Source organism: Chiloscyllium punctatum, chromosome 45 (assembly GCF_047496795.1).
Source record: "Chiloscyllium punctatum isolate Juve2018m chromosome 45, sChiPun1.3, whole genome shotgun sequence".
NCBI lineage: Eukaryota > Metazoa > Chordata > Chondrichthyes > Orectolobiformes > Hemiscylliidae > Chiloscyllium > Chiloscyllium punctatum.
The window spans coordinates 34,528,836-35,094,751 of record NC_092783.1 but is presented as its reverse complement, the minus strand read 5'-3'; the positions used below and the strand labels follow the sequence as shown (position 1 = coordinate 35,094,751).

The 565,916-nt window shown below is 40.7% G+C and overlaps 2 protein-coding genes and 1 long non-coding RNA gene across 5 annotated transcripts; 2 read left to right on the top strand and 1 right to left on the bottom strand.

Annotated features, from left to right (window-relative positions):
* Window positions 1-165,258: 165,258 nt before the first annotated feature.
* itpr3 (inositol 1,4,5-trisphosphate receptor, type 3) lies at window positions 165,259-435,060 on the top strand. Of its 3 annotated transcripts, none has more exons than XM_072563528.1 (58): window positions 165,259-165,928; window positions 182,103-182,173; window positions 228,049-228,170; window positions 242,643-242,729; window positions 267,331-267,489; window positions 269,968-270,066; window positions 271,006-271,089; window positions 275,574-275,720; window positions 279,560-279,655; window positions 285,690-285,734; window positions 286,764-286,915; window positions 291,891-291,990; window positions 292,796-292,956; window positions 297,292-297,433; window positions 298,131-298,289; window positions 299,198-299,370; window positions 300,710-300,829; window positions 304,821-305,003; window positions 307,636-307,887; window positions 309,619-309,763; window positions 315,727-315,871; window positions 318,003-318,199; window positions 319,360-319,492; window positions 328,888-328,945; window positions 330,545-330,710; window positions 334,289-334,438; window positions 339,467-339,541; window positions 340,279-340,404; window positions 343,017-343,139; window positions 352,136-352,336; window positions 352,451-352,702; window positions 354,277-354,402; window positions 356,512-356,637; window positions 360,143-360,263; window positions 365,764-365,945; window positions 368,415-368,563; window positions 374,599-374,707; window positions 377,003-377,093; window positions 379,718-379,893; window positions 387,166-387,352; window positions 391,162-391,334; window positions 392,613-392,813; window positions 395,941-396,051; window positions 397,147-397,242; window positions 398,419-398,520; window positions 399,120-399,203; window positions 401,921-402,022; window positions 405,080-405,272; window positions 407,416-407,541; window positions 408,244-408,416; window positions 414,883-415,047; window positions 417,098-417,293; window positions 417,994-418,095; window positions 420,997-421,118; window positions 423,042-423,207; window positions 429,333-429,493; window positions 433,308-433,469; window positions 434,093-435,060. In XM_072563528.1, the coding sequence occupies exons 1-58, from the start codon at window positions 165,840-165,842 to the stop codon at window positions 434,183-434,185; spliced, it is 8,007 nt and encodes a 2,668-aa protein (XP_072419629.1). In that variant the 5' UTR covers window positions 165,259-165,839; the 3' UTR covers window positions 434,186-435,060. The 3 variants fall into 3 exon arrangements, with proteins under 3 accessions (XP_072419629.1, XP_072419630.1, XP_072419628.1); XM_072563529.1 differs by having other exon boundaries at window positions 286,761-286,915; window positions 377,003-377,066; XM_072563527.1 differs by having other exon boundaries at window positions 286,761-286,915.
* A 12,781-nt stretch (window positions 435,061-447,841) lies between these two features.
* uqcc2 (ubiquinol-cytochrome c reductase complex assembly factor 2) lies at window positions 447,842-463,605 on the bottom strand. The gene is made up of 4 exons (XM_072563526.1): window positions 463,376-463,605; window positions 453,001-453,075; window positions 451,089-451,158; window positions 447,842-448,089 (listed from the first exon to the last, which is right to left on the bottom strand). The coding sequence occupies exons 1-4, from the start codon at window positions 463,511-463,513 to the stop codon at window positions 447,989-447,991; spliced, it is 384 nt and encodes a 127-aa protein (XP_072419627.1). The 5' UTR covers window positions 463,514-463,605; the 3' UTR covers window positions 447,842-447,988.
* Window positions 463,606-464,888: 1,283 nt separating this feature from the next.
* On the top strand, window positions 464,889-473,549 carry LOC140467273 (uncharacterized). The gene is made up of 2 exons (XR_011955381.1): window positions 464,889-471,039; window positions 473,165-473,549. It is a non-coding gene; the product is annotated as an uncharacterized lncRNA (long non-coding RNA).
* The last annotated feature ends 92,367 nt before the right edge of the window (window positions 473,550-565,916 follow it).

Sequence of the window (565,916 nt, the reverse complement as noted above, 5' to 3'; positions counted from 1 at the left end):
AGGGCTCATGTGTTTCGTTGATTGTAAATGTAGAAGTTTTTCTTTTCTTATTCTGTTCTTTATTGTGGAAAAGGTGTGGCTGTACATTAATTTTACAAAAAAAGACGCATTTCTTCTGTAGGTGAATTAAAATTAAATATAACACTGAGGTTTCGATATCAAGTACAGCTTCTTTTTCAGCTATGATGACTCTAAATAGGCTGAGATTGTTTTCCATACAGCGGAGAAGGCTGAGGAGATTTGATGATTTTATTTCACCCAGAGTGTGGTGGATACCTGAAACACATCTCCTAAAAGGAGATTTGAGGCAGGAACCATCAAGGCATTTGAAGCATTTCATTGCACACTTGAAATGCCAGAACATATAAACCAAGTTTTGGAATATGGGATTAGAATAAGATGATATTTGCAACCTGTATGGACATTATGAGTATATAATGCTATAAAAAATCTATGACTTCATGTTTCGTATTTTTTCATGTGTAAAACTTAATACATTTGAATTTATCGTGTCTTCTGGCTGGTCGCGCATCTTCCACTTGAGGTGGTCCAAAACACTGCTGTTGGTGTCCTAACTGTACTAAGGCCTATTTACCCACCCCACCGCCGTGATCCCTTTCTGTTGCTGCAACAACTTTAAATTCGTTATGCTTGAGAATACACATGTTGTATTTTAAAGGAGACAACTTGTGAGCAACATGCCTGATTGCTGTGTAGCACACAAATCCATACGCAATTTAGAATGACCATTGCACATTTTTTTGTGTTCGCTGACCGACATTGACTCCTATTTGGACACCATCTCAAGTTAATTTTTTTTCCAAAATCTGACCATGACTTTGTCCCTCCCCAATCTCAGTGACTACTTCCAGTCACACAACGCTCTGAGATATCTCTTCTGTTCAAAATCTGGCTTCTTGTGCATCCTGATTGTTATTGCTGTGCCATTGACTATGCGAATTTCAGTTCTCAAATCTATAACCCTGGAATTTCCTCTCTCTAATCTCTGCTTCACTACTTTCTCTCTCCTCCTTTGAGACACTCCTTAAAATCTACTTCTTTGAACAAGTTTGTGATAATTTGTATTTATGTCGCCTTACTTGATTAGATTAGATTCGATTAGATTCCCTCCAGCATGGAAACAGGCCCTTCGGCCCAACCAGTCCGCATCGACTTGATTGAGTATTTTTTGTTCGATTTCCACTCCTTTGTGATTGGTAGCTATTTGACTGAATGTACATTTTTAAAGTATCAAGGTGACAAAATCGAAAGACAGAGTTGTCGGATTTTACAAAATAATTTATTCTTTTCTTGACATTTTGTTCTAAAATGTGGCTCACCTGTTTTTTTTGTTCAGATTTTGTGGGATTTCTCTTGCATTGTCGTTCTCTGTTGCTGTGTTATCTAGTTCAAGCGGAACCAAACACCAAAAGTACATATATAAATGATAATTCAGCAACGATGCTGCACAACAAAGGGGTTAAGCGATTTTTCTATTTACTTTTAAAGCTGATCTCCAAGCAGCTTGTTAGGTGGCTTAGTTCTGGAATGAGAACTTGCTCCCCAACGGTTCACCGAATTCTGACAATTGCAGTCACCAACTGCCGCCGAATACTCGTTCAATTCAAAACGGTACCAGCGATTGATAAAATGTTTCAGATTTTCCCCATTGTCTTCCACAACCCCAACAAACGGAAATACCTGCTGCCAAACGAAGAGGGGAGGTATTCCGAGATGCAAGACCTAGCCTTGGAAAACTGGCAAGAGCTGTCCATGTCCAGATCTGTGCCAGATTCCTCACCATCAGGAGGCAGGGCGTTGAGCCAGGGGGAAGGCGCTCGGCTGGAAGACTTGAAAGATCTCCAGATGTTGCCCGAAGGGTCATCTGTGGTGAGTGGGTCCAGTTTGCGGCCAAAACAGTCAAATGCGCCACCATTTAAGTTCGAAAACAGGCCTGTCCCTCCGGAGGGGATGAGGAAGAGGATGCTAGAATCAGGGACAGAAGCGTCGCCCAAACCACCAAGTCCTTCCAAGGAGTTAAACGTGCATTCATCAACAGACACAGGCTCAAGGCGGCACACATGTAGTCCGGAGAGGAAAAACAGGTGAGTGACAGTTTTTTTTAAAAAATGACCCGCTTTGTATCTAGAAATGTTTTCAGTACGCTTGCCCCTTTCATCCTGGTTTCAAACCTAAGTCAGGATCGTGTGACACAAAAACCTCTACTATCATTCTCAACTCTGAGGGCCTCAAACAATCAGTTCTTAATAGGGCTGGTTGCTACAAGATAGAGTCATACAGCACAGAAACAAACCCTTTAGCCCAACCCGTACAGGCCGACCAGGTTTTCTAAACTGAACTAGTTCTGTTTGCCTGTATTTGGCCCATTCCCTCTGAACCTTTTCTATCCACGTATCTGTCCAAATGGCATGTAGATGTGGTAATTACACAAAACTACCAACGATTTTGGCTATCTTTCCCAACAAAGCATGGAGTCAGCTAAGTGAAAAAAAATGTAACTGTCACATTTGTGACAGCCCTAATACACTAGGGCTGTAAGCAGCAAATGTAGAATTGGCACATTTCCTTTTAATTACTGTCACTCTCACCACTCCTGCGTCCCAGAAAATACTCAAATCAAATTTGGTAGATGCTGCTTAACTTTAAATGTTTTTAACTTCACTGTTAGTGTGATCTAATACATTTGTGGGGTTGGATGAGCGTCAGTGGGAAAGGCTATGGTATTTTTGGTTTAATCCATTTTCAGCACATCAACTTAATCATTGCTTCTATATGATAAATAACTTTGCCCCATTACTGAAGGAAGGAAAGGTTTGCCATACCGGGACTGTAACAATGATTAGTCAAACTCATCCTGGGGATGGTGGTACTGTCTTGTGAGGAGAAGTTGAGGGAGCTAGGCCTATATTCTCAAGAGTTCAGAAGCCTTGAAGCAAACAAAATTCTTATAGGGCCTAAGAAGTTTTGTTTATTCACTGACATATTCCCTTTCCTTGGTTACCCATTTGAAGGTAGTTGTGAGTTGCCTTTTTGAATCCTATGGGGATGTGGGGATTAGGTACATGCTGTCAAAAAGAGGATTGCAGGGTAGATGAAGAAATACTATTTCTTCTGTCTGGGCTGTCTAGAACTTGGGGTCAGAATCTTAGAATAAGTGCTTGGTCATTTTGACCTGAATTGAGGAGAAATGTCTTCACCCAGATTGTGATGGGATTCTCTATCCTAAAGGGCCTTGGTGCCTTAATCATTGAATATGTTCAAGATGGAGGTCAATAGATTTCTAGTTGTTAATGATATCAAGCAGTAGTTCAAGAAAAGGGCAATGAGGTAGAAGATCAGGTATGATCTGGTTAAACAGGCTAAGAGGGGAGAATAGCTTACTATTGCTTCTGTTTCCTTTGTTTTACAAAATTTTCGAACACATGCTGCCCCTTGCACAGAGGCCCTCTACCCCTCCAGCATCCCTTCTAGTTTACAGAAGTCCTCTCCCCTTCTGGTCCCACTTCAGTTCTGGAAAGTAGTAGCCCCTGCAGATTCTGTATGGATTCACGTTTTCTTTGAAACAACTGTTGCTATTCAGAGCCAGTATTTTTCCTTTCTGTTCTAGACCCCACAATTCATAACTGCACTCACCGTAACCCCCTCCCTCAACCAACTACCCTGCTTTCTAATTTACATTGGCCCTCTCCTTTCATTGATCATGTTCAATGGTTTGCATTCAGTTTGTACTACTCCAGGAACAGACTAAAAATCCTGTGGGCATAACTTCCTAACCTATCATGGGATCATAAATTTCTCACTTCCAGTTTTCAGCATAGAATGCATTCCCAGAATGAAGGAAGCAAGAACTTCAGGTTCAAAGAAAGTAGAACTAGACAGAAGTGTTTAAAAATAACAGGTCTCCCAGTTAAGATGAATATCAGGGGTTTTTTTCTCTCTCAGAAGGTTCTAATCTACGCAACTGTCTTTCCTACAGAATTCCTTTTCCTAAGAGGTAGGGTCATTGAGTATTTTTTAGGCTCACTTAGATTAGATTAGATTAGATTACTTACAGTGTGGAAACAGGCCCTTCGGCCCAACAAGTCCACACCGCCCCGCCGAAGCGTCACCCACCCATACCCCTACATCTACATTTACCCCTTACCTAACACTAAGGGCAATTTAGCATGGCCAATTCACCTGGCCTGCACATCTTTAGACTGTGGGAGGAAACCGGAGCACCCGGAGGAAACCCACGCAGACACGGGGAGAACGTGCAAACTCCACACAGTCAGTCGCCTGAGGCGGGAATTGAACCCGGGTCTCAGGCGCTGTGAGGCAGCAGTGCTAACCACTGTGCCACCGTGCCGCCCACTTGACTGACAAAGAAGTTAAAGAGTATGGTGACAGACAGGAACATAGAGACCAAAATCAGAACAGCCATGTGAAATGATGAGCAGAGTCAAGAGATTGATTGATTGATTTGATTGATTTATTTTTGTCACATGTATCGAGATACAATGAAAAGTGTTGTTTTGTGTACTATACAGGCAGCTGGTACCATACAAAGTATGTCAGGAGAGCAGAACAAGTGCAGAATACAGCAGTACAGTTGCGGAGAAGGTCCAGAGTGAGAAATCAGAATTAACATTTTAGAAGTCCATTGAAAAGACCAATAAACAGCAGGAAGAAGCTGTTCTTGAATCATTTTGTACATGTGTTCAAACCTTTATATCTTCTGCCTGATGGAAGAAGGTGGAGAGTGGGATGAACATAATCAGGGTGGGATGGGTCTTTGATTATGTTCGTTACTTTCCAGAGGCAGCGTGAAGTATAGATGGAGTCAATGGATGGAAGGCTGGTTTGTGTGATGGACTGAGTTCTGTCCTACTCCTAAATTATATGTTGAAATGTCTGTATATATGTTTGAACAGTACCAGAGCCAGCACTGAGAAAACCGCAAGTAGCATTCACTAACATCAATTTACCAGTTAATAGCATTGCAGAAAATGAAGAATTGGATTATATCCTCATGGGCTACCACAGAAATTATAAAGACGTACAGATTTGAGTAATTTACACTTCCTTGACTAACCTTCTGTAGGCCACATTTTTTTAAGGAGTTTGGAACAGTGGAGATGTACAAGGATCATTTCCCTGAGCAAGCGATCAAAGAAACTCGAGAAAGGATGGCAACCTGACAGAAATTTAGACAAAGTTGCTCAACATTGGGCTTCCTCTCCAGTTTTGATTATTGCATCCATGAACATCCTGAACTCATCTGAAAGAGGGACAAAAGATTCAAATGAATCAGTTTAGTCAGTTTCATGACATCAGAATGACAAGTAAGTTAATTTCCTGCCCAACACCACTCCTGTCATGTTGCAGGCAATGCACTAACAAAACATATCAAAGTACAATTTGAAAAATAACTTGTTGACTGCTGTGAAAGGCAAGGATTCCGAAGTGGAGGAAGTTTTAGCTATTGGAAATATATTATTGCTCTCTTGCTATTTCAGTCTCAAAAGTAATTGCATTCTCTTAAAGCTTGGGTATAGTGACAGCATCTACAAACACTGTGTATAGGACCCCTTGCCATCCTTATGTATTTGTGCTACTTGAAGAAGTGTGACTTCACAGCATCTTTTTGGATGCCAGTGTGGTACCCAAGGACGAGGGATCCACTTGGATGCGGGTGGGTTCATAAGAGTGAGTGAGAAGAATATTTCTGGCCATTACAAATAAGCTAAGGCTTTTAAATTTTAATTAAAATGTCACCAGGGTTGTATCATCTCTGAGATTGAAACTGAAACTGAAGTTACCAACAACACCAAAGCTATCTGATCCAGTGTAAATCCCCAGAGCACAATATTGTTGGATGGTATTGTGGTTAACAGGAACATAGTTTTAATTAACCAGATGACAGATGAACTATGATCCATTTTGGCTATGTAAGAATAACCAGGTGCTTACAGGAGAAAGTGAGGACTGCAGATGCTGGAGGTCAGAGTCAAGAGTGTGGTGCTGGAAAAGCACAGCAGGTCCTGACAGCAGCACCCAAGGAGCAGGAGAATCAATTTTTTGGGGCATAAGCCCTTCATCAGGAAAGAGGCTTGTAGGTGGGGCTTAGAGATAAATGGGAGGGGTTTGGGGTTTGGGGTTTGGGGGAAGGTAGCTCAGAAAGCAATAGGTGGATGAAGGTGAGGGAGAAGGTGATAGGTCAGGGGGGGAGTGATGGAGCGAGTCTGCTTGAGTACGTGGCTGAAGAGCTTCACAGCAAAGGAGAGGACTTGGGCGGGGGCGGGGGGGGCGAGCGGCACAGTGAGAGAGGCACTCATTGAGATCTTTGTAGAGAGAGGAAGAGAACTTCATCAAGGTAGGCATCCTTGGGAGAGGCTTTGCAGTAAGGTTGAAATCAACTAGGAGAAAGTGAGGACCGCAGATGCTGGCGATCAGAGATGAGAGTGTGGTGGCTGGATATGTTTACTTCAGACTCTCTAGCTTGCCTAGGTATAATTATTAAGATCCATGCAGAACTGTTAGCTTTAGTGGGGTGAGGTTTTCCATCCCTAAAACTAATTTTATACATTAATGTCCAGCTAATGACTGATACAGAGGAACCTCAATTATCCAAACAACAGGGGCAGGGAGTACTTTGTTCTGATAGTCAAATGTTTGGATAATCAAATGCCGTATAACACAGTTTAGCCAAACATGAGGACCTTGCGATCTTGATCAGATAATCCCAAATTCAGATAATCGAGGCTCCATTGAAATTGGCACAAAACCATTTAGGTGAGTGCTAGAATTCCTTGGCAGCATGCACAATCACTTCATCATCCTGGTGCAAAAGGTACCAGGAAATAGATAGGGCATGTCAGAAAGGCAAAGTCATGGTGATCATGGGGGACTTCAGTATACAAAGGGACTGGGTGAATAATGTTGCTGGTGGATCCAAAAGAAAGGGAATTCATGGGATGCTTACAGGATGGCTTTTTGGAACAGCTTGTGGAGCCCTCAAAACAGCAGACTATTTTGGACTTAGTGCTATGTAATGAGCTAGACTTTATAAAAGATCTTAAAGTAAGGGAACACTTAGGAGGCAGCGATCATAATATGGTAGAGTTCAGTCTACAGTTTGACAGAGAGAAGGCAAAATTGGATGTAATGGTGCTACAGTTAAATAAAGGTAATTATAGGGCCATGAGAGAAGAACTGATGAAAATCTACTGGAAGCAGACCCTAGTGGGGAAGACAGTAGAGCAACAATGGCAGGAGTTTCTGGGTATAATTGAGGACACATTACAGAGGTTCATCCCGAAGAAAAGAAAGATTATCCGGTGTGGGGAGAAGGGGATTAGACAGCCATGGCTGACAAAGGAAGTCAAGAAATGTATCAAAGAAAAGAGAGAGCCTATAAAGTGGCCAAGAGCATGGGGAATTCAGAAGATTGGGAAGACTACAAAAACAAACAGAGGATAACAAAGAGAGAAATAAGGAAGGAGAGGATCAAATATGAAGGTAAGCTAGCCAGTAATATTAGAAATGATAGTAAAAGTTTCCTTCAATGCATAAGAAACAAACGAGAGGCAAAAGTAGAAATTGGGCCACTCCAAATTGATGCAAGAAGGCTGGTGCTGAGAGATAAGGAAATAGCTGAAGAACTTAATAAGTACTTTGTGTCAGTCTTCACAGTGGAAGACACGAGAAATATCCCAACAATTAAGGAGAGTCAGGGGACAGAGTTGAATATGGTAACCATTACAAAAGAAAAAGTGCTAGAAAAGCTAAAAGGTTTAAAAATTGATAAATCTCCTGGCCCTAATGAGGGAGGTGGCTGAGGAAATAGCAGAGGCATTGGTTGTGATCTTCCAAAAAATCACTTCAGTCAGGGAAAGTCTGAGATGATTGGAAAATCACTGTCGTAACCCCTTTGTTCAAAAATGGATCAAGACAAAAGATGGAAAATTATAGGCTGATTAGCCTAACCTCGTTTGTAGGTAAAATTCTAGAATCCATCGTTAAAGATGAGATTTCTAAATTCTTGGAAGTGCAGGCTTGGATTAGAACAAGTCAGCATGGATTTACTAAGGGGAGGTCGTGTCTGACAAACCTGTTAGAATTCTTTGAAGGGGTAACAAGCAGGTTAGACCAGGGAAGCCGATCTCAACTTCCAAAAGGCCTTTGATAAAGGTGCCTCACAGGAGGCTGCTGAGTAAGGTGAGGGCCCTTGGTGTTCAAGGTGAGCTACTGGCATGGATTGAGGATTAGCTGTTTGACAGAAGGCAGAGAGTTGATAAAAGGTTATTTTTAGGAATGGCAGCTGGTGACAAGTGGTGTCCTGCAGGGTTCAGTGTTAGGGCCGCAGTTGTTCACTTTATATATTACTGATCTGGATGAAGGGACTGGGGGCATTCTGGAGAAGTTCGCTGATGATACGAAGTTAAGCAGACAGGCAGATAGTACTGAGGAGGTGGGGAGGCTGCAGAAAGATTTAGACAGTTTAGGAGAATGGTCCGAAAATGGCTGATGAAATTTAACATGAGCAAATGCGAGGTCTTGCACTTTGGAAAAACAAATACAGGCATGGACTATTTCCTAAACAGTGAGAAAATTCATAAAGCCAAAGTGCAAAGGGATCGGGAGCGCTAGTCCAGATTCTGTAAAGGTTGACTTGTAGGTTGAGTCCGTGATTAAGAAAGCAAATGTAATATTGTCATTTATCTCAAGAGGATTGGAATTTAAAAGCGGCGATGTGCTTCTGAGACTTTTTAAAGCTCTAGTTAGGCCCCATTTAGAAAACTGTGTGCAATTTTGGGCCTCACACCTCAGGAAGGACATACTGGCACTGGGGCGTGTCAGGCAGAGATTCACACAAATGATCCCTGGAATAGTAGGCCTAACATATGATGAATGGCTGAGGATCTGGGATTATATTCATTAGAGTTTAGAAGGTTGAGGGGAGATCTAATAGAAATTTATAAGATCATGCATGGCTTAGAAAGGGTGGATGCTGGAAATTTGTTTCCAGTAGACGGGGAGACGAGGACCTGTGGGCACAGCCTTAGAATTAGAGGGGGTCGATTTGGAATGGAAATGAGGAGACATTTCTTAAGTCAGAGAGTGGCGGGCCTGCGGAATTCATTGCCACGGAGTGCAGTGGACGCTGGGATGTTAAATGTGTTCAAGGCAGAGATTGATAAATTCTTGATCTTGCAAGAAATTAAGGGCTACGGGAAGAGTGCAGGTAAGTGGAGTTGAAAGACCCATCACCCACGATTAAATGGTGTAGTGGACTCGATGGGCTGAATGCCCTTCCATTCCTATGTCTTATGGTCTTATGATCATCAAAATTGACATTCATTTCAACATAATAGGAATGTGTGTGCACTTTTGGTACAATGCACCAGTTCCTTACACATGAAAAAATATAGATAACTCCAGATTTGTTTTCAGCAGAAGATGCACATTCAATGACTTTGATAAACTATCAACTTGTGAAAGTAATCTTGGATGCAAGATAACGGTAACATGAAATCATTTCTTTTGTAAATGTTTCAGGAGGCTCTGCTATCTCTTCATCCCTGTTCTGGCTTTCCAATAACTACCTTTCAGTTTTCAATGATTTCCCATTGCAAGTACTCCCCTCATAATTTCAATCTATAGTTCTTTACCCACTCCTGCCTCCAGATTATCTACGTGCTCCTGTAAGCCGAACCCTAAAATAATGACTGCTTAAGGCGAGCAGTCAGTAACTATGACTTGCCTTATTGTTAAATGTTGTTTTCTCCTGCAGAGACAAGTATACTTCTAAGACTTACTGCAGTATCAGAACCACAATCAACATTCAGAATTTTTTACTCTTTTTATTCAGCAGTTGCAATTATAGGACAGTGGTACTGCTTTGCTGATCTTTAAATGCATTAACTGCTCATAGAAACTGGTGTGCAGTGGGAATTGTGAATGACTGAGCCAATTCTTTTTTGCTGGTATTTTGACTGTGCAGTTGGCACATTACAATATGTAGTAGAAAACAACAAGTGGCTGAAAGACATTTTAAGATCCGTATAGGATTATTTTATAATCAATTTATCATCTCACCCACAACAGAACATCAACCTGTACTTTGTGCTCAGACTCTGGAGTTAGATTCAAACCCAAAGCCTTTCAAAGGCCAGGATGCCATGCACTGAGCCACACTGGACACCCTTAAAGTCCATGTAAAGGTTGATACTTTATTCCCACCTTCTGGTGAAATCAATAATGTTAGCTATAGAGCAATTGAGTATTTAATTGCACTCAGATGGTGGCTGTTAATGGGGATTGTCTTGGACTCCCACATATAAAGTAGACTGAAACTGTGGCCGTTGGGTTAGAACATTCATATATGCAATATACGTTTCTATTGTTACAATATTAGTAAATTTGGACTATCGGTTTTGAGTTCCATTATCTGATTTGATGTCTAGGACTTTGATGGTTTCAATAAGAAAAGAAAATGATGAAAGTAATGACTGCAATAATCACTGGTTGAGCCAAGTTTCATGAAACCATTATTAAACAAAAATAAATCTGAAATGAAATTAATGGTTTTATCAAAAGTGACTGGAATATGTTTTGGAGACAAAAGTCTATGTGCAATTATCCAGCATGGAGGCAACGAACCTCAACACAGCAATACACAGAGAAGTTACACAGTGGGTGAACTTAAGGCGTGGATCGGTACCTGGGACTACGATGTTGTGGCCATCACGGAAACATGGATAGATGAGGGACAGGAATGGCTGTTGGAGGTTCCTGGTTACAGATGTTTCAGTAAGATTAGGGAGGGTGGTAAAAAAGGAGGGGGGGTGGCATTGCTAATTAGAAATGGTATAACGGCTGCAGAAAGGAAGTTTGAGGGGGATCTGCCTCTGGAGGTAGTATGGGCTGAAGTCAGAAATACGAAAGGTGCAGTCACCTTGTTGGGTGTTTATTATAGGCCCCCCAATAGCAGCAGAGATGTGGAGAAACAGATTGGGAAACAGATTTTGGAAAGGTGCAGAAGCCACAGGGTCATAGTCATGGGCGACTTCAACTTCCCAAATATTGATTGGAAGCTCTTTAGATCAAGTAGATTGGATGGGGCGGTGTTTGTGCAGTGTGTCCAGGAAGCTTTTCTAACGCAGTATGTAGATTGTCCAACCAGAGGGGAGGCCATATTGGATTTGGTACTCGGTAACGAACCGGGACAAGTGGTGGGCTTGTTAGTGGGTGAACATTTTGGTGATGGCGACCACAATTCTGTGACTTTCACCTTGGTTATGGAGAGAGATAGGTGCGCACAACAAGGAAGTTTTTACAATTGGGGGAAGGGAAATTACGATGCTGTAAGACAGGATTTGAGGAGCATACGTTGGGAGCATAGGCTGTCAGGGAAGGATGTGGTGGAAATGTGGGACTTTTTCAAGGAGCAGATACGACGTGTCCTTGATATGTATGTACCGATCAGGCAGGAAAGAAATGGTTGTGTGAGGGAGCCTTGGTTGACGAGGGAGGTTGAATGTCTAGTAAAGAGGAAGAAGGAGGCTTACATAAGGTTGAGGAAACAAGGTTCAGACAGAGCAGTGGAGGGATACAGGATAGCCAGAAGGGACCTGAAGAAAGGGATTAGGAGAGCTAAGAGAGGGCATGAAAAATCCCTGGCGGATAGGATCAAGGATAACCCCAAGGCATTCTATGCGTATGTGAGAAACCTGAGAATGACGAGAACGAGGGTAGGTCCGATCAAGGATAGTGGTGGGAGACTGTGTATTGAGTCGGAAGAGATAGGAGAGGTCTTGAACAAGTACTTCTCTTCAGTATTTACGAACGAGAGGGACCGTATTGTTGAAGAGGAGAGTGTGAAACGGACTGATAAGCTAGAAGAGATACCTGTTAGGAAGGAAGATGTGTTGGACATTTTGAACAACTTGAGGATAGACAAGTCCCCCGGGCCTGACGGGATATATCCTAGGATTATGTGGGAAGCAAGAGAGGAAATTGCAGTACCGTTGGCAATGATCTTCTCGTCTTCACTGGCAACTGGGGTGGTACCAGGGGACTGGAGAGTAGCGAATGTTGTGCCCCTGTTCAAAAAAGGGAATAGGGATAACCCCGGGAATTACAGGCCAGTTAGTCTTACTTCTGTGGTAGGCAAAGTAATGGAAAGGGTACTGAGGGATAGGATTTACGAGTATCTGGAAAGACACTGCTTGATTAGGGACAGCCAGCACGGATTTGTGAAGGGTAGGTCTTGCCTTACAAGTCTTATTGAATTCTTCGAGGAGGTGACCAAGCATGTGGATGAGGGTAGAGCAGTGGATGTAGTGTACATGGATTTTAGTAAGGCATTTGATAAGGTTCCCCATGGTAGGCTTATGCGGAAAGTCAGGAGGCATGGGATAGAGGGAAATTTGGCCAATTGGATAGAAAACTGGCTAACCGGTCGAAGTCAGAGAGTGGTGGTAGATGGTAAATATTCAGCATGGAGTCCAGTTACAAGTGGAGTTCCGCAGGGATCAGTTCTGGGTCCTCTGCTGTTTGTAATTTTTATTAATGACTTAGAGGAGGGAGTCGAAGGGTGGGTCAGTAAATTTGCAGATGATACAAAGATAGGTGGAGTTGTGGACAGTGAGGAGGGCTGTTGTCGGCTGCAGAGGGACTTAGATATGATGCAGAGCTGGGCTGAGGAGTGGCAGATGGAGTTCAACCCTGCCAAGTGTGAGGTTGTCCATTTTGGAAGAACAAATAAGAATGCGGAATACAGGGTTAATGGTAGGGTTCTTGGTCAGGTGGAGGAACAGAGGGATCTTGGGGTCTATCTACATAGATCTTTGAAGGTTGCCACTCAGGTGGATAGAGTTTGTAAGAAGGCCTATGGAGTATTATCGTTCATTAGCAGAGGGATTGAATTCAAGAGTCGTGAGGTGATGTTGCAGCTGTACAGGACTTTGGTTAGGCCACATTTGGAGTACTGTGTGCAGTTCTGGTCGCCTCACTTTAGGAAAGATGTGGAAGCTTTGGAGAGGGTGCAGAGAAGATTTACCAGGATGTTGCCTGGAATGGAGAGTAGGTCGTACGAGGATAGGTTGAGAGTTCTCGGCCTTTTCTCGTTGGAATGGCGAAGGATGAGGGGTGACTTGATAGAGGTTTATAAGATGATCAGAGGAATAGATAGAGTAGACAGTCAGAAACTTTTTCCCCGGGTACAACAGAGTGTTACAAGGGGACGTAAATTTAAGGTGAAGGGTGGAAGGTATAGGGGAGATGTCAGGGGTGGGTTCTTTACCCAGAGAGTGGTGGGGGCATGGAATGCGCTGCCCGAGGGAGTGGTAGAGTCAGATTCATTGGCGACCTTTAAGCGGCATTTGGATAGGTACATGGATGGGTGCTTAATCTAGGATAGAAGTTCGGCACAACATCGTGGGCCGAAGGGCCTGTTCTGTGCTGTATTGTTCTATGTTCTATGTTCTAAGTTGTATTTCAGAGAATTGCTTTTAGTTTAGCAGAGGAGATGGATTTGTAACTGACACTGGAGGAGGCTTGCTGTCTTTTTCTCTCTCTCTCTTTCACTCCCTTCTCTCTTACATTTTCAAAAGACAAAGCATACGGTGATAATACAAACTAAACAGAAATATCCAAACAGCGAGGACTCAAAGATATCTATAGCGTCACAGCTGCCATTGACTCATCAGCCAACCACCATCCCAAACCTAACACCTCAAGACCATCCTAAGGACTTTATCATTTAGTATTTTATCATCCTGTTCATATAGACACTATTCCCTTTTAAACTTTGCATTTGTGCTTATTTTTGTGTTTGATCTCACACCTTTATTACTTGTCTCAGTGTTCCATGTAATAGAATTGCTCCTCCTCTCACTGAAGCAAAACTTGTAATTGACTGATTTATTGATTCTGCTGAACTCATAAATAACATTTTAACTAGAATGAGATACAGCTTTGTGTTGAAAGAACATTGGGGGTGGAATTTTAAAGGCCCCTCTATGATTTAAGCTATGGCAAGAAATCCTGGAGAACTGTGTGAGAAGTCTAGTGAGGCCATTCTCAATGTCCGAAGCAACAGTCGTATTTTCCAACTAAGTTCCAAACGTTGATTCTCACGAAGTAGCAGCGAGAGGCAAATTGGTTGGGATCATTGCTCATTATTACCCTCATTAACATCAAGTCTTACCTCTTTAACTTACAAGTTCCTATTTTTTTCATATGTCAACAGAAGCTAGACAATGAAAATTCCTGACATGAAAATCAGATCAGGTACCTGGTTATTCCAGCTCTCTGTTTACCTTTCCAAACTATCATTTTGGACACCTGGCAACAACATCTCAGGGCATACTCTATGACAGTGGTGACACACACCCTACATCCATGAACACTGGCATCCAACATACACCAGTCCATCTAGTCTTGTGGTGCATATCTGACCCCCTTGCAAAAAACGTCTGCTCTGTAGTGCTGCCTTTTGGAGTACACCAGCATCTTTCATTGTAACGTCACTGTTAGAATAAATTATACACAGGGACAGTCACCAGGCTCACAGGTCGAATCACATGGCTACTTGCTCAGTCTGTTATCACTCACTCACTTGGCAACTTCTTAGATTCTCGCAGCATGTCTTGCCTTGTTTTGGCATTTTCCTTGCTCTGTCCTTTTGCACATTGCCCCCTTAGCAGGATTTTAAAGAGCCACAAAACTGCTGTATTGCCCTGGCTCTTAACATGGACATAAAACCAGGAAGCCTTCATGTTAATTAGCAATTATAAGTCAATGGTTGGATATCTTGATCTACAGCTTCTTGCTACATCAATCTCACATCTGCACGCATTAATCAAATGGCCATGTCTCAAAGTCTAAGGGGAGTAGTCCGCAGTGAGGTTCAGGGATACACTCGTTAACTAAGGAGTCTTAGGATACTAAGTCAAGGGCAGCCTCTGTGATTATTCCAGGGGCTTTGTCAAATGTCTAATAAGGCTGCTCACATTAGAGGTTCTGGACCTCTCCAGTCCAGGGAGTGGCATCATGGTTTGCCTTGTAGACCCTGTGCAGCCAGTTTGGGGGAGTCATGGGCACACAGCTGGGAGGCTGGACAGATATCAGTCAGGATTTGGGCACTCATCATTCTGAGCTGTCCCATCACTTAAAGATTAGGTCTTGGTCAGTCTTGGGATGAGAGGGGATTGTCTCCTAAAGGCAAGGTGAGTTTTAAGGGGGCTAGTGCTATGGGAGGGAGGCTGCAATCAAGGGGATTGCAGTAAGAATGCTGCATCGTAAGTGTAATTGGCAAAACTAAAGGGGGACACCTCAAAATATAATGGGACAATAAGGTAAAGCATTGGAAGGAAAGTGATAATGTGGAAAGCATGGCTTGGAGGAAAGGGATATTGATCCTTGGGAGTTCACCTACATGCTTTCCATAATATAGTTTTTGTTACAATAACATAGAATGCTACATTAAATGCCAAAACCCCTCAGTTCCCATCTTCTACCCAAGTTGTGAATAACTACCTACTGGTGCATTATTCCCTTCTTGATGTCTCATATTTGTTTGAGCCTCCCATTACAAAATTATCTAAAATCATTTTGCACCTCCTTTTTGATGTACATCTCTATAATGTACTTTCAAACACCTCTTTTGGCAAATTCGCATATATTAGATTTTGGCCAGTCCAACTGGTCTTACTTTCTTAATATACACTGACAATCTTCCCTCCTCTGCCATCCAGGAAACAACATAATTGTTTTTGTTTTCTCTCCAGCTGACCACTTCATCCTTCTCCAGAACCACATTTCACAATTTTCTAATCATCGAATGTCCACTTTTTATCTCCCCTTTAGAAACTTTAATCATCATCCTACTTACATTGGCTGTGAACAATTCAGTTTTTGCAAGGGTTGTTCAGTTAGAGAGGCTGTAGCAATGATGAGGGCATTAAGCAAAAGAAGCATTGAATACCCACAAGAAATGTATGTCTGCTTTTGGATGATAAGTATGCTTTTGACCAGGTGAATTGGCAAGAACTGTTGAAAGTGTTAGAAGTAATCAAAATTGATTGCAGAGCTTGAAGAATAATTGTAGCTCTGTGTATGGGTCAGAGTGTAACAATAAGGGCTGTGATGGATGAAACAGAACCTAGCATACCAGACATGGGGCAAAGTAAGGCTAAAAACAATGACTGCAGATGCTGAAAATCAAATACTGGATTAGTGGTGCTGGAAGAGCACAGCAGTTCAGGCAGCATCCAACGAGCAGCGAAATCAACGTTTCAGGCAAAAGCCCTTCATCAGGAATAAAGGCAGTGAGCCTGCAGCATGGAGAGATAAGCTAGAGGAGGGTGGGGGTGGGGAGAGAGTAGCATAGAGTACAATGGGTGAGTGGGGGAGGAGATGAAGGTGATAGGTTAAGGAGGAGAGGGTGGAGTGGATAGGTGGAAAAGAGGATGTCTACTCTCACCATTGCTCTTCAACATCTATTCAGAAACCAGGAGAAAAGAAACACTGGATGAATTATGGATCATTGTTAAAGTATGAGATCTTTTGGTGAAGGTAGTAGCACAGCAAAAGATTTACCAATACTGATGAATAGAATGATTGCAGTGGTAAAAGCTATGGACTGACAAATAATGTAAAAAAGATGAGCATGATGAAGATGGAAAAAATAATAGCGGGAATGTCGAGGTAAACAGATTGAACAGTTATCACAACTTAATTACCTAAGAAATGAATTGTCAGAAAATGGTAACTACCATAAACAAATGACAATAGGATACGGATGTAAAAAATGCATTCACTAAGCATGAACATTACTCAGCATAAAAATGAGTGGAGATTTTAAGAAGGGGATGATGATATTTCAACCTGTTGCTTAATATTCAGGCACAATAGTAAGTCTACTGAAAAAATACATAAATACACACACATTTATGACAAAACTAAAATAAAACTTTGTTACTAATAAATTATGAAAGATTATAAAGAAACACATCACCCTTGTCTTCAAACCTCCAATTCTTTCAAATCTGTCCCAGTTAGACGTTGTAGATTTTCCATAATTTAACTTTGTTTTTTCATACAGCACCAATTCTTATTGTGCCAAATGCTACTTCTAAAAGATAGTTTTTAAAAAAAATTAACTTATGGGATGAGGGCATCGCTGGCAAGGCCAGCATTTATTGACCAATCCTAATTGCCCAGATAGCAGTTGAAGGTCAACCACATTGCTGTGGATCTGGAGTTACATGGAGGCTTGACCAGGTAAGGATGGCAGATTTCCTTCCCTAAAGGACATTAGTGAACCGGGTGGGTTTTTCTTGACAATCAACAATGGTTTCATGGTCAACTTTAGACTCTTATTTCCAGATTTCTTTAAAACTTGAATTCAAATTTTACCATGGTGAGATTTGAACCCAGAACATTAGCTGAGTTTCTGGATTAATAGTCCAATGATAATACCACTAGGCCACTACTTCCCCTAGTTTTGTAATATCAATGATCAAAATACAACAGTTAAAATCATGAAAGAATTTCCACTATCTCCTATAGTATTGAAGGACTCAAACATTTTTCACCAAAGAAAACTCCAAAGAAAACAACTCATCCAAATGGGCATGACAAGTGAGAACAAAAAATGTTGGATCTGCTGAATGCAGGTTCTAAACGATAACACCTGCTTCCTTCTGTATTGCACTGAAGTTTAGTTCTTCAGCAGTATGCTGGAATAGTAGTTCTCATACTTGAAGAAAAACAGAGCTAAAATTTTGCGTCCAGTATTCCTTCGTCATGACACCACAGTATTACCTGGCCAATATCTCTGTCTCAGGCTTGCTATGGTGCTCCAGCAAAGCTTAGCGCAAGTTGGAAGAGCACCGCCTCATTTTCTGCATGGGAACTCTACACCCTTCTGGACTTAATATCAAGTTCAACACTTTTAGGGCTTGAGCACCTTTTCCCATGTCCTTACCCCAACCACCAAAACACCAGGCCTTATTATCACATGTTTTTTTGGACCAGGCTAGACCCCCTCAAAACGTTTTAAGAAGCCCGATGCTTTTATTTGTTTTAAGCAGATGTAAGGTGGATATTCCAGGAGTGATGCAGCTGGTCAAACCACTCAGTTTTAAACAAAACAGAATTTATTTGTAGACTACCAAATGAAACACAAATAAAAGTCAACAGAATACAGAATAACTTAGTCTATCTGAAAACCCACCAACTCTATCACAACTTTATGATGCTGTTCCAATTTCCTGCAACACCCCATAAACACACGTCTTGGCAAAAAGGTAAATTCAAATGCAGGTTCTTACAGGAGAGATGTCAGACAGAGGGAAAGGATCAGCCATGGATCATTTGCTGAAACATGGAATCTCTTTTCACTGCAGTTGTTTCTCTGGGTACTCAGCTAAAACTAAATCACCAAGAAAAATCCTTCAACTGGGAGAAATGGCCACATTCCTTTCGTTGTGCAACTATTTTAAAAAAACCTAAATGCCTTTTCCCTGTAATAATACTAATAAAATAATAATAATAATAATTATTAATAATAATAATAATACTGGGCAGTATTTGTTAGCCATTAGCAAAGAACCCAAAGCCCAGACAAATCAGAACCTCTGCCTTTTACAATCCCTCTTGAAAAATACCAAGGACAATATAACCTTGTTGAAGGAGCAGCGTGTCACACATGGGCTGCTACCACACATAACCCATTGTTAGCTACTGATAGTCCCCATTAGCAGCCATTTAATCTCTCAGGTGGACCATGATCCTCTGATTTGTCTGCCCAACTATTTTTCTCTCCCTTTGGGCTCTATCTCTATCTAATTGTTTACTCTTCCCCTCCCCACCCTATCTTATGCAGAAATGCCAACCTTTTCCTAGCTAACAATCAGTTCTGAAGAAGCATCACTGGGCTTAAAATGTTAACTCTGATTTATCTCCAGAGATGCTGCCAGACCTGCTGAGTTTTTCCAGTACTAACTGTTTTTGGGTCTATTTAGATTGGTTGTAGATTGGTTTAAAAAAATGTCACTGAAAAGCCATTGGAAGTGAAACCATTTTTTAAACAAGCCTTCTGGGAAATCATACATCTTGTAACACAGAGGCTTTTGCTGGAAAACTATGCTGAGGCTGCTTAAAAATGCATTGGGATCGGAGAGAATTTTTATTTGAATTAGTTGATTAATTATTATAATCAATTAATTAGTGGATTACTTATTTATTTATAGAGTCAAGAGATGTACAGCACAGAAGCAGACCCTTTGATCTAACACGTCCTTGCCAACTAGATATACTGGATAAACCTCGTCCTGTTTACCAGCATTTGACTCATATCCCTCTAATCCCTTCCTCTTCATATACTAATCCAGATGCCTTTTAAGTGTTGTAATTGTACCAGCCTCCACCACTTCCTCTGGCAGCTCATTCCATGCATGCAACACCCTCTGCATGAAAAAGTTGCCCCTTCGGTCCCTTCGAAATCTTTTCCCTCTCACCTTAAACCTATGCCCTCTAGTTTTTGACTCACCAACCCCGGGGTAAAGAGCTTGTCTATTTACTCTATCCATGCCCCTCATGATTTTCTAAACTTCTATAGTGTCACCCCTCAGCCTCTGACACTTCAGGGAAAATAGCCCCAATCTATTCAGCTTCTCCCTATAGCTCAAACCCTCCTTGTAAATCTAGCAACATCCTTTTGAATCTTTTCTGAACACTTTCAAGTTTCACAACATCTTTCTAATAGCAGGGAAACCAGTTGGACCAAAGGGCCTGTTTCTATGCTGTATATCTCTATGTCTCTATGAATCTAAATTGAACACTGTATTCCAAAAGTGGCCTAACCACTGTCCTATACAGCCTCAACATGACCTCCAAACTCCTATACTCAATGCTCTGCCCAATAAAGGCAAGCATACCAAATGCTTTCTTCACTATCCTGTCTATCTGCAACTCCGCTTTTAAGAACTATGAACGTGCACTTCAAGGTCCCTTTGTTCAGTGACACTCCCCAGGATCTTACCATAAGTGTATAAGTCCTCCCTGGTTTGCCTTCTCAAAATGCAGCACCTCACATTTATTTAAATTTAACTCCATCTTCCACTCTTCAGCTCATCAGCCCATTAAGATCAAGATCCCGTTGTACTCTGAGGTAACTTTCCACCTGAAAAAAAAGCAGCTTTCCGTTTAGCTCTTTTACTCTTAAGCATCTTTGTTGTGAGATCAATATGAAATTTGATTGTTCTTCTAGAAGAGCAACCAAACAAACTCCTCAGTATTGTATTCCTGAACAAGCTGTGTCTGCCAAGATCCCAGAGACAACCATGCATGATTAGTGATTTGACTACATGTGCAAAGACTCCAGAATGATAGATGTCAGGACATTCTACATCTTATGATCTTTGTTTTCAGCAATAACCACCATTGGCCGGAATTTTTTTTTTAAGGTGAATTTCTACAGGTATCCTTCACCTGCTAAGTTTGTATCTATATGTGTGCTTCTGTACTGTATATGTGTTTTGGGTTATTTCAAAGGGTAAACATTTATATTTTCAACTTATAAATTGCATGTGTTAACCATTTCTTCATCTTCATTGAATGGGTTTTGTTTTTAATATACCAATCATTCTGTGTTTAGAGAAAACAAGTTGATGAATATTTGAATTCTAAATCATATATGCAGAAAATGCAGATTGACCATATCAGGACTTGGTTAAATTATTTTTTGTCTAATGTTCTGACCCAAGGGGTAGTGGAATCAAAATGACAATGCCCTCCTCCCATCTTGGTTATAGTATTATACTAATCAATTTCTTATTGTTGCACATAGAGAGATAATACCAAGGGATGTAGTTGAGATAAGTAGTGTTGTACAAGAGATGTGGGATTATTTGACCAAGGTGGGGTTGAAGAGTGGAACAAAAAGAGAAATGCAAAGTTGGCAGAAAGAGTTGAAAGGAGATGATGGATGGAGGCTGGAGATGGGATCGAGAAAGGGAAATTGAAGGAAGAGACTGAATGGGAAGGAAATATAGTTGGAAAGGGAAGACTAAAATTTCATTTAAATGTGCAGAAAATTTAAATTCAATTAAGAAATAAGGGATTAAATATTCAGTATAAGAGATGACAGTAAGACAGAAAATAGAAATGGAAGACAGAACATGCTGGTGTTATGGATGGTATTTCTCAAGGAGTGATTATTTCCCATTTTAGGAAATTGAATTGGACATTTTGAAATACATCATGTGTAAGTTGCTAATATTATGATTGAGCAACCATCTTGCCAATGAAATTGCCTACTTTTATATACATATGGTTTTCCAGAAGACCATTTAAATGTTTTTGTGTCCTGACTACTTTCCATGATTCATCACATATCAACCCCCTATCTCATGGTTTTAATAGAGGTTAAACAGACATTTTAATTTTCTGGGAAATTGTGTTAGTATTTTACTGTTATTAATGACCAGGATAGGAAACAAAAATATTTTCAGACGACTCATTATTTCTGCTGACTGTTGGTAAGTTAAAAATGTGTATTGGGGCTGTCATATAATATTTGGTGTTAGGTGCTATTCCAGTCCACTTAATATGTAACATTATGTTTGTGGTGTTATTCATAACAGCAATATTTTTGAAATGTTGATTTATTTTTATCTGTATATAACAATATATTCAAGATGCAAGAGTGAGTAACTTTGCAATTTTCTAGTGAGGACAATAAAAATTGTGACAAGTTTAAGGCTGCAATAAGGATCGGACATCTGCTATCTAATGCTGAACCAAGCTTGTAGTTTTGTTAATTACATGTGTTAAAATTGCATAGAAGAAGCAACATCACTGGCGGATGATGAAGGATTGGCTGTGAACAGTGTTCCAAGATTCTCCATTGCATATATTTTATAGATAAATAAAACTAATGGAATTATCCATACATTACCATTAGAAAAATATTGATTGAATTACCTGCTTTTGTTTGGATATCCCATCTCTGTAAGCGAAAAGTCACAAATATAATTCTGACACTTTATAATTCTAAGGAGGTAAAATCCTTTGGAGATACACAAAGTGACCTGACTTATCTTTGCTGTTTATATACCTCTGCACAATACAATATTACAACCATTTTTTTATGCATTACGTTGGACAGGTCGAACATGAACACCACTCTAAAGGTTATGTCTGTAGAAGAACAGAATGCATCTGTGAATTCAAATGAGTCCAATTTAGATTATAGCAATGCAAAAGATGAGAGTGAATCTCTTTTGAAAGGTATGGAAGATTTTACAGTGACATGTGGGAAGACTGAAAATCTGTCATAAAACCACAGTTTTGAGCTAATTTTGATATTTACTCATAATTACTTCTCTAAAAATAATTTATTGTTTAACTTTTGTATATGATCTTGTGGTATATTTACATTGGCAAAAAAAAATGCAAAGGAAAACAATGTTTATTTGATATTACATGGTTAGGCAAATTCACAAACACAACATGCCATGATCCCCAGGAACCTCTGAGAAAGTACATGAATGACATTCTTAAATAAAGTTCATTCTTGGGATATTAGTGTCCCTAGAAAGGTTGGTATTTATAGTCCATTCCTAATTTTCCTTGAGAAAATAACGATAAATAAGTCCATGTGGGGAGGATCTTCCATTGGTGCCATGTTAGGATTTTATTTATGAGAGTAACTGGACAATCAGAACCTTTTTATGATCTGATTTGATAAACCGTAGTCTTATAAAGAGTAGTGTGCTTGGACGTATCATGGATAACAAAATAAGTGACAGGATTCCAGGACTGAACTAAAGCATTGAAAGAAAATCATCATGCAAACTTAAAGCAAACAAGCAATAATAAAACACTGTAGATATATTGAACAGGTAAGAAACATATGAACTATATAAACAACTTAGACTTGAATATTCAGGATTAATTTGAATTAAAATGAGCTAACAGCCAAACAATGATTGAACATCCCTGCGATTTCATTTTAAATGATTGATGTGAACAAGAAAGATCCCAAACAGACATTAGTAATACTGGTCACCAAATCTCACTGCAATATTGTTTCCTTTGGACAGAAATCCCATTCATCACTTTCAAAGATTTAGCCTTTGACAGGAAAGGATGGAGTGTACAGGCAAGAGTGTACCATCAAAGAGAATGGAAGTCATGCAGGGAAGAGTAGTCAAAAAAATGGAATAACCTTAAATGCATGTGCAGAGCTAGATGAGTTTATGACACAGGAATAAACTACTTAGATCAAATTGCCAGTGTAGAGACATGAAGCATGATGTTCTCATGCAGGAGGGGTAATAAATGGAAGTATTAACGTAAGTTTGCTCAAGAGTAAAACTCTATAATTTCTCTCAATTTTGCAATTAAGTTTTGGCTTTGAAAGTCCATAGGTGACTTTCTGGACTCACCAGAAATTATGACACTTAAGTGGTCAATAAGTCACCACCAACCTTCAGCAAGCAAGAAAGATGGTTAGTTTAGGAAATCATAACAACTTACCTGCCAAGTTGGCATTTCTTCCAGTTGCCCCAGTCTGGCATACCTACCTCTCTCCATGACCTGGTGTAAAGAATTAAAAGACATATCTTCTCATCCCTGGATCCTATAAGAGGTCGGCTTTGATCAGTGAGTTTTCGCAATCTAGCATGGATGTAATACTTACTTTTACTCACCTGCAAGCTTTTAATGAGCAATATGAGCATGTGAACAAAATGTAAGTGAACATTCAAACAAAAGAAATAGAAATGGGCTATTCTTCCCCAAGCCTGCCCTGCCATTTGACAAGATTGTAGTTGATCTGTCTCAGGCTTCAACTTTCCTCATAGCTTTCAACTCCCTGACATTTCAAAAATTTAACTAGTTTCTCTTTAAATGTTTTCTGTGACCTAACCTCTACAACTCACTGGTGTAGAGAATTTGAAACATGCAATACCCACTGAGGGAAGAAATTCCTTTGTTTCTCATTTTAAATGAATGCCCAATAATTCTGTAACAATGTTCCCTTGTTCAAGATTTCCTCTCTTGTGGAAACAGCTTATAAACATCTGTCTGTTAAACCGTCTCGAAATCTTACACATGTCTATAAGATCATCCTTCATACTTCTAAACTCCACTGAATAAAGGCCAAACCTGTTTAGTCGATCTTGATAAGTCAATCCCTTCAGGCTAAGAATCGACTCAATGAATTCCTTTGAATAGTCTTCAATGCCAGTACACCCTTCTTTAAAATATGGGTTTAAAACTATATACAATACTAGGACCAGCCTTACCAACATCCTGTACAGTTCAAGCAAGACTTCCCTATTTTTACACTCCACGCTGCCTCTCTCAATAAAGGCCAGAAAGTCACCACCTCACACACTCAGGACTACACCTAAAGTAAATATAGAAAATCACACCTGTGGTTGCAAAGTGATCCATTTCACCAAATAATTTTCCAGCATACATGACATTTTAGAAAAAAATGCAGATTAGAGAAAGAGCCCTGATTACAAAGGTTGAGATAAAGACATTAGTGAGACAGGAATAAAAACAGGAAGTGCTGGTGAATTTCAGCAGGTCTGGTGACATCTGTGGAGAGAGAAGCAAAAATAACATTTCAAGTCCAAAATGACTCTTATTTGGAATTCAAAGTTAGCGAGAAAGAATGTTGGCTCAGAAAGTCAGGAAATAGAATCTGTTTGGGTGATTGTTTGAAATAGCAATGTTAAAAAAAATTAGTTGGAGTAGTATATGGCCCCCTAAAAGTAATTATTCTTGCGGCTGGAGCATCGAACAATAAAGTTTTGGACAGTTTGCATAATCCTGTCAAGGATTTTAATTTGTTTTGTCCAATGCACAATGTCATATCTATCCTTATGGCATCCATAATTGACTGATGTGTGCAATCTCCAGGAAGTTTTCTGAAAATGTTCCCCCAATTTGACTGTGCCATCTTTTCTATTGCGTATTATAAAATCTCTCATTTAGTTATTTTCAATTCTTATCATTTCAAAGAACAATGCGTTATAATAGGTCACTATTTTGAAAGCAGATGCTTGAGCTTGCTGATAAGTTGTTTGGCATGAATCTTCAATATTTCCATAAAAGAAAATAAAAACTGCAAGCTTCTGGTGATCCTATTCCAAAACAGTGAAATAATAGAAAGGCAAATCAAGCAGTGTTTCAGGAGAGAATGGTTTACATTACAGGATCATAGTCTTGGAGGAAATTTTCCAATCAGAATCAGAAATCTTATTTCCAATCCCAATTGTGCAAAATCACAGCTACCTTTAGATCAATTCTCCGCTCAAATACCTGCCGAAGTATCATAGCAAGAGGGGTGGAGTGGATCACAAGAGAACTTATGGCTCTTTTTCCAGCAGTACAGGCAATATCCTGTGATTTAAAGGTGCTACAGCCTCTACAACCATTTTCAAAGCTGTTGAGAGAAAGTCAATGCATAAGGTAAGTGAGGGACTAGAATGCAGGTGGGAAGGGGGTAGAGATGATAGGGTGGCAGGTTGGTGAGAAGGGCAGGGATGTAATCTGCCAGATAGATGAGGGTTAGTGTGATAGGTGGTAGTAGGGGTGGTAGGGTGGCATGCTCATGACAGAGGGAAGTTGCCAGGTGGGTGAGGGGTTAGGGTGATCGTGTTAGAGTGCTGTGGGTGAGGAAACCTGGGTGTACAGCATGCAGTAGGAGAGGTGGGTATAGTAATAATCTGGTGAGTTGGTAAGGTGCAAGGTGGATAATGGGTTAGAGTGATAAGTGGATGAGGAAGTAAAATAGCATGTGGGTAGGGGTCTGGGGGGCAGGTGATTAAGAGGTTAAGTTGTTAACTAAGTTGATTAGTGCAAAGGATTTAAGTCAGTGACTGGTATCATATCTAGAAGGGCCATGCTGGCTGGGGGCATAGTGTCAGATCAGTGGTGGTATTGCACTGGGGAAGGTGAGTTTGGGTGGTTGGTTGTGGGGGTGGGTAGGTGTCAAGGTTTAAGGACTTTTTCGGAGGGTATCAGACACCAACTACTTACCTCAAAGACCTTTCAAATTCTTTGGCACAAAGTCAGCTGCATCGGGATTTCAACATGTTCTCAACACTCAACTACAATTGGGATTTCTGGGCTAGAATACTGTAATAAACAAGAATAGAGCATATTAATACACTAAAGGATGATCACTGATTGGGTAATTTGAATTGAGCCTCTCCTGGCTCGAAAATGATTTCACAAGATCATAGGTTCATACAGCTCAGAAAAAGCCCTTCAGCACAGTGAGTCTGCACTGATATAACTACCACTTTTTGACTTACAGATCAATCAAAGGAGAACAACCTAAAAATGTCATTCTCACCATGGAGCAAGTTGTTGAATATGTACAGCAAGATGAAAAAGTCTCCCATTCCAAAAGTAGGTGTACTTTTTTTCTCAATGATAGTTTTCAGAATCCTTGTTTTATCCAGCAATCTATATGAGAATGTGCAAAAATGATATTTTGTGACAACCAGGAAGCATCTTGAAATTAAAAGAGTATTTGACCAAGGAGTCCTATGAAAATTGATAGCAAAATGGGAAAGCTGGTACCAAACTGCGTAAAAGAAGATAGTTGTCATAGCTGGGGATCAATCATCTCAACCCCAGGGAATTGCTGTAAGGGTTCCTTAGGGTCAATATTTTCTAATCAACCTGCTAAGATGTGTTATTACACATCTCTGGAGCAGGTTGGGATTTAAACCTAGGTGGGACTTAAACCTATGTATGCTGATCCAGAAGTGAAGACATTACCACCATGATGCAAGAACCCCTTTGTTCCTTAGGGTAGTGTCCTAGGCTCAGTTATCTTCACCTGTTTCATCAATGATCATCTCTTCACACTATGGTCAGAAGTGGGGTTTTTCACTGATATTTGTATAATCTGCAGGACAATTTGTACTTCAGGAGGATATTCCTGGGAGTATGTCCAGGAAAGATATTTGGGTGGAACTGAGAAATAATAGAGATGATTGCCTTACTGGAATTGTAGTTTGACTCCCAACAATAAGTGAGAAGTTGAGAGGCAAATTTGTAAGGAAATGTCAGTTATCTGTAAGAAGAATAGAGTGGTAATGGTAGAAGATTTTAGCTTTCCAAGTATAGACTGGGACTGCCATAGTGTTAAGGGCTTGGGAGGAGTGGAATTTTTAAAGTGTGTACAAGAACATTTTCTGATTCAGTATGTGGATGTAGCTAGTAGAGAAGGAGCAAAACTTGACCTACTCTTGGGAAATAAGGCAGATTAGGTAACTGAGGTGTCAGTGAGGGACCCCTTTGGGACCAATGATCATAATTCTATTAGTATCAAAATACTGATGGAAAAGATAGATTGGATCTAAAGGTTAGAATTCTAAATTGGAGGAAGGTCAATTTTGATGGTATTAGGCACGAACTTTCAAAAGTTGATTGGGGGAGGATATTCGCAGCTGGAAAGTGAGAATCCTTCGAAATGAGATAATGAGATTCCAGAGACAGTATGTCCCCGTTAGGGTGAAAGGCAAGGCTGATAGGTGTAGGGAATGCTGAATGACTAGAGGAATTGAGGTTTTGGTCAAGAAAAAGAAAGAAGCATATGTCAGTTATAGACAGATGGTTCTCAGAAGAGAATAAAGGCAGTGTACTTAGGAGGGAAATCAGGAGGACAAAAATGGAACATGAGACTGCTTTGGTAAGTAGGGCGAAGGAGAATTCAAAGGGATTCTACAAATACATTAAGGACGAAAGAGTAATTGGGAGATAATAGTGCCCCTTAAAGATCAGCAAGGCCACCTATGTGTGCAACCACAGGAGGAGAAAGTGAGGACTGCAGATGCTGGAGACCAGAGTTGAAAAGTGTGGTGCTGGAAAAGCGCAGCAAGCCAGGCAGCACCCGAGGAGTTTCGGGCATAAGCCCTTCTTCAGGAGGGCTTATGCCCAAAACGTCGATTCTCCTGTTCCTCGGATGCTGCCTGGCCTGCTGCGCTTTTCCAGCTCCACACTTCTCAACTCTGCAACCGCAGGAGATCAGGGAGATACTAAACGAGTATTTTCATCAATGCTTACTGTGGAGAAGGATATGATAGCTGGAGAACGTGGAGAAATAAATAGCAATACCTTAAAAATGTCCATATTACAGAGGAGGAAGTGCTGAACATCTTAAAATGTGTAAAGATGGATACGTCCCCTGGACCTGATCAGGTGTACCTTAGAACTCTGTGGGAAGCTAGGGAAGTGATTGGTGGGCCCCTTGCTGAGATATTTGTATCATCGATAGCCACAGGTGAGGTGCCAGAAGACTTTCCAACTCACCACAGTCCTCTTCCAAACCTTCACTATGAGCTAGGGCTCAGGAGCTGAGAAGGAAAGGGGGAAAATAGGCTATAGGACAGACAAGTCGCATGAGTATAGGGTAGTGAATAGCGCTGGATAACTTAAGGCAGCAAAATCAATGCTGGCTCCAGAAGATCTGCAATAACCAGCTCAACTCTTGTCATAGAGCATACTGGTCACAACTATCGAAGTGGCCCATTACAACAGTTCTATTTGGAGCTGGATTCATCTCCACAATGATCTTTGCTACTTCAGAAGAGGGAAATCTCATGACCCTAAGTGCTCAACCCATGACCCCATTACGTGTCATGACCCAAAGTTTGGGAACCATTGCCCAAGAGCTTAACACCATCCAGGACCAAACAGTTGCAACACTGTGGACCACATATAAGATGCAGTGCAACAATTAGTCAAGTCTTCTTCGACAGCATCATCCAAACCTGACATCTCTACCACCAAGAAGGATAGGGCAGCAGATGGTTACTAGTTTTGCCACATGCAAGTTCCCTTGCAAGTTACATACCATCCTGACTTGTAACTATATTGTCATTCTTTCACTGTTGCTTGGTCAAAGGATTGAAAGAAAATAATCACAGGATATTTACAGGAACAAAGGAGGCCATTCGGGCCTATTTCACCTCTGCCAGAGTAACTCAACTAGTCTCATTCTTCTACCCTTTTCTGTAAATCTTGCAAATTTTGCTCTTTAACCTGTATTTATACAACTATATTAATGCAAGAAAACAACCAAGAGAACTTTACAAGTCAGAGAAAGCCTAAGATGTAAATTGGGAAGATGAAATGTGTGATGCATATGACAGAGTTTTAGGAAGATGTTTAAAATGGTATTTTTCTTCAAGATAATTATTACACACTTTTGCATATAAAAACTCATCACTCTGAACAAACCTTCCACAGTATGGGGAGGTATCTGCAATGCATTTTCATTGTATAGGCACAAAACTGGAAGAAGTTAACCAGACAGTTACTGTTTTTATTTGTCAGATCTCAATCTCAGAATTAAATTTAAGAATAGACACAGTGTCTATACAATAACATCCATTACATGTTTCCCCATATAGTAACTCCTAAATATGTATAACTTTCAGTTAAAGATTTTGCATTTGTTTTCACGGAATTCATTGCCTCTGTTATTTTGAGATTTCTAAACTCCAATTTAACTGACTTAGTTAACTCCTAGTTAACTTTGTTGACAGCTTTAAGACTGTTCTGTCTCATTTACAGTCTTTGTCTTCCTCTTTACAGCCTTCCACTAACAGTATCCCTTTGGAGTCAGCAGTCAGCCCACCATATGTAAATAAACAGTTGGAGTTAATTGAATTCAAAAAAATATTAACTAATAAACTAATAAAAGCTAAGACACTAATATTATATTGCCCGTGCCATTACAGTTCACATGGGCAATCAGATAAGAGTAAGCAGGCCATTTTAAAATCCTTACATGAAGAAAAGTGGGGGGAAAAGTTCTGCAATGTCAATCACTTCTTATCACTACTTAAAATTCTTCAAAGTTAAAAATCACACAACACCAGGTTATAGTCCAACTGGTTTAATTGGAAGCACACGGGCGGCACGGTGGCACAGTGGTTAGCACTGCTGCCTCACAGCGCCAGAGATCTGGGTTCAATTCCCGCCTCAGGTGACTCTCTGTGTGGAGTTTGCACGTTCTCCCCGTGTCTGTGTGGGTTTCCTCCGGGTGCTCCGGTTTCCTCCCACACTCCAAAGATGTGCAGGTGAATTGGCCATGCTAAATTGCCCGTAGTGTTAGGTAAGGGGTAGATGTAGGGGTATGGGTGGGTTGCGCTTCGGCGGGTGCGGTGTGGACTTGTTGGGCCGAAGGGCCTGTTTCCACACTGTAAGTAATCTAATCTAATCTAATCTAATCACACTAGTGTTTGGAGCGACGCTCCTTCATCAGGTGATAGACTGAAGGAGCGTCGCTCCGAAAGCTAGTGTGCTTCCAATTAAATCGGTTGGACTATAACCTAGTGTTGTGTGATTTTCAACTTTGTACACCCCAGTCCAACACCGGCGTCTCCAAATCATAAAATTCTTCAAGCTCATTCTTAGACCCATCAAGTCGTTTGCTTATTCTACAGTCTATCAGGTCTTCACTAAATAGATGTAGATAAGATTGGACATCTTTAAATCTTCCCTAATAAACCACCTTCTGGCCTGTGGGCTTGCCTTATTTTGTATGCAAGAAATGTTTGTAGGCCTTTGTGGTTCAGTTAGCATTAGCCCATCCTTTCCCTGACACTTAGTCTGTTTATTGACAATTCCATCTTGAACAGAATTTCAAAGCAAGTTGTAGGTTATTTCAACCACACCTTACAGAAAATTAATGAGGAAACAGCTGATGGAGGAATGAGTAAGATTGTCTCAAGGGAAAGAGCACTCTTGAAAGCAGGAAAGCTGGGAAATTATAAGTCAGTTAATATAATAAATACCTTTGGATATTCAAAAGAGAAATATCTGAAAGCCACATGAATTCAAAAGACATAATTGATTACATTTCTAATTTGCATTTCTATTTTCAAGATTAGACTGAAAGCAGCAAAACAAGATTTTCATCAGTTTTTTTCTATGTTGCTTCATCTTATCGCTATTAGTGGAATTCTACTAGAACAATCTCAGTACTTATTGCACCTCAAATTTCTTAATGGTAATGTTTCTAAATCAATTGGTAAACTCAAGTACAGTTCATAAATTTAATTTATTATACAGTGTTTGCTGAGGGAGTACTCACAGTTTGGCAAACGCTAAACTGAGGATGCATTCTCCGTGTTCAGATGGATCTGAAAAATACACAACTGAATATTCAATTGAATATGCTTTTAACTAATACCATCAAATGAATATGATCACTTTTCTCCCTGCTGTTTGCAAAGCTTTGTTTTGTATAAATTGACCAGCGGGTTTAGTTATACAATAAAGAGAAATGAATTTGCAGCATATCATAGAGGGATTAATAGAGTTGGTCGGTGCTTTGTAAATTCAAGTCTTTATTTATGTAAATGTCCTTTAATGCTCTTAAAATGCAAGCTGTATATTTACATGTGCTACACTTTGCTACTGATTCCTGTATGTTTTCTGTTTGTGATCATTACTTGCTACCATTGGTGGGTGATAGAAGATATACAATTTATTTCTTTTATACTAAACAAGTAATATTCCAATATAATTATCATTCCAGTTTCACAATAAAGAGAACTCACAGGAACTGCTAAAAGAAGATGGCCAACGAATTCAGCTGATTGTATACAGATGTAATGAATCAAATCCTCTAGTTTTCAGTCATTTTAGAACAACTGACTCTGTGGGTAAGATTAATGCATATTTAACTGTGAAAACAGTTTGATTATTGAAGTGTATTTCAAGGTCCATAGGCAAACAAGAAACGTTAGTGCTGTAGGCTGTTGCAAAATTTTTTCAGTCATGAACTGCAAAATACTAATTCTTATCCTTTTCAGATTTACAGTTGTTATGAAGTTTCATAATATCATTATCCAAAGAGGAAATAAAATGGATTTCAGTTTTTAGAGATGACCATTTTTTTCAGAAAGGTCAGAAAAATCTTTGAATTATGAGTTGAAAACAGCACTTATGAGAAGTCACGAATTTCAGCTAAATGACAATCAAGCCACCCAGAGAGATAATTGCTACAGTGTTACTGAGTTGAATTTAATGACTGCTAGACAGAAAGGGAGAAGGATTCAGAGCAAGTTATTGCAGGGGCAAGAAGCTCATAATAGCAGATGTCCTGTTTATTGTAGCCTCCACTAAGTCAGGGCTGGGAAAAAGTTCAGGAATGCTTACAAGTTAGAGAGTTGGCCAGAATCAGAGGCTATCAGAGCGTCAGAGAGGAAGGTCTCCAACAAGGCTATTAGTCATCTCCTATGTTAAGCAATATGGAATTGAGTTAGCAGTTTCTTTCAGCTATCTCAGGGAGTAAGATTAACTGCAGAAAATAGAATTTGGTGAAAATGCAGAAATTTGCCAATTATAGCCATGCTAGCTGACCAAGAATGTTTAGTGAGGAGATAGTGTATGAGGTGAGGGATGCCATGGACGTCCCTGCTGATTACACTTGCAGGAAGTGCACCCATCTCCAGCTCCTCCAAGACCGTGTTAGGGAACTGGAGCTGGAGTTGGATGAACTTCGGATCATTCGGGAGGCAGAGGGGGTCATAGATCGGAGCTATAGGGAAGTAGTAACTCCAAAGATGGCAGATAGATGGGTGACAGTGAGGGGGACTGGGAGGAAGCAGCCAGTGCAGGGACCCCCTGCGGCCGTTCCCCTCAAGAACAAGTATACCGTTTTGGATACTTGTGGTGGGGGGGGACTTACCAGGGGTAAGTGACGGGGCTCAGGCCTCTGGCACGGAGCCTGTCCCCGCTACTCAGAAGGGAAGGGTGGAGAAGAGCAGAGCAATAATAATTGGGGACTCGATAGTTTGGGGCACAGATAGGCGGTTTTGAGGGAACGAGAGAGACTCACGTTTGGTATGTTGCCTCCCAGGTGCAAGGGTACGTGATGTCTCTGATCGTGTTTTCCGGGTCCTTAAGGGGGAGGGGGAGCAGCCTGAAGTCGTGGTCCATATTGGCACCAATGACATAGATAGGAGGAGTGCTGAGGATGTTAGACAGGCTTTTAGGGAGCTAGGTTGGAAGCTCAGAGTTAGAACGAACAGAGTTGTTGACTCTGGTTTGTTACCCGTGCCACGTGACAGAGAGTCGAGGAATAGGGAGAGAGAACAGTTAAATGCGTGGCTACAGGGATGGTGCAGGAGGGAGGGATTTCGGTACTTGGATAACTGGGGTTCTTTCTGGGGAAGGTGGGACCTCTATAAACAGGATGGTCTGCACCTGAACCTGAGGGGCACCAGTATCCTTGGGGGGAGGTTTGCTAGTGCTCTTGGGGGGGGTTTAAACTAACTCTGCAGGGGCATGGGAACCCAGACTGTAGCTTTAGGGTGCAGGACCTGGAGTGTAGGGAGGTTAGGAATATGGCATCAATCTTAAAGGAGGGTGCCTGTAAACAGAAGAGTGGCTTGAAGTGTGTATACTTTAATGCCAGAAGTATACGAAATAAGGTAGGTGAACTTGCAGCGTGGGTTGGTACCTGGGACTTCGATGTTGTGGCTATTATGGAGACATGGCTAGATCAGGGACAGGATTGGCTGTTGCAGGTTCCAGGGTTTAAATGTTTTAGTAGGGTCAGAGGTGGGGGTAAAAGAGGGGGGGTGTGGCTTTGCTTGTCAAAGATAGTATTACAGCGGTGGAAAGGAAGATGGACGAAGATTTGCCATCTGAGGTAGTTTGGGTTGAGGTTAGGAATAGGAGAGGTGAGGTCACCCTGTTAGGAGTCTTTTACAGGCCTCCTAATAGTCCTAGAATCGTTGAAGAAAGGATTGCGAAGATGATTCAGGAGAAGAGTGACAGTAATAGGGTGGTTGTTATGGGGGACTTTAACTTTCCTGATATTGATTGGGAAAGCTATAGCTCAAGTTCGTTAGATGGGTCAGTGTTTGTCCAATGTGTGCAGGAGAGTTTCCTGACACAATATGTAGATAAGCCAACAAGAGGTGAGGCCATACTGGATTTGGTTCTGGGTAACGAACCAGGCCAGGCATTAGAACTAGAGGTAGGTGAGCACTTTGGGGACAGTGACCACAATTCGGTGATTTTTACTCTAGTGATGGAGAGGGATAAGTGTGTACTACAGGGCAAGAGTTATAGCTGGGGCAGGGAAATTATGATGCGGTGAGGCATGACTTAGGATGTGTGGATTGGAAAAGTAGATTCCAAGGCAAGAGCGTAATTGATATGTGGAACTTGTTCAAGGAGCAACTATTGAGTGTCCTTGATAAGTACGTACCTATCAGGCAGGGAGGAAAGGGTCGTGTGAGGGAGCCGTGGTTTAATAAGGAATTGGAATCCCTTGTTAAATGGAAGAGGGCGGCCTTTGTAAAGATGAGGCGTGAAGGTTCAATAGGGGCGATTGAGAGTTATAAGGTAGCCCGGAAGGACCTGAAGAGAGAGCTAAGAGCAGCAAGGAGGGGACATGAAAGGTCCTTAGTTGGTAGGATTAGGGAAAGCCCTAAGGCTTTCTATAGGTATGTTAGGAATAAAAGAATGACTAGGGTAGGAATAGGTCCAATCAAGGATAGTAATGGGAAGTTGCGTGTGGAGGCTGAAGAGATTGGGGAGGCACTGAATGAATACTTTTCGTCAGTATTCACTCAGGAACAGGACATTGTTGTCGATATGAATACTGAGGCACGAATAAGTAGAATGGATGGCTTTGAGATATGTAGAGAAGAGGTGTTGGAAATTCTGGCAAGGGTGAAAATAGATAAGTCCCCTGGGCCTGATGGCATTTATCCTAGGATTCTCTGGGAAGCAAGGGAGGAGATTGCAGAGCCATTGGCCTTGATTTTTGTGTCCTCTTTGTCTACAGGAGTAGTGCCAGAGGACTGGAGGCTAGCAAACGTGGTTCCCTTGTTCAAGAAGGGGAGTAGGGATAATCCTAGTAACTATAGGCCAGTGAGTCTCACTTCTGTTGTGGGCAAAGTCTTAGAGAGAATTGTAACGGATAGGATTTATGCACATCTGGATAAGAATAATGTGATCAAGGATAGTCAGCATGGTTTTGTGAAGGGCAGGTCGTGCCTCACAAACCTTATTGAATTCTTTGAGAAGGTGACTAAGGAGGTAGATGAGGGGAAAGTGGTAGATGTGGTATATATGGATTTTAGTAAGGCGTTTGATAAGGTCCCCCATGGTAGGCTACTGCAGAAAATACAGAGATATGGCATTGAGGGTGAGTTGGAGGTTTGGATTAGGAATTGGCTGGCTGGAAGAAGACAGAGGGTAGTAGTTGATGGCAAAGGTTCATCTTGGAGTGCCATCACTAGCGGTGTTCCGCAAGGATCTGTTTTGGGACCATTGCTGTTTGTCATTTTTATAAATGACCTGGAGGAAGGGTTAGAAGGTTGGGTGAGCAAGTTTGTGGATGATACGAAAGTCGGAGGAGTTGTAGACAGTGAGGAAGGATGTGGCAGGTTACAGCGGGATATAGAGAAGCTGCAGAGCTGGGCAGAAAGGTGGCAAATGGAGTTCAATATAGCTAAGTGTGAGGTGATTCACTTTGGTAAGAGTAACAAAAAGATGGGGTACTGGGCTAATGGTCGGATACTTGGTAGTGTGGAAGAGCAGAGGGATCTTGGTGTCCATGTACACAGATCTCTGAAAGTTGCCACCCAGGTAAATAGTGCAGTGAAGAAGGCATATGGCGTACTGGCTTTTATTGGTAGAGGAATTGAGTTCCGGAGTCCTGAGGTCATGCTGCAGTTGTATAAGACTCTGGTGCGGCCGCATCTGGAATATTGTGTGCAGTTTTGGTCGCCATACTATAGGAAGGATGTGGAGGCACTGGAACGGGTGCAGAGGAAGTTTACCAGGATGTTGCCTGGTATGGTAGGAAGATCCTATGAGGAAAGGCTGAGGCACTTGGGGTTGTTTTCATTGGAGAAAAGAAGGTTTAGGGGTGACTTGATAGAGGTGTACAAGATGATTAGGGGGTTAGATAGGGTTGACAGTGAGAACCTTTTTCCACGTATGGAGTCAGCTATTTCAAGGGGACATAGCTTTAAATTAAGGGGGGGTAGATACAGGACTGATGTTAGGGGTAGGTTCTTCACTCAGCGAGTCGTAAGTTCATGGAATGCCCTGCCAGTAGCAGTGGTGGACTCTCCCTCTTTATGGGTATTTAAGCGGGCATTGGATAGGTATATGGAGGATAGTGGGTTAGTGTAGGTTAGGTGGGCTTTGATCGGCGCAACATCGAGGGCCAAAGGGCCTGTACTGCGCTGTATTCTTCTATGTTCTATGTTCTATGTTCTATGTTCTATAAGGGTGACTCTTCACTGAGGTATTGAGTGCCTTTAAGGGTATTGCTGGGATAAAGGGAAGGAATCATTCCTTCTGAAATTTGTAAATAGATCATTCCTGTAGTTCTTGTCTAGTATATTATCATTCATAATTTTTTCTTGTGTAATAAACTTATATGATCTTTTGTTCGAAGTACATTGGTAATCTCTTGTGAACGTGTTCAGTGGCTGACCTCAACAGTAAAAAGAACAATAAACATGATTGTCTCAGATTTTACTCTGGGATTTGAATTGTTCAGTATTACAATCAGCTGAGATCAAAATGTAGTAGCTTTTCTCTAAAAGAAAATGCATTGTTGTGATGCAGCTATTACCATCTATTGAAATAATAAAAGCAATCTACAATATTAATAATTATAGCAGCATTCCTAATTATTTCTTCTGATCATGTCACACTTATTGTGATGGACCTCCAATGTTAAAAATATATTGTTTAAACTCTGCATTCTTAATTTGTTCCAACCATTACCTGTTACTGTCCACATTGTTTTTTCTTTGTAAAGAGACATTGCCAACAGCATAGTGGTAATGTTATGCTCTTGCCTGATTCCAGGATAAAGATCATCTAATCTACACTTATCATTAGATGGTTTGTTAGGAATGTTTGACTATAGCCAGTGGGCAGCTTGGAAGCCTGAATCACAGTGACTCACATGCAAAGATGTCATCACATATTCAATGCCAATTATTAAATTATTCAAGAGGAAAAACTTTGAGAGAAATATTTTACATGAACACACATCTTTGAAACTTTTGAAATTTTATATTTTCTAAATCAAATGCATTTGCCTAGATTTCAGGGTGGTTCAACTAAAATGTATAGAGAATGAAAATAACTTGTAGATTGGAAGTTTATTTGCTATGAAGATTTGCAAATACAACTGACAAATAGTCACTAACTGGAGAAAGCTGAAAAATCCATTCCAGCCACTATTGTGATGATGATGTTGCTTTAGCAAGGTTATTTTGGCCTTGGTTTTGTTTTTGAGAGGTGTCGTAAAGGCAAAGGTTCAGATACGTCTGGAAGCATCTACTTGAAAAGGTTTTAAAGCTTTTTTTTAAAAAGAAAGACTTGTACAATGAAAGAGGAGTGACTAGTTCTCCCAGTTCACAGTTTTTGGTAATTTTGGGTTAGTTTTATCTGGGGACCCAAAAAATGCTCCATGCTGATCCTCTCTTTCTCTCTCTCTCTCTCTGCTATCTCTCCTGTAATAACTTGTGTTTCAGTTTGCCTTTTTGCCAACGGGTGTTTATGGAATGTTGCAGAAAATCAGAACAGCTCTCTGTTAAGTTGCAGTTTTGTGTTAAGTTAAAAATCACACATAACAGGTTATAGTTCAACTAGTTTAATTGGAAACACTAGCTTTCAGAGTGCAGCTCCTTCATAAGATGGTTGTGGAGTACACAATTATGTGCTGTTGTCTATGTCACAGGGGGTGAACATCTTCAACACATTATCTGGCTGGCACTAAACTTTTTAAAGAAGTTTTGTAATTTACATATGAAAGAAGTGAAACTAGCATGGTCATTCTAACAGATGAGAGACTTAACAAACAATAAGGTATTTTTCAATGTATAATTTCAGTTACATCACACTGTAAACTTTTGCTATTAATTCTGTGTCATACAATTGTGTCCTCCACAACCACCTGATGAAGGAGCAGCGCTCCGAAAGCTAGTGCTTCCAATAAAACCTGTTCGACTATAACCTGATATTATGTGATCTTTAACTTTGTACACCCCAGTCCAACACCAGCATCTCCAAATCATTTTTGTGTTGATTGGGTTTTCAGATAAGTTATGTTATTGTATATTATGTTTGTGTGTTAATAAATTCTGTTTTTTTTAAAACTGAGTGGTTGGGCTAGCTGCATCACTCCTGGAATATCCACTGTCCATCTGCTGAAAACAACGAGAAAAGTTAGGGTCTGGGCTACCTTCGGGAAATGTTTTGAGGGTGTTTGACCTGGTCCATAACACTGTAAACAGAGGTTCAATTTTTTTTATTGTTCCTTTCGTTTGAATGATGAAATGGTGTTGAAGCAGCTAATTTTTATTTGATGATGGGATGTGGACGACGCTAGCAAGGGCAGATTTATTCTCATCTCAGTTGATATGAGACCTGGCCTTTTCTTGATCAACTACAAAGTTTCTAGCGGTTAATTACCGCTTTCTAACTGAACGGCTTTCAAGGCCATTTCAAAGGGAATAAGAATCTGCTTCATATCCAAAGGCTAGAGTCATGTCACAATAAATTGGGAAGCGGTGGCACATTTTTTTCAATTGAAGGGCATTAATGTGTCAATTGAGCTTCTATAATAAATCTGAACCTAACCCAGACATTATCAGATTTGAACTCATGTTTTCTAGCTGTTAGTCCATAACATAGCCACCATGCATGGGTATTCATTTTTAAATTCAAAGAGACCTGGAGGTCTTCGTATATTTGACCCCCAAATTCAGAATAGCAATCAATGCAATAATAAGTTATATAGCCAGAACTTTGGAACTCAGGTCAGAAATCAAAATGGAACTCTTCAGTATGCTGGTTGGTCCATGTCTTTAGTATGAGTTCAGTTCGGGCTATTGAGTCATAAAGAAGGCACTTAAATAACACTTAGACAGTGGTGTAAGTTGTCAGAAAGATTGCTTAAATCTGAACATTGCAGCTTTGAAATGAAGGATCTGAAGGGTGATCATATAAAGTTACAGTATATAAGGCATAAAATATAGCAGAAAAGGCACATGTCACAAATTAGTCTACTTTTAATTGTACGAGAGGAAAAATATGACACAGGTCCAAGGGAGAATTTGGCACTATTAGTAAGAAATGCTTCTTTATGCAAAAACTGATGTATATGTAGAATTGGTATTCAAAGAGAATATTTAATCTCTTAATATAATTTCTAAGGCAATTGCATGCTGCAGTGGTGTGGGTGGGCGTCAGGTAGATATTCAAGTATTTTTTTTAAGGGATCAACTGAGATGGTTGCATGTTCTTCATCATCCGCAATGCTATTGCAGCCTTGTGAAGTAGCTGAGCACATTTTCATCTTGACCACCTTTTGTTATTATCTGGCAGGAGAATTGCTTACCATTGACCTACTTTCTTTTGAAGTTTGCACTTGGTATCCTGGGAACCACCATATATCCTTGAGAACTCATGCTTTCCTACTGTCAGATGCCTCACAAGGCTGAATTCTGGGAGTCAAGGGCTACCCATTTTGATCATGGCTGATGACTCCATTGTGCTATCCACTGACTGAGGCTAAGCATGGATGCACTACAACCCATTTAATCAGTACCATGGAGGAACAGACGATAGGCCACCTAAAGACACAATTTGGCTGCTTAGGCTGGTCTCATAGGGACTTGTAGTGCTCTCCAAACAGACTGTGTGTATATTTCTGTCATGCTCACTCCATGAGCAACTACAGCAGCCAAAGAGGAGATGTGCTGGATGCTCATAAACTGGGCGAGCTAGAACAGTCTTCCTAGGTGAAATATGAGGACAATCGAGCAGGAGGAACATCACCCTACGATAGAACACAAATGCATTGGCGCTACGAGCCAGAAAGGACTTAATTGACACACATTTCCAGTAGATGAAAGATAGCAGAGTACATGGAAACATTGAAAATAGGAGCAGGAGAAGGCCATTTTAACTTCAAGCCTGCTGTGTAAACAATATGACCATGGCAGATCATCCAACTCACAATCCTGTCCCTGCCTTCTCCCCAAGCCCTTTAATCCCTTTAGCACTCAGAACTATAATTCCTTTTTGAAAACATTCCATGTTTGGGCCTCAACCGCTTTCTGTGGCAGAGAGGTCCATAGGCTCACTGCTCTTTGGGTGAAGAAATTTCTCTTCATCTCAGTCTTAAATGCCCTCCCTTGTATCCTTAGAGTGTGATCTTGGTTCTGGACTCCACCATCATCAGGAATATCCTTCCTTTGTTTATGCTGTCTACTTGTGTTAGAACTTTATAGGCTTTATGTGCTCCTCCCTCACTTTTTAAAATCCCAGTGAATATAGTCCTAACCAATCCAGTCTCTCTTCATACGTGAGTTCTGCCATCCCAGGAATCAGTCTGGTTAACTGTCATTGCACTCCAGCCATAACCAGAATATCCTTCCTTATAGCTGGGTGCAGTGATCATCCATTGGTTGTAAAATGGTTGGTTGGTGCTTGACATGTTCACATGTTCCGACAAGCAAATGTATCTCCTATTTGTTTGTTTTTTTGTTCACTTTGAATTTTTTGAGGCAACTGAAGGCTTCCTTGTTTGTGCTAGTCCCACTTTAACGATGATGAGATTGGGTAAAGAATAACAGTGACTTAGGGAGGGCTGAAAGTTTTGATCAGTTCTGGAGAAGGGTCACTGGAACCGAAACATTATCTCTGCTTTCTCCCCACAGATCTGCTGAGTTTCTCCAGCAACTTCTATTTTTGTAAATTTGGATGTGGCTAAGGACATGTAAGCTCTGCGGCCTGATGCTTAATCAGCAATACATGCAGGAATGTGTAGTGTCATGTGCAAAGAAATGTCAGCCATAACATCGTGTCAAGTGAGTGCCATGGATTCACAGATGCCAGCTTTAAAATCAAAGTTTTATTTCATATTTTCATGTTTCAATTTCCATAAAAACATTGTAGTAACTGTTTTGTTCAAGAATCTAAAAAGGCTTGAATCACCTTTTTTGAAAGGATATTTAAAAAATCGATTCTTGTGTTTTTATTTTACAGTAGCAATGATTTAAAAAGTACATACAAACAAGTGGAAGAGTTTAATAAGTAGTCAAAGGTTTGAAAAATATCTTCCTGCTTGTATTGAGAGTCATTTTTGTTCTGTGTTTTCTTTGTTGTTGCTTCCAGTTAAATTATGTCTTGTTAATATTGAGGATGGATGTTCCTAGGGGGATTCTGAATGGACTGCATGATTTAAATGAAGAGGATGAGTTGGTGATGGGCAGCAAATGCAAATGCAGCAACACCTGCGGAATTCTAGCTCCCCCATCATTACTGCAGGTGTCACTTTTATGTCACCTTCTGAACATATCCAGAATAGAGCTGTTCTTACTGTGGCCAGGAAAAGAAGTCTGTCCGAGAACTGCACTATCTTCAATAGATTTAGTGATCTACAAATATTTGTGTGGAGCTGTCCTTAGTATCCATATTATTTGAAACAGATGAAATGCTGGGGAAATGTCTGTCACTGTATAAGTTCTGAGGTGCAGTGGTAACGTCCCTGTCTCTAGCCAGAAGGTCTGGGTTCAAGTTACATCTGCCATGGAGATGTGTCCTAGCATGTCTAAACAGCTTGATTAAAATATAACTTAAAAGGGCTATTTTCTGCAATGTCTGCTGCTGACTCCATTGAGAATTCCTTTTTCAAAGAACAAAGAAGTGCTCTGGGCAGTAGTTTGCTGACCTTTGGTGACCTTCTCAATCTGCAAGATAATTGTGTTATGTTGCTTTGTTGCAAGAAAAATGTCAGTTTAATAGGATGGTGGTTGTTTGAAACCTTTTTAATTGCACATAACTTACCAGCTTATATTTCTGTTATGCTCGATGGGTTTCATAAGAGTTTTCCTCTTGAGACCAGCAAAATCCATCCTTCTTTATAATCAGCTTTAAGGTTAATGCACTAACCTGTTTGGAGATCTTTAGTGTTGCATTCTGAACATCAAGCATTTATTTTCACAACACATCACATCACACCACTTCCCCATCATGTACATTATGCAGCAAGTTTCAAATGTTCAACTTAAAAGGAAGCAGCTTTTCCCTACATTTCTTTGTATTGTTGTGAGCAATTGTTCAACTTCTCTCCACTAATATAATGTTATCATTGAAGGCGCAATGCAACAAATCTAAAAACTATTGCCTGAATGGAACTTGGAGCTCTCCGGTCAAGATTCCCATGGGCCAAGCTTCCTGCAATGACTTCCTTCATCATATTCTTCATTGTCTGGAAATGTGTTCAAATTAGAAGCAGGGACTTGCATTTCCAAATTTGACTTTGAGCACCATAGCCATTGACAATTTTAACTGAATTTGTCACTTCCTCAAAGGTGATTAGATTAGACTACTTACAGTGTGGAAACAGGCTCTTCAGCCCAACAAGTCTACACCGACCCACAGAAGCGCAACCCACCCAGACCCACATCCCCCACATTTACCCCGGCCCATAACACAATGGGCAATTTAGCATGGCCAATTCACCTAACCTGCACATTTTTGGACTGTGGGAGGAAACCGGAGCACCTGGGGGAAACCCACGCAGACACAGGGAGAATGTGCAAACTCCACACAGTCAGTTGCCTGAGGCGGGAATTGAACCCGGGTCTCTGGCGCTGTAAGGCAGCAGTGCTAACCACTGTGCCACCGTGCTGCCCACAAGAGACCCTTGTGAGGGTCTCTTGTCCATATGAAACTAGAAATCTGAAATACAATACATCTTTGACACATAGCAAGTGCACTGGTTAGTTGAGTTGTAACTTTCAACTGTCATGAAAGATTAAGTGTGAATAATCAATAAAGAATGAAAGCAACAAGCCACCCAGCTTCAACTATGGCTGCAAGAGTAAGTCATAGGTTAAAAATTCTATGGTGTGTACATGCATTTCTCTCTCTCCATCATCTACAAGGCACAATTTGTGAATGTGATGCCATAGTCTCCACTTACATCAGTGAAGGTCTTTCAACAACCAAAAAGCTGGACACCAACCAGGACATAGCAGCCTGCCTGACTGACACCCACCACTACCATCAACATTCACTCCATTTACCATTGGTGAACAGTGGAAGCAGTACCATCTACAAGTTGTGCTCCACTAACTTCCAAAACTCCTTCAGCAGCACTTCTCCAGCTCGTGACCTCAACCACTTAGAAGGACAATGGCATCCGTTCATGGGAACAATGCCTACAAATTCTCTTCCAAGCCACACATCATCTTAACTTGGAATTACATCGTCTTTCGTTCACTGCAGCTGGGTCAAAATTCTGGAGTTGCCTTCCTAACAATAACATGGGTAACCCTATAACCAAGGATCACAGAGATTCAAGAAGGCAGTTCACCACTTCCTTTTCAAGGGCAAGTAGGAGTAAACAATAAATGCCAATGACACCCAAACCACATGAAACCAAAACCATTGATTTATTAGCTTTATAAAATGTATTGTCTATTTCCTAAATTTAATTTTTTGAGAGATAAACATTGATATCATTTCATCATTAACCAACTCAGAAATAAGAATGATGATTACAGTGTCTAAACAGGTAATTTTTGTAAAATGGAACTCAATTCCCCCTGATTACATGTGACATTATATGTTTGAACAGGTTTTGTTGAAATGGAGATAAAGAAAATGCTTGATGTTCAGAATGAGGTTCGGCTGTGGAAGAAAGGTTTGAATGATGAGACCAGCCTGCTCCAAAGGTCAGATTCAACACTGAAAGATGCTGGTATCCTCCGTGAACAGGTATTGGAGAGAACTGTCACATTGTCGGTACTGTCAACTCAAAATATTTTCTAAAATACTTGTTTAAAGATATAATGACACCACTACATCACCAATCTTAAATCCATAATACTTCTCGAACAAACTATAATGACAAAATATAAATTTGAAATATTATTCACAAAATCTAAACTTGAACTGAGACTCCAGCACACTCTGGGTCGAGTCATGCCTTGGTAATGAATGCTTGATCAAGTTGAGATTTAATTTACAAGTTTATTATTTTGAAAAAAACAATGGAACTCATCTCACCAGGAGTTTTCTTAGTGTAGTGTGACCCATAGTAATGCAACGTTTGTAGGATTGATTATTTTTAGAGTTACCAATTATCCTTCCTATGTGTGAATAGAGCAGAGAATCTAGTCTGAGATTAGAATATCTATCCAATCTGAATAATCAATGCTGATGGTGCGTTACTTTTTTTTTGGCTGAAGCACATAAATGTCTTTGAGCAGTTATAAATCTGCAAGAAAAGAAATAATCTCTCAAACCCTTTGGAACCAAACCCCTTAAAAAGTGATGATATATACTGAAACAAAAATAATAATATCTACCCTGATACAAGCTCTTTAAATGGAAATTTATCTCTAAATTACGGGAAACTGGTGAAGCTGATGTTTAACCCCATAAAGAGGCACAAAGCAATGCCATTAGGAAGAATAATTGCCTGGCTTCCCCTTTGCCAACATTTCAAGCTTCGTCCATCCAGACCAGGTTGTTGCAGTTGGATTCCAGACCTTCTGGCTCCAGCACTGTTTGAGATGGCCCTACAAAACCAGCTACACTCTATTTTATCAGATATGCTTCAGCCACAAGGGATACACCTCAAAATAACACAAGTGGAGAGACATGGAAGAAAGGTAGCATTCATTATCTCATTGTTGAGCTTATAATATCAGATTAGGATGTGCACTTCTTGTTGTTTTTATGTTTTGTGTTGTCATGAAGAAGGCACTGAGATAGTCAATGTTAAAACATTAGGAGTGTGGGAATTTGAGTGAATAGAGAGGTGTGGTTGAAGTTGTTTGTGTTGCTGATGAATTATTTGATCCTCCAGAGATTGGGTGGTAAGCGGTTGTCTATGTTACGTTGTTCCTTCCTTTTTTGTGGTCTTCCATATTACACTTCCCTTCCTTCAGTTCCTTATTATTCTCCTCTGTCTAATACTTCTGCTCCTCAGCTTCTGTCCTAATAGATGATGACGAAAGTTGTTCCTTTGTAAAGGCCAGTTTGCATGACATGCAGCATGTTACTACAAATCTTGGTGCACATTTAGTTAAGTGCCGTAAGACTCCTCCAGTGACAAGACAGCAAAAAGATTTCTTGAGGACGCTGATGTTGTGCTACAATAATGCTCAAATTGGCAGAATGGTTCTTGTAGACCTACTGTGCATATACACCAAGGTTCAAGATTACAGACCAATGTCATGGAGGGTCAACCCTCTTTGCTTGGCAGTTAGGCTTTGAATTGTCAGAGTAGGAATAAAAGATGGCAAAGAGGACTACAGAGAATGAAGAAATCTCATCTACTGCCAGGATAATGGGCATTCAGCTGCATGGTCAGTTGCCTGGTTGTACATTAACTACACGTGCGGGAGGGAATACTTTTCATCCTCTGAAAATGGCCAAGTTCATGTGAAGTGAGGGCAAGGCAATGCACATGTCATTAATGCCCTTCTGCATCACAAGAAACCTGCAATCCCATAGACACTTGAAATGAAGACATTACAAGTGTGCGTCTTCACTGAAACTGAGATGAGAATTGTTCATAAAGACCCTGAGCAAATATAACCGCCATTGAAAGTCCTTCTTTCCCCTTGTCCTTTAAATTTTAGCAGTTTGTCCTCTGTGCTTTTTTATCATTATGTGACTACACTTAATTCCCAGAGGAAAGTGCAACAGGCCTCTCGGGTCTCAAAAAAAGCTTTTTGGAGCACAAGGTTTTCAGGGAACAGAGAAAGTACTTCAGCACCCTAGATCACACGCTGGAAACTATTGTCATGATTCCAAATGATACTGCCACGTTTATGTTACAGACTGGTTCGGGATCAGTAGAGGCATAGTCATAGAGTCATTGAGTCATACAGCACAGAAACAGACCCTTCGGTCCAATTTATTCATGCCAATCATAATCCCAGATTAAACTAGTCTCACCTGCATATATATCTATACATATATTCCTCCAAATATTTCTCATTCAAATACTTATCTAATGTCTTTCAAATGTTGTAACTACCTGCATCCACCACTTCCTCTGGAAATTCATTACACACATGAACCACACTCTGTGTAACAAAATTACCCCTCATGTTGTTTGAAATCTTTCTCCTCTCACATTAAACATATGCACCCTAGTTTTGAAATCCCCCACCCTAGGGAAAAGACACCTACTATTCACCTTACCTATCCCCTCATTATTTTATAAACCTCGATAAGGTTATCTCTCAATCTCCTACAGTCCAGTGAAAAAGGTCCCAGCCTTGGAGACTGAGGGGTCACCTTATAGAGGTTTATAAAATCATGAGGGGTACGGATAGGGTAAATACACAAGGTATTTTCCCAAGGGTGGGGGAGTCTAGAATTAGAGGGCATAGATTTAGGATGAGAGGGGAAAGATATAAAAGGGACCTAAGGGGTAAGCTTTTCATGCAGAGGGTGGTACATGTATGGAATGAGCTGCCAGAGGAAGTGGTGGAGGCTGGTATAATTACAACATTTAAAAGGCATCTAGATGGGTATATGAAAAGGAATAGTTTAGTGGAATATGGGGCAAGTGCTGACAAATGGGACTCAATTAATTTAGAAAATCTAGTCAGTATGGATGTGTTGGACCGAAGGGTGTGTTTCCACGCTGTGCATCTCTATGAATCTATTTTATAACTTTATAACTCAAACTCTCTATTGCTGGCAACATCCTGGTAAATTTCTGATGAACTCTCTCTTTGGATGTATAAATAGATGAAGTTCAAGATCTCAGCTACTTACCATGAGAATAAAATACCAAGATTTCACAACTTTTAAAGAAATGAGCTACAAGGTTAGAAAAGCCATTTGGATATAGAACTGGCTCAAAGGTAGAAGACAGAGGGTGGTGGTGGAGGGTTATTTTTCAGACTGGAGGCCTGTGACCAGTGGAGTGTGCCACAAGGATTGGTGCTGGGTCCTCTACTTTTTGTCATTTACATAAATGATTTGGATGCGAGCATAGTTAGTAAGTGTGTAGATGACACCAAAATTGGAGGTGTAGTGGACAGCAAAGTGAGTTACCTCAGATTACAACAGGATCTTGACCAGATGTGTCACTGGGCTGAGAAGTGGCAGATGGAGTTTAATTTAGATAAATGTGAGGTGCTGCATTTTGAGAAAGCAAATCTTAGCAGGACTTATACACTTAATGGTAAGGTCCTAGGGAGTGTTGCTGAACAAAGAGACCTTGGAATGCAGGTTCATAGCTCCTTGAAAGTGGAATCACAGGTAGATAGGATAGTGAAGAAGGCGTTTGGTATGCTTTCCTTTATTGGTCAGAGTATTGATTACAGGAGTTGGGAGGTCATGTTGCGGCTGTACAGGACTTTGGTTAGGCCACTGTTGGAATATTGCATGCAATTCTGGTCTCCTTCGTATCGGAAAGATGTTGTGAAACTTGAGAGGGCTCAGAAAAGATTTACAAGAATGTTGCCAGGGTTGGAGGATTTGTGCTATAGGAAGAGGCTGAACAGACTGGGACTGTTTTCCCTGGAGCGTCGGCGGCTGAGGGGTGACCTTATAGAAGTTTATAAAATTAGGGTAAATAGGCAAAGTCTTTTCCCTGGGGTCGGTGAGTCCAGAACCAGAGGGCATAGGTTTAGGGTGAGAAGGGAAAGATGTAAAAGAGACCTAAGGGGTAACTTTTTCATGCAGAGGGTGGTACGTGTATGGAATGAGCTGCCAGAGGACGTGGTGGAGGCTGGTACAATTGCAACATTTAAGAGGCATTTGGATGGGTATATGAATAGGAAGGATTTGGGGAGATATGTGCTGGGTGCTGGCAAGTGGGACTAGATTGGGTTGGGATATCTGGTCGACATGGACGGGTTGGACCGAAAGGCCTGTTTCCATGCTGTACATCTCTATGACTCTATGCCTTTAAGTAAAGTACAATATAAAACACAGTTTATACTCTAATATCCAGAATTAACATTAGCTAAATATGCATTAACAGAGGTACTGTGATCAAAACCCCGTATAGCCCAGCAAATAGCAGATGTGGTGAAGAATGATCCCACAGATTTCTCAGCATTCCACCTAGTTGTTGACACTGTAGGTCACCATATTTCATTAAAAGCACAAGTTTTAACCTTTCTCCTTCACAGAGCCAGTTTTATCCTCAGCTGACAACAGCTCTACTCCTTCTTATTTCCATGGGTGTGATCGTTGCCAAAAAGGCTCACTGTTCCAGATCTCTCTCAGACTTGCTCCAAAGCCCAGTTGCCTTTTACAGCTGATTTGATGTATCCCAGTATTTTGGCCAGGATTTCCTCCAGCAATTAAACACAGGCACAGTTCTAGCTTCTTCGCAATGCTGTGGCTAACTCCTAATCGCCTCCCGCCTACTCAATCACTTCTCGTAAGACAGCATTTCACTGGGCTTCACAAGGCTGCATTCCAGCATCTAATTAAACAATTTGACACAGATATTCCAACTGTGGTCAGAAATCCTATCTCAATCTCAGATTGCATTAAAACATACCCAATTAACTTTAGATGATGACTGCACTGGAGATTCCTGGACAGGGGCCTTCTGAACAAACCTGTTCAGAAATCCTTGAATGCACAACGAGAAACAAATCTTAGGAGGAACCATGTCCCCTTTGCCAGCAGTCAGCGCGACATATTCTGTAATATTCAGCAGCACAGCCAGCCACGTTAACAGCTCTTGCGAAAGTGTAAGTATGTAGGAAGCATGAGGTTAGACTGGCAGTTTGTTAAATTGTTAGAGTATCATCTAAGTAGGGTGCCAGGTGGGTATGGTACCAGGTGTGTAGGATGCCAGGTGAGTCATGGAGTGCTTAGGGGTAGATCAGGGTTGAGAGAGTGGTATTGGGTCCAGTGACAGAGGCAGAGTCAGGCCAATGGGTCAAATTGGCTGGGCATGTTAGGTCCAAGAGTCACAAGTGAGAGTTGGTTATTCATTTTTTAAGTTTTCTTGGGTAACTATTAAATTTAACCAAGCTGAAACCTTGCAAATTTTCTGACTTTACTAGATTCTTTCAGATGCAATGGAATCTTCAATTTCTTGGAAACTACCACAGAATGCGTGATGTCTAAGATTTTACATGTTCCTATTGTGCTGCTTCAGCAACTCTCTGGCCAACAGAATATCTTGGTCATTAAGTCTTACCATGTATCCAATTACCAGAAATTAAAACAGGATGTGGGAACATTGAATACTCCAATTCACGTGTTAATCGTCTTTGAATCTCTGAATAAAACTATGATCGATACAAACTTATTTTTTTTAATGCAAATTCTCAGTTGGTGGTATTTTAAATTGATTGTGGAGTATTTGAAACAGTGTCAGATGAGTGCTGGACAACTAAATTCTGAAATGCTAATTTTACTTTCTTTAGGTTCTGCTGCTGGAGGAGAAGGACGTACATGAAAGCAGATCTTGGCACTAGGACAGGAATTCCAAATAATAAAATGTAAATTAATTATAAAAATCATTCCAATGTTAATAGTCGAGAGTAGATTGAAAGAACTTTGTGTTAATGAAAATGGGCCACAGTCTTGATTTTAACCTAATTTGCCTGGTGGAGAGGGGCAAGTGTGGGTCTAATGCCAGTTTCATATCTTCTCGACTTTAGTCAGTGGAGAATGAAATCAGATGATGTTTCATATACCCATCCAACCTATACTCACCCTGTTCTCACTGGGTTAATATAGAGGTTAGAAGTGGGGCTCTATCACTGAATCTTCTTAACTTCAATCAAATGCATGGACTACAATTGTCTCTTTCGAGTCTCAAACATTCCAGGTTAAAGCTCTGTCTGAATCAAAAGTTTTACATTTTTCAAATTTGATATAAAAAGACAGAATTATCTGAAAGATTTATACCTTTGGGAAAGGACCCCTCCTTTGAAGAATACTGTGATTTCCTGAAAGATAGATTGCTATGAAAAATACCTAGCTTACAATTGACAATATGTATAGAATAGTTTACTGATTAATAGACATTAACAGGACTTGTTAGCAACTTCATTGTTTGAATAGGATACTGCCTTCCTTCTGTGAGGAACAGAAGTGTGTGGTTGAATGCTTAGATAGCCTTCCTATTGTTTTGCTGCTTGTAGGAAATTGTGAAATACTTCTATTTGCAGTTGTTAACTCTAAACTAACTAATTATACCGTGAATTTCTTGGCATACAAACGAGACATTCTCAACACCATTGTCTTTTAATATACTGTGCATGTCATGTGTTTCCCATTTGCCAGTGTCTACAAAACAATGAGAAGTTTTTGTTTGCTTTGAGTGACAATTGAAGCAAAGACAGAACCTGAGGCAATAGAAATCCCATGGCTGTAATTGTTGAGAGTTTTTATTTAGCCTTCTCCTGAAAATATGGTTGTGCCAGTTTGTTCATTTATGTAAATGAAAACCTCCTTGGTGTAATTTTAGCCAAAATTTTCAGAAATTAAATCAATGTAGTCATTTAAGCATGTTTATGACTTAGTGAATGTGGAATAACAGATACCTTAGAGACAGTAACATAACTGTAATTAACTCTGCAGATCTCTCAGTTCTTCAGCAGTTCTACCTCCATCAGAGAGATCCCCAATTAGGGCAGCAGCATTTAATTTAAGGGAGATATTAATGACAGCAGATAGCTATGCTTTGATGGCATTTATGAAAGGGTATATATAATGGAGGCTAATTGTAAAGGTCCATATCATAGTAAGGCTTGCTGGAGAGGATGTAATGTTTCTTTCATCCATTTTATGTACATGCTATCTGTACAAATATAGTATTTTGAGTGAAGTTTATAATTCCCTTGAACCAAGCTCTTAAGATTGATGGAACATTATCGTATTTTTTATTATTTTGTTTTCCTAATAAGGGTCCTGGAATTATACATCAGTCCTTTGCTAAAAGATTGGACAAATGACATGTTTCCAGGATTGTCCTGATGCTTTCTTGCATAGTGATTCACTTACTTTAATTTTGATTGGGAATGTGTTAGTGGGGGGAGAGAGAAACTGTATCCTGACAATCAAAATAATTATTTGCAACTTCCGATGGAAGTGTACTCTCTGCATCTTGTGGAGGGTTTTTTTGTGAGCAAACATATTAATGAAACATGTTGAAGTATTTAAGCAGTCATCTGTGCCAACATTTAAACATAACTTCAGGTCATAATAAAAAGACACATATTAAATGCTACAGTCATATTTAAATGTGGTGCAAAGATATATTCACTTTTGGATAATTAATGATGTATTAATGATGTGCCAATTGAAAATTATTATTATTTTGCACAGCCCTTTCATTCTGCATGGAACACTCAATTCTTCCTGTAAATCTCCTCAGTGAATAATTCTGTACAGCACTTATGAAAAGCATTAGTGCCTTCTGCTGGCAGAAAGAAGCATTGCATAGTGGACGAGTCCTCTTCTGTTAAACTCAAAAAGCAAATGACAGGAGATTCACTGAAACTGAATAAAAATTACAAACACAACCAAAGTAAGTTGTGCTAATTGACATTCTATGATTGCAATTAGATGCTTAATATTTTAAACTACATGAAAACTACTTTCTTCAATTTAGCTAATCTTTCTATAAGTTTGAGCTGGTGGGTATTCAGATGTAGGTATCCAGTAATGACAATTAACTAGCACATTTATATTTTACAGGATTGAAGGACACTAAACAAAAAAAAGTTAAGACATTTGAGCTTATAAGCATTACAAGAGAATGGTTTTCAAACAATATGTTTTTATCTTTGTGATGTCCATTATCTTTAAACTATGTATTAATATTATTGAATTCTCTCTCAACATTTTGCTGAGAGATGTTAGTGGGTTTGTTATCCAAAATGTTTGGAAATTTGCTATTTCTACAATAAATGTGACTTTCACAATATTGACCATATTTCCTTGTGTTTACTTTAATTGGTTTGAAAACATTCCTCCATAGATTTGATATCCCATAGAAATTCGTAAGATTTTATTTGAGGAAATAGAACTTTATTGAAGGAAATTTTGCGTGTACCTCTTGTATGATACCTTTCAACGTTTGTATGTGATCTGTGCCAGAATCCCTATAAGTCACCAGCCTGTTGAACTATTATTGACCTGAGTCATAACCCTGAACAGTTAATAACAATCAGAATAAAATTGCCTATCGTGCACATGATGTTTTACTGTGTGTTTGAAAAACTATTGTTTTCTACATAAGATGCATTTAGCTTCAAATGGATGAGTTTGTGCATTGTCAACATAAGTCGCTCTTGTGAATGTAATGTATAGTTTATGTTGTTTTGAATGACTGAAACCAGTACGGGAAGACAATTACTTCTTTACACATTTTTCTGCCCATCCCACCCTCCATAATGTTGATGTTCGTCGAGTAGTAAAGTCAATTACGGCACTGAAGATTATTTCACCCATTCAGTATATACTAGCTCCTAGCAGAGCAATCAAATTGTCCCTTTCCTTCACTTTATCCCTCTGGCTGTTCAGTTTATTTCCTTCAAGTATCCATCCAATTTTGTTTTGATATCAGTAATCATTTCTGCTTCTAATACATACGTGGGCAGCGAGTTTCAGGTTATTGTTATTGAAAAGCTTGTCCACTATTGTTTGTACTGGATTAGTGGTGCTGGAAGAGCACAGCAGTTCAGGCAGCATCCAACGAGCAGCGAAATCGACGTTTCGGGCTTCGAAAACGTCGATTTCGCTGCTCGTTGGACGCTGCCTGAACTGCTGTGCTCTTCCAGCACCACTAATCCTGTATTTGCTTTCCAGCATCTGCAGTTATTGTTTTTACCTTATTGTTTGTACTGCCAGCTCTAATAGAACAGCTTTTCATTGTCTACTGCATACAAGCCTAGCATAAAATCCACACTTTCAGCAGATTTCCCCTCAAACTTCTTTGCTCCAAGGAAAACAACCATTGTTACTCCGCTTATTCTCATAACTAATATCCTGCATCCCTGCAACTATTCTGATAAATCTCGCATGTACCTGCTCAAGAACTCTTCCTTCCTTCTGAAAAGGAACTGGATGGAGTATATTAGTTGCAGCCGGAACTATAGATAGTTCTCGGATAACACACGTTCCAGCAGCATGATTTACTTATGAGGTGTCTGAGGAATTAAGGAACAGGAGTTTTGAGAATGCTTACCTCTGTTTGCAGTAGCGTGATTCCAGTAGTGATTGTTTCGTGTGCTTCATTCTGTACATGCACCAATATCTGCGCATTCTGCTCATGTGCCAATGTCAGCTACCAGCAGAGCAGCTTTCTGAGAGAGATCCATTGAGCAGCTTCCTATGAAAGGTACAGTATTCTTGGATTATCCCCTTTTTTGAAAAAATGAAGGGGCAGCGTGATATGAGTGCAAGCAGGAAACATACTGGAGATAAAATTGCGGGTGGTGAATGCAAAAGAAAGGCTAAAGCACTGGAAGAGAAGCTAACTATTTTATGAAGTGTTTTGAGTGTATGGAGAGAATGTGTGATATAGCACACTTAACAGGAATGAGGGAGCCTACCTGCACCATGATGTTCCTGCATTAACAATATTTTTTAAATGTATTGTGTTAAATTTACTCTTGTTTTGTTGATAAATATGATTTATACCTTCATTTAGGCTGTGCTGTATATGGTGTTAAATGTTTGGGTGGTTTTTGAGCGATCTTGAGTGATATGTTTTGCTGGTGTGCTCTTTAACCCCACTTTTCACACAGGCCCCATTATTTATATTAAGCAATTTTCTACTAAATGCGATTTTGCTGGAATGCATCTACGGTGTTATAGGAGAACTGCCTGTAGTTTATCACAATTCAACATAACTGCTTTTTTACTCAATGCCCCTATTTGTGAAACCTAATATTCTATATACTTTGCGAACCACTCTTTCAAAACGTCCTGCCACATTCAAAGAACGCATGTACACTCCAAAAACTTTCTGTTTCTATACACTCTTTAAAACTGAACCTTTAAGATTTTATGGCCTCCTCATATCGATTATGACTATTTTCTTTTAGACAAGGATTGACCTCATTTCATACGGTTTCACATTGAATGCACACACTGGAAAATCTCTGGGTTACACCCTCTCTGATTTCATTGGCTCTATCCTCCCAGAGCTTAACTTACTCATTTTCACAGGCAGAGAGGGAAATTTGCCCTTTTCTGTTCAGACTAAATTGTTAATTAATTTTGAAGTTGCTATACATGCCCCAGCACATATACTCCACCCTCAGTTTAGTCAAGATCCAGTGAGGTTTCTCTTCACTCTTTAACATTTCACCAAGTAATTCAAACTGAAATGCCTGATCTGGATTGAAACAAATTACTAGATATTATGCATTGAATTCCCAGTTACATCAAAACCAGTTTCAATTGAAACAAACCAGAGCTTCCCACCCTATACCCTTAACAACCCTTATAAATGAGTATGTTTAAGTAATATAAGAAGCCCAAGCCACTTAAGAAGTATAAACAAATATGCTACCCATGCACATTTAAGAGAGTTTTAACAACTTTCCTCAAGGTTTTAAAGTATGTCTGTAAGGAGGAAAGTATGTAAAGGAACTGAGAGATTAATGGAGCATATTCTGCACCACAGGCTCCCATGTCGTGAGTTGCAGTTCCCAAAGGGGCCATATTAACAGCAATTAGAGTCACAGTCAGAATCAGCTGCAAGGCCCCATCTCTCTCTCACACACACACTTGTGTGTTACATTTACTTTGACTGGTTCACTGTGAGGGTGGAGAAGGGAAAATATACTCTGAAGTAGAATCAGATGCAAATTCACTAGGAGGGGTGGGGAGGGTGTTGAAATGATGTTACAGGACAGGGTGAGATCACTCAATGGGAACACCAAATGAAAAATGGGGTGATAGTTCAGATGCTTTCGGAAGGTTGAGTTGAGGAGGTTTGTTAGGAGAGAGTCTTTATGCAGAATCTTCCAGGAACAACCCAATAGGAAAGTGCTTTTCTAATCTGAAGCTGTAAGAGAGTAAAGATATAAACATTTTCACACAGATTTTTATGAGTAGATAATGTATTGTCTTTTTTATTTTTAATGTGCACACTTTCATAGTTAAATATTATTATTCTGTTTTGATTTTGTTAGCATCTGGGATCATGCCATCATGAAATGTGAAAATGGTGTCATGGTGAGAAAATGTTTGTAAAACATTTCTAGATCTTGGATTGTAGATAGCTGAAGGTGTTACCACCAATGATGCAGTGATTAAAAGCAGGAGTGCAGGTTGTCAGGATTAGAGGAGATATAATAAATATGTAACTGTTGGGGAAAATAAATCTTGTGCTGAATCGTTTAAAAGTAAAATATCAGGAGAAGAGACCTTGAGCAGTTAACTAGCTTTATTCCATAGCCATGGGGAATTATATCTTTATTCTGAACAAAGTCCGACGCAATTCCAGTGAAATACAGAATTTTACAAGTTATATAGTAAAATACAAGCCCACTGCTCATTAATTACGCAGCCTTAGGGCAGTCGTAAGTTTCCCATACATTGTCCAGACCTACCTTTCTTAATGTCTACAAAACTGAATGTTACCTTATACTCCAGGTTTAGTTAGGCTACAATTACTGATAAGGGACAGAGGGAAACAATGCATGTTTCTCTGGAGCAGCACTAATGGCACTGAGGAGCAGAGACATCTTGCAGCTGCAAGGTCAGGCTTATCAAAACAGAATTGCTCAGCCAAGTCTCAGACTGTCCTATGGCTAACAGGCTAAAATTCTTACTGCAAAAATTGCTTTGTGGCAAAATGGCTTCTACGCAATTTTGTGTCAAGTTTGGTCAATTCTTCCACAAGTCTTCCTTTTTGATTTAAAAAGAGAACAGGTTGGGAGTGTTAGCAAAAGGGGGAATATACCCAGAGCCTGGGGGATTGTCAGGGGGGTGGTAGTTGGGGTTTGGACAGATAGTCCACGGGTTCAGTACGAAAAGGGGCAGAAGGCTCCAGGGATTGAGAATCAGTGTTGGGGTTTTCATCAGGAAGGGGAAATCAAAGCATCTGGGAAATTGCTGGGGAGCAGGGCCACAAGGAACTGAATCAAACACAGGATTGTCTGCAGGTTGCTTTGCTTTCTAGTCGAGCAGTTCCAAAGGTAGGGAAAACGAAAGCTGCAATTCGCTCAAATTCCATAGAGCTCGCCTTGGTGCGAGCTCAGGACAGATGGGGATATGGGCACACACCCAGCAGCGGGAGTGGTTGACCTTCTGTGCATAAAGAAAAGTATTAAACTGTAATCCCAGTTACCAAAGGTTATCTGGTTAGGCATCATGCCCCAATCAAACATAATTAGTGAAAGATCACAGGAAATGACATCAAATCTTCTCAAAACTGGCTAAGTAAAAAAAAGAAAGTGTGTAATGAGCTACTCGCGGACAGTGGCTGAACAGGTGTCTCAGACAGGGTCTTCTGGTGTTCCTCCTGAGGGTGGCGCTCATTTGTGTTGCGACATGTGCTTCCATTCAGGCCTCCCCTTGACCTTCACTGCTGTGCAGGTGATCAGCAGGACCAGGAACAGGCCTTTAATTTGCCCCATTTTCTAATTCTGAGGCTTGGCATACCTGTAACGTGCATTGTGGTTCACTCTCATTCTGGCCATCTGGTAGAAAACCACCACTCACCTCATTAGCAACTGAGAATTCTTGGACTAGTCCATATTGTTTTTCAGGATGATGTCAATGACACCAGAAGGAATACATGGCAAAAGCACAGGGTTAAACAAAGGTGAGTCAGCTTCTTGATTATTTTTCCTCTTGTGGGCTGTACACCACTTCCGTCAGACAGCTGGTCACCTATTTCAATTCTATAAGCCATTCTTATTCAGGTCACTCCCAGAATTTTGCTGCCTTTACATCTGTAGTGTTCTGTGGACATACTGAGCAAATTGAGCTAATTTCTCCTTGCAGTCAGGGACTTGATTCATTAACATTTCTCTGATTCCTGGGATAATCCCTAGTTTAGGATTTCTCAGGCCACTCACCCCAATGATGTTGGCTATGAAGCTGGTTACTAATACTGGACCTTTCATCCTCAGAATAAGGGAAGGTTTATAAATGGGGGGTGTGCTGGGGACTATCAGACTTTAGAGGAAAATCCCTATTTCCTCCCTCAAATAGGGTCAGTATGCCAGACATAGGCTTGGGATTCCCAGTAGAATGTAAATTCTTATTTTATAGCGTTGTTGTTTTAAGTTTTTGTTTAAGTGTTTCTTCTGTTCCCTTTGTTTTATCATCTACTCATTCACACTCTGCTTTTAACAGCTCCCAGCTTTTGTGAGTTTCATCTGCTGTACATATCTCTCTCCCCTATCACATGAATAACTCCTCAACCTGGCCAGTAAGGTATCTTCCCATTTACTATTGGCTTTATCCTTCCATTCTTTAATTAATAATGAATTGATGCAGCCATGCTTCTAATTAACTATGAGGCAATGACACAGGTCACTGACAATGTGTAAAGGTATAAAACCAATCGATCCTGCCACTTAATTCTGATTTTGTGATTTAGGGCTAATACAATTGGTTATTAAAAAATAGTAACTAATATAATCATTACCTATAATTGAGAGGGAGAAACTAAACAAGTGACTATGGCATTTGAAAAGTTATCAATATAAACTGGAAATTCATTTATTCAAAATCCAATTTTATAATGTAAAATGTACACGGTTTCCAACTCTGAAATCCATTAGAATTACCTGGTACTAGTCCCTTAATTTAAATCTTAGTTAGGTTCCTCAAGTGGTTCTGACCAGTGATTGCTCATTTACAATGTTAAAGGCCATGAAATGACTGCAGCTGCATTAAAAGGTCTTGCCTATTCACATGGTAACAAAATACAGAGATGACCCCAGAATCTGAATGTCCTATTGTTCGAACAACTTGGAATCCGAACAATTATTTCCAGAAAATGTTTTCCTAAAATCCGAACACATTTTCAGAATCCGAACACCATGTACCGTTCAGGTCGCACATTGTTCATTCAGTTCGTCCCGGGAAGTAGTCATGAAAGTATCTCTCGTGTGTCCATCACTAGTTTACCTCGTGTTTTCACCTTGATTTGTGCTTTTTTTTTAAAATTATCATCCTTGTGCATTCACCATGGCACCCAAGAAGAGCAGTGAAGCAAATAAGTGCATTCACCATTAGCACTCCTCACTAATGTAAATGAAGTTATTTTCATGTTAGTACATTTATTTCTTGCTTTTATTATTATTACTTGATATTTAGGTCATTTACTCATCTTATGTTACCTTAACCATGTGTATTTGCAGTTAGAAGTGTCTTGAAAATGTTTTTTTTTGGGTCCAGAAACGGATTAATTCACTTTCCATTATTTCTTACGGGGAAAATAGTTTTGGAATCCGAACTTTTCGCAATCCAAACAGCCTCCTGGAATGAATTAAAGTCTGATTCCGAGGCACCACTGTACTTCTAATGCACAACTAATGGCTGAATCCAAAGGCACAGATATTAACAATAGAATATTAAGTTTTGTGATATGATGTTTCACAACATAATGTTGAACTGAATCTTCAGTTGTCAGTGAGGGAGGAAAATTGATATAGAATAAAACTATGATTGGCACTCCATAATCACCAATGAGAAGCAGCAGTCTTAAAAATAAGTGAAAACAAACTGGTCCAAAACAAAAAAAAATCAATTGAATTCTGCGAGTATAATTTTCTGAAAACAATATTGTTCGTTTGGGATATTTTGGATCTATATTTATACTTTATGCTTTACAATATTTATTGAAACTTGATAAAGTTCATGTAATTCCTCCACTCAATGAGCAAATGTTAAAATCTGAGGTGATTTTCCTCAATGTTGGGTTTAGATTATTTTATAAGAAGTGAGCAGATACCTGCTGAGGCCAGGATTTACGGTGCTACTACTTTTACTGCCTTTGGTCAAATCTTTGATTAGTCCAACATTAATATGGTTTTTTTTATGGAATTTGCGTTTCATAATCATTGATGGTTCCCTAACCCTTAAAGAAATCGTCTTAAATTCACAAAATATAAATCAAATTCACAACATTCCTGAATCTTGAGCTCCAGAGATAAAAACACAAACATTCAATCACCAACAAGCAAATGTGCATTCATACCAGACCACAGAGAGTTAACTTTTCTGCAAGCTTCAGTGAATCAGCGCTGAGTCGGTCTCGCTCTCTCTCCCTCTCTCTCCCTCTCACACACACGCATGCACACACACTTATGAACATTTTCCGACTTTCTTCCTCTCTCAGTTTTAGCTTTTAGTTTAAGGGTAATGAGGCATTCACATTCCAGGACCGTCAAAGTTAGGGAGTTTAGCCTCATAAATCTTAGCTGTGACACATAGCTGCTTAACCAAGTGCACAAAATCTAAATACCTCTCAGTCATTCCATTTGCACTTCTAACAATATTTTCAAGGCAAGTTGTTTGTGCCTCTGTATTAGTCCACGACCCAGGGGAAATACAACGGAGTCTTTAATAGTTGCCCAATGTTTCCTGTATGCCAAATTCATTAAAGTCTGGACATCTTGAAGCAAGCAACTATAACTACTACAGATTTATACTAGCCAATTAAAAGTAATGTTGGGCACTTGAATAGGTTGGAGGCATCTTGAACAATACTGCGGATCTCAGAGTGGGTCCATGGCTTATCAAATGGAGTCTTACCTGTTATAATCCTGGGATAAGGAAATACTTTATTCCTAACTTTGTAAATCCTAAAATGCTTTCAACAGGACTTTCCAATTGGATACTAGGACCCTGTTGAATACTCAAACTAGTATCTTGTGGCCGAGTAGCGAGAATTGTATCAGCATTTCTGTCCTGGCCAGTTTTCCTCTTTTTTTTTTCTGGATGGGTCGGTGAACCTGGCAGGACCAGGGAATCTCCTGTGTTACTCTTGATTCAAACATATTTACCATAGCGCTTCTGTGTTCTCCCCGAGACAGCAGGCGCTGGCTGCCCTGCTTAGCCAGACAAGATTTACTTGTTCCTGAGGGCAGCCTTTCTGCCGGGTGTTTGAAGCTTACCGATCCCATCAGAATGTCACTGGTCTGTGGCGCGAGTCTGTAACCTGTAAAAGAAAATGAACAAAACCACACCAAGCCTGAGAGTTCAGGTCGGCCTCTAACATTCCCTGCAACTCCCATTACTGCGATCTTTCTGGTTACCATCTTGCCACAACATCTTCTCCTTTTTCCTCTGAAAAACAAATCACCCTTTGTTAACTCAGGGCCAGATCACGCACCCTGCTGATATTTTAACTTTGTCGTTCCCCTCTTTCTTTAAAAAAAACTAAAACAAAGGAAAAGAAAACCAAAACGCCAATCAAACAAACTCACAGCCGGTTCAGGAGCATTCCTCGACAGTGGGCCCAAGGGGAACTTTAATTAAGCAGATTCGGAGAGGACCTTGTAAAATAGCAACAGGTTCAAGAAAACCTTGTAAAATAGATATCCTGCCGGTTACGCCAACTGTTGGTGAAAATAAATCTTGTGCCGAATTGTTTAAAATAGTCAGGAGAGGAGACCTTGAGCAATTAACTAACTTTATCCATGGTCATGGGGAATTACATCTTTGTTCAGAACAAAGTCTGATGCAATCCCAGTGAAATACAGAATGTTACAAGTTATATAGTAAAATACAAACCCACTGTCCATTAATTACACAACCTAGGAGTAGTCGTAAGGTTCCCATATATTGCCCAGACCTACTTAATGTGTACAAAACTGAATGTTATTTTTTACTCCAGGTTTAGCTAGGCTACGATTACTGATAAGGGATAGAGGGAAACAATGCATGTTTTTATGGAGCAGCACTAATGGCACTGAGTAGCAGACATCTTGCAGCTGCAAAGTCAGGCTTATCAAAACAGAATTCCTCAGCCAGGTATCAGACTGCACTGTGGCTAACAGGCTAGAAATCTTACTGCAAAAATTGCTTTGTGACAAAATGACTTCTACACAATTTTGTGTCAATTTTGGTCAATCCTTCCAGAGTAACAAACATAAACATGATCTCATTAGTATCTAAGAATTGTCATTATTCTTCTTCAATATATTAAGTAAGTGAACATCAGTAATTCTGGGTTGTGGAATTCCAAACTTTCCCAAAGCTTTGATGGGAAAATGTAATCCTCATTTTGAGGACATCAAACACAAAGTTAGATAATTCCCGGGACACGATCATGGTTATCTCAGGACATTCTGGGAAGCTCGGTAAGAAATTGTTGGGCCCCTGGAGATATTTATATCATCAACAGCCAAGGGAGAGGTGTCAGACTACTGGAGGGTGGCTAATGTTATGTCATTATTTAAGAAAGGCTGCAAGGAAAAGCCAGGGTACTACAGACATTGGTGAGTAAGTTGTTGGAGAGGATTCTGAAGGACAGGATGTATATGTATTTGGAAAGGCAAGACTGATTAGGGATGGTCAGTATGGTTTTGTGTGTGGGAAATTGTGTCTCACAAATTTGATAGAGTTTTTTTTGAAGAGGTGACCAAGATGATAGATGAGGGTAATGCTGTAAGAGGAGTAAGATTTTAAATGGGACCTAAGGGGCAACTTTTCACAAGAGGGTGATGCATATATGGAATGAGTTGCCAGTGGAAGTGGTAGACACGGGTACAATTACAACATTTAAAAGACATTTGAACAAATACAAGGATAGGAAAAGTTTAGAGGGATATAGGCCAAACATAGGCAAATGGGACTCCTGGTCGGCATGGACAAGTTGGGCCAAAGGGCCTGTTCCTATGCTGTACACTTCTTTTGATTCTGACTGACTCTATTTAAGTACTAATTGAATGACCTCTTATTGTGAAACTTGACCCATATTTATTTGGATCCAAGCCAGTTGGAGAAATAGAAACTCTTGTAGATAGCATTTATTAATTATTCTGTCTTATAACACTTTACACACGCCAATTACACCTTTCTTTTGAATGTTTTTAGTTCAGACATGTTAATACACCTTTGTGGCAAGTGGGACTTAAACCCAGGCTTCCTGGCTCAGAGGGAGGGACACTACCACTGCACCACACAATCCCCTGCCATTCCACTTTATATGTACCCAGTCAATGAATTAAGCAATTAATCCCAATCGTCTTCTGAACTACTTGCTATATTAATACTCCCATCCCCTCCCTACTCTGAGACTTCCTGGCCAAGGGAAGCACCTTTCTATTAGATACCTTACTGTTATGAGATGGAGTAAACCCTCCTGCTTAATTTAAACAAGCAACACAGAAAAAATTTATCCCATGCAGTAATCTGTGAAAATTCGAGAGGCCAAAAACTATTTACAGTAAAAATTAACCATTTTATTTCTTAAAGTATAAAGAATAATTAATGAACAACTTAAATGCAACTCCTTTCTCTAACCTGTCTTTTATCTTCCACCTCTACAATACTAGTCCAATAAAGCTCCTGAGTAAGATATATCAAAAAATTCAAATTTCAAAACCAGCCAGCTGTCGTATCTTCCTCTGTAGATTTGCTCTCCAGGTCAGTGTCAATGTTTTTTTTTCTCTAGACAGATACTTCTCAGGGTTCTGACCAGCAGCTTACATCTGCTGGTCTTTGGCAGTTCTACTCCCAACTGTTCAATTTGTCCTTGTCTTATCCCCCCCCCCCCCACCAAAAGCATCGGATTGTGTCATTGGCTTTTAATATTGTCAATATTCTCAATTCAAACTTGATTGGAGTTTGTTTTTTTTTGGGTATAATTTAAACTGATTGACCTAATTTGCATTTGTTTTTGTCTCCAGGCAACCAGCTGCCCTAACTGCTACCCTATCTTGTTCAGCACGCTTGGTGCTGCCAGGTAGTTCTGCTTGCATTTAACTTTATTAAAGGTACAGTACACCCATATCTTCATGACACCTCCCCCTTAAGAAAAAAAAATGAACCATCATAATGAAAAGATGGCTTCATTTTTTCCTATTCCTTAAACACATTACCCTAACATACCGATAACGTTATACTAAGTTCACCTGAACATCTTCCCATATAACTGATTTTATATATATAACATCAAATAAATACAAATGTTATCTAAACCTTATCAGTTAAATCAGCAATAAAGCATATGCGATTTCATTCTTACGATCTGCAACATGTACGATTTTTAACTGAAAGTCTGTAAAATAAGACTCCAATGAAATAGTCTCATATTCTTGTCTTTAAAGCATTCTAAGAATGTAAGAGGATTGTGATCTGTGTACACAACCATCTCTGACACATTGTCCATGACATACACATTAAAATGTTGTAAGGCCAATATCAAACTCAATAGTTCTTTTTCAGTTGTGGAGTATTTCCTTTGGTGGATGTTGATCTTCTTTGAAAAGTAACCAACTAGCAGTTCAATCCCATCCTCATCTTCCTGTAGGAGTACAGCTCCAACTCCTATGTCCCTAGCATCAATACCGGCTCTAAAAGGTTTTGAAAAGTTTGGTGTAGCTAAAACTGGTTTGGTGGTTAATATGGCTTTCAATATGTCTCAATCCACTTTAAATTAAGTATATTGACAATATCTCGTGACATTGTTTTGTCCATAGAAACTTGGTGTTCTTCTTCAGCAAATCAGTTAACGGTGCCACTACACTGCTGAAGTTTAGAACAAACGTCTGATAGAATCCCCTGAGTCCTAAGAACTGAAGAAACTCTTTCGAGGCTGGTCATGGAAATTCCTCAATGGCCTTCGTCTTTGCACTTCTTGGGGTAAACCTTCCATGACCAATGTTATGTCCCAAGAACATCACCTCTGCTTTCACAAATTCAGTTTTATTTAAGTTTATCACCAGTTTTGCTTCTCGTAGTCGTTCAAAGAGCTCTGCCAACTGTACCATGTGATCTTTCCAGGACTAAAGTGCGGTGGCCCTGTTGGTAAGGAATGATATTCAGTCCCTTGTGCGGGGGGCCTAGGATCAGGGGATGTAGAGTCAGTATGGATAGAGCTGACCTGACAGTTCACCTGACTCAACTTTTTTTTTTCAATTTGATAGGTGCCACTAAATCTAGCTTTGAAGCGATCTCCAACACTGGTAATAGTACTAACATGTCATCCCCTCGGGAAAACATCCGAGTCTCAGAGCTTTTATTTGCCACCTGCTTCATTCTACAGTATGCCCTCTTTAGGTACTGGTTAGTAAACTCACCTAATCAATTTAGTCACTCCCTCACCTCTGATACATAATCTAAATGTGAGATCTCTGACTTCGGTCCTGTCAATTTTTCTTTAATTAATTTCAAAGGGTCTCTCGCTTCATGCTTGAATATTAACTTGAAGGGAGTGAACTGAGTAGATTCATTTGGGGTATCTCTAATGGCAAACAATATGAATGGGATACCTTTATCACAATCATTAGGGTAGTCCTGACAGTATACTCTCAGCATGGTCTTCAAGGTCTGATGTCACCTTTCTAAAGCTCCCTGGGATTCAGGATGATACGCACTGGATTTAAAGTATTGTATCCCTAAGCTATCCATAACTTCTTTAAACAGCCTAGCAGTAAAATTTATCCTTGTTCTGACTGAATCTTCTGGGTAACCCATACCTTGTGAAGAAAGCTACTAACTTCTCTACTACCCTTTTGCCTTGATACTCCATAATGGAATCGCCTCCGGAAATCTAGTAGAAACATCCATTATGGTTAATAAGTACTGGTTCTCACTTTTAGTTCTCTGGAGAGGGCCTACACAATCAATTAGAACCCTTCTGAAAGGTTCTTCAAATGTGGGAATTGGCAACAAAGGGGCTGGTTTTATTATTGCGTGTGGCTTACCTACCATTTGGCATGTATGACATGTTCAGCAAAAGTTAACCACATCCTTGTGCATTCCAGGCCAATAAAAATGTTTTTGTACCTTAGCCTGAGTCTTTCGTACCCTTAGATGACCTCCTACAGGTAGTTCATGTGCTACCCATAACATCTCCTGTCCGTATGTTACCAGCAACACAATCTGGTGCACTTTGGCCCATTTCTCCTCTGCACTAACCTGCCATGGTCTCCATTTTTGTTTTAGGATTCTATCTTTCAGATAATTACCCTCTGGAATATTCTCTGCCTCCTTTTCTGAGTATGCATCCATATATATATCTTTTATCGTCTTTTCTTGCTGTTGTAAGTCCCTTAGCATTTCAGGAGTAAATACTTCTGTCTGATCCTCTGCCTCTTCAGGTTTTTCTTGCACTATTACATCAAACAGGGTATCCACTAACTGCACCTCAAATCCTTCATCTTTCTCTTTACTTTTCACTTCATGCTGTGACTTATGATAATGGGATCTGGTTTCTACACAGTCTGGGAAAATATCAGGATATTTCTGTTATAACTCCTCAGTTTCTTGGTCTTCCTTGGGCTTCTCCACAACAAGGATTGTCACTCTCACCTTGGATCCTGCCAAATCATTTCCAAGAACAATCTGAATTCCTGGAACTGACACTCTGTCAATCACTCCCACTGTAACCTCCCCAGACTTCAGTTGGCACTCCAACCTGATCTTATATAAGGGAATGCAACATTTCTGTCCATCTATCCCACAAATTACCACACTCTCACATCAGAAAGACTGCATATTCACTCATCCTTTACTATCAGCAACTTGTTAGATCCTGTATCTCTCAAAATTATAACTTCTTGTCCTCCTCCCCCTGTTCTTTCTGAGGAAACTTTACCGACAGAGGGCAAATGTTTTGTAGAGATCAGGTGCTAGCTCTATATCAAGCCCCTGCCTAGGCTGAGCACTCTCCTGCAGCTCCTCGCCTCTTCTTGGTGTCTCCTTTACCACCTTCACTAATACCACTGGCTTAGCTTCTTTTACCACATCTTTTCCCACAGTGCCTTTCTTTAATGACCAGCACTGTGACATTACGTGTCCCACATTCCGGCAGTGAAAACACCTTTTCCCAGTGCCCTTCTGAAACCATCAGCACTGTGTAATTTTCTGTATCCTACTCCATTGCAATGAAAACAGCTGAGGCCTTTCACCTCCTTTTCACCCTCTTGGGCTTCTTTTACATGTGGTATATTCTTAGCAGTGTTCTCTTGGTTTGGTAGTGTAGGGTTTCCCCTTCTCCCAATTTCTTTCCCTCACAATTCTGGCCGGAAGCTTGTCTTATGCACCAACGTGTACTCAGCTGCTAATTCTGCTGCCCTTCTCACTTCCTGAACTTTCTGTTCCTCCACAGGAATTCTTAACATCTCTGGAAATGAGTTTTAAACTCCTCCAGCAGAATCATCTCTCGAAGAGCCTCAAAGGTCCTATCTATTTTCAAAGCATCTATCAAAATGATTATATTTAATTCATTCAAACTCAACATAAGTCTGACCTGGTTCCTTCTTTGTGTTTCTGAACCACTATCTATATGCTTCTGGTACTAATTCAAAAGCACTTAAAATAGCCTGTTTAACTTCATCATAATCTCTTGACAACTCATCTGACAGCATGGCAAATACCTCACTCGCTCTGCCTACCTGTTTAGTCTGAACTAGCATTACTCATAAATCCTCAAATCACTCCATCTGTCTAGACAATGTTTTGAATGAAATAAAGAAGGCTTCAACATCTTTCTCATCAAAATGTGGCAGAGTTTTGCCATATTTATATATATCACTACCTTCTTTTTTATTCTCCATCCTGTTAACTTGACTTTGCTAACTATGTCGCAACTTGTCAAGTTCAAATTCTCTCTCTTTTGTCTCTCGTTTTCTTATCTCTCTCTTTCTCTCTCCCTTTCTTTTCTCTCTCTATGCTCAGCTGAGAACCTTATCTCTCTCTTTTTTCCTCTCCCTCTCTCTTTCCTATCTCTCTTTGTTTATCTTCTAACTCAATTGTAATTTAAGTTTATCTACCTCTACTGCACTTGTCTGTTTCTCTGACACACCTAAGTGTTTGAGTAATTCCCTTCCAGTTTCAGCTTTACTTTTGTCCCTGATTAAACCAAATCTAATTTCTTTGCTAATTCCAAAAGTCTGGTCTTTTTCTTTCCTTCTAAACTTTCTTGGAAAATTTGAGAATCATCTTCAAATCCCAGAACCTCTTCAGCAATTTTAAGAGCCATATCTCTCACTTCTAATTTAATCAACCACAAGTCACTGAAATTAAACAAATTGTCTCACCTACATTTTATTTAAAGATCTAGGACACTATCCTGCAAATGTTAGAATTTGCTGGGATTTATTATACCTCCAAATATATTCAAATCTGCCTAAACCTGTTCAAACCATAAATCCAAAAAAGATTTACCAAAAAATTCAAATTTCAAAATCAGCCAGCTGTCATAACTTCCTCTGTAGATTTCCAGGTCAGTGTCGGTGTTTTTTCTCTGTGCAAACTCCTTCTCAAGACAGGTACTTCTCAGAGAATTCTGACCAGCAGCCTACATCTGTTGCCCTTATGGCAGTTCCCCCTCAACTGTTCAATTTTTCCCGATCTTATACCCCCAAAGCATCAGATTGTGTCATTGGCTTTTAATATTGTCTATATACCAAATTCAAACTTGTTTGGAGTTTAGTATTTTTGGGTATAATTTAAACTGATTGGCTGAATTCAAATTTGTTTTTGTCTCCAGGCAACCAACTATACTAGTTGCTGTACCACATGGTACATTGTATCTTATTTAGAACACTTGGTGCTGTCAGGTAGTTCTGTGAACTTTAAACTTTCTTAAAGTACACTCACATCTTCATAATACTTACAAAAGGACTCTTGCCATACTATTCTGAAATGCACACTCTCATCTGATTTCATAAAGCTAAGTAGACCTTACCCTGATTGGTACCTGGATGGGAGACCACGTGGGAATATTTTAGGGCTCTTTTCGTGTAGTGGTAGTGTCCCTACCTCCAAATAAGGAGGCCAGAGTTCTAAATTCCATCTGTTCCATGGGTGTGTTATAACACTGATTAAAATATGTATACCTTTCCAGAGCTCATAAAATTCTATTTGTTTCATTCTTAATTATTTTAAATATGAGGAAATAAAGGCACAGTCCACTGAAACACTGATGAAGGGGAAATCCTATCAGCCTAAGGATCAGTGGAACACATTTTGTTTGCATTCCTTCAGAGTAAATCATCCTTAAGCAAGAAAACATACTCTCTTGTACACTTGAGGAAGTTAAAATGCCACAAAGAGGTCAGTTCCATGCTTTGCTTCTCTTTCAGGATATACTGGAGACTCAAGGGTCAACCATTCCAATGCCAAAGGACTTACTGCAGTATCAACTGAAAGCCTGTGCTCTTACAATACAGATAGAACATCTCAGTGGGGGGGAGGCTGACTGTATCTCAGATATAGAGCCTAGTGGGGCCACACATGTGGATTCCCCCTGTAGCCCCAGTCTTCCAGGCAAGACTGAGAGCCTTGGCCACAATCCTGTTAACCTGCCTCCTGCTCCCATTGTCTTACTTCCCCTCCATATTAGCATATGCATGTGAATCCCCCATTTACAGCAGGCAAAACTCTTCTGCTTAAATCTCTTCCCATCAACATGAAGAATATAATAATCAGTTCCTGTAATCTATTCACACGTTATCACAGGCCACCTACATTCATTGGGCTTTGTACATTCATATTTACCTACTTTAAACTATGTGATGACAATTGCCCATGTGACTGATAAACCTTTTGTTTAATTCCTATAAAATATACTGTCTCTGTGAGTAGGGCAGAGATTCATGAAGAAGTGTCATCACAAATAGACACCTGGCTACTTTGGATACGCTTTGGATCTCTTGCCGGCTATCCGATAATAAAGTTACTGTTGTTATGCAGAATACATGTGTCGTCCGGATTTTTGGAACAAAGTAGACATCTACACTCTAACCCTTTTGAAAGAATGACTCGTATTTATATAATGTCTTCTAAGCCCACCATTGGATCCAAAATACTTTACACCTAATAGAATACTTTTCAATGCAGTCATTGTTGTAATATTGACTTTGTGTATGTACCATTTCCTTTGTTTAATTGAAACTGAAAGTTCAAGGCAATGGAATAAATGGGTAACACGGACACAAAACTGGCACAGTGACAGGAAACAGACAATACTGATGAGTGGTTGTGTTTCCATCGTAACTCTTGCCATATTAAATAAAACTTTTAGATTCCCTATGAGGTTTATTCGACTTCTAAAAAGAATGGTATTATTTATGTAACATAAATATCTGTTCTATCAATTGCTGTCATGGTAACAAATTCGTTTGAACCATAAAGCAAAGTCTGCTGGTTTTGTGAGGAAAACTCAAGAAGCTGATGAAAATCTAAAGGGTTTTAAATAAGTTGATTTGTTTAATCTTAGTCCTATGTCAAGTCTGACATAGCTTGGACCAATTTTGTTCAAGGAATCTTCTACTCTTCATCTAATTAATTATGCATCCACGCTGTTTATGTGACACTTCAACAAGTATAATTGTGACATGTCCCACAAAGGAAAGCTAGCACCTCACTTTGTCAACAGAGACATAGAGGTGATGGTGGATGCAGAGGTCGAGGATTGGCCAGTGCTAACCAGAAAAGGAAGCCATGCCAGCAAACTCGGACAACCTGGACCAAGATAATAGCCTTGGTCAGTGCAGTATCCATGTTAAAATGGATGTCCAGCAGTGTAAGAAGAAGCTCACTAATCTTCTGTACTCTGCCAGGGTAAATGAACCATCCTCTCTCTGCTCTCTCACACTCATGGGGCCACCTATCACTTGGACTCTGCCATAGCACACACATCTCATCAAGGCTTATAGTCTACAAATCTCACAAATGTATATATCACACCCACTCACTGGCTTCCATGCACCTCATGTTCCCAAACTTCTAACACTTTCTGCTCTCTATGCTTCCTACAAAAAGACTGGGGTGACATTACCACTTCCCATATTCCTTCATCACCCCTAATAACTCTGTCATCCACTCAATGCCTCCCTTTGTCTCACTGCAGGAATAATTGGGCCACAACTAAGAACGATAATGGGTTTTGGGGGAGGAGGTGATAGACATCAGGTGAATCACTTCATACAAAGATAAAATTCTTAACTTAACTGGAGCATGACTGCTCGTCTGGGGATGGTAGACATCAATGCCCAAACGACCCAGTGAGTTTCATTGTGCTGTGCTGCTTTTCTATTAGCAGCAGAGCTAATTCAACCATAACCTGCACAAGGACATATCCCTGTCAGACAACTAATTTTCTCTCTTCTTTTGTGCTTCTCCCTCTGGAGGCTGGCAACATTACTGGAGTTTGCCATCCTTGCTGGACTTGCTGACAATATTGTTGCCCTCTCCTTCTACAATGACCTGGGAATTGGACAAAAGCCACGATATTTCAGCCTCAGTGTTCTGCACGTCAGATCTGTGAACACATAATCTGTGGGGTGTGTTAGAAACAAAACACAATTTCAGTAACAGCACTCCTGAACCCTTGCATTAATCACAATGAAGCATAATTTTATAAGCCTCTTAAGGCAGTGTGGCATGGAGGCTTCTGAAGCAGGCTAATATGTCAAAAGGAGGTCTGAGGTATGTAGCCTTTGCCAAAAATACGTTGCATAGCCAAAGCGTTCATGCTACTTGGGCGAGTGGATTTCTGCCAGTAAGTCACTGTGACAATCCAATCCCCAAAGAAAAGGAACCTTTGCACATCACAGTATCCTTGCATACTTATGATCAGTGAGTGAATATGGCAGCATTAGATTACTTACAGTGTGGAAACAGGCCCTTCGGCCCAACAAGTCCACACCGACCCGCCAAAGCACACCCACCCAGACCCATTCCCCTACATTTGCCACTCACTAATGCACCTAACACTACGGGCAATTTAGCACGGCCAATTCACCTGGCCTGCACATTTTTTTGGACTGTGGGAGGGAACCGGAGCACCCGGAGGAAACCCACGCAGACACAGGGAGAATGTGCAAACTCCACACAGTCAGTCGCCTGAGTCAGGAATTGAACCCAGGTCTCTAGCGCTGTGAGGCAGCAGTGCTAACCACTGTGCCACCGTGCCATTGTGTTCCAGTGATAGCTACCTGTTTTAGAAATGTCAGATGCACATATCATTTTTAAGTTAACATATCTGATTACATTTGCTTAGCTGAGATGTCAAGAAGGCAATGAGCTTGGAAGTGCCCAAGTGTGTAAAAATTGAACTGAGAACAGGCATGATGATGTGTTGAGGCTGGTGTTTATAGATACTGCCTTTTATGGACTAAGGGTAAAGACAGAGTTGTCTGATAGTTAGGACAAGCAATCGGTGAGCTGCAGCTGATTGGTACCTGATATACATGTTAGGAATTTATGCCACCTGGTTTCTCAAGGAAGGAGAGAAAAATTGGAAGATACATAGGGATGGCATGGTGGCTCAGTGGTTAGCATGGCTACCTCTCGGTGCCAGAGACATGGATTTAATTCCATCCTCAGGCAACTGTTTGTGTGGCGTTTACAAATTCTCCCCATGTGGGCTTCCTCCCACAGTCCAAAGATGTGCAGGTTAGGTGGTTTGACCATGCTAAATTGCCCATAGTGTCCAGGGATGTGCAAGCTAGGTGGGTTAGCCACCTAGGAAATGCAGCGTTATGGGGGAGGGTCTAGGTGGGCTGGTATTCAGAGGATTGGTGCAGACTTGATGGGCCAACTGTAGTGTTTCCCCAGTGTAAGGATTCAATGAAATGAGTCAAGCTAATAATGAGTAGCAAATACATGGAAATAATGTTGACACGCAATGGTGAGATTCTGACTTCAGGAAGTGTTGTTTTGAAGTCAAGTTTATGATGTTTCTTTTGGTCACCAGCTTTCCCCAATTTCTTCATCTTTGACCATATCGTTCCTGGGAAAGGAGAATTTTGCCCAAAGCCTTTTCCTTCAGATGGAGTCACAATCTCAGCCTGACCATGAGGGGGAGACACAGAATTATGGATGAGTTCATGCACAAGAAAGTAGGCAAATGTAGAGAATTTTCAGTTCAATCTTGTAAATGTATTAGTCAAGTCACTGGTTTTACCAAAAGCATTAGACTATGTGATAATTTATTGACAAATTAATCAGCTGCAGAAAATTATATACTTGACATTACTTCCAAAAAATGAAATAACTATATCAGTATTTTCTAAAATCAAACGCATTAGCAATTTTGGTGAATTATCAGTCCTGCAAAAAAACAGCAAACTCACGAAAGTACGTCAAATTAAGTGATTTTGATTGACCGTGCTTACACATATCAGGGGTTTTGGAAGAAGTAATCATTTTGCATGTGGCAGATTTGAGTTCTGAGATGATGACCTGTAACAATATAAGCCTCTAATCCATGCACAACTTGTCACCACTATCATTGTTAGGCAATCTTTGGGTAGTGATGATGCTCTAGTCCGGGAGTTATCACTTCCAGTACAAAGCATTGCTCATCATGAGATGAAATTAGAAAGTGGAGGGCAGAGTGGTCAACAAAGCAATCAACATACCTGATTTACTGCACACCTACATTTCATATCTGTACAGTCAGAATGGTCCCAAAACAAGCATGTCAATTTCTTTGACTGATTGTCCACTCCACTTTCCTATCAATCATGGGGTTGCTATTTTAACATAGCCTTCAGTAATGAGATACATTCACAAACACAGGACAATGCCAGTGTCATAATAGCTACTGTAAATGTCAGGGCAAGTGCTCCAAAGTATGAAGACAACTCCCAAACTAGCCCATCGCTCTCAATCTGCACAAAATTATCTATTCAGTTTATAAAGGTAATAGATGATATGCTCATAGGTTTTTAAATAAACTCTCTTTAACCTTGCAAAATCTACCAATAGGACATCAATTTGACAAGGTCAAAAGCAAAATCAAGGCAAAATAGAAAATAGAACACAATCTGACTGTGCAACTGTACATCATATTAAGTATATTACACATTTACTTGTACACTAATGACTGAAGTGATTGTTAATAAATTTCAATGTAAAACAGAAATTTGCTTAGCCCACGACAACAGAAATAAAACAGTCTAGAAAGCATAACATTCAGAATAATGTTAAGAATCTGTCCTTCTGTTTGGAGTTAGAATTGTATATTGGCCCGTAAACAATCAAATAACAGAAGAAAAGATATTAACTTCAGTTAGCTTTGTAATAATTAAATTAACTTATAGGTCGAGATGTAAATATTCTTAGACACAGGAAAATGACTATCCTTACACATTTATTAACAGCTAAAGGAAGGTCCACATTAAATCATTCCTGGTTATAAACAAATAGTGGCAGAGCTAGGTGCAACAAATAAAATGCCAAGAATAAAGGCTTCTATTCTCTGTTGTATAAATTGTGTATCAATGTTATGAAAATGTACATGAGCAGATATGAACTATGAAGCTACAGCAGACTTGAATTCAGTTTTTGTCTTGCTGGAAGAGTGCATTGATATCTGTAGGCTTCTTGGTCTGATATTGATGCACTGTGGTCAGGAGCTACTTGACTGGCCTTGATTTCTTGGGATTATGAGGGCTCAGGTGGGATTGGAAAGAGGCTCAACAAACCATTGGCTGTCTGGGCTGGGGGCCATTGCTCCAAAGACAGAAAGTGGACTCTAGCGCTGAGTGCTGAACTAACAGATCCCAACAGGACTTGTTGGCAGCCCTTCAGATTGCTGGGGATATAACAGCAGCCTTGTCGTCATCTGATGTCCATATAAATACAGCATCCCCCTTCACATCCTTAAAGCACTCAATTTGATTGCATATTCCTATCCCAAATTAAATTAATTTCCTTTGCACAGGCAGGGACAAATCTGTAGATGTATCACAGACATTGAAAAATGTTGTACACTTTTTATTATCTGGCACCTATGGTACCAGGAGTATGATCAAATATCCCGGATAATAAAGAGATCCACATAATCAATGTAAACAAAACACACAAAGTAATATAAATGTAATGCAGGGGGTATACACATCAATGTTATACTTTATTTACACCATAAATCACTTAAATAACAATGCACCTTTGCCTCAAATGAAACTTACTGGCAAAGACCCTTCTCACTTGTGCCATCAACTGACTACTCGGGCATCATGGTAGATCACAGTATTTGAGGAGAAATTGACTTGAAATTGAATCAGCTATTGATATTTCATGTGGGCAATCAATTGAACAACAAGTAAGTTTACATTTAGGTAAATAAATTTTAAAAACTATAATAATTGGGCAGAATAACACAGTAAACTGAGCAGTATTTGGGCTATTTTTGTTGCTTTATCAAGAGTGCACATTTGTAAGGTGCTGGTTCAGACAAAGTTTGCTGTATTGCTAAATATATGCAAAATGGGATTGCTTTCATTGTGAAGCATGTAAATATTTGCACTTATCAGGACAATATTTGCACACTCTGATGCCAAACTACTGTGATATCTATGCATTATTCTTAAAACTGCACAACTGCTGTTGTGTAAGTTATATCTTTAGTATTGTGAAATTCAATTATGTGGGCTTGTTGTTGCTCAGTGCCCGTCTATTTCAGTGTGAAAGCACAGTTGTTTTATCTGGTTCCATTTTGGATGTCACATCTAAATATGTATGGGGAGGAAACAGGAAATTGATCAGAGGCACTGATGTTCATTTGAAGAGCTAACGCAAACACAATAAGCCAAATGCTCTCCTTCTCCCTTGTAAAACTTCAGTGATTCTGTAAAAAAGTCAACTTTACTTACAATTCCAGGTCGCAAAAGTTTGTACTGTAGCACAGATGGTTTGGTGAGTAAGAGCTGGAAGAGGTAAACAACAGCAAAAGACTATTCTGAGCATATCCATCACAGCTCGTATATGTTATAATATGGTGGAAGATGATAAAGTGGACACCATATAGAATTATTTGTATATAGAGAAATGTAACATTCCACAAGTATAAAATACATTTTTCAGGGCCAGATATGCTGATCAGAGGTATTAATTACTTAGTACATCATTAAAAACTAAATTACATGTCCGCATTTAATTGTGCTATGCAGATACTGGAAGTTGCAGTCGGTTTCACAGCAGTAACGATAGAAACTCTGATAGTTTCATCACCATTAATAAACAGCTGCTTTGGGCCAATAAATCAAAAATCCCCATTAAAGCTTGCTTCAATATAGCTTTATATTATTGTTAGAAAATCCCTTCATATATTTCCATAAACATCGGCAGTTGGATATTCTGTGATTTCTTTCTTCAAAAATGCCCGAATGGCATGGTTTCAGGGAAATATAATTGTGCAGTAAGCTAACTGATTATTGAAACATCTTCAGAATTTCCCTGAAAAAAGGATTTCTAATGTAAGTTCTTTCAGCTTTGAAATATTAATTCAGCAATTCTCAGTGGTCATGATGCAAGGATTGAATGCTCACATAAATAGCTTTAACAAGTAATTAAAGGAAACAAAAGTAAATTATTACCATCAAGTTGCCAAAATGCAACAAGTTGCTTTGTAGGTAATTGTTTTTTCCCCTCTAATTTGAGTGTCTTTCTAATTTACAATACAATGAAGAAATTTCATGATGTGTTCGAAAGTGGGTTACAGCATCACAGAATGTTTATGGCACAGAAAGAGACCATTTGGCCTGTCATGTCTATGCAAGGTCTTGGTTTCATAATATGTACTAACAGTTGTGATGCTGTTGAGATTCTAGTTGATGCAACACCATTTGCTTTTAGTTTGCATCTAATTGATGTTCCTATGCACCTGGAGTTATCTGGTGATGAGTACATTTCTCTAAATAGAAGTTTGTGAATATACAAAAATTGTATATATCAAAGGAAAAGCCATTGATTTCAGGTAACTAAATCAGTCAAGTTCTGTTTTTTATTACAGAGGATTCTGAGATCTCATCTTGGACAGCAGTCTCTAACATTTTACATTTTCCCCACTCTTCTGGAAGTAAAAGAGAAATAATTGATTGAGACTTTCTGCTACTTGGCTGTAAGCCTCAGCTAACAGGAAGCATATTTACTTCAGCCTCAGAAATCCATTAGTTTAAGCTAAGCTCTTGCAATTTGAGCACATGAACTTGGCTGGCCTTTTAGTATGGGCAGAGACAGTTGAAGGTGCTGCTTTTCAGATAAACTGCTGAACCAGGGCACTCTCTTGCCCCCTCAAAGGGACTTTAAGGATCACATTAAATTATTTATTAAAGAGCTAAGGAATTATTGAGTGTCCTGATGAACATATCTGCCTCATCCAAAACAACTAAAACAAATGATGAGGCCACAATTTTCTGTTTGGGGGACTTACTGTGTATAAACTGATCCCTGCCAATCTTTTCATGGCAACTGTTATGAAGGTGTAGAAGTGTAATGTACCTTCAAGAGAGTGAAGGACTGAGAGACACACAGAGTGCTGGAGAATTTATAATGTAACATGTAGTCCAGCAACTAGAGTAGCTGGTTGCCTGGATACAAAAACAAATTTGAATGCAGCCAATCAGTTTAAATTATACCCCCCAAAAATACCAAACTCCAATCAAGTTTGAATTTAGTATTTGACAATATTTAAAGCCAATGACCCAAATTTGAAATTTGAATTTTGGTAAATGTTAATCGGGGTTTTATCAGACTAGTATTATAGAAAGGAAAATGATAGGTTAGAGGAAGGAGTTGTAAATCATTTTTAGTTAATTATGTCTTAAAGTTAACAAAGAATAAAGTTGTTACATTTTACTTTAAATAGTTCTTGGACTCTCGACTTTTCAAAGGTTACTGCATGGCATAAATCTTTCCTGTGTTGCTGTTTTAACTTAACAGAGGGGGTTTACCCCGTGTCGTAACACATTACTTATAAGATTAAAAACAGAAGCAAAATTACAGGTGCTGAAAATCCAAAATAGGAGTAGAAAATGCTGTAAACATTCACCAAGTATGGCAATGTCTATGGAGGGAGAAACAGGCTTAACACTTTAGTCCAATGACGTTTCATCAGAACACAAATTAAATATTCCAGTATTTTTTTTGCAGAGAAAAAAAACTTTTAATTGTCCCTACTGTTATCTAGTAGAGGTCAAAGAAACTGATGTTTTGCATTGCACATTGATTCTTTGCAATAAACAATTGTGCTAACAGATAGAACGTAGAACTGTACAGCACTGAAACAGGCCCTTCAGCCCACCAAGTTGTGCTGAACATGACACCAAATTAGACATCTCTTCTGCCTGCTCTTGGCCCATATCCCTCCATTCCTCACACATTTATGTGCTTATCTAAAAGTCCCTCAAACACCTCTATTACATTTGCCTCCACCTCTACCCCTGGCTGTGCATTCCAGTCTCATACCACTCTGTAAAAAACTTACCCCTCACAACTCCTTTGAACTTACACACACACACACACACACCCCACACTGTAAATGCATGCCCCTGGTAAGACATTTTAATTCTGGGAAAAAGATTCCAATCATCAACCCTATGTATATATCTCATAATTTTTTAAGACTTCTATCAAGTCTCCCCTCAGCCTGTGCCACTCCAAAAAAAAACAACTAGAGCTTTTTTAGCTTCTTATGTGGAAGAAGTGTGGAGGAAAACAAGGAGATTCATGACACCTGTTTGCAAAGGACACACTTAAATAGATTGCCTACCTCGAATTGGTTCTGAAATGAATCTTGCAACTTTGAATAAAGCTTCACTCACATTCTGCCCCTCACTCAGATAAAATGGCCAAGTGAAAACCCTGTGACCTGGTCTGCTCAAACGTTTCTTATGAAACTTTCATGGTTTCAATTGAGAACAGAAATCTTTATTTTGTTTAATTTATATTTTCTGGCATATGCTGTGTACATTAGAAGAAATATTGACCTTTTCTCAGGTATCTTTTACTGTAGTGTGTAGCTGTTTAAATGGTAGGATACAAACTACTGAAGCGAGGCATTTCTTTGACAATTATAAGTATGGCTCACAAGGAGGTTAATGAGGAGCTATACAGGAGACATTTTGCCAAACTATGTCACTGCCCACATTTAGAGCTACTTTCATGCATTCATAGACAATTTAGATGTTCTGTCTTTGCTGCCTCTGTCTCACAGGCCCATATCTCAGATTTTGACCAAATAAAACTTACATACAACAATTTAAATAGAGACTGCTCCTCCTGTTGAAGTGAAAGAAACTTCAGAATGAAATTTTCATGAAATTGCCCAGGATATTTGCTACCTCAGGTACTTTGACGTGCACATGCCATCAAACAAATGGAAAACATTTTGTTTAAAGTGTCAGTATCTTCTTGACTTTCCCTGTGAACTTTGGCATCACGAAATCAATCATCATGTCATCCATTGCAATGGAATGGGAGTTCTCTGTGTTGTTCCTTACATACGAAAAGGGACAAACCCCAAATATTTGAAAATGGCCATTTAACAATAGAATTTGGGAAGCATCTCTTCATACAGAATAGTATCTGCCCCCGAATGATGTGGAAAATAATGAGTCAGTTGGGAAAATATGGTGAGATCAAATAAATGAGGTTCTCAAAACTGGAAAGAGGCCTAATTGCACCCATTCACATGTCATTAATACTTAATCTCATGATTAAGATGCATGATTATTATTATCCCATGGAGCAGAGATTAACCAGACAGCAACAATTCCAGACCTGAAAGACTGAGTGGTTACCTGGTAAGTCCAGTTTGCTGTTTGTTTCTCTGGGATTCCATCTTAGACAATAGTTCCCAACACCTCAGGGCACACTCCAAGGACAGTGACTACCTGCATACCTCATTCATGGAGCTTGGTATCGTACATGCACCAGCGTCATCACATCACTATAGCATTCATTGAATCACTTACAATATTGTTTTCCATGTTAAACTGCACTTTAGACCATACCAATACCTTTCATTGTGATGAGGGTGCAAGACCACCTTATGCAACGTTCAAACACAACTTGTAGATTCAGTCAAGTTACATCTCAGGGGTCTTGGCAAGCTCTTGTAGAACTCGCTCACCCTTTGCCTATTTGTCCGCACACACGCACCTCTGCCTTGCCTCCACTTTGCCACCTCATTTGGAACTTGACTCATCAGTCAAAGGGGTGGACATGATGCTGTATGGCACCATGTCATTTCAATATTACACTTATGTTATGGCCCAACATCAGAAGCAGCAAACACATTGCACCCCTTTAATCAAATGGCAAGATCTCAAAGTATAAGGGAGTAAATGTCAGTCGGGTCAAAAGAATTAACTAATCAACTATTTAGTTGCTTAATCTAATTAATCAACTAGTTCAAAGTAAGTTAGTCTCTAAACCCAAAGCATTGTTCAAGCAGTCTCAGCAAGGTTTTCCAGCAAAAGACGAAGTGTTACAAGATGCATGATTTTCAAGAAGCTTTGTTAAAAAGCAATAGCTTCACTTACAAAGATTTTTCAGTGACCTTTTTTTCAAACCAATCTACAGCCATACAATATAAATGCACTCAAAAACAGACATTACTGGAAAAACTCAGCAGGCTTGGCAGAGTAAATGTTTCAGATTGAGTGAGCCTTCTTCAGAGCTAATTGCAGTGAGTGGTATATATGCTGAGGATGGGATGTGGGAAGGTGGAAAGAGTAAATGATAGGTGGAGGTGGAGCCATTTAGACAGACAGAACAACAATTGGGCATACAAAGAAATGGGTGAAGGTGAGCCTGAGAGAATCAATAGCTGCTAATGGGGACTGTTAGTGGCTCTTAATGGATTGGTTATGGTAGCAGCCCATGTGATGACAAGGTCTGGTGTGTGGGGGTTGTGGGAATTCATGGGAGAAGGTGTTCCGGCCTTAAAATTATTCAATTTGACATTGAGTCTCGAAGACTGCAGGGTTGCCAAGCAGAAAATGAGGTGTTGTTCTTCTGGTTTGTGTTGAGCTTCAGACACCGACTTCAGACTTCACTTCGGCCACTTTCCTGAAGATTGCTGAATTGAACATTAGCATATAACTGGATTGAAGAGCACTTGTGGCACAGTGGTAGTGTACTTACCTCTGGGAATGTATAGAGTTGAACTGGAAAAAGCACAGCAGGTCACAGCAGCATCAGAGGAGAAGCAGAGTTGACGTTTCAGGTCAGAACCTGAAAGATTCCTGAAACGTTGACTCTCCTTCTCTTACTTACCTCTGAGTCAGAATGTTTAGATTCAAGTCCCACCTGCCCCAAATATGTGTCATTACATGTCTGAATAAGTTGATTACAATTTTTTATAACAACCCACTTAAGCTCTAACATTAAATCTTACCCCAGACAATCAGGCAGAGGCAAGATAAAATTTGGAACCCAAAGTCGCACACAAGAAATTGTCTCCCAACCCTGCCAGGGATGTATTCGATTCCATGCTCAGATTTTTTAAATGGTTGGTTAAAACAGATATATTTACCGCAGTGCACAAAAAATAACAATTACTGCATTATGAATATGGGGAGATAAAGAATGATTCGTATATAAAACTATGCCATTTTAACATTCCTAAGATAGTAAGAACAAAATTAACATTGTAAACTATTAAAAATGACCAAATTCTATAATTAATCATAACTCAATATTTTGACAAAAGATATCTGGCAAATGCAAGCATCAGTTTGGATGTGAAATGTTATTCTGAAATTAAGGCCATAAATAGAAGATACGCAACTACTCGTGCTTTCTGTGACATGACTCACAAGTGACTTGTTGCAAAAGGCCTAAATGCAATGACTTACAAGTTTCCCATAGTCATGGCTGGTGTAATATTCAAATAACATGATGTTTTGTCCATTGGTATAGTTGTTTTTGAAAATAAAACATATTTTTGCGTATGAGATATTTTCAGAGTATTGAGTACAGGAGTTAGGAGGTCAGGTTGCGGCTGTGCAGGACATTGGTTAAGCCGCTGTTGGAATATTGCGTGCAATTCTGGTCTCCTTCCTATCGGAAAGATTTTGTGAAACTTAAAAGGATTCAGAAAAGATTTACAAGAATGTTGACAAGTTTGGAGAATTTGAGCTATAGGGAAAGGCTGAACAGGCTGGGGCTGTTTTCCCTGGAGTGTCGGAGGCTAAGGGGTGACATGATAGAGGTTTATGAGAGGCATGGATAGGATAAATAGTCTTTTCCTTGGGGTGGGCAATTCCAGAACTAGAGGGCATAGGCTTAGGGTGAGAGGGGAAAGATTTAAAAGAGACCTAAAGGGCAACTTTTTCACGCAAAGGGTGGTACGTGTATGGAATGAGCTGCCAGAGGAAGTGGTGGAGGCGAGTACAATTGCAACATTTAAAAGGCATTTGGATGGGTATATGAATAGGAAGGGTTTGGAGTGATATGGGCTGGGTGCTGGCAGGTGGGCCTAAATTGGGTTGGGATATCTGGTCGGCATGGACAGGTTGGACTGAAGGATCTGTTTCCGTGCCGTACATCTCTAGGACTCTTTCACTGTTTCATTCGTCAATTTGGTTGGGTGGAGACTAGGGAATTCAGGAGTGCATAATCCTACTGTTTAACAATGGGAATCTTTACATTATATTGAAATCCTAATTCATTCCTAAACATCTGCAATACATACATACTCAAAGGAACTTTCTATATGCTGGCTATTAGCAATCACTTTTCCCCATTTATTCAGTTACATTTTACTTTGCTATTTTCCATTCTTTTGTTAATTTCCTACATGAACTTTTATCTTTTTTTGTTTAATTTATCTTTGATATTAAAATATGATCATGGTTTTATGGTGGAAATAAATAAACGACCAAAATCTTGTTGCAATTTGATATCAGTGGATGTAGTAAGTGTATTGATTCCTTAGAAGTGGAAAATAATAAAGAAAGGCTAGACATGAAAAATAAGTTCTCAGAATGAATTCCAATTTAAATAGCACAAATATTTTAATCTAGACTAATGATGGAGGCCTTGCAACTCAGTTGATGATGATCCTCCCAGTTTTGTGTACCATCACCTGGAATTAGTCCTTCCTTGACTTCTCTAATTCCTATTCTAGGTCCTATGATGGAGACTGAACCATTGTAGAGCTATGCCGTCACTTTCAGTTCTGGCCCCACCCATTGAACACTTTGCTGCCATGAAGAAAATTGCTTTGGAAAGGTGAGAATGAAGGTGTTGCAATATGGAGGGGAGTGCAGTGAGTTACTGCAATGTACAGCCTAGAGAAATTTGCAAAATGTCAGGAAGATACTGGTAAATCCAACCCTCGTGAATATTAAGTATAACAATTATAGACCATAATTTCAGCACCCATTTTGTTGCCTCGTCTGTGCATATTATGGGTTTCCACTTATTGTTTGTTTTTATCAGCACAAATCTAGGCAAATGTTTTATTTTTGTTTTGCTTCTTTTCTTGTCCCATCTTCATTCCTTTTGGTTTTGGAAGACTAATTATTCGGTCTTTCGATTTTTGTTATCTTTCATTCCATCACAGTCCACCTCTGGTCTTGTCTCATCTATCCATTCTGTAAAACTTATTCTGTTACTAACTTTTCCGTCTTCTAATGAAAGGTTGCAAATCTGAAACATTATGCTGAATTTTCTTATGGATTGGCAAAGTGTTGCTTTGTAGATTTTGGCTTCTATGGTCCATCTCAACTTTTCATATGTAGCATCGGTTCATCAGTTATTCTTTGATGTTTATCTCATGGAATCATGTGACTGGAGAGGCAGAAGCAGGCACTGTTGATGGGACTTTGTAGTGTTCATGCCACTGGAGCTGTATTTAAAGCCTCGCTATACATCACTTCAGATGCTGCAAGTTGACAAGTGCTTTTTTTCTCTGTGGTTGTCTTGCATAATCTCAAAGGAAATGGACCGTACAGGGAAACTAGCTCCCCACTTTACAGACAGGAAGCTTGTGATGCTGGTGGAGGGGGTGCTATATGCACTCCCCTCCATATAGCAGCCCAAGTCAGTATCGTGTTTCATGTTCGAAGAAATGAACAAGATTGTAGAGAGAAGGTCGATGATCTTCTAAGCTCTACAAGGGTAAGTATTACCATTTTCTCGCTGCCACCTCACACTCACAATGCCACCACTTGCTGAAACTCTGCCACTGCACACATCTCTCTCCAAGCTTCATGGGCTATTGCTTTCACTATTGCATGCAGCCTGTCTTGTTAATACTTCTTAATCACTTCAATCCACCAAAAAACTAACCTTTCCTGCTCCCTGTCCTTTCTGCTCACTCATTAGGGACACTTTATGACCTTTCCTGCTCTAGTATCACAACTAAATGGCCCTTCAGGCACTTCCATGATACTCAGTCTCTCTTCTTGTCTCATTACAGGAAGAAAAGGCTCACAATTGGCCTGAGAAGGAGCTGATGGAAGGGGATTGCCAGACACAAGGCTCCTCACTCCAGATGAGGAAATGATGGTGGACTGGGCTGGAGAAGAGAGCAATTGCTTAGGTTGTGATGTGGAGACTAAGGCAGCAAATTGTATAGTGCGTGTGCTATTCTCCCACCACCAACATTAAAGCGTCCCTAACGTAAAAGCTTTTATGCACTCACACAACTGATTCACTCTCTTTTTTTATGCAGTCTCTAGTGGCACTGGAAGAACTGTTGCCAATTAAGAGGCCATTGCTGGATTCCTCCAGCTCCATCTCCGGTTCAGAGGATAAAGCCAGTCAATCTTCTGAAGATATACCACCAAGCTTTTCACTTGCATTTTCCACCAGCTCAGAGATTTTTACCTCTGTGGATTCTCTATCTAGATTAGATTCAGAAGCACAGTCCTGTGAGCACAACATTGTGTCATCTCTGCAGCTGCTTGACAAAGAAAGACCCCAGGTCTATGGCATTCAGAGGACTACTAGAGATTAGGCACCTGCTCAGTCCCATGCTGAAGATGACCCATGGTGTCAATCATAATGACAACCAAAATTCACAGACAGGTCCAATAGGCTGTTTTGTCAGAACTGGATTGTAGGAGTTCATCAATGTTGTTGGTAACATTTTGGCTCTGACATGTTTGTGTCTGGTTGGCTTCATGGATAGACTGATGGCTGCCATGGATACCCGGCTCCAACACTCTGAGTGTCTGCCAGGTATGCGCATGGGCCTGTACTCCATCATTATAGTCATTGGTGTTCAGTATTAATGGCAAGGTGAGAGGAGACAAGGGGCATTTACCAGATGTCCTTTCATCTCAGGGAGATTTGATGGAGCAAATGTAGCCCACATCCATCTATAATTTTGACTCACTAGAGGCTGCTTGCTATCTATCTATCAGAAAGTTGAACAATGAAAGAAAGTCCAAGCTCAGCTCATTCATCCTGAAAGTAGGTTACAATTAGGTTCAGTCTGGCTTCTTGTGCTTGATGGTACATAACTCTATCACACGCTCTTGGAAGTCCCTCTAGTCAATGTCCTAATTGCTGTCCTCATCTTCATCCTCAGAAGATTTTTATGGATCCCAACTTCTATGCATCCAGGACATATTCCTTTGCCAGCTGCAGTTGTGAAGGTGGAATGATGTGGGACACACTTTCTGGGCTATTTTGCAAAGCCACATCAGAACAATTCAATCATTGAAACTTCATCTTAATGAGGCCAATGGTCTGTTCCATGAAAGCACTGGTGGAAAGGTGGACAGTGTTGTGATTTCTTTGAGTGGGCAGTCTGAGGATTTTGTAAAGATGTCATGAGCCATGTTGGGAGTCTATTATGCTTATCTTTCAGCAACCATCCCTGTACAGCCCAAGAATCTTAGAAGGAGACAGGGATAGAGAAGTTGAACATTGATGGAGTGGAAAACTGATTCTTGATGAAGGGATTTTCCTGCTTCTCGGATGCTGCCTGACCTGCTGTGCTTTTCCAGCACCATACTCTTGACTGGAAACATTTTCAGTTGGCAAAGTCTGCACGCTCCTAAGTAACATGGCTGCAGCTAATAGTGCCCTGTCCCTGGGTGAAGGCAATGATGTTGGAGAATCTCACTGTCCAAGCTGCTTCACATGCCTCATCATAATGAAAGAATATTGACTGGAGTAATCTGATCAAAATGTCATCTGTGACACCCTTAATGCATTTGTGGGTGGAGGATTGGGAGATTCTCCACAGACTTACAGTTGTTCCTTGAAATGAGCCTCTGCTTAACAGATTCAAGATAGATGTGACTTCAGTGGCCATTGGGATGTGGTGGGCCACACAATCCCTCAGACTGCAAAAACATCAGGGTAATAATCTCTGGGGTCTTCAAATACCCCCAAAATTAACTGAGACGCAAACAATATGAAAGACACAGAGGGCACAAAATCCTTGAAACTGCATTAAAGAAACTTGTTTCCAGCACATAATGAGCCCAATGAGAGAGGACACAATTCCAGATTTCATCTTAGGAAATGAAGCTGTGCAGGCTGGTGAAGTAGCAGTGGGTTACTAATTTGGAGATTGTGATGATGATGTATTTAGACAAAGCATCATTTTGTAAAGGAATAAAGATAGAGCAGGATGAAAATTGGAGTACAGCAAACTTTACGATGCTGAGAAATGATCTGGCAAAGGGGACTAGTCACAACTACTTGAGGCAAAATCAATGAGAAGTCAATGGGAAACGTTAATAAGCAAGGTTCTATGGGCACAGTGTGGACACATCCCCACATTGAAAGAGCGGATTGCCAAATTTTAAAAAAACTTCAAGATTAGGGGAGTATAGAAATTACAGAGGTAAAGAGAAAAAGGAAATTAGAAATACAAAGAGAGTAATGAAAAATTATTGGCTATTAAAACAGAAGAAAATCTAAAGATGCTTCATCAGTGCATTAAGAGCAAAAAGATAACTAAGAGACGAGATGGTCCTTTCAGAGATATATGTGGTCACTTGTGCATGACTGCAGAGGATGAGGGCAGGGTTCACAATGAATATTTTGTCTCTGTCTTCACAATGGAGGAGAATTTTACAGACATTCTTGTTAAAGAATTGAAGTGTGAAGTGTAAGATAAAATAAGCATAGTCAGAAGGGAAGTGCAACAAAGACTGCCCTTCTTGAAATTAGATATATCCCCTGGGCTTAGGCTAGATGCAGGTGACTTACCAGAGGATTGAAGGTCCGCGGAAATTGTGCTATTACTCAAGGAGGTACAAGGAATTGGCCAGATAATAACTGGCCTGTAAGACTGATGTGACTGGTAAACATAGTACTTAAATAAATATTGAGACATAGGTTGAATCGTTACATGGAGAGGCACAGATTAATGATGATCAGGATTTTGCAAAGTGAAGGTTGTGCATTACTAACTTCATCTTTTCCTTTGAGGAATTAACAAGGAGGATTGATGAAGGTAATGCATCAGATGGTTCACTTAGTAAGGCATTTGACAAGGTACCACATGACAGTCTGCTAGAAGAAATTAAACCACAGGGGAATGTGACAAGTTACAGGAAACAATGAATAATGATTCATTTCCAGTTGTGTTCCAGAGGTTTGATTTGTGTGCCTTGCTGTTTGTGGTACATATTAATACATTGGACTTAAATGAGGGAGGCATGATTGGGAAATTTTCAAATGACACAAAAAATGGCCAGATAGCTGCTAGTGAAGAGGGTGTCAAGGAAGTGCACGTCTCCAAGCATCAATGGTTTGGGTGAGTGAGCAGAAAAACGATAAATGGAATGTGAGGTTACACAAATGGAGTAAGTAAACACATAAAAAGTGGGAAATTATTGAGAGGGGTAGAGAAAGTGACAGACTTTGGAATGCATGTCGATTGATTTGTGAAGCTGGCAGGACAGGTAGATAAGCTAGTAAAGAAGACATACAGGAAGCTTTTCTTCATTGGGTGATGGTTTTTCTCTCTCTGTCTTTTTTTCCTTCTTTCTTCTTGGTTATGCCCTAAATTCCCAGCCTCAGTGTGGATTCTGACTCAGCATGGACCCGGTGTGCAATCTCTTGACCCAGAGTGTTGGTCTCTCAGCATCCCGGTGTGGAAAGCATCGACTTCTGGTCTCGAGATGATTCCAGATCGGTGTCTCAACCTGAAAAGCCTTGAGGTAAAGCCTGGCTCGGTCTGGAGTCAATTGAAGGCTAGGTGTCGGTGTGGACTAGGTTGAAAGGACTGTTCTTCTGAACTTCTTATTTCTTTAGGTTCCTAATTTATTCCTATGATCTGTAATGCTGGACTTATTATTTCTTTATTTTTCATTTTACTCCTAAGAATTTCTACTTAAGAAACTGTACCTCTGTACCTTTCTACCTAAGATGGTGCCATAAGTGGTGACATTTAAGTACATGTGACAACAAATCTAGTTCTAATTCTAATTCTAATTCTAATTATAATTATAATTATAATACTAATTCATCCAGGAACTGTGGCATAATACAAAATTAAATAAGATATTGTCAGTCCATAGCTAATATTTTGTGTTCAGTTCTCGTTGTCACATCACAGGCAGGACATATTTTGTGTTAGTATTTACAGTGGAGGAGGACATGTAAGATAGGGAACCTGAGGAAATAAATGGTAATGTCTTGAAAAGAGTTCATATTACAGAGGAGGAGATGCTGAAGTGTTAAAACGCATTAAGCTAGACAAATGCCCAGGGTCTGATTGGGTGTTTCCCAGATTTTGTGGGAAGATAGGGAAGAGATTGCTGGGTCCCTTCCTGAGATATTTTTATCATTGACAGCTACAGGTGAGGTGCTGGAAGACTGGAGGTTGGCTAATACTGTGAATTTATTGAAGAAAGGCTGTAAGGAAAAGACAGACAACTATAAATCGGTCAACCCTGTGTCAGTGGCGGTTGAGATATTGCAGGGTGTTCTGAGGGACAGGATTTACATGCATTTGGACAGGCAAGGAGTGATTAGGAATATTTAGCATGGCTTTGAGTGTGGGAAATCATGTCTCACAAACATTATTGACCTTTTTGTAGAGGTGAGAAGATTGACAAAGGCAGAGCAGTAGATATTGTCTATATGGACTTCAGCAAAATATTCAACATGGTTCCACATGGTGGACTGGTGAGTAAGGTTAGATCACATGGGATTTGGGGGAGCTAGCCAAATGGATTTAAAATTGGCTTGAAGATAGGAGACACAGTGTGGTGGTAAAGGGTGGTTTTTCAGAATGGAGGTCTGTGATCAGTGGTATGCCACAAGGATCAGTGGTTGTTCCACTGCTGTTCATCATTTATAGTAATGATTTGGATGTGAATGGTTTGCAAGTTTGCAAATTACACTAAAATAAGTGCTGTAGTGGACAGTGAAGGAGGTTATCTCAGAGTACAATGGACTTGATCAGATGGGCCAGTGGGCCAAGGAGTGGCAGATGGAGTTTAGAACATAGAACATAAAACAATACAACGCAGAACAGGCCCTTCAGCCCTCAATGTTGCGCTGACTTGTGAACTATTCTCAGCTCGTCCCCCTACACTATCCCAAAATTATGCATGTGCTTATCTAAGGATTGTTTAAATCTCCCTAATGTGGCTGAGGTGACTACCTTAGCAGGTAGGGCATTCCACGCCCTTACCACTCTCTGCGTAAAGATCTTGCCTTTGACATCAGTCTTAAATCTATCACTCCTCAATTTGCAGTTATGCCCTCTCGTACAAGCTGACGTCATCATCCTCAGAAAAAGTCTTTCTCTGTCTACCCTATCTAATCGTCTGATCATCTTGTATGTCTCTATCAAACCTCCCCTTAGCCTCCTTCTCTCCAATGAGAAAAGACCCAAATCTCTCAGCCTTTCCTCATAAGACCTTCCCTCCAGACTAGACAACATCCTGGTAAATCTCCTCTGCCCCTTTTCCAATGCTTCCACATCCTTCCTGTAATGGGGGCAACCAGAATTGTATACAATATTCCAAGTGTGGCTGCACCAGCGTTTAATTTATATAAATGTGAGGTGTTCCGTTTTGGTAAGTCAAACCAGGGCAGGACTTATACACTTAATGGTAGGGCCCTGGAGAATGTTGCCAAGCAAAGAGACCTGGGGTGTAATTGCATAGTTCTGTGAAAAGTGGAATGGCAGGTAGACAGGGTGGTGAAGGTGGTGTCAAGTATGCTTGCCTTCATTGGTCATATAATTGACTGGAGGAGTTGGGATGTCATGTTGCGGATATACAGGATATCGGTGAGGCCACCTTTAGAATATTGTGTACACTTCTGGTCACCCTTCTGTAGGTAGGATGTTGTTAAACTTGAGAGGGTGCAGAAAAGATTTTCAAGGATGTTGCCAGGACTGGAGGGTTTGAGCTACAGGGCGAGGCTGAATAGGCTGGGGCTATTTTCCCTGGAGTGTTGGAGACTGAGGGGTGACCTTGTAGAGATTTATGAAATTATGCAGGCATGATTAGGGTAAATAGACAAGGTCTATTTCCCCAGGATAGGGGAGTCCAAAACTAGAGGGAACAGGTTTAAGGTGAGAGGGGAAAGATTTAAAAAGTATCTCAGGGGTAACTTTTTCACACAGAGGGTATTGTGTGTATGGAATGAGTTGCTAGAGAAGTGGTGGAGGCTGGTACAATTATAATATTTAAAAGGCGCTGGAAGGGTATATGAATAGGAAGTATTCAGAGGGATATGGGCTAAATGCTGGCAAATGGGACTAGGTCAGATTGGGATGTCTAATTGGCATGGATGAGTTGGACCAAACAGTCTGTTTCCAAGCTGTATGACACAATGACTCTATGACATAATTACTCTCGAGGGAGTACAGATGAAATTTACAAGAAAGTTGCCAGGGCTTGATAATTGCAGTTACATGGAAAATTGGATGGACAAGGGTTATTTTCCTAAGAACAAAGGAAGCTGAGACTTAGTAGAGACGTACAAAATAATGAGGGGTTTAGATAGAGTTGACTCTTTCCCTATTGGAGAGCTCAATTATTAGGGAGTGCAGATTTAAGGTAGAAGGATTTGAAGAAAAATGTTTTCACCCAGAGGGTGGTGAATGCCTGAAATTTTCTGCTCAGTTCAACGGTTGAGGTGGATACATGAAACTCATTTAAAAGGATTCTGCATCTGCACCTGAAGCATTTTAACCTACAAGGCTCTGCACCAGATGCTGCAAAGTGGGATCAGCATGGGCAGCTGGTTTAGTCAGCGCACACGGACATGATGGGGCAAGTGACTTCATTCTGTGCTGTAAGTTTTCTGTAATTCTTTGGTTAAAACAAATTTAAACAAGGGGAGTCTGAATTTCTCATTTTTGTTGCCATTTGGGAGTGCAGAATCCTAAAACTTTCTTCACATGAAGATGTATTTTGTTCTTTACATTGACTTTCCAAATATATCTCAGAACTGACACATGAATAAGAATTGCAATGGTGGACACCAATGGGTAAAGCTGAAAATGTGTTGCTGGAAAAGCGCAGCAGGTCAGGCAGCATCCAAGGAGCAGGAGAATCGATGTTTCGGGCATGAGCCCTTCTTCAGGAATGAGGAAATTGTGCCAAGCAGGCTAAGATAAAAGGTAGGGAGGAGGGACTTGGGGGAGGGGTGTTGGAAATGTGATAGGTGGAAGGAGGTTAAGGTGAGGGTGATAGGCCAAGTGGGGTGGGGGCAGAGAGGACAGGAAGAAGATTGCAGGTTAGGAAGGTGGTGCTGAGTTTGAGGGTTGGGACTGAGACAAGGTGGGGGAGGGGAAATGAGGAAACTGGAGAAGTCTGAGTTCATCCCTTGTGGTTGGAGGGTTCCTAGGCGGAAGATGAGGCTCTTTTCCTCCAGCCGTCATGTTGCCATGGTCTGGTGATGGAGGAGTCCAAGGACCTGCATGTCCTTGGTGGAGTGGGAGGGGGTGTTGAAGTGTTGAGCCATGGGGTGGTTGGGTTGGTTGGTCCGGGTGTCCCAGAGGTGTTCTCTGAAATGTTCCACAAGTAGACAGCCTGTCTCCCCAATAGAGAGGAGGCCACATCAGGTGCAGCGGATGCAGTAAATGACGTGTGTGGAGGTGCAGGTGAATTTATGGCAGATATGGAAGGATCCCTTGGAGCCTTGGAGGGAAGTAAGGGGGGGAGGTGTGGGTGCAAGTTTTGCATTTCTTGTGATTGCAGGGGAAGGTGCTGGGAATGGAGGTTGGGTTGGTGGGAGGTGTGGACCCGATGAGGGAGTCACAGAGGGAGTGGTCTTTTCGGAATGCTGACAGGGTAGGGGAGGGAAATATATCCCTGGTGGTGGGGTCTGTTTGGACGTGGCGGAAATGAAGACGGATGATGCGATGTATATGGAGGTTGGTGGGGTGGTAGGTGAGGACCAGTGTGGTTCTGTCCTGGTGGCGACTGGAGGGACAAGGCTCAAGGGCAGAAGAGCGGGAAGTGGAGGAGATGCGTTGGAGGGCATCGTTGGCCACGTTTGGGGGGAAATTCTTTTGAAGAAAGAGGCCATTTGGGCTGTTCAGTATTGGAACTGGTCCTCCTGGGAGCAGATGTGGCGGAGACGAAGGAATTGGAAATATGGGATGGCGTTTTTACAGGGGGCAGGTTGGGAGGAGGTGTAGTCTAGGTAGCTGTGGGAGTCGGTCGGTTTATAGTAAATGTCCGTGTTGATTCGGTCGCCCGAGATAGAAATGGAGAGGTCTAGGAAGGGGAGGGGGGAGTCTGAGACGGTCCAGGTAAATTTGAGGTTGGGGTGGAAGGTGTTAGTAAAGTGGATGAACTGTTCAACCTCTCGTGGGAGCACGAGGCAGCGCCGATACAGTCATCGATGTAGCGGAGGAAAAGGTGGGGGTTGGTGCCAGTGTAGCTGTGGAAGATGGACTGTTCCACATACCCTATGAAGAGGCAGGCTTAGCTGGGGCCCATGCGGGTGCCCATGGCCACTCTTTTGGTTTGGAGGAAGTGGGAGGATTGGAAAGAGAAGTTGTTCAGAGTCTCACCACCAGACGCCTGGAGGAAGAACTCCTCATCTTCCGCCTCGGAACACTTCAACCCCAGGGCATCAATGTGGACTTCAACAGCTTCCTCATTTCCCCTTCCCCCACCTCATCCTAGTTTCAAACTTCCAGCTCAGCACTGTCTCCTTGACTTGTCTGGACTTGTCCGACCTGCCTATCTCCTTTTCCACCTATCCACTCTACCCTCTCCTCCTTGACCTATCTCACCTTCATCCCCTCCCCCACTCACCCATTGTACTCTATGCTACTCTCTCCCCACCCCCACCCTCCTCTAGCTTATCTCTCCACGCTTCAGGCTCACTGCCTTTATTCCTGATGAAGGGCTTTTGCCCGAAACGTCGATTTCGCTGCTCGTTGGATGCTGCCTGAACTGCTGTGCTCTTCCAGCACCACTAATCCAGAATTTGGTTTCCAGTATCTGCAGTTATTGTTTTTACTAGAGTAAGGACCAGTTTAGTCAGTCGAAGGAGGGTGTCAGCAAAGGTGAAATGTAGAGATGTTGTGAAATAAAATCAAATAGAGCAACATTAAATTTTTTATAGCTATTGGTAAAGTGGAAAATTAAGAAAATCGCGGAGTATCGACATGAAACTAGAATCACAATTAGAAATAGAGAATCAATGTTTATGTTAATAAATATAATCATTCTCTAAAGCTCTTGTTTAAAATACATCACAATACAAATCAATTGTGACACTGAGTACTAGGAGAAGGATGATGACTAAGTGTGAGAAGTTGCTGAGTTCAGAATCATTTTAGAGATAAATGAAATATAAAATAATCAAGAAATGTAGTCCATGTGCTAAAGACAAATGCATGCTCTCCAGTTATTCACCAAATGCAGCTCAGTTTATAACATGAACTTAAGTTAGTGACATACGACTTAATGACTGTTAGAATTAGGAAAGTGAATAAACATTACTTAAAGAACAGGAAGCAGCTGAGACTGTTAATAGAACATTAGTGGATATGGGAGATATAAGAAGGCTGACAAAGCAGAGGAAGGAAATGGAGTCAGTAGTTGGCAAGCAAAAGTAGCCTAGATTTAAGAGATAAGAATAAATGTTGAAGGCGAGTCAGAAAATAGATAACAATCTGTGTAGAGTTAGTGAAATACATGTAATATCATACGATTAAAGTACAGATATCTTCAGACAGAAGCACAAGAACTAAAGTATGAAGACTTAACCACGGCAAAATAAAATACTTGTGAATTGTAAAATAAAAAGATAAATTCTAATCTGAAAATCTGCAGAATGATCAGGAGGTGGAGTATTAGTGAGCCATGTGCAACTGAGTCATGAGCAAATATACTGAATTAATTCTGTGACAAAAACTGTCCACTTGTTAGGTGCGAAATAAACGTATTGTGACTGTACAATTATTCTAATTTGAAACTGTCAAAATTACTGGTCAAAATTAATTGATGTGTGAAATTTCAAATTAAATAAATTTTAGTATTTTAGAAAGTGATACAGTTTATGTTTGGAAGAAATTAGAATACAAGTATAGCATAATATTAGATGAGTAAAAGAAAGTTAAGGCCAAATATTGGCAGCTTAGTACAGTAGTTTATTAGTTTCTCATTGTAAAACAATCAAGTCAATTCTAAAAACATGTTTTTAATATAAATCCATTTCTTGGATTGTTCTGAGACAATATGTTGATGCACAACAAGCATGTTACATCTTGTAACACACAATTCAATATTCTGCTTTAAATTGGCACTGTGTTCAATCTGATGTGTGTACTCTTTACATCACAAAGTCCCTTTCTCATAAATTATCAGAAGGTAGTTGGTGTTGACTAAGATAGTGATTCTAAAGGAGTTAATGATCATGTTGCATTATCCGCACCCATTACATTGATATTGCATTGTCTGTTGGTGGAGGTAAAGGGTTCTACTATAGCTTTGAGAGGGAGCAGATACATCTTCACCAACTCCCCAAGGTCCAATTACGTCTGACCAAACATAGTTGAACTTATTGCTATCACAAAATAAACCTTCTTGTTAATTAAGAATAACAGCTCTTCTGTAAATAGCTCACAGTGTGTAACTCTACTGCTGATCCCTAGATAGGTATAAGACAAGACAAAGGAGGATTAGTTGCAGTGGACTATCTCAAACAATTCTTCCTTGGTCCCACATAGTGGTGGATGTCGGCAATCCCTCAAGGAGTGGTCAGCTGGGAAAATAACACAGTTGGTCCCAATATTTACTCATCTTTCTAAACACACAAATCTTCTACTTAAAGAGAGGCCCGGTCACCAAATTCAGGAAAGTCAACATAAAATAACTGGATTGTAGTTTACAATGCTGCTCTGTTCGTATTTGCTCCATTTTGAGGAGTGGATCTTTCAGCTAATAAGCTGAAAGCATGAAATAGATTTTCCATCAATAAAACTTCCAAATATAATAGATGCTCTAAATGTAAGGAATGATGCTGAAGTGTGTTCAATGTATTTTTTTTATCAGGAAGCATTTGTTAAAATTGTAGTTCACAGATCAAGGTGCAGTGATTTAGTTATTGTTTCGCTGTAAACACAGGGGCTTGGATCCTTTGGACACTGTATTTCCTGACCTCAACAAAGATTTTGTTGAGGAATTTATGCATCAAAAATGCTGGCTGGCCAGCAGTATTTTACACTTAGAGGGGAGTTAATTGCCTTAGGGTTTAACTTCCAACCACATCTGGACACTAGTTTGGGAGATGTGACCAGTCTTGTGTAAGGGCTTCAGGACCCTGGAGCAACACTTCAATGATGTCAGGGGGATACACATCACTGACTGAAAGGGTGAGTGCAAACAGTGTAGCAAAACACTGGACCAAACTACACCAGAACGTTAAAGAGTCTCAAGAGCACACAGCTATGAAGACATAGAGTCACACAGTCATAGAGTCATACAGCAGGGAAACAGACCCTTTGGTCCAACCAGTCCATGCCAAACATAATCTCAAACTAAATTAGTCCCACCTGACTGCACTTGGCCTATATCCTTCCAAACATTTCTTATTCATGTACTTATCCAAATGTCTTTTAAATGTTGTAACTGTACCTGCATCCCTCCCTTGCTCTGGAAGTTCATTCCACAGACTAACCACTCTCTACATGTTGCCTCTCATGTCCTTTTTAAATCTTCTTCCTCTCATTTTAAAAAAATATGCCCCCTAGTCTTGAAATTTCCTACCGTCAGGAAAAGACACCTCCCATTCCCCTGATTTACACACCTCATGATTTTATAAGCCTCTATAAGGTCACCCCTCAACCTTTTACACTCCAGTGAAAGAAGTCCTCGTCAATATGGCCTCTCCTTATACCTCAAACCCTCCATTCCCAGCAACAAGCTGGTAAATCTTTTCTGAACCCTCTCCAGCTTAACAATATTCTTACTATAATAGGATGACCAGAACTGGACACAGTACTCCAAAAACGTCCTCACCAATGTCCTATACAATCTCAACGTGACATCCCAATTCCTATCGTCAAAGCTCTGAGCAATGAAAGCAAGTGTGCTAAATGCCTTCTTAATCACACAATCCACATATGACACAAACTTCAAAGAACTAAAGTACAGATCAATGTATAATGAAGTGTTACTTTGAATTCTAAACTTGAAGATAATTTATGTCTTTTCTTTCTCCTTGACCACTCTATAAGGAACCCAAACTGATAGTGTGGCATTAAACCACATGACAAAAGAACAACTACTGGAAACACAGACAGCTGCATTGAAGAGGAAACTATTGATGCCAAATTTCAGGTTAAACCAGGATAAAGACAATGCCTGGCTGGCAGACTCTAGCAAAGGGAGGTGTGATGGAACTGTGATGGATGGGTTATTGCTTTTGAGAATCTGGTCAAAGTGATGGTGCGGCCTTTGGGGGTTAGATTTCTCTGACAGGTACAGGCTCTCTTGGATGATGCCCAGTAAGAAGGGATTGTTTTATGAGCAAAGGTTAAACTGATTGGGGCTCTACACATTGGAGTTCTGAAGAATGAGAAGTGACCTTATTGAAACACAGAGGATTTTTAAATGGTTTGATAGTGTAACTGCAGAGAGGATGTTTCCCCTCATGGATGGTATAGGACGAGAGGGCATAGTCTTAGAATTAAGGGGTGCAAATTTAAGACAGAGTTGAAGAGAAATTCCTTCTCTTAGAGGGTTCTGAGTTGTTCAAACTCTTTGTAAACCCTGTGTATAGAGATAGATTCTTGATCAGTTGGAGGATCAAAGGATATGGGAAGAGGGCAGGAACGTGGACGTGAGGAATGTCAGATCAGTCATAATCCAATTGAATGGCAGAGCAGGCTTGAGGGGCTGAATGGCCTACTCCTATTCTTATTTCTTATGATCTTATGGGTGATCCCTAAAGATATCTCCCATATCTTGCTTGACAGCAGCACATCTGGTAAACATGTCAATATCTAACCAACAATAAGTTTAAGAACAAACTGACTGTCCCTTGCCTCAATAAAATGAAAGACATGTCAGGGCAGGTGAATAGGTGGAAAACTGGTGGTGGGTCTGTCTACTCAAGCCCAACAGGAAAGCGTGTTCACTTTTTTTAAGTTAGGAAACTGCAAACACTGAAAAGGCAAAATTAGTATCTGACACGGATATCCTGTTGAAACTGTAATTATTTTGCCCCAGGACACAGCCTTTGAAAGGTCATTCAATGCCTGAGATCCCATTGTCAAATTGCCAATCAAGCATTATTAGACTAATTTACAATGTCAAGGTGACCTACAGGAAAATCACAACAGGACAAACTAACAAGTCTGGACAAACCCATGTGTACTTTTAAATTCACCACAGTCTTTTCCTGTCCATTTTCATGACAAACCAAGGTCCCAATTGAAATTTTAGGATCAAACTTGTCAGAATATGTGTTATAATTAATAGTGGTAAAATGATTGGAAATCTAAACTTTTTCCACTCAGCCTTCACCCTACCATGATTGTGACTTGCCCCCCAGGATTTACCTTACTGTTGGTTAGGTTGTCCTACACTGCACTGGTCCAAATGAGCAAGTTGCAACAAGAGACAATTGAGGCAAGGAGCTTGCTATTTTTATTCAAAATGAAACCTAAGTGAAAAATAGTCTTAGCCCTTTCGCTGAGGAATGAATGGTCACTGGAGTGCAGTTGGAAATGTAATGTGTGATTTAGATGCTTCTGATTGAGTAGAAATAGGCTTTATTGAACACAGCTATGTATAAAAGATGGTAAGAGAGGACATTTTACTTGGAGCCTTAAATCATAATTCTTGTGATCTGACATCATAATGACACAACTCCTTTTGCAAAGGTTCAGCTGGTAGACTCCGTGTAAAGGTACAATTCCCTTTCTATTACGTCTCCTGCAAATTCCTTTATAGTACCCCTTCTTTCTATTAACATTACACCACAATCATTTAAGGCTATCACTCCATTTCCAACCCTCCTATCTACAAGAGTAATGTGGTTAAAGAAGCAATCCTTACTTCCAGTCTCATCTCTCTTCGAAGGTGTGAAGGATGTGTGTGTTCTCTTGTTGCTCTCTTTGGAGTGTTCATACTGGGTGGATCGGAATGACAGTTCCTGCAAACCCACACAAAGCCTTGAATGTTGCAGCAGTGAAGACGAATCAAGGAAAAACTGATTCACAATTTGCAGGACTGCACATGATTGAACATGTCAAATTTTCATAGCTTCTTGAGAAGATATCCTTTATGCCTACCTTGCTGTCTGATCTAAAGATGATTTAATTTATCTTTCCGAGGTTGACAATATCACTTCAATACTTGCTGTGATGTAATGGAGGCAGGAACATTTCAGGGACTTCATGAGAAAATAGGACTGCACCCTCACGAACAACAGCATAATCTACCAAAGCAAGACCAATAGGAAACTCCTCATTTACTGAGTTATTTGAAAGGACAGCTTCCTTCTGCAGGTGTTCCCTGTCCCATGTAAGGGACTAAAGATTCTCATTTACTCCGCTGCTTCTTTTTAAAAGGCTAAATTCTAGCTCATTAAATATGGCAGTTTTCTTCAGGTATGTGGTCACTGTGATCTTCGAGTCTTAAACATTTCTGGAACAATTACAGTTTCTTCTCAACCAAAGCTACTTACTTCAGGTCTAAGGTGTCGCTATGGATATCTGCACTAGCCACTGTTATACCTGTCTTTTTGTGGTGTACGTGGAGCATTCTTTGTTCCAAACTTATTCAGGTTCCTCCCCACAACTTTTCCTCTGTGCATTGATAATATCATTAGTGTTGCTTCCCTCTCTCATTTGGAATTGGAAAAATTGATTAATTTCACTTCCAATTTCCACCCTGCCCTCACCTTCACCTGGTCCATCTCCGACTCTTCCCTTCCCTTCCTAGACGTCTCAGTTTCCATTTCTGGGATAAGTTGACCACCAATATACGACTCCCACAGTTACCTAAAATGTTCATCCTCACACCCTGCTTCCTGTAAGGACTCCATCCCATTCTCCCAGTTCCTCAGTCTCTGTCGCTTCTGTTCTGATGATGTTAACTCCTGCAGGGGGGCCTCAGAAAGGTGCACCTTTTCCTCAACCAAAGATTTAAGCTTCCATGGTTAATGGAGCCCTCAGCCTTGTTTGAACCATCTCCGACACTTCTATCCTCACGCCCTCCCCTCCCAGAACAATGATAGGATCCCTCTGGTCCTCACTTATGATGGTACCAACCTCCGAAGCCAAAGGATTGTAAATTATTTCCATCAGCTCCAATGGGATGTCACAACCAAATGTATATTCCCCTTCTGTCCTTTGTCAACATTCTACATGGACTGTTCACTCTTGGACACTTAGGTACACTCCTCTTCCATTCCCAACATCTCCTTACATTCCCACAGCACCTTCCCATGTAATGGCAGAGGGTGTACTATCTGCCCATTTACCTCCTCCCTCCTCATTATTCAAGGCCCCAAACATACCTTCCAGGTGAAGCAGCAATTTACCTGTACTCCATTCCATCTAGTTTACTGTATTTGCTGTTCACAATGTTGTCTCCTCGACTCTGAGGAGATAAAACATAGAATGAGCAGCCACTTCGCAGAACACCTAGACTCTGTGCATACTAGTGACCCCAAGCTTCGAGTTGCCTGCCTCTTCAACACACCACTGTGTTCCCACAGCAACATTTCTAATGTAGGCCTGCTGCAGTGTTCCAGCATGCCTCAGAATAAGTTCAAAGAACAGCATCTTATTTTCCATTGGGGACCCTGTAGTCTAACACTCAACATTGAGTTCAATAACTTTGGAGCCTGATTCCATTCTTTGATGTTTTTTGGCCCACTCCACACCTACTCCTGTTATAAGATGGGTTGCTTTTAGCACAGTCACCCACTCCCACATATTCTTATGTCTGTTATCACATTACATGGGTTGCATTCAGCACTGCTAACCTATTTTATCACTCTTAGCTCTTATTATATCTTATTCAACTTTTCTTAGGTCCTGGTCTGCTGTCCATAATTTCCTTGTTTCCCTACCCCTTTCAGATATCTCTTGCTCACCGGGCTCCATCCACACCGATCCATTCACCACACCTGCCTCCCCCTCCCAGAGTTCAGTTTCAGCATAAATTCCAATTTTTTTTCTCACTACTAATAGTTCTGACAAGGAGCCAATGAACTTGAATCGCTAACTCTGCTTTTTTTCCCATGGATGCTGCCAGACCTGCTGAGTTTCTGTTTCTTGTTTCAGATCTCAAATATCTGTAGTTCTTTGTTTTATATTAATATGATCCACTTTGGGATTTATGGATTTCTTTTACTCTTGATAACTTTAATATGTCGTACTTGGTTGGCCTTTACTGAGAATTGAGGTCTTTCTCTGAACTTGCCCTATTGACAGTCTCTGTGCATCATTCCAAACATTTGCTGCACACAATTGGCTTCTGTCTGTACAGGTATGGCACCAGCTGCCTTAATGGACACTTTAATGGCCTTGATTTAGTTCTGAAACTCTGAGTACTATTTGTTGCAAAAGTCTAAGAGGTTCCAAGTTTTAAATTTGTGACAATGAACGACATGTGCACTGGTTTTCTTTACTGTAAATGTATTCTGAAAAAAAACAAATCATTGTTCAGAATTCTGGTGGTGGTTGCCCAACTGCTTCATTGGCCCTTCTTTTTCCCACTACTTTCAGTTTCTGTTTCAAAATAAATAGCACATCTTCCCCAGCTGCTTGAAAGCAAGACTTAAGTTCCTTCAGTGTCTGCTAACTGAACAATCTGTCACGATGTTCATAGAGCTGCACTTAAGAAAAAAATTTAAATTGCGCAATTATGCACAAGGTCTCAATAAACTCCTTTCCAATGTCACAGAGCATAGCACATACCTGGTTCCTTACTCTGCTTCTTGCATTTCCTGAGCTCCAGAGTTTAATACAGGATGGTCTGAAGATTCCGAGTTTCAAATATGATATATCTTTTGAAAGTATTTATAGATTCATTCTAAATTAGCTAATTTAAAATCAAGCCTATACTGTCTTGCCCATGAGACATGAAAGATATTATAACTTGCTTTAACAAATATGTTTTATTTTCATAATGCACTGTCAGGACAAGAATAGGTGCTGTTGATCATATGATTTGCAAAATGGTCACAGTTATAGAAATGTACAGCAGTGTAATTACAGAGCTAAACCATCACCCTTGTTAAATTTCACAGCTATTATACTGAATGAACAATGGGATGATAGGAAACACAGACCTTTTATTTCTGAAAACAAAATAACATAATCTGTACCAACAACCCCACTGTCTCTGGTGGCACTAATAGCCTTTATCTAACTCCAGAAGTCAACAATGGATTTTGACCACAGGGAATTAAAACTTGACTTATCAACCTAACTGATTCGTACATGGATAACATCCTCTGTGCAAAATCTCTCTGATCTTTGAAAAGCTTTAATTATACATTTCTGAACCCTTGACTGAGTATACCTTTAGCATCCACTTCTACAATGCTATAAAGCAGTACTCACAGTGGATAGATATGTCTGTCTCAGACTTTAGCCTCCTCTAAGGCTACTTCTAGAAGATCTTTATACTGCAGATTGGTTCTATGTCTACAAGAATCATCTTGCTGCGTCATTTCCAAATTAAAAGCAATGCTATAATAGTAGTTTTCAGCCATCAGGACCTGCCTGACTGCAAATTAATGAGGAAGGAACCCTTAATGGACTCTTATGTACACATGAATTAATATTTACACTTTTAATTTTAAAATGTATAGTTGTAACACTCTTCCTTTCTGTGTGTATCATGTGTCTTCCCTTCATTTTGAACCCTCTCCCTCTCAATTGTAACAGGTTTTTTTTAGCATTTAGCTATCACACCTCAATTAAACTTAGCTAACTGATCAGAAATGAAGAAGAAATCATTCCAAGGCTTTTTTGAGGAGAGAAAACATTGGATCACCTAGGAAACTCAAGAAAAATAAGAAAATGAGATTTCTAATACATACACACAGACATGAGAAATAAGCTTTAACACAAGACTGGGAAGGAGGAGGGTGGCTCTACAAGTGAAAAAGGTGTAGGCAGCTACTGTTTAAACAGTCCTTGAAGTCAACAGTGAAACCAAATTCTTAGTGGTTGACCTATTGTCCTATTTCCTCAGGAAAGACAATGCTTTAAGATAACTTTGATTTTTTTTAGTGATGGTGGCTTTTCCAAATTGTTTTGTCACTGGTATTGGCTTCTGAGATTGAGAGAGAGAGAGAGAGAGAAAGAGAGACAGGGGGAGAGAAAGTGAAGAGCTTTCAATATCCTTTATCCTGCTTTTTCTCTCCTTGGTCGCTCAAAGTAATCTATTGACATGTGATTTTAATGTATGTTCCAAATCTCGCCTCTTTACTTTTTTCAAAATGGACATTCTTCAGCTAATCTTCCATCTCTAATTTCTTAATTTATCATACAAGTGTGAATAAAACAAGAAACATGTATGTAATAATGGGTAGCACGGTGGCACAGTGGTTAGCACTGCTGCCTCACAGCGACAGAGACCTGTGTTCAATTCCTGCCTCAGGCAACTGTCTGTGTGGAGTTTGCACATTCGCCCCATGTCTACATGGGTTTCCTTCAGGTGCTCCGGTTTCCTTCCACAGTCCAAAGATGTGCAGGTCAGGTGAGTTGGCCATGCCCATGGTGTAGGGGAATGGGTCTAGGTAGGTTGCTCTTCGGAGGGTCGGTGTGAACTTGTTGGGCTGAAGGACCTGTTTTCACACTGTAAATAATCTAATCTAATCATAACAGCTCTCAAAGTTACACTGTTTTTTGAATAGAATTATAATACCAATGCAGTTGATTTTGTGTATTGTGTGTTGGTTGCCTGGAATTGAAGGTGATCACAGAAACTATTTTAGGTCAGTCATGCCCTCTATAACATTATTTTTAAGTCTATGAAAGTCTCAGGTTTTAAAGTCAAGTGACGTAAGTTGAATATTGATAGTCCATTTACGCCACAATCATAATTGTGTGTGCATATGTGTGAAGATGTGTGGACTATTCTTTTTCACCTCCAAATCTTTATAAGATGCTATTTGTTATATCAAAAAGATCACCCAGATCATGGACTCTCAATATTCAACTTCTGTCTCTTGACATTAATACCTGAGACTTAAACATTTTTCCCTAAATATTTCAAACAGGTCACTGACAGATTACTTACCAGGGCTCATAACTATGATAACTGTAACATTGCTAAAAGGGATGTGGTATCAAAGCTTTTTGTCTCTTATTCTTTAGGACTGATGCACAATAAAACCAATTGTAGAAAGTGAACTACAATTGAAACAGCATGAGAAGACAGTACTGATTTGATGGACTATTGTTGGTATGAGATGCAGCAGAAACTGTTAATCGGCTCAGTTCACAGTTAACTAGAAGAGATAACAGCTCCAGCAGCATTCCCTTGGTAACCATAACCCAGCATTCTCTCTTCATACTATAGAAATTGTTATTTCTTTCCTAAATCTGGTTTTCTTGCACTTCCTGATGAGTAAAAGACAGGAAGTTTTGAGTGCCTGTCTGTTATTGCAATGTTTAAATTCTGGACTAATACATAATTACCATATATACTTGAGTAACAGTTAAATTTTTTTGACTACTTTTTAAGGTCAAATTTATGGGGTCGACTATTACATGGATACTATTTTTGAGCGGCTAAACTTCATGCCCATCAAAATTCATACTGTATCATTAGCAGAAGCCCAATGGAGCTCTAAACGAATAAAGAGAAATAAAAGGAATAAAACAAATTACAGTAATTCTGAAAACCCGCAGCAAAGCGCAACAGCTGGCGACTGAAAGACCCAGAAGGGAGCAGGGTGACTGGCAGAATGGAAACCTGGAGCAGAGCACAGTGACTGGCATGCCGACTCATAAATGTTGATTTGTCATCTGTGAAGAACTAGGGTCGACGTTTACACAAGATATATGGAAAATTGCAGATTTTTGGCCAAAAATAGGGGGTTGACTTTTACATGAGATTAACTATTACTTCAGTATATATGGTAAATATTAACTTTGCTTATGATGGTATTAATAAGAATGAGCAGGAATTGAGCTTTAAGTCTCCAGCTGGCATCCCATTGGTGCAGAGTGCCGTTCTTAATCTCCAATTATTCACTGTATATTGCAATGCTGTAATTTTTCTGCTGTATATCTCTTCATTGTGAGCTTAATCAATTCTTAGTGATTCTGGATACAAACATTACCGGTCATAATTGAGATCCAGTAGAAATTTCATGTTTCTTTACTACAAAGTTATTATCATTCTTCATGCAGAATCATAACTTTTTTGCATCATGTGGGAGCAGGAAATACTAGTAAAGTAGGCATTGTTATTGCAGAGATGAAGAAATTTTAAATTAAATCTGTACATCAATTTTATGATTCAAAGTTATTTGTAATGATTAACTATGTTTGGACAATTTCCTAAAAACTCCCCATGCATTTCAATAAACCTAGCCTTGAGAAGTTTTGGATAGTGACCAGATTTTTTAATTAATTGATCAGACCAAACTCTAATTAAGATAATTATAATCTTTCAGCAGTAATGATAAGAACAATACAGCATTACCAATTCCCTTCTTAAGGTGAAATGCAGCATTGTGTGCAGTTCTGTTGGCCCTGTTACAGGAAGGATGTTATTAAAGTGGAGAAAGTTCAGAAAAGATATACCAGGACGTTGCTGGGACTGGAAGGTTTGAGTTATAAGGAGAGGCTGAATAGGCTGAGACTTTTTTCACTAGAACATAAGATGTTGAGGGGTGACCTTATAGTGGTTTATAAAATCATGAGGGGCAAAAATAAGGTGAATAGCAAGGATGGGGTGTTCAAAATTAGTGGGCGTATTTTTAAAGTGAGAGGAGAAAGATTTAAAAAGAACATGAGGGGCAATCTGTTTACACAGAGAGTGGCTTGTGTGTGGAATGCCAGAACAAGTGATGGATGCAGATACAGTTACAATGTTTAAAAGACATTTGGATAAGTACATGAATAGGAAAGATTTGGAGGATATCAGCCAAATGCAGGCAAGTGGGATTAGTTTAGTTTGGGAACATGGTTGGCACGGACTAGTTGGACTGAAGGGTCTGTTTCCACGTTGTTTGAGTCTATGACTCTATGACTGGTATTTGCCACCACATTATTTTTTACTTGTACTGTTCTAAGAATCAGCACAATCCCAATCTTTGCAGCTGAACCTCAAAATGTGATTGTTATTTAAACAGAACAAGGTCAGTGAAGCTAGTATTGATTGAATATAGTCCACATGGTGAGTTTAGGTAAAAAGTTTAGGGACAAAGATGTGAGCAGCTTATCTCAATAAGTTAACTTCTTTTTGAGACAGATGCAGTTCAGATCTGTAGTAATCAATACAGTTCAAAGCACTTCTTAGCTCTGTGTGATACAATTACAAAATTGAGTACTAGCCCAACCTAAGTTGCCACTCCAGTGTGCTACCTTTCAGTAAAGACGTTGAAGCAAGGCCTTGTTTAGTTGTTATACTGGTGTAGATGGTCAAAATAAATGTGTAAAGTCCCTGAGGAATTATTTGAACAAAACTCAGCAGGTTTCTTCATATGTGGATCAATAGTCCTGAAGGCAGTCATGATTAACCGGTCAGTAATCTGTGCTGTCCATGGGATTTTGCTATGTGTATTATGGCTGTTATAACACTGTAATCAAAAGCTGTTAGTGATACCTGAAATTCTATGAGATACATCTGAGATGTGATCAGCTGTAATATAATCTCATGCCTTTCCTTTTTCTCCACTAGCTTAAAGGGAGTAAAATAAATTGATAGGAGTGGTTTGGAAAAGTTCCTAACAATTAAACTAATAGAAGACATTTGAGGTGTAATGGAGCATGGCAATCTTAAGTATGATCTAGGGTAATTCTGTCACATCCTTATCACTGTAAATAGTTTTTTGAACTGTTTTAAGCAAGACTTTCATGATTATTACAATTATCAGTATAACTGAGTAAGTGATTGTGCTCTCCATAAAGTATTTAATGAAAGTAACATTCTATTTTAAATTTATCATCAATCTGATAGATTTAGTCTGCATACTCTATATAATAGGATTCTAAACATGTTTATAAAGATCTGCTTTGTCTTTGTAAGAAGTGAGTCATCAGCTAAATATAATCTTCAGGTGGAGCTAGACTTCAGGGCAAGAGGTAATTAGACTGAGGTTTGAAGATGTAATTCAGACCAGGATTTAAAATCAACGAGTACAAAATTACATTTCTTTACCCCCAATTTTCAACTAAGAATGCAGAATTAAAATCACATGGAATACAAAACTGGAGATTTGCCACTGTTGACTTCCTGTTCGTAGGGTTCAAAGTGCTGCCACAAAAGGAAAATCAACTGGCAAGAGTTATGCATAGCCTCTCTTTTCCTTAACTTCCCAACTCAGTTTATAATCCTAGGGCAGCACAGCTACAGTTTGGCAGAAGAGTAGTCTGTAAATAATTTGTGTTCTCTATGAAGGCTGTCACAGTCTTGTTTTGCCTAATGTAACAAGACCTGTAATCTACTGCCACAGATATTTCAGCACAGCGTGTGGTACTCAAGATCACTGAAATCCTGAATATTTTTTCCTCCAACTCGTTCAGGCTGCCATAGAGAACTCAGCAATATCAGTAGTTCATGGTCACTCTAATCAAGAGACTCATGGTTAGAAACATGATAGTGCCCACAAACAGGGACACACATCAGCCTACATAAAACTAATAACAGCAGCTCCGTATAATATTTTAAGTAGTCATTTACAGTATAGACAGTGTTACTGGAATTGACACATTTAAATGGAGACTAATGTTTTGCGGTCATCAAGACATTCACAAAAATATCAGCATAAAGGGGAACAACATTTAATACTCAATGAGCAAAGAGAACTGATTGATTGATTGGCAAGTTGACTCTGATTGGTTGAGACATTGCCATGAAGATGACGGTAAAGGTCAATTGCCAAGATTGTTCAATTTTAAATTTAATTTTAGACTAAAAATTATGAGGTGGATGGTTAGGACTCAAAGCTGAGTGAGATATACCATATGTGCAAAGTAAATTAGATTCACATTGGAATTCAGTGCACAGCAGAAAGAGCTTCTTTAAGTAAGGTTTATTCCTAGTAGTGTTAGCCCGAGCAAGCACAATACAGAGTATCAGCACTAGGTGAGATTTATCAAACATTGTAAGGTGTGTTAAATCATGCATAAAAAAAACTAAAGTAGGTTTACATGATTGGAGAAAAGTTAAGGCACGGAAGCACTAAAAGCATCTTTAAGAATGTGAAAGGGAATGGATTAGCTTAGACAAATGCGCGTCCATTGCAGCAGGGTACAAGAAAATTTATATGGGAGAACTGGGAAATGGCAGAAAAATTAAATAGTTACTTTGTGTCTGTCTTCATGGGAGCAGATGCAGAAAATCTCCAAGAAATAATAAGTGATCAAAGAAGATGTGAAATTGAAAATCTAAAAGAAATTCCCATTAGTAAAAAAAATTACTATTAGTAGTTGAAAAGTTAACTGGATTGAACATGGTCCTCTGGACCAGATTATCTTTTTCCCAGGGTGTTGAAGGATAAGGCTGGAGAAATGTTGTGCCAACCTGTGAAATTAATCTGATGCACATCTAACCTACACTGTTCCATTATTGCCCATATGTGTGTCCAAAACCTATTTAAATGCCCTTAACATCGACAAGTCTACTACTGTTGCAGGCAGGACATTCCATGCCCCTATTACTCTCTGAGTAAAGAAACTAACCCTGATATCCATCCTAAATCTATCACCCCACAATTTAAAGCAATGTCCTCTCATGTTAGCCTTCACCAACCAAGGAAAAAGGTTTCACTGTCCACCCGGTCTTACCCTCTGATTATCTTATACATCTGATTAAGTCACCTCTCAACCTTCTTCTCTCCAATGAAAACAGCCTCAGTTCCCTCAGTCTTTCCTTGCAAGACCTTCCTTCCACACCAGGCAACATCCTAGTAAATCTCCTCTGAACCCTTTCCAAAGCTTCCACATCCTTCCTGTAATGCCATGACCAGAACTGTACGCAATACCGCACCAGTGTCTTGTACAGCTGAAGCATGACCTCGTGGCTCTGGAACTCAATCGCCCTACCAATAAACGCCAACACACCATATACCTTCTTAACAACCCTATCAACCTGGGTTGCAATTTTCAGGGATTTATGCAGCTGGACACTGAGATATCTCTATTCATCCACACTGCCTAGAATTTTACCATTAGCCTAATGCTCTGCATTTCTGTTAATTCTTCCAAAGTGAACTTTCTCACCTTTTCTACATTAAACTCCATTTGCCACATCTCAGCCCAGCTTTGCATCTTATCTATGTCCCTCTGTAACCCACAACATTCTTCAGCACTATCCACAGCTCTGCTTACCTTCGTGTCATGTGCAAATTTACTAACACACCCTTCTACTCCCACATCCAGATCATTTATAAAAATGACAAACAGCAGTGGCCTCAAACCAGATCCTTGTGGCACACCACTAGTAACTGGGTTGCAGGATGAACATTTCCCAATAATCACCACCCTGTGTCTTCTTTCAGCTAGCCAATTTCAGATCCAAACCACTAAATCACCTTCAATCCCGAAATTCCATATCTTGTGCAATAGCCTACCATGTGGAACCTTATCAAATGCTTTACTGAAGTCCATATACAGCACATCAGCCACTTTGTTTTGTCACCTTCTCGAAGAACTCAATAAGGTTAGTTAGGCATGACCTACCCTTCACAAAACCGTGTTGACTATCCCTAATCAAATGATTCATTTCCAGATGATTTTAAATCCTATCTCTTATAACCTTTTCCAACACTTTACCCACAACTGACGTAAGGCTCACCCTACTCCCCTTCTTAAACAAGGGAACAATATTTGCTATCCTCCAGTCTTCTGGCATTACTCCTGTTGACAATGATGACATAAAGATCAAAGTCAAATGCTCTGCAATCTCCTTCCTGGCTTCCCAGAAAATTCAAGGATAAATCCCATCTGGCCCAGGGGTCTTACCTATTTTCAGATCTTCCAAAATTACTAAAACCTCCTCTTTGTCAACGTCAATCTCATCTAATCTAGTAGCCTGTATCTCTGAATTCTCACTAATATTGCCCATTTCCAATGTGAATATTGATGAAAAGTATTCATGGAGCACTTCTCCTATGTCCTCAGATTCCACACACAACTTCCCACTACTATCTTTGATTGGCCTTAATCTTACTCTAGTCATTCTTTTATCCCTGATATACCTATAGAAGGCCTAAGGGTTTTCATTGATCCTATCTGCCAACAGCTTCTAATGTCCCCTCCTAGCTCTTCTTAGCCCTCTCTTTAGATCTTTTCTGGCTAACTTATAAGTCTCAAGTCCCCTAACTGAGCCTTCACATCTCATCCTCACATAAATCTCCTTCTTCCTCTGGGCAAAAGCTTCAACTTCTTTAGTCAACCATGGCTCCCTCTCTCAACAACTACCTCCCTGCCTGATACTTGTCAAGGACCTGTACTAGCTGTTCCTTGAATAAGCTTTGCATTTCAACTGTGTCCATCCCCTGTATTTTCCTTCCCCATCCTATGCATCCTACATCTTGCCTAATTGCATCATAATTGCCCTTCCCCCAGTTATACCTTTTTTCCTGCAGGACATACCTCTCTCTGCCCATCGCTATTGTAAACATAACTGAATTATGATCAATATCACCCAAATGCACACCTACCTCCAAATCTAACACCTGGCAGGGTTTATTCCCTAGTACCAAATCCCTTGTTGGTCTGTCTACATATTGTGTCAGAAACCCTCCTGCACACATTGAACAAAAACTGACCAATCTAAATTACTTGAACTATAGTATTCCCAGTCAAAATTGGGGAAGTTAAAGCCGCCCATAACAACTACCCTATTACTCTTGCTCCTGTGGAAAATCATCTTTGCTATATTTTCCTCTACATCCCTGAAACAATTCAGAAGCCTATAGAAAACTCCCAATAGGGTGACCTCTCCTTTCCTGTTTCTAACCTCAGCTGAAACTACCTCAGTGGATGAGTCCACAAACATTATCTCAGCTGCTGTAACATTATCCTTGATTAACAATGCCACACACGCCTCCCCTTCTTTTACCATCTTCTCTGTTCTTGAAGAAACATCTAAATTCTGTAATCTGCAACAACCATTCCTGTTCTTCCTCTATCCATCTCTCTGAAATGGCCACAACATCAAAATCTCAGGTACCAATCCATGCTGCAAGTTCACCCAGCTTATTCCGGATGCTCCTGGCATTGAAGTACACACATTTCAAACTAACAAGTCTGTTTGTTCTAGCTGTCATGTTCTATCCTAGCTCCCTGAATTTCTGCCTTAGATCCCCACCTTTCTTCCTACCTATGTCGTTGGTGCCTATGTAGACCATGACTTGGGGCTGCTCCCCCTCCCCCTCAAGGAATCTAAAAACACGATTAAGGACATCACGAACCCTGGCACCTGGGAGGCAACACATTAATCTTGGGTCTCTCTTGTTCCAACAAAACCTCCTATCTGTCCCCCCTAACTATGGAGTTTTTAGGAAGAGAGGAAGGAAAAAATAGATTTGCTTATTTGACATAATTAGTCTAAATCTAATCTGGAGCATATTCACAAGAAGGCTAAAGTTTATGTACTGGTGAAGGTTGCTAGGGAACTCCCAACATTCTCAGGGGTAGTTGGAGCCCAGTTTCACAGTAGGATCTTACAACCAGCAGAACAACTGCAACCAAGAGAATATAGCTGTAAGGGCAGCAGAGCGTTTTGAGGATATAAACATTTTACTATAAATTGTATTTGCAATCATGAAGGTAAAAAATACCGATAATTGATGTACTTAAGATAATAGGACAATAAGATAATAAAGGCGTGGCATTGTGACTCAGTGGTTAGCACTGCTGCCTCACAGTGCCGGGTCCCAGCTTCAATTCTAGCCTTGGGCAACTGTCTGTGTGAAGTTCGTACATTCTCCCCATGTCTGCGTGGGTTTCCTCTGGGTACTCCAGTTTCCTCCCACATTTCAAAGATGTGCAGGTCAGCTGAATTGGCCATGCTAAATTGACCATAGTTGGCAGGTGAATTAGTCAGAGAGGGGTGGGTTACTCTTCAGAGGGCCGGTGTGAACTTGTTGGGCCGAAGGGCCTGTTTCCACACTGTAGGAAATCAATCTAAAAGAAAGATATAGGAACAGGATTAGGCCATTCAGCTCATCAAGCCTGATCCAGTATTTGATCATGGCTAATGTATTTCTCAATCCCATTGTCCTGCCTTCTCTCCGTAACCTATAAGACCATAATGTATGTAGAAATAAAGATTGTCGAGAAAGAAAAGGACACAGCTTAACTGAATTCTTGTTCCTAACGTTTCATTTTGACCATCTGCAAGATTCAGCAATGAGATCACCCCACCCCAACACAAACAAAACAATTCAATCATTTATCTCCTGCCTTACCAGAAAATAATAATGAATCATGAATCAATCAATTTACTCTGCGAGGTGGCTTATTCTATAAATTTGTTTATGATACAAAAAGATAAACTTGGACCAATCCTTTTAAACATTAATAAATTCATCAAAGAACTATCTGACTCAAGCATGAATAAGCAGAACTGCTCATAAGGTGTGAAAGTAATTTATGGATTAAATTGAGTGAGAACAGTTTGAGAGATTGGGAGAAATATTCTGTTCCAGAATAAAAATATTGGGAGTGGGATCACAAGTGAGTATCACTTTTGCTCATGGGTGAGATTACTTTCCTTATATAATTTGGTGGTGAAACATACATGTGCAAGGAGCACAGTGGATCTTGAGGCAGAGGTACTCAGGAAGTCAAAGTCCCCACTGTTACGTCATGGGGTAGAAGATCTGGATGTCATTGTTATAGACACCAGGACAGGCAGTAATTCCATTCAAGCCTGAATCCTCATTGCATATCTGTGGAATTCTTTACCGCAGAGAGCTGTAGAGACTGGGACATTAAGCATATTCAAAACTGAAATAAAACATTTTTTTAATCAGTCAGCCTCCTCATCAGTCATGGTAACTGAGAATATCATATGTGTAGAATTAAACCTTAAACATAATTTGAAACATTAAAGCCTTGGAACATATCTGGCAAATATCAGGTTTCCATCTGAAGCTATTGTCTGTGCATCCTATGCAGATGAGTTATTGTGTTTATTGTTGGTGTCCAAAGTTATTTGCAACACATTGCCCCATTTGGAGAATATGTCAATGAGGCATTAATATCCCAGACAAATTAAAGTAACATGTGGCTTCCAAAGTTGCATGAATGTGGTCTTGCCTGTCCTGAGAGCCTCCAGCATTTTCCCTTCCAGGTTCCAGAGGGCATGTAATATGTGGTGTTATGTAGGCAATGGTACATTCCTGCTAGCACTGATGATCCAACATTGTCTGAACGATACATTTTGCATACGTGGAATATGTTTTGATTAAGATTGAACCATTTATAGGATCACAATACTCACTGCTACTCATTATCCTACTCATTCTCTTTATCATCCTTGAGCTTCCCTCATTTACTCTCAATTTACAGGACCTCAGGATTATCACCCCTCATGTATCCCTTTCTCTTCCTACATTCATTCAGAATCTCCAGGCTTACAATACCGAGATGCCCTGAATGGTCCAATATCCTTGCTATGTTCCCTTTGCTGAGCACTTGTAGTGCTGTCAATTCTCTCCCTCCCTCTCTTCCTCCATCATTTGCCAGTCCTTTAGGATATATTCTCCTCAAGTTCCTGATATTGCTGGAAGAAGGCACGTGAGTTATCCAGCAGTGCTACCGTTATTGGAGGGTGACCATAGAGAGAAGATAACATGTGAGCCTGGTTCTCATCCAGCTAACTCATGATTGTTAGAATATTTCTTTACTCAGGCAATTGTGCTCATCTTGAACACCACTCCTTCAAGAGGACTCTCTTCCCACTTGCAGTGGGATTGCACATTTTGAGTAATGTTATTGAGATAAATAACATGGTGAGCATTAACTTCAACACGTGGCTACTTTCTCCTTTCCCCAAATGACCCACCAATTTTCCCCATCAGCTTCTTTTCCTGTTATCCCTCTCCTATTGCCCTTGACCCTTTAACCATCACCTTCCATGTTCCTTCTTCTGCACTGAGCCTACACCCATTACTGTCTGCTCCATGTCCCTGACACCTCCTGTGATCTATTCCACCTCTGCTGCCCATTTCTGTGAGCTCCATTGAGATCATCCATTAATCGCCCATAAATCTGGACCTGCCATCCTACTTTCTTTTTCACTGTCACTGTTCCCTGCAGTACCTACTATCATTAGTTTAACCCCTATTACCTAACCATTGACTGCATGACTTTTAGCACGATGTCTCCCCCACCATCTTTGATGTATAATTTACTCCCAGCAGCGTTTCATTAACTGATACAGCAATGTGTATATTATTTCTCAAAAGATCAGAAATAGGGTGTAGATAAAAATCGTATTGAAAGATTCAACTGACACAGCTTACTATTAAATGCAAATATTACATTCATAGGTACATCTCTGTCTGGGTGGATATTAAGCTATACAGTTACAACGATTAGCATACTTCCACCTGTATGTCATGCTTCAAGTGGCCTGAGTTAAGGTGGAGTCTGGGACCTTTATATCCTCAGGTCACATGTTGTGACACAGCGATAGTGTCACTTTCGTAAATGTATATTGACATACTAAATGTAAGATAACACAACTTGCCTCCTTTTCCAAGATTAAATAAAACCCAGATATAAATGCTTCTACCTCAACAGATGTCAATTCAATAATTATACAAACAATAAAAACAGAGTTTACGTGATTAAATTTAATTATTCAGACTTTAATGGAACACTATGGTGGTTTGATAACTCATCCTGATCTGGTGACCATGCAGCTGTCTGGGTACGTATATATTATTACTATTGCACTTGTTTGGCAGCATGGTTGTCTTGCTGCTTGTTGTTGTCACTCATCACATAATCATCAGAGTTTTCTGCCTCACTGTCTTTGTGAATAATTGATGCATTATGTATTGATTTGAGCTGACTTTGGTTACTTCAAAATGTAGCACCATGATCAGGAATGACTTCGTGTTATCTGAGCTAGTTACATATTGTAGAAATACTTGCTGCTATCCAAGTGTTTAGAATTGGATTTCTAACCCATTCTTTGTCCAGTGCACAGTTTTGATAGTTCAGGATAGTGAAGAAGACATTTGGTATGTTTGAAAGTGTGGCGCTGGAAAAGCACAGCAGGTCAGGCAGCATCCGATGAGCAGGAGAATCGACGTTTCGAGCATAGTCCTTCATCAGGAATGAGGATTGTGGGCCGGGGGGGGCTGAGAGATAAATGGGAGGAGGGTGGGGCTGGGGGAAGGTAGCTGAGAATGCAATAGGTAGATGAAGGTAGGTGGAAAGGTGATAGGTCAGTGAGGAGGGTGGAACAGATAGATGTGAAAGACAATGTTCTGGATTAGTGGTGCTGGAAGAGCACAGCAGTTCAGGTAGCATCCAAGTAGCTTTACCTCGTGAAAGACAATGGACAGGTCAAGAGGGCAGTGCTGAGTTGGAGGCTGACGATGGAGGAGCCCAGGACCTGCATATCCTTGGTGGAATGGGAGGGGGAGGTGAAATGTTCAGCCACGAGGTACAATTCTGGCCTCCCTGTGATAGTAAGGATGTTGTGAAACTTGAAAGGGTTCAGAAAAGATTTACAAGAATGCTGCCAGGGTTGGAGAGTTTGAGCTATAGGGAGAGGCTGAGCAGGCTGGAGTTGTTTTCCATGGAGTGTTGGAGACTGAGGAGTGAGATTATAGAGGCTTATAAAATTATCAAGTGCATGAATAGAATCAATACCCTAGGTCTTTTCCCTGGGATGGTGGAGTTCAAAACTAAAGGGCATAGGTTTAAGGTGTGAGAGGAAAGATTTAAAAAGAACTTAAGGCACCTTTTTCATGCAAAGGTGGTACATGGAATAAACTGCCAGAAGAACTAGTAGAGGCTAGTAGAATTACAACATTTAAATGTCATCTAGATGGGTACATGAATAGGAAGAGTTTAGAAAGGTATGGGTCAAATACTGGCAAGTGGAACTTGTCGGCAGGGAAAAATGGGATTTAAGGGTCTGTTTCCAAACTGTATAGCTCTATTGACTCTATTTCTGATTTCTACTTGCTTACTCTCTGTAAATTTCTTTCATTCTCCTCTGTTTTGAAGAAGAATACACTGTGTCTTGGAACGACTAGACAATTGGTTGGTGGGTAGGGTTATTTTAATTTCCTTCCAAGCTAAGCTGTGCTGGGAATAGTCATCCCTTATCTGTTGGTAATATACAAAATTGCAGCAATGCAACATGAAAATCTTGTTTTGTTGATTGACCTTCAATGATAATTGTTTTGATTATATGTACTGCATGTTCTGCTAGAGCTTTTGAACGTGGATAGTGGGTTGACAATGTAAAATGGATTACTCCACTTAGTACACAAGTATTGAAATTGTTTAAAAACTAAAAGAACTGTGAGTGCAATGAATCAGAAACAAAAACAGAAGTTGCTGGAAAAGCTCAGCAGGTCTGGCAGTATCTGTGGAGAGAAGTCAGAATTAACATTTTGGGTTGAGTGATTCTTCCTCAGAACTGGTTGAAATGGTTTGCTAGTGAATTATAGCCCTTCGTCTGACATTATTTGCCCCAGGACATGAAATAAAGTGAAAATAGCATTCATCGAGTCAATGATGGTTGCACTCATTGAGTTATTAAATCATTGAACTGTGGAAAAACTGGGGAAGTAATCTGTAACAAGGATGTAATCTTCCCTGTGCACTCTGAACTGGTTTAGTGTTACTTTCATCTAAGGTGTGGATAGACAGTCATGTCGTTATGGAGGCTTCCTCCACTGTTAGCATTGACATATACGTTCACGAGTCATTGAATACCCTGATTCATCCCTGGCCAGAATACAGTTTCACAGGCATCTCATGCAAACAATTGTTATGTGCCCCTGCCGTAACATTGACATAACATCCTGATGCAATGCTTTTGGTATTATAACTTATTCACCAATGAAAATTACTTGCCGTGATACACCAAATTCATCTCTGTATGGCAAGATGAATGAATGTCTTCAGGTACTTCTTTAATATTGCCAGGCCATCCCTAAATTATGATCTTGTGCAACTCTTTTAATTCCTCATTTTCAGCTGATTGCAATTGTCAATCGTGGCTAATTGTCAAAGTGTAGCAGATCATCATTGAGTATGCCTTCAATTTCAACAGTTTTGATTGCATCATGTGTGGCCTGTTCCACCACAATGGGTGTAGCTTGAATCATATAAATTGTGACTATACCAAGATCTGTCATATTGTTCGTCAATACTGCTGTATTGTTGGCATCAACCAGGTGGTAGATTTGAAAAGCCAAGGTGAGCTTTCACATGATGTGGAGGTGCAGTTGTTGGACTGGGGTGGACAAACTTAAAAATCATACAACAACAGGTTATAGACCAACAGGTTTATTTGGAAGTATAAGTCTTTGGAGTACTGTTCCTTTCTGAGGTAGCTAGCTGTACTTTCAAATAAACCTGTTAGACATAACCTGGTGTTGTGTGATTTTTAACTTTCACATTGGCACTGCAGTGTATTTCTGCCAATTCATGGGATTGGTGACCCATTCTATACAGCAAGACCATTTATTATAAGTCATATCATGGAGTATCATTTGCTTAAGTACGTTTCTTTAAAAATTTCTAATGGTATCAGCTTTTGTGTTAGCTATAGCTATTGTTCTGTCTTGAATTTTGTAAATGGTTGTAAAACTTTCCATTCATATTCTATCATTGACATGGTGTGTAGGTTACCAATATGAAAAAACAGGTATTCTTCTGAAATTCACCACATGTTTGGTGGACTCAAATCTCATGGATGCATTTGCATTTGTGTATCTCCTGACAATTTTCCTTGCTGGCATTGTTGTGTTGCTGTACCATTTTGTTGGTCAACTGTATTTTGGTCTGAGATCTGACTTGGCCTTTGGAATGAGGCTTCCCATGCTTGCATGCCCAGAATACCTGTTTTGCAGATATCCAGAAAAGCTAGACAGTTGGGAGCATGTGCAAAAACCACGTTTTTCAAAACAGATTTTGCTGGTTTGCTGCATTTGCCAACCATAGCAATAATTAGGATGCAATTGTTGGCCTGTCAATGTGGCTTCATATTTGTATCTATCCTTAGAATAGAATAGAATTGGCTTTATTGTCATCCTCAAGTATTGCAGCAATGATGTAGCCCTTTTTATTTCCAGAAGATCCTTCCTCAAGACAATAATTGGTGTAGAAGTAAATAGTAAATCAATTCAGTTTTCTAAGAGATCCTCTCTGGAAAAGTCCCACTTGTCCTTTCCTGCAGCATTTTCCAACAAACTAGTCCATCAACTCTTTGGAATGTTATCTATATGGCATGGCGTGTAGATTGTTAATCCTGAAGTTAATTCTCAACTTGAACTTGACTTCAATTACCTTCCAGATCTTTTTTGGGTCTTTTTGATTGTCCACCTGAAGACTCGATGTATTAATTCTATAGATTTGCTCCCTGCCAATGGCAAGTTTCAGAACTTGCTTCTCGGAATCATCTATCACTTGATGTGAAAAATAGCAGTTTTATGTTGTTTGAACAACTGCAATTCAGTATCAGTAACACTGGTTGCTCAGTCCATCACCAACTGTTTGCCTTCCATTTCTCTTTGGAAATCTTCATTTTATTTAGGAAGACTGCAGTGCAGTGTTAATCTATTTCTTTTCCTAATTAAAAGTTTTGCTTCTCTCTCACTTTATTGTTTTTCTACCTTTTCTGCTTCCTTTTCCCTTAATTGTTTTATTGGTGCTCTAGAGTTTTAATTTAATTAAGAATGTTGGTTGAAGAACTGCAGCTTGTAGTTCAATGACAGTAGGATTGTATTTGCAAATTTGAGCCACTAGAGGGTGGTTTTGCCAAATAAGGAATGAGGTGATGAGTTGGCTTCCCTCTAAATTTGTGCAGAATTGAGAAAAAGAAATACTTTATTCGTGTAGAACAATGGTTTCCCAATCTGTTTAGTAACATGATACACTTCAATTACACAAACAAATCCATGGCACACCCACTTTTTTCAGTTGAATTGATTGCTGATAAACATCGCATTTACTCGCATTTACCATGGTTACAGCCTTATTAGAAAGTTTTGCAACATAATACATTCAGCAAATTAAAGAGGGATCAAATACGTTAATGTTTCCAATTCACCAGAAAAAACAGTATTCGACTGCAAACACAGACACATTTACGTTGCTTTTGTACAAAATCTCACAGCACATTTGGATAATTCCCAGAGCATACAAGTGTGCTGCAGCACATCATTGAAAACCACTGGTATAGAAAACTGCTTGTCAGATTTTCTTTGCAAGAAGGTGTTGGAACTATGTTGTGAGGAGTATTAAACTGCTGCTTCTTTCAAAATGCTGTAACAGCATTCTGTTGGATTGTTTATTTTAGATTGAGACAGGTCTTCAAACTGAAAGCAACTTTAATCCTGCCTTCACATGTCCTCCCCAAAGGCATGTTAAAAGGTGGAAGGTATTGAATTCACAGGGAGGGTGAAGTGTGGGCACAACACACTCTCCCCTGCTCTGCCCTGATTAAACAAAAGGAAGGAAGGCTTTGGTTGGCCTCCCATCCTGCTGCCAATTGAGGACCAGTCCCTTTAAAGGCCTCTACTCACTGCTGACAGTATTCAAGTAGCGGATTAGTGGTGCTGGAAGAGCATAGCAGTTCAGGCAGCATCCAACGAGCGGCGAAATCGACGTTTCGGACAAAAGCCCTTCCTGATGAAGGGCTTTTGTTCGAAACATCGATTTCGCTGCTCGTTGGATGCTGCCTGAACTGCTGTGCTCTTCCAGCACCACTAATCCAGTATTTGGTTTTCAGCATCTGCAGTCATTGTTTTTACCGTATTCAAGTAGCCCCAGGTGAAACAGTTGTCATGGTGGAAATTTGAAGACCAAATTCTATTACACTTGCTGGTGGATTCCTGAGAGGCCCCTTGCTCAGAGGTACTCAGTGCCTGATTGAAAGACCCACGATTAGGCTTCAGAAGGGGGAGGGGAAATGGTAGGTTTAGCCACTCAAAGGCTTTCTTCTATCCTGACTCCTTCCTCCCACTTCCTCAAGGGGCAGGTGATGGCCTAGTGGTATTATTGCTAGACTATTAATCCAGAGACCCAGATAATGTTCCGGGGACACGAGTTTGAATCCTGCCATGGCAGATGTTGGAATTTGACTTTAATAAAAACAAAAATTTGGAATTAAGAATCTAATGATGACCATGAAATCATTAACAATTGTCCGAAAAACTCATCTGGTTTACCAATGTCCTTCAGGAATGGAAATCTACCATTTGCACCTGGTGACTCCAGACCCACAGCAATGTGGTTGACTCTTAATTGCCTTCTGAAATGGCCTAGCAAGACATTCAGTTGGACCAATCACTACAAAGTTTCAAAGAAATCAAACATGATGGATCACATGGTATCGACCTAGACACTGGAAAGACAACGTCAGAAATAACCCTGTTGACTCTGCAAAGTCGTCCTCACTAACATCTGCAGACTAGTGCCAAAATTGGGAGAGCTGGTTAAGCAATAGGCTGACACAGTCAAACCTTTCAAACAATGTCCCAGACACCACCAACACCATCCCTTGATATATTCTGTGTCATCGGCAGAGATGGTGGCACAGAGGTATACAGTCAGGAGGGAGTTGCCCTGGGTGTCCTCAACATTGACTCCAGATCCCATGAAGTCTCGTGGCTTCAGGTTAAACATGGGCAAGGAAACCATTTGCTGAGTACCACCCCTGTCCCCCACCCTTCCTCAGCTGATGAATTGGTGCTCCCCCCATGTTGAGCAGTACTTGGAAGAATCACTGAGGATGGCAAGGGCACAGAATGTACAGTGGGTGGATGGGTTTCATATTCACCACCAAGACACAGCTGCTACTACTAGTCAAGATGGTCAGGTCCTGAAGGACAAATCTGCTAGAGGGAACCAATAAGAGGAAAAAACATACTTGACTTCATCCTTACCAAGCTGCCAGGTACAGATACATTTGTCCATGACAATATCGATAAGAGTGAACACCGCACAGTCCTTGTGGAGCCGAAGTCTTCACATTGAGAATAACCTTCAGCATGTTGTGTGGCGCTGTCACTGTGCGAAATGGGACAGAATTTGAACCAATCTAGCAACACAAGACTGGACATCCATGAGATGCTGTGGGCCATCATCAGTAACAGACTTGTAATCCAGCACAACATGGCCCAGCATATCTCCCACTCAACCATTACGATCAAATCAGGGGATCAATCTTGGTTCAATGGAAAGTGCAGGAGGGCATATCAAAAACAGCACTATTGTGATTAGATCCCCCATTGCCTCTACATTTAATCTACCTTCCTGGCAGATTGTCATGGGCCAGAGCAAGTGAACTCCGGTGGTCAAGAGTAGGCCTACAAACTCCACCAGTTGGCCATTTGAAAGTTCAAATCCAACCTTTCAGTTCATCTGAAGCATATAGGGACATAAGTTGGCTTGATCCCAATTTATATTTGTTTCCACTGGTAAATGAGTTTTGCAAAATTTTGTAGGATCCTCTTTGAAATAACAAAAAGGATGTTTGTGATTGCGGATAAGATATCTTTTCAGGGTATGGCTAACTTCGATTTTCCTCTGACATTGAGCTTTTCTAAAATGGATGAGGTGTTAGGCAGAGTTAGAAAGCATGATAGTGTATTAGCTTTCAAGGTCTTTATGTTTTGATCTATTCTGTAACGCTGAAAACCCAAATAAGATAACAGGTAAGATAATTTCTGCCTTTTAAGTAGAAAATATTCAAACAGCTTTTATGTTTTTCTATAAATGCGCAAATTTGTTCCCAACTTGCCCAGCAACTTTGAATAACAAAAATGCTGTGTGTTTCAATGGCATTGTGATCATGAAAATGCGATTCAAATTGCAGATCTTATGTTAGAGCTGGATCTTGAAATGGTGACACGTATCAACACTTAAATAATGAGGTGTTAGCATTCTGGAGTTCATTCATTTCCAGTATATAAAGGTTATGATTAGATCCCCTACAGTGTGTAAGCAGGCCCTACGGCCCAACAAGTCCACACCGACCCTCCGAAGAGCAACCCATTCCCCTATATTCACCCCTGACTAATGCACCTAACACTACGGACAATTTAGCATGCCCAATTCACCTGGCCTGCACATCTTTGGATTGTGGGAGGAAACCGGAGCACCCTGAGGAAACTCATGCAGACACGGGGAGAATATGCAAACTCCTCACAGACAGTTGCCCGAGGCGGGAATTGAACCCAGGTCCCTGGCGCTGTGAGGCAGCAGTGCTAACCACTGAGCCTCTGTGTTATGAATGATTGATTGTTGCATTTTAAATTTAAAGACTCAGTAAATTAAGCAATTCTTTGTTTTGCAAAATAGCTTGACATATGATAATAACAGCCTTTGTTAGCCTGTGCAACCTGACTTTAAACTTGCATATATCACTTTTGTTTGCTGCCTCACAAAATTTCTGATGAAATATTCTGGGATTATCTAAGCATTTTTGTGCTCGAGGGTCACCAAGGGACAAATCATATGGCGTCATGGATGAAATGTATAGTTTAAATAAATATTCCTATTATGTTGCACAATATCTCAACCTATCATATTTTGGTGGTCAATGATCATAAAGAATTTGCAATCGGCTAATGTCTTTGAGGTTTTGCTGTCTTGCGATTCATTCTTAGATGCACAGTTCCTGTTTGTCTTTCTCTCAGCAGCATTCCATAAACATCATGACGACTATCTAAGACTTAGAGAAAATCTAGACAAGTGATGAGTGGAAGGATACTATTGGTGAAAACAAAACAATGGCATGGATCTGTTGGACCGAGATGGTCTATTCTATGTTGTAAATAGTCCTTTACCATTTTGAAAGGTTTCCACTTTTGGTATAATCAACAATTCAGATCAAATAGGCCTCAGAACTGTCCCACAATTTGCAATTATAGTTTTATTTATGTTTCTGGTTAAAGTTCTTTACATATCCCAAAATAGAGTCCTAGAGTCATAGAGTTGTACAGTCTGAAAACAGACCCTTTGGTCCAACTCATCTGAGCCGACCAGATAACCTAAATTAATCTCGCCTCATTAAATCCTTTTTTTTCATGTACCATCCAGGCACCTTTTAAATGCTGTAATTGTATCCACCTCCATCACCCCCTCTGGCAGCTCATTACATACAAAGCACCATTTTTTGCATGAAAAAATTGCTCTTCAGTTCCCCCTCATATCTTACCCCTCTTACCTTAAATCTATGCCCTCTAGTTTACCCTGGAGAAAATACCTTGTTTATTCACTCTATCCATGCTCCTCATGACTTTACAAACTTCTATAGGTTACCCCTCAGCCTCTGATGCTTCAGAGAAAATAGCCCCAATCTATTCAATCTCTCCCTTTGCTGAACGATCTTCCATGATCCAATTTTTATCATGCAATATTTTAAACATAAATATTCTTTGATATATTTTAAGAGTGGGGACCTGATACAATTTTACCAGACAGCTGAAAATTAAGTCTACAATATTGGGACATGAGGACTGTAGTATCCAATCCAAATGGCAAGTCTTTTGACTCGCTGATGAATTTGCAAGGGGCAAACAGCTGACCTGGAAGTTGCTGTAGTTATGGCACCCATTCATTCAAATACATAAACAAATTCACACAACCAATTCAGACCGATTAAATGTGAGGCTTCATAGAAATGTGTTAATTATTACTTCACAGAATGTATACAGGGTGAAACAACCATGAAATGAGAGCCATTGTTTGACAAGAAAGCACCCTCACAAGAACAGAGTCCCGAAGGATATATGTTCTTTCAAGGATTTTGAATGACACAGAAACATTATTAAATACTTTAATTAATCTAGGTTCTTTGGTAATATCTTGAATTGACTGTTTTAACATTGCTACAAAATACTTAGTATCCTTCATCACATGTGCAAGTGTTCAATAAAGGAGTGGACATATCTCACATCAGCACGATTACTAGTACTGCAGTGAGTCATTATTTGAAGGAAGGTGTGGCAAGGCAAAATGTTGAGCAAAATTATGTAAAGATGTTTGTATTGTGTTCAATGACTCTGTTATGCATAAACCTTTGCATTGATCTGCACAAACAGGGGAGAAATTAACATTTTTGTGTTGTTGGACCTGAAGTGAATCACAGTGGCATATGGTTTGCACTGTTGCCTCACAGCACCAGGAACCCAGGTTTGACTCCAGTGTGAATTTTGCATGTTCGCCCTGTGTCTGCGTGGGTTTCCTCCAGTTTCCTACCACAGTCCAAGTGCAGGTTAGGTGGATTGGCCACACTAAAGTTGGCCTATAAAATTCATGGATGTGCAGGCTGGGTGGATTAGATTAGATTACTTACAGTGTAGAAACAGGGCCTTCAGCCCAACAAGTCCTCACTGACCCACTGAAGTGCAACCCACCCAGACCCATTCCCCTACATTTACCCCTTCACCTAACACTACAGGCAATTTAGCATAGCCCATTCACCTAACCTGCACATTCTTGGACTGTGGGAGGAAACCAGAACACCCAGAGGAAACCCACACAGACGCAGGGAGAATGTATAAATTCCACACAGTCAGTTGACTGAGGCGGGAATTGAACCCGGGTCTCTGGTGTTGTGAGGTAGCAGTGCTAACCACTGTGCCACCGTGCCGCTATGGCTAATGTGGGGTGAAGGGTGGGTCTGGCTGAGTTGCTCTTCAGAGGTTCAGAGCAGACGTGATGGGCTCTTGGAATTGCACTGTGGGGGTTCTGTGATTCAAAGACATATTACAAGACATGCATCTGTTGGTGATTCATAACTGGCTTTGAGACTATCCATTTCAATTGTTTTGAGGATGATTCACTGGTTACATCCAATTGAAATGTAATGTGTTTGAACTGACTGAATATATGAATAACACGGAAAAGAACCCCACCCAGTCTTAGCATAAAATATGACAGTATCATCCAACAAAATGAATGGTGATAACATCCTCTTATAAAACCCACTCCAAATAAATCACAACTTAATATATACAAAATCTCATTAGAGATTTCTAATTCTAACTCCATTCAAGTGTTTTGAAAAGACTCAGTACAGAAAAAATGAAATCAATGTAACTATAATTATGGAATCTGTTAAGAAAATGCTACTTATTGCATTTGTGCCTTCACATTACACTTACATTCCAAATCAAACATTTAAAAGTTTTGTTTAATCTAGTGCAAGGCAGTGCAATCTAATCTTGTAGCTGTAACAATGTTTTTATAGGCATTTATAATAGAGTGGGATGGAATTGTGAGCAAAGCTTATAACCTCATTTGATTGGTATGTGGACAATAGGTATAAAACTGGGTGCCATGCCCTGAATACCATTCCTTGAGCCTACTGGTGTGCCCTTCCCCAATTCTATCAGCACTGGGGGAGGATCAGGAGGCCCCCTTGCCTATGGGACAATTAAGTGCCTTAAGTGGCCAATGAGGTAGCCAGCTCTTGAAAGTGGTGCTTTCTTCTCAGATGTGAATGGATAGCCCACCTCAAGCTAACTCTGCATGGCATGCCCTGCCAAGCGGGAGTGAGTTTGTGCCCAAATTTTATGCTGGCAAATGAGAACCATCCCATCCCCATCAAATGCAACCCATTGAGTTCTGCTTACACCTACACAGAGGCACCACCATTACTTAGGTTGAAAAATGGAGCACTTGTTCCCTTTACAACCCAGTGGAGATGGATGTGCACAGTCATCAAATAATATAGAATGAATAAAGGACATTTGGTCCATCTTATCTGTTACATCCTATGAATGAGCACTGTACAAATATTGAAAGAACTTAGACTTAGTTTTATTTGGTATGGAATGGAGTCAAATAATTTTTAAATAGTGACGTATAACACATGCAGGACTTGCTGTGAAATTTTCAATGATAGAAGAAATGAAAATAATAAAGATGCCACTTTAGGCTTTTAATTTTTATATTTTATTTTTCTCATTGTTATACAGTGTCAGCTGATTTGATGATAGCAATCATTTTTGAGAACCAGAATATACCAGTTAAACTGGATGGTGAAATTTGAAATCAATTAATAAATGTGAAATTAAAAACTACACTCAGTATGGTGACCATGGAAACCATTGTTGATTATTGTACTTGCTTAAATGCTTCTGCAATGTCTTTCAGGGAAGGAAATATGCCATTATTACCTAGCCTGGCTGCATGTCATTCCAGATTCAGTCCCATCTTTACAGAGGGCAGAAGTGGGTACTGCAGATGCTGGAGATTAGAGTCAAGATTGGGGTGGTGCTGGAAAAGCACAGCAGGTCAGGCAGCAACCAAGAAGCAGGAAAATCGATGTTTTGGGCAAAAGCCCTTCATCAGGGCTAATATGTGTCCTGCATGCTACAGTTTAGGCTTCAGGGCCAATCTGAAATCTGACTTTCACAGCCTTACCCATGACACTGCATTATTTCTACCTTGCAAGAATAGTACTCAAAGCCAGCCATTTCCCATTCCCTTCTGCATTGTTGTAAACATCTAATAATGGAGCAGATCAGATTATCCCAATTTTTATGGGAGGTGAGGGAAGGAGATGGGCAGAACTGAAAATGCTTGAGGCATCTATGGTTAGAGGTAGGCTAGAGGCTAGGGCTTGGGAGTGAGTTGTGGGACTATGAAGTGAGGTAGGCCTGCAAATGGGATGATGGGGGAGGTGTGTAATTGGGAAGCTAAAAACGAGATTGGGAATGAGATGCCTGGGACGTGCAGGCCTGCAACTGAAGCTGGGAAATGTCGACAGCTTCCCTTGTGATTCTGGGGCAAACATTTCTGAAACCTTTGGTCCACTGTGGGAACTGTAATACTTATTTAATTAGGTCTGACACATTCAACATCTACTTCTGAGCTGAATTTCCCAACTTACAGAAAACTCATGCACCAGTGACAAATTTCGAATTTAGCTATCAATTACACAATGGAAGTCTGGTTTAAACAAACCATCAAGACCCTCAGGTTTCCTCATGTGTGGCAGCTGACATTCGTGTAATGGATACTGAGGCTGTGATCTGTTCATTTCACATTTCACATATCCCTAGCCGGGATATGAAACATTTAATATTGGGGTGGCAATGTGGCTCAGTGGTTAGCACTGCTGCCTCACAGTACCAGGGTCTCAGGTTCGATTCCAGCCTCGGGCAACTGTCTGTGTGGAGTTTGAATATTCTCCCCATGTCTGTGTGGGTTTCCTCCCACAGTCCAAAAATGTGCAGGTCAGGTGAATTGGCCATGCTAAATTGCCCATAGTACTAGATACATTAGACAGAGGGAAATGGGTCTGGGTGAGTTACTCTTCGGAGGGTTGGTGAGGAGTGGTTGGGCTAAAGGGCCTGTTTCCACACTATAGGGAATCTAGTCTAATCTAGCCCCTCACACATCACCCTCTTCCACCCTAATCTTCTGTCCAGGATGGCAGGAAAGGTGGAAATTATGGACACCCTTATGAATGACCACAGAATTTAAGCCCAATCGAGAAGGCCATTGCAGTTGTTCTAACACATAATTTTCACCACTTTATTCATTATTGCAATGAATGATTAACCTGTGTGCTGCAAAGAAAATACAATTTGATTAGACCTGGTTACATTTATCTGAAATTGAAAAGGGAATATAGAATAGAAGTGGGTAGTAAATTTCTTTGAAATTTCCAAAAGAATGCATTCAGAATAAACCAATATCCTATACCTCTTACTTACTGACTTCCAAATAATCATAACCTAAGACTTTTGGGATCTGATGTGGGTTTTCATAGTTCTTTAATGTAGGCATATAATTATCTCCATGCACATATCCTAAATATTATCTCCTTATCTGAAAAACCTCTATCCTATAAGTGTGGTTAAGAGGTGTTCAGACTACCTGTAATATTAAGCACTATGTTCACTGTGTGGCTTTTTCAAACAATGCAGTGGGGAAGGACCTGTGTCACTCAGGTCTGAGCATCAGATGTGCATGAGTGTCACTAACACCTCCCAAAATATATTGATCCTTGTCATGTCATCTAGCAAATAAACAATGTTTTATTAAACTATGAACTGCTTTTTGTGGTTGTGAGCAGGTATTTCAACCGTTTCTTGAAGCAAAATCCAGTTGATAACTGCAACAAATAATTACTTGCAGATCCAGTAATTGTTTATTTAATGACGTCATTGGACTTTATTATTGCAGTTATTTGTTTCAACTTCATCTGCCATCTGTGGTTGTTAGTTGTAATTAAGATCTGCCCAGATACAGACACAGTGTCAAATTTTCACCCAATATTCACTCATGCGAAGCACATTGGAATGATTAATTACATCAAATGAACTACTTACATTTAAGTTTTTATTGTTGCCTCTGTCTGGTTTTCACTAAATTTGCTGCTTTTGTAGGAGAAATAAAAAAAATGTACAATCCAGGTATTATGGAAGAGGAGGAATAGCTGAAAACCTGTCTCAACCACTGATAGAAATGGGCCCTGACTTCACTGTGAACCTATATCCATGTAGCTTGTAGTTTGATAATGTGCTTGATGTTTCATCCTTGACATATTTCAGGGCTGACAGGACAAATGCATTAACAATACAAGTTGCCAAGCTAAAACATTGGTATGTGTGTACATTTGAAAACCAGCAGTTGAATTCAATGGTTATGGTGGTGGCTCCGTTCACTGGCCAGATATCAATGACAACCTCACCATGGCCTGAATGGAAATAAAGGTAATTGAGATAGCTAGTCCATGTCATGGGCATCTCCAGACCGTTGAAGGTGAAGATCCCACCTCCAGGAGCTGTCAGCCACCTGAATGTTCCAGCATTGTCAACAGGACCAATGGTCACTGCTGGACTTGCAGTAGACCCCAGATCAGAAGCCAGCAAGCAGAGAGATTGGGGCACAGTGCAATGTCACTGGATGAAGCATCCAGAAGCTTAGGCAATGCTCTGTGGAGATGCATTCAAATCCTGCTTCATCCTTGCTTCTTTTGCAGATCATTTTATACCTTTGCCCACTTGTTCCTATTCTTTGAACAAGCAGGAACCGTTTCTCCCTATCTACTCTATCCAGCCTGCTCATGATTTTGACAATCTCAATCAGATCTCCCCTTAGCTATTGAACACAGAAAGGGAATGTTGGCTGTTCTAGAAATTTCCAGCAATCACCGGAACAAAAGCTAACTTATCATCTCTAAGGAATTCCACACTCTTTATTGGAACCTTACTTTTCTTGATATTTATAATTCAGCAATACAACCCTGTTTAACAGTTGCAGGTGCAGCACAGAAAACCACATTGCTTCACACTCTGTGAACCATAAATGTAGCAAAACTGGTAAGCAAAGTAATTGACTCCTTGTGTGAATAAAGTTCACTCATAATGTTATAGTAGCATGCACCATATAAAGAATTCCGCTATAGTATGCACTAAGTGCCAAAGTACTTGGATATAAATAGTAGGGCGTTGCAATGTTCATTGTCCAGTTGCATTCTCTCCCTTTTTCTCCTGAAGTTGCTGACTCTTACAAGAATGATTTCCCAAGTGCTGGCAGTCCCTCAGTACATTGTTAAAGTCGACATTTTTGACATGTGAGTTGTCACGCCTCCCACAGATAAATATTTGTTTAAATTTATGAAAAATGCTCACCTGGACAATCGAAGATAAGCCATGACCTAACATCAAAGCAGTATCCAACCAGAGTTAATGAATTGTGTTGCAACTGAGTTAGGAGGAGTGAGATCATTCATTTCTTTATGTCTTTCTTCCACTGATCACAACAAAGTTTAAATTTAAAGGTGAGGTTTAACTGCCAATTATATATATGTACATATAGATTGTATAGATCTCACTATCCAAAACAAGTCAGTTCAGTTTCACTAGGAACAAATAAAGAATTTGTTTACTATAGCCAAATCTGACTCAAGCAGAGATGTAAAAATTATTAACGAAAGGTTTAAACTGTGCAAATATATACAACATCCTTCTGGAAAAATAACATATGTATGCAACCTTCAAGATTGTGAAAAAGATAAAACAAATCTCTGAAGAGCATTGTCTTAAAACACTTTGACTTTGAGTGAACTAAATTAAAAAAAAATGTTATTCAACTGAAGTCACTTTCCACATAAGCTGTTGGTACTTGGATTTCTTCCTGGATCAGTTATCACTGGCTGAAGTCATTTTTTTCTAGCAACAGTGATGGTAGTTTCGAAATTTCATCTTTAAGAATCCTTGGTTCTGGTGATAAAGTTTGCCAGTGGGTTTCCAATTCACAAACCTTGATAAAAGGGGCTTCAGAGAAGAGAGAGAGGAAAGACAAAGGCTGGTACTCAAAACAAGTTATATTTCTGACTGTGTTCAGAACCAATATCATGTTCATGCACAAACCATGTCACGTCAACTCTCTCTCTGCAGATACTACAAATTTGACATCTCCATCCAAGTAGTTTGTTCATTGTAAATCTGACATTGTTGTTGCTACTGCCTGTGTTTTTTAATTTGTAGTGTTATCTCCAATAAAGTTCTATGCATATGTAATTACATGTCCAGTCATAGATATTCTAAATTACATTTCATACATCACATCTTCATAACAATAGTAACAGAAGGAGGTTGCTTGATTTTTTTTTCCAACTTATCCTAGGGTCTCCTAGTTTGATTGCAGTACCCCAAAAACTGCTCCTGCTAAGATCAGCGAACATAACACAAAACAGAAATGTTTGGTTTCCAAGTACAGTGTGCTTTTTTAATAATGTTAAGGTAGCAGTATCCTTTGATGAGAATACAAAATTGTGCAGGTCTTTTGGATTCGAAGTTGTTTTACAATTAGACATTTCATTTGCACCCATAATTTGCCATGTTACGGTACAATTTAACCATTGCATTGGAAGCTGATAGAACCCAAGTATTATACTAACAGCACTAACAAAGATTTATAGAGGGTTGAAAATCTCTTTCATAATCATACAGTACACAAACATTTTATGAATAAATGTTTCAACTTAAGAAATTTCTTAATGAACCTGAACGAGCATAAGTACAGAACCTTATGAAGCCTTTCAGTACATAATTGATTTGTTTGAAGTGCTTAATATAATGTTAAAGGTTTGGCAGTGCGACACAGTTCTAGATCTGGCTGATAAACTTCAATCAATGCAACAACAATGGCCTTAATTTCAATGAATCACTTACATCAAACATTAAGTTTTTATCTGAAGACATCAAGCTGGAGAGATTCCAGGACTCACAAGCACAAGGTCAAAAGACAAGCCAAAGATATGCACCAAATGCTTACTGTAGTGATTGTAACATGGTCAGCCAGGTGAACCTCAAAGTATATGAGGTACCTGATTGGGCGCTGTTCGTCTGGTCCAATCAAGGAACCCTGGCTGACAGATATAAACATTAGTGTCAGAGATTCTGTTTACTCTGAAAGCTGACTCTGAGGAAACTGGACCAGTGTCTAGTCTTATTCACATGTTAATGAAGGGTGACTTGCTGATGGGATGCTGGCCTCTGTGGAGTTATTTCACTTACGACAAGGGAAAACTTTTGAAATAGGTGACAACATTGCTAAATGTGCTCTTTGAAATTCCAAATTCTGCTGGTGAGTAGACTGAATTATTGTGATAAGATTCCAATTAGTGACTGGACAATAGTGGCATTACGATGTAATCCAGTACATTTTGGCATCGACTGCAAACCCTAAGAAAGACGTGAACATCTAACTCAGAGCAGAGCAATGATGACTTCCTTGGAGAAAGTACCTGCCAAATTTCTAATGTGTGTGACTAAGATGAATGGTATGCTCAGTGAAATAATTTATAGTTTTCTATGAGCAGAATCGGTTTGTGCTACAGAGCGAATTGCATGAGAAGTCAGGCAAGATTATTCTCACTGTTGGGATTAACTTGATGCATTTCCAATCAAATTTTTGGGCAATGAGAAATTTGCTTGGGATTTGCTAGGGGACAATGTTCCCTCTAAGCGGTGCTCCAAGGTACATTCATGCTGATTGGCTTACCAACACATTCACTTCAATCAATTCAGGAGAGAAATTATTCAGTCAGGGGGTCCTATTGTAGAAGTCATAGGCAGATATGACACAGTCAGTTGACTACTTAGGGTGGTCAGGATCAGGACACTCACCTTATTAGGATTGAGGAAACAAATATTGGACAACCATCACCTATTATGGCTCTTTCAGCCTTACCAAGGGCTGGTGTTTCCTGGAATGAGAGGAAGGGAGAGATTGAGCAAGGTGAGAGTGGATGGTTATTAGTTTGGGGTGGGGGCGAGATAGTGAGGTGGCCTGAGCAAGTGGGTGGTCAGTGCAGAGACCGTGCAGGGTTATGAGGGAGGAGTGTGACAGGGATTGAGAGAAAATGTTGCATATAATAATGAGAATGGTTAAATAGGACCTTTGGAGGGAGGTGTGTGCTATAAAAGATGGAGTGTGTATGAATTAGCAGAGAGAAGATGGTGGTTCCTACTTTGACTGAGTGGAGAAGGTCCACCACGTTTTTATTTCACTGTTGGGTGTTCCTCCAGATGCCTGAGTTTGCACTGACCTGCGTGGATCTTTGAACCAGACAAGCAAAGTCTGTTATTGTGGCTCATCTAAATCCTGCAGAAAGACTATTGAGCTTCTCTGCACTGCCCCATCTTTCAAAACCTCCAGGTCTCTATCCTCAAAGCGAGACACTAATTTCCCCTATCTGCCACATTCAGGGTAAATTAGACAAAGAAAGAACTGCTGACCTGGAATCCAAAATAGACAAGGAGGAGGCTGGAGTTGAAAAATGTGGTGCTGGAAAAACACAGCAGGCCAGGCAACATCCGAGGAGCAGGAGAATCGACGTTTTGGGCAGAAGCCCTTCTTTAGCAATGAAGCTGGTGTGCTAAGCAGGCTGAGATAAAAGGTAGGGGGAAGGTAATTTGGGGGAGGGGCGCTGGGAATAGATGGAAGGAGGTGAGGGTGAGGTTGATAGGCCGGAGAGGGGGTGGGGGAGGAGAGGTTGGGAAGAAGATTTCAGGTCAAGAGGGCGGTGCTGAATCCGAGGGTTGGGACTGAGATAAGGTGGGGGGAGGGGAAATGAGGAAGCTGGAGAAATCTACATTCATCCCGTGTGGTTGGAGGGCTCCTAGGCGGAAGATGAGGCGCTCTTCCTCCAGGCGTTGTGTGGCCAGGGTGAGGCCAAGGACCTGCATGTCATTGGAGGAGTGGGAGGGGGAGCTAAAGTGTTCAGCCACGGGACGGTTGGGATGGTTGGTGCGGGTGTCCCAGAGGTGTTCCCTGAAATGTTCAGCAAGTAGCCGGCCTGTCTCCCTCAACACAGCACCGCCCTCTTGACCTGCAATCTTCTTCCCGACCTCTCCCACCCCATCTCTGGCCTATCACCCTCACCCTCACCTCCTTCCACCTATCGTATTCCCAGTGAGTCTCCCCCAAATCCCCTCCCCCCTACCTTTTATCTCATACCGCCTGGCACACCAGCCTCATTCCTGAAGAAGAAACATCGATTCTCCTGCTCCTCGGATGCTGCCTGGCCTGCTGTGTTTTTCTAGCACCACATCTTTCAACTCTGGTACTCCAGCATCTGCAGTCCTCACTTTCTCCAAGCAGGAGACTGGAAGAACACAGCAAGCCAAGCAGCATCAGGAGGTGGAGAAGTCAATGTTTTGGGTGTCACCCTCTTCAGGACTGGGAGTGGGTGTAGGGAGAGCTGCAGTTAAAGGGGGTGGCAGGGGCTGGGTGGTGAAGTGGGGATAGGTGAAGACAGGTGGAGGGTAGATCTGGTTGGTCAGCGGGAGGAATGAATCCGGTTGGTGTCAGAGAGGAGTGGAAGGGAGAGGGAGGGGCTGGGAAGAGAATCAGGGAATGGGAAGGGAGGTTATTTGAAATTTGAGAACTCAGTGTTGAATCCTCAGGGCTGTAGGCTGCCCAGGCGGAAGGTGAGGTGTTGTTCCTTAAATTTGTGGTTTGGTTTGTTGTGGCAATGGAGGAGGCCAAGGATGGTCATGTCGGAAAGGGAGTGGGAAGGGGAATTAAAATGGGCGGTGACTGGGAGGTCCAGTTGGCCCTTGCGGGCCTAGCTGAAGTGTTCGGCAAACCGTTACTTAAGTTTACATTTGGTCTCCTTGATGTAGAGAAGACCTCATTGGGAGCACCTGATGCAGTAAACTCTAAGTTGGAAGAGAGGCAAGTGAACTTGGTATAATCTGGAAGGACTGACCAGGACCCTGGATGGAGGGGAGGGTGGTGTACTGGCAGGTTGTGCACCTTTTCCGGTCACAGGGGAAGGTACCTGGGGGGTTCGGGAAGGTTGGTGGGGAGAGTGGCACAAACCAAGGGAACAGTCCTTGCAGAAGGCAGAGAGGGGTGGGGAGGGGAAGTTGTGCTAGGTGGTGGGGTCTAGTTGGAGTTAGGGAAAGTGTTTAAGGATGATGCATTGGATGCGGACACTGGTGAGATGGTAGGTGAAGACAAGGAGGGCTCTGTCTTTATTGTGATGGGGGGTTTTGAGCAGTGGAATGGGGAATGGAGGTGGTGCGGTGGAGGGCTGTCTGGATGACAGAGGGAGGAAAAGCACATTGTTCAAAATATGTGCACATCTGGGATGCTGTGAGTGGAATGTCTCCTCGTCTGAACATATGCGGTGGAGAAATTGGAGTTTTTGCAGGATATTGGGTGGGAGGAAGTGCAGTCCAGGTAGTTATGGGACACCTTCACATCCCCGCCCATCTCTGCCTTCCTTAAGGACCGTCCCTTCGACACTCCTTGGTTTGCACCACTCTCCCCACTAACACCATCCCCCCACCCCCAAATCCCCAGGTGCTTTCCCCTGCAACCGAAAAAGATGCAAAATCTGCTGGCACACCACCTCCCCTCACCTCCATCCAGGGCCCCAAAAAGCCCTTCCAAATGAGACAGAGATTCACCAGCCTCTCTTTCAACCTGGTTTAGTGCACCAGGTGCTCCTGATGTGGTCTTCTCTACATTGGGAATACCAAACATAAACTTTGGGAATGGTTTGCTGAGCATTTCAGCCGGGCCTGCAGGGGGCTACCGGACTTTCCAGTCACCACCCATTTTAATTCCCCTTCCCACTCCCTTGGCCTCCTCCATTGCCACAACAAACCAAACCACAAATTGGAAGAACGACAGCTCATCTGCCGCCTGGGCAGCCTACACCCTGGAGGACTCGACATTGAGTTCTCCAATTTCAAATAACCTACCCTCCCATCCCCCAACTCCCTTCCCAGTCTCTCCTCCTCCCTTCCACTGCTCCCTGCCACCAACTGGCTTCATTCCTCCCATTGACCAAACAGGTCATACCCTCTACCTGTCTTCGCCTATCCCCACTTCACCACCCCTTTTTACTGCAGGCCCCCCTAGACACACCCCCAGTCCTATAGAAAGGTTATATCTGAACATCGACTTCTCCACCTCCTGATGCAGCCTGGCTTGCTGTGTTCTTCCAGCTTCCTGCCTGTCTACATTTATGATAAATGCCAAGAACTGTACACAGCAGCTCTGGACCAACAATACTTGTCCAGGTGAACAACAGCCTTTTAAAGGTGGCACGGGCACAGAGGAAGTTGCCTATTCCAGAATATCCAAGCAATGGCGAGTTCTTCCAGCTGTACAGAAAGTGGGAAAGGCAGGCTAGCATCATACCAGAGGAGTGCTGTAGGTGGGTGGAATGTAGCTAGTGAAGTCGGTGTGGCGCGTGAGAAAATCCACGAAGGTTAATCAAGAAAAACCCTTCCTGAAACTCAGCAAAATTAACACTTAGCCAAAATATCACAAGATTTAGGCCAATGTGTTTAAGGCTTCTAATATCATTTCCAAAGAATGACATTACAAAGCATCTACTGGCCATTCAGTCCAACAGGCCCAAGCCAGTGTTTGTTGTCCACTAGAATCCCTCTAACCAACTTTATCTAACTCCATCAAAATATCCTACCATATCCTACTCTAGATTATCTGCTTATCTAGGTTTCTTTCGAATGCATTGATGCTTATTGCCTGAACTACTCTTTGTTGTAGTGAGTTTCATAGTTTGAACCAGTCTCTTGGTAAGGAGGTCTTACCTGAAATCGCTATTGGATTTATTTGTGATTATTTTGTATTTATGGCTCATAATCCTGGCCTTGCTTATTAGTGGAAAATGTTCTATGTTATCAATCATAACTTATCTTATCAAATCATTTAAAAGCCTTGTGGAACCATAAAATCATAAACTAATCTAGTATGAAAAGAGCCACACAAGTCCATGCCGGATCTCTATAAGAGCAATTTAGCTAATTCCATTCCGAGGGCGGCTCCCTGGATTCTTGCAATGTTTTTCTCTTTGGCTACTTATCCAAATGAATCTATTTTAAAATGTGCATCCACCACACTGATATGCAGTGCATTCCAGATCTTAACCATTAACTAATCCTAACCATGTAAAAGAGCTTTTCCTCACAATGTCCTTTTTATTTAAGGAGAAAAACCTCAGCTTCTAAAGTGTGCTGCCCAGAACTGGACACTATACTTCAGTAAAGGCCTGACTAGCTCTTTATAAAGATTTATCACATCTTTGTTTGTTTTTTGTACTCTGTGCCCCTACTTATAAAGGCTCCAGGATCCCATATGACCTTTTGAACACTTTCCAAAACTGCACTCCCATCTTAACAATTTCTGTACACATACAACCCAGCTCCCCATTTCCCACACCTTCTTAGAATTGTCCCATTTAAAATATATTTATTGATATCGTGTCAATTCATACTTTTCTGTATTATATTTCATCTGCCATTTGTCTGCCATTCTCCTAGCCTGGCTATGGCCAATGAAGTTTATCTTTCTCACCCTTACCCTTCTCCCATTTCAGCTTTCTGCAAAGCTTTATGTCACTGCAAATTTGAAATTGTACCCCCAAAACTACATCAATAATACATATCAACAAAAGTGATACCCTTGCACCAAATCATGGGACTCTATTGTATATCTACCTTCAGTCTGAAATGGATCAGCTCATTACTTTTCTCTGATTCATGTCACTCAACCAACTTTATATCCATGTTGTCACTTTGCTTTTTGTTCCACGAGTATCAATTTTGTTAACAACCCTAATGTGTCATTTTTTCACATACAATTGGGAAGCTGGTATTTGCCACATTAGCCATTATAGTCTCATCAAACATCTCTGTTACTACATTGAAAACTCAACCAAGTTAATGAAACATGATTTGTCTATTAACAACTCCATTCTGCCTCTCCTTAATTGATTCACACTTGTTCATGTGTTTATTAGTTTTGTCCCAGATCATCACTTCTAAAAGCTTCCTCAAAACAGGTTGAATTAATTGACGACTTGTCCTTGGGATTATCCTTCCATCCTCTATCAGGTCACCCTCAATCCTCAAATGTGTTGAATCTTCATTGATGACCATAATGTCTCAGTTGGTATTATTCCAGTAGTTTTTTTTTGCACGATCTCCAGTGCCTCTGTATCATTTTTTGCAAAACAGATGTGTTTCTCCAACAAGGTACAATGTAAATTTAAATTAACTTTGCTGCTTTTTAATTTTATCTGTTTGGAAATAAACACCAGTACTTTGTTTATTTGATTGTAAAGGTCTGAGCAACCTGTCTCGCTATTAGATTAGATTACTTACAGTGTGGAAACAGGCCCTTCGGCCCAACAAGTCCACACCGCCCCGCCGAAGCGTAACCCACCCATACCCCTACATCTACATTTACCCCTTACCTAACACTATGGGCAATTTAGCATGGCCAATTCACCTGGCCTGCACATCTTTGGACTGTGGGAGGAAACCGGAGCACCCGGAGGAAACCCACGCAGACATGGGGAGAACGTGCAAACTCCACACAGTCAGTCGCCTGAGGCGGGAATTGAACCCGGGTCTCAGGCGCTGTGAGGCAGCAGTGCTAACCACTGTGCCACCGTGCCGCCCACCATTATTGAGTCATAGAGGCATAGAGATGTACAGCAAGGAAACAGATCCTTCGGTCCGACTCGTCCATCCCGACCACAGATCCCAACCTAATCCAGTCCTATTTACCAGTGCATGGCCCATGTCTCTCTAAACCATTCCTATTCTTATACCTATCCAGATGCCTTTTAAATGTTGCAATTGTACCAGCCTCCACCACTTCCTCTGGCAGCTCATTCCATACACATACCACCCTCTGCATGAAAACATTGTCCTTTAAGTCACTTTTGTATCTTTCCTCTCTTACCCGAAACCTATACCCTCAAGTTCTGGACTCCCCCACCCCAGAGAAAAGACTTTGTCTATTTATCCTAGCCATGCCCCTCATGATTTTATAAACCTCGATAAGGTCACCCCTTATTGATCTCTAAACCTTTGTATCCAAAATCCTCTGGTTCCCTATTGCATTTGGACATTTCTTCCTATGGAATATTTCACCCCTTCATTCTTCAGACCACACATCGACTGTAAAATTCATTGTCAATTACATTGAATTGAATTGCATTGAATTTATTGTCACGTGTTCTGAGGCGCCATGAAAAGCTTTGTCTTGCGATTAATACAGGCAGATCACAGAGTTAAGTAGCATAGATAGTAAATAATAGGAAAACAGTGGCAAAAACAAAAACACAGATACAGGCGAATGTTAAGAGTTTGTGAGTCCATTCAGTATTCTAACAACAGGAGGATAGAAACTGCTACAAAACTGGCTGGTGCGTGTGTTCAGGCTTCTGTACCTTCTCCCTGATGGTAGAGGTTGTAGAAAAACATTGCCAGGATGGGATGGATCTTTGAGAATGCTGGCGGCCTTTCCTTGATAGCGGGCCTAGTAGATGGATTCTATAGATGAAAGGTTGTGATTGTCTGGGATACATCCAGACAGAATGCTCTTGAGGGCACATCTATAAACGTTGGCAAGGATATTTGCCGTCATTCCAAATTTCCTCAGCAGCCTGAGGAAGAAGAGTCATTGTTGGGCCTTTGTAACCAGTGCATCCACATACATACTCATTCTCCAATTTACCAATGCCATCCCTGCATAGTGAGGATTTCAGTACCAGTTGCTAAGCCAGTTCACCCTAGGAATTTGAGAAATGTTTTGAAATATTCAACATTTTGCAACATACACTTCAGGAAGTAACAGAAGGGAAGCTGGGCTCCATGTTGAATATTCATGAGAAAAGACCATGGTGGCAAAGTTACTGCATGAATGATATTATAGGCAATACCATAATGTTACATAGATGTGGGCCCTCAGCCTCAGAGAGAATCCCAGCTGCATATATGTCTCAATTTCCAATGGCCAATAATTCTACTTGAAATGTGTTAATGTCAAGTGAGACACTTATTAACTGTCAATCGTTCAACTCTTCGAGTAAGAATTTCCCAAAATGAAAAATATCCCAACTTTTCACAAATGTACTTATTTCATAATTTTCGATAATGATCGAAATAAAATTTTGAAATTCTACCAATTTGTTGTAGGCTACTTGTACTATTAAAAAATACTGTACACAAAAGTTACTTGATACAAGGGTTTCAAGGAATACAGCAGCAAGGAGGGACATGAGCTTATAACAGCTGGGAGGAGAGATAATGCGCTGGAGAGTCATTGGCTATATTTCAGCAAGAGTATTGTGTTTATTTCTAAGCATTAGACTTTGGGAAGGATGCCAAGGCCTTAGGGAGGGTCCGCAACAGGTTTAAGTAGATGGTATCAGAAATGAGGAACTTCTGTTTAGTGGAGAGATTGCAGATGTGCTACAAATGCTGGCATTGCCACTGATGCCCACGCTTTATGAAAAATATGAAGAAATAAAACATTAACTGTGGTTTTCTCCTTAGTGCAGGAGGGTTAAGTATATGTTTCATTAAGATGTTTACAATTATGAGAGGTTTTAATACAGCAAATAAAGCAGATCTACTTCACACAAGTTTCAGGCAAAAAAGTCTCAAACAAGAACGCATCTTTCCTTGACATTCGATAGCTGAAACTCCCATGATTAACCTCCCTAGGGGTTACCATCGACCAGAAACTGAACTGAACAGCCATATAAATACTATATCCACAAGAGTAGGTCAGAGGTGGGGCAGTCTGCACTCACCTCTTAACTCCCCAAAGCCTGTCCACCATCCACAGGGCATAGGTCAGGAGTATTATGGAATCCTCTTGCCTGGATGAATGCATCTCCAATAACAGAAGATACTTGACACCATCCAGGACAAAGCAACGCTTTCATTGATTGATCCACCACTTTTCAGGTTCACTCCTTCATCACTGATACACAGTGTCAGCAGTGTGTACCATCTCCAAGGTGAAGTCTGGCAAGTCACGAAAGCTCCTCAACAGCTTCCAAATCTGTTATCTCTGCCACCTGGGGGGAACACCACAATCCATAAGTTCCCTTCAAGTCACATACAATCCGCACTTGGAACTAGATTGGAATTCCTTAGCTGCCGCTAGGTCAAAAACCTGCAACTCCCTTCCTAATAATGCTGTAGGTGTAACCAAGATCTGCAGCAGTTCAAGAAGGCGAATCATCATCGTCTCCTCATTGGACAAATAAGGATGGGTTATAAATTCTAGCTGAGCCTTTCATGCTCTTATCCCATGACTTAATGAAAAAAATGCAATGTGGGTCATCGATTTAATAAAACTGCGAAAAACAATGAGGGAAAATGAGGAGAAACTTACATAGAGAATTGTTAAGATCTGCAATGCGCATCCTGAAAAGGTTTTGGAATCAGACGCCACTAAAATTTTTAAAAGTATATATGATACATACTTGAAGAGGTTTAATACTGAGAGTTATTGAGGGTAGCTGTAGTCTGCACCTAACTTAAATAGCTCAAAGTTGACAAAGACATGTAAGGCCAAATGGTACCTCCTTTGCTGTACAGTTTTATGATTCTACTCAAGTATTATAAAGTCAAAATATAGTAAGGGTTTATAAACTAATGTATATATTTGAATATTTGTTTGATCTAATTGATCTAATCTCAATTTTCAAAATATTGTTCATGTTCCTCAGTAAATCTCTCACCGTCCCACACATTAACATATTGATTTTCTTCAGTCACCTTTGTTCTGTAAACTTCTCCAATGGTTGATTAGGAACAATGAAGATTCCCCCCAAAGGAGAAGTTGAAGAACAAAGCTGATATATTTTATACACCGTTTTTGTTCTTTTGTTGGATTAGAGACAATTTTGAAGAACAGAGAGCTCCCCACATCAATGTTTGCATCTTGCAAAGTAGCTTTTACTGTTACAAGATTATCAAGTTATTTGAGTTACAATTTATCTTACAGGTATACAAATTTGAATGATTGAATGAATGAGTGAATGAACCAATGATTTTATTGTTCCGAGAAGCACCGGAAAATGAAGGGTAGCCTATCGGTTGCACCCCATGTCTATCTCCTAAGGAGGTCATTACGATTTCTCACTGTGGCACATCGGAATGGGTGATTGCGTTGAGCATTGTACCCTGTTCTTATGAGGGCATCCTTGAGCACCCTCAAATGTCCATCATGTTCCTCCTCATCTGAACAGATCCTTTGTGTTCAGAGAGCTTGTCCACAGGGGATGGCTGTTTTAATATATTCAGGGTGGAAGCTAGAGATTTGTAGCATTGTGAGGTTATCCGTGGATTTGCAGTAGAGTGAGGTACTGATGTGCCCATCCTTGATGGAGACGCATGTGTCCAAGAATGAGACAGATATTGAAGAGTAGTCCATAGTAAGTCTGATGGTGGGATGAAACTTGACGAGAGCAAGCAGATGCTACAACAATGGATGACTGGACACCATGGAACAATCACTCGACAGGGATGTTCCATCCCAGTCTGGGAACACTTCAGCGGTCCAAGACAGTCTGTCTCGGATCTTCGGGTGACCATCCTCCAAGGCAGACTTCAGGGCATGCAACAATGTAGAGTGGCCGAGCAGAGGCTGATAGCCAAGTTCGGTACCCATAAGGATGACTTCAACCGGGACCTTGGGTTCATGTCACACTACAGGTGATTCCATTGCACTATACACTCTCTCTCTCTCTCTCTCTCTCTCTCTCACACACACACACACACACACACACACACACACACACACACACAAGCACACAAGCACACATACTCACTTCTCTCATACACACACACATACACTCCCCACACTGACAGCTTTGCTCACATCCTCTTACAGGCTTGTACTCCATCACACCCGCACACCCACTTTACCAAGCTTTCACACATGCAAACACACACTCTTTCAAGTGCACTCACACTCACATACACATACTCTCTCTCTCTCTCATGCATGTGCAAGTGTATGGGGTGAATTTGCATTTACAGAATTATATTTGCAGATACATTCTATTTTGCTCAAAAAATGTACAACCTGCAGGCTGCCAATGCAGTCAGTCAATCTATGTAATACTTTGTAAATTCCACTTTGGAAATAGAAATGGTCTGACTCAAGATTGGGATACAGCCAGACTCTAACCTCAGACCTTTAATACATTTTCTGAGCTGAGATGTCACCTTTTGTTACAAAATCTTAATATACCTTGAGAAGGTGACCTCAAAGAAGTTCTGAGATTTACATATTAATGAACCGAAGCCTGCAACCCATTCTGAAAGATGAACAATCCAGGTTTATTCAATATAGCATTTCAGGTGCATGACACTGTAATCCTTTGTGATAGATTCTGTGTCTTATGATCTTATTTTCCACAACCACCTGATGAAGGAGCAGCACTCTGAAAGCTAGTGCTTCCACATAAACCTGTTGGACTACTGGTATTTTTTAACATTCAGATTAGCTGTTGTAACAGCCAAGGAATGTTGGCAATAATCCAAATATTTACATAAACTGGCTTTGAACACAGTTCAGAATAATTCCAATTGCCTATCTCTTACAAATTGGGACAAGAATTAAAACCAGCCAAACAAGTTACACATATACAATCAGAGGGACTAAAACATGTAGTTGTACTCAGCATAAAAAAATCTGTTATCTGAAGAATGTAACAATCATATCTATGGTGATTGCCTCAGGAATGCTCCCAGTTAGAGAAAACCAACTTCTTCTACACTTCAGTAATGTATAATCTGCACTCTTGTATGTGAGTAGCAGATGGTTTAAAGAACATAGTAATATTGTGTGTCACGATAGTGATAAAATATGGACAATTATTTTTTGATTTACAGCATCCACACCTACAGACACAAAAATTATATTAGAAAAGGAAGGCACATGGACTGAAATTGGTTGTGGAGATCACCTGTGAACAGATTGAGGCAGGTTCTGGAAATTAATGTCAAATGGACAGGATAAATAAACAAAGTCTTTTCCCTGGGGTGGGGAAGTCCAGAACTAGGTTTAGGGTGAGAGCGGAAAGATATAAAAGAGACCTAAGTGGCAACGTTTTCACGCAGAGGGTAGTACATGTATGGAATGAGCTGCCAGAGGAAGTGGTGGAGGCTAATAGAATTGCAACATTTAATAGGCATCTGGATGAGTATATGAATAGGAAGGATTTGGAGGGATATGGGCTGGGTGCTGGCAGGTGGGCCGAGATTGTTTTGGGATATCTGGTCGGCATGGACGAGTTGGACCGAAGGCTCTGTTTCTGTGCTGTACATCTCTATGACTCTAAAGAAACAAAATAGTCAAAAAGACATTGATACTAGGCAACTGAGTCAAGTGTCAAGACTGTAGGTTTAATATACATTCATATGATAAGGCTGCATATTGGGAGATGAAAGTTTGCCTGCCATAATCTAGCTTGCAAGAAGACAATTAAGCCAGTCTTGTGAATACACATTTGTGGGCGGCACGGTGGCACAGTGGTTAGCACTGCTGCCTCACAGCGCCAGAGACCCGGGTTCAATTCCCTCCTGTGTGGAGTTTGCACGTTCTCCCCGTGTCTGCATGGGTTTCCTCCGGGTGCTCCGGTTTCCTCCCACAGTCCAAAGATGTGCAGGTCAGGTGAATTGGCCATGCTAAATTGCCCGTAGTGTTAGGTAAGGGGTAAATGTAGGGGCATGGGTGGGTTGCGCTTCGGCGGGGCGGTGTGGACTTGTTGGGCCGAAGGGCCTGTTTCCACACTGTAAGTAATCTAATCTAATCCATATTTCAGCAGCTGCTTTTGAGCAGAGGGGAAAGAAAGAAAATGAATTGGTAACAGCAAATGCAAGACAACTGTGTCTGTCCCACTTCACAGCATCTCACATGCCAGTAATGGTGTTAAAGCAAATTGGAGGAACTTGCATTCACTAAAAATTCAAGGATACTGGATTGGTAAAGTTTGCTCCTGCTGAGGATGCAAGACATCATAGTTTCAAATTGCAATTCCCTTTGCTCTACACATCTACTTCCAAGTTCTTTTATGGCATGCCTTTTTATTGTTAATATTTAAACACACACAATGAATAATTTTCTCCAATCACACATCCTCACATTATTGACTGAAGTTACTTGTTCTTGATGAATTAATCTCTAAAAACACTCTTGGTTCTCTTAGAAGATAGAGTCAAAAAGTGTGGTGCTGGAAAAGCACATCTGGTTGGGCAGCATCCGAGGAGCAGGAGAGTCGACGTTTTGGGCATACATCCTACATCAGGAATATGAAGAGCTTATACTCGAAATGTCAATTCTCCTGCTGCTCAGATGCTACCTGACCAACTGTGCTTTTCCAGCACCACAAGTTTTGACTGATCTCCAGCATTTGCAGTCCTCACTTTCTCTTCGAGGATATATCTTGTCTTTTCCACATCACTAATACATTGCTGGAGTGGAATAGTAGCTAGGGATGATGGCTGGCCTTTGGGCAGTGACAAATACAAGGACTTGAATTTGAAGCATTAAAGAACAATCAAGGGGAACTTGACTCTTAAGAGAAAATGTCAGAAGTTAAATATTCACAGCCTCTTGAAAGGAGAGACAAGGAAGTGGAACTCTTTCTCACTTTTCAATCTGCGCTGCTTTCTGATTTAGGAATGTATCTAACAGACAAGAAGTAGATCCAAGGAGAAGAATTAAAGTTGCCCTAAACATCAACACTTCACCACTACTGCTAAGCAAGAAGTAGGCTGTGGTTCACTTCAACATGAAATTGCTGCGATGCAGGCAAGGATAGCTCAGGAACTCCATGAGAAAGTAAGATTATACATGGATAACAGAATGAATGCCCAAAGCAGGACTAATAGAAAAGTCTTGTGTGGTACCCTCATTTGCAGAACTATCTGAAAAGGCGGCTTCCTCCCCTGACCAAGCTCTGTCATCAGATAAAGTCCAAACTTTCTTCTCATTCTCTTGCTCTCCTTCCTTCGCTCGCTCTCTCTATCTCTATCTATCTCTTGCTCTCCCCCTCTCTCTGTCTCTCTATCTCTTGCTCTCCTTCTCTCTTTCTCTCTCTAACTCTCGCTCTAGTACTCATTTTCAAAGGCTAGGGTTCATTCATTAATTGTACCTGAAAGATGCAGATTTTGCAGTTGGTTTGCAGAAGTTTCTAAATTTTCATTTACTTCCATTATTGATTGTACTAATAAATGGTCACCTTCCTGCTTTCCAGCAGTGGTCTGGCTTTCCAGACTGAAAATCACGTGTTCATCTAATTTAACTGTTGTTGATATCCCTGTACCTCGTTCTCTGTAATTATAATCTAGCAAAACAAACTGCTGTTCAGAATGTTCACGAGTGGCTGGCTTTCTTTGGCTTCTTCTGAGAGGACTGGAGAGTCTGTTCACTTTCTTGAAATACTGGGAATGTAGTGTCTTTGCTGCCTGTTGTGTGAAGAATGTCTAATGGTAGAGAGCAGCTCTATTTAATAAACAATTGTAATTATTAGAAATTATGTACAAGGCCTCCAAAATCACATTTCCATTGAAGCCAAGTGTAGCATTCACCTTCCCTCCTACTCTGATGTTTACACCACCTGAATTCCAAGGTTTAATGGAAGACAGTGAGACGATTTCCAACCTGAACAATGACACCAAAAGGATTAATACCTCTGCAAATGCTTGCTGTGGGTTTGTCACATACTCCAGAGACAGTTATTCAGTCACTTACACCTTCTATTCTCGGGACTCATGCTGATTATTGTGGTAATTCAATTTTCTTCTGCTACAACCTTACCCTGGTCTGTCTCCTCACAGTCACAACTAACTATAAAGCTGGCTGGGTTAGATTCCTGCCAGTGCAGTTCCTTTAAGGCTTGAATGACACCGTGTTGTTTTTTTACCTGCTTGTCATTGATATATTTTTACGTAACGGTTTCTTCCTCATCCCAGTAAATACTTTCAGTTATGTACTACTTTAATTATTGTGGTTGATTCATTTCCTGCTGATACTAACTATGTATTCTGCTGTGGGCCTTCTCCCAAGCTTTCTTCAACTTTTGGGCAGGCTTTCTCATTCTGTTGCTCAGTGCTTAGGTGGGCCCCGAAGTCTGTCACTAACTAATCCCTAACTCTGTTGAGTTTCACTTTGGTTACCTTCCCACTCAATGTTAGTAAACCGTGAGGCTACCCAGCAATCCTATCATTGGTTTTCATTTCAGGATTTTACTGGCTGACTCTGGTTTCATGGTTTTGGGCAGCATTGCCACTATCTGATAATGGGACATTTACACTTTTGTGAATGAGCTTCCTTCAACCTAACTAGATACAGAAGATGGTAAGGAAGGGATCTTACCTGAAGTTCTACATCCTAAAGCTGCAGTTCCATATGACCTGAGATCACAATGACAATTGTGCCTTTTGCACAAGCTCAGTAGCTATATCCATGCACCAAAACTTTGCAAAACACATATAGATAATCAAAAGTCACATGTTTAAAAAGACTGGCAAAAAGCCAAAAACCAGATGAGAAAAATTTATTTTATATGCAGCAAGTTGTTGCAATCTGGAATACATTTCCTGTAAAGATATTGGGAGTAGCTTCAGAATTTTCAAAAGGCAGTTGAATAAATAGTCAAAGCAAAGGTATTTATAGGACTCAGGGGAAAGAAAATGAAACTACAAAGCTGAAATAGGCATCATTGGCCAAATGGCCTCTCACTGTGCTCTGTGATTGAAATGTTGTTTATTTATTTCAGACAGTAAAATGCATAATGATTTGGTAAAACATACATAAGTATCCAGAAACAAAGAGATTCTATGTGCCCATATAATTAAATAACTGCAACAGATAGTTGACAAAGAGGGAGATGGTTGGGGAGTGGGGGAAGGATAATTTTATGCTTTTGTATGCATGTGGCGGAATCTCTTAGCATAAGTCAGCATTGAATTTTACAAGGAAACAACCTTGTCTGAGGTTGCTGGAGCTTGAGTACTAATAATGGAGAAAAACCTGAAAGAACCACAGATGTCGTAGATCAGAAACAAAAACAGAAATTGCTGAAAAAGCTCATCAAGTCTGGCAGCATCTGTGGGGAGAAATCAGAATTAACATTTCAGGTCGAGTTACCCTTCCTCAGAGGGCAGCTAGGGAATTAATCTAGGAGCACAGACAGGCTGTGATAGCTGAGAGGTTGAATTCTTTCTCATGTTATATCTTGTTTTCACAGATTACTAACACATGCAGATGTTTTCTCAAAGGAACCTGAGATGATAAATGGGATACATTGTTAGGATATGTGACAAATTGTTATTTTAGATGCTTCTTCTACATTGGTTTGTGGCTATGCATATAAACAACAATTAGAAACACAATTAAGAACATAAATGGAAGTATTCTACCCTCAAGAGAAATTGATACAAAATGGGGTAAATGAAGACAATTTAGATCGTTGCTCAGTAACATAAGCAAATAGACTGGATCTCTGGTCTTTCACAGATAAACAAGGAAATGAAAAGTGAATGATTTTTTTCCTAACACCACAGTGTTGGATATCAAATTTCTAATGGTGAGCAAGGATATACGGGTCATTTTTTAAATGATAGCATGTACTGAGTGAAGGTTCAGCGCTTAAGCCTCAGCAATTTACATAGTCAGTATTAATGACCTAGATATAAGAATCAAATGTACCCTTGTTTGCTGATGATACAGAGATAGTGGGAAAGCAAGCTAGGTGGAGGTTGCAAAGGACACAGATAAACAAGAGTGTGAGAATTGGGGAATAATGTGAGGAAATATGGAATTATTCATTTTCGTAAAAAGAGTGGAAAATCTAATTCTGACTAGCAGAAGTTGGTATTTGAGTCCATTTTTCTTCAAATCACAGAATGTTTACATGCAAGAATACCAGGCAGTAAGAAAGTTAAATGATATGTTCACCTCGATTGCAAGTGGCTTGGAGTACAAGATTAAAGAAGTCTTACTCAATCATGCAGAGCTTTGGAGCAACCACATCAGGAGCATCGTGTGCAGCTTTTGTTTCCAGTTGAAAGAAAGAAGTGCAGATGCTGGAAATCTGAAGCAAAAACAGAAAGTGCCAGAGAAACTCAGCAGGTGTGGTAGCATCTATAGAGAGACAAAACGAGTTAACATTTTGAGTCCGGTGTCTATTCATCAAAATGCAAGTCTCTGGGAAATATATAAATGCCACCCTTTTCCAGCTACTGTAACTTAGTTTTCAAAATGCTTGCAAAACTGAGTTTATTATTTCTTGTAAGTACTTTCCATAAACTTGTAATGCCCTATACATACTCAGGCATTTCACTTACTGCTGGTACCTCTCCTTTAGAGGAGAATTTCCTTCTTCTGTGGACACTATCAACACCTTTAACAAAGCAAACAATTATGGATGCTGGAAATCTGAAATAAAAGAATTGTTGGAAATTGCTGGAGAAACTCAGCAAGTCTGGCAGCAGCTGTGGAGAGAAAGCAGAGTTAATGTTTTGAGTCCAGTGACCCTTCTTCTGAAAATGGACAATATGTCAATCCATAATCAATTTTTAACCATTGACTGTCAATAACAAACAATAAGCCGCTGACAACAAACAAATCCAAATGTTAACACTGCTGTCACTCCACAATTGCTTCCAGACCTGCTGAGTTTTTCCAGCAATTTTTGCCTCGGTTTCAACACTTTTGCTGCACCTCTTTCATGTGTCTCCAGCTTACATCTTCCTGAAAAGAGCAATTCTCTCCATGTTTGTTTCTATTTCATATTTCACAGACTTAAACAACTATCGTGCAACGATTGCTATCCCAAAGCGTTGCCTGATTCTGCCACTGCCTTAGCTCGACTACTGCAGAAAGCCTCATCCATGGCTCCCTTATCTCCAGACTTGACTATTCCAATAATACCTTCCAGTTTCCATGTAAACTCTGGAAACATGATGTCATTTAAAATCCTACTTCAATGTCCTTGAGTCCCATTCTGGTCACCCATCACTCCTCTCCTCATTAACTGACATTGGCTCCTGGTTTAGCACTGCTTAGAGTTTAAAAATTTCATTTTTGTTTTTGAATTGCTCTGTACTCTCCTGCTGCTCTTCAATCCTCAGAAACGCTTGTGCTGTTCCAGATCTATAGTTTGACTACAGTCAGTTCTTCTGTAATGTGATGGTTGCATGCAACCCCATGTTACAGAAAAATCACACTTTAGAAATAGCGCTTAAAGTGTTGGCACTGTAATCATGTTACAGCTAACACGTTTTAAAAGTTCACGCTTTTGAAACAGTGTCCCCAATTTGTCAAATGCGTTACAACGAATTCATATTGATGAAAGGCGCGTTATATGAGAACAACCTGTGTTCTCAATTTTGTTCGCTTCATCATTGGTGATCACGCCTTTAACTCAAAAGGTTCAAGTTCTGAAGTTCTCTCCCCAAATCCCACTTCCTCAACTTTCTTCTCCTTCTCTATGATACTCTTTAAAACCTATTCCTTTGCCAAACTTGTATTCATCTGTCATAGTAAACCCTTCCGTGACTTGTTGTCAAATTTTCCTTCCAAACACTTCTGTGAAATGCCTTGGGACACTTTGCTGCATTAAATAGTATATGAAGAAGGTGTTGTTGTTGTATAATTACAATCAGAAGTAAATTGGACAGATGAGAGAGAATAATTATTTTTCATAACCTTCAGGCCTTTACTTAATTAGCCATCATTTCAATGGTGAACCACCTGTTAATAGCATTTTACTGCATGTTTTGAAAACAGCAGAGAAAATAATTGTACACAAACTTAAGTCCCAGTTTTGGACTGCACATCAGATTACTGTAACTTCCTCAACAGCTGCCCGGCGAGACTAATACCTAATCTGTGTGTACAGATAGTAAAAATGCTGAGAAGAAATTCTGAGCTCAGAGGGAGAGAGCCCAAAATTAGTGTGAAACTAACAAAGTAAATTTGATAAGGAGCTTCTGCCGTTCTTCAAACCAATTTCCCATCTTGCGAACTACTAATATGATCCAATTATTTGTTACCTTTTGTCAACACATTGCTTCTGCTGGCTGATAGACACAAGGAAATCTAAAGGTTCTGTGTGTCCAATGTTCACATTTTCCTACAATGAACATCAGGGTAGTTGTATTTATTGAAATTCTGAGTCTTGACCACTCGAATAAGCGTGAAACCAATAGTGTGTTTGGTTTTAGTTTAAATGCTCTTTAACAGAATGTGTCTTTATTTGTCATTCGCTTTTCTTCCCCAAAAATGAAACAGAAAATGCATTAAAAATGTTCGAATTAATTATAACTGAATGATTTATTAAGAGTCTAGAAGAGACACAAACATGGCAAAAGTAAAATAAACAGGCATTTTATAATGTACATTCCTTAAATTATATCTGAGCATGTTTCACCCATGAGCTGATCATTTTCAAAACTGCAAATTGTTTAGATCTGTATTAAGTTCACAGTACATATTTAAAAACTGACAATATATTGATTAATCATAAATATCCAATCAATTATTCAATAAAAACAGACTACAAGCAGCCAGGCCTGTCAACCACACATAAGAGCACGAGTTAAGCAATGACCTCTTCTACCCAGAGGAGGGCTGTGGTAGACCCAGAGCCTGGACTGGGGAACTCAGTGGGTCATTGACTGTGGCGGTGCTCGGTTGGTCATTAGCCATGGCAGTGCTCAGTGGTCATTGGCTGTGGTGGTGTTCAGTGTGTCATTAGTTGTGGTGGTGGTTGGTGGTTTGTTGGCTGTGGCAGTGCTTGGTGGGTCATTGGCATGGTGGTGTTCGGTGGGTCATTGGCTATGGCAGTGCTTGGTGGGTCATTGGCTGTGGCAGTATTTGGCAGATTACTGGCTGTGATGGTGTTCGGTTGGTTATTGGTTGTGATGGTGTTCAGTGGATCATTGGCTGTCGTGGTGCTCAGTTGGTCGTTCTTTTTGGTGGTGGTGGTGGTGCCCAGAAAAGGAAACCTGGCTGTGGTAGGCCCACAGTGGGGACTCAGGGATCTTTGGCTGTGGCGGTGGTGGAGCCTTAAGTGTGGACTCTGCTGCAAAGGAGGCAATGCTTGGTGTGAGGACCTTTGGCTGTGGGAGCTTGCAGAGAATTTTATTCCTTCATATTTCCATTTTGTTCCTATAATCTTGTATTTTTCTAAATTATTCTTTTGAATCTATACTTAAGAATCTGTACCTAGATATTTTTGTACCTAAGGTGGAACCGTACATCGCAACTTGTAAACTTTTCACTATATTCATGTGAGTACATTTGACAATAAAACAAATTCTAATTCTAATCCCTAACCTCTGACTCATCTTTCAAGGTGAAGGTGACCATTTTCAACATATGCAATATTAGGGTGAGGATCTTTTGGGTACCTTGGTAACAGTTCAGGTTGAAATGTGACCAGAAGCTTCCGTTGAGTAGGACAGGTTGTGAGCTTCTTGCTTGGGGATTCCTTATTCTTCCATTTTCTCTTAACTTTTGATATAGGCTTTGCTTTCAAAGGAGTATGTATCAAATTTTATCTTTGTCCAAAATGGTGCATTAACATAGAATATTTCCAAGTAAAGAATGTTGAATTTTACTTCTTTTTTTCATTTAGACTGTTTATTTAATAAGTAATTTGATGATCTTTTTAAAAATTGCTATTAATTCCCGAAAATTGATTTCTTTAATTTCAGCATTCTTGATTACCTCAAAGTAATATTTGGAGTTTATCCTTCCACGTTATTTTATATGCCTCAGTTAGCTCCTTCTGCAACTTGGTTCTTTTTTGACTCATAGCCTAAAATAAACACGAAGACAAAACTTGATCTTATCAATCACCACTGACAGAATGATGTCATCTTCTCTTTCACTCTTTTCACACTCGGTACGTATCTCATGTGAGGGAGGTCTTGTAATGTAATGGGTCAAGTCTCTGCCTCTGAGCCAAAGATTCTGGGTTCAAGTCTCACTCTTAGGCTTGGCTGCTGTCATAACCTGACCAAATCGGTGGAGTATCAACTTGTCAATCATTTCAAAATAAGCCAATTGCAGGAGGCATGAGTGGGAGAAATTCCTGCCCAGCCATACAATAGAAAGGAAATTGGAACATCTACCTTTACTGTTCATAGCTCTCAGGTACAAATGTACGTTGCTACACCAACTGGGAATCTTTGAGGTACCAAATGACTGAACAGCCATTGGAGATTAGATTGGCATCAACAGCACAAGGTTAAATCCCAGTTCTGGATCTGGTGGATTTGGGAGGTTTTTTGCCTTGGCACTGTTGGCTGGACCTACCTTCAGGTGGAGAATTGAAGAGAATGGAAGCTGTGTGACAACTTTGTTGATGTGAAATTATATATGTAAAGATTATAATGAGGTCAGCCAGGTGGCTAAGTGGGGCTGTTAATCTGGTCTAATCAGGGAGCATTGGCTGATAGATAAGAACAGGAGTGGGCTCAAAAACCTTCTCCTCTGCTTTTGGCTGCACTTCAGTCCCACGCTCCTGATCTTTGGGCACCCGGTACGGAGGAGGGAGGGCAGGTCCGAAGACCTCCTCGTGGGTCTGCTCCTGGGCCTGGCCAAATTGGCCATCAACAGGTCCAGGCAGCGGGCCGTGGAGGGGGTCGTTAGGGCCGACTGCCTGCCCCTCTTCCGCGGTTACGTTAGAGCCCGGGTGTCCTTGGAGAAGGAGCACGCGGTGTCCACCGACACCCTGGAGTCGTTCAGGGAGAGGTGGGCGCCGCAGGGAGTGGAGTGCATCATTTCTCCCTCCAACTCTATTTTGATTTAGTCCCTACCCTCCCCTTCACTGTTTTGATCACACAGCATTGCCCTGTGGTTTGAAGGGCAGTGCTCGTCACTGGCCACCCGGGTGTTTTTCCTATCTTCCTGGTGGTGGAAATTGAATAAAGATTTGTGCACTTTGTGTCTTTCACTGTGTCTCACACCTGCACACACGCACTATGGGTGCAGGGGATAAAAATAAGCACTACCGCACTTAGGTGGTAGTGTGGGGGTTAAGGGAAAAAAAAAAGAAAAAAAAAAGAAAAAAAAAGAAAAAAAAAATAAAGAAAAAAAAAGAAAGAAAGAAAAAAAAAAAAAAAAGAACAGGAGTGGGCTCAAAAACCTTCTCCTCTGCTTTTGGCTGCACTTCAGTCCCACGCTCCTGATCTTTGGGCACCCGGTACGGAGGAGGGAGGGCAGGTCCGAAGACCTCCTCGTGGGTCTGCTCCTGGGCCTGGCCAAATTGGCCATCAACAGGTCCAGGCAGCGGGCCGTGGAGGGGGTCGTTAGGACCGACTGCCTGCCCCTCTTCCGGGGTTACGTTAGAGCCCGGGTGTCCTTGGAGAAGGAGCACGCGGTGTCCACCGACACCCTGGAGTTGTGACTGGCCACTTGAGTGTTTCCTTCCCTTTGGAGATTGGATCATTTTGTGACTGTGACCGTGCAAGGACTGTTCCTGTTGCTGCTTGGGGCCTGCCTCCCTGCTACTGCCTGGGACTTTGGAGAGGCCTGCCTCTGCTGCTGCTGCCTGAGGCCTGTCTCTACCATCGCTGCCTGGGACTTGCCTTGGGGCCCCTCCCCAGGACCTCCACCACTGCTGCTGCTGTTGTCTGAGGCCTGCCTTCCACCACCGCTGCCTGGGACTCGACTTTGGGGGCTGCCTGGAACTCTCCTTGGGGCCCCTCCCCAGGACCTCCACCACCACTGCTGCTGTTGCCTGAGGCCTACCTCCACCACTGCTGCCTTGGGCTCGGTTTTGGGGCTGCCTGGGACTTTCCTTGGGGACCCTCCCCAACAGGCCTGCCCCCCACTGCTGTGACTGGAGGAACTGCCTCGGACTTGCCGGGGACCTGCCTTCCACCACTGCTGTTGCCTGAGGCCTGCTTCTACATCTGCTGCCTGGGACTCAATTTTGGGGCTGCCTGGCACTTGCCTTGGGGACCCTCCCCAACAGGTCTGCCCCCCACCACTACTACCGAGGGCCTACCTGGGACTCGCCTGAGGCCTGCCTCCACTGCTGTTGTCACCTGAGGCAGGTCTCCACCGTCGCTGCCTGGGACTCTCCCTGCGACCTCCACCGCTGCCAGAGGCCCGACTCCACCACCAGCAGCAGAGGATGGCGAGCCCGAAGGTCGCGGGGCCCAGCCGCACCTACGCCGGGGTAGCCGCTGCCTTAGGCTCGGCTGTCCCAACCCCGGCTGCAAACCACACCCCCTTCAGGCACCTCACGAAACGCCTGGGGGTCAAGGCCTATCCCCACCCCAATATGACCATCGAGGCCTGCAGCAAGGCCATGGCTAGTGTGGTCGGCCCACTGGCCATAGTCGCTGCGGCCCGGATGTACGGGAAGGCCGTATTTTTCCTGAGGACCGAGCAGGCGGTCCACCTGGCCGTGGAGAGGGGGCTCGCTGTGGGCGGGACACATTTGCCCGTGGACCCTCTGGAGGTCACGGCCCAGAGGGTCGTGATCTCCAACGTCCCGCCCTTTATTGCCAGCGAGTACCTTCTCCCCCACCTCACCACCTTGGGGGAGATCCGGTCAGGGATCCAACCGCTCCTGCTCGGTCTAAAGGACCCCGCCCTCCGGCACATCTACTCCTTCCGACGCCAGGTGTTTATTTGCCTGGCCCGGGAGGAGGTCACGGAGGGCTCCTTTACCCTCCTCCACGAGGGCGCGGCCTACCGCGCCTTCTGGACGGCGGACGGTGCCACCTGTGCCACGAGGTGGGGCACATCAGGAGAAACTGCCCCACCCAGAAGGCCGCCCAGCCCTCGCCAACGGCTGACGGTGGTGCCGCCGCACCCACTCCCCCTCCCCCAAAGTCAACACCACAGGCCCCGGCACCGGAGCCTGAGCCGGAGGCTTCCGATCCTCCAGCCTCCGGCAGGGAGGGGGGTGAGCGTCCAGCCGGCCGGAAGGCGCTCAGGAAGGCGCAACGCGTCAGGCCCGCCCACGGGGAGACCACCCTATCCCCATCCCCGACACCCAGCCCACGACCTGCCCCGCCCCGGCACGACAATGCCCTTGCGGCCGTGCCAGCGTCGCCCCGGCGTGGGAACCCTGACCCCCAAACCCCCGAACCCGTACCCGACCCTGACCCCACATCTACCCCCCGCCCCAATGGAAATACCCCTGGGGCTGCGGCGCCCGCCCCGGGCACTGCAACACCTGGCCCGGGGGACCCTGAGCCCGAGCCCCACCCCGCCCAGCCACACCCTGGCACTAACCTCGGGGGGACCACCGCTGCCCGACCTCCCGCAGCCACCGTGTCTCCGGGCCCCGGAGAGGGAACTAGGCCCCTGCCCCGCCCGCCATCACCTGATAAACCAGGGGCGGGGCAGGAAGTGACACGGCTGACCCTCCCCACCCTGGCCACGCCCCCTGCCTTCCCCCAGCCAATCGTATTCCGGGAAAGGCTGGGAGGAGGGGCTTCAGGCCCCATGACCAACAAGGCGGGCGGGGAGGATAAGGCCCATAAATCCCCCCCTGTCTCTCTGGGGAAGAGGGCCTGGCCCTTGGAGGGGAGAGACAGTCCTGCAGCGCGCCGGTGGCGCTGCCCCTCTCCAGGGGACGGGCCCACGGGACCTCCCGATGATCCCGCACCGCAGACCGACCTGCCAAAACCCCCAGGGGCTGCAGCAGGGCTTCCTGCTGCCTCGACTCCACTGGCCCCTGGGGGGGGGGGACTTTGACAACCACGAGGGCTGCGGTGCGGGTGATGACAAAGGACCCTTTACTGGGTCGCCGAGCGGTGGAGGGGAGGTAGGTGTTATCCCCGCTCCTCCCTCCCAGACTGTTTTTCCGGGAGCCTTGGCCCTGGGGGATGACCTTTTCCTGGGGGATGACCTTTTCCCCGAGGAGCCAGGCGTCCCGGTGTCGGGAGGAGAGCGGGGCCCCGAGCCTCCGCCGCCTGACGACCCGAACTCGGGGCGTTCCGGGACGGGGTGCGCCGAGGAAGGTACCGCCGGTGACCCTGGGGGTGGGGTCGCTGGGGGTTCGAGGCCTGTTGGCGGCGCCAGACCAGCCCCCATCCTCTCGGTGGGGGAGGGGTCGGCGACCGAGGGCGACCTCCCGGAGGAGGGTTCGGGATCGGTGGCGGACACCGGGGACGACGCGGACTCCGTCTGCAGTGACGTTTTTGAGTCCCAGGTGCCCCCCGCCGATCTCCCCCTCATCCCCCTCGAGGAACTCTGGGAATTTGTCGAGGAAACTCGAGGTCGCCGGGATAGAGCCCAACTGGCTCTCGACCGCTGGAGCTCTTATGAAAAGGTTTATTGGTCGGCCCACGCTGCTCGCCAGGCACCTGGGCTCGACGTCAACGAGCGAAAGCGAGTCAGGAACTTCCTGGGGGCACTCCTGGTGAGGGTGAGGGACTCCTGTGCCCCTCCCTCGTCCTCCCAGTAATTGTATTTGTTTTTAAACTGTACTGGTGGTGGTAGCACAACGCTTCAGACATGGAGACGACTATAGCCAGCCTCAACATCAACGGCAGCAGGGAGTCACAGCGCAGATTCCAGACCCCCTCGGTCCTTCGGGACGGGAGGTATGCGGTGTGCTTCCTGCAAGAAACCCACACTACCCCGGGAGACGAAGCCACCTGGCTCCTGGAGTGGCGAGGGGGGGTCTACATGAGTCACCTCACCCGCAGATCTGGCGGGGTGGCTATCCTGTTGGCCCCGCATTTTCAGCCCGAGATCTTGGGGGTCAGGGAGCCAGTGCCAGGCCGTTTGCTTCACCTGACAGTTCGGCTGGGGGGCGCGGTGCTTCACTTGGTGAACGTATACGCTCCCCTGGCCGGGCCGAGGCAAGCGAGCTTCTTTCAAGAACTGTCCACTCATCTCGCTTCCATCGACGAGAACCAATGCGTCGTCCTCGGGGGAGATTTTAACTGCGTCCTCGAGGGCAGGGACCACGGCGGTGCCCGCACTGGCTGTGCGTTGGGGAAGAGGTTGGGGGACTTGGTCAAGTCCTTCGACCTGGTGGACGTCTGGCGGACTCTCCATCCCGACTCCATCGCCTTCACCTTCGTGAGGCCTGGGGTCGGAGCGTCCAGAATCGACCGCCTGTACGTTTCGCGGGCGTACGCCTCCTGTTTTCCGAAGGCCTCCACGCGGCAGGTGTCGTGCACGGACCATCACCTGGTGTGGGCGGAACTCCTTCCGTTCGGCGCCAGGCTCGGCTCCGCGTACTGGCACTTTAACAACCTGCTGCTGGAGGACGAGCGGTTCCGGGACTCGTTTCGTCGTTTCTGGGCCGGCTGGAGAAGGAAGCGGGGAAGCTTCCCCTCCCTGAGGCTATGGTGGGACGTGGGCAAGGCTCACGTCCGCGTCTTCTGTCAGGAGTACGCGAGGGGGTCGACCAAGAGGCGGAAATCCAGGATCGTGGAGTTGGAGAGGGAGATGCTCGACCTGGAGTCACGCCTCGGTCAGCCCGACGCGGACCCGGCCCTGCGCGGGGTGTATGAAGAGAAGAAGGCCGCGCTCCGGGACCTGCAGCTCGTCGGGACTCGGGGCGCGTATGTGAGGTCGCGGATCCAGCTCCTCCAGGACCTGGACCGCGGCTCCCCCTTCTACTCGCTGGAAAAAAGGCGTGGCACCCGTCAGCAGCTCCTTGTGCTACTGGCCGACGACGGGTCCCTCGTCTCGGATCCGGAGGGCGTCAGGGCCCACGTCCGAAACTATTACACGGCTCTGTTCTCTCCGGATCCGTCCAGCGAGGACGCTCGCAGAGTTCTGTGGGAGGACCTGCCGCAGCTCAGCCCGGAGGACGCCGGAAGGCTCGACGCTCCTGTCACTTTAGAGGAGCTGACCGGCGCCCTCGACCGGCTCTCGAGGGGCAAAACCCCGGGGCTGGACGGGCTGACTGTGGAGTTCTTCAGGGCGTTCTGGGACGTCCTGGGGAACGACTACGCACAGGTCCTGGGGGAGTGTCTAAATGCCGGACAGCTGCCCCTTGGCGCAGGGCGGTCATCGTCCTGCTGCCGAAGAAGGGGGACCTTCGTTCTTTGAAGAACTGGCGTCCGGTCTCCCTCCTCAGCACGGACTACAAAATCTTCGCCAGGGTGTTGTCTTCTCGCCTGGCTTCCGTGCTGGCCCACATGATTCACCCGGACCAGTCCTACACGGTCCCGGGCCGGAGGATACACGACAACGTCTACCTGGTCCGGGACCTGATCCATTTCTGTCGACGGGCTGGTCTGCCGAGCGCCTTCCTGTCTCTCGACCAGGAGAAGGCGTTCGACAGGGTCGATCACGAGTACCTGCTCGGGACTCTGCGGGCGTTCGGGTTCGGGACGCGGTTCGTTGCCCGGATCCGACTTTTGTACGCCGCCGCAGAGTGTCTGGTTAAAGTTAACGGGTCCCTGACGGCGCCCCTTCGCTTCGGGAGAGGAGTGCGTCAAGGCTGCCCCCTGTCCGGCCAGCTGTATTCCCTGTGAGTGGAGCCTTTCCTGCGCCTCTTGCGGAGGAGGTTGTCGGGGCTGGTTCTGCGCGGCGCGGGCACGGGGGTGGTCCTCTCGGCCTACGCCGACGACGTGCTCCTCACTTTCACCGACCCGGCTGACCTGGGGAGGATGCGCGAGTGCCAGGCCGTGTACTCGGCGGCGTCTTCCGCCAGGATCAACTGGGCCAAGTGTTCCGGACTACTGGTCGGTCGGTGGCGGGTGGACTCTCTGCCGGAGGAGTTACGGGGGTTCAGCTGGAGTACCACCCATCTCCTCTACCTGGGGGTCTACCTCAGCCCGGCTGAGGAATCCTGGCCGGCCAACTGGCAGGAGCTGGAGGCCAAAGTCTCGGCTCGCCTAGGCCGCTGGACAGGACTGCTCCGAGTGCTATCTTACAGGAGTCGAGTGCTGGTCATAAACCAGCTGGTGGCCGCCATGCTGTGGTACCGGCTGGTCACTTTGGTCCCTCCTCCTGGCTTTGTCGCTGACATCCAGAGAACGTTGGTCGACTTCTTCTGGGACAAAAAGATGCACTGGGTCGCCGCGCAGGTTCTGAGTCTCCCTATTGAGGAGGGCGGTCAGTCGCTGGTGTGCGTCCGCACCCAGGTCGCGACGTTCCGCCTTCAGACCTTGCGGCGATACCTTTACGTTGAGCCTCCTCCTAGGTGGTGCGCCCTGGCGACGTATTTTTTCCGCCAGGTGCGTAACCTCAACTACGACACGCAGCTCCTGTTCGTCGACCGTGACGGTTTGGAGGTCGCCCTCAAGGTGCTGCCTGTCTTTTACCAGGACCTGATCACTGTCTGGAACATGGTCGAATCGCATCGCGCCTACCCTCCGGCTGGAGTAGCGGCTGTCGTCAGGGAGCCGTTGCTCAGGAATCCGCACCTCCGTACTCGCGGGTTCGAGTGGCTGTCGGAGGGGAGGGCCGTGGCGGCGAGGGCGACCAGGGTCGGGGACGTGCTGGGTGCCGGGGGCCTGGGCTGGACGCTGCCGCAGGACATAGCTAGCAGGGCAGCGGTAGACGTCCGGTACGTGGCCGCCGCCATCCGACGCCTTAAAACGGCGGTGCTCGGACCCGACGTAGTGCACCAGTTGGAGGACGCTCAGGTGTGCGGTGGGATCCCGTCCGCGCTCACCCCGGCCCGGATGGAATTTCACATTGGCCCCAAGGTCCCGTACTTCCCGCGGGAGCCTGTGCCCCACAACCTGAGCCGCCTCCGGAATTTTAATTTTGTCCCCTTAAGGGATATACCAAGGAAGGCCCTGTATTGACTGCTGCTGCACACCGTCCACCTCTTCTCCCTCATCCACCGTCCGGACACGCCTTGGCGTGCCCATTTGCCACCGGGCGGTGGAGATCCCCAGTGGAGGGCTCTCTACGCGGGAGTCCTCCCCCTTTCTCTCGGGGATCTGGGGTGGAGGGTGCTGCACGCAGCAGTCCCCTGCAACCGCAGACTGTGGTGGTTCACGGACTCCCAGCCCAACTGCTTGTTCTGTGGCGCTGTGGAGTCCGTGGACCATGTATATATTGGGTGTGGGCGTTTGCACTCCCTTTTTGATTTTCTTAAGAACCTTCTCCTCTGTTTCTGGCTGCACTTCAGTCCCACGCTCCTGATCTTTGGGCACCCGGTACGGAGGAGGGAGGGCAGGTCCGAAGACCTCCTCATGGGTCTGCTCCTGGGCCTGGCCAAACTGGCCATCAACAGGTCCAGGCAGCGGGCCGTGGAGGGGATCGTTAGGGCCGACTGCCTGCCCCTCTTCTGCGGTTACGTTAGAGCCCGGGTGTCCTTGGAGAAGGAGCACGCGGTGTCCACCAACACCCTGGAGTTGTTCAGGGAGAGGTGGGCGCCGCAGGGAGTGGAGTGCATTATTTCCCCCTCCCACTCTATTTTGATTTAGTCCCTACCTTCCCCTTCACTGTTTGATCACACAGCATTGCCCTTTGATGTGAAGGGTAGTGCTTGTCACTGGCTACACAGGTGTTTTCCTTTCTTCCTGGTGGTGGAAATTGAATAAAGATTTGTGTACTTTGTGTCTTTCACTGTGTCTCACACCTGCGCCCACACACAACATGGGTGCTGGGGATTAAATAAGCACCACTGCAGTTAGGTGGGAGGGTAATTTTTAAAAAAAGGAAAAAATATAAACAGGTGTGGTGGAAGCCCTGTTCATTCTGAAAATAAGAACAGGAGTGTGGTCTGCTGGGGAAAAAATAAGCACGGCAATAGTGTGGCGGTTAAATTTAAAAAAAATACTGCCCTTAAAAAAAAACTGCCCCAAAAAAAAGAACAGCAGTGTGGGTTATTAATTTAAAAAAAAAATTAAAAAAAACACATGAGTTTGGGTTTGTCCTCATTTCCCTGTAAACTGGTTGAATGGTAGGGGTTTGGGGCCTGGTTTTGCTGCTCCTCTCCCTTGTAAAATTGCTGTCTCTTATATACAGCTGTAAATATTAACTGTTTCTTCCTGGTGGTGGAAATTGAATAAAGATTTGTACATCTTGTGTCTCTCACTGTGTCTCACACCTGCCCACACGCGCACACACACCATGGGGGCTGGGGAAAAAATAAGCACCTCTGCAGTTAGGTGGGAGGGTAATTTAAAAAAAAGAAAAAAAGCTAAACAGGTGTGTCGGAGGCCCTGTTCATTCTGAAAATAAGAACAGGAGTGTGGTCTGCTCCTGGGCCTGGTCAAACTGGCCATAAACAGGTTCAGGCAGCAGGCCATGGAGGGGGTCGTTGGGGGGCAATTTCCTGTCCCTTTTCTGTGGTTTCATTTGAGCCCGGTGTCTACCAATACCCTTAAGCTGTTCAGGGAAAGGTGGGCATGCAGGGAATGGAGTGCTTTATTTTTTTCTCCAACTCTATGTTGATTTAATCCCTTCTCTCCCTTCACTTTTTTGATCACGCAGCATTGCCCTTTGATGTGAAGGGCAGTGCTTGTCACTGGCCACTTGGGTGTTTCCTTTCTTCCTGGTGATGTAAATTGAATAAAGATTAATACATCTGTTGTCTTTCACTGTGTCTCACACCTGCACACACACACACAAAAATAGATATAACTAGGAGATTTTGAATCTCCTCAGTTCAGGGAGCTGACTCTGAGCTAGCTGGTGCCACAGTCAGTATGTTCCTGCTGCTATTGAGTCGGAGAGTTTCTTTTCCTTTCCCCTTGTTTAGAAAAACAGAAAAAAAATCAAAGAGCAGGAGTGTGGTCTGCTCCTAGGCCTGGCCAAACTTACTGTAAACTGGCCCAGGCAGCGGGCCGTGGAAGGGGGGGCTTTATGGTTAATTGCCTGCCCATTTCTGTGGTTACAACTTGGGCCCGGGTGTCCCTGGAGAAGGAGCATGTGGGGTCTACTAACACCCCCAAGATTTTCAGGGACAGGTGGGCACTGCAGGGTGTGGAGCGGTTTATTCCCACCTCTGACTCTATCTTGATTTAATCCCCTTTCACTTGTTGATCACGCAGCATTGCCCTTTGTTGAGAAGGGCACTGTTTGTCAACGGACACTCGTGTGTTTCCTTTCTTGCTGGTGGTGGAAAATGAATTAAGATTTATGCACTCATTGATCATTTACTGTGTCCTACACCTGCACACACACAAAAGAAAGGAGGAGTGTCAGACATCCTGTCCACTCTGAGAGCTGGCTCTAAGAAAACTGGATCAGTGTCAAGGTTTTTCCACATGTAAATAAAGATTGACTGGATGATGAGATACTAGCCTCTGCGCAATGATTTCAATATAGTTTGGTAATGTTGGCCAAACAGATTCCAGAGAAATATTTCCCAAGCACTGAGATGAGTAGATATTTATGAAATCTTTACACTGAGCTTAGCCATCAGTTTATCAGCCAATCCCAGACCATGAAAAATTACCACCTGTTCAGTGCCAGTCATTAGAAACTTAGTGATAAGTAAAATCATTCAGAATGTTCCAGCCTTGGCAAGATTTTTGGATGTTTTGTAGAAAATACAGGGAACAAAAACATCCTTTATAATTATGTATGTAGTTGGAAAAATGTCCCTGGGAGGAAAGTGGAAAGAATTAGCAAATTAAAAAGTTATTATTTCGGGATAGCTCAAAAAACAATGATGCAACCGATTGAAATCAGAGTTTTTTCAGTAAACTTCATATTGTAAGCAACCTTCTTCAAGTAGAAGGCAAATGATGATAAATGGTAAAAATAAGGTATCTTTCTATCAGTGATAATATTGATACTTTAAATTTGAGTTAGCTGTCAGGCATGCTATTTCAGTGTAATTATTGCATTGGCAATGTTTATCATATTTAATCTACAGTTAGACTACAATACTAATCAGAAACCCCCACTACATTTTGTTAGATTTCCAGTAACATTGTGATGTCCACTAGCAATTTTATAAAATCAAGCTTATTACATTGGATTTAAGCTAAGTAAAGAAGCATGAGATGAGAAGAATGAGTGTGTCCAGAAAAATTAAGGTATATAGCAAGAAGAAAAGTTTTCTTTTTTCTTTATTTAAAAATGCCAGTATTTTAAAAAAATGCCCAAGTGTAATCCCTTGATGAGTATTCAATATGTTTACTTTGTCTTGGCATAAAGGAAGTCTATATCCTAAATGTCACTTTAGCTTAAAAACGTTATCTGTCATTGTAATAAAATGATCAAACTCTTGCATGTTTTACAGGATTTCAGAGTATTGTTGATGGATGAATACAAAATGTGAACAGCTCTAACAAGGTTATCCCACAGAAAAGTTATTTTATACAAGTGGGAAAAATGCTTTAAGATTGCCTTACATCATTTTCAGACAAGTTCTTCAAACGCTTTCATATTTTCAGGAATCTCCTGTGGGATTACTTATGTATGTTGACCTGGAGGGAAACTGGCCTAATTGAAACAAGTCTAGCTGAATGTGAAGAGTTGAAAGGTAGACCTGGTTATTGATACTGGGGAAAGGATGGAACAGATAGGTTGGGACTGACCAGTTCAGCCCACTGAAATGGATGGGACTCCAACCTGCTCAAGTTTCAGTGGAGTGACATGAGCCAGAACAGACCAGCCCAGACCAAGAAGTTGTTGGACTGTGTGATAGAAGCAATTAGATCTGAATTAAGCTAGGTACAGAAGCAATCTGAAGGAAGAATGCGTTATTGGAAAAAAAAGATATGTAGTTTATTAAAACCTACACTGCTGACCTTAGAAATTGAGGTTGAAAATGCATGAAGAAGCCCAATAGAAGAATGTATGAGCGAGAGTTAAGAGTTGGGTTTCTGAGAGTCAGGAGGTCTCTGCATAAAATTGCATTGGATGAATTTCTAACGGCAATTGTTTGGATGAGGATGTGACTGTTGATGTAGTTTATATGGATTTCAGCAAGGCCTTTGGAAGGTCCAAATGGGAAACTGATAAAGAAGGTAAAATCTCATGGAATCCATGGTAACTTGGCAAGATGAACTCAAAATTGTCTTAGTGAGAGGTGGTGGTAGAGGCTATTTTTGTGCATCTGGAGTCCTGTATTCAGTAGCTTATCACATGGATCAGAGTGTCCCTTATTATTTGTAATAGTCATAAATGATGCAGGTAAGTATCTGGGAAGGATGATAAGTAAGTTTGCAGATGACACAAACATTGGCTGGGTGGTTGACAGTGAGGAGAATGGTGTTAGGTTACAGCTAGATATAAATGGGTTAGTCAGATGGGGCAGATCAGTGGCTAATGGAATTTAACCCTGATAAATCTGAGGTGATGCGCTTTGGTAGAAGAAACAAGAAAAGGGATTAGTCAATGATTGGTAAAAAATGAGGAAGCTCAAAGAAACAGAAGGAACTTGGGGTGCTTGTCCACTGATCCCTGAAGGTGGCAGGACAGGTTAACAAAAGTCATATGGGACACATCTTTATAAGTTGTCACATATATTTTAAGAGCAGGGAGGTCATGTTGGAGCTGTACAAAACTTTAGTTAGGCCACAGTGGAGTACTGTGTGCAGTTCTGGTCACTACACTATAGAAAGAATGTGATTGGCCTGGAGGGGTTACAAAGAAGATTCACTAGGATGTTGCCTGGTGTGGAGCATTTCAGCTATGAAGACAAGCTGGATATGCTTGGGCCTTGTTTTGGAGCAGAGAAAATTGATGGTGGACCTGATAGTAGTGTATAAGATTATGATGGGCATGGACAGGGTGAATAGAAAGAAAATGTTCCCTTTAGTTGAAGGTTCAACAACAAGTTGGCCTAATTTTAAAGTGAAAAGCAGGTAGCTTAGAGGGGATTGAGAAAACTTTTTTCACCCAGAGGCTGGTGAGGGTCTGGAATGCACTGCCTGGGTAACCTCACAACCTTCAAAAAGAAGTTGGGTGAGCACTTGGTCAAACACTAGCCAACATCTCTATCTCAGGCCAGCTGCAGTGCTCTAGTGAAGCTCAGCGCAATCTGGAAGAACAGTACCTCGTTTTCCACTGAGGAACCTGCAGCCTTGTGGACTCAATATCAGATTCAATAATTTGAACTCTCCCAAGTCCTTACTCTAACCACTGCTCTCCTCCACCCCATCCCCCCCATCCCACCCACCCCCCCCCCACCACCCCCCCCCCCCCCCCACCGTGACTTGGCCTTGTTATCAAATAGTCTGCTGTTGCACACATTGGCCATGTTACATTGCCCATAGTGTTCAGGGATGTATATGTTAGGTGCATAGTTAGGGGAAATGTAGAATAATAGGGTAGGGGAATTGGTCTGGTGGGATACTCTTCAGAGGGTTGGTGTGGACTTGTTGGGCCAAATGGCCTCTTTCTACACTTTAGGGATTCTATGATTCAACCCACTGCTAGCCACTAACAATCCCTATTATTAGCTATTCACCCTCCGAGTCAGATCATTATTCACTCCTTTGTCTGTCCAACTGTTCTTCTCTCTCTTTGTGCTCTATCCCCATCTATTATCTACCCCTTACCCCCTCCCCACCCTATCTAATGCATATAAGCAGACATTTTCTTAGCTATCATCAGTTCTGAGGGTCACTGAATCTGAAATGTTAACTGTGATTCTCTCCCTTGATGCTGTCAGACCTGCTGAGCTTTTCCAGCAATTTCTGTTTTCGTTTTGTGTTGGATGAGCACTTGAATTTGTCATAACACTAAAAACTATGGGCCTAGAGGGGGAAGTGAGCTTATTGTACACAGTAGTATACTTTTGGCAGTACAGATGTCATGGGCCAAAGGGCCTCTTCTGTATTGTATGATTCTATGGTTCTATACAAGGGTAACTTTCAGATAACCTGAAAGCATCTGGGAAATTATTTGAGTCAGGTTATGTATATGGGAGTTAGATATAGCTTTGGGCACTAAAGGAATCAGAGGGTATTGGGTGAAGGTCGGAACAATACACTGAGTAGAATTATTCTCTCAGATCATATTGAATGTTCCAGCGGGATAATGGGCCGAATGGTCTACTCCTGTTCCTGTTAATCGTCTTTCTGAGGAAACAACATTCGAAGAACAGCATTTCTTCTTGGAATGATTTGATTGTTTATGTTTATCAGTGCCTCGTTGTTAGTTGACGAGGAAAGAAAGTGATTAGATTGCTTGGTTTCCCGTAGTTAGCCGGTTGGTTCATTATCGCCTTCCTTCTGCTCCCCCTTCCCAAAATACTCGAGGAAGCAGCATTTTCAGGTGGGCGGTTACTTTTGCTTCCTCCAGGTTGACTCCATTTATGTTCCCAGCCCAGTGAAGCTTTAGGGAGGGGGTGGAATGCAGAAGTAAAACTCTCACGGAAGTTTCTGACCCTGCTGAACATTTTATATTGTAGTATATTGACGCCCGAACCAGATTGTGACAATATGCCTTTCGCTTTAAATATCGACTTTTATTGAGACCGTCACTGTTTCTGCCTGTTTTATTATAACCAATGTTTGAACGTGAAACTCTCTGATACTTATTCTCCTGCTGGTTTCGCACTCGCATGCAGGAGTTTTTTTTTCCCCTTTGTTTGAGGTTACGAAGAGGCGTTCCTACTTGGTGATAAGAAGTTTGCATCAGATACTGTAAAACTTCCTGTGTTATTTTCTCGCCTTTTTTTATTGGACGCAGGTAGTCGTGTAGCCGAGGGAGCGCTGATGCAAATGTTTGCAGCTCAGTTCTGATCTTTGCTTCTCACTGTGTGTTGCCAGTGCGGGTGGAGAGGGACCAAGGCGCCGAGAAACACTGAGCTCTTCCACAGGTTGCACTTTCTGCGAAACTTTTGCCACTCGTTGGCAACACATGAATTCCCCGCGTGGGCCGCTGTAGAGCTTCCAAGCAAAGACAGTTCAGACGGGAGAGCGCAATGTCTGAAATGTCAAGTTTTCTGCATGTTGGGGATATTGTCTCCCTGTACGCGGAAGGCTCGGTGAATGGCTTCATTAGCACCTTGGGGTAAGAGATCATTGAACCTAAAGTACTCACACACACACACACACAAACAAAACTGTACTCTCTCCCCGCTATGTACAACCGTGCACTTTGCAAACCTTCAAGCAGTCCGTGACCAACTGTCAAGTAAATATGTGCAAATTCATCAGATCTCTCGGCAACCAGCTCAGTGACTCTACGAGGTCCTAACTTCCGCCAGGTTCCCGTGAAAGCCCGTGACACTTGAGTTGAAGCGTTGACGCCAGTTTGTTTAGAATGAATGTTTTTAAACTGTAGAAGCAGTGTCGCTTTGAATGTATTTCTGCAGTGCAGCTCGGCCTAATTGCAATGGATGTAACTATCAATAGAGCTGATCTTCAGATTTACTTTGCAACAATGTGATCAGAAATGCAAGGCTGGCTGTCCAGTAATGTAGTGTTAATATTGCAGATGTTCTTGGTCTTTTTATCTAGAGTTGTTCCTGGACAAAAGGAAGTTTTATAGAAATCCCTGCTCTCTGAAATCTGTTACCATCTTTACATTTACACTTCCTGCTAACCTGATATATGCGTCACTCTCCTCACTTTCTGACACACATGGCACATTTTGAATACCAATGATTTTTGGAGAATGGGCATAAGCAAGTCCTAGACTTTGGAGTAGTGGTGATTTAAGAACATTCTCTCCAAGAAAAGATTTTGTTTTATCCATGTAGAGACAGCTACTACCCTACTTCCATCACACTTACCCTCTTGAGTAATGATTTGGAGATATCGGTGTTGGACTGGGGTGTACAAAGTTAAAATTCGCATAACACCAGGTTATAGTCAAACAGATTATATTGGAAGCACACTAGTTTTCGGAGCGACGCTCCTTCATCAGGTGATTGTGGAGGGCTCGATCGTAACAGAATTTATAGCAAAAATTTGCAGTGTGATGCAACTGAAATTATACATTGAAAATTGATTGTCTGTTAAGCCTTTTTCACTTCGTTCATGTGTAAATCACAAAACCTTTTTTTAAAAGTTGCATTCTCAGGTTAGCTGTTAACAATGGTAATAGCTAGACAATATGTTGAAGATGTTAGCCCCCTGTGTTCTCTGTCTATGACCTGATGTTTAGATTGATTCTAATCTAAAAAGTGAGATAACAGAGTTTTACATAAATTCATGTAGTTTTTGAGCTCAGAGTTCTACATGAATGTATGCAGTTTTTGAGCAAAATGCAATGTAACTCTGCAAGTACAAATTCACCTCACAAAATATATGTGTGCATGTGGGTCTTTGTCTGTCTGTGTGTGTGTCTATCTGGGGTGGGGGTTGTGAGTGTGCGAAAGTGTGTGTGTGTAGTGAGTGCAGAGTGTCTTAAGTCTGTGAGGGGGTGCATGTGTGAGTGTGGGCATGTGTATGTCTATAAGGGTGTGTGTGGGTGTCTGTGTGCATGTCTGTGTGTACCTGTGTCCGTGTGTATGTGAGAGAGTGTGTGTGTAGGAATATCTGTGTGTGTGTAGTGCAGTGGTGATCACCTGTAATGTGACATGAACCCAAGGTCCCTGTTGAGGCCCTCCCTATGGGTACCGAACTTAGCTATCAGCCTCTGCTCGGCCACTTTCCTCTGCTGCCTGTCCCGAAGTCCACCTTGGAGGATGGTCACCCAAAGGTTCGAGGCTGAATGTCCTGGACCACTGAAGTGTTCCCCAACTGGGAGGGAACCCTCCTATATGTTGATTGTTGTGGGTGCCCATTCATCCGTTGGCGTAGCCTTTGCTCGGTTTCCCCAATGTACCATGCCTCCAGGCATCCTTGCCTGCAATGTATAAGATAGACAACGTTGGCTGAGTCACATGAGTACCTGCCATGTACAAGGTGGGAGGTGTTCCCACGCATAATAGTGGTATCTAATAGGTGACCATCCTCCAAGGTGGACGTCGGGACAGGCAGCAGAGGAAAGTGGCCAAGCAGAGGCTGATAGCTAAGTTCGGTACCCATGGGGAGGGCCTCAACCAGGACCTTGGGTTCATGTCACATTAGAGGTGATCACCATTGCACTACACACACACACAGATATTCCTACACACACACACTCTCACAAACACATGGGCACAGGTACACACAGACGCGCACAGAGACACCCACACACACCCTTATAGACATACACACTCCCACACTCACACATGCACCCCCTCACAGACTTAAGACACTCTGCACTCACTACACACACACACACACACACTTTCGCACACTCACAACCCCCACCCCAGATAGACACACACACACACAGACAAAGACCCACATGCACACATATATTTTGTGGGGTGAATTTGTACTTGCAGAGTTACATTGCACTTTGCTCAAAAACTGCATACATTCATGTAGAACTCTGAGCTCAAAAACTGCATGAATTTATGTAAAACTCTGTTTTCTCACTTTTTAGATTAGAATTAATCTAAATATCAGGTCATAGACAGAGAACACAGGGGGCTAACACCTTCAACATATTGTCTAGCCATTGTTAACAGCTAGCCCGAGAATGCAACTTTTAAAAAAAGCTTTTGTGATTTACACATGAAAGAAGTGAAACTATCACTGTATTCTAACAGATGAAAGGCTTAACAGACAATCAATTTTTCAATGTATAATTTCAGTTACATCACACTGCAAATTTTTGCTCTAAATTCTGTGTTACGATCGAGCCCTCCACTATCACCTGATGAAGGAGCATCGCTCTGAAAGCTAATGTGCTTCCAATTAAACCTGTTGGACTATAACCTGGTGTTGTGTAATTTTTAACCTCTTGAGTAAGGGGTTCAACATGATTTATGTTGTTACTTATTTACAAACAAAAATGTTTATCAATATTTTTAATACGTCCTGTCCTTAAAACCGAATTGTCCTGCATTTGACACAGTGCAAGCTCAAAAAAAATCCTGCTTGAAGAACAAAATAGTGGAAATTATAAATGGTCTGATCCACGATAATTAGAGAATTAAAAACTGGGAGAATGTGATGTCCAGATAAAAATCACTATTTCTAGTTTACATAAAAGATCATGATAGCTTGCAGTGGTGCACTACAGATGTAACAAATAGCATAGGACGTATGAAATAAACTTTAAAAAAGCAAGATTTGTATGTATATTTCATGATCTCAGGATGTCTCAAAATGCTTATGTCATCACTTGTAGAAATTGGAAGATCCAGTTTGTGCATAGCAAGCTCCTGTCAACAGCATTGTGCAAATGACTGGATAACCTGTTTTAGTAGGCTTCTTTAAAGCATAAGCCAAATGCTGATGTTGAATGTGGCTCCTTGTCAAACAGAAGCATTTTAACTTACAAGGTTCCAAAGAAGGGGTCATTAACAAAAGTGAGAGAACATTGAATTTGCATCGCAGCTGAAAATTGTTTGGGAGATAGGAGACCGAGGGTGGAGATAAATAGGCATAGTCTGTTTGAAAGCCATGACAAAGTGTTTTCTCCAGGCATATATTTTGATCCTATAATTATTCACCATATTTATTCATGATTTGGATGAAGGAAAAGAGATTTGCCTATCCAAGTATGCTGAGTACATTGTTAGTAAAGGTAGTAAGTAGCACGTGTGCCCTTTTTTATATTTACTGGTTGCTCTCCTGTGGTAGCACAAACTAGAACTCTAGATGCTATTTGACCACCGGAAGATTTCCAACATTTTCTGTTTATATTTATGATTTCTAGCATTTGCACTGTTTTGCATCTGTGGCACTCTGGAGTATAGTTATTACCGAAGACATAGCTTCAGAGTCAGAGGTGTACAGCACGGAAACCAACTTGTCCCTGCTGACCATATATGTTAAATTAATCTAGTCCCATTTGCCAGCATTTGGCCCATATCCCTCTAAACTCTTTCTATACATATACCAATCCAGATGCCTTTTAAATGTTGTTATTGTACCAGCCTTCACCACTTCCTGTGGCAGCTCCTTCCAAACGTTGATCACCCTCTGTGTGAAAACATTACACCTTAGGCCCCTTTTAAATCTTTCCCCTCTCACCTTAAACCTATGCCCTCTAGTTTTAATTTAAAGAAAATATTTGTTCATGGGATGAGAGCATCACTGGCTAGGCTAGCATTTATTGTCCGTTCCAGATGGTAGTTAAGAGTCAACCACATTGCTGTGGGTCTGGAGTCACATGTAGGACAGGCCAGGTAAGCAGGCAATTTAAAGGACAATAGTGAACCAACTGGGTTTTTCCTGACAATTGATTCATGATTAGTGTGCTGCTGGAAAAGCGCAGCAGTTCAGGCAGCATCCGAGGAGCAGGAAAATCGACGTTACAGGCTAAAGCCCTGCATCAGGAATGAGGGGCTTCCTGATGAAGGGCTTTTGCCTGAAACGTCGGTCTTCCTGCTCCTCAGATGCTGCCTGAACTGCTGTGCCTTTCCAGTTCCACTCTAGTCTAGAATCTGGTTTCCAGCATCTGCAGTCCTTGTTTTTTCCTAATTGATTCATGGTCATCATTAGACTCTTAATTCCAGACTTTTATTGAATTCACATTTCAGCATCTGCCACAGTGTGATTCAAACTTAGGTCCCCAGAACATTATTGACATCTCTGGATTATAGCCCAGCAATGATATTGCTAAGCTGTCACCATGTTTGACATGGCTTGGATTTTTTAAAAAAAACTTCTGTAGCCTTAACTTAAAGCTACCTCAATCAACAAATTTTCATGACCCTCCTGTTTTATTTACTGAAGTAAGTAGCAGTAGATTGGCATTTGTCAATCCAGAACTCTACTCTCTTGAGGACAGGCTAGATGTTGAGATGAGAAAACCCTTAAAATACTGTCAAATTACTGAAATATGATGTTTAGAATTACTGTGTTTATAGATAAAATGTACCATGAGTGCCTGATGCTAAACAATGTGAGCCAATGATTATTCTGCAATTTGTTCCAGTTAGCTTGCCTGAACTGACCATACAACTGAAAGTTCTAAACTGCTATGCCATGTGATTTTTATCTGATTATATATGTAAGGACTTTGGGGTCTTTAAGTCCTTACTCATGCAATCAAAGCAACTGGAATAAAAAAATTCTGGCCTTACATGAATGATACCATTGTGGAGATATAATGTGTGTTTCATAGCAGGCAATGGCAAACTGTATTCAATTAATTACTCTATCTGACAATATAAGGAAGCTTATGTAAATGTAATTACATTTACTATTACAATTGGTCATGATTATCCAGTATTCATTAATATTAATATGATTTCCTGGGCATATAGAATCATGGATCAGTTTGAATCTGTGCTATTTAGGAAGGAGAACATAATTAAGAGGAAAAATGAAAGCCCTATTTTGTGGAATAAATGTCTCAATTGTCTGTATTAGTGCACTCTACTTGTATCATCATGAACTAAAATGATGAGTCATTGGACATGAATGCAGACTTCTTTGAAAGACTTATAATTATATTCCAAAGAAAAATTCAGAGGCATATAAAACATTTGTTGCTGAAAAGGGGAACTATGAAATATAAAGCACGCATTTAAACAGTTTTAAAGGAAAGTAACACAGCATTCACAGATTGACAATTGATCTTCTGAAGCAGCAATTTATTTGGGAAAGTTTGTAGATTTTTCACGCACAGTATTTCTGATCACAATTATCCCTGCTAGAATTTTACAAGTTAAGCTGTCACAGTCAAGTTCACCGACTTATAATTGGTTGAATGTTTTAAATGTTCTAATTTTCCATGAATTTAGCAAAATTATAGGACATGTAAAGTATTCTGAAGTTCTGGGTAGTATCTGTTTATATCGTGGTTTAAGGATTTTAATTAAGTATAATTCTTTTTGCTAATGTTAGTTTTTCAGTTCTAAACACGTTGGGAAGTAGGAGCAAGAGTAGACCATTCAGCCCTTTGGGCCTGCTGTGCCATTTTAGAGCATCTACGTCAACACTATCATCTTCTCTTATCCCCATAGTCCCTTGATGGATTTAGTATCTGGAAATCCCTTTAATCTACACAATTCCAAAGTCTCGCCACCCTCTGAGTGAAGAAGTTCCAACTCATCTCGGCTATAATAGGGTTTGCCACTTGTTCTGAAACTATGCTTTAAAAATGTAAAATAACATTGTTTTCTATTGATGGCATAGTTGTTAAATGTGATGCAACATCTGATACAAAGTTCTGCAGACTAGGTAAGGCTCACTTTCATTTCTGGCTGCATTGGATTGGCCAATACCTGCAAGAGCAGCAAGGATATTATAAACAGTGTGTGTACCTTTGGAGGAATGGGTTGGGAGAGCAGGTGGAATAGGGGAAGCAGCTAAGAGAAAGGCGACTTATTGAGGAAAGGTGAGAGAAAGTGATGGAGGGAATGAAAAGGAGACAAAGGGAGATGGACTGAGGGAGAGAACGCTAGGAAGTTAGAGAAGAAAGAAGGGATGGAAATTCCAGGGTTTTCAGTTCTTACTGTTACTCATTGATTCCTGCTGGAAAGTGCATATGTCTTTACATCGGACCAGAACTAAATTGGCATGTGAAGAGGAGAATTTTCTAAGCTAATTGGTGACAGACTGGGAGACAGGAATGCTGGCAAATAGTTGGAGGGGTATGTCAAGAGGTCCTGACATCTGCCTGCTGCCTTGTCATATTGCCAGTTATGGTAAAGTTGGTTGCTCAATTGCTGACTGGATGGCCACATCCTTACTCTGTAGGCATTTTACTTACAATGGTCTGTCGTTGCATGAGGAGACAGCCAATGAAACCCTTTTGTCTCCCAGTAGGTTTATAGGGTGGAAGTCTTACTTTGTTGGCACTCCATGTTATACCAAGGTGCCAACCCATCTTCCCACCCTCTAGTGACAATGGCTGCACTGTCAACAATAGTGCCCCCAACTTCACATTAGCTTTTCAAGAGCACCTTACAATTAAGTTGCTCTCTCCCTGGCGTTGAAGATTCAGCGATAGCCATCACTTATAGTGGAGCTGCTGGCCTACTATTTGGGGTGGCTGCTCTGAGAGTGGGGGAAAGCTATGTTGCCAATCGTAATTAGTAGCTGCCAGTAGTATGCCACACCAAGTCATTTTATTGGCCAAATTTGTGGGTTTCTGATTTAGGCTGTGGTGTCAGGAATTCACCATCATCCACAAAATTCAAAGAGAAAAACTGCTGATGCTCAGTGTTTGGATTCACACTTGAGAGGATGTTCACTCTGTACTATGACCTAGTATGATTATTTCCCAACAGAGGAAATTAATCATATTGAGTTTCAATGGTCTTATTCATTGTGTGTAAATCCTAACAAAAATGAATTATTTCTCTTTCTGAAGTATTTGCTTGTAAGGTTACAACATAGATATAAGTAGATGACAAGGTACAAAACAATTTCTTATTTGCTTTTTGCATTGGCCTGTCTGAATCTGTGTATGTCTAAGTGATCTGTAATATTACAACAACCTTGAACTTGTTTAATCTTTAAGTCACAATTTTGATAAGATGGAACAAATTAGTTAATAATAATCTATAAGTAGTGAAGTGTGCAGTATAAGGTCATTTGAACTTCTCAAAGGGGACTCGGGTAAAATATATAAAAGTGTTAGAATCCACAATTATTTTCAATCTATGATTGGAAAATTTTATGTTATTACTCGACTTTCTTTTTGCCTTCTGATAAAAATGTCTAAGTATGGTCAAATGTTTCACTGTGTATTTGGTGCAAAGCATATTCATATGGTCATATTTTTGTGAATATCCAGCACTCATTCACATTGGAATTTTGTTCCTTCATCTTGTAACCTTTTACTCTGATTGACGATTTAAAAATATTACGATAAATTTGTGTAAACCATGTACTTTGAATTAAATTGACTGAAGATGCTTTCATTTTATGTTTTCAGCATGGAGAGTTTAATGCATGAAGCAATAGCCTCTTTTTGATTTACCTTTAGTAGAGATGAGGTGCTTAAAGAATGTGATGGACAATATTTTTGTACATAACCAAAAATCTGGAGTTCTTATTTCTTAAAGACTGATGAATAGAACATGAATATTTCAAGGAGTTAAAGTTGTAGACTTAGAACTGTGAGTTCCCAACCTAGAGGGACAGGATTATAAAATTTAATTAGCTGCCAGCAAAGTTTTTAATAGGAGTGGTTCTATGCTACAGAATAGTATTCTTGTATTGGAATTAACTGAAACTAATTAATACTATTTCATTGAAGAATAGAGCTGAGAGCTGCACATTAAGATGACGCGATATCTTGGGGTTTTGGAATCCCAAGGTGGTGTAAATGTCATCACAGCAAAGGAAAAACTGAAACCAAAACAATTGAAAATTAATTACTCATGAAATAAAAACTTGAAATCAACTCCAGTTTGTTCGACTTGTGTTCTGGTTACCCCAGTACAGGATATAACTGTGTCTTAAATGCCCCTGAAAATGGCATCTCTTAATTTTCCTGGCTGGTTACCTCAGACATTTGTTTCTTCTGTTACGTGCCCTGAATTTAAATCTAAATCTGAATTGAATGCACAATCAAAACACTCTGGCGTTTCTGGAGAGTGCAATGTGGAGAATAATGAATGACCTTAGGAGAAAAACATTGCCAAGCCTTGCCAAGCTGGTCTGTTAGATTTTGTTCATGTTCCATTTTCACAAATGAAGACTAACTATTGCATAGGATTAATGTAAAACCTCTTTCCTCTTCTATCTGTTAATAATATCTTTTAGTTTTAAAGTACCTAGTTGTCAATCAAAAATCTGTGAACCAGGAAAAGGACTGACCAGTTTATTTACTTTTATTTTGCTGCTCTATATATTCGTTTGATTGCTTAATTATTCTAATAATCCGTGAATGAATTTCATTCAAAGTACCCATTCCTTTCCCACACATTTCCCTACCCCCTCCAGCCTATACCTGCACTCATCAGTTTGGATGAAAGGAGACATTGCTTTATGTCTTTATTGTTGCAATTTGATGGAGCCACGTTTATGGATTGACATTAAAGATTTAATGCCATCACTTTTGGCCAGTTGGCTGAGTAATAAAGTCACTGAAAAATTCAGAGTGTCACCAGTCACAAAAATATGTACTTATAAGGAAAAATCAACCTGTTTCTAAATTTTCATTCGTGAGGCTGGCATATTTATAGGATCTGAAAAGAAATGCATTGGAATTGGAGGAAAAGAGAGTGGAAATATACCAAAGTAGTTTGTTGACCATATGGCATCTGAAATATATCTTTTTTCAAACTAGTTGACTGATTGATTGAAAAATTCTCTAATCAAAGGACATAGGATTTTGATTTATAGCAAAGAAATTTTAAAAAGCTCAATAGCTTGATTCAGAAACTAATTTTAACTTTAAAAGGCCAGTATGGATTTAATTGTGAAGTTCTTTACGGTTAAATTTTTCTGAGTCTTGACATTTCAATATGTAATTGAAATTGCTCATGAAATTCTATTTCAAAGTAATGGAGTGAAAATAAGTTGAATGATTCAGCAAAACTTGTGTATTCCATAAATTCTGTGCATTCATAATGGAGGTCAATAACTCATCCATCTTGAGTTGTGATAGTATGTTTGATATTTTACATCAAAACAAGTTAAAGAAAAAACATTGCTCAGAACTTATGTGATATAATATTATTATACAAATATATTCTTAGGCATTTGATAACAAATGGATCATTGCCTCTGTTAAAATAGTGAACAGTTGAATATCTTTTAGAGCTTTAAGGATTTGCACAATGGATGCACAGCCTGCTTCCCCAGGGTTATACTACATTTCTCTTTGCTGACTTCAAATTCTTCCAAAAATCTTTACTTACCTGAATTTGTACAACTGAATGACATGTTGGATAAATAAAGATTTAAAGGACATTTGTTAATTTGAGCAACTTGGGTTGTTCCTCTGCTTTGCTTCCAAGGAAGGAATGATTTTATGGTTCTGTTTCAGCTGTATTTGGACTTTATGTGGTCATATATCCATCTCTGGGCCAGGGCATTGTGTTTAAACCCAAAACAGGACTTGATGGCTGTGGAATGTGTTGTACAATGCAGCCAAACAGGTTGACTGTCAATCTGTAAATCTTTTGGATGTCCTGATAAGTGATAAGTGCAGAACAATTCCTGATCAGCCATGAGTTGCAGTGCAATAACCTCTTCATGTTAAAAGACCCCCTATGCAAGTGTTAATTCTGAGGAACTACCACTCCCACACCAACACAATATTTGTGCTTTGTATATCTAAACTGATGTAAAATAATTCCCTTTACAAACATTGGTTACTAAAGTAACTGCACAGAGGCCGCTATCCCGTTAGCAAGTCACCCTCTATTTATATATCCATAGTACATGGGTTCTGACCAGCCAGGTCAAAGTTAATCCCTAGACTGAGGAGACTTTCTGAATCTCCTGTTTCTTTTTTTTAAACCTTTTTTCACCCAGAAGGTGGTGGGGGTCTGTAATACACTGCCAGGGAGGGTAGATTAGATTACCTACAGTATGGAAACAGGCCCTTTGGCCCAACAAGTCCACACTGACCCTCCGAAGAGCAACCCACCCAGACCCATCCCCTGTATTCACCTCTGACTAATTCACCTAACACTATGGACAATTTTAGGATGGCCAATTCACCTAACCTGCACATCTTTGGACTGTGGGAGGACATTGGAGCACCCGGAGGAAACACACAGACATGGGGAGAATGTGCAAACTCCACACAGACAGTCACCCAAGGTGAGACTTGGACCTGGGTCTCTGGCACTGTGAGGCAGCAGTGCTAACCACTGAGCCACCGTGCCACCACAATCTCCTGTTTCTTTTGTCAGACAGGGTGTCATGATTGGCCCAGGTTAACAACACCAATCAATGATCTCATAGTCAATGAAATCCTTCTGGTGCTGATTCCAATCACCACAGTTACCAATGCACTAGCTGAACATTCAAAATGCTGCGTACGTAAACATTTGAAAGTTCATAACAAGGTCTTCAGATATTTCAAGAGATTCTTGTATTTTTCCATTTGTTAACTCTTGCATTATCTGCATTATAATGCACTAATAAAAATATTTACTGCAACGATAATTTGGTTTTCCTTTGGACAGCCAGCACAGCTTGACAGCATTGAAGGCGCAATAGCTTGCCATAACAAGTAAGGGACCAAGACAGAGTGGCTCAAATTAGTGACTCTCTCCCAGCACTTATAACCCTTTTGTGGGGAGGGTTATCCCTTGACAGGATGGGCCATGACTGGAGTTCTGGGCTTTAGAAGCATCCTGGAGCCCTGTCCCTCCCTGGTTTGCCACCAAAAGTCTCCCTCCAGACATCTGCTGTGCTGTTGATATGGTGGAGGACCAACAATTTGATAACAAAGTCCCAATTGATCCCTGATCAAAGGCCTTAATTGGTCCTTTAACCATTTAGCCACATCCTGCTTGTGGGTCCTGACCTGGCCTTCCGGGAAATGGCTCAAGATGGTGCTCATAAACTGGTATGCTGCACTTCACCCTGACCTGTCTTTACTCCTACCCATAACTGGGTAACGTGTCTTGCCCAGTATGTCATGCTGCATTGCAAAAGTACATGACTTTGTATCCGAAATAAAAGTTCTGAAAATGTACTGATCTCCCTGTTAGCGCCACTACTCCAGTGTGTTGGGAGGTAAACAACTTCCTTATTTGAGTCAAATGCTCATCTGATTGACAAGGAGTCAGATGCGCTCCCTAGCCTGTGCTAATGTTAACTGAACTATGTTGACACAACAGTGGGGAATGCACCACTTACCATGGGAGAGTTGTTTCTGATTGTCAGAAAACTGATGTATGGCTGTTCGGTGAGAACAAGATCAGACTTAACTTTGATGATGCCCCACCCTATCTGAATAGCCCGTGGACACTCAAAGTCTAGACTTACCACTTGTTGTGTGAACTGCTGGAGATTGGTAGTTCTTTATTATGCGTTTCAACCTTTTGGCTAAGGAGCAAAAATAAATATTTTTTACAAAATGTTTGCATCTTAGATTAGATTAGATTCCCTACAGTGTGGAAACCGGTCCTTTGGCCCAACCAGTCCATATCGACCCTCCGAAGAGTAACCCACCCAGACCCATTTCCCTCTGACTAATTGACCTAACATTATGGGCAATTTAGCATGGCCAATCCACCTGATCTGCACATCTTTGGACTGTGGGAGGAAATCGAAGCACCCGGAGGAAACCCACGCAGACACAGGGAGAATGTACAAACTCCACACAGACAGCTTCTTATGGAACAAATATTTTAGATGTTTGGTTTTCTTCCCTACCTCCAGCTTTTGCTGTTTAACTTGGTAATATTATTAGAAATACAATGACAGCCAGCTCAGAACTAGCTATAATTAATTATGTATCTACGCGCAAATAAATAGCTTCTTGCTACAAAATGTTTTCATCTAATGTTAGTACATTATTAAGAGAGGCACCCCAATTAGTATGGGCTCCATTTAATTTAACTGCAATGTCTCTTCTCCGTAACATTGTTTTATTAATGTTTAATTCTGCTTGCTTAAAAATGTGAGTTATTGAAGCACCGGAAGCTGGGTGGAGAACTAGCACAAGGCTGATGGACAGTGTTAGGTGTTTGAACTATGAAGAAAGACTCGAATCAACAACTGCTCAATAAAGTAGTGGACACAAAAGTGCATGCCAGCATTTTTCTTGGTTCAGAGTCCTTTATTGATGATTAGGAAGGACTGAGGTTTTATTTTACATGAAAGATGCTACAAAAACAACTTGATCTTAAAGGTCAAGATGCTTAAAAGTGTATGACTCAATCTTATTAAACCAAATTTTTAATATCTATTTAAGGTTTGAGTCAGAATTCGAGACCAGATGATCTCTCTTTGCTTGTGACCTGATTTTGTCTGAGAATTCCTTCTAGCATTTGTAATTGATGCCCTTGTTAAAGAAGAGGATAATTCAAAAGCTAGAAAAGTCTATTATATCCTGTGAAAAGCTATATACAATTACAAGGTGTGATGACAGTTTATGATATAATATTATGACTTGGAAACTTAGGTTCTAAAGTGGACAGAACCACATGCAGCTTTAGGTTTAAACTATAAACTGAAAACATGGGAGAAACTCAGCAGGCCTGCCAGAATCGTGTGATGGAGAAACAGAGTTGATGTCTCAAATCCAATATGATTTTCTTTGAACAGAAGAGGAATCAGGCTGGACTCAAAATGTTATCTCTGTTTCTTTCTTCACAGATATCGCCAGACCAGCTGAGTTTATCCAGAATTTTCTATTTTTGCTTTAGATTTCCAGCATATACAGTCTCTTGCTTTTATTTAATAGCTTTACGTATAAAGTGTCTTTCAATATTGTGTCTGTTAAGGAGGACTGTTTAGTTTTCAGTGGAAGCAGGATGTCTGAAAATTTGCATGTGTGCATTTAAATGCAGCTTTTAAAAACATTTGAGATGCTTCAGAAACAAAAGTATAGTAGAGAAAAAAATTGATTGTTGCCTAGCAATGACATATCTTAGACAAGGGAGAGAGAGAGAAAAAGAAAACAAGTTTCTTTTTAGAAAAAAATCTAGAAAGGTAGTGAGTATGCAAGATTCTTTCAAAGACAAGCAGGTCACTCAGAGAGAAAAGGCCTATTAAGAGAGCAGTGCAGTTTAGCAGTCTCCTAAACACTCAGGACAGAAGAAAAATTCTGAGTGGTTTAATGTTATTAAGGGAAAAAAAAATCCTAGAAATAAAATTATAAGGTGTCAGAGAGGAAGTCATCCTACAAGGCTGGTAAATTCATGAGTTTAGAGAACACTTATTAATGAGTAATTAAACAATGTAAACAATTTAAGGGTCTCTTGAAGAGATCGTTAAGTTAGAAATACTGCATCAAAATGAATGCAGATGTATAGCAGAGAGAAACCAAGTACAGCACTTGCACTGAGCAAAGAACTGTAAAGTGGCAACAGAGTGACCCTACACTGATGTTTGAGTTTCTGTAGATTGTTGTTGTGGGTAAAAAGATTGCACATTTATTTTTGATATTTGTAATATTACAATTTCAACTAGCTCTTATATATTGTAACTTTTTTTTTCCTTTTGATGTAATAAACTTTGATCTTTTGTTTGAAGTGCATTGTCAACCTCTTGTGAATATGTTCACTAACTGACAATCACAGTAACCAAATTGCAAAAAATAAATGTACGGTCTGTAGAGCAAAGTTTCACTCTGGGATATGACATTACCATTATTACCATAGTAACAGGCAACCATACAGAGAAAAACTGCAATATTGAACAATATTTAGTCTCAATTTGTATGAAGAACAACTGTGCAGGGTTTCAGATTATAGGGAATCAAGTATTTTCATATTTTATGCCTAAAGGCTTTTTGGCTATATCCTACAATTAACATATCCATGGAATCAGACTAATAGCTGTTTATTATTGTTGTGATTGTTTGAAAAATATTGCTATGATTGTTGAATACATTGAAAATAAATACAGTAATTGTGTATTCTGACACACACATGTTTATCCATCATTCATATGCTCAATGACCTTCATTAGCCTGCAATAAACCAAAGCCTTAATTTTAAAATTTTCATTCTTGTGTTTAAATCTCTGTATGGTCTTGCCATTCATATCTTTAATCTGCCAGAACTCTGCACTCATCTAACTGTGACCTCCTGTGCACCTTCTACTCTCTTTGCCTCATCATTGATGATGGTGTCTTCAGTCATGAAGAATGTTCTTCTTAAATGTTTGCATTTTTCATTCATTCCATTCCAAATCTTTCTTTGGTTCTGTGTCAATTTTTGTCTGATGCTTATCCGGAGGGATTTGAGGTTTCACTACATTAAATAGGTGTTGTTGCCTATTATCCATCTCATCTGATTGCAGGGATTGCAATTCGATCATTCCAATACCTACTTCAGACTCACAATAGTTGGTTATTGATCTTTTCAGCTTTATAATCACGTATAAACAAAAAGATTATGTAATGGAATCTTAAAAATGACTCAAAGCAAAATATCGTGTTTTTTTTAGATAAGATTATTACAGTGTGGAAACAGGCCCTTCAGCCCAACAAGTCCACACCAACCCACTGAAGCGTAACCCATCCAGACCCATTCCCCTACATTTACCCCTTCATATAACACTATGGGCAATTTAGCATGGCCAATTCACCTAACCTGCACATTTTTGGATTGTGGGAAGAAACCAGAGCACCTGGAGGAAACCCATGCAGACACGGGGAGAATGTGCAAACTCCACACAGAGAGTCGCCTAACAGCTTGACATCAACAACTTCCGGAGTGGACATGTTTACTTGCACATAATTTGGATTGCCCAAAAGAGTGTGCTGTATAACTGTAATCCATGAAACATCTTTGTTCAGACATGGCTATATTTGAAATAATTGAAAACGAGCCCATTTTCTTGGTACAAAGTTGAGAAGGTGACTAACTATGCAACATAGGCTATTCTAATTAATTACAAACAAATGTGATAATATCCAACATAACTGAGTAACCTGGATCTTACTATTTCTGTGATTTTTTTGAGATTTTAATCAGTGTGGTCTTCCAATGGAAACTGCCACCTTTTGAACATGAGTCTCCATGTTGGTTAGTCCAGCAACAACATCTTTATTCACATAGCGCTCTTAACACAGTAAAACAACTCAGTGTTCTGGTGGGCAGTTCTATGAGGGAAATGTTGGGCTTCCATTTTGCTATTTTTAGTTGGAATGTTAGAAAGTTCAACCCAAAAGATTTGGACGGTGCTGCTCGAATGTATCTCTTCCAATTTTGATATAAACTTCATCGAAATGTCAATGTAGTCATTGATTTAATTAAATGAACTCCAACAATTTTAATGAAAGTTCTGATGGTGCAATTATATTGCTATTCCATTGGGTGTTTAATCATTTTATCTTGCAAAGTACTTTTAAAATTACTATCTGATGATTTAACTTCATTTACATGCTGTCAGGTTTGGGCAATCCTCACCATCTTGATTGTAACTGTTCCTTGTTAAATTGTGACCTGTTAAATTGTTTGCCTCAGTTATTCTTTATCTAAATACACTTGGCTTCAGAATGACAAAGGATATAAATTACAATCTTAATTAATTTTTCAGCTAGATCATACCTAGCAGAAACTGATGTCCTTACATTTTAAAAATATTTATTGTTTTTGCAGATTGGTGGATGACAGATGTGTGGTTGAGCCAGGGGCTGGAGATCTGGAAAATCCTCCCAAAAAATTTAGAGGTAAATTTGGTTTTATCACATAACATTGCATGAAATGTAAAGGTTGTGGATAATGTGTTGATAAGCAGGCCTGTTTCCATATTGTATGGAATCTAATCTAATCTAATTAGTAGACAGGGTTTACTAATTTCTCTCTTTGGTTAAGCTGCTTTAGAGATACATTGATCTTAATCCTCTTGGACTTTGGGCCTTGTGGCTCAATGGTGGGCGATGTTCATTACTAAAGGAACAAGTTGATGATCAGTCTTGTAGATATTATCTTCTGCATGGATCAAGTAATACACACAACATATAGACCATCAGCCTGAACAATGACTTAATCCAGGGGATGCCAATACTTTAATCTCAAATGTCTCTATGTGAGTTTCTATTTGTCCTCCTCATAGAAGAGGGTGCTTGTTCTAATGAGGCCTTCTGAATCAATATTGTCAGCGGCAGGATGCCATACACATCTGCCATTGGCCTTCCAGATGGCAGAGATCACAGGTTTCAAACACGCTATTAAAGGAGCCAGTGAGTTAGCATAGCGCGTCTTGTAGATGGTACACTGCTGCCACTGAGCGTTAGTGGTGGAGTGAATGAAGGTTGAAGGTGGTGGATTGGGTACTAACCAGTTGCGCTATTTTTGTCCTGGCTTGTGGTGAGCTTCTGGAGAGGGTCATTGTAACAGTAGCCATCCAAACAATTGGAGAATATTCCATGACACTTTTGAGGTGGGCCTTGTAAGTGGTAGACAGCTTTGGGGTTTCAGGACGTAAGTTACTTGCCGTAAAATTTCTAGCTTCCAACCTGATGTTGTAGCTTCATATAACACAGAGTAGGATTATGAAAGATATTTAAGCAGATGCTATTAATGGGTAGGATTTAAATTATACCTGCAAATGCTGTGCTTCAGCGTGAGCTAACTGCTGTTTGCTTTACATCATTCATGTTCAGCATTCAGGGTCACTTTGGGATAGCAAGGTTCAACTTGCTCTTTGTATTCAATGCTACTGTCCAATTCAATGACTTTGATAAGTTAGCTTAGCTTATACTTATTGTAAAAGCGAGCAACTTTCAATCTTATCCACTTCGTATATTGACCTTCCCATTTTCTGCAGGCAGTAGTGATTGTGAGTATTGTCTCTTCTTGTCTGCCCTTTTCTTGTTCTTGTCAAACTAACTTTGCAAATGGAATTCCGCTGTTATAGTATAAGGATCCTGTTCTCAGAGAATTAACCTGTTGTTTGATAGTGAGATACGTGACAAATGTGCTTTGGCCAAGTTAACTACTTAGCTGTTGTTACACTGCATTGCTGGTTCTTAAACTTTTATAATAGCCTAAGCATCGTGAGTCCAAATGTAAACTGAAGGAATGTTTCACCAACCATCTCAGCCTGGCCCAGAGGAGCTGACCTGACCTCCCAGTCACTGCCCATTTTAATTCCCTTTCCCACTCTCTTTCTGACATGAGCATCCTTGGCCTCCTCCATTGGCACAGCAAATCAAGCTCCAAATTGGAGGAACAACACCTCATCATCCGCCTGGGCAGACTACAGCCTGGAGGACTCAACATTGAGTTCTCCCAATTTCAGATACCATCCCTCCCCATCCCCTGACTCCCTTTTCAGCCCCTCCCTTCCATTCCTCTCATCGACCCTTCCTTCTAACCACCAATCAGATTCATTCCTCCATCGACCACCAGGTTGTATCCTCGACCTCTGTTCCCCCATCCCCACTTCACCACCCTGCCCCTCTCCATCCCCTTTATCTGCAGCTCCCCTTACACCCACTACTCCATCGACTACTCCACCTCCTAATGCTGCTTGGCTTGCTATGTTCTTCCAGCCTCCTGCCTCTCTACGTAAGCATTGTGAAGCTTTCTAAAACCTTTTGGCATTGATTTAAAATTTCAGTCCTAAACCAAGACACCTAATCTTCTGCTACACCCCAACCACCATCAATTTTACCCTTTGAACAACCAAAGTGATCACGAGTTCCTTTGAGTTGTGGCATTCAATTGAGACACATGTCAGGGCCTAATTTTGACATTAAAGAAAAGGAAGAAAAAGCTTTCATCTCCAGAACACATTTCATGTTCTCAGAATGTGCCAAAGGTCTTTAAAACCAATGAAGATCTTTGTATGAGTTAGTACTAATGTAAGTAGTTAATGAAAACCATATAGCCAGCTAGATGTTAAAAAGTTCCTTTCCTTTCAACTAGCAATCATGAAAATGGTACAGTAGACTAGAAAATAAGTCCCTGTGACATATTCTACTAATTATTATTTACCAAGATAGCATAATCAATTGACCACATCATTTTATAGGTAAAAGTGAGGACTGCAGATGCTGGAAACCAGAGTCTAGATTGGCGTGGTGCTGGAAAAGCACAGCAGGTCAGGCAGCATCCAAGGAGCAGGAAAATTGACGTTTCGGGCAAAAGCCCTTCATCAGGAGTGGAGGCAGGGAGTCTCATTTTATGGCTCCTTGACCAATCTGAATCCAGTATTAATACTTTTGCTTCTCCAAGAACTCAGTAGTATGCTTTAAAAGACATTTTTTTAGGCTAGCTTCCTTGTTGTTTAATTCTATTCTACTCTCATCCACACTTCGATTTTCAATTTAATAGTGATATGACACTTAGAAAAATACTATACAAATTTTGTGGCACTTAATTTGTTCACCAATTTTATTCACGCACAGTATTTATCACAATCTCTCTGTTATTGCAGCATCTCATCATCAAGTTCTTGTATCCTGTTTAAGGCAAGAATTTTAAACAAAATTGCCACAGAACTGTGTTTGCAGTCTTTCAAAAACTGACATCTTTTACATTAATACCAATACATAAGTAGTGAATTTCCTGTCTTATTACCCACAGTGAGTCAGAGGATATGGAAACTCATAACCGATAGCTTGCCTTGGTGCGGAGGTTAGTTGGCGTGGAAGGGAGGTAGGAGGATGCCTAGAAACAAGGGAAAAGTAATTGTGCCACCCTGTATATATTTTCCATAATGACAAGCAGCTTGTGTAATTTTCTCCATGGGATTTAGTGGGAAGAGTTTAGTGGTTGCATACTATCTTTAGGAAGCCAAAAAAGTCTTTGCAGCAATTGGTTCGTTGTTAAATCAGTAGAATTCTGGCATTAACTATTTAGAAGCTGGTGATAATCAAGACAAATTTATGGTACTCAGGTTTTGCTTTGCTATGCAACATCTCAGGATGATTTGCACTGTAATTTAATGTTTGTGCGAAGCAAGTTCAGCTTCGTGACAATGATAAACTAATTATTAATCTGTGGTCAAGGTCTGGCCTGGCTGTGGAGTGAGATTCCCTTGAGGTTGCTCTCACCTGCTGTTTTAGCTTGATATCCAAGCAGCACAATTCTAGTGTGAAACAAAATCTAATTTGCACTGTGATCAGAGAGCATCTGATTACAATTCTGTTTTCTGTTTCAGCGGGCAGACATTCTCACCTGCCTGCTGAACAATGTTGAAATTTCAAACTTTATGCTGCCACATACATATCATCAAGCTAAACAGGCTAATTAAAGTGCCAACTAGGAATCACAAAGTATACACAGGTTCCATCTGACCAGACTGAATCTGCTGCTCTCAGGCTGCTAATCTGTTTGTATAACCAGAGGGACATAAGGAGAGAATTCGGGCGTGGTCATAAATATTTGTAAGATAGTGAATCAGTTCCTGACAGGAATGTTAATGAATAGCAAGACACCAAGCAGCAGTAAGAACATGGAGATCACATCCATCAAGAGTAACTCCATATTGGGAATGAAGAATGGTGAAAACAATGAAACGTGAAAAAAAAAGAGAAGGAAGCAAAGTCTAGTACTGAGAAAAGTGGAAGGCACTGAAGGACGATGGTCATTTTTTATTAGTAAAGCATAAAATATTAACTTTTGTTTTCTGAACTATTCAATTCTTCTATAATTAAAAATTGCCCTCACAGATGGCAATTTGATTTAGCATGCCAATTTTAACATTTACAATTGTACTCCAATTTCCTTAACTTTTGTTTCTACTGCTTTATATTTGAACTTTTCAAATACATTTCTAATTTATTTTCAAATGCTGCTGTCATACCATACAACGAAAGTCAGTACTCCATGTTCTAATCACCATCTGAACAAAGAGATATATTTATAGTTTTGCTTTAGTTTCTTCAATGACTAGTTTATGGCTCCATTGGTATTGAATGGGCAGGCATCAGACATCACTCAGTACTGTCTTAAAATCTTTTATAATTTTGCAAGTGCCAAAGATTCCTATTCATCTTTGTTCATGTGAAAGAAAACAGCTCGTCAAGTCTTTCTTCAAATTTGCAAGTCTGTAATGCTTGGGCATGTTTTAGCTGACTATTTTTAAGTGATAAAATTCATTTGGAGGGTGGAGCAAGAAATATCATTACTGGTGAAAGGAGTTAGGAGGTATGCTGAGTTCAAGTGTCCAATTGTATTAATGTGTTGGTTGATGACTAAGAAATGAGAATGACATGTCGTGTGTGCTGTGCCTAAAGGCTGGCCCTTGACTCATCGTCTGCTGATGCTTCATCCTGAGCTGGCTTCCTGGCAGTGGTGCTTTGTCATCAGCTTCCAATTTCAGAAGGAAGGGCAATGAGGCAAGCCCTAAGTCTATCTCAGATGGAATGAGGATTTGAACTTACATTGTTTGCACTATTTGGAACTAAATGCTGGTATATCTCGTCAGCTGAACTAAACAGCTCCATGCACCCCCAGAAAAAGAGGGCAGAGTGGTATATGGAGGTGGCAGTGTTCATGGGCAAAGTTTCAGAGCTTACGGGCCTAGATACTTCTGCAATATTGCATTCTAAACCAGTATGTGCCAGTAATTAGCAACACTGGTGCAATGGACTCAATGTCAAGCCGCTAAACATGTTTTCAAAAAGACCTTTATTAGAACCAGGAAACGGTTTGCTCATTCAAGTGCAAATAACAATGGATTATATGTCATTGCTCATAAACCTTGACAGTTTGTGAAAAGGTGCATTGCAATCTAATGGTTAAAAATGATTGTGCATTCACAGTAATCTTTGGTTCTATGATATCAGAAGAAAGAACTAACCCGTGTGTTGTCCAGTTTTCTATCATTATCTTCATTCCAGATTGTGGCTTTTTTTTAGTGTCTGTCTACTCCCTTGTCTGAATTTTATTTTAAATTTCCTAATGCTGCATGGACATTGCTGGCACGTCAGCATTTTAATATTGCTTTAAATCAGTCTGTTCAGACATGACCACATTGTTGAAACAGTGGGATTTAAACACTGGCCTAGAGTTCGGGAAATTGGCACTGTGCCACAAGACGAAAGTGAGTACTGCAGATGCTGGAGATTAGAGTCAAGAGCATGGTACTGGAAAAGTACAGCAGGTCAGGCATCATCCAAGGATCAGGAAAATCGATGTCTCAGGCAAAGGCCCTTCATCAGGAATGAGGCTGGGGGCCTTGGGGGTGGAGAGATAAATGGGAGGGGGTGGGGCTGTGGGGAAGGTAGCTGAGAGTGCAATTGGTGGATGGGGGGGGGTAAAGGTGATAAGTCGGAGGGGAGGGTGGGGGTGGACAGTTGGGAAGGAAGATTGACAGATGGGACAGGTCATGAGGATGGTGCTGAGCTGGAAGGTTGAAACTGGGGTAAGGGGGGTGGGGAGGGGAAATTAGGAACTTGGTGAAATCCATATTGATGCCCTGGGGTTGGAGGGTCCTGAACTTCCTCCAGGCGTTGGGTGGTAATGGAGTGGCAATGGAGAAGGCCCAGAACCTGTATATCCTTGGCAGAGTGGGAGGGGGAGTTAAAATGTTAGGCCATGGGGCAGTGGGGTTGATTGGTGCAGGTGTCTCGGAGATGTTCTCTGAAGTGCTCTGCGAGTAGGTATCCTGTCTCCCCAGTGTAGTGGAGACCTCATCGGGAGCAATGGATACAATAAATGACATGTGTGGAAGTGCAGATGCAACTTTGATGGATGTGGAAGGCTCCTTTTGGGGCCTTGGACGTAGGTGAGTGGGGAGGTGTGGGCGCAGGTTTTGTAATTCCAGCGGTGACAGGGGAAGATGCCGGGAGGGGAGGGTGGGTTGTTAGGAAGCATGGACCTGACATGGTAGTCACTGAGGGAACAGTTTTTATGGTAATCAGATAAGGGTGGGGAGGGAAATATATCTCTGGTGGTGGGGTTCGTTTGTAGTGGCAGAAATGGCAGAGGATGATGCAATGTATATGGAGGTTGGTGTGTGGAAGATGAGGACCAGGGGGTTGTGGTTGGAGGGGTGGGGTTTGAGGGCGGCGGTGTGGGATATGGATGAGATGCATTGGAGGGCATCATCAACCATGTGGGAGGAGAAATTGCAGTCTTCAAAGAGGGAGGCCATCTGGTATGTTCCCGATGCAGTCTCGTCTACATTGGGAAGACAGGATGCCTACTCGCAGAGCGCTTCAGGGAACATCTCCAGGCCACCTGCACCAACAAACCCCATGGCCCCGTGACTGAACACTTCAACTACCCCCTTCCACTCTGCCCAGGAAATGCAGGTCTTGGGGCCTACTCCATCACCACTCCCTTATCACCTGACGCCTAGAGGAAGAACGCCTCATCTTCTGCCTCGGGACCCTTCAATTCGGGGGCATTGATGTGAATTTCACCAATTTCCTCATTTCCCCTCCCCCACCTTACCCCAGGTCCAACCTTCCAGCTCAGCACCATCCTCATGACCCGTCCCACCTGTCCATTTTCCTTCCACTCCACCCACTCCTTTACCCCCACCTCCATCCACCTATTGCCCTCTCAGCTACCTTCCCGGCAGCCCCACCCCCCTCCCATTTTCCAATGAATACTTAACTCGGTAGTTTATTGACATTACAGCCTGTTCATTGCGCATCTTACAGGGTGCTATATTTGAAAATTGTGAACAGTTCAGCATCAGTTTCTCTTGGCAATTTAAATGGCAGATGGAAATTAGTGCAAGACTCTCAAATAAGGAAAATACTAAAGATTGTGGTTTTGAAAAGATTATATCAATAGCTCAAACAAGGCATTAGATTAGATTCCTTACAGTGTGGAAACAGGCCCTTCAGCCCAACCAATCCACACTGGCCCTCCAAAGAGTAACCCACCCAAACCCATTTCCCTCTGACTAATGCACGTAACACTATGGGCAATTTAGTGTGGCTAATTCACCTGACTGGCACATCTTTGGACTACGGGAGGAAACCGGAGCACCCCCACGCAGACATGGGGAGAATGTGCAAACTCCACACAGTCACCCGAGGCTGGAATTGAACCTGGTGCTGTGAGGCAGCAGTGCTAACCACTGAGCCACTGTGCCGCCCATATTAGCGTTGAATCTGAGATGTATTTATCCTAGAATTATCTGTGTAACTGCTGAATTTCTTTGCAATTTGAATTATGCCTCCAACTCCTTGATTCTGCAGAGTCTTCCAAGAGATAATTGTATTAAATAACTTTTGTTTGCTGAATCATTGCCAAACTTGAATGGGTGCAGAAAAGATCTATAAGGATATTGCCAGGATTGGCGGGTTTGAGCTCTAGGGAGAGGCTGAATAGTCTGGGGCTATTTTCCCTGGAGTGCTGGAGGTTGAAGGGCGACCTAATAGAGGTTTGTAAACTCATGAGGGGCATCGATAAGATATAGCCAAGATCTTTTTCCCAGGGCAGGGGAGTCCAAATCTAGCGGCATAATGAAAGTGACCTAAGGGGCAACATTTTCACTCAGAGGGTGGTGCGTGGAATGAGCTGCCAGAGAAAGTGGTGGAGGCTGGTACAATTACAACATTGAAAAGGCATCTGGATGGGTATATGAATACAACAGATTTAGAGGGATATGGGCCAGGTGGTAGAAAATGGGACTAGATTAGGTTAGGGTATCTGGTCAGCATTGACGAGTTGAACCAAAGGGTCAGTTTCCACGCTGTACATCTCTATGAGTCTGTGATTTATATCATTTTGTTCTGTTACTTTCCTATGGAGGCAAATAACAAATAGTTCTTTAAATGCGTCCACACGTCATATAAAAATATAAAAATAGAACTTTTTTTCTAGCAACGCTGAAATTTTATAAATACTGTTGGCCCTTTGCATTTTAAAAATTTTTGCCATTTATTAACATGCAAAGGCTTGCTACAGTTTTTTGCACTGGTAATGCCACATTTGGAGTATTGTGTATACAGCTTGGTCTTCTCATGTAAGAAAGACCATGATTGCATTAGCAGCAGTTCAGAGAAGGTTTGTTCGATTGATTGCTGAGATGATAGGGTTAAATTGTGAGGAAAGGTTGGACAGGATTCACCCATTTCAGTCGGAATTTAGAAGAATGAGGGATGATCTTATTGAAATTATTTAAGATCCTGAGAGGACTTGACAAAGCGGGTGCTGAGAGATTGGAAAGTGGAGGCAGAACTTAAAAACAAAGGCCCTACTTAGATGGACTTGAGGATAATTTTATTTTTATGTCAGAAGATTGTTAGTCTGTGGAACACATCCCCAGAGAGCAGTGAATGCAATTTCACTAAATATATCTAAGGCTCAGTTGAATAAATTCTTGATTGACAATGAGTAGAGGGGGGACAGGCGGGGAAGGTAAATTTAAGACCATATTAGGTCAACCCTGAACTTATCAAGTAATGCAGAAGGCCCAAGGGGCCAAATGGTCTATTCTTGCTCTTAGTCTGTATGCATGTAATGATAAATCTCTATAAAACTTTAAGATTAGGAGTATTATGTTCACTTTTGGACTGTTCACGTATGCTGTGGTGAGTTAGACAGTAGCGAGGTTACAATGATTCATTAGAATTCTACGTGTTCTGAGTAAGTACAAGTTCAAAGAGTTGAAAGCATGTGACATTTTCTTGCTGGAAGAGGAAGGATTAATGTGTAATTTGATCGAGCTGTTTAAAATGATGGTGACAGAAGAGATCAAAACAGATCATGACAAGCAGTTGAATCTTGAAAGAGGTACCATCAATATGAGATTGAACATGAGATTTAGACCAAGGGTTTTGAGAACATTTTGATACAAAGGGTATAGAATTTGTTACTGATGTTGGGGATTGAAGCATACGGTGTGCTAATATTTAAGAATGGCTTAAATGCGTTGTTAAAGGATGTGAGGAAACTAGGCATGCGAGAACCTTTTTAACCTCGCTTTAATCTTTCACACAGGTGATCTCTCAATCTTCTGACAAAAGACGTATTGTATGCGTTTTTTGTCTCTTTATTTAAGGAAGCATATTCTAGCCATGGAGTGAAAGCAACAAAGGTTATTCTGACTAATTCCTGGATGATAGGACTGACATATGAAGGGAGACTAGATTGGTTAGGAATATGTTCACTGACATTTGGAAGAATGGAAGGGGGATATCACAAAAACCTAAACAAATTCTAACTTTACGCGACAAAGCAAACATAGTAAGGATGTTCCTGATGAATGGGGAGTCCAGAACATCGGGTCAAAGTCTAAGGATACAGGATAGACTACTGAGGACTGAGATGAGGAAAACCTTTTTTTCTCCCAGACAGTGGTGAACCTGTGGAATTCTCTAATACAGAAGGTGGTTAAGACCAAAACACTGAGTGTTTTCCAAAAGGATACATTGCCTAGGGTTTAAGAGATTAAAGGGTCTGGGGAGAAAGCACGATCAATGTACAGAGTTGGATGATCAACCAAGACCAAGTTGTATAGTGGAGCAAGCTTGAAGGGCTGAATGGCCTACTCCTGCTCCTATTTTCTGTGTTTGCAAGGCTTTCATTTTCTGCCTAGGGGTCAGCAATCACTTGACGCTGGAGTTTAGCTCCCACTGGGGGCAAGCCCAGACAGCATGTAATTTCACAGAATCACAAAATTCTTGCAGTGCAAAATGAGAATATTAATATTAATTATCTTCAGCCTTTGGTCAAGCTTTGTGTTCATTTTAACTCAAACTAAGTAATTGATGTAGGATCAGTATCTTTTACATTTGCCTTATCCTTGGTGAATGGTGAAGCACTGGTGGTTACAATTGACCTCAGGGAAAGCTGAACAGAAAGATCCAATGATCTCTGTCGCATGGATTTTTTTTGTTTTTCAGTGTTAGTTTGAATCTCATGTCAAGTCAAAGGATTGTCCAGGCAGCCATTCAAATATCCCTGTAACATCAGAGTCTAAACTCCCCTGGTATACCCCTTGCTGGCATCTGTCAGACCCCAAAACTTGCTTTAGATTCAGGATCCATGCACTTTGTGTCCAGGGATTGCTTCTAGTCCCAGCAGTGGCTGCTATTCCATCCTGGCACTGCTGAGGCCTACAGAGCTCATGGCTAATCAGTCAGACTGGCAGTTCTCCTTGCTGGCACTTACTGTCCCTGAGGTGTGGAAACCTCAATCTTAATGAAGTCAAACTGCTTCCAGCATATTATTATTGTGAGGCAGTTGCATTTTTATAGATGTGGTACCAATCCATTGGAGTGTGGGAAATCCTTGTCTCTCCACTCTCTCCCCAAAACAAAAATTTGGTTACAATTCATTTGACAAGGTGTGAGTTTTTTCAGGTGTTTTGAAAATGTGCAAGGGCAGAATCTGTCATATCTAATTGTTTGCAATCTGTGAAGACTTCAAGCTGTGGAAAACTGTAGCATTATTGGCAACAACTTCTGAACTTCCATGGAGTCATACAGCATGGAAACAGACCCATTGGTGCAACCAATCCACAATGGCCATAATCCCAAAAACTAGTCCTACCTGTCTGTATTTGGCTCATATCCTTTCAAACATGTCTTATCCATCTAGTTCTCTAAATTTCTTCTCCAAGGCAGTGGTGAGCCTGTGGAATTCTCTAATATAACTCAGTGGTTAGCACTGCTGCCTCACAGCGCCAGGGACCCAGGTTCGATTCCAGCCTCGGGCAACTGTCTGTGTGGAGTTTGCACATTCTCCCTGTGTCTGCATGGGTTTTCTCCGGGTGCTCCAGTTTCCTTCCACAGTCCAAAGATGTGCAGGTTAGGTGAATTGGTCATGCTAAGTTGCCCGTAGAGTTAGGTGCATTAGTTAGGGGGAATGGATCTGGGTGGGTTACACTTCGGTGGGTCAGTGTGGACTAGTTGGGCCAAAGGGCCTGTTTCCACACTGTAAGGAATCGAATATAGAAAGTGGTTGAGACTACAACATTGAGTGTTTTCAAAAAGGAGTTGGATATATTGCCGAGGACTTAAGAGATCAAAGGGTGGGGGGGAGAAAGCAAGATCAATGCACAGAGTTGGATGATCAACCATGACTGTGGTGGCTCAGTGGTTAGCACTGCTGCCTCACAGCACCAGAGTCCCAGGTTCGATTCCAGCCCTGGGCAACTATCTGTTCGGAGTTTGCACATTCTCCCCATGTCTGAGTGGGTTTCCTCTCACAGTCCAAAGCATACAGGCCATGCTAAATTGCCCACAGTGTTTGGTGTGTTAGTCAGAGGGAAATGGGTCTGGGTGAGTTACTCTTTGGGGGGTCGGTGTGGACTTGTTGGGCCGAAAGGACTGTTTTCACACTGTAAGTAATCTAATCTAAAAGCTTGAAGGGTCGAATGGCCTACTCCTGCTCTGCTTTTCTATGTTTGCAAGGCTCTAATTTTCTGGCAAGGGGTCAGCAATCACTTGAGGCTGGAGTTTAGGTCCCACTGGGGGCAAGCCTAGACGGCATGTAATTTCACAGAATCACAGTCTTTTAAACATTGTTGCTGGACGCAATCCACCACTTCCTCTGGAAGTTCATTCCACACACGAACCATGCTATGTGTAAAAAAAAAGTTGTTCAAAATGTTTCGCTTTGCATTGTGTAGACTCCAAAATTTGCTATCAGTTTCAGAGAATAAATGATGGCAACTGCTAACAGTTCCACTGCCATTCATATCACAACATTCAAACAATTAGTTTTAGATCTACATCCTGGTAGATCTAAAAGATGTTGCCTCGAGGACATTGGCAGAAATACTGAGTTCCCTGTGATGTCTCTTCACCACCCACCTCAGACAAGGCCAATTTAAAAGATACTGATGACATATTCATTACTTAGCTCGAGTTAAAGGAACACAAAGATTGTAACTTTTCTCGGATTATGGATGAAGAGTAGGGATGTGAAGCCAAAGATGTCTAAATGTTCGCAGATGCATCCACTCTTCCATCAAAGACATAGGCTGAAGGTGGTATTAAATCTCCCCATCAAAATTTGCATTATTTGGTAGATAATTTCCATGGCATACAAAGGGTTACACAGTACTTTGAAACCACTGGTGGAAATCCAGTCCCAAATGCACTCATAAAAGTTATATTCAAATACTCAGGACACTGGCCTAGCTGCAAATCCATATAAAATTGTATAACGTGGAAACATTTACGATATTCGAAGTGAGTATAGAGTTAGCTACTTCTCCATCTCTTGCATGCTGCTGTCACAATGCTGTCAGATTCTTCATGCTCATTTGCAGAGAAATGGAGAAGTAACTTAAATAAAACTTTAGAATGCTGACTTCAAGCCACACCTTCAGGCAGTGCTTGCGTTATATAATATTATGTGATGTTTGTGTAGTTGCATGAATTTCTGCATCTAACTGAGTGCAGATTGGATCAGGATGGTGGAATGAACACTGAGCCTCGAGGGGAGTTGTGAATTTGCTATTCTGTATTGTGTTAATGTTCTTCAATTGCAAAATCATCCAGGTGTCTTTCTCACATAGCAGCAAGACATTGTAATTTCGAGGCTGACCTCTAGTTTAGGTTTATTCCTTTGTATTATGTGCCATCTTGGAGCCAAGTAGCAGTCTTAAAATATTGAAGTATAACGACAAGTTAGAGACCGACACCTACCTGGCCCATTTATCCCATCTATCCTGGAGCCTCCCTGCCTTCATTCCTGATGAAGGGCTTTTGGCTGAAATGTCGATTTTCCTGCTCCTCGGATGCTGCCTGACCTGCTGTGGTTTTCCAGCACCACTGTAATCTAGACTCTGATTTCCAGCATCTGTAGTCCTCACTTTTGCCTACCTACCCTGCAGCCATCCTCTGTGAATGTAGCTGTTCATACAGCTAGGTTGGGTTAATAATGACTGCTGCTAGAAACACTTACAAAGCAATAGTGTGCCAAAGTTGTTAGCTGTAATTGTTTCTGTTGCTGAATTCTGTGTTCAATATAAGTTCAACTCATTGTTGAGCCTTTATATCATCTCCTGCAGGTATGCTGCACTTCTGTCCTCTGAATAGTGTACAATATAAGCAAAGTCGTTTGAAGGGGAGATGACTTCAAAATGCTGCTTGCTCCTCATACCATGATTCCTTCAAATCATTCCACATCATATGGAGTTTGGTTGCTGTCCTGTTGCCGCCACTTGTCTAGCATTAACCATCATTTTTTGTCCTTGCAGCTGCTGGTCAGTTTGCCAATTATTTTTGACTCTTAATATAATAATTTGCCTACAGAATTGCGAATTCATTTAAGTACATCCCCAGCTGTCTAAGAGCTACAGATGCACTAAATATTTAATCGCTGGCACAACTCAGACTTGGGATTCACACTGCATATTTAATTTGTATATTCTAGGCAAAGTGACCTTGGTGGATTTTTAAAAAATAAATACAACATTTGTCCTGGTAGCCAAATAAGAAACTCTGATGCATAATCTTCTGAAAAAAAATAGAAATTTCCTTAAAATGTCAGTGCAGAAGGGCTTCAGTATATAATACTAGAAAGTTCAGTCTATCTGATGACTACATGCTGGCATCGGCAGTGTTGGGCATTTGGATATGAATTTGCATGTGTCCAATATAAACATTTAAAACTGACGTCCTGTGTCCAGTAATCTTCCCATTGTAAACTCTGTACAGCCAATAATTACATAGCTTTATGGTAGACCCATTGGTGCTCCAAAGCTGTGTAAATACAACTCACTCAATGAGTAAATACATCAGGAAGAACTCATGCATGAACAATACTAGGAAGCCGTGGTTTGAATTAGATCTGTTTCCTTATGGTTATTGTAGCAGGCGAGTTGCATTCCAACTGTTTGCTGCAGTGTGCAGCATTTTAATGGCTCATTTGTATGACATGTGTGACAAGGATCATTACGTGGGACTGAAGTTGGCATGCTGTCCAAATTGAAGTAAAAACTGCACAGTGGTGCGGTGTCTTGGAGGTGGTAATAAGAGTGGAATGCAAACAGTGGAATTGCATGTGTGCCTGAAAATCATTTATGAAGTTGCTGCCTAGGATCATTGCAAATGAATGAAATGGTCAATAGAAAGCTCTCTTAATTCATGAAGAGGAAATCCTTGATACTGCAAAGGGACTTCTTTATAAAATATTGTTTCTCAGCTGACACTAACCTGACATTTTCTTTCCTCTGTTATTTTTACCTTCCTGTATGTAGATCACTATTTTTTCATATGAGATAACTCAGGGTATTAGACAATGGGCAAATAGCAGTCGAATCAGGTTCCATCTGATGTTGACATTTACTAGCATGGGCCAATTGATCAAAACATGAATAGAATCCGAGGCAACCATTTTTACTGCTCTCTGAAGGTTATTTAAAGTATTTTTTTTGGCGGATGCTTTTCTCCTAGATCCAAATGAACTTGTGTATTAAAAGGAGCCACTTTGATTAGGCTTTCTGGAATTAATAAAAATTAAGTGTATTTATTAATTATTAAATGTGAGAGGAATGCATATGCAGAGAAATAGGTTGTGAGTCCAATAAGTCTGGGTGGGATGCTCTTTGGAGCATCTGTGCAGACTCAATGGGCTAAATAGCTTCTAGCTGCACTGTAGGGATCCCATGATTCTCTGATTTAATTGGTTGTTCTCAAAGGAGTGGTCCTCAGAGCCCTCTAGTCCACACACTAGTGTGTCTATCCAGTAACACATACAGGTTAGTGTTGCAGTCATTTTTATCCCTTTTATTGTATATTCCTAGAGGGTAAATTAAACATCATTTCACAAAGTGGCTTTCTGCAGGAAAGGGGGTAGTCAGTCCCCTTATCATCTCTTCTTGTTAAGTCTTTCCCTGGGTGAGCTTTCCCCAGACTGGCATTGAATTGACATCCACTATTTTTCTTTGTGTGGAACAGTCTTAATTTTTTTAGAAAAGCATATTTTGAAATTAAAAGTAAACAAAATGTCCAGAGATACTTTGAGGTGCTGACCTAGTGTTGTAATAGCATTTATGACAATGATAATCAAAGATAGCATATGTGGTGTACAAGTTAGAAGAAAGAGAGACAGCCAGAAGTTATTTTGTGAAGATGAATGATATTGATGTCAAGAAAACATAAGCTTATAACAAAGATAAACCTATATATGCAACATTATATCCATTTTCCTGTATGACTCAGAAACATAGTTATTAAGTAAAGATCTGTAGAAGGAAATAGATCTGCAAAATGTGGGTGCTAAGACGTATGTGGAAAATTCACAGATCAGAAGATTAATGAAGAGATCTTTTTGATTGTAAGATCCACGAGAACTATCAAAGTGACATCTAGAAACCAGGAGATCATTATTTCGGCCACTTAACCAGGGTTGGAAAGCTACAGAGATCCATTCTAAAGGGCAAAATGGAAAGCAGCAGAAAGTGGTATCAAACTGGGGATAGTTTGATGGTGGATATCAGAGCAGGGTTGCCGGTGAGCTGAAGTGGATATGAGAAATGGTGCAGTACAGACAAATATGGGATACCAAGTCAGCAGTTCTCTTGGCAGAGTCGCACCTGGTACCAAAGACATCATCCGTGATATGTTTAAAAAGAAAGAAAGAACTCGTGTCTTTTCTGACCTCAGGATGTCTCCAAAGCTTTAACCCAATGAATGTTCTTGAACTTTTTGATTTTTTTTTTATTGGCTGGTGGAAGGTTTTTTTATTGAGCTCCCTAGGGTTCAGTGTTGGGTACCTCGCTCTTCCTGATGTATTAATCATTTAGATCGTCTGATACAGGTGCAATTTCAACATTTGCGAGTGATACACAACTTAGAAGCATTGTAAACTGTGAGGGAGATAGTGTGTATCTTCAAAAGGTTATGGAGTGCTGAGTGGAATGAGCAGATAGGTAGCTGATGATTTTCAATGCAAAGGAGAGTGAGGTGATGCATTTGGTAGAAAGAACATGTGGAAACAAAATAGGTTAAAGGGTAGAGGAACCTGGTACAAGTTAAAAGATTTTAGGGTAGGTTGAGAGCAGTTAATCGAGCATGCAGTATAAGCTTTAACAAGAGGGCCACAGGATACAAGCGCAAAGGAGTTATGTTGAATAGGATCCTAGTTTGGCTTCAGCTGGAGCATTGTGTCCCGTTCCATGTGCTGCACTGCAGGAAGGATTTTCAGGCTTTGGAGAAAGCGTAGAACAGGTTTACAAGTGTGGTCCGAGGAATATAAGGAACTTCAATGATGCAGGTAATTTGGAGAAGTTGGGACTGTTTTCCTTGGCGAAGAGAAAGCTGGGATGAGATCTGATTGAACTGTTCAAAATTGTGAAAGGTGTGGATGGAGTAACATGGAGAATTACTTCTAACTATGAAAGAATGGTGAGGGAAAGGGCATAGATTTAATGTAATTAGCAAAGAAGCAAAAGTGACGTGAGACAAAGCTTTTTCAAAGAAATAGTTAAGGTCTGAAATGCACAGCCTAAGACTGTGGGAGAGGCAAGTTCATTCAAAGCACTCAAATGAAAATCAGTCAGTTATTTTGAAAAGGAGCAATGTTCAGGGTTATGGAGAGAAATTAGGAGAACAGCATTAAGTGAGATGCTTACTGGAGAGCCACACTGTCATGATGGACAAAGGACCTGGTCCAAGACTGTAGTGATTCTGTGAAGTCTAATATTTGGTGGGGCTATAGTTTACATTGATTACAACATATGTCAAAAAATAAAATAGGTGTGCTAAGATACCTGGCTATAAAGACATCTTTTATAAATCAAACAATGCAAATTACATGACAGGCCAATTGAATATATTTCCCCTTCAATACTGCAAATGTCATAAACATAAGGTTGAATTTCCGAGTTCACCATCAAAGGCGAGAGGGTAATAGAATAGTCATTACAGTCATATAGTATAGAAACAGGTCCTTCAGCCCTCACTATGTCTGTGCTTACTAACCGACACCAAACTACACTAGTCCCATCTACTTGCACTTATTCCATAACTTTTAGCCCTGCCATTTTAAGTACTCATCCAGATGTTTTTCATAAATTTTGTGACTGTATCTGCCTCCACCGCCCTCTCAGATGGCACATTCCATAGTTATCCATTCTCTTGGTGAAAGAAATCTTTCTCAGATCTCCTCTAAGCCAGTTGCTTCTCACCTTAAACTTATGCCCGCTGGTCTTAGACATATCTATCATGGGGAAGAGATTATAGAATCATACAGTTTACAGAATGGAAACAGACCTGATGGTCCAACCAGTCCATGCTGACCATAATCCCAAACTAAACTAGTCCAACCTGCCTGCACTTGGCTCATATCCCTCCAAACCTTTCCTACACATGCACTTATCTAAATGTCTTTTAAACGTAACTGTACTTGCATCCACTGCAAGTTCATCCAACACACGAACCACTCTCTTGTGTAAAAAACATTATCCCTCATGTCTTTTTAAAACCCTTCTCCTCCCACCATAAAAAAATATGCTCCCTAGTCTTCCACCCGAGGGAACAGACACCTGCCATTCACTTTGTCTACACCCCATATAATTTTATAAAGTTCTATCAGGTCACCTCTCAACCTCCTCAGCTCTAGTTAAAGGAAGTCCCAGCCTATCCTTATAACTCAAACCTTCCATTCCTGGCAACATACTGGTAAATCTTTTCTGAAAATTCTCATGATGTAATTTGTCTATGCTTCTCATAATGTTGTATTCCTCTGTCAGACCCCCTCAGTCTCCTCTGCTCCTGATGGGAAAAATAAACAGCCTATCCAGTCTCTCCTCATAACTGTAACTTTCCATCCCAGGCAACATCTCGATGAATCTCCTCTGCATCCTCTCCACTGCAATCATGTCCTTCTGACAGTGTGGCAACCAGAATTGCACACAGTATTCCAGCTGTGGCCTAACCAATGTTTTATAAAGTTGGATCAAGACTTCCTTGCTCCTTTATTCTACATCCCGGACAATGAAGGCATGCGTACCATATCCTTCTTCACCACCCTGACTACTTGTACCGACACTTTCAGGGATCTATATGAACCTATACACCAAGACCCTTTGTTCCTCAGTAATCCTATGGGACCTACTATTCAGTGTGTATGTGCTTCCCTTATTAGATGTCCCAAAATGCATCACTTCACACATCAAGCTTAAATCCCATCTGCCATTGCTCTGTCTAGTTTACCAGCTGCTCAATATCAGACGGTAACCTGAGACTATCTTCCTCACTATCCACCAACATCACCAATTTTCATGTCATCTGCGAACTTAATTATTATATCTTCTTCATTGACATCAAAGTTGTTAATGTAATTAACAAATAGCAAGAGATCCAGCACTGAACCCTGTGATACACAGCTGGTTACGGTCTTCCAATTATAGCAACAAACCCTCCACCATCACCCTTTGCCTCCTATTTGTAAGTCAGTTTTGGATCCAGTTTGCAAACTTGCCTTGGATCCCATGGACTCTTACCTTTTGGACCAGCCTTCCATATGGGACCTTGTCAAATGCCTTACTGAAGTCCATCTAAACCACATCAACTGCCCTTATCAATATGTTTAGTCACCTTTTCAAATCAGCCAGACAGGATATACCCCTAACAAATCCGTGTTGATTATTCTTGCCTGTCCCACTGTTGATTAATTCTGTTCTTCAGAAATTTTCTGACCATGCTATTTTCCTTCAAAACTTTTGTGTTGCTGTCTAACTGAGTGAAGCTGTCTTCATTGCATTCTAGTATTGGCCAGAGTCTCCTGCAATGACTTTCCTTTCTATCCTTGCGTTCACCAGGTACTTATTGAGGATCTATCTTGTGCCCATTCCTATCCACACTTTTTATTGACCTGTTGCACTTCAATAACATTATCTGAAGACACACAGTTAGTGCGATGGAGCTGGGTCTAACTTATCTCAAACACTCTAATGCCTTTGTGTTGCCAAACTGCTTCTATGACATACGGTCAGAGTTTCCTTGAATAAACTATTGAAAAGACTGAAATCATTTGCATCAACTTTCGACATCAGTTATTAGGTTACTTACAGTGTGGAAACAGGCCCTTCAGCCCAACAAGTCCACACCGACCCGCAAACCACCCAGACCCAGCCCCTACATTTACCCCTGTACCTAACACTATGGGCAATTTAGCATGGCCAATTCACCTAAACCTGCACATTTTTGGACTGTGGGAGGAAACCGGAGCACCCAGACATGGGGAGAATGTGCAAACTCCACACAGTCAGTCGCCTGAGGCGAGAATTGAACCCGGGTCTCTGGCACTGTGAGGCAGCAGCGCTAACCACTGTGCCACCGTTCCGCCCTTATTCTAGTCTCCTGCTAGAATAAGAACCACTTTCTACGCATGGTAGACAAGCAAGCTCACTGAATGCCTTCTCTCTCAACCACAAGCACTGTTTCCGAACCACCAATCCTAGCACTTTCCCTGACCACTATCTTAGGTTGAATCAGACTCGTCACAACTTCAGTGATGTAGGTGACCTTGAGTTGACACTACCAAACCACACTACCACTTTCACTTCTGTAATAACCTGTCCTCACTCCACCTTGGTACAATTGCTGCTGAAAACTGTGTCCGTCCTTTGCTCCATCCACAAGGTTTAGTGTTCTCTTAGCAAGCTACCCGTCTTCTATACCTCATAAATTTGAGTTGAACCTGAAAGGAAAAAAACTTTAAAACCTTTATCCCTTAAAGACCAAATGAGACCTAGGTTTCTTTATCTAAGCATTTATATATCGATGCATGGGTGTTTTACTCATCAAAGACAGCACATAATTTCCCCAATTTGCTACAAAATAAAGGTTTTGTACTATTCTTAGAGCTAATAGTTTTCCAATAATAAGATGATACATTTACACACTCACCTGCATCCCAACATTCTACATTCTAAGTGAGTACACATTACTATATTATCCAGTCATATTCGTATCTGGACGTGATTCTAATATTCAATCAAATCATTTGATGCTCACACCTACTGGCTGTAAATAAAGACATTATAGGACCATAGGGCTGATCTCTCATTCAAAAGAAATAGTTGGCAGTGGTTTAACCTGAGGGGCACCATGCCTCAGGCAAGGGAAAGAGGTTGAGAAGGAGAGTCCTTCATGGTAATCTGAGCTGGTGGAAGGATTGAACCCACACTGTTGGCATCACTTGACAATGCAAACCAGCCATTGATCCCTTTGACTGTAAATACCTACTTTGCGATTATCAAATTTTTTCTTTGTCCTTTAACTCCTTTTTGCAACCAAAACCCTGCTGCCTAAGCTCTATCACATTCCCAAACAGTGCTGTGCTACCAGACCTAAATTGAGGCCCAGTACATCAATGCTGTGATATAAAATGTCTCATCACTGTGTTCAAATTGGTCCATGGGCATTCTCCTCCCTTTCTTTGTAATCTCCTCCAGTCATACAAATACCTCTGCGTGTCTCCAGTTATAGCCTGTAACTTATCCCCATGTCTTTTCCCCCACATTTGCTGGCAGTCGCTTTAGACAACTAGGTTCTACATTCTGCAATTCCTTCCTTAAAGCTCTTCATTTCTCTGTCTTCCTTTTGTTCCTTAAATACATACCTTAGAACCAACACATGGACAAAATGGCACATTTGTTGGTTTTATTAGTTAGTTCTGTCTGATAATGCTCCTGGAAGCTGTCTTGCTTTATTTTATTAAAGTTGATATACAGACTACCTGAATCACATCCTGTCTTGGACTGACAAGTAGCAAGTAACATTCATGCCAATTAAGTGCCAGGCAATGACTGACTCTGACTCAAACTAGAGAAAATTTAACCATCTGTCCTTGATGTTCAATAGTATTACCATTGTTAAATCCCTCCCCCACCCCTTCCTCCCCCAGCAACTTCCTGGTGGTTATCAACAACCGATTAACCATTTAAATACTGTGGTTATAAAAGCAGTCGAGCTGGGAGATATGTGGAAATACCTCACTTTTTGTCTCCCCAGTGTCTGTCCTTCATCTACAACCCACAAGTCTGGAGTGTGATTGAAAACTGATCACTTGCTTAAATGTGTACAGCTTCAAAAATACTCAAGAAATTCATCATTACCCAGGACAAGGAAGAGCAATTGATTGACACCCCATCTATCACCTTCGACATTCACTCCATTCACCACTAATGCATGCTGACAGCAGTATGAACCATTTTTAAAGTTTTCTCAAAACCCACACCCTGTATCACATAGCTGGCATGAGAACAACAGCTTCTGCAAGTTCCACTCCAAGCCGTACACCATTGAAACCTGGAATTATGTCACAATTCCTTTGTGATGCATGGATTAAAATCCTGGAATTGCTTTTCAAATAGCACTGTGAATGTATCTACACTCCAAGTACCTCCGCGATTCAAGAAGACTGCTCACCATGCCTGTTCTCAAGCCCAATTTGGAATGTACAATGGATAATGCTGGCATAGCTAGTGGCACCCTCTTCCCATGAGCGAATATTCATTTTTTAAGTTTCCTTATCTAATGTTTGCCATACATATAGTTCAATAAGGGTTATCTTGATTGCTTTCTGGAATGAAGGTGTTGTTGTTTGATGAAAGGTTGTGTATTACATGCTGTTTTCAGTTTAGCAGACTGACAGGTAGCATCATTGAAAGATAGAAAATTCTGAATGGTCTGTCAAGGTGATACTAAGAAGTTACTGTTCCTCGAAGGAAGGCTGAAGGGAGCATCGCCTCCATATAGGATGATTAACTGGGGCTGAGATAAGGAGTCATTTCTTCACCCAGAGGGTTGTAAATCTTTGGAATTTCTGACTGCAGAGAGCCATGGATGCTCAGTTATTCAGTGTATGTTCAAGATGGGATCAGTATCTTTTTGTACTCTTAAATTATTCAAGATATTTATCCGGTACGAAAGTAGAATTGAGGTCAAAGATTGGCCTTAACCTTATTGAATTGTAGAGCAGATTTAAAAGACCTAAGGCCTACTAAGGCCTTTACCCGTTCTATTTTTATGATTCTATTAGAGTTATGAGGAAACATCAGATAAATTTAAATTTAGACAGGTCGGTAAAAGGGATCCCATTAAGTTTTATAAGGTATTAAATCATAAAGATATAAGATACAACAGCATATGACTCCAAGTTGTCCAGCATTTAATAAAATAGAGTTGTGGAGTCATTGAGATGTACAGCACAGAAACAGACCCATTGGTCCAATTCATCCATGCTTTTCAGACTGGAGGCCTGTGACCAATGGAGTGCCACAAGGATTTGTGCTGGGTCCACTGTTTTTCATCATTTATGTAAATGATTTAGATGTGAACATAGGAAGTATGGTTGGTAAGTTTGCAGATGACACCAAAATTGGAGGTGTAGTGGACAGTGAAGAAGGTTACCAGACTACAATGGGATCTTGGTCAGATGAGCCAGTGGGCTAAGGAGTGGCAGATGGAAATAATTTAGGTAAATGTGAGGTGCTGCATTTTGGAAAGGCAAATCAGAGCAGGACTTATACATTGAATGGTAAGGTCCTGTGGAGTGTTGCTGAACAAAGAAATGTTGGAGTTCAGGTTCATAGCTCCTTGAAAGTGGAGTCACAGGTTGATAGGATAGTGAAGAAGGCATTTGGTATGCTTTCCTTTATTGGACAAAGCATTGAGTATAGAAGGATTTGAGCTATAGGGAAAGGCCGAATAGGCTGGGGCTATTTTCTCTGGAGCAGCGAAGACTGAGGTGTGACCTTATGGAGATTTATAAAATCATGAGGTGCATGGATAGGGTAAATAGACAAGGTATTTTTCCTGGGGTAGGGGAGCCCAGAACTAGAGGGCATAGATTTAAGGTGAGAGGAGAAAAATTTAACAGGGACTTAAGGGGCAACGTCTTCACACAGAGGGTGGCGCGTGTATGGAATGTGCTGCCAGAGGAAGTAGTAGAGGCTGGTACAATTACAACAGTTAAAAGGCATCCAGATGGGCATATGAATAGGAAGGGTTTAGAAGGGCATGGGCCAAGTGCTGGCAAATGGGACTAAATTAGGTTAGGATATCTGGTTGGCATGGACGAGTTGGATCTTTCTGTGCTGTACACCTCTGTGACTCTATGCCGACCAGATCTTCTAATTTAATCTGGTCCCATTTGCCAGGTATTGGCACATATTCCTCTAAACCCTTCCTATTCATGATGCCTTTTAAATGTTACAATTGTACCAACCTCCATCGCATCCGCTGGCAGCTCATTCCATACATGCACCACCTGTGTGAAAAAGGTTGCCTTTTAGCTCCCCTTTAAATTTTTTCCCCTCTCACTTTAAACCTATGCCCTCTAGTTTTGCACCCCTCTACCCTAGGGAGAAAAATGTTGGCTATTCACCCTATATATGCCCCTCATAATTTTATAAACTTCTATAAGATCACCCCTCAGCATCCAACGCTCCACGGAAAACAGCCCCAGTCTATTCATCCCTTCCCTGCAGCTATGAGCCTCCAACCCTGGCAACATCCTTCTAATGTTTTTCTGAGCCATTTCAAGTTTCACAACGTCTTCCCTATAGCAGGGAGACCGGAATTGAACATAGTGTTCCAAAAGTGTCCGAACTAAAGCCCTGTACAGCTACAACATGACCTCCCAACTCCTATCCTCAATGCTCTGACCAATAAAGGCAAGCATACCATATGTCATCTTCACTATGCTGCCTACCTGCGACTCCATTTTCAAGCAATAATGAGCCAGCATTTCTTTTATCAGCAACACTCTCCAGGACCTTAGCATTATACCATCACCCTGATTTGCCTTACAAAAATACAGCACCTACCCTTTCTCTAGATTAAGGTAAGCATCTGCCATTTTTTGGCCCAATAGCCCATCTGATTGAGGTCCCATTGTACTGTGAGGTAACCTTATTTACTGTGGACTACATCACCAACTTTTGTGTGATCTGCCAATGTACTAACCGTCCTCCTATATTCACATCTAAATCATTTACACAAATGACAAAAAGCAGTGAACACAGCACCAATCAAATGAATAACAACCTAATTTATTGGAAATACAATTTGAAACCTAAATTGGAAATAATATTTTTGTTCAAGAGACAAGCATTTCAAATAATTTCATGCATACAATAATGGAATCAGCGATCAGGTGATTTAAAATGCTGTAATGCCATGTTAGCATATTTGTGGCATTGCAATTCTCGTAATCCAAAAGTCATGTGTTCAAATCCTACCATTGTGAAATTTGATGTGGTAAGATTTGGTAAATGTTGTAGTCACACTAAAAATAAAATGTCCATTAAGCCTCTGAATCACTGATATTCTTTCGGGAAAAAAGAACCAGCATTCCTACCTAGTCTGGCATATACATGGCTTGAGTCTTAGTCCATGTGCCTAACTATTAATGCCCTCATGGCAACTAGGAATGAGTAATAAATGCTAACCTGGTAGTTTCAGCTACATTGCTAGTGGATGGTGTTCAGTGTGGGTTTGACATTGGGCCAAATGGTTTTTGCTTGTTCTTGACTTTAAACATGTCTCTGGATGCGATTACAGTGCTACAGCAGGAAATCAAGCATTTACCACAAAATACTGCCTCTGCCACTATCTGAACTTGTGTAACAGTTTGAAGTACCTGATATATAGTCCACGATAAACTAGACATTGTTAAATTTCTGACATGTAGCATCATCTCAACCATATTGCTGCACATCTTGGTAGTTAGTCATTGAGCTTGCAATTTATTTCTGTAACACATAAATCAATAAGCAAGGACTTTGTATCATACTTTAAACAGAGTGGGTCACAAATAAAATTGAAGTCCTGTCAAAAATGTATATGGTTTAAAAAATATGTCTTTGGAAAATCTTGGTCATATTCTTTTTGCAAAAAGTCAGACACTGGACAATATTTTAGACTTCAACCTATTTATCTGGTGATTTCTATTTGTGTTAAGATTCAATCTCGTGTTACATCATGTGTTATTTCTTGCTCTCTATTCCGTCTCCTCTTTAGACATTAGCAAACCTGCAAAATTAATTTCACACATCATATAATCTTGCGATAAAACTTACTGGGCGCTCACAGAATGTTGTTCCGATTAGAAATTCAACTCATTGAGCTTTGATTATCTTATATTGATGACAGTCTACTGATATAATAAGCCCTCACAAAAAAAAGCCATATTAGGAGTTAGCTAATGGTTTGAGTTAAACAATGAGAATTTAGTTCTCAAAAATTTGATGAGACATTTTTAAATCAGTTTTATGCTATATAAAGGCCGGACAAAGGAAATCCATTTAGCATCCAGCAGAGTCTGAGATTCTGCTATTTGCTACAGCATTGAATTCTGCTTCAGAGACCCACAAAGGTAGAAAATTAGTTGATAAGAAATTTGAAGCAGACACAGACCAACATAACAGGTAAGTTAGAAACATGATAATACTCTGAAAACTTGTAGCAACCCATGTTACTGCTCAGACCCTGGAATAAATCAGAATGAGCAATCACCAGCTAATTGATCTTAGTTATAATAGGCGTACGCTTTGTATTTTCCTTCAATTATGCAGGAGGGATGTAAGTCCCTTTTTTAATGAAATACAAATTTAGGCATTTTATATAATTTGTAGCTAATTTTGATTGTCAAAGTAAGGAGGCTGTGCTTCAGTTATATAGCTCATCAGCCAGACTACATCTCAAATTCTGTGTGCGGTTTTGCTCTCCTTATTTAATGAAAGATATAAATGCATTGGAGATGGTTAACAGGAGGATTACTAAATTGATTTGTGAAATGGGTGGATTGCCTTATGAGGGTTAACCGAATGGGTTGAGCTTGTTTCCACTGGGGTACAGTAGAGTGAAGTGCAATTGATTGAAATTTCTGGGATCCTGCATAGTCTTGATAACATGGAAATGGAAAGGATATTTCCTTTTGATAGCCATCCAAAACTAGGGGTACTGGAGAAGCCTTTCCTTAAAATATTTTAGATTTGTTGAGGTCTGTGGAGGTGAGGAGGCTGATGAAGTGAGAATGTTTGAAAAATCCATCTTCAACATTTGACGAAAACACACACCCTGACTTCCTTCAGAAAGAATATGTTGTTAAAAATGGAATAAGACAGTCTTGAGATATTTCAAGTGCCAGGCAACTGCCTCCTTTAGGATTAGAGAAGATGCTGTGTTGATGTATCACTGGGCATAGAATATTACGTAGATCGTTAAATCAATGGGAATGGCTCCCAAATGGTGTCAAGAGGAGGATGGAATATGTTCAAACTGAATGGATCACTCCTGAAGATATAGTCCCGTCATCCACTGAAGTGAGTAAAATTAAACAAATAAGTGCAGATGCCAGGAATCTGAAAAGGAAACAAATTGCTGGAGATAATTCAGGTCTGGCAATATCTGTGGAGAGAAAACAGAGTTAACATTTCAAGTACAGTCATGGAGTTCTGAAGATTGGTCACTGGATTAAAAGCGTTAACTCTACTTTGTCACTACAGATATGGCCAGACATGCTTTATTCAGCAATTTCCATTTTTGTTACCAAAATCGGTACTTGCTTTCTCTATTTTGAGTAAACATTGGAACCAAGATAGACAAACTCAGGTTCTTCCATATATCTGAGCACTGGGAGGCCCTGAATGTAAATCTGGCCATTGCTAAATTATTTGATCTCACCACCAGTATTTGTACAGCATCTTTCTCAGATCTTTGAGGCATTAGTCAAGGACTGCACGTAAAGAGAACACAACCATCCTCATTCTTTAGCGCAACACATTTTCCACCAGTCACCCATCACTGACAGGCAGCTCAGAGGCTGCAGTGACATTTGCTGCTCACAATGCTACAGATGTGTACTCAAACTGTAAAGATGTGTTATGACACAGTTCTGGAGCAGGTGGGATGTGAACTTTGGCCTTCTGGCTCAGAAGGAGGGACACTACCACTCCACCACATGCTGTACAGTGGCCAGAGGAGCCTGCATGTGTAGGTCAGTGCCATACCCAGCCTGTGACAATTTGGACCACACCAAGGTTCCTATTGCTTGTCCAATTCTATATCTATATTGCTTCAGTCTCCTTTACTTCGAGTTACAAATTTTACCAGGAGTGTTTGTGTGACACTTTATGTCTTTTGGAAGTTCATGTACTTCACATTAATAACAGTTATCCACATTAAGCTTCTCTGTTCTCAGGCAAATTAGTTAAAAAGAATATGCCCTTAACAAGTCCATGCTGCTTTTGTTTAACCTGCATTTATCCGACTGAGAATTACTTTTATGCTGATTTATTTTCTTCTGCAAGCTTCCCACCACTGAGGTTAAACTGACTGATAGGCAGTCACTGGATTTGTCTAAACATCATTTTGTGAACAAGGGTGGAAAGTTTGCAACTCTCCAGTTCTGTGGCATCCCCAGGAGTCTCAGGAAATCTGGAAATTTATGGATTAGCCCACATCTGCCAAGACGCCACCATCTACAACTGCCATGGACAAATCATTTAAAACAGGATTTTGATCTTTTGACAGCCAAGTGCAAAGAGGGGTAACCTATCCCTATATGAACCTATCCCCTATATGAACCTTTCATGCGGTGCAGGACTGACGCAATCATGAACGGTAATTAACAACTTTGTCTGATAAAATTAACCAAACCTCTTTGCAGACATGCTTCAGTGCAAACCTTGCAGAGGTTATATGGGAGGTTATCCCTTTGTGCAAGTAATCATAAAATCAGCTGAGTGACAGGCAAAATCAGTTTCCTGCAGATTCATGTCAATTTGTTTAGTTTCCTTTCGCTTACCTTGTGTGATTGCAGTGAATGTCAGGATCTACAGGAAAGAAATAGGGAGTAGGAGGGATCTTGGGTGGAGAATTCATCTCAGGTAATAGAAGATATTGAGTTATGACCCTCTTTACGTGATCAGTCACCGAAAAGAAAAATCACATTCCTGGCTGATTGCTGCTGTTTGAGATTATTAATACTGTGCTCATATAAGTAAGTCTTTACATTGCTTCTAGTTTGATATTTGGGTAGTGTATCTAAAACTAGACTAGAATTCTCTCAAGTTGACTTGTCACTATTAAAATTGTCATTGTTACAAAAACTTATATATCTGGGCCTCGATAATCTTTTCATTGAAGCTTTCTTCAGGCTGTGTTGAATCATCTATGAGCCTAAACCATGGAATTATCTGAAATGGGGTGTGTGCATACCATACCTCAGATGAATCCTCATCATAACAGCGTGCAATATGCTCTAATGCTGAAGATATCACAAATTGCTGTTCACTCAGCCATTTTGTCACAAACATTTCGAACTTTCAGCCCTTCTAGTTTTTTTTTGCAAATTTTAATGGAAAGTTGCAGACTACCACCCAGACAGCTCACCAGGTTTATCCAGAAATAAAGACAGCAAGTGCTGGAGAAACTTAGCAAGTCAGATAGGATCTACTGAGAGGGAGACAGAGTTAATGATTCAAGTCCAATGTGACTCTTCTTCTTTTGAGCTATAATATGAGCTCTTGTTTTTCTCTCCACAGTCTGTCTGCGAATGTTTACAGAAGCTTGTTTTTCCTGCAGAATTCCACAATCTGAGTATTTTGCTTTTGTGGAGGAATAGTTAGGTAAACAAGATTAAACATATTTACTGCAAGCCAATGCATTTACTGTACATCTTATTGACTTACTTAAGCATTCCACATTTTCTTATTAAACAATCATTGTGAATGATGTCTGCCTTCCTAGATGCTTTGGACTCATCAGCAAATCGTATAGATGCTTTGTCCCAAATCCTCCTGTGCTTCACATTGGCTTTACATAATTCCTGACATCTGAGCCATTCACAATTGCACATTTCTGAAAGCAGGGAAATCAATATTTTACTGAATAGTTCAATATAAATAATCTGTTCTGGTTTACTACCGGTGTGTGTAACCAATGCTGAAGTGCATAGCTTTGTATAAAGTACTCAGATCCTACTTGCGTGGTAGAATGCCCATATTCAGGACAGAAGTTAGGAAACTCTTCCATATATAAAAATGATGGTATAGAAACTCTTACACAAACAGCAGTTGATGTTAAATTGGCTGTTAATTTTAAATATGAGTTAGGTAATTTTTTTTTTGTCAAGCAAACGTTTTAAGGGGTATGGGCCCAAGGCAAGCATATGGAGTTAGGTCATAGATCAGCCCTAATCTCACTGAATGGCAGGACTGAGGCTGACTGGTCCACTCCTATTCCTATGACGAGCATATGTAGGAATGTAGAGTTGAGGTTAAAATCAGATCAGCTGTGATCTTATTGAATGCTAGCGACAGGCTGAACGCATTGAGTGGCTTACTTTTGTGCCTTGGTCATATATTTATGATTTGTAGGTCATAAATTGAGATGAAGAATAATATTGCTTTGTCAAGAAAAATATCAACTTTAAATGATGATCTGAGTTATATCGTACATATAATAATTGTTTCTCATGTAGGAGTCAGCCCATTTTCCAATGGGACGGAAATTTAAACAACACTCCTCTCTTCGGATTCAATCATATTGCTTATTCCTTTTTAGAGACATTAGTTCCTATTTACATCTCAAGTAGACTGGAAATTAAATTGGAAAAAACAGTATTAACTCTTCAGGAAATTTGCAACACCTTCACATCCCATCCTTTATCCAGTACATGTCATGTTTTTGTTTCCCTCTTGAATATTCTAAACTTAAAAGGCCTCGACAGAATCATACTGTAACAGTCTAATCGTTAAATTCCAATCTTGTTTGCTTGCCAGTGCACCAATGCATTGACAAACTAGATGATGGTGTTTAACATTTCTAAGTGATTAAGAATCTAAATTGCTTTTGTATGTTTAGTTTGTTTTTTTTATGACAATGATAATAGACAGGACTGAGGTAGATGGGTCTAATGCAAACCTAATGTATGGGAGTGTCTCAATTCCTAATTTAGGTGGAGAAGCAATTACTGTAGGAGGTATCTGGAATTAACTATATTTAAAATGTTATGACTAAGAGGCAAGAATCCTACAAATGAATTCGAGGTAGATAGGATAGTGAAGAAGGCATTTGGTATGCTTTCTTTTATTGGTTAGAGTATAGAGTATAGGGGTTGGGAGGTCATGTTGCGGTTGTACAGGACATTGGTTAGGCCACTTTTGGAATATTATGTGAAATTCTGGTCTCCTTCCGATCGGAACGATATTGTGAAAGTACAAAGGATTCAGAAAAGATTTACAGGGCTGTTTTCCCTGGAGATTGGAGGCTGAGGGGTAACCGTATACAGGTTTATAAAATCATGAGGGGCATGGACAGGGTAAATAGACAAGGTCTTTTCCCTGGGGTGGGGGTGTCCAAAACTAGACGGCATAGGTTTAGGGCAACGTTTTCACACAGAGGGTGGTGCATGTGTGGAATGGGCTGCCAGAGGAAATGATGGAGGCTATTACAATTGCAACATTTAAAAAGCATCTGGATGGGTATATGAATAGGATGGATTTGGAGGGATATGGGCTGGGTGCTTGCAAGTGGGATGAGATTGGTTGGGATATCTGGTCGAGTTGGACCGAAGGGCTTGTTTCCGTGCTGCACATCACTATGACTCTATGACTCTAAGTTGTGTGTCACCTTGGCTCGGTCAGTAGGTCTCTTGTTCTGAATCAGATATGTGTAAGAGTAATGTGCACTGCAGTCTAGGACTTGAGCACTTAATCCAGGATGCTTCAGAGTGGTGTTTAATCAGAAATGCAAACTTCTACATAGGGAGTGAATGAGACCTTCTTGCCTGTCCATTAAACCTCCTGTTACCACACCCTTAAAAAAAAGATGCATGTATCATTTATCTCTATTTTCTTTGAGATTTTTCCACCATAGACAATGCATTTGAAAGTAATACATTGAATGTTAAACATTGGGGTCTTTGAGAAAGAGATTACAAGGGCTTGTGCTAAGGTGAATCTTTCTCATTTCTGATTTCCATGAGTCAAATACAGCAGATATCATTCTCTAATGGCTGCTTCACTGTTCTAAATTTTAGCATCTCTTGACCTTTTTCAAGGCAGGTTTGCTGTTCTAATATCTCTTCCTCCATTTTGCATCCTCATTCCATTGATATTGAGATTCCATCACTATGGAACTACTTGACACCCTTGGTTATTTCTTAAGACAGCCAGTTGCTAAGTTTGAAAACCCAGGCTTATTGTTGTGAGATTACTATTTACTTATTTGCCTCTTCACTTTTATACTTTCTAACTATGGCAATTGTGGGCTTTAAGCTTTTCATTTTGGGGGTTGGGACTGAGATAAGGTGGGGGGGGGGAGGGGAAATGAGAAAGCTGGAGAAATCTACATTCATCCCCTGTGGTTGGAGGGTTCCTAGGCGGAAGAGGAGGCGCTCTTCCTCCAGGCGTCGTGTGGTCAGGGTCTGGCGATGGAGGAGGACAAGGACCTGCATGTCCTTGGTGGAGTGGGAGGGGGAGTTAAAGTGTTCAACCACGGGACGGTTGGGTTGGTTGGTGCAGGTGTCCCAGAGGTGTTCTCTGAAATGTTCCGCAAGTAGGCGGCCTGTCTCCCTCAACACAGCACCGCCCTCTTGACCTGCAATCTTCTTCCCGACCTCTCCCACTCCCTCTCCGGCCTATGACCCTCACCCTCACCTCCTTCCACCTATCGTATTCCCAGCGCCCCTCCCCCAAATCCCCTCCCCCCTACCTTTTATCTTAGCCCGCCTGGCACACCAGCCTCATTCCTGAAGGAGGGCTTATGCCCGAAACGTCAATTCTCCTGCTCCTCGGATGCTGCCTGGCCTGTTGTATTTTTCCAGCATCACATTTTTCAACATTGATAGCTAAAATACGATTGAACCTTTTATAGTGTTCAGGCTTAGCCCCGAATACCTTCTATGGACATCCTTAACACTGTGATCTTCACCCATAGGTCTGAGTGTTTTGGGCTAGATTTTCAAAGTTCCCTGATACCTGGTTAATTTCCAAACCCCAAACTGGAACTGCATGGCTTGCACAGTCCTATTTGGACAGAAGGTGAGCCCAATTCCCATTAGTGATGTCAAGCATTTCCAGGAGGCAGGAGATGTCGGCATGATATGAATGACTAAGCAGATGGGCATTTAGATGGGATCTGCTGCTTCTTTGTAGAAACTTGGAGAGCCAACAGCCAGCCGCAGGTGAAAATATCCATTTGGCCAAATGGATGGTATTGCACATGGTCTGGCACAAGGTCCCCAGGTCCTGAGTCTTCTGAGTATTTAAACATGGAGATCACTTTTCTGTGCACTGAACCTGACAGCTATGTACTGTAGTGCACCAGGCTGTTCATGTTCACTGAATTCACCATTGAACATTGCATCCTCACCCTCCTGACCTGGTAGCAATCTTTCAAGGAACTCAATGAGATGTTAATGGGCATCACATGTCCCTCTCCCGCCCTTCTTTTGGAAATGGGAGTAGGTCATATTGGTTTTAGGATCTAGGGAACCCATCAGGCTCCACAATTTTCAAATTATGCCCTTACCCAATCCCAACTATGCTGACAGTTGAAAATCTGGCTGCCTTATTGTTTAAGAAAGGTGGTAAGGAAAAGCCAGGGAACTATAGGCTAGTGAGCCTGACATTGGTGGTGGGCAAGTTGTTGGAGGGAATCCTGAGGGACAGGATTTATATGCGTTTGGAAAGGCAAGGACTGATTAGGGACAGTCAGCATGTCTTTGTGCATGGGAGACAATGTCTCACAAAGTTGATTAAGGTTTTTAAAGAAGTAACAATGAGGATTGATGAGGGCAGCACAGTGGGCATGATCTATATAGACTTCAGTAAGGTGTTCGGCAAGATTCCTCATGGTCGACTGGTTAGTAAGGTTAGATCACATAGAATACAGGGTGAATGAGACTCTTGGATACAGAATTAGCTTGATGGCAGAAGACTGAGGGTGGTGGTGGAGGGTTGCTTTTCAGACTGGAGGCCTGTGAACAGTGGTGTGGCACAAGGATCGGTGCTGGATCCATTGCTTTTTGTCATTTATATAAATGATTTGGATGTGAACATCGGAGGTGTAGTTAGTAAGTTTGCAGATGACACCAAAATTGGAGGTATAGTGGACGGTGGAGAAGGTTACCTCAGTCAACAGGATCTTGATCTGATGGGCTAATGGGTTGAGGAGTGGCAGATGGAGTTTAATTTAGATAAATGTGAGATGCTGCATTTTGGAAAGGCCAATCATGGCAGGATGTATACACTTAATGGTTAGGTCCTGGTGAGTGTTGCTGAACACAGAGACCTTGGAGTGCAGGTTCATATTTCCTTGAAAGTGGAGTCACAAGGAGATAAGATAGTGAAGAAAGTGTTTGGCATGCTTTCCTTTATTGATCAGTGCATTGAGTATTGGAGTTAGGGAGGCCATGTTGCAACTGTACAGGACATTGGTTAGGCTACTTCTGGGATATTGTGCGCAATTCTGGTCTCCTTGCTATAGGAAGGATGTTGTGAAACTTGAAAGAGTTCAGAAAAGATTTGAAAGGATTTTGCCAGGATTTGGAGGATTTGAGCCACAGGGAGAGGCTGAATAGGCTGGGGCTGTTTTCCCTGAAGCATTGGAGGCTGAGGGGTGACCTCATAGAGGCTTATAAAATCATGAGGAGCATGGATAGGGTAAATAGATAAGGTCTGTTCTCTCAGATGGGGGAGTCCAGAACTAGAGGGCATAAATTTAAGATGAGAGGGGGAAAATCTAAAAGGGACCTAAGTAGCAACTTTTTCAAGCATAGGGTGATGCAATATATGGAATGAGCTGCCAGAGGAAGTGGTGGAGGCTTGTACAATTACAGCATTTAAAAGGTGCCTGGATGGAGGGATATGAGCCAAGTGCTGGCAAGTGGGACTAGATTAGGTTGGGATATCTGGTTGGCATGGACGAATTGGACTGAAGGTTCTGTTTCTGTGCTGTGCATCTCTATGACTGAATGGCTGTATGTTTGGTTGCAATGGAGAGAGCCATTGGATTTCTCTTCCTCAAGTGTGTGAATGAACACAGTGACAAATTCATTCAGGTCTTTAAAAGTAGAAGATGATATTTTAAATTGAAACCTCCACCTGGTTAAATTAAAGCTGCTTTGTAGTCATTGGAGAGAGTATGCATTATAGTTTTTTCATAGCTAACCAAAGAAGTGCTTTCAGTTGAAAGATCCATTTCCATAGGTTAGCCAGTTACTGATGCCTTGCCCTTAGTATTTTATGCAGTAATCATTTGTGACATGACCTCACTTGTGACTGGAAAGCATTGTTTGTTAAATCAATTAAATACCTTTTTTTTATTGAAGCCAATTGTTCAAGTGAGTTTTTTGTAAAATAAGAGTGAAAAAATTTAGTATTCAGTCACACTCTTCAAATTGTGTTAAACGTTACAAAAGACCTATTAAATAAGGATCCCTCAAACAAAACAAACCTGACAAATTAATACTAGTGGTCATTTCCTTTAATGTTTTACACATTTCTTTGGACTGCTGCTATCTGTGTCACATTGTTAAGTACTGGGATTTGTTGCTATGTGACAGTGGAACAGGATTCAGGAACAGCATGTTTGCACAGTATGTTTGCGAGAGGTAGGGAAATAATGTTTTGGCAGGGTTTCAAGGGAGTATCCATTGAAGAATGATTTTGTTTTGTTTGCACAGTGATCTAAAGGAAACCAATTCAAAGTAAATGGGAAAATAATTCCTTCAGCTGAACTGTTCATCCATAACTTTACTGAAAGAATTGAGAAGAAATTTGTGAGGTTTCTCGGCTTTTTTGTTGTTGCACTACAGGAAAATAAATAAATTGCACATTCCATACCATCAGTGGATAGATATGTAACTGCCTTTCTGAATATATATATATTATATATATATGAATATTCACTGCACGTAGGCATTGACAGACATAAAAGAGTAAGGTGCATCTAATTCTATTATACCAATCTAGTAGCTGCGCAAGGTAGCAATGAGGACATTTGTGGAAAAGTGGTAATGACCCTGCATTTGATTCAGGAGGCTTGGGTTCAAGTCGTACCTGCTCCAGAGGTGTGTCATAACATTTCTAAACAGGTTGGTTAGAAAATATATAAAGTGATTAACTAATCATAGTTATCAATCAGACATGAGGAAAACTCACCAGTGTTTGAAGACTTTAGGAACAATTGATTTGATGTTACCTGCACCTCCCGAACATACAAGATTTAATGTCATGTCTCAAAATACTCATATATTATACCTTAAAATATATTCTAGCAGAATTATTAACTGGATTATTCCAAGATTTGGTGTTCAAGAATGTGAAGGAGATAGAGAGGCAGAGGATCTTAATAATGTTATTCCAGAGTCAAGTCTCTCACAGTACAGAGATTTAGCAACTCTGCTTCATGCATGGCACTTTTGAGTGCTTGGGAAATGAAACACCTTGATAGCGCTGAAGAATAACTGCCTGCCCTTGCTGCCCGGGGCTGGATATTATAGGACACATTTTCCCATTTGCTTGACTAAGAAATCAGTTATAAGCTGGCCCACAAAAGTGCTGGCTGCCCCAGAGTCATTTTACGCTGCAAGGGGCATTGCGTGACTCTAAGTGGGAATTGTGACTGTGTCTGGGGAGGATATCCTACCTTAAAAAGCTGTTGGTCAATCTGGTTGACTTTAGAGATGACTAGATACTATGGGCACACTTTCGTACCTGGCCATTGGCTAGGCCACTTTTGGAATACTGCATTGAATTCTGGTCTCCCTGCTATAGCAATGGTGTTGAGAAACTGGAAAGGTTTCAGAAAGGATTTACAAGGATGTCACCAAGGTTGGAGGGTTTGAGCCATAGCGAGAGGCTAATTAGGCTGGGGCCACTTTCCCTGGAGTGTCAGAGGTTGAGGGATGACCTTATAGAAGTTTATAAAATAATGGGGGGCATAGTTAGGGTGAGTAGCCAAAGTCTTTTGCCCAAGGTATGGGAGTTTAAAATTAGAGGACATGGGTTTAGGGTGAGAGGAAAGATCTAAAAGGGACCTAAGGGGCAACTTTTTCATGCAGAGGGTGGTGGATGTATGGAATGAGTTGTCAGAAAAGTAAGGTACCTATATAATCCGTATTCAGGAGCAGACAGAATCTGAAAAAAACAGCCAGAGGAAGTGGTGGAGGCTGGTACAGCTGCCACATTTAAAAGGCATCTGGATGGGTATATGAATAGGAAGGATTTAGAGGCATATGGGCCAAATGCTGGCAAATGAGACTGGATTAATTTAAGATATCTGGCGACATGGACGAGTTGGACCAAAAGATTTGATTCCGTGCTGTACATCTGTATGACTCTATGGTGGCTGAAGATTGAGACATTGGTAGTGGTACACTGATTGAGGAGACCGCTAGGTTGGATCTTTGAGACCTTCAAAGTTAATTTTCCTGTGGCCATCTTTGGTAGCTTCCATTGTTTGTGGTAGATTTGGCAAGGTATTGATCAATCCAGCTGTAATCAGTACACGCAGTGGTGTGAGTAGTGTGTACATCTGTGCCTTCCATTGCTTGATCAATGACTTAGAGGTATAGAAATGTACAGCATGGACATAGACCCTTCGGTCCAACCTGTCCATGCCGATCAGATATCCCAACCCAATCTAGTCCCACTTGCCAGCACCCGGCCCATATCCCTCCAAACCCTTCCCATTCATATGCCCATCCAAATGCCTCTTAAATGTTGCAATTTACCAGCCTCCACCACTTCCTCTGGCAGCTCATTCCATACCCGTACCACCCTCTGTGTGAATAAGTTGCCCCTTAGTCTCTTTTATATCTTTCCCCTCTCATCCTAAACCTATGCCCTTTAGTTCTGGACTCCCCGACCCCAGGGGAAAGACTTTGTCTATTTATCCTATCCATGCCCCTCATAAATTTGTAAACCTCAATAAGGTCACCCCTCAGCCTCCGACGCTCCAGGGAAAACAGCCCCAACTTGTTCAGCCTCTCCCTATAGCTTAAATCCTCCAACCTTGGCAACATCTTTGTAAATCTTTTCTGAACCCTTTCAAGTTTCACAACATCTTTCCAATAGGAAGGAGACCAGAACTGCACGCAATATTCCAACAGTGGCCTAACCAATGTCCTGTACAGCCTCAACGTGACCTCCCAACTCCTGTACTCAATACTCTGACCAATAAAGGAAAGCATACCAAACACCTTCTTCACTATCCTATCTACCTGCGACTCCACTTTCAAGGAGCTATGAGCCTGCACTCCAACGTCTCTTTGTTCAGCAACACTTCCTAGGTCCTTACCATTAAGTGTATAAGTCCTGCTAAGATTTGATTTCCAAAATGCAGCACCTCGCATTTATCTGAATTAAACTCCATCTGCTATTTCTCAGCCCATTGGCCCATCTGAGCAAGATCCTGTTGTAATCTGAGGTAACTCTCTTCACTGTCCACTATATCTCCAATTTTGGTGTCATCTGCAAACTTACTAACTGTACCTCTTATGCTCGCATTCAATCCAGCACCCAGCTGGACCCAGCACCAATCCATGTGGCACTCCACTGGTCACAGGCCTCCAGTCTGAAAAGCAGCCCTCCACCTCCACCCTCTGTATTCTATCTTTGAGCCAGTTCTGTATCCAAATGGCTCGTTCTCCCTCTATTCCATGAGATCTAACCTTGCTAATCAGTCTCCCATGGGGAACCTTGTCGAACGCCTTACTGAAGTCCATATAGATCACATTTACCACTCTGCCCTCGTCAATCCTCTTTGTTACTTCTTCAAAAATCTCAATCAAGTTTGTGAGATATTATTTTCCACACACAAAGCCATGTTGACTATCCCTAATCAGTCCTTGCCTTTCCAAATACATGTATATCCTGTCCCTCAGGATTCCCTCCAACTTACCCACCACCCACGTCAGGCTCACTGCTCTATAGTTCCTTGGTTTGTCCTTTCCACCCTTCTTAAACAGTGGGACCACGTTTGCCAACCTCCTGTCTTCCGGCACCTCACCTGTGACTATCAATGATACAAATATCTCAGCAAGAGGCCCAGCAATCACTTCACTAGCTTCCCACAGAGTTCTCGGATACACCTGATCAGGTCCTGGGGATTTATCCACCTTTATCCATTTCAAGACATCCAGCACATTCTCCTTTGTAATCTGGACATTTTGCAAGATGTCACCATCTATTTCCCGACAGTCTATATCTTCCATATCCTTTTCCACAGTAAATACTGATGCAAAATACTCATTTAGTATCTCCCCCATTTTCTGTGGCTCCACACAAAGGCTGTCTTGCTGATCTTTGAGAGGCCCTATTCTCTGCCTAGTTACCCTTTTGTCCTTAATGTATTTATAAAAACCCTTTGGATTCTCCTTAATTCTGTTTGCCAAAGCTATCTCACGTCCCGTTTTTGCCCTCCTGATTTCCCACTTCAAGCAGTTGCTTGCCTTTGAACTCAAGTTAGAAACAGAAAATGCTGGTTTGAAGTTCTGAAGAAGAATCATATTGGACTTGAAACATTAACTCTGTTTCCATGTCCATGTACACTATCAGACTTGCTGAGTTTCTCCAGAACTTTCTGCTTTGATTTCAAATCTCCAGTATCCACAGTACTTTGCTTTTCTTTACACTTTGGATGTTGATTGAGGACATGTGCTTGCCTGACTGATGAAACAAGGTGTTGGTTATGATGAAGTGATGTTCTAATTATGTCAGGAGGAGGACTCCACTGAAGTCAGCTTTCTCTGCTCCATTCTTGCCAATCACATCCTTTCAGAGATTTGCATCTTTCCTGACTCACGTGTTGAAACCTCTGAGGAGGATCATTTGTTGCCTGCTGGGATTTGGTCTGGGGTTTACTCAAGGTCAGTGTCGAATCTCTCTTCAGCTTTATCTGTTGACTTAGCTATGGAACATATACACTGATTCCTCATTGGGGTGAACTGAACAGTCAGAAGGTACTCGCTTATCCAAAGGGGGAAGACATCAGATGAATTAGTGTTTGATGTTGAAGCTCACCTGTGGAGGCCACTCCTCTTCTCAAAGACTCTTCCAGGAAGGGGCGCACTGTCAGCCTTGCTCATTCACTTGGTCTTCGGCTGCATGTCATGTGCCAGTAAGGCTAACAATGTTGATGTGAAGACTTCTGAGTTTCATAGTAATGTGCAGTGCTCAGGTTTGTTAGTATTAGAATTGTCCATTACATGCTCACTGCACATCAGCTACCGCACCGCAGAACAGGGCCTAAGTCCAATCATAGGAGGGTTGAGATGGTTTTAAGCTAGACTTTGCTGTGCAATATTATCTTGGTTTGTGCATGATCATATGCAAGTAACTAGATAATCTGTACTGCATTCAGGAGCAGACTGAAGCTGAAGAACCAGTCAAACGAGTAATCGCGTTGTGGCATGGCAGGACAGTGAAATTTTTCAATCATAAGCAATGATGGGGGAAGGGCAGAACACTGATTCAAAGTATAAGATCATCAAGACAGAAATTAGGCCATAGGCCTGGAGATTATCTCTGCTAAATTTAATCTGAAACTAAATCAGTCCAACCTCAGCCATTTGACATCAGAATGCAGATGACACTTGTTTTGGCACTCACCCAGAAGCTGAGCTCCTGAAAATTGTGGACTTCTCCAAATCCTATGTGAAAATGGGCCTTTCACTAACCATCCAGAAATTAAACAACCAGCTCCTCAGCAAATCATTGACCCATCAAAGAAGATCACCACTGAGATAATGGATTATATGTTCCACAACTTGTGAGTCTCCTTTTGGCAAAAGCATGATGTGGGGGTGCTGGTGTTGGACGGGGCTAGGGGTGGACAAAGTTTAAAAAAACACATAATGACTGATTTATTTGGAAGTACTAACTTTCGGAGCACTGCTCCTTCATCAGGCTGGTGTTGTGTGCTTGTGTGATTTTTAACTTTGACAAAGGCCGACATAAATGTTGAAATGCATTATTGTCTCCACTGTGGCCAAACAAAGTCAAGAATGTTTAAGGACTAGAATCTCACACTGAAGAATGAAGTTATGCTTTTCTGGGCAGCAATGATCTCTATATGGTTTGGTGACTTGAACAATCTACAGCAGACACCACAAAGTACAGGAGAAGTGTCACCAATGGTGCATTCTAGAGATCCATTAAATCCAGTGGTAGGTCAAACAATCCTCTCCTAAGTCAACATGCCCAGCATTGGTCTCCACTGGGAGGGGTATGTGAGTTGCATGTGTGACACCAACTCATTACTTTGAACTCAGTAGCTGAAGCAGACTCCAGGAGGACAATGGAAAGACTTTTGGCATTGTCCTTGAAGTTTACTTAGGAAGATCAGACATTTCTGCCAATTCATAGCAGACCCTGGCCTGTGACTAACCAAAACAAAGAAGGTTCATTCAGGAAGACACCAAACAGATTTGAGAGATTTTGTCAGGAACACACAGATATTGTCAAAATACCAGAGAGTACAGACAGACCTCCAATACCCGAGTTACTTCACCTTTAAACATTTGCAGCCTACAAGTTGTAGAGACTGCAGTTCGTGCATTGGACTTTTCGGCCATATCTAATCTTGCGAAACCAGAGCAGAAGAAAGTAATTTCTTTCGCAAGGGTCTGCCCAAAATATTGAGGAGCTGAATTTAAAAAAAATAATGCCACCACTTATCTGTTCACGGGACATTAATAAAATTTTCTCTGACTATATTGTCATTGATATTGGGCACATTGCCTTAGCCTGATTTCCTATTTAAAGTGAATGACTATAGTGGACTAGGGAAAAGTAAAGAAATAAAAATGTAAGGCAAAGTGATTTTTTTAACAGAAGTCAGTTTTATGAAGTGATATGTGCTTGTTGTTACAGTAATACACCTCAGCTCCTCAAATGATAAATTACAGTGAAGCATCCTTTATCCATCATAATGGAAAGGATCCCATGAGGATTGTTGATATTTTGTTTTACCTGCCTGATGCAGGCATAGTCTAGCAATGAGAATTAAGCCAATAATGATATCGGAAGATGCAGGAAATAGAGGAGATGACGTGAAAATATCATAAGGTATTTGTGCAATAAAGCAAATTCTTGTAGAAAACTTGGATCAATTAAAATTCCGGCAAAGAATACAGATGACAGATAATCGAAATTTCACTAAAGGGGTTCCAAGGTATGGCGATCCTGCCAAATCTTCTTCATTCGAGCCGAGTGTGTCTAAGGATTTTCTTGGAACTTGGAATAAGAGAAGTTTTATTTGAATTAGATATGAACAATACTTCTCACAGTTTTACTTTCCAAGAAGCAATATGATCAATGCTTACTGCTCTTCCAATGTTAAGGTGCCTCTTTCAAATTTAAAGGAATCATTGGTCTCAGCTTGTCAGACATAGAGCATGTCATGACAAACCTATGTGCTGACAAACATCAAAACACAGGAACTGCATTTTAGTTGCACTTTTTGGAAACCTGTTCAAATTCATTTGAAATGTTTTTCATGTTTTTAATGTTGGAAGAAGTGACTGTTTTATTGACTCCTTGATTGATGTTGGAACTGCCTCATCTGATACTGATTAGGCAGCAAAATATCCACTGAATATGTTTAAAAGGCTCTGACCTCTAATCTATAATACAAATGAACAGCACAGGAATCCAAGTATGAAACAGACAGCCTAATAGCAACTGTTAGGAATGAAATCTGCCACCCTTACACTTCTGGCCTACCTGTGTCTCCAGGCGTGGTTGACTTTTAACTGCCCTCTGGGCAATAAGTACTGGTCTCATCACCAATGCTCACCTCCCACACATGAACAGTGAAAGAAATTCAGATTGCGGAATTTTAGTGTCACAAATTGGAAATACAAACTGAGAGTGAGGTCAGCGATCTTGATCTGGGGTCTTGGTGATCAGTGGAACCAACATAAAACTTTAAAGCTAAAGAAGAGTATAGAATTAGACACAAAAAGAGGAACAATGTGGAATCATCCCTTTCTGATAAATGGCAAAGGAAGTCATGGAAGGGATCTGTCACAATTGGGGACAATGAGGGGTAGGGGTTGGTCATTGCAAGGGGCCCTCTGAGCTTGCTTCCAACCCCCACTGACCCCTCTCCCTGTAAGTTACACCCCATGACCTCTTCACACCCCACCCCGAAAGGCAACTTTTGTGCCTCCTGCTCATATTGACTGACTGTTTCAGGCAGAGTTCGACAGTAGTCCTGGGAAGCAAAAGGCAAAGTAAGAATGTAGTTTTAAAAAAAAATCCAGAAGTTGTTTATTATGTGCTACAGTGACAGCTTTGGTTGTTCTATTCCTTGACATCAAACCAAATTAAATCTCATCAGGAATATAATTGCTTAAAACTGGAAACATTTCAAACATCAACCTGCTTGAGGTAATAGAACAGGAAATTTGAGTTTTTAGTGTCTGATTTTTAGTCTCAGAAATGTGTCAACCTTCTGTCCAGATATTGACACACTGCTGTCTATCCATTTGCTCTAAATTCCAATTGAGCCAGCGACTCAAAATGAAAGCAGTACTATCTTTGCGGAAAACATTTTTATTAGCATTTCCCAGCAAAACAAAACTGTGCTGGACAACAACAAATGCAGAAAAATCCAAAAATTTGATGGTGTCCTGACTCTTTATGATCCAAAGGACTGTAATTTTAAAGCCTACGCGAGAGAGTAGTGGTTGATAAAGTATGGCGCTGGAGAAAGCGCAACAGGTCAGGCAGTATCTGAGGAGCAAGAGAGTCCAAATTTCGGGCTTAACCCTTCATCAGCACTGGGGAGTGGGAAGGAGGTTGAGAAGTAAATGGGGGTGGGGTGGGGCTGGGGGAAAGACGGTTGGGATAGTGATAGGTTGGTGAAAGTAGGAGGTGATTGAGGTAGGTTGGTGGGAAGTGTTGTGCAAATAGGTGAGAAGGAAAATGGACAGGTCAGTCAGGCTAAGAGGGCGGAGCTGAGTCAGAGGGTTGGTTCTGGGATAAGATGGAGGGGAGGTTTGGAAATTGGTGAATTCAATGTTAATGCCACATGGTTGTAGGCTCCCAAGGTGGAAGATGAGGTGTTCCTCCTCCAGTTTGTTGGTGGCCTTGTTTATGTGGTGGAGAAGGCCCAGAATAGGCATGTCATGGTGAGAGTGGGAGGGGGAATTGAAATAGGGTGGAGTGGACCTATCTCTGTCCCAACCTCCCTCCACCCATTTATTTCTCAGCCCCTGCCCCCTCTCCAGTCCAATGGTTCAGCATGAAGCATCAACTCTCTTGCTCCTCAGATGTTGCCCGACAAGCTGTGCTTTTTCCAGTGCCATACTTTATCGACTCTGACGTCTCCAGCATCTGCTGTCCTCAATATCTCCTCAGAGAGTAGTGGTCACAATTGTCCTGTTGGCAGCCAATTTTAAAGATGCACTGACCACTTCAAATACATTGCACATTTATTTCCATTTCTGACTCCTTTAATGAAAACCTGATAGTTCCAGCTTATGTACACTATAATAGGTCAGATGCTTCCTGTATATTGGGTGGCAAGGTGGCTCAGTGGTGAGCACTGCTGCCTCTCAGTGCCAGGGACCTGGGTTTGATTCCAGCCTCAGGCACCTGTTTGTGTGGAGTTTGCATATTCTCCCCGTGTCTGCATGGGTTTCCTCCGGGTCCTCCGGTCTCCTTCCACAATCCAAAGATGTGCAGGTCAGGTGAATTGACCATGCTAAATTGCCAATAGTGTTAGGCACATTCGTCAAGGGTAAATATAGTGTTGGGAAATGGGACTGGGTGGGTTACTCTTCAGGGAGTCACTGTGGACTTGTTGGGCCGAAGAGCCTGTTTCTATACTGAAGGCGATCGAATCTATGTAATATCTTGAAACTTTATTGAGATAGTATTGTTAGGTTATCCGGTTTACAAAGAAAGGTCACAGAACAAATGAGCAAAACAGATTATCACTTTTTTCACAGACATGGGAAAAAGCAAGTCCTTTCTATTTATCCGTACGTGTCAGCAATCATGACTGTGAATAGCAACAATCAGATTCTTTCCTATTACAATGAAGTTATTGTTTGGAGATGAAAGTTACATGGAATCAGTTTGGTAAAACTTAAATCGTTGTTTCCTTTTCTAACCTTGGACTGAACAACATGAAACCTGTCAAAAACCTCAAAAATACTGAGCTTTAAGGAATAAACTAAATGATCTTTGGATATGACCCTGTCAACCAGAATCTGAGGTGCATTTATAATACAGCAGTAAAAGGCAACAATTGAAATTTGCAGACATTATGCAAATTTAACATATATTCTGCAGAAAACAAACTTAAACATATCGCAAGCTCATACAAATCCTTAGAGACAGATAAAATCTGTTTTCTGTTAGAGTGGATCTTTAAGATTTTCACTGAAGCAGAAACCATTCTCATTGTGAAAGCTGATCATGTTTGTGGAAAATTCTTAACTTGTACATACTTGAATAAGAAATTGATTTATTTCATGTGTATATCTGCAAGATAAAATTGATTTTGCCCTTTTTGGATCATGCTTTTTATTCATCGACTTTTTATTCTAATTATTTCATCAGCATTTGAGGTGAAGAATGCAGATGACTCATAAATGAATACTCGTAAATGAAACTGAAGAATGCAGCAAACATCTAGCACATAGAATCAATGAGCTGAGATTTTATGGTTTCATGCTGATGAATTAGAAGACTTGAAATTCAGCATTTGACCTTTTTGTTACCTAGTTATCCACCCTCAACTCTGTGATTTAATGATAACTTAGGGGAGTGCCAGGCCACCTGTCTTCAGTCTATGGAACCCCTGAAGTGACTCATTCAGTCACCACCAGCATCTTAGTGCAGGTTGTGGTGGGAAGGCTGTCGGTCCATGCCATGTGGGATGTCCAGCTGTTTTTCTTGCTTAACTGGTGTTTGACAAAGTAGCGGAGCTCTTTACTTTGGGACCCATCCACCAGAAGTCAAAGTCGGAGAGAAGCATGGGAACTCAGTTGAGTGGATTAAAGACATCAAGTTGGGATGCAGTGGGGATCACAGTTGTGAAGTAGACAGCAACTCAGTAGGTACAACGGAGTGAAATGTTAGAGATGGGGCAGGTGTCATCGAGTGCCAGTAGCATTCTGGCTTTAATGGTGGGGGAGAATCAAAGAACTGCAATATCTGGAATGTTTATGAAATGAATCAGAGGCTGTGATAGGAGGGTCAGTAATGTGGGGAAATGAAGAATTACATAAACAAGTTGGTAAGGACTTAGGAAAGTTCAAAGCTGTTGGAGATTATGAGGAGCTACCAAGAAGGGAACATGTACATATTCACTAATAGTAAGCTGAGTGGACATTCATTGCTTGAGGAATGACTACTGTTTCCTTTCATTGTATTGTAAATAACAAGTAAGCAATGTAATTGAGAATGGTTGCCACTGTACCCAGAGTATTTTGTTGTGTGAAGGAGTGAGCTTCAATTGTGAATGATGTTGCCCTTCAAAGAGCAACAGTATCACACAGTCCCTTGCCGACTAGCAAGAATCTCATGTTGCCCCTTGAACACTCAACTGGAAAATGGGACTCTTTGCTCTTGACCTTTCTCCTTACTGCCAATCTCACGTGATTCTCCATATTATTGCAAGACAATTCTGCCTGTGATGTCTGAATAAACCATTATTATTAAATGTTTAAAATCTCTATGTTGCAGATTGCCTGTTCAAAGTATGTCCTATGAACCGCTACTCAGCACAAAAACAATACTGGAAAGCAAAACAAGCAAAGCAGGACAAAGATAAAATTGCAGACATTGCATTGTTACAGAAGCTTCAGGTAAGGCATCTATTCCTTATGTTCCTTGCATGAATTTCTGATTTTTCAGCATCCTTTTTCAGAATAGGTATTTTAAAAAAATGTTTCTACTGGATAAGATTCCAAAATTCTGGGTTTGAATTTTTGCAATTTAAATAGTGTATGGACTTGGCGTTTGTTTCCAGACATCTTCTAGAACTATTATCACCAGCATGCAAAGTCCTTGTCCACTAGATCTCCAGATCTCCATTGGCAAAGTGGGTTACTAATTACTCTCTGTCCAACACGCCTGTGGCAGTTGACAGGAAATGGACAGGGCAGCTGCAAATTGCAAGCGCTTGACTGAGTGTCCAGCTGGGCTTTATAGGTTGTGCCACTACCAAGATTCCTGACAGCAGTGTGTGCAGATGACTCAGTAATTGCGTCGATGGCATGATCCAATCATTTGAGAGCATTCTTTGTATTTGCCATTCAAACGCCTCATAGGCAAAGGTTCTACCATGTCCACCTTGTTCATAATAGGTGAATACACCCAAGTATGATGTGATTAGTTGAATCCTGCTTGATAGTTTGCTGAATTTTAGATAATATGGTGATCTGTCAGAATTTCTTCAGTGTAGTCAGCACCTTTGCTGAAAAGCCAATCGAGTATATACCAATCTTTTAAAGGCAAAGTTGAACTGGCCTTACTCAGGTCGTCTTAACTGTTGTCCTTTCCAGCTTCAGGTCAAGGCACAATCTCTTTTAATTTTAGAATAGTAATACATTTCTTTGAAATGTGGAAATATGTATGAAACCTAGAAATCCTGTCAAGAAGCTTCTGTTTGATGTCTGTTGGTCTCTTGTTTCATTGTCATTTGATAGATTTCTGAGAGAAACCTCATCCCTATTTGCTTGTTACTATGCTGGGTTATTCTAGCATGAAGTCATTTCATAAAATTGTTTTCATATACTTGCCCTTTTCAGATTCAGATGATCCAATGGATTCATGCTGCTAGGTTAATACTGATCTGGAACTCAAACCTTCAAACTCGTGTGCAGTGGCCAATGATAGTGAGGGTGATGGTGGGGGAAATACAATTTGCTTCACTGTAGCTGGGATACTGATTAGAAATATCACTGTAGGTCTTGTTTCTGATCATTATTCATTGATCCAAGCTAGAGTATTCCAAGTTATAACCAGGTCAGCAGTGATCTGTTCTATGGTAGAATTTTGTCCAGTATCTCTTTCTAAAACCAGCCCCACCATCTTGACCAAACCTGACTGGCTTCCCAGAAGAAGAAAAACAGTTTAACTGAAATGATTGAAACAGTTGCCAATTGGTATGTGAGATGAGTGGAAACAGGGTCATTCCAGTTGCTGAGCATTTAATGATTCTATTGGTAGGAATCAGTGATCAAATTTTGTAACTAGTCAGCACCTGCAAGTTGGAAACTATCATTTTCCTGACCAATATTCTTGGATGCATCTCATCTAGCTCTGGTGTCTTGTCAACCTTAAACAGACAACCTATCAGTTACCTCCTTATCGAATTGACACTATTCAGATGTCTGAACTACCTCCTGTTTCACCATGATCTATGTAGCATTTTCTGATTTGATAAGTACAAATGCAAAATATTAATTTACTTTTATGCCACTGCTGTAATCCCTGGCTACAACTGTAACTACCCTTTGTAGATGATCATCAGCATCACTCCTCCTCTTTTTTTATAATTTAAAGGTCTGTACAAGACTCTTGATTCCACTTTATGTGAGCTGCTGGTCTCTTCTCATATCCACTCTTTGATTCTCTGATTTGTTTTTTCAAGTCACCTCTGACTAATATTTGGACTAGTTCTCAATTCTCTAATCTACCTGAGATGTGTCATAAGCATTCATATTTTGTTTCATTTTAATCCCTAACTACTTCATTGTTCATGAATGGTTTGCTATACTCCTTGATAGGACTGTACCCTGATTGTACTTTATTTAACTTTCTCGCTATCTTTCTTGAAAAATTAAAGAACCATCTTTAAAGGTGACAGATAAGTTACAGCTTGTCTGTTAATCTTTGATCACTGTTTATCTTGCTCACGTCCATTCTGATCCCACGGAAGTTGACTTTTCCTGAACGGATTATTTTTACTCGGGATTGCTTCTTCTCCTTTTCCATAGTCAGTGTAAACCTTGAGGTACAATGATCACTGTCTCCTAAGTGCTCCCCTGTTGACATTTGATCCCTTTGGCCCACCTCATTCTACGAACCAGGTTGCCTTTCTAGTTGGAAATAAGCTGCTATAGAAAATCACACTTTAGGAACTTCCGCCCATCTCTGTCTTTATACTACTGCTATTACAGTCAATCTTCAGATTATTGAAGTTTGTCGCTAGAACTGTTCCATAATTCTTGCATTTTTGTGCAATTTCCTTGCAAATCTATTGCTCTACATTTTTTTCCACTAACTGTTAACCCAAACTCGACACTCAGTAATGTAGCTGCATCTTTTTTTTGTTCCTAAGCTCTAACCAATTAGTTTCTGTCATTGATTCTCTGGGACATCTTCTCCCTCTATTCCTGCCATATTCTCCTTAGTTAACACTGTCACCCCTAATCCTTTCTTGAACACCCTGAATCCAGGAATATTTAATACCTAGGCCTGTCCTTCTTTAAGCCAAATCTCCACTCTTGTCACAACATCATATTCCCATGGAAACTTTCATTTTCAATTTCCAGACAATTCCCATGGAGACTGCTGCGTCTATGATTCCATGGATTTCAATATGTAACTGTACTCTGTGCTGCTGCAATGATTTTCTGGCCATCACAGGACCATGATCTGATGATCCTCAACTCCACTTTATTGCTCTTTCCTCCTAAACTTGGTTCCCTTACTAATTAAAAATCTGTCTATCTCAGCTCTGAATAAGCTTAATTTCCCAGCCTCTACAGCCCACTGTGATGAAGAATCCCACGGATTCACTATCCTTGAGAGAAGAAATTCATCATAATCTCTGATTTAAATGGGTGACCCCTTATTCTGAGACTGTGTTCTCTGGTTCCCAGATGCTCCCACAAGGGGAAACCTCCATCCTGTTAGGTTCACTAAGAATCTTAGATTTCAGTAAGATTACCCCTCATTATTTTAAACACCAATGAGTAAAGGCCTATGATCTCTCCTCATATGACAGTCCCCAGACCTCGACTCAGCTTAGTAAACCTTCTCTGGGCTGCCTTCAGTGCAAGTTTATCTCTCCTTGGACAAAGGGCCCAAATGTTTCCACTATATTTCAACTGTGGTCTGACTAGTGCCTTGTTTCGTAATAGCAAGACCTCCTACATGTAACTCTATTCCCTTTGAAAGAAAGGCCAACATTTCATTTGCATTCCCGATCGCCTGCTGAACCTGGATTCTAGATTTCGTGATTCATGCATGAGGACGCCTAGATCCCTCTATTCTGTCGATTTCTCTTGTCTTTCTCCATTAAAATAGTATTCAGCTCGTCTCTATAATCTGTCTAGATTCTGCCATCCAATTGTTGGTAGGTACTTAGCTTGAAGGAAAACTAATTGGTGGAGGTCAAAAGCCCACAAGCAATGTTTTCTTTGTGGAATGGAGCAAGGCTAAAGTTGTGGAAACTTGTACTAACTTGATAAAATTTGCAGCTTGTGAAAAGCTGGAGTTGTGCTTATGAGTCAGTGCTGAAGTGCACTTTCCAAGAATCCAGGGGATTGTAGCCCTAGGAAAAGAATGTGGACCACCAGAAAATGAGTTGTTGTTGAGGCAGCGTATTTCAGAATGGCTTTGCAGAGAATTTCAGGACCAGGTTGTTCAAAGTGAAGAATCATAATTTGTGAAGTTTTAATAACGTTTGTTGACCCATAGTGTCATTAATATTGGGGGTGATGGTGAGGGGAATTGCTGAGAAATCTATGGGATCTGATTGTTTGCATTTGCTGTTTGATTTATTCCATGGAATGTACTAATGACATTTATTACGTATATTTGCCTTGTGTGATGTTTGAAATGTTAGAATATATTTCATAGAGTCATACAGCACAGAAACAAACCTTTCAGTCCAACCAGTCCATGCCGAGCATAATGCTAAACTAAACTAGTCCTACCTGCCTGTTCTTAGCCCATATCCTCCAAACCTTTCCTATTCGTGTATCTATCCAAATGTGTTTTAAACATTATAATTGTACCCATATCCACCACTTCCTCAGGAAGTTCATTCCACATGCACACCACCCTCTGTGCAAAAAAATTGCCCCATGTTTCTTTTTAAATCTCTCTCCTTAACAATGTGAGAAATCCTAAGAAAAAGGCAAGTACCATTAAATCTATCTAATTATCTTACAAACTTCTATAAGGTCACCTCTCAACCTTCTATGCTCCAGTGAAAAAGGTCCCAGCCTATTCAGCTTTGCTTTAAAAGTCATCCTGATAAATCTCTTCTGAACCCTCTCTAGCAAAATAATACCCTTCCTATAAATGGGTGACCAGAACTGGACCCAGTACTTCATAAGAGGCCTCACCACTGTCCTGTACAACCTCCTTTCCAACAGCTATCCTCAAAGGACTGAGCAATGAAGGCAATTGTGTCAAACGCCTCTTTAACCACCTGTCTATATATGATGATGCAAACTTCAAAGAATTATGTACCTTTACCCCTAGGGCCCTCTGTTCCACAGCTCTACTCAAGGCCCTATCATTAATTGTATAGCCCCCACCCTTGTTTCTTATATCAAAGTGAAATCTTGCATTGATCCAGATTGAGCTCCATCTACCATTTTTCAGCCCATTGACCCATTTGATCAAGGTCCCTTTGTAATCGTAGAAAATCTTCTTCGCTATCTACCGTGCCACCAATTTTTGTGTCATCCATAAACATACTAACCATCTATCTTTGTAAATCTAAATTTTGTTTTGTCACTAAGTATTTTGTGTTTGCTTGAGTAAGCTCTTTATGAAATAAACTAGTTATTCTTTGTTGAAGAAAGAAAACTGGCTAAACAGTTTCTACTACTCAATCACATGCAATCTAAAACCTGTATAATTGGCCATATCACTGCTCTGATTAAATATAAAATTAGTTCAGTGGAGAAGTGGAATAGGAAAGAGTAGATGTACCCCTCCAAAATTTATTTTATCAAAAGGAAATGACCTGTTGACCTTTATTACAGTTGGTGGGGAGGATGGCGATTGAATTGCAAGATTAAAGAACGCTTCCTATGTTATGGGGCTTTGAATAGCACATTGAATAGTGCATGAATTTTTAGTCTCCATATTTACAGAAGGCTAGTCTTGCACTGAAGGCATTACTGCAAACTTTATATTGGTCCATTGGATGAGAGAGTTGTCCAATGATGAGAGGCCGAATAAATTGGATCTGCATTCTTTGGAATAATGAGGGGGATCTCATTGAAACATTCAAGGTTATGGAGGTGCTGTGACACAATGGATGCTGAAATATTGTTTATTTGGCGGGAGAATCTGGAACAAGAGACCACCAGTCCTAGGGAAGGGGCTGATCATTTTGCACCGATTTGAGGAGAAATTCCTTTGTTTCCCATGGAAAGTGTAGTACTTTAGGTGATTACAAGCCTTTGGGGGGAAGAAAAAAATCTATTAAACCATTTGAAATAAATGCTTCTTCACATCATCATGATTCAGCAAAACTTCATTAGGATGATTGGTTATGGAGTCTGTCTAACCAGTGCCTGTTGTCTGTCAAATATGACAACTGTAAATACCTGAGGGGGTTTTATTCTTGTGTACCTCTCTGGTGACTGCACAAAAAGGAGCCATGCTGAGATCACCCTAAGTGCAGGTGAGATGTAGCTGGAAGTCCAAAACACCGCTTGGCTAGGATTTCAACGACATTGATTAATTATTCATTAACAGGATAAGAGCATTGCAGACTAGGCCAGCATTTAGTGCCCATCCCTAATTGCCGAGGGGGTAGGAGTCAGTTACATTGCTGTGGGTCAGGAGTCACGTGTAGGCCAGACTAGATAAGGATGATAGTTTCCTTCCCTAAAGGATATTCATGAACCAGATGTATTTTTCCTGACAATTTGTAATGGAATTATGGTCATCATTGGATCCAATTCAAAATCCATCATCTGCTGTGTAGATTCAAACTCAGATCCCCGGATCATTATCCTGGTCTCTGGAATTAACAGTCCAGCAGTTGGCCTTCCCCTTCCCATGAAAAAGACACAGTAATTTATTTTACACTTTCCTAATAGTTAAGGAAGGCCATGGAAGATGTATAGATTAGTTTGTGTATGTAAATTACATGACAAAGAATAATTACTCTTCCAAATGCTCAAAAAATAATTTCTGGAACAATTGTTGATGAGGTGGTCCTGTATCTCTCCAGGTATTGGCAATGACCTTTTATGCCACCTTATTTCCCTCATTGGTGTCCATTTCATGCTGATGTGATGGAAACACTCTGTTTTCTCTTTCTTTCAGAAAGAAAGAAGGATTGTACTTTCTATTTTTGCAGTTGCCCTGCATGCAGATGCTTATTGTTGAAATCTTGGCATTTACTACAGAACTCCCTAAATCTATTAAGGCATCTGAAATAGATTTCTAAAATACTGACTGACTGCATGAAGTGTCCCAAGGGACTATTTGTCAACTGTTGAGTTTTGAGGCAAGATTAAAACTATTTGGTAGTATTATCGGGTGTATCCCCAGGTCAGCAAACAATAAGACAGGAATATTGCAATGACTAAACAATGCAAACATTGTGGATTAATATAGAATAAATGAATCATGGCAGTTTCCTGAGTACTGACTAATAAGCATTAACGTGTAAACTTAGTTACTTTGCATTGCAAACTACCTGCTTGGGTGCATTTAATAGCACTTGTATGGGTGTGTAGTGGTGATAAATCATGTCTGCCACTGCTTGGTTAACAGAGCCAGAGAGTTATCCACAGTTCCCCTCAATCAACATTACAAAAAACAGGCCATTTTGTCATTGTCACAATAGTATTTGGGTGGGTTTGCTGTTCGTGTGCAAATTGGCTGCCACCATTTCCTACTTTCCAACAGCGACTGCACTTCATTGCTTCCAAAGTGCCTTAAGATTGATTTCCTTCCTTCCTTCCTCCTTTAAGATTACATAAAGACATAAATATTCACTTTAAGTTGGTACAACAATTTGGCACCTGGAAATAAAAGCCTTCAAAAACTGCTGTGCTGTTTACTGGATGAAAGATCTGCAGGTTTAAAGCATTTGTAAAAAGCTGTTCCTTCAATTGTATTCTCCTACCTCTGGGGGTGCTGGCTGTGGCGATTCCAGTGCTCCAATGTAGCAGAAATTGTTTTTTTTCAGATATAAGAGCAGCAACTAAGGAAAATGACAAGTGTCTGGTAAACCAAGCTCACCAGATACCATTCACCTGTGACAAGGCAGATTTGGGATTTGCAACCTCAGTGGTGGGCAGGTTTTGCAGAGGACGTTACTGACTATGTTTTTTGAGGAGACGTTTCAGCAGAACATATCACTTTTTAATTTTGTGAACAATTCATCTCATTATTGAGTATTTCGAAAGTTATTCTTCAATGTGATAAATGTGTTTACTCATGACTTATTTGATGTTGGTGCTGAAGTTACCTTGTTCAATAGTGCTAGTAATTGAACAGAAAACATTCTGTATTATTGCAACTGCTGCACTGTCCCTGTTTTCCCAGGCCTGAGACTGAGAAGAGCTGCTGTCACATTGAGGGGAAAAGTGAGGGCGAGAGGACCAAAATTTAAAATGACATTCCTTTCACTTTCAAAGTTGTTTCAACATGAGGTTATAGGAATATATTTTGTAAATTAATAAGCATAGATACTTTTTGATATATCAAAGTTTTAAAATCCATGTTTTAGTTCTCAGTCCACTTTTCTTTTCTTGGACCTATATCAAATGATAGAATTGAATTAAATAGATTCTTCACTACTAGACCTTTGATATAGTGGAATCTCAATTATTTACCACGCTTAACTAACGGCTAGAAATTTCAGAGACCTGATGATGCTGTTGGGTATTTCTAATTTAAAAGCGTAATTTGTACAGGCTAATGCCCACATAGCGTGGGATTTATGTCAGATGTACTTCTTTGTTTATAATTCTTATTATCTGGCAGAATTTTCACAGGGCAAAGTTTTTAGTTTTGAAAGACATCATGTGTTGGCACAGTCTTCATGTGTCAAAGGGCCTGTGCTGTACTGTTCTTTCACAAAATCTTGTGTGAGACAATCTGATTTTTTCCGTTATATTTAATTCTAATTTCTTCGTAGACTTCAGAATGCTTGAAAAAAAGTTGCTTTGTACCTTCCTTCAGTCCTTTCCATTCCAGTGTCTCAACAGGTAGAAATTTGGGAAAAGATTACACCAATGCAAAGCATAAATGTAGAAGTAAAGTTTTACTTGCAGACATGAAACTTCTACAGTACATATCTGTGTTGTGGTGAGGTATTATCGTGTTGTGTGTACTGTACCTACTTCTGAGCCATAAGCTGTTAGTTCAAGCCCTGAATGTAGGCCTCAGGATATGATGCCTCATCCAGCAAGCACATTGTATTACAGACCTCTCTGTAGTCCCTGGATCAGGGTGCTTAAGTGGCCCTTTAGTAGTTTTTAACTGACTACAGAGTCATCGATTCAGAGATGTACAGCATGGAAACATACTCTTCACCTCCAACTCATCCATGTAGACTAAATATCCCAACCTAATCTAGTCCCACTTGCCAGCACCCAGCCCACAGCCCTCCAAACCCTTCCTATTCATACACCCATTCAGATGTCTTTTAAATGTTGCAATTGTAACCAGCCTTCACCATTTCCTCTGGCAGCTCATTCCATACATACACCATCCTCTGAGTGAAAACATTGCCCCTTAGGTCTTTTATATCTTTCCCCTCTCACCCTAAACCTATGCTGTCTAGTTCTGGACTCCCCCACCCCAGGAAAAATACCTTGTCTATTTATCCTATCCATGCCCTTAATGATTTTATAAACTTCTAAAAGGTCATCCCTCAGCCTCCGATGCTCCAAGGAAAATAGCCCCAGCCAATTAAACCTCTCTCTATAGCTCAAATCCTCCAACCCTAGCAACATCCTCGTAAATCTTTTCTGAGCCCTTTAAGTTTCACAAATCCTTCCGATAGGAAGGAGACCAGAGTTGCACGCAATATTCCAAAAGTGGCCTAACCGATGTCCTGTACAGCTGCACATGACCTTCCAACTCCTATACTCAATATCTGACCAATAAAGGAAAGCATACCAAATGCCTTCTTTACTATCCTATCTGACTGTGACTCTACTTTCAAGGAGCTATGATCCTGCACCCCAAGGTCTTTTTGTTCAGCAACCCTCCATAGGACCTTAGCATTAAGTATATAAGTCTTGCTAAGGTTTGCTTTCCCAAAATGCAGCACCTCAAATTTATCTAAATTAAATTCCATCTGCTACTTCTCAGCTCATTGGCCCATGTGATCAAGATCTCATTGTAATCTGAGGTAACCTTCTTCACTGTCCACTACACCTCCAATGTAGGTGTCATCTACAAACTTACTAACTATACCTCCTATGTTCCCATCTAAATCATTTAGAGTCATAGAGTCATTGAGATGTACAGCACGGAAACAGACCCTTCTGTCCAACCTGTCCATGCCGACCAGATATCCCAACCCAATCTAGTCCCACCTGCCAGCACCTGGCCCATATCCCTCCAAACCCTTCCTATTCATATACCCATCCAAATGCCTTTTAAATGTTGCAATTGTACCAGCCTCTACCACTTCCTCTGGCAGCTCATTCCATACACATACCACCCTCTGTGTGAAAAAGCTGCCCCTTAGATCTCTTTTATATCTTTCCCCTCTCAGTCTAAACCTATGCCCTCTAGTTCTGGACTCCCCCACCCCAGGGAAATTACTTTGTCTTTTTATCCTATCCATGCCCCTCATGATTTTGTAAACCTCTATAAGGTCACATCTCAGCTTCCAACACTCCAAGGAAAACAGTCCTAGACTATTCAACCTCTTCCTATAGCTCAAATCCTCCAACTCTGGCAACATCCTTGGAAAGCTTTCCTAAACCTTTCACGTTTCACAACATCTTTCTGATAGGAAAGAGACCAGAATTGTATGCAATATTCCAACAGTGGCCTAACCAATGTCCTTCTTCTACCAATGTTCTACAATTTTCATTGGTGATGTGGGAATTTATATAAATAATGAAAAGTTGTGGACTCAGCACTGATCTTTGTGGCACTCCACTGGTCACAGGCCTCCAGTCCTTACTACCTTCAATAGTGGTACCACGTTAGCCAACTTCCAGTCTTCTGGCACCTCACCTGTGACTATTGATTATAAAAATATCTCGGCAAGGGACCTAGCAATCACTTTCCTAGCTTCCAACAAAGTTCTAGGGTACACCTGATCAGGTCCTGGGAGTTTATGCATTTCAAGACATCCAGCACTTCCTTCTCTGCAATATGGACATTTTTAAAGATGTCACCATTTATTTCCCTACATTCCATATCTTCCATATCCTTCTCCACAGTAAACACTGATGCAAAATACTCATTTAGTGTCTCTCCCATCTCCTGCGGCTCCACACAGAGGCTGCCTTGCAGATCTTTGAGGGGTCTATTCTCTCCCTAGTTACCCTTTTGTCCTTAATATATTTGTAAAAACCCTTTTTACCAAAGATATCTCATGTCCCATTTTGCCCTCCTGATTTCCCTTTTAAGTATACTCCTACTGCCTTTATACTCTTCTTCGGATTCACTCGATCTATCCTGTCTATACCTGACATTTGCTTCCTTTTTTTTCTTCACCAAACCCTCAATTTCTTCAGTCATCCAGCATTCCTTATACCTACCTTCCAGCCTTTCCTTTCACCCTAATGGGACTATACTTTCTCTGGATTCTCGTTATCTAATTTCTGAAGGATTCCCATTTTTCAGCTGTCCCTTTACCTGTGAACATCTGCCCCTAATCAGCTTTTGAAAGTTCTTTCCTAATACCCTCAAAATTAGCCTTCCTCCAATTTAGAACTTCAACTTTTAGATCTAGTCTATCCTTTTGTATCAGTATTTTAAAACTAATAGAATTATGGTCACAGGCCCCAAAGTGCTCCCCGCTGACACCTCAGTCACCTGCCCTGCCTTATTTCCCAAGAGTAGGTCAAGTTTTGCACCTTCTCTAATAGGTACATCCACATACTGAATCAGAAAATTTTCTTGTACACACTTAAGAAGTTCCTCTCCATTTAAACCCTTAACACTATGTCAGTCCCAGTCTGTTTGGAAAGTCAAAAGCTCCTACCATAACCACTCTATTATTCTTACAGATAACTGAAATCTCCTTACAAAATTGTTTCTCAATTTTCTGCCGAGTATTAAGGGGTCTATACAAGAATCCCAATTAGGTGATCATCCCTTATTTCTCAGTTTCACCCAAATAACCTCCCTGGATGTATTTCCGGGAATATCCTCCCTAAATTCAGCTGTAATGCTATCCCTTATAAAAAACACCACTGCCCATCCTCTCTTGCCTCCCTTTCTATCCTTCCTGTAGCATTTGTATCCTGGAACATTAAGCTGCCAGTCCTGTCCATCTCAGAGCCATGTTTTTATAATTGCTGTGATATCCCAGTGCCATGTTGCTAACCGTGCTCTGAGTTCATCTGCTTTCCCTGTTAGGCCTCTTGCATTGAAATAAATGCAGTTAAATTTATCAGTCCTACCTTGTTTTCTGCTTTGTCCCTACCCGCCCTGACTGTTTGACTCGTTTCTTTTCTCAACCATTCCAGTTTCAGATTGATCTCTTTCCTACCTATTTCCCTGGGTTCCACACCCCCACCTTACTAGTTTAAATCTTCCCAAGCAGCTCTAGCAGATCTCTCTGCCAATTCAGGTGCAATCCATCCTTCCTGTACAGGTGACTTCTACCCCTGACATTCCAATGATCCAAAAATATGAATCCTTCTCCTGTATGCCAGTTCCTCAGCCTCCCATTCATCTGTTCTGTCTTCCTATTGCTACCCTCACTAGCTCGTAGCACTGGGAGTAATCCAAATATTACTACCCTCATGGATCTCCTTTTTAAATTCTTGCCTAACTTTCTATATTCTCCCTCCAGAATCTCATCCTTTTCCCTTCCTATGTCATTGGTTCCAATGTGTACAATGACTTCCTGCTGGTCCCTCTGCCCTTGAGAACATTCTGCACCCTCTCTTAGACATCCTTGATCCTGGCACCAGGGAGGCAACACACCATTCTGATTTTTTGCTGCTGGCCACAGAAACATCAGTCTGTGCCTCTGACTAGGAAGTCACTGAAGTGTTTTGCGTGAAGGTGGGGCTGGAAGGTCATCCATGGGCCCTTCTTCCTGGATCTGAGTTAAGCAGAGGTGAGAAAGCATCAGGTCGTAGCAAGAACCCACCTTATTTTACAGGCCTCCCATCTCCTTCCTCATTTATGGCAGGTTGGACGAAGGTCTCCTAAGTGCTGATGGTCAAGGAAGGCACACACTCGCACATACACACATGCACACCTCGCACTCCTTGGGAGGTTGCCGGAACAGCTACTGTGGATCCAATTGCTCTAAAACAGTGTGGTGCTGGAAAAGCACAGCCAAATAGGCAGCATTCAAGGACTCTGATCTGCCACGTGTTTTGATTCTAATCTCCAACATCTGCAGTCCTCACTTTCTCCTGGACCTGAGTTGGTGCCAACAGCACTGTTTTTTAGTCCTGTTCTGGCTGGAATGGAGTCAGGGCCTGCCTCCTTGCCTTACCTGTGGTGTCAATTGCTCTGCTGTAGATTACATGTTCCCTCAGCCAGACAACTGAAGAAGCATCCATGTTGACTAAGGCATATGAAAGTTTGCAGGTTGCAGTTTGATTCTTTTCAGAGTGATTTCAGAGTCAACCACAGATTTCCTTCCCTAAACCTCATTACCAAATCATATGGGCTTTTCCAAGAATCAAGTATTTTCATGTTCACAATTAATGAGACTGACATTTCCTTCCAGCTTTATGAATTCATTGAATTTAAATACCATTCTTTGCCTGGAATTCCCTAGCAGCATTATGGTGGTCCTTCCACCACTTGGACAACAGTAACTCAAGAAAGAGGCTCACCATCATTTTCTTAAGGACAATCAGGAGTAGGTGACAGTCTCAATCATTTCTTAGTTTGATGATTCATAATAGTTGGTCCATTGCAATAATTTATTTTAGATATATTTAGATTAATAAATAATAATTCTTCTCCTATGATACTGTGTTTAGAATAGCCACAAATACAGCTCTTAATTGATCTGAGAACAGAAAAATATTGGCTGGGCTTTATTATCCAGAAATAGAAAAACCATTTGTGAGGTGATTGAAGCACTTAATATGGTAAGGTTGGAAGTTTAACACTTATGCTTACCTCTGATTGTAAGAACAGTGTATCAAGCTTGTTTAGTTTGTTCAAGGAATGGCAAATAATCAACAAATGTTGATTATTGCATCTGTTGTTGCATCCCTGTAACTGGTAGTACCGAGGCAGTAATATCAGTGACAGCTTTTCTGTTTACCGCTGTAAGCCTTACAGGAACAATGATATGGTTTCATGAAAATGAAGTTGTCAGTTTCTGGCGATGGTTTTGAAATGTTTTTGAGTTTGGTTTCTGAAATGATTATGAACTGATGAAGGTCATTTAATTGGATGGTGGACTCAGCTTTACTAAAGGAGGTTGGTCTTGCTTTTGTGGGTTATTTGGCAAGTCAAGTTTCCTTTCACTTTACCTCAGTTGTTTTCCTATCTGAGAATCTTTGTTCATCAAACAGAGAGCTTTCCGATCTTTGTAATGAATTTTGTATACACGACATATTCTGAGACAGCTTTGTAATACTGTTTTTGGGACACAGATTACATTACTGCATTGCTGTTTATGAAGAGTCACAAGTAATTTGCAAAGATGCACCTTTAATCATAGTTGAAGAATGTCCATGTGTCTGCTATAATTAGCTGGGCAAATCCAATCCCTCTTGCCTACTGGGTTCAAATGAAACAATCTGATGAAAATTGTGCATGGTACAATTTAACCATTTTGATTCAGGAATGTATTAAACAGTTTCCCTTTAAAATAGTTTTCTACGACATGATTTAGAGATAAGACATTTAATAAATCTGAGATTTCAGGCAAAGTTTGATTCTGGCAGTCCACAATTAAGCATGACTTTACCAAATCTCAGACTGTGTAAGCATTGAATTCTGTCGCAACACTGAAACTTGTCCAATGATTTCATACCCACTCTATCAGTTGCTGTTGTGATCAGGAAAGTAATTAAGAAATTTTTGTTTTATTTTGTATTGATGTGAATAAGTTTTATAAGACCTTTAAAGTAGAGAGGACGTAATGTTATAAATCTCTGGCTGTTTCATTGATAGTAAAGAAAAGATGTTGCAATAACTTCATTTTCACCTCAATTTTCTTTTTACAGCATGCAGCTGAGCTGGAACAGAAGCAGAATGAAACGGAAAACAAAAAAGTACATGGAGAGGTGATAAAGTATGGCAGTGTAGTGCAGGTATGTGCCTTCAATGATAACACATTACAGTTACATTGCACTTTTGCTTGAGAAAACATCCTTAGGCATGAAGAGAATAAATGAACGATGAACAAAAAGTAGGGCCTTGGGGAAGCATATCAAGGCAGTCTTTTAAAGAAGGACAAAGGAAGAGTGGAATGTGTGAAGGCAGAGGTTTTTGTGGAGCAAATAACTAAATGAGGAGAGGAGATGTTTATAGAGGTTAAAAATGGGAGGCGGGTTGACAAACAACTTGGGTTGTTGAGCTTGAGAGACACAAAGAGTCCATGTTTCATTAGCAGGTGAGTGAAGACAGGAGCAAATGCAAACTTTGTAACCTCTGTCCTCACAAATCTGAGATTTTCTATACTCCTCCAGTTCTGACCTCTTGAGCATTCTAAATTGTAATCCTTGCACTATGGGTTATGTACCTTAAGCTACCTGAGTCCTTAGTTATGGAATTCTCTTCCTAAACCTCTTTACCTCTCTTTCTTTGAAATGCTGATTGAAATCTTTGATCAAGTTTTTGCCATATGTCATAATTTCATTTTATTTTGCAGTTTGCTATGAAAGTTTGCTTTATAAACTTTCTGACAAGCACCTTTGGACATTGTGTTCAAGGCACTATATAAATGCAAATTTGATGTTCTTGAATTTGTTTGTTCTTTTGTAGCTATTAGTTAAATATCTGAGATTGATATTGAATAAAATGGTGGCAATTGTAATCAGAGATGTGTCTCCGTAAGCACCTAATACCAAATTCTCCTACTTGTTGTTTGAACAGGATTCAATTTGCCAAAGTGTTTCCGCATTTCAAACGTATTTCAGGGTGTTTTAATTATTAATGTTTTACACTGTTATTGATTATGAATCTAAACTGACATGTTTAGAATAATTCTCAATTCTTGAATGAGTGTGGCTGCCAACTGAAAATGCATGTTTGAGAAATGATGTTTATGTGTTACTTTTGCTCAATTTCGGCCTTGACTAATCCACCTTCTTGGCCTAATTTATGCTTCATGCAATTGTTCCCATTTGTGTCAAAATTAATGTGTGATATGCTCAACATTGACTAACTCCTGTCTTTCGGCCATAACAAGTTACAGTCAGCTGCATATTACAACCTTTTGAAATACATGCCGGTTTACACAGTGATAATTATGTAGTGTTGGTAGCAAATCCTACCAAATGATACATGTCAAAGTAACTTCTGTACATACTTTTAAAAGCAATACAATTGCACTCAATTAATCATAAATATTCTGTACCCTTTTCATTTTACTTAAAACTGGCGTTTTGGTGGTTACTATTGCTGGTTTATTATACCACATTAAATATTTAGTTTGTTGTTCTAAAACTCAATCTGCTGCCTTAGTCCTAAATAGAGTAGAGAACAAGTGCTTTGGAGAATTGTTCTAATTTGAGAGCAGAAGGTTGGTGGGAGTGGTCAAAGTTGTCAGTGGTGGGGAGAATAATGCCCTCATGCTAATCATTAATTGTTAAGCGATGCACATTAGATCAGTTATGACTTTGAAGCCATTCATGGCTCTGGTGTTATGGTTGGCAGATATTATGGTTCTTGAAGATATCAAGAACTTTAAAGAAAGAAACTTGAACCTTTAAGCTGAAAGTGAACTTTCATTTGTATATGGTGAGAAGTGAAAGTTGACAGAATGATATGGCAAGATGTTATATTTAAAGACTCTTGATGTAACAAACAGACTAACACCACCGCTGACTAAATATTCTTTTGTCAGCAACTTCCACTTTGAATTACAATCAGAACTTTGGCTTTTTAATTCTAACAAAACCAATAAACCCACTTCACATGTATACGCAATACTGTCCCTTTAGTAGTCTTTCAATTTTCCCTGGACCAGTCCAAAGTGATTTTTAGCTCCTGAGAGTTACTGCCATTCTTATCTTTTCCCAGTCTGATAACTTTTAATTCCAAACTGTCTTCCACAGTTTTCCAGATAATTCTCCCTTTCGCACAAATTAAATGAATCCTCCAGCTTTATTTCAAATTCTCACAAAGTTGATCCTTTGACTCCAAGGGTGCGTCTGAATGTTTCAGGAATATCTTAGGAACACTTTGCTTTACAAAGCTCAACTCTGCAGTAACGACTGTCACATTGGCTTTGTATGCTGGTAGAAAGACTAAAATTCCTTAAGACCCCCAAGTTTGTTTTATCTTGGAAGTAAATGGACAGTTTAAAGCATAATTGTTTACAACTTGATATTCTGAATACCTTTTTGAGATCTTGAAGACTAACAGGCTAACTAAGGTAAATACAAATGTTGCTGCCATTGTCTGTAAGTATGAACACCTTATACCTTCCTTCCAGAAAATAGACCCTTCCTCTCTTCAATATTTAATGTCCATGTCACCAAGGCCTGTTGCTATGCAGACCTCAGAACAAGTCATATAACTCCATGTTATCCTCGATTGATGACACGGCCCCCAAAAATAACAACATTATAAAGCTCATATTTATAACAGTAATATGCCAGAATATTTATTTGAACCCCTTAAGTTTCAGTTCCTATCACTAACTGAAATTTATAAGATAGAGAATATCAAAGTTTCTTTCTTGTTTCATCGGGCAATGGAGAATCCTGAGCAACTACTGGTCTGCAAAGCACACACTCAGTGACCAAGAATATATGTTGACACTGTTATCCATGTAGATGAAGGACACATGAGTTTGGAATAGGATTACCTACTTCAAAGAATAGAGACTTGAGTTAGTTCCAATGCAACTTTATTACACTGCAAATCTTGGAGAGTGACAGTGGTTGCAAAATAAGAGCTTTTACTACTAGCACTGTTGTGAGAGTGATTTACGGTAGCACTAGTTTACATGAAAATTTTCCATATTAAATGTGCACAGGAATTCATAATTGAACTTCATATGCGTAAGATTAATATATGTATGTAGCAACAGTCTCTACATACAGAGGAACATATGAAGACAGAACATGAGGAGGCCACTCAGCCCTTTGAGCTCACTCTGACATTCAATGAGATTGTGACTGATCTGATTTTAATCTCAACTCTACAGTCCTGCATATTCCTGAGAATTCTTCAATTCCTTGATAATCAAGAATCTATTGACCTCTGCTTTAACTATAATTAAAGATTCTATAACCACTGCCTTTAGAGGAAAGGAATTTTAAAGATTCACAACACTCTGATGGAAAAATATTTCTTCATCTCTTTCTTAAATAGATGACTCCTTATTTTTAAACTAAAACTCCTCGTTCTGCATTCTCCCACAGGATGCATTATTCTTTCCACAACCACCTGGTCCAGTCCTTTCAGGATTTTATATGTTTTAGTTGTATAAAATGACTTTTCTAAACTCGAGAGAATTCAGGCTTAGCCTGTCTAGCTTTTCCTCATCAGGCAATCTGCTTATTCCAGGCATTTGTCTAGTAAACCTTCGGTTAACTGCTTTCAATATATTAAAATCCTTCCATGAGTATATCTTCTATCCTTGCCAATATGTTGCCACCTACACCAGGGACTTTTATTTTCTGCAAATTCTTTTAATTAGTAAATGCCTTCTGGAAGTCTGAACACAATACATCCACTGATTCCCCTTTATCAGCAGTACAAGTTACTAGTTCAAACGTTCCAATCTTGGGCATCATGGTGGCTCAGTGGTTAGTACTCCTATCTCATAGTGCCAGGGGCATGGTTCAACTCCAGTCTCAGGTGACAGCCTTTATGGAGTTTGCAAACTCTCCCTGTGTCTGTGCGAGTTTCCTCCGGATGCGCCCGTTTCCTCCCATAGTCCAAAGATGTGCTGGTTAAGTGGAGTTGCCATGTTAAATTGCCCATAGTGTCCAGGGATGTGTAGGCTAGGTGGATTAACCATGTAAATGCTTACAGGAGGTGGGTCTGGGTGGAATGCTGTTTGGAGGATCACAGTGAGCTTGAATGGCCTGCTTTCACACTGTAGGGGCTGTATGGTTCTCTGAATAATTTAGTTATACATGATTTCCTTTTGACTCTGTCTAATTTACTTGAACTTATAACATGCCCTGTTATAACATCTTTACTAGCTTCTAACATTTTCCCTATGACAGATGTTAAGCTAATTAGCTTGTAATTTCCTGGTTTGTGAATTTACTCAGTACTACTTCCCTGGTAATTGTAATTTGCTTGAACACCTCCATCTTTTTCAATACCTGATTTACAACTATCTTTGGATATTATGTGTACCCACTCTAGCAAAGATTGATATATAATAACTGTTCAATTCATCTATCTCTTTATCCTCTGAATACCCCAGACTCAGATGCATGCATGTTATTCAAAAACTTCTTGAAAATATTTTGACTTAATTAAGTTTGTGTGGATAGTTTTTATTACTATGAATTGCAATTTACAACCTTGCCACAAAATATATGTCATGGGCTCGTGTGAAGTCTATGTTAAACTAAAATAAATAACTGCCACAAGAACTTGCTATTATAGTTGACTATGCATTCTGGGTAGTTTTATTCTCCTAAAATATCTCAACAATCAGCAGGTGAGATCAAGTTCAGCAAGGCATTTGTAGGGCCCTTACTTCCTGCATTCAACATCACAATAAAGGAGAATGTTTATCCAGATGTAAAATGTACTTGTTTGTGTTAAGTAATGCAAGCACAGCTAACTTCAGGAAATTTATTCAAGCTAATAGATGCATTTTCACCTCATGAAAATAAGCTTTTGACACACGTGTAATAGGCTTTGTGACAAATGTTTTGTCTAAATTCATTTTTGTAATTCCTCTAAATTATTGATGAACTTATTCTTTGAGACCCAGGAATTGCAAAATTGTTCTAATTTGATTGTAGTTCCTTTCAGTAAAGACAGCTATCTGAATGATTCTCAGAAAACTCAATCTCCCCATGGGTGGAGAAACAAATACTTGTAATTCTCAAATGCATGTTCAAATGAAGTGACCTTGTACATTTAACCAGCTATTTCCTCAAAACATGTAAACGAAAGCAGCAGCTACTGAGATGAAGCACCATCAGATATTTTTGATTCACTAACTTTGGAGGAAAGCATTTGCATTGGCAAAATGTCAGACTTAAACCACAAAGGTCTATTTATAATTGCAGTTTAGTACGTTGTACTCAGTCAATGTGAATGAGCTCATGTTATTTTTGCAGATGACTTGTAATGCAACCATTGTTTACAAGTAACAGAACTACTGAATAACTATCCATTATTGTGAAATTTACTTTTTCATTTACATAATTGCAAACAGGAAAGCTGCCTCCTGTATATGGGCAGTGAAGAGTGACTTTGGTTGTGTTTGAGGATTAATTAGGATAAATGTCAACAACATTAAGAGCTGTTACTATACATAATGTCCTCAAATTGATTGGTAATGCCTTTTGACCTCAGTGTACACTCTTCAAAAGCATAAAGAACGAGGCTGCAGAACTTAAGAAGCGGAAGTATTGACTAACATGCTAAAGATAATAAAGTATGCAGTCAGATGCTTGCTCTAGTTTTCTGCTTCCTTCTTCTTTTAAGTTTCCTCCTTCCTATTTCACTAAATGGTTCCAAATCTTAATGGCTGCAGTTCAATCGAAAGTGCATTGTCCAAGTGATCAGTCATTATCTGAGTTTAGGCCAAGGGATGGTTTTCTTCCCACAGACCCACTTATGTGATTGTTGAAACTATGGACGATCCTGGAGAAACACTATAACTGGACAGAGTGTCAGGTAACACATCTCCAGGCAGCATTCCCCTAATCTTGCTTCTTCCAATCAGAAACCATGAAGCATTTCCTGTTGAATCTTTTCTAAAGCTATGTCTGTCGTCTACCTCCTTCTCACAACTAATTGCACCAACTATCCTCCAATAGTTAAACCTCAAGTGCTTGTTTCCAGGCAACTCTTCTTGAGTCGACTCATTTGTAAAATGAACTTGAGAACAAAATCCATTTAGGTCCTCACACACATTGCTGGGAGACAGACAGCTTCATCCAGATATTTAACATCTTTATGAATGTGAGGATATTAATTCAAGCAACCACAGTCCATCAGTAATTCTTATACTTCGAAAAGATGTTGTGAAACTTGAAAGGGTTCAGAAAAGATTTACAAAGGATATTGCCAGGGTTGGAGAATTAAGCTAAAGGGAGAGGTTGAATAGGCTAGGGCTGTTTTCCCTGGAGCATTGGAGGCTGAGGGATGACCTTATAGAGATTTGTAAAATCATGAGGGGCATGGATAAGATAAATAGACAAAGTCTTTTCCCTGAGGTGGGTGAGTCCAGAACTAGTGGTTTAGTGTGAGAGAGGAAAGATATAAAAGAGACCTAAGGGGCAACTTTTTCATGCAGAGTGTGGTACGTGTATGGAATGAGCTGCCAGGGGAAGTGGTGGAGACTAGTACAATTGCAACATTTAAAAAGCATCTGGATGGATATATGAATAGGAAGGGTTTGGATGGATATGGGCCAGGTGCTGGCAGGTGGGACTAGATTGGGTTGGGATATCTGGTCGACATGGGCGAGTTGGACTGAAGGGCCTATTTCCGTGCTGTACATTTCTATGACTCTATGTGTATGTACAAACAAAGTAGTTTCTTACATCAGTAGTTTCATACAATAAATTTTGAGGCCTTTCAGCTCCGTTCAACCAAAACATTTGCCAGAAAGCCTGGTGCAAGTGTATTTATAGAATGCCATTAGCATGAGGATTTTCAGAAAGGTGAAAATGCACTTATTCTCTTGAAGTAGATTTTTTAGGTTAGTAGTGCTTCCATTATTCCCTCTTCTGGTTAACCAAAGAACTTTTAAATTTAGATAAAACATTTTTCATTATTTTGACATTGAGAGTTCTTTTCAGGAAGTAAAGGTATTACATATCCTCACTGAACTTGATCTCACCTTCTGATAGCTTTGCTATTTTGGGAAAACAAAGCTACCACAATACATGATCAACCGGAAGAACAATTTCTTCAGGGAAATAAAGGGTCATTTATTCTGGTTTAATATAGACTGCACAACCTTACATGACATTCAGTGGAATGTCTGCCAGATTCTTGTGTTGCAACTCACAATAATAAGAACTATTCACAAATTATTAATGAAGTAATAATCAACCCAACCAGATTCCAGCCCACCAATCTATTTTTAGACAGCAGCAAATCATAGAAGATTTTGTTGACACTGGTTGTTCTCCAACAGCTTGTTGATACTCTGTTTGGGTTCCACCAGGATCACTCAGCTCCAGACAGTCATAGCATTGCAGCAAAAAAAAATTGAATTCCAGTGTTGAAGTGTAGGTGCCCTTGAGATCAAGTATTGTTCAGGATAAAAGGTGAGGTTGCTATCGTCCCAGAAGACCATAGGACTGCTCTCTCATTAGACAGAGGCAACTGGTGGTAAATTCAACCTAAGGGTCACTAGACCTCAGGTGAGGGATGAGGTTGAGAAGGTGGAACCTTCCTGGTGATCACTGTGGGAAAAAGGAGACCAAGTAAAACTGAAGCCATTTTGAAACTCTATTTGTTGTAGTCATACCAAGCTCAGAGGAAGATAGTTTGGTTGATGGGAAGTCAACTATTTCAGTGCAGTGACATTGCTGCAGGATTTCCCCATCAGACTACCTGGGCCGAATCCATCTTCAGCTGCTTTCTTCCATCAGAAGGTCAATTTGCAGATGGTGACTGATAATTGCTCATTGTTCAGTTCCACCCATATCTTCTTGTAAAAGAAAGCACTTTGTGCCTGCACACAGAATGATATGGAGAAAATGCAAACTTTGATTGAAAAGTGATGAGCAGCATTCTTGACATACAGGCCCTGGGCAAGGTCTATAGAACATAGAACATAGATGTTGCGCCGACCGAAGCCTACCTAACCTACACTAGCCCAATAACCTCCATATGCTTGTCCAATGCCCGCTTGAATGACCATAAAGAGGGAGAGTCCACCACTGATACTGGCAGGGCATTCTATGAACTCACAACCCGCTGAGTAAAGAATCTACCCCTAACATTTGTCCTATACCAACCTCCCCTTAATTTAAAGCTGTGTCACCTAGTAACAGCTGACTCCATACGCGGAAAAAGGTTCTCACTGTCAACCCTATCTAAACCCCTAATCATTTTGTACACCTCTATCAAATCTCCCCTAAACCTTCTTTTCTCCAATGAGAACAGCCCCAAGTGCCTCAGCCTTTCCTCATACGATCTTCCTACCATGCCAGGCAACATCCTGGTAAACCTCCTCTACACCCGTTCCAGTGCCTCTACATCCTTCCTATAGTATGGCGACCAAGACTGTACACAATACTCCAGATAAGGCCGCACCAGAGTCTTATACAACTGCAACATGACCTCAGGACTCCGGAACTCAATTCCTCTACCAATAAAGCCCAGTACGCCATATGCCTTCTTCACAGCACTATTTACCTGGGTGGCAACTTTCAGAGATCTGTGTACATGGACACCAAGATCCTCTGCTCATCCACACTACAAGTAGCATACCATTAGCCCAGTAATCCATCTTCTTGTTACTCCTACCAAAGTGAATGACTTCACACTTAGCTACATTGAACTCCATTTGCCACCTTTCTACCCTGCTTTGCAACTTATCTTCAGTAAGAGAGAAGAGTCTTACCACCTTCCCTTAATATTTAACAGCATTATTGTGACCAAATGACCCAGCGGTAACATTGTGGAACATCAATATTGACTAGAAATGTAATTTGACATGATACACCTAAACACATGTCTATAAAAGCAGATCAAAAGCTGAGTATTCTGTGGTGCAAATTACTCACCTCAATAATCCACATGGTCTTTATGCCACCTGTGAGCAATAAATCAAGAGTCTGATAAAATGCTTGCTACTTGTGTGGATGTGTGTAACTCCAACCACATGCAACATCATCCAGATAAAGCAGCTACATAATTAGAACTCACCACTTCAGTTATTTACTCCTTCACTGCTGGAAGTCCCACCTACTGCAAGCTACCAACCATTCCCTGTGTCAGTCCATCCTATCACCATCCTGATGGGGGATGAGTATTCCAGCCAGCAGGAATGGGATGTATGGCTAACATCATGATTATGCCACCCAATTTAACATAATACTCTGGATTTACTCAAGTTGGCTATTGGCTCGCAAGGGTGGGTCTTCCTGCCCAGTCAGGGGCAGAAGGGTCTGGTTTAGGCCATTCAGCCCATCCACAATGTGTTATCATTGCAGGTCAGGCTTCTTTCTGGTCTATTGCCTTGCTGTCAACTTTCCTTCTGGGATGGTGACTCGCCCCCATAAATTTCAGAGCTTGATTATATCCTGTGGATTTGGTGAGAGAGTAGTTTAGTGTTAAGAGCTACTCATTGTCTCTAACTATGCCCAGAAACTTAAAGGGGTCTGAATGACATAGGCTATAGTGAATCTTTGGCAGAATCAAGCTGATCAGGGCCATCTCAATGTTGGGAGAAACTTGGCCCATCATTTATGCTTTTGACAAATGGTGTGTTGAGTTTCTCACTAGATGGTGCTAAGTTGTCAATTAAAGGGGAATATTGCCTGTTAAGTGCCTTAATGGTGAAATGTACCTCCATGATAGTCAGCATCCTATCCAACCAGCCAAACATTAAGTACGGAAAGCAGAGTGGGAACCTTGCGATTGTAGGACCTCCGTGTTGGACACTGGTTAGCAACAACTCAAGGCACTTTCCATGGGCACTTGCTACATACACAACACATCTACAGACATTGATATCCAATGAATGTCAGCCTGTAAGAACTCTCATGGTACATCTCAATCCATTTATATGACACTTCTGCATTTCAGTGCTGCACCTCAGGCTGTGCCAGCAACTATCACTACAATATGATGTGCCCAGGGGTGTGCCCCCATTTCATGGACTGGACCAGGCTGCAGTTTTTTTAAATACTTCAATTGTGGATTGTAGGTGTCGTTGGCTGGTCTGTCCTGGGTTGGTCTTGAGAAGGTGGTGGTGAGCTGCCTTCTTGATCTGTTGCAGTCCACATGCTGTAGGTTAATCCACAATGTCCTGAGGGAGGGAATTCCAGGATTTTTAACCAACGACAATGAAGGAACAGATATATTCCCAAGTCAGGAAGGTGAGTGTGTTGGAGGGGAACTCCAGGTGGTGGCATTCCCAGATGTTTGTTTCCCTTGTCTATATGGAAGTGTTGTGGGTTTGGAAAGTGTTGCCTAACGAGCCTTGGTGAATTTCTCTAGTGCATCTTACAGAGGTTACATACTGCTGCTGCTACTCAGCATCAGTAGAGGAGGGAGTGGATGCTTGTGGATGTGATGCCATCAAGCACTTTGTCCTGGATGGTATCAGCTTCTTGAGTGTTATTGGAGCTGCACTCATCCAGGCAGGTGTTCCATCACAGTCCTGACTTGTACCTTCTCGGTGGTGGATCAAGCTTTGGTGAATCAGAACGTGAGTTATTTATTGCAGTATTCCTAGCCTCTGACCTGCTCTTGTAGCGATTGTAGTTATACAGAGTCATTGAGTCATAGAGATGTACAGCATGGAAACAGACCCTTCGGTCCATCTTGTCCATGCCAAACAGATATCCAAAATTACTCATCCCATTTGCCAGCACTTGGCCCATATCCCTCTTCATATTCATAACCTTTCCTATTCATATACACATCCAGATGCCTTTTAATTGTTGTATTTGTGCCAGGCTCAACCACTACCTCTGGTAGTGCATTCCATACATGCACCACCCTCTGTGTGAAAAAGTTGCCCCTTAGGCCCCTTTTAAATTATTCTCCTCTCACTTTAAACCTATGTCCTCTAGTTCTGGACTCCCCCAACCCAGGGAAAAAAGATCTTGTGTATTTACCCTCTCCATGCCCCTTTTGTTTTTATAAACCTCAAGAATGGTAATAGCTGGGGAATCAGTGACGGTAACACCACTGAATGTCAAGGTGCAGTGGTTAGCTTGTTTGTTTTGTATTGCCATTTGTGTGGTGTGAATGTTACTTTCCACTTGTCAGCCCAAGCCTGGATATTGTCTAAATCTTGTTGCATTTGAACATGGACCGCTTCAGTTACTGAGGAATTGCAGATGGTGCTGAATATTGTGCAATCATCAATGAACATTCCGACTTCTGAAACAAAAACAGAAATTGTTGGAAAAGCTCGGTAGGCCTGGCAGTCTCTGTGGAGAGAAATCAGAGTTAATATTTCAAGTCCAGTGACCCTTCCTCAGAACTGAACCACTTCTGACCTTATGATGGAGGGAAGGTCATTGATGAAGCAGCTGAAGATGGTTGGGCCCAGGACACTATGCTGAGGAGCTCCTGCAGAGATGTCCTGGAGCTGAGATGACTGACCTCTAACAACCACAACCATTTTCCTATGCGCCAGATATGACTCCAACCTGCAACCTCCACCTTGGGTAACCATTGCTGGGTTTTGCTAGATTTGCTCAGTTTGCTCAGGCTCCTTGATGCCACACTCATCAAAGGTGGCCTTGATGTGGCTGTCACTGTCACCTCACCTCTGGAATCTTTGGGCTGTTCGCGCACTAACGTTATGCTCACTCACTTTGATCTGACCTGGATGCTCACATCATCCCTGCTTGCATTTCCTTATGCCTTTTTGTGCTTTGCCCCCTCCGCAGATGATAGCAGGCTCATATTACTTCTGTTAAAAATCACACAACAGGTGCTAGTCCAACAGTTTTATTTGGAAACACCAGCTTTCAGAGCCCTACTCCTTCATCAGGTGGTTGTGGAGTATAAGATTGTAAGACACAGAATTTATAGCAAAAGTTTACTGTGTGATGTAACTGAAATTATAATTTGAAAAGGACCTGGATTGTCTCATCTTTTAGAATGAACATGTTGGTTTCAGTTATTTCATATGTAAATTGCAGAACTTTTTAAAAAGTTCCATGCTCAGTGAACTTTAACAATTGGTGTCATGTCGGCTCAGATTGAAGGTGTGAGCAGCCCTGTGTGAGGTTGTCTGTGCCACAATGGTCAGACTGATTCTCATCTAAAAAATGGATTTACAGAATCTTACATGGATTCATGCTGTTTTTGAGCAAAATAAAATGTAATTCTGCAAGTACAAGTTCATTCCACAAACTTATGTGTGTGTGTGTGTGTGTGTGTGTGTGTGTGTGTGTGTGTGTGTGTTGGGACAGGGTTATGAGTGTCTGTGTGTATGCGCGCGCTACGGCAAAGGATGAATGGACACTGCACAACAATCAACAGACAGGAGTGTTCCCTCCCAGTTGGAGAACACTTCAGCATTCTGGAACATTCGACTTTGGACCTTCGGGTGACCGTCCTCCAAGGTGGACTTTGGGACAACAACGAAAAGTGGCCGAGCAGAGGCTGATAGCCAAGTTCGGTGCCCATGAGACTGGCCTCAACCAGGACCTTGGGTTTATGTCACACTACAGGTGATCCCATTGCACCACACACGCACGCACACGCACTCTCTCACACGTTCACACATACACTCCCACACTCACACATGCACCCTCTCTCAGACTTATACCCCTTTACACTCACACATGTATACACACACTCTCACAGAATTCATAACCCTTACCCCCTAGCCCCCCACACAGACAGACCCACATGCACACATACACATATAAGTTTGTGGGGTGAATTTGTACTTGCAGAATTACATTTTATTTTGCTCAAAAACTGCATGAATCCATTTAAGATTCTGCAAATCTGTTGTTTAGATTAGAATCAGTCTGACAATTGTGGCACAGACAGTCTCGCGCAGGGCACCTCACACCTTAAATGCACTATCTGGGCCGACATGACGCCAATTATTAAGGTTCACTTGGGAAGGTAACTTTTAAAAAGGTTCTGCGATTTACATATGAAAGAACTGAAACCAACGTGTTCATTCTTAAAGACGAAAGACTTAACAAACATTTTAGGTCTTTTTCCATGAATAATTTCAGTTACATTACACTGTAAACATTTGCTGTAAATTCTGTGTCTTACAATCTCATACTCCACAACCACCTGATGAAGGAGCAGTGCTCCCAAATAAACCTGTTGGACTATAACCTGGTGCTGTGTGATTTTTAACTTTGTCCACCCCAGTCCAATACCGGCATCTCCAAATCATATTATTTCTGTCTTGCTTTGCTGTTTATACAGAAACAAAGCCAGGATGTTTGTCATGGTGTACTGCATTCTCAGTCAAGAGAAGGGGAATAGTCTTCAGTCAGGGAGTCTTGGTGCAGTAAGGGTAACCTCCAATATCAGCCCAGGGTGGCACAGTGGCTCAGTGGTTAGCACTGCTGCCTTGTAGCACCAGGGTCACAGGTTTGATTCTAGCCTTGGGGGACTGTCTGTGTGGAGCTTGCATATTTTCCCATGTCTGTGTGGGTTTCCTCCCACAGTCCAATGATGTGCTGGTCAGGTGAATTGGCTGTGTTAAATTGCCCATAATGTTAGGTGCATTAGTCAGAGGGAAATGGGTCTGGGTAGATTAATCTTCGGAGGGTTGGTGTGGACTTGTTGGGCCAAGGGGTCTGTTTCCACACTGTAGGGAATCAAATCTAATCCTCTTTGCCATTCAAATATCTCCGGTAACAGATGTGATTTCTTACACTATTTTTGCTCATTACTTCATCCTTGACAACTGTTTATCTCGAACATTCTGAGTAAGTTTTATCTGCTTTTGAGTGGACAGTTAAATAATAGTCTGAATAGCAGAAAAAAAATCTAGGTTTAAGAGAGCAAAAAAAATTAATTAATAATTACAAATGACAAACATGTGAAAACAAATTCAAATTTTTAAACACACTCAACCACCTTCATCCTAAATTCCTGTTATTTTACGAGTATTTGTGTAATTGGTGCAGATTGGGTTATTGTTGTAGTCTTTATCACTTTACACTGCATTGACATTTGTGATCGAAATGGGGCCATTTCTGTCCTACTTCACCAATGTGCTGTACATCTATGTGAAGCTGGTGCACTTTACTCAGCATGTGGTTCTGGTATAAGTGGAAAGTAAAGAAGTACCAAATGTCTGTTTCAGCCAATTGCATGGAAAATGAAAAGTCATGTTTAAGCTTTTAAAAATATTTGCTTGTAACAACTTAATCTTTTGTGCCACAGCAAATTATTCAGTTTTCTATTGGAGTCATAGAGGTGTACAGCATGGAAACAAACCCTTCGGTCCAACCTGTCCATGCCGACCAGATATCCCAACCCAATCTAGTCCTACCTACCAGCAGCTGGCCCATATCCCTCCAGACCCTTCCTATTCATATACCCATCTTAATGCCTTTTAAATGTTACAATTGTACCAAACTCCACCACTTCCTCTGGCAGCTCATTCCATACACATACCACCCTCTGTGTGAAAAAGTTGCCCCTTAGGTCCCTTTTATATCTTTCCCCTCTCACCATAAACCTATGCCATCTAGTTCTGCACTCCCCGACCCCAGGGAAAAGACTTTGCCTATTTATCCTATCCATGCCCCTCATAATTTTGTAAGCCCCTATAAGGTCACCCCTCAGCCTCCAACGCTCCAGGGAAAACAGCCCCAGCCTGTTCAGCCTCTCCCTGTAACTCAAATCCTCCAACCCTGGCAACATCCTTGTAAATCTTTTCTGAACCCTTTCAAGTTTCACGTCTTTCCGATAGGAAGGAGACCAGAATTGCACGCAATATTCCAACAGTGGCCTAACCAATGTCCTGTACAGCCACAACATGACCTCCCAACTCCTGTACTCAATACTCTGACCAATAAAAGAAAGCATATCAAACGCCTTCTTCACTATCTACCTGTGACTCCAATTTCAAGGATATATGAACTTGCACTTTGTTCAGCAACATTCCCTAGGGCCTTACCATTAAGTGTATAAGTCCTGCTAAGATTTGCTTTCCCAAAATACAGCACCTCGCATTTATGTGATTTAAACTCCATCTGCCACTTCTCAGCCCATTGGGCGATCTGATCCAGATCCTGTTGTAATCTAAGGTAACCCACTTTGCTGTCCACTACACCTCCAATTTTGGTGTCATCTGCAAACTTACTAACTGTACCTCTTACGCTCGCATCCAAATCATTTATGTAAATGACAAAAAGTAGAGGACCCAGCATCGATCTTTGTAGCACTCCTCTGGCCACAGGCCTCCAGTCTGAAAAACAACCCTCCACCACCACCCTCTGTCTTCTACCTTTGAGCCAGTTCTGAATCCAAATGGTGAGTTCTCCCTGTATTCTGTGAGATCTAACCTTGCTAACCAATCTCCCATTGTGAACCTTGTCGAATGCCTTACTGAAGCCCACATAGATCTGCTGTCATCAATCCTCTTTGCTACTTCTTCAAAAAACTCATTCAAGTTTGTGAGACATAATTTCCCACGCACAAAGCCATGTTGACTATCCTTAATCAGTCCTTGCCTTTCTCAATACATGTACACCCTGTCCCTCAGGATTCCCTCCAACAACTTGCCCACCACTGAGGTCAGGCTCACTGGTCTGTAGTTCCCTGGCTTGTCCTTACCACCCTTCTTAAATAGTGGCACCACGTTAGCCTACTCCAGTCTTCCAGCACCTCACCTGTGACTATCGATGATACAAATATCTCAGCAAGAGGCCCAGCAATCACTTCTCAAGCTTCCAACGGAGTTCTAGGGTGCATCTGATCAGGTCCTGGGGATTTATCCACCTTTATGCATTTCAAGACATCCAGCACTTCCTCCTCCTGTAATACAGACATTTTGCAAGGTGTCACCATCTATTTCACCACTTACTATATCTTCCATATCCTTTTCCACAGTAAATTTTGATGCAAAATTCTTCAGTTGCACTGAAAAAGTCCCAGACCCTTGAACTGCAGCAGACAGTTTGTTTAAAAAAAGGGAAACTGTATGTTGGAGAAAGTGAGGACTGCACATGCTGGAGCATACAGTCGAAGAGTGTGGTGCTGGAAAAGCACAGCTGGTCAGGCAGCATGCGAGGAGCAGGAGAATTGATGTTTCGGATATAAGCCCTTCTTCAGGAATGAAGCTTGTGGGCCAGGGGGCTGAGAGATAAATGGGAGGGGAGTGGGGCTGGGGGGGAAGGTAGCTGGGAATGTGATAGGGAGATGAAGGTGGGGGTGAACGTGTTAGGTCGGAGAGGAGAATGGAGCAGAAGGTGGGTGGAAGATGGACAGATAGGACCATATAAGAGTTTGGTGCCAAGTTGAAAGGTTGGGACTGGGATAAGGTAGGGAGAGGGGAAATGGGGAAACTGGTGAAATCCACCTTGATCCCATGTGGTTGGAGGGTCCCAAGGCGGAAGATGAGGCATTCTTCCTTCAGGCGTCAGGTGGTTAGGGTTTGGCGATGGAGGAGACCCATGGTCTGCATGTCCTTGACAAACGACTTGCTGTTTGTCCAATATCCTGGATCCCACCAGCAGCCCTGGTGCCTAGGGCCTTATCTAAAACCCTATTGTGCACCTGTCCAAGCACACCTGTCCAAGCACTGTCAGTGTAGGGCTGCCCTGTACCAATCCTGATATCTGCGTCAGAGTTGGCAGACAGGAGGGTAACAGTTGTCTGCAATGTGGCAGGGAGCTGAAGGCCATGCCGATGGGATGGTACAGATATGGGACTTCTCTTCTCCCAGGCCAAGCAGTGGTGGAAAGAGCATGAGAACTTACCGGCCCTGGTCCGAAGCGTCACCAGGGTTAAAGAAGTCTCAGCTGTCTCCAAGAATGACCAGCACGAAAGGAAGAAAGTCAATGTGTTTCTTCACTTTGTCAGCGTAAATGCCTTAGGGGACTTAAAATGTTCAACCACAGGGCAGTAGGGTTGGTCAGTGCTGGTGTCCCAGAGATGTTCTCTGAAATGATCTGCAAGTTGGTGTCATGTCACCCCAATGTAGAGGAGACCACGTCAGGTGCAATGACTGCAGTAGATGACATGTGTGGAAGGTAAATTTCTGTTGGATTTGGAAAGATCCTTTGGCACTGAGGACAGAGGTGAGGGGGCAGGTGTGAGCACAGGTTTGCACCTCTTGCGATGGCAGGGAAGGTGCCAGGAGGGGCTGGTGGGTTGGTGGGGTGTGTGGGCCTAATGAGGGAGTCATGGAGGGAATAGTCACTCTGAAATGCAGACAGGGCTCGGGAGGGAATTATATCTTTCGTGGTGAGGTCTGTTTGTAAGTGGCAGAAATGGCAGAGGATGATGTGGTGTATCTGGAGGTTGGTGAGGACCAGGGGGATTCTGTTCCTGTTGCAATTGGAGGGGTGGGGTTCAAGGGCAGAGATATGAGAAGTGGAGGAGATGTGTTGGACCGCATCATCGATCGTGTGGGAGGGGAATTTCTGGACTTATTGGGAATAAGGGATAACGTTTCCACAGGAGGCAGGATGGGAGGAGGTGTAGGCCAGGTAGCTGTGGGAATCGGTGAGTTTGAAGTGGATGTTCCCAATTCCTCTGCCTCTGCCACATTTGCTCCCAGGAGGACCAATTCCACCATAGAACATCCTAGATAGCCTCCTTTTTCTAAGACCAGAACCTCTCCTCCCACGTGGTCGATGATGCCCTCCAGTGCACCTCTTCCACTTCCCACATCTCCGCTCTTGAACACCACTCCTCCAATCGCAACAAGGACAGAACAGCACTGGTCCTTACCTTCCACCCCACCAAACTCCGGGGACACCACATCAACTTCCACCATTTCTGCCACCTATAAACACACCCCACCAGCAGAGATGTGATGGGATTTCATTCCTGAAGAAGGGCTTATGCCCGATTCTCCTGTTCATTGGATGCTGCCTGACCTGCTGCGCTTTTCCAGCAACACATTTTCAGCTCTGATCTCCAGCATCTGCAGTCCTCACTTTCTCCAGGAAATTTTTGTGACAGATGGAGTGCAGGAAAGATTGATCAAATTGATTCCTGGGATGGCAGAACTAAGGGGAAGGGAAATTTTGTTATCCAGAGAGTGCTGATCCAATGCCAGAGAAGGTGATTGAGGCTAAAATATTATGTGTTTTCAAGAACGAGGTATATATATCATGTGGCTAAAGGGATCAAGGAATATGGGGGAAGATGGGATTTCGGTATTGAGCTCGATTCCCCATGACCAGATTGAATGGCAGAGCAGGGCCAAGGGGTCAAATAACCTACTCCTGCTCCTATCTTCTCGATTTCAGTGTTTCTATTCTAATAGCTTGGGATTTGGCAAAGATTCAGGAGAACAGGAGTGGACTGGACAGAAAGTCTGCCCCACCCTGAGACAACTTTTAAGAATTTATGGCTGCTAAATTTCAGAGAAATATTGGACATATTTTGGCTGGTTTTCATGCACTCGTGTCAAATGTAGCACTTGGCTGCATCATAGGCTACATAGTTAAGATGTGTAATAATATATAGCTTCTCAGATATTCTTCCCAAAAAGTGGCATCTTGTCTTTGATTAGAAAAGTGTCACATGTTAGAAATGAAATACAAGTTTGAGAAACTATGAATGGGTAATTTATTTTTTAAACAAGTCAGCATTGTTTTGAAATTCATACTTCTTTTGCAGGGTTAGTGACATTTCTGGATCACTTGTCTGTTCACCCACAATGTTCTTTATATTATCTTCAATTGCTGTCTTTTCAAGTGAAAATAAGTGGGTATGCTTTCTAGAAAGATGTCTGTTTGAAACTGCATGCCATCATGTGTAGGGATACAGTGTGGCTTTGTTCTATTTACTTGTACATTCATATATTTTGGCAGCAATTATGCATGAGCCAACTCTAGCATTTTGTGTTATTGTTCAAATTCCATTTGAAGTAGGTTCATAGCGAATAGGAGCTTCAATAATCAGGTCATTATTTTGTCTAAGTTGAAATGTCCATTCTTTTGCATGAACTGAATAGAGATGTTACCTTTACACATGGGCGGCATGGTGGGTCAGTGGTTAGCACTGCTGCCTCACTGCACCAGGGACCTGCATTTGATTCCACCCTCAGGTGACTCTCTGTGTGGAGTTTGCACATTCTCCCTTGTTGGCGTGGGTTTCCTCTGGGTGTGCTGGTTTTCTCCCACAGTCCACAGATGTGCAGGTCAGGTGAATTGGCCATGCTAAATTGCCCATAATGTTCAGAGATGTGTAGGTTAGGTGCATTAGTCAGGGGTAAATGGGTCTGGGTGGGTTACTCCTTGGAAGGTCGGTGTGGACTTGTTCGGCCAAATGGCGTTGCCACACCGTAGGGATTCCATAAATATGTATTTTATTTTGGAGGTTATATCAATTTCTTATTATCCAGAGCCAGAAAATTATACACTGTCAGACAACGGCATTTAGGCAAAAAGTATTGGCTAAATGTATTTACATACAGTACAACAACACAACATTATGATAATGAACATACTTGACTTTCACAAAATTTAAATTGTTCTGGAAATAATAATATGCATAAGATTTTAGAGTCCTTGCCATTATTATTTAGTAGAATTACTTCTGCTGTTTTAAGTCTACAGAATTCTACAATTTCCTTTCTGTCTTTATGTGGAAGTGGAATGAAGCCCTCCTATGTTTTACACAATTCTTTTGGGGTTCAAAGGCAAGATATGGCATCCATCTTCTTAGGGGTTCCCTTCTCACTGGCAGACACTCATAAAGTTGACCAATCTTATTTAGAGAGAAATTGAATTGATGGCAATATCTTGTTGTCTTGTTGAGTTGATTGTTCCTGACTCCTGGCCAAGGCTTTGAATATTGCACATTGAAATCCGGATTTGGTTGAAACTGGTTTGGTAATTATCAGTGAGAATCATATTTACTTACTTGGCATAATTGGTCATATTAATTCGAGGTGATGGTGTTATGTAATATGTATATTGTAGATTGTCCTTGTACATTGCATTAAAATTTTACAACTAATTTCCTCAGCTGCCTGCTCCTCGTAGGCCACAGATAAAAGATGAAATAGTTTCAGGTAATTTTTCAGATTTTTTCCAGCAGTTCTTTTGATGGTCTGCTGGTTCGACTGCTCAGTGTCTGTATAAATTTCACTGTGGTCCTGTGTAAATCATAAAACAGGGCTTCACAGACTCAGCGACAAGACCCCAGTTGGAGTTTCAGGTTGAGATATTGGGGTCAAGGGTCTGAGACAGGGATGGCAGATTCCTCTCCTCCTGTTCTCGTAAGCCTTTGCACCTCCCACCACTCACCAAAGGGTTGAGACAATTTGCAAGCCTCAAAATGGTATGACAGTGGGAAATGGCTTGGGAAGTATTTTTGAAAAAAATCCTGAATTCAAAAATTATCTATAAGTAAGAAAACAAGTACAACACAGATCCCTACACATTTTGTAGAACGTAAAGTGGAATCTTGACATTCCTCTTTACAGCTTCAATCCAATTGCAACAAAATGACACGTTCTAATCATGAAAGAAAACTATTTACATTCCCATTAAGTCTAAGAGGGTATCTCAAAACTTAATCGACCCTTGTTATGTTTAGGCAGAAAGACCTTCAATGGTGGTCTTCCCTCACTGACCATTGGGAACAAATGCACCAACCTTTAGTGTGCCCCTTGACACACAGTGCTGGACCTTGGAATGCTCCAGTCTGCAACAATTGCTGTAGATCAACTATTTACATTTGAAGACCAACAGGTTTTGGACAGACCAAAGAGCGTCTTTCACAGAGTTGTTGGTCCTCCAGCTTCAGTTGATGATTGTCTAAGTGTGCATCCTCGGGAACAGACCATATAGCATAGAGTCCTGCATCACGGGAGCTGCTGGGGACAAAGGTTGACAAAAACCACTGCACCTCTCTCCAGTCCTTCTTTTCATTATAGAATCTGACTTTCATTAAAATTGGCTTCCAAGTGAAGCTAATGAGCATACAGCATTTCTGAAGGCACCTATTTAAAGCCATGAATTATTGCAAGCCGATTTGATTTGATTTATTGTAGTTATGTGTACCTTGGTATAGTGAAAAGCTTTGTTTTATGAGCAGTGCAGGCAAATCATAGCAGACAAGAATATACAGATCATAGGGTGCTTAGACAGAATGAGACAAGATTAACGTTATTTGAAGTGAGAGAGTCCATTCATCAGTCTGGTAATGGCTGGGAAGAAGCTGTTCTTGAACGTGTCAGTGTGTGTGTTCAAGCTTCTGTATCTTCGGCTTTCCGGAAAAGGTAATAGGAGAGGATTACTGAGGTGGAAGGGGTTTTTGATGACATTGGCAGCCTTGCCATGGCAGTGAGAATCAAAAATGGAGTCCATGGATTGGAGGTTGGCTTCTGTGATGGTCTGCGCTGTGCTCACCACCTTCTGTAGTTTCTCACAATCCTGGGCAGAGCAGTTACCATGCCAGGCCATTATGCACCTGGATAGTATGAATTCTATGGTGCAGCTGTAAAAGTTGGTGAGGGTCCATATGGACATGCTAAATTTCTTCAGCGACCTGAGGAAGAAGAGACATTGTTGTGCCTTCGTGACTGAGATGAGGTAAAAAGGGAAAAATTATAAAATGACAATAAACAAATAAGAAAGTATATTTCAGTATTAGATAAGTCAGAAATATTTTAAAAATTGTAAGAGATTTTATATGTATGTGGAAAGCAAGGGAGTAACTAAAGTAAATGTTGGTCCCTTCTAAGTAGAGAGAAGAGAAATGAATAATGGGGAAGAAAGAAATGGCAGAGACAGTGAGCAAATATTTTGTGTTTGGCTTTATAGAAAAAGATGCAAGTTTCATTCCATAAATGGATAATCAGTAAGGGGATGAAAAGTGTGAGAAAGATGAGGAAATTAATAAAACAGAGAAAGAGGTATTGGAGAAATGTTTGGGTCAAAAATCTGACAAATCCTGAGAATCCAATAGCCCACTCTTTAAAAAGGCGGGAAACTTGTAAATGTTGATGTTCAAAGAGACTTGGGTGTGCTCATGCAAGGTATGTGAAAAGCTATAAGGTACAGCAAGCAATTAGAAAGGCAAATGGTAAGTTGGCCTTTATTGCAAAGGCAGAGCGGTATGCTCTGAGGTTATGCTCACGTCAATTGGTGTTTCTGGTTTCGGGAGACAATATTGTGCAAAAATATTTGGAGGGAATATTACTAATAGGGTAGGTGCTGAGAGAATTCCTCCACTCGTACAGTCTCAGGATAGGGTGCCAATTACTGAGGACAAAGGTATGGAGAAATGTGTCAACGCAATGCATTAGGAAGTATTGCTGCAGCGATGTTAGTTGCATTAGTTATGATTTTGCAAAATTCTGTATGTCTGGAATGGTTGCAACAGATTTGAAGTTGGAAAATTTTTAAAACATTAATAAAACAGAGGATTACAGACCAGTTAGCTTAACATGAGTTTTTTTGGAAAATGCTGGAATCTATTCTTAAGAAAGTCTTAACAATACACTTAGAAAAACAGTATTATTAGAATTAATCAGTATTGTTTTGCTTAAAGGAAAATCCTGTTTGAAAAATGCATTTTATTTTGAGAATGTAATGATATATTAAGGCAGAATAAAGTGAACCAGAAGCTGTAATGCAGCTGGATTTTCAAAAGGGAGTGCAGCACAAAAAGTTAATAAGCAAGATAATGGCTCATGGAGTTGATAACATATTAGCATAGATAAAGAATTGATGAACAGACAGGAAGCATAAAATGGGCAAAACTGGGATATTTTCAAGTTGAATAGTGAAGTATCACAAGAATTCATGTTCGGGCCTCAGCTAAGTCCAATCTATGTTAGGGACATGGATGAAGTGACAAAGAGTGAGTTATCTCAGTTTGCTGATAATGCAAAGCTAGTTGGAAGGGCAGTTGTGGGGAGAATACAAAGAAGCTGAAAAGCAACAAAGACAGGTTAAGTGTTGGGTAATGAGGTGGCAGATAGATTATGCTTAGGGAAATGTGAAGTTGCTCTTTTTGGTAGAATAGAACAACAGGATATTTTAAAAAGGCGGAAAACTTGTAAGTGTTGATGTTCAAAGAGACTTGGGTGTGCTCATGCAAGGTATGTGAAAAGCTGTAAGGTACAGCAAGCAATTAGAAAGGCAAATGGTAAGTTGGCCTTTATTGCAAAGGCAGAGCGGTATGCTCTGAGGTTATGCTCACGTCAAGTGGTGCTTCTGGTTTCGGGAGACAATATTGTGCAAAAATATTTGGAGGGAATATTACTAATAGGGTAGGTGCTGAGAGAATTCCTCCATTTGTACAGTCTCAGGATAGGGTGCCAATTACTGAGGACAAAGGTGTGGAGAAATGTGTCAACGCAATGCATTGTGAATCTTTAAAATTCTTTTGCATCAGAAATGTGGAGTCTCCATTGCTATAAAGTCAAAAATCCCACGACACCGGGTTATTTGAAAACGCAAGCTTTTTGACGTTCCACTCCTTTCACAGGCAGCTAGTTGGAGTGGGGGCTCCAAAAACTCGTGGTTTCAAATATGTATGCCTATTGGACCATAACCTAGTGTCGTGGGATTTTTGACTTTGTTCACCCCAGTCCAACACCAGCACCTCCATTCCATTGTTATAGTTATTGGGTCTCTCCAGGAGTTGGGAAATGGAGAGTGGGCAGGCAGGTGGAGCTGAAATCCAAGATCAGTCATGATTGTATTGGATGTCAGAACAGGTTCATTGGGCACATTGTCCACTAGCGGCTCCCATTTCTTGTATGTTTGGAATGCTGGTGTACAAAGTAGTAGGTAAGGGCTCATGCCCGAAACGTTGATTCTCCTGCTCCTTGGATGCTGCCTGACCTGCTGCCCTTTTCCAGCAACATATTTTCAGCAAAGTAGTAGGTAACTCAACATCCTTTAAAGGTCAGTATTAGCTGGTTATGCCAGGCATATTGACATCACATTGTGATAGACTGACTGCTATTGACAAAAATACAATGATATTGGGAATCCATTGGATATCTGAAGGATATTGAGTACAGTCTGATTGAAAATAGCATGTTTGCCTCATTGATTTAATTTTGAAAGGTTGTCAGTCCTTTTTTGAAAATAAAAAGCAAAGATTATGGATATCCACTGATCAAATATACGTGAATTCCGGGCTGGATCAAGGTTTCCCCAGACTTTGGCTAATTTTGCTCAATATTTTAGTGCTTTAGCAACATTGCCACTGAACTCAAGCAATATTACTTTGGAATTCCAGATGAATTCCAGCTGACCAGTTTCTAAAAGCTCCTGATTTATTTATTGCAGGAATCATTTTTAAGCATTATCATGTTCGATTTAATTTCTTTCTCATTAATTGATCCTCTTCCACTTCAAAATGCAGCATACAGTGCATCAGAAAGGAAAATAAAAGGAACAAATGTCGAAGGAAAATGAGTATTACATTTCTAAATATTTACTTGTTATTCAGGTCAATAATGTTAACATTAAATAGTCGTCCAAGAAGTATAATTATAAAACAATGCAGTGTTTGATGGTTGATGAAGTGTCTGAATTTTAATTGATGGTCCATTCTGTGCATTCCAGAAGATAACCCATTGCTCCAGTGCATCTGTAAAACAGTCATTGTTGGCATTGCTAATGAAATGTCTCATAATATTGGAAACTCTTCTGAATAAATATTATTCTGTTCCCCGAGTTATAATTTGTTTTTCACTTTCAGCTGCTGCACATGAAAAGCAACAAATACTTGACTGTGAATAAGAGGTTACCAGCACTTCTGGAGAAGAATGCCATGAGAGTCACCCTGGATGCGACAGGAAATGAAGGCTCCTGGTTATTTATTCAGCCATTTTGGAAACTAAGGAGTAATGGAGACAATGTAAGAATATACCTACAATGGCATAGCAATACTGACTGTTTTGGTGGTAACTAAAATGAACAATAAATGTTTAGGATTCATCATGTTTTAATGTGTCAAAACAAACTACTCGTCAAGATCATGCTGGAATGCAAAGTTTGCCACCAGCTTTTTCCCAATATCACCAGTCCCTTTCTCCCTTACCACAAGCAACACACCAATGGAGTTCATAGGCTGCTTTATCGAAAAATGGAAACCATCTATTCACCTACCTCTGCTTCTTTCCCTTTTGTTGTCTGTCAAACTAAACTTAATTAGACTCCTGCTATAGTCCTAATGTGCTTTGTCCTAGCTTTTCTCTGATTTACCTCTGCCCTTTCCAAGCTCTGTGTTCCCTGAGACACATCTCCAACTCCCTTCACCCCAATTTCACTATACTCGTGGCCAGCTAACATCCTTTACTGGGCAAGATTCTAGTTTCCCCTGTCTGAGGTCCTGTCCCACTCCCTTTCAAAATGACAGCTTTCATCCTTTCCTCAAAAATCCTCAATTTGTAAACTGTTGCCTCACTTCCAACCTCCCTTTACCAACAAGTCTGTCATGAACTGTTGTCTTCCCTGTCAATATACCACATTTCCTCAGCCACTGAACTAAAACAACTGTAAGCAATATCACAGATGAAGTGTTTGACTTCACTAAAGGTATTCTACTTCAAGTCCTCTGCTCCATTATCCTGGTCTGAGGAATTCTTTTAAATTCCAATTTTACCTCCTATTCCATTCAGAACATCTCTGGCAATTGCTTCCACTCCCATCCACCAACTATGACATGGGATTCTCATAAAGATTTATCTTTGGTCTTTTTCTAGTCTCTAATTACATAGTGCTGCTATATTTCTGGCCCCTTTCCAACAGCTCACCCAATATTTCATTGCTGTATATTGTTGTACTGCTTGTCAAACATCCAAAAACGATGTATTTCTCCAATTAAATAAAATTAGCTCAGAGCTATTGTCATCCACCATAAATTTCCTGCCCATCTTACTGATTCTATTCATCTTCCCTGGTCGCTTATTCACAACCTTGGCATTCTGTTTGATTTCATGTTGAACTTCCAATTCTATACCCTCATCATTACAAGACCTTTTTACTTTTGCGTATAACAGGTATAGAGGAAGCTGCAAAACTGAAACTTCTCTTCAAGTCACACATCATCCTAATATAGAACTATTTTGCTGTTCCTTCAATGTTAGTATCCTGGAACACCTTTCCTAACAGCACTATGGGTATACTAACATCATATCAGCTGCAGCAGTTTAAACTGGTTCACCACCACCTTTCAAAAGCATTTAGGACTAGTAAAATAAATGGTGATCCAGACAGGAACACCCACATCTGTACAAGAATAAATTGTGAAAAATAAACTTTATGAACTCTGAAACCTCCTCAAGCCCTGCAAGAAAATGTCAAATGTTCCCTCTCTCGTTTCTTGTCCCACCACTATTTTCATGCTGTTATTCATGGTCAAGAATTTCACTGCCACGCTCTGGAATCCTTTCTTTAAGCCTCTTTTCCTCAGTCTTTAAGCTCCCCTCCCCCCACCTTTGAAGCAGCTAATTTGGGCATAAGGTCTATTTTTATCTGATAACACTTTTGGATTTTCTATTGCATTAAAGATCACAGGCCATTTGATTCCTTACATTTTTAGCTTCTAGCAGTTTGGATCACTCAACATTCCAAGTTGACAAAAGACAAGAACACCAGAAAGAAGGAATATCAGAAAATATGAGAGAACCAAAGACAGGAGAGAACTGAAAAGGTGCAGGGAAAATGACGGAGATAGAGGATCAAAAAGGGACTTCAAGGAAGAAAATTGAAAAGGAGGATCAAGAGCAATAAAGAAAATTCTGTTGGCGAGTTTTGAGAAGATTTGTAGCTCAGGTTGAGGTTCTGGATGTAAGTTTGCTTGCTGAACTGGAAGGTTCATTTTCAGACGTTTCATCACCATACGAGGTAACATTTTCAGTCAGCTTCACCGGAGGCTCACTGATGATGTTAACTAGTATGGTGACGAAACATCTGGAAACAAATTTCCAGCTCAGCAAGCAAACTTACATCCAGAAAGTTCTATTCACTAAAGTAGAGAGAATGAACTGCTTACCTCTGCAGTATTTATTTGAACAGCTTCATGTGTGGGCACAAAATACTTATCCATTTCATGCCAAGTTCATGAAAACAGACAAAGATGTACTACTTTGGAGTATGTCATGGTTGAATCAATAAATAATTTATTAATCGAGAATGCAATGATTTCAAAACAGGCTTTGCATGAAGTAATTAAGTTTTAATTTAATTTTCACATTTTACGAGTAATGATCAGTGATTATATTATGAATTTTCAAATTTTATGTTGGCAAATAAGTTTTCAATGGTGCCATTTTCTTAATGTGAAGTGATATTTGTGATTTGTAGTGAATACCAACATGATGCTGTGTTTCAGGTGGTGGTTGGAGACAAAGTCATCCTAAATCCAGTCAATGCTGGACAGCCGTTACACGCTAGCAATTATGAGCTGCTTGACAACGCAGGCTGTAAGGAGGTAAGAACCCAAAGGAGGAAGGGAACTTCCAAACAAAAAAGAAAAATAGTGAAAAGAAGAGAAAAGAACTGGTTCACAGCAAAAGATGGAAAGAATAGGCAGAGAAGGAGGCTTAAGGAACAAAAAACAAAGAATAGAGAGGAGCAGGAAAAATAAAGTTGAGAATAGAGATAGAGGGAAAGCTAACAGTCTGTATGGATGCAGCACCCTGTAGTATTTCCTCATATTCTGATGGGAGTATGTATTTTAGTCTAACATTCTCATCCTCATGTAAATTTCTCAGACTTCTGAAGTTTCCAAATTGGAGGGTTTGAAACCACCAACTCCCATTGCCTTGCTGTCACAGAGTTACCAAATTGGAGACCTCCTGCTAAAAAATAGGTCAAAAGACACATTGGCTTGCACAGAATGAGAAACTTCATGAGCCATATTCAATGGTGTGCCATTCTATGATCCTACCAAGGAGGTTTTCAATAGTGCGAGATTAACTTGAGAGTGAGCAGTGAGTATATAGTATTGGGTTATTCTGGCTACAAGTCAGGAATCAGGTTATGCAATTGGTACATGGAAAAATGGATGATTTCTGTAGCTAAATGTTAGGAATTGAATTTTATACACAACCAACTATTACTTCAACATATAGAGTATATTTTTGTTTAAGAAAGAAAACTTTGAAGAGACAATGTTTTTGAATATTCTATGAAATAAAATGATAACATATAACATTTTTGTGCAAATATGAAATGTGTTTGGGAGTGGAGGTAAATTGTATTCCACTTCTTTTGATGCAAAATTCAATTGCAAGCAAGGTTCTGCCACTCATAGAAATAATGTAAAATGATTTGTAGAGGCAGATAGTCAATGGGTTGTTTACAACAAAAGATGATGATTGTTTTCTTTCAATGATATTTCATTATCTTTTATCTTTTTAAACTGTAGGTAAACTCTGTGAACTGCAACACAAGCTGGAAGATAAACCTTTTCATGAAGTACAATGATGATATGGAAGATGTTTTGAAAGGGGTATGAGTTATGAAACTTTGTTGGGAAAAGTTATTTCTACAGGATAATTGTGATAATACACAACTTATTAGGTTAAAAATTCTGATCACTTATTGTCAATGGACAAAGCAGATCACCAACATTATTTTTCGCAAACCTTTATTTCTTGCAATCTTTATTTGAAGCAGAAGATACAGAAACCCCTTCCAATGGCTTTGTGGATGCATCTGCACCAAATCAACTGCAGTGGTTCAAGAATACAGCCTACCACCACATTGTCAAGGGCACTGAGCAGTAGGAAATAAATTATGGCCCAACAGGCGATGCACAAATCTCGTGAGACTGTGAGGAAAGAGCAAAATTATGGTATTAGTTTTGTGTTGATAAAGGAAAGAACTAGCAAAAACACAATAGGGCAATAGCTTCCACCTGTTACATTCCAATGGTATCCCTGATCTTCATTTATTGAAATTCTATCCCAGGGATTAGATTGAATTCTAGGAGTCTTTAACAAAATTTTGATAATGTAATTTGTTTAACCTAACATTGTTATTGTTATTCCAACTGGCACCTGAATCCAGAAAGCTAAGGCATGTTTATTTACTCAACCTTATAAATCACCAACATGAAAAGCAATGTCAGAAATAAATGCTGTTTAACAAAGAAATAGCCCTTTCAGCTATAATTACTACTCTAATAATGTCAGAGCATGAAAATTGTAAACGTCCATGTGGAAAATATACACAGGGCAGAATGCTGTGATGCCATAGTTCAGATCCATTGCTGCTGTGGGGTAGATTATGAAATGGGAGAGGGGGTGGTGGGGGAAGTAGGGAAGGTGTTTTGACAGTGGCGATGGTGAGTAGAAAATCTTTGATTGTTCGTGTCTGATTATTGAGCACTGCATTTTATGCTTCAATATGGCATCCATAGTGAGATTGCACACCTGTGGGGTGAATTGTGGGAGGTGTCATAGTTGTGAAAACATTAGCACTCAAACAGTGAATGGGTATGGTATGCTGGGCAGTTAGATCAAAGCATCAAACAGGGCGATTTCAGAACAGTGGTATTATTTTGGAGTTTTACTGTTCAGCTAACATCTGCTGCTAATCTCAGATAGCTGAACATGTGGTCAGCAGTAGGCAAGATCTGACCACGGCCAATGATATTTAAAGGGATCATCAACTAATTGTAGTTCAGTTGTTAGATGCTTTATTTGAGTTGTTGCTTTGATGCTATAAGTGTTCAATGCCTTCTTTGGTTTGTTTGAAATTGTAGCAGTCTATAGTGAATAGTGTTGCGAGTGTTAAAGACATTTTTGCTTATTTGCAAGTTAGGTGCTCAAAGACATGGATCTGATTTACAGAATGACTTGGGAAATTACCAGAAGTTGCAAATACTGGATAAGCTACTTTAAAAAGGAAGGCAAAGGAGGATTTTCACAGGAGGCCATATTTGTCCACGTTTTCAGGAAGCAATTTTCTTAGCTGATCCTCAGGCAAGAACGGAGTCCAAAATGTTTGTGTTTCAGTAAGGGATCCTGGCTGAAATCTGCAGCCTGCAGGCAAGGAGCAAATTGCCAGTGGAAGATGTCAATAGCACCAAACATGTGTGCATCTGGCATATTGTGGGATGGCAGTGCAAAGATTTAGGACATCCCACAATATGTTGTGCACTCCTGTCTTCCAGACCTGGACAAAACCCTCTGCTAAGTCAGTGCTGGACTCACCCATGCTTCTTGATACTGACTACAGGCTTTCTGGCATGTTTCTACACGTGTTGTTGCACATACCCATCAGCTTCTTCTGTAGGTTGCCTGATTGAAGTCCTCAGAGCTGAAAAATGTGTTGCTGGAAAAGCACAGCAGGTCAGGCAGCATCCAAGGAGCAGGAGAATCAACGTTTTGGGCATAAGCCCTTCTTCCTGAATAATCACAGCAATGATTGAGGTGGAAACTGAGTGGGCTGGGAGTGATATAATGATTGGATTACCGAGATGTAAGAGAGTCCTCATCATTCCTGTAGATTGCATCAAATTTAATGACAGGACATGCTGAATTGTTCTCTTTCATTTGGGACCATAGCCAGTTTTGAGGCTGGATAGCAAACCTGCACTCTAAGCCACAGGGTCAGACATCAGAAGGGGAGTTGACATGAGGAGGAAGACAGCCATAAGAGCTTGGATTAGAGGGGGTTCTTCGATCTCAGGCATCCATGTGAAGGGTGGTTTATAGGTTTACATATTCACTTGAGGGCTCAAAGGAAGGCAGTCCTGCTTTTCCTTGTTGTCAAGCATCATTCAGGAAACACCAAGCCATTCCATTTACTCATTCACTTCCCCTTTTAGCTGCAGAGTCTCCTAAGCCCCAGGAAATTCAGCATAGAATTTAAAATAATGGCACAGAATGAGGCCATTCAATTACTTAAATTGGGAAATACTAAAGCACAGCAGGTCAGGTAGCATCTGAGGACTAAGAGAGTTGACATATCAGGCAGGACCCTGATGCAGGCTCCTGCTCAAAACGTTGATTCTCCTGCTCCTCAGATGCTGCCTGACCTGCTGTGCTTTTCCAGCACCACCCTTTATCAGCTCTGACTCTCCAGCATCTGCAGTCTTCACTATTTCCTATCTACAACCAGCCTCCAGTGAGATTAGAAGTTAATGTGTTTGTCCAGAGTTGTCATCAACTATTTGGTCTTTTAAATTTTTAATCTCCCTCCACGGGAAAGCAATTATGTTCCTCCTGGCTCCACATTAAGACATGTTTTTTAAAAAAGTTAATTTGCAGGTCTTCAGCATTCCCTCGAGGTGATTGTTAAGCCACTGTAGAGCCAGTAAAACCAGTTGGGGCTTGCTATCTTTTGACTTGTTAAAACAAAACAAAAAGGTTCCAGGAGTTGTACAGGGACCTCTTAAAAATTGAAATAAGGCCTGCAGCCATTACCATAATAAATAGCCCATAATGAATTTTGTAGTAATCCAAATGCACGAGTGGATCAGACACATTAGGTTGCTCTTCATGCTTTCCTTGTTACATCTGTGTTTCCACTGTCATTTACAACAATGTTAGAACCTAATGAGAAACAAAATAAAATTCAGTTTTTATTTGTATAAGCTATGTAGTCATTAGATAACTTAACCCATTGTATTGGTAAGTGTTATTTATAGAACTTAGCTCCAGAGTGCAAAACCCTGCTAGATTCCTGTCAATAAACCATGTATATAAATAGGACAATGATTCAAATAATTGAAACTGCCTTTGTGATTTGGATAGTTGTTATTTTTCTGGTGAGTTATCTCACCTCTAACATCCAATCTCTTGCATCTATCGGTTGCAACCATCATAGTCTGTCTGCATTTTGTGGTCAGGCTTCTGAACTTCTACTTTTGTTTCTACTTCCTACATCTGTCCTGAAGCCAAAATTTATTATAATCACATTCTTCCCCAAATACTCAAAAACAAGAGACATTTTTGTTTAAACTTGAAGGGGAAATGACAAAGGAAGCTTGATGTCACCATTCCCTTCTTTGTTGTTTTTTAAACTTTAACACAATGGTCATTGATTGGCACATCCCTCTGGTTTCTCAGTTGTAAAATTGTTAACTAATTTGTTGTTAATTCAGTCACAATCTTCCAAGATTTTACTGGAGTGAGCAATTTCTAATGTGCTGTCTGGCTAAACTGATAAACGCTTGGTTTAGTTTTAGTTAAAAAGCACCCAAACTTTTGCTGGAAATGATAGCTAATAATGACACAAAGAGAGCACCCAGGAATTTAGAATTTTGGGTGAACAGTTGAAACAACAGTGTTTCTACAGTTCAATAAGGATAAAAAAAAGTGAGAAATAAATAAATTAGAGGGAATAAATACACTGTCAAATTGAATAAAGAAAATAAAGGGTAAGGAAAGAAAGATTGTTTTGAAAAGTGAGGAATAAAGGCAGAAAGGAAACATAAGAAGAAATCATTTTTTTAAGAAATGTCCCTCTTTTAATTCCTAAAAAAATTCATAGTCTAAAGGACTGAATGTTTTCAGTTGTAATGATTCACTTTCTGGGCCAGTGAGGTGAACTGACGGTAATTAATAATGTTCACTTTGTTAACAGGGATAATCACTCTTTTAATGACAAGAGATAATTCACAGCACTGAGTTAAATGAGCAATTTATGTGCAAATGCAGCAGCTTTATGAAATTTGTGCAGTGGTTGAATGTGGGGTGGGCTTTCTTTTTGCAAACTTTATGGTGGAATGGGATAAATCAGCCAGCAAATCAGAGTAATTCACAATTCATAGAATATTTCTTTCTGGGCACAATTTACATTACTGTTTTATGAATTAATAAAGCCATGTGTCATTCAGATGGCATTCATTTTCCAGAAATAATGCTGGCACAAAATGTTCTGTCTTTCTTTAGTGGAGAAGACAGTGTTGACAGGAGAGAATCGTTGTCCTACCCTAGAGCTTTCTTCGCTTATGTGTGAATGCTTTATTCTTGTCCCTTGCAGGGTGATGTAGTAAGGCTGTTTCATGCAGAGCAGGAGAAATTTCTGACGTGTGATGAATACAAATCGAAGCTGCATGTATTTCTACGCACAACACTGCGACAGTCTGCCACCTCTGCAACAAGCTCCAATGCACTCTGGGAGGTTGAGGTAATGTTGACTCGAGGGAAAATGTTCCTCCATGTGTTACATATAATCCACAAAGTCATGTAAACATTATTGTTTTGGCAATAATTGTGATGACGATATAGCTCCACACTAGCATTTGGGTTAATTTAAAAATGAAATACCATAAAATGCAATCACTTAGATTTAATGCTGATTGGCAAGCCCACATGATATCGTGCATTTAGAAAATACCTTGAACCGTTTCTGTCCTAAACTTGTCCAAACTGGTTTCTAATGAGCTGCAATCCTCTTTCAGTGACATGAAATATTTGTGCTAAAAAGTGAAATGGAGGATTTACTTCAGATTTACTACCTTGCAGTAACATTTTTCAGTGACAACTGTGTCAGTGAGCATTGACGATAACTGAATGGGAAGAAATTCCTTCTACGCTTGCAACAATTTAGCTCAGCTATTTTGCAACAATATAGGCCACGGGGTGAAATACAAGGGTGTGTTAGCCATAAAGAATTCCTTAGAAATTGAAACAAAGAAACCTTTTGTTCAATAAGAACTTGACAGACATATTGTGATGTCTCATCATCAGTCAGGGAATTTAGGTTCTGCTGGAGTTAATTGAGGTAAAGAGAGAGCATTACAACAGTTAGTAGTTCAACAGATAGATAATTCCTGAGGAATTTCTTGTGATTTGAGATCAGTGCTCCTGTTAGATTGGAAAAGTTCTCAGTTTACCCCTACATCATTCTTCTCTCCCAAATGGGAGCGCAATGGCTAACTCTTACTAATCCATTCCCTGTTCTTATTGTGTAGATCATTCTGGCAAATGAACAAAGATGGATTTTGTCTTAATTTTGATAATATGTGATTTCTGTTATTAATATAGATAATGGAGTATGGTGACTTAAACACTTTTTTCACTTTTTTGTAACAATGTAAGTGACAATAAATTAATATTCTATTGTAAATGTGAAGTTAGAGTAAGCTTACTCAACCTTTTCTATAGGTAGCCATGGTTCCATTTTTCTGTAAGTCAGGGATTGGTGTACAAATGTCTGAAAGAGAAGGTTTGGGACAGCAGTAAACATGAGTTGCTCAGGATAAAAAAATGTCCAATGAATAAATTGATCATTTAAAGGCAAAATTAACAAAATTGGCCACAAAAAAATGTGAACCAGCAGAGCTAACTTTTTGTTTTATATTTTGGTTAAAAAGAGGAAGTGGATAGACTAGATCTGTATCCTGGTCATCAGGGAAGGGATTGGGAATCAGGTTGAGCAATTGATTTGAGTAATGTGAAGCTTTCACCTCTGGTGGGGCACTCTCTGCATGTCTCTGTTTGGCTTGTCCTCTGTGGAATTCATATAAAAGTAGGGATCGGAAGCAAGTTGCTCTTCAGCTTGGGTTTTTCTTTTTTTCCAGGCTGCTGTGTGAATGTTTTTTTTAGAAAGGGTGGGGAGAGAGGGAGGGAGTGTGACAGGCTTGATCTCTGGGCGAATGCACACACTGCCTTTCCTACATTCTTTTAATCTCTTTTCCTCCCTCGCGCTATCAGCCTAACACTCGCACCCTCCACCTACCATCCTCCTTCCATTTCTACTAATACTTTTCCCCCTCCTTCTCTCTGCCTCTCTCCCTTCCTCACCATTCTTTCCTCACTCACGTCCCCCACTATTTCCCTTTGAATCCCCTCACATTGCCTGGGGCTTTACACCACTTTGGCAGCTTGATGGTGGTCCTTCAGGTGACTAGCACCTGCCGGGGGAAGGCAGGGCCTTGTCTTCTGCCCAACAATTACTAATATAGAGCCTCATCCCTCACAACCACCGACAGCTTGGAGCTTCTTTCCGCACGGTGCAGGCAAATGTCCCATTCCTTGCAGTATCACTAGTGACTCCCACCCAAAAAGACACTCCAGTGCTGCTGTTTTAGTATGAAGGCGTCAGCCTGAATAAGGTACTTCTGTTTAAACAGCGCTCTGCTTTTCTAATCAGAGGTGTGTCTCCAGCATTTGCTGCTGATAATGAACTAATTAGATGGAAATGCAGGAGAAAAGTTGCACCTGATTGAAGGACTATTTCCTTCCACAATCTTCTAGCTTTTCTCCCTGTATTTGATTTGGTGGACTGGATAGGACCCTTTGGCAGGCTGTAGTTTGGCCTGAGAGTCACCTGTTGACAAGGTTGTTTTCAGGTTATGTTGCAGCGTTGTTAGGGTCAGATGGAGGCCCTTTGACCCACAGTGGCTGTGCTGGCTCTCTGAATGAGGGTTATAACCTAGTGGCACTCTTTCATTTTTTTCTCTATAAACCTGAATATTCTGGATGTAAGTTTGCTCACTGAGCTGGATGGTTCATTTTCAGACATTTTGTCGCCATACTAGGTAACATCTTCAGTGAGTCTCCGGAAAAGCACTGCTAATAATTCCTGCTTTCTATTTATATGTTTGGGTTACTTTGGGTTGGTGATGTAGCCACCAGGATACATGAACATCAACTAGCCACAATATGACATGACCCTCTCTTACTAGTATCTTTACATACAGATGAGGAAGGACACCTCTTTGACTGGGACAACACATCCATCCTAGGACAAACCAAACAGAGACACGCACGAGAATTCCTAGAAGCATGGCATCAATCAACAAACACATTGACTTTGACCTGATTTACCACCCCCGAGCAAAACAAACAGGAAATGACATCACCAACCCAAAGAAACCCAAACATAAAAAATAGAAAGCAGGAATCACCAGCAGTACTTCATCCAGAGGCTCATTGAAGATGTTACCCAGTATGGTGATGAAATGTCTGAAAATGAACCTTCTAACTCAGCAAGCAAACCTACATCCAGGACCTCAACCTGAGCTACAAATCTTCTCAAAACCCGTTAACCTGAATATTGTTTGTGTTCAAATTTTTTTTAATGCCTCAACTGTACCTGATTTCACCACACCCGACACCACATGGGGTGACACGATGGCTCAGTGATTAGCACTGCTGCCTCACAGCACCAGGGTCCCAGGTTCAATTCCAGCCTTGGGCAACTTCTGTTTGGAGTTTGCACATTCTCCCTGTCTGTGTGGGTTTCCACCAGGTGCTGTGGTTTCTTTCCACATGCAGGTCAGATAAATTGGCTATGCTAAATTGTCAATAGTGTTAGGTGCATTAGTCAGAGGGAAATGGGTCTGGGTGGGTTACTCTTCGGGTGTGGACTTGTTGGGCCAAAGGGCCTGTTTCCACACTGTAGGGAATCTAATCTAATCAAACCCTAAGGCAGTGCGTTCCAGATCCTAACTACTTGTTGGGTGGAAAGCTTTTCTCCCATTATATTTTGTTTCCTTTGTGAACTATATCTGTGCCCCCACATTTCTGTCCTTTTCCAAGAAAGAACGGACTCTCCCAATCTACTCTGTCCAGCCCCCTTATGATTTTGAAAACCTCTGTCAAATCTCCTTTTATACTTCGTATCTCCAAGGAAAACAGCCCCAGCATCTCCAATCTCCCTTCATAATAGAAGGTTCTCATCACTGAAACCATCCTCATAAATAATCTCCAGATAGAAGCTTATTTCGGGTGGTGGGGAGAAATAGATGTTGTTGTGTCAGCTAATGCACAACCTATTTTATTCCATTGACTACACTAGAACTGAATATTGGGTGTTATGTATGACTGATACTAACTGTATACCTGTTATTCTAGAGGGAAGGTTGAATTTCTCACTTATCAGAACTTCTGTCATCATCCTTGGCCTGTTAACTTGTGATTTGTCACTTGATTCCTTCTGTAGGTTATATATAATTTATAAACTACTCACCTTGTTTCTTTACTTTATAATAATGACCCATATCTCACTTTTCCCTGTAGGTTGTTCATCATGATCCCTGCAGAGGAGGTGCTGGCCATTGGAACAGCCTCTACAGGTTCAAACATTTAGCTACAGGCCATTACCTGGCTGCTGAGGTATTTTGTTTTCAACAATTAATGCGATATTGGGGAGAAAAAAGTACTTTTCAGGAAACAGTACAACTGTGTTAGATGAAAAAAAAACTAAATTATTTGCAAATTGAGAATCTGAAACAATCTCTTGAACAACTCTGGACAATTAAAGAGCTGATTGGATGGCTAATATGATGGATGTATCTCCTGTCAGCTGGCATTATTGTGAATGAAAATGGGATTGCTTACAATTTGACCCATTGATCCCAATGTAATGAAACTGTTATAAATCTTTGTGACTTCTGGGTATTATTACCAGATGGAAAGGTGTTTGATGGGCATCCAATATGGTGAAAGATGTCATTATTTCAAAAAAGTAAATTGTAATCTCATATGTTGTTGACAGATAGAAATTTCAACACACCGTATCTTTCTTTTTGAACTGGTAAAGCTATTTATTTCTCTAAAAGGGATGACATGACACTTTTAAAATGACTTTGGAGGGAGTGGCTGGTGTTGCCAGTTGTGCCCCCTCTTCGCAGTTTGTTATTTTTCATTGGAGCAAGAACACGAAATGAAATAGGCACAAAGTCATAAATCATCTTTTGAAGATAAATGAATTATTTGCATGAATGCATAATTGCAAGGCCACAGGTTCAACTGCAGAGGGCAGCTTCTGCAGTGCAGCCTTGATATTCTGCTAATGACATAGCAAATTGGTGGCTTGTTCACTTTGTTCACTTCAATGGAGTTGCTTTGTCCAGAAATGTGGCAATTGGATTATTGAAATGATTAGGGTTGTCAATCCATTGCTGCTGTGTCATTTTTCCCATTAAAAGCCATTATAAGGCCATTATGTTAATTTTTTAAAATCACATTGGCCCCACATAGTTCAAACATAGTAAATCTCTTCAGATCAATAATCTTTGTTGATTCAAATATATGATCTTTTCCTATGACTACAATGGAGTCCAAACCTGTTCACAGTAGATATAAGAATGTAGGTTTGAAGTAGCCACATGGGCTGACGTCTGTTGAGAGCATTGAACTTTGAACTCAGATTGGCTCTCGAGTACTCTGCTCTGGCAATAACTTGGCAGGTAAATCAAACAGAAATTTAGCTGTGGTTTTGCCTTGATTTTGTCATTCATGCCATTGCTACTTCTGGCTTTAGTAAGTTTTGCAATCTTGTAAGTTTTGTTTGGATATGGCATGACATTAGTCTTTGAACTGGTCTACTTTTCATGTCTTCACTAGGTATATTGCTTTACTCAAGGATTGCCTTTTTGATGATACTATGGCTTTTAGAGATGTATTTTGTCCTAATTCTTTTTTATGGAGAGAGGTTGAGACAGAGGTGCTGAGTGGTCAATTCCAAGCCATAAAAAGTAAACAGCTTGTGAGGCTTGGGTTTTTAAAAGTTGCAGCCCTGTGGCTCATCGCCCTGTGGCCCAACATTTCAACTCCCCTTCCCATTCTGCCGAGGACATGCAGGTCCTGGGCCTCCTCCACTGCCACTCCTTCACCACCTGACGCCTGGAGGAAGAATGCCTCATCTTCCGCCTCGGAATACTTCAACCTCAGGGTATCAATGTGGACTTTACCAGTTTCCTCATTTCCCTTCCCCCTACCTTACCCCAGTTCTAACCTTCCAGCTCCACCCTGTCCTCTGACCTATTACCTCCATTTCCACCCTCATTCACCTATTGTACTCTTCGCTACCTTCCCCCACTCTCCTCTCTGACCTATCACCTCCATCCCCACCCCATTCATCTATTGTACTCTTTGCTACCTTCTCCCCAGCCCCACCCCCCACCCCTGTTAATCTCTCCACTCTGGAGGCTTCCTGCCTCTATTCCTGATGAATGGCTTTTGCCCGAAACGTCGATTTTCCTGCTCCTCAGATGCTGCCTGACCTGCTGTGCTTTTCCAGCACCACTCTGATCTAAACTCTGGCTTCCAGCATCTGCAGTCCCCACTTTTGCCTTTTTTAAAGTTGCAACAATAGAAGCAGCATGAAGGGGTGGTGTCAAGCTCCCATCGAACCAGGATTTTAATTTAACTTTCAGCAGTTGCTGGATTTTGAAGCTGGATGTGGAAGCTCTTATTCCTCTCTCTGTTACAGCTAAAAGCTGGAGTTCTTTCCCTACTCTGAGAATTGCATGTGAGACAATCTATTTTGCTGATTCTGCCTTTGCCAGGAGTGTCTTTATGGGACAGCTGCTGTTTAATAGTAAATTAATCTATTGTTCTGTTAAGTTTTCTAAGAGTTAAGTTATTCCAATTCTTCTTTCTTTCATTTGTACTTAATGATAAGAGTAAAGTGTGTCTGCTTCAAGCCTGGTAGTTTATTCAGAATTGCATCTAGAACACAGTGCCGCCTTCCACTTTCCTTTTAAAGAAAACTAAAGGTTGGGGTCTGAGCCATCTTCTTAATATATTTTGAGGTGTTTTGGACTGATCCAAAACACATTGTGCATGTCTATAGTGGATTTGTTCAATTTCTATTTTCATTGCGCCCTCAATCTTTTTGGTTGACTGAGATAATGTAAAGAGGATGTATGGTGTTGAATTTTGTGAAGCGCTGGAATTTGAGGGTGATTCTCATCTTTCCAGCTTTTCTAATGTGCCTTTCTGGCTAGACTTGGGGTAGCTGGAACACTCCTTAGCAGAAGCTGCATGGTCTCATGGTTTCATTGACTTCAAGATAATATTCACCAGGAAAGGTATTGAGATAAGTATTGTTTTATTGTGTAGACTCACCCTTTTGTAGACTTCATTTTTGGGTCTCTTCATTTTATGATCTTGCACAGTTGTGTGAAACTAATGATGGTCCATGAAGTACTAGTGGCTGGCATTTCATATTCACTTGATGCTGTTGTTTTGCAGTCAGCATTCAAATTGTCACAAACTATTTATTGCCTTTAGACCTGACAATGCCAATCTGTTGCATGGTATATAGTGATTAATCAGAATTGGTGACTAACATCCATCTTTGTAGACTTGCACTGCTACTTTTTAGTTAGGCATTTGTATGCAAAGGAAGTTAGTTTCTTGCAGTTAGAGTATGCTTTCCCCACCTGCGTTCCCTTCTTTTGCATGGTGTACTCTACAACAGTTATATTCTTCAAAGTTTGTGAGAAGATTTGTAGCTCGGGTCTCATTGTTGTGGTTCTGTTCACCGAACTGGGAATTTGTGTTGCAGACGTTTCGTCCCCTGTCTAGGTGACATCCTCAGTGGCTTGGGAGCCTCCTGTGAAGCGCTTCTGTGATCTTTCCTTTGGCATTTATAGTGATTTGTACCTGCCGCTTCCGGTTGTCAGTTCCAGCTGTTCGTTGCAGTGGTCGGTATATTGGGTTCAGGTCGATGTGCTTATTGATTGAATCTGTGGATGAGTGCCATGCCTCTAGGAATTCCCTGGCAGTTCTCTGTTTGGCTTGTCCTATAGTCGTAGTGTTGTCCCAGTCAAATTCATGTTGCTTGTCATCTGCGTGTGTGGCTATTAAGGAAACCTGATCGTGTCATTTCGTGGTAAGTTGGTGTAGGCTTCAAGAACAACAGTTAGGGAAGTAGTTCGATTGAAGTGAGTACTTTGGAAAGGAAATAGAGAGTAGTCTTTACTGGAATATTTTAATTCATCGCTACACAAAAAGCCACAACTGCTGTGGCTGAACAAGCCTGACTAGTTTTAACCATTAAGTTGTGGTCTGTGTGTCTAATGGAAACCAGGTCCTGAGGCTATTTCAACTTCTTACACATTTCAATATTTAACTACATCTTGAACATTATTTCACTGTGTCATAATCAGCAACTTATATAATTTTATTAAACTACTTGGAGCAGTTTTAAAAAAATTTCTTTCTATTATGTTCAAAGCATTCCTTTTTCTCATGTCATTGAACTTAATCCGATTAATCCACCTGTCTCACTGATGTGAACTGTTGTCAGGAACACAACTAACTTCACTTGAATTTCTTTATTATGTGTAATATTATATTTGCTGTAATTCTGTTTCCTGGGTAATTAAGACAGTGTAATTAAAATAATGTGAGCAAAGGTGATATTTGGGACCTGGAGTAAAACACTTTTGAATAACCATACCAATTAAAGGATTTGAAAAGCATGATGGCAGAGGAATATGAATACCTTTCAGCTGTTTTTTATGGAATTATGGAAAATGGAGTCACGCTTACTGTTCTCAAAGTAACAAGTTCTCAATCACAAGCCTGATTCGATTTTAAATGTTCCATACCTCATAGCTGAGGTGGCAGCAGGAACTTTCTAAAGACTACCTTATTTTATTGAGAGAAAATTATAACATAAACTTTACTGTTTTATTTTTCTGGCTTGTTAATTTTCTGTGCTCTAAGATGGCACCAGAGAGTGGTGACACTAAACAACACTTTTCATTGTATTTCTAATAAAAAATGTTGACAATAAGTAAATGAAATCCAATCAAATTATTGAGACTAGATATCAAATGAAGATACTTTAATGCATTAAATTTATAATTAATGGATATGCTACTGTGGGATTTCAGCTCGATAAATTCTTGATTGGTATAATTGGGACAGATTCTTGACAAGTAAGGGAGTCAAAGATTATTGGGGGTAGGCAGGAACATACAATTGAGGCCAGGATAGATCACTGCTGATCATATTAACTGGTGAGGCAGACTTGATTTGACAAATGATCCACTTCTGCTCCTAAATCATATGTTCATATGAGTTTGTATCCTCTGAGAATTAGCTTAGGCCATGGGATTACTCATCCGGTACTATCACTATGCCACCATCTCTCCCTATAAAGTACTGCTTAAATATTAATTTATTATCTTTTTTGAGAGAATTGCAAATAAGCCACATAATAGAGTTGTAGAGATCTACAGCATAGAAATAGGCCCAACTTGCCCAGGCTGTCTAGTTTTCACAATTAAACTGGTTCCATTTGCCTGCATTTGGTCCATATTTTCTGTAAGATCACCTTCATGGAAAAAAAAAGTCCCAGCCTATCCAACTTCTCTTTATAACTCAAATGTTCTAGTCTAGGTAGATCTTTTGTGCACCATTTCTAGTTTTTCTTATAGTAAGGCAACAAGGTCTGCACACAGTACACCAAAGGTGGCCTGACCAATATCTTGTTCAGCTGAAACAAGATGTCCCAACTCCTATACTCAGTGCTCTGGTCTATGAAAGCAAACATGCTGAAAACGTTCTTCTTCACCCCATATTCCTGTGAATCAATTTTCAAGAGGCTGTGATCCTATATCCCTAGATCCTTTTGTTCTTTAGTACTCACTAGGGCCCTACCATTGACTATGTAAGTCCTGTCCTAGTCTGCAGAAAGGAATTTGAAATAATCCAAGTGACTAATTACCATGTGGGTGATGAATATTTTCTAGTTAGAAATGTTGGTGGTAAAACAACAAAGTTTTATTGCATTGTTTGATAATTTGCATCAAGAATTTGTTTTGGGGTGTGACAGTCAGAAGATGTTTTTTAGAACAAGTTGTTTGGTTTGAGTTGTCAATGCAAAGCAAGTGGGAAGCTAACAAGCTGAACAACATTTTACCAACCTTATGTTCTTATCTATAAAATACAATGAAGTAACATTTTACATTTAAGCTTGTTTTATGATCTGCATTGTAAATCAGTGCATGCACATTGTTTTGCAATCAAAATGTAATTGGTAGTACATTTATGAAAAGTGTATTTACATGTACAATGGTGTGCTTGATCTAATGATCCAGTTGACATTAACTGTCTATTTTTTCTTTGCTGATTGTGATATTATTGTGATAAAACAATCCAAGTAACTTCTTTTTTAAGTGCCTAATGGTCCTAATGCAGCATTCCAAGGAAGCTGCCTGAGTTTGGCTATTGTCCTGCCAATTAGTAGTCACTCCAGATATAAATGGATAGACAAAGACATGACTGGCTATTTCATTGCACATAGCATCATTCTTCCACCGAGATAGATTTGTTACAAAATAAATCACAGTAACACTGCATTTTCTTTTTGCTGAGTATTTAATATTAATTATCATTTTTCTTTTAGGAAAACTCAGCCTACAAGGGAGATGCCTCAGATTCAAAATCTGTGGTAAGTTTTACTTTTAATGAGAGAAGCACTGAACTGTCAAGAATCCCATGCCTCTGTCAGTCTAGGTTGGGACAGAAGCTTACTTGTATGATCAACTTTATTGTTCCTGAGAAAAGGTGGGGAAATAACTGGGACTCCCTCTTGGCATAACTATCCTATTGATTCCTGTTGTCACATGAGGACAGGACCTGAACACAATTGTGTTGCTTTTCAAGATTGAATAGCTTTATGTCTAGCTGTAGGCTCATGTATGAGGAATATTTGGGCAAAATGCTGATGGGTTGGTAACAACTATTGAACTGTGCCAGATAAGGGCCTGTACATTTAGGAAGGAAGGAAAAAGTCTTGCAGTTCTGAGAATGCTGGCTTCTCAGGTGTCCATGATTTGGAGGTGCCAGTGTTGAACTGGGTTCGACAAGGTCAAAAATCTCATGACACAGGCTGTAGTCCAACGGGTTTTATTTGCTTTCAAATAAATCCATTGGACTATAACCTGGTGTTGTGTGATTTTTGACCCTTTCAGGTGTCTTTAAAACATTTAATTTGTGAAATGGCTTGTTTGCCTGTGGTACACTGTGCTGTTGTAGCAAGGTAGAAAGCAATTTGTGTTCCATGATTCCACATACAACATGAAAAGTTTTGGATCTTAGCCAATTCAGATCGAGGAGCTGCTTGAATTGTAGCTTTCATGGACCTTGAAGTTGCAGACAACTCTCAGTACTGTGTATACAGGAATGCTGGCAAATGTTGGTAGCTTATAGTTAACTACTTGAATTACATGAAAAGACACAAAGAGCAGAAGATTTGGGTGGAGTGAATTTTATGAGATAAATTAGATTGTGTTTAAATTTGCCTTTTATAATTTACCATTATATGCAAAAGTGACTCTTTTCAGAATAGTTACGTACAGCTGTCCTCAGTATTTATTGAACAAACATTAGGTTGAAAACTTTCTGTGACTGAGTTGTACTTGGTGTTCAGAATGAACAATAGAAATGCTTTAAGATGAATTTTACATTGTCTCAGCAGGGAGAATCCAGAAGCTTAACTCGGAGCAGCAAAAGAAAAGGAGGGGATAATGTCAGATACAAACTAGTGGCTGTACCCCATGGTAATGACATTGCATCCCTGTTTGAACAGGATCCAACTACTCTGCAAAAAACTGATTCATTTGTTCCCAGGTACTGAAGCCCTTTTATGCTGTGCACAATCTTATACAGGATGTAGGCATGACACACAGTCATCTGATTCACTCTCATTTACTTAAACTGTCTGGCATGTCTTGCAAAAGATCTGGTTGTTTCAAAACAAATGGTTTCTAAATTTCTAAACCATACAATTATAACACTAAATGATCTTAGGTTTAGTTTCTCTAGAATAAATGCTACAGGTTTGACTGATTTATTTTCTTTTAGCAAATGGAGTTGAGTTGAGTTGATTGAAACGTTACAGTAGCCCCATAAGGTTATAGTGTCAACTTAACTTGGTCATGAAGATAAGGAAAACAGTGTTGTACCTATAGGGAACCTCTTTGACTTTTTTTGGCAAATGCTAAAGCAGTTCAAGGAGACAGCTCACCACCACTTTCTCAAGGGACATCTGGGGATGGGCAGTAAAGCTGGCCCAGCCAGTAACAATGCCAGTCCCCTGAGTGAATTAAAGAAGAACCCTATGTTCTAAGCATACATACCTTTATTGGCTTATTATGTGAGTACTTGCTAATGCTGTCAAATCCCATGTGCAGCAACGAATAGGAACTTAAAAGTTTCACACATTCAATTCCGTGTAACAAATTGCATTTTATTTACTGCTGGCTTAAAAGTTTGGATGTGTTGGTGGGCATTGCTATGCTCCAGTAGAGCATTCATTTATTTTGAAATTCTGAGGGTGACTGTTTTGTAGGGGCATGAAGGATGAGTTAGAAAGTCTACAAATGTTCACGACCTCATCCGATTTCTGGTTTTCGGAATTTGCATGGATCAGGCAGGTGCCTATTGCACCAATTTAGTTGGGTACCTGCACTGGCAAACCCAAAGCTGAACGTGGCACACAGAGCTGATCTAAAGAAATCCTACATTTTGTAAAGGAAAACGGTATATCCTCCAAGAAATAACTCTGTGATTGCCTTGTCGTAAGGAACCTTTAAACTTTAAAACATGATTGCTTCTGTCGTAAACTCATTAAAATATGATACCAGGGTTTGAAATACAACCATGTGCCAATTGTTGCAAAGATGCAAATGAAAATAAAATATGCTATAATCTATACCCGCAACAATGTTACAAATCCTGTACTCCCACTGTAAAGTTATTTCAGAGCTCGAGTTCCACATATTGAAGTTGAAATTGTGAAAAAATGAAGTGAAATAAACTTTGACTGGGGACCTGTACACCATTGTAATTCAGAACATGAATAGTCAAATTTGGAGCATGTGCAGACAGAATTTTATCCTATTTGCATCTACATGCTGTACTTACTGACTTTGACAAAATAAAGTTCAATTGACAATTTAATGCAAAATTGTCCATGCAAAAGAACAACTGCAAATTCGAACTATGCTTTTGGGTATAACATGAGTTTAATTATCATTAGTTTCCTTTTCACTTAAATTAGAACATTTTCCCAAACACATTTATGGTTCCAAAAATTTGACAAAAAAGTTTCAGTAACATATGGGTTTCAGTGCTGGTTGTTGAAGTTCTGTTCGCTGAGCTGGGAATTTGTCTTGCAAACGTTTCGTCCCCTGTCTAGGTGACATCGTCAGAGCTTGGGAGCCTCCTGTGAAGCGCTTCTGTGCTGTTTCCTCCGGCATTTATAGTGGCCTGTCTCTGCCGCTTCCGGTTGTCAGTTCGAGCTGTCCACTGTAGTGGCCGGTATATTGGGTCCAGGTCGATGTGTTTGTGTATGGCTACACACACAGATGACAAGCAACATGAATTCGACTGGGACAACACTACCATTATAGGGCAAGCCAAACAGAGAACAGCCAGGGAATTCCTAGAGGCATGGCACTCATCCACAGACTCTATCAACAAACACATCGACCTGGACCCAATATACTGGAAGCAGCAGAGACAGGCCACTATAAATGCCGGAGGAAACAGCACAGAAGCGCTTCACAGGAGGCTCCCAAGCACTGACGATGTCACCTAGACAGGGGACGAAACGTTTGCAAGACAAATTCCCAGCTCGGCGAACAGAACCACAACAACGAGCACCCGAGCTACAAATCTTCTACCAAACTTTCAGTGCTGGTATTTGGAATAATATTTCACAACCACTTGCAATAATGGGTGAGACTTTTATTATGTCAGATGGATGCAAATAGTATTGGTAGCTGATACTGGGATTCCCAACCCCCTTCTTAGGATTTCCATTTTTTTCCAATGTTATTTAAGAATATGGACTGGTTCAGATCACAAGTTTGTACTCTGCAGTCCTGACCTGGTTAGCGCTACATCTGAGCCATCCATTGTTTTCATGGAACTAGGCCGAATTTTGACGGACCCAAAGGACCCTAGTCTGGGTGCGGGATTTTTTTAAAAGGGAAACTGAAATGGTGACATCTATGCTTCTCAATCCACAGTATGTCCCACACTCAACCCCTTGACCCCTCATACCCTCCATCCACCTCCCATGGCCCTTCATTCCCTCCATCCAGAAATCCCCCCCCCCCCTCACTCATGACTCCTTTGAGCTGTGTGTCCAGAATGCTTCCTGAGCTTTGACTAAGAGCCCAGACAAGCTTAAAGTGTTGAAACAAGTAAGAGCCAGCTGAGCCCCAGGGATAAATTTCTTGATTGATAGAGTTAGTTCTCTGATTAATTCTGTCAATTTTACAATGCTTATTTACAGAAGATAAAAAAAGGTTTCAGATGTTTGCAGTTTCTGCTATTGATACTTTAATGGGTCTGGATGACTGACACATATTGGGCTGTAATAATGTGGATATTTTGTGAAATTTTATAGAGCGACGCAACCTGTTGTCACAATAGGGTTCAGAAACCAACAGTATGGTGGGTGAATTGGTATGGAATGAGCATAGCTTGGCATGGAAGCCATGGGAGGCCATGGGGGTCTGCATAATGAGACATAGCTTGGCATGGAATACATGAGGTGCCATGGGATGAGTGGGGAGGTGAAAAGAATGAGGTGAAGTGGATGGGTCTGGGGAAAAGCAAGGGTTGGAGGAGGTTATTGTTTTCATTTTAACTGGAATGAAATACCAAAGTACCAAGATGGGCCTTTATTGGTACATACTGCCCCTGCAGCTGCCTCTGAAACCCAGGACATGTCTTGACTCCTGCTAACTGCCTCAGACGTATGAATATAGTGCAATATGCCTACATTTCAAACCCAAACATGTTGCAAAATTCTTAGCTAGAATGTTCCTGTCCTGGAGGCTGCTAACTCAGAAGCAGGAAAGTAAGTTAAGTAGGCGGGATGGTGGTGTCCTAGAACCCCACTACTTTCCAGCTCAATTAAAATTAATTCTGAGGCAAGAAGACCTAAGCTCCACTTTTCTGCCCAACCTCCAAATGAGACCCTTAGATTGAGTCATATAATGACCACTTAAACATCTATTCCTGCTTGGGCGGCAATTATTCTAGCTCCAGGCAGAATGAGAATTGGATTACCATTGTGGTCAGGCTGTCAGTTGAGTGGGATTTCATTTTATCTGCATTAATCTGTGCACAAATGAGGGGCTGACATTGGTTGGGCAGGAAGGGGTGCATGGTGAGGTAGTGGTGGATACAGAGACTTACCATCTCTTTTTCATATATATAATCCCAATAGCACCCCTCTCCCCATAAGCCCCATTGTAAGAGACATTCAAACAGCACGTTCCTTTTCTTTGGTCACTTTTCCATCCAGGGAGTCTGGGGATGTTGTATTAACAACAACCATGGCCTATTCTTTGGCACTGTTGACTGCTGGAACCAGCATTTTCTAATAGGTCAGAGGCTCTTGGCAGCCGGATCTTCCTCAATCAGGGTCTTAGTCCCAGCAGTATGCCCACCAGGAGCCTGATTGCCAGAAGATCTGGTGGCGTTTATGTCCTGACAAGCACTGGGTTTGCTCTTCTAATCTCTCCCATTTTCAGGTTAAATCTCACCCATTGTCAGTTTCAGGAAAGTGTTGAGTATTTCCAGTGTCAGTTCAGCTGCAGAATTCATGTGGGAAAAATTACACTTTGAAATCAGACTCTAAAATGGCAAGTGAATAGAAATATAATAAACACCGGAAAAACCGCCTGAAGGAACTTTCATAAGGTTGAGAGAGAAATGTGAAGATTCAGGAAAGTCGAACATCAACTATTTCCAGGTTTTACTCCGCACTTGTTCAAAGCCATTGTCCTTGAACTCAATAAAGGAAATAAACTTCTGCTAGGGCATTCTCAGTAAAATTATAAAATTATACTGCATAGATGCAGAACATGTGGCTTCATAAAATTCCAGTGCACTTGATCTTATTTCCCTTCTGCATATTCCTAATCCCTTTACAACCAATTTTGCCCTCTCAATAAGCATCAAGAGGAGACCAGATCTAAACTGAAATTCTTTAGGGATCATAGAGCCATGATTGTGTTGCTGGACAGTCACCCACAGTGCATATTCAATCATAGAATCCCTACAGTGTGGACACAGGCCCTTCGGCCCAACAAGTCCACACCGACCCTCCGAAGAGTAATCCACCCACACCCATTCCCCTACTTTCTTGTCCTATATTTACCCCTGACTAATGCACCTATATATTGAGGAATCATTCAGCTATTGCCCATCATGTTCTATGAAAATAGGCTGAAAATCACGGTGGGATGTGTGTATCTCCACGATTCATTCATAGTCAAAGCCAATGGGTGGAACTCATCATCTCTGTTTTGCAAGACACCGGATTGCTGAACTGCCAACTCAGAACAGAAGCTGGATATCAGGAATTTGTCGAGTCACTGTTCACAACATTTCTCCTTATTTTGGAAGAAGATTACCATGATTATAATATCCCAAAATCTGTGGCAAATGGGAGAGACTTCTCACTGATTAGACAGAGAATATCAGCCTTATTAAGCATGAATTTGTTATTTTAAATATTACAGTTGTATTTGTATGTATGCATGCCAGTCACTTCTTACAAGTATTCCTTTTGATGTTTCAGAAATTCGTTTGTGAGGTTGCGACACCTCTGTACCAATACGTGGATTCAGAGCACAAACATTCCTATTGATACCGATGAAGAGAGGCCAATAAGACTCATGGTATTTATGGCACTCAGGTTCCTTTGCCTAATTTTAAGTTTAGAATGAGAATATATGTTTTCTGCAGCCATAAGTGGCACAATAGCTAGCACATTGATGCTAATCCTTACAAATGCAATCTCTGCGTGATTACTAGGTTTGCTGAATCATTGAATTCTAACCAGACTTCAGAAAACAAAACAGAATTAGTTTCACTGAATGTATCCATGTCATAAGAGGAATGTATTGCTGAAAGACCCTGTATTACTGTTATATTTTGGTTGTTTACATTGCAATTTCTGGTGAGGCAGAAAAAGAACAAAATTACCTTAGTTTGTGTGCTAGGAGTAATTAAAACTTGTATGATACTTGAATAATGAAGGAGTGTTTTATCTTGGGTTGCAGAAACCTTTGAATTTAGCATGGATTCCATGAAATGGCATGAGGTTAGGAGGAATAGGTTAGTTCAATGGAGTGTACTCAATGCTGGTGAATTAGTGTGATCCAGTACAGTGGGGGGGAATGGATAATTAATATTTTGAAGATCAATATAATGAAAGGGAATGGCACTATTGAAATTGCTTATCTGTTTCATAAAGAAATCTTTCTTTTTTGAAATGTACTTTGTTTTACCAATGTCTGTGTACATCACATAACTGAATGAAAGTGTTTACATAAATTTAATGTAAAATTCATTGTGAATCTACAATTTTAAATTGATCAATGGGCAGGATAGTTTGAAATTCATTAAATGCCTCTAGATTTAGGCTAGATTTCTATCCTAAGTAATTGTAAATTCTTTAAAAGTTATCTTCTTTTATTTTAGCTTGGAACATGCCCAAGTAAGGAAGACAAAGAAGCCTTTGCCATTGTGTCTGTTCCAGTTTCAGAGATTCGGGATTTGGATTTTGCAAATGATGCCAGTAAAATCCTAGGGATAATTGTTGAAAAGATGGAGCAAGGAACCTTAAATCATAATGATCGAAGGTAATAAAGTGAGTTAGTGGTAATGTACAAGGAATCTAGAGGCCCAGGCTGATACCATATGGACATGAATTTAAATCTCACTGTGGCAGCTGGACTAATTTGAATTCACATCTAGAATTGAAAATTAATCTCTGTAATCGTGACTGTTGTGAATAGTCTTAGAAATGCATCTGGTTCACTCGTGTCCTTTAGGAACTCCTGCCATCCATTGCAGCCTACATGTGGCTCCAATATGATTGGTTCCAAATGGCCTTGAAATTCAATAGAAATTAAGGCTGGGTAACAAATGCTGGCCTTCCCAGCAGTGCTTACATTGTATGAAAGAATATTTGTAATAAGTGCTAAACGACAAGGCTGTCATTCACAAGTTTAGTCCTATGATTCCCAATATGTGATTTCTGATTTTACTTGGACTTATCTGGGGAAAGTGTTCAGTGGTGGGAAGAAGCTTAAATTGGAAAGGCTAGTGTAGTGTGTTTGTGTCTATGCATCTTCGCCTAAGATTAATGCAGTGGTTAGAGAGTTAGGTTGCCTACTGGTCAGTTAAGTTTCATCCATTTGGAGAAAGTCCCATTAATGCCTCCATTGTAAAATCCTGGGGCATTGTAGATTAATTCTCCTGTCCAGAAAAATTGTAAATTGTGAGCTAAGCGAGATTAGATGAATGGCTTGTTTGTGAATCCTTGCTTTCTTATCCTACAGTTGTGATTGCGGCAAGTTCGAAATTAATGTAGGGCAAAATCACAATCTTGCTCAAGGCAGATTTAATTTTGAACAACAGCAAAAATAATTAAGCTTGCTCATGTTAGCAAAACCAAAGCTGTGTACCTACCCTGGCGAGGGGACAGGATGATTGTCCTTTGTTTAGTTGTTAAAAGCAAACTATTTCAGTATATCGTTTCTGCTTGGTGAGTTTCTAAAACAAAACATATATTTGGCAATTGGTAAGTATTTGTTTTCCCCGGAGCATTTAATAAAATATTTTCCTTGCTCTGCTACAAATCTGTATTGCATTCTTATTTTGAATGACAATGAATAAGTCTCCAAATTGATTGAAAGTGATTGAAATTAAATACTGCCATGCAGTGGCCAAAGTATTTTTTCAACAGTTCCTTGTCAGATTTTCTTAAGGGTTAATTTGATTTTCAGGGGCTTTTTCATTCTCACTATCTCCTTTATTAGATAATGCAGTCGCTTAATAACATTACGTTGTGTTTTTGTGCTGACATATGAAATTTTTAGACCTACACCCTCAATTATCAATTACTGACACTTTATTAAATTCAAAACCACAACATACAAAGAAAACATTAATTTCTGAGACATCATAGTATTTAATTTGGCATAACAGAATCCACATAAGTTAACAACATTTTTTTTTCAAAATAACTGACTCATACCTACACACAAAAAGCCATCGCCCTAAACACATGTTCTACAGACTGGGGAGATCATAGCTAATGCATTTCTATCTCCTGTACACAAAACTGGAAGATATTAACCAGGCAGTTACTTCATTGTAGATCTTAATCTCAGACATAAATTTAACAATTAGCATATTACTCATTACAGTAGTAACTCCTAAATTTCCAGTCACTTTTGAAGGAATGCAGACTTAAGTTTAAGATAGCATATTAGTTTACAAGAAATTCATTACTTCAGTGACTTCAAATATTTTTGGATGAGTGCTCCTTTTACTGTTTTAAATTTATTCTCACTATTTTGCAGTTTCCACATTTCTCCTTATGCATGGCCTCTGGGCATTTTTTAAACTATGCATGGAGCACAAACAGTTCTGGGTAACATATCTGAGCAAGAATATATCGGAGTGAATGTGGAATAGATGTATCTGAATGATACTAGAATTCCAAGGATTGAATGACAAGGAAAAGTTACACAAGCAAGGTTTCTGTTCCTTAGAATTTAGAGGATTAAAGAGTGGGGTAGGCAAGACAAATACTGAAATCAAACCTTTCAAGGATGGAAATAGGAGCCACTTATTCTTGTAAAGAGTGCTAGAAATTTGGAACACGTCTACAAATGGCAATTGATGCTGGAGAGTTGTTAATATTAAATAGAGGTTGATAAGTTTCTGATTACCCAAGATAATAAGGGGTATGATGAGCATAGGGAGTTGTTACATATTAGCCATTTAACTCATTGAATGATTGGAGCAATCTCAAGGGCCTGAAAAATCTACTCCTATTCCTAAAATACCATGCTGCTACAAAGGAAATGTAATTTTATATATGTATTCTTCTATATAGAGAGGCAGGTCATATGAGAACAGCTGTAAATTTGATTTAGATCCTGTTTGCAGACCATCCCGATACTTAATAGCATCAAATCCACAATTAAAATAGAGAGGCTTGAATGAAATATGGATAATATCCTCTTTTGGAATTCTATTTAATAATGCATCAAGCAAGCAAGATATAAATGCCTTCATTTCAGTGCAAACAGATCGGCTGTATAGACTCACCCTGCACAATCACCTTAAATCGGTTTTATTAGTAACATCATTATCGCCTTGAAAGATTGTATGTTTTCCTTTAACCTTCTGAAGATTACTTTGTTTTCTTATTTGTTTTTTATTACCTTTTTCTCTCCAGTCTTTTCTTTCTCTCAGTTTTTTTCAATTTCATTTTGCTCTGTCTGAGGCAATCTGGAGGCTTTACTATCCAATTAGGAATCAGCTGAATTCTGGGATACAACAGGTATGGAAACTCAAGCTGATTCACTTCAAAACAAATGCTATCTGGTCTTGATCCAACCATTGTAAAAACAGATCAAAATATTTGATTGTTCAAACAGCAATTTATTTGGACCTGGCAATGTTAAAACACACAGCATTCTCCAATTCACTGCTGTTTCAAAGCTTTTGGGTCTCCCTGACTTGTCTACACTAGTATAGGGATCTACTCTTTTAAATGGAAAATAGTGATTTAGACAGACCCTGGTGGGGCAAGAAGTCAAGAAGTCACTGGAAGTGTTTCAACGTTAATTTAAAATATTGTTACCAGGGTGGTGATGCACCCTAGCCCCTGTAGGGCCCACCGGTACCTAAAAGCCTCTGTTGCACTGGTGGAGTCTGCATGCTCCCTCTCTCAGAATATGAACATAACCATGGAAGAGGAGCAGACAGTTGGAGGCTACAATCCTTCCACAGCCCATTGCCAACAACTACTGATGGCCACTTTGGACAAGCCCAGGAGCAGGCACATGAGGAGACCTTCCATTCTTCCTAGACTAGGAGCATGGGGCAAGCAGAAATTTAAAAGCAGCTCTTTTAAGAAACTAAACAAGGACTGCAACTGAAAATATTCAACACAAATGTGAAACACAGGCTGCAAAATGTACACGTGGCCTGTCACCTGGTGAACATACTTAACCTTCTTTTGCATGGATTGCTGTGTATTTTTAGTTTCTAGGCTTGCTTCTGGACTACAATATTTAAACTACTACCAAACAAATTGTGATTAAGTGGTTGTACATGTTAAATATTCCTATTTAACAAGTGTTTTTCAATACTATTTCAATCACTCATCCTTATCATGTTGCCTTTACTGTAAGTGACAAATACAAACGAGTTGCTTTAAATGTATTATATATGCTCAGTGTTTTATGCAGTTAAAAGCCTACCAATTTTTAAAAAATATCCTTTTTACTTCAGGCAAACTCAGTCCTGTAAGCAGTTTCAGTCAGCTATTTACACATTTACTACTTAGCTGATTAAAACTGCCAGAAATCTCCATGATTGAACTCTCTCCCATCGCTGTTAATGTGTGACTAGCTGCTGGAAACTATCAAGTGAGTTGGAGCTAGTTTTCCAAACTTTCTTGATCTGTAGCTTCTCGCTTCACTTTCACAGCTGTCATGATTTCATGTACCGAGCATATTGGAGTGAATAAACCTTGAGGGTTAGTGCCAGACATTCTGCTGCCTAATCCATGCACACCTCAATCACGTCTTCCAAATCTCCTTTCCACATTGAGCTTCAAATGCTACATTCCATGTTCCAAATTGACAGTGTGAACAGCTGCTTAAAACTGCCAGAAGTCTCCATCAGCTATTTATGCCATTAACATGTACAGAAGATGGACACAATTAGAGAATGGAGACTGCAGCAGCCTCATTTAGCTGTTTACACTGTTTTACCATCCACCAAGTATAACGAGCAATACATGTAAGCCTCAAAACACCCATTTGATATGGTTGAGATAGATTTAGACCCTGCAAATTTCTCCTTGTGAGTAAATGTTGTTCCCCTGATCTTTGTGCTTTTTAACTGAAATCAATGACAAAGATTTTGAGTTGTTTTTCTGTCCATTGTAGGTTTGCAATCAAATTGTTGGAAGATCTTGTCTTTTTTGTTGTGGAGGTTGCTGACAATGGTCAGAATGTTCTCGACATTGTCATGACAAAACCCAACAGGGAAAGACAAAAACTCATGCGAGAACAAAACATCCTGAAGCAGGTGATTATCATTAATAACATGTTTGGAACTTGTGTAGATGTAACAATACATTTGGTATGGACTACTAAACATTAGTGTGTCAGCTCCTATGGTAAACATGTCATGTAAAATCAACACAATGGTTGCTGTTAGCCTATGTTAGAGTTCCTGTATGATTATGAGATCTTTATAGTAACCTTATTATAAATGTAGGAAAAAAAGGATTTATGTATTTGTTAGACTTTGAAGTAATCCCCTTACCCCCAATTTCTGACAACTGTCACATAACCATAACCCTTTCCTTTCCAGAGTCATATACATCTCCAGATTTAGTAATTTCCCCTTCACTTCCTTAATAAGTCTTTGGATCTAATATTATAAAATTACATGAGTTAATGCAGTAAGTTGCTGACCACAAAGGAAAGTCTGATTTTTGACTAATGCACAAATAGCTGATGTCAGCATGAACGCTCAGTTTTTTTGCATTATGAATAGTAAGCTGGCAAAGCTCCTGTCCTGATGGTTATCCAATGACTGCTGTAGGGATTATGTATGTGCAACCATTAGGCCCAATGCAGCTTGTCACTTATATTGCTTCTGCCACTGAGAATCCCTTGCAGTAAAAGATTAGAATAAGGAATACATTCTGCTGTAGATGTTGTGTTTATTATGTAGAAAATATGGCAAAATCATTGACTTTTTTGCCTCCTGTGCACAGATATTTGGAATTTTGAAGGCCCCTTTTGTGGATAAAGGTGATGGACCTATGCTAAGGTTGGAGGAGCTTGCTGATCAGAAGAATGCACCATACCAGTACATGTTCCGACTCTGTTACAGATTACTTCGACATTCACAGGATGATTACAGGAAAAACCAGGTATGGGGCTCTGACTTGTGTTTAATGGCTTGAACCCAATTCTTAAACATGACCTCAAAGAGACATTAATTTCTTTAATGAATCTACATGAGGCAGACTTATAAAATAAGGTTTTTCAACTATCAGTGTTGAGATTGAAAGCAAACACCAAGTACAGAATATAAGACAATTTTGTTCTGTGCAGCAATGTGTGCACGGTGGCTCAGTGATTAGCACTGCTGCCTCACCATGTCAGGGACATTATCAATTACTTCTGTCAGTGCTTTTGGGAATTCTAACAGGAAATAATTGCAATTCACCACTGTCGGTAGTGAGATATCCCTATAATCTTTATAGTTAAGAAAAGAGAAAAATGTAGGTACCGCCACTCTAAAGTTCTGTTCATCATTGATTATAGGAAGACTGTATTCTATCTTTTTCTGTCTGCGTCCAGCTCCTGCTATTGTATGATTGGCACTGTAGTGCATTAGTATAGACCAAAATACTGCTAACTTAACCAGTGACGATGTAAATGGATTCTCCATGGAAGGCATTGCAGTGTAACCTGTGACATTGTCTGGGACACACTAACCTCCCATGTTCTGTTTTAGTGCTCACATCATGCATAGCCAGGATCTGAAGCAATAATGCATAAAGTCTGCCTCATAAGCAACACATGAAAAGAATATTTTGTGACGTGCGTGTTTCTTTTGAAACAGTAATGGATTGATGGAAGGGGAAGGAAGTTCCTGCATTTGTACAAACCTGTACAGCATAAGGAAACTTCCTGGTTTCAAGGGCACTAAATCAGTGACTCATAGGCTCTTGCCATGTAGGCTTTGTGAAGGAGAGGAACCGAGGCTGGAACAAATGGGGCTATAATACTAAAGGTACTTTTGTTTGACATCTCCCCTTTGTTACTCTATTAGGAACATATTGCAAAGCAATTTGGAGTGATGCAGTCTCAGATTGGCTATGACATTCTGGCTGAAGACACAATTACAGCTTTACTCCACAACAACAGAAAACTGCTAGAAAAGCACATTACGAAAACAGAAGTTGAAACCTTCGTCAAACTAGTGAGGAAGAGCCGAGAACCAAGGTAGGGTGATCCACAGTTTTAGGATTGCTGTAACTGCTCAGTGAACATTAATCACATGTATAACTGCAGCACAGCCACTGGGTGAATTCTGTTTAGTCAAATATTCTGTGAGAGCCTCAGAAGCAGGTTCTCCCTGGGGGGATTCATCAAGCCATCATTGGGTTACAGATGCAGTGCTTTATTGTCAGGGGCACATTCTTTTAGATGCTGGATTAAAATAAGGACCAGTCTGTTTATCCAAGTGAACACGAAAGGTCCCATGACACAGTTCAAAGAAAATGGGAGAGTTCTTCATGTGCTTTGGACAATGTTTGTGCCTCAACTAAAGTCACCAAAGTAAAATTAGTGATTCACTTTATTCCAATTTTTTTAGAATGTTATTGGCACAGAATGGTTACTATGTCTCCAAATAGCTATTTCAGCCCTTAAGCAAATAATTGTACTAAATGCTTTATGATATAAAACATGATGGGCTACAATCTTAGTTTTGCTTTACAGACCTAAAACTGACACTGCTTATAGAAATAACCTCATTTCCATTGCTTTTTATCGATATCTACAAAAATTCCAGGTAACCCATAGCATCTGCTTTAGGCCCCGATGCAACTTTGTAATTTAGCCCAATAAATCATGATGCAAGTTACTTCAGTATGACTAGAGAAAGTACCTGCAACTTTAAACAGCTGAATACGTTTTGACATATGTAATTGAGTCTTGCATGGTCTTGTAAATGGAACATGCAATTTGTGTCTTGGATTAGCTGCCATTAATTTTGAAAGGAAACAGAAGTGATAGGATTTTTTTTTAAGAAAAGGTGATGTAATCAAATTATTCTTAAAACAATTAAAATGAGTCTTCACTGTTCATGGTTGCAGAGGTGAAATTTGTGGCTGATTTGAACCAGTCAGGTGTAAGTGTGAAGCTGAAGTATGCATATTGATGGTCTAAGCAACATAGATATGAAGTGAATGGTGAAATGATGTGGACAAAATCATGGCTAAAATAGATAGCATCAAAAATGGTCATTCGGATTGCAATGTAATATTAACCTATTCAACATAATGCAAGCATTCTGCATCTTTGTATTGCCTGTTGATAGTCATAATTACTGCAGCCAGTTCTAATGTTACTGCTCATTAGTTACAGTGACAATAGAGGCCTTAGAATCATTACTTGCTAGCAGAACTCTGCCTTCTTAAATAGGAGATGTGTTGCGGCTGTTAGCATCATTCCATATAATATTGTCTGTAAGTACAAAGATCTGAAGAGTTAAGGGCCAATGAAATAAACTATATTTTTTGTCAAACACCTGTCACTAATTCTTTCTGGTTTCTAACAGATTTTTAGATTATTTATCAGATCTGTGTGTGTCAAATCACGTTGCCATTCCAGTCACCCAGGAACTTATTTGCAAATGTGTATTGGATCCTCAGAATGAAGATATCCTCATAAAAACTGAGTGAGTTACAGCTTCTTTTCTCAGCAGCATCATCAAAGATGTACCATACTCTTGTTTCTTTTTGGTTTATAAAGGAACAAAGATGATTCACATTTTGAATGAAACAAAGAGCTTTGTATACAGAGCCTACATTCTTGAATGAAAAGAGCAAAAACATTCTGTTGAAAACAACTGATATAAATATCATCCTGTTTTCAGAGCATTCTTGATTACTGCAATTAATCAATATTGCTCCAGCTATTGTAGCTTGTACATCCAATGAATATCTCATTCTGTTCACCAATAGTGGATTTGTTGTTGCCAATTTATGAATACTTCAATCCTTTTGTCCTTTTTTTAAAACAGCAGCAAAATAGTCTGCAGTAGGTTAGAAATTTTAGTCTCCCTGCTATTGGAAGAATGCAGTGAAACTTGAAAGGGTTCAGAAAAGGTTAACAAGGATGTTGCCAGGGTTGGAGGATTTGAGCAATACGGAGAGGCTGAACTGGCTGGGACTGTTTTCCCTGGAGCGTCAGAGGCTGAGGGGTGACCTTGTAGAGGTTTATAAAATCCTGAGGGGCATGGATAGGGTAAATAGACAAAGTCTTTTCCCTGGGGTGGGGGAGTCCAGAACTAGAGGGTATAGGTTTAGTGTGAGAGGGGAAAGATTTAAAAGGGATCTAAGGGGAAACTTTTTCACGCAGAGAGTGGTGTGTGTATGGAACGAGCTGCCAGAGGAAGTGGTGGATACTGGTACAAATAAAACATTTATAAGACATAGGAGTGGATATATGAATAGGACAGGTTTAGAGGGATATGAGTCAACTGCTGGCAAATGGGACGAGATTAATTTGGGATATCTGGTCGGTATGGACGAGTTGGACTGAAGGGCCTGTTTGTGTGGTGTAAACCTCTATGACTCCAGTGCCATTTGATCCATGATGAGATTTTCTCATGGGTTTTGTGCCCCAAAGCAGATTGAGTTGACTTTTATGTTCCATAATGCTCTGACACCTCTTGTCCGGGATATTCTCCTCTCCAGATAATGAAACACGTGAAAGTAAATTGCAACAAATAATTATGCAGGCTTTTTTTTGTTGTTAAGACACATTGTTAAAGATGTAGAAAGAGTTCTGTGCTGCCATTGACCTGACCTGTATAGTCTGGGAGTGTCTGGAGGTGTTTGTGGTTGTGATTTGTTTTATTCCTAAATGTTTATGCATGGGCAGAGTGCCAGTTAAAACATGTTTTTTCTAAGATTTTCAAGTCTCTTCCATTCTTGCTTACAAATTGAAGGAGATCCAACAAAATTACAAGTTTAGACGTGGCAAGCAAAATCCCTCGAAATGAAGGGGAAATTTATTAGGAACATAAGGCCAGTCTCTTGAACCTAATAAGCCATTCATAAGGTTGTAATTTTAACTCCAGCTATCTCCCTTTGTTCCATAACTCTTCATACACTTAGGGAATAAGATGTAAAGAAATATCCTGAACTTCCACATTTATTTATTTCTCCCACCTTTTTATACTTATGCCAGCAACTTGGAATGTTTTTAAAGCTTGAGGTTTTCTGTGCTGAGCCGTTCAGCGGTCTGTAGTGTCCACATGTTTCAGTAATTTACAGTTGTATGTTTTCTTCAATTCAGGTAACTATGAACATTTAACCACTTCCAAGGGGAAAGCATGGGATATTGCCCATTTACATGTCAGATGCCAATGTGATGTGGAGAAAGGAAACAGCAACTTCAAACTGCTCTTCAGATTTCACCTTGGTTGACTATTCCCTTGCAGTTCAGTTCCCTCTTGGTTCAACTCCCATTTGTCCCAATGCAGCTAGTGCAGTCCTTGAGATGCTCCCACAATGCAGGAGTGTTGGCATTAGTAGAACACACAATTCTTCTGAAACTGACAGAAGCAATCCATCTCCTCACAGCTCCATGTCAGCAAGTCTAAATGTACCATTACTGGTTGACTTTGGTTGTATTCCCAAGGAAGCATGTACGTGCTTGCTCTGCTTGTTTGTTTCCCAGATTGCTAAGTAGGTTCTGAGTATGTCATCAGATCCCCAGCTTACGAGCTGAATCAAATGGCACTCTCGTCACTCCAGAGGAAGGTGCATTTCAAGATGGTGTCAGTGAGCAGAATCATCCCAGGCTCTAAATGATGGGTGCTATGTTGAGAAATTTGGGAAATTGTGTGAGATGTTGAGCAAGGCTTTTCTCAACATCAAGACTGACAAGCTGCATTTTCCCAGAGAGAAAATTCTTGTTGTGAGCAGTGAGGAGCCTGTTATTGGGGATTATCACTCATCCTTTCCTTCATTACTACATATCCGATATCATACTTCTATTCTCCTCGCCTACCGAATAGTAACAGTAAGAAGTCCTGACATGAAAAGTCAGAGCGGATATATGGCGACTATAGTTCACTGCTTTGGTATATGGGCCAGTCATTGAGCTGCCTGATCACCTTGAGCTGGAGAGCTCCAGCCAAGTGCAGATTTGACAGTCACATGCCCCTCCTTATCTGCTTATGGGGTCCAGTCCTCAAAATGGGATTGATTCTTCCACCCATTCTATTTGGTGGCTGCTAACTGCACTTGCTGTCTGGCTGTATTATGGTTAAATGTACTAAAATGTAACTTTGGTTTACAGCAACATGAGGGCTAAGGTCAAAGGTATGGTCTCCCAATCCAAGCTAACAACAATACTGGACAAGCCAGATCTCTGAATCAAACTTGGTTTGTTAGGCCATAAGTTTTGTTTTTTTGCAGTTTGGGTATGATGATAGTCAGTCACTGAACCTAGTCACAAGATGATGCCAACGTACTTTGAACAAATTTGAAATAGTCCAAAAAGTATGGATCACCATAATGAAAAATAGTCAATCTGAAGTCTGAAGAACAGTTGTGAAAGGTATGGAAGGATAATTTGGCAAGGTTTGACTAGTACAGTCTCATAACTGTAAGCAAGGTGGGAGAATTTAACACAGAGTGCTTTATGTAGTTCCATGCCACTGCCAACACAGTTATACGAGATTTTGACATCTTGTCTCATGCTTGTTTTTGCTATTCAAATTAAATAGTTTGATTATGTTCTAGATTCAACATCACGTGGACCTACCCTGTTTTGTGAAGGAAAATGGATGGAAATCCTTCATAAAGCGGCAGTATCACTTCTCTCATGTTTGTCTGCTAAAAGAACTCACCTCAATTTATCTGACACAATGCATAATATCCAGAAACTGCCTAAGCAACATGATGTTCATTCGAAGGCAGATATAAAAGTTGTTCAGAAATCCTGAACAAACCATGAGCAAAATTTATCTATTTATTCATTGTCAGCATAATTGACTAAGCTTATGAATTTTTGGCATGTTTCATTGTGGGGTGCTGCTGACAACTAACAGGATGTGAGGCATCTCAACCTCTTCTTTCAAGTCCCTGCAATAGATCATTTTCTGAGACTAATAATGAGGTGCAGATCAGAACATTATAACTGGGATGTCACCTTGTTGGTGATCCAATGTTATCCTCAGTTTGAAGGAGAGCTGTCACTGACTCCCAACTGCAACTGAGCTTGCTATTTAGTTAAAACCTTCTTTCACAGAGTTTCTTGTATGTTACAACTGAAAGACCACATACTAAAATATAAATAGAATAAATGTTGAGGTAAAACATCAAACTGAGGAATCATAATATATTCAGGTGGATATGTCTGCATTAAAAGAAAACAGTAAATTCAGTCAGTGCCCTAATATTCCTGTTTCAAGCAACATTGTCACAAAGGATTATCTGGCCTTTTTTTTGTTAAATGTTTGTGGGGCCTTGCTGTGTGGAAACACAACTATGTGTTCCCATACAATATGAACTATCATTCATTAGAAAGCATTCTGACACTTGTTGAGGGTCAAGATGCAATACACATGTGAGTAGAAGTATGAGTGTTTTAATTTTGCAATGCAGTGTAAAGCACAGAGAAGCTGAATACTTTGTTACATATTTTGCTTATAGGTTGAGGCCAGTGAAGGAAATGTCTCAGTCTCCAGAGTATATGAGTATGGAATACTTTGAAGACGAAGTTTGGTTGATCTGGACAGACAAAATGAACGAAGTTCAAGAGAAAAGCATCAGACAGTTAGCGCAAGAGGCCAGAGCTGGCAATACACATGATGAAAACGTCCTAACTTATTACAGGTAATTAGCATTATTTTTTGCAAAAGTACATCTTTGCATTGAGGAGCAGTAGTGTATGTAATTGTTAGTGAACTGTGTTTTAAACCCATATGTAATGATTAGATTTTATGAGGGCCATTTGGTAATTATTTTGTGGCAAATGTAAAAGTTGCTTTTTTATGTCTAAAGAATTTATTTAATCCTAGAGTGGACCTTTCTGTCAGCGCTTGCCCTTCTGAAGGGGCATGGATGCCTGGCTAACAGGAACAGGCATCTTAAAGAAAACTACATTTTAAGAAGTGAACGACTGAATTTTTTAATGTTGCTTTATTGACATCTTCATTTTCATACCTGTTGTTGTTGCTCATACTAGACTTCTTTTGTGTTGTGACTGTTATTTTCAGCTCAATTTGTTTATGTTCCCTGAAGTGAATAGCTTTTAAGTGTTGACCACATTTTGTGTAGACATCTCTGAAAAGTATTAATTTTTTGAACCATTTAGCAGCTTTTGGGATCACTTTATCTGTTCCCAGCCTCCAACTTGCCACATCTATAAATATAACAGTTTGCTGCAATCTTCTTGAATATAGGACAAAAGAGTTGCTGGTCTATTACCATAGATGTCACTTTACTGCATTCACTCATCAACTATAAGATTTATACAACATAGAAAGAACCAATTATTCCATCATGCTTGTGTTGTTAGTGCAAACCAAAACTAATTTTTATATCCTGCTCCTTTCCCATAAATTTAGCTTTTCTGTTTCAAATATTTGTTCCATTTCCCTGAGAAGATGCAACAGTTTTTTGCCTTATTCAGTCTCTGTGACAAAGCTTCCATGCTACATTAACCCTGTGTATGAATAACAAACACTGAAAAAGGTATTCCCTGTTAATTTCTAAACAACACTCAAGAGCTTTAACACCATTCAGGTCAAAGCAGCACATTTGATTGATGCCTCATCCATCTTTACAGATTACAGTATTAATGTGTTTAATAACTTAACTCTTAATAACTCACTAGCTGTTGATAACATACAAGCTTTGAACAACTTATTTATTTTTGATACTTATCCCCTGTTCACCAACCCTCCAGCCCACTGCTTCTTTCCTCAATACTTCCAGACAGTCCATCTCTCCTACTTGCTGCCCATTTGCTGTTTCCCTTCCCTTCCCTGACCATCATCTTGCTGAACCTTCCAGTGGCTAACCTTCCTATCACTGCCTGTCTCCTACTTGTTGCTCCTCCCACTTGCTGCCTATCTCTCCTTCACCACCTCTTATACATACAGCCTCTCTTGTTGATAAATTAAAGCCAATGGTAATTGAACAGTACTGAGTAGGCAACAAACACAGAAAAGGTATTTGCCATTAATTTCTTAACACAACCTAAAATCCCAGACCACATTTGTAAATCAACCACACTCTCTTGAGTTTGAATATAAAATCCCTGAGCTTCTGTTGACTTCAACTTGAAACCTTCTCCTCATCTCTTCAGGGTGAATCTTTCAAAATCTGTTTAGACAATGTTCCTTTACTCAATTATCTGCGCATAGTTGAAGAGACTACTGGTCGTAAGCCAGCTCTGTCAGCTCCTTAGTCTTTTAATCTCGACAATTCTCATTTCTTTGAATTGTAATTCCTCACTAACACTCTGGTAGTTAACCCAAAAGCAATCCGACTGGAATAGCAGCACCTGTAAAGGATCGTATTCACATCTGTCTGTCTGAGGATCCTATGGTACAGTATAGCATTCCTACCTCTTAACCAGGACACACAGCTTCAAGTCTTGCTTGCTCCAGAGGTATATCATACCATTTCTGAACAGGTTAATTAGAAAATATCTGTCTGATCGACTCTGAGAGTCTATATCTAGCAGGACCAGCTTCTTCCTACTTTGTCTTGAATTGTTAAAAACCTGCACTTTACTTTCGGTAAGTTTCACTTTGATTTCCTGCCTTAATAACAAACAGAACACAGCATGTTGGCTTCGGACAGACATTGCATGAGGTCACATTGTCTTGTCTCTGGGCAAATTTTTAAGTGGTCACATACCTTCTCCAAACTACTACATTTTACATTAAATGGGGTAATTTAAAGTACAAATGACTTATTAAGTCCAGAATTCAAAACAGATCTTTATCCCTAATATTACCCAGTCATCTGTTCTCTGATCTTTTGTCTCTGTTTTCATCTTGTATACATTTATCCACTCAGCAAATTAGATATTTAGACAGCATTGATTGGCTGTACTATGGGTTCTTTATACAAGCTGAGGCCAACTTCTACTTAGTATACAGCAATGTTTATTAACAGATGATACATGATGGTAAGTTTACAGTGACATATGCTCCATGCTGGATATGTTCTAGACTTTTAGCAGCGTACTAGCCTGTGACTGCTAAGGTCACAGTTACATCACAGCTTCCCTAAGGGGGCATCTACTGCACTTGTATATAAAATAAAAGTTCTGTTTGGACAGTCTCAGTTAAATTTTGAGTGGATATGACCCACAGTACAAGGCAACCTCAAATTCCACAACTGTTGACAGTATAACAGAGACTGGTATCGAAAATGCTCCTCTAAAGTTCAATTTGAAAGGCATTGCTGGGACAAAGAATGTTCCTAATATTTCCTCATGTTTATGTTTTAGGTATCAGCTGAAGCTCTTTGCAAGGATTTGTCTCGATCGTCAATATTTGGCAATTGATGAAATTTCCAAGCAGCTGAGTGTGGAGTTGATATTTCTCTGCATGGCAGATGAAACGTTACCATTTGATATACGGGCCTCATTCTGCAATCTGATGTTGCATGTCCACGTAGACCGAGACCCCCAGGAACTGGTAACGCCAGTGAAATTTGCTCGACTGTGGACTGAAATACCTACAACAATTAGTATCAGAGAGTAAGCTCACTTCTGTATGCCTGAATGTGTTTACTTGAAGTTGTTAAATCTTGGGTTGAACAATCTAGGAGTAGGAATTGAGTAATCTGGGGAGGGTTATAAATTATCGAGCAGCCTAGGTTATTATAGTCTGGATCTCCTTCGAGTGATGATCGCAAAGTGTATGTTGTTATTAAGCAACACCCTTCTACTGAAACCATTAACTCTGTAAACTGCTGAAAGTGTGAGCAGATAATGCAAGGGCAGATGGACATCTGGTAGCTTAATGAATGGATTTTGATAAGAACAGGAATGAGTCAGAAGGAAATGAAGTGAACTAATTTCAAAGCAGTTCGGGATAACAGGTTGGCCTGAGAAAAAGAAAGAAAAGAGGGCCAAAGCTAAAATTTTAAAAAAGTCGCTTCATATAATAGCTGTCACCATTTGAGGCAGTCAGATTTCATACTTTCAACTGTTCCATCTTTAATAGATCAGATAGCTTATTGGCGTTGCATTAACAATTATCACGTCATTAAAAAGATACCAGTACTACTAGTTACCAAATTGCACGTATTGCATTTAATGGCAAATTTATGTGCAAATCCAGAAATTATTATTATTGAACAGGGTAAGGGCTGCTTGCAGAAAGCAAATAGCTGCGTGTTAAGTTCCAAAGTTTACGACTTAGGCTACGGTGAATCTACTGGTCCAAGAGAGGGTGGGGTCAGGTTGGAAATGGAAGGTCATTTAACTAGAAGGGGATGGGTCCTTTAAACTCTGCCTGAATTAAGTTCTGGGTGGAAGGGTCCATAGCCAACATCCTGCTAATTGAAGCTCTGAAGTGGCCAATTAATGTGCACTCAAAGGCTTCAACCTGTCTCTGCTAGAAATAACCCAGCAGCAAGCGTGCTTTATGGAAGGTGGAAGATTGTGATTGTTTATTGTTTTGGAGGTTTAGGACATGATCAAAGACTCTTGGTGCTTGATGAAGGACATATTTATAGGGTAGTGACCCCCCCCCCCCCCATGACTTTGCTTCCTATACCCCTGGTGCACCACCTCTCCCTGCTGTCCCCAATCCCTTGGAACCACCCCCACAGAAATTTCCTTTATCCTTAGTCTCCTGGTTTGTGTTCCTGACATCAGCTATGGTCTTTAATGTACAGTAACCAAGAAAAGAAGCTGTCAGCCTCTTATCAGCTGGAAGCTCCTGCTGGGAAGGAGCTCTACCCCACTGATCTGATTCTGTATGAAGGCCAGCCTCTGTCCTCATAAGTGCTTGAAGGACAGGAGATATTTTGAGTTAATTTGGTTTGATTTATTTTGTCACGTGCACTGAGATACAGTGAAAAGTGTTGTTCTGCATGCTCTACAGGCAGATCATACAATACCAAGTGCATCAGGTAGCAGAAAGAGTACAGAATACAGAATTATAGCCATAGTAGTCAGGCTAAAGGTTTTGATGCATTTTCAGACAGTGTGCAAGACTCGGAGGATATTGTTCCCAGTCTCTAATCCCTTGAAGTTGATAATCAATTTGTCTGTTAAAGTCACTGTGCTGATTTAACATGTTGTAATTTGTCAGTAATGCTGTAATTTTTTTACTTTTTAAAAATGATAACATCATATTTTCTGTCCTAATCTTAAAAAACACCTTACTCTGGTTAACAAAGAGTGAAACCCAGCAGCCATGTTGATGAGGATTAGTGCTAGTGAGAGAAAATTTGACAACAATTAAATTTTTATTTGCAGTTATGATTCCAATTTGAATGACTCACGGGATGACAAGAAAAACAAATTTGCTAATACAATGGAGTTTATGGAAGATTATCTCAATAATGTGGTAAATGATACTCTTCCATTTTCTAACGAGGAAAAGAATAAGCTCACATACGAGGTAATTATTTTTATTTGTTTATTTCCTTGCAATTATTTAAAGTTCTAGTAGTCTGAACAATTTTGCCAATCTCATCTATACAGAGAGATATTCTATTAAGTTTAGTATCTAAAGGACAAAATATTATTGACAAGAAAGGTTGCTATTTTTCACTGATTTTCTGCAACCGATAATATTGGAGTGTGATTAAAAGATCTAAAATCTATGTTCTTCAAACTAACTCTCAATGGTTCAACTGCTATTTTGATGCATTGAAGCCCTTGGGCTTGGTTAGAAAGAATAGGCCTAGACTTCTCTCCTTGAATCTTGTCATTCTGTTCTACCTTTCACTATCGTCTATAATTTCTTCAAAAAAATGTTTTTTTTAACAATCCTTGCAGTCATCTCTTTAGACTCTAATCTGACTTGTAGTTTTGAGTTTATAACCAATTACACTTTACTGGTATATGTCACTGAAGTGAAGGTGCTACATAGTAAACTGATGTCTGGAACTGTACACCTAATGCGTGTCCTCGTTTTAGATTAGATTAGATTACAGTGGAAACATGCCCTTCGGCCCAACAAGTCCACACCGACCCGTCGAAGCGCAACCCACCCATACCCCTACATTTACCCCTTACCTAACACTACGGGCAATTTAGCATGGCCGATTCACCTTACCTGCACATCTTTGGATGGTGGGAGGAAACCGGAGCACCCGGAGGAAACCCACGCAGACACGGGGAGAACATGCAAACTCCACACATTCAGTCACCTGAGGTGGGAATTGAACCTGAGACCCAATTAAACCTTGGAAAACATATGATTGCTATAGTAAATGGGCCAGCTTTTCAATAGAAGGTAAATGATTAATTGAAAAACCAAGTTTATTTTTCTGGCATTTCTGGCTCTTAAAAATGGTGCATGCATCCATATGTATTTCTTTTGTAGCATATTTGGGGCAGTGGTGTATTAAAATATAGATCTGGTAAGAATTTAACAAAGCGGTATTTTTACAAGAGGATGTTGTGTGCATTGGGAGTAGCTGAACAACTCAGGTTATAAAGGCAATAACTTTATAGGATGTATCACAACCAGTTTTATGGAGCAGTATGTTTTTGAGCTGACAAGGGACTAGATCAAACTGGACTTGATGATGAGCAATAAGCTAAAACTAGATGACAATTTGACAGTAAAGGGAATATCCTGCCAATATTGCTTATAATGTGTTTTATTTGATATTAGATTTGAGAGAGGAAGGAGAGTCATTAGAATGGTGTTTAAAATTTAAGGACTGCAAAATTAGAAGGACTTAGTAGGCTGGACAATACTTTTGGAAAAGCTTACAGATAAACAAGGGTAAATGTTAAAAAGAAGTATTCCATGCAATGTACAGATCTCTAAAAGGTAAAGGTTGTATTTTTATGATTCATTAGCCATGATCAACAACACTAAATGAGTGTACTTACATCCAGTGGACTGCAGTAGTTTAGGAAGGCAAACCCAAAGGGGGTACATTCCAACCATCTTCCTATGTGCTAGGTATAATTCCAAGCCACAGAACATTTTCTCCCTAATTCCAACGAACTTCAGTTTTGCGAAGGCTCCTTGGACAAATGCTCTGGCAGAACCCAAATGGAGAGTCAGTGACTCAATTATTATTGAGCAATTGCCACTTGAGCTGATCCACACAATTAGCAGGATAATATTCTGAGGACATGAGTTGATTGGTCATGGCAACTGGTGTTATTTGCATTTGATTAATTAATAAATATAAAATTTTAAAGAAGTTAGTCTAAGGAAAGATGAGCGTAGAACTATCATTGATTGTCATAAAAGCCATCTGGTTCACTAATGTGCTTTAAGGAAACAAATCTGCTCTCCTTATGTTGCTCAGTTGTGTCAAACCATGAGAAAAAATTGAATAAGAAAAAAACCCAAACAGACTATTGACACTGGCCTAGGTACTGGAAACAACAAAGGAACATCCTGCCTGGTCTGCTTTGCAAAATTCTGAACTGTAACATCTGATGACTTGTGCCAAGATTGTGAGAGCTGTTCCACAGACTATTCAAACAATAACCTGAAGAAGTCATACTCACCCAGTCATTGGATCACAGAATGCCAACTGTGTGGGGACTTCAATGTCCACTACCATAAGTGACTTGGTAGTACTACTCCTGACCAAGCCAGACGGTCTCTGAAGAATATTTCTGCTACACTGGACTTATGATGGGTGATAAATGCATTAATACAAATAAAATCCTATTTTATTCCATCTTTTCAAATTTACCTGATGCTGATGCATCTGTCCATGATGCTACTTTATTGAGATGAGGTTGTGTCTTTTCACTCAGGGTGCATTTACTCATCTTGTGTGGTAAATAGAATGGACTCAGAACAGGTCTAATGACTTGAAACTGGACATTCCTAAGATGCTGAGTGCTCATTGTCATCAGCAGCAGAATAGTATTCAATTACAGTCTGTAATCCCAACAGATTCCCTGAACTACCATTGCCATAAAATCAGAGGAACTACTCTCATTCAATGAGGGTTGTAGGAGATCATGCCAGTAGTTGTGCCAAGCATGTTTGAAATATAGATGCCTACTTGGGAAAGTTATAACAATGGATTACATGCTTATTAAACCTGCTAGTCTGTGGACCAGATTAGAGCTGTGTGCTCCTTAAACATCACATCATAAATGGTTGTGAACAATACACTAGAGGAGGAAAATCCAAAAATGTCCCTAAACTTATTGATGGGTGAGTTCAGTACATCAGTGCGAAAACAAGGCTGCAGCATTTGCAACTTTTTTCAGCCAGAATTGCTAAGTGGATATTCCACCCTGGCCTCCTCCAGACACCACACCCATCATAGATGCCAAGCTTCAGCTGGTTTGATTTGATATCAAGAAACAGCTGAACCCAGCAAATGTTGTAGACCGCAAACAACATTCTGGCAATATTTCTGAGGACTTGTGCTCTAATTTTATCCATACCCTTAACCAAACTGTTCCAGTACATTTGTGACAATGTGGAAAATTACCCAGTTATATCCTGTCCACAAAACGCAGAAGAACTCCAACCTAGTCAATTATTCTTAATTAAGGCAAATTGATGAAAGGTGTGGTCGACAGTGCTATCAGGCACTTCTCACTCAGCGACTGATGTTCCATCTGAGTTTTGCCCGAGCCACTTGGATCCAGACTCCTATAAACCTTCAGTGAGGTGTGTGTGACTGCCCTGACACCAAGGCAACATTTAACTGAGTGTAGGTGAAGAAGCCTGAGCAAAATCAGTCAGTGGGAGTGAGTGAGAATGATCCGCTGGCTGGTGTCATTGGAGCTGGATTGTTCATTCAGGGTGAAAAAAGACAGAAACAAAAGCAGAAATTGCTGTAAAAACTCAGAAAATGTGGCAGCATTTGTGGAGAGAAAGCAGAAGTAACATTTTGGTTTAGTGACCCTTCTTCAGAGTTGATTTATGTTTTCGTATCTGAAATCCAGCATCTGTAGTTCTTTTGTTTTTTTTTAAAAGGAGAGAAATTTTAAAGAAAATTATCCTAAATTGAGATAGTAGTAGAAGGACTAGAGAATCTAAGTACAAAATTTGAGTAGAGTATTGCTAGGACAGTGACCCATGGATTTTTTAAAAAAAAGTAAATTCCTTGCAATATTGGAAGTGGCATTTTGTTCACTTTTATCTCAATAGGAAAGGTCTGACAAAATCTTGTTAATTATGGATTGGCAGAGGCGAGACAAGAGAGACCCATGAGAGGTACTATTGTTGTAATGCCTCACGTGTACAATCATCCCTCAAACTGGAAAACAGGATGTACAGTCCTGGGCTGCACACAAAATGAACAATTGGCAGTGGTAGTGGTGAGGATAAATGGATCACCCGAAGCTCAATGGACAAAGGAAAGTTGTAGGCGATAACAGTAGGGGTGTGTTGTGAGTGAAATTAAAGAAAATACACACAGTATGGTGAAGTATGAGGAACAGGTAAGAGATAGATTGCAGAGAGTAGACTTCCAGACTATTAAAAATTATTAGCTCAACTAGTGACTGGAAAATCTAGAGACCATCAAAATACAGCAGTTATATTTATGGAATGATGTTTTAATTATAAGGAAGCACAGATTTGAAATAAAGAGAAGCTGGTGCAAATTTTAAAGACATGGCATTGGATATTCCCAGAATAATAGGTTGGGGTACCTGGTGAAGAGAGTGGTAAGTGGGCCCAAAGAGAGGGAAATTAAATGCAATACACTAAATGTGTTTTCTCAGCAAAACTTTCAAGGAGAGAAGGTCCAACACCTTAAAACAAATGCTCTGAAAATGTTAACAGAAACATAGCAATTACAGCTGTGAGGGTGAGCTGAACAGCCAGTGGTCTTTTATAGACAGAGAATTGAAAATAATCATCACCTTTTAAATAAATAAAACCATGTTTGGAATTAAAATATCCTTACCACTTAAAGGATCACAAGACCAACTGTATTCCAGAAGGTGACCTTAGTTTGGTAAAATGCGGCAATTAATAAGGGTAGGTGATGGCCCAGTGGTATTATCACTAGGCTGTGAATTCAGAAATATATCTAATATTCTGGGAACCTGGCTTCATGGTAGATGGTGGAGTTTGAAATCAATTTTTTTTAAATATCTAGAATTAAGAATCTACTGATGACTAAGAAACCTTTGTCCATTGTCAGAAAAGTCTATCTGGCTCGCTAATGTCCTTCAGAGAAGACAATCTTCCATCCTCTCCTAGTCTGGCCTACTTATGACTCGAGATGGACAGCAATGTGGTTGACAATCAAATGCCTCTGAAATGGCCTAGCAAGTCGCTTAGTTAAAGGGTAGCTGCGATGCTCACGTCCTACAAGTGAATTTAAAAAAAAGACTGAATGGTTCACACAGGTCTGAATGAATTTGTAACAGTTGAGCTATGGTGACCTTCATTCTGGAAATTTTTATTATATCACCTTACTGATGTGCAATTTATCACAAGAACAATAACAGGACCAAACTTCACAAAACAAAATTGTTTAAGTGAGTTTCCCAGATATTGAATTTGATATATAATAAATGAAATCACAGAGGGGAGACAATGGCATAATGGTAATATCACTGCACTAGTAGAGTCATAGAGATGTGCAGCATGGAAACAGACCCTTCGGTCCAACCTTTCCATGCCAACCAGATATCCCAATCTAGTCCCACCTGCCAGCACCCAGCTCATATGCCTCCAAATCCTTCCTATTCATATACCCATCCAAATGCCTCTTAAATGTTGCAATTGTACCAGCCTCCATCACTTCCTCTGGCAGCTCATTCCATACATGTACCACCCTCTGTGTGAAAACGTTGCCCCGTAGGTTGCCCTAGGCAAAATTTATGGACACATGAGTTCAAATTGCACCATAACATGATGATGATGAAATTTGAAATCCATAACAATCTGTCATTATGGCTAATATGTAAGCACTGCCAATTATTGTAGAAACCTACCTAGTTCTGCCATTCTTACCTGGTCTGACCTACATGTGACTCCAGATCCACAGTAATGCGGTAGTCTCTTAACTACATATGGAGTAATGAGAGATGGCCTAGCCAGTAATGCCCACATTTCACGAAGGAAAGCTTTCACATTTCTTTTCCAACACACATTCTCAATACTAAAATATAAAATAAGAATTAGAAAGTTAGTTTTTCTAACATTCTAATGGCACTGTATCGAAAGGTTTCTATGATTTGCAGACCAATGCTTGATTACATTGAGCTTGAAATTCATTAAGGGTTATCCACTTGCACTTAATTATCTTAAAGAATCATTCATAATACTTCTTACAGAGATTAGAAAATATTCTTAATTACTCAGCGGGGCAAGGATTCAAGTTTGCCCTAGGTGTGGGAATATTATAGTGTGTTGTTGATTATAAAATTACTGATCCTCATTTTTTTTGCATCTTACTCTAGGTGGTCAGCTTAGCCAGACATCTGATCTATTTTGGTTTCTACAGCTTCAGTGAGCTCCTACGACTGACCAGGACACTACTTGGTATCATTGATTGTAATCAAGATGTCAACATTATAGATACCATGGATCATGATGAGGGGACTGGTGAGTATTTTATTGCAAGAGTTTCTCAGGATGCTTAGTTGGTCAGTTTGGGACCGGTGTTTGATGAGATTTCATTTGCCACTGGGTAGGATGGGCAACCCTACCACCTGCTCAATGAAAGCAAACTGAATTATTTTCATAGGCCTCAATGTTAAAGTAATGAATGTTCATGCACTCAAAACAAGTCACAAATCAGCTTGAATTGGGATTGGTAGAGGAGTTCGGGGAACAACTTGTCTCCTCCACAAAGACTAGCCCATTTGTTAAAATGGGGAAGTGGAAATGTAATGTAAAGCTGCCACAACCCTAATTGACCATATGGCTGCTCTCTCATTAGAGAGAGGTATGACTCATGGTGATTTTAACCTGGGGGCCACCACACCTCAAGTGAGGGACAAAGTTGAGAATGTAGGACCTTCATGGTAACCTCAAACAGGGTAGGAATTGAACTTATGCTATTGACATCACTCTGCATCACAAACCAGCTATCCAACCTACTGAGCTAACTTACCCCAAGGGAGACAACAAAGAGTTAGACATTGGTTGTATTGATTATTGTGGAGACAGAAGAGGTATTAACATTTCTTCTGTCACACATCGCTAAAATGCATACCTGCCCAGCTTTGTGAGCAACTTTCACCAATGCCTTTAAAGGACTGCTGACTTGGGCAACTTGGTATTCTGTGTGTCTGGACACAGTGTAGGTTTTGCCCTTCAAACATGAATTGTATCCTGATTTACAATATATTGTATCATGAAGCTGCCAGTTGTTTATGGAGAGAAATTTGGCTGCCCATCTGAAGGCCCTAACCACATGTTGGCAGTTGGAAAAATGGCAGATATTGGGTGCGGGTAAGGTGCTAAGCTGTCCAATTTTTGCATTTCCAGTTACCTGAAAAATGTGATATAAAGGAATGGTACTAAAATGTACACAAAATTTATAAAATCTCAGAAATATAACATATAACTTCACCAGTGTTAACGTATTTTGGTTTGAAATATCCATACAGACACTTTGGAAAAATCAAATTACAAAAACACATAGAACATAGAAAAGTACAGCACAGAACAGGCCCTTTGGCCCATGATGTTGTGCTGAGGTTTAATGTAAAATATAGTAACTTAATCTACGTACCTACATAAATATTTATAAAGCACTTCACACCTCTGCAGGTTGCATCGCTTGAATGAACTATCTTATTTATTATGTATTCTCTGGTTAATCTAAACAAAATAATGCCTGATTATAAGTTAGTAACTTTTGCATGAATTCTCATATCATACATAAGATATAACTGTCTTTTCAACTTATAAATATGAAAGGAGAATTCAAATTCTGTTGACGAGGAAGGAAGAATTGCATGAACACTCAGCTCTGACCCAGTTTAAGGTTGAAATTAATTGCTGCAGTCATTGTTAACATCACCAATGTGCAATTTTAAAACTTGTTCCCCACTGTTTTAAGCCATTTATGTTAAGCTGATCAGTGTCTTTATTAAAATAGCAAAGAGATGTCATAAAAATATTTTAAAACTTTTGGTACTAATGTTGCACAATCCCATTTAAATCCATATATTTTAATTGGAAAGGCTTATCATCTAAAATAAATGTCTCCTATTCTCAGTTCCAGTGCAGGCTTCCCTCCTGTGATGGGTGATGCGAAAGCAGCTGCTCATTATGGCTTCAGTCATAATAACAAAGGCAAATGCTTCAGATAGTAAAATAAATTCTTATCATGCAATGACTGGGAGTCAAAATAATAGCAGAGAGAGGAACATCTCATGTTGATATTTCTTTTAGTGGTTGTTGAATCTATAATAGTTTTGAGCTGTTCAGAGTCCTTCACCAGATTATTATTTGTTGCTGCTCACTGATAAGAAATAAATGAATTTCTCACTTTTTCAAATTCCAATTTTTATTTTGAACATAAAATTACTTTTCTGGTGGTATAGGAGGAAACAAGTGCCAAAAAAAAGGTAGATGTTACCCTATATGTAAAAAAAACTGGTCCCTGTAAGTAGTAGATCACATAGCTGTGTAACTTTGCTTTAATATATTCCCATGACATTGTGTGGTTCTAGCTCTGCAAGTCCCACCACTCTTCAAAGTCCACCTCTTTCCTATGTTTTAGGGAGAAGTATGAAGAAATCAATCCATGGAGTTGGACAGATCGTGTCCACTATGGTTTTAAGCAGAAAACAGTCTTTGTTTAGCTCTGTTCCACGTTCCAATGAAAACATTGAACCCCAGATAAAGCCGAAAGATATACCTGACAGTAAGAACATCACTGTTATGGATACAAAGCTAAAAATCCTGGAGATTTTGCAGGTATGAGAAACCATTGATTGTATAGTTCCCATGGTAGCCTGTTGTTTTTATTCTTGTTTCAAGGTTCTAATCCTAATGCATTTTTTTCCAGTGAAGGTCAGAGTTAATCGATACATAGAGTGTGTTTTAAGTATGCTTAAGAGTCCTGCTGTGTGCACAGATTGATTTGAATTTTCCTAGCTTGAGCAATCTTTCATTAACATCTAAGTGACTCTTAAATGCCACTGTATTGCCACTTTACATTAGAAGAATAGAGTGGTCTACAGTTCTCCTAACATTAGCTGTAACCATCATGACACAGAAGTTGAAATTGAAGGAAGCTGAAAGTTTGACCTGCAGAAAAATATACGACTGAGAATTTGCTGTTTGATTGATACTGGAATCAGTCCATGTATTCACACTCAGGATTGGCAATCAATACATAAAGAAAAGAGGGAAAACAGAACCAAAAGGAGCTGTGTCCTGAAATGGAAGCAAATAGAAAATAGCATTTAAAAAACAATAGAATTGTCTGTCGAGCCATTCCCTGAAATGTTCTAGTCTGCGTAAAGAAATTAACTCCCTGATATGAGGGGATATATGAGAGAATCTGGGGGCTGTACAACAGTATTTGGAATGAGCAGAGGTCACATTTGTAAAGTCAGGAGGAGTGCTTTGATCTTCAAGTGCGTGTTTGATGAGTTCTTCCTTTGGAATAAATTGGAATTTGATTAGTGGGTTGAAACATGTCAAATATGTGAAAATCTCATTTGAACATTTTGAACATTTTTTATTATTTGAGTCCCAATAGAAAATAACACTTGCTGTTCTGATAATGCATTTGATCCCCCTCTGAGATATCCATCGAAGGAAGCAATTCAGTACATTCAAGGGATCAAACTGCTTATGCCAAATATTGCGTAATGTTGTGAGATAGCATGCTATCTAGACATTACAGTAACATCCAAATTATTTTCATGACATTTACTCAACTACATTGAGCTAGTGTTGAAAGGGAATCTGAGGAAGATTTAGTCAGAGATTTGAGACTTCTCAGAAGAAACAGAATCAGTAAAAACGGGAAATTGCTTAACTACTTCCTCTTCCTGCATTTTTCTCCTCCATCTCACCTTCCCCCAGTCTCCAAATCCTGAAATTAATTGAAATTGTTTATTTTTCAGTTCATTCTTAATGTCAGACTAGACTTCAGGATTTCATACCTTCTGTCAGTCTTCAAAAAGGAATTTGTTGACTGCAATCCTGTTCCAGAGAGTACAACTGAAGGCACCATTGCAGCATTCATGGACTCAACAGGTAATAAGCAAAAACTTACTTCTCAGGAGCGTATAATTCTTGTCGAAGCATTTTGTTTGTTCAACATGAATGTTTTATAGGTGTCGAGTAGTTTTTCGACATTTTGTTCCCTGTAGAGAGGCTTGTTGTGCCTATTGTGCACCTTCAGTTTGATTTTAATGGAAGCCTTCTTAAAAAAATTGTAGCAGGCATTTTATTAGCTTGACAGGCAAGATTTCTATTGGTCACTGACAATCAATGACATGAGAAAGAGCTTGAAGATTTCCTCTGAGTAGTGCAGATATCACCAGCAAGTTTGCCATTTGTTGCCCAGCCCCAATTGCACTAGAGAAGGTGGTGGTGACCTACTGTCTTGAACTGCTCCAATCCATGTGAGACAGATGACAGATCAAACAATTCTATGCAGTTATAATATTTACAAAGTTAATAACCATGCAGTCCAGGAGCAGCTACCCACTTGAGAAACGTGCATAAACTATCCCAAGTAGTCAAGTTGTAGGATCATAGAATCCCTACAGTGGAGAAACGGGCCATCAGACCCAACAAGTCCACACCAACCCTCCAAAGAGTATCCCACCCAGACCCATTCCCCTACCCTATTACTCTACATTTCCCCTGACTAATGCACCAAATCCACACGTCCCTGAACACTATGGCCCATTTAGCATGGCCAATCCACCTAACCTGCACATCTTTGGACGGTGGGAGGAAGCCGGAGCACCCGGCGGAAACCCATGCAGACACGGGGAGAATTTGCAAACTCCGCACAGACAGTTGCCCGAGGCTGGAATTGAATCCTGGTGCTGTGAGGCAGCAGTGCTAACCACAGCCATCATGCCAACCATGCAGTAGGATGTGGTATTGAAATCAATAACTTGTAAACCATTTGTCTGGAATACAGAATACTTTACTATTTTCAGTTTGTCTCAGTATCAGAACACAAATTCAGTTGGCTCACTGGTGTGGGAAAGGAATTTGAATAGTGACCTTAAATATGTCAACTTATGATTATTTTTTCAAATATTCCTAGTTAGTTTGCTGTAACATTTATTGTGGCCAGTTTTTTTTTAAAGCTTGCAATTATTGTGCCGATCTCATTGCTTTTCTCCCATTCTCTAATGTTTTATGTCTTTACCTTTCTCTTTGGCTTTCTTTGCTTCTCTCTGTGATAGCTTTTGCTACTATTCCTGTATTTCTGTTTGCCCTTCACTCTCTTTAATATCTTTCTTCTTTAACGCTGCCTCCTCTGCTTAGCGTGTTGGTGAGTCTCCTAACTCTTCTGTGATTTTCTGACAAGCTTTGCTTTCAAAGTAGTTCTGCATGACTTATTAAAGCAAACCTATCTTACACTCTCCAGGGCCTCATCGAAGCTATCTCCTGCTGATTATAGTCTCGGATCCCCATTATGATTGTAGAATTCCACTCCTACACTTCTCCAGCCACTCGCCCCAAACAAATTCCTCACACCTCCCCAATTACACCAACCCTACCAAATCCAGACTGCCAGCTTATCCACTGCCTGACTGCTGGCAACAGTTCCAAAAATCTCCAACTGCTTTCTCCTGCCTCTGGTTTTCCTATTTATAATTTGACTGCTATTATCATCTGATTGTTGGGAAGCAAAATAAGTAAATTGTAATGAGGTTATGCTAAATTCCACTAGACCTCTGCATCTCAGGTATTGCCAAATTCTTCGACTGCATTCAGTCTCTTCAGGCCCCTCCCACCTCGCAATAAACATCAGGGACTGTGTGTCTCAACATTGCTCCCTACATATCTCCTGAACTTTATTATGTCTCAGTCTCTCACTTTCATCTCACTTGACCTGAATGTTTGAACTAAGAGCTCTACATCTCTTAATATATGCAGAAATACAGATGTCTGAGGGAGGTGCCTCCAATAATGGGATGAAATCGACCAGGACCTTTTAAAAAAGCAGTGAAATGTAGAATCTGATAGTGAGAATGGAGATAGGAAAAATGATAGGGTGTGGTAAAACAGCTCTGACTCTATAATTAACTGGCAAAAATACTGTTGTTTTCTCTCTGTAATTTATTGTTACAAGCATGCAGTTTTGAATTAATTGCATATTATTGTGCTGTTTTATAATTTGTTGTTTGGTAATACAGAACTTTACTTTCACTGAAAGGCATATCGTATTTCATCTTGCACTCATCAGTATAATTCACAAGAAATACCAATGTAAAGGGAAGGCTATCTTTTTGATATTGTATGAGAAGAAAGTGTTAGTTGGTTGACAAATTATTCTGTTAGGTGCTGGTCCAGCCAGTGACACCCACAACTCATGAGTAAATTTTAAAAAGCAACTTTATCTTGGAGAATGCACCATTTAGATGATTGCAGATAATAAACTTCCAAAGCCTTGTTTAACTTTAAACCAGACAGGGTGACTCAATTAATCAAGAAATTGCACTGAGAACTGAATCAGAGAATTGCTTGAAACAGGAACAATGTGAGTGCATGTTCTTTATGTCCACAGAGAACAGGACCCTGCATCTTCATATATTTAGCTTCCAGCACTCAGAAATGCACTGTCCTGCCAGCCTGATTGACCATCTTAAATTAGTTGTCAGTATAATTCTAACCACACTCAATGTTTTGATTAGATTAGATTCTCTACAGTGCGGAAATAGGCCCTTCGGCCCAGCCAGTCCACACCGACCCTCTGAAGTGTAGCCCACTCAGACCCAATGTTATTTAGCAAATGTTGCTAAATGGTAGAAGCATAATTAATATTGGGCACTGTTTCTTGAGTTTTGAAGTGCAGGTTGATTAGGATGATCAGTACCTTGCTTTTTAGAAACAGCCAAAGAGATAAGCCAATCTTTGGGAAATGGATTTCATACTTAGCACCCCACCAGAATTGAAATTAATATGTTACTAATGGGGACAATTTTTTTGGCTTAACAGCAGCACCCTGTTGTGGCAAGCATTTATCATGTTATGACTACAATGCTTACATCAGTGTAATTTGTACCACCCAAATATTGAGGACTTGGTAGGAGAGTAAAGTAGTTTTTTATTGGAGACAGGATGAAAGCCTTTCATCAGGAATGATTAAGGACTTTTGCCCGAAATGTTGATTTTCCTGCTCCTCGGATGCTGCCTGACCTGCTGTGCTTTTCCAGCAACACTGCAATCTAGACTCTGATTTCCAGCATGTGCAGTCCTCACTTTTGCCTTTTAACATAGACAGGCCTAAGGCCAGGTTCTTTCAAGTGTCTTGTTGCAAAATGTAGCTTATGACCTGTAAATAATTGCAGAAATGCATATTGTTTAATACTTAGAAGTTGTAGCACACACAATATGGCGATCAGTATGGGATCTGAACTTAGTATAATTTCCAGTGAGACAAATAAGATGGTAACACAGAAGACTTCAAGCAATAAAAACAAACTACTGCAGATGCTGGGAATCTGAAATAAAACAGAAAGCAGTAGAGAAATTTAACTGGTTTGGCAGCATCTGTGAAGAGTGAAACAAAGTTAATATTTCAAATCAGATATGACTCTTCATCAGAACCCAGACTTCAGATTCCAAAGAAAACAGATATTGCTAATGCCCCAGTACAACAAGCCTCCAAAAGACCTTGTGACAACACAACACTGAAGAGTGCTTCAAAGAATGTCAGAGCACCTTTCAAACTTGATAAAGAGAATTGTGGAAGATGAAGAAATCTTCAGCTCAAAGGCAGAGATGTTGTGAGGCTGTGGTCTGTGGGAGTGATCCCAAGTCTGAGTTCAGCCAGTGAGGAAACAAACATTGTAGATTTCATTAGACAAGACTAAAAGTCCCTGATACCAAGGGAAAGCTTTAAATGGCACAGACATTCAAGCAAAAAGAATGAGAATTTTAAAAAATTAAGTCACTGCACAGATCAGGCATCAATGCCATTCCACGCAGCTACCATCACTGTAAACATAAGAACATAAAAAAGGGAGCACGAGTAGGCTATCTACTGATCATTTTGTGGTCTCAGTTTAACTTACCTCCCCCTGCTCTTCATAACCCTTAATTCTTTTTCACGTCTATCTAGCCATCTATCTTTGCCTTAAAAATTTCAACGAGGCAGCCTCAACTGCTTCCCCAGGCAGAGAATTCCGTAGATTCACAAGCTTTTGGGTGAAGAAGTTCCTCCTCAACTCAGTCCTAAATCTGCTCCCCCTTATTTTGAGACTATGCCCCCTTGTTCTAGTTTGACCCACCAGTGGAAACAAACTCCCTGCTTCTATGTGATCTATTCCCTTCATCATCTTATACATTTCTATAAGATCCTCACCCCCACCCCCGATTCTTTTAACTTCCAATGAGTATTGCCCCAGTCTACTCAGTCTCTCCTCATAAGCAACCGGTCCAACTCCAGAATCAACATAGTGAGCCTCCTCTGCACCCCTTCTAGTGCCTGTACATCCTTTCTCATGTACGTAGACTAAAACTGTACACAGTATTCCAGGTGTGGCCTCACTAGCACCCTAAACAGCTGACACATAACCTCTCTATTTTTAAACTCCATCCCTCTAGCAAGGAAGGACAATATACCATTTGTTTCCTTAATTACCTGCTGCACCTGCAAATGAACTTTTTGTGATTCATACACAAGGACACCCAGGTCCCTCTGCAAAGCAGCATGCTGCAATTTTTCACCATTTAAATAATAGTCCATTTTGCTGTTATTCTGACCAAAATGGATGACTTCACACTTAAATAAATTGTACTCCATCTGTCAGACCTTTGTCCCCTCATTTAACCTTCCTATATCCCTCTGCTGACTTTCAGTGTCCTTCGCACACTTTGCTGTACCACTCATCTTAGTGTCATCTGTGAACTTTGACACATTACATTGGTCCCCAACTCTAAATCATCTATGTAAATTGTAAATAGTTGTGGTCCCTTCACTGATCCCTGAGGCATATCACAAACTGCTGATTGCCAACCAGAAAAACACCCATTTATCCCAACTCTTTGCTTTCTCTTACCTAACCAGTCTTCTATCCATGCTAATACATTACTTGTAACACCATGCATCTTTATGTTCTGCAGCAGCCTTTTGTGCATCACCTTGCCAAATGCCTTTAGGAATCTAAATACATCACATCCACCAGCTCCCCATTGTCTACCATGCTTGTAATGTCCTCAAAGCATTCAAGTAAATTAGTCAAACATGATCTGCCCTTCATGAACCCATACTGTGTTTGCCTGATGGAAGAACTTCTATCTAGATATTTTGCTACTTCCTTGACTACAGATTAATTCTCCCCGTTACAGAAGTTAAGCTAATAGGCCGTTAGTTACCTGCTTTTTGTCTACCCCCTTTTTTAAACAGTGGCACCATTTTTGCTGTTTCCCAATCTGCCAGAACTGCCCCAGTGTCCAGGAAATTTTGGTAAATTCCCACAAGCACATTTGCTATTTTACACATCATATCTTTTAGTATCTTGGGATGCATTCCATCAGGGGAGATAAAAAAAAGCAGAACTAACAGGCCAGGAGAGATACTCATAATCTGGGAGGAGTGAATCCAATTCCTTTGGTATTAGGCAAGTTAGGAGGAAAAAAGACCCTGCGATTCACAGGAAAAGAAGTCAGTAGCTGGAAGGTTTCAATATGAGTGAATAAGGCCTGTTCATACCTGACACGGACAGATAATTAGTCTTTGTCTCCTAGAAATGCAGACTATGCTGCAACCTGGAGCTTTCTGCTCATTGCTCACGTAAATAGAATCAGGAGTTTTATCATTGGACATGAGAGACAGGACCAGGCCAGCACCTACACAGGCACTGTGCCCCCAACTCTTTCACCATTACATCGATGACTGCATCAGAGCTGCATCCTGCACCCAGGCTGAACTGAAGCAGTTCATCAACTTTGCCCACAGCTGCCAACCCACCCTTAAATTCACTTGGTCTATCTCGGACACCTCCCTCTCCTTTCTTGGCCTTTTTGTTTCCATCTCCGGTGACAGTCTACAGATGGATGTTTACTATAAGCCCACAGACTCCCATAACTACCTGGACTACACTTCCTCCCATCCAGTATCCATGCTAGAATTCCATCCTATTTTCCCAATTCCTTCATCTCTGTCACATCTGCTCAGACAAGGTGAAATTACACTCCCAAGCATCCCAGATGTCCACCAGTTTTGAACTACATGTTTTTCCACCCTCTGACATCCAGACAGCCCTCCGCCACACCACCTCCATTCCCCGTTCCACCACGCTAAACTGCCCCTCCCACCAAACACAATAAAGACAGGGCCCCCTCATCCTCACATACCACCGCACCAGTCTCCATGTCCAATGTATCATCCTTAAACACTTCTGCCAACTCCAATTAGACCCCACCACCAAGAAAATCTTCCCCTCCTCACCCTTCTCTATCTTCTACAAGGACCGTTCCCTTCGCCAATCTTGGGTTTGCCCCACTGTCCTCGCCAACCCCGCCCCAAACCGCTAGGTACCTTCCCCTACAACCGTAAAAGACACAAAACCTGCCGGCATACCACCTCCCTCACCTCCATCCAGTGCCCCAAACAGTCCTTCCAGGTGAAACAGAGGTTCACCTGCCTCTCCTCCAACCTAGTTTACTGCATCTGGTGCTCCCGATATAGGCTTCCCTACATTGGGGAGACTAAGCGTAAGTTAAAGGAATATTTGACTGAGCATCTCAGCCAGGCCTGCAGGGGCTGACCTGACCTCCCAGTCACCACCCATTTTAATTCCCCTCCCCACTCCCTTTCCAACATGACCATCCTCAGCCTCATCTATTGCCACAGTGAATCAGACCACAAATTTGAGGAACAACACCTCATCTCCTGCCTTGGCAGCCTACAGCCCGAAGGACTCAACATTGTGTTCTCCAATTTCAAATAACCTCCCTTCCCATCCCCTGACTCCCTCCTCCCTTCCATTTCCTCTGACTGACCCTTCCTTCCAGCCACCAATCATATTCATTCCTCCCATTGAACAACCAGGCCGCACACCCTCTACCTGTGTTCACCTATCTGAACTTCACCACTCTGCCTTTTCCCCCAGCCAAAATACTCCCAGACTCCACCACCCCACCTCGCCCCCATTTATCTGCAGCTCCCCTTACACCCATACCCAATTCTAAAGAAGGGTTACACCCGAAACATTACACCTCCTGATGCTGCCTGGCTTGCTGTGTTCTTCTAGCCTCCTGCTTATCTACTAGGCCTGTTACTGGCTGTGCCACAGTAGAAGCTCATTGCTTGATACAAATTTTGCAGATCCCTGATCTGATAGCTCCTAGAAATTCTGTTCTTTGAAAATTTGACCAACTTTGCTATATTTGCACATTATTTGTTGCAAATCCAACATTATATTCTGGGGCCAAATAGCTGGGTGTAGTTAATCAAAATATGCATCAAGAGTCCAATGGGATATGTTGTGCAGCTTGTGGGAAAGAGAAAGAAGTTCTGGAGCCAAGTTTATGGGTTGGTTTTTTTTGTGTAGATTTAATTTTAGCACTATGTAGTGCAATGAGAGCTATTGGCGTTGTTTCTCTTGGAAGTAAAAACTGCATTATAAATCTTTCCTCTAATTTTACCTTGTGTTACAACTTTTCTGATCGCTGTGCAGCTATGTGAGTGCTTATCGGGAATGTTGGTTGTGTATGATCTGTTTGAGTTATCTGGTGCATTCCAGATGATGTAGCAAGACAGCTTGGTGGAGGCTGGTACAATTGCAACATTTAAGAGGCATTTGGATGGGTATATGATTAGGAAGGGTTTGGAGGGATATGGGCTGGGTGCTGGCAGGTGGGACTGCAGTGGGTTGGGATATCTGGTCGGCATGGACGAGCTTGGACCAAAGGGTCTGTTTCCATGCTGTACATCTCTATGACTCTATGACTCTATGACAGCTGAAACAATGAACCTGATACTTTTGTCACTGCGACAACACAACCCAGATGGTTGTAATTGGTACCATCCTGCATGGTTCTGGCACCTATTTTATTCCTGGTTCTGGAAACTGATAGTTTGAAGTCTGAATACATCTTTGGAAGAGATTTGTTAAAGGAACAGCAGTATATATTTTTAAAATCAAACCGCTTTCCCAGGTTATAAGATTTCAGTCACCAAGTATCAGTAAGCGTCTTAGATGGAACATATTGGGTCAAATTTTGCTCCTGGTGTCAGAATCAAAGAATCCCTACAGTATGGAAACTGGCCCTTCTGCCCAACAAGTCCACACCGACCCTCTGAAGAATAATCCACCCACACCCATTCCCCTACCCTATTATCCTATATTTACCCCTGACTAATGCACTAACCTACACATCCTTGAATACAATGGGCAATTTAATATGGCTAATTCACCTGACGTTCACATCCTTGGACTGTGGGTGGAAACCAGAACACCCAAAGGAAACCCACGCAGACACTGGGAGAATGTGTAAACTCCACACAGTTGCCCAAGACTGGAATCAAAACCCGGTGCTGCGAGGCAGAGGTGCTAACCATTGAACCATCATGCTGTCCCTGTGGCTCAGTGTTCATCATCATTTCCCTTATGAAATTATCCACAATTTAAGAATATTGGCATGGAAATTGGCATGGAAATCCTAAAGTTGCAGTCTATCACTGAGGATTCTAAAACAGACAGTGCTTTAACCTTCCCCTTACCACACTCCCTTCCCCCCTAACCTCCCCACTCCCAAGAGCAGGTGATCTTAAATTTAGTGCAAATTTTAACTTGACCGCCACCTGTCCCCACCATGAGCATTTAAAACCCATTTAAAATTGGTGTAATTTGGTTTTAAATAGTGAGATGATTAAAATTTGTGAAGAACAGAGAATTGACCCTGAAAACTAATTCTATAATTGTGTAGGGCTGTGCTGTTCTTCAGCTCAGACCTTTTTGTGGAATATTTTAGCTTTTGATTTTTATCCCATTTTAATATACCTAGCTTTAATTTTATCTATGTAACCATTATTTTAATATTCCTAGTCTTCCATTTGAGGGTCTGTGAAAATTTTTAATGTACTTGACAGCTTGGACAGACTGGTGATATTACTGCAACTTCAAACTAGGAATGCCCAATAAAAATACAATGAGCACATATTGTATCACTGCACAGTGAGAGATGAAATTCTCTCAGTTTCACTTAATCCATGTTAAGTAGTCCTTGCAACACCATTAATTGTAAACTGTGGCCCATAAACAGCTACCTTTTATCTTAGCAGATTTCCTATCCAATTATATAACTGGCAGAAATCTTAGCATGGAATTGATTTAAGTTAAGTCCCATCTCTGGTTAATTTGAATCTTACTGTTAGTAGCTTGAGAGTAAATTAAGGAGGTCTATCTTGCTCACAAAAATAATTGGATGTTACTTGGTCTCTATCTTTCCAGTTACGACAGTAAACCTCGATCGTATTGGTGAGCAAGCAGAATTGATGTTTGTGGTTGGGTAAGTGCCCGGATAATTAATTTGATTTTATTTTCTTCTAAGTTTTCAGCGATTGGAGTTGTAAACATAAAGCTAGAGTAAATAATCCATTTGGTGATGCATATATTAGACCACAAGTATAACGGTATAGACTTTTGATTATGCCATTTTGTTACTCAGCAGTTTCTCGTTTCCAAACAAATTCCCAACCACAATTCCAAGTTAAGATCAGAATATGGGCACCAATAATGCTCCTTTATATGTCATCATTTTTTAAAAAAAGCATGTAACCTATTTTTCTAATCAACCTGTTTAGAGATGTTCTGGAGCTGGAGGGATTGAACGTGGGCCTCGTGGTCCATGTGTAGGGACACTACCACGATACCATAAGAGGATGCCCAAAAGTTGACATAAAATGATGATATTGTGCCAGTAAATGATTCTTTCAGAAGCCTTTTCACTGGGCTGATGTTTCTAAAAGCAAAGCCTCATGTGACCAGCTCCAAGCCTTTCCAATGTTCTTCCTGGCAACTGAAAGCTACCATTCCTGGCCGTTTCACATTTGGCTTGTAGCTGACTGAACAAGACCTGCACATTGGGATATTAATTGCACTACTTTTGCTCTCATACAGAATAAAAACATTTACAATCTACCGATTCACTGATAATTAATCCTTTGTGTAACCCCAGACAGCAGCTTCAAGTTGTATTTAACAGTTACACTGCTACAACCTATCAATAAGTAATTTCAATTCCACTGTGTCACTAATCCTTAACTTCACACCTGAACAGAGTGAATTAAGAAAATGGCAAGGAGGCTTGCCTCAGTGGTGTGATGGGTTCATGCTCTACACGATGGAGAAACAACTTCCAAATGTAATTAAGAATATAGTTGCACTAAGACTCCCAACCTGCTGTGAAAATGCTTACTGTCTTGGAGATGATAATTAATGCTAGAGATCAAAGGCAACTCTCTCACTGCCATATCTCAAGTGATTTTAAATAGGGCCACATTCACAGCACTACTTAGCAATTCCACAAGTGCACATAATTCTAAACCCTGCAGGCTTTTATTCTCAGTCTTATCTCTGTGACAGTTGTATTAGACCTTGATCTTGATTTTGTTCATAATTTCATTTATGCTGTGTAGAGAGCCATGTGCTTTGTTTGAGCTCTACCAGGACTAAGTTTAACATAAAGAAAACTAGAACCAGTGTCAAGAGATAGCATGGAGATTCTAGACGAATATTGACAAAACCTTGTCATAGATAGCCAGTTACACCATGAGTGAACATTAACTGTTACCCCTAACAATTGTCAGGATACCATCAGAATAAATATATGACACTTCCATGGTTAATTCAGCAGACCTGCCCCTTATTGATTTCATTCTCAGACTCTGGGCTCTTGTCAGTTTGCTTTGTCAATGCCCTGACTTACTTTTTGATTTTGTATCTAAACCACACCTTAACCAGTACTAAGTTTCTAACTGGCATGTGTCCAACAATAACACTTGGGTGTGGTGGTCCATATTTCAGCAATGCATAGTCATAGGCTTTGTAAACTAGTGCTTTTCAGTGTTTCTGATTTTGTTTTATTTATACATTTTATTTTATTCAGCAAACACAGCAGTCCACTAGAGGTGGATGATGAAGGGGGCACAATGTTTCTGCGGGTACTCATTCACCTTACTATGCATGATTATCCACCACTCATTTCTGGATCTCTGCAGCTTCTTTTCAAACATTTCAGCCAAAGACAGGAGCTGCTGGCTACTTTTAAACAGGTGAGAGATGGCTTGTCCTAACAGGGACAGATAAATAACTAAGTTGGGTTTGGGCTTGAGGCAAGAAATATAAAATGAAAAATGCTGGAAACACTCAGCAGGCCAAGCACCATTTCTGGAGAAAGAAACAAAGTTGATCTTTTAGGTTGATGCCCTATCAGCTGATATTACTTTTGTATTGAGACTGAATTAGCCTGTTCATTGGTTTGTATATTTTCATGTCGGATGTTGCCAGACTACATAAAGCAAAGCGGCTTGTTGTGGAGGAAGGTCAAAAAGGGCACACACTTTGCACAATTTTAATGGGGATGCAAAAGCTTTTCCAACTTCAACAGCTGCACTTCATGCCATAAACTTTCTGCAATGCCAAGCAATTGGAGAGGGCAGGAAATTTGGGCAGCTAGATGGTATGGCCAGGGAATTATGTCATTGGCAGTAGGTCCAGATAAAGATGGTGGTGGGCAAACACAGTGTGGAAGTTGGGGTATTTGCATCATCTATTGTCTCCTGATAGGTTTGACCTGATCTTGCTCTTCAATTAAAACTGTACATGGGGTCCGAGTGACCTCACTGGTCTGTGAGCTACATATTTATACAAGATGTCGAGATGACGGTATTGGACTGGAATGGACAAAGTCAGAAGTCACACAACACCAGGTTATAGTCCAGGTAGACCTGACAAAGGAGCAGTGCTCCAAAAGTTGTGATTTCAAATAAACCTATTGGAATACAACCTAGTGTGTTGTGACATCTGACTTTATTTATACAAGAATAAGCTGAGCTAATTGAGGTTGATGCTGTTGAGTGGGAAAGACTCATGAGGGGCTAAAGACAATAGTTTGGAAGGGTTCAGGAATGGGAAGCAAGTGAAGTGGGGATAATTTCATAAGGAACCTGTGAAAGGTCAAATAATTTTGTTTTTTTTTTAAATAGCAATGCTTGAAAATATTTAAGATCAGTTTTGTAATTCAGTTTATACATTGGCATCAAATCATGTTTTTCATATTTCACCAAGAAGCACAAATATTAGATCTCCCAAATTAACATCCAAATTCAGATTTGTTTTGTAGTACCACAAGTCGTATCAAAACCAAAACCTTGTTGCTCATCAAAGAATTCAAAATCAAGACTTGTACAAACCTGTGCTGAATGTTATTGCAATTTTCTACTGTGTTATTTTAACTGGGTTGGACCCATCTATGTGCTGTATTAATCGTATTCCAGTAATGTAGGCATGCATCTCAAAACGTGAGTGCATTCTTCCTGACAACACTTATGGATACAGTATACACAGTGAAACACATGCCTAGATGTTCAAGCTGACAGTATTTTAACATTATCAATGTATTTTGTGTCTTCTTGAAACGTTCTTAATCAAGGCTGTTCCAGCTCTGATTTATTCAATCCCTCTCCCAGTTGCATCCAAACTCCCCTATCTGCGTGAGTGCTTTTGTCTTTAGATCTAGCAAAGCCATGTCCAGTACAAAGACTGTATTATCCTTACTTTTCTGTAGTTTGTGTTACTGACTGAAATGGTTAAAGAACCATTTTTAAAAACCATGGCTTGTTGAAGGATTGCTGTTCTTTTTATTAGCAAATAGTCTTGCACTCATTGTAAGTGCTGTTGCACAGCTGCATTTTCAAACAGTAGTGAAAGTCCTGGCTAAAGTCTGTGTGCAAATGAAGGTTTAGCTCATAAAAAGTAATCTGTGGACTAATGACCAGATATTGATGTGAAAGACCTCCTATTAGCCAACAATTATGCGATCAGCTACAACGTAGCTTAACAACTTCAGGTGCGAATGTTCAGGAGAAACTGTCAGACCTTTGGATAGGAAGAAACGTTTTTTGCTCTGCAGTGGAAAGTATCACATGTCTCAAGATAGCCAGTTTATTTCCCTTTTTCAGATGCTGTAAGCTATGACTTTTAATTGATGGGACAAAGACCTTTATAATTATGAATCAGTCACCTTGCAGGCAGAGAACATTGAACTGTCTTCCATACAATACCCATCTTTCTTTCTTTCTTGTCTGTGCCTGACTGTATGTGCGTAGGTAGCGGGAGGTTTATAAGACAGTTAATATTTAACTACTAGAGTTATGTGTTGATGGTTTGTAATTGTGTATTCATAATTAGAATCTATTTACTTGTAATAAATAGTAATTTTTGTTAAGAACAGAAACCTTTCTGTCAACTTGGGTCTGAAAGACAGGTAAATTGGGAATTCTGCATACTTTTTGAAAACTTTAACTTTTGTGTTGATTCTGGGAATAACAGGACTTGATTTCCTGCATGGTACCCCAATGAGGCCGAACTCAGATAAATAAGAAACAAAATCCTGTTTGATGATTATTGTTAGCTGCTAAAGAATTTAATGTCCCCTTAAAGTTCCACTTTGGAAACAGTCACGCATCACATCAGGTATTGTTTCTAAATTTAATATATTTTAAGATTTCAAGCATATTTATTTAAACCATTATGAACAAATAATGGGATTGACACAAGCAATTATATATTTACAATAGAACATGTTTCAGCTAACTTGCCAAATAGGCATGATAATAGGCACAAAATTGTCTTTTGTTTTCTGCGATGTTTCCAATTATTTAAAGTACACAGTGAACAAATCCAGTGACTTCAAATTCCTTTCACGACTTGTCATGGTTTGTTTGTTTCCTGATATTTGGCTGTCAGATATAAAAAGCATTGCTGTCATGCAGTTAACCAAACAAATCACGTTGTCTGTGTTTCCTTCCTTCAAGTCACAAATTTTCCACAGGGATCTGAACTGAAGTCCATGATTAAAATGCTTGAATATAGTGACTGGATATAAAGAGACATTTGCTAATTAAAACTGGAAAAATCTGGATATTGTTGCCATCACAGACGGAAGCCTGACAATCACACTATATGTTATTATCATAGCAAAGGAAATCATTGAAAAAGTTGCTTAAAATATTCCAACATCACAATTCCATTGTTATTGGCTCTCTTTCAAAGAACTTTTACATGGATGAAATAAAAGTGATGTCTTTGTTTTTGTTCCCTATTGGAAGGGTATTATTAAATTAGAGAGAATTCAGAAAAAATTTACCAGCATGTTGCCGAGTCTGGAGGATTTGAGTTATAAGGAGAGCCTGGATAGGCTGGGACTTTTTTCACTAAAGCATAGGGGGTTGAGGAGTGACCTTACAAATGTTTGTAAAATCATGAGGGACATCGATAATGTCAATAGCAAATGTCTCTTCCTTAGGGTGGGGGAGTTCAAAACTAGAGTGCATATTTTTAAGGTTAGAGGAGTAAGATTTAAAAGGACCTGAGGGGCAACTTTTTCCATACAGAGAGTGGTTCGTATGTGGAGTGAACTGCCAGAGGAAGTGATAGATGCAGGTACAGTTACAACATTTAAAAGACATTTAGATAGGTACATGAATCGAAAATGTTTCGAGGGATATAGCCCATATGCAGGGAAGTGGGACTGGTTCAGTTCAGGAAACATGGATAAGTTGGACTGAAGGGTCTCTTTCTGTGCTGTAAGTCTCTTTGATTCTCCGATTCTATGATTCTACCCTGTTAGGTCCAGCTTCTTATATCACCTCAAGATGTTGATAACTACAAAGTGATCAAATCTGATTTGGATCGCCTTCGTACAATGGTGGAAAAGTCAGAGCTCTGGGTGGACAAAAGAAGCAACAGAGGAGCAGAAGGGAAAAAAACAACATCAGAGGTAACTATCCTCCTATTGACTATTGGTTCCCTGTCTGACAATGTTTCATGTTTACAAATTCTTCTTCTTTTCAAATCTCTTTGTGGCTTGAGTCCTCCCCATCTCTATAACCAACTCCAGCCTTCTGAGATCCTTGCACTCTTCCAAATCTGGCCAATGACCTCAATTTTTATTGCTCAATCATTCATGGGATGTGGCTGCTCATCCATAGCTGTCCTTGAGAAGGTGATGGTGAGCTGTTTTCTTCAATCACGATAGTCTACCTGGTGTAGATTGATCCACCATGCTGTTAGGGAGGGAGATCTAGGATTTTCACCAAGTGAGTATCAAAGGACAGTGATGTGTTTCCAAGTCAGAATGGTTAGTTGCTTGAAGGAAACCAAACACCTGCTGCCTTAGTCATTCTAGATGGTAGTGGCTATGGGTTTGGAATGTATTTATAAGATTAGATTAGATTAGATTACTTACAGTGTGGAAACAGGCCCTTCGGCCCAACAAGTCCACACCGCCCCGCCGAAGCGCAACCCACCCATACCCCTACCTTTACCCCTTACCTAACACTACAGGCAATTTAGCATGGCCAATTGACCTGACCTGCACATCTTTGGACTGTGGGAGGAAACCGGAGCACCCGGAGGGAACCCACGCAGACACGGGGAGAACGTGCAAACTCCACACAGTCAGTCGCCTGAGGCGGGAATTGAACCCGGATCTCTGGCGCTGTGAGGCAGCAGTGCTAACTACTGTGCCACTGTGCCGCCCACTTTGGTGAATTTTTGTAATGAACCTAATAGGTGGTACATACTGCCTCAACTCAGCATGGTGGTGGAAGGAATGAATGTTTAAGGATGTGGTGCTAATCATGTGGGCTGCTTTGTCCTGCATGGTGCCAAGCTTTAGCTCAGTTGACTGGATGGCTGGTTTGCACTGCAGTGATGCCAACAGTATGTCAGCTGATGGGCCTATTTAAGAAGGCCTTATCTTCTCAATCTTGCTCAATGCACGGTGATCTTCAGGTTAAACCAGCACCAGTTTTCTCTCTCTGATGTGAGAGTAGACCTATGTTTATTTGGGTCTATGGTAATTTGGCTATACCAGTATTCTTGGAGTTGCACTCATTCAGGATAGTGTGGAGTATTCAATCACATTCCTGATCATTATGGTGGACATGAGATGGATTCCTTATTGCAGGATTCCTAGCCTCTGACTTGTTCTTGTGGTCACAGTTTTTATGGCTGTTCTAGTTCAGTTTCTGGTCAGTGGTAACCCTTTAGGTATTGATAATGGGGAATTCAGTGATGGCAATGCCATTGAATGTCATGTAGTGATGGTTAAATTGCGTCTTGTTTGGTATGGTCATTACTTGAACTTGTGTGGTGCAAATGTTACTTTCCATTTGTCAGCCCAAACCTGGATATGGTTCATGTTTTTTCTGCATTTGGCCATGGACTTCTTCTATATCTGGAGAATTGCAAATGGTGCTAAACATTGTGTATTCATCAATGAACATGCTTTATTCCAACCTTATAATGGATGCAAGGTCATTGTTAATGCTGAAGATGGTTGGTCCTATGACACTCTCCTGAGGAGCTCCTGCAGAAATGTTCAAAGCTGAAATGACTGATCTCCAACAACCAAATCCTTCTTCCTCTGTGTCATGTATGACTCCAACTAGGAGAGAGCTTATCCACTGATATCCATTGATTCCAGTTTTGCTAGGACTCCTTGATGCCATGCTCAGTCAATTGCAGCCTTCATGTCAGGGGCAGTCACTTTCACCTCACCTCTCTAACTCAATTATTTTGTTCATGTTTGAACTTAGTCTTTAATAAGGCCAGGAGCCGAGTGGTCCAGGAGGAATCCATATTTGGAATCAGTGAGCAGATTATTGCTAAGCAAATGTTGTTGTAAAGCAATTTGATGACCCCTCCCATTTCTTTACTGATAATTGAGAACAGACTGATGGGACGGTGATCGGCTGGGTTGGATTTGACCTGCTTTTTTGTGTATAGGACACAGCTGGGCAAATATTGACTTTGTCAGGTACATTCCAATATTGTAAATGTACTGGAATAACTTGGTTAGGGGCAGAGCAGGTTCTGGAACATATGTCTTTCGTACTATTGCTGTAATATCGTCAGGGCCCATACTTTTGCAGTATGCTTCCATCTGTTTTGTGATATAACGTAGACTGAATTGAATTGGTTGATGACAGGTATCTGTAATGCGGAGGACCTTTGGAGGAGGTTGAGATGAATTATCCACTTAGCACTTCTGGCTGAAGATTGTTGCAAATACTTCAGCCGTAGTTTTGCAATGGGTACCCCCTTCATTGAGAATGATGATATCTGTGTAGCCTTCTCCTCCAGTGAGTTGTTTAATTGTCCACCATCATTCATGACTGAATGTAGCAGGACTGAAGATCATAGGTCTATTGGTTGTCAGACAGGTTAATGATATCTTTCTATGTCAGTAATTAAACTGTGCTGTGTTTTGTCATGACCTGTTCCAACATCAGAGTGTCAGTGCCTGGCCATTGATGGGCCATGAAAAAGTCATTTTGTAAGCTGTTTAAGCCTGAGGAGAATTTTGTCATTTTTCTGATCTCTTCAACATTAAACACATTTTTATGGGAGAGTCAAATCTTAGCTTGATGACAAAATAAATTGTGCAAGAAAATTTACCAGTATTAGTTAAAACAACTGCAAGAAAATGACACATTTACACAAACCCACGATTATATTCATTTTCTCCTCAATGTAAGGTATTTGTGATTCATTTTCTGGTTAAAACATGTTCTATATTTGCACCTAATTTTGGGGCCACCTGTTCCAAGAAGAAGGAAGCTCTTAGATGAGGTAGGGGGGGTGGGGATAATTATTGCCCTCCCAAAAGAGGTGAGTTTGGACCAGTTAAAAGTTAAAATGTTCAGAATAAGAAACAGGAACATACTCTCCTACTTCAGTATTTTAACAAATGGAGATCTGGCACACATGGCCAACCTACGTGAAAGAGATAATTTAAAGCCTACTAAAGAAGGTATATGCCTTCATTTTAACCCATTAGGAGAAAGTGAGGACTGCAAATGCTGGAGATCAGAGTCTCGAGTGTGGTGCTAGAAAAGCACAGCAGATCAGGCAGGATCCGAGGAGCAGGAGAATCGATATTTCGGGCAAGAGCCCTTCATCAGGAAACCACCTGCTGTGGTTTTCCAGCACCACACACTCGACTTCATTTTAACCCACGTCAGTCAGCTTTTCCAGTCCTCTAGAAATCCAACAGATTAAAGGAAGTGAGAAGACCTGGATCAATCAGATCAACAATTGTTTCAGCACTGCTTGTAGGTCAGGAGGGACAAGGAGGCATTTCTTCCAGGCCCATCAAACTTACTTAAACAACTCCTCCTTCCATGACCTCTGTCACTCCACCATGCTGCCGTTTCTTTTTCCTTGACTCTCCCAGATCTCTAATCCACTCCCAGCACCTCTCCCCAAATCCCTGTAACCTTTGATCATTGTGACCATCCCAATCATGTTCTACCCACCAGTCCCATCTTCAGAATCTCTACCACTAGGCCACTCAGTAGAAGACAGAGGCCTTGTACAACAAAACTTTCTAACCTGATAGGTACCTCAGTTTATCAATTACTTCTCAGTGGCTGCATCTGTTTATTATAAAGAGCACATACACTGCTGAGGAAAGTGAGAGTTTGGATTCCAGATCATAACTGATGTCCACATTAGTTCCAAAAACCCCACTTTGTGAATATCAGGGCCATTGTATCTTACCTGGGCAAATCCTTGAATGAAGATAGAACAGATGACTTTTTTTTTGTCTCATTAACATGATTAGATTTGCTGAATATTTGGAAGGAATGTTTGATAGATGAATAGAAAAGAATAGGGATATCTGGGCGTACTGTATTCCTATATGATACTCACTTACACTGACAGGTTATGATATTTTAAATCAGCTAGATTGTTTGAGTCTAAGCTAGGTGCATATTTGATGCAAATGTAGAGGAAACACCAGGTCAAGGATTCAATATTAGTTGAGTTTCTTTTATTAGATTACTTACAGTGTGGAAACAGGCCCTTCGGCCCAACAAGTCCACACCACCCCGCTGAAGCGCAACTCACCCATACCCCTACATCTACCCCTTACCTAACACTACGGGCAATTTAGCATGGCCAATTCACCTAACCTGCACATCTTTGGACTGTGGGAGGAAACCGGAGCACCTGGAGGAAACCCACACAGACAAGGGGAGAAAGTGCAAACTCCACACAGTCAGTCGCCTGAGGCGGGAATTGAACCCGGGTCTCTGGCGCTGTGAGGCAGCAGTGCTAACTACTGTGCCACCGTGCCGCCCATGCATCATGTTGCACTAAATAAAAGCCATAAAACTTGAAGGAAATCTTTGTTCAGCTGTAATGTTTATAATTGTAATACCATCCCTGGGCCAACAAGTGGTGATGTTGTACTGTAACTCAGGATATGTACAGCAGAAGAGATCTCAGCTTCTTAAAAGGATACAAACAGAAATCATTATTCATCACAAAATTCCTAGTTTAAGAGAACACCGAATACCCTTGTGTTCCATTAGTTAATTCATCATGTTCAACAATAATTTGCACCTTTAATGCCCCATATGGATAATGCTGTTAATTGAAGATGTGAAATAAAAGAGTTGGCCAGAACAATTTGACTGAAAGTTCAGTTAGACAAAAGATCCCAGAATGGGGATTGGGTACCTGCATTTACAGGTAACAAATATTGGGCTGACAGCTAATAGACAGTGCACAAATGACTTTTCATGTTCTGCAGCTGGTGGGCAATGTTAGAAATGCAAACTTGGAAAATGACTCCATTTAGGATTTCCTCCCTGGTTCAGAATTAATAATTGCTTGTTGTGATGTATTAGTATAAGCCAATATTCATGGATGTGTGTACACTATTGTTGGATCTGTTGAATTTCTGGGTGTTACTTTTCCATTTGATGCTGCCATATTATTGTTCATGTTTTAGGAGCCTGCTGATGATGCAGCTATGGAGAAGACATTAGGAGGGAAAACTAGTGGCAATTATCAAGATGTCAAAGAGGTGAGCCTATTTTGGAAGGAGTGGGATAATGAACAAAGTCTGTCAATCTCCCTGACCTCCCAGCACTACAGACAAACTGCCATTATACCTCTTCCTAGGTCTCACACTATTTATTTTTGAACCATCACTTGGAGAAGATGCAGAAGAATATTTCCAAGATGACTTGCTTTTTTTTTTCCCTATCCTCCTCATTCTGTGGGATGAAACTTATAGGTTAACTAATTCTTCTATATGGTTAAGATGGAACCTGAACAGTGGATCTTATTTGCTACTTGTCTACTAAATCATCTAGTTTGTTTGGGTCTAAGCGATGTGCGTATCTGACGCAAATGCAGAGAAAACTCCAGATCACGGATTCAGTATTAGTCAAGAGTTTCTTTTATTACGCATCTTAAATAAAAGTAAAAAAAAAACCTTAAAAGAAAATTTATCTACCTTACCTACCACATTGCTTATTCTAATAGGCAACGCAGGAATGATATTGCTAAAGTTTTTGTGTCAAGCTAACAGCCAGGCCTCTTATCAGGGAAACCAAAGCAACAAACTGGGGAAATTAAAGGAATGAGCAATGGAAAATTGGTAAGAAAGAGACTGTTTTTCAGTTGCCCCAGTGATATAGCAGTTTCACATCGAAGCAGTTTTATAAACCTTTTAGTAAAGAAGGTGAGAATTACCCAGTACACATGCTGTTGTTAATTCATGTTGTTAATTCCATACAAATTTATCCGTACTTTCAGATTTTGGAGCGACTGAATAAAATGTGTGGAGTTGGAGAACAAGTTAGAAAGAAACAGCAGAGGTTGCTGAAAAATATGGGAGCTCACAAAGTGATGTTGGATCTGCTGCAGGTACCATATGACAAGGTGAGAAAATCATCACATACAGAGCTGATTTTGGCAATGTTTTCATGAGGAAAGTGAACAGGACTGATAACCACATAAGTTAACTGCTAGGCAGTAAATGGTTAACTTTTGCCGGAGTTATTTTTTGCTGTCATACTTTTTGACTTGATTTTAATTCCAAGGTTGTGCTCCTTAATTTTCCTAATCTCTGAATCATCCCTCTCTGGATCAGGAACAGTTCTGGGGTGAGTGAATCAGCTAGTCCACTGCTCATCCCTTCCTCAATCCACCTTCAATATACATTACACATCAACCACATTTACTCTCCTTATCATTTAGGATTCTTTGATTTCTTAATAATGAGTCCATTGCTTCCGTCATGGTCAATGTGATTCTGAATGAAAGTTCTGTTTGATCCCTTTGGGCTCATTGCTTGTGTTACGAGGCGAGGTGAGCTTTTCTGGGGTGTTAGTTTTAATCAGCAGAGGGGTTCAACCTCTGTTGTAACAGTTTGGGTGCTCTCATTTCCAATAAAACAACATCCAGGCTTACTCCTCTCAAAGCCACACAGGGACAAAAGGAAGTGATACGATGCTCAACAAAGACATCATTGAACCAAGTCAGAGTGAGTGGAGTTTGCCAATCATGTTAGTTTCCAAACCGGATGGGACTCAAAGATTTTGTGTGGACTATTGGAAGGTCAACATTGTAACTAAATTGAACTCATACCCAAAAGCAAGGTTGGAGAATTCTGTTGAGAAAGCTGGACAAGTCACTTACATCGCAAAGTTGGATTTACTGCGTGGTTATTGTCAGGTACTTTTATTGGAGAAAGCAAAAGACATTTCTGTGTTTGTAATCCCTAATGGGCTATAGCAATGCAATTCAAAGTGATTCCCTTTGGAATGAAGAAAGCACCAGCCACATTGTGAAGGCTCGTGAACTGAGTTATGGCAAGATTAAGTAATTGTGCTGTCTGTCTTCATAATTTAGTGACCTTTAGCCATTCATGGAAAGATCACATGTTGCAGTTGGTAAAGCTTTTTGCAAGATTACAGAAGGCAAAACTGGTTATCAATCTAGCAAAGACTGAATTCACGAAGGCAGAGGTGATGTTCTTGGAATATAACATTGAACATGGAAGGATGACTCCAAGGAACACAAAGACAGTATGGTGGCACTGCTGACAGATTTGTTAAAGAAGAACAAAAAATTTTGGTGCACAGAACATTGCCAGGAGGCATTTGAAAATCTAAAAGCCACACTGACCACCACACAAGTTTTAGCCAAGCCAACCTTTATAAAATCCTTTAAAGTTGCTATAAACACGAGTGATATCAGGGTTGGATGTGTATTGTTGCAGGAACATGATGATGGAATTGAACGGCCCATTGGTTACTTTTTGAAGAAACTCATTATTCATCAGAGAAAATATTCCACTGGTAAAAAGGAGTTATTGATGTTGTGGTTCTGTTCGCCGAGCTGGGAATTTGTGTTGCAGGCGTTTTGTCCCCTGTCTAGGTGACATCCTCAGTGCTTGGGAGCTTCCTGTGAAGCGCTTCTGTGATCTTTCCTCCGGCATTTGTAGTGGTTTGAATCTGTCGCTTCCGGTTGTCAGTTCCAGCTGTCTATTGCAGTGGTCGGTATATTGGGTCCAGATCAATGTGCTTATTGATTGAATCTGTGGATGAGTGCCATGCCTCTAGGAATTCCCTGGCTGTTCTCTGTTTGGCTTGTCCTCTTATAGTTATTGAGTTTATAACTAGCCTTACAGCATTTTAAGGTTTACATTACAAACAATAATTTGGAGATGGTTCTATACACCAATCACAACTCATTTTTTTGGAAAGAATTAAGGACAAAAATTCAAGACTATTTCAATGGAGTCTGATGTTACAGGCTTTTCATTTACAAATTTTGCATGTAGTAGTTTAGAAAAATGGTATTGCAGACACGTTATCACAGGCTTAAAAGAAAATGAATATAGATAAGATAGAACTAGTACAGTCCAAGTGATATACCTATATGCACGCAGAATCCGTAAAGAGTGTGTAACTTTAGATTACTGACATATGCATTTTATAATAATGGTATTAAGAGTTAGAGAAAAAAAGAAAAAGGAAGGTATCTTTTCATTATGATGGTTCATATTTTTCCTAAGAGGGGAGGTATTTTGAGGCGAGGCAAGCTTTTCTGGGGTGTTAGTTTTAATTAGCAGAGGGGTTTGACCTCCGTGTTGTAATAACTTGGAGATTAACATCTATCGTCTTTTCAATTCCTTGATCTCTTCCACAGTTTTTCCCTGATTGACACCCTCTTTTATCTTGCTGATGCCCAACAGTAGGCTGAAAGGGCAATAATTGATTAGATTGGATTTGTCCTGTTTTCTGTGGACTGAACATATCTGGGCAATGTTCTGCATTGTTGAGTGAGTTCTCAAATAATGGCTAGGGATTTGGCTGATTCTGGAGCCAAATCTTCAGTACTACAGCCAAGATGTTGTCAGGTTCTGAGTCTTTTTGCAGTCTTCAATAAGTTATATAATTTACCCACAAAACACTGTTCACTGCATTTTCAGTATAATCATCAGTACATATTCTTTGAATAAGATTGAAGATTGTGTTTTGTTGCAGAATGATACAAAAATGTGTGAGATTTTGAAGTACACTCACCAGTTCCTTCAGAAATTCTGTGCAGGAAGCCCTGAGAACCAGTGTCTACTTTACAAGCACTTGAACCTGTTCTTGACTCCTGGGGTAAGTTACCTCAAACTAGATTTTTGTTTAGCCACTGTGCAAAAGCAGTTATCCCTTTCAAAGTGCCTGTATCTCAAGTTTTGTTTAAGTAAAAACTCGCCATTCAATGTGAATTGTCAGCTTGTTGTCACAAAAAAAAGTCTCTGAAACGAATTTCATAAGTCTTTGTGCCAAAATGTACATTTGGACCAGATTTTCCTGTAACAATGAGTTTAATGCTAACTGTCTCCAAAAGTCCCTGTTTTTCTATTTAGAGTAGCCCACAGCAAGCACAGAACAAATTAGATGCACAGCAGTGATCTAAAGAGTTGTGATGATAGCAAATTTATTACCTGGGGACATGGGAGCATTCCAGTGAGCAAAACCCTGACTTTTTAAATAAATGTTACTCCTCAGCCCACGATCAACTGACATTCTGTTGAAGTGCTTGCCTGCCCCTGACAGAATGATTGATAAATAGTTGACTGGGAGGCAACTGTTCAGACATTGATGACCCTGCAGTAATGAATGAACTTTTATATCTAGTGACTCTTAGTTAGGATTACCAATTTTGGCCTGCTGGATTCCTGGAACATTTCTTCACTTTAATAATCACGTGTTTAATTATGTTGTTTTCTCCCCCACTGTTCTCAAATATTATTGTAATTATTTACTGTCTTGGCATTACCAAATCCAAATAACATTGAACTTGTCTTATACTGAGCATTTTTAAATCAAGGAAATAACACCAAAGAATAAAAAGATGCATGGGGTAAATAGTGTTTGAATGAAATTTATTTCTGGGATATTTCTGCAGTACTGACAGTAATGAGAGTCATCTAGTAAATAGCACTGATTCCACAAAAACATCACCCATGTAAATAATTAAAACAGAAAATGCTTAATAAAACTAGCATCTGTGGAGATTTAACAGGCACCATTGCCCATTTACAACTGGGTTAATCTTAACATTGGCGTGGCTGATTCCCATTTAATGGTCCTTAACTAACCATTTTAGGACCTCAGTTGGTGGTGGGGCAAGAAATGCAGTTATGGCCCCGAAGTAGTCAGAATTTAATTCTGGCAGATGCAAGAAGACACCAGGGTTTGGGTATGCCATCTCCCCATGCCTAATTATGTGCTTTTCTCACCTCCAAGCTTACCATCTCCAGTAGCACAAGATACTTCCCTTTTTGTTGTTTTACTGCTGTTATGAAAGGACACAGACACAATTCCCAGTGGATGCTTACATCCTTTGTCTATTTCTTAATTCTACCCATAAAAACTTCAAAGCCTGCTATCATCTCATATCCTTTTAAGTTGAGTATCCTCTGAAATTAATTCAGTAGAGTGTAATGTAAATGTTTATATAAACAATGATTATGCTACACATCCTAAAATATCCTTCTTCTCTCATGTTATCTTGACTCTCATTTTCTATCTTTTTTCTCCTGGTTTAATTACTTTAGGTTTCCCTTTGCTATAATCCTAAGCTATAGGGAGAGGCTGAATAGGCTGGAACTGTTTTCATGTAGCGTCAGAGGCTGGGGGGGGGGTGGGGGGTGGGGTGGGGCGGGGGCGGGGGGGGGTGGGGGGGGGGGGGCGGGGGCAGGGTGGGGGGGGGTTGGATGTCGGTGGTGACCTTATCGAGGTTTATAAAATCATGAGGGGCACGGTTAGGGTAAACAGACAAGGTTTTTTCCCCAGGGTGGGAGAGTCCAGAACTAGAGGGCATGGATTTAGGGTAAGAGGGGAAAGATACAAAAGGGCATCTTTTCAATGCAGAGGGTGGAGCGTGTATGGAATGAGCTACCAGAGGAAGTGGTGGAGGCTGGTACAGTTACAACATGTAAAAAGCATCTGCATGGGTATATAAATAGGAAGGATTTAGAGGGATATGGGCCAAATGCTGGCAAATGGAATAAGATTTATATAAGATATCTGGTCAGCATGGATGAGTTGACCAAAGGGTCTGTTTCTGTGCTGTAAATCTCTATGATTCTGTGACATGAAACACAATTTCTGCCTATTAAGCTTTTCTGTTCCTTTTCTTTTATTTTAGAATAATTGAAGGAGTTGGAATAGCACTTGGGACTAAAGGGATCAAAGGATTTGGAGGGAAAAGCAAGAATAGACTATTAAATTGGATGATCAGCTGTGATCATAATGAATGGAAGAGTAGGCTTGAAGAGCTGAATGACCTACTCTGCTGCTATTTTCTGTTTGACCTCTGCACCCTCTTTTCTCACCATTTTAAATCGTTGTGGCTGCCTTATTCATGCTTGCCACTCAGACAGACTGAATTGAGCCCTTTCAAACAGAACAGTTCTTTCCTGTCTTAGAGCTGGTGCCGCAGTCCCAGGGAATGAACCCCTCTTTCCACACCTCTCCTTAAGTCTGAAATTTATGTATCTGAAATGCTTATCCCTAGGTTAACTTGAACAAGAGATCAACATTATTGAGACCTTTAAGGAAAAGCTCCCAGCTGTCTCTGGCAGGAGATCCTTCCTACTCTTTCCTGTGGTGATGATCCCAAAATGGAAGCAAACAATTGAGTCCTCCGTTTTTCTCTCCAATATCTTTTCAAACCAGCTCAAGATGTACCCTCATCGAGTAAGCCATATATTATGTGGGCCAATCAATGCTGCTTATCAAAGGATGCTTTGCTGCATTAATTAGTGAATGTTATGCAACATCATTACCTCCTTTCTTCCTCCAAAGTAATGTGATCAATATCCTTGCTATCCTTCCTTCAGTCTTCATGTTCTAAATGTCCCACTTAGTTCACAATCCTCTCTGTTAATATTGGACTCTCCACTACACAGAAAAAATCCACTTGTGCATACATCTTGAGCCGCACCTAAGTACACCTTGGGAAACCAATTGACTATCCTGGTAGACTCCCACCAAAAGCAAGAGGATTGGGAAACTGCCATCTCACAGAGTGTTGTCTGCTGTGGTTACACCAACAAACTCTTTGCACTGTTTTGTTTCTTTAATGCACAAGCTATGAAAGTCTTTGCTTAACTGCAAAGGGATCTACATCAGTACATTATGGACACATAGCTTGAATGTTTCCATATCACAAGAAAAACAACTTCCACAGCAGCTGCATCAGAGAATTAACTTGCTTGTATGAGTTATGTTATTTAGAAGGTTCGCTTTGTAATGCTAAACAAATGCTTTTAATAGTTTATTTTCTAGGAACATGTAGAAACTTTGATTCCAAACTAACTTTATTTTGCTTCAAAATATGGTTCAGAAAATAAGTCCTAACATCAGACTGAAGAAACAAATGAGCAAAAACTGCCGAGTTGCCTTTGTGACCTAAGGCAGGTGAACTATTCCCAGACTAGTCACCCTTAGAAAAATGTAGCAACAAACATCCAAATAATGGATAACCAACACCATGAGCTACAATTTGATTTTTGCTCTCATAATTTATGGTCACCAGCACTGAAATGCAGGAAAATCATGATTGCTGTCAATTTCACTGTGGACGGTTCTACATTTTTGTCTTTCCATTCGATTAATGGGGGGTGGGGGGTTACAACAGCCCCAGAGAATGGTGTATTTAACAGCAAGTTAAGTGATACATAATTCCTTTTGTTCCTTTCACGGACCCCCTAAGATGAAATAGCATATGTCCCCAGGAATACCTGGGACAAGGCTATTATTTATTGTGTTCCCCATTGAGTTAAGTTTCAACACAACCTGCTGTTAAAAGAATAAGCAAGCATACTGGACTCCATGGAACCCAAAGGCAAAAAGAATCACAATTTGAACTAGACGCGAAATATTAGTATCCTGCCAACATCAGCCAGATGAGGTTTTATCGAATGTATTTCACACAGGCTCAATATTACTGACGGCGTGTTTCATTTCCATTGATGTTTAGCACTCACAGCTAAGTGTTGTCTCATTGCCAGCTAGGGGACATGTTCAGATCAAATCACTCAGTCTGATAAGGTGAATCTGCTGTGATAGGTTCTTGGTTTACCTGGTTTCATTCAGGTAAAACAGCTAAAGAATAGGAATTTTTGACAGTACAGCTCTCAACAATAACTACAAAGATTTAGATTAAAGGCAGAATGTAAGTATATTGAAACATCCTGAACTGCTTCTTAGGGAGCATTATGAAACAAAGCACGCACCAAACCGCAAGTTCAGGTGAAAAGGTTGATCTAAGAGCTGGATTTTAAGAACATGGAACATAGAACATAGAACAGTACAGCACAGAACAGGCCCTTCAGCCCACGATGTTGTGCCGGCCACTGATCCTCATGTATGCACCCTCAAATTTCTGTGACCATATGCATGTCTAGTAGTCTCTTAAATGTCCCCAATGACCTTCCTTCCACAACTGCTGCTGGCAAAGCATTCCATGCTCTCACAACTCTCTGTGTGAAGAACCCGCCTCTGATATCCCCTCGATACTTTCTTCCAACCAGCTTAAACCTATGGCCCGTTGTGTTAGCCATTTCTGCCCTGGGAAATAGTCTCTGGCTATCGACTCTATCTATGCCTCTCATTATCTTGTATACCTCAATTCAGTCCCCTCTCCTCCTCCTTTTCTCCAATGAAAAAAGTCCGAGGTCAGTCAACCTCTCTTCATAAGATAAGCCCTCCAGTCCAGGCAGCATCCTGGTAAACCTCCTCTGAACCCTCTCCAAAGCATCCACATCTTTTCTATAATAGGGCGACCAGAACTGGACGCAGTATTCCAAGTGCAGTCTAACCAAAGTTTTATAGAGCTGCAACAGGATCTCACAACTCTTAAACTCAATCCCCCTGTTAATGAAAGCCAAAACACCATATGCTTTCTTCACAACCCTGTCCACTTGGGTGGCCATTTTAAGGGATCTATGTACCTGCACCCCAAGATCCCTCTGTTCCTCCACACTGCCAAGAATCCTATCCTTAATTCTGTACTCAGCTTTCAAATTCGACCTTCCAAAATGCATCACCTCACATTTATCCAGGTTGAACTCCATCTGCCACCTCTCAGCCCATCTCTGCATCCTGTCAATGTCCCGCTGCAGCCTACAACAGCCTACAGCCTACAACAGTCAACGACACCTCCAACCTTTGTGTCATCTGCAAACTTGCTGACCCATCCTTCAATCCCCTCATCCAAGTCATTAATAAAAATGACAAACAGTAGAGGCCCAAGGACAGAGCCCTGTGGAACACCACTCATCACAGACTTCCAGGCAGAATATTTTCCTTCTACTACCACTCGCTGTCTTCTGTTGACCAGCCAATTCTGTATCCAGACAGCTAAGTTCCCCTGTATCCCATTCCTCTTGACCTTCTGAATGAGCCTACCATGGGGAACCTTATCAAATGCCTTGCTGAAGTCCATATACACCACATCCACAGCTCGACCCTCATCAACTTTTCTAGTCACATCCTCAAAGAACTCAATAAGGTTTGTGAGGCATGACCTGCCTCTCACAAAGCCGTGTTGACTGCATTTAATCAAGCCATGCTCTTCCAGATGGTCATAAATCCTATCCCTCAGAATCCTTTCTAACACCTTGAAGACAATAGACATGAGAATGACTGGTCTGTAATTGCTGGGGATTGCCCTATTTCCTTTCTTGAAGAGAAGAATTACATTTGCCTCTCTCCAGTCCTCAGGTATGACTCCAGTGGAGAGTGAGGATGCAAAGATCTTCGTAAGTGGTGAAGCAATTGCATTTCTCGTTTCCCAAAGCAGCTGAGGACAAATCTGGTCTGGGCCTGGCGACTTGTCAATCTTAATGTTTGACAAAATTATCAGCACATCAGCTTCCTCTATCTCTATCCATTCCAGCATGCACACCTGCTCTTCAAAGGTTTCATTCACTACAAAGTTCATTTCTTTCGTAAAGACAGAAGCAAAAAACTCATTTAGAGCTTCCCCTACCTCCTCAGACTCCACACACAAATTCCCTATGCTATCCCTGATCGGCCCTACTCTTTCTTTGACCATTCTCTTATTCCTCACGTAAGTGTAAAATGCCTTTGTGTTCTCCCTAATCCGTTCTGCCAAGCCTTTCTCGTGCCCCCTCCTGGCTCTCCTCAGACCATTTTTGAGCTCCTTCCTCGCCTGCCTGTAATCCTCTAGAGCTGAGCTTAACCCTAGCTTCCTCCACCTTATGTAAACTACCTTTTTCCTTTTGACGAGAAGCTCCATCGCTCTTGTCATCCAAGGTTCCTTTATCTTACACTTCTTGCCTGTCTCAGAAATGTTTCTGAGGAGGAAGGCAAGGGAGAGAAGCCAGTGTTGAGGAGTATTGCAGAATCTGGAGCTAAGGCAACGGAAGGCACCACCAGCAATGGTCGAATACTTAAACTGGGTATGCTTAGGAGACTTATATGAGAGTGCAGATATCTTGGAGACTTTGGTATCCAGACAAGATGATCGAGAGGAATTTGAAAATAAGGATGAGAAGTGGTGTTAAGACGTTGCTTGACCATGAGCCAATGTAGGCAAGCAAGCACAGGGTAAATAGGGGTTGGGACTAAATGAATTTATGACTGTTTCTCAGCTCAAGTACTAAACTTTAGTGGATTGTTTGCACATAAGCAGAATCTTTGAAAGATCCTGTGGGGCAATTTAAAATAGAAGTTGAAGAACTGAACAGCTGCCTTACACCCATTTCAGTAGGCTGTGCTGATGAGGAAAGTGATGCCAATATTGAATCCAGGATAAACAAGACAAAGTCAATCTTGGTGATGATCTAGTATCAATGCTTCCGACCTTCATTATATTTAGAGTCATAGGGATGTACAGCATGGAAACAGACCCTTCGGTCCATGCTGACCAGATATTCCAACCTAATTTAGTCCCACCTGCCAGCACCCTCCAAATCCTTCCTATTCATATACCCATCCAAATGCCTCTTAAATGTTGCAATTTTACCAGCGTCCTCCACTTCCTCTGGCAGCTCATTCCATACACAAACCGCCCTCTGTGTGAAAAAGTTGCCCCTTGGGTCTCTTATATAAAACTTTCCCCTCTCACCCTAAACCTATGCCCTCTAGTTCTGGACTCCCCCATACCAGGGAAAATACTTTGTCTATTTATCCTATCCATGTCCCTCATAATTTTGTAAACCTCTATAAGGTCACCCCTCAGCCTCCGACTCTCCAGGGAAAACAGCCCCAGCCTGTTCAGCCTCTCCCTATACCTCAAATCCTCCAACCATGGCAACATCCTTGTAAATCCTTTCTGAACCCTTTCAAGTTTTACAACATCTTTCCGATAGGAAGGAGACCAGAATTGCACGCAATATTCCAACAGTGGCCTAACCAATGTCCTGTACAGCTGCAACTTGACCTCCCAACTCCTATACTCAATACTCTGACCAATAAAAGAAAGCACACAAAATGTCTTCTTCACTATCCTATCTACCTGCACTCCAAGGTCTCTCTGTTCAGCAACATTGTCTAGGACCTTGCCATTAAGTGTATAAGCCCTGCTAAGATTTGCTTTCCCAAAATGCAGCACCTTGAATTAAACTCCATCTGCCACTTCTCAGCGCATTGGCCTATCTGGTCAAGATTCTGTTGTAATCTGAGGTAACCCTCTTCATTATCCACTACACCTCCAATTTTGGTGTCATCTGCAAACTTACTAAGTATACCTCTTATGCTCACATCCAAATCATTTATGTAAATGACAAAAAGTAGAGGACCCAGCACCAATCCTTGTGGCACTCCACTGGTCACAGGCCTCCAGTCTGAAAAACAACCCTCCACCATCACCCTCTATCTTCTACCTTTGAGCCAGTTCTGTATCCAAATGGCTATTTCGCCCTATATTCCATGAGATCTAACCTTGCTAATCAGTCTCCCATGGGGAACCTTGTCAAATGCCTTACTGAAGTCCATATAGATCACATCTCCTGCTCTGCTCTCATTAATCCTCTTTTTATTTCTTCAAAAACCTCAATCAAGTTTGTGACACATGATTTCCCACGCACAAAACCATGTTGACTATCCCTAATCAGTCCTTGCCTTTCCAAACACATGTACATCCTGTCCTCAGGATTCCCTCCAACAACTTGCCCACCAACGTCAGGCTGACTGGTCTATAGTTCCCTGGCTTGTCCTTACCACCCTTCTTAAAGTATGGCACCACATTAGCCAACCTCCAGTCTTCTGGCACCTCACCTGTGACTATTGATTATACAAATATCTTTGCAAGAGGCCCAGAAATCACTTCTCTAGCTTCCCACAGAGTTCTCAGGTACACCTGATCAGGTCCTGGGGATTTACCCACCTTTATGCATTTCAAGACATCCAGCACTTCCTCCTCTGTAATAGGGACATTTTGCCATGAACAAAGAAATACATTTCGAGAAACTCCTACCTGGATTTCCCTGGAATCACAGAAAGTCTGCAGCATTTTTAAAGTGGCAGATCAATACTGGATACTGGCACAAACTGGAGAGAGATCAAGCAAAGAATGTGACTCACTCTTGGGAATCCCAAACTCACCAGGCCCTTTAAACGCCATGCTATCCCCAAACAGACCTCCTGTTCATTGCAACATGGACCTTTTCCTGACATGTGTGAGTTAGAGACTTTGAGAATAAACATAAATTTTCTTATCTATGGAATTGTCAAGTCACTTAAATCTCCTGCCCTTGAAACTTGAAACAAAAGAGGTGTCTTTTTGTGCTGGTATGGTGTGCCCAACATGAACCTAGTTGATGATATTACTGGTCAAGCAATTACTGGTCCAGACTAAAATCTAGCTTGAAAAATCATATTTTTCTAATTTAGTATGATAATGTTGCACTGGAACACAAGAACGCAATGCTGCAGATTTGGGTTTAATAATAAACATACATTTATTATAAAAAGCAATGAAGATGAAATAGAACAACCAAGTGTCCTATCAAAAATAGTTTGTTTTTAGATGCTGAATGACCCCTTGCCCTTATTTCAGTGATTGTTGTTGCTGTACAATGTTCATTGTGATAAGATACATTTTACATCATGTGAATTTTTCACTCTTGCAGCTATTGGAAGCTGAGACCATGCAGCACATCTTCACAAACAATTATCAGCTCTGTTCAGAAATAAGTGAAACAGTCTTACAGCATTTCATACAGTGCTGCGCAACACACGGCCGCCACGTGAAGTATCTGGAGTTCCTGCAGACCATAATAAAAGCCGAGGGAAAATATGTCAAAAAATGTCAAGACATGGTGATGACAGAGGTAAAAGCAACTAAAGGCACCTGACAATCTCTGACTGTTTTATTTTCTCTGTTACTCTGAACCGACTCCTAAAGATTACTGTAATTCTGAGCACCATGTGTCTTATCCCAACAGCTGAGCAGTGCAGGGGATGATGTTGCTGTCTTCTACAATGACAAAGCGTCATTTCAGACCATGTTGGAAATGATGAACGCTGCAAGAGATGGTGTAGAGAAAAACAGTCCACTGGCATATCATATTTCACTGGTAGAACTACTCGCAGCTTGTGCTGAGGGCAAGAATGTTTATACAGAAATCAAATGTACCTCACTGTTGCCTTTGGAGGACATTGTGCGAGTGGTAACTCATGAAGACTGTATAACAGAGGTATTGCTGGCTGTTTAGTAATATGCAAAATGAATTAAATGTATGTTCTAGCAATGGTCCTAGTAATCTGGTTAGGATAGGGGATGCATCAGGAAAATCAAGGAGACAATAAAATAGAATTTGGTAACTGATTTGAAGGTTTTTGCATTTGAGAAAATAAATTGCAATGAAGTAACTAGTATGGAGCAGGGTGGATCTGAGTGAGTTTTGATTGACATGCAGAATGTAAGAAGGATGTCAGTTAGCTCAGATGACTTGGTAGTGGTTTGCCAACACTATGGGTTCAGTTCCTATAACAGCTGAGACTACCCCGATGGTCTGTTTTCTCATCTCAGACCATCAGGTTAAATTCACCACCAGTTATCTCTCTTTCGAATGCGAGAGCAGTCCTGTGGCCCTCTGGGACTATGTCAACTTAACCTTTAGTTTAGATTTTGAGAACCTAATTCACCAAACTGAGCATTACAGGAATAATGTACAATGAATGTGACCATCCAGAACAATCCTTGGTATTTTCTGGGGTCAGTTGTTTTAGCATGTGTTATCAGGAAGACAGGTACTGCCTATATGGCATGAGGACACTGAAAAAACACCAATAAATTTGATGTTGTTCCTTTGTTTAAGTGTAAATTTGGGCATGGTAGTGGTATTTATAAGTTGGAACCTTAATGCTTGTAGGTTTCTGGATCTAAAGCATAGGGTAAAGAAGAAAGTTGTCCTCGACAAATGTTAATGATTCCCATAGATTTGGCATGTAAGTTGACTCGTTTATAAGACAACCCCATCTCTCTGGCCTCAAAAATTATGTTTTGCTTATGTCTGTCGGTCACTTCTTCCCTACTCCCACACAGCACTTTTAACCCATTACATCCCATGATCCCATAAGTAGTGAGGCTCAAATTTTCACCCCACAAAAGAATGTTCTTCTTTCTGGCACCAAATAACTGGATGCAATGGAACAAGTAGGTGATACAGTTTACTTGTGAAGATGTGCAACTGCTTAAGACATAGCCACACAGGGCAGACCGCACATGCTGAATGACAAAGGTGGTGACCATCCATCCTCATGACAGCTGTTCAGTTCTACATGTGGAGTACAAAACAAACCCCATTTTAGAAGTATTTTTTAAGGCTTCAAATGTCGACTTACATGTCAGCATCTATGGTAATGCGCAATTCTCCAACATGAATTATGTACCGGTGTGATTTACAGACCTTTACAGAGGCACCACTCATTAAAGATGAACAACATTTTCTTAGAAACTGCAGACTGCAGTTTCATTTCCCTTTCAGCTGGCAGGAAGCCCTGTTTAGCTCATAAAATATGTTTAGACAATATTTTCTTATTTTTGCTGGCGTTAGCAAAGCAAACGTACAGGAATATAGAAGTGGCAAGGCCATACCCAACTACTGTTAACTGAGCATTGCAAATGCAGAGAAACAAAATTCTTAAGGGAAAGGATTCAAAGGCAATTTTGAAAGACAAAAGTCATAGATTAATGACATGACCATAGTCTGCTTTATTCCTGTGGATATTTCAATTGACTTATCATTTGTTGTTTTTCTGTACTTAGGTGAAAATTGCCTATGTTAATTTTGTGAATCACTGCTATGTGGACACAGAAGTGGAAATGAAGGAAATTTATACCAGTAACCACATCTGGAAGCTTTTTGAGAACTTCACAGTGGACATAGCTAGGGTAGGTCTGTGAAAGGTTGCCAGAGATAATGCTGAGCATAGAGTGATAATAGAAAATACAATATACCAGAGACTAGGAAAGTAATATTCCATTGCTTGGGAATGTTCTTGAACAGAGGTCTCTGAGGCTTTTTACCTGTTTAGGGCATACAGATGGACATCGTGAATGTGTGCTGGCCATGCTAAAAATAGAAAACACAACTTTATTCATTTGCATAAGTTTTCTTATCTACCCACCAATTAATGATAAAATAAATTCATCTGTAACCTCCACATGCATAAAACCAAAATAGTTTGACTTTTTATTGACTATGTTGCAGCATATATTGACCTAGGCATTGAGATTTTGAATGCCAGAACTTAAAGGCTATCATTGGTTGGAAGGCTATGTGCTATCAAAATTCTAATAAAATCCCTGAGAGTTAATAAGACATGACTCCGTAAACAGATTGTAATTTAGTCCAGTTTAATTCTTACAGAAACAACAGCATTTTTAACAAAAGAGGCAAAAGGCAGAATTATCCTCTCCCTGGAGGTGGTGGGAAGTGATAATAATTGCAAAAGTTAACCCTGGAGAGATACACACCCCCTTCTCAACATTCCTTACTTCTATTATGGTGAGAAGATCCATTGGGGATTTTCTTGACTCACCAGCAATTAATGTCCTTCAGTGGTCAATTAATGGCCACCTAAGGGCCTTAACATACCACTAGCTAAATTGCCTGATTCCTCAGCAGGCACCAAAAGGGTAACATGTCTGCTCGTTTGGGAGAGGTCTCCATTTACCTTGATGCTGAGCAATCAGAGACAAGGATGTTGTGGCAAGGGAATGGCCTCAAAAGATTACCAGGAGAAAGTGAAGTCTGCTGATGCTGGAGATCAGAGTCAAGAGTGTGATGCTAGAAAAGCACCATATATCAGACAACGTCCAAGGAGCAGGAGAATTGATGTTTTGGGCCAGAGCCCTTATTCCTGATACTGCCTGACCTGCTGTGCTTTTCTAGCAACAAAGTCTCGACTCAAAAGATTACCACCCTGCCCTTATCTTTGACCCTCCTGACTTCTTCCTATTCCCAATATCCCATTCTGCAAGAAGCAAAAGAAAATTAATCTTCTTGCATTTGCGCCCTAAAATGTTGGCCTTGACCTACCATATCTAGGACCCAGAAGCTCCCAGTCTCTGACTGGCCAGCAGTTACTTGCAGCCCAGGACTGTTGAGTCCTGCAGTAGCCTAAAGGCTTGACAGTCAGTTCTGGCGCACACAGTCTTGTGAGCATTTTCAACTGGTCGGAGCAACATGTCAATCGCGACTGAAAATGGCCCATTCCCTGTTTAGACAGAAAATTGGAGAACCCTCGCCGAAGTATAACCACTGATTCATAGAATCCCTATAGTGTGGAAGCTGGCCTTTCAGCCCACACTGACCTCCAAAGAGCATCACACAAGACGCTGTCCCCCACCCTATATCTGTAGCCCTGCATTTACCATAGTAATCCAACTAGCCTGGACAGTACAGGCAATTTAACATGGTCAGTCTACCATCCTGTGCATTTTGGACTGTGAGAGAAAACCAGAGCACCCAGTCAGAACCCATGCAGACACTGGGGAAAAGATGCAAACTCCACACAGAAGTCATGCAAGAGTGGAATTAAATTCGGGTCCTTGGCACTGTGAGGCGGTGGTTGCCCTCTTCACTTTTAATTGTTGGCTTTTGTGTCCAGTTTGCACATATCTGTTAGGTTTAAATTCAATCAGTTCCACAATTTCATCCAAGTTGTGAAAACTTGGGGAGATTAACTGTTGAAGTATTTCACTGCATTATCAGTTTGTTTGCATTTACTTATTGAAAATCAAAAGTAGACAGTTCAATGTTGTTCATCAATTATTTAAAGCTTCATTTCAAATTCTGCAAATAATAATTTAAAAATTAAATTTAAAAGCTTTACACATGTCATTACCATTGTTTAAGTAACTTATAGTTGAAGATTCCTGTAATACAATTTTGACTATAAACGTGAAGCATAATTAATCTTCATTATTTGTTCAGAGTCCCAATAAGCTAATTCAAGAGTTAATGCAAACTGTCTTTTTTTATTTTAATCATGCAAGGTTTGCAGCAAAAGGGAGAAAAGGCTTTCAGATCCTACTATGGAGAAATATGTCGTGACTGTTGTCATGGATACCATCAATGCATTCTTCAATTCACCATTCTCTGAAAACAGCACATCACTGCAGGTAACCCATTGAGAAATCTTCATTATTAAGTATCAAGCAAAACAACAATTAGCATCTTTTCACTGATGCCTGTACCTTTGCCGTGTTTCTGTCTTGTTCAAACTCTCACAGATGCAGGGTAACAGTAGGTTTCTGGTGGGTTTATGGTTGACTTTTTCCATTCGCTCCACTGATGAAGAGCACTCATCAGTAGCTTCAATAATTAGCTCCTGCCCAATACTAGATGTGTAATTAGCTGGGAAATGGATCTTGCCATCGATTAAAAAAAACAAGACCATTCATTCCGTCTTTCACATAGGAGTGCCAATCAGTCTCCATCCAAGAAATGGATTAACAATCGGCAAATTATGCCATTATTTCTGATTTGAACGAAGTGTGAAACAGGTTTTGATTTTATGATTGCACCATCTAATTTCCTACATGATGAGCATTAGGGGTGCTGTGGTGGCAGAATTTTAACTTCTTGAGTCCAGAACTAGAGGGCATAGGTTTAGAGTGAAAAAGGAAAGATATAAAAGGAACCTAAGGGGGCAACTTTTTCATGCAGAGGATGGTGTGTGTATAGAGTAAGCTCCAGAGGAAGTAGTGAAGTTTGGTACAATTGTAACATTTAAAAGGCATCTGGATGGGTATATGAATAGGAATGGTTTAGAGGAATATGGGCCAAGTGTTGGCAAATGGGACTAGATTCGGTTGGGATATCTGGTGGGCATGGATGAGTTGAACCGAAGGGTCTATTTCCATGCTGTACATTTCTATGACTCTATGACCAGTAAGGTGCGTGAAATATAGAAGTCAAGATTGTCCCACATGCTACAAGGTTTTAACACCTCAGTGTCACTGACATGTCCCTGCCTGGGAATCTACCTTTTGACAGGTTCTGATTCTAGTCAGACAGGGACTGCTAAGCAAGAGGATACAGGACTAGGTAGGTCTAATCTCTAACTTCTGGAAGGAGAGAGACTCATGACTGGCGACTGGTGATTTTAGGTGGAGAAACATGGGAGTTTGGAAGTCTGATGGGAGAGACCAGAAGCCTTGAGAGTAATGTAAAGCTGTCTGATCTTAGGTGTTGACAAAGCAGGTATGTTGGATGCAGCAGTTAACACTTAGCTCCGGAATCAAGCAGTCCTTACCTTCCTTCCACCAGTTCATTCTGCAAGGCCTGACCAGGTAGAAATCATAGATCAACATGAAGCTGCCAGTCTCATGGTAATATATAAATTGCTGACCCTCTTCCAGAGAGCGCTTTGGTTGCTTGGCCTCCCTCCTACTTCTGTAAAGCTGGAAATAGGCACACTGAAGGCAAGCCGAGGTCAGCTTGCAGATTTTACAAATTTAACCTTCCATCTAACCTACAGTCAACAAACCTATGCAATTAAAACCCCACCCTCAGGTCTCTGTATCATGAAATTGACAAAAATCGCCCTGCAAAAAAAATGTGCTCAAATCCTCTTTTCAGCTATTCATGGTGCAGTCTTGGCAGGTTACATTACTGAAAATGTGTTGCTGGAAAAGCACAGCAGGTCAGGCAGCATCCAAAGAACAGGAGAATCAACGTTTCGGGCATAAGCCCTTCTTCAGGAATGAGAAAGTGTGTCCAGCAGGCTAAGATAAAAGGTAGGGAGGAGGGACTTGGGGGAGGGGTATTGGAAATGCGATAGGTGGAAGAAGGTCAAGGTGAGGGTGATAGGCCGGAGTGGGGGTGGGGGCGGAGAGGTCAGGAAGAAGATTGCAGGTTAGGAAAGCGGTGCTGAGTTCGAGGGATTTGACTGAGACAAGGTGGGGGGAGGGGAAATGAGGAAACTGGAGAAATCTGAGTTCATCCCTTGTGGTTGGAGGGTTCCTAGGCGGAAGATGAGGCGCTCTTCCTCCAACCGTCGTGTTGCTATGGTCTGGCGATGGAGAAGTCCAAGGACCTGCATGTCCTTGGCGGAGTGGGAGGGAGAGTTGAAGTGTTGAGCCACGGGGTGGTTGGGTTGGTTGGTCTGGGTGTTTCAGAGGTGTTCTCTGAAACGTTCCGCAAGTAGGCGGCCTGTCTCCCCAATATAGAGGAGGCCACATCGGGTGCAGCAGACAATAAATGATGTGTGTAGAGGTGCAGGTGAATTTGTGGCGGATATAGAAGTATCCCTTGGGGCCTTGGAGGGAAGTAAGGGGGGAGGTGTGGGCGCAAGTTTTGCATTTCTTGCGGTTGCAGGGGAAGGTGCCGGGAGTGGAGGTTGTGTTGGTGGGGGGTGTGGACCTGACGAGGGAGTCACAGAGGGAGTGGTCTTTTTGGAATGCTGATAGGGGAGGGGAGGGAAATATATCCCTGGTGGTGGGGTCTGTTTGGAGGTGGCGGAAATGATGGCGGATGATACGCTGTATATGGAGGTTGGTGGGGTGGTAGGTGAGGACCAGTGGGGTTCTGTCCTGGTGGCGGTTGGAGGGGCGGGGCTCAAGGGCGGAGGAGCGGGAAGTGGAGGAGATGCGGTGGAGGGCATCGTCGACCACGTCTGGGGGGATATTGCGGTCTTTGAAGAAGGAGGCCATCTGGGTTGTATGGTATTGGAACTGGTCCTCCTGGGAGCAGATGCGGCGGAGACGAAGGAATTGGGAATATGGGATGGCGTTTTTACAGGGGACAGGGTGGGAGGAGGTGTAGTCTCGGTAGCTGTGGGAGTCGGTCGGTTTATAGTAAATGTCCGTGTTGATTCGGTCGCCCGAGATAGAAATGGAAAAGTCTAGGAAGGGGCAGGAGGAGTCTGAGACGGTCCAGGTGAAGAAGAGGTCAGGGTGGAAGGTGTTGGTAAAGTGGATGAACTGTTCAACCTCCTCGTGGGAGCACGAGGCATCGCCGATACAGTTATCGATGTAGCGGAGGAAAACATGGGGGGTGGTGCCAGTGCAGCTGCGGAAGATGGACTGTTCCACATATCCTACGAAGAGGCAGGCATAGCTGGGGCCCATGCGGGTGCCCTTGGCTACTCCTTTGGTTTGAAGGAAGTGGGAGGATTGGAAAAAGAAGTTGTTCAGGGTGAGGACCAGTTCAGTCAGTCAAAGGAGGATGTCAGTGGAGAGGTACTGGTTGGTACGGCGGGAAAGGAAGAAGTGGAGGGCTTTGAGTCCTTCGTGATGGGGGATGGAGGTGTACAGGGACTGGATGTCCATGGTGAAGATAAGGCGTTGGGTCCATGGTGAAGATAAGGCGTTGGGTCCATGGTGAAAATAAGGTTACATAACTGGCAAATAACTGGAAGGAGTTTGTGAAGAAAATGGAACATTTCACATTCTTGCTTCAGCAATGTATTACTGATTGCTTATAGGTGAAATAACAAAATTAACTAATATTGACATATTTTTGTATTTAATTTAGTGCCTCATGCCAAAACCTCTGTAGAGTAATAAACAAATGAACAACTTCTCCAGTTTTCATCCTTAATATGGATAGGCACATACAGTAGGTTGTTTTATTTTCACCTATGTGCACAACGACTGAATTACTGCTTCTGATTTCTTGTAGACACACCAGTCTATTGTTGTGCAGCTTTTGCAGTCCACATGCCGGCTTCTGGATTGCTCATGGCTGCAGCAGCAGCAAAAGTCATCAGTGGAAACCTGCATTCGGACATTAGCTCTAATGGGTAAGGCAAACCATCGTTATGGTAAGAAATCAAACTTCACAATCAACAAGTTAGGTTATCCAATACACAGCCCATGAACTAGGAACATTGGATCTTAGAGCTAGGAGCAGGAATAGGCCTTTCGACCTTTCTAGCCTGTTCTGCTCGTCAGTCAGAAAGTTGCAGATCTGGATGTGGTGTAAACTCCACATTCCTAATTACCCCTCATAGCCTTTGACTTCCTATCTGAATCTATTAATTATAGCTTGCATAAATTTCATGACCCGCTGCTTTCTGGGGAAGAGTCCCACATAACCTTTTGAAAAGAAAAAATCTTCTCCTGATCATACTATAATTTTTGAAGTATCCTTAACTTCCCTGTGACAGATGTCAGGTCCCCTGGCCTATAGTTTCTTCCTTTTTGTCTCCTTCTTTTCTTGAATAAAAGTATTACATTAGCTATTTTCTAACCCACTATGGAACTTCGGAAGATTGTAAGAAATTGTCTATGCTATTGCTGTGGCCATCTGGTCTTGGGGAGCTGTGAGCCCTGAGATCTAATGTTTTTCCCAGTATGTTTTTTTATGCTGGTGATGGTGGTTGCGTTAAGTTCCTCTGTTCCATTCACCTCTTGATTGTAAAGCACCTTTGGGAGGTTTTCTAAGTGTTCTATCGTGAAGACAGACACAAAATATCTGTTCAACACCTCTCCCCAAAGGTCCAACACCAGATCTGGTTATTCTTTTTGAAATACTTTCAGAATTGTTTACCATCTGTTTTTCAATTATTTGCTAGCTTTCTCTCACTCTAATCTTCCCTTTTTTAAAACAAAAACATTCATTGCTGGTTCTTAAAATCAACAATCTTCTGATTTAGCACTAATCGTTGCAGATTTCTGCAGTGTTTCTTTCAATTTGATATTGTTTTTAAATTCCATATTCAACCACAGAAGATGCAATCCTTATTTCGTGAGTCTTTCTTTCTTTTTTTTTCGCATATATTATTGCTGAGGGATATTAAATATCTTAAAAGTCAATGACTGCATTTATACTCGTGAACCAAGTTTCCCAGTTCAATTTAGGTAGCCCTGCTTTCTTTAATTTTCTTTATTTGGGAATTTCTTCAGGTAAATCAAAGGAGTGTATTTCTCAATGGTAGAGTTTGACATATTGTAAGTAATAGTTTCTTACATGAACATGCCCACTTGGACCACTATTCTGAACAGGTGGTGGCTGTTTCCTTTTCTCTCCCTGAACTGTTCAGAGATGACATTGTACACCTCTGGAGCAGGTGGAACTTGAACCCAGGCTTCCTGGCTCAGAGGTAAAGACTATAGGCTTTTCTACCTGCCTTCCCTAATCTGGACATCAATAACCCAAAGCAGCTCCAACAACAGAGTATACCCAATTGTTGTTTATTAAAGCTAGGTACAATACAAAATACTGCAATGATGATAATAGTACATCACAGGCTTACCCGTACAATACATAACAATTGCAAGTGATCCAGTTGACAGCGTCAAACCAAAACAAGTGATCAGCCTGTAAGAGCAAATTACTGGAGATGCTGGAATCTGTACTAAAACAACAAATGCAGTGGGTCAGACAGCAAGCTAACATTTTGAGTCTAGATGACTCTTCATCAAAACTGAAGTGAAGTGTGGAGGGAACAGTGTTTATGCTATAGTTTGTGGGGGTAGTGGGTGTAGGGTGCTGGTGGAGAAAAGCTGTCAATAGTTCAGATGAAGTGATCAAAATGTGAGAATGGCAGAACAATGGTGTATCTAACTGCCAGCCGTGAAATGGCAGTCAGTCCCACTGGGATGAGGGGAAGGGAGAGAAGATGTGATGACAGAATGTAACCAGTTAAAAGGGAAGAAATATTCACAATTTGAAGGTGTTGAACCAATATTGCATCCAGAAGGCTGTAAAGTGCCTGGTCTGAAGATGAGATGTTGTTCCTCCAGTTTGTGTGGTGATTCACTAGAAAACTGCACCATACCGAGGACAGCCATGTGGGCATGCGAGCAGGACTCTGGGTGAAAATGATTGGCTATGGGAAGGTAGGGTTTATGCTCGCACATGGACCGGAGGTGTTCCGCAAAGCGGTTGTCCCAATCTGTGTTTGGTTTCTCCAATGTAGAGTAAGGCCACATTGGGTGCAGGGACTACAATACACAAGAGGAGGAACAGGTGAAATGCTGCTTTACCTGGAAAGGCTGTTTAGGCCCTTGGATGGGGAGCAGGGAGGAGGTGAAGGGGCAGGTGTTGCTCCTTCAGTGATTATATAGGAAGGTGCAGTGGAGAAGGGGAGTGACATTGATGATTATGGAATGGACCAGGGTCTCCGAGAGGGAACAATCTCTGTGAAATGCAGATAGAGAGAGTGAGGGGAAGATGTGATTGGTGGTGGCATTCTGCTGAAATTGTCTGAAATGAAGGAGAATGATCCTTTAAAAGCAGAGGCTGGTGGGATGAAAAGTGAGGACAAGAGGAACCCGATCACACTGTTGTGAGTGATGGGAAGGGGCAAGGGTGGAAGCACGGTCATAGGTCAGATGCTGTCGAGGGTCCTGTCAACCACAAGGGATGGGAAACCACTGTTATGGAAGAAGCAAGCCATGTCACAGCAGTGCTGTTCTGGAAGATGGCATCATCTGAACTGATGTGATGTCAGTGAAGGAAATGGGAGAATGGGATGGAGTCCTTGCTGGGTGTGGGGTGTGATGAGCTGTAGTGAAGGTCACTATGGGAGTCAGTGGCTTTGAAGTAGATGGCAGTGTGCAGTTTGTTCCCCAAAATGGAGATAGAGAGTTCAAGGAAAGGAAGGAAGTGTCAGAAATGGATGATTTGAAAGTTATAGAGAGGTGGAAATTGGACGCAAATGAATGAAGTTTTCAAGGTCCTGGTAGGAGCATGAAGCAGCACTGAAGCAGTCATCGATGTACTGAGAAGAGGGTTGTGGGAGAGAGCCAGTGTAAGACTGGATCAAGGATAGTTTCCCATAAAGGAGCAGGCATAACTGGTAGAACGTGAGGACTGCAGATGCTGGAGATCAGAGGTGAAAAGTATGGTGTTGGAAAAGCACTGCTGATCAGGCAGCATCTGAGATGTTTTGGGCATAAGCTCTTCAGCTGGACTGGTGCCCATAGCCACTCCTTTGGTGTGGTAGAAGTGAGATGAATTAAAGGAGAAATTGTTCATTGAGAGAACAAGTTCAGCCAAGCAGAGTAGAGTGGTGGTGGATATGGATTGTTCAGGCCTCTGGTCGAGGAAGAAGCCAAAAGTGCTCAGGCCATCCTGGTGGGGAATGGAGTGTAGAGGGATTGGTCATCCATGGTGAACAGGAGGCAGTTAGAGCCAGGGAACAAGAAATTGTCAATATGATGGAGGACATCAGAGGAATCACAGATGTCAGTGGGCAGGGTCTGGACAAGTGGAGAAAGGATGGAGCCAAGGTAGGAGGAAATGAGCTCAACAGGGCAGGAACAGGCTGATACAATAGGCCTACCGGGGCAGTCTGGTTTGTGGATTTTGGGAAGGAGGTAGAAGCGGGCTGTCCAAAGTTGAAAGACTACTAGGTTGGAGGCAGTTGGGGAAAGATCTCCGGAGGTAATAAAGTCAATAGCAGTTCTGGCAACAGTGGCTTTATGTTTGGATGTGGGGTCATGGTCCAAGGGGCAGTAGGAAGAAGTGTCCAAGGGCTAGCGTTGAGCATTTGCAATGTAAAGATCAATGCGCCAGATGACAACAGCACCACCTTTATCGGGTTTGATAACGAAGTTAGGGTTGGGCCTGAGAGAGTGAACTGTGGGCAATTTCAGAAGGGAACAGGTTAGAGTGGATGAGAGGAGCAGAAAAATTGAGCAATCTCCAGTCATTGCACAGGTGACTCCAATTCCTGTACTACCCAGCTATCATGCTGAAACATGATCTTTTCCATTGCCTTCGATGCAAGAAGCCCATGTGATCAATCCTGATACTATCCAACCTTCAATGAGTGATCAGTTGACCACTGGCAAACTTCACAAGTATGTCATCTTTGCTGCGGTCAGTTGGCTGTTTACCCATTAGGTTCTCCAGTTGTTTTCCTTGGAAGGAGGCTTTTTAAAAGTCTGGCTATTGTCTGTGATGCATAAGTCAGGAGTGTGATGAAATATTCCCCACTAGCCTGGATGGATGCAGCTCCAACAACACTCAAGAAGCTTGACACCTTCCAGGCCAATGCAGCCCGCTTAATTGGCACAACATCCACAAGCATCCATTCCCTCCTCCACCAAAGCTTAGTAGCAGCAGTGATTAATATCTACATGATGCATTGTAGAAATTCGCCAAAAGTCTTCAACCAGCACCTTCCAAACCATGACCACTTCCATCTAGAAGGACAAGGGCAGCAGATATACTCCAAGTCATTTGCCTTCCTGACTTGGAAATGTATCACCGTTCCTTCACTGTTGCTGAATCAAAATCCTGGAATTCCCTCCCTAATGATATTGAGGGTCAACCCACAGCAAGTGGACAGCAGCAATTCAAGGAAGGCAGCTCACCACCACCTTCTCAAGGGCAACTAGGGATGGACAATAAAAATGCCAGCCAGCAGCCAATGCCCATATCCCATGAATGATGTGGGCAGCTCACAGCTGCTTATAAAGGCTATTTCTTTGCAGCTTTCATGGGGTTGAATATCAGCCATATCATATTTACACAATACAACACTGTGGTCAACCACACATTGTTTTGCTATCAAATGGTCAACTATCCCCCTGTGTCTGAACACGACCTGACCCAGACATACTGTGTCATCTTCCTGATGAAGGGCTTTTGCCCGAAACACCGATTTTCCTGCTCCTCTGATTCTGCCTGACCTGCTGTGCTTTTCCAGCACCACACTGTCAACTCTAATCTTCAGTCCTCACTTTCACCCAGACTGTGTCTTCTTGCCCAGTTGTGACACTCAACAGAACATATTTCTTCAGAAAACACTAAGTTAACATCAGACTGATTGACCTTTCAATAGTGCAGGCTTCCCATGACGCTTCTCATCTTAGCTGACCCAGCAAATTAAGGATTATTACCTAAAGGACACTACCCATGCTCTCAAGAGCCCTGAACTGATTGCATCTGTGAAAACCAAGCAGCCTGCTGTCCAAAGTACTCACCAAGCCTGGGTCAACTTAGTTTCTGGGATCAGACAAGGCTGAGCATTTTCAGACTATGATTGCCTGACCACCACCCCCCCCCCCCCCACCCACCCCCCCAAAAAAAATTGACAGACATTGTTTTGTATAAACCTGAAGATTTAATTAAATTATTTGGGTAATTATTTGTTGATGTGGTAACGTATTTGGGATGGTACATTTCATGATTTTAAAGGGCCTGATGTCAGTGCGTTTAATTACACCAGTGCTTAGATTGGCTAAATGCATAGGAGTGTCTCCAGGAACTTGTGGAATCCTGCTGTTTAGCTGATCATGCTGGAATTGTTTCCCAACTTGTATAATCTTGTGGTTTCTCCTTTTTAGCAAAAAATCGTTCATTGCCCCTTCCATTAGACTTAGAGAGTCTCGTCCGTACCTTGTTAGACAACCAGTCGTTGGCATCTCAGAGAGCTGCTCCAAACTGGAAGACAAGCACCCGAGCTTTCCCTCGTGCCACAGGCACACAGCAACAGTGGGACTACAAGAATATCATTGAGAAACTGCAGGTTTGCTATATCTGATAATAGTTGTGTTTTAAAAAAGAAAAACATTTTTTTAAAAACTCAATTGACGTCCATATCATGATTTACCATGCAGTGCCCAATTTTAAAAATGCCTGAAGTGAACACCTAAGAAATCATTGGTGCATCATCCTCATTCTCAAACCTAGAAAATATTGTTTTTTGATGTTTTTTGAATTTTCTGAGATTTTTCAATTCACTGTGATGGCAGTCGAGATTCTGGGTTTCTGTGCATTCTTGGAAAAGTGTCCCTTTTATAACTCGGTGTAGTTTTAATTATGTTCATGTCTGTAATCTAAATCCAGCATTCATACAACAGTGTATACCAGGACTGAAAGGAGTGCGAAACAGCTGGAATGGTGACTCCACGTATTGTGGTCCTTTTTTAGGATTAAAGCCAGGAGGTTCGCTTTTGCTTCTTGTAGAATTATTTTTCTTTTGCTCCCTCCAAACTTTTCTTGCTGTTTTGAGTATGCTCTCTATCTGTCATACATATTCTGTCTGGGCTCATTCCCCTCCTATATTTAGATATTTGCCATATTGTCTGAACTACTCCATATTTTCGAATAGTGAAAGCTGGTGCTGTGGCAATAGGGATTATTTGTTTTCTGTCCCGAATTGCACATCTTTTAAGAGCACTGTTCCATGTACTTCTCCAATCAATCGTTAAAGCAACTGATTAACACAGTAAAGAGTCAAAATCAGGTATAGATAATCAAACTGTTTTATTTTGCAAATGCCAGGTCAACATGCAGAGTAACAATTACAACAAGCATCACCTAACTTAATAATGTAACTTCAAATCCTTTCTTCTAAGCAAACAATATACTAAATCACACCAACCCATTCTCAAATATTATGAAGGAAGGAATCTGGAATTTGCACATCATCATCCTTAAGTCATTTCAGGTGGGCGATGTACCTTTAAAACACAGTCAACTCACACCTACACACACACACCATGGGCGCTGGGGAAAAAATAAGCACTACCACAGTTAGGCGGTAGTGTGGGGGTTAAACTAAAAAAAATTAAACACAGTCAACTCACACCTACACACACACACCATGGGTGCTGGGGAAAAAATAAGCACTACCACAGTTAGGCGGTAGTGTGGGGGTTAAAGGAAAAAAAATAAACAGAAGTGTCCTCACTAAAAAAAAGAAGAAAAAAAATAAACAGGAGTGTCTGTTAGAGAAAAGAGAAAAAAATAGAAAAAAAAATTAAAACACAGTCAAGTGGCAACTAGTTTGCTCACATCAAGGTTCCCTAATTAAGATCAATGAACACATCCATTTTGATGACTGAAACATAAAGGTTGGCTCGGGCACTAGCAGAAATCCCCTACTTTATTTTGATTATTGCCATGGAAGCTTTCTGTTCACTTGAACGATTCGAATTGTTTAAGATTCCATCCGAGTACAGCGCTGTTTTATTGTTGCGCTGTATGTTAAATCTGTGAAAGGGAACTAGACCCCAAAATGATTCGAGTTAGTGATGAAAGTGTTGCTGTCAGCACACCTTGGCAACTCAACTCTTGCATTTGGGTTTTTTTTTCATTCTCTGCCTCACCTGGAATTGATGCCCTGAATGACTCAGCTCTCTCTCTAGCTGGAGCTCAGTCATGCTACCAGACTCCCAACAACGGAATGATGCAAAGAGTAAGTGAATAGTGGCTGCTTCTGAGTAGAAGTACCAAATCTGGTATCATCCCACTTAGTTTTCATGATTTTCCTGACCACACTAATACTGACTAACGTTTTAATTAATAGTGCCAGTGTGAGGTGAATGTTATACTTTTGTTAATTCACTTCAGTTCAAAGATAATTCTTTCGCATAAACAACTTAACTGAATTAATTAATCTAAATTTTTCTGAAGCTTTAAAAGATTTAAAAGGGACCTAAGAGGCAACTTTTTCACGCAAAGAGTGGTGTGTGTATGGAATGAGCTGCCAGACGAAGTGATGGGGGCTGGCACAATTACAGCATTTAAAAGGCATCTGGGTGGGTATATGAATAGGAAGGGTTTAGAGGTATATGGGCCAAGTGATAGGATATGGGACTAGATTTACGGAATCTGGTTGGCGTGGATGAGTTGGACTGAATGGTCTGTTTCCATGCTGTACATCTGTGACTTTGACTCCTATGACTCTGTCACTATTTGCCAAACCTATAGTTGTTATGAGCAAGTTCTGAACTTGTGTTTCTGATAGGTAAGTCCAATCAGTTATGTTGCTTTATCAGTATATAATACATAATATAAGATCACCTCATGAAATCAGTCTTTCTGCATTGCAGACTAGACTGGTGAAAATTAACAATTTGTTCAATACGCAATGGGTTTAAGATCCTCAAGTTAGAAGTATATTATAAGTGATTCAGTGTGGATGTGGCGATGGCACTTGGATGTTTCTTTCACCTGAAGAACTGGTTTATTCTTGTTTAATTCTCGGCAGGATATCATAACGACCCTGGAGGATCGTCTCCAACCGCTGGTGGAAGCTGAGCTCTCTGTTCTTATTGATGTCATTCATAAACCAGAGCTTTTGTTTATGGAGGGAACAGAAGCCAGATTAAGGTGTGAAAGTGGTGGATTCATCTCCAAGTAAGTGGGAAAAGCACTATAAATGATTTGAATGACAAATTAATTGTTTATCATTTTGCTGGTGTTAGGTGAGAGAAAGTGCTAATCAGGACAGAAGGGGAACTTCCTAGTCTTTGAACAGTATTGTGAAACGTTCACATCCTCTTGTGAAGGTAAATAGGTCTCCACACATCTGACATTGTAGCATTGATTTGTTATTTTGCAGTGTGGAAACCTTGAAGTCCTCAATTGAAGTTTAAATCCTTTCATGAGAAAATGAAATAATTTGCACCCTGTAGTGGAGCAAGTTCTTTCCTTTAGAAATAAGCCTGAAGAAAATTAATGCTGATGTATACTTCAGTGACAATGGAGCAGATTTTTTGCTTTGAGTGACTGATCACTGGATAAAGATAATGGTTGAGTTAGAGTTATTTCTAATGATCTATCACAGTTTGGATTTCATAAAGTTGCAAAGTGAAGCGTGAAGGTTTGTGAACATCATCTGAAATCCAAGAATATTTTACGATCAGTAACTCACTTTAACATGGCCATTATTTTCTGTGATAAGATTTTTATTTTTGAATGGCCAAGCAATAATATTGCTACAAAGTCTGCAAAAGTTCTGCAGTTGCACTTTTGCTCATAATGATCTGGAAAACCATCTTCTTAAGGGAACAATTGTTACTTTTTCTAATTGTTAACAGTACAACTAGAGATCAGGCATTACAGTGGTTAAAAAAAGACAATTATTAATGTAGTATATATTAAAACAATTTTTAAAGTGTAACATATCAACTCTGGAATACTCCTGAACACACTGTACATATGGTAGCTGAACATGGCAATATTGTGAACAACAGAATAGCTTTGATGAAATGATTTTCATCAGGTGGAATTTTTTCCATATTTTAAAGGATGATGACTAGTGACAACTAACAGGCTGAGAAAACTTGCCATTTGCCTTCCATCAGCTCATGAAAAGATGAAGGCAGAGCATAGTCAAGTTTCTTGTGAAATAACAGGCCTTAGTCCTGAGTCACAAGAAGCTGCCACCCAATCTGAGGTCAAAAGCCTGTGAGTCCTAAAGTTAAGGGATTCAGTGGCAAGAAGGTGAAGACGTTCTATCCTTTTCTCGCAGGAGTGCAATTGCAGGGAAGGTGAATTGGGGGCTTTCTGATTCCCTAAAGTGTCTCTGATTTCCTCGCCTGGGACTATTGATTGGCCTCTCTCCAACCCAGCAGGATGCTGTCCCTGGTTTCTCAGTTGGGAAATTAGCCATCTTTCTAATCCAACAGGGAGGTGGATGATTGAGTGGGTAGTGAGTTGAGATTCTTAAGTAGCCATTAATTATCTAACTAAGTGTCTTAGTTGGTGACTGGTCAAGAAGGTAGCCGATGGTCCTTCTCACCCAGAATTTAATTAGGTAGTATAAGAATGACATGAGTTTCTCTCTATGGCCAACTTACCTCATTATTTCCTCCCCCCCCCACCAATGGAGGAGTAAATCATGTCCATAGTACTTAGAGTCATAGGGATCTACAGCAAGGAAACAGACCCTTCGTTCCAACTCATCCATGTCAATCAGATATCCTACATTAATCTAGTCGCATTTGCCAGAATTTGGTACATATCTTCCTAAACTCTTCCTATTCATATATCCATCCAGATGCCTTTTAAATGTTGCATTTGTATTTAAATCTTTCTCCTCTCACCTTAAACCAATGTCCTCTAGTTTTGGAATCCCGACAACAGGAAAATACCTTGTCTATCCATGCCCCTCATGATTTCATAAACCTCTGTAAGGTCATCCCTCAGCTTCTGATGCTCAGGGAAAATAGCCCCAGCCTATGCAGCTAGGAGAAAGTGTGGACTGCAGATGCTGGAGATCAGAGCTGAAAATGTGTTGCTGGAAAAGCGCAGCAGTTCAGGCAGCATCCAAGGAGCAGGAGAATCGACATTTCGGGCATAAGCCCTACTTCAGAAATGAGGAGGGTGTGCCAAGCAGGCTAAGATAAAAGGTAGGGAGGAGGGACTTGGGGGAGGGTCGTTGGGAATGCGGTAGGTGGAAGGAGGTCAAGGTGAGGGTGATAGGCCGGAGAGGGGGTGGGGGCAGAAAGGTTGGGAAGAAGATTGCAGGTTAAGAAGGTGGCACTGAGTCTGAGGGCTGGGACTGAGATAAGGTGGGGGGAGGGGAAATGAGGAAGCTGGAGAAATCTGCATTCATCCCTTGTGGTTGGAGGGTTCCTAGGCGGAAGATGAGATGCTCTTCTTCCAGGCGTTGTGTTGCCATGGTTTGGCGATGGAGGAGGCCAAGGACCTGCATGTCCTTGGCAGAGTGGGAGGGGGAGCCAAAGTGTTCAGCCACAGGGCGGTTGGGTTGGTTGGTGCGGGTGTCCCAGAGGTGTTGTCTGAAACGTTCCACAAGTAGGCGGCTTGTCTCGCCAATGTATAGGAGGCCACATCGGGTGCAGCAGATACAGTAAATAATGTGTGGAGGTGCAGGTGAATTTGTGACGGATATGGAAGGATCCCTTGGGGCCTTGGAGGGAAGTGGGGGGTAGGTGTGGGCGCAAGTTTTGCATTTCTTGTGGTTGCAGGGGAAGATGCTGGGAATGGAGGTTGGGTTGGTGGGGGGTGTGGACCTGACAGAGTTGCGGAGGGAGTGGTCTTTCCGGAACACTGATAGGGGAGGGGAGGGAAATATATCCTTGGTGGTGGGGTCTGTTTGGAGGTGGCGGAAATGACGAAAGATGATACGATGTATCTGGAGGTTGGTGGGGTGGTAGGTGAGGACCAGTGGGGTTCTGTCCTGGTGGCGATTGGAGGGGCGGGATTCAAGGGCAGAGGAGCGGGAAGTGGAGAAGATGCGGTGGAGAGCATCGTCAACCACGTCTGAGGGGAAATTGTGGTCTTTGAAGAAGGAGGCCAGTTGGGTTGTTCGGTATTGGAATTGGTCCTCCTGGGAGCAGATGCGGTGGAGGCGAAGGAATTGGGAATATGGGATGGCGTTTTTACAGGGAGCAGGGTGGGAGGAGGTGTAATCTAGGTAACTGTGGGAGTTGGTCGGTTTATTCTATGCAGCCTCAATCCTATAGCTCCAACCCTCTAACTCTGGCAACATCCTTGTAAATCTTTTCTAAACTCTATCAAGTTTCATAATATCCTTCCTGTAGCAGAGAGACCAGATGCAGCAGTATTCCAAAAGTGGCCTAACCAATGTCCTGTATAGCCGCAACATAACCTCCCAACTCCTAGAGTCAATGAAGTGATGAAGAAAGGCAAGCGTACCAAATGCCTGCTTCACTCGAGTTTAAAAGGACACAATATTTACCCTATTAATACAGACAGGGTAAATGGATTCCCATTAAGATCATCAAAACTGCTCTGTATAATGGAAGTTGATTGTTAATCATATAATGTAATATTGTGTAACAAAGTTTTCCTGTCGACTGCGACTGTCATAATTCTTAAAGTATTAGTTGAGGGATGCAGTAGGCTACAATATATTTCTTCTCTGCTTCTCCCAATCATCTACAAGGTGATGGAAGGTAGTCATAAAAAATCCAATAGCATTGTGCAAGGAAGAGCAGAGGAGTTCCGATAGTGTTCTGGTTCCAACATTTATCATGATAACAACTCCAACAAAGGATTAACAAATTAACATCTGCATTCACCTAGATAGCAATAGTGCCTACACTCCGAAATACATAATTAAAGCTGCAGATAGCACTATGTAAATGTAAGTTCTTCATTTATGCATGAATAACATGCTCACTGACATTCAGTTTGGGTTCTGTCTGAATCAATCTGCTTCACACATCATCATAACTTTGATATCGAGAAAGATTGAATTGCAGGAAATAAAATGATTGCAGCTTCACTCAACATCAAGGGGAATTAGACAGACTGTGGCACCAAGAACCTTAGCAAAATCACACTTAATGTGAGTTCAGTGGTTTGAGTCACATTTGTCATACAGGGAGACTTCAGTTGGATCATCATCACATTCCATGGATTCTGCTCCAGGAGATTCTCACATTAATGTTGTTTAGTCAAATATTTTCAGTTGTTTCCACAATATTCTTCTCTGCACTGAGGTCAAGAATGGGTCTGTACATTCATGATTTCAATCAATCACTTGATAGCATGTGGCAACCTATAATAAGTCTTGTACAATGTACAGTTTTGGGTTGACAGTTGGCGATAATACCTGTGCCACATAAATGCCATTCAATGTCAATATCTAACTTGAGAAATTCCAACAGTCTTCCTTTGATGATAACTGGTGCCACTATTCTTGCATAGAGGCTATTGCTAAGTTAAGTGAGACCTGAAATTTATCAACACACTGGCTACAAGAGCCAAGAAGAGGCTGGGTACTCTGGGATGAATAGCTCACTTCAAGACAGTCTTTGCCCTCAGGCTATGTTGGGAATACAGTGTAACATTCATGACTCACCTGGTCAGGGGAATCTGCAACTTGCAAAAAAACTCAGGGACAGAAAAGTTACCTTAATCGACACCCTGCTACTAGACTCTATGTGCAATGGCACACCATGGGTGCAGTAATTACAATATGCCAAGGTGGCTTTGTTGACATCTCTTTTCTGTGACCTCCATCACCACAAGTAATCAAGAATAATGATTGTGAGTGCACAAGGAATACACTGTTTAGAAATAATGTCGACCATCGTGATTTCAGCATAACTAGGGGTGGGCTGTATGCATGATGTTGGCAAGTTCAGCCACATCCTCTAAACAAAAGCAATGTTTCTGAGTCCTTTCAAGCCTAGACCATGACAGTCACTCTGACAGCTGTTAAAGGATCAGGGTGAATTGAGTTTGAGCAGAGGTACTAGGAGTATTGAAAATGAGACACCCCTGTGTATTAGATCCCAGTTAAATTATGCAAAATTAAATGAATTATGAATGCTGTTCAAGGTGTTTTATAGCTCATGTTTTAAGAAAAAGCAAATTTCTCACAGGAGAATTAACTCTTTAATCATATTGGGCTACGTGCCCATTCCGGACATTTCTGTATTGAAACAAATCCAAAAAAGTTGTTTTAAGGGCCTGTGTAGTTTTTTTTAACTATTACAAATCACACACAAGAATATATTAATAACCGAAATAAAGATTTGCATTTATGTAGCACCTTTTGTGATTTTGTTACTCCAAAGCATTTGATAGCCAAGTAAGTATGATTTGTCGTTTTGCAACTCTTGCAACATTATGGTCAACACCCATGACATTGTGGATCAGCATCATACAGTAAATGTGCTGTAAAAACCATCTCATCCAGCAGGAACCACAGAACTGATTCCAATAGTGTTTCCACAAAGGTAGGCAGAATAATGACGATATTATTGATGCTTGCTAGCCAGTGAATAAAGGTTCTAATGTGCGGTGCCTATGTATCTGTGGCTCACTTTACATTGAATCTCACAACACCACAGAATGATCACAAATAGGATCCAGTATGCTCATGCACATTTACCAAATCAATGTGCAGAATTGCATCTTTGTGAAGTCAAGTACAAGGCATTCTTTCTTCACATCTGATGTAGGCATTAGATCATTTGTAGATGGAAATAAATGGCCTAACGTCTGTTTATGGCCACTGCTAAAACTTTGGTTTACTGCGAGGCATCTGTTACCAGCGCTGTTTGCCTCTCGGAATAGCAGCACTAAACACCACAAATAAGCACAAAGTAAGCACTCATCATAACTGCTGCCACTCATGAGATTCTCCCTTCTGACATTAGCACCTGATAAAACTCCCCAAATCCTCAACAGTAGGCTTGCAATCTTCCGACCCAAGCTCCCACCAAATCAGAGACTCTGCAGCCCACCTATATCTCCTCCTGCAGATTCCTGCACTACAACCTGACCTGTTGACCAGAGCCCATCTAAAGCTGTGCATTTATATTATGATGCCATCCTGAGGCTAAAACGTTAAGGCATGTTAGAACACAGCAGTTGAGTGAAAATTGCTGACATTATCTGGGTGAAGAGCTCTCTGATTGATTCCTTTATCAATCTGTTTAATTTTCCAGGCTGATTCAACACACAAAGACTCTCATGACAACAGAAGAGAAGCTCTGCATTAAAGTTCTCCGCAGCCTCCAAGCAATGTTGGTCAAAAAGAGTAGCTATGGAGACAGGGTAAAAACAGTGAAATCTAATTGCACTCCTGAAGTATTATTGCTTGTACAAACAGCTGAGCACTGGTTCAATTACTTCACTAATTCAAACCTGCATGCACATTTTAGGAAGTTTTAATCTGCATTTCATGTTAACTGCGGCATTTTTTTGGTGTAAATATCTTAAATCTCATCCAGGGCAAAATTCAAGGATTCTTTTTTCCGAGGGTTTCGGATGAAGGTAAACATCAAATGATTTGCTTCATGAATCAAACTAATTTTGGAGAACTTACTCTCATGAGTTTTAATAAATGTCACAATCAACAACTTTTTAGATTGTACAAAATCTGAGAAATGTGCCGAACCTCTGGGAAAATGGCCTTCTCTCAATAGTTTATTTATATATTTAACATGCATCACTGATGTTTTGTACACAAGTACTGATGGGACATGAATTAGGTGGAAGTTTTAGTGACCTGATCCACAATGAGTGGATTGATCAGCGAGTCAGCGATGGGTGATCCACAATTCGAGATCCCAGTCTTGACTATCAATGATCCTTTCTCCTGTCCAATGTGCATTGTTCTGCAATCCTCCCCCACAGAAAGTCTGTTCTGTCAGTGATCCTTTCTGTATGCAGAAAGCATCTGAGATCGTCACAGCATTTGTTAAGTCTACATGAGATCAGTCTGGGATGGAGAGGGGTGTGCAGCCTCAGTTATACCCAAAAGAGGGCAGTTTGAAGGTAGCTAAGGTCAAGAAATCCACCTCTGAAACTTTAAGCCCTAATCTGAGCCAAACCTGCCCACTTCCAAAGAGATCAAATTTGGAATGTTGTGTTTGCTGGAATTATATTACATACTTGAGTGGTTTACCCATCTAAAGACTGGGACGTAGGATTGTTCTTACTAGTGTCTTCAAGAAATTGAGATATAGTCAGTTCTGTAATAACGTTAATGCAAATTGGCTGTAATGCAATTGGTGAGTAAGGAATGCTGTGTCTAAAACACGAACATGTAAAATCTGTGTTGGCTATAACACGATTAGATCGCCAATACTTTTAAGTATTATTTGTATTGCGTGATTTTGTGTAGAGTGGGGTTGTACAGTAATGCGATTATTGCATTACAGAAGAAATTACTGTACTTAGTCATAGTCATGCAGCGTAGAAACAGGTCCTACAGCCCACCATAGCTATGCTGGCCAACAATGCCAAACTGCACTAACCACATTTACCTGCACTTGGTACATAGCTTATTATTCCCTGGCATTTTAAGTGATCAATCAAATACTACTTCAAGTTGGAAGAGTAACTCCCTTCTCTGGGAGCATTTTCCATATTTCTACCTCCCTCTGGGCAAATACAATTTTCTTCACATCCCCTCTAAACCAATCTATTCCTCACCTTAAGCTTACTCCATCTGGGAAAAAAATTCTCACAGTCTACTCAATCTATTCCTCTCTTAATTTTGTATACCTCAATCAGATTCCCTCTGTTGCCCCCCCAGCCTACTGTCCTCCAGGGAAAACAAGACCAGCCTATCCAGTCTCTTCCCATAACCGAGACTTTTCATCCCAGGCACCATTTTGGTAAGTCTCTTCCGCACCCTCTCCACTGAAATCATATCCTTCTGATAGCATGGCGACTAGAGCTGCACACAATATTCCATCTATGGCCTAATCAATGTGTTATAAAGTTTGAACAAGATTTTCTTGCTCTTATATTCTACATCCCAGCTAATGAAGGCAGGCGTCCCATATGCCTTCTTCACCACCCCTGCTTACATGTGCTGACATCTTCAGAGATCTATGGACTTATACCCCAAGATCTCTTTGATTCTTAGTACTCCCATGGGACCTACCATTCATTCACCCATTCAGTTTGGCACCATTTTGTGTATTAAATAGCATGTTACCCACTTTTCAAATTAGGAATCAATATTTTCCGTTTGAAATACAGTGATTATTGTTCTTCACTTTAGAAGCAGGTGCCTTTGGTAAAATATACATGTGTCTTTCTTGGAAAGAAATCCCATTTTCTAGCAATTTCGAAAAGGTTATGGTGACAGAATTTGAGTCACCCCGTGCGGAGCTCACCTCAGTTTATCACACGTACACTCAACAGCTGAGGGCTCAGCTCCTCTGGACTGAATTGTGGCTGAAGTGGGGTCAAACAATATATACAACGTTCTAATTCAATGGAACATTACTATTAAGATGAGACATTTGTTGATCCAGGTAGGAATGGCACTGTGGGGGTTGTGGAACTGTTTGTATGTGCAATTGCAATGCTCATCACATGATTATTTTTCTGCAGGGTAATGAATTGAGAAAAACTCTTCTGAGTACCTACCTCTACAGTAAAAAGTCAAGCTCAAAAGGTGACTCCAGCGATTTGTACTTTACAGGTACTTACTGCCCAAAATACAAGTAATTCGCATTTACTGAGGCTACATTTCATAATGATATTCAACAATAGTGGAGACTTGATTATATACCATAGTGGGAGAACCTCCACTACCTATATGTAGCGAGTCACCATACATAAGGGTAAAGGATAAAGTACATATCAGGGGACTTTAGAAAACTACAACCATTTTGCTATATGAAGTGTGGTGGGCATGGCTCCCTAGTCTCATTAGATAGTTTGGTACATAGCAAGGAGATGGAGTGAATTTCTTTAGAAGTCCAACAAGATACATAGAACATAGAACATTACAGCACAGTACAGTCCCTTCGGTCCTTGATGTTGCGCTGACCTGTGAAACCAATCTGAAGCCCATCTAACCTACACTATTCTATTATCACCCATATGTTTATCCAGTGATCATTTCAATGCCCTTGAAGTTGGTCAGTCGACTACTGTTGTAGGCATGGTATTCCAGTCCTTACTACTCTCTGAATAAAGAATCTACCTCTGACATCTGTCCTATGTTCTCAAGTAGAGTGGTGCCCTTCATCAGGAATACAGGATGAAGGACTTTTGCCCAAAATGTCGATTTTACTGCTCCTCGGATGCTGCCTGAACTGCAGTGCTTTTCCAGCACCACTCTACTCCAGAATCTGGTTTCCAGCATCAGCAGTTATTGTTTTTACCCATCTGTCCTATATCTATTACCACACAATTTAAAGACTCCTCATGCTAGCCATCACCATCTGAGGAAAACAGCTGTCACTGTCCACCCGATCTAATCCTCTGATCATCCTGTATGTCTCTGTTAAGTCACCTCTCAACCTTCTTCTCTTCAATGAAAACAGCCTCAAATCCTTCATCCTTTCTTCATAAGACCTTCCCTCCATACGAGGCAACATCCTGGTAAATCTCCTCTACTCCCTTTCCAATGTTTCCATATCCTTCCTACACTGCAGCGACCAGAACTGTTTGCAAGACTCCCAAGTGTGGCTGCATAGAGTTCTGTACAGCTGCAATATGACCTCATGGCTCCGGCACTCAATCCTTCCACCAATAAAAACTAACACACCATTTGCCTTCTTAACAACCTGGGTGGCAACTTTCAGGGATCTGTGCACATGGACGCTGAAATCTCTCTGTTCATCTACACTACCAAGAATCTTACCATTAGCCCAGTACTTTGTATTCCTTTTACTCCTTCCAAAGTGAATCACCTCACACTTTTCTACATTAAACTCCATTTACCACCTCTCAGCCCAGCTCTGCAACTTATCTATATCCCTCTAACCTGCAACATCCTTCTGCACTGTCCACAACTCCACTGACCTTAGTGTCATCCGCAAATTTACCAACCCATCCTTCTACGCCATCGTCCAGGTAATTTATCAAAATGACAAAACAGCAGTGGACCCAAACAGATCCTTGCAATCCAGCACTCGTAACTGAATTCCAGGATGAACATTTCCCATCAACCACCACCCTCTGTCATCTTAGAACTAGCCATTTTCTGATCCAAACTGCTAAATCACTCTCATTCCCATGCCTCTGTATTTTCTGCAGTAGTCTACTGTAGGGAACCTTATCAAACGCTTCTTACTTCTCCCATGTTTCATGGGGTAACTTGTTTATCACCTTCATAATTCCATGTTGTTGCTGATTTTTTTTTTAAAGTTCATTCATAGGATGTGGACATTGCTGTCTGGGCCAGCATTTATTGCTCATCTCTAGTTGCCCTTGAGAAGGTGATAATGAGTTGCCTTCTTGAACCGCTGCAGTCCATGTGCTGTAGCTAGATCCATTGCATTTAGGGAGAAGGATCCACATTGATTTGCCTCCACCAGTGACAAGATTGTTCTGCGGCCATCAAATCCTGGATTGGGAAGTGAACTGCAGGCTTATTGCCTCAGAGGCAGGAGAGCTAATCTGAATCACTCCAGCTCCTGTCCCATGGAAGTATTTGTCCAGTGAAAATTCTGCTGGAACATATATCTAATATTGTACAGAGCTTGTTTTAGATTTTTAGATAATAGATATTAATAAGAAACTACGTTTACAACCAAAGTCATATTTTATAAGCAAACAACTACATCGAGTGTATGTGCTTTTTTTTCATTCATTCACGGGATGAGCGCATCACTGGCCAGGCTAGAATTTATTACCCATAGGGCAGTTAAGAGTCAGCCATGTTGCTGTGGGGTTGGAGTCACATGTGGACCAGACCAGGTAAGGATGGCAGTTTCCTTCGCTAAAGGACATTAGTGAACCAGCTGGGTTTTTCTAACAATCAACTCATGGTCATCATTAGAGTCTTAATTCCAGATATTTATTGAATTCAAATTCCACAATCTGCCATGGTGAGACGTGAACCTGGGTCCCCAGAACATTATCTGAGTCTCTGGATTAACAGTCCAGTGATAATACCACTAGGCCATTGCCTCCCCTTTATGCTAATCCAATCTTTCATTTGTAATGAACATTAAGCATTTCCAACAATAGTTACTATATATCTTTAAGGAACCTTGACTAATTTCCATTTTCTGCATCCTTCAGAGTTGGAATACAATTTATAAGCTGTTACAAGATGGTCATTGCAACCTAAAACCTTTCTCCTTGTATAAGATCCAGACAAATGTCAAGACTGGAACTCGATTGCTCCAATCCAGTGTCGCCTGGACAGGGAAGGAGCCACAAAACTGGTTGCAGATCTCATCACAAGCTCTAAAAGTGACAAGGTTTTCCAGGAGAGTATTTTATTAGCAATTGCCTTGTTAGATGGAGGAAACACTGAAATTCAGGTAACAATCCAATCTGATGATAATAGCCTGAACTTTGTGGTTATAATGAAGCTCATACTGTCAGAACTTATTATATTCATGATTTGTAAAATTGTCAGCAACTTCTGGGACCTGCTCAATCTCAGTTTCAGGCAGAAATCTAGGAGTTGCTGTTGATGATGCTCTGCTGTGCCCCAAGGTACACTGTTAGATTTTATAGGTGTAGTCAACACTGAAACTTCAATTTGATGTGAACCTTAATCTTTCCACACTATTATTGCTGGAAAGAACCATTGGAAATATTCCGCCTTGCTGAATGAGGTGTGACTGAGTTTTTACAAGCATACTAAATCAGGATTATTGTGAAACTGTGTCTCTGACGCAGATGAAGTGCTTTGATATGAATGAATAATGTTCCTTCACAATGATATTTAAAAATCCCTTCTTTTTAAAAATAGCTTTTATTTTTCACATTCGTTATGACATTTAAGTTTCTGCGTGCTGAATTTCATTTCCCTTTATACAAAGTGACTTGTAATCCATATGGTTTACTTCTTGAAAGCAAAATACTGTGGATCCCAGAAATCAGAAAAAAATGTTGAATGCTGGAGAAAGTCAGCAGATCAGGTAGCATCTATGGAGAGAGAAAACAGATCGGTGTTATTCTTCTTCCTCCCAAACCTGAAACATTAACTCTGTTTCTTTCTTGACAGATGTTGCCAGACCTGCTGAGTTTCTCTCGCATTCCCTGTCTGTTTACTTCCTGGTTTGCTGGCTCTGTAAATTCTCCAGTCTGAGTGAATGACCAGTCCACTTGTAAGGACGCTTAAATCTTCCACAAAGCAGCCAAGTTAAACCTGAGACTTGGATTAGATATGAAAAGTACCTCTTTATTCAAAAGACCATCCTGCCTCCTTTGAGCAGATTTGTTGCCTGTCCCTTGTGCTGAGCTTCAAGTGTACTTGTGCTGGCTACCTTGGTGGTAGAATTCCACAGCAGCAGGATGAGACCCTTAATTGACCACCTCGGGATCTATATTGGCCTCTAGACACAGGTCCTTGACCTGTCATGATTGACTGATTTGGATGGAACTGAGAAGGTGACTGCTATTCTACATTCCAATCCCACTGAACTTTATGACCATCTTCCTCCTACCATCCCCCAAACCCGCCCCCCGCCCTATTTATCTCTAAGCCCCCTCCCCCTCCACATTCTTGATGAATGGCTTATTCCAGAAATATAGACTCTTCTGCTCCTCGGATGCTGCCTGGCTTGCTGTCATTTTCCAGTGCTTCACTTTTCAACTCTGAATCCGTCTCCTATTCCACCTCCTTGTCTGTTTTTGAAGGTAGACTCAAATTATAAACAATAATGATATAATCACATGTCCAGCATCATTCCCATAAACTATTTTCATTAGTCTGAGCCACCAGAATCCGTTATTTGCTTCATCAGTGTTTCGGTTATGTGGCAGACTGGTAACTGTGGAATGTATTGTTTGTGCTCTTGCCCCAGACCTGTGGCCTTCATCCTTTCAAGTATATGGTGCTGTCTCTGAGCTAGTGCTTGTTAGGATTAGATTAAGTGACACTGTACTTTCAGGAAGGCTGGTATTGACCAGAGGGAAATGGGTGGCAGCTGGCAGGAGTTATTCGACATGTAGGGTAGAAGAGAAATAAGAAGGAAAATAGAGGATAAAGTTGAGAATTCCTGCATAACTCCTCCTCCGTGCCAATTGCTGGACAGTGTTGGACAACATCTCTTCCTCCAGAGTTGAAAGGGAGTGCAGGTCTCCTCCATTCACCACCTCTTATCATATTGTGCTTGAACCTCCCAGCAGAAAGAGAAGGGTATGTGAAAAGCTGGTTGTACAGTGTATGGAGGAGCGTGAAGGAAAACAGGAGAGGTGAGAGCTGTCAGTCGTAAGGCTGCAGAAAGAGGAAGAATGCAGAGAGAACAACTGAACAGTAACGTAATAATGCTGATGGTGTCATTGATCATTTTCAAACATTTCCGCAATGTGTATTGGACATGAAGCTCTTGACATTGAAGTCCGTCTATATGGAATGTTCGTCGCTATCAAAAAACAATACATGGCCTCCAACTGCTCCCACTTGGACTTGCATCCTCCAAATGGCATTTAAATCCTAGGGTCTGTTAAACAAATCTTGCAGTCAGATTTGTGTTCACAAGTGTTCCCTCCTGCTTGTAGTGACCCTGCACCACCTCTTTGAAGTGCACTGAATACTTTCAAGTTCAGTCAGATATACTTTATTTCCCATCTGTTTCCCACATCAATAGATGTGTAACTAATAAGCAGTGCTGATAATGCTGAACGTGCACATGATATGAAGGTTTCGACACATTTTCATCTGTCCCCAAGTGAACAGTCACAGGAATCCCATGTAGCACCTATTCTATGTCTATTCTTGACTGTGATCAAATTTATAGACTCCAAAACCATCATGAAGTTTGTTTTTGATGATCATTAATGCTATTTTTGTGGGGTAAAATAGCAAATACCACACATGGTGTCATCAACAAACAAAAACTCTGTTGGAAAACAAGCACTCGATAATTGATAAGGAATACAGTTGTGACCTGAATTGTCCCCATTAATAAAGCTTTTATACTCTAGGATTGTGTCTGGCTGAACCATGCACTTAGATCAGACCAAAGGATAATTTTGCTTCATTTCACTCCTGGAGACCAGAAAGTGATAGTAAATTTCAAAGCTTGTGATTTATGTATAGGTGTTGACAGCATGAAAAGAAAAAAATAACTTTTTTTTTCCCCAGAACAAACTGTTCTTAAGAACTCTGCTTGATAGCAAACAGATGCAATAACTCTCTTCTGTAATGACTGACAGATTACAAGTTCTAAAAATACAATCTGTGTTGCGTTGATTTAAACTTAGAGCAGATTTTGGATGGCAGGAGGCAGCGAATGGTAAATACACAGTGGTATTTGTTTTACACCGATGGCTTTTAATTCCTGGGCTTTATTTAAATGCAGCTAGTCCACTTCACATCAATAATGGGCAGCATTGTGGCTCAGTGGTGTGCGTTGCTGCCTCATAGTGCCAGGGACCCAGGTTCGATTCCAGCCTCTGGTGACTGTCTGTGTGTAGTTTGCACATTCACTCCGTGTCCTCCGGGTGTTCTGGTTTCCTTCCACAAGCCAAAGATGTGCAGGTTAGGTGAATTGGCCATGCTAAATTGCCCACAGTGTTCAGGGATGTGTAGGTTAGGTGCATTAGTCAGGGGTAATTATAGGGCAGAGGAATGGGTTACTTTTCAGAGGGCGGTGTGGACTTGTTAGGCCAAAGGGCCTGTTTCCACACTGTAGGGATCCTAATTCAAAGAGGGCTCAAAGTGACTACCAGAAGACAAAGATCAGATGGCACAAATACAGAAAATTCTGGAATGTCTCGGGCAGGTCTGGCAGCATCTATGGAAAGAAATCAGAGTTAACATTTCAGGTCCAATGACCCTCCTCCAGAACTGAGAAACTAAGAAATGAGAAATGAGTGGTATTTATGCAGAAGATGGGATGAAGAGTAAACGATAGGTGGAGGTAGAGCTGAAAGAGAGAGAAAAAAAGTTTTAATGATCAGTCTGGGAAAATGGGGACTATTAGTGGCTGACAATGGGCAGTGTGTGGTAGCAGCCCATGTGATGACAAGGCCTGCTGTGTCAGGGTGGAGCAAAGCATGAAGAGAGGTGCTCAAGCTCCAAAATTCTTGAGCTCAGTAATGAGTCCTGAAGGCTGCAGAGTTGCCAAGTGAAACATGAGGTGCGTACATCCAGCTACACTGAGTTTTGCTGGAGCACTGCAGCAAGCCTGAGACAGATGTTGGCCAAGGAATGCGGTGGGGTGTTGAAGGGGCAAGTAACTGGAAGCTCACGGTCTTTTTTGTGGACAGAATGTAGGTGTTCTGCAAAGCAGTCACCCAGTCTACGCTTCCTTTCCCCAACATAGCGGACACCACATTGTGTGCAGCGAAGCAGTAGACTAGATTGGGAGAAGTGAAGCTAAAGCGCTGATACATCTGGAAGATGTGTCTGGGGCCTTGAATGGTGAAGAGGGAGGAATTAAACAGGCAGGTGTTACACCCGATGCGATTGCAGGGGAAGCTGCCATGAGGCTATGGGGACATGCATGGAGTGACAGAGGAGTGTACCAAGTATCCCATAGGAAACAGTCCTTGCGGAATGCTGACAAGGGAGGGGAGAGAAATATGTGCCTTCTGGTGGCATCCTGCAGAACTGTCAGCTAATGATCCTCTGGATATGGATGATGGTGGGTGAGGACAAGGGGGACCCTATCTCTGTTGTGGGAGGGGAGAGAGGGCGCGAGGGCTGAAGTGCAAGAGATGAGTCAGACACAGCTGGGGGCTCTGTCAACCACAGTGTTGGGGAATCCTTGGTTGAGGAAGAAGGTGGACATTTTGGAGGTCACCTTCTTGGAGAAGAAGTAACTAGGAGAAATGGAATAGCATCTTTACAGAACGCAGGGTGTGAGAATGCATATTCTAGGTAGTTGTGGTGGTCAATTGGTTTGTAGTGGATTTTAGTGGCTGATCTATCCCAGAAATGGAAACAGATGTCAAAGAAAGGAACATAGGAGTCAGAGGTGGACCAGGTGAAGGAAAGAGTTGAGTGGAAATTGGAAATGAAATAAATAAGCATTTTAAATTCCAGATGAAAGAGGGAAGCAGCACCAATGATGTCATCGATATAACAGAGCAAGTGTTATGGATGGTGACTGGAGTAGGACTGGAACAAGGAATGTTCTACATACCCCACAAAGAGATAGGCATAAATGCAGGGAATCCCTGACTGACCTCCACAGTTACCTTAACTATATGCCACCACCAGACACATTCCCCTCCCCTCCCTTGTCAGCCTTCCAACAAGGATAATTTCCTCCGGGACACCCTGATCCACTCTTCCTTCACTCCCAACAGATCCCCATAGCCTCCTTGCACCTTCTTCTGCAAGCACAGAAGGTGAAACACCTATCTGTGTATTTCCTCAGCATCCAAAGGCCCAAACATACCTTCCAGGTGAAGCAGCACTTTACCTGCACTTCACTCAATCTCGTCAACTGCATTCGCTGCTCACAATGTGGTCTCCTCCACACTGGGAAAAGGAAGCATAGACGGGGTGACTGCTTCGCAGAACATCTACATTCTCTCTGCAAAAAAGACCCTGAGCTTAGAGTTGCTTGCCACTTCAACACCCCACCATGTTTCCTGGCCAACATCTCTGTCTCAGGCTTGCTGCACTGCTCCAGCGAAGCTCAGTGCAAGCTGGAAGAGCAGCAGTTCATTTTCTGCTTAGGAGCTTACAGCATTCAGGACTTAATATTGAGTTCAACAATTTTAGGACTTGAGCACCTTTCCCATTCTTTTCCCCACCCCACACACCATGCCTTTTCATCACATGGGCTGTTTCCACACACGACCCATTGTCAACCGCTAATAGCCCCCATTAATAGTCGTTCATTGCCGCAGCTTTTAATGACCTTTTAATCTGTCTGTCTGTCCAACTGTTTTCCTTCAGTATAAATACCAATTATTTCCTAGCTTCTCAATTCTGAAGAAGGGTCATTGGACCCAAAAAATTAACTCTAATTTCTCTCCACAGATGCTGTCAGACTGGCTGAGATTTTCCAGCAATGTTTGTTTTTGTTTCAGTTTCAGATTTCCAGCATTCCCAGTTCTTTCCTTTATTTTTGCTCAAAGATGAGGTGGTCGCTGCTTGCAAGTTTCTTTTGAAGTGGCAGCGAAAGGGTTTTGGGAAGATCCAATATGGAGAGAGTTCATGGTCATAGCAGATTGCCAATTTCCTTATGGAGTCCAGAGAAACCTTCCTGCTCAGGCTGCAGTTAAAATGATAGCAGCATCCCCTAACTTAATAAGACCTTGATTCACATAAATTCAGGAATCTTCAGAGAGGCACCTCATCCCCTCTAGAACTCTGGAGGTTTCTATTAGACACAGTGTGAAAGGGTTGAATTTTGAGTGGGTAAACAACTACTCATGTTTAACTGCTCAATTACCTGATTTCCATCAAGCAGGGAAGGTTTAGATCAACCTCTAGTAAAATATGTAGATGAGGTAGCAAAGTACAAGTTAAATAGAGATGAGATACTTGGAGTCCTGGGATATTACAGGCCTTCGCTGTACTGATAAAATCAAAGTTAAAAATCACAAAACACTAGGTTATAGTCCAACAGACTTAATTGGAAGTACTAGCTTTCGGAGCGCCGCTCTTTCATCAAGTATTTGTGGAGTACACCTGATGAAGGAGCAGCGCTTCGAAAGCTAGTGCTTCCAATTAAACCTGTTGGACTATAACCTGGTGTTGTGTGATTTTTAACATTGTACTCCCTAGCCCAACACCGTCATCTCCAAATCATGACTGAATAAAATCAGTTGTCACAGAACACTCAAATCATGGGGCAATTACTTGCTCAAACTCCAAAAGTCTCCATCCTTCCAATCTTCTTTATTATCATAATCATGGTCATTTTCTTTAATCTTGCCTTCAGTCTCTCAAGTATCATCAATCAATTGTTCTGTCACCATTTTCATGCTGAAGAATAGTCTGGACATCCGGATGTCAGAGGAAATTGCTTTTGATTTTTAAAGCTTACAATGGATTCTTCCTCCAAGCCATGGATGAATGATTGACCACAGCCAATAAGTGTTAAAATAGATGAGATTAATATTCACCCAGTTCCATTCCTTTTCTGAATAGGTTTCTTAAACAGATGTAAGTAACAGGAACTGACTTCTGACCTGACCAGAATCTGAATCTCGATTGCATTTTCAAAGTAACATTTATTGCTTTTATAAAATATCATATTATTGCTGTCTGCTGTGTTTTTCATAATTTCACTATCTTTTTACACTAAACTGCCTGTGAATGTATTGGTGACATTTTCTCATTTTGTTTTGCTTGTCTTTTCTGATTTATTTCCATCTTACCAAAGTCTTAACTTATATCACAATATATTTAATGTCTACTTTTGCATTTTTTGCATTTGATCACACTGTAAATTAAATCTTTTGTGTTTTTGAGTTATTTTGTAGCAGAAGTAAGGGAGTTTTATCTCCATCTACTGTCAATCAAACATGTCTTCACAGATATTGCTGCAGAAAGTGACCTTTTGGGTTGAAGCTTATGACCTCTAGCTTTCGATTTCCTGTATCATGTGAATGTTTGTGATTTGAGATACAACATGTTTGCTAATATGTACAGTCAATCCATATTTTGTTTCTAGAATTCTTTCTACAGCCTTATGACTAGCGACAATAAATCAGAAAAGTTTTTCAAGGTGCTTAATCAACGTATGAAAGTTGCCCAGCAAGAAATAAAAGCAAATGTTTCAGTCAACATGAGCGATCTGGGAGGCAAAGTGGCAAATGTGCATGAGAAAATGAATCCTATCCTTGCAGCTGGTCATAAAGGTTAGAGCATCCTTATTGATACTTTCATTGTCCGGTTAAATCCAACACAAACTATGAAACTGGGAAGGAATTAAAAAAAAACAGAAAATGCTAGAAATACACAGAGGGTAATATTTGTGGAGAAAGAAACTGAGTGAATGTTTTAGGTCAGTGGATTTTCATGAAAGAAGAAGTACATCTTTAAAATTCATTTGAATACAGATGTTATGAATGACGTCTCCTTTCCTGAACTGGCCTGAGGCAAATCCAGATTGTTCACAATCTTGGATTGATTTGACCCTGAGGTGAGTTTCTGACTGCAAATCCATGCCATCATTAAATCCAATTCTTTCCACCTCAGTAACACCACCTCAGCTTTAGCTCACCTGCTGAAACTGTCATCCATGACGTTGTTACTCCTAGACTTGACTATTCTAATAAATCGCTTATGTGAATGGAGTTTCATTGATATCCATCATTTAGGGTATTCTAGGAACCAGCTCCCGAAAGCTGCTGGCCTACCTCTATCCCTACTGACCTTGTCAAAAATTGCTGAGGATCCCATGCATCCTCCTAGCTGGTAGAAATCACAGGTTTAAATGGTGCTGTCAAAGGAGCAGTGGTGAGTAGCTTCTCTGAACTTTCTACATGTTGTTGTTTTCTGCTGCTACTATTTACTGGTGGTGAAGGGAGTAAATACTTAAATTGGTGGATGACATGCCGATCAAGCTGTACCCTTTGTTCTGAGTGCTGTTTGATGCCACACCTATCCAGGTAAGTGGAGATTATTCCATGACTTGTGCCTTGTAGGTAGTGATGGACTTTTGGGAGTTAAGAAGTGCATTAATCTCCACAGAATTTCTAGACTCTGACCTGCCCTTATAGCTACTTTATAACTAGTCCACCTCAGGTTCTGATCAGTTGTAACTTCCCAGTATGTTGATAGTATTGAATTCAGTGATGGCACTGCCATTAAATGTCAAGGGAAGATAGTTGGAATCTCACCTGTTGGAGATGTCTAGCACTTGTGAGGCACAGAGATTTATTGTCACTTACCTGCCCAAGCCTAAAATTCGTTCGGAGTCTTCCTGCTCATGGACAGATGTTTCAATATCTGAAGCTTTGCAAATGGTATTGAACAATGTGCAATCACCAGTAAAGATCCCCATTTCTGACCTTATGATGGAGGGAAGCGTTTGTATGATTATTGAAGCAACTGAAGGTTGTTGGGTTGAGGGCACTATATTGAGGAAATTCTGGAACTGAAACAATTGACTGCAGTCAGTCACAACTAATGACTAGTATAATTCTAACCACTGGAGAGTTTTCATTCTGATTCCATTGACTTCAACAATTTTGCTCGGGCTCCTTAATGTCAGACTTGGTCAAGTGCTGACTTGATGTCAAGTAGATGTCAATGGTGGAGTGAGGGATATGCCAAGCCACGAGGTTATAGATTAGATTTTATAGAGAGAAGTGATCATGTACAGTTAACATCACTGGTCTAGTTATTCAGAGATTCAGACAAATACTCTGCATATATCTCAAATATCTGATACACCTACAAATTCCACCAGTTGGTGGCATTTAAATTCAACTGTTAAATTTGGAACATACAGCTAGTCCCAGTAATGGTGGCCAAGCTGACTATCATTGACTGTTGTATAAACCCATCCAGTTTACAGAAGTCCTTTAGGAGGGGAAATCTGTCTGAATAAAACAAAGAACTGCTGGAAACCTGAAACAAAAACAGAAAGTGGTAAAGAAACTCAGCAGGTCTGTTGGCACCTGTGGAGAGAAAACCAGAGACAAGTGATGCTTTGTCAGAATCTGCCGTCTTTACCTGGTCTGGCCTACATATGACTCTAGACTCACAACAGTGTGTTTGACTCCTAACTGGCCTTTGGAATAGTCTAGCAAGCCACTTCAGTTCAGGGGCAAAGGATGATCACAAACGCTTGCCTTGTCAGCAGTACCAACATCCTGTGTAAGGATAAAGGTAAAATTGTTTGTGGTATTCTGCTGTTGCTGATAGCCCTTATGTATGCCCAGTTTTGAGCTGCTATATCTTTTCTGGATTTAGCACAGTGGTAATGTCATAAAATCCATTGAGGATATCCTGAGTATGCAAATTGGACAGAATCATAACAAGAAAATTGAATTGATAATTTTTTCCTATTCTTTAAGGGCAGATGCATATGTGCTGGGTCGCATTGTAAAGGCAAGATTCAGTAGGTTTTTATTTCCAATCTGCTGCAGGATCTGCTTTACAGAAATGTCCTTCGGGACTCAACCAGCTCGGTTAGTAGTGGTGTTAATAAGGCAACATTGGGATTGGACGTACCTCATCCTGAGGATACTCTATACCTCACCTCCCTCAGTCCTTCCTCCAAGTGATGTTCAACAGGGCAGAGTACTGGACTCGTTGACTGATAGTGTAATGTGAATCGTGATGATTTATTTATTGTCACTTGCATTTTGTAGTGAATAATACAGTAAAGTACAGTGAAAAACTTCAACAGTCAGCACAATCCAGCACCATTTTGAATAGTTTAAGAGTAAAAAGGATAAAAGACATAACTAAAGGAGAGTCCTTGATCCTGAATCAGTTCACCAACAACACCTGAGCTGCCACCCCTCCTCTTTGGCCTGCAGGTGTCCCAGCTCTGGGTCTCCTGCAACACGGAGTCCCTGGACTGTGCTGCCAGACCAGATCACTGCTGTCTCACCAAGAATCTCACTCTGGCCACCCTCCTTCAAGATGTTGCCTCACTGGCACCACCATCTTAAAGTCTGTGCCACCACCTTCTCCGATCGCTTTGCTGCCACTGCCGCTGCCAGCCCCGAATGCTGGGAGGATGCCCCAGCTGCTGACACAGCCTCCAACCACCATGAAGAGCCGGATCCTCCACAGCCACTAGCTGCCAGGATAAGCCACAATTCTGCACATGGCCTACTCTAGCTGCCATGTTGATTTCCCAACTAACTTGCCACAAAAGGCTCCAAAGGAAAGAAAAATGAAAGGAAAGAAATGAAAAGGAAAGGGCAGAAGTAAAAAGAAAGCACATGGGGTAGATGAGCCCCAGGCAACAGCCTGCCTGCAGTCATGCTACTCTGCCGCCATTTTGAATCCTTGTAGTCAGCAGGAGCTCCTTGGCTGTGTTTGACCTGAAGCCTTGATTCTTGGTTCAGAATCAATGTTGAGGACTCTCAAAGCGAAAAGTACCACTCTGCCTTTTCTGGGTCTGTCCTGCCAATGGGATCAGACATATCAAGGGATGATGATGGTTCTGGCTGTCATATTGTTTGGGAGTATTTGATTATTATGACTGTGTCAGACTGTAGCTTCACTCTTCTGTGGGAGAACCCTCCAAATGTTGGTATAAATCAGAGACATTAACAAGGTGAACTTTGCAGGATTGAAAGGGCTAGTTATCCCAATAAACTGCAGCTTGCATAGATTCAGTAAACTCTGTCTCAGGAGTGACTAGTTTTCCAAATGATAATTTTTTTAATGAGTAATATGACTTTGTAGTTGCTGAGGCTATCTTGATCTAAGTAATCATAATAAAGAAGAAATAGGCAATTAAATGGAATTATATCATGAAATCCTCAATGCCTTGGACTCATACTGTGCAATATTAGTAACAAACACATTAACACCTTACCATAAAACTCCTCATTGGTTCATTTAATGAAGGCATTAACATCTGTTCTTGTAATGGATGAAGAACTTTCATGTAGACATTCAATGTGTTTGACAGTAATATTGGATAGTGCCAAAGGATTTTGTTTCTGTTGAATTTCAATCATTGCTTGTTTCCCCTTAGGAAAAGATGTCCATCTTTTGATGGCAACTACTCACAACAGGTCACAGATGAACACGTTAGGAGATGCAGCACATGGACAAAAGGATGCCGAAATCAGCCCAGCAGTAGCAATAATGCAGCCCATCCTACGCTTACTCCAGCTATTGTGTGAAAACCATAATAATAACCTCCAGGTTAGAACACCTGTTCTTTATAAGTTCCCTCAATGATGCTAAAATTGTGATTAACTTTAATGTCCGTGGTGTTTCGGTTCGGGTCTTCAAAAGTTTTAGTGGACCGGTGGACAAATTATAAGATGAGTCACATTAGCAGATAAATAATTCATGTGACATTGGATGGTGTGCTGCGTCTTGAGTGTTGTTAGAGTTGCACCCATTCATGCAAGTGGGGATATTCCATTACATTCCTGACTTGTGCCTTGTAGATGGTGAACAGGCTTTGAGATTCAGAAGATAAAGGATTCCTAACCTGTCACCTGCTGTTTTCACCACAATATTCTTATGGCTAATCCAGTTCAGGTTTTTGTCAATGGTAACTTGTAGGATGTTGATAAGTTAGGATCAGTGATGGTATTGCCAATGAATCAGAGAGTAGTAGGGGCATGGAACACACTGCGTGCAACAATAGTAGACTCACCAACTTTAAGGGCATTTTTAAATGGTCATTGGATAAATGTATGGATGAAAATGGAATAGTGTAGGATAGATAGGTTTCAGAATGGTTCTATAGGTCGACACAACATCAATGGCTAAAGGCCTTGTACTGCACTGTTATGTTCTATGAATGTCAAGGGGCGATAGTTAGATTTTCTTTTTTTTTAGAGATTATCATTGCTTTGTACTTGTGAAGCTCAAATTTTACATGCCAATTGTCGATCCAAACCTCAGTCACGCCAATTGCAGTAATAAAACAGATCACATGACCCCAATCCATTTCAACTTTCCATTGGCATCTATGATTCCCCGTAAGCATACTTTTGTGATCCTCTTCATCACAGTTGTGGCTTTGTACAATGTTAGTACAAATCACAGAATCAGAGGCACACTGTTGACAATTCTCTTTTCTTTGAAATCAATGGCTATAACATCATGGGTGATGTGCCGGTAACACTTTTGAGAGGCTGCCCATATGGGCCTCAATGCACTTGTCAATGGGTTTCCCATTGATGTTACCATAATGCAGCAGCGTAAACTAGTTAATGTAATAACATTTCTAGCAAAGTTTGGCATATGAAACAAAGTAAGAAACAAACAGGGCCTATTCCGATTACTTGGTCACTGGCTTTGCCATTTAAGTATATGCATGAATGTTAAAAATTATTCTCTTGATACTAACATTTTAGTTTTAGGAATTACTTAAGAAGTTTAAACAACATCTTGGTCAGCATCTAAACCTTGCACTTGATCAGTGGTAATCTTTTTTTCTTGATTGATAATGCGTTTCCTCAATAGAATTTCCTCCGTTGTCAACACAACAAGACAAATTACAACTTAGTCTGTCAGACTCTGCAGTTCTTGGATATTATGTGTGGGAGCACCACTGGAGGCCTGGGGCTGCTGGGGCTGTACATCAATGAGCATAATGTGCTACTCATTATACAGACGCTGGAGACACTAACTGAGTACTGTCAAGGACCATGCACTGAAAACCAGGTACACGTTAAGTCGAGCATTACTGAACTGTGCGATGTGGTGCAGAAATGAGTGTCAGTTTCTATTTGAGATATTGGTGCATCATAAGCTGACACAAACTGTAAAACAAAAATCTGTTTTGTGTCAACATTGCTTACATGGACTCTGATTTTCTTACCTGGGTCTGGTGCACAGAGGCAGGAGATCTCATGGCTCCATATGCCCAACATTCAAACCTACCTACCCATATACTCTCCCTTTTGGGTCCAGAGGGGCTGGTGAACTGGATCGCATACCAGGCTAGCTGGCCCAGGAAATGCTGTGGACACTGCCAATTACTAAAGCAGACTGTTCCCTGGAGCTGCAGCTTTGTGACCAGAACAAAGCAAAAGCATAACATTTAAAAGTGTTCTCCAATTCTCACCTCTTGCAGCCCCTCCCCCACTGCCATTCAATTCCCAGATCACCCATAACCCCATGCCCTATCCATGCTGACCAATATTGACTCTTGCCACCTTAGCCTCTCTATCCATTTCTCATGACACTTCATACTCCCTACGCTACCCTACTGGCACACTATTTAACCAGACCAACTTAATACCTACTTCTAGCCACCATCTATTCCCTTTCACTGGTCTTGTCTACTCACCTAAGTACCAACTCATGCAGGAGAAAAACTTTAAAGATCTATAACTCAATGTTCCACATGCAGTTAAGATATTTAGAAGAACGCACTTTTTCGTAGAAAACAGTTTGACAAATCTTGACAATTTTGCCACTTCTTTATAGGCATAATGGACCTTCTACAGATTTGCCAGTTCTAATAGACTTATCTACCTTTTGATGCATGATCTACTTTATAGTTAACAATGCCAAAGGATACCTGACAACCCCCCTCACTCCTAAGGCTGTCTGGGAGATATATTGGTACCACATCCACAGGGATAGCAGCGCACCAAAGGATACACTGAATACCTTGAAGATATGTGTTAATCACAGATCCACTCAGCGCTGGTCTGCTCTGCACACTGCAGGTCCCATACTGCAGAAATGCTGAAATGGGTTGTAAGTGGCAGCTGGTTATTTAAATGACCAGTTTTCTCCAGGAACTGCACATACTTGAAAGCCGAGAGGACTCCATTCCTGCCCTGTAGAAATGGGAAGTTCTATGTTTAGGGGAGGGACTTGTGATTTCAGGCCACTTCTACCATTTTCACCACATCAGAGAAGTCTTCCATCATGGTGAAAATTTGGGTCTATGTGTTACCATCGGGACGTTGCCTGGATTCAGCAGACAAAGATGGATGATGAATATTTCTGGCACATTAATGCAAGATTTCTTTTTTTATTTTTTGTTGCACTATGAAATTCAGGATAGGGATTAATTTGTTTTTAACAAGGACATATCATTATTGTGAGAGCCACTTTTGGAAAGTTAGCCATAACAGCAATGTCTTAAAGAAATACACATGAAAACATATAAGAACAAAAAGTACTGGAAGCATTCAGTGGGTCAAGCAGTATCTGTGGAGAGAGCAGAATTAAATACAGGCAAGAACAATGGCACTTGGTCCCACTTAATTTCAGGAGAGGCTGCATCAGTTTTCTGTTGGGGAAATAACCCCATTCCCCCATTTGATTAATTCAGAAGTTGGAAGGAGTTGATGTATGATACCCAGCTCCTGTTGCATTGGGCTTAATTAGGCTCGTTATTGAACCACTGGGCACCTATTATCCCTGAGACTTCAAAGGGGTACAATTTTAAATGGGTACAAGAACAGTGGGACCTGACTACATGTGCACAGAACATTGAACATGGCAGGACAAGGTGAAAGTAGTCAATAAGGCATCCAGTGTTCTTGGCTTTATTAATAGGGGCATAGAGTACAAAAGCAGGGAGGTGATGTTGAACTTGTGTAAGACACTTGTCAGACCTCAGTTGGAGTATTGTGTATAATTCCAGATGCCAAAGTATTGCAAGGATGTTAAAGAGAACGTGCGCGAGTGATTTACAAGGTAAATCCACAAATGAGAAACTTCAATTATAAGGACATATTAAAGAATTTGGGACTGTTGTTCTTAGAGAGAAGAAGGTTGAGATGAGATTTGGTAGAGGTTTTCAAAATCATGACTAGGCTAGATGGAGTAGTTAGGGAGAAGTTCCCACTTGTAAAACAAGAGAACATGGTTTTAAAGTGATGCGCAAGAGAAGCAAGAGTGTTGTGAGAAAAATCTTTTTTCATACAGCAGGGAGTATGCGTCTGGAATGCACTGCCTGGAATGAGGTGGGGGCAGGTTTAATTGAGGCATTCAAGAGGGCATCAGATGACTGTTTGGATACAAAGAGTTGGCAACGGGATGGGGAAGAAAAAGCAGGAGATTAGCATTTGTTAAGATACTTCTTTGATGGTCCAAATGGCAAAAATCACAATATTGAGATTCTGGCAAGGTCACTATAGTTCAATTGTAGCTCAGAGTCCCTTGTTAAGAAGTGCTTTGCCCACTTAGAGTGTGAGTGGGGTGTTGAAAACTATATCTTGCTCTTGCCTTCAAACCCTTAGCTCTACCCTCTCCCATGGCATTCATCCCACAATTCCCATGCTTCCTTCACCTTTGGCCTGGGTCCCTTGGTAATCTTTTACATTACTGGCAGTTGCTACCACTCTCACTCTCACTCCCAACCTTGAGGCACTGGCATCTGATTGTTTTATAGCTCTTGGAGGGTAGGACTTTTGCTGTCCGGACACTGGATCTCAAGCTGGCCTGCCAAAGGCCATCTAAAATGCCTGAAGAACTCTTATTTCTGTCAGGGATATCCCTGTTGGCCCACCCAGTTAATATTTCATGTCACATGCAATCAATGGGGCAGCTTGTTAATTGATTGTTTAAATTTAATCTTCACAAAATGGGAAATTGCTGAGACATAGTCAATGTCAATCAATGTTGCAATCCATATTAGTTTCATAGTCAAAGTGCTTGCCTGTGGGTATTTTTGTTGAATGTATGCACGTTAAAATGTTTAAAATGTTAAAATATTAACTCTGGTCTTTTGCTTGTATCAGGAGAAAGCATGGCTTTAGTAAGTAATATGTTTCCTATGTATTCCTGTAAGCTACTTTAGCAGCTTGTTTGATTTTTCACTGTTTAGACTTGCATCGTATCTCATGAGAGCAATGGCATTGATATTATCACTGCACTGATCCTGAATGATATCAGCCCACTCTGCAAGTACAGAATGGACCTAGTACTACTGCTAAAGGTAAGGAGAGGTCTCAGCCAAAACATTGATAACAGATTCATCCTATTTTTAATGTAATCCATGCTAATATATTACACTGTAAAATATGTTGGTCCAAGTAGAAAATGAACAAAAAGGCAACGCCAAATTCAGTACCAAACATAAATCAGAACCGATATTCATTCGTTCAGACCTAATCTATTGAAGTCAGATTTATCTTCTAGTTGTGAATGATCTGGCTTCTCAATTACTGCAGCAAATAATATTTAAGGTCTTTGCAGTTTTTTTTGACATTGGTGTTGGTATAAAATGGGACTTGTTTTATATATTTCCTGTGAAAAATTAACACAATGTCTACCAGTTTCTACCTATAGAATCTTTGCCAAACAATTCTTGCATCAATCATGTCTTTGGGGCTGATCAGTTAAAAAAGCTATATTTATACAATGCCTTTCATGACCTCTGGAACTCTCAAGGCACGTTATAGCCAATGACATGGTGTTATAGGGTAGTCACTATTGTAACATTGGAAACAAAGTAGCCAATTTCTGGACAATAAACTCTCAGCAAGGCCTTTTTAACTTATTTCTTGTGATTTTGAGTGAGGGATAAATATTGATCAGGTCACAGGAAATAATTCCCTTACTATTTTTTGCACTAGTGTCATTGGAGCTTTTATGTGCATCTGAGGAGGCAGACAGGTCCTCAGCTTATTGTCTCATCCAAAAGGCAGCATCTCAAAGATGCTGCATTCCCTCAGTACATCACTGGAATATCAGGCTTAATTTTTGTGCTCAAGTCCTGGACTGGGGTTTGAACACACAACCTTCAGATTCTGGCAAATGCATAAATGATCCAAAAAAAAAATCACCCCTCTCACCTTTTAAAAGGTTAGCTTTCTGATGATACATTGAAAGTAGGAAAATTGTCATCTAAATCTTAGAAATAGTAACATAACTCATAAAATCATTGGAATTTTTGCTTTCAAAATGAAAAGTATATTCATGAAGTTTGATTCTGCAAATGTTTTCATTAAAATACATTTATCATTTCTTTTTGACAGTAATATTAGTTACATTAATTTCTCAGCTATTGTGTTTAATATCTTTACAATAGGACAATGCTTCAAAGCTTTTACTTGCTCTCATGGAGAGCAGACATGACAGTGAGAATGCAGAAAGGATCCTCTTCAATTTGAGGCCTCAGGAACTGGTGAGAGCATTAAACTGTTGTTTTCAAAATATTTGATTTACGGCCATAAATCTCTAACTCAAGCATATCACTTTGCGAGGGTTTGCTATTGAACTCTGCCTGAATATTATTGAAATGTGTTAGCTAAAAGTGTGAAATACAACAGAATACACTAGAAACACTCAGCAAACCATGTAACATCTGTGGACAGTGGAAGATAAGGATTAATGTTTCAGGTCTATTATCTTTTATCAGAAACTTGACTTCTGATGACAGGTTCATGATCTCTACGGATGCTGCTTGACTAGCTGAGTGTTTCCAATGTTTCATGGTTTATTTCAGTTTTCTAACACTGCAATATTTTGTCATTTGGCTGACTGAAGAGCTGTCCGCACAATGCAACACTTGTGAAGAAAAATTGATAGTTACGAAAAATTGTTATGCAAATCACGTTGGTATTGAAGAAGGCACTTGTATTTATGTACCCTTTCACAGGTTCAGAGCAATCCAAAACACTTAACAAATTAAGTACTTTTTAAAAAAAAAGTCTAGTCACTGTTACATAGGCAAATATGACAGCTGATATTGCTTGTAATTGTGTCCTGCTAACAGTAAATTAGATGTTATGTAGTGCCGTAAGATCTTTAAGATTCACTTCAACAAACAGATAAGGTGCAGTTTAATGTCTCATCCAAAGGACGCAACAATCAATCAGTGCAGCACTGTAGTGGTAGACTAGATTAAATACTTAAGCAATGGCATTCTGTCTCAGAGGCAAGAATTCTAATATATCAACATTGTTGCATGCAAAGCACTTTCTAAATTCTATAAAGGTGGAATTTTTCATTTGTCTAACAGTATGTCTGATAAAAAAACCTCATAAACAAAAAGCTGTGCCATTCACATGAACTAAATTAGCCCAGTAAAAGGAATCCTATTACTTTAAGAACACATTTCACATCAAACAAACTCTCCAGTCTAGTGGCTTCAATTAAAGCTATATATTTATTGGAATGTACTTTGTGACATCATTTGCTATTAAAATCTTTAGCTCTAACTAAGTTCTGACGTGTCGTTGCTATGACAAAAGATTGTATGAAAGAAATAAAAGTCACATCATGCTACACGTTGATGTGACTGCAAGCATCTTTCTGTTACAACCATTTAATGATTTACATTCAAATGATGCTTTTTAAGGTTAACGTGATTAGTAAGGCTTACCAACAAGAAGAAGAATGTGAGAATTCAGAAGTTTCTCCAAGAGATGTCGGACACAACATTTATATTTTAGCCTTGCAGGTAACACTGTTTCCCTTTGGTTCTTTGAAAATTGCTGTTTACTTCCTTTTCTCTTTGCTACATGGGTCTTGAAACCCAGTGGAGGGAACAGACTGTGTGGTATCAAGTAGAGCATAACATAGGGATCAATGGGAGAATACAGACTAGTTGCTGTTAGTGGAAGATTACACTGTTCAAAGGGCTGACTTTGAAGTGCCAGACTCTCAAAACATCGTTCTTTTGTAGTGATATATTCATTAATCCAAGTGGTTGCATTACTTGCAAAATTTTTCCTGTGAAATATATATCTGAAAAAATGTGAATTCTGCAAGAATGAAGTTGGATGGGTTGGGGATAAAGTTATTCCAGATAAAATAAATTTGCGCAAGTTGCTACTGAACACAGGCAGCAGTATTTCTAAATGATCAGTGTTCCCAACATCATGTTTGTGTCTGATGACTACAGGACCATTTCAGCTGAGTCGCGATGTCAGATTCTTCTTCTTCCACATTTCGTTGTTCAGTTAAATATCATATACAATATGCCAGTGCCATTACACCAGCATTAATAGTTGCACAAGTAAGATCAAAGGTTTATAAAGCTTTTACTGTTTATTTCAGTTGTCCCGTCACAATAAACAACTGCAGCAGTTACTGAAACCAGTCAAACGGGTACAAGAGGAAGTGGATGAAGGCATTTCAATGGTGAGAAAATTGAAGTTTCATGAACAGGAATCATTGCAAAGAAAATGTTGACCAATATATGCTCTAAAGATTTCTCATTGTTCAATAAGAATTTATAAACATGCGAATTAGGAGCAGGCCTGAGCTATTCACACTATCTAGCCTGTTCCACCATGCAATAAGATCATAGCTCACTTGATTGGCTTCAACTCTACATTTCTACCTACCCCAATAACCATTGATCCCCTTCTTTGTAGAAGATCTATATACCTTTGCCTTAAATCTATTCAATGATGCTGCTTTCTCTGGCCAAAGGCAAAAATTATATGAAAGTTTTGTCGGTTTCAGAGTTTGCATCTCCTGATATCAGGTGCAGATTGCCTTTTTTGTTAAGTCCTATTGGCGTGCTATGTTTTGGCCAGTTGTGTAGCCCATATACAATTTGAGGTGCCCAGAAATCATTGGGTATTAGGAAAGGTTTTCCACGTGTATTTGTGTTGGATAAGGTTGGATGGTATTTTAATTGTTTTAATTGCAAGATTACCCATTTAGCACTATAATTAATTACCTATGAACAAAATTAGATTCTCAGCAATTATACCTTTCAAAGTTGTACTTTTAATTATAGAGGAAGTTAGACCAAGTGAAGAGGGTTGAATCATCCCCCTTCCTTTTGGTCCTCTCAGCCAGTCACAAAGATATTTTAATTTCTTTTTCAGAAAACAACTATTACACTTCAATTAAAATGTAGTATTAGTCAAAATTAGGCAGTCAATTACGGAGTTTTCTGGTGTGAAATAAGGAGAAAGTTTATTTTTTACTAACTTCAATGAAAGTACTAAGACATGTCATTAAATGTATACACACACACACACACACGTTTAAAAAGGGGAGAGAGTTTCTGGTACAGGCTCAAAAATCCCTAGCATCCTGGAGAAGCTAAATTCTAACTAGAAACCATGGTTGTTTAATTGATGACTGGAATTTTCATCAAATTTTCATCAGTAAAAATTTTAGATAGCTTGAGTTCTACATAAATGGTTGATTCTCCAGTTTGCTTTCTCACCGAGCCCTACTTGTGAGGAAATGAAGAATAACGGAATGAATTAATGCAGTCTTTGCTGTTAGGAATCCTTATTTCTTTAACTACCAGCGCTGTATTTTCAGGCAACTCTTCCATGTCCAGAATGTGCAATTCCCACTCAAGTGCAAACCAAGAGATGTGAGTTTCTTAATGGCCAATGCATTTGACCACTTTGATGTCTTTAGATAAGACAGCAATTTCAGTTCAGATGACTTTTTAAATTCTACATTGATTTCCTGAGCCTGTCTAAATTTGTGGTCAGGTGATCATTGAAGCCATTTTTAGATCAGTTTTTGTTCTTTTAAAACCATTTTAGTCTGTGAAAGGTGTCAGGTAATAAACTCTAATGATGGAAGTTGAAGATTGATAGTTCATATTTTACTACCAACATTATAAAGAAAACAGGTACACTGTCACTTTTCATTGTAAAATGAATGTTGCCACCTTCATAAACAGCAGCAGATATTTACAGTACCCAGCAGAATGCTTATTATCTTAGCCTCACCACATAAACAAATTGCATTTTTACAATGCATTTACTATTCTCCAACAAACATTCCAAGGCACCCCACAAAGGCATAATAAAACTAAATTAATGTTGGACCAAAGGAAGTACTGCTGTACTGTTATACATCTTGTAATAGGGAAAGTAGGTGGTCTGAAAAGAAATAAGAAACACTGGGAATTGGTGGAACCTTGGTAATTTGAAAGCATAACATGCCATCTGAAAACTGACATCTCCAGCTAAATGATGCTTCAAGTTTCCAAGTGCATGAAAGGTGAGAATAACTTACACTTAAAAGATCAATTTCTGTTTCTTATAACAGAACTTCTCAAATGTTAGTCATGTGTAGCAAACTCCAATATTTCTTCACATATGTTGTGCACTGTTGATTATTCACAAGAATGCTAATTTTCATATTTTGGCCAACCTGTGGTAGAATCGTGAAGGATTCCATTGAAATGAGGGAAATGATATTTAATTAAGAAACAATCCATTCATTATCACAATTTGGCAGGAATTTCTTAGTAGTTTAGCTAACCATTTAATTTAAACAGTGCCTTTGCGAGCAAAAGCTATGTAGTGATTATGTAAATCCTGTCTGCAGATTGCTGGTTTCTAGGCTATAAGCTCAATCAAATTAAATTCCCATTAAAGCCAAATAATATTTGAGGCTGAAATATGATTCTGATCTACAAAATAGCTTGCGACTTACATAGAATTACTCTTTTGAGGATAACAGCATTAGAAATGTAATTCCTAATTTTATTGTAAAGTTGCCCTGTGTCTGAGCTTTGCTTTAATAATATAAAATAAGCACAACAGAATTTTTTTTTAAAGTTACAGATAATATTCCAGTGTGCTGGTGTTACTGAGTCTATTAGATGTCAGCAATTATTACACAATGGCATCTTGGTTTAAGAAACTCTCTTCCTCCATAAAGATTTCCATTTGTTTATTGCCTGAAGAACTAAAATATGCACAGTTTTTATAGAGATCCTGATCCAAAAATAATTAGAAGAATAAATGAAGCAATAGCTGTTGGCATAAAAACAGTAGAGACAAAAGTTTTCTTTAATTCAGAATGTCAAATAAACAGCAACAATATCTCACCCGACAGTTGAATTAATGGTTTTTCTTACATTTTTCCAGCTTATGTTGAACAACATGCAAATGTTGAAAGCAGGTCATCAGGAACAACAAGAAGAGGAAGATCCTTTGACCTACTATTCAAACCACACAGCACAGATTGAGGTAAATTTTTTAATGCATGTATTTTCAGTTTATGGGCCTAGTGACCTCCAGCTGAGAGTGTAGTGCTAAAAAAGCACAGCAGGTCAGGCAGCATCCAAGGAGCAGGAGAATTGAAGTTTCAAGCATAAGCCCTTCATCAGGAATGAAGCGCTTATGCACAAAATGTTGATTCTCCTGCTCCTTGGATGCTGCCTGACCTGCTGTGCTTTTCCACCATCACACTCTCGACTCTGATCTCCAGCATCTGCAATCCTCACTTTCTCCCAGTGATCTTCAGCTGAGCAACTCCACCAAGACCAGTAAGCATTTTATTAGTGGTCAAGATGAAATCTGAAAAGTAGCATTTTTATATCAGTAAAAACCATATTAAGTGCAGATTTTAGCATAGATGTTTAAAAATTGTGTCATATCCAGTTGCTTGATAAAGGAACACTATACAACTGAAATCATTTCTGGATTGTGTTCGGGTAATATGTGGAGCAGCCTGTTTTTATTATTTCTATGAGATTTGTTATATCATTTCAACATCAAAGATAAATTAATTTTCACTCCAAACTTCTTTTGTTTATTCACATAAAAGCTGATATAGTTAAATGGTTATTCATTCTGCCATTGTTCTTTAATTTTATTGTTTAAAATAATCTCGAAGTATGTTTTATTCTACAATGTCTTCTAATCTTTTCAAAATAATCAATCCCAGGATGAATTCCACTGGGATGTTAACTTTAATTAGTTGTCGATTAAAACAAAACTATATTTTTTTAATGCACACAGTTGTAGTTTCGCTTATTTAATATCTAGAAGGGTGAGCTTTCATCATATGTTTATTGCATTTTTCTTGGTCAAATGGATAGTTGACGATAATGATCCATAACTTGTCAGTTGTGGCATAGATGATAAGAGCGTTTCTAAGAGATTGTAAGGTCCTAGGGAGTGTTGCTGAACAAAGAGATCTTGGAGTGCAGGTTAATAGCTCCTTGAAAGTGGAGTCGCAGGTAGATAGAATAGTGAAGAAGGAGTTTTGTATGCTTTCCTTTATTGGTCAGAGTATTGAGTATAGGAGTTGGGAGGTCATGTTGCAGCTGTACAGGATATTGGTTAAGCCACTGTTGGAATAGTGCGTGCAATTCTGGTCTCCTTCCTACCAGAAAGATGTTGTGAAACTTGAAAGAGTTCAAAAAAGATTTACAAGGATGTTGCCAGGATTGGAGGATTTGAGCTATAGGCTGAACAGGCTGGGGCTTTTTTCTCCGGAGCGTTGGAGGCTGAGGGGTGACCTTATAGAGGTTTACAAAATTATGAGGGGCATGGATAGGGTAAATAGGAAAAATCCTTTTCCTGGTGTCAGGAAGTCCAGAACTAGAGGGCATAGGTTTAGGGTGAAAGGGGAAAGATATAAAAGAGACTTAAGGGGCAACTTTTTCACACAGAGACTGGTACAGGTATGGAATGAGCTGCCAGAGGAAGTGGTGGAGGCTGGTACAATTACAACATTTAAGAGGGATTTGGATGGGTATATGAACAGGAAGGGTTTGGAGGGATATATGCTGGCAGGTGGGACTAGATTGGGATGGGATATCTGGTTGGCATGAACGGGTTGAACCGAAGGGTCTGTTTTCATGTTGTACATCTCTATGACTCCATGACTCTAGCAGGAGGTCCCATTTGAGCTATACAATAGTTTGGTTAGGCCACAACTGGAGTACTGTGTGCAGTTCTGGTCACCACATTAAAGGAAAAGTTTGATTGCACCGGAAGGGTTGCAAAGGAGATTCACCAGAACATTGCCTGCGATAGAACATTTCAGCTTTGAAGAGACACTAGATATGCTTGGATTATTTTCTTTGGAGCTGAGAAGGTTGAGGGGGAATCTTGATAGAGGTGTATAGGATTGAGGGGCACGGACAAGGTGAATAGAAAGCAGCTGTTCAATATAGTTTAAGGATCAATAATAAGTAGGCATAATTTTAAAGTGAAATTAAGAATTAGACAGGAGTTCATAGAATCCTTATAGTGTGGAAGCAGGCCATTCGGCCATTGGGACAGACCCTCTGAATAGCATCCCACCCAGAACCACCTATCCCTGTAACACTACATTTCCCATGGCTAATCCACCTAGCCTACACATCCCTGGACACTATGGGCAATTTAGCATGGTCAACCCTCCTAACCTGCACATCTTTGGACTGTGGGAGGAAGCCAGAGCACCAGAGGAAACCCATAGAGATTTGAGCAAAAATACTTTTGCCCAGAGGGTGTTGTGGGTTTGGAATGTGCTATCTAGGTGGGTAATTGAGGTTGGGTACTCACAACCTTTAATAATAACTTGGGAGAGAATTGAAATGTCATAACTTTTGGGACTAGTGTAGGTAGTAGTATATTTTTGGCAGTACTGACTTTTGATGGGCCAAAAGGCCTTTTCTGCACTGTATGATTCTATGAACTCATAAATCTGCACACCTCTTAGATGCTTCTCTTAGAGGATTATTTTAAATTAACCCTAACAGAGATTAATTACTGCTCTCTTAGTGAAGGGAATGATTTGAATATATAAAGTAGTGAGAAAGCAATATCTCCAAAACCTATCTTAATCCTTATGTATGTTATTGACTGGCAGCTCATCTAAGCTCACATGTTATCTGGTGTGTGTTCACTCGCAAATGTCTATTATTAACTATTTTGTGCAAGCTGCAGTCCTTAACTAAAAACTAAAATCGACAGTGTGGAGTGGCTGGAATCATATAGCAAAAACTGGTAGGACTGCTTGAAGAGCTGTCAGAGTAGCAGTGTTCTTATAATGACTGATTTCAGCAATTTAGAGCCAATGAAGGCATTTTGGTGGTCATAAGTAACCAAATCAAAATATATCTAGTTAAATAGTAAAATATAATGTAAACATTTTGAATGTTTGAAATGTAAACAGAAGCTTTCAAAGTTGTCTGTTTGGGTTTATTTCACACATTCTTAAAGTAATATAAATTAGTGGCCATGCAGTTGTATGGCTGTGTGATTTCTGTGTGTTTAACAGCATTTTCCTACTGTGGTTCTGGTCACTAGATCATTCGGAATGACCGAAACATGGAGCAGATTGTATTCCCCGTGCCAAGCATTTGTGAATACCTAACAAATGAGTCAAAGCACAGAGTGCTCACCACCACAGAGCAGGATGAACAAGGCAGCAAAGTCAGCGATTTCTTTGAAAAGACCCATTTTTTATACAATGAGATGAAGTGGCAGAAGAAACTCAGAAGTAAGATCAGTTTGAAAGCATTTCTTCGCATTTTACTGCCAAAGCAAAGAATTGTTTCTAAAATTTGTGTTCAGAAAGAATTTTCTGCACTGATACTGCACTAATCTATCTTGTGTGAATAAAGGGAGGAATTATGCTGTTGTACTTTTCAATTGTTTTACGTTGAGAAGATTTCAAATTCTAGGGCAATTAGAAATTAGTAGTTTAGAACTTTAAAAAGACAATCTCACAAATTTAATTTCCTCATTAGATAATTGCAGCACAACATTTAAGGCATAGATGATAGTTCTCATCTACATATTTTACAATAGTACAGGAATTAATATTAATACATTGAAGTGTTTTACTGATAGACTACATGGAAAATTGAATCCCAAAAGGTTAATTGTGTGAACCTAGCGGACAATGCCATTCGATCAAAATTGTCTCTGTGAAATGACAGAAATTAAATTTGAGAATGCAATATTGAAATTGAACTTGAAATGAAAGAAAAATAATTTGATCGTAGATACTTTCTGAATAATTTCTCTTTGGAGAGTCCTTCACAACTGCATCTCCATTCATGCTGCCTGGGATCAACACCTTTTTGCAATTTAGAATTTTATGAATTGTGCATTGACATTAGAATGTCTAACCACAAGTGTATGAATATTTACCTGGAATAAACCTACTGATAAAATCTTATAAACAAATTATGAAGATTGTTTTATTTATCCAAATACTGTAACTTCTACATTTCCATTTCCAAAGTACTGTATTAAAATAGTGCTCTTGATGGACCAGATGATTCTGCTGAATATATTTCTGGAGTTTCTGAATAGTAGATTTCCAGATTATAGAGAGCCTACATTAGTTTCGCTTGTTTATTTCAAGTTGTACATGTTTGTTATTTTAAGCTCTCCCTTAATTCTTGAACATTAAATGAATAATTTTGTACTATTTTAAAGTGGAAACTTTATAATTTACTCAAGCTCTGTTCTCAAGTCTCATTATAACACTTTATAAGTTATTGTAAGTTACTGCAGAATACAGTGTAAATTGCAAAATTATTTTCAACATAGAAATGTACAATAGTGTATTTTCAGTTTGAGAATTAATTGGCCACCTACACTTGGAAAATAAGAGTGTAAAAAGGAGAAAGACGTAAAAGAATCTGAGCAGGAGTAACTTCACTCTGCCACACAAAGCAGAAAGCGAGCACTAGAAAAATAATATAATTGAAACATAGAGAAGTTATTTTGAATTAAAATAGAACCTTGTATAGATTGCATTCGAAGCACTGTGCACAAGTCCAGTCACCATATTACAAAAAGGGTAGAGAAGCCATTGGAAAGGTGCAATAGAATTTACAACTGTGACACCAAAATTAAAGGGTCCAACTATTGGGGAAAGCTAGTAGTCTGTAGCTCTTTTCTGTTATAAATAGTATATTGCAGAGAACACTCAGTGCAGAAGTCTTCTAAATTATGAAAAGAATTGGTAGGTTAGATATAGAAAATAATGTTATACTTTATGGTAGTGTCTGAAACTAGAGAATAAATAAAAGATGGGAGTCAGAAGGTGCGGTGCTGGAAAAGCACAGCAGGACAGGAAGCATCCAAGGAGCAGGAGAGTAGATATTTTGAGCATGAAGAGCTTATGCTCGAAACGTCGATTCTCCTGCTCCTCGGATGGTGCCTGACTGGCTGTGCTTTTCCAGCACCACACTTTATGACTCTGGTCTCCAGCATCTGCAGTCCTCACTTTCTCCTATAAAGTGATCACTAATAAATCCAAGAAGACTTGAGGAGAAGTTCTTTTACTTCGTGGACTGATGAGGCAGACAGTTGCATTTATGAGATATGTGTGACTGAGATAGAAAAGCAAAGGTATGATGATTGGTTCAAATGAAATAAAGGGAGTGGAGGGGACATATGTGGATGATAAATAATGGTTCCCATATTTTGGTGTTGTAAATCCTGTTGTTAATTTTGTAATAGGAATTCAGCTTTCAAAAGGGTGCAAGCAATATCCCAGTAATTGGTAAAATTGAATTTTAGTGGACAGATGAATTGGTAAGCCTTTGTGTTACCACTGATTAAGTAGAATGATTTCCAGTGTGTTTTATTGATATATTGCATTGGCATTGTCTTTTTTTTATTAGATATGCCACTACTGTACTGGTTCTCCAGGAGGATGTCACTTTGGGGCAGCATCTCCTTCAACCTGGCTGTGTTTGTCAATCTGGTCATTGCCTTCTTCTATCCTTATGCAGAACCTACATCAATGGGTATGTTCATGGATTAATGAAGTATTTGAGTATTTGAAAATGCTTACCTGGATAGATTATGAATGATGGTGAATAATTAGGTGAACATTCAATCAAGAACTTTGACATTCAGAATTTAAGTCAAAGTCCAAATAATTCTCTATCTGATTAAATAGATTAAATTACAAAGTTGAATTTATTATTATCCCATGTTGATTTGTACAGTATGTGTATTCCCTGTGTTTTGCCTTGACAAAGTCCTAGAAGTGCTAATATGTTAATAATAGTGGAATATCATACTGCTAAAGATTTAAAGGCCAATGATGCTATCATTGTTGTAGAACAGTATGGTATATTCTTCTAAGCCAAACCACAGGCTCCTCTTGTTCAATATAGACCCATAACATAGTGTACCATGAAGCTTGTAAAGAGTATATGAAAAGGAAAGTAAAGTAAACAATAAAGTTAAATGACATCAAGCTTAAATTTTAAAAGCTGTTGAAAAGGTGGTCACAGCTTTATTTACCAAATTTGTTTTGGAATCAAAAGAATGTAAGGTGCATTTAACCGCTGTCAAAATTATATTGCAATGACCTACAGTCAAAATCAGCAGACACACTTGAGTGAGCTAACAGAAGGTTACAACATGCTTTGTTATATAATTAAATGCATAAAGTGAAAAAAAACATAGTAATAACTTGTTTTCTACTTTTCTTCATACAGGGGCCCTGGACTCATCCTTTCTCTCACTTGTTTTTTGGGGTGTAATATGTTTCTCTGTAGTTTCTCTGCTTTCCAAGAGATACGGCCTAAGACCATTATTAATAGCATTGATAATTCGATCAATATATTACATTGGAATTGGCCACACTTTATTAACACTGGGATTGCTTAATGTAAGTATAAAGCTGATTATTAGCAAACTTGAATGTTGAATTATGCAAAACATAGGCTCCCTTACTGAATTAAATAAGTATGAAGTCTGTTTTGATTCAGTTGACTTATCTATTATTTGATGCAATTGTTGGATAACTATCTAGAAAATACTGAAAAAAAGTCATTATAAGATGTCCTCACATAGCAATGGGTGACCATAGAAATTACATCAAAATTGATGTTGGCATTTACTTGTTGACAAAAGACTCTAACTTGCAATTTGTTTGCTGAAGTAATTTGGAACAGTTCCAAAATCCTTGTACACATTCTCCATTTAATTACTTTGAGGATTATCTGACATGTGGAGGTTAAGTGAACAAATAATGATCCACCCAAATAATCAAATATGCAGCAAGAGAGCATATTAACAAGAATGTGAATTAATTAATGGTTTAAAAGGAGTTGCTCAACATGAAAGATAAACTGACTAATTCTAATATATGCATGCATTGGCCAGTACTGTCTGATGTTATAGAAAATTAAAAACCCAGCACTAAGTTAGATGAATTACTGTGGAAAAGGAAGTTCTGAAAGTCTGAATTCTGAAGAAGAATCATGCTGATTTTGAAACATTAACTGTTTCTCTCTCTGAGTTTGTCCTGCATTCTTTGTGTTTGTTTTGAATTATTGTATACATTGGCTGGTGGGAAAAGAATGAATGAGATCCAGAAGTATTACATTTAGCTGTAATAACTCAAAAGGGTTGCACTCATGTACGATAATGCTTCTCTCACAGGAAGCCAAAACATTTTGCAACAGTTGACTGTTGTTATGTGGATAACCTTGGGATGGGTTTTCTTTCTATTTGCAGTCTTGTTGAGTAAGATTCAAGGCACCTGGTTCACGCAGCACAGAGCAACTCTGCTCACTCAATCTTCTACTTGTCACCTCATTAATTATGTAACAGCATACCTCTTGTGGCATCACTTAGGAACAGAGATGGAATTGCTCACCATTACTGGGACCTTCTGGTGTACGCAATACTAGTGCTGCACCAAAAGCCTAGCTGCACACCATTTCAGGTGTTGAAAGCTAGGAACTGCTCCTCAGACTTGTCCATGAAGACACAGAGGAGCAGAAAGCTCATCCCACTTTTCATGAACAAGAACCTGGAGGTGTTGGTGAAAGAGGTGGTGGAGAGGAGGGCCATCCTTTTCTGATGGACTGCCAAAGAAGGTTAGACCATCTGATCAAGCCAGCTGGAGCCCATTGTGACGATGCTGTTCCTTTGACAAGGTTGTTCTGTTCTTGATTTTTTTTAGGGGTGGTAAACAAAGAAGTTGCAATGTGTTTGGTTTGGAAGGGTTTTAAAGCGAATTTGATTACAGCTACTAGGTACTGTCTCAGGCAAAAGGCTTTAAAGTTTAACAAAACCTGTACAATGAATAAAATTGAGGAATAAAAGGATGATTAGAGTAGGAATAGGGCCAGTCAAAGACGGAAGTGGGAAGTTGAGTGTGGACCCTGTGGAGATCAGAGAGGTGCTAAACGAACATTTCTCATCGGTTTTCACTCCGGAAAAGGAGAATATTGTAGAGGAGAAGAATGAGGTATGAGATATTAGACTAGAAAGGATCGAGGTTAGTTATGAGCAAGTGTTATCAATTCCAGAAGGAGTGAAAGTAGACAAGTCCCCTGGGCACGATGGGATTTATCCAAAGATTCTCTGGGAAGATGGGGAGGAGATAGCAGAGCCTTTGGCTTTGATATTTAAATTGTCATTGTCTACAGGATTAGTATCAGAAGACTGGAGGATTGCAAATGTTGTGCCCTTGTTCAAGAAGGGCAGTAGGGATGACCCAGGTAATTATAGACCAGTAAGCCTTACTTCTATTGTAGGAAAGGTTTTGGAAGGGATTATAGGAGATAAGATTTATCATCATCTTGCAAGCAACAATTTGATTTCAGATAGTCAAATTGGTTTCATCAAGGGCATGTTGTGTCTCACAAACCTTATTGAGTTTTTTGAGAAGGTGACCAAGCATGTAGATGAGGGTAGGGCAATTGACATGGTATACATGGACTTTAGCAAAGCCTTTGATAAGGTTCCACACGGTAGGCTGTTGGAGAAAATGCAGAGGCATGGAATTGAGGGTGATTTAGCAGTTTGGATTAGAAACTGGCTTTCTGAAAGAAGGCAGCAAGTGGTGGTTGATGGAAAATATTCAGCCTGGAGTCCGGTTGCTAATGGTGTGCCACAAGGGTCTGTTTTGGGACCACTGCATTTTGTCATTCTTATAAATGACTTAGACACAGGCATAGGTGGATGGATTAGTAAATTTGCAGATGACACTAAAGTCGGTGGAGTAGTGGACAATTTGGAAGAATGTTACAGGTTGCAGGGGGACTTGGATAAACTGCAGAATTGGGCTGAGAGGTGGCAAATGGAGTTCAATGCAGCTAAATGTGAGGTGATGCACTTTGGGAAGAAAAACAGGAAGGCAGAGTCAATGGAAAGATTATTGGTCATGTGGATGTGCAGAGGAATCTTGGAGTCCATGTACATAGATCCCTGAAAGTTGCCACCCAGGTGGATAGTGCTGTTAAGGCAGCATGTAGTGTGTTAGGTTTCATTCGTCGAGGGATTGAGTTCCAGAACCACAATGTCATGATTCAACTATACAAAACGCTAGTGCGGCCACACGTGGAATATTGTGTACAGTTCTGGTCCCCATATTTTGGGAAGGATGTGGAAGCATTGGAAAAGGTGCAGAAGAGATTTACCAAAATGTTGCCTCATCTGGAGGGGAGGTCTTATGAAGAAAGGCTGAGAGACCTGGATCTGTTTTCATTGGAAAAAAGAAGGCTAAGACGGGATTTGATAGAGATACACAAGATGATCAGAGGATTAGATAGGGTATGGCAGTGAAAGTTTTTTCCTAGGATGATGACATCAGCTTGTACAAAGAGGCGTAACTACAAATTAAGGGCTGACCGATTTAAGGCAGATGTCAGAGGCAGGTTCTTTACGCAGAGTGTAGTAAGGGCGTGGAATGCCCTACCTGCTAAGGTAGTCAACTCTGCCACATTAGGGAGATTTAAACAATCCTTAGATAAGCTCATGGATGATAATGCGATAGCGTAGGGGGATGAGCTGAGAATAGTGCACAGGTCGTGCAACATCGAGGGCCGACGGGCCTGTTCTGCGCTGTATTGTTCTATGTTCTATGTTCTATGAAAGGGAAGTTCCCAGTTATTCACAGCTCAGCTTTTCTCTGATTTGGTTTGGTTTTAGCAAGCAGTCAGTTTTTCTTTTTGAGAGCTGCTGGTCATAGAGTCATAGAGATGTACAACATGGAAACAGACCCTTCAGTCCAACCCGTCCATGCCGACCAGATATCTCAACCCAATCTAGTCCCACCTGACAGCACCCGGCCCATATCCGTCCAAACCCTTCCTATTCATATACCCATCCAAATGCCTCTTAAATGTTGTATTTGTACCAACCTCCACCACTTCCTCTGGCAGCTCATTCCATACCCGTACCACCCTCTGCATGAAAACGTTGCCCCTTAGGTCTCTTTTGTATCTTTCCTCTCTCACCCTAAACCTATGCCCTCTAGTTCTGGACTCCCTGACCCCAGAGAAAAGACTTAGTCTATTTATCCTATCCATGCCCCTCATAATTTTGTAAACCTCTATAAGGTCACCCCTCAGGCTCCGACGCTGCAGGGAAAACAGCCCCAGCCTGTTCAGCCTCTCCCTATAGCTCAAATCCTCCAACCCTGGCAACATCCTTGTAACTCTTTTCTGAACCCTTTTAAGTTTTACAACATCTTTCCGATAGGAAGGAGACCAGAATTGCACGCAATATTCCAACAGTGGCCTAACCAATGTCCTGTACAGCCGCAACATGACCTCTCAACTCCTGTACTCAATACTCTGACCAATAAAGGAAAGCATACCAAACATCGTCTTCACTATCCTATCTTCCTGCGACTCCACTTTCAAGGAGCTTTGAACCTGCACTCCAAGGTCTCTTTGTTCAGCAACACTCCCTAGGAGCTTACCATTAAGTGTATAAGTCCTGCTAAGATTTGTTTTCCCAAAATGCAGCACCTCGCATTTATCTGAATTAAACTCCATCTGCCACTTCTCAGCTCATCTGGTCCAGATCCTGTTGTAATCTGAGGTAACCCTATTCGCTGTCCACTACACCTCCAATTTTGGTGTCATCTGCAAACTTACTAACTGTACCTCTTATGCTCGCATCCAAATCATTTATGTAAATGACAAAAATTAGAGGACCCAGCACCGATCCTTGTGGCACTCCCCTGGTCACAGGCCTCCAGTCTGAAAAACAACCCTCCACCACCACCCTCTGTCTTGTACCTTTGAGCCAGTTCTGTATCCAAATGGCTAGTTCTCCCTGTATTCCATGAGATCTACCTTGTTAATCAGCCTCCCATGGGAAACCTTGTTGAACACCTCACTGAAGTCCATATAGATCACATCTACTGCTCTGCCCTCATCAATCCTCTTTGTTACTTCAAAAAACTTAATCAAGTTTGTGAGACATGATTTCCCATGCACAAAGCTATGTTGACTATCCCTAATCAGTCCTTGCCTTTCCAAAAAAATGTACATCCTGTCCCTCAGGATTCCCTCCAACAACTTGCCCACCACCCACATCAGGCTCACTGGTCTATAGTTCCCTGGCTTGTCTTTACCACCCTTCTTAACCAGTGGCACCATGTTTTCCAACCTCCAGTCTTCCGGCACCTCACCTGTGACTATCCATGATACAAATATCTCAACAAGAGGCCCAGCAATCACTTCTCTGGCTTCCCACAGAGTTCTAGGGTATATCTGATCAGGTCCTGGGATTTATCCACCTTTACCCTTTTCAGCACTTCTTTCTTTGTAATCTGGATATTTTGCAAGATGTCACCATCTATTTCCCTACAGTCTATACCTTCCATATCCTTTTCCACAGTAAATACTGATGCAAAATATTCATTTAGTATCTCCCCCATTTTCTGTGGCTCCACACAAAGGCTGCCTTGCTGATCTTTGAGGGGCCCTATTCTCTCCCTAGTTACCCTTTGTCCTTTGGTCAAAGAGATAATTCCATGCTTACCCTCTCTGACATCTCTCCTGTAAGAACCTGTGTTTGATTTTACCTTTTTTTGCTAAGGGAATGTTGAAAGTATTTGGAGCAGCATCATTAGGTTCCGATAGAGTCGATTCGGTTTTTAAATAGTCAAGTTATTGTGTATTCTGTTCTCTTTTTCATTCGGTAATCTTGCAAATAAATTCTGTTTTTTTTAAAATGAAGTGGTTGGGCCAGCTGCATCACTCCTGGAATATCCACTCCACACCGGCTTAAAACAGCTAGAAAGTTATGGTTTAGGCTACTTTCTTGAAATGTTTTGAGGGGTTCTAGCCTGGTTCAATACACCATGTTGCAATCTGAGTCAGTACTGTGTCTGGAGTTAGAAGGATGCCCAACAGAACAGGAAAAGGTCAATAATCAAGTCAATGTTGTGTGACTTGCAGATCTATGGCCTATTCCACTATTGTCCTGGTGGAAGTGTCAGCAATGTTGTATCTTCAGAACGATGGTTTCATAAAGGTGTCATCTGCCATGTTTGAAGGAATTGGCCTTGTTTTCTACCTGCATGGCTGGAGATCTTTGATAGAATGAAGGAACCTGTGCCTTCTCTACTGTCTAAGTTTCATGGCAGCTCCCAGGATATCTGGCTCAGAGCTGCAAGATTTGGCCTTGATAGTCACATATGATTGGACCTTGATGAAGTGGAAGGTTTTGCTACTGACAAACCATGGAACTTGGTGATAGTGTTCATTTCTGATTAATCTTTGGTGAATGTTAGAAGGAGAACCTCTTCAGTAACGACTCCTGATCACTTACATCAATTATAATAAAGCTTGTTGTTATGTCTTCACATGGCATGGCACAGAGGCCTCCCAAGGAGGTTAATGTTGTACTTTCATAAGTTACACTAAGCTATATTATCTTATTCAATTGTACGTTGGCACAACTAATGCATTCATACTACACTGGGGGAATATAATTCTGTAAGAAAGCCAATAAGATAGGCCTCTAGGGTTTTTAAGGCAGATTAAGTTTCAAGATCAAATAATCTACTCCTATCCCTAATTCTTCTGTTCACAACTGATGAACATTTGAAAGTTTGGTCCCTGCTGCTTTCTTATGGATGTGTTTCCAGTAATACCTTTAAACTGACAGCAATATTCAGTGGAAGGCAACTATGGTATTCAACATTAAAATCACCATCATCTTCAACAGTGAATCTCCAAGACATTTAACAGAAATGGTAAGCTATTTCAAATCAACAAAAATAGTAGTTGCTCATTTTGCAATGCAATCTAAATATTGGAATACATTTGATGTACTTTATTCTCATATTAATTATTATTTTCTTTTCCTTTTGTTATATTTAGCTCATCAACAAAATAGTATATCTGGTTAGTTTTGTGGGCAATGGTGGGAAATTTATCATTGGATATAAGGCCATGATTATGGACATGACATTCCTTTACCATATTGGATACATAGTGACAAGTGTGCTGGGTCTCTTCGTGCATGAGTTTTTCTACAGCATCCTGGTATGTTAGATCGCCATTTATCATAGCTTCAGCCAGAATGTTTTAAATTTTAATCAAAGCATTTCAGCTAATTCCTGTTTCATTTTGTATCGAGCTCTAGTTGTGTTACATTGCTTAAGTTAATTCTCAAAAAAAGATTGCTTGAAGTGAAAAGAGCACTGGAGATGTTGTGCCTTTTTCCAACTAAAGGCAGACACTATGTTGTTAGGTAATTGCATGTTAACTGTATTCTATGCTTCACTTGGAGCTAAACACAGAAACTGCTGGAGAAATTCTCTCTTCAGAGATATTACTGACCTAGTATTTATTTGCAGTATGTTTTTGATTGCACTTTTTCCCATTATCTTTTCTTTGTAATATTATTTTTTTATTTATTCTCACATGGGAAATAGGAATTACAGACAAGCCTAACAATTCTTGCTCATCCACATTTGCCCTTGAACTGATTGGCTCTGTTAACCATTTCAGAGAGCAGTTGAAGAGTCAATTATATTTCTGGGGTCTGGTCTCCGATGTAGGCCAGACCAGGCAAGGCTAGCAGATTTCCTTTCCTAAAGAACATTAATGAACCAAATGGGTTTTATGATAATCATCAACGTTTACTTTGTCACCATTAGACTAGCTTTTGTTATGGTTTCAGGATTTATTTAATTTAGATTTACGATCTACTACCGTGAGATTCAAACCCATACCTCCAGTGCATTAGTACTACGCTTGTTTACTAGTCCGTTGAAATTACCATTACATTACTGCTTTCCCTCTGGTCAAGAAATTATCATTTTCTTGAATCATAGGCACTGTCCCAATGTGGACTGCAGGCCAACTAGGAACTGGGTTATGGCTTCTCAGCTCATTTCAAGTAGAAGTTTTGCAGTCAACAGAAAGAAGGGACCCTACATGCTGTAAGACTAAGTTAGATTCAAACCCAAGCTCCAAAGAAGAAGGGACAATTCATTAATTCACTATACTGCCCAGTCTCTATTTAAGTTTGTTCCTCAACCTTAACTGAGCAAACTGTAGGCTAACATAGAAATTTAAGGAGTCAATATAAAACATTAGCCTGCTCTAAAGACATGCAACATGATTATTTTAATCTCAGAAGTTTTATGGCAGAAGGATGCTATTTGGCCATTGTGTCAGATGAATCTTTATGAGATGTGTCATAATGCTTTTCAAAATGAGCACCATGACTTAGCGCCCTTATCCTTGTAAACCCAAAATCCTTGCACAATGTATTCTATTTAAATAATCATTTTATGCCCTCTTGAATTCCTCAATTGAACCTGCCTCCACCACACTACCAGACAGTACATTCCTGACCTGAACCACACATTGTATGAAAATCTTTTCTCTCACCTCACATTTGCTGCTGCTTCAAATCACTTTAAGTCCATGCTGTCTGGTTCTTGATCTTCTCTTAAGTCTTCATCTCTCCAAAGACAGCAGTTCCAACCTCTCAAAGCTAACCTTACAACTGATGATTGCATTCTTGTGCGTGTGAAGGCACTCTTACAATTAGAACCATTCTTTTTAATCTCTTTCACACTTTCACTAATGTGTTCATATCCTCCTATGGTGTTTCACCCAGAACTGTATATAATCCTGCAACAAAGACCGAACAAGTGTAGAAGTTCAGCATCGTCTTGCTCTTGTACTCTATGCCCCTAGTAATAAAGCCCAGGATGTTGTATGCTTTATTAACTAGACTCTTCACCTGCCCTACCATCTACAGTGATGTGTACTTCTGTACCCCTTTTGAATTATACCACTTACTTTGCATTGTTTACTGTTTTGTTTTATGGTTCATGGGATTTGAGGGAAGATGTATTGGGTGAATATAAATTTAAATGACCTTTCTTGAAACAAAATCAATGTAAAATGTAGAAAATGTTTGTATTTCCTCGAATGAGAACCAAGTCCAAATCAATATTATCATAAAGACTTTCCGTTCAAAAGTTTTGTCTTGCTGTTCTATAAAGTTCAGGCCATGAAAATGAGACACAAAACTGATAAATATAAACTTACCATATATCTGACTGTTTTGTTTCAGCTGTTTGATTTGATCTATCGAGAAGAAACCTTGTTTAATGTGATAAAAAGTGTTACACGTAATGGTCGTTCCATTCTCCTGACAGCTGTGCTTGCCCTTATCCTCGTTTATCTTTTCTCAATCGTGGGCTTCCTTTTCTTGAAGGATGACTTCATTCTAGATGTTGAGAGGTTACCAAGCAGCAGCAAGACATCAGGTAAATATAGCTTAAGACTTCACTTCTGGACAGTGTGGTACTCAGTTGCAATTAAGGTGATGTTCAGGCATTGTCTTTGTCATTGGGCAGGGTTTCTTGATTTTGCACAAATTGTAGATTCACCCACTGGATGACTTTAATGGACATAAAAATGTAGACTGACAACACAGAAAAGGAATATTGTCCCACATGCCTGGCATCAACTGCTCAGCCATTCCATCATGTGCAAGTTGACCAGAGTGTCAGAGACTGGTGGCCATTCACATTTATTTGTTCATAGAACTAATAATGTAGCAAAGGAGATCTGGCCATAAAAGTATGTTGCCATACTAAAGTGTATTAAAGATGAACAAAAACAACTTCATCCATAATAAATTTCTTATCTTGAACTTGAGATCATGGAGCATTCTTGAGTGTGTGATGACATTCTCTCTCTCTGCATAGAGAAAATGAAATTACAGAATTAATTGCCAGATCACCCTCTGCATACCTCATAGGTGCTCATCCATAAATACTGACAAAGGCCTGAGGGATGGTACATGAAACATTGATATCTAAAGAGGGGAAATTAAATAATTTGAAAATTAGAACAAGAATAACCCAGTAAAATGGGAAGATATCGTTAAGAGCAAGAATTTTATATAAATCTTCAGTAAGGCAAAGGTTACAATTTTAAGTGATCTATTTCTTTTGTCATTAGGTTCGTTTGCAGTACCAGGAAGCGTTGTAAAGGATTTCATTAGTACATGTGCTGCTGATGATGTTCATTGTTCTGCAGGCATCCAAGACATTGAGTCACCAGGTCAGCATATTAACATTTAATCTGCAGAAACAAATGAGCAAAAATCTGCATATCACTCTACAAATTTAATCCATTATCCATTCCAGAAGATACAAGTTTTTTCTTTTCTTTTTCTCCAGTTTCCTCACATATTTTAGTTCTTTCATTGGATATGTATCCCACTAACTAGTCCGGTATTCGTTGCCCATTTCTAATTGCCCTTGAGAAGGCAGTAATTCTATCGAAGGTCAAAGGGTGATGGTTAGATTCTTTCTTGTTGGCAAGAAGGGGAGGTATGGTTCTGGTGGTACTGGCATTCCTCTGCCAACTCATCCAAGTATTTTCTGCTGCATGAGTCAACAAGAAGTGCTTCAAACATAACACATTGTAACTTTTATTCATTCATGGGATGAGGACAAGACTTGAGAGTGTGGTGCTGGAAAAGCACAGCTGGTCAGGCAGCATCCGAGGAGCAGGAAAATCAACACTTCAAGCATAAGCTCTTCACTAGGCATGCAGCCTGTGGGCCAAGAGGGCTGAGAGATAAATGGGAGGAGAGTGGGCCTGGGGGGAAAGTAACTGAGAATGCGATAAGTAGGTGGAGGTAATAGGTCGGCGAGGAGAGTGGAGCGGATAGGTGAGAAGGAAGATGGACAGGTAGGACAGGTCAAGGGATGGTGCAGAGTTGGAAGGTTGTCTCTGAGATAAGGTAGGTGGAGGAGAAATGAGGAAACTGGTGAAATTCACATTGATCCCATTTGGTTGGACAGTCCCAAGGCGGAAGATGAGGCGTTCTTCCTTCAGACATTGAGTGTTAAGGGTTTGGTGATGGAGGAGGCCAAGGACCTGCATGTCCTTGGAGGAGTGGAAGGGGGAGTTAATGTGTTCGGCCATGGGGCAGTGGGGTTGTTTTGTGCATGTGTCCTGTAAGGCCAACATTTATTGCCCATCCTGGAGGGCAGTTAAGAGTCAATCATATTATTGTTGGTCTGGAATCACATGTATTCCAGACCAAGTACCACCAGATGTATTCTCACCTGACTCTCATATGTCTGTATTTAGCAGCAGAAGTAATTAGTCATCAGCAATGGGAATCTGCATTTTTCCATTCTCATGCCCAATTGACAGAGTAAACAGCTGTTTTCAACAACATCTGTACAACTGGTTCCATAGAACACAGAACAGTACAGCACAGTACAGACCCTTCGAACCTCGATTTTGTGTCGACCTTTTATCCTACTCTAAGATCAAACTAACCTACATACCTATCCAAGAGTCGCTTAAATGTCCCTAATGTATCTGATTCTACTATCACTGCTGGGAGAGCATTCCATGAACCCACCACTCTCTGTATAAAGAACCTACCTCTGACATCACCCCCAAAACTTCCTCCAATCACCTTAAAATTATACCCCGTCATGATAGCCATTTCCTCCCTGGGAAAAGGTCGGTGGCTATCCTCTCTAACTATGCCTCTCATCATCATGTATGTCTCTATTAAGTCACCTCTCATCCTTCTTTGCTCCAATGAAAAAAGCCCTAGCTCCTTCAATCTTTCTTCATAAGTCACGTCCTCCAGTCCAGGCAACATCCTGATAAATCACCTTTGCACTCTCTCTAAAGCTTCCACATCCTTCCTGTAATGAGGTGACCAGAACTGAACACAGTGTTCCAAGTTTGGTCTAACCAGGTCTTTATAGAGCAGCAGCATAACCTCATGATTCATTCCCCCCTGCTAATGAAAACCAACATACCACATGCCTTCGTAACAACCCTATTAACTTGGGAGGCAACTTTGAGGGATCTATGGACGTGGACCCCAAGATCCCTCTGTTCCTCTACACTGCCAAGAATCCTGCCTTTAACCCTGTAATCTGCATTCAAATTCAGCCTTCGAAAATGAATCACTTCACATTTTTCCAGGTTGAACTCCATCTGCCAATTAGGTAAAAGTGAGGACTGCAGATACTGGAGATTAGAGTCGAGAGTGTGGTGCTGGAAAAGCACAGTAGGTCAGACAGCATCTGAGGAGTGTCTGAAATATCGATTCTCCTGCTGCTCGGATGCAGCCTGACCTGCTGTGCTTTTCCAGCATCACGCTCTCGACTCCATGTGCCAATTGTCAGCCCAGCTCTTGTGATAAATTTCAGGATAAGTGCCTGATCTTATGAATGCATTTTAATTTTTCAAAAGAGGGTTGTATTTAATAGCACAAGTATTTTACACTTAAAACCCTGTTTTCAAATAGTAAAAGTTTTGAAAAATTAAGACATAAACTGTTGCTTTTTATTTTATATTTTTATTCACTAGGGAAGTTTTGAGAATATAAAGTCCACATTGAAACACTTCGGAATAAAGTATGAATGATGGACTTCTAACCGTCTAACCAAGCAAATTCTTCTCTCATGCTCACCTTACGCTACTCTAGGATTCAAAAATCTTCCCTGTGCACAAAATCAAATGTGTTTATGATTTAAAAATGGAGAGAATAGTAAAAATGGAGGAATGGAGTTAATGGTCTTCCTCCTATGTGTTGATTTTGTAATCATGTGTGAATAATATAATGCAAGTTTACAAAGGTTAAACTTTATTAATTAATGTTTTATAATAGATCAGTGAGGCCACTATTGGATATGATAAAATAGTTATGCTTACGTTTGAAATATTTACAGGAAACAACCACGAGATAGATCTCAAGTGCAAAGCAAGATGAGTTGAAGAACTAAAAACTGATTGGAATGGTGCATACAAAGAAATTTTTTGTACAAGTGGATAAAGTTATTGCCTGTGCAAGACTCAGAACTGATTATCTTTCATAAATGCTTGTCCAAGAACAATTGGCATAGAGCTCACACTCTCATTTTTCAAAGAATATTGGAGGGAAGCTTTAATTTATTTCTGCTGCTCCTTCTGTCATTACAGATGAGGAGAATGACAAAGAGCGAGCCTGTGACACTCTATTGATGTGTATAGTAACAGTATTAAATCATGGCCTACGTAATGGAGGTGGTGTTGGAGATATACTCAGACAACCTTCAAAAGATGTAAGTAAATCTTGATAATGAGACATCTGGAAGCATTTGTCTCTCACCTCTACAGTTTCAAGTTTAAAACTGAGCAGTAAGCAACTATAATTACTCACTGTTTTTATGTATGTGTGTATGCTGTTTTATTGAATTTTGTCTTGAACACTCAAACTCACCAAAACGTGTCAGGAACATACCTCCAGTATATGCCATAATTTACAAAATTAAAGTAAGTTCAATTTTTAAAAAAAATTTGTAACTTCCCTGCCCAAATATTTATCAATCCTTTTATGAACCCCCATACTACTGTTCATTCTCATCATCAAGACTGAGATTTCAGCTTCTGGAATTTATTACTCTCATTTATAAACTAGTCACTTAAAACTATTAAAAGTGACAGGTGATTTAATATCTCATGTCCAGTTTCCCTGTGTAAATTTGACTGTCCCATTTTTGGCATCTCATCTGACAGCTCAGATAGGAATTGAACATAAAAGGATTCTCAAGTAAACCACCATCCTACCAATGTGCTGCACTATCACTCTGTATGATCTAACTTTCATCATTGTTAAATAGTAACCCGCATCTTTAAATTAATCTTGTGATGATGAATTACCCTGAAGCACGTACACATATATTAGGGAGTAGGAAAATCAGAAAGGCTCTCTTTGAATGTTTTCAAGATTTTATTTTTACGTATTATCTGACTACCAAAAGAAATTAGCGAAAAAATTTCAAGGAATCCCTACAATTCAGATAGAGGCCATTTGGTCATTGAGTCTGCATCAACCCTCCAGACAACATCTTACCCTGTGCACATAACCCCTCATTTACCCTGGTTACTCCACCAAGCCTGCATCCCCTAGACTTTGGGAGGAATCTGGAGCACCCGGTGGAAACCCACACAGACATGAGGAAAATGTGCAAATTCCACACAGTCATCTGAGGCTGGAATTGAACCCAGGTTCCTGACGCTGTGATGTAGTAATGCTAACCACTGTATCATTATGTTACCTGAACAGATTAGTTAACTTTTTTTGATGAACTATACCCAGCACAGAAGCAGACCATTCAGACTAACAAGTCCTTAACTAACTCACACATCTTCCCATCTATTTTTCTCAACCCATAAACATATTCTTCTACTTCTTTCTCTCTCGCCCCTGAATGCATTTTTGGAATTCACATTAACTACATGCTGTTGTAGTCAGTTCCACATTCAACAATTCTCTGGGTAGCAACATTTCTCCAGAATTCCTGATTGATTTATTGGCGACCACCTTTTAATTATGGTTCTGGTCATGCACATATGTTAAAATAACTTCTACCTGATATACCTCTTTCACAATCTTGAATACCTACCTCAGGATATTTCTTTTATGTCCTAATTAGGAGAAAGAAGTCTTCTAATTTTTCCCCATTCTTCAAGGCCTCTGTTAGTCTTTTTATAAGATGAACCCCAGAACTGATTGCAGTATTCTGAATGTAATCTAACCAATATAATTTTAACCTAACTTAAAACATAACACAAGACAGGGAGCTGGGAAATAAAATCACAACTGGAGATTGAGATGTAAGTCTGGATAAAATAATTTATTTCAAACAGCATGAACAAAATAAGGTAGAAGTTAATTAAGAACTACTTACATTATAAGGAAAGAACGTTAAACATACACAGAGGAATAAAATGGAGAACATTAGTTTGGAATGTGGAGGTCTCACAAAAGCTTGGTTGTTTCAGAGGGAAATTTTTCAGGTATTAAATAATAAGCATTGGAATTCAAAAGATCAGAGGAGCTTTCAAATAAAGAACTTCTCCCTAATATGATGCCTGGAAATTGTTATGTATACATTTCAAGTTAGTTCAAATAATTTTGTAGAAGCATAAGAATATTGAACTTGGAGATTAAATGTAATTCTGCAATGATTGATGTATTCTAGGAAGCTCTCTTCCCCGCTCGTGTTGTCTTTGATCTGCTGTTTTTCTTCATTGTCATCATTATTGTATTGAACCTGATTTTCGGTGTAATCATTGACACCTTTGCTGATTTGAGAAGTGAGAAACAAAAAAAAGAAGAAATCCTGAAATCGACCTGCTTTATCTGTGGTAAGTGCTGACATCCAATAGGGAAAGTGAGGACTGCAGATGCTGGAGATTAGAGTCAAGAGTGTGGTGCTGGAAAAGCACAACAGCTCAGGCAGCATCTGAGGAGCAGGAAAATCAACATTTCGGGCAAAAGCCACTCATCAGGAATGAAGGGCTTTTGCCCGAAATGTCGGTCTTCCTGCTCCTCAGATGCTGCCTGACCTGCTGTGCTTTTCCAGCACCACATTCTCGACACTGACATCCAATACTTGTTCACCAGATGAATAAAAGAGTTTGTAAAATGCCTGCTGCAATAATTACATTTTCTGATTGGAAAATAAAACATTAACTTGGTTCAGTACTATTTTTATATGTTAGAAGAAACTGGTAGTGTTACCTCCACTTTAACTAATCATCCCATGGCCTCCGAAGATGCCATGTGGAGAAATGAAGTGCCTCTTGCATCACATCTTAGTGGGTAGCTCATGTGATATGTTTCATGGCCTAAAGACCCATGTACATAAATCACACTTCAGTTCATCCCTCATTCTCTACTTATTTCATAACTAGAGAGCATATGTTTAAGGTGAGAGGACAATTTTTTAACAAGAAAAGGAGGGGCAACTTTTTTTTAGAGTGTTGTTCATGTGTGGAATGAACTGCTACAGGAAGTAGTGAAGCAGGTATAGTTACAACATTTAAAAGACATTTGGATAAGTACATAAATAGAAAAGACGAAGAGGGATATGGGCCAAATGCAGACAAGTGGGATTAGTTTATTTTGGGAACATTGTTGCTGTGGACTATTTGGACTGAAGGTTCTGTTTCCATGCTGTATAAGTCTATGGCTCTGTTGTTGTGCTTCAGCAGTGAAGAGAATGAATGTTGAAGGTAGTGAATGAGATGCCGATCAAATAGGCTGCTTTGTCCTAGATGGTGCCAAATTTTCTGATTGTTTTTGGAACTGTCCCTATTTTTGCAAGTGGAGAGTATACCATCACACTCCTGACTTGTGCTTTATAGATGGTGGACAGACCATGGAGAAGCTGGAGGTGAGTTACTCTCCACAGAATTTCTGACTTTGACAGCTGTGTACCACAGTATTTATGCGGTTGGTCCAGATCAGTTTCTGGTCAGTAGTAGTTCCCAGAATGTTGATTTATGGGGGATTCAGCAATGGTAATGCTATTGAATGTCAAGGGCACATATTTCGAGTCTCTCTTGTTTGAAATGATCATTGCCTGGCACTCGTGTAGCACAAATATTACTTGTCATTTATCAACTCAAGCCTAGTTATTGTCCAGATCGTACTGCATGTTGACACAAGCTATTCAATATCTGAGGAGGTGCAAATTATGCTGGACATTGTACAAACATCAGGAAATGTACCCACCACTGACTATATGATGGAGAGAAGGTCATTTGATGATGCAGTTGAAGATGATTGGGCTCAGACACTACTTTAGAGAATTTCTGAAGTGATGTCCTGGGACTGCGTAGGTTGACCACCATCTTGTACCAAGTTTGACCCCAACCAGTGGAGACTTTCTCCCTAAATCACATCGACTTCCATTTTGCTACAACTCCTTGACGCCACACCTGAGCAAATGCTGGCCTGAAATTAAGGACAGTCACTTGTTTATGAGCAAGTGGTGTTTGTTAGCACTATCAAACAATCCTGCCCGTAACTTGGCTAATGAACTAGAGTAGATTGATAGGGTGGTAAGTAGCCTTTTTGGATTTGTCCTACTTTTTGTGGACGCGGCATATCTGGACAACCTTTTCACATTCCAGATAGATGCCAGTGTTTTGTAACTGTGCTGGGACTGCTTGGGTATATATGTGTCTAGTTAGTATCACAGATTGACATAATATTGTCAGAACCCATAGCCAATATCTTCGGTTATTTCTTGAAATGAATGGAATTGGTTTAAGACTGGCAGCTAGGGATCAGAGGAGGAGGCTGAGATAAATCATGCACTTGGCATTTCTGGCTGAAGATGGCCTTATCTTTTGCTCGATGTGCTAGATTCTGCCATCCATTCATTAAATTTCACCACCATTCAAGATTGGCTGTGTTAGGACTTTAGGATTTTGATCTGATCCATCGATTATGGGAGCACTTTGTTCTAGGTGGCATTCAGGAGGTGTCCAGCCTACGTTTGACCTGATGCCATGAGACTTCAATTGTTCCAACATTAGTGTTGAGGATTTCCAGGTTCACTCCCTCTCAACTGTATACCATTGTGTCTCACATTTGGCGATTCGGACCTGCTAGTGGGTCAGGAAGTAGCAGAAATTGATGAAGCAAGAGTCTGGACATTGGATGTTAAGGTTTAATTCAATGTGTATGATTAATTCAGGATGTTGTGTGACTAGTCTGTAATCAAGTGATCTCAGGTTTAGCACAAATGCTAAAGGTTAGGGAAGAAATCATTGCCAAATCAACTGGACAGGAGTGTCTTCATTGTCTTCGATGCCTAGGTCATTATCAGGTGGTTCATCAATTTTACTCTCTTTTTAATTCTGACAATTTGCAATGACTAAGTGATTTGCTAGGCCATTTTAGAAGACAGTTAAAATCTGTTGGTCAGGAGTCACAAATAGGCCAGATTGGGTAAAGGGACAAAATTTCCTTAACAGACTGACATTTAGGGTTTTGCAACAGTTTTCTTGTTTCATGATTAGCATTTACCAAGGGTTAACTTTTCATTCAGGGCCTACACAATCATAGAGCTACAGCATGGAAACAGACCCTTCAGTTCAACCAGTCCATGCTGACCATAATCCCAAATCAAACTAGTCCCATCTGCTTTCTGCTGGCCCATATCCCTCCAAACCTTTCCTATTCATTTATTTATCCAAATGTCTTTGAAATGTTGTAATTGTTCACACATCCACTACTTCCTCTGGAAGTTCATTCCACGTGCAAGCCACCCTCTGTGTATAAAATTGGTCTTTTTAAAATCTTTCTCCTCTCACCTTACAACTGTGTACCCTCATCTTGGAATCCCCAACTGAGGGAAAAAAAAACAACTACCATTAACTCTATCTATACCCCACATTATTATATAAACTTATTTAAGGTCATCTCTCAAACTTCCCTGCTGCTGGAGTAGAATGTGATGTCATGACTCCAGAGAATTGGTCCAGGCCTTCAGATGATTACAATCATCACATTCTCAGTATGCAACCTTGTATCAGTGGTAAGCTGCTAGTTCTTTACACTGTGTTGTACATTCCTCTAATTGTGGTAGTTAATGGTAACCTACTCGTGGTCTCCCTCTGTGTGCTAATTCATCAAGAACCTGCCAGCCTATGTCATCAGAAAAGACCAAAAGCCCAAAAGTGGGCTTCCACTCTGAAAAGCATGAAACCATTGAACCCAGTTTACTAGCACAACAAAACACTTTCCAGAGAATACATTAAATGTTTTCATTCTATCAGTCTTACTTTGGTATCTGTATGTTTTTCGGAAATTTCACAGTTGTCATAAAATGCAGGTAGAAAATAGATAGAAAAGAAGTAATATAACTTTCAAGATTAAATAAAGTACAGAGTTGACAGTTTGGAAAATGAAGTAGAGATACATGTTCAAGAATAATTAAAGCAACAATCCCAAACATATTCAAATATACAGGACCACATTTATTTTTCAGTGAATTGCATCAAAATTTCCTCAATTTCAAGCTAAGATAAATATGTTTTAGTTATATTGATACTTGGCAAGCTGGATCTCTGTGTACCAGACTTAGTATAAAACCATCACGTGTGATAAATTAGTATTTGAATTCTGTTGCAATGTTGTATATAATGCACCCATAAGTATCCTTAATATTCTCAATGCATATGGCATAACTGAAGAATATACTATCCTCTTCCCTTAACTATACCCATGATTTTCAAAGAGCTTTTATTTAAGGTTCTCCTGCAACCATATCAGTCTTGAATAGCAGTTTCAATTTCCTTTGAAGTATAAAACCTCCGAATTCCCGATAGTGTCAGTAGAAGAAGTGTTCATCACAGTCTTGCAGACCAGATCACTTCTAATCCCCTGCTCAGTCTCCACTGGGGTGTTTGGGTAAAAGAAACAGTTGATCAGATTATCCTTTCGCTTAAAAGGGGAAGATAAACCAAGCTAGTGACACCTGATTGTTATCCAGCAACCACTGTTGAAACAGGTATGGTAGAAATGCTGGATAAAGACCGAATTGAGATAACAGGCCATACCCCCTCTGGTACATGGTTTATGGATTGTTTACTATGCTGAAGTCACTGTGTAACCCAAATCTTTGTTATTTTCTTACTGTTTATGCTGAATTGCATAAAAATATAATCAGCCAGATGTTACTTAAAGTTATTGGAATAAAATGATAGCCTGTGAAATTTTAATGCAGCCTAAGTCATTGTCTTCAATCAAGGTGGAATGGGTTTTACAATAAATACACACAGTCTATCAAATGAAGTGCTTATTTTCAAAACTGTTAGAAATCATAAGAATCCATCTTTTAAAACTCAATTTACTGATATATGCAAAGAAACTCCTTCCTTTCCGAGCTGACTGGTTTTCTTTCTTTCAGCACAGACACCAAAAGAAATATCAATATTACAGATATGAAGTTACATACAACACCTCAAGTAGCTATTAACTTCAATAAAAACAGAGCTATAGATGCTGTAAATCTGAAACAAAATTAGAAAGTGCAGGAGAAACTCAGCAGGTCTGGTAGCATCTGTAGAGAGGAAAACAGAGTTAATGTTTTGAGTCCAGTGACCTTTTCTCAGAACTGAAAATAGCTGGGAAAGAGTAGTATCTATCCCGCTGATGGGGTAATGGGAGTGAATAGAGTATCTGATGGAAATGAACACTGCAGATGCTGGAGATTAGAGTCGAGAGTGTGGTGCTGGGGGAAAGGCACAGCAGGTCAGGCAGCATCCGAGCAGCAGGAGAATTGACATTTTGGGCAAAAGCCCTTCATCAGGAATGAGGCTGTGAGCCAAGGGGATGGTGAGATAAATGGGGGGGGGGGGCGGGGGGCGGGGGGGGGGCGGGGGTCTGCTGGGGGAAAGGTAGCTGAGAGTGCAATAGGTAGATGGAAGTGGGGTAATGGTGATAGGTTAGAGAGGAGGGTGGAGTGGATAGGTGGGAAGGAAGATGGACAGGTCATTAGGGCGATGCAGAGTTGGAAGGTGAGAACCGGGATAAGGTGGGGAGAGGGGAAATGAGGAAACTGGTGAAATCCACATTGATTCCATGGGGTTTGAGGGTCCTGAGGTGGAAGGTGAGGCATTCTTCATCCAGGCATCTAGTGGTTAGGGAGTGGAGATGGAGGAGGCCCAGGACCTGCATATCCTTGGCAGAATGGGAGGGGGAATTGAAGTGTTCGGCCATGGCCAGTGGGTTTGGTTGGTAAGGGTGTCTTGGATATGTTCTCTGAAGCGCTCTGTAAGTAGGTGTCCTGTCTCCCTAATGTCTCTCCAACCGCAACAGGGACAGAACCCTCTGGTCCTCACCTTCCACCCTACTGTGGTTTTATTTCTGTAATTTCAGACAAAAATCAGCTGGAACCCCATTTATATCAGGCTTATAAAACATTTTTATATGTGGATGTAGGTTTGCTCGTTGAACTGGAAGGTTCATTTTCAAATGTTTCGTCACCATACTAGGTTACGTCTTCAGTGAGCTTCCGGTTGAAGCACTGCTGATGATTCGTGCTTTCTATTTATATGTTTGGGTTTCTTTGGGTTGGTGATATCATTTCCCTATGTAATCCACAATGAATTCCTACCAACAAAAATTCAAATACATTTCAGTGCTCCACTAGTAGGCAATGCAAGTGTTACTTTTCACCCCCTGATCCACCACATGTTAATGGAACTTCTCAGTCACCATTACTGTTTGCTGCCATTTCTTTTCTCAATGAGCGGGTGGTCATTGAGAAATGCCCCTATTTGAATTTTAAAAGTTGCCGTTGTGACAATGAATATGGCTTTATTCTTGAATTTCCTGCCACAGTGGAATCGAGCCACATTAGACCAGCGGGACATAAAATTGCAGATGAAGAAATATTCCACAGTTTGAACAACTATTTTCCAGGATTGGTAATTTTTTTTTTGGAAGTAATGTCTGATTTTGTTTTGTGCAGGCCTTGAGCGTGACAAGTTTGATAATAAGACTGTATCATTTGAAGAGCATATTAACAATGAACACAACATTTGGAATTATTTGTACTTCATTGTATTGGTTCATGTCAAAAAAAAGACTGAATATACAGGTCCAGAGAGCTACGTTGCTCAAATGATAAAGGTAATGTATTAATTAAGCGATTATATATGATTTAATCTTGAAGCTCACTCAATACAACTCACAGCTACATAAATTTGTATACTTCATCATGGAAAAAGTAGCCTGAAATTCTATGACCTCCTGGACCTTGGTTCCCAGCCAGCTCATGCCAGGTACTTGATAATATTTTTTCTGTTAGCTGAAATGATTTTGCTATTATGTGTATGACCAGGGGTACAAAAAAGTGTCCCTCACTCTGTGAAAACCGCCACAAAATACTTATTTTAGACAGTGGAAAAAATCAGACTAATGCATTAAGCCCTCTTCTGAGTTAGCCAAGTTGATGGAAGCTTTATTCTATAGCTGACCATATGACAGTTGGAAGCCTTATTCTATAGCTGACCAGATGATAGTTGAACAAAGAATAATCAATGCCAACTCCAAACTGAAAATCAGCAATCGTAGTTTGTGCTCTATTTAAAACTGCTCAAGTTAATGGGACAAACAATAAAATGCCACCTTTCATTTCTTGTTATTTTTACTTCCCATTTCATATACTAATCCAGACTTATTTTGTATTCGTTAATGAATGTGGGTGCCACTGGTGAGGCCGGCAGTTAGAGCCCATTTCTAATTGTCTTTTGAGAATTTGGTCATTCATCGTCCTCTCTGACCATTGCATTCCTTTTGATGTAGGTACACTCTCAGTGCCATTTGGAACACAATTCCCAACTCTGATCCTGCCTCAGTGGAGGAATGGCAATATATTTCCAAAGTTAAAAATCACACAACACCAGGTTATAGTCCAACAAGTATATTTGGAAGCATTAGATTCTGAAGTGCTGCTCCTTCATCAGGTAGCTATGGAACAGGATCATAAGACACAGAATTTAAACCAGAAGATTACAACTGAAATGATATATTGAGCAAACCTAGATTGCTGTTAAGTCTTTCATCGTGTAGAAAGGTTTGCAGGTTTTCAAAGAGTTATAGAGATGTACAGCACGGAAACAGACCCTTCAGTCCCACCTTGCTTCATTAATATGTAAATCCCAGAACTTCTTTTCAGTCACGTTCTCAAATGACTTAAGGGTTTATGAACAAAAGGTGACATCTCAGCTCAGACCAATGCATTAAAAGTGTGAGGTTAGACTCTGTCTGTATCCTAATCTTGAGTCAGGCTGGTTCTATTTCCAAAGTAGAAAGTTATAAAATATTACATGGATTGACTGCTTGCAGATTGTGCACTTTTTGAGCAAAATAGAATGTATCTGCAAATATAATTCTGCAAATTCAAATTCACCCCACAGACTTATATGTGCACGCATGCATAAAAGAGAGTGTGAGTGTGTGCATGTGAGCGTGTGCGTAAGAGGGTGTCTGTTTGCATGTGTGCATGCTTGGTAAAATGTGTGCGTGAGTGTGATGGAGTACAAACCTGTGAGTGTGAGTGTGTAGGGGGTCACCTGTAGTGTGACATGAACCTAAGGTCCCAGTTGAGACCATCCTTATGGGTACAGAACTTGGCTATCAGCCTTTGCTCAGCCATTCTGCATTGCTACGTATCCCAAGGTCTGCCTTGGAGGATGGTCACCTGAAGAACCTGTTGATCTTCCAGCTGAAGGAGTTGACCCCGACCGAGTGTTGCAGACTGGCACATTCCAAGGTCCAAGACTACGTGTTGAGGGACGCGCTGAAGCTTGGGGCAGCTGCCGCCAAGGCGCGGTGGGGAAAGACCACCGTGTAAGATCGGCCTGCCGAAAGAATAACAGGGGGCCCATACAGACGTTTTTTGGGCTCTGCTGATGCCTCAGCCAAATATATGTATATATACAAGATTGAAAAAAATGCACAGGATTGTAAAGGACAAGAATAAAGTCGAATCTGTGTTTGTAAATATGGACATATGTATGGCATGATCAAATGTACAGACTATCAAATCATTCTATGAATAAAGTATATTTTTGAAATAAAAAAAAAGATGGTCACCTGAAGATCGGAGGCCGAATGTCCCTGACTGTTGAAGTGTTTCCCGACTGGGAGGGAACACCCATGTCTGGTGATTGTTACGCAGTGTCCATTCATCTGTTGTTGTAGAGTCTGCTTGGCTTCGCTAATGTACCATGCCTCAAGGCGTCCTTGCCTGTAATGTATGAGATAGCCAGCATTGGCCAAGTCACATGAGTATATGGTGGGTAGTGTCCTCACGTGTAATGGTGGTATCCATGTCGACACTGTGACATGTCTTGCCTGACACCTCTGACCAATAGGGTTCCTGTCATTGTCTAATACTTCCTCGGAGCGGAGAAACTATGCCATCTTCTTCGCAGCCTGCAACACATTATTGATGAGGATGAGCACCTTGCCAAGACCTTCCCTACACCACCACTTCTCACCTTTAAACAACTGCCAAACCTTAAAAAGACCCATTGTTCGCAGCAAACTGCCCAGCCTTCAGGACAACATGGACCACAACACAGTACAACCCTGTCATGGCAACCACTGCAAGATATGTCAGCAATCTAGCTTTGTTCAATATTTCATTTCAGTTGCATGACACTGTAATCTGTTGCTATAAATTCTGTGTCTTATGATCTTGTTCTGTAGCTACCTGCTGAAGAAACAGCGCTCCGAAAGCTAGTGCTTCCACATAAACCTGTTGGACTTTAACCTGGTATTGTGTGATTTTTAACTTCGTCCACCCCAGTCCAACACTGGCTCCTCCCCAATGTATTTCCAAGTCAGGATAATGTTTGACTTGGAAGGAATCTTTCCGTTGATGTTATCCTATATACATTAAGCTTTATATTTGGAGCTGATCAGGTCATAGTGTTGGAAGATGAGTCAAAGAGCCTTGACAGCTTGATTATACCTTGTAGTTCGTACACACAGCTGCCATTGTATCCTGGTGGTGAAGGAATTGAATGTTAAGATGTGCCACCAGTTTGGCTTCTGACTTACCAAAGCCATAATATTAATGTGACCGGTTAGTTGAATTTCTGGTCTCTGAGGATGTTGATGTTGGGGGAGTTCAGTGGTAATATTGCTGTTGAATGACAAAGGGAGATAGATTATATTCTCTCTTGGTGGCGATAGTTATTGCCTGACACTTGCTGATGCAAATATTATTTTACTATTGTGTTGTGTAGTTTTAGCAACACAGCCCTACTTTTATACTCCATTTCCTTAGAAATAAAGGTCAATGCTCCATTTTCCTTCTGTATTACTTTCTGAACTTGGCTGCTAGTTAGCTATCTATTTTGTACTGACAGAATTCCGCAATATTGATGGGTTTGATTGTGATGTTAAACCAAGGACCCATTTGCCTGCTTGGGTGGTTTAAAATATTCCAGATAAAATTTGACTAAATGAGAGTTCTGTCTGTGTCCTGTCCTGTCATTTATTGCTCGATCAGCAACATTAAAAGAGGTTATCTACTGATTTATTTCCTTACTGTTTGTGGAACTTTGCTGTATGACATTTGACTGCCACATTTACCTGCAATGGTGAACACACTTCGAAAATACTTAAAATAGAAAAAAATACTGTTGGAAATACTCAACACCTAAGACAACATCTGTGGAGAGAAAACCAAAATTAATATTTTGGATCTGAGTTTTCAACAGAATCGATCAAAAATAGTTAATTGTTTATGAAAACTTTGGAATATCTTCCTCAGAAAATGAAAGGCACTAGCACGTGCAAGTTATTTTCTTTCAACGCGCCTCGTTCATGCTGGAAGTTTAAGTGTAATAACAAATGCCAAAAATTGTGTGCCAATCCAGGAATATAGATAACCAGAACACCTGCTGTTTTTTTTAATTACTTTTTGTAGACTAAAAATTTGGATTGGTTTCCACGTATGCGTGCGATGTCTCTGGTCAGCAACGAAGGAGAAGGAGAGCAAAATGAATTTCGAAATCTACAGGACAAATTGTTCTTGACAATGAAACTCGTAACAAACCTCACAAACCAACTTACAGAACTAAAAGAACAGGCATGTATTTATCCAATTTATTGTATCAAAGGACAAATTTGCATATGAGGAAATCAAAGTAATTTTTCCAAGTATTTTTCGCTTATTGCTCTGGATTTCCTTTTCTTCTGACCCTTTTCAAGAGTTTACATGGTTACATAGAGGTATTGGAGGATTCTGACCATGATATTCCAGCCATCACAACTGGTGGTGGATGTGTTGAACTATTCTCTTCCCGTATAATCTTTCAGTTTGTATGAATTCAAATTGACATAATACTGTAAACTGTGAACTTTAAATGTCAAACTCTCAACCTCACTAGGAAATTTAGAATCCACCCAATTTCTCTGCTGTAAAATGCCAGAATAATTATGCTGTGTATACTTTCTCTGTTATAAATTACTTTATACCTGCTCATTTCCCAAGCAGCCATTTCTCTCTATCTGCCTTCTTTAAGAAAAGAAGTTGGCAAATAAATTGTCACAAAGAATTTAAAAACTTGTTTAATTTATTTTCCCCGAATAAAATGTAATGCACAAAAACTATTATGATAAACAAGTGGTTGATACAATCAAATGCAAATGTTGTCACTAAACAATGTTTTAGATTTTAAGAAATTATAATCTATCATTTGTTTTATATAGATGACAGAACAAAGGAAACGCAGGCAAAGATTGGGATTTGTGGATGTGCAAAGCAATATATCAAACACAAACCATCAGATGGCGAAAGCGTGAAAATCTCCAGTGCACTACAACTTAATATTCACGTCACTGCCTAATGATACTGTTGTGTATTAACATAATTTGTTACAACAAAATACATCTGATCGTAAATTAGATTGAAACAAGGTATTTTCCCTGGGACTGTGGAAGACATCTTAAAGCAAGGAAACTACACTTGCAAACTGCATGAGGATTAAAATAATTTGTAAATTAAAAACGAGTGCAGTTCTTGGGAAGGGAAATGGGGTTTTATATTACAGTTCTGGTGATGATGTCACTGTGCAATATCTTAAAAATGTGATTGTTGCTATTTTCTAACTGCAGGTTTTATATATATATATATATATATATATATATTGAAATTATGATGTACAAAGTCATTCATTTCTGTGTTTTACGTTTTGGTAAAATTGGAAAACTTGAAGAAATCTATTGATTACCTGCTTCAGGCAGGGAAACAATATCACTTTATGAATCTTCCACTTCTAACCTCCTCAGTTGGTTGCAATAACAGGTTTGAATCAAAGTTACTAAACAACAGCATCTACACACAGGTTTAATGCTGGAATAGAAGACGAAACAGAATCACTTCATAACAATCAGCATGAACAACTCATCCCAGATTTCAACTTACATTCTCTCTGCAGTCACACATGCAGAGCCAGTGTTAACATTTGCTTTACTTACAAAAAATGTACTGGCTACAACACTACCATTAAAATTAATTCTCAGAATGTGGAATCTACAAGAAATCAATGTCCATTTGACAAATGACAGATTGTTGGATTCTAATAAATTTTTTTTTAGTTTTAACCTTTGTTATGGTGTAATTTTTTAATGCCACTCTTGTGCTGAACCCAATAAAATAACCAAAAAGTCTCAAAATATCTTCACGTCAATATAGTCTGTCTTTCACAAGTCTGTGATTAGCCAACTGCTATTTATACAGCACAAAATATACTGACATTTTCAATTTCCTGATTCTTTGTGTGTTGAACCTATCCCATGGATGAATTAATAAACTCAATTAAACAGCAATTTAGCCAGTGATTTAAAATGGTTTGATATTCATAGTTTAGCAGTTCTAACACCTTGAAAATGTAATCAAATGGAAACCTAAGAATTTTTGTCTGCTTGAAACAGGTCAACTCAGTGGCACTGTGCTGGGTGGTTATACAAGATAGGATGGTGAAAGTGAGGGCTGCAGATGCTGAAGATCAGAGTGCTGCTGGAAAAGGGCTCCTGATGAAGGGCTCCCTGGAAGGCCTGACCTGCTGTGCTTTTCCATTGCCACTCTTGATACCAGATAGGATGGCTTATTGCTGTTCTGAGACCTAATGCACTGGTGAACTTGGAGTAAGATCATCTATGCGCCCAATGATTTTCCCAATGCCTTCCATGACTATTGGACACTGCAGACTTTTGTCTACCTCCTCAACAAGAGAGAAAAATATCTTGTGATGTCTTCTACTGACAGGATCTTGTCTTGCTCTCTTCTGAACAGTTGCAACAAATTGAGGATCAAACAGACACATTTAATAGAATAAGTATTTCTATTTTAAGTAATATACTGCTTCTTGCTAGTAATTCATCCCAATAAAAGATATATTTTTAACTTTTTTTTCTTTGGGACATCTCTTTAATGGAAGGAATTAGTCATTATTTATTTCTTTATAATTCAGATAAATTATGGCTGAGCAATGCAAGTAATTTTGGCAGTTAATCAACAGACTCCAAAAAACATACAGCACTCCAAAGAGGTCTTCGTGCTCTGTTCAATATTACTGCTATTATCGGCTAGTCAATATATTCTCTGTTCTTGCAAATGGCAGCTAACTAAGAGGTCAAACTTGTATGACTAAATGGTCCTTCCACACCTGCACAATTGTTAATTTGATCAGTTTGCTTTCAGACAGTGCAAGGCAAATTATGCCTATATTTTTGAGAAATAGAATATAAGCAAATATTTTCTACAGTTATATGAATGTAGAAATTTCAGCTATTGTGCAACAATCTGGCAATTGAACATCAGAAAGGATGTAGTGACATTGAAAGGAATGTAATGCATCATGTTATCAGGGCTCTACATCTGAGTTTATAAAGAAATTTTAGGATATAAACTTGTATTTCCTGATTAATGTGTTTTTTAAAATCAGAACTGGTGGCCCTTGGCTGCATAAATAAAAGGAAGACTAAGTTTCCACAAGAAATGTTTCATGGACAACTCATTTTGTACCAAATTATTCAATTTTGGAAAAATCTACATCTTCACAATGGTCAGGTACTTCCAGTATATTTATCAGTTGGTCACTTAGGAGGAGAATTTGATTCCAAAGCAACTGTTTCATTAATCATCCTCTCCACACATCTTCAACTAAAACACTGTCTGTATGAAGCCAATGTTTTAAAGATTGAAAACATCATTTACACTTACTAGACACAAAAAGTGACTGTGGATTGACAGTAAAAATATAGTTTTCCTGGTGTAACTACTATCCCAAAATATTGGAATACATAATTATAAAGATGTTTAATTTGATCTGATTCGAATACAGTGTAAGCCTTAACAGAGTAATACACAATGCATCCAGTTATGTTTTGGCCAGGTGTTTAAAGGAGTACACAATTCATCATCGTTGGACTTATTTCTAAATGCAACGGTGATACATTAACATGGGGCTGAATAACCATAATCCAATATAAACTCAGGATGGGGAGGTAGGAAGTACAGTGGAGGGAAGGTGGGAGGTACAGTTGGGAGGGTGGGGGTGTTTGTCCTAACAAAATAAACTAACTAAAGCTTGTGTGAGCATAGCACTGGCAACCAAAATTCATTGTGGTTACTGTAAATCTTTTGATTTTATTTTGTTTGTGGACTAAAGTGAGAGAAGAACTGTTTTAAAAGCAACAACTGAGGCAGAAATTGCTACACGTTTGAAAACAAGCTACTGGAGCTCATGAAAAGTTGTTTACACTGCTGCTTTCCAAATGGTGGGAGGAAGGTTAGACCACACAGCATGGAGCTATGGGTGCAGTGTGACCAGTTATGGATGCCAGACATCATCAGCCTGACAACTCTCCCACTGGTTCCTGGGCTGAGCAACTTGCGCTTGGGAATGATGGAGGGTTGGGGTAGAAAGTTTCCAGACTGGAAAGAGGGTCTGTCTCTAAATTCCTGCAGCAAAATAATACAAGCCTGAAGATAGTTGTATACTCTCACTGTTTGCTGTAAGCTATTGCATCAAACCAATGATTATAAAGCTGAACAATTAATGTGAAAATCTGGAGTCTTCAGTGAATATGGAAGAACTTTGGAGCACAGAATGTCTTGAAGCAAAAAGAATACCTTAGCGAGGGCTCTGGTCTGATGATTTGAGTTGTGCTTTCTTTGTTTTTTCTCCCTCCACTCATAAACAAACAAAAATTTGTTGTCATCAGTCTGTGTGAGAGGTTTTAAAAGGGTGTTAGAGTTTCAAATAATAATTTTCCCTGTCTCTGCGTGGGTTTCCTCCAGGTGCTCTGGTTTCCTCCCACAGTCCAAAGATGTGCCGGTCAGGTGAATTGGCCATGTTAAATTGCCCATAGTGTTAGGTGCATTGGTCAGAGGGAAATGGGTCTGGGGGGGGTTACTCTTCGGAGGGTCGGTGTGGACTTGTTAGGCCAAAGGGCCTGTTTCCACATTGTAGGGAATCTAGTCTAATCTAATAATTAGCCATTGATGGTTCGTATTTGTTTAAATTGTGGTTAATTCTATTTATTTGTAATAGCAGTTTTTGTTAAGTACAGAAACCTGGTTAATGTTTTATGTTAAACTGAATTTATCAGACAGCTAAATTGGGGATTTTGTGTACTTTGATTATTTTTTAACTTCTATGACAAGCCCAGGATTAGTGGGGTTCAAGCACCAGTGCATCTTACCAAGTTGGTCATAACAATACATCCATTATATTGCACATAAGAAGAAAAAGATATGTCATAAACTGTGCTGAAGTTTAACATATTAAAGGATGGTTTACTTGGCGTACTGTTAGAGAATCAGCAAAAGAATGCTGAATTCCAAATTGTTTGAATACAAACTATTACCCAATGACTGTACAGTGATCCAGAAGTCCTCTTTTAATGTTTTGGCTACAAAGGAAAAATTCAATCTCAGAAGAGCCTCAAAGCTGGCAATGACCGAACAATAACAAATGGGGAAGCTCTGGCACTTCTACCTCAAAAGCTGGCGATTCAGAAACAGAATAATAGGCACAAAGGTAGTTAACAATGCATAAAAGGATCGCTCTCAATCAGTATGTCGTGTACACACATGGGTTTAAACTGGCAAAAGCATGTCCAGAAGCATAATTAGACAGAATGAAAATTAATTGGAAGTGGCAAAGGAGGAACATGCTGAACCTTTCTTTATATCAGCTCAAATGTCTGAATGGCATTTACGCATCTCTCAATCTTGAAAAATTAACCTACAGTTTTCAAATAGTTGTAATTCATTGGCTGTTCATTGTTTAAGGTGAAATTTCTTTTTTATAGAGGGAAGGTTGGGAGAGGTGCAAGAGAACTGGGACAAGAGAGAGAGAATGAGATGTAGAAATTGTTTGAGAAGCACAGACAAGTGTTTCTGTGGCCATGATAGAGACTCTGCGATGGTATGTTGCCTCCCTGGTGCCAGGGTTGAGGATGTCTCTGAGTGGTTGCATGACATTCTTAACAGGAAGGGTGAGCAGCCAGAGGTCGTTGTGTATATTGTTACCAATTACATAGATGGGAAAAGGGATGAGTCCCTGAAGAGTTAATATAGGGAGTTAGGCAGAAGGTTAAAATGCAAGACCTCAAGGGTGTAACTTCTGGACTATTTCCAGTGCTATCTGTTATTGAGAGTAGGAATAGGATTTGGTGGACGGATGTATGGCTTCAGAACAGGTGCAAGGGGCGAAGATTCAGATTCTTGCCTCACTGGGTTCTCCTCTGGAGTAAAAGGAGCATGTTCAAGAGGGATGGTTGCACCTGAACCACAGAGGGATCAATATCTTGGCAGGGAGATTTGTCAGAGCCACTCGTCAGCGTGAAGGTGGTGGTTGTGGTGGGAGAGGTTTAAACTGGTCTGGCAGAAGATGGGATTCAAAACAGTAAGGAGATGAAAGAGAAGGTTAATGCCAGTACAAAAGTTAATGAGAACAAGATAAATAGTAAAGGCAGTGTTAGCTATCCTAGTACTAGACAGGAACCATGGGAATTAGATTAGATTACAGTGTGGAAACAGGCCCTTCGGCCCAACAAGTCCACACCGCCCCGCCGAAGCGCAACCCACCCATACCCCTACATCTACCCCTTACCTAACACTACGGGCAATTTAGCATGGCCAATTCACCTGACCTGCACACCTTTGGACTGTGGGAGGAAACCGGAGCACCCGGAGGACACGGGGAGAATGTGCAAACTCCACACAGAGAGTCGCCTGAGGCGGGAATTGAACCCGGGTCTCTGGCACCGTGAGGCAGCAGTGCTAACCACTGTGCCACCGTGCCGCCCACAAAGTCTGGGTTAAACTCCATTTATATCAATGCAAGACTCTTGACAGATACAGCAAATGAACTCAGGGCATAATGGATACATAGGATTGGGATATTATAGCTATTCCAGAAACATGGCTGAGGGAGGGACAGGACTGGCTGCTTATCGTTATGGAGTACAGATGTTGTAGGAAGGATAAGAAAGGGTTGGAGGAAAGTAAGGGGAGTTGCTTTTTTGATTAGGGAGAACATCATGGCTGCACTGAGAGAGGATATTCTTGAGGTTTCATTCACGGAGTCTATAATGGGTAGAAGTGAGAACCACAAAGGGGGAGATCACTTCAATAGTATTCTGTACGTACCCCAATAGTTAGCGGGAGATTGAGGAGCAAATATGTAAGGACATCACAGACAGCTGCAAGAAAAATAGGGTTGAAACAGTGGGGGATTTTAATTTTCCTAACACTTACTGGGACTACCATAGTGTTCAGGGCTTGGATGGAGAAAAAAATTATTAGGTGTGTTCAGGAAGAATTTCTCATGCAGTATGTAGGTGGCCCTACTAGACAAAAGGCAAAACGTCACCTTCTCTTGGGAAATAAGGCAGGGCAGGTGATGGAGATGTTAGTGGGCGGGCACTTTGGTACCAGTGACCATAATTGCATTAGCTTTAAAATAGCTATGGAAAATGATCAGTCTAGTCCACAAGTTCTAAATTGGGGCAAGGCCAAATTTGATGGTCTTAAACAGGAACTTTCAAAATTTGACTGGGGGAGGCTGTTCATAGGCGAAGGGACATCTGGTAAGTGGGAGGCTTTCAAAAGTGAGTTAATGAAGGTTCAGGGTCAGCATGTTCCTGTAGTGAAGGGCAAGGCTGGCAGGGGTACAGAACCCAAGATGATGAGAGTTATTGAGGCTTTGGTCAAGAAAAAGTCAAGATAATCATATGCTCTGTATAGGCAGCTGGGATCAAATTAATTCCTTAGGGAGTATAGAGGGTGTCAGAGTACACTTAAGAGAGAAATCAGGAGGGCTAAAAGGGGACATGTGATGGCTTTGGCAGATAAAGTAAAGGAGAATCCAAAGAGATCCTACAATTACATAGGGCAAAAAAATCTAGGAAGAGAATAGAGCCTCTTAATGATCAACAAGATTGTCCATGTGCGGAGCCACAAGAGATTGGTGAGATCCTAAATGAATACTTCTCGCCAGTATTTATCATCCAGAAAGGTATGGATGCTAGGGAATTTGGGGAAAAAAATGGTGATGTCTTGAAGGGTGTCCATAATACAGAAGAGAAGGTGCTGGAAGTCTTAAAATGTATTTAGGTATATAAGTCCCTGAGATCCTGCTGAAGCATATCTCAGGATTTTGTGAGAGGCTAGGGAAGAAATTGCAGGGTTCCTAACAGAGATATTTATATCAATGACAGCCATGGATGAAGTGCCCAATTTTGTGGGTTTAAGAAAAGCTGCAGGAAAATGTGTGGGAACAGGATCTGCAGGCATTTGGAGAGGCAATGACTCATTTGGGATAGTCAGCATGGTTTTGTGCATGGGAAATCATATCTCATGAATTTGATTGGGTTTTTTGAAGGGATAACCAAGAACGTAGATGAGGGCAGTGCAGTAGACATTGTCTACAAGGACTATAGCAAGGCCTTTGGCAAGGTACTGCAAAGTAGATTAAATCTCCTAGGATCTAGGGAGAGCTAGCCAATTAGATACAAAATTGGCTTTAAGGTAGAAGACAGACGGTTGTTTTTGAAACTGGAGGCCACATGGATCAGTGCTTCGTCCACTGTTATTTGTCATTTATATAAATGATTTGGATGACAGTTTAGAAGGTACGATTAGTAAGTTTGCAACTGACATCAAAATTAGTGGTAGAGAGGACAGTGAAGGTGGTTATCTAGGAATACAGCGAGATCTTGATCAACTGGGCCATTGAGCTGAGGAATGGCAAATCGAGTTTAATTTAGATAAAAGCAAGATATTGCATTTTGGTAGGTCAAAAGACTTAGAGAGTATGGTCCTGGCGAGTGTGATGTAACAAAGAAATCCAGGGGTTCATAGCTCCTTAAAAATGGCACCACAGGTAGACAGGGTGGTGAAGATGGCATTCAGCATTCAGATGGCTTGGTCAGAGCACTGAGTATAGGAGTCATGACATAATGCAGCAATACAAGACATTGGTAAGGCTACATGCACTTCAGGGCACCTGACTAGAGAAAGGATATTAGTAGTGCAGAAAAGACTTACTAGGATGCTACCTGGACTGGAAGGTTTGAGTTATAAAGAGAGGATGGATAGACTGGGAGCGAAGGAGACTGAGAGATAATCTTGTCGAGGTCTATAAAATCATGAGAGGCATAGAGAAGATAGCTAACAGCTTTTTCCCTTGGTAGGGGAATCTAAAACCAGAATGCATCGGTTTGAGGTGAGAGGGGATTTTTTTCACCAGAGGGTGGTGACTGGAACAGGTTGTCAGAGGTAGTGGTGGAGTTGAGTGCAATTCTGCCATTTAAGAAACATTTGGACAGGTACATGGATTGGATAGGTAGGAAGGGATATGGACAAAAAGCAAATGAAAAGAACTAGTTTAACTTGTGTAAACTGGATGGCATGGACAAGTTGGCCCAAATAGTCTGTTTCCAGGTTGTGAACCTCTATGAGTCTATCAGCTATTACTCTAAAGTAGATGCACAAAAATATTACAGTAGTAGCAATGTTTTTGCCACAGTTGAAATTGCTGGCAATATTATAGGGAAGTATAAAGTTGGGTAAAATAAATCAGCCAGAGAAAGAGTTTAAGCAAAACTGCAGATATTAAAAGACAGTGAGATTGAATAAATATTGAAGACAAAGGAACAATTTAAGTATAATCTGATAGGAAATTTTAACATTAAGCTCCAATATCTGCCTACTAATGCTGTTGTTATCTGGAAAACACTAGGGAATGTATGAATGAAAAATCAGGCAGAGAGCCATTATGCAAATCCCTCATTACCCAAATACTGGGATTTTGTGTAAGAAGTATCTTTAAACATATCATACATTCAAATAAAGAGCATTAATTATATAAGCAAGACAATTGACCTATCCTCAGTAGTTTAATTGACAGCCTTCTGTCAATGGTTTGTGTCATGGTGGATACCTCTATTAAGCATCACCTGGTATGGGTCAGGAACCCATCCTGACATGGTCATCTCTGTTGCACTTGGTGCAAATGAAGACTGTGGGTTGGAGCTGGAAGGGTGCAGGATCCCCCAGGGGCCTCTTTTCAACCAGCTAAGATTTTCATTTCTGCTTGCTACCTCCACCACCCTTCCAAATTTTCATTTCATTGGCGGTCTCTTGGAGATGAAGATGATTCTCTTCCACTGTCAGGATGAGTCCATCGGTGGCTGTACAGACCGATGTGGCTAGCGCAGGCTCTGTTACACTTGGGCAAGAACGTGGTCATTGGAAGCGATGGATAGGACATTGATATGTCAGTGCACTCATTTCACTTTTCGCACCAGCTTGCCGCTTTTACCCCCGACAGCAGGTCTCAAGGTGCTCAAAGCCTTCCTGGATGCTCTTCCTCCACTTTAGATGGTCTTGAGCCAGTCATTCCCAGGTGTCTGTGGGAATACCATACTTTGCTAGCGAGGCCTTGAGGGTATCACCAAAGCACTTTCTCTGTCCACCTGGGGCTCACCTGCAGTTTCAAAGCTGCGAGTAGAACACCTGCTTGAGGAGTCTTGTGGCAGTCATGCAGATGACATGCCCAGCCTATCGCAGCTGATCAAGAGTGATTAGTGCCTCAATGCTGAGGATGTTGACCTGGTTGAGGATACTAGTGCTTGGTGAGTCTTTTTTCCCAGATGTGCAGGATCTTGCGCAGGCAGCATTGGTGGCACTGCTCCAGTGCCTTGAGGTGTCTGCTGCAGACATACCTCATCTCAGAACAATATAGGAGGGCAGGACCACCACAGTTGTGCAAATATGATCATGGCATCAGGTCTGATATTGCACTCTTTCTCCAGGTGGCCAAAGGCTGCACTAGCATACTGGAGGCAGTGCTGGATCTCATTTAATTCCCTGGGATTCTGGCTAATCCAAGATGGAGGACAGGAAAAATTCCTGGCTGTAACAGGCTGCTTTTTTTTTGAGGTATTTTAGGTGTTGGAGGTGACTTCCTCAAATTCCAGAGGCAATAATTTCTATTTTATATGCTGTTGCAATTGTTTTGGAACTTTGAAAAAAAAAAGTCATAAGAACAGCACTTTTAAAAGGGAAAAAGATAGACAAAGGCAGCAAGCACTTGGTAAGGGAGAGAAAGAAACCCACATTGCTACCTGACAAGCGGTGAATCAACAGTTACTGCCTTTGCTGTTTGAATTCATGTATCGCCAGACATAGGAGTGTGTGCACAAAAATTTACAAACAACAAAATTCACAACTGATTTTGGAGGAACCTGTTTGGGAGAGGTCACAGCACAGAAACAGATAAATAAATAGTTCTAAGTATAGCCTTGCTGTAAATCTACAATAGTGAGTAGAGTTGGTCCTTTCTTGATTATATAAGACCATAAGCCATAGGAGCGGAAGTAAGGCCATTCGGCCCATTGAGTCCACTCCGCCATTCAATCATGGCTGATGGGCATTTCAAGTCCACTTACCCACATTCTCCCCATAGCCCTTAATTCCTTGTGACATCAAGAATGTATCAATTTCTGCCTTGAAAACATTTAGCGTCCCAGCTTCCACTGCGCTCTGCGGTAATGAATTCCACAGGCCCACCACTCTCTGGCTGAAGAAATGTCTCCGCATTTCTGTTCTGAATTTACCCCCTCTAATTCTAAGGCTGTGTTCATGGGTCCTAGTCTCCTCACCTAACGGAAACAATTTCCTAGCGTCTACCCTCTCCAATATGTTTTTATTGGCATAGTGTTAAGGATTTAGATGGAGAGGAACTTGTTAGGAGTGTACAACAAAGTTTTCTGAGTCAGTATATGGATGTATCCACGAGAGAAGGTGCAAAAATTGACCTACTCTTGGGAAATAAAGCAGGGCAGGTGACTGAGATGTCAGTGGGGGAGCACTTTGGGGCCAGCAACCATAATTCTATTAGTTTCGAAATAGTGATGGAAAAGAATAGACCAGATCTAACAGAATGAAGTTCTAAATTGGAAGAAGGCTAATTTTGATGGTATTAGGCAAGAACTTTCAAAACTGAGTGGGTGCACGTAAAGAGACGGCTGGAAAATGGGGAGCCTTCAGAAATGAGAAAATGAGAGTCCGGAGACAGTATATCCCTGTTAAGATGAAAGGCTGGTAGATGTAGGGAATGCTAGATGACCAGAGAAGTTGAGGGTTTGGTTAAGAAAAAGGAAGCATATGTCAGGTATTGACAGGAGAGAGTGAATGATTCATTAGAAGACTATAAAGACAGTAGGAGTATACTTAAGAAAATCAGGACATCAAAAAGGGGATGTGAGATAGCTTTGGCAAATACAATTAAGGAGCATCCAAAGGGCTTTTACAAATACATTAAAGTCAAAAGGGTAACTAGGGAGCGAATAGGGCCCTTCAAAGAGTAAGTATGGAACAGCAGGAGATGGGGAGTTACTAAACAAGCATTTTGCATTCGTGTTTACAGTGGAGAAGGACATGGAAGATATAGAAGGTGGGGAAATAGATGGTGACATCTTGAAAAATGCTCATATTACAGAGGAGGAAGTGCTAAATGTCTTGAAACACATAAAGGTGGATAAAGCCCCATGACCTGATCAGGTGTACTCTAGAACTCTATGATAAGCTAGGGAACTGATAGCTAGCTAGGCCCTTTGCTAAGATATCTGTATCATCGATAGTCACTGGTGAGGTGCCTGAAGACTGGAGGTTGGCTCATGTGGTACCATTATTTAAGAAAGGAGGTAAGGACAAGCCAGGGAACTATAGATCAGTGAGCCTATGTCGGTGGTGGGCACGTTGTTAAGAGGGAATCATTAGGGACAGGATTTACACGTATTTAGAAAGGTAAGGAGACTGGTTAGCAAGATTAGATCTCACAGAATACAGGGAGAACTAGCCATTTGGATACAAAACTGGCTGAAGGTCAAAGAAAGAGGGCAGAGGTGGTGGTGAAGGGTAGTTTTTCAGACTGGAGGCCTGTGACCAGTGGAGTGCCACAAGGATCGGTGCTGGGCCCACTACTTTTTGTCATTTATACAAGTGATTTGGATATGAACAAAGGAAGTATAGTTAGTAAGCTTGCGGATGACACCAAAATTGGAGGTGTAGTCGACAGCAAAGAATGTTACCTCATATTACAACAGGATCTTGATCAGATGGGCCAATGGGCTGAAGAGTAGCAGATGGAGTTTAATTTAGATAAATTAGAGATGCTGCATTTTGGAAAAGCAAATCTTAGCAAGACTTATACACTAAATGCTAAGGTCCTAGGGAGTGTTGCTGAACAAAGAAACCTTGGAGTGCAGGTTCATAGCTCCTTAAAAGTGGAGTCGCGGGTAGATAGGATAGTGAAGGAGGTGTTTGGAATGCTTTCCTTTATTGGTCAGAGTTGGGAGGCTATGTTGTGACTGTACAGGACATTGGTTAGGCCACTGTTGGAATATTGCATGCAATTCTGTTCTCCTTCCCATCTGAAGGATGTTGTGAAACTTGAAAGGGCTCAGAAAATATTTACAAGGATGTTGCCAAGGTTGAAGGATTTGGTCTATTGGGAGAGGCTGAATAGGCTGGGGCCATTTTCCCTAGAGCATGAAGGCTGAAGAGTTATCTCATTGAGATTTATAAAATCATGAGGGGCATGGATGAAATAAATAGACAAAATCCTTTCCCTAGGGTGGGGTGGTCCAGAACCAGAGGGCATAAGTTTAGGATGAGAGGGGAAAGATATAAAAGGGACCTAAGCGGTAACTTTTTCCATGCTAAGGGTGGTGAGTGTATAGAATGTGCTGCCAGAGGAACTGGTGGAGGATGGTACAACTGCAATATTTAAAAGGCATCTAAATGGGTACATGATTGGAAGGGTTTAGAGGGATATGGCCTAAGCGCTGGTAAATGGGACTAGATTAGGTTGAGATACCTGGTCAGCATGGACGAGTTGGACTGAAGGGTCCGTTTCCATGCTGTACATCTCCATGACTCTTCACAATAGCTGCTTTGGCTGACAGGGCATTGCTAAGATATTGGTGTTCAATATTCTCTCAGGCCTCCCTATGGTCTTTGGTGATTAGGGTCTACTCCATAATTCTTGGCCAGGTTGGTAGAGGACCTTTGTCTTGCAGATGTTTAGGGTGAGACCTATGCTTTTGTATGCCTCTGTAAAAGCAAAGATGGCCTGGAGTACAGCCTCTGAGATTGCACATACATAAGCATCATCTGCATATTGCAGCTAGATTGCATTGGTTGGGACAACTTTGGTTTTGGCTTGAAGACAGCGGAGGCTGATAATTTTCTCCAGTCAAAGACCTGGAGAAAATAGCCTCATACAACCAACCCTTCTCCACAAACCTAGCGATCCTTGGTGACACCGAGTCACAGGATCCCAATAACTTCTGGTCCACCCTCAAGAACACCATCATCAATATGCTTCGAAATAGTCAATGACCAGCAGGTGCAACTATTACCCAGTAAATTACTTGTGTTAATTACCCTGATCCGACAGCAGTATTAGTTACATTTACAAAAAATGCCTACATTTCTCTGCAAAAGAAGCTGAAGTTACAATTACTCTTTTACATGCTTTAAACACAAAACAATTTTGGAAACAAGAAATATAAAACTTGACAGCGCTGGATACCAAGGCTTTGATGTTGGACATTGCTAGAATTTGCTTACCAAATTAGTCAAATAAACTGGTTGGGCAAACTGCAGAATTCTGTGGTGTAGGGTATGAGATGTTAAAATGGTTTGGTCAGTAATTAGTTTAGTTGCACATTTATCAAAATTTTGAAGTTCAAAATGTTCAATTCTGTGCTCAGTACATTAGCACAAAGATTATTCTATGTTTTGTGGATTTTGAAAAATGTTTCCATTACTTGGGAAACTTGAATATGGCAACATTTTTAAACTTCACAAATCAATCTGGATTCAGAATCAGATTTTAGAAAATGTACCAAATATAATTCAGTCATCCAAATATATATTTTTAACATGTCTTTATTAATTTAACATTTTATTTCCATAAACATCTTCACAATTATAAAAAAAGTCTACCTAGAAATGAGATCTTTATTATTTAGAAATTGCAGAAAATAAGATTAGGCATTAATGTTTCCAACATACAACTATTAGACATATTCCTTGGTGGCATCTTCTGGCTTGCCCGTGAACTTCTCTCTTATCTTTTTCCACATACCTTTCTTCATTTCTTCCATTTGTTTCATGTTATCTACAAAGAATAAAAGAAGAACCGACAAGTAATGCTGTCTGGGTATCTTGTGACGAGCATATTTAGTCAATAACACCAACCTAAATAGCATCGTGTGTACAGTCATAGAGACGTACAGCATGGAAACAGACCCTTCGGCCCAACCCGGCCATGCCGACCAGACATCCCAACCCAATCTAGTCCCACCTGCCAGCACCCAGCCCATATCCCTCCAAACCCTTCCTATACATATACTCATCCAAATGCCTCTTAAATGTTGCAATTGTACCAGATTCCACCACATCCTCTGGCAGCTCATTTCATACAGTCAATTAATTTGGCACAGACCAGGAAATGAACCCAGTTCTTGTGTATTAACTTATCAACTGTGCCAGGGATCCTGGTTCAATTCCAGCCTTGGGCGACTGTGCAAACTCCACACAGACATTCTCCCCGTGTCTGCGTGGGTTTCCTCCAGTTTCCTCTCATAGTCCAAAGATGTGCAGGTCAGGTGAATTGGCCATGCTAAATTTTCCATAGTGTTAGGTGCATTAGTCAGAGGGAAATGGATCTGTTGGGGGGGTTACTCTCCAAAGGCTCGGTATGGACTTGTTGGGGCAAAGGGCCTGTTTCCACACTGTAGGGAATCTAATCTAATCTAATCAAAAAACTGAGTCAGTTGTGTAAGTAATGCATTTCTTTAATATGGTGCAATAAAATTAGAATCCATTAAAATTGTGAGCAAAAATTTACAATTTACACTATGAAGAAAATCTAACTAGAAGTGTTTAAACTCAGCTCATGTCAAACACAAGTCTTTGAAAACTTACTTAATGCAAATTGGAACAATTGGAGATGGGGGCAGTTCAGTGAAGGATTTTGAACATTGAAGAGGACTTGTATGCATCTTCACAAACATTGCCTAAACGTGCTTTATTTTCAAAGACTTTAATTCAAATCTCAAATTTTCACAAAAATACTTTGTGCCAGTTCCAAATAAACTTTTCACAACCTTCTATGCTAAGAAACCATGAATTAGTCTCTAACTGTACATCGCAAGAAACTCAGGGTTAAAGTGTGAAGAAATGCTTTTCACAAATCTCAGTTGCACAACTGAGTTCTACAATTTGTTTCTTAGCAAAAAAAGAATGTTTGCTGGACTGGTGCTTTACACTTCCAGAAGCAATTTGAATCATAGCACTCTTTGATCCCACTTTCTTTTAACATGTAATATTGAAATGCCATAGACAGTGCTCAGGCTATTACAATTGTTTTCAAATAACGCTGAATGTAAGCTGGGATGTCTTATGGTGAGCCGAAACCATTTGTCCCTTGGAATCATATCTCAAGGTCCAAGGCATACTCCAAGATTTGCTGATCACAGAAGAGGCACTCATGGTGTTGCCATACAAGTTGAAAGTTATTCTGTAAATTCTTCCAACATATCCAGTATAAAACAGATTCCTAATCAGCCTGATGCAGAGTGGAGCTGCTCAAGCTGTAGCCATTTGCCCCTCTAACTGTTTAATACCCATGGCCATGAGTTGGATATGACTAATTACAGGCAGATAGATGCATGCTACAATGGAAAATTAGAATACCCTGTAGGAATTCTGAAAATAAAAAACTGGATGTATACTCCAATTTAGTTTACTCTATAAACATTCATTCCCCACCAACTTAAATATCGGTTTATAAATATAGTGATTAATGTATGCCAGAAACCTGACATTTATTATATTTTTAAATCTTTACTGGAGTCATGTCGCAATTAATTACATCAGCAACTCATTCAAATTGATGGTGGTATTGGTACATAAATTTTCAGCCAGGAGTGCACCACACTTCATATACTTAAGAACTCCAGCTGAGACATTCAGCATCAATGGCTGAAACGTACAGTCAGTTTTCATGTGCAAGAAGAGAAATCTAGGACTAAGGTGCCTCTCCTCTAAAACTTCAGTTGCCCCGAATGCAGCATTCAGAGTAACAATATTCACTTGTAGTTAAACCAACAGGCCCTTTTAATTACTAAAACACTTGCTCGTTTGTCTATCTAGGAGGCTTCACGTTCAATGGCACAACCAAAAGTGAATCCCCCATGAACAACACTGTTGTTTATGCTTTGGACACTTCTATCAGTTTATGTATGAAAAATACTTTACCCAAGCACTCCTGTTAGTGAGGCAGACAAAGGGACACAATTCAATTTGTGACTCAACTGTTTTATTAACAAAATTTTCCTTGTTGAAAAAACACCATGTGAGAATTTCCAGGCTGTTGAAATCTTTTTCATCACAGCTCAGTAGCAGTGTAGGCCATCTGTAAGATTAGCAGGGCTTCTTAAATAGCACTTTCTAAACTTTTGAACACTACCAGAAAAGGAAGAAAGATGGCAGGTACTTGGAAGCAAAACCACTTGCAAGTTCTCCTCCAAGCCTCTCCCCATTCTGACTTTGAAGTGTATATATGTGGCCATCAGTTCTGCTGTTTGAAAATTTTGGAATTCTCTCCCAACTACGTTGTGGGTGTACCTACATAAACTACAGCACTTCACCACCGCCACCTTTTCAAGAACAATTAGGGTGGGCAATAAATACTGGCACAGCCAGTGATACCTGCATGCCACAAAAAAAACAAAAAAATCTGCCAGTTCTCCTCCAAGTTATACATCATCCTGAAATGATCACCATTCCCGCACTGCTGCAGCATCAAACTTCTTGAATGTACTTCCTAAGAGCACCATGGGTGTTCCTACACTCCAAGACTACAGTGGTTCATAAGGTCAACTTCTCCACATCCATATCCAACAGAAGAACTAATATTACAAATACCTGAACTTCAAGTTTCTGGTACACCATTCCAATATACAATTAGTTCAGGGTAAGAGACCAGCTGAATGAAAAGCCTAACTCGTCGAATGCAATCATATGCAATGTGCACAATATTACTTTTAACTTGCTCTGATATTTTAAAGGCAGGAATCTTCTATCAAATAGTATAAAGTCTGGAGCAGTTACCTGTTGCAAGAACCATTCGGCACTCTTCCACCGTTACACCAGTAAAGCTTGTGTTTCTGAGACGAGGGTACTGAAAAGAAATAAGTTACTACAGTTAAAATTATTTGTTTATATGCATTTGGACAAAAGCATCCCAATGCCCTGTGATATTCAGAATTTGGACATAACTGACTTTGGATATCTTTGGAAAGAATACTGCAAGAAGTTCAATTTTCATGGGCTACATATGTACAGAAGACAGTTTTGATACAAACAATCTTCAGGGAGCAAACAAATTGATAATTACAGGCTATAATTAAATTGCTTGCCAAACCTAATCAAACTTAACTGTACTCAGAATTATTGCAATGGAATTGTTTCAGAAATAAGTGATCGGCTTATACTAGTATTCACTGAAAGTAAAGACTGCAAATGCTGGAGATTAGAAAAGCATCCGATGTGCAGGAAAATAGACGTTTCGGGCAGGAGCCCTTCATCAGGAATGAAGCTCCTTAGATGCTGCCTGACCTGCTGTGCTTTTCCAGCACCACTCTAATCTTGACTCTAGTATTCATTAAATACCTATTCTCTTTGAAAAATTCTTTGTTAAACTTCATTCAAGCGCAAACTAGTACAGTCTTTAGTATGGATAACTATCCAAATATTTTCTGTTAATTTCAATGTACACTTGGCGTGGTTATTTTACTTCATTCATGGGATGAGAGTATTGCTCAATGGACCAGCATTTGTTGTCCATGAGAAGCTGGTTGTGAGTTGCCTTGAACTACTGCAGTCCATTTGATGTAGGTACACAAACAATGCTATTAGTCAGAGTTCCACGATGTTAACCAAATGACACTGAAGGAATGGCAATATATATCCAAATCAGAATGGTGAAAGGCTTGGAGGGAAACCTGCAAGTGGTGGCATTCCCATGCATCTAGATGGAAGTGGCCAAGGTTTTGAATGGCACTGCTTAAACAGCTTTGGTAAATTTCTGCCATGCATCTTGTAGCTGATACATACTGTTGCTACCGAGCTTCAGTGATGGAGGGACTAGACATAAGGCTAGTTAAGCAGTCAGCTTTATCCTGAATGATGTCGAGTTTGTATTGTTAGGACTGTATTCATTCAGGCAAGTAGAGAGTATTCATACTCCTCACTCGTACCTTGCAGATGGTGGACAGGCTTTGAGGAATCAGGGGTATGTTGTGGACAGTTAGGTTGTCTTAATGAATGGCGGAGAAGGCTTGAGGGACCAAACGGCCTAAGCCTGCTTCTACTTCTTTTTATCTGCCTATACAGGATTCCTAACCTCTGACCTGTTCTTGTATCCACAGTACATACAAGGCTCGTCCTGTTCAATTTCTGCTTAATGGTTGGGGTTGTTAGTAGTGGGGGATTCAACAATAATGACATTGTTAAATATCCAAGCTCGACAGCTAAGAGTCTCTCCTGTTTGAGATAGTCATTGCCTGACATTTGGTGTGAATGTTACATGCCACGCCAAATCTGGATATTGTCCATGTCTTTTATCTGAATGGTGCTGACCATTGCCCAGTGTATATCTCCACTTCTGACCCTGTGATGAAGGTACAGTCATTCATCGATCAGTGGAAGATGTTTGCATCTAGGACACTGGAATATCCCACCATCATAGCAAACAAATCAAAATGCTAAAGAATTTGATATGTTGTGACAAGAATTGAAGTTTCTGAAAAGTATTGGGTTTCAACAACTTTTCATTTTAGTCATCCAGATTTGGGATATTCATCCAACTGCTCTTCTTTCTCCCTCTAATTATTTCAATTTTAGCTGATTTCTGTCGAGTTGAGCTTCTAGAATGGAATGATTGCCTTAGGCCATTTTGATTCAGCAATATGGTTCATGTGCAAATACAAGAGGAAGGACAAAGATGTCAAAGCATCAATACCTTGTTTTTGTAATAACCAGAATTAATTCTGGCTAAACTTTCATACATCCGGTCACATTTCTCTGGATCTGCAATCTAAACACAAAATGTTTAAACAAATATTACAAAAAGTCAAAAATCATGAAAGCTAACGGTAGTACACAAATCCTTTAGGGATCTCTGGCCCAAATATTTCCACGAAGATAGGAAGGGATCTCAGGTGGGAAATCTGGAAGCTTATTTTCTTCTTTAAACCAGATTTTCCATCTAACAGCCAGCCTGATTATCTGGTGAATTTCCATTGGGATGGGCAGAAATTGGCACAAGGATGTAGCCAGGAAGACAGAGAAAGAGAGAGATTTTGCTACTCAGGAATAAGTTCACGATTTGCAAGATAGAAGGTGGAAACAGTGATATCAATTTAGAGTGAGGAATACTCAAAAATAGTGACTGGCAGATCCTACTAACCTAAATTCAGCAAGATAAAAATCACACAATCATGATACATAGTCGCAATCTAGGCCCCTCAAGCTCAAGATTCTCTCACTCCTAAATGATTTATTTAACTAACAGTATTGCCTATTTAGTAAAATAGTGAGCTCAGAATTGCGAATATTGGGCTCAATTTCTTATACATAACCACAGATTTAATCTACTGTTGAGATCTCCTTATTCTCAAATACGTGCTTTATAACTGCAACCAATAACATGGAATCAATTGCCTCATGTATGACGACGACATCAGGTTTATCTGTCCCCTCACACACAATCTTTTTGACAAAGCATTAGCAAGGCTAAGGTTTTTTTTTAAAACCTTTTTCATGCAACGCAGAGCACTGCCACTAACGTTTCCCCTCTTTGGACACTGTACAGTGATCCAAAATTTTCTAACTTCAAACTCATTTTCCAATCCTATATCATACAATTTCCATAACTGAAGTTTCTTTCCAACTGTGTAAGACTAGCGTTTCCACCTTTTTCCTCAGCCCATAAAACTCTTAAAATCCTCTTCTATTCTCACCTCAAAACCAGTTCCTCCAGTGTTTTCCTGGAATACTGCAATCTTCAATTTATTCCAAATTCTAGTTCCTGTACCCTATCCTACACTAGCTATCAATCGTCCCAATCTCCTCACTTTTTCACATTAGACCTAACCCTGTCATCTCAAAATTAAAAATTCTAGACTTGTTTCAAAGTACCTTCATTACCCCATCCATTTCCAATTCTAATTCAACCAGCTCTACAACTTTCCACCTTTCCTCTTTATTCTTTTGAATTAATGATATAATGCACCACTTTCAAAAACAAATCATTGTATGCAATGCCTTCAACTGCTTAGACCTAATATTAACATTTTGAACTCACTTCATATTTTACAATCCTTTTCAAAGTTACACCTTAAGCTAGGATTTTATTCAGCTCATTTAATATTTCATGTCCTTTTTAAATTAAGCTTGAGGGAAGCAAGTTGAGACGTTTGACTAAAAGACTCAAATACAGGTAGTTCTCCTATAAAGCCATAGTTGGGTTCCAGCAAAACCTCACTTAATAGAAATAATGGGGCCTATGGGAAAAGTGGCCTTAGGGTAGACCAGCAAAAATAACAATTGCTCAAAAATCACCCAAAAGTCTAATGAGAAGTATAGCATAGCCTGAATGAAGGTTAAAATCATATTTATTAACAAAACAAAAATAAATTTAACACTATTATCTAATACTTAACAATATAAGAAAGCTGCTCTCTGCAAAATACCTCTCTCAGAAAGCTGCTCTGTCCAGCAGCTCACATCGATGAATGCGCAGAATGGCATGAAAACCGGCGCTGACATCGCGCATGCACTGAATGGCACGGAGACTTAGATGTGAACATCAGCGCATGTGCAGAATGGTACAAAGAGCGGGACCGACATCACAAATGTGCGGAATGGCACGGATATCAGCGCATGAGTAGAATGAAGCGCGCAAACTAATCCCCGCTGGAATCATGCTATTGTGAACAGAGGTAAGCATTCTCGAAAATACCATTCCTTAATTCTTCAGTGACATTACAGCCAAATTGCGCTGCCGAAATGTGCATTATCCCAGAGCTATCTTAGGAGCAATTTGCTACATAGCCCCAAGATTGCTCCACCAACAAATAAGCTCAAAGCTTGTCTGCCCCACATCAGAGGATTTGGCAGGACAAGTTCTATGTTCTAAGATGTCAAAATATTGTTTCTTCTTGTGGGAGAGTTAAGGACACAACTCAGAATAAGAGGTCACACATTTAAGAGAGATTAGGAGGAATGCTCTCACAAAGTTGTGAATCTGTGGAATTTTTTTTAAAACCACAGAGCTGTTGAGGCTGAATCATTAAGTATATTCAAGGCTGAGAGATGTTTTAATTAGTGAGAGAATTCACATTATGTGGAAAAGGAAGGAACGTGCAGCTGTCAATTATCAGTTCAGCCATGATCTCCTGAACTGACATTGCAGACTCAGTGAGCTGAATGGCCTACTTCTGCTCTTATGGTCGTATTAACTCAACTTTCCTAACTGATTGTCTTATCTCTTTATTCCCTTTAGAGTTGAAAACTCTAGTGATGTTAGCCTTGAATATTTCAATAACTAAGTCTTCATAACTCTGGGGCAGAGGAATTCCAAAATTTCACAATTCTCTCAAGTGGAGAAATTCTCATTTTGACCTAGAGTTATGGCTTCTTGTTCTTGGTTCTCCAGATTGGAACAGCAAAGGTCATACATAGACACTACAGCAAAGGTCATACATAAAGACAAGTTTGTTTCTCAACTTAAAAGGATGATCAGATAAAAATTTCAGATAAAAAAAAAAGGTGACCGCAGAATTGGCAGGAAGCTAAAAATATAAACAAGTATGCTGTTCATAAACCTAGGCCGATACTTCAGAGCAATACTGTGGTATTGCTGCACTGTCTGATCATCGTTCAATTGAGACATTAACAAGTCTGTTTGTTCCGAGCATTTAGGTGGATGCTAAAATTTCCACAGTAGTCCTCATACCCGTGTGATAGTGAATATTTCCAACATATCAACCTAAAAGTTGACTGATTGTTCATCTAACTCACTGCTTTTGAAATTTAAGGCAGCTAGTCCCTTCCATTAACAGGGAATCAATAATACTATATTGTCTGCATCCACTGGCAGGGCTATATTTATTGTCCATCCCTGGCTACCCAACAGTAACAAATCAAACACCATCTGGAATCTCACAGACCAGACCAGATACAGCTTGCATGTTTCTCCCTGAAATGTGTTAGTGGACCATCTGGTAATTTTATTTTTTAATACAATCTGGCAGCTCCCAATCATGTGTTTTTTTTTCTGCTGAGAGCCTGTATGTTAGCTACATTTCTATATTCAAGTTCACAAATATATCATAAGTATCACAGAATCCCTACAGTGTGAAAATAGGTCATTTGCCCAAAAGTTCAACACAGACCCACCAAAGAGTAACCTACCCAGACCTAATCCTGTACTACTCTACACTTCCTTTGACTAATGCACCTAGCCTACACAGCCCTAAATATGATGCAATTTAGCATGGCCAATTCACCTAACGTACATATCTTTGGACTGTAGGAGGAAATGGGAGCACCAGAGGAAACCCACGCAGACACAGGGAGAATGTGCAAACTCCACACAGACAGTTGCCCAAGGCTGGAATCGAACCCAGGTATCTGGTACTGTGAGGCAGCACTGCTATCCACTGAGCCACTTTGTCGCCCCTATTTAGACTGTCAAACTCCAATAATTACCAGGCTTTCATAACTCCCATTAGTTAACAACTGCATTTAGTTAAATGAGTGAATAGTAAGTCCAAGTTTTTTAAGCTATGAAATCCTTTCCATTGTTAAGTGATCAAAATAGTATACATTATGTAGTTTTTAATTCAAAGTACTGCAGTGAATTTTTTGGTAAATTGAAAAGAAGATACAGAACAACATGCATTTGAAATTTTTAAAAAGCCAGCTTTTTATAGCTCCACTTGTTTTTCAACCGAATTCTCTAAACTGATCAAATGCACATATTCGGTACCATTTTGATACTGTGTTAATTGAAACTTAATTAAAGAAGGAAATTAAAAATTCTGGCACAGAAATGCAGCCACTGTGGAATTTAATTTCTGCGCTATGCAAGATGTGCCATTACCAAATAAAACTGGAAGAGACAGTAGGTAACCCAGTGAACAATTGGAAACAATTAAAATGAGGATGAAACCATGGTGGTAAATAGTCCACATACTTTCTTTCCACCAAGATTCCAAATGCTAAGATTGTCAAATACAATAGTTATTGGGATACAGAGAAACAAATATAAACAGCAGAGAAGTAGTTTTCTAAGAACTAAAAAGTTAACATTGACTTTACAATAACTGGGGAATTGACAGCAAGATACTGAAAGAAATAAATTACTGAAGAAACATGCAATTTCAGCAGAGAAAAAAAAAGTGACTTGCAATCCAAAAACCCTAGGGCGTCTGAAATACCGTTCTCCTGAAATGGATTGCAAAAAATGCTGAAAATGTCAAGCTAGAAACAAGGATATCCGTTCTGCTTGAGATCAGAAATATAATACTTGTGGAGAATAGGATCATTTCTTCGCCAAGTGTCTGAAGCTCAGAAATTGAACAAAGACAAACGGTAGTTACAAAGCTGTTTGCAACTCAGGTTCTGTTCGCTCACAGGAATTTGTTGAAATTGTAAAAGGCCAAATGATAAATTATAAGCCGTTATTCATAATAATAAGAAAGTCAGACTTCAGTTAGACGGTCATTCTTGCTACTCCCACTGTTTTACTTGGGAATGAAAAACGGACTATTAGTTTGCTAGCTCCTAGGTTCTCATGATGGTCCAAATATCAGAACATTAACATTGTAACATTTCACTGCTCTTGTTCCACAAAACAAAGTTAAACTAGTTGGGACAGAATCAATGCTAGAAACCACAGAACAACAAAAAGAACACCTTGCAGCTGGCAAAATTTAGTATAAATGTTAGATAATATTTTTACGATAAGATCACCATATTTCAGAAACATTAAGTACAAGACAAGGAAAAAAGTTACGAGATATTGCATCTTCAAAGTGGCTCCAACTGCAATCTAGGCAACTATCTTGAAAGGTAGTAAATTAGAATGTCCATGCAGTAGTCTGTGCCTCAACTTATTAATTTCTCTCAACGGCCATCAAAAACATGTGCTAATGTATTGATAAGAGTTAAGCAAGCAAGGTGCTAATGTTAGGAAAGATCTTGTAACAGTCTCTTTCAGGGCTCATGTGGCACAGTGACACTGCCCTTACTTCTGAGTATCCTGGATCCAAATCCCACCTGCTCCAAAGATGCATCTCTGAACAGGATGATTGGAAAATGTCTGTAACAGTCTCTTTCACAAGGGACAAAGTATTTGATAAACTGATATCACTAAGGGGAGACAAGTCGCCAGGACCTGATGGCTTACATTCAAGAGTTTTAAAGAAAGTGGCTGCTAAAGACAGTGGAGATATTTGGCAAAATAATCCAGAACTCACTAGATATTTGGGTAGGGCTCCAGCTGATTGAAAAACTGCTAATGTGACTCCCCTGCTTAAAAAGGGAAAGAGAGAGCAGAAAAATATGCATTAGTTCACCTAACATCTAGGACAAGGAAATTGTTAGAATTCATTAAGAAATAAATAGTGGGACATTTAGGAAAGCTTAATGTGGTCAAACAGAGTCAAATTTGTTTGAGTGTGGGAAATCATGTTTAACAAATTGGCTAGAATTCTTTGAGGACATAACAAGTAAAGTTCATAATGGGAGACCATCAGATGCATTGAATTTTCAGGAATCATTTGACAAGGTGCCACATAAAGACTTTGTAGAAAATTGGAACTCAGTATTCAAAGCAATGTATTAGCAGAGCGAGGACTGGTTAATACCCAGATGAGAATTGAGATAAATGAGTCTTTTTCAAAAAAGATATAGTGATTTGCAACAAGTATCAATCCTAGAACCTCAATTATTTACATCTATATTAATTGCTTGAAGGAGAGGGCAGAGTACATTGTATCCAAATTTGCTGATGATCGAAAAATAGGTGGGAGGACATGTTATGATGAGGATATAAGAAATCTGCAAAACAATCTGGGTAATTTGAACGAGTGGGCAGAAACTTGGCAAATGAGATTTAATATGGGAAAGTAAGAGTCATGCACTTTGGGAGGAACAATCAAAAGGCAGACCATTATTAAAATGGTCTTCAAAGAAAATGCAGCACACAGAGATCTGGGTGTTCTTGTGCATGTCACAAAAAGTTAACATGCAGGTGCAGCAAGTGATTAAAGAGGCCAGTGTAATTTTGGCCTTTATTACCAGGGATTGGAGTTTAAAAGGAAGAAACACTTATCACAACTGTCCAGTGTGCTGGTGAGGCCACACCTGGAGTACTTATGTACAGTTTTGGTTGCGTGTTTGAAAAGGGATAAACTGACATTGAAAATTCCCTGAATTGATTCCGAGGATGACTGGGTTGGCTTATCAACAACAGCTATTCAGATTATGCCTTTATTCACTACAGTTCAAAATAATGACTGGTGATCTTACTGAAACAATATTCTGAGGGAGTTTGACAAGGCAGATATTAAAAAGAGATTTCCACTCACTAGGAGACTAGATAGAATAAGGGGACATTCATTTAAAACTGAGATGCAAAGGAATTATTCCCCTGGAATTTTCTACCTGAGGAAGATTTGTGGTGGTTAGGTCTCAAAGTATTTAAAGAACAGGTAAACCTGAAGTAATAAAGAAAGAAATCATTCAATGCTGCATCGGCAAATGACAGCCTTTTATATAGAATCATAGAGATGTACAGCATGGAAACAGACCCTTCGGTCCAACCCATCCATGCCAACCTGATATCCTAAACCAATCTAGCCCCAACTGCAAGCACCCAGCCCATATCGCTCCAAACCCTTCCTATTCATATACCCATCAAATATCTTTTCAATGTTGCAATTGTACCAGCCTCCACCACTTCCTCTGGCAGCTCATTCCATACACGTACCACCCTCTGCATGAAAAGGTTGCCCCTTAGGTCCTTTTTCTATCTTTCGCCCTCACCCTAAACCTATGCCCTCTAGTTCTAGTCTCCCCCACCCCAGGGAAAAGACTTTGTCTATTTATCCTATCCATGCCCCTCATAATTTTGTAAACCTCTAGAAGGTCACTCCTCAGTCTCCGACGCTCCAGTGAAAACAGCCCCAGTCTGTTCAGCCTCTCCCCATAGCTCAAATCCTCCAACCCTGGCAACATGCTTGTAAATCTTTTCTGAACCCTTTCAAGTTTCACAACATCTTTCCAATAGGAAGGAGACCAGAATTGCACATAATATTCCAACAGTGGCCTAATCAATGTTCTGTACAGGCGCAACATGCCCTCCCAACTCCTGTACTCAATAATCTGACCAATAAAAGAAAGCATACTAAATACCTTATTCATTATCCTATCTATCTGCGACTCCACTTTCAAGGACTATGAACCTGCACTCTAAGGTCTCTTTGTTCAGCAACACTCTCTAGGACCTAAAGTGTACAATTCCCGCGAAGATCTGCTTTCGCAAGATGCAGCGCCTCGCATTTATCTGAATTACACTCTATCTTCCACTTCCATTGGCCCATCTGATCAAGATACTGTTGTAATCTGAGATATCCTTCTTCGCTGCCTTTTACACCTTCAATTTTGGTGTCATCTGCAAACTTACGAACTGTACCCCTTATGCTCGCATCCAAATCATTTATGTAAATAACAAGAAGTAGAGGACCGAGCACCGATCTTTGTGGCACTCCACTGGTCACAGGCCTCCAATCTGTAAAGCAACCCTCTACCACCGTATCTTTGAGGCAGTTCTGAATCCAAATGGCGAGTTCTCCCTGTATTCCGTGAGAGCTAACCTTGCTAACCAGTCTACCATGTTGAACACCTTACTGAGTCCATATAGAATACGTCCACCATTCTGTCCTCATCAATCCTCTTTGTTACTTCTTCAAAAAACTCAATCAAGTTAGAGGGAAACACGATTTCCCACGCACAAAGTCATGTTGACTATCCCTGATCAGTTCTTGCCCTTCCAAATAAGTGTAAATCTTGTCCCTCAGGATTCCCTCAAACAATTTGCCCACCACCGATGTCAGGTTCACCTGGCTTTTCCTTACCACCTTTCTTAAATAGTGGCACCACTGTAGCCAACCTCCCGTCTTCCGGCACCTCGTCTATGGCTATCAATGACAAATATCTCAGCAAGGTGCCCAGCAATCACTTCCCTAGCTTCCCACACACTTCTAGGGTACACCTGATCATGACCCAGGGATTTATGTATTTTAAGATGGTCAGCACCTCCTCTTCTGTAACCTGGACATTTTTCAAGATGTCACTATTTATTTCCTCACATTCTATATCTTGCATATCCTTCTCCACAATAAACAGTGATGCAAAATACTCACTTCTTATCTCCTCCATCTCTTGCGGTTCCACATGTAGGCAGCCTTGCTGAACTTGAAGCAGCTCTATTCTCTCCCCAGTTATCCTTTTGCCCTTAATGTATTTGTCAGATCCCTCTGGATTCTCCTTAATCCTTTTTCCAAAGCTATTTCACGTCTCCTTTTTACCCTCCTGATTTCTCTCTAAAGTATACTCCTACTATCTTTATACTATTTAGGGATTCACTCAATCTCTGCTGTCTATACCTACATATGTCTCCTCCTTTTTCTTGACCAAAACCTCAATATCCCTTGTCATCCAGCATTCCCTACACCTACCAGCCTCTGGACTCTTATTATGTCATTTTTGAATACTTCCCATTTTCTAGCCATCCCCTTTACATGTGAACATCTGCCCCCAAACAACTTTTGAAAGTATCTTTTCAGGGAAAACAAACAGTTGCTTGAATCAGAGGAAGGTCAAGTTGCAAAAAGAGAGAAGATAGCAGGATATTGAAAATTGCACATTGTGTGAGCAAAGGGCCAGAACAGACATTAAAGCTGTGATCCCCATAGACATGCAAGTTTTAAAAAGAAATTTAAATTTCTCATTAATACTAAGAAGGATGTTATGTCAAGATTCCATTATAGAGCATTTACAGAAACATTTGGGCGTCACGGTGGCACAGTGGTTAGCACTGCTGCCTCACAGCGCCAGGGACCCGGGTTCAATTCCCGACTCAGGTGACTGACTGTGTGGAGTTTACACGTTCTCCCCGTGTCTGCGTGGGTTTCCTCCGGGTGCTCCGGTTTCCTCCCACAGTCCAAAGATGTACAGGTCAGGTGAATTGTTAGGTAAAGGGGTAAATGTAGGGGAATGGGTGGGTTGCGCTTCGGTGGGTTGGTGTGGACTTGTTGGGCCGAAGGGCCTGTTTCCACACTGTAAGTAATCTAATCTAATCTAAAACATGACTGAAAAAAACACTGTGGCAAGTTATACTTTAAAGCACAGAATGGACAATCCCTTTGCTCCACATATCCTTTACAAAGAGAGAACGTGAGGACTGCAGATGCTGGAGATCAGAGTCGATCAGATTCTCCTGCTCCTCGGATGCCGCCTGAGCTGCTGTGCTTTTCCAGCGTCACATATCCTTTACACAGGCATTCAATTCCCCAGAATCAACTTGAGTGATTCTTGGATCCCAAGGTGTACACTTGTGTTTTCTTGCCAGTTGTAATTTACAATTTTAGAACAGCCCTCTAAACCAGCGATTTTATTTTCCCTAATGATTCACGTTCTAACCCAAGTTGGGTGACTCTTCTGGCCTTGTTTCAGCTCCCTAATTTAGTTTTGTTAATCCATATCTGAGGTTCCATCTGCATTCCTGCACGGCTAAGTATTGAGACTTTTTTGGTCTCAAATTGCGCACTCATTCCTAAATCAAAGATGACTCAAAACACTGATATTCCAAGAAAGCCTCCATTACAGATCTGCACATCCTCTCCTCGTCTGTACCCCCCAACCCATTTCCACACCTCCGCCCGCACCCTCCCCCCTTGCCCCGCCTCCGCCCACACCCTCCCCCCCTTGCCCCGCCTCCGCCCACACCCTCCCCCCCTTGCCCCGCCTCCACCCGCACCCTCCCCCCCTTGCCCCGCCTCCACCCGCACCCTCCCCCCTTGCCCCGCCTCCGCCCGCACCCTCCCCCCCTTGCCCCGCCTCCGCCCGCACCCTCCCCCCCTTGCCCCGCCTCCGCCCGCAGCTTCCTCCCTTGCCCCACAATCCCCACCACCCCCTTTTCTTCCCCCACCCCTCCCTATGCTCCCTCCTGCCCCTCCCACCCCCTCCCGCTCCGCCCCCCAACCCCTCCCGCTCCTCCCCTCCGTCTTCCAATTCCCTCCAGCCCAGTCCCCCTCCCGGTTTACCTGGGAACTCTCCCCTTCTCGGAAACATTGCGCCACTCTCTGCCGGATGAAAGCCCCGAGATCTCGCCCCTTCTTGGTGTGATCGAGAGGCCACTCCTCACAGAGTTTCAGGAAGCGGCGGTACCGTGTTGCGGCCATGCTGAGGACCCTGAGCCCGGTGTACAGCTTTCACCAGCCCCACTGGCACCAACCCTCCAACCGCCAACAAATCAAAATGGCGCGAGCACGTGTGCGCATGTGCGGTCCCGGCAGCCTGGCCCAGCTGAGCAGCAGCTGTCAATCATTGCGCATTTCTGTCCACCCAGCTCTTGGAATTATTTGCATGAGTTACAATACAAGTTAATTTCGCACTTAGGTTTTTTTTCAGTCAATATTTAGTGAATCTCATGTGAGGTTGCTCAGAATCTCCCTGGTCTGGATTGGTTTCTAAACAGCTTGCAAAACCTGCTAGATCTATTGGAAGGCAACATGCACAAACCCAGCCTACAGGGTTATTGGACTAAATTTGGATGTTCCTGAGGCACAATGCAGATCAGGTCTATGTTTCAACAGGCAGGCTGTAGTTGGTCTAAGCATCTCTTATAGTGGCTCCTGCTGCCCACTGGACCAGGAGGCTGAACGAACACAGCAAGCCAAGCAGAGACAAAAGAAAACTGGAATCCAAAGTAGACAGGCAAGAGGCTGAAAGAACACAGCAAGCCATGCAGCTTCAGGTGGTTGAGAAGTTCACATTTCGGGTGTAAACATTCTTCAGGACTGGGGGTGGGTGTGGGAGGAGCTGCAGATAAAGGGGATGGCGGGGTCAGGGTGGTGAAGTGGGGATAGGTGAAGACAGGTAGAGGGTACGATGGTCAATGGGAGGAATGAATCCTGTTGGCGGCAGGGAGCAGTGGAAGGGACTGGGAGGGGCTGAGAAGGGAGTCGGGGGATGGGGAGGGAGGATATTTGAAATTGGAGAACTCAATGTTGTGTCCTCCAGGCTGTAGGCTGCCCAGGTGGAAGATGAAGTGCTGTTGTTCTTTTTGGCAATGGAGGAAGTCAAGGATGCTCATGTTGGAAAGGAAGTGGTTTGGGGAATTGAAATGGGTGGTGACTGGGGTGTCCGGTCAGCCCTTGCCGACCCGGCTGCGAAGCTCAGTGAACTCTTCCCTAAGTTTCGGTAGAGAAGACCACATCCGGAGCACCTGATACAGTAAACTAGGTTGGAAGAGAGGCAGGTGAACCTCTATCTCACCTGGAAGGACTGTTTGGGGCCCTGAATGGAAGTGAGAGTGGTGGTGTACCGGCAGGTATTGCATCTTCAACTATCCCCACTTCAAACACCCTGCCCCTGCCACCTCCTTTATCTGCAGCTCCCCCCACACCTAACCCCAGTCCTGAAGAAGGGTTACACCCAATACGTCAACTTCTCCACCTCTTGCTGCTGCCTGGCTTGCTGTGTTCTTCCAGCCTTCTGCCTGTCTATGCTTATAGTCTGTGGCAATCTAAAAGCTTTCACCAACTTTACTATGAGGTCGTTGCCTGCATTTCATAACCTGAATTGTACAGCTGAATTTCTCATTGCAAATTCAGATTACGAGACTTGGATTTGGCATGGACAATTTGGGCCGAAGGGTCTGTTTCTGTGCTGTGTGACTCTATGACTCGAAAGGAGAGCAGGGTTGGAAGTGAATAGGTAGATTGGGAGAGTCCTGGTATTTTAGGCAATGAACTTAAAGCAAAGTATTGTGAATGCTAGAAATATGAAATTTTTAAAAAAGTGCCAGAGAAATTCAGCATACCTGTGTGGGATATAGGTAAATTAATGTTACTTCTGCAATTCCATTTTACAAAGTAAAATGAACTCACGCCAGTGTGTAATTGTTTTAGCCACGAGCTGAGTCAACAAGAATGGAAACGATGTGGAGGAAATATATAATTGTTTTTGTATTAGCTAAAACTGTATGTCAGAAGGTAGACATTATGGGCAAGTAGATAAGATGTTGTGAGGGGATGAAGTTAAGCTAGATACGCCTGTACAAACAGTAGGTATAAACATCTGTTTCCCACTTTTACAGAGACAGAGGAACAAACCCCAATTAAAAGGGTCGTAGGGATCAGAACGGCCTCGGGAAAGGCACAGATGAAGGGGGCAGATAATGATGAAGAAAGAATATGCCTAACAATAACCTACAGCAGGATGAGGTCAAACAGCCTTGTGAGGCCAGAAATAAGCATTTTGTCACAGGCAAGGTCGGATAAGGCAAGAGATAAACAGGGGTAATGGGGGCCGGTCTTAGGGAAGTGGAGGATGTAAACAGGGGAGGGAGCAGTGTAAAACAATAGAAATCAAATTATATAAATGTTGTGTATGAATTGAATTTGGTGTGTATGTCCTCTGCCTTATAGACACTGGACATCACACCCACTTGCAAGTGTAAAATAAATGACACTACTGATTCAGATCTTGTCTCGGACTGAAATTATTGAAGTGAGTGGGCTTTGTTTCTCACAATTGGGGGCTGTCCGGGATGTTCTTCCATTGCCAGGGGGGAGTGGCTGGCCTTGGACACTGGGAAGACGCGTCCCGTTCCCCATTGAGGAGCGGTCTCGTGTCCCGGTTTGGTCCGCTCCCTTGGGCGACTGGTATGAATCCCACAAGAGAGACATCTGAATCAGACAGTGATAGGAGCTCGATAGACAATACGGCACAAAGGGGCCAGGCAACTCTGTGCACAGACCAAGGTAAGAAACCTGACTTTTAAGTATTGCCTTGGTGGCTGGGATTGAGTTTTAGTAGTTAATAAGGGACTAACGAAGGAACTCAATATGGGTTGTGCCGTGGGTAAGGAAAAAGCCTCCGGAAAAACAAAAGAAGGAAAAGGCGATGGAAATGGAGGCGGGGTCCCTTACAACATACCTCCAGAAAGTCCTTTTGGCAGGATGTTGTGGAATTGGCAAAATAATACTTGTACAAGGGAAAAAGATGATTAAATATTGTTGATGGACTAAGGAATCCATTCTTCGTCCTACCGTCTTCTGGCCAAAATACAGGTCGGACAACAACTGGGTTTGTAAATATCTGAATTATTTGTCAATGAGTGTGAGAGAGAGAGAGAATGAAAAGAGCTGTACAGCTGGTAGAAAGTTTAACCCTTTGTGATTTGGTTTGAATGCACATTCGTTTGTTGGTGATTGAATGTTTGCGTTTTATTTCCTGGAGCTTGAGTTCCGGGACTGTTTTGAATCTGATTTTTATTATGGAAACTTAACATGATTTCTTTTAAGGTTAAGGATTCTATAGAGATTATGAAAAAAAAAGAATGATAACTCCTGTTCTTCTTACAGGTCATGACTGCCTTACTATCAGTTTCTAACTAATCTCTTTTATCTTTACATAAAAGTGATTTATGGAGGACAGTTGAAGTTTCAGTTCAACATTAGATTGTAGTAAAAACAAAATTCAATGGTTAATATCTGTAACCTTGGATTCGGCCATTGTTCATGCATTAGAAGTTTTTTCTTTAACTTGAGTAGACAAATTCTTTTAAGGCAGCTCTGATTATTTCACGACCTATAGTATTGTAATTGAGCAATGATTGGTCAGGAATACTTAAGAAAACTAATTGTGGATTTAAATTAAGGGACTAACACTGGGTGATTACAGTGGATTTCAAAATTGGGAGCTATATGCATTTTACATTTTAAATATTAAATACTGAATAAATGAATATAAATATATAAATATATTTACAAGTTTGAAACAGGCTTTAAAGTTAGTCAAACATGAATTGATGAATTGGTGTTTGAAGTTATGGGGAGCTAGAAATATTGCAATATTTCTTTAAAAAAAGAAAAAGGGAAGAACGTAATGACTTATCCCCTTCAGGAGGTACCAATAGGGGACAAATAGGGATTGGGTTTGTAAGTGTCCCCCTCAGCAGTGGGGAGGTCAGAACATTTAAAAAAGAAATGAAGGTCCTGGTTGAGGATCTGGTAGGGTTGTCTGAACAAATCGATCAATTTTTGGGGCCCAGTCTGTACAGCTGGGCTGAGTTAATGTCTATTTTGAATATACTATTTACTGGGGAAGAAAGGGGACTTATACGGGGAGCAGCCATTAAAATATGGGACAGGGAACACCCCATTGGAGATGGGGATGCTGGACAGGGAGAGACAAAGTTTCCCCTCAGAGACCCCCAGTGGGAAGATCAAAACCCAGAGTATTAAGAAGGAATGAGGGAATTGAAAGATCTGGTTCTAAAAGGAATAAGAGAGGCAGTTCCGAAGTCACAGAATTTGACTAAAGTCTTTGAAGTTAGACAGGAGAAAGATGAGACTCCTTCAGCTTTTTTTGCAGAGAGCAAGAGACTCAATGTGGAAATATTCTGGAATGAACCCTGAGAACCCAGTGGCACAGGGTATTTTGAAAGTATATTTTTGTGACAAAGGCATGGCCAGACATACAGAGAAAAATACAGAAGATAGAAGGGTGGGGTGAAAAGCCATTAGATGAATTGTCAAGAGAGGCACAGAAAGTGTTTGTAAAGAGAGAGGATGAGAGACAAAAACAGAAGGTGAAAATAATGGTAGCTACGGTTGATGAGGTAGTTAAGAAAAGAATGGAACCAATAGTGAGCAATCGGAGCAGCGGGTGGCAGCATGTTGAACAGAGAGGACAAGAGGGAGCATTTGATAGAGGGTTCGAGCGACAGGGGCAGAGCTGGAGGTCTCCACAGGCATGATGCTATTATTGCGGAAAGATAGGGCACTTTAAGCAGGAGTGTCCTGCTCTGAAAACGGAAGAGAGAGCAATTCCGCTTATGAATTTTGATGAAGAATAGGGGTGTCAGGGGTTCCTGCCCCCGGGGACCCACCAGGAACCCTTGATAAACCTGAAGGTGGGACCCTGTAGGGAAGAGGTAGTCTTCCTAGTAGATACGGGGGCAGCACGGTCATCGCTGAATTTTAAACCAAAGAAAGTAGGAATGTCAACACGGTCAATTACTGTTTCGGGGGTAAAAGGGGAAAGCTTTACTGTTCCAGTATTTGAACCTATGATGATAGAAGGTCCTAAGGATAGGGTCACAGGGGAACTGTTGTATATCCCTGATATAGGAAGTAACTTATTAGGGAGAGATTTAATTATCCTCTTCGGACTGGGGATTGGCATTCAGGAAAAAGAATTAGTTATACAAATGGCAATGTTGGCAGAGGATGTGGAGAGAGAGATAGACCCTATTGTATGGGCTAGGGAAGGGAATTGTGGAAAACTACAGATCCCTCCCCTTGAAGTAAATTAAAAAAAAGGAAAGGGGACTTTGTCTGTGAGTGACAATATCCCATTTCCATAGAAGGTAAACAAGGACTGCAGCCAGTAATTGAAGGATTGATTAGAGATGGACCGTTGGAGCCATGTATGTCTCCTTATAATACCCCAATTCTACCAGTGCGGAAGTCCGATGGAACGTATCGATTGGTGCAGGATTTGAGAACATTAAATCGAACAGTACAGATCAGGCACCCAGTGGTGCCAAACCCCCATACGTTATTAAGTAAGATCCCTCATGACCACAAATGGTTTAGTGTGATAGATTTAAAGGATGCCTTTTGGGCTTGTCCCTTGGCAGAGGAAGATAGGAATTTGTTTGCCTTTGAGTGGGAAGACCCTAAGACAGGACAGAAACAGCAATACCGGTGGACTGTGCTTCCCCAGGGGTTTATGGAATCCCCGGATTTATTTGGACAGATGTTAGAACAAATATTGGAGAAATTTAGCAGCCCCAAGGGGACTACCCTGTTGCAGTATGTAGACGACCTCTTAGTAACAGGAAAAAGAAGAGAAAGAGTAGTAGAAGCCACTAACAAATTATTGAATTTCCTGGGTCAGCAGGGACTGCGGGTATCTAAAAACAAACTACAATATGTGGAGGGAGAAGTGAAATACTTGGGACATTTAGTTAGTGAGGGAAAGTGAAAGATAAGCCCGGAACGGATAGAGGGAATAGTGGGAATGCCGCTGCCCAACACTAAACGGGAGTTACACAAATGTTTGTGTCTCACGGGTTATTGCAGATTGTGGATTGATTCCTATGCACAGAAGACTCAGAAATTATATCTCAAACTATTCGAGGGGGAACCAAAATGTCTAAGTTGGGATGATGAGGCAAAAGAGATGTGATCCATGCCCCCGTGTTAGCCTTACCTTCCCTAGATAAACCTTTCCACCTCTTTGCTACCGTGGATAAGGGAGCGGCTTTGGGAGTATTAACCCAGAGGTGGGGGAAGGAATTAGTACATGAAGAATTGATTAAACGGGTCTTGGAATCCCTATTACTCCCCCGAGAAATAGCAGTAGTGCATGTAAATGGTTATCAGAAAGGAAATGAACCAGAGGTTAGGGGAAATAGATTAGCCGATGAAGTGGCGAGAGAAGCCGCCCTGAACCCACAAGAAGTGGTGATTCATTCCCTAACACCTCCTGTCCCAGGTCCTCGGGAAGCTCCTATATTTACTGAAAGTGAAGAAAAAGAATTGAGAGATTTAGGGGCTGTAAAAACAGCAGACGGGCATTGGATGTTACCTGATGGAAGGAGAATGTTAAACAAAATGATGATGCGAGAGATTATGGCTGTCCTACACCAAGGCAGCCATTGGGGAGTACAAGCAATGTGTGATTTGGTTCTTAGGGAATATGGATGTAAAGGAATATATACAATTGCTAAACAAATATGTGAGGGATGTATCATATGCAGAAAGGTAAATAAGAAAGTCTTGAGAAAACAGACCCCGGGAGGAAGAGACCCAGAATTGAGACCTTTCCAGAGTATACAAGTAGATTATACTGAACTCCCCAGGGTAGGGAGACTAAAATATATGCTAGTCATAGTAGATCATTTATCTGGTTGGGTTGAGGCATACCCCCTAGCTACTGCCACTGTGAGTGGAGTGTCTAAAACAATATTGGAGCACATAATTCCCCGATATGGGCTAGTGAATCGTATAGATTCTGACCAAGGAACTCACTTTACCTCTAAAGTGTTACAGAGGGTAATGAAAGGGTTGGGAATTTCCTGGGAGTTCCATACTCCATGGCACCCGCCATCATCGGGAAGGGTTGAGAGAATGAACCAAACACTCAAACGACAGCTCTCTAAATTGATAATAGGAACCAGACTCCCTTGGATCAAATGTTTACCTATAGCTCTCTTGCGAGTATGAACAGCCCCAAGGAAAGACTTGGGACTATCCCCCTATGACATCTTATTTGGATTACCTTACTTGGGAACGAACGGAGAATTGCCAATTCCCGAAACTAAAGATTTGTTTTTAAAGAAGTATATACTGGGCTTGTCCTCCTCTTTGTTTTTCCTCAGGAAACAGGGTTTATTGGCACAGACTCCACCCCTTGATTTCACCGTTCATCCCATCCAGCCGGGCGATTGAATCTTAATAAAATCATGGACAGAGACTAAATTGCAGCCGGACTGGGAAGGGCCGTACCAGGCTCTTTTGACTACCGAAACGACAACAAGGACAGCGGAGAAAGGCTGGACTCACTACACTCGGGTCAAAGGGCCAGTGGACCCTCCCGTGGAGGAAGAAGTCTGGACAGCCGAATCAACGCAAGATCCGCTGAAACTCAGACTAAAGAGACTTTAAGTAACTAATTATACAGTGGCGATGTGAGTGCGGGATTATTTCTGTAAGATTGTATATTCAGCATGATGTTTAGAATACTGGGAATGCTGCTAGAGATATGATGCTAGCCCTTTTAGTATTGGGATTTCGTCAAATATCATTTTCATATGTATTATTAACGGTTCCTGAATCTGATAATCCACAAGTAATAGACGCTGATGTATGCAGCTTAGTAAATTGTGGGGATGTAGATAATCAGGGACAGTACCGCAGCTTTGAGATACATCTTAAGTCCTATGGGGATGGCCTTGGGGATGGTACTTAGTATAATGGTCTCGTCACAGTACACCGGACCCCCTTCCGACCAGCTCGCGATTGTCCCGATAAAAAGTGTAAGTCAATATACCTAACGATAAGGAAAACCACATGGCACAAAACAGTCCGGGTGGGGCGCGGGGGGGGGCACCTATGAGATACAATGAAATGAAACGTTTGGGATAGAAATGAAAGCAAATGGGAAGGATTTCTTGGGCAAATTTTTTCAAATTAGCATAGGACAGGGAAAACGGGTAGAACTACTGGGTAATAAGATACAATCTTTCACCCCTCCCGCTGATCCTAAAGTAGTAAAATTTATAGAGGTAAAGGACTTGAAACAGACCATTGAAATAGAAACTGGGTACGGGGATGCAAATGCCTGGGTTGAATGGGTAAAGTATACTGTAAAAAGTCTGAACAAAAGCAATTGCTATGCATGTGCCTCCGGTCGGCCAGTGGCCCAGGTGGTTCCCTTTCCGCTCGGGTGGAAGCGAGGCAGGAAGGGCATGAAATGTATGATAGCCCTGTGCCAGGATGAGACTGCGTGGAATGATAGGAACTGCACATTCCTATCTCTGATGTTCCCTCCCTTGGAGAAGAAAGATGCAAAAGGTCCCCCCCATATTTTCCATCGCAGTTGGAAATCACACATCGTGTGTGCATAGACGAGGTACAAGTCGGTCGAAAGATTTGGGGGAGCTGAAATTATGTACAGAGATTAAGAATGTAACCAAAATGGAGAAGGGAGGGAACTACTCAGCACTAAAGGTTCCCCGAGCGGATCTGTGGTGGTACTGTGGAGGCAAAATATAGAGACCCACCCTCCCTCCGGATTGGAGAGGGATTATACAATTGGCAATTCCATTTACCCTGGCATTTGAGAAGGAAAAGATAGGAACGAAAAAGGGAAGGGGTAAGAGATTACTGTTAGACACTTCTTTCGATGACAGGATTTATCTCGATTCAATAGGAGTCCCTAGCCGGGGGTACCTGATGAATACAAGGCTCGTAACCAGATTGTAGCAGGCTTTGAGTCAGCTCTCTTTTGGTGGGTAACAATTAATAAAAATGTAGATTGAATAAATTACATTTTCTATAATCAACAGCGATTCATAAATTATACAAGAGATGCGGTTAAAGGAATATCAGACCAGCTTGATGCGACAAGTAGGATGGCATGGGAAAACAGAATGGCCCTTGATATGATTTTAGCAGAAAAAGGGTGTGTGTGTGTGATGTTAGGAGGAAGCTGTTGTACCTTCATTCCTAATAACACTGCACCTGATGGTTCAATTACTCGGGCCTTAAGGGGATTGACTACCTTAGCAGGAGTAGACACATCTCTCACAGGATGGCTTGAGTCCTGGTTTGGAAGGTAAAAGGGGATGGTGGTTTCTATCCCTACTTCCCTGATAGTAGTAGTCAGGGTATTGGTGGCCTTTGGCTGTTGTATTATACCCTGTATACAAGGGCTCACCCAAAGACTGATTGAAACAGCCTTGATGAAACAGGTGTCCCTAAAAGAAAAATGCAGAAGATAACAAATGGTAATTAAAGAAAAGGGGGAAATTGTGGGATATTGGTAAATTAATGTTACTTCTGCAATTCTGCAATTCCATTTTACAAAGTAAAATGAACTCACGCCAGTGTGTAATTGTTTTAGCCACGAGCTGAGTCAACAAGAATGGAAACGATGTGGAGGAAATATATAATTGTTTTTGTATTAGCTAAAACTGTATGTCAGAAGGTAGACATTATGGGCAAGTAGATAAGATGTTGTGAGGGGATGAAGTTAAGCTAGATACGCCTGTACAAACAGTAGGTATAAACATCTGTTTCCCACTTTTACAGAGACAGAGGAACAAACCCCAATTAAAAGGGTCGTAGGGATCAAAACGGCCTCGGGAAAGGCACAGATGAAGGGGGCAGATAATGATGAAGAAAGAATATGCCTAACAATAACCTACAGCAGGATGAGGTCAAACAGCCTTGTGAGGCCAGAAATAAGCATTTTGTCACAGGCAAGGCCGGATAAGGCAAGAGATAAACAGGGGTAATGGGGGCCGGTCTTAGGGAAGTGGAGGATGTAAACAGGGGAGGGAGCAGTGTAAAACAATAGAAATCAAATTATATAAATGTTGTGTATGAATTGAATTTGGTGTGTATGTCCTCTGCCTTATAGACACTGGACATCACACCCACTTGCAAGTGTAAAATAAATGACACTACTGATTCAGATCTTGTCTCGGACTGAAATTATTGAAGTGAGTGGGCTTTGTTTCTCACACCTGGCAGCATCTATGGAAGTTTTGAAGAAGAATTATTCTGGAATTGAACATTTGCTGTGTTTTTCTCCTCACAGATGCTGACAGATCTGCTGAGTTTCTGCAGCACTGTTTTTATTTTACTTATTTAGACACAATGGACTGCACTTGTCATTGCAGGATTCCTCACTGGGGTCCATAGTTAGCAATTATCCCATAAGTAACATGGACTTGTCACCAATTTACACTGTTTATATAAACTGTCAAGCATGCAAATACCAGTGCCGCTGAACGAGGGTTCTGTTTGTGGGGACTTTGTACAAGTTCACTTCTGCATTTGCTTGTGTAATAAGTCTTCAACAGAAGAGGAACCAGAAGCTTATAGAACATAGAACATAGAACAATACAGCACAGAACAGGCCCTTCGGCCCATGATGTTGTGCCGAACATTTATCCTAGCTTAAGCACCCATTCATGTACCTATCCAATTGCTGCTTAAAGGTCACCAATGATTCTGACTCTGCCACTCCCACAGGCAGCGTATTCCATGCCCCCATCCCTCCTGACATCCCCCCTATACCTTCCACCCTTCACCTTAAATTTATGTCCCCTTGTAACACTCTGTTGTACCCGGGGAAAAAGTTTCTGACTGTCTACTCTATCTATTCCCCTGATCATCTTATAAACCTCTATCAAGTCACCCCTCATCCATCGCCGTTCCAATGAGAAAAGGCCTAACACTCTCAACTTATCCTCGTACGACCTATTCTCCATTCCAGGCAACATCCTGGTAAATCTTCTCTGCATCCTCTCCAAAGCTTCCACATCTTTCCTAAAGTGAGGCGACCAGAACTGCACACAGTACTCCAAATGTGGCCTAACGAAGTTCCTGTACATCTGCAACATCACTTCACGACTCTTGAATTCAATCCCTCTGCTAAGCCACATGTGTTAAGCCACATTTAAAAAAAAACTAGTACTGTGACTAGTTCTGGGTGCGTACTGCAGGAAGATTGTGAAGGTACACTATCAGTCCGGAAACTAGAGTTGCAGATAATGTGGCTAATAGATTAGTAATGGCCAACTTCAATTTACGTATATACTTGATAAATCAAATTAGCATTCATTCTGTAATGTAATTTCTTGTGTGTGTGAGAGATGGAGCAGCACATTGAGGAACCAAATAGGGATCAGGTTATTTTGGATTTAATGTTGTGTAATGAGAAAGGGCTCATTACACCTTGTTAAATAGTGATCATAATATAATAGAACTATACATTAAATTGGAAAACAAAATAGTTCATTCTAAAACTGAGATCTTACATCTGAACAAAGGAAACTGAAAAAAATAAGGGGCAATGGGCTGAGACAGTTTGAGAAAATACAATGGTAGAGTTAATAGTTGACAATGAAATATTACATTGTCCACAACAGATGATACTTTCCTCTAAGGCACAAACACTCAAAGTGAATCCTCAATCAACCATGACCAATGAAAAATGTTAAAAATTGCTTCAGATCAAAGAAAGTGGTAAATCTGAACAGGACTAAGAAACTCATAAAGGAAAGTAAAAATAGAATGAATGCAAGCTAGCAAGAAACATAAAAGCTTCTTTAGGTGTGTGAAAAGTTTGGCTTGGACAAATGGACTGAAAAATTTATAGTGAACAGCAAGTGGAGAAACCAGTTATTTTGCACATGTTCATGGAAGAAGGTATCGAAAATCTCCCAGAAATACAAGATGGCCAAGGGATTTGTGAAACTGAAGAATGAAAAGAAATTTATTTCGATAAAAAAGTAGTACTTTAAAAGTCAACTGGATTAAGGTTGGTAGATTCCCTGGACCAGGTGAGCTACATCCCCGAGTGTTGAACAAGATGGCGAGAGATTATCTCTGAAAATTCTATAGCTCCTGGAAAAGTTTCTGGAAACTGGAAAGCAGCAAATGTAATCCCCGTGTGTTTAAGAAATGAAGAAGAGGGAGAATTTAGAATCAATTAAAAACAACATAATGACTTGATATGTAGAAAATAGTGGTAATGTTGGGCAGAGTCAACCTGGATTCATGGAATAAATATTATCTTTGGCAAACTTTTTAGAGTTTGTTTAAGGATGTTACTTGTAATGTAGAAAGAGGAGAACCTGTAGATGTGGCGTATTTGAATTTTCAGAAAACTTTTGTTGAGGTCCTACACGAGGTTAGTAAATGAGTGCATGGGTTTGGGCTGGGAAATCTGCTAGTCTTGATTAGATTGTGAATTGGTTAGTAGACTGAAAGTAGGAATAAACACATCTTCATATAACAAGCAATTACCATTGGGGTCAGTACTAGGTCTGAACTGTTCATAATCTATATAAATGATGTTGATGTAGGAGCCAATTGTAATATTTCCAAATTTGCTGATGGCATCAAACAGGGTATGAATGTTAATTGTGAGGAGGATGCAAAGAGACCTCAAAAGATCTTGGACAGGCTAAGTGAATAGATCAGAACATGACAGGTGGAGTAAATGTGAATGAGAGTGAAGTTATTTACATTGGTAACAAAAACATCAGAATACTTCTTAAATGATGAGAGGATGGGAAATACGGGTGTTTAATGATACTTGAGTGTCATAGAATTGTAGAGGTTTACGGTACAGAAGAAGAACATTCGACCCATCATGTCTGCACTAGCTCCTGAAAGAGCTCCCAGCTAGTCCACCCTCTAGCTGTATCTCCATACCCTTCTAGCTCCACCACTTTCAAATATATGTCCAGCTATCGTTTGAAACTTCCAGTGGAATCCACCTCTACCACTCTCGCAGGCAGCACATTCCAAATCCTAAACAACTCTCTGAATATACAAGCTTCTCCTCATCTCGCTCCTAGCTGTTTTGCTAACAATCTTGAAATTGCTGACATATCAACTAGTGGAAACAGAATATCCTTCTTTACCCTGTCAAAAATTGTTCATAATTTTGAACAACTCAGCAACATCACCTCTTAATCTTATCTGTTCCAAGAAGAATATGCCTAATTTCTATAATCTTTCCTTGAATCTAAAATCCCTCATTTCTTGTATCATTCTAGTAAGCCTGCTTTGAACTTTGTCCAGTGCTTTAACATCCTTCCTTACATAATCTGAACACAATATTTCCAGAGGGTTTATAAATAGAGGCAAAGAGAATAAATGACTTGTCGAGGTGTAGTATCACTTTTATTCTCTTTGCCTCTATTTATAAACCCAAGGATTCCATAAGCTGCCTTAATAGCTGTTTCAGCTTGCCTTCAGAGAATCGTCTAGTGAGCCCTAGGTTCCTCTGCTGTTGTACTTCCCTCAAAGTCGTACCATTGAGCCTTTATTATGTGAACAGGAAACCCATTATTCCATCAAACACAAGTTTGTATGCGTTCATGACAGAACGACAACAAAAATCGGATCAAGATATGTATCAAATATAATATGATTATATCTAATATTGATTTTTAATTAATCAAATGGACACGTGAAACTAAGAAGAAAAAAATTGTTGAAACGAGATGTTAAATCAGCAAGAAAGGGTGCAGAATGTTTCCAAAGGGGCGAGGGACCAGCAGGAGGTCATTGTACACATTGAGGTTAAAAACAATGACTGCAGATGCTGGAAAGCAAATACTGGATTAGTGGTGCTGGAAGAGCACAGCAGTTCAGGCAGCATCCAACGAGCAGCGAAATCGGGCATTTGCCCGAAACGTCAATTTCGCTGCTTGTTGGATGCTGCCTGAACTGCTGTGCTCTTCCAGCACCACTAATCCATTGTACACATTGGTACCAATGTTATAGGAAGGGAAAAGGATGAGATTCTGAAGGGAGAATTCAGAAAGGCACATCCGTCAGGGTACTAATACCTGGATGACTCCTGGTAGTGGGGTTAGGAATAGGAGGATAGAGTAGATGGATGCGTGGCTGAGGATCTGGTGCATGGAGAAGGGTTCACATTTTTGGATTATTGGAATCTTTTATGGGGTGAAAGTGACCTGTACAAGAAGGATGAATTGCACCTGAATTGGAAGGGGACTAATATACTGGCAGGGAGATTTGCTAGAGCCGCTCAGGAGGAATTAAACTAGCAAGGTGGGGAGTGGGTCCCAGGGAGATAGTGAGGAAAGAGATCAACCTGAGTTTGGTACAGCTGGGAAAGGGAGCGAGTCAAACAGCCAGCACAGGAAGGAACAAAGCAGAGAACAAGGTAGGACTAATAAATTAAACTGCATTTATTTCAATGCAAGTGGCTTAACAGGAGAAGCAGATGAACTCAGGGCATGGGACTAGGATGTCATAGCAATTACAGAAACATGGCTCAGGGAAGGACAGGACTGGCAACTTAATGTTCCAGGGGACAAATGCAATAAGAAGGATAGAAAGGGGGGCGAGGAGAGCAGGGGAATGACGTTTTTGATAACGGATAGTGTTACTGCTGTACTTAAGGAGAATATTCCTGGGAATATATCCAGGTAAGTTACTTGGGTGGAACTGAGAAATAAGAAAGGGATGATCACCTTGTAATTGTGTTATAGACTCCCCTAATAGTCAGTGGGAAATTGAAAAACAAATTTGTAGGGAGATTTCAGTTATCTGTAAGAAAAAAAGAGTGCTTATGGTCAGAGAATTTAACTTTCCAAACATACTCTGGGACTGTCATAGTGTTAAGGGTTTAGATGGAGAGGAATTTGTTAAGTGTGTACAAAAAAAAATTCTGATTTAGTATGTGGATGTTCCTACTGGAGAAGGTGCAAAACTTGCTCTCCTCTTGGGAAATAAGGCAGGACAGGTGACTGAGGTGTCAGTGGGGGAGCACTTTGGGACCAGCGACCATAATTCTATTAGTTTTAAAATAGTGATGGAAAAAGGTAGACCGGATCTAAAAGTTGAAGTTATAAATTGGAGGAAGGCTAACTTTGACAATATTAGGCAAGAACTTTCAAAAACTGATTGGTGCAGATGTTCCCAGGTAAAGGGACAGTTGGTAAATGGGAAGCTTTCAGAAGTGAGAAAACGAGTCCAGAGACAGTATATTCATGTTAGGATGAAAGGAAAGACTGGTAGGTGTAGGGAATACAGGATGACGAGAGAAATTAAGGTTTTGGTTAAGAAAAAGCAGGAAGCGTATGTCAAGTATAGACAGGGGAGATTGAGTGAATACTTCGAAGAGTATAAAGGCAGTAGGAGTATAATTAAGAGGGAAATCAGGAGGGCAAAAAGGGGACATGAGATAGCTTTGACAAATACCGTTAAGGATAATACAAGGGGTTTTTATAGATACATTAATGAAAAAGGGTAACCAGGGTGAGAATAGGGCCCTGAAAGATCAGCAAGGCAGCCTATGTGTGGGGGCCGCAGGAGCTGGGGGAGATACCAAACAAGTATTTTGCAGCAGTGTTTACTGTGGAGAAGGACATGGAAGATATACAGTGTGGGGAAATAGTGACATCCTCAAAAATGTCCATATTACAGAGGAGCAAGTGCTGGATGTCTTAAAATTAGGGATAGTGAGCATGGTTTTTGCATGCAAAATCATGTCTCCTAAACTTGGTTGAGCTTTTTGAAGAAGTAACAAAGAGGATTAATGAGGCCAGAGCGGTGGAAGTGATGTATATGGACTTCAGTAAGGCGTTAGACAAAGTTCCTCATGCGACACTGGTTAGCAAGGTTAGATCTCATGGAATGCAGGGACAACTAACCATTTGGATACAGAACTGGCTCAAAGGTATAAGGCAGAGGGTGGTGATGGAGGGTTGCTTTTCAGACTGGAAGCCTGTGACTAATGTTATGCCACAAGGATTGGTGCTGGGTCCACTACTTTTCATCAACTGTTATGGACTAGGCCAGACCACTCAAAACATTCTTAAGCAGGCAGCTCCAGACCATAACTTTGTAATTTGTTTCGGTAAGTGTATAGTGAAAATTACCCAGAGTAAGATAGCTAGGTTGACAACTCGATTTTAAAACAGACAAAAATTTATTCACAAGATTACACAATGAAACACGAAGACCAGAATAAAGAAGCCCTGCAGAACTCAATCTATCCCACTTAACCTAATTATGCTGTTCCGAATATACAAAACAGTCCCAATTAGCAAACCCCCTTTAAAAACCAGTATAAATGGAACACATGCTTACAGGTTGAAGTTGAAGATCAGAAAAGAAAGAGAGCTTCCACCCAGTTCAAGACTGAACTAAAAACTGCTCAGCCCAGCTAAAGAGCTGACCACTCCCCTTTCATTATATAGGTCACTTCTAAAACGTGACCACTTTGGCCTATTTACACATGTACAAAAGGCCTCTCAAAATCCTTTTCATCTCTGTACCAAACCTGGCCTGGTTTATTGCCCCTCTGAAAAAAACAAGGACAGAGTCTCCTTGAGCCAAGGAACAGCTCTCAGAAAAAAAGAGACTAGCTTTGTGATACCTCCCCCTTATAAAAAATGAACCATCAATACCAAAAGATGGCTTCATTTCTGACCCTTCAAAACCCTGTTAGCAGTCTAAGCACACATATACTATAAACTATAAACATGTAAACATGCACAACCACATGCAAATGGAGGTCATGCCACCACCAAATGCCTCCATATCTCATTTGAGTCACGTTGTCATGACCCGCTACATGGACAATTGCAAAATTGAATGGCTGCAACAACAAGCTCCATCTAAACAGTCTGGCATTTTTGTCCTTAAATTTTTCCACAAATGTCAATGGGTTATGATCAATGTATACGATTGTCTCAGATGCATTGCTGATAATATAAACACTGAAATGTTGTAATGCCAACACCAAGTTTAAAGTCTCTTTCTCCACTATTGAATATTTCTGTTGATAAACATTCAACTTCCTGGAAAAATATCCGATGGGTCTTTCTATTCCCTCGTCATCCTCCTGCAGGAGCACAGCACCGACACGCACATCACGGGCATCGATAACCACCTTGAAAGTCTTCATGTAATCTGGTGTGGCTAATACTGGAGCAGTGATTAACAGTTTTTAGGCTGTCAAGTGCCTTTTGACAGTCTGCTGTTCACTGAAATGTCTTGCCCTTTCGGTGATGAGAGAAGCCACACTGTTAAAGTTCAGCACAAAACCTCAATAAATCCACTCAACCCCAGGAACCGTAATACTTTTTTTGTCGACAGTGTGGGAAATTCCCCAATTACTTTCATTTTTGCATCTCGTGGGGCCATTTGTCCTTGTTCAATAACATGACCCAGGAAGGTGACTTGGAGTTTGGCACATTCACTTTTAGCTAGGTTTACCAGAAAGCCTGCCTTCCGAAGTCGATTGAATAAGTCCGATAAATGCTGTAAATGTTCCTTCCATGAGTGACTAAAAATCACCAGGTCATCAGTGTACACCACACAGTTGGGTAACCCATCAATGACTTTATTAGTCAGTCTTTGAAATGTCGCTGGAGTGTTTTTCATACCATATGGCATAACTTTGAACTGACGTTGTCCATTTGGTGTTACGAAAGCTGATATTGCCTTTGCTGTCTCTGACAGAGCTACTTGTCAATAGCCTCTGAGGAAGACCAGTGAGTCTGACGTCAGTGGTGGGCAAATTATTGGACAGAACCCTGAGGGACAGGATGTACATGTATTTGGAAAGGCAAGGACTGATTAGGGATAGTCAACATGGCTTTGTGCAAGGGAAATCATGTCTCTCAAACTTGATTGAGGTTTTTGAAGAAGTAACAACGAGGATTGATGAAGGCAGAGTGGGAGATGTGATCTATATGGACTTCAGAGAGGCGTTCGACAAGGTTCCCCATGGGAGACTCGTTAGCAAGGTTAGATATTGTGGAATACAGGGAGAACTATCCATTTGGATACAGAACTGGCTCAAAGGTAGAAGACAGAGGGTGATGGTGGAGGGTTGTTTTTCAGACTGGAGGCCTGTGACCAGTGGAGTGCCACAAGGATTGGTGCTGGGTCCTCTACTTTTTGTCATGTACATAAATGATTTGGATGTGAGCATAAGAGGTATACTTAGTAAGTTTGCAGATGACACCAAAATTGGAGGTATAGTGGATAATGAAGAGGGTTACCTCAGATTACAACAGAATCTTGACCAGATGGGCCAATGCGCTGAGAAGTGGCAGATGGAGTTTAATTCAAGGTGCTGCATTTTGGGAAAGCAAATCTTAGCAGGGCGTATACACTTAATGGCAAGGTCCTAGACAGTGTTGCTGAACAAATAGACCTTGGAGTGCAGGTAGATAGGATAGTGAAGAAGGCGTTTTGTATGCTTTCTTTTATTGGTCAGAGTATTGAGTATTGAGTTGGGAGGTCAAGTTGCAGCTGTACAGGACATTGGTTAGGCCACTGTTGGAATATTGCGTGCAACTCTGGTCTCCTTCCTACTGGAAAGATGTTGTGAAACTTGAAAGGGTTCAGAAAAGATTTACAAGGATGTTGCCAGGGTTGGAGGATTTGAGCTATAGGGAAGGCTGAACAGGCTGTAGTTGTTTTCCCTGGAGCGTCGGAGGCTGAAGGTGTGACCTTACAGAAGTTTACAAAATTATGAGGGGCATAGATAGGATAAATAGACAAAGTCTTTTCCCTGGGGTTGGGGAGTCCAGAACCAGAGGGCATAGGTTTAGGGTGAGAGGGGAAAGTTATAAAAGGGACCTAAGGGGCAACTTTTTCACACAGAGGGTACGTGTATGGAATGAGGGTACGTGCCAGGGGAAGTGCTGGAGGCTGGTATACTTGCTACATTTAAGAGGCATTTGGATGGGTATATGTATAGGAAGGGTTTGGAGGGATATGGGCCAGGTGCTGGCATGTAGGACTAGATTGGGTTGGGATATCTGGTCAGCATGGATGGGTTGGACAGAAAGGTCTGTTTCCACACTGTACATCTCTATGACTCTATAAATCTAAGTGCAACTTAGAAATGTAAGTTCCTTGTTCTACTTTTTCAACATAGTCCTGCAACTGTGGAATTTGAGATGCATCAGTCTTTGTAACGGTGTTGACTTTGCGATAGTCCACACATAACTGTTGGGTACAATCTGGCTTTGGCACCATGATTATGGGTGAGTTGCAGTCACTGTAATTCACTTTGATTATGCCATCTTGGAACATGCATTCTATCTACTTTTGAACCTATGCCAACTTTAGAGGGTTATACCTATAAGGATGTTGCTTTATCAGAACAGCATCTCCTATATCTACATCATGCACAATTAGGTTAGTACTTCCCAGTTTATATCTGCATATCTCCCCATGTAATAGCAATAAGTCTTTCAGATTATTTTGATTTTCTTGTGGAAGTTAACTCAATAATTTATCCCAATTTTTGACAACTTCCTTATTGTCCAATTTGATTTGAGGAATGTCCAATTCAGAATCCTTTGAATTTGGTTCTTCCTTCTGTGCTGTAATCATTAACAACTTCTCCTCTTACTTACTTTCCTTTTCAAAATACCTTTTGAGCATATTCACATGACATACTCTGTGAGCTATTTCCTGTGTGGAGTCCTTATCAAGTAGTTCACCTCACTCAATTTCTTCTCAATTTAATAAGGTCCACTAAACCTGGCTTTTCAAGGCTCACCCGTTCCTGGAAGTAACACCAATACCTTATCCCCAATTGCAAAATTGCGAATTTGTGATTTCTTACCTGTTTCTTGTTTCATTGTATGCTGTGATACTTTTAAATGCTGTCTTGCCAACTCTCCAGCTCTACTTAATCATTCTCTAAAACTTGACACATAGTCCAAACGGGTAGTCTCTGAATTCTGACTTATTAATTTCTTCTTCATCAATTTTAATGGTCCTCTTACTTCATGCCCAAAAATTAATTCAAATGGAATTAATTTGGTCAATTCATTCAGTGCATCTCTGATTGCACAAAGTACAAACAGAATTCCCTTATCCCAATTATCTGGATAATCCTGACCATAAGCCCTCAACATGGTCTTCAGTGTTTGATGCCATCTCTCTAGTGCTCCCTGTGTTTCAGGATGGTACGCAGTAGATTTGAATTGCTTTATTCTCAAGTTATCCATAACCTCCTTGAATAGTTTGGATGTGAAGTTTGATGCTTGGTCTGACTGGATCTCTACTGGCAGTCCGTATCTAGTAAAAAAATTAAGTAATTTTTCTACAATACTTTTAGATGTGATGTTGCGTAATGGGATTGCCTCTGGAAATCGAGTTGACACATCCATTATTGTTAATAAATGCTTATTCTCACTTTTTGGTTGAGGTAGGGGACCAATGCAATCAGTCAAGACATTTGTGAAAGGTTCCTCAAATGCTGGAATAGGTATTAAAATTGCAGGTTTTATTACTGCCTGTGGTTTTCTGATTAGCTGACATGTATGACACGTCTGGCAAAATTCAACTACATCTTTGTGCAATCCAGGCCAGTGAAGATGTCATTGTATTTTAATCTGTGTTTTCCTAACTCCTAAATGACCTCCAAGTGGTAGCTTATGTGCGACTCGCAGCACCTCCTTTCTAACCTTACTGGCAAAACAATTTGATGAATCTCTGCTCATTTCTCATCTGCTTGAATGTGTGATGGTCTCCATTTCCTCATCAGGACATCATTTGTTAAGTAATAACATAGAACATTACAGCGCAGTACAGGTCCTTCGGCCCTCGATGTTGTACTGACCTATCATACCAATCTGAAGCCTATCTAACCTACACTATTCCGTGTACGTCCATATGCTTGTCCAATGACGACTTAAATGTACTTAAAGTTGGCGAATCTACTACCGTTGCAGGCAAAGCATTCCATACCCTCACTACTCTCTGAGTAATGAAACTACCTCTGACATCTGTCCTATATCTATCACCCCTCAATTTAAAGCTATGCCCCCTCGTGCTCGCCGTCACCATACTCAGAAAAGGACTCTCCATGTACATCCTATCTAACCCTCTGATTATCTTATATGTCTCTATTAAGTCACTTCTCAACCTACTTCTCTCTAATGAAAACAACCTCAAGTCCCTCAGCCTTTCCTCGTAAGACCTTCCCTCCATACAAGGCAACATCCGAGTAAATCTCCTCTGCACCCTTTCCAAAGCTTCCACATCCTTCTCATAATGTGGTGACCAGAACTGTACACAATACTCCAAGTGCAGCCGTACCAGAGTTTTGTACAGCTGTAGCATAACCTTATGCTTCCAGAACTTGATCTCTCTATTAATAAAAGCTAAAACACTGTATGTCTTCTTAACAAAGCTGTCAACCTGGGTGGCAACTTTCAAGGATCTGTGTACGTGGACACTGAGCTTTCTCTGCTCATCTACACTACCAAGAATCTTACCATTAGCCCAGTACTTTGCATTCCGGTTACTCCAACCAAAGTGCATCACCTCACACTTGTCTGTATTAAACTCCATTTGCCACCTCTCAGCCCAGCTCTGCAGCTTATCTATGTCTCTCTGTAACCTACAACATCCTTCATCACTATCCACAACTCCACCGGCCTTAGTGTCATCTGCAAATTTACTAACCCACCCTTCTAGGCCCTCATCCAGGTTGTTTATAAAAATGATGAACAGCAGTGGACCCAACACCGACCCTTGCAGTACACCACTAGTAACTGGACACCAGGATGAACATTTCCCATCAACCACCACTCTCTGTCTTCTTTCAGCAAGCCAATTACTGATCCAAACTGCTATATCTCCCTCAATCCCATTCCTCCGCATTTGTACAATAGCCTACTGTGGGGAACCTTATCGAACACCTTGCTGAAATCCATATACACCACATCAACCGGTTTGGTCACAGGAATGCATTCACTTTCTTTATTTGTAAATGCCTTTTGATATAACTGTTTTAACTCCTCATCTTTCTGCTGTAATTCAATCAGCTTAGTAGAACTAAAGATACTGGCATGTTTACTTATTTGCTCCTTCTCTGTTCCACTTATGTGATCAAAGAAAGTTTTGGATAACTCTATGTCAGCTTCCTTATCTGTGCCTTTTGATTTCTCCTGCAGCAGCTTGTGCCTCTGTGATCTTGTGACCACACAATCAGGGAAAATTCCTGGATATACAAGTTCCATGTCTTCAGTTTCCTGTGTCTCCACTGGCTATTCAACTAGAGTAGGCAGCACACCTACCAGTGAATCAGCTATATCATTTGCAAGGACAAATTGTATTCCTGGAGCTGAGAGTTTGTCCAGTACTCCTACCACAAATTCTCCACTCTTCTCTGGACACTAGTCTCACTTTCTATAACTGAGCACTTTTTGTTTCACACTACACTCCTGTTACCAATACCTTCTCTGGCAATAGTCTCTCGGGAGTGCATATCTCCTCATCCTTTAGCATTACAGACTGAGTGGATCTTGTGCCCCTTAATATTGTAACCTCCTTACCTATTACTCCTGGCCCATGTGAATAAACTTTACCCTTGCATGTATATTTTTTAAGCAGATCTGACACTTCCTCCTTCATCAACCTCTGACCATCTTGTACTCTCTGAGGCAGTTGTCTAGTTTCCCTTGTGCTTTTATTTTAACTAGTCCACCAAAACTTCCAGGCTTGTCTGGTTTTCCTACATCAGGCTTTCTCCTAGCCCACCAACACTGTGATTTTGTGTGGCCCACTTTATTACAATGAAAACACCAGAGCTTTTTAATTTCTTCGTTCCCCCCCCCCCCTTCAAGGGTTTACCCTGTGGTAACTTCTCCTTATGATCTTCACTGAGATCTATCTTTCCCTTTCCAAGTGAGGATTTCTCTTTGCCCCAATTTCTATCCACCATGGACTGAAATTGATTCTGGAAGCCAAACCAAGTTTTGTGGACCAGCTCATAATCATCAGCCACCTAAGCTGCTAACCTTGCTGTTTTAACTCTCTGCTGTTCCATATGAGTTTGCACTACTTCAGGCAGTGAAGTTTTGAATTCCTCCAAAATAATTACCTCTCTAAGGGCATCATAGGTTTGCTCAATTTTTAAAGCTCTTAACCATCTATCAAAATTACTCTAATCCTTTCAAACTCAATATAGGTTTGACCAGGATCCCTCCTTAGATTCCTGAAATGTTGAGTATAGGCTGATGGTTCAAGCTCATATGCACTTAAAGTGGCTTTTTTCACCTCTTCAGTACCCCCCCCCCCCCCAGATACCTCCTCTGATAGGGATGCAAATACCTCACTAGTCCTACCTACAAGTTTTGTTTGGATCAACAAAACCCACATTGCCACTGGCCATTGTATGTGCTTTGCAACCTTTTCAAATGAGATGAAAAAGGCTTCCACATCCTTCTCATCAAATTTAGGCAATGTTTAAACATACTTAATTAGTTGCTCACTTGCCCTCTGACTACCAGGGGCTTACTCATCCTCACTAAGCCTATCCTCAGCCTTTATCTCCAGCCTTTTAAGTTGACTTTCCTTTTTAAGTGTCAGTTTTTGAAGTTCAAAAGCTCTCTCTTTTTCTTTCTCTGCTCTGTCGTTTCCCTCTTCTGCTTTTAATCATAACTCAAACTGTTTCATTTCTGCTGTCCTTTCCTTATCTCTTGCCTCTAACTCAAGCTTCTTCATTTGCAATTGAATTCTTACCATCTCTATAGATTCTGATGGTTTCTCCAGCAAGTTTAAATGCTGAGCTACTGCTGTAATTATCTCTCCTTTGCTCACAGAAGCAGGCAGTTCCAATTCCAGCTTCTCTGCTCACTCTTGCAACTTGGTCTTATTCACTTTCTGCAAAACTTCCAGTCACCACATCCAGAAAACTTTTGGTGACTGAAAGAGCCATTTCTATCCCAAGCTTTGTCTACCCAACCAAACCAACATCCAAAATAAAGACACTAACACCTATCACTCGCTGTTTAAGATCCTGCAGAGAGCCACCAATCTGTTATGGACTAGGCCAAACCACTCAAAACATTCTTAAGCAGGTAGCTCCAGACCATAACTTTGCAATTTGTTTCGGTAAGTGTATAGTGAAAATTACCCAGAGTAAGATAGCTAGGTTGACTTTAAAACAGGCAAAAATTTATTCACAAGATTACACAATGAAACACAAAGAACAGAATAAAGAATGCCTGCAGAACTCAGCCTATCCAACTAGACTTAATTATGCTGTTCCGAATACACACAACAGTGCCAATAAGCAAACTCCCTTTAAAATCTAGTATTAATGGAACACATGCTTACAGGTTGAAGTTGAAGGCAGAAAAGAGAGAGGGTTTCCACACTTCCCAGTTCAAGACTGAACTAAAAACTGCTCAGCTCATCTAAAGAACTGACCACTGCGTTTTCTTTATACAGGTCACTTTTAAAACATGATCACTTTGACCTGAAGTCTCATCTGTTTACATATAAACAAAAGGCCTCTCAAAATCCTTTTCCTCTGTGTACCAAACCAGACTAATCGGAGCCTAGTTAGGTTTATTGCCCCTCCGAGAAAAAAAACCTTGAGCGAAAGAACAGTTTTTAGAAAAAAAAGAGGGATGAGCTTTGTGGCACATTTATATAAATTATCTTTATGTGAAACATTGAAGGTGTAGTTAGTAAGTTTGCAGATGACACCAAAATTGTAGTTGTACTCGATAGCGAAGAAGGTTACCTCAGGTTACAATGGGATCTTGATCAGATGGGCCAATGGCTGAGGAGTGGCAGATGGAGTTTAATTTAGACTAATATAAGGTGCCACATTTTGGAAAAACAAATCTTAGTAGGACTTACACACTTAATGGTAACGTCCTAGGAGGTGTTGCTGAACAAAGAGATCTTGGAATGCAGGTTCATCATTCCTTGAAAGTAGAGTCACAGGTTGATAGGATAGTGAAGAAGGTGTTCGGTATGCTTTCCTTTACTGATCAGAGCATTGAGTATAGGAGTTGGGATGTCATGTTGCGACTGTAAAGGACATTGGTTTGGCTGTTCTTGGAACATTGCATGCAGTTCTGATCTTCTTATCGGAAGGATCTTGTGAAACTTGAAAGAGTTCAGAAAGATTTAGAAGGATGTTGCCAGGGTTGGAGAGTTTGAGCTATAGAGAGAGACTGAATATGCTGGGGCTGTTTTCCCTGGAGCATCGGTGGCTGAGGGGTAACCTGAGGCTCAGGTTTATAAAATCATGAGGGGAATGGATAGGATAAACAGACAAGGTTTTCCCTGGGGTGGGGGAGTCCAGTACTAGAGGACATTTGTTAAGGGACCTAAGGGGCAACCTTTTCATGCAGAGGGTGGTGCATGTATGGAATGAGCTGCCAGAGGAAGTGTGGAGACTGGTACAATTGCAACATTTAAGAGGCATCTGGATGGGTATATGAATAGGAAGGGTTTAGAGAGACCTGGGCCAAGTGCTGACAAATGGGATTCATTTAGGTTAAGATATCTGGTCAGCATGGATGAGTTGGACTGAATGGTCTGTTTCTGTGCTGTACATCTCTATGACTCTATAAGATGAGCACATTTACTTTACATTATTACATATTCCACATAATTTGGCCAAAGACATCCACCCCTATCCTGTACGAGAGTTTTGTTTAACTAGGCTTATATTAAAGAAAATTTAGAAGCATCAGAGGAACCTGATTGACGTGTTTGCAATTTTAATAGGATTGGACAGAGTAGATGCAGGAGGATGTTTTCCTGGAAGAGTCGAGAAACAGGGGACACAGTCTCAGGAAAAGGGGTAGACCAGTGAGAGACATGTGGAGGCCAAGTCACTGAATGTATTCAAAAATAGAGAGACAGACTCATACAGTATGGAAACATACCCTTCAGTCCAACTAGTCCATGCTGATCATGTTCCCAGACTAAACTTGTCCCACTTACCTGCGTTTAGCCCATTTCACTCCTAGGAGAAAGTGAGGACTGCAGATCTGGAGAATCAAGGTCAAAAGGTGTGGTTCTGTAAAAACACAGCAAGTCAGGCAGCATCTGAGGAGCAGGAGAGTCAATGTTATGGGCATAAGTCCTTCATCAGCAATCCTGATGAAGGGCTTATGCCCGAAACATTGACTTTCGGACTTCTCGGATGTTGCCTGACCTGCTGTGCTTTTCCAGGATGACACTTTTTGACCCATATCCTTCCAAACACCTTTTTCATTCATGTACCTATTCAAATGTCTTTTAACTGTTGTAACTGTAACTTCATCCACCACTTCCTTTGGCAGTTCATTCCATACGCAAACCATTCACTGTATAAAGAAGTTGCCCCGCATGACCTTTTTAAAGATTTCTCCTCTCACCTAAAAATATGCTCCTTCGTTTTGAATTCCCCCACCCTCAGGAAAAAGACCTTTGCTATTCACCTTATCTGTACCTCTCATGATTTCATTAACCTCTATAAGGTCACCTCTCAAACTCTTACGCTCCAGTGAAAAAAGTCCCAGCTTATCCAGCCACTCCTCACAATTCAAACCCTCCATTTCTGGCAGCATCCTGATAAATCTTTTCTGAACTCTCTCCAATTTCTTAATATTCTTCCTAACGTTGGGCCACCAGAACTGCACATAGTACTCCGTAAGAGGCCTCACCTGTACAACCTCAACATGACATCCCAACTCCTATGCTCAAAGGTCTGAGCATTGAAGACAAACCTGTTAAACATCTTCTTAACCACCTTGTCTACCTGTTTCAATTTTAAAGGCATAGGGAGTACAGTGAGAAAACAGGAGTATGGAATTGAGATAGAGGATAAGCTATGTTCATGCTGAATGGAGGAGCAGGCTCAAAAGTCTGAATGATCTACTCCTATTCCTAATTTCTGTGTCACCTATTATTTTGGGTGTATGAGCTTCAAGTGCATGTACATGTGTGTATGGGGAGTCAGGGCATTTTTTATTATTTTCCCAGATTAGGTTTATCAGATTAAAACTAACCTCTTTATTTGTTGAACTCAAGAAAACTAAGTTGATCAATTCCTTTATGATAATGTGTAAACTGTTAAGTACTCAGATTTGGCAAGTATAACCTTTTTTAAACAAATAAAAAATGTCATGATTAAACAAGCAGAGGGAAAGGAGGGGAGCCGTTTCATCACCTGGTCATAATAAAAGTTTGCGTCAATTTTGCTGATCCCACCACCCATTCTGCAATCCAGGAACACCAGAAGATGGAGCGCATTTTCCTGGTGACACTCCCTTAGAAGCCCACTATGCCTGTGCAATACTGATATAACGAGAGTCATAACCCTTTAGAATAGATTCCCTACAGTGTGGAAATAGGCCCTTCGGCCCAACCAGTCCACACCAACCCTCCGAAGAGTAACCTACCCAGACCCATTTCCCTTTGACTAATGCACCTAACACTAAGGGCAATTTAGCATGGCCAATCCATCTGACCTGCACATCTTTTGGACTGTGGGAGGAAACCAGAGCACGCAGAGGAAACCCACACAGACACAGGGAGAATGTGCAAACTCCACACAGACAGTTGCCTGAGGCAGGAATTGAAGCTGGGACCCTGGTGCTGTGAGGCAGCAGTGCCAAACACTGAGCCACTGTGCCACTCCTTTAGGAACCTCATAAAGCATAATTGGGCAAGTTGGCTGAAAATTTCAGATATTGTCGTCCCATTTCCCTATCCTCAAATCAGTTGATGCAAAACACTCAGAGATATAGTATGGCTTTACCTCCTTCATTGTTTTCTGGGCCCTGGAGGAAGAAAGAATGATCACTCATGTGCACAGAGGCATAAGTTCTCAGTCTTCTCTCGAACAGCAGTTTTTTAAATGAATTATATAGTGATTTACAGAGAGGAGGATCCAGATATGGCAACAAACATTGTTTGGGTGACTGTTACAATCAACAAGTGTCATTCATAAAGATTAAGCCATTCTCTGTTACACAATGCATGCTCTTAACCTTAACTTGCTTCACATAAGGAATGCTTTTCACATTCTTAACTAACTTTACATGCTGAATGCTTCTTCATCTTGTTAAATGGCTTCACATAATGAATGCTTTTTCACTTCGTTAACCACTACCCTTGCCTCCAGCATCTCACTGTTTACTGCAAGTTCTTATCTGATCTGAGTCATATTTAGCTGAACCTTTTATTTCACAAAACTCAAAACCTAACTCTTTCCCTACCTGCTCATACCTTATACACTTTCTCACAGATACCTAGGTCAATACAATGTGTTTATCCACAATGGGCCATGATATCTAATTATTCTGCATACTGCTTAAAATGGCAATTTGAGAATTACATGGAAGAAAAACAATAGCAGGCTTTATCCAATGATAAGTTGGAAAAATTGAATGAAGGTGAAGAAAAGTCATAAGATAGAAGGCCATCAAAATATGGTGTAAGAAGATATTCAGGGACAAGTCCTTTTGGTGATCTCCTCACTGCCTTATCTGTAAAATCAGGAAAAACAACATATTGTTACCCCTTTATTCTTAACTAAATGGAAGTCTCTTTTTAACAATTGAGACAAAGAAACTAATCCAAAGCAACTGCAGACTGAACTAATGTAATAAATCTGTTGATTTTAATTCCCAACAGAATATTGTTGCAGTGAATTTTTTTGTCATCCAAGCGATTAACTGATTGTGCTTTGTTAAAAGAGCATGTTTACTAACTCATCTCTTCTATGATATGACCTTTGAGTAGCTTCAGCAGTGCTCATGTAAGGCTGCTGTTTCTGAGATGAAGGTCCTTAAGATTCTTTTGGCTGGCATGTTTGAGAGCTTGAGGCTTTGATCACCTCACTGCAGCATTTTAGCTGCTGTCAGGGCAATCTGGCACAATTGACTTATAGGCACTGCGGTTGATGTGGATTGAAGATGAGGCAAGAAAAAAGACAACCCTCCATTCTCAGAGGTGTAATGCATGCCATTACTATTGAGCCATTAGCCCTTCCATGGGGCTTGGGCTTAGTATTCCAGCTTTGTCTGCATTATAGCAGGTTGCCAAAGAGTGACACTTTGAAAATAACTATTCTTTTCATCTATTAATCTGTCAAAAGCAAATCTCTGCAACTCCAAGACAGGTGCAGGTTTGAGCCCATAGTCTGCTTGGAGGTCATATATGATTCCACCAAAACTTCAAAGATTGTAAATATGTTGTGAAGACTTAGTTGTGGTGTCAACAATGATGGTCACGGTCTCCAAGATAGTTTGCTGATGAAAAATTTTTGGCTGCAATTTTTATTTACTATGAGGAGATTTTAAGCATTGGGCATTTTAGATAATTTGTATTACTCATAGATGAGTTACGCCACAGTTAAATATCAAGTAGCCTCCCTCTTTTATCAACCTCTCAACAATGTAACTTCAACCTCAGACGTTGAAAGATATTTTTCACCATTAGTCATTTTCTGACCTTTATGAAATTGTTAATTAGTGGAGCGAATCATCTGATGTCATTCTCACTTTACAAAATGGCATTTTTGCTACATCAAGGACTTTTATTATTTTGACATGGCTGTCAAAATGTGTTGGAAGCTGGACTGTTTTGGTACTTGTTTTGTCCCTGGAAATTGCTTTTCCTTTTATTAAATTTTTCCCCTCCTACTTCTTTTTAGTTTCATTATTCTACCATGACAAAGGTGCCATTAAACATCCAGAGGCTTTCCAAAGATTGTAAGCAAGTTTTTCCCACCGACACTGCCACTTACCTTTACATGCGTGCATCCCATTAAATATTGCTTGAACTTCACCTTGTCCTCACATCACTCTCCCACAATTGAATTATGTTTCCTTTCATATTTTTCCCCTCTCACCCTAAACCTATGCCCTCTAGTTCTGGATCACCCACCCCAGGAAAAAGACTTTCGACTTTGTCTATTTATCCTATCCATGCCCCTTATAATTTTGTAAACCTCTATAAGGTCACCCCTCAGCCTCCGACGCTCTAGGGAAAACAATCCCAGCCTGTTCAGCCTCTCCCCATAGCTCAGATCCTCCAACCCTGCCAACATCCTTGTAAATCTTTTCTGAATCCTTTCAAGTTTCACAACATCTTTCCAATAGGAAGGAGACCCGAACTGCATGCAATATTCCAACAGTGGCCTAACCAATGTCCTGTACTCAATACTCTGACCAATAAAAGAAAGCATACCAAACGCCTTCTTCACCATCCTATCTACTTGCGACTCCACTTTCAAAGAGCTATGAACCTGCACTCCAAGGTCTCTGTGTTCAGCAACACTCTCTAGGATCTTACCAGTAAGTGCAGAAGTCCTGTTAAGATTTGCTTTCCCAAAATGCAGCACCTCATGTTTATCTGAATTAAACTCCATCTGTCACTTCTCAGCCCATTGGCCCAGCTAATCAAGATCCTGTTGTAATCTGAGGTAAACATCTTCACTGTCCACTACACCTTGAATTTTGGTGTCATCTGCAAACTTACTAACTGTACCTCTTATGCTCACATTCAAATCATTTATGGAAATGACAAAAAGTAGAGGACCCAGCACCAATCCTTGTGGCACTCCATTGGTCACAGGCCTCCAGTCTGAAAAACAACCCTCCATCACCACTCTCTGTCTTCTACCTTTGAGCCAATTCTGTACCCAAATAGCTAGTTCTCCCTGTATTCCATGAGATCTAACCTTGCTAACCAATCTCCCATGGGGAACCTTGTCGAACGCTTTACTGAAGTCGATATAGATCACATCTACTGCTCTGCCCTCATTTTGTTACTTCTTCAAAAAACTCAATCAAGTTTGTGAGACATGATTTCCCACGCACAAAGCCAATTTGACTATCCCAAATCAGTCCTTGCCTTTCCAAATACATGTATATCCTGTCCCTCAGGATTCCCTCCAACAACTTGCCCACCACTGAAATCAGGCTCACTGGTCTATCGTTCCCTAGCTTGTCTTTACCGATCTTCTTAAACAGTGGCACCACGTTTGCCAACCTCCAGTCTTCTGGCATCTCATCTGTGACTATCGATGATACAAATATCTCAGCAAGAGGCCCAGCAATCACTTCTCCACCTCCCCACATTGTTCTAGGGTACACCTGATCAGGTCCTAGGGATTTATTCAACCTTTACCCGTTTCAAGACACCAGCACTTCCTCCTCTGTAATATGGACATTCTGCAAAATGTCACCGTCTATTTCATTACTTTCTATAGCTTCTTATCCTTTTCCACAGTAAATACTGATGCAAAATACTCATTTAGTATCTCCCCCATTTTCTGCAGCTCCACACAAAGGCCACCTTGCTGGTCTTTAAGGGGCCCTATTCTCTCCCTAGTTACTCTTTTGTCTTTCATGTATTTGTAAAAACTCTTTTTATTCTCCTTCACGGTATTTGTCAAAGCTAGCTCATGTCCCCTTTTTGCCCTCCTGATTTCCCTCTTAACTATACTCCTACTGCCTTTATACTCTTCGAAGGATTCACTCAATCTCTCCCGTCTATACCTGACATATACTTCCTTCTTTTTCTTAACCAAAACCTTAATTTCTCTCGTCATCCTGTATTCCCTACACCTACCAGTCTTTCCTTTCACCCTAACAGGAATATACTTTCTCTGGACTCTCATTTTCTCATTTCTGAAGGCTTCCCATTTATCATCTGTTCCTTTACCTGTGAACATCTGCCCCCAATCAGCTTTTGAAAGTTGTTGCCTAATATTGTCAAAATTTGACTCGCTTCTGTCCTCAACTGTACCAGTCTCAGATTGATCTCTCTCCTCACTATCTCCTTGGGTCCCACCCCTCCCCCCACCCCCCACCCCCCCACTTTACTAGTTTAAACCCTCCCAAGCAGTTCTAGCAAAGCTCCTTTCCAGTATATTAGTCCCCTTCCAATTTAGGTGCAAACCATCCTTCTTGTACAGGTCACTTCTACCCCAAAAGAGATTCGAATGGTCCAAAAATTTGGATCTTTCTCCCATGCACCAGCTCCTTAGCCATGCATTCATCTGCTCTATCCTCCTATTCCTGTCCTCACTAGCTTGTAGTACGGGGAGTAATCCAGATATTACTACTCTTGAGGACCTCCTTTTTAAATTCCTGCCTAACTCTCTGAAATCTCCCTGCAGAACCTCAACCTTTTCCCTTCCTATGTCGTTAGTTCTAATATGGACAATGACCTCTTGCTGGCCCCTCTCCCCCTTGAGAACATTCTGTACCCTCTCAGAGACATCCTTGATCCTGGCACCAGGGAAGCAACACACCATTCTGATTTCTCGCTGCTGGCAACAGAAATGTCTGTCTGTACCTCGGACTAGAGAGTCCCTTAACACAATTGATCTCTTGGAACCTAATGTGCCCCTCATTGCATTAGAGCCAGTCTCAATACCAGAAACCTGGCTGTTCATGCTACGTTCTCCTGAGAATCCATTACCCCCTACATTTTCCAAAACAGCATATTTGTTTGAAATGGGTAAAGCCACAGAAGGCTCCTGCACTAGCTGCCTACCTCTCTTACCATTCCTGGAGTTAACCCATCTATGTGAATGTATCTGAGACTTTCCCCCTTTCCTATAACTGCTATCCATCACATACTGTTGCTGTTGCAAATTCTTCATTGCTTCCAATTGTCTCTCCAACTGATCCATTCGATCTGAAAAGATTCGCAACCAACAGCATTTTTTGCAGACATAATCCGCAGTAACTCTTAATCTCTCTTTAACCTCCCACATCTGACAAGAAACACATATCACTCTACTAAAGGCCATTTTTGCTCCTTCACAATCTGCAGACCCAGAAAATAACACCACCTTATTCCTCTACAAAACACTGCCCCAGGTTAAATTAATAGTTATGGCTTATATTTTAAGTTTAATCAAGAGACATATCTCAAAAAACATATAATCAAGTAAGAACCCAGTCTACTCACTACTGCAGACTTCCTGTAGGTCCCACTTAAAAACAATACACTTATCTTCTGTGCTGTGAACTTTGTCCAAACAGTTCCTCCAAAATCAGTTGTGTTTGTTAATTTTCCCAGATGCACTCCGATGTCCAGTGATACATGAATTCAAACAGCAAAGGCAGTAACTGTGCAGGTTAGGCAGTAACTGTGCAGGTTATGTGGAAATCTATCCAATTCTGTCTTGACTGAATTCACTGACTAAGCTGCCACATCCCTCTGATGCAGAGAATTCCGAACATCTGCCACATTCTGAGTGAAGATATTCTTCCTCGGTCTAAAATAGGTCGCTTCTCAAAATGACACTGTTGGCACTCTTTCTAGATCCCTCTCCAGCAAAGACAAATATTCTATGAGGATCTTCTCGATTGATTCCTGTAGAAAATGTGTATGTTTGAATGAGATCACCTTTCATTCTTCTGAACTCCAGAGAATATGTGCTGAGTACATGTAATTTTTCTCAATGAATAATCTCTATATCTAAGGAATGAGTGAATCTTTGTTGTACATCCTGTGTTGCAAGTATATCTCAGATAGGGAGACCAAAACTGCATTCTGCATGTAATTGCAGGCAGACATCTTAATTCTGACAGGCAGGTTCTACATTCATAGAATTCATTCATAGAATCCCTACAGTGAAGCAAGCCATTTGGCCCAACAGGTCTATACCGAACCTCTGAAGAATATCCCAGCCAGACCCATTCCCCGATTGCTCTTCATTTCCCCTGACTAATGCACCTAACTCACTCATCCCTGAACACTATGGGCAATTTAGCATGGCCATCTCAACTAACCTGCACATCTTTGGGTTGTGGGAGCACCTGGAGGAAACCCATGCAAACTCTGGCAGATTGTGGCAAACTCCACATAGGCAGTTGCCCGAATATGGAATCGAATCCAGGTCCCTGGTGCGGTAAGGAGCAGTACTAACCACTGAGCTACCATGTCATCCGTACTTTGAATAATTCGACCATTCATTTATTAAAAACACTACCCAAGTGCTCTTGTTGGTGAGGCGAACAAAGGGACACAGAAATCAATTGCCTCTCAATTCAATTTTATTAATAAAACATTTCTCACTAAAAGCACCATATCAGCATTTCTCGAATTCCCACAATATTGCTCCTATCTAGATTTATCGGTCTGAGAAAGGCATTACGCATAATGATCCACAGTACATGTTTCAGCTGGACTGCTGGAATCTCATTCATCTCTGACGTGGAGCTGGCTCTCTTCCACAAAGTTGGGTCTTTCAGGTCAGGGTGCATCTTCTCTTGGGTTGTCTTGGATTGCTCGGTGGTCTTCTGCCATGAGTCTTGCCGTGAGTCTTCACTGAGGAGGTGGTTTCCATGTGTGTCTCTTTATCCTCCTCGGTCCTGACTTCCTTGAATGTTTTGAGGCCTTTGATCAAAGAGGTCATGAGAGGGCTTCAGAGCATTGAATAGGGTTGTGCCAGCACCCTTCACTGTTGCCATGCTGCAGGGGTTGTGGGGCGGGGGGACGGGGGGAGTGGGAGGGGTCTAAAGTGCACGACCTCAGGCACTGGTTGCAAGTCAAGGTGACAGAAAGTCTCAATACACAATCCTTGGGCTGGCTGTAAATGGTTCCCTTTAACCTTTATGATCTCTTTGATCTTGGTTTCCACTGTTCTCTGCAGCCAATGGCTGCTGGCCAATTTTCTGTCAGGCCTGTTTTCTCTGACTCTGGGTTAATTTATAGCATTCAATTTTTAGATCTGTGGTCACTTGGTCATTTCTGATAAAGGCCAATTTACCATTTGCCTTCTTAATAATTTTTACCTGCATGTTTGCTTTCAATGACTCATGCACAAGAACATTCAAGTCCCTTTGAAATTCAACATTTCTCAACCTCTCATCAGTTGGGAATTAATCTGAAGGTCTATTTTCTTATTTGTGTAGATAACCTCACATTTATTCACATTGTATTAAATGTGGTAAATATTTGCTCACTACCTTAGCATCCTCAATTCCCCTTGAAACATGTTCACATCCTCCTGACAACTTACACTTGTTATGATTGAAATAGGGGGTTTGGACTGTATCTCCCTCTACTCCACTGATGACAGTATAAATTGAAAAATTTCATCAGTTACCAATATGGCCAGTAGATATTTTCCATATATTCGCTTTAAAATAAAAAGATAAATAAACAAGGTTCCTTTAATAAATAATAATTATTGATTTATTGCAACTCAAGACATTTTAAAGCCAATTAACCCAATTTGAAATATCTAAGGATAAGAATCTACCTGTTAGGGCTCTTGTGACCTAATGGTTGTGCCCCAACCTCTGCGCCAGATCACCCAAGTTTATGTCCCACTTGCTCTAGAGGTGTGTCATAAAGTATCTGAAGGATACCCCTAAAATTTATACCCATTTGCACCAGGAAAAGGAAAAAAAACCTCAATGGAGATTCACTGTGAGGAAAAAAATCCAGTAATGGTTAGTTTTTGCAGACAAAAAAGGACAAGGTACAAAATGTTCAGATGACTGGAATGCGTAGATGGGTATCATCAAAGATAAACAGTTATCTTTACAATCTTCAGCTTGCTTTGGAAACACAATATTGAAAAGTGTTCTAATTGTTCTTCAAGACGATAATCAGATTTCACACTGGATTTGCAATGACATTTTTTTTTCAGAAATTGGAGAGCTGAGCTGGGAGTTCCTTCCCTTCAACCAACTGCTCCAAACAAAACCCAAAGTATAAACTATAACTTAATATCAGAAACCAGCAGATAATCTCCAGGAAACAAGGACATGCCTTATTAAAAATAAATTCCAATGTCCTTTCATTGACCTCTTTCTAAAGAAAAATTGGGTATCCACAATCCTTCAATCACAAGTGCATCAAAAATTAAGAAATATAAACATAAATGTAAAACCTTCATAACACCATCCACCTAGTTTTGTGTCACTTGCAGACTTAGAAATATTACATTTAAACCTCACATTTGAAACATTGATACAGATTGGGACACAAGCATTGATTGTTGTGATCCTCCACTTCTCACAGTGTGTTAAATATTCCTACTCTTTGTTTTCTGTTTGTGACGATCAAGTAAGAAGGGCTGAATTGACATCTCCTTTTTGTAGCTTCTTCCTTAATTTAATCACAGACCAGTATTTATTGCCCATAAGTCAACCACATTGCTGTAGGTCTAGAGTTATAGGTAGACCAGACTGGGTAACAGCAGCAGTTTCTTTTGCAAAAGTGCATGAGGGGGGCTTCCCCCCACAATAATTGACAATAGTTTCATGGTCTTCATTAGACTCTCAATTCCAGATTGTTATTGAATTCAAAATTCCACCATCTGCCATGGTGAGATTTAAACCCAGGTCCCCAGAACATTACTTGGGTCTCTAGATTAATAGTCAAGCAATAACACCATTAGGCCATCACCTCCCCAGGCACAGGGTAGGCCATTCCGCTCATCCAGTCTGCTCGGTCGTTCAATTAGCTAATGTCTGATCATCTACCTCAATGCCACTTTCCTGCACTATCTATATATCTTTTGATGGCATTCGTCTATTGAACATGATGATTGAACTTCCACAGCTCTCTCGGGTAGGAAAATTCAAAGATTCATAACTGTCTGAGTGAAGATACTCCTGTTCATCTCATTCTGAAATAATGCACCCCTTATCCTAATATTATGTTGCTTTGATTTTAGTCTCATCAGCTTGAGGAAACATTTTATCCACATCTGCCCTGTCATGCTCTCTCTATGATTTTGCATGTTTCAATGAGGTCACCTTTCATTATTCAAAATCTGAAGGAATTCAGATTCCGTGTACTTAATCTTTCCTCACAATATAATTCCACCATCAAAGGAAACAATCTGGAAAACCTTTGTTGCTATTGCTTTATGGCAATTATATCCTCCTCTAATAAAGCATCCAAAAATGTGCACAATCCTCTTGGTAAGGTCTCACCCAAGGCTCGATTGAATTGCAACAAGACATCTTTATGCCTGTAGTCAAATCCCCTTACCATCAGTGATTTGGAGGTTCTGGTGTTGGACTGTGATAGACAAAGATGAAAGTGAGGACTGCAGATGCTGGAGATCAGAGTCAAGATTAGAGTGGTGCTGGAAATGCACAGCAGGTCAGGCAGCATCCGAGGAGCAGGAAAATTGATATTTCCTGTTGAGGAATCCTGATGAAGGGGTCCTGCCAGAAATGCCATTTTCCTGCTCCTCGGATGCTGCCTGACTTGCTGTGCTTTTCCAGCACCAGTCTCATCTTGACTGTGATACACAAAGTCAGAAATCACGCGACACCAGTTTATAGTCCAACAGGTTTATTTGAAATCACAAACTTTCAGAACATTGCTCCTTTGTTGCTTCATCTGTACCAAATCCCAAGAAAATGAATTTGTGGAATGTCTACAAGATGGCTTTTTTGGAGCAACTTGCAATAGAACCCACGAGGGAACAGGCATTTCTGAATTTGGTGATGTGTAATGAGGCAAACTTGATTTGGGAGCTTAAGGTGAAGGAACCCCAGGAGACAGTGGCTATGATAGAATTCATCCTGCAGTTTGAGGGAAATGCTTGAATCAAATGTAACAGTCTTACAATTGATTAAAATAACTACAAAGATATCAGGAAGGAGCTGGCCTGCATTGAGTGGAAGGGGAGCCTGGCAGGGAAGACGATGAGGTAGCAATGCAGGAGTTTTTGGTAGTAATTTAGGAGGCACAACAGAATTTCATCCCAAGAAAGAAGAAACTTACTAAGACAACATGCCTGACAAGGGGGGGGGGTAGGGACAGCATAAATGGAAAAGAAAAAGCATACAATGCAGTGAAGATTAATGAGAAGCCAGAGCATTGGGAAGCCTTTCAAAACTAGCAGAGGACAACAAAAAAGCAATGAGGAGGGAGGAGATGAAATGTAATGTTTAAATAGCTAGTAATAGAAAATAAGATTGTAAGAGTTATTTCAGATATGTAGATATATACATATTTAAGATATATAGATCTATAAAAGGCAGAAATTGGCATTAGACCACTGGAAAGTGAGGTTGGAGAAGTAGTAAAGAACAACAAAGAAATGGTGGAGGAATTGAATAGATAGTTTTCATCAGTCTTCATGTTGGAAGACTTCAGCAGCATAGCAGACTTCAAGAGCATCAGGGCAGAGTTGTGTGCAGTAGTTATTACTAAGTGCAAGGAGAAGTGGGAAGGTCTGAGCATGATAAATCACTGGACCAGATGGACTGCATCCCAGAGTTCTGATGGAGACAGTTGAGATTGGGGAGGCACTGGTGCTGATCTCTCAGGAATCACTGGAGTCAGGGAAGGTCTGAGAGGACTGGAAAATGGCTAATATAACACTTTTGTTTAAGAAAGGAGGAAGGAAGAAGACAGTAAATTGTAGATCGGTAGACTAACCTCAGTCATTGGTAAAATTTTAGAGTTCATTATTAACGAGCGATTGTGGAGGACTCAGAGTGCATGGTAAAATAGGGCTGAGTCATCACAGCTTCATCAAGGGGAGGCCATGCCTAACAAATTTGTTACAGTTCTTTGAGGAGATAATGAGCAAGTTAGACAAAGAAAGCCAGTGGTCATGATATATTTGGATTTCCAGAAGACCTTTGACAAGGTGCCAGATAGGAGTCTGCGAAATAAGAAAAGAGTCCTTGGTGTTAGGGGCAAGGTACTGGTGTGGATAGAGGATTGGCTGACTGGCTGAAGGCAGAGAGTGGGGATCAAGAGGTCTGTTTCAGAATGGCAGCTGGTGGACACTCCATTTCCACAGGGGTCAGTGTTCTATTCACATCATACATTAATGATCTTGATGAAGGAACTGAGGGCATTGATGCTAAGTTTGTGGATGATACAAAGAGTTGATGATGGAACAGGTCAGGCAGAGGAAGCAGGAGGCTGCAGAAGGATTTGGACAGGCTAGAAGATTGGCAAATAAGTGGCAGAAGGAATACAATGGGGAGAGTATGTGGTCATGCACTTTGTTAGGAAGAAGAGAGGCGTGGTCTATTTCTAAACAGAGAAAAGGTTTGGAAATCTGAAGCACAAAGGGACTTAAGAGTCCTAGTTCAGGATTCTGTTAAGGTTAACATGGTTCACTGGCAGTTGTGAAGGCAAATGCAATATTAGAATTCATTTCAAGAGGGCCAGAATACAAGAACAGAGATGTAATGCTGAGGCTGTATAATGCTCAGGTCAGACTGCATTTAGAAAATTGTGAGCAGTTTTGGGCCTCATATCTATGGAAGGATGTGCTGGAGTTGGAGGGGGTCCAAAGGAGGTTTATAAGAATGATCCTGGCAATGATGGGTTTGTATATGAGGAAAGTTGTAGATTCTGGGTCTGTACCACATGGAATTTATAAGGATGAGCAGGGATCACAATACTGGAAGGCCTGGATTGAGTGGATGGGGAGATGTTTCCACCAGTAGGAGAGACCAAGACCTAAGGGCACAGCCTCAGGGTGAAGGGAAAACCTTTTAGAACTGAGATGAGGAAGAGTTTCTTCAGCCAGAGGGTGGTGAATCTGTGGAACTCATTGCTACTGAAGGCTGTGGAGGCCAAGTTATTGAGGGTATTTAAGACAGAGGTAGATAGGTTCTTGATTAATAAGGGTTACAGGGAAGGTTACAATGGCCACAGGAGAAGACAGGAGAATAAGATTGAGAAATACATCAGCTATGATTGAACAGTGGAGCAAATCTGATGGGCTGAATCTGCTGCTATATCTTGTAGACTTCATAACTGTTTGTTACAACTGCATGCTAAGTTTAAGTGAGTCATGTATAAGGAGACCCAAGTTCTTTTGGATTCTGCACTTCCTAATTCTTAATATTTTATTAACATTCTACATTTCTGTTTTTACGACCAAAATGAATAACTTCATGTTGTATTCCATCTGATCTAGCCCATTAACTTTGCCAGATCATATGCTTTTGAGGCTTTCTTGTATCCTCTTCATATCTTCCATTCCTGCCCAGTTTTTTGTCATCAGTAAATTTGGAAATACTACAATTAGTCTCCACATCCAAATAATTTATATTGTGGATCCAGTGGATCTGGTATTGATCTTTGTAGCAGCCCAATAGTAACAGCCTGTCATCCTTAGAATTTTCATTTTGCTCCTACTCTCTGCTTTCTGTCTGTGAACAATTTCAGTCCGGACTGGTAAATTTTCCCCAACATATTTTATTTACTAATTTCCTGTGTGGGATCTTTTCAAAAGCTTTCTGAAAATCAAAATAAACCACATCCACTGATTTCTCTTATCGTTGTTACAAATACTTTTGTCCAAAATTACTATAAACTTATCAAATATGATTTTTATTTTATAAATTACGATTGACTCTCCCCAACTTTTCCTGATGAAGTGATTATGCTTGAAACATCGATTCTCCTGCTCCTCGGATGCTGCCTGATCTGCTGTGCTTTTCCAGGATCACATTCTCGACTCTCCCTAATTTTACTGTTCATTTCTAAATAGCTAGCTGTCACATTCTTCATCAGAGATTCTAACATTTTCCCTACTAATGGTATCCAAGCAATAGGACTGCATTTCCCCATTCTCCCTCTTACTCCCTTCTTAAGTGGGCTGGCTCCACTTGTTGCTCTCCAGTCCACAGCAATCTTTACAGAATCTGAAGAATTTTGAAAGATAATCATCAATATATCAACCACCTCTCTCCTTTAACACACTGGGATAAAGCTCATCTGATGCAGGGATTTATCAGACTTCAATCCAGTTAATTTTTCAAGTAATCCCCCTTTAGTAATACTAATGCATTTTAGTTCCTCAGTTTCACAACTCCTTTAGTTCCCTAGTATTTCTTGGAGATAACTGCACTTTCCTTCTTAAAGACTGACACAAATGAATTGTTTGGCTTCTCCACTATTTCCCTGTTTCCCACATTAAGTTCTCCAGTCTGTACCTGTAATGAGCCCAAGTTTGTCCTAATTAGCCTTTCCTTTTTCACAAATATAATAAAGCTTTTACAGTTTGCCTTTATGTTTTTTCCTATTCTGCATTATTTTTGTTTCTTAGTTATTCTGTTGGTCCTCTTTTGCTGGGTTCTGAATTGATCCTAATGCTTCATTCTGAATTGATCCAAATCCTCAGACTTACCAATCTTTTCATATTCGTATGAATTATTTCTTCACTCTAATAGAAGTTTTGCTTCTTTCATTAATCATGGTTGATTTACTTTCATTTTGTATGTATCTGCCTAGGAGAAATGCGTATCTGTTGTAGACTGTTTGATGTCTTTAAATATTAGGTATCCCTTGTCTATCATCAAATCTCTAAGCACATTTTTTTCAAATCACACAAGCCAAATTTCCATTCACAACTTCTTTTACAATAAACTGTATACATTCAAGCATAATGCAATTGTATTATGATCTCTATTTTCCCAATACTCCTTCCAGCAAGTGTATTCAGTCGCCCTTTCTCATTACACAACACTAAATCCACAATAGCCCAATTTCTAATTGGCTCCTCAATGTACTACTTCAGAAAGCTTTCTCATATATAGTTTTGGAATTCATCCTCCACAAAATTAGTGCTGACTAATTAATCCAGTCTATTAAATTGAAGTCACACATTGTAACTGTAAACTTATGGTCCGTGCACCTCTAACTTCCTGATTTATATCACATTCAACACAATGACTACAATTTCGTGGCTGATGTACAATTCCCAACAATATTTTCTGCTCCTTGTTGTTTCTTAGCTTCACCCAAATTGATTCTATGTGCTGATCCTTTGAGTTAAGACCTTTCTCACTAATGTAGTGATCTCATCCCTGATTTGAAAGGGTTACTCATCTCGTTTCCTTTTTGCCTATTCCTACTAAATGCTAAATGTCCTTGGATATTCACTTCTTAATTGTGGCCACCCTGTAGCTATGTCTCAATAATGGCAACAGAATTATTCCCATTTTCCTCAATTTGAGCATTCAATTCACCAACCAAAAAGGATGAAATTATGATGAGGAGGCTGAGAGATACCAATCTTTATTAACAACAGTAGCACAGATTATTAATAATTAAATTTTCAATGGCACTTGAGGTAGGTGAAACATCAGAACAGAGTAATTCATCATCATGTAATTCCCATTTTAAAGATACTGCAATCTGCAACAAAACAATTATCTCTGTGCTGGGACTTACTGCAGCTTTACCTTTGCCTTTTTTTAGATTACATGTCACAAGTTGAGGAAAGAGTATAAATTACTGTTTAAACTGTCCTCACAATTTTGTAAGTAATTTTTACATCATTTTACTTTTAGAGCTCAAGAAAGAGAATTGTAGTTGTGAAGAAAAACATTTTAATCTGTGATGGCAAAGTTTCCACCAATAACTCAAAACAAATGGTTAATGATAAATTTTCCATTCCAATCTTTGATTTAATTCTAATCAATAACTTGCTATACTGACAGCTTACGAGCAATGTTTTTTTTCTAAAAGGCAGTAAATTATTGTTGTCAGAATAGTATAATGATTCAAAAACCTCCACAATACAAAATACATCTCTCCAAGATATTAAGTAGTGCATAATGTCTGGTTATATGCCACTGGTCCTGGCACAATAAAAGCTGAATATGGGCAAATGTCGAGGATTACACCTCTGCCTGCCTCTTCAGATGCATGTCCAATCATTTATGCAAGCTTTGTGTACTGTGCTGCAAGCATCTGAAAATGTCCCGTGAGAATGTTGTACAGTAATTCACACTCATCTCAGAAGGCTAGTTCAGAGAAAGTTTATTAGGTTGATTCCAGGTGTCGAGGGATTTTCTTGTGAGGAGACATTGAGTAGGCTGAAACTGTATATTTCCAAATTTAGAAGAATGAGAGGCAATCGTATTGAAACATACAACATCCTTAGGAGTTTTGACAGGATAGATGCGGAGAGATTGTTTCCATTTTTTGGAAGGCCTAGAAGCAGGGGGCATAATCCCATATAATCCCATAGTAAGGATCACCAAGTTAAGACAGAGATGAGGAGAATTTTTCTCTCATCTGATCGTGAATCTATAGAATTCACTACCACATAGGGCTGAAGAGGCGTAAGCCAGTAATGTACCTGAATGTTTTTGAGAACATTCATTAATATAAGCTTTGTTGCAGCACAAAGTTTGTGTAATACCTGCTCCATAGATATAGAAGTGGGCAGGACTTCAATGACAAACACTCATACCTGAAAATGTGCTTTAAGGGACATTTTCCCCTGTATGACTTACCCAGAATATGGCATGATCCAGGATTCTTTTGCAAAACATTGTAACAGAGCCAATGGAACTGAGGTGATGTGATAACTCCTCCAAGGCACATGGGGAATCATTATTTCATCTTCCTACGGAGCTTGCTGAGTATAGGTTCCACTGGCCACAGACAATAGCCTACCCATCTGGAACTCATCACCCGAGCCCTTTATTGCAGAACTGTAGGGCTGTCTTGTGGTGCTGGATAGGCTGGGACGTTTTGCACTGGAGCATAGGAGGCTAAGAGGTGACCTGCTAGAGGGTTATAAAATAATGAGAGGTATAGATAGAGTTTATGTTAACATCATCAGAAACACAATAGAGGAGGATGAAATAATGATTTCATTTGATATAACAGCACTCTTTATATCTATAGACATTGACCTAGCCAAGAGTACCATTACCACATTATTAGATGAAGTGGTTACTAGGACACCCGATGACACCAGCAGCATCAACAAGAGCAGCGTATTAAAATTATTGCACCAATGCCTCATTACTCTTTTTATATTCAATGGACAAGTGTACAGACAAATCAACGGGATCACTGATATCAAGACTGATTGCAAAAACAGTAATGCAACACTCAGAATGGATATCCTTCCCACCATCCGACCCAATTTTTTGAGCCAATGTGGAGATGATACCTTTGTCTTTATTAAACATACACAATTAGAAGAAACCCACCAATACATCAAGAATACCCCCACCTAAATAATGTTCACGAAAACAAAACAGTCTCCCCTTCCTGGATGTAATAGTGAAACACACACCTGCTGCAGTATGTAAGGAAGAACACCCATACAGACAGACCAGATATCGAACTATAACAGCAACCACCCCAGCACCCACAAATGAAGCTGCATTAGAACACTATTTAAATGGACAAGGGCACACTGCAGCAATGCAGAACCCCAGAAGGCAGAACAGGGACACTAATTCAAAAGATTTAAACAAAACAGGTAAGCCAAGAGCACTATCCTCCAATACTTACGCAACAAACCTGAAGAAGAAAACACTACATGACGAGACATGATAGTGACCATACCGTACCTCAAAGAAATATCAAAAATGACTACCGGACTACTCAGATCCCTAGGATTCTTAATGGCCCACAAACCAGTAAACACCTTTCACCAGCTCCTCACAAGGGTTAAAGAGCCAACACCCACACCCAACAGGACGAACGTTATCTACAAGTTATCCCGCAAAGCCTGTGAGAAACACTACATGGGACAAACAGAAGGAAAACTGACCACACAAGTGCATGAATATCAGATTGCCACTGCCAGACACAACCAATACTCTCTCATTTCCCACCACACAAATTCAATTGGGATGGTGTAACCATCTTAGAACAGGCTAAACAGAGACATGTGAGAGAATTCCTGGAAGCCTGGCACTCAAACTGGAACTCAGTTGTAAACATATTGAACTGGACCCTGTATACAAACCACTCAGATACAGAACCGGAAGTACCAATAAACAGAGACACATAATTACCAGGCTGGACAGACCACCCAACACCTTATAGAAGACTCACTGACGATGTCATCTAACAAGGTGACAAAATGTTTGCAGAACATTCACCAGCTCAGCGAACGAACCCATAACCTCAGAATTAATGGTAGGTGTCTTTTCCCTAAGATGGGAGATATCAAGACAGAGTGGTACATTTTTCAGGTGAGAGGAGAGAGATTTACAAGACGTGAGGGGCAAATGTTTTACATAGAGTGTGGTTCACATGTAGAATGAACTTCCTGTGGAAGTGGTGGATGTTGGTACACTTACAACATTTAAAAGACATTTGGATAAGTACATGAATAGAAAAGGTTTGAAGGGATATGGGTCAGGACCAGGTAGGTGGACTAGTTTAGTTTTGGATTGTGTTTGGCATGGACTCGTTGGAGCGAAGGATCTGTTTCTGTGCTTTATGACATGACCCTATGACTATGATTATCCGTAAGGCTCTCTTGTGGCACAGTGATAGTGTCCCCATCCCTGGACAGAAAGGCCTAGACTCAAATCCCATCTGCTCCAGAGGTGTGTAGTAACATTACTGAACAGGTTCATGAGAAAAATAGGTTAAAAAAACAAATTGCAAAACTGTCTTTCCTAGGCTGGGGCTAGCTAATATATGCTTTGAGTCATGGCTATATTTTGGTGTTTAATGGTAAACAACATTCTTTTGCACTTGGGTTTTTTTGAGTTGTAGGTGAATATCGACAATAATAGTACTCCATAAGTTATTTAATATTTCAGAGCTAATGCAATGTTTACAATTATTCAATCTTTTTCAATTATCCTGATGGAAGATCCAAAGAAGGTTCATACATAATTAGATGTTGTTTTATAGATATTATAATCACAACACTTCTTCTATAATGAGAGTTAAAAGACAAAACATGGGACCTGTTAGTTTTTGAACTTTTACTAAGATTGGCAAAACCTGCTGAAATTTCTATCACTTTTAGCCAGTGTCATCTTTTGAACGTGAAAAATACCCTAGTAGGAAAACTTCATGTTTCAAATTGGGATAATTAGTAAACTGCTCATTTATATCTCACAAATGATAAACCTTTAGTGCACTCCATAAAGAGTAACATGTTAATTATATTTAGGTTAGTTTGTGATGAGCTGACCATGTCCAAATGCCACATGGTTCGGACAATATCTAAATTTGTGCTGATAGTCAACATCATGCCACAGAAGTGCCAGAACATGATCATCTAAAACAAAAGAGAATCTAACCATTGCCCAATCACATTTCATCGCATTGGCATCACTGAATCTCCCATTATCAGCATCTTGGATGGTTACCATTGACCAGACTTGTAATTGAATTAGGCATTACTGTGGCTATCAGAGAGGCCAGAGGCATGTAATCCTGATGCAGGAAACTTATTTCCTGACTCATACAAACATATGAACAAGGACCAAGCAAAGGCACCTCAGCCTTTAGAACCTGCCCCCTCATTCAGTAAGATTATGACAGATCCGATTTTAACCTGAACCATACATTCCTGCATATCTCCAATAATCTTTCATCCTTTTGGTAATCAAGAATCTATCTGCCACTGTCCTAAAAGTATTTGAAGATTCTGTATCCACTGCCTTTTGAGGAAGGGACTTCTAAAGACTCAAATCACTCTAAGAGAAGAAATGTTGCCTCATCTCAGTTTTAAAGAGGTGACCCCTTATTTTTAAACTATGACAGCTCATCCTAGATTCTTCCACAAGAAGAAATATTCTTACAACATCTAACTGGTTAAATCTTAAATGTTCCAATTAAGTTACTTCTGGCTCTTCAAACACTAGAGAGTACAGGCCTAGCCTGTCTAGCTTGTACTCATAACTTAATCCACTCATTCTACATATTCCACAAAGTTTGCCTACCATCTATCAGGCACAAATTAGGAGTGTGATAAAATACTCCCCACTTGGCTGGATGAATGCAGACACAAAAAAACTGAGGAAGCTTGACACTATCCAAGCCAAAGTAGCCTACTTAGTTCAACACCACATTCACAAACATTCACTGCCTCCAGCACTGACACACTGTAGCAATAGTACATACCCTTTATAAGATGTACTGCAGAAATTAATCAAGGCTCCTAAGACAGTACCTGCCAAACCCATGGCCATTACAATGTGGAAATACAAGTGCCACAGATACATTGGTACACTACTGTCTGCAAGTTTCCTTTAAGTCACTCAAAGACTTGGAAATATATCATTGATCCTTCAGTGTTGCTGGGTCAATATCGTGGAACACTCACTGTAACAGCATGTGAGTCTACCTTTACCAAATGGAGTGTAGTGATTCAAAAAGACAGCTCACCACTATCCTCTCACAGGCAACTAGGATTGGACAGGTAGAGCCGTCAACATGTCCCAAACATGACGAAAAATAATTGCAAAGTCTTATTATTGATAACATACAAAAGTATTGTCCTAATATGCTTCGAATTTGAATATGAAGTTTCTCTTAACTTTACTTGATTTGACCTTGGAGTTTTCAAAATTAAGGCATACATAAATGATCACAATGAACCTACAACCATACTAATAAAAACTTTGTTCAAAAACTGAAGGTCAATGATGAAAAAGACGCAAATTCTGAAACAGATACATATGAAATCAACATGAAAATAAACTGAAAGATACCCTTTTTCAAATTAACTTATTTTTCTAAGCAATCTGTTCAGCGATGTTAAAGGTAGCCATCTTTAGAAGCTCTATAACATGTTTTATACCTTTAGATTCTGGGACTACAGAAATGTTCCTTTCATTCCCTTCCACGCATCCATAACATGCTCAATGAATATTCAAAGCTTATAGCTAATGTTCTGGCATATGCATTGGTAAAATTGAATATATCAATACAGAGAAAATTATTTTATTGATGCTGTAACCAGAGAATTAAAAATTACAAATATTTTTTGCAAGTCCATTCAAATGTATAAGAATCTGTGGCTGTTACCAATTAACAGCTGTTAAGGTCCAGCCAGTAGAATATGCAAATTTACCAACTGCTCAGTAATAAATGTCTGTGAGCAGCACTAAATAAACACATTAATACTCTGTCATGAATATTAATTTCAAATGTTCAGTTGATTGCCATTCTTCAATGTCAATGCATTATTCAGACAACAAAGTTTCAAACATCCAAATCTATAAAGCATCATAATTTGGATAATCAAATTTCAAAGAGGCATTTTACTGCCTGGAACTAGTTTTATTTAATTGAAACAAATGACACAAATATCTTGTAGGAGCAATCGATGTACACCTTGTAGTGCAATTGTGTTGTATTTGTGCATATGATTTGAGGAAATAAAGCCACAGATTTCAACATAGTAGGTTGTGATCCACAAAGATGCCATGCAATTAACATAATTGCTGATTGGGAATATTTTCCGATACAGCTTATACAAAAGCTCTTGTGTTCATTTGATTAAGATCTTACAGATATGAATGAGCTAAACTCTTCCAAACATATTTTACTTCCTATCTGCTTTCCCAATAAATTAACTAGCATTAATATTCCATCGAGATTGGTTTGAAATCATGATGGATGTTTTGTCCATTTGTACCACAACATGGATTCTTATTCCATCTTATAATTTCAAATATGAATTTATCTCGTGTACATAAATCATAATTACAGTGATGTTTATCTTTTGATATTTATTTGTTTATCAACTGCAGAGTTTTGTTTAATTGTCAATGCTCACCGTGGGTGGCATGGTGGCACAGTGGTTAGCACTACTGCCTCTCAGCGCCAGAAACCTGAGTTCAATTCCTGCCTCAGGCAACTGTCTGTTTGGAGTTTGCATATTCTCCCTGTGTCTGTGTGGGTGTGCTCCAGTTTCCTCCCACAGTCCAAAGATGTGCAGGTCAGGTGAATTGGCCATATTAAATTGCCTGTAGTGTTAGCTGAAGGGGTATATGTAGGGGAATAGGTCTGGGAGGGTTGCTCTTTGGAGGATTGGTGTGAACTTGTTGGGTCGAAGGGCCTATTTCCACACTGTAAGTAATCTAATCTTCAATGCGTAGGTTGAGTTTGGGGTTATCCAAATGAGAGTCGAAATCATTGATGTCATCTTTTAGCTTATCTCATCATTTGTGCCTTATATTAATTATGGATAGATATTTGTATGTGTAAGTAAAAAGGTACACCTGGTGTCTCAAGACTCCCTGAGAGCACGATGTGTACAATCTTTATTTTATCTCTATCCCTGACTGCTCGTCACTGTCTATCGATTTTCTATCCAGAAATGAGAAATAGTCTTCTGTCAGATGGCCACACATTGTGCCTGCTCATCCTAAATTAATCCCATAATACTCTCAAAAGTAGCACTTCCTAAATCTCTAACTTAATGACTTTAAACTGATACTTGTCTGATTTTCTGAGCAATCTCTCTTTGTGTGAATTTGAAGCAAGTGATGTGTTTTTTCACTCTGGAGTCTGTTTTGACTATAATCTTTGACCAATAAACATTGCAGCAACTTTTACAAATAAATCGGAAGATGTCAGCAATTGTAATAATATTTTCAATCAGAACAGCTCAAAGATAGTCATGAAAATGTGCAAAACTTGGGATTTTCCAAATGCTGTTTTAAGCTCATATGGGTTTTCTGTAAAGGTTTGCATTTGATCTGTTGTACACTGATCTGTGGGTTGGTGAAGCCACGATTGAGGAAGAAAAAAAGCAGATTTTGGCCTCAGCCAAACAAAGGATAACCTGTTTAAAAGAAGTTTTCAAAGGAATTTGTGTTTCTTGGTGTCAAAAAATTGGTAAACTTAAAATTGGGAGCTGGTGTGTAGATGAGAAATTATGTTCTGATTTATTATTGCAAGTAAGTATAATATTCAGCTCTCAGTGCTGGCATTTGAACATTTTAACATTCATTAGAAAAGCTTGATTTTGATTATCCTGATCCTGATGAAATAGGGCATTAGAGAAAATGGACAGTGGAAGAATGTGTCCTGCCTCTGTAATCATCCTTTACATTTTCCTGAAGATGAGGAAGAGATTGGGCTTTTGAATGTGTCCACTTTTTTTTTAGATTGCTTACAGTGTGGAAACAGGCCCTTCGGCCCAACAAGTCCACACCGCCCCGCCGAAGCGTACCCACCCATACCCCTACATCTACATCGACCCCTTACCTAACACTACGGGCAATTTAGCATGGCCAATTCACCTGACCTGCACATCTTTGGACTGTGGGAGGAAACCCACGCAGACACGGGGAGAACGTGAAAACTCCACACAGTCAGTCGCCTGAGTCGGGAATTGAACCCGGGTCTCCGGCGCTGTGAGGCAGCAGTGCTAACCACTGTGCCACCGTGCCGCCACTTCTTTTAATGACGTTTTGAGCATTGTTGTGAACTCAGAAGGAAACAGTCTTCAGTAAGTTTTCAAATTTTTGACAAAGTAGCTGAACTTTTGCAGCTAATGGGAATTACACCAACTCAATGGATGTTATTAAAGTGTTGGCTGTAAGCTCATGTGAGAAAATACAGCTTTATGTGGCACTAAAGAGACTGAGCACGGCAGAAGAATCCTACCTCTTTATATAAATATTCATTGGTTTCACATTGGCTCAGAGCCAGAGAGAGTGAGAAGTAATAGGGTCTGATGCTCGTCCTGTTCTACATTCCCATTTACCCCTGCCCACTCATACTTCCCTCAACTCTCTCCCTTAGTTAAGTGGAGTCAATTTACATATCATTGTTTCAATGATTCTTTGCATTGGAAACTGTATCAGTTGAAGTCAACTGGATTGTCTCATGAACAAAACGACTACCTGACTTGAACAATTCAATAAACATAGCCTCTGGATGTGGGAGAACCATTTCATGAGGCACTGTTGGAAAAAAACGATAGACAGATGAATATTACTATGTCACAGATCTTTGCCCCTAATAGAAATCTTCTGAGATAACTGGCAATATTTTTGCAGCATGGTTTAGCTCTCAAAGATCTAGGACACTTTTGCCTGTTAGGAACATTATATATCGCACTGTGGAATCCTGCATAAACATATAAAAAAATACCCTGACAGGATTGGTAACCTAAAAGGATTCCTGAACTGAAGCCTTTGTCAGCCCCACACTCAGCAACCAAACTTTCAGACCACTCTTTGATTGATATTCCCAACCTCCTCCCATTCCTTAGCTAAGCTTCTTGACCTCTTCTCATTTCTCAACCATGTGAGTTCACAATCCGAAATCAAACTTGCTTCCTAATGCACACTTTCCATTGTAAATTTCAGCTCTTTATGTCTATCAACGTCCCCATTAAATTAGAGGAATGAGAACTTTGCACATCCTCCTCAATCCTTTCTGTGCCAGCATATTTCAAGATCTTAATTTTAGGTATAAGCATTCAACTTATATCAAAGTAATCTCTCCTTCTGATTATTCAAAGATATAACAAGATAACTGGATAATTTAGAAGTTACCATTTCAAGCATTTACTCTGGTGTGTCATGACTTACATGCATACTTTTCAAATTGAATTCATAATTCTTTGATCATGTTTACACATAACACTGTACTATTCATAGAAAAAACGTCATTTATAACCAGAGTTTGCCAGTCCAAACTACCACATAATAAACAGCATTCCTCATTTGTCATTCCAGAAAAGTCTCATGAAAAAATGGTCTCCACGCAATTCTTCAACTTTGTTCTGGCAAAATGTACATTAAAGCAGTTTTAACTGTTCTGACAGCATTTTGACAGAGGATCTCCTACAGGTAAATCAGTCCTGAAGGCTTAGGCTTTCTCATATGCAATTGCAAGACTGTCAGATTTTTCAATTCTTTCAGTTATTCATCTAGGATATAGAAATCTTAAAAACATGGGAGTCTTACTGGTGAGATTATTCCCATAAAACATATTGTATTCCAAGATTTATGTACTTTTATGACATGACTAGAGAACTGAAAGTGGAAATGAATGAATAATTTTGGAAATTTTCTACACAGTTAAGGTGAAAATGGGAATGGGATGTAGGTGCAGAGGTGGATGGCAGGGGAAACAGGTTGTAACATAAAATAATATTTCCCCTCATGTTTGCAAATAGAGAAAACCATCGAATGCTTCACATAAGATTATGTGGGTCAAATGAAGTTTAAAATGTACTTCTAATATAATCTTGGATCCTAACTTGGAAAGGGTACCTCCAGCTGACAATATTTTCTGCATGAAGCACATCTGGAGGCTTGTGTTTGAGATGGATAATTTATGTAGAAGTGTGATGTGGATTTATATATAGTCCAATCAGCAGCATTCAACTTGCCAGAATTTATCAATAACACTTAACTTTTATAAAACAAGCTTAATATCATTAGAACAACATTTAACAACATGGTACATCAACGGACCATATGCTTGTTCAAAGAAATAAATTTAAGGGAGTGGAGATTCACCAGCACATTGCCTGGGCTGGGGTGTTTTGGTAATGAAGACAGAGCTTATAGATTGAGGTCATTTTCCTTAGAGCAGAGAAGGCTAGGTCGCTAGGTGGGGTGGGTGAACCTGATTGAGGTATACAAAATTATGAGGCGCATAGATAGGGTAGAGAAGATGGAACATAAAGGGGTCAATAGCCAAGGGGCCAAGATTTAGTGGAAAAGGCTGGAGGTTTAGTGGGTATTTAAGTGAAAATTTTTACACATAGAGGGTGGATGGCCAGAGGGTATTTGGAACTCACTGTCTGAAAGGTTGGTAGAGGTGAGAATCCTCATAACATTTACCAAGTACTTAGATGAGCACTTGAAATGCAATAGCATACAAAGCTGTAGGCCAAGTGCTGGGAATTGGGACTTGAGCAAGCAAAGTAACATACTGAGGTAACATATTATCAAGTGTTGTATGTACTTGAATTGTATGTCCTTCAATGCCCTTGAAGTGCCTTGGAACATTTTAACAATGCTAAACTTTGATGACTGACGTGGACACAGTGGGCTGAGGCACCTATTCTGTGCTGTAAAACTTAATGACTCTGTGAATGTCTTAAAGAAGGAAAGACAATGCAGACACATTCAATGGAGAGTAACTGAAGGTCAAGGGCAATTGCTAGTAGGAGAATGAATAAAATTTGGAATGATTAAGAGACAAGAATTTGAGAAGTACAGAAATCTTGGTAAGTTGATATTGAATACAGAGATAAAATGAAGCAAGAAGCTGGAGAGATGTTATGACCAAAGCATTGTTTAATTTTGGGAACTGGTTAATCTGTGAGCATAAGAAAGATGGGAGAATGAAAATTTGTGTGAGCGAGTGACAGTATTTTTGACTAATTTATGAATGTTAGAATGTAGAATTAGCCAGTAGGATGTTGATATTGTGAAGTTGAGAGATAATAAAGACATTGATGAGGGTTTTGACAGCAGATTAAATGCTGTGGGTGGAATTATGCAATGTAACTGAAATAGAAATAGGCACAGATATGTGGTCAGAAGCTCATCTTCAGGCATGATGGCTCAGTGGTTAGCAGTACTGCCTCATAGTACCAGAGACCCAGGTTCAACTGCAGCCCCAGGCAACTGCCTGTTTATGCATTCTCTCCATGTCCGTGTGGGTTTCCGCTGGGAGCTCCTGTTTCCTCCCATAACCCAAAGATGTGCAGGTTATGTGGATTGGCCATGCTAAATTTCTCCATAGTGTTGTTATGGGGAAAGGGTAGGGAGCTGGGTAGTCTTTGGAGCGTCGGTGCAGCTTCGATGTGATAAATGGCCTCTTAAAACACTGTAGGGAATTCTATGAAAATATGATCCTAAGATTAAGAATATTAAAAAAAACACAAAAACTGTGGATACTGTAAATCTAAAATGAAAACAGTGTGCTGCTTAAACACAGCTGGTCTGACAGCATGTGTGGAGAAAGAAAGCAGTTAACATTTAGAGTCCATTGACCCTTCATCAGAACATTACAAATGGACTGGTTCAGCCAGGGAGATGGATGGAGTTAGTCTCTAAGGTTTGGGGCAGGCTGAAAAGACAATAGCTTTGGAATTTCCAATACTTAATCAGGGAAATTTCTACATATCCTATACCAGATATCAACAAGCAGTCTGATATTTTTGGAGATGGTGGATCGATCAAGATAATTGGTGGTAATGTAGAGCTGGGTGTCATCAGCGTACATGGAAATTGATGATGTGTGGAGCAGGAGTAGGTAAAGAAACCATTGCTAGTGAATCTTTGGCAGTTGGATCGAAAAGTATGAAACTGGACAAATTGTAGACAACCTAACTGGATGGCAGTCGTGAGGCGTTGGAGTGGTCATCCATCAATTGTGACTTTGATGAAAATTGTTTTGATATTTTGGCATGGGCAGAAACCTGAAAGAAGGGATTTGACATGGAGTTAAGGTAAAGAGTCATCGAGTCATACAGAATGGAAACAGACCTTTCAGTCCAAATAGTCCATGTTGACCATAATCTCAAATTAAACTAGTCCCAATTGCCTGTGCTTGGCACAAACTTCTCCAAACATTTATTTATGTACTTATCTAATTGTCTTTTGAATGTTGTAACTGTACCCACATCCATCACTGCCTTGAGAATTTCATTCCACACATCAACCACTCTCTGTGCAAAAAACGTTTACCCCTAATGTCTTGTTCAAATCTTTCTCCTCTCACCTTTCAAATATGTCCTCTGTCTTGAAATCCCCCATCTTCTGGAAAAGGCACCTGCCATTTACCCCTCAATAAGGTCACCTTTCAAACTTCTATGCTCCAATGAAAAAAAGTCTCAGCCTATCCAGTCTCTCCTTATAACTCAAACTCTGCATTCCTGGCAACAGCCTGAACCCTTTCCAGCTTAGTAATATCCCTTCCATAACAGAGAGGGACTAGAACTGGAAACAATGCTCAGAAGAGGCCTCACAAATGTCCTGTACAACCTCAACATAATGTCTCAACTCCCATACTCAAAGGTCTGAGAAATGAGGGCAACTGTGCTAAATGCCTTCTTAACCAGGCAGAAGTTGGTACTGCAGATGCTGGAGATGTTTCAGGCAAAAGCCCTTCATCAGGAATTCCTGGTGAAGAGCTTTTGCCCGAAATGCCAATTTTTCCTGTTCCTGCTCCTGACCTGCTGTCCTTTTCCAGCACCACTCTAATTTTGGCTTCTTTCTTAATCACCCTATTTATATGTGTTGTAAACTTCAAAGACTTTTGGACTTGAACCTTTAGGTCTCTCTGTTCTATAATGCTACCCAAGGCCTTATTTTTATTGTATAAACCCTGCCCTTGTTTGTTTTGTCAAAATGCAATACCTCACATCTATCCAAATAAACTCCATCTACCACTCTTCAGCCTATTGACTTATTTGATCAAGAACACTCGGTAATCTTAGGTAACCTCCTTCACTGTCCACTATATCACCAATTTTGGTGTCATCCATAAACTGAAGAAAAAGTTTGGTTAACAATATCAGTCAACATTACCAGCAAGAAAAGTTAAATTATAGAATCCCTATAGTGTGGAAAGAGGCCATCAACCCAGACTGCCCCTCCGAACAGCACTCCACCCAGACCTAAACCCCAACCCTATCCCCATAACCTGTCACTTACTATGGCTAGCCCACCTAGCCAACACACCCCTGGACACTATGGGAAATTTTAGCCAGGCCAATTCACTTAACTTGCACATCTTTGGACTATGGAACAAAACCAGGGCACCTGGAGGAAGCCCATACAAATATGGGGAGAACATGCAAACTCCACACAGGCAGTCATCCAAGGCTAGAATTGAACCCATGTTTCTGGTAGTGTGACGTGGCAGTACTAACCACTGAGCCACCATACCACCTCAACAGTCAGCAATTTACTGGGAATTGAGCAGAGGGAGAAGCAAGTGGTTTTCTGCTCGACGAGATGAGTTCAGAGAAGGGACAAGGGAAGTTAGCACTTGTCTGATGGGAAATTTAAGAGATGTGAATCACTCAGAGAAAAAGAAAAGAATTTCATAACAAGTTGGGCATATTTCAACACAGTATGTGAAAGTAAAATTTGAATGACCTGGTTTATCTTTAATATTGGAATTTACTATCAAACAGGACCAAAAGTTGAATTGTTCTTTGCAAACAAAAGAAAAATATAAAAATATACCGCTTAGTATTTATGACTGGATGTTTTGTCTGTGTTTGTGGCATCAGAATATAATTCCAAGGGACTTTGTCAGCCCAAAACAAGGAAGTTGTTTTTTTTAATTTAGTAGGAGTTAACTGTGACAAATTACATAGTGTTTAAAAAGAGTCAGGTTAATTTGCAGGAACTACAGACAGTCCTGTTCCTTGACAATTTCACTTCAGTCAGTCTCAACAATCAATAGATTGTGTGTAATACCCACATACATCTTTTGCTCACGATAAAGGTTTGATCACTGGGAACCTTAAATGATGTACTGCAAAATGATACTCCTAATTAAAAACATTTTACTCCAAAGGAAATTAAATCCTGACCAAATTTCTTAAAACGCATTTTAGAAAATAAAAAAACAGAAACTGCAGGAAATTCAAAGTAGAGTTGCCTATAACTTTTACCACCAGGTGGAAAACTGGCAGAAGCAGACAGATCAGCCACCCGTTATGCATCATGCTTAATTTTTTTTCTATCAAAGTCAATGTGTTATGACAGAAGGTCAATTTGACACTGCCATTTTAGTGACTGGCTGTGAAAGTTAAAAGCTATCCCAACGGATCTGTCAACATCAGTAAAGGAGGAAAAAAGACTTGAATAGATCAAGTGTAGAGTCTTAATCAGACCTAAAGGATGAATAAGCCCGTCAAATAAGTCTGGAAACAAGCTATTATAATCACAAAGGGGAAGATAATCTGCTTAATGTAGGAATCTGCTTGGTGATAGCCCCTCACTAGAGGAAAAACATGGCCAAAATGGTTAAAATTTGTACATTTGAACCTCCTATGTGTTTCCAGTATTTTTATTTTACAGATTTTCCATTTTGTTTCTTTTTACTTGCTCATCTTGCTGACTGTTAATTTACTGCGGATATTTCTCAGGTTCTTGCTAAAGCTGGAAAGAATTTGACGGCCAATTACTTTAATTTGGATTGTTAACAATTTTTTTAACTCACTTGTGAATTGAAGAAAAGTCTGTCAGCCTTCCAGGCCTTTGTGCGTAAACTCTACTGTGATTACTATTCATAGTAACGGAACTATTGAAGACAACAGCACTCCTATTTTTCACATTAAGTTATTGGCCCGACACTGAATATTTGGTGGGGAATGCTGAAGGATTTGCTTTCTGCTAACCTGCAGCAGACTGAAATTAAGGTGATCTTAACAATTAATTAATCTAAATCTAATCTTATCTAAATTCTGTCAACCCATGGTGCTGCTGAGAACAAGTAAGGGGTTGATGGGCATTAACAAAAAAAGTCTGCCTGGGTCCAGCCACCATCACTAGGGGAAAAGATTGGATTCCAAGACTTGTCTTGCATACAGGACGCAATGGGGTGTTGTAATGGGCAGGAGAGACATGCTTTCAAAAGAATAGAACAAGCAAAAGAAATTCACGTAACCTTTTTCAGTCTCGGCTAAGAACTCTTTCCTTCAGTTCTTGATTGAAAAGGAAAATATATGACATGTCAAGTAGGACAAAGGGAATAGGACAAAGGAACAATTGCTCAAACAAGTGAAAGATGAATTTAGGAATAATTAAAGCTCTTTTAGACAATGAGTGATCAAAAGATTAAAAAGACTTCCAGATAGAGTAATGGAGTCTTCTTGGATGAATCTGAACAATTGGCACCATTCTTATGTGACCTTGTAAGCTTACACTTTCTTCAGTCCCCGGATAGCTGCCATGCTATCTCTACATGTCAGGTTGACTATTTTCCTGGTTTGCTTATTTATACCTTTATACTTGTTTTACAAATTGTCAAAAGCATAGGAACAGGCCATTCAGCCTATTACCAACGTTACTGCTGCATCTGCATTTCATTCCAGCTAAGTCCAGGAGCATATCTTGATATTCTATTTTCCTTTGTGTGCTGTTCTAGCTTCCCTTTCAGCGGATCTGGCAATTTGTCTCAATTACTCCTTATGGTAGAGACTTCCACATTCTAACTCTCTAGTGAAACAAGTTTGTATTGTATTCCCTTATGCATTGATTAGCAGTTATCATATATTTGCAATCTTTATTTTCCTGCTCGTAAAAGCAACCTTTCCTCATCTGTTTCATCGAACAATTTTATTATTTTTAAGACTTTAACGAGTTTACTCCTCAGTGTTTTCAGTTTATTAAATGTGTTTAGTTCCTGCAACATTCTTTTCTGTAACTTTTCTTGTGCCTCTATATCCATTACACAATACGAACACCACAATTATGCATTTAGTATGGTGTAACCAGGTTTCAAATTGAACATGGTTTCTCTATCTTTAAATTCTATTACTGTTGAAATGAAGCCAGTGCTTAGGCTAATTATTTTAACCATCATTGTTAGAACCCCTAAAGTGTGGAAGCCCATCAAGTCTACACCAACCCCAAAGAGCATCCTACCCATCCCTGTAACCCTGCATTTACCATGGCTAATCCTATCTGCATATCCCTGGACACTATGGGCAACTTAGCATGGCTAATCCACCTAAACTGAACATCGTTGTGCTGTGGGAGCAACAGGAGAACCTGGAGGGGATCTACGCTGACACAGAAAAAAGGAGCACACTCCACACAGACAGTCATCCGAGGGTGGAGTCAAATATGGGTCTGGTGATGTGAGACGGCAGTGCTAACCACCGAGCCACCATGCCATCCTTACTTTTTTACTTTTTTGTCATTTAGGTGTGTCCCGAGATTACTTTATTTAAACTCTTGTTATCCAAGCATAATGTGGCTTTTTCACTTTTTCACCTAACTGTATCACCTCACACTTGCCTATAAGATGAGGAGACTTGACAGGGTGGATCCTGAGAGTAAATTTCCCCTTATAGTAGCAACTACAGTTAGGGGACACAGGTTAAGAAGATGAGATCTCAGTTTCAAGACAGAGAAAGGACTGGAATCTTATGGGAGTGTGAGCAATGTTGGCTATAGTGACATTTGTGGCAGGATTGGATGACAGATCTAATGAGGTCAGTTTGAAGCTCATATTTTATCTTGCATCATCTTACTCCATAGGTTAGTTGTTTCAGAAAGAAGCTGGTATATTCTTGTGGTGACAAAACCTTAAAAAAATTCGACATATCTTGGATTGAGCCAAAAAATGTAAGATTCAGCCCAAGGAAAGATTTTCTTCTCAGTGAATTGTTGATTGATGGAATTCTCCTCCCCAGAAAACAGAGATGGCTGACTCATTGAATGTATTCAAGGCCAAGTTAAATTGATTTTTGAAAGACAGTGGGCTGCGTCTTATTTGTTTTTATATTAAGTCCAAGTTGTGCATTTTTTGGAGGGTTTTTGTAGTTTTTTTGGAGATATAGTGAATTATTTCACCATATCTTACCAATCAATCTGCATGAATTACCTGCCATGGTGTCTCACATTGCTGATTCTAGTCTTATCTTACCACGTGTTGTTCCCAGAACAATTCACGACTCAGGGGATATCTGCCAAAAGACTGGCATCTCTTATTCCCATGCCATCTTTGAAAGATTGCCCTGTTCCTGGAAAAGCACTGACATTCTAAAGGTGCCCTGCTTGTTGACAGACAGAATCTGAATGTGTTGAAGAAGGGCAATATGGCACTACGCTTCTGGAGGTATTGGTCGAGAGGATGGTGCTGGGTAGAGGAGTCCACTTCTAGGATGACTAGCAGAGAAGGCCTCGCCACCAAATCTTGGCAGCCTGGTCCAAAGAGACCACTCAGGTCCTTGAGGTTTTACTATTACTATTGCCTGCAACATCCAATCTAAATTGCTCTCATCCACCCCAGCCTCCCACGACACTAACCTAATATGGCCTCTGTGCTACCTACTCACTTGCTTGGAACACCTCAACATCTTTTCACCACCTGTACCAGCACGAACAGCTGTGTCACCCACTTTCACCTCATTCAATCTTACCCTTTCTCTCATTGCAGGGGAACACAGTCCATTACAGGGTATAGCAAGCCCATGTAGGTGGGGGGCAGGAGCGTCTGACATTTGGCTTCTCGGCCACGATGCGGAGAGAATACTGTCCCTTGCATAAGGCCAGAACCAATGCTGCAGCGATGCAGATATATCCATGTCCCACCAACTGCATAAATACCACACTTCATCCCACTGCAACTCTCACATTAACTCCATTTTCAGTCTTACTCATTGTAAACCACTTCTATCCATTTACTGGTGCACTCTGCAATGCAGGTTCATGCTTCAGGAATGCACCGCTGTTGTTACAGAGAGATGCTGTGATGGTCATGAGCTATAAGGAATATTCTGAATGCTACACTCTAAGATGTTCTAAAAATGTCAGTCTGCTTTATCTCTTAACCTTAATTGAATTTTCAAAAATCCAGGATCTGGATCTGCACCTTCCTTGGGCCAAAACCAATCTGTGCATTTTTTTAATTTACTCATGGGACGTGGGCATCGTTGCTTGGCCAGCATTTATTGCCTGTCCCTAATTGCCCTTAAGAAGATGGCAACAAGCTGCCTTCTTGAACTGCTGCAGTGCCCTGTCTTGCATTGAAACCTGTGCAGTGAATTTTGAGATATGTTGTTTACACCAAACTAACAAACAGGCATAAAGCTATTTTTTCTGAACTAACCTTCAACTGTGAAGTTCATTACACATCTATTCTTTGAGTTCATTACGGCCTATTGAATCATATAATGACTAGGACATGCATAAAAATGGCAAATTACATGTCACAGGTGTGTAAATGAAGATGGGTAAGGAGAATTTCCCACAAGCTGGAAGCTAACAGTTTTCCTGAAAACAATTGAAATACTCAAGGGTAATAGAAATTCTCAAAACATGTCTTGGAGAATTTATTTGTTCTTTGCCTCTAACTGCATTTATTGGCTATCCGTAGTTACTCTAAGAAGAGGGTACTGGTGGACCTTTTGCTTGCCTTTTATAGTTACTTGAAGCTCCAACAGTACAAAAACAGGATTTCTAGCTGGTCTGTGTCAGTGCTTATACTCCACATAGCCATCCTTTCATTCATGTCATCTATTCCCACACAGTTTCACATCACTGATTTCCTTCTCCCTTGTGTTTTCATCTAACCTCCTCTTCCATTTATCAGTTATTGTTTTTAGTTATTCCATATGGTACTGACTGTCACATTCTCTCCATATCACACATGTTCCTCCTAAATCCTCTTAATCTGTTAACAGCTACCTTATATTTTATTCCCTTGTTCTCAGCTCAGTCACGAGGAGAAACAACTTCTCCACTTCCACTTTAATGAACCAATGCATAATTTGGGAAATCTTTATCAGACCCTCTCTTAAATTTCTCTTTTCCACCAATAAGAACCACAACACTCTAAATCTTTGCTGATCATTGCATCATTTCAAACCCAATAATATTATACCTCCTTGGTGGAGATTACTGGGGAGGAAGAAGCTTTAAAATCAGTTTGGTGAGTTGTTTAAGTACACTGATTGAACAAATCTTGAATTATATTCTTGGCTTTTTTGGCTCCATCCATTCGGGTCAACAATCAACATTGTGGAGAAATTATGCATCCTGATTTTGCTCCTAATGGCTATGCATGACAATCAACATTCTATCACGCACTTTATTTGAACCTTTTGGTTGAACCTTATGGGCTCTGGAGGTAAACCATTTACCATAGAGTAGCCAGCATCTATTGAAATGACTGGTCCAGTGGTAGCCCTAAGATGTTGGTGCTGAGGAAATTGATCAAGGTATTGCCATTGAAGTTCAGTGAATTGTTGTTCATGATTTTCATTACTCAGCAGGAATGCAATATATGTGTTACATATCTCTCATAAGCACAAAGCAGAACATTATCCAGGCTTTGCAGTGGGTTTGGAAGTGTAGTGTCATTACTCAAGGAGTTGTTGAAAGGAGTTGATTGGAGTGGAAATGGGAGATGAGTGGGTGTTAGGTGAGACGACGTGGTGGACTGGGATGGGAAGAATGATACTTGAGGCCAGATGGTCATCTTACTGCTTGTTGATAATTCTGGATTCCCATCTGCATTACATTGAGCAGGCATGGGTGACTCATGCATCTCCAAGCCCGTTATTGCAGGCTATTCAATATAGCTCCAGTCTATGATACAAATAATAAATAACTGAAAGTAAACAAAGGTGTGATCTTATATGTTGGTTCAGATGGTGTCTGACAATCATTTTATCATCAATTCCACACTTCAAGATATAATCTGTACCTATTGTAATGGACCAGATCAGACCCCATCAAAATATTTAACAAAGTTTGCCTAAAGCCTAACTTTTTCTTATTTGAAAGACAAATATAAGGTGTTGTGTTTCAGATTCAATGCAACAGGTCAACTCTTCAATGTTAAACTTAATACAATTTCTTTAAACACGATAGTTGAAATACAATCAAAGAAAGAGAAATTTAGAATATTGTGAAACTTAACAGAATAGAGTAACTACTGTGGTCAGCATGGATGATTTGGACCAAAGGGTCTGTTTCCATGCTGTGCAGGACTATGACTCTATAACTGTTCCAATATAGTAACATCCCATGAGCACACCTTTGGTAAAATGGCAAATTCAGAAAAAAACAGATTTTGCCTCACATGCAATCAGGTAGCATAGGAAGAGAATCTTTGACCAAAATGAAGGAGGGAAAAATGACTTCCACTTCTTCAAGCCCACAACAGTAAATGCTTAAAGCTAAACCTAAAAACTAAAACAAAACACTGGAAATCCTGGTCCATGAGAGCTGGCTACACTCATCCAGGCTGCTTCTATTGTTCTAACTTCTAAAAAAAATCAAGGCTTCACAAGCTGTTTACTCTAGTGGTTTTGGTAGACTGTGCTTCACCTCTGTCTTACACCCTGTCTTTAAAAAAAAGGACAAAATAATCTCTTAAAGCCACATCATGTCATATCTTTATTTAAATAATTCTCTCATTTTGTACTCGAAATCACCTACAATACTCTATATACACAACAAATCAAAGTATTTTATTGCTTACAAAGCTAATGGCCTGATAATTGATGGCAGGAGAAAGTGAAGAATAATTGATGGCAAACCATTGTTAATGTTATATATGGCTCGAATGAGTTATACATCATGTATCTCAAACATTTGAAATCGCTGATCAATCATCTACATGGAATTTGGACTGACTGGAATTTGGATCTGCATTAAATCTCCAAAAAAATGACTATACTGAGAAATGTTAACAACTTTTGATATCCTTCTAGGTTCATTACATGTACTGTGTGGTGTATGACTCATTCTGTTCTCATGTTATGTATTGCCTTTACATTACAAGTTTTGGCAGTATTATTTTAGACAAGAAATAATGAAATAAAAAGTTTTATTGCTTTGAAACTTACAAGAAACCTTTAAACCTACAAAATCAGAGGAATGTGCAATTTATTTTTCTTAAATTTAATTCTCAACTCATTAAGAAGTTAATCATCTCACAGAACTCTTTATATTATTGAATAACTTTCTATATTTTGTAGTATGTATTTGTCTTATAAATGAAGAAGCCTTATGGATCATTTCCATTTGGTACAGCAAGTACATGAGGCATGACACTTTAATAAAACACTTGAGAACATCAATTAACACTCTAGCTAGTTGATTGCTATTTTTATTTACTGAAAACTCTGCCTTCATATTGCTGTCAAAAACTGAAATTGATAAAGGCATGCAGCTCAATAATAATCTCCATGGAAATGATAGATAAATACTTCAGAAATACCAATTTTCAAAATCCACATTTAATTTTATCCAAAATTCATTTTGCTTCAATTTTGAGGTTTTACTGTCAAGAATGTTATTTGTTTTTCCTTTTTTACGTTTTGTATCAAAATATCTTCTGATGTCTTTAGTTTTTCTAATTAATATTTCAGAATACATGTGGAAGACTAGTAATCCAGAGGACCAGACTCCAGTGTTAGGGACATGGGGTTGGAATTTATGTTTTTTGATGGGCTTAAGGGCATGAAAAAGAAGTCCACAGTCAGCTCCTTCCTAGCCCTATCATTGCCTCACACTCAATCAAGCTTCAGGAATGTTAGCTGATTAGCATTCTGTAGGCAGGCAGCTTGGCAAAACAAGATGATATAAGAGAGGGATCAGATTATGAACTGGAAGACTATTCTGTCCCTGATGTAAAGGCTTGTTGTCATCTGATTGTTGGCACCCTGAAGGAGTTAACAGTGTTTGTTCATTTGGAATTTTGCAGGAAGGCAGCATCAAAGTCTGACAGCACAACAGTGGGGTGGCAATGGGTCAGGACAGTTTTGCTCACTGTATTGACCAATGTACATTATTTATGGGCCCATAAGGAGGAAGTAGTGTGTGCATAAGTAGGAGAGCACCCTGATAATCTCTCTGCACACCTGATAATTCTGACCCATTCATCCTGGAGCTTCTATCAGTCGATATTGAAGATTCTAAAGTCTGGACAACCCAGTGGTTTACAATGATTTCCAAAGAGGTTCTAACATCAGAGGACAAAAAAAAGGAGACCTTCCAACTGATTAAACAAGCCTGGTGGTCAACAGATGAAATTGACAGATAAAAATAACACTATACGTGTCCACATTAATACATCAATTGCAATATCCCAAGGTGGTGTTTACCACCACGTCTTGAAGGCAGTTAGGAATAGGCAATAAATGTCAGTGATGCCTTGGGATCTGAATGAATAAAAAGGATAGACCAGAAAATATAAGTAAGTTCAAAGTAAGACATCTATGGGGCATGAGTCAAGATTTTAGTTTGATGACCTTTCCTGGACTTTTTTAACAGTTGAGCAGCTTAGTGAACAGGTGGAAGGCACAATAAAACAAATGGTCTATGACTAGGTGGAGGACAGAGCATGATTAAATGACAGAAATGATAGTTTGACAAAGTGAAGCAATAATGAGAAAAGTTAAAGACGTATTCAAAACTCAGAGGGTAAGCATTCTCATCTATACTTGGGAGATCAATAACAATCAGGATAATCATCTTGTTCAACACCTCTGTTCCATTTATAACTCCAGGCCTAAGCTTTCAGTTACATGCTGCTTTGATTCTCTGTTCCATTTCCTCTCTGACCTCTTTGTTCTTGCCGTCTCTATTGTTCCACTACAGTCAATGCAAGTTCAAGGGGTAGCAGCTCATCTTTTCACCAGGTACTTAACAGTGTCTAACCTTAACAACTTCCTCCTTAACTACAGGTCCCATTTCTTTTCTTGGATTTCAGGTTTTGGTAATGTAGAAAATGTACACCAGCAGTTTAAGGAATGAGAGGGTTTGACATTTTTGAATAGATTAACATGTGAGGTGGGCTAGCCTGCACCCCTATCACCTGTCATTTCTTCTTCACTTATTGACCACTTTGTCTGATTTTCCATGTTTCCTTCCTCCTCTGCTGCTCTACAAACATCAATTATATTTCCTCATTTGTAACCACCTTTAACTTTTGTTGTTATTGGTGCAACACTCCAGGGATCAGAGCCTGCATGCTCCTGGACCAAAGGCTTCCATCTCTTGAATGCCCATTTAGCACTGTCGAGTTCCACGTCCACTGTTGTCTCTTCAAACGGCCTGTGATCTTATAATTACCCCCATACAAGTCTTTATCCTAACTGTAATGTTCCCCTGTTGTTGGCAAGAGACAAAATGAAATTGTAATGGCAATGCCCAAATCATAAAAACTTACCCATTTTCCTTGTTCTTCTCTCTATTGCTTCTTGCTCTGTTGTTGCATGATCATATTGTGACCATAAACTCACTGATGTTATGTCTCATACTTTAAGACATAATGTTGTAACATGAAAAATAAAATACCATTTTGGTATATATCTGGGTTGTGGGTGTCCACACTCAAGCTATCATTGAGTCTGTTTACTTCTTATCACTAAGTAAGGTTCTTTAACTCCCTATGTTCCATGACATTCCTTTTATTTGCATCTGGACATAGTAGATAACCAATTACAGCTGTCCAATGTAGTATCTGAGACCTCCCTCTTTACACGTTCATTTTAGACTGACACTTTTCATCTTACTGATGTCAGAGGATTGTGATCACTCACATCAGTGAATCTCATGCCACATTCAGAATACAGCAGTACTTCTTAAACCTTTTTGCCCACTGTGACTCTGTTTCAGGACTTGAAAATTGTTGTGACCCCCCCATTGGTGAGAACAAAGAGGTCAGGGCTGGGGCAGGGGTGAAGCCCTTGGAGAAAAGGGTTGGGGGAGAGAAGGCCTGTGAGAATGGGAGAAAATGGAATGGAGTTCCTCAGAAGCCATTGTTGCCTTAGATCATGTGACCCCAAAATTTCAGTTCAAAGCTTCACTTGAGGTCTTAACCCCCATTTTAGTGTCAGCCTTCCACTCAGTGTGTGTAGTGTGTCTTCTGTTTCTACTTTGCCTATAACGTGTGGGCCAAGTACTTTACCAGGAATAACAAAACCATGACGTTGTGTGGGGTCAGAACATAAACTTCAGAATTGCCTTCCCCTATAGCCTACTTTGACACTGAGCGTGTTAACCTTCTACAAGATTTTTGCAAGTTTTATGAATCCTCTGTAATTGGTTTATGATTGTATTTTACACCACAGGGTCAGTGTTGGGATCAGTTAGCAGCTAAAAGTCCAACTTTGCTGTCGTCACCAAAACGATCCTTCAGATTAAATTTGAGGTGAACATGATAATGCTGAGTTTGATGCTATGCCCACATGATGGAGCTGTTAACTGCTTTTTCTTTTGTGTGAATATAATTACTGCTGGATAAATTCCCCTGCCAACTGCACATACACTGAACATTAATACAGATCAGCACATAAGATTTCCACAAGGGCTTTGCTAAAGCATAATGACATTTAGCTTTTTCTCACAGTAATTGTGGTGCCTGAGTGGAACATAAATGTATCAGAAACATTTTTGTGAAGGATTCTGACTAGTCATTAGTAATGAGCCATTGGAACATTAGCAACCAGAATAGCCTGCTCAGCCCCTTGAGCTGACTCTGCCATTTAATTAAATCATGACTGAAATTCATCTCTACTTACCTTTGTTCCATGCCCCTTGATACCTTTGCCGAATAAAAATATATCTGTCTCAAGTCTTAAAAGCTCTAATTCATTCCCACCACTTTCTGGGGGAGAAAGTTTCAGAAGTTTACCATGCTTTGTGGAGAAATTATGCATTCTGATTTTGCTCCTAATGGCTATGCGTCATAATAAAAATGTAATATCCTTTTGAAAATGCTCAATGTACCATCTTTGTAATTATATCATCACTGCATTTGAACGTTAGTATAAAGGTCTCAGTTTCCTTTTTACTGGGGCCATTTGCAACATGACACACTGAGAAGTGTGTTTGATAGTTCATAACCAAATTGTTCAGCACTAGCCCAGATACAGCAGTGCCTATGATTACAACATATGTACAGACCAGGAACTGTAATAAAAGTTTATTGAAGCTTGTGGTACTATGTTAGCGACTTCTCATTCTTACGTTGCTGGCACTACCATAAGTGTTGCCTATTAAGGTACAAATACTCAGGTACAAAGGGAAATGGTCCATCACTGCATCTTTGGCACATCATAAGACTTTGCATATTCTGTTCCTTAAGATTGAAAGCATCCTTGCAAAATCCAAACAATTTAAACAATTAGACTCTTTCCCTATGTTTATCTCTGATCATTTATGTAATGAATTGTTCATGTTTGAGTAAGTCTTTACTAGGTACTTGGAGATTTTTTTAAAATCAAAATACATCATGTTGGTTTACAATGAATGTCACAAATGAAATGTAGTTTGCCAAATATTTTGAAAATTGCTAGCACTCCAGAGAAAGTTACTCAAACATGTCTATCAAGAACCTTACATTTAGCAAATAACTATTTAGTTACAAAGTGATCATCCAACTGATCAAGCTGATGTTTAAATTCTGAATGTGTAGAATTTGGTGGATGAATATTTAAGCATGCCAGTTTCACATAAGTAAGTGCTATTCTAGATCCTTTGGAAATGGTGATTTAATGGTGATAAATGAATCCTGTTGCAAATGTGAACAATTATAATGGTAGTTGCAACATCTCTCACTTTAAAGGTTAATGTACCCCATGCACTACCGCATCCATCTAGAGAGTCAGTCAGGATCAATGAAAACTTCAGGCACTATTGGAATTCAGTCTATAATGCACAGTGCCTAGATCTAGTAAAGAATTGAGAAGAGAAAAATTCATCACAACGTATAATGCATTGATCAAAGAGCTAATTATTCCTGCCAGAGAAAGCCTTTTATTTTAAGTTTGGGGAATCTGAAGCATGAAGCTTCTTTCAGAGGAATTGGAACATCTCTGAACTGCATCCAACCTGCTTTTAGTCTTGACCTTGAAATAGTTAACACTGCCAATGATACAAAGAGCAAAGAATGAAAATATTGTGTTGCTGAGTTTGTGGAGATACAACTCTGTAAAAACAATTCCACAAAAAGGCATATCTTTAAGCAAAATCTTTCTTGTATTTTCCCCAAAGAAATACAAATAACTTAATCTGCATGAAATAAACAACAAACAAACAATTCTAATTTTATCCCCTGAACTTTGGATCGTTTTGTTCCTTCATGATCCATAATTGCAAACATTATCTGACTCTATCCAAACAAAAAATTCTACAACAGCTGTCACTGAATATTGGCATTTTCAGTTATTTTAGCACTAATTATCAGTAACCTCTTTCCAATTCCTAAATTGATTTCATTATCACTGTTTCAAGCACGGTCAGAATTTAATTGAAAAGATAACATCTGCCATCAGGGTTTTACTTTAAGATTGGGAACAAGACTAAGCAGAGAATTTTATCCACTTTATCTTAGAACAACATTCAATTTCCATGTACTCATTGAAAATGCATTGCTGAATTTCTTCTGTCAAATAGCTAGAAGCTTCGTTTCCCATGGTTAATGTATAAAATACATTCAGGGAGCTGGTAAGCTCTCAAAGCTAGGTATCCAATATGTGGTTCAGAATAACCTCAACAGGATGTGTTCACTTCCCATTCTGGCTAGGCTAGATTTGGAACATGGCTACACACTATCTTTCACAAGAATTGCTCAGGATAAACCCATCAGCAAACAATGAGCCAAAGACTTCTTTTGAGAAGAGCACACATAATGAAACATGAGTCATCTGTGAACCTCAGCGTGATATGTAGCTTGCCTTTGTGGTTTGGACTAGTTCATGGAGTAGCTGGAAGGATTTATGCCATAAGAGAAGGGAAAAAAAGCCTCATTCTCTGATTCTTAATCCAATATAAGGTGTTCACATAGGGCTGACGATTTTATTGACTAAGCAGTGGTTGTGTTGTGTTTTTTGGTGGTTTTTTCACTGTGAGGTCTATTTAGTTTTAGAATATAGATCATAGAACATAGAACATTACATTGCAGTACAGGCCCTTCGGGCCTTGATGTTGCACCAACCTGTGAAATTAATCTGATGCCTATTGAACCTACACCATTCCATTATTATCCACATGTATGTCCAATGCCTATTTAAATGCCTTTAACATTGGTGAGTCTAACACTGTTGCAGGCAGGCTGTTCCATGCCCCCACAACTCTCTGAGTAAAGAAACTACCTCTGATATCAGTCCTAAATCAATCAGCCTTCAATTTAAAGCTATGTCCCCTCATGTTAGCCTTCACCATCTGAGGAAAAAGGCTCTCATTGTCCACCCTATCTAACTCTTTGATTATCTTATACGTCTCAATCAAGTCACCTCTCAAGCTTCTTCTCTCCAATGAAAACAGCCTCAGGTTCCTCAGCCTTTCCTCATAAGACCTTCATTCCATACCAGGCAACATCCGAGTAAATCTCCTCTAAACCCCTTCCAAAGCTTCCACATCCTTCCTATAATGTGGTGACCAGAACTGCATGCAATACTCCAGGTGCGGCCTTACCAGTATTTTGTACAGCTCAAGCATGACCTCATGGCTCTGAAACCCAATCCCTCTACCAATAAATGCCAACACACCATTTGCCTTTATAACAATCCTATCAACCTGAATGGCAACTTTCAGGGATTTATGCATCTGCACACCGAGATCTCTCTGTTCATCAACACTATCAAGAATTTTACCATTAGCCCAGTGCTCTGCATTCCTGTTACTTCTTCTGAAGTGAACTACTTCATACTTTTCCACATTAAACTCCAATTGCCACTTCTCAGCCCACCTCTGCATCTTATCTATGTCCCTCTGTAACCCACAACATCTTTCGGCACTATCCACAACTCTGCCTACCTTAGTGTCATCTGCAAATTTACTGACCCATCCTTCTACGCCCACCTCTAGATCATTTATATAAATGACAAACAACAGTGGTCTCAAACCAGATCCTTGTGGCACACCATGGGTAACTGAGCTGAACATTTCCCATCAATCACCACCCTCTGTCTTCTTTCAGCTTTCCAATTTCTGATCCAAACCACTACATCACCTTCAATCCCGAAACTCCTTATTTTGTGCAATAGCCTACCATGTGGAACCTTATCAAACGCCTTACTGAAGACCATATACAGCACATCATTGGCTTACATTCATCCATCTGTTTTGTCACCTTCTCGAAGAACTCAATAAGGTTAGTGATGCACGACCTACCCTTCATAAAACCGTGTTGGCTATCTATAATCAAATTATTCCTTTCCAAATGATTATAAATCCTATCTCTTATAACCTTTTCCAACACCTTACCCATAAGCGAAGTAAGGCTCACTGGCCTATAATTACCAGGGTTGTCTCGATTTCCCTTCTTGAACAAGGGAACAACATTTGCTATTCTCCAATCTTCTGGCACTATTCCTGTTGACAATGATGACATAAAGATCAAAGCCAAAGGCTCTACAATCTTCTCGCAGAGAATTTGAGGGTAAATCCCATCCAGCCCGGTGGTCTTATCTATTTTCAGATCTTCCAAAATTGCTAAAACCTCCTCTTTGTCAACACCAATCTCACCTAGTCTTGTAGCCTGTATCTCTGTATTCTCACTAACATTGCCCTTTTCCAATGTGAATACTGATGAAAAGCATTCATTAAGTGCTTCCCCTATGTCCTCAGATTCCACATACAACTTTCCACTACTATCTTTGGTTGGCCCTAATCTTACTCGAGTCATTCTTTTATTCCTGATATACTTAGAAAAGGCCTTAGGGTTTTCCTTGATCCTATCCGCCAACAACTTCTCATGTTCCCTCCTGGCTTTTCTTCGCCCTCTCTTTACATCTTCTCTGGGTAACCCATAACTCTCAAGCCTCCTAACTGAGTCTTCATGCCTCATCCTCACATAAGCCTTGGTCTTCCTCTTGACAAGAGCTTCAACTTCCTTAGTAAACCACCACTCCTGCACTCGATAACTTCCTCCCTGCCTGACTGGTACATACTTCTCAAGGACCCACAGTAGCTGTTCCATGAATAAGCTTCACATTTCAAGAGTGCCCCTGCAGTTTCCTTCCCCATCCGATGCATCCTACATCTTGTCTAATTGCATCATAATTGCCTTTTCCCCAGTTATACCATTTTGTCTGAGGTATATACCTATCCCTGTGTATTGCTATTGTAAACATAACCGAATTATGGTCACTATCGCCAAAGTGTTCACCTACCTCCAAATCTAACACCTGCCAGATTCATTCCCCAGTACCAAATCCAATATGGCATCACCCCTTGTTGGCTTCTCTACATACTTTGTCAGAAACCCTCCTGCACACATTGACCAAAACTAACCCATCTAAACTACTTGAACTATAGCATTCCCAGTCAATATTAGGGAAGTTCAAGTCCCCCATAACAACTACCCTGTTACTCTCGCTCCTATTGAGAATCATCTTTGCTATCCTTTCCTCCATATCCCTGGAACAATTCGGATGCCCGTATAAAACTCCCTACAGGGTGACCCCTCCTTTCCTGTTTCTAACCTCAGCCCAAACTACCTCAGTGGATGAGTATTGAAATGTTATCTCAGCTGCTGTAATACTACTCTTGACTAACCATACCACACCCCAGCCTTTTTTACCATCTTCTCTGTTCTTGCTGAAATACCTGAATCCCGGAATCTGCAACAACCATTCCTGTCCCTACTCTAGCCATGTCTCTGAAATGGCCACAACGTCGAAATCCCAGGTACCAACCCATGCTGCAAGCTCACCCACCTTATTCTGGATGCTCCTGGCATTGAAGTACACACATTTCAAACCAACATCCTGATTGCCAGTGCCCTCTTGCGATCTTGTAAACCTATCCCTGCCCTCACTACCCTCAACCTCCTGTGCACTGGAACAATTCAGGTTCCTATCACTCTACTGCATTAGTTTAAACCTTTTTTGTTCATATCCTAGCCAACTCACCTCATGGACTGTCTATTCTGCCCCTATGGCATCTCTCATGTTTGAATCAATCACCCTCTTACTGTATGCCATTGCTGGAACATATCAGCACTGCTTGGATTTCCTGGAATTGACCAGCATCCCTGGCACCATCATCCTCTTTAAAAGTGTAATGTCCACTTGGGCAAACACTATCAGTCTGGACCTGCCCTGCACAGTTCCTGACACTTGGCACTGGATATAGCAAAGAGAATTTTGGTGTCTCGCTTTGTGGGCAGGAACTTGGAGATCTTACAGGTCAGGGTCGTTTACAGGTGGGATATTCTCTTCCTCCAGGATTAACATGAAGACCACATCCCCAGTCTGTACCAACTGGGCTGGCGCAGTGCCAACAATCTGGAGGAGTGCAGACCACGTAGGAAGGCTAATGGCCTTCTCCACTCGTCCTGGGTAAGTGCCACAATCTTTTCTCACACTGACTCAACCTCCCACAATATTATGCTTTACCACACTCACTATTGTCTGCAACATCTTTCCTCACTTGCTGTCAATCACCCAATTCCCTCAGACCATCTATTGTACCAAGCCTCCTGACTAATGGGTACCTCCATGGATTTGAGTGAGGATTGCTTTGCTAAAGGTTTGAGACAAGGCTGCCTGTCTGCTGCACATGCGGTGTGTTTGCTGCATACCTCATGGTGCAGGTATGAGATAGACATGGACTTTGCATACAAAAATAGAAGGCTCCCTTGACTGAGGTCTACAGACCGGAAAGGTCAACTGCCTGCTTGTTTGATAGTGCGAATAGACGAGGTCAGGCACTAAGCTGGGCATTAAGTGAGAGAGCGCTATGAGAGCAAACAAGTATCCCTGAGAGGTAGGAGAAAGTGAGGATTGGAGATGCTGGAGATTAGAGTCAAAACATGTGGTGCTGGAAAAGCACAGCTGGTCAGGCAACATCTGAGGAGCAGGAGAGTCAACATATGCTCAAAACATTCACTTTCCTTCTCCTTGGATGCTGCCTGACTAGCTGTGCTTTTCTAGCACCACATTTTCATCCCTGAGATGTAGTCTGGTTTGATCCTTGAGATGGATTTTCAAAAGTCTTATCACAGTCTTTAAATGATAGCTGCTGCAATGCATGTCTATACCTGTTGGCTACCCTGCAAGTAGATTGGAGAGGTGCTAGTTATAGAACGGAGAACATAGAACGTTACAGCACAGTACAGGCCCTTTGACCCTCGATGTTGCACTGACCTGTGAAACCAATCTGAAACCCACCTAACCTATACAATTCCATTCTCATTCATATGCCTATCCAATGGCCATTTAAATGCCCTTAAATTTGGTGAGTTTATTACTGTTGCAGGCAGTGCATTTTATGCCCTTACTACTCTCTGAATAAAGAAAGTACCTCTGACATCTGTCCTATATCTATCATCACTCAATTTAAAGCTATGTCCCTTCATGCCAGCCATTGCCATTGGAGGAAAAAGGTTCTCACTGTTCAACCTATCTAACCCTCTGATTATCTTCTATGTCTCAATTAAGTCACCTCTCAACCTTCTTCTCTCTAATGAAAACAGCCTCAAGTCCCTCAGCGTTTCCTTGTAAGACCTTCCCTCCATACCAGGCAACAGCCTGGTAAATCTACTCTGAACCCTTTCGAAAACTTCCACATCCTTCCTGTAAAATGGTATTCAGAACTGTACACAATACTCCAAATGTGGCCGCACCAGAGTTTTGTACAGCTGTAGCATGACCTCATAGTTCTAAAACTCAATCCCTCTACCAATAAAAGCAAACACACCGTATGCCTTCTTGACAACCCTATTAACCTGGGTGGCAACTTCCAAGGACCTGTGTACCTGGACACCGAGATCTCTCTACTCATCTACGCTACCAAGAATCTTACCATTAGCATTCCTCTGCACTCTTGTTATTCCTTCCAAAGTGAATCACCTCACATTTTCCCACATTAAACTCCATTTGCCATCTCTCAGCCCAGCTCTGCATCTTATATATGTCCCTCTGTACCCACAACATCTTCAATACTATCCACAACTCTACCGACATTAGTGTCATCCGCAAATTTGCTAACCCATCCTTCTCTGCCCTCATTCAAGTCATTTATAAAAATGACAAACAACAGTGAACCCAAAACAGATCCTTACAGTACACCACTAGTAACTCAACTCCAGGATGAATATTTTCCATCAACCACCACCCTCTGTCTTCTTTCAGCTAACCAATTTCTTATTCAAACCGCTCAATCACTCTCAATTCCATGCCTCCGTATTTTGTGTAATAGCCTACCTTGGGGAACCTAATCAAACACCTTACTGAAATCCATACACACCATATCAACTGCTTTAGCCACATCCGCCTGTTTGATCACCTTCTCAAAGAATTCAGTAAGGTTTGTGATGCGCGACTTACCCTTCACAAGATCGTGTTGACTATCCCTAATCATCTTATTCCTTTCTAGATGATGGAATAAGATCATTTAGAAAGGATGATCTTTGAAACAATTTACCCACAACCAAAGTGAGGCTCACTGGTCTATAATTTCAAGGGTTGTCTCTACTCCCCTTCTTGAACAAGGGAACAACATTTGCTATCCTCCAGTCTTCTGGGGCTAATCCTGTGACCAATGACAACATAAAGATCAAAGCCAAAAGTGATGTAATCTTCTCCCTGGCTTCCCAGACAATCCTAGGATAAATCCCATCCAGCCCAGGGGTCTTAACTATTTTTACACTTTCCAGAATTGCTAACGATCCCTCTTTCTGAGCCTCAATCCCTTCTAGTCTAGTTGCCTATATCTCAGTATTCTCCTCGACCACATTGGCTTTTTCTAGTGTGAATACTGATAAAAAGTATTCATTTAGCACTTACCCTATCTCCTCTGACTCCATGCACAACTTCCCACTACTATCCTTGATTGGCCCTAATCTTACCCTAGTCATTCTTTTATTCTGATATACCTATAGAAAGCCTTAGGGTTTTCCTTGATCCTATCTGCCAATGACTTCTCATGACCTCTCCTGGCTCTTCTTAACTCTCTCTTTGGGTCTTTCCTGGCTAACTTGTCACTCTTAAACACCCTAACTGAGCCATCACATCTCATCCTAACATAAGCTTTCTTCCTCTTGACAAGAGATTCAATTTCCTTAATAAACTGCAGCTTCTGCACTCGAGAACTTCCTCCCGACCTGACCGGTACATACTTATCAAGGACCTGCATTAGCTGGAATAAGCTCCACATTTCAATTTTGCCCATTCCCTGCAGTTTCCGTCCCCTTCCTATGCATCCTAAATCTTGTCTAATAGCATCATAATTGCCTTTTCCCCACCTATATCTGTTGCCCTGTGGTATATACCTATCCCTTTCCATCACTAAAGTAAACATAACTGAATTGTGGTCACTGTCACCAAAGTGGTCACCTACCTCCAAATGTAACACCTGGCCAGGTTTATTGCACAATACCAAATCTAAAGTGGCCTCACCCCTTTTTGGCCTGTCTACATACTGTCTCTACATCCTGCACACATTGGACAAAAACTGACCCATCTAAAGTACTTGAACTATATTATTCCAAGACAATGGTTGTAAAGTTAAAGACCCCCATAACAACTTCCCTGTCACTCGCGCTCCTATCGAGGATTAGCTTTTCCATCCTATGAATCAATTACTAGCTGCCAAAATTCACAGATGAGGCGTGTGTGTGATTGCAGCCCGAGGACACTGTTTGGGTACTGAGCACCATGAAGGCTCTTCTCAGTTAGCAGTGAGTTAAAGTCACCAAATACCTGCTCTGACATCTAAGTCGAGAATTCTCAGCATCTAGTTTGTTTGCAGCGGATGGTACAATAGAAGGCTACATATTAATGAGATGAAATGTGCAGTTAATAAGGTCAATAACAAGCAGTAAAATATATTAACAGATAGATTGCTGCCCCCTGGCGAGTATCTCACCTCAACACCTGGTGAAAAGATGTTAAAAAGTAAGTTATTTCCAATTTAGACATAGGACTTGCTGGATTACTTGTATAGTTAGAACCATAGAAATCATATGGCACAGAAAGGGCCATTCAGCCCATCATGAGCGTGCCAGCCTAAAGACACCCAGATGCTCTTTCTAATTCTGCTACATGTCAGGCCTAGTCCATTCCATTCCAGTTGCTATAAGATTTCCATTCATTGTCGGTAAAGGAATTTTATTTTCTTACTGGATCTTAGCAGGTGCAATAAAAAGCATAATAAATGCATTATGCAACAGATTGTATTTGCACAGTAGCTTTAAAGTAATAAAACAGATTCAGGGTTGATAACACATCTTTACATCAAATATGAGATCAGACTTGTGAGCAGATTGATTTAGCATAAGATGATTGATAAGAAGAGGAATGGAGGTGGGGCTGAAGAATGAGGTTTATGTAGGGATTGATGATAATGACCAAATGCAAAGGACTTTAGCAGGGCTGACCAGACGATGAATTGGGTAGAGGTGAGACAACAGTAGAATGTATTGAGGGAAAACTCAAATGTGTTTCCTCAGATCCAGGATACTATGAGAAGTGGGAAAGGCAGCATCTCAGGCACCAGAATTAGGCAGTCAAGTTAGTAATTAATTGGCCTCTTTGACAGCTACTTTATGACCAGCATAGGAGTGCTCCACTCCATCACATGGCGAGTACCCCATTTTCATCAAGGTGGCTGTGGTCCCCTGTCAGAAAGAGGGGAACACTTTTCTTCTTCAATTCCATGGCTAATGGAGAGATCCATTTGTGCAAATGGTTGCCTTTGCATCCCTGAAGTCACTACTAGAGGGTTCAGTGCTCCAATTGCTGGAAGCTGCTGACGTGGACCTGCACATCACTACTTTTCCTGCCAGCCTTTCAAAGGCACTTCAATACGGAGGTGCCTTCTCCATACATTTACAGCCTCAGTGGTGGTATCTCTATCAATGGTGATGCTAACCTACTAGCTCTTTTATTTCCCAGTAGCTCAGATAGACGGACAGTTGTGCTATTACCAATCTTTTAGTTGGTTGCCCTGTCAAATTATTGTTGCAGTTTCCCCATTCATTCACACAGGACCATTGGCAGGATCCATGGTGCACTGTTTAAATTCTGGTCAGGGTGTCAGAATGTCAAGATACTTTGATAAACAAATTTATTTAAACTTAAAATTAAAAGGAGCATCTGCTTTCAATTTAACCAGTGTGAGTGAGTGCATAGTTTAAATGCAACATTTGTTAATATTAACTCTCGATGGAAGCAATTGTACTCTTTAAGTTTCATAAAAGCAAACCAACAATATCTGAGAAAAGATTACTTTTTAATGCAAAGAACTTAGTTTCCTTGAGTGAAAATACAAAAAATGTTCATCTGTAAAACTGTCATAACTTTTGATGCTCAATATTTTACTGCTATATAAAGCGATAAAAGTAAAAATAAAAAAAAGATTTAAAATAGGTATTCATGTTGCACATTTTTATTGCATAGAATTTTAATTTTTTTAAAATGGGATGTGGGTTATGCTGGCTAGGTTAGTATTTCATAGAACTATAGAACCTTTATGCAGAAGCAAGACATTTAGCCCATCAGGTCCACACCAACCCTCCAAAGAGTATCTCACCCCGACAGACCCTATCCCTACAACCCTACAGTTCCCATAGCGAATACACTTAACCTACACATCCTTGGACTGTGCGAAGAATGCCCAAACACAGGGGCAATTTGTAAAGTCCACACATATGGTTGCCTAAAGATGAAATGGAACCAAGGTGCTTGGGGCTGTGAGGCAGCAGTCTAACCACTGAGCCACCATGTCATCTATTTATGACCAAATTCTACTTGTCAGAAGACAACTGAGAATCAATCACATTGCTGAGAGTCTGGAGTCACATCAGACCAGGTAAGGGTGGCAGATTTTCCTTCCCCAAAGAACGTTAGTGAACTAAATATGTTGTTACAACAATTGCCAGTAATTACATAGTTGTTATTAGGCTGGCTTTTTATTTCAGATTTATTTTTTAATTGAGTAAAAATTTCATTATGTATCATGGCAGAATTCAAACCCAGGACTCCAGAACATTAACCTGGTGTTCACTTTTAACTAATCCAATTGATTTTAGCACCATGCCACATCCTTCCCATGTATCTTTTCAATGTAGTGAAAACTAGAAACACATGCAATCTTCCTGATGTAATAATTTACAACAGACAAATATTTTCATATCATCATCATCATTACTATCATCAACAAAGCCACACATGTATAGGGCCATTAATTTAGCAGAGATTATTAACAGAGGGGGAGCAATTTTTGAGGGGATTTGAGGCGGTAAATGAAAGACAGGTTAAATACCTTTTCTCTGAGCAAGCTTTTGAAGGTGAAAAAAAATTATGGTTACCTGTAAATGCTTGGAAAGAGAATTTCAGACTTTAAGGATATGATGATAGAAGAATAATGGTGGAATTAACATGATCAATAGTTTGAGAAACAGAGAATTTGAAAGGAGCTGTAGGGTTGCAATTCTTTCTCAAGAAAAGATTGAGCATGTGCAGTTCAGTGGGAAGATCTGTGAAGGATGATGAAGCTCTTAATTCAGCTGACTTGAAGTTTATTAAAAGTGGGCTAAATGCCAAATTTATGGAGATTCATGGAAGGCTTCTCTCCATGAAATACAGTGAATTTTCTCATGTAACTGTCTGCAGCTTGCTTTATTAGATATACACTACATTCTGGCATTCTGCTCATACCATTGTGTGTTCACCAGTTCATGGAGGTACTCATGTGTGCGAGGACATCCTAAGATTCCTGGCATCTTCCTTGGGTGATGTGGAATTTGGGGTTTGGGGGACATATTATCAGTAATCCTACTGCACACATGATCAATTACCTACTATATTCGCACCGCATGGCTTGTGCTGCATTCATTGGAATAAGATTCCACTGTATCAAAGATCCATGTAAATGCCCTCCTTGTCAGAATTCACCATGCCCCAGTGTAGGGGGAAAATTTATCGAAATTGGTGATCTCTTGGGTTGAGTATAATTCTCCTCCATAACAGTGTTTATTTGTGGGTCTTCAGATGGCTGAAGATGCCAAACCAGGATCCACAGATTCTATTACAGTGTGGGCACTGGTAGGTGAGAATGGTAGATGGAGGTGGTGGTAGCCGGACCTTCTTGATGTTCTGTCTCTCTATGTGCAAAACTCGCTTCTGTTCAAAATGCAACGGAAAGCGTTGCTGTGGCTTTTAGCTCCCTGCTGGATAATGTTTCTTCAGTGATTCCAGTTTGTAGCCATGTTCTCCCAGTTGTTGATGTTGTGTTGGGCATTCATATGACATGGCTGGTCCATTGGTGTTGTTGTTGAATTATAATGGTGGTAATGTTTGCTATGGTGACCTCCTCCAAAACGCTGGTGTTTGTGTGTTGTTTTCCCATGTGATGTGCAGGATTTTTTGAAGCGATCTCTTGTAGTGTTACTCCAGTACTTTAAGGTGCCTACTATAGGCAGTCCATGTTTCAGCTCCATATGGCAGGGTGGGAAGGGCAGACATGTATTAGAAGTTTAGGCTTGTAGGCCAGAAGTTTAGTCTGGGCCTGTAGGTCATGGTCTTTAAAAACCTTTCTTCTGAGTCAGGCACAGGCTGCCTGGGCTGCTCAGATGATATATTTCTTCATCAATGTTGGCCTTGAAGGAGAGAAGGTTGCCAAGATATGGGAAATTATTCATATTTTGAAGGGGATGGTTGATCTTTATTGAGGGAGGGGTGGAGGGACTGTTGGGTGGTGGTTGATGGAATATGAGTGTCTTTTTTAATGTTAAGGATAAGGGCTAATACCTTATATGCCTTAAGAAAGCATCCAAGATGCACGGTAGATCTTCTGCAGAGTATGACGAGATTGTGTTGTCATCAGCATATTGAAGCTCCAAGATGGAGGTGGTGGAGATGTTGCCCTTGAACCTATTAAGGTTGAACAGCATGCTGTTCATTTTATAAATTATGCAAATTCCCTTGGGCAGGTTTTGGCCAGTGAGGTGGAGGATTGATAACAATGAAGGTAGTGAACAGGGTGGGTACAATGATGCAGCCCTGCTTGACCCCTGTCTCCATGGTGAAAGGTTCAGACTCCAATCCACAGTTACTAAGCAATGTCACCATGCTGCCACCTCAGCATCCTGATGAACTTATCAGGGCAACCGCATTGTGACAGTATCCACCAGAAAGCCTGGTGGCTAATTGTGTGAAAGGCCTTAGGTCGATGATGCCCATGTAGATCTGACACTCACTGTCTAATGTGTCAGTTTGTAGTACTGGTGCCTCTTGGGAGGACACCTGTGTGTGACGTCTTTTAAAATGGGAAGGCTGGTGCATAGACAGTCACCACACAGACCTTGGCAGATTGGAGTGGAAGCCCTGTAGCATGAAGATCAAGATGACTGGTAGGCCTTCTATGTTGCAGCATTCATTCACCTTTGCAACTGTTGTGATGCTCAAATTTAAGTTCAGCTATCATCCTCTACCTTCTCTGTCAGTGAGGTCTTCATGGATCAGGATGCGTCTGGAACGTTCCCCTTGACCTTGCTGTCATGAGTGACCCTGTCAGGAGTTACGCTGCAGAAGGTTTAGCTCTAAGGTTCCTAGGTATGCAGAAACATCTCCACCAGCACAAATGGCATTCCTTGGAGAGGTGGAGAGCATTATACTGAACATGATTGTCATTTCTGTGTGATGTGATTGCTGACTACTCACATTTCTAAGGACCTGTTCTGTTTTTGATCTCCCCACACAGTTTCATTGGAAGTATGACCAACGGATCCAGTCCCAACGCAGGTTATTGTGATTGTCGCTGCCATATTATCATCATTCATTGACTGTACATTTGTTGTCTTTGGAACGTTAAGCAGTTCCTGACTGTTCCCAGAAGCAAATGTAACTATTTTTCCTTTGATTTTTTTTTCTTCACTTTTGCTGTTGGTGAATAAAAGCGAATGTTTCAACTGTTTGCCTGTTCAACTGTTTCAAAATGTTTCTGGTGTGTGTGATGATTCCAAATTAAGCAATGAGAAGATACTATACACTGCTGAGCATAAAGAAAAGAGTGATGTTCCCTCAGGTCACTAAAATAGCATGAGTCTCAGGATGGGGAACACATGTAGCTTGATTCCTGCACCTGCAGTTCCAATGGCAGTCAAGCAAACAGATGATGTATACCTCCGATACATTTACAAAGGCGAGCTTGTATTTGCAATGAAGTGTCAGCAGAGTCACTCATGTGCCTGTCGAAGCATTCCTTTGTGTTGTTCTCCCACTATGTGCATGGTGAAAGGTGTTATAAGAGAAAGCACAGAACTCTGAGGTGCACCCTAGTCCAATTGATGAAATGGGTGCTTGGCCTGCACACAACATTTCCTGACAGTAGCATTGCAATAAAAGGTGTTGTTATGCTCCAAGGTGCAGCCCTGAAGTGGAGAACTGCATTGTAAGTGTGTCACAAATGTGCCATGAAGATTGGGTGAGGCTGGTACATGTCCAGTGCTAACCTCCGTGGGTGGGGGCCCAGGTGATGCTGCCTTTGGAACATTCTCTGAGTTGCTGGGGACTGCTGTCCAAGATTGAGGCTTGGAGGATCAAGCAGCAAGCTGGAACCACCAGTTACTTCCTCTGACTTTCAAGTAACCAATGTCATTGTCTAATTTCTATTTGGTGCATGGGAAATTAGGAAACTGCATGTTAACAAATTGAGCTTAGGTACTAATGGCATGCACATAGCCACTGGGAAATGAAGCAGCATATGTGGTACTGGTGACAGAGCATATGTGTGAGATGTATAAGTGCTTTGAACCAATTTCCAACTTCCACTGCCATCATCCTTCCATGATGGAGCCACCCTTCCTTTCTACAATTTAGTGGGAGCATTTTGCTGCACATCAGTGGGCTAATGAAAGGCCCAGGCTAGGAGCTCTATCTCTTTAAGGTGGCATTCATACCATGCAAGCTAATGCCTGCATGCAATTGCTTCATTAACATATTTGATGCTCCAGTCATTTTGGCTGCTCTTTCCAAGGAAAAACAGCTCTCATTTCAAATATCTGTAATATAATGTATCTTGTGCTTCTGATAGACTCCTTCAACACTGCATCAGGAGACCTTCCCACTACATTGCCCACTATCTGCCGTAGTTCAAAATTACTGTCTTTGTTGAACCTGATGGATAACAGTAGTGTCCAGCTGAATTGATTTGGAGTGTCCTGTGCTCTTTATACAGACTCTTCACTGTAATTCATGACTTCACCATCTGCTTCTGCTCACTTGTAAAGTGGAACCCATCAAATGAAAACTCAGCTTAAATTTTTCTCGTGGAAAAGCAAGTATGTATTCTGATACATTGGATATGAAGATGTACTCTCAAAGAGTGAGGAATTGCAATTGTGATGGACAATCTGTACCTCCTCCAATTAGATGCAGGAAGGCTAAACGGTAGAGAAAAATATGAATAACTATTCTGAAGGCAGCGATGCTCAATATTATCAATATGCATGTTTATTTATCTGTGGGTATCACTGGCAACACCAACATTTGTTCCATCCTTAATTGTCCTTGAACTGAATGGCTTGTTAGACTATTTCAAAAGCTCATTAAGAGTCAACCACATTAATTTGGTCATGGAGTCAAATTTAGGCCAGACTAATAACGATGGCAGATTTTCATTCTTAAAAGACCTTAGTGAACCAGATGGATTTTTATGAAATTTGAACTGTAACTGAGACTAGCTGCCCAATAGTTCACTGTATTGTCAGGTAGCACCACCACCACCCCCACCCCAACTCCCCACCAATCTCTAACCCCCACCAAAACTTTGCTGATCTTCAATGACTGCATCATTGGGAAATGACTGGAGGGTAACATCTGGTTACTTGCCTCTCAAATTCTCTGTTCCTGCAAAAAGCAAGAAAAAGGGAACTATGAATGAGATTAATTGCGTGTTTACCCGATAGGTGGAGAGCATTTGTTGAATGTGACTAAGAGAGATGGGTATAACATTGAGAAAAACAGAGACAGATGCATTACATCTACCTTCAGATTTTCCACATACTATTGCACCTTTGCTGCTCACAGCATGTCTGCACATTTAAAATCAAACAGATACACTAGTTTCCCAGCTTCGGGTGGATAAAGCTAAGTTTACAAGTTCCTAAAGCACGACACTTACTTCTGGAAACAGAAAAAAAAATCCAGAAAACCTATAAATTCTTGGGTGAATTTCTGCATTAGATATATCTTTTTGGTCCAAAACACAAGCAGACGCCGAATATGGTCACAAATCTTGAACTCTAATGTCAGCTCATGAAGCACAGTGTCAAACTGAGAAATTATCCTGAAAACATATGTATCATTTATTGGAATATATTTATTGCAATATATTTATTATATCTTATTATTTATTGTAACAGAATACATAAAATAATTCAGGGAATGAGTAAAACCTCTCAGCTGATCAAGTACAGTGGCTGACACTGAAGCTGAACAGCATTTGCCACACCATAATCGGTACTTAATTTTACTGTTTCACAAGTTTGTAAAACATTGGATAAGAATTTTTGCACACAATCTAAAGAAGACAGAACGAGGTGGACATTGATCTTCTGGCTGCTTGCAATGCCAAAGTATTAGTAGCTACAGAGATGAAAACAATTACCGGCTAGAAATGAATGTTTGCTAGAAAGAAACCATCAAAGTCAGTTTCAGGATGGTTGAAAATATTGTTGGTTTAACAAAAGCAAAAGCATTGCAAAAAATGTTCATCAGGGGCAAGAAAAAAAGAGAAATGAACCTCAAATAATTTATCCCAGCATTTATCTTTCTGATCTCCATCCCTAAAATGTCCTCTGCTAAACCTGCACTGAATTCCACTATCCCAGCCGAAAAACTCACCAGTATTTTCAAATAACATTCAAATGCCTCATTCATTAAACAATGAGTTATTTGAATCTTCATGAAAGAAAGTAAAAGACAATAAGGTGAACTTAATTTAAACGCATTTTCTGAAAACTAAAATGGGTAGCTAAATGTTTTGATAGTTACGGTACTTATTGTAGGTATAAGTTCAAATGGGATAGATGAGAGATTAGGTTAGGTCTGATTTTATTTCACTGCGATGCTTTTATATGGCACTTGTGTGGTTTCTTTGATTTTTTTTGGAATTTCCTGAAAGCAGATCAGATACTGCAAAACAAACTATTTCTCTGTAATCTCATCAGATTTTATTTCTGTGTATGACATTTAACTAAAAAAAACTGAATGATAATTCATGTAAAATAAAATGATATGGAAAATGAATCTGTTGTACATCTTTGGGTATAGGACAACACCAAGGTCTTGGGACATAATGGCTTCAAGGTCCTGAAAAGTGGGCCCCTCTAAAGCTGAGATCCTCAAAAGCCTGTTTCCTCCTCCAGTCCTACTTCAATAATTTGAGATATCACATGCTCTCCAACCTTTGCATCCCAAACATTCCTCATTTTCATTATTACACTATTGAATATGGTATCTCAGGCTGGCCTTAAGATACGTTGTTCCATATCTAAAACTTTCTGTCTATCTCTTTTCTTCATGAAACATACCTCTTTACCACACATCTTAATGTGCAGTTGTGTAGCTGAGTATTAATCGGTGTTTAATGATACAGCTATGAAGTATCTTATTATAGAGTCACAGAGAAGTACAACACGGAAACAGACTCTTTGGTCCATCTTGTCCATGCGGACCAGTTATCCCAACCCAATCTAGTCCCACCTACCAGCAGCTGGCCCATATCCCTCCAAAACCTTTCCTATTCATATACCCATCCAGATGCCTTTTAAATGTTGCAATTCTACCAGCCTCCATTACTTCCTCTGGCAGCTCATTCCATACACATACCATCCTCTGCGTGAAAACGTTGCCCCTTCGGTCTCTTTCATATCTTTCCCCTCTCGCCCTAAACCTATGATCTCTAGTTCTGGACTCCCCCACCCCAGGAAAAAAGCTTTGTCAATTTATCCCATCCATGCCCCTCATGATTTTATGTTTTTGCTAAAGTTGTTATAAAAATGTGAGAAGCTTTGGGCATATGGAATGTTAATCAGAAAGTCCTGGTAAAAGTCTTTTCCTGAAGTATGGAAGTAGTAGTTGTTAAAAATGGTGACAACTTAACCATTGTGCTTTGGAGTCACAATTGCTGGTATCTTTCGGTTCTTGGAATAAGTCTGAAAGTGGGAGAGATTAGTGAAGAGAAACTCATGACCTGGATGCTAAAGCCTGTCAGATCTTGCATCAGTAAGGTAGCTGATTGGCAAAGTAAAAGGTCCGCTGGTCACCAATCAGAAGCTACAGCTCCAGAACTTGACAGTGACATGGAGGAGGCCATGGTTGATACTAGTACAGCATCCCTCAGAATCAGGATCGAGGATTACCCTTGGAAAATGTAAATTTTATTTGGCAAGGTTCTGGAGAGGTGGGTTTTGTAGAGAGATAGGGACATGGTGTCCAAAAGCAAAAGGCAAGAGTATAGGTCATAGCCACAATCTCCCTACCTTGCCCATCAATTAAGCACAGATCGCTGCATATTAAGAAACTCTCCCTCCCTAAACCACTGCATCAGGCAGCCTGCCAACACTGATTAAACTATTAGGTTGGCAAACTCTTTCCTGTTGCTCCTGGAACCAAAGCAATTGCAGCCCAGATAGGAACAACCCAAAATAGTTATTGGCTGAATCTTTAAGCATCTCAATTAATGGCAGGATTGTGAAACTTGAGCATACTTTACCAAATTTAATTAGAGTGCAAGCAGGAAGGTGGTGTGGTTCCAGTCCATACAAGTGCATAAAAATGAATCAAAGCAGTAGCAAAGAAGGAAGCGTGACAAATTTAATACTCTGGATCTCAGTACTTCATGAGACATGCTGGTACATGTACCTACAGACCGACAGGTCAAAAATCATCTTATTCTGTGAGGCAGATTCTTGGCAAATCACTGCATAAACATCATCCATGAATCAAGAAATGGCCAAAAGCAAGATCTGAAAGATCACAAATCCACTGACTCTCACACAGAATTCCACTATTTCAACTCTATTTTCAGTTAAATCTAATGCCACGTCCCCATTAATTACCATTGGTTCTATATTCAGTCTCTTGTACCTGATGTCACATTTTGTTATCTTGTGATTATTATTGTGAAATTTTAACGTATGTTTGTATCTATCAGTGTGTTACAGTCACTCTAGTTGAATATACGTGTTGGAAACACTGAAAGGGGTGACACCTAACATAGTATGCCTTACAAAGGAGATTATATAGAGGGTTAGATAGGGTGGACAGGGAGAGCCTTTTTCCAAGTATGGTGACAGCGAACACGAGGGGGCATAGCTTTAAATTGAGGGGTGATAGATACAGGACAGGTGTCAGAGGTAGTTTCTTTACTCAGAGAGTAGTAAGGGTATGGAATGCTTTCCCTGCAACAGTAGTAGATTCGCCAACTTTAAGTACATTTAAGTCGTCATTGGACAAACATATGGACGCACATGGAATAGTGTAGGTTAGATGGGCTTCAGATTGGTATGACAGGTTGGTGCAACATCGAGGGCCAAAGGGCCTGTACTGTGCTGTAATGTTCTATGTTCTATATTAAAGCTGTAGTTGCTAAAAGGAAACAACTGATACCTTGACATGGATGGCATGGTGGCTCAATAGTTATCACTGCTACCTCACAGTATCAGAGACATGGATTCAGTTCTACTCTTTGGCAACTGTCTGTGTGGAATTTACACCTTCCCTCTGTGTCTGTGTCCTTTGGTTTCCTTCCACAGTTCAAAGATGTGCAGGTTAGGTGGATTGCCATGTTAAATTGCCCATAATGTCCAGGCTAGGTGGACTATTCATGGGAAGTGTAGGGTTAGAGGGATAAGTTTGGGTGAGATGCCTTTTGGAGGGTCATTATGGGCTGAATGGTCTGCTTCCACAGTAAAGGATTCTATTAATTTTATTTTGAAATGTTCTTGCTTCAAAAAAGAACTTTGAACTGAAACTTTTAGGCATAGGACTTGACGTTCAGACAGATAAACTGAAAATAAATAAAATATATAGTTTGGTTATCTTGCTGGAAGAATATATCAATTATGGTGTGAACAAACAATAGGGCAATGGGATATATTTTTAAACTGATAGTTAATGTACGCATGAATTAAAAACCAAGCAACTGAACAGAAAATATAAGGTTCCAGTTAGCACAAATCAATGTGAGTCATTCCAGCATTGATACAGACAGTTTATCAGTAGACGCCTCCTTTTCTATTGAACTGAATAGTAAACGGACAACAGGGAGTGTGCTTCAATGGTGTCACAAATTGAAGTGCAATTTGAAAATACTTCAAGGATTTCAATGTCACTTTCAACCATCTTTGCTAATGATTTGGAAAAGCAACTGAAAATAGCTGTAGCAAAGCTGTGCAAATTCTGAGATATACTTCAATGTATTATGCTGCTGAATTATAAATTACATTATTATTGTTCAAATCTTTGTAAGAAAGAATAGGAGACAAAATATGAATTAACGTACAAATGTATACATACAAGTTCACTTTTCGGATTCCTTTCTACTGTTTGGATAATTGGAACCAGGGAAGGATCCATATTGTTCTCTATGGTTCTGTGTTTCCCTCAAAAAGGTTATTTTGAAAATTTAAACTATCGGATTGCTATGGACCTTTAGAATGAGACGCAATGATCCAGAAAATCCGACTGTGCTGGGAATAATATCATAATGCTCGTTATAAACCACAAGTTCATTTCCTACAATATTGACACTCAGCAATTGACAAACCTCCCCCCAGCATTGGCCCTGCCCACCCTTTCCCACCATCACGAAATATGTGGTTTGATTAATTGCATCTGTGTGCCATAGTGGTGACTGAGGTGCTAAAATGTGATTCTTGAATTTCAATATATCTTCAATCAGCTGTCTCAGCCATGCATTCTGTATTCTTTATGAGTATCCAGAAAAACGTGGGTCAGTTATTTTCATTGTATTTTATTAACATTCTCTGACGTATTGAAGGAAAATTCAGAAAGATAATACTACCTGGGTATGACACCATATTTTAATAATGGTAAACTGAGTTCAGCCATGAAAGAAGAAAATTCTTTTGAAGAGAAATTTCTTTATTTAAGTGAATGGATTGTATATTTATCATAGAAGTTTGTCTAATATGCACATGGGTAAAGCATACAAATGAATAGTTTCCAGATGGAGACAAGGCACATTGTAACAAACACAATTACACATATTAAATTAATGTTTCACTCACAGAATGATTTGGAGGCATTAAAGAAATCCCAGGACATATGTAATTCACATTCTACCCAGTGCAAGTATCTATTTTTAATGGTTGCAAACCTATGGTTATGTCGATCTCCTTCAATTGTGATTCTCTTACCACCAGCAGGGAAGATGACTTTCTTTTTGCATTACCTTTTGCAGGAGAGATCACCATTTGTGAGCATTGATAGTTGATTTGGTCAACATATAGACAGAAACAGATTTATCAATAGTTTCAAGCAGTTAAATCATATTAGACATCGGCAAGATTTGGTGTGCTGCTTAATGAATACTTGCAGGCTAAACCTGGAAGATTAATTGAGGATCATGACAACTGGACAGAAAAACAATGGGTTATTAGTTCTTACTTTGCTGTGACAAATAATTCCTGGATGATATCTCTTTGGATTTTCCTGAAATAACAGAGCTTGAAGGAGTTCATAGATTCAACTTTGGTAAATTGAATAATATGGATCAACAGAAAGGGCCTACACCTTTTTGGTGTTTTCCTGGATGCAGGGGAATTTGAGTAAATTGTTACTGTTCAAATATGCACATGGTCAACCCTACATCAGGCATGATGTTTGAGACCACATGACAGCAGACTGTAGAGACAAATGATTCTGCTTACAACCTGGTGATAAGCTTAAAAGTGATTAGATATGATTACCTACAGTATGGAAACAGGCCCTTCGGCCCAACAAGTCCACACTGACCCTCTAAAGAGTAACCCACCCAGACCCATTCCCCTACCCTATATTTACCCCTGACTAATGCACCTAATGCTATGGACAATTTAGCATAGTCGATTCACCTAACCTGCACATCTTTCGACTGTGGGAAGAAACTGGAGCACCTGGAGGAAACCCACTCAGATACGGGGAGAATGTGCAAACTCCACACAGTCAGTCGCCCGAGGCTGGAATCAAACCTGGGTCCCTGGCGGTGTGAGGCAGCAGTGCTAACCACTGAGCCGCCTTGTCACCCTTAAGTGTTAGCAATATGGTAAATAAAGATAATCTTACCTACAGCTTAGACTCTGTTTGTGTCTGCAGATCACAACCTCCCCTAAACCTACCAACAATGATAAACAAAGTACAGCCTGTGCACCTTCATACTAGCATCAGTCATAATAGACTTGGATTCTCTAGCCACCATGGATGTAATAATGCATTCAGCCCTATGTCATGATGGTTCATTTATACTAGATAAAGTCCACACTTTCATTTCTGAACGGTTGTATTTTCTACACTAATTTAAAATCAAGAACAGTTCACTGGTGATTGGTTAAGACAGGTCTATTGTAAACAGGAAAGACTCACCCAAAATAATTGCTGTAGTGGAAACAAATTATGGTTCTCTTTCATAATCCTGACAAGGATGTTCTAACTTCATTGCACTGGAAGTAGTTTACACAATTACTTTAATAAATAATGACAGATCTAAAAATATTTAATATGTAAGGCAATATTTCTGATAGCATCAGAATGTTAAAGTAAAAGGAACATGCCATTTGATCTCTCAATTCTGCTTATTTTTACTCCCCATGAACCATCTAAGATAGTCTCATGTTCTCGTGTACTTGCTAGCATTCCTCTTTAATATTCCTTTTAAAAGGTTGTGTGCAGTTTGCTTAAACAATGGCATGTAGCAGAACATTCCACTCCATGGAAAAAACATCTTATAATTTCCTCAAATTTTGGGGATTATTTAAAACTTGTGGGAAAAGAAATTTGCTGCAGTACTATGCAGACCTATGCTGATTCCCTGGAGCAGCCAGCACAATGGCTTGTTATGTGTACTATGCCATTCACTGATTCATTGAAATGTTCAATAAAGAAGCTCTCTTAGCATAAATATGATCTCATCGTCATCATCAGGAAGGAGGAGGAGTGTATGGCAACAGACCTCAGACCTGCTATAATTGTGACTACCTTCAAGAAAGGAGATAAGACAGATTGTGGCAGCTACAGAGGGGTCTCCCTGCTGCCTGATACAGGAAAGGTCATTGTAAAAATTCTCCTAAATCACTTTCTCCCAGTGACTGAAGAGCTGCTATTGGAATCACAATGTAAATTCTATCCACTAACAAGCACAGCAAACATGATCTTTACAGCACGATAGCTTCAAGAAAAGCTTCAACAGAAAACAGAAACAACTGAAATAACTCCACAGAGGCTGGTATGCCATCACCAAGTCACCTTTTATTTATACGTGGAGAGTTCTTGACACTGATCCAGCTCCCTCAAAGTCAGCTCTCAGAATGAACAGGATGTCTGACACAACATATTAGTCAGGCAGGGCTCATTAATCTATGAGGTTCACCTGGCTGACCACATTACAATCACTATATCCTTCTTCTTCTGTGTCCCAGGATATAAGACTGTTCTTTATGTAGCTCCTCCTGGGACATTTTACCAAAGGGTCAGGTCCCTCCAACTTTGCATATGATATGGGTGGCGTGTAATGTACAGTAGCTCATCTCTTGCACCTGGAGCCTCTCGGAAGAAATTCATTCTCTTCTTCAGATGACAAAAGCAACGGGGCAATGATTTGGAAGTATTTTCAACACTTGTCAGAGAGGTAGAATCTATGGGTTTCAGCACAGTTGGAAAGGTTGTTGAGGAGCTGGGCATGTTTTTGCTTCCACATCATTTGAGAGTTTGCAGTGTTCATATGGTCCATGTGCTTGTTCAGGACCGTCGCACCTACCTAAACTTTAAATGCCATTGGACCTGACCTCACATTGACCGTGCTGCTGACCCATGCAGGGCCATTTCTGTGGTCCTACACCAATCATCATCCCCTGAAGTAAGTTCTCTCTCTCACTTACCGGAGTTTTGTGTCTGGCATTGGTATTCCTGATGCTGTTTCAACTCCCACCCCCCCACCCCTACCCCTACACACAGATCCAGGAAAGTCACATTTAACCTGGTGCAGAGTTTTCTCCCCATTAGCAACTCTGCTGGAGCTATCCCTGTAGTTGCATGAGGGCTAGTTCTATTATCAAATAGGAACTGGGACAGTTTGGTATGGAGTGAAGCTGTAGATTGTTTCTTTAAGCCTGCCTTCAATGTTTGGACTGTTCTTCCTGCCAGACCATTGGGCGGTGGTTGGTATGGAGCTGTCCTTATAGAATACCATTCAACTTTAGGAAGAACTCAAGTTACCTGCTGGTAAATGATATCCTGTTAGCTGTGACCAACACTTCCAGGAATCTTGTATTGCAAAAGATGCATGCATTTTTTCTATCATCATCCACATGTTTAATGAATGAATCCTATGCATGTCCAGTCACTTTGAGTGTGTGTCCACAATGACTAAGAACATTGAGCCCATGAAGGGACCTGTATAGTCGACATGTAATTGAGTTTGGGTTTTCCCTAGTTAGTCCCACAAACGCTGGGGAGTTGCTGGCAGTAATTTTTGTCATTGTTGGCACTCTGGGCACTGCCTCACCAACACAACCAATCCTGACCACCAGGAGTTCAGACACACCTCGGAGTTCAGTATCTAGCAATGACCTTTGCTCGGGATAATCATTCTTGCTCCTCATAATAACATGTCATCCCCTACGGTGATCTGGTCTCTCTGGGTCCAAAAAGGATTCAATTCTGTTTGTTACCGACTTTTGTTTCCCCATCACCACCAGCTATTTCAGTTTTTCTCTGCCCAATGTCTGAGATTGTTAGCTGTGACTTGAACCATGTCCGGAAAATTTAAAACTGTTACAGACTCTTCCAGTGGTAGTACCACCAGTGGTGGGTCTGCCCGTAGAAGGTGGCTCAGTGCACTTGCATAATTTCAACTTGCAATTATACTTAGTAAACACTTAGTATTCAAGTCCACCAGTGAATTCGGCCTGAAGTTATGGGTTGCACTGCCTTGTCCTCTTTACGTAGACATAACAAGGGCTTGTGATCTTTATTATTACAAATTTAGCTCAAAAAGTTATTGACTCCAAATATGACCACCAAACCTTTCTTCTCTATCTGGAGCATATTTATGATCTGCATTAGCCAAAATCCTGGACACATACGCTATTGAGTTTTCATTGGGCCACTTATCATAGAATCCCTACAATGTGGAAACAGGCCATTTGGCCCAACAAGTCCACACCGACCCTCTGAAGATTTACCCATATAGACCCATTCCCCTACCCTATTACTCTATATTTAAATATAACTAATGCACCTAACCTACACATCTTTGAACACTATAGGAAATTTAGCATGACTAATTCACCTAACGTGCACATCTTTGGACTGTGGGAGGAAATCAGTGCACTCGGTGGAAACCCACACAGATACGGGGAGAATGTGCAAATGCTACACAGACGGTCAGAGGATGGAATTGAAGCCGGGTCCCTGATGCTGTGAGGCAGCAGTGCTAACCAGTGAGCCACCATGCTGCCCCATACCATACGGGGAGGCATCGCATGTCAATACCAGATCTTGCTTGGGATTGTAGTGTGCTAACACCTTCGAGAATGACAGTTGTTTCTTCAGTTCTCTGAAAGCTATGGCTTGGCTACAGGACTATTTCTAAGGCTGACCCTTTTTTAAAAGAGTTGCTGCAAAGGTGGCAGAATGGAGGCCAGGTTATGTGTGAACTTTCTGTAATAATTCACCAGCCCAAGGGAAGACCGAAGCTCTGGTACAGATGTGGGGGCCAGGGCATCATTGATTGCCCTCACTATATCTTCCAACAGGTAAAATCTGGTCTTGTCAATTCTGTAACTCAAGTGGGTGCCTGGAACACACATTTTTGTCCCTTCTAAGATGTACACCTGCTTGGAATAAATGTCTAAGGACTATTTTCAAGTTCTCTGTGCTCCTTATTGGTCTTTCCTGTTAGTAGTGGCGACCTGGGGTACAACTTGTAAGATGTTCTCCATTGTTCACTGAAATATTGCACAGACTGATGATACACTAATTTGCAGTCTCATACGTTGGTACAAACCCTTATGGGTATTAATTGTGACACACTTCTGGGAATCCTTATCTAACTGCAATTGCAAATATGCACGGCTCATGTCCTTCACGAAGTTGGACATCATCCCTGCCAGCTTTGCATATAAATCCTCTGTGCGAGGGATTGAGTATTTATCCAGCTGAAAAAGCAATTTACCATTTGTTTAAAATCCCCACAGAGGTGAACTGGCCATCGGGCTTCACAACCAGTATGACCAGTGCTGCCCATTCCACAGCCTGGACTGGTTTGATGATTCCGTTGCTTTCCATCCTTCTGATTTCTGCCTCTACTTTTGCCCATAAGGGAAATGGCACTGGGCAGGCCTTGCAGAATCATGAACTTGTGTGTTGAGCAGGAAGCAAGGTGACCTTGGCTTCTTTTTTGGACCTTCCTGAAAAACCTCCAGATCTTCAATTAGGACTTCACTCGGGCAGCTGTTTTCTAGTCAAAATATTTTGAGGCAATCCAAGTGAATCATTCTCAATCAATTTTGTCCCATAAAGGTTGGGTCTCAGCCTTTTACTACCATCAATGATAACTGAACTAGCCACTCCTCATAAGGGACTGGAACTGAAGTTGTATCCTTAATCTGTAAAGGTTCCCTGGTATAGATTCTCAGTTTAGGCAAAATCTTGCACAAACGTAATGAAGGGGTCTAGAGTGACTGGTTTTGTTAAAGACTGGTTCTGCAGTCACTGAAAATGCTGCAATAGTATCATCCTCTAACAGAATCAGATGACCATTTAACCAGACATTTATTTTGATTGGCCCAGACTTGGATGTTGCTAAGTAACAACACTTCCAAACCAGATGTAAGTGTACTTTCCAGGGTGTGCACTCTCCTGGATATTGGCCTATGAATTCTCTCACTCATTTTAGGTCCAGTGGGACTCTTTTGCTGTCTCAAGTTTGTATACTGGCAGCAACTCAATGGCTTGCTGGTCCAGGTCGTGAAGAAAATTTTAACCATTTGGCCGAGGCTTGCCTTTGCTTTGAGGTTTTGCTGTAGGCTGAACTAGAATCCCTCTGTTCAAGATATGTCCTGAATGAGGTTATGCAATTGCCGTCATTCAAGTTCCCAAGCTTTGGTAGACTGGGGAGGGTGTCCACTTCCATCAGAATACCCTGCAACTCATATGGTCCACTTGCTGCATTTTGCAATAATAAAGCCAGTTGTAGTGCCAGTTTGAAGTCCAGGTGGGTTTCAGTGAGGTGCAATTGAATGGCTACATCATGAATCTCATATACCAAACAATCTCTCAACATCTCATTAATGGTTAAATGAAAGTTACCTGCCAGTCATCTTCACCTCATCAAAATTCCCAATACAGATTCCCCAGTTCTTGAACTGCTGAGTAAAACTGACAACATCTGAATTAGAGCAGCATTGGGGTCGTAATATTCCTTAACTGAATCCATCAATGCTGAAAAGGATTTAGATTTGGTGCCTCAGGGAACGTTAAGTTCCTAATAACCAAAAATACTGCGAATCCACAAGCTGTCAGGAGAATTACTCATCTGCCCCAATGATATTTGCCAAGGAAAATAACACATTCTTTCCACATGTTGGGCCCAGACTTTGATGCTACGATCGAATGAGTCTAGCTTCCCAAAAAATGGCACAATGCCAGAAATGTTTACCCCAACTCAATGACAGTTGGGACCAAATTTCTTCAGGACCATGTATTTCTTTTATTGCTACTGAGATAACTCAACAGAGGCCAGCATCCCATTCCCCAGTCACCCTTTACTTACACATGGAAAGTCCTTGACACTGATCCAGCTCCCTGACAGCTAGCTATAAGAGTGAGCAAGATGTTTGACCTTCCTGTTCTTTTTTTTTAAATTGTTTTCCCCCCACCCTATTGCCTAACAGCGGTAGTGCTTATTTTTCCCCAGCACCCAGGTCATGAATGTGCAGGTGTCAGATACAGTGAAGAACAACAAGTGCATAAATCTTTATTTATACTCCACCACCAGGAAGAAAGGAAACACCCAAGTGGCCAGTGATAAGCAGTGTCCTTCTCAACAAAGGGCAATGCTGCCTGATCAAAAAAGTGAAGGGGGGGGGAGGTAGGGATAAAACCAAAATAGTACTCCAGATTCCACCTACAATCCAAAGGTAAAAATGGAAAGAAAGTAACAGTAAAAACTCAAAAAGAAACAACAAGTTTGTTATAAGTTGCTATTACAGAATCTACCAGGAGGGCAATATCCATCTGGGTCATTGATGAGATTAATCAGTCAATGTCACCATTCTAACCATTAAGTTCAGGTTTCACACAGACATTGAGATAGCAGTCATACCAACAGCAATGGATGAAAATATCCAGAAAGAGAAAGAATCAAGTAGTCTCAATTGAAGGTATGAGAGAAAGAAGAAAGAAGGAATTGTTAATTTAATCATTTCTTGTTAACAGATTATTTTAAATTTCAAAATATACTTTATTCATGTAAATAAATCTTTGGTACTTGTACAATTTTCCATGTCATTCATAGTTATATACACATTGCATGTCTTAACATTACAAAGAACAAATTGAATTAATCGAATTCACAGTTATCCTATTAACAGTTATCTTTATTAACTATCCAGTCTCTTGGTATTTGGCTGTGGCTTCAGCGGAACCCACCGAAAGAGTGGGTCCCCTGTTATATGAAAGCAAATGAAACTTCTTTAACCCCTAGTTTATGGAGTTACCATTGTCCATTTGACTGTCCTGTCTCTGGGGTGGCTGTCTACATCCCCAAGGTAAGCACAAACTGCTGGACCTTCGCTGGGCTGAGGTAGCTATCCAGCTCCTCACTGGGGTCATTTACCCGCTCTGGTGTCATTGAGCCAAGGCAAGGGTCCTCACTGTCCAGTTCTGTGTCTGACAATGGGACTGTCAGAGGATCACAGCTCTCGGTTGCCTGTAGTTGTGGGGCAGTGGGTACCCCCTGGTTCTCACTGGGTGGAGGGTGGACTTTGGGGGGGTCCGTTGTTTCCTGGTTGGGAGGAAATGCCCTCCTCTTTACTGACTGCACTCTGTCTCTTCTTCTGGTGGTGATGGCCTTCTTTGCGTCCATCTTCCCCCTCCGAAGAGCTGGCCGTCCCTCCCTCGTGCAGCTGTCTTTTCCCCCTTTGCTGAGAGACTTTGGGGGCCTGGCAGGATTTCCTCTTCCTGTTTTTAACAGGTATCCACTCCTCTGCCTGCTTGATTACCTCCTCCTTCATTTCTTCCATCTGCCCAGCTAGAGCTAGGATCAGCTGCTGTGTCTCTCCGCTGGCTGCCGCCTCCTCCACTCCAGCCTGTTCTTCTTTCTGGGTGCCACCAGACTCCGTTTCCCTGCTCTCCGGGTGGACCTTACTGGTCTTTGGGGGTCCACGGCTCACATTGCCACCTCCAGCCATCTGTGCGTAAGTGGGCCCCCCCCGGCTTGGGCAGGTCTTATACATGTGGCCCGCCTCTCCGCACAGGTTACAGCTCTTTTTCTTCCTGGCAGTCCTTAGTCAAGTGCCCCTCCTGTTTGCAGTTCCTGCAGATGGTCACTTTGCAATCCGCCACCACGTGTCCCGACTTCCCGCAGGTTCGGCACACTTTTGGCTGCCCTGCATATGTCAGGTAGCCTCTGCTCCCTCCAATTGCGAAGCTCGAGGGTGGGTGGAGGATGTTCCCACTATCATCGGCCCTCAGAGTTATCCTGACCTGCCGCTTACTGGTCCAGATCCCAAAGGGGTCGATCACATCAGTGGCTTCTCCCTCAACTTGGATGTACCTTCCCAGGAAGGTCAGGACATCAGCCGCTGGAACATAGGGGTTGTACATATGGATTGTAACAACCCGATTCCTCTGTGCAGGAAGCACACACAATGGGGTCGCCGACAAGATGGAAAACAGCAGCTCCCCTTCCTTCTCCTTGAAGACCTTCAGGAGCTGTTCGCACTGCTTCACACTTCTGAAGGTCTCAAAGTAGCCTGCCCCAGGAAAATCCTGCAGGCAGTACACATTTTTTTTTTATTTCAAAAATATACTTTATTCATAAATGATTTGATGGTCTGTACATTGGATCATGCCATACATATGTCCATATTTACAAACACAGCTTCGACTTTATTCTTGTCCTTTACAATCCTGTGCATTTTTTCAATCTTGTATATATACATATATTTGGCTGAGGCATCAGCAGAGCCCAAAAAAACGTCTGTATGGGCCCCCTGTTCTTCTTTCGGCAGGCCGATCTTACACAGTGGTCTTTCCCCACCGCGCCTTGGCGGCAGCTGCCCCAAGCTTCAGCGCGTCCCTCAACACGTAGTCTTGGACCTTGGAATGTGCCAGTCTGCAACACTCGGTCGGGGTCAACTCCTTCAGCTGGAAGATCAACAGGTTTCGGACCGCCCAGAGAGCGTCCTTCACCGAGTTGATGATCCTCCAGCCGCAGTTAATGTTCGTCTCGGTGTGAGTCCCGGGGAACAGGCCGTAGAGCACGGAGTCCCGCGTCACGGCGCTGCTCGGGACGAACCTCGACAAGCACCACTGCATTCCTCTCCAGACTTCCTCTGCATAGGCACATTCCAGAAGGAGGTGTGTGACAGTCTCGTCCCCCCCGCAGCCACTTCGAGGGCAGCGTGCGGTGCGGCAGAGAGTCCGGGCGTGCATAAAGGATCTCACAGGCAGAGCCCTTCTCACCACCAGCCAAGCCACGTCTTGGTGCTTGTTGGAAAGTTCTGGCGATGAGGCATTCTGCCAAATGGCTTTGACAGTCTGCTCAGGGAACCGCTCGACAGGATCCGCCCTCTCCTTTTCCCGAAGGGTCTCAAGGACGCTACGTGCTGACCACTTCCTGATGGACTTGTGGTCAAAGGTGTTTTTCCTCATAAATTTCTCCACGAAGGACAGGTGATACGGAACGGTCCAACTACTCGGAGCGTTCCGCGGCAGCGAGGCCAGGCCCATCCTTCGCAACACCGGGGACAGGTAGAACCTCAGTACGTAGTGACACTTGGTGTTTGCGTACCGGGGATCCACGCACAGCTTGATGCAGCCACACACAAAGGTGGCCATCAGGGTGAGGGTGGCATTGGGCGTGTTTTTTCCCCCATTGCACCGGTCTTTGTACATAGAGTCTCTTCGGACCCGGTCCATCTTTGATCTCCAAATGAATTGGAAGATGGCCCGGGTGACTGCGGCGGCACAGGTCCTGGGGATAGGCCAGACCTGTGCCACATATAGCAATACTGAGAGTACCTCACACCTGATGACCAGGTTTTTTCCTACACATCCGCTGCAGCGAACCCACAGCATCCCAACAGTACCTTCTTAATAAACAGGGTATGGTCGAGCAGCGTACGATCCTCAATCTTCTTCACAGTCACCCTGACTGTGTTTCGAACCCCCTGCCCGGGGCTGCGGGCAGCTGTTAAGGCCATAGCCCTGAGGTTGGCTGGTCCCTGAATTGGCATTAGGCCGAAGCCAGCATGAAGATCCACCAAGAGCAGGTCAGCACAACCAAACGATCCTCCAACGTCCAATCACCATCCAGCGATGATCTCCACACTAGCTCTGATGACTCGCAACTCGACACCTGTCCTGATAAGAACAGGCACTTGATCCTAGCCTCGTCCTGGAAGAACTACCTTGGTGATCATGGTATCTCCCCTGCCAGGTAAGGAGCGCCACGGCACTGATCATGTCATCTCCCCTGCCAGGTAAGCTACTCACAGCCGCTGCAGCAAACCCACAGCATCCCAACAGTACCTTCTTCTAACTGATTTTTTTTTTATTTCAAAAATATACTTTATTCATAAATGATTTGATGGTCTGTACATTGGATCATGCCATACATATGTCCATATTTACAAACACAGATTCGACTTTATTCTTGTCCTTTACAATCCTGTGCATTTTTTCAATCTTGTATATATACATATATTTGGCTGAGGCATCAGCAGAGCCCAAAAAAACGTCTGTATGGGCCCCCTGTTCTTCTTTCGGCAGGCCGATCTTACACAGTGGTCTTTCCCCACCGCGCCTTGGCGGCAGCTGCCCCAAGCTTCAGCGCGTCCCTCAACACGTAGTCTTGGACCTTGGAATGTGCCAGTCTGCAACACTCGGTCGGGGTCAACTCCTTCAGCTGGAAGATCAACAGGTTTCGGACCGCCCAGAGAGCGTCCTTCACCGAGTTGATGATCCTCCAGCCGCAGTTAATGTTCGTCTCGGTGTGAGTCCCGGGGAACAGGCCGTAGAGCACGGAGTCCCGCGTCACGGCGCTGCTCGGGACGAACCTCGACAAGCACCACTGCATTCCTCTCCAGACTTCCTCTGCATAGGCACATTCCAGAAGGAGGTGTGTGACAGTCTCGTCCCCCCCGCAGCCACTTCGAGGGCAGCGTGCGGTGCGGCAGAGAGTCCGGGCGTGCATAAAGGATCTCACAGGCAGAGCCCTTCTCACCACCAGCCAAGCCACGTCTTGATGCTTGTTGGAAAGTTCTGGCGATGAGGCATTCTGCCAAATGGCTTTGACAGTCTGCTCAGGGAACCGCTCGACAGGATCCGCCCTCTCCTTTTCCCGAAGGGTCTCAAGGACGCTACGTGCTGACCACTTCCTGATGGACTTGTGGTCAAAGGTGTTTTTCCTCATAAGTTTCTCCACGAAGGACAGGTGATACGGAACGGTCCAACTACTCAATCCCCTTGCTAACGAAAGCCAGCATGCCATATGCCTTAACAATCCTATCAATGCAGGTGGCAACCATGAGGGATCTATGGACATGGACCCCAAGATCCCTCTGTTCCTCCACACTACCAAGAATCCTGCCTTTAACCCTATATTCTGATATAAATTCAGCCTTCCAAAGTGAAACACTTCACATATTTCTAGATTGAATTCCATCTGCCACTTATCAGCCCAGTTCTGCATCCTGTCAATGTCTTGTTGCAACCTCTAACAACCTTCCACACAATCCACAATTCCAACTTTCGTGCCAAAGGCAAACTTATTAAACCACCTTTCCACTTCCTCATCCAAATCATTTATTAAAAATCATAAAAGAACAGATCCGTACACGACACCGTTGGTCACCGAGCTCCTGGCTGAATAGTTTCCATCCACCACCATCCGCTATAATAGTGAGTATCTTGTACAGGTTTTTAAATGAACATTTTGGAATAGGCTCCTTATACCGAAACCTATCCCGTTAACTGAAAATGTGATTTAATTAGAATATTTCAGACATATATGCCATTGCATTTTTTTGCATCAAACAAATGTTAAAAATTGTATCTCACCTCTACCTTCCAATGATGCTGAAAACAAAAACAAAACACTATCTCTCGTTACGTTGTAAAATTCCAAATACTGGGGGAAACTCGGAAAATTGCATGTGAATAAATCTTGCAAGTGGAGAACGTATTCCGCTATTTAGGTATTATTTACAGAACCCTTTCCCTCACTCATTAGACTGGAAAATTTAGACTTGAAAAGGGATCCAACGATCTGGTAAAGACATGAGGATAGTTTTGTTGGTCTAAACCCAACAATCGATAGTTGAGGCAGATCTGAGCACTAGACGGCGCCTTAAACCGTCAAACAGAGCGCCAAGCTCTCTGTTCCGTTTGAGAAGGATTAGGAATGCAGCAGGAAACTTTTTAGGAAGAAAGAGTAACGTGATCTCGTCCTCTAATGGTAAGCTTAATTATCCTGCTACTCTGTAGTTTAAATAGAAGCTCCCAGTTTGCTTATCTTTTAGTATTCTGTTTTGACAAACAACATGCCCTTTAAAGATCAAATCGATATTAAATTACTTACAAGAGGATTAATTGGACTTGGTGTCACTTGGAGGTTAACTAAGGGAGTTGCACTAATTATACTTTAATTCCACATGTAGGTGCTTGAGAACCGTTATTGCAATCACTAGCCGCTTATTCTTCAGCTCGAGGAGCTCGAGTCATATTAACATCAATCAATTCAATTTTGGTATTCCCAGTTCTCTGAAAAATACCGTCTGCTCAGTATATGTCGTGTCTCCGAAATTATTTTAACATGTTCCCTTTCTTCCCCACCCCCTCCCCCGGAGATGAACGCCACCGTACCTTTATCTGGAGAATAGGTGCACGTGTTTTGCTTTGAAATATGAAAGCAAGGCTCAGACCACCAAGTTGTATGTGTTGTTTAAATAATCCCGGAGCGATTTGGAAATTTATTTGCGTGCGTTGATATCTTTACAAGTCTACACACACAAATCCTACTCTAGCTAAGTTACCTCTGGAGGAGGGAGAATTGCTTCTCAACGCTTGGGTTATTTTGGGGTATCCATCATATATCCTCTCAAATTGCCCGGGCTGTTGCTGGATATTAGCCATTGATCAACATGGCATACAGGAAACCCGCCCTTCACCAGAAATCAGGCTCTGAACATTTCACCACTTGTGTGAATCAAGGTCTCATTAACATTGTTGTTAGCTGAGAACGGTTCCAAACAAATGTCCACCATATGTAAGGTACAAGATATGAAGCTCTAGTTATTGGATTATAAAGGAGAGGGAATCCTTAAACTGATTTGCGGATCTCTCGGTCCAGAAAGTGTTGCCTCTCCATGTACTTTTTGGGAATCAGACCAACGATGATCTCAGCGATTGGCAGAGTAGGTTCGATGGGGCTGAATGGTCTCGTTCCGCTCCTGTTCGCACGGTCACATTTTTTTTCGTGGGCGTTTTACCTCCCTACTGATATCCAACTCCTTTTCCCCACCCCCCAACACACCACAGTAATTACCCGTTCAATGACTTGAACTTTCGAGACGGAATTCTAACTGGACCCCTCCCCCCAAAAAAAACTAACTTCAAATAACTTTTTTTACACCCATCAAGTTCATTGGGAAAGATGACTGGAGGTCTAACTCTCTTAACCGAATATTTATAAGAGGAACAGTGATTATTGACGCTTTTCATGTGAATTAAAATCCA

What these genes read in the sequence shown, in the direction of transcription:
- itpr3 (XM_072563527.1), top strand. Translation starts at nt 165,840, where the DNA reads ATGTCTGAAATGTCAAGTTTTCTGCATGTTGGGGATATTGTCTCCCTG. An exon ending in ATGCACTCTGGGAGGTTGAG is followed by an intron (nt 275,721 to 279,559) that starts GTAATGTTGACT and finishes TTTTCCCTGTAG; the next exon opens with GTTGTTCATCATGATCCCTG. An exon ending in AAAACAGCACATCACTGCAG is followed by an intron (nt 356,638 to 360,142) that starts GTAACCCATTGA and finishes GATTTCTTGTAG; the next exon opens with ACACACCAGTCTATTGTTGT.
- uqcc2 (XM_072563526.1), bottom strand. Translation starts at nt 463,513, where the DNA reads ATGGCCGCAACACGGTACCGCCGCTTCCTGAAACTCTGTGAGGAGTGG. An exon ending in GAGAAGGGGAGAGTTCCCAG is followed by an intron (nt 453,076 to 463,375) that starts GTAAACCGGGAG and finishes TTTTGTGTTTAG; the next exon opens with ATTGCAGATCCAGAGAAATG. An exon ending in CCGAATGGTTCTTGCAACAG is followed by an intron (nt 448,090 to 451,088) that starts GTAACTGCTCCA and finishes TATTCTTTGTAG; the next exon opens with ATAACATGAAACAAATGGAA.